A 576,716-nucleotide genomic window follows, 5' to 3' on the forward strand; every position below is an offset into this window, starting at 1 on the left:
TGGTATATTGTAATGATACATTTGCCTATTTCCTGTGTGTATTTAGCTGCTTCTGCAGATTTGACTGGTATACTCTAAGTATTTATTGTATATTAACTATCTTTTAATGTCATTTGTTTTTCTGGTTACAAAGTCAAACACTCAACATAAATCTGGCATTTCCTAGCTTTTAAGTTTCCCCTTGTGTACTGATTGAAGCAGGGGTCCTGCAGAAAAAACAGCATGTGATAATACAATTAAAGACTTTACCATAACACAACATAACACAAGAATTAGGGGTCACCAAATGAAATTAGTAGGCAGCAGGTTTAAAACAAATAAAAGGAAGTATTTCTTCACACAGCGCACAGTCAACCTGTGGAACTCCTTGCCAGAAGATGTTGTGAAGGCCAAGACCATAACAGGGTTAAAAAAAGAATCACCATAATTAACACGCACCAGGGAGCCAAATGAAGGTTGCACTGGCAGCCCTAAAACTGGCATCTCCTAACCTGCAAGTGCTAGACTTTGCAACCCAAACCATTTTTTAATGTAGCTTTTTTAAAGGAAAAAAGTAAAAACATTTTTATGTACAACTGTAAGAACTTACACCCCCCATTCCTGCATCATTACGATAATTTGAACCCCAAACTTTCACCAATGCAAAACAAACTACCACCTGAGCTACAGGACTAACTACATTAGCTGGCTGCAGAACAAGGCTATTATCCTAGAGGAGGAGTGGAACTATGTGCTGGATCCCTGGAGATGGTTGAGGAGCCTGACTTATGGTATGTTTTCACTACTCGCCGGATTGGCGGGCAGTGATCGATCCAGCGGGGATCAATTTATCATATCTAGTCTAGTCTAGACACGATAAATTGATTCCCAAGTGCTCTCCCGTTGATTCCTGTACTCCACCGCGGAGAGAGGCGCAGGCAGAGTCAACGGGGGCGCAGCAGCAGTTGACTCACCGTGGTGAAGACACCACGGTAAGTCAATCTAAGTATGTCGACTTCAGCTCCATTATTCACATAGCTGAAGTTGCGTAACTTAGATCGATCCCCGCCCTCCCCCCCCCCAGTGTAGGCCAGGGCTTAGATTTCTCTGTCCCCTCCACCTTGGGAGGTGTAGCAAGCTCCCCAGAAATGGGATGAGATGCTGGGTCTGTTTGGCTGAGGGCATGGGGGAAGCCCCATCTAAGCTCTTCCCCCAAACCCCACTGCTATAGCTACTCTGGCAGTTCCCAGTGTACCCAGTTGTGTGCGCTGCTGTGGGATGGACTTGGCTCTTAAAACTTTCAAATTCAGTTATTATTTTGACACGCTGCCAGCGTTTTCCTGAGGAATTAAAGAGCGAGAAGGGAAATGGCAATTTTAAACCATTTATAACTCCATTTATAATGGAATTTCATGGGACAAGTAAAAGGCACATCTCTAATCCAAGCATTTGGCTCTGCCAAATTTAAATACCTAGAGGTGTTACAGTTTCTCAGAACACCCGAACAAACCGGCAAGAATCTTCTATAATAGAAAAAGTGTTAGGCAGCTTAAATGGAGGGGTTGTTACCAGCTCCCATGACAATAACTTTATTATCTGATGTGTGCTATATCTTGGATTTTCTGGAAACAAACAAACAAAACACCTCACGGAATTGATTTGAACTGAAATAGCACTAAACCTTTCCCTGATTCAGTGTTGCTCATTACACAGTAATAACAAACATGTTCTCCCCACCCTGCTGGCCCCTGAGGATCCCAGTATCATTCTGTCTGTACACTGTGAATTCCGCTATCCTACCAGTCTAGGCCAAAAGTCCCTTTGCAGTCTGTTAATGCTGTTCTCTCCGTTGCTGATCTCCATTATGGCAATAGAACACAGTGGCCTTCTTTGAAGTACAAATATTTACTGGAATAAAGGCACTTCAAAGGGGAGGTATATGGGATCATACAAGAGGGGGATTTTACCTAATACATCGTGTGCACAAAGTGGTTAAAGAAAGAGAAGGGTCAGTTAAGTGAGGCCTTCCTTCCATCCAGCTTTAGTAAAAAGACCCTGATTGTCATTTAATTACATTTCCTTAGTACTGTGCCATTCTTATTTTGGCCAAATCTGTTTCCATCAGTTTAATAGGATCAATCACTAATTTCAGTTAAACAAATGCCTTGTGAAGGTGCATGTCACAGCTTGTGCTTATAATGTCCATAACAGTGTTTGAATAGTGCAAGTTTTAGTTGCAATCAATCACCTTTATCATCAGCACAGACATTTTTCTTTAGCTTCCCCCATTCTCAATACTTTTCTCATTTAAAATTTTTGCATTCTCTATTAGGGATCTGGGGCAAAAAATGGGGATTTGGTCCTGCTTTGAGCAGGGGGTTGGACTAGATGACCTCCTGAGGTCCCTTCCAACCCTGATATTCTATGATTCTAATTAAATGGCAACTTTCTATAGGCAGTGACTGAATTACAATATCAGCCTAAAGAGCCCAACATTGATCAGAATAAAGGATGAAAGGATGTTAATTTATCTTTATACTAATGACTTGGTTCCAGAGGTTTTTAATAAACTAAATGGCTGATCAAATTAGGCAGTGACTGAATCAAGTATTATTGCAATACAGCTGCAGAAAATCATTATTAACACCTCTTCCAACACACCTACATCAATGTTAGGGTCTTTTAGTACTCAAGCCTCTTGAGCTACTCTCCTTGAGGATGCTGATCTATAATAGTTTTCATAATTACCTCTGCAAGCAAGACTCTTCCAGCCAGGAACTTTATGAACAGGTGAATACATTTTACACACACTGATATAGGTATTCAGTTGAGACATAACTTTTATATTTTCATATATGAGCCAAGGGGTCAAATTTTGCCTCTCCACATGACTGCCCCCAAAACAGAGCTACATGCACGCAGCATTACTGTGCACCCATAATCTTACTGGTAGCACTCTCTGCATAGCCTTCCAAATGATCTGTTTCTATTAACTGGCAAGGTAATACTTAGTTGTGCTGACTATGCCCTGGGAGTCCTTTGTCTTAGCTTTGGATTGTCCCTGACAGCTCCTTTATTTTAGATAGAACTGAATAAGGGCAGAAAACATCCACCCCACACACTCCCATTGCCCTTGGTTTTAACGGTGTGCACATATGCAAGCTGGAATGTGGCTTTGTGTGTTAGGTACATCCTGCTATAGTACTCTCATTGAGACTGAAAGTGCAGCACTGAAATTTCTAGGTTTAACAGGTTCTGGATTTAGGCAAGGCAAATAAACTGAAAATTGCCATTAAAACTTAAAAGGACAGTCAAGTATTTTATAGTTAACTTTTTAAAATCCTCTAACATTTGTGATACTCTTTTAGAAAAATACCATTTCCCTCTACTTGTGGAAAGCATTGTTTTCCCACTCCACCGTCTCTTAGACCACAAGCCATAACTGATCTGCGAAGTTTTCTTCCCTGTTGTTTATAAGCATCATTGAGAATATCACCAGTGAAGTTAGCAGAGTTCTAGAAATGCAATGTTCCATTAAGAACAGACATAAACCCACGGTATTTTACAGTAGTAGTATTATTTGATAACCGTATAACTCTAGAAAGAAGCAAAAGATATATAAACATGAGTCTGGGAAAACCAAAGGATTATACAAATGCATATAAAGTAATGTTGTAAATTCAGTCTTTACATTTGTTTAATTATTTACAGTTCCCTCCAATACAAGTTACTCACTTGGTCACATACATGTGACCTGAGTGGCTCCATCTTCCTGCTCGAACTGTCCATCATCCAGTTCCCTTAACACACTATCACTGCTATTGAATCCTGAGAAGCTTTCATATGGGGCAGATCCCTCCTTGATCCAACATGGTTTAAAAGGAGACAGATGAAACTCATCAGATGGATGCCCACTTTCTGCAGGGTGAGATGTAGCTGTGTCTAATCCAATACTTCTGCTAGAGACTTTGCCTTTCTCGTCACTTCTGAGCTGCCTTGTGGATTTCTTCTGAAACACAAGAGATGTTTGAGCACTGAGTTAAATAGAACAGGCAAAAAACTGAGTTAGAACCTGGATTTCGGAATGAACAGCTAAAAGGATTAAAAAAGTTCCACACCAAAAAGGTATGAATTTAATTTAAGGAGTAGTTACAGAGGAGATTTATGTGACACCACAGGAATTTTTTGGCTTGTGCCAGAATATAGCTGCCCTACATTACAAACTCCTTTGGAATATAGAAATGAGAAATAAATATAAAGAATAAAACTTAAGAAATAATTTATTCAGTTTGAGAAAGAAGAAAGTAATTGCCTCAGATCAAAAGACAAGCAAAGACACTGTACAGGACCAAGGTTAGAGCGAGCACGCAGGACCCATGTTAACAGAAAGTAGCTGTTATATTATTTATCACTTATATAGCACTTTACAGATTCAGAGCCATTTACAAACATTAACCAACTATTTCTCATTTCACCCCTGTGAATAGGCATAATTATTTCTATTTTGTAGTTGAGAAAACTGAGGCACGGATAGGTTAAATGAGTTGGCCAAGGTCACACAAAGTCAGTGTCAGAGCCAAGATGAGAACACAGGAGTTCCTGACCCCTTGTGCCATTCTCAAACCATTAGACAGAATTAATTCTCTCCTATACAGTTTGAACTGCACCCCTTTTTCCTGCACCCCTTCTGAAACTATTAAAAAATGTCCCTTTTGGCTAAAGGAAAGGGATGTGGAGGTGGTTGATACATGACAGACTGTGAATTAAGATGAAAGGGAAGTAGTGGCCCCTGGAGAAAGAGAAGGGAAATAGGTTTTGTTTGGCTGCCTCAGTGAGGCGGTGGCGAGGCCTGCACGAAAGGAAGGAAGAAAGTAAAATAAAACTTTGTGTATGGGTCAGTGTCAGAGCTTTATCATTCAAGGTTGCTTTTCTGACTTAGCTGCACCACCCTCTGAACCATTTGCTGAGGGAAACAAATGTTATAACTCTGATTAGACAAAAAACATTAAAATAATATGACCCTGTAATCCAAGAGGCCATTGAAATATTACACCTCTTCAGGTAAAGTAAGGAAATCATGGGCCAGACAAAACTCTGCCATCCATCATAAAGCCTGAAGTGGGGGAGAGAGGAAATGGATAGTTCCTAATTTATGCTTTCTTCAGAGTGGGGGAGAGGGGAAGGGAGAGGGGGCCTGTGGAGCCACAGGACAAGTTTGGGGCATTTTCCCCAAAACCGTGCAGATGCTTGCTGCTGAGAAAAGTAAGCTGCATATACCAGCTGCTATCTGGGGTCGGGCTTCCACACCCTTTGCAGTAGAAGGGAGGATAGGGGCTGATATTTACAGTGTTGCCAACTCTCATGACTTTTACTATGAATGCTGTGATATTTGGTGTTTTTCTTAAAGCCCCTGCTGCTAGAATCATGTTATTACCTGGTAATCTCAACTTTCTTAGAAAACAAAAATAAAGTGCATTTCTAGCCCTTATAGTTGCAGAGAAAAGCTTAAAACTTGTGAACCCTAAAGACTCCAATATGAGAAAGCAAATAAAAAGAACCTCAAAATTACTGATTTTAAAATTTCATGATTTTTAAGCCAATCTCATGGTTTCTGGAGCTTGACTCATTATATTTAAATGATGGAATAGGCAATACTAAGGCTGTTTATTTACTTTGTGTCATTCAGCCAGTTTAGACACTGAAGTAACCTAGTCAGTTTCACTTTCTGACTGTCAAGGGCTATATTGTGCTGCAATGTTGAGCTGCAAATGCTTTAGGGGGATGTTTAGACCCAAACAAAAAAACTGTTTCCATCAGAATTTTATTTTTAAACAACAAACAATTCTCTTGTTTTCATGAAGCCTAAAACTTCAAAGAGGTTTCTTGAAAAACTACAGCTTCAACATAATGCAAACTTCACAACAGCCATCAGAAAAAAGACATAGGAATAAAATATAAGTCAAAGTGTAATCCTTAGCACCATGGAGGTCACCTAGGTCTCTCTAAGCAAAAAGAAACATTAATTTGCCAGTGTTTAATACCTCACGTATATCAGATTATAACTAGCCCATGCAAGGATCATCTTAATGAGAATTTATTCATGAAGGGTTTCTAGGGCAGAGATTAAAAATGGAGAATGCTTCAGATCTCAATAACTGAGTTTATACCTGAAATCTATCTGCATAATACACAGCTTGAGAGACAGATTACATTAGTCAGGCAGAATTAGTAAACATATGGATTTCATCCCTTAAATGGAGGTATATAGAGTTAAGAATTGTTTGGTTGCTAATCCATGGTCATTTTGTTGAAATGATTTATCCTTTATGACATTTTGTCTCTTTAGTCAAGTTGAAGATTTAGACAAAAATCAGGTTATAAATGGAAAAAACAGGAAAAGTTTAAAAAATGCTATTCAGCTCCAGATTGAACCACTTACTCATTCCACACTGAAATGACCTCAGTGCATTGAGATTTCCTGCTAGAGAAACAAAACATTCATCAGTGCTAGAAGGAGCATGTGTATTTAGATACTGAGTTCTTTTATGTTTTAAATACACTGGTCCCATATGAGAGTAGGTAGATACACATCAACTATTCCTTATTTATAGACTTCCTGTACATTAATATTTAAGCCAAGGCATTCAGATTACAATGAAATAAAAGAATGGCTACAGCACACCCTCTCCTTATGGTTCTTTAACTCAAAGGATGTAAAGGTCATCTAACTGCTGATCGTCACAAGATTAGGTGATGCAGAGAATTTAAACGGGTGGGTACAAATGTCTCCTGTCTTGAACTTCAAGCACTTTTACAAGATTGATCAGTCACTCAGATGGATTATTTTTAACAAACTATAGTTTACTTGGCTTGTAAACCTCTCACAGTGGGAACCTATCTTAATTGTTCTATAATTGACCATGAGCAGCTATGTTGCTTTATAGGTCATGGTGAAGATAATAATAATTAATAATTAACAGTACTGTGTGTGGTGCATTACAGATATACAGGAAGACAAGGTCCTTGAGAGATTATTTACAATCCAAATTATACATAATACAGAAAAAAAAAACCACAGGGAAAGGAAAAGTTCAGAAAAGTCACATAGTTTGGTTTGTTAACAACTAACACTGATTTGGAACGAACAAGATGGTCTTTTAAAAAATTTAATGAGATAAATTATTAAGAGTTTAATGTCAGGCATGAGAAGAATAAATAACAGGATTTGAAGAGTATAACTGAGGATGTTTTCCGTACTGGAGGAAGGAAACTGTTCCAGACAAAGGGGCAGTGTGAAAAAAGTTGCAAAGCAACAAGCTGGAGACAAAAGACAAAGGGTGCATTAAAACCTGAGGTGCTGGCAAAAACTAAGAGGAGGAATAGGTTGAAGCTTATTGAGATGTAGGCAAGGGCGACAGCATACAGAGTCTTGAAGGCAAGGAGTTCATACTTTGAGTAAAGAGACAAGAAAGCAGTGAAAGGATTAAAAAAATGCAAGTATGTGGATGAAGAGAATGTGACATGATTGGAGATAACAATTTGAGCTGTACATATTTATTTAAGTGGAAAAGGAGGGACAAGAGGCAGGGTGCTTTTGCATCAACAGTTTTAGGTAATGATTTTTAGTTTCATACAGAAGCAAACTAGGATTTGAAATCAGGGAATAAAGAGTGATAGAATGTGCCTTAACTATAGAAAGTTAGATGCAGGTTTCTGGAGGATATTAGCAGTTGTCTCAATAATAGGTTGCATTGTGGTTTTTTAGTTTAGTTTAGTTCTTCCCCTTCTTGACTGGTTTGCATTTTATTTCAATTTTTCTGTAGCAATGCAGTTAGTTAATAAGTGAAGAAGTACATGGATGAAAACAATATCTTGTATATAGCCTAAAAGTTATTATTTAGACTGAAATATTGTTTCCAGAGTTAATCACTTCTCTGGTTGGATATCCTGTAGCTTGTTCCATCAAGAACTTTGGAAAGCCTTTCAGTGCACTGCAACCATACAAATTCTGCTGGTATTCCACATCAAAAAGAAAACTTCATTCTGATCTCAAAACTCATTGAGAAGAATATGCAAGTGACAGCATAATCTTTAGGTGAGCTGTGTGACAGGACATATGTTACCACATGAAAAAAATGTGTTAACAATAAAAGGCCCCAAAGTAGCCCCTGCAGCAGCTGAAGTTCAGCTGCTCCCTGTTCCATTTGGGAAACTCCCTCCTTGTAGCAGCACTATAAAAGGCACACTGAGCATTAAACAGCTGGTGGTAATAATCACATGCTGTCAAGGGCCAGAGTTGCAGGAGCAGTTGCAGATATGGAGTGCAGTAAATTCTGCCATCCACACAGCCCCAGCAGGGAAGGCAGGACAAATCCTGCACTGGCGAGCTCTCCTTGGCCAAATAGCTTTGCAAATCTCTACCATGGACCTTCCCTTTTATTTTCTTTCTGGCTTTCATGTGCAGGTCACACTTTCCCCCTAGCTAGATTTGCCTCTACTTTGAGCTAGCATTCTCAGCCTTGTAAGACGCTGCAGAAATGTTCATCTGTATCCAGCCCCAAATTAGCAACTTCACAGAAAAAACATTATTGTAATAGTTTTGTGTGATATAATAAGACAACTTCCCTTTGTCCATCTGTGTTGACAACTCCATTAGCCTCCCAGAATCTCAGGCTCACCACCTTGGAGTCATATTTGAACCCTCCCTGTCCTTCTCTCCTCACATCCAAGCTGTCACCACATCCTGTACTAATCTCCCACTCCCTCTCTGTTCCTGGTCCATGCCCTGATTATCTCTTGCCTAGACTAGCATAACTCAGACCTCCTCCCAGACCTGAAGAGCTCTGTGTAAACTCAAAAGCTTGTCTCTCTCACCAACAGAGTTGGTCCAATAAAAAAGGTATTAACTCACCTCCCCTTCTTCCTCCTCTCTCTGACTTTAGCCACCAAAAGCTGTCCATATTCAACTATCTCCTTACACTGACTCAGTAAGAACATAATCTTTACTCACCTCTGGGGTCTGGGGGTTTGAATTCCACATAACAGGTCTCTGAAGGAAAACAACTTGCTTTGTGGCCAGATTTCCTTCACTGCAAATTAAAGCAGATAATTTGAGTGTTTTAGAGGGAATAACATTTATTTGTCACTTGCTTTTGATTTATCTAGACTTTCAGGATAACTACATTTTATGACGCACACACAACATATGCTATAGAAGGCGTTGGTAGTATCGCCTATAATTAAGGTTGTCTAACACTTTCTTGTATAGGCCCTGTTTTCAGTTGCTTTTAATTTTGCCAGACTTTAACCATTTGGGCTGAAAATTTCCATTCCAGTGCTTGTGTTGTCCTGAAGTTTTTTGGAAAGTTTTAGATGAAATAATGCAGTCATTTCTGAGGCAGAGATTAGGGAAAATGTTGTCTTGCCCATGTTAAAAAATTCTTACAAACTCCTTTACTGAGAAGCTGTAATGATGCCATAAGTTAGAGCAGGGACCTGAAATTTAGCTGACGGTGGTGGAAAAATGGGGTGTCCTTGTGGCAGGAATGTTCCTTTTATTGCCCCATGAAAATCTAAGATATAAACTTCTGAAAAGTGCAGCTCACACATGCTGAATAGAGATTTGTTAGAGTTTGTCAATATCATTCTCCAAAAATTTTGTCTGCACTTAGCATTCCCCATACTCTCACAGCTCCTATGTATTGACTATAATGAGCATGCTCCTTCTCCACAGAACAACTGAGCATGCTCTATCCCCAGGCTTGGACAGTGGGGAGGAGGACTTTTCCTTCAATTAATCACTGTTCCCGGCCGCTGGGGGCTGTTGTGGCACCAGAACTGACAGTAGAAAGATTCTCTCTCTCTCCATGCTCCTGCTGCTAGTGCCTAGGCAGTGAAGAGGAAGCTACCTGATCTGAAGGAATACAGAGAGGTGAGGAGCAAGTTGGGGGTAGGGATGGATCGATGCAGAGGTGATCGGAGAAAGAGAATAGTGGGTACAGAGGCGAAGGGTCTATAGGTCACTAAACCACACTCCCTCCAAAACCTGGAATTGAATCCAGGATTCTTGAGTCTCCATATTCCTCTGTTGTCAAATAGCTGTTAAACACACTGGCTAAATCTGTCTCTCATCACCCTCTAGTGGCTGAGTCACATAGAGGATAATAGCCTACTATTGCTGCCAGTTTCAGTTAGCTCATGTGGTAGAAGCCTGTATACTCATAGACAATCTTAAATCTGGCATTTCCTAATTTTTTAGTACTTAGCTTTGCAACCTGAACATTCATATAGTTTGTTTTTGTATGCAACACACACATCTATGTAAATGCATTTTGTACGTATGTGATTGTGAACACCTCTAATAAGTTTTCACCTCTGAGAATGATTAACTTTGAATATTAAGACTTTGTTATTTATTCTTTTTTCTCCCCTGTGACATTCCCAAACCAACTATCATCATGGCACTTTAACCTTCCCAAAGATAGCTGGGGAACTTGAATCCTTCTGAAATGATTTTCAGGAGTGCTCACTGGATTAGTAGGCAGGGGCTGCTTTGTGACTGATGTTGACTGAGCAACAATTTTTATTATGCATGAAGGTCTCTATGGGCTTGTCCACATAGTGTGGTGGTGCACATCAGTGCACAATTCTAATGTGCTCCCATGTGTTGTGCACTAAGTGGCCCGTGTAGACCCTGCTGGTGTTCACTAAAAGTTCCCTAGTGTGCATTAATGTAGTACTGTTTGAAATGGGTCTATATTAACACGCACTAGGGAATTTTTAGTGTGTGCCAGCAGGGTCTACACAGGTCAGTTAGTGAGCCACACGTTGGTGTGCATTAGAATTCACACCCCTCTGATGTGCCCTACTGCACCACATAGACAAGCCCTAATGTATTTGCTACTGTGTACTATCAAGTTCTTATGTGGAACAACAACAGCAACAAAAAGTATGAGAAGAATCACCAGCATTTTCTAAGATACATGGTGAGTGCCCAACCTAGAATATCAATAGTTATCGATGCAATTAATTTATACATAACTCAGTATTTTTAAAGATGGCAGCGGATAATGGGATTGACTCTAATCACCTTTTAGCATGACAGTAACTTCCAGCGGTAAGGGGAAAAGAAGGATATTTCTCATTCAGGATAGAGTTCATTTAAAATTGCTTTGATAGAGGAGCTATTTTATGCTTTCAGGAGGAGATGTTAACAAAAATGCTACATTGCCATTTTCAAAGCACTGTTCAGATAAACGTTTGAACTTGAATTTATTTAAAACATCCATCTGAGATTTAATTCCAACAGTATCTTTCTTCATGATGAGCTAGGACATGCCATTATACTATTTTTATATTATTCAGGACTCCTCTGATTGAAAGAAGTCAGACAGTTATACTTATTCTACATTCTTTCTTTGCCCACATATTGTATATACTCCAGGCTGTTGTTTCACTACATGAAGAAATTAATTAGCTCAGATACTTGTAAAAGAAATAAATGCTATGTATTTTCTGTTATTCCATACTCTGATTATTATACACTGGACCAAATAATTGTGTTCTCAGGTACACCGGTGTAAATTTCAGTTACGGTGGAGTACCTCCACTGACTTCAATGAAGATGCTTTGCGTTCACACCAATGGAAGAACTGAGCCTTTCCTATCATTTAAAAAAATTGGACTCAAAAGAGGAAATTCATCCCTTCTCACTGTGTTTCTGCCTTCTCTTTATTCTTTAAAAGAGAAATGATCCTAATCATCAAGGGGTGCACAAATCTCAAAATGTAGCTGAACTCCACAGCCACCTGTGTACTCTGGAACTCAGCTCTTCAGTGATTCACTTACATGGTAGCATGCTAGGGAGAGAGGAGAGTTTGTGATTAAGTACAGTGGGAATCTATGATCAAAGTAGTCGCTGAAATCCAACTGAGCCTGGATTACCTATACCCTGACTGTGGGTTGTGAGGTGAAGAATTTTATCTTTTCTTTTGCATTTACTCGGGCTTTTCATGGGAGAGTACAATTTCACCCACACTAAACGTTATGTGTGTATTTATTTTAACACCCCGGTGATTTTCAGGGCAATTTAACGTGATCTTAAAAGATGTCTGTGAATTCACTACAAAGCTGAGACATCTTTTGTGGTTGACACTTAGGATCTCTCTGTGGCGCAGCAGAGTTTCTTTGATGTGACCTTTGATTTAGCTGGGACAGCCCAATAGTTTCTAGGATTGCCTGCACTATGTAACATTTGAAATTATTTTCTATTTGTTCACATGCTGCCCAGATTGTCTAACTAGTACAATACTGCCCTGTTATCAGCCTGCCAAGATAAGCTGACTTTAACGAATCCTATGGCTCATGATTGTCAAGGGATGCTGAAAGTATGAGACACCGGTTACAGTGTATCTTTGTTCCCCTCACATGTTCCTGAAATGTAAAAAACATATTGACTTTTATTTGTATGCATGCAGTTAAATATAAATGCAGAAGCAAAGAGAGTTGGATGAGTAAATTCCACTTCAGAAATTGTTATATATTAGGAATTATCTACTATAATGTTTAAAGATATTCAAAATGATGAATCCATCTTACTGGAAGTTCCAAGTGTCAGTGTTTCTACTTTAGCACTTTACTGCTATAGTGTTAACATTCACGTTTCAATCTTTTTACTGTTGCTCGTGAAAGTCAATGGGACTTTCTTTCTTTCCTCTTCCTTTCTCTAACAAACTTATAGACAGACACAATTAAAACCAAACACACTCCACTGCACACAATGCATCCGATGAAGTGAGCTGTAGCTCACAAAAGCTTATGCTCTAATAAATTTGTTAGTCTCTAAGGTGCCACAAGTACTTTTCTTTTTACGGATACAGACTAACACGGCTGCTAGTCTGAAACTTCTCCCCCTGGGGAGAGGATCAGAGAACAGACACATGACAGATATTAGTCACGTTGCTTAGTGCAATGCTGGAAAGTGCTCAGATACTAGGGTGAATCATATGGTATACAAAAGAATAGTGGTCCTAAGTCATTTAGGTGCTTTTGAAAATCCCACACTAAATGAATTTATTACTGATGAAAGGTGCCAGATGGACAGCCCTAGTCTGGTGGCCTCTATGAAATCACAAAACAGCTGCAGCATGATCTGTAGGAATGCAAGTTTCCCCACAATGCCCCACTACTGTACATAAACCCTACCCACAATGGGCTGCCTGTATGCTGAGGGGTCAGTTCTGTCTCTGCCCCCTTTGCTGAAACTCTGCAGTGGAACCATGGCAAGGGCACATTGTTTAGGATCTTCCGTTTCCAATGAGTGATGGGGTGGACTTGGTATTTGGCCTTTAAAGCTGTTTCATTCTGTTGGTCTACAGACTCAGTACTGTATTGGTTCATGTTCAGAAGGAAAGTTTTCACAACTATAAGAGCTAGAAACTTAATTTTTAAAAGCAATTAAAGCTTACGTTTTGCAGAAATTGATAAGGCCACAAGATAAGTGCTGGTACCACCATGGAAAGGCCCATTTTGACCCAATCCAGGTCTCTAACAAATGTCCTCAGATTCTCTTTGTGGCTCTGTATCTGCTTATACTTTAATGAATAGAAAACACTGGAAATGGCATATTTTGCTGGTGACTAAAAACTGTTTCTTGGTAGGAACTGGGCAGTAACAGGGCCAATGTGAGAAGTTTGCACTGCTACTTCTGTGGATAAAAGGTGTCAACTGAGCAGCTATTATAAGCTCTAAATCCACAATAAAATAATAATAATAATGGCTCAGACCATTTCCTATGTGGGAAATACCTTCATAGGAAACTTTTACATAGGGGAAGAAGAAAATATATTACTATTTTTGGAATCACCAGATACCAAACGGTAACATAATTATTTTTGCTGTATACAAATCCACTTCTGGATAACATGCAATGAGGCTTCTATGTGTATAAAGAAAATGTGCTGAAATATCTGGGAGGGACACAGTATTTTATCCTTAGCACCTGCCCCCCAATAAAAAAAGGTTGAATATCACTTTAATGACTGATTCTGGACTTTAAGTAAATTTGTCCACTTTTAATAAAGCGAGATAAATGAGCTTCTGTTCCAAACTCACTATTTCCTTTATTTAATGATGAAATCCCTACACTTTTTTTTTTGCGGGGGGGGGAGAGTAAAGGTTCCAGTTGTCTATGCCCAGGTGACTACTACTGGAAGATAAGTGGTAAGGTGGAAGAACAGCATGTACAGCCTTATTTAAAATGGCCACTGCTATATATCGGTGACTGTTTCACATACTCATAGTTTTGCCTTTGCACACTTTTCTTGGATGGGGAAAATAAACAATCTTAACAGACTCTGTGTTGAGGAGTACAGCCCTCTGGAGGGGATGAAACTGTCAGTTTCCCCAGGCTACTAATGCCTCTTGATCTGGGAGTTGCCTAGCTTCATGACCTCCTTGAATTAAGAGGAGAGTCAAATACTACAGACCTCTGGTGTGACCAACCAGTCTGTTTCTCAGGGTCTTCATGCATCTTGGTTGGGATTTGGTCTGAGAGCTTCCTGGCTCTTACTCCCTGTAGTAGGGAGTTAGTAGCTCCTTCCTTTGGAGAGTATGTATGCACTGCAGTTGGGAGCGTGATTCCCAGCCTAGCTAGACAGACACATGCTAGCTGTACTTAAAAATAAATAAATAAAAAATAGCAGTATGGATGTTGTGGCACAGACTAGCCCAGGGAGACATGTGGGCTTGTACTTGGGTATAGGCATGCCCCAAAAGGCCTCCACCCACACACTTCCCTCCTGCTTAAATGCCTGCCTCAAGGATACGAGGTGGGAATCCTCTCTTTCAGGTTGAATGGTTTCCCTAGCATGGGGCAGGGCCTCTGCCTGATTTAGAACTTGTACATCCCATCTTGTATACAGGAATGGAAAAACAAAGAATATTAAGCTTTTAAATGTTTAAACTCTGATCAAGAAAAGGGGAGATGGTGAATGCTGGGTAGGTAACAGGCAAACTAACAATTTTTAAAGTCCAGCCTTATTGAAATGCTGCACACAACAAAACAGCCATGGGCTTAATTCACAACAGAATTGAATGACAGTGGGATGGCCACAGAATTTAAATTAGAAAGAGAAAAATACATAAAATGAGCTATTTCAAGTTTTCCTCTCATTCCCAAGTTCCCTCTTTCTCCTGGCCCCAATGCATTATGAGAACTTAGGTTAAGTAATTAGTGACAATACACTAATTACAGCAATGTCAGTTTTTTTGCACTATATTTGCCTTCCGGTGCTTGTAGACTGTCTGTCCTGCCCATTTTCAGGGACTGCAGTAATCAGTGAGGGGAAATAAAGGTCACTACAAAGTAAAGCTGCTGAAATCTCTGTAGGGGAGATGTTTTTCCTTTTTTTCCCCCCCAGTGTCCTTTTTGGCAGGGTGGTCATGGGAGAGCAGCACAGAGACTATTTTGTTAATCCCACTGGCAATTTGTTTGTCTGTTTATGGTGTGTGGGCAATAAATTTGTCGTCTTAATACACATATGATCATTAAATCAGTCCTTTAAAAAATTATGGAGCTTGTTAAGGTTGCCACCAGCTCTGATACTAAGATACACTATATTCAAGCATGACAAATAGTATGTGGGTGATACCATCATGCAGGATATTTCAAATGTTTAAGATGAAGTTTAGGGACATTTCCTAGGAAAAGAAGGCAAGAAGCTGGGTTGTAAATTCTAATACCAAACTCAGTTTGTTTGTGATCCTGAAAATAATGCTGTGCCATCAGTTTGAGTTAAACAACATTCAGGCTTTCCAACAATCGTGGATTAGTTTGGAGAATTCAGTCTCTCTGCTTTCAACTGGAGAGTCCACTACTACAACAGGGAAAATTCTTCAAAAAATGATGCAGAAGAGATTTAATCCTGGACCCCCAGGACTCTGTTAATTATGTGAATTTAGAGTAAATCTGTATCAGTAACTATCGCAGCATTAGGCATTGTTGGGTAGATTTCCCCGCAAAAGCTTTATCCACCACGAAGAAGAGAGGCAACACATTTCATTCCTAAAATTACTAATAATATTATCCTGAGCATCTGAACTTGGTTATTCTCAAGATCTGGCAAATAACTTCTGAGTGTGAAAAATGTTTTCTTACATTTCAGGTTTTATTTGTAAATTACCTTTTTCTTTAATAAGCAGTCCAGAGAATGCTAATACCCTTTACTTCATATTCTGAATGATTACAAGTCTTAACTCTATTTTTGTTCTTGCCCCTACCAAGGTTCAGTTGACCCCTCAGCTATTGCTATCAGAATAATAGCATCCATCAGTATCTCAAATATTTTAAAAAATCATGTCAGGTATCCATTTCTCCAAGACATTCTCCACTGTACTCCAACAATACAATCATAACAATGCTGATCCTCTGTGGCAAATACTGTACTAATTACTACAAAGTCACTGCTTGCTTTTCAAACGTCATTACACAAACATACAGTGCTGTAGGTTTTAGGTCCTGATGTCCAGCTTCTCTGCTACGTTTTTAAACAGCAAAGAAAACTGTTTTTAAGGAAATATTTCCTTTGTCCTATGTGACCTTACCCTCGAGATGGGGAGTTAGAGGAGAGGGCAGTCTTGCCAGACTCTGCTCATCACTCCCTTTCCCAAATCTGAGACAATAATCCATGAACTGCTGCTGTCATGCCTTTATAGGAGCTTTTATTTTGTAAAGTAGAATATCTATTGCAAAAACAGGAAAATTATTAAAAGTTCCAGAAGTTGAATCTACAACTTCAGTGTATCACAACACACTGATTCAGATCAGAACCACATGACACAGAAAAGAAAGCCTAATCATCACATGATAAATCTGGCTAGAACCCAACCCTGTTTTCCTTAAATGTGAGTCTCTATGCTAACATTAATGGAAGGAGGATTAGCCAGTTTTATTAATGTCAGCTTTGAGACCATCACATCTCTACAAAGAAAAACAAACAATGAACATTAATGATTAATGCAGAGAATAGATTCTGTGTGATAAATTGGGACAAGAGTGAGAGAAAATAGAAAACTTTTAAAGAAGAAATTAAAAATGGAAAGCAGATTTTGCTGTAAACTAGTCTTTGCTTTTAAACAGAGTTTCATTAAGAATTATTTTATACAAGTTAACTTTGTTTAAAGATACGGAGAAATCATTTGCCAGAATTCCTAGTGCTCTACTAAATAACCTCCCAAAGTGCTCCATTTAATGGAGATAAAAATGCTAATTGTGACTGTTCTTAGCAGTGTAGGCTATTAGATACTGTTTCTGAAACCTGTTAATATTCTATCTTGGTTTTGAGGTCAGAGTTCAAAGTCTGGGAAAAGGAACAGCTGTACAGACCTCATAGAATGCTCTTCTGTATTCAGACTTTTAATTTGGATTCTTAGGATAATCTGATGATGGCATAATGTCTATCACACAAATACTAGCTTTTCAGGAATTTCCTCTTTTTTAAAAGATAGCTATATTGAGACCTGGAAATAGCAGTTATCAATATAAATTCTACTCAGACTGACGGGACAACACTTTCTTCTTTATAACAGTTTTATCAATTCACACTGTCCCTTTATACAGGGACTTAAAATGAATCTGATAAGCACTATATAAATGTAAGTGAGTTTCTTCCAAAGGCACTTCACCAGACACCTCTACAACATGCTGCAGCTGAATTGAACAAAAAATGGTTATGTTTTATACAGCAAAGAAAACTGTTTTTAAGGAAATATTTCCTGTGTCCTATGTGACCTAACCCTCGAGATGGGGAGTTAGAGGAGAGGGCAGGCTCGCCAGACTCTGCATATCACTCCCTTTCCCAGATCTGAGACAATAATCCATGAACTGCTGCTGCCATGCCTTTATAGATTTAAAAACCTATGCATTAGAACAGTGGTTCTCAAACTTTTGCACTTTCACATAGCATGCTTCTGAGTGCCCCAGCCCCCTTATAAATTAAAAACACTTTTTATGTATTTAAGAACATTATAAATGCTGGAGGCAAAACGGGATTTGGGTTGGAGGCTGACTGCTCGCGACCCCCCATGTAATAACCTCGCGACCCTCTGAGGGGTCCTGACCCTCAGTTTGAGAACCCCTGCATTATAAAGTGTGTGTGTGAGAGAGACAGTGAGTGAGAAGGAATTACCTGAAGTGACAAAAAAAAAATACACCACTAGTTTGCTATGAAAATAATGATGAAACATGGCACACTCATCAAAGGAGATGAACAGGCTCAATTTTCCTGGATTAGCACACGCCTTAATTTGCTATAAAGAGTATGTACCTGGTTTTATGGTAGTGTTGTTTCTTAAGTGGTTGAAACATGTTTCTATTCTCTCAGGCCCTGACTCAGCAAAACACTGTTGTGCTTAACTTTAACCATACAAGTTATCCCATCCTTATTCATTAAAGTCAAATGGAATAAGTAAAATCTTAAATGCTTTCCTAAATAGGAATGGGATTATTCTCATGCTTAGAATTAAGCACACCCTTAAATTTTTTGCCAAGTTGAGGCCTCGGGGCCTAATCCAAACCCCTTTGAAGTCAATGGCCCTAAATCACAAGGCACTTTTTTAAAATCCACAAAATCTTATCTAAATAAAGCTACTTACATTCTGAGTCTCATTAACATTTTTATATATTCTTCCTTATTGCATATAGATCAGTTATATATACAGATATACACTCCGAGATTTCTATTTCTAATATATTCCAGAATTGCATATTTTATGCTTTAAGCTACTTTCTGGTTACCTGTCATGTCGGATGATCGGTGTAGGCAGTACACATGTAAGAAGCCATCCAAACTCAGCCAGCGTGTGCAGTAAAGGTCCATAATCTGTTTTAATTTCACATCCCTACATTAATAAACCAATATAAAAACAGTAAGTGCACTCTGCAGTTTTACCTTATTTCCATATATAATGTAACAAATTACAATTGACATTATTATTTTATTGAAATAATACCTTGAGGCCAGATTGTAATTGTGTTAGGCACTATACACCTATATAACAAACAGACAGTCCCTGCCTCAAAGAATTCACAATCTTAGTGTCAGACTATAGACAACAGGTGAATAAAACAAAGAGATGGGGGTATTAATTCGGTATATGGGTTTAGGACTAAAGCCCAAATTCTTCAAGATACTTCAGCACGCATCTCGCATGCTTAATGTTAGGTATGTACTTGAGTACTTTGTTGACTTGGGGCCTAACAGAAAATTTCCATTTTAATTATAATAGTAGAATAATAATTTTTAATGACATTGATTTTTTTAACCTGATTTTTGACTTTGCATTCTGAACAAACATGTCACTGAGTTAAGCTCAAAGCTAATGATTTTTGCAGGTAAAAATGTAAAGGAATAATTATTAGAAAACCTATCAGGATCTAGGAAAATATTATTTTAGGATCCTAAGAATCTGAGACCTATGCAGAAAGGAAAACTGAACAAGTCAACTTCTAAATGTGCTAATTACTTAGAAACCTGTTTTACTATACAATTTTTCCACCTTTTTCCAGCAGCGGAGCACAAATGAATGAGACTGGAAAAAATGGCCTTTACCATATAGGCAACACCAAAGACCTCTGGAATACCCAGTTATAAAAACAATTAACTTTTTCCTTCCCATGTGTGGTTTCTCCAGGACTGTGTATCAACAATACTTCTTTGTGTAAGTATGCTGCACACTAACTTTTAGGCCCATTGTGGATCCTGCTGGCAAGCACTAAAAGTTCCTTAGGTTGCATTAATGTAGTACTGTTTGGAGTGGTGCTATTATGCCTTCTTAACAGGGCATCTCATCACAAATAGTTCATTTGGCTCAAGAGTTTTTTCCACCCTTGCTTGGTCTCTAGTGCTTATAGGAGGACATCTGAACCCTATGCACAGGGGACTGATGCCTGGATCAAAGACTGAATTCCAAAAGATACTACAGTTCCTGAAAGATGGCCGAGAAAAGGGCTAGTTGCCTTCATTTACTTGAATTGTTAAAAATTAAATTTATACTAAAAAGCAGCTGATCAGGCTTCAGGACAGCACTGAGTGGGGAGGAGTGGGGAAATTGGCAGCTTTGACTACAGTGGAAGCAGGGAACGAAGTAGAAGAAAAGAGAAGAGCAGTATAAGTATACAAGGATCTTAGCTTTAGAAATTGAGATTATTAAATTAAATTAAATTAAAACAGAATCACAGAAATTAAATATGGAAAAGAGATCTAGTCTCTCCCACTGTCAATGCAAGATCGTTTGTGAAAGTATGCTTCTTATTGATTTCTCCAGTCTACTTTTAAATATGTTAAGGATGAGGTGCAATGTAGTCCACAAACGTGAACGTGGAGAGGCCACCTTTTAAAAATAAATAAATAAATACATAAATAATTTTTTTAAATTGCTTTTTCCTCTTGCTAGTCCTGCAGTGTTAACAGCCTATGACTGCATGAGCTGCAGAGTCTAGTGCAGGGGTGGGCAAATGTTTTGGCCCGAGGGCCACATCTGGGTAAGGAAATTGTATGGCAGGCCATGAATGCTCACAAAATTGGGGGTTGGGGTGCGGGAGGTGGTGAGGGCTCTGGCTGGGGTGTGGGCTGAGGGATTGGGAGTGCAGGAGGGTCCTCCAGGCTGGGACCGAGGGATTCAGAGGACGGGAGGGAGATCAAGGCTGCGGCAGGGGGTTGGGGCATGGGAGGGGGTCAGGGCTTCACGCTCTGGCCAGCGCTTACCTCAAGCAGCTTCCAAAACCAGCAGCATGTCCCCTCTCTGGCTCCTATGCAGAGGTGCGGCCAGGCTGCTCTGCGCAGTGCTCCGTCTGCAGGTGCTGCCCCTCCAGCTCCCATTGGCCGTGGTTCCCGACCAATGGGAGCTGCGGGGGAGGCGCTAGGAGCCAGAGAGGGGACATGCCACTGCTTTTAGAAGATGCGCGGAGCAGGGCAAGCCCCTAACTCTGCTCCCCGGCTGGAGCGGGGCAAGCCCCAGACCCCGCTCCCCGGTAGGAGCTCGAGGGTCGGATTAAAACGTCTGGAGGGCCGGATGCGGCCCCCGGACCATAGTTTGCCCACCTCCGTTCTAGTGTATGGACAGAGCTACTGGAGAGGGGCAGAAGAATCAGTGAAAATATGTAAAAGGGCAACAAGGAATAAGGAGGAAAAAAAGGCATGTGGGGGGGGGCAGGGATTCAGAATATATGAAAAGAAAACAGAAAACAGGAAGTATAAAAGGGAAAAAGTGAGGCAAGAGAGAAAATGAACAGGATAAAAGACACCTCACGATCTGAAGCTAGTGGTCATCTGTAGAGCTGGTCAGTAATATTCCATTGGAATGACTGTGATATGTAAGACCTCAAATCTTTTTCTTTGTCTGAAAACTAATGGATTTTCAATAAACATTTTCTGATGAAAACAAAGCTTTTAAAAAGCTGCAAAAAGCTCTTGTGAAGAAGGGTAATATTTTCAAAAACACCAAAGTGACCTAGGAGTTTGAGTCCAATAGACTGTCAGTGAGGTTTAGGCTTCTAAATGCCTAAATTGCTTTTGAAAATGGGAATTGGGCTCCAAGGGCATTTAGGGCACTTTGGAAAATTTTACCTGAAATCCTTCCTTTGTGCACTACAAACAAATCTAGCTGCCAAAGGAAACATCTAAGTGTTATGTATTGGAGGCCAAATTCAGACCTCAGTTTAAGCAGGTGCAATTTCACTGACTTCAGTGAAGTTATTCTTGTTTGTACCATGTCTCAATTTTGTGCAGTCCCGTTGAGTTCATTGTCCCTATTCACATGTGTAAAGTTACTCAAGTGCCAAATGTTTGCAGACTAGATCCATGTTTTGCCCAGAAAATAATTATCTTTACATTTTTAAATTCCTCCCCCTCCCATTTGACACATAATAGTACTTTATACTGTATAAAGGCAGCTGAATTAGAGCTAATTGATTGTGATTTTTTTCAGTTTGCTGGCAATTCTGAAAAATTAAAAAAATTTGTTTTGGTCAAACAAAACATTCTGTGTTTCAATTTTGACCAATTAAAAACATTTTTTATTTTTAAAATAAAATTAAAGGAAATTTTGAAACAGTCATTTGAAACAGAAAAATCAAAATGTTTAATTCCAAAAATGTCAAAATGAAAGATTTCAATTTTTTCAGAAATATGTGTTGAGTTTTTTTTAACTGAAACAGTTTAGTGAAATTAACACAAATTTGCAACTGTTTGGTATCACTGAATTTGCATATTTTGCTGAAAAAAGTTTATCAAAAAATTTCACACAGTTCCAGTCTAATTTTGTTCTGAGAATACTACTCCTTGTCAAACTGAAGTCCCAACTGCATTAACTATAATTTTTGAAAGGACTGCAAATTGAAAATTTTGAAGCCCAGTAAATAAGAACTCCAAAGAAATGAGGGGTATAAAATTATACCTTTTACAAAGTGTGCCGAACTGACACACTAATAAACTGTGTAAATGTTTCCATAGAAAAAGCTGGCCTATAGGCAAATAAGGTGGAAGGTGTATTCTGTCACAGTAAATGGAGCTTCAGAAGGGTAACACTGTAATGTCACTGATTAAAAAGACAATCATATGTGATCAAATTTACTGAGAACAGAAGGGACTTTTCTGAGATTATGGGACCTGACCATAGTGGAGATTGAGAAACTAGTTACTTAAAGCAGAAGACTTGGCAGTGGTTACTGGTCACCTATTTAAATCAGCAACCTGGCATGAAAATGTTTAATAAATGGATGCAGAACAAGGGTTCTCAAACTTCATTGCACAGTGACCCCCTTCTGACAATAAAAATTACTACATGACCCCAGGAGGGGGAACTGAAGCCTGAGCCCACCCAAGCCCTGCCTCCCCCTGGTTGGCAGGGAGCAAAGCTTCAGCCCCAAGCTGGGGGCCTGTAACCTGAGCCGCACCGCCCAGGGCTAAAGCCCTTGGGCTTCAGCTTTTGGCTCCAGGTGGTGGGACTCTGGCTTCGGGCCCAGGCCCGAGCAAGTCTAAGCCAGCCCTGGTGATCCCATTAAAACAGGGTCGTGACCCACATTGGGGTCCCGATCCACAGTTTGAGAACCACTGATGTAGAAAGAAATGAATTAAAGCACATTTTCAAACATTACAGTCTGTAATTTGTCCGTAAAACAAATACGCCACTCTTAAGCAAGTGTAAAAGATGATTTTTCATCTATTTTTGATCAAATTTCTACACTACATGTAGAGTCTGATTTGCTAGATCTTACTTGCCTATTTTAGGGATTTGATTAAAAATATACAAATTCAGCATTCAGTCTTATGATTTCAATGGTAGTCTTGTTTGTGTAAAGATGACTGTAAGAAGGCATACTAAACTTGTATCTAACTTTGATACAAACATCCAAAGAAAAAACAATACAGAAAATTAAAGATAAAATGTTAAATTGGTAAATAAACAGCGAGTTACCTCAATGACAGTCCATTGTTCTACAACTATTGTGTCATTTCCTTTCCTGTTAGAACCTGGAACTCCTGAACCTTCTTCTTCATATATAAATAATCCTTCTAAAGATTTGGGCATGTGGTCTCCTGTGGAAGCAAGGACATGTGTAAGGTGAACTATAAAGACTTAGGCACATATCCTGCAACGATGTACACATCTTCTTAACTTTATACACTGCTTATAGTCCCATTGGAATCACATTATCTGAGACATCACACATTCATTTTTAATGTTTTTTTCAGCTGTCTCAGTCGCCACTTTATAAGCTATGAAGTCATATTCTTAATCAAATTACTGTATTTTCCCTTTCTACAGGGAGTCAGCTATTAATTAAATGCAAATTTCCATGTTATTAAAAGCATTAGCAAGCAAGTGCCATATCTGAGTTTGAATTCCTGTTTCTTATACAACAGAAAGATAACCACTATTTATGAAGCACACAGATACAAAAACTCTATACTCAGCTTTGAAATCACATATGTCTGACCAAAACAAATACAGTTGTTGGAGATGGGAGAGGATTAAAGAAAAACAAAACAAATTACAGTGTCTATCCACAGTCACTTAAAAAAAATATGAAATGGCCACAGGAAGAGCCTGAAACAGAAGTAAATGTAGGAGGATTCCTGATGGGAAGGAAGTTTCAGAGAACACCTCCCTGACTTACTTCTTGTGAGAGTTTGATAATATCCAGCTGGCCCAAACTAAAGCTGTGCATCATATGTTGGTTCATTTTCTGTCTTTGATAGCATAGTGCATCTCCTAAGAGCCATCTGGAAGCCCTTTCTGTAGTGGTACCTCAATAGCCGAGAATCTTAAAAACTAAAAAAAATTAAACTAAATTTAAACAGAAAATAGAAATACTCTTCAATACTTTAAATCCTCTCCAACATACCATGAATGTACAGAGAAGATTGTCTCTGTGACATAACTTATGGTTATGCAGAAATACTGTGATACTGTAATTTTGTTTGGAGAATAACTGAAAGAATTCCACAGTTGGTCTGACTTGAAATTTTACCAGATGGACATAAATTTTCTAAATATAGTATGAATTTGACCATCTCAAACATCAGTTTCCTAATCAATGCTAAGTATTAAAAGAGTCACAATAATCTTACTTCTTTTTGGGTCTGCATTTGCAGTAAATCTTACCTGTTTTTGGAGATATGTGTATTTTAAATTACATATTTACAGGCAAATATACCTATCATGCATGTATTGAAATAGAATGTGTAATGTTTAATTTTTACACACACACACACACACACACAATGTGGCTGAGTGTGTAAATGTGTGTGTGTATATATGTATGTGATTGAGTGTGTACACAATACACCCGCACACACTTTATTAGGGTTTGCAAACAGTTCAATTCTATAAATTCATTAACTGCAGATCTTCTCTTCAGGTTTTAGGTAGGTGCTTGAAATAGACAGTCAAAACTAGGAAATATTTTAACATTTAATATTTCAACCTTGTCAGATAGGTCTTCTATATTTTACAAAATTATTGAAATAAAAGTCACCTCTCTGCTGAGATATTTTTAAAAATTCCAGCATTTGTTTATAACATTCACAAAATATTTAGTGACAAATTCCTCCCTTGTGAAGCTCTATCAACTTCAGTGGAGTTTCAGTAGGAATGCATTTGGACTTTTTGTCCATCTAGTCTAGGATAGTAATTTACCATTTTGAATGCTAGTACCCAAAACAAATTCTAGAGTATAATATTTTTAAAAATACCTCATAGATAGTTGTACAAACAGAAGAGCAAATAAAATGTTGCCACGACAGCTTTTTCTGCGTTAGAAATAGTGAACTCTGTTGTGGCTCGATATTCATTATATTTTCTCTTGCATTAAAATAGGAACTAGTTCAACCACTCTAATAAACAGAATACTGCCAAGTTTTGTTCTGATAGCTTCTGGAAATACTTCTGTTTTCTTTGCTAAAATGCTCTTTTTAAAAATTCCATAGGGCCTGAGCCAAATGACCATTTCTGCAGCTGTTTGGGCTACATGTGGTGTTACTTATTCATATTGTAATAAAGCCTAAAATGTACTAGATGATGTACAGACAAATAGGAAGACAACTCCTGCTAAAAAGAACGTAACACCTATTAAAAAAAAAAAGCGAGGATAAAGGATGCAACACACGAACAAAGTAGACAAGGTGGTGGGAGGCACTCATTGTTTAAATTCCATTTTATCTATTTATTTTTGTTCAGAAAGGTGTTAGATTTCAGCTCTCTGGGAGGCCCAAATATTCAACTGATTATATAAACTCTTTTAGGTTGACGTCAAGAACAAACAAACCAGGCAAGAAAGAATCCAGTAGCTAAATTCAGCTCTAGTCTCTTTGTAAACTCTTTCCCAGGTTACAGACACTTGAGAAGGAGAAAAGCCCACCCACACGTTAGATTGTCTCTTTAAACGTATACATTTTAATCCAGCATTGTTACTCCCCAGATCTCCACTGCAATATATAACAATCAGGCTGGGCAGAATCAGAGGCACCCGTTGTTCAAAGGAGGCAGCGTGGAATGCCGAAGTAAGATGTTCCCCAGGTGTTAACAATGGGAGAGTTCTTCATAAGAACAAAATGGTAAAGACTTGTGGAGAATGGGAGGCTTGTGGAACTTCTGTTGGACAACAGTTGCGGAGGTTAATTTTGGTTTAAAGCAGTTTTCCTCAATGAATTAGAACAGGTATTGTCCCCTCTATTTCCAGCACTGGGAGAAATCTACTAAAGTCTAAGGCCATGATTCCACTCCCACTGAAGTCAAAGCATATGTCTACACTGCAATTAAAAACCTGCAGCTGTCCTGTGCCAGCTGACTTGGGCTCAGGCTACAGGGCTCTTTAATTGCGACGGGCTGGAGCCTAGGTTCTAGGACCCTGCGAGGTGGGAGGATCAATCAGATCAGGCAAACAGAACCAAGTTAAGTTGTTGCAGGAATTATTGCTTAAGGGGGAGGGAAAAGAGAAAGTTTTTGGAGCACCTCCTCTTAATCAGGTTGTCTGATGAAAGTCACAAATAACTGGCTTCCTCACTTTTATATTCTAGGCCTTTTAAAATAATTCTCTAGTAACTCTGGGATACCTTTTTGTCTGCAAACTGAAGAATGAGAGCCTTTTCTCAAACACACACATGCACTGAATGCATTTGGCTTAGAACTGTGGCCTCATGATTTACAGAGATTGAGTGATGCACAGCAAAAGTTAATTGCCATATAAACAGAAAAATTGATTGGTACAGTGGGGATAGAACTGTCAGGGAACAAGTAGATACTAAATGACTCATAAAAAGTTACCTTAAAATATATTATTTAGCTAACACTCTTAATATACTTGATTATTTTACACAGAATGAGTTTGAGTCTTGCACAAACTGTTTGTGAGAGTCTGTGAAGAAACACTTCAATGAACTTTTACAAAGCAGCTTTTCTGAATTAAAGTCCTGGGCTCCATTCATTCATACACAACTGCCATAAGCAATTCTAAAAGAACACTGACCATTTAGAATCTAGGACAACTGAAAAACAACAAAACTTGGGCAACAGACAAAATGCCACTTTAGAGGAACATAAACTCTTCATTCAGCACAAAATAACTTAAGAGTAAAATTCAAGGAGATAAATAGGTCAAGCAGTTCAAGTCTGTTCACCTAACAGAGTATTGCTATAAAATATTCTCTTCTTTGCATTATATTCTAATCTTAAATCAACTAATATTAGGTAAGGAAGACAGCAATGTATTAATTAATTTTGACTAAAAATTTACATTTGGTCTGTAAGTTCAGTTTCAAATACTTGCAAAAGAAATTGCTACATAAATTATTTTGTTTTGCAGTCCAGTAAGATAATTTCTTGTTTCTCATATATATTCAGTTGAAAAATATATAACAAATATTAATCATCATTCTATCTTAATTAAAATATTAATCATACCTTAAATAGTACAGTAGTCTAATACTGAAGCCACAGACTTTCTAGTAAGAAACAGTTTTTGAAGGTATCATTTGTAGTATAGTAGAGCTCAGAGGGTCTGTCACAGGGTGGGCTGACTCTTCAAGGGATTTGGACTCAACCCTACCTGTGCCTTATCATCTGGTGATGGGTGGTAGGTAAACAGGCATCACATGATGGTAGCCAAGGGACAGGACTTCCTAAAAGAAGGAGCTTGCTCTGTCAAAGTAGTGTTAGATCAGAGGCTAGGAAAGAGCATGGGGAAGTCTCTCTAGATAAGCTCAGAGTGGGCCTGGTAGAGCTCCTCTGCCCAGAGGAATGTAAAGAACAGAGAGCAAACAAGCAAGTGCATGTGCACCCATGCAAGCTGGACGCTGAAGCCTCAGTACAGCCAAGGAGAAAGACTTGCAGGAAATTGGGAGGCTCCTTGAGGGGATCAGGAGAGGACTGAGTGATATAGAGGAACAGGGAAGAAGCTCTCTACAGCAGCCAGATTAAAAGGTCTGACTGAAGCCACCTTCAGTGAGGGGCAGGACAGAAACCTTAAGAGGAAGAGGCTTGAGGAAACAGAAGCAGCAGGAGGTGGAAAGAACCGTTGAGCCCAGCAAAGGGTTGAAGAAACTGGAGAGGGGGAAAGACTTGTTTTGGTTTAAGTTGATATTGGAACTGAGTGATTTTAATAAACCAGACCCCAAGAAGAGATGGTATTTGATTTGCATAAGAGGCTAGGGGCACTTTCTGAGAACGCAAAGAAGGGGAAATTGAGGCACTGGCAGGGTCCATTGCCAGTTCAAGAAAGACCCTGCTACAAGCATCAAATGAGATTAGGGCACAGTGTGCTAAGTACTCTACAAACATTTAGTAAGAGCCAGTCCCTGCCCCAAAGAGCTTACAGTCCCAGAGGTACTAAATGACTTGCCCCAGGTAATACAACAATTCTGTGACAAAGCTGAGAACAGAAGCCAGGTTTATTGGTTTCTGTCCTGAAGTCTAACTAATAGAGTAGCGGTTCTCAAACTTCATTGCACTCTGACCCCTTTCTGACAACAAAAATTTCTACACGACCACAGGAGGGGGGACCAAAGACTGAGCCCGCCTGAGCCCCACTGCCCGAGTCCTGCCACCTCAGGCGTGGTGGGGGGGCCAAAGCTGAAGCCCAGTGGCTTCTGCCTTGGGCAGGGGGCATGTAACCTTAGCCCTGGGCAGGGGTACTTGGGCTTCAGCTTCAGTCCCAGGTGGTGGGGCTTGGGCTTGGGCTTCAGACTTGCTGGGGCCCAGGGCCAACACCAGCCTTGGCGACCCCATTAAAATGGGGTCATGACCCACTTTGGGGTCCCAACCCTCAGTTTGAGAACCCCTGTAATAGAGCCATTGGTAAAATCTTGCTTCTTTTAAAACAAACGAAAAACAAAGCTCCACAACAACAAACCCTATGGCTAACTACTATTGGAAAAAAGAAGAAATAACCCCCTCTCTTGCCAAGTGACTGAAATAAATGGAACTTCAGGCTGGTGTGAAGGTCTGGGCTTGTCTTTTAAAGAGCGCTGAAATTATAAACCAACATAATACCCAATCACATCGAAATTTTGTTACTTAAATGATTAATAGAAACGCGGTCCTTAAAGAATTGTTTGAGGAGCTAGCTGTGTAATTAGAGTGACCTATATGTCATACTTTACTGACTGGATAATAAATGATTAAAGGATTAAATGTTAACTTCTACAATGTATGGTGTTGTGTTTAAATATAATGTGGCTATTGTCAGTGACTATCCAAAACAAGCACCTGACCGGTTGCGGGTGATGGGACGCTTTGTACATTAATCATTTGGAATGATCAGAAATGACATTTGCCTCATCACAACATTTACAAAAGAGGGGATCACTACTGGAGATAAGGCAAAGACAAAAACTCTGGCTCTAGATTCAGAACAGATTCCAAACTTCCCCAGAGTTCATGGGTGTTCAGATGCAAGGTTTGGTTCAGGGCCATCTCTAATTACTACATTTATTTTAGTAAGTGCACTGTGGTAGTCAGTGAAAAAGATTAAAAAAAAGACTCAATAGCCAAGGAGAAAAATTTAAGGGCATTAGTGTGCACCAGCTGGGGTATAAATTCTTGCACGCACCAGCATGTTGTGCACTAACTGGTCAAGTGGACCCTGTTGGCGTACATAAGCAACGAAAGTATAAGCAATTTGGTCATAGCAGTTTTGTTAACAGATACTATCAGAAAAACACTAGGGGTAAAATCCTGGCCCCAGTGAAGTCAGTGAGTAAAACTCTCATTGATTTCACTGAGGCCAGGATTTCACTCTACGGGCCTAATCCTTCCATCCTAAAACACAAAAAACACTCTCATTGACTTCAGAATGCATCATGCTGGAATAAAGACTGCAGGAACAGGTCTTTAGTATTTATCTTATAGTGTATTTATAACACTGTATACTCAATGGGAATTGAGGGTACTCAGAATTTCACTGGAAGGGCTCAACAAATCGCAGGACTAGGCCTTCTGTGAATACCAGTTGATACGCATTCTGAGAATATTATGCCTAACATTTTGTTACTATATGTAATTATTATTAGCAATAAGTATTTGAATAAAATAGCATTAGCAGTAAGTGATGCTCTAATTAATACAGTAATATTTTTTCCCTTTGGAAAACTTTGAGCTGGGTAAAACAAAAGAGAAATTTCAATTATTTTAAGATATGACTGTCAAGGAAACAGTGAAAGTTTTTTCCTCTTTAAATCAGGTCTCGTTCTGTGAAGTTGAAACGACAAAAATTACCATAGTACCTATCATTTTTACAAACAGGGATATCAGATTTGCTCCTCTATATTAAGAAGCAAAATCTGACCTATGCTTTGCACGGTTTAAAATCTCATGAAAAATACACTTACTTACCTTTAGAAGTTTCCCAGTATACAAAAGAATCAATTAATGACAATCCTTGTTTATAATAAAATGCGGTTAGTTCTAGCCAGTCGGCATCCAGAGTACTAATGACTGCCCCTTTTCTTGTTACTTTCATAGATAAAATGCCCTCATAATAGGTCCAGCAGGTTGAGTCATCATCAAAAACATTGAAGACTGTATATAATTTATTATCTGAGTGAAAATATAAGAAAAGAAAAAGATCAGAAAAAGTAATGTCTTAAAGGAATACAATCAACTTAAAAATTACACTTCTGTCTGAATATTATTTGCTATTTTTATTACAAATAACCGTTAAGATTATTATTTGACAAATTATTTTTCTCTACTTTCAACTTTTCTATACAATGAGAGCACTTTGTATATAATTTTTGTGGTTTCCCTGTCAATCAATTAGTCAGTTTTCTTTGATTATGTGGATCTTTTCACACAGCAACATGGCAGGGAAAAAACTTGGAAAAAACCCCAGAAAAATGTAATTATAAAACCACAAGAATTGTCAGGGTGATTCAGGAGAAGGTGTAGTGCTTGAAACTACTTTTAACTTTTTTTTTTTAACTGACTAGATTGTGAGTTGATGGTATTCCTTTAACCCATTAAAATCATTAAATTTTTTAGGGAATCTACTGAAAAAACATGAATCTCACTTATTTTCTATATCTAAGCATTAAAATAATGCTATTATACTAAACAAATATAACAACCAGTAAATGGAGTTCCAGATGAATTAATTCCACAAATCCAAATCTCTTAAAGAACACTACAGTGACTGGTTATATAAGGCTTTAGCTAAAAAAATGTTTACTACATAGGTATATAATTACATATACACACATGCTCGTATATTTATGGGCAAAGCCATGGAATAAACTGCATTTTTTTGTGCACACCTTGGACTAATTTATCAGCAAATCAAATCCCTGGGACTACTAACTAAACCCCTGAGCAACTTTAAGCAGCACCATCTAAAAAACAAACCCACCAGAGAAATGTTTCCTCCCCCCACATCCAAAATGACCAGTCTGACGTGAAGACTAGGCAATTTGTCAACTCTGGACCATTGACAGGCTTAAGATTTACTATTTCATGACTGCCTCAGAGTTAGAAATGGAACCTATATAGAGGATATATTCCTGGGTGGGATGAGGGATATGTGGGGAATTTGTTCTGGGACTAAGCTTGAAAGGTGTCTGCGTGTGGACCTGACTGCCTTCAGCAAATCTATGCACAGTCTGAGCACTGTAGCATGTCTTTTGGCCCTTTCCTGTGTTTTTCCTGATGCAGGGAGCCTGACCTCTCCTTGCACAGCTCACTCAAGTGGCTCTGCTCTTCAGGGGCATTTTGTCATAGACTTCAATGGGCCCAGGATTTCACGCTCAGTGTCCACCCTCACTCCTGTCCCTACATGTCTCTTCTTCAGCCTTGGGGTAGGCCAGGAAACAGAATGAAGAAAACTGAAGTAACTGAACAATACTGAATATCTGTATTATTTAGAAGACTCAGAAGTCTGATGTTATTGAAAGCTGTGCACAGAAGAAAGATAATTGCCAGGCTCCTCCACAGCTAAGTGAACTGTATGTTCAGTATTATCTGATTCTTGAAACTTTTGGATATTTCTATCAGAGCTAGATAATTAAAGTTCCACTGTTTAAAGCCCTTTTGTTTCATCTGTACTATTTAATGATACTGTTTCATTATTTATGTAGTTTATTTTATACAGAATCTTTATATTCCAATGGTTTCAGAGTAGCAGCCATGTTAGTCTGTATTCGCAAAAAGAAAAGGAGTACTTGTGGCACTTAGAGACTAACAAATTTATTTGAGCATAAGCTTTCGTGAGCTACAGCTCACTTCATCTGATGCATCATGAAAACTTATGCTCAAATAAATTTGTTAGTCTCTAAGGTGCCACAAGTACTCCTTTTCTTATATTCCAACATTATCCTTTAAAAATACATACAGCTTTTTGAAAGGTGAAACCTTGTCCTTTTCAAAATGGTAAAAAGCAACTCCAGTATTTTCCATCTATTTATAAGGAAGAACATTTTACTAGCAACAGCTAGTAAAGTCACTTCCTTTTAAAACATCTGCAATCTATCTTTTCCAGGGAAGTGATGGACAGCAGCCGAAATAGAAATGACAATTCGAGCAAGAATTTACATTTTAGAAGTTGGTTGAATATGCATAGTTTACTGTGATGGGGTGTGTACCCCATAATGACTCTGAAAGGGTTAATGTGGTCCAAGAGGCCAATTAATCCATCTGGTTGCATATGGAGGGTGGGCCAGGTGTGATTAAAGATGAAATGCAGCTGGGAAAGGGCTGGATGGTGCTATAAACAGACCAAGTTTAGAGCAGAAAAGGCTGTAGGGAAGAAACTGTGGTTGCTCTTTTGGGAGAAGGGAATCATGAGATCGGCAGAGAACAGGATGCCTTTTGCAGGGTGAGCAGAAAGTCTCAAAAAATATTTGGTAGGAAGGGCCTACATCCACAAAAGGATATAGGTGTTGTGATGCTCAGTGCAGCATGGCTTAACTTTTAGGTGTGTAGAAAGTCTCAAGAACAGCACCGTGATCCATTAAACCTGAGGTAGGTGCCTAAGCTCCCTATAGAGAGAGGCACCTTAGAGTGCAATCCACAAAAGCCACAGGCTAGGTAGGTAGCCACTTAAATTAGCAAATGGGAGATGCTGATGAGAGGGGTGTGTCCTAAGCCCTATCCATCTTGCAGAGATAGGATCTCCCTACAGCCTGGATTTAGGCACCTATCTCTGCTTGCAATCCACAAACTAGGGGAAGATGGGTGTTCTTCCACCTAATTCTCCTACCATACCCAACCTGATAGGCATGTTCAAAGTCTGCCCACCTGCACACAAAACAATAGGGACGTGCTCTCTTATAACGCTGAGCCCAGTGGTTAGAGTACTTATCTGGAATAAGGGAGGACCTTCCGACACTGTTCAAGTTCCCCCTCTGCCTGATGAGAAGGGATCTGAAAAGGAATCTGCTACCTCGTCAGTGAGTGCTCTAGCCATTGGGCTACAGGATATTCTGATGTGGATCTCCCATTGAAGTTGCTGAACTTTACTTAAACAACTGCATAACAATTAATTGGGATGAGAGTGAGAGTAAGAATCGCTACTGCCCAATGGATAGAGCACGCACCTGAGAGGTGGCAGATTCCTGTTCAGATCCCTTCTCCTCATCTGGCAGAGGCAGGCACCTGAAAGTGGGGTCTCCCACATTCCAGCGAGTACCCTAACCAAGGGGCTAAAAATAATAAGGGAGCTCCTCCTTGTCCCTCTCACTCCCTGTCACTGTCTTGTGTGGACTTAGGTGGTCTCTGACTATGGCTATTGGATTGGGCCCTACACGTGAGTTAGGCGGAGGCACACCTATCTTCTCCTGGTTTGTGGATTGCTCTGAGATTTAGGTGGGAGAGAGGCATCCTGGTGCCTAGAGTGAGACAGGAATGTGCATGCCCAGAGGCAGAAACGTAGGCAGCTAGAGAACTTTTACTGCAAAAATGTAGGTGCTGAGTGAGTTTAGGAATGTATGGGGTAAGGCAGTGGGGTGTGTGTGTTGTGGATCATGGTGGTGCCAAAAAATGGGACTTGCCACCTAAGTATCTTTGTGGATCTGGCCTGAGAAGCCAAGGGAGGTTGCAGCAGGCAGTCTGGTGGAGTGAACTTGGACTGCCTGTCCTAGAGACCCTGGACTGGAATGCAGTGTAGAGGGCAGGCTAGGGTTCTCCTTCCAGCCACTGGCAAGGTGGTGTGAAGCCCGTGAGCAGGGAATATAGACTACTAGAAGCCCTGAGAAAAGAGTGTACAGACCACTGGGCTCAGAATTGTGTGTGGTGGATTGGATGGAGTGATCGGACATTGGTTTTGTTGGACTATCTATTATCTCAGATGGGGTGTGATTAAATGTGACCTCCTAGAGGGCTAAGTCATGAGACAAGGCAAACCACTGTAGGGCTGGAGTGGTCATCAACAGGGGATCCCAGAGGAGAAGAGTCTGCTACGCCATATCTAGCCTTGATGGAGGGGCCCATTGGTGAGTTGACCCTTACTTGTAGTATTGTGTTAACACACAACACGTGCATCCATAAAAATAGTTTGTTTTCACACTCAATTTTAGATGGTCCAACTGACCAGATCATTTAAGGCCTGGTTTACACAAAGTTTTTTTACTAGTATAACTATGTTGGTTAGGCTGTGAGAAGACAGATAGATTTACTGATATAATACGAGTACAACCCCTCTAGTGTGGATGCAGTTATAGCTGTATAAAGGTGCTTATAATGGTATTGTTCCTGTATAGTATAACCCCTTTTATACCAGTATAACTGCATCCATACCAGGGGCTTATACTGCTTTATCTGTACCGGTACTGTTAAGTGATACAATTTAACACAGTTAATGTTTTTGCTTCATGCTTTCATATTTGTTAATAGGAAGTACAAAATCTTAATGCAATTATCATTTTGTGCAAATGTTCATGTCTACCAGACTTATTACATACCAGTAGTAATATACTCAGAACTAGATATTCAAACCTTGAACATCTGCTGGTTCCTTAAATTTGGCGCTCAGACATGTAATTGTATTTTGTATCTCCTGCACAAGGGTTGAGATGAACATGGCATTTCAAAATAGGATGCAAATCTGCATGCAGAATGGCATGCAGTTAATTGAATTTTTTTCAAACAGTATGCTTGTAACTTTTTAAAGGAAATAAGGGTGATATGCAGTGTTCAAAAAGAGTGGATGTTACATTTCCAATAGTTATTATCTTAGAAATGCTAATAACTTCTATGAACATGTGACTAACAGCTGAAGAAAAGTAAGACAAATCCAGGATAGAAATCTTTTAAGATTTCCATAAAATGTTTGCATTCAAGAAATGTTTTGGTTGATAAACTGGTTATAAAAATATCCATGTATAGAGTGCTGTGACAGACTAAGATTTCTCACTTTTTTGTTCCAAGTTTAATATTTATATTCCACTAATCTTTGAGACTAATGAAACCTGGCTTTCACTTTTGGAGGAAAGAGTTATGCTTTAACTGGTCATGTTATAAAGGCTCAGCATATTGCACAAGAACCACCTGAATTCAGGTAATAATAATAATAATAATTAATAATTGGTTTTCTTTACAGTCCTCAAATGAAGGAGGGTACTTGTTTCCTAGCAGGAAGGTAGAAAAACTGCCATTGAATTTAATTAGAATGTGTCTGGTACATAATGGAAGAATTCACTATGCTAAACAGTCATTTAAAAACCCATTTATTAGATAGCAGACGGGTAAGGTTGATAGCCTTCACCTCAGAAAGGAAGGAAGGATGAACGGACTAAAAAGACCTAATAGGGAAACCCATGTGTTCCTCTCTCTGTTTCCCACAAAGGGTGCATCTCGGTAGAAAAAAGGTCTGTTCTTAACTTGTGTTAGATATTGCATGGTAACTAACATGAGGTCCTCATGAAGACATGGCAGTTTGTAATTGTAATATGAGTTCTCAGGTTGAGGTAAACTCTGGACTCCCTCATAGCTTTACCATGACTTATTCATGTGTGAAAATTAGAAGCTGCCTTGCCTTCACTAGGATTTTATTCATGTTAGTTACCATGTGTCAGCTAACTTAAAGAAGAACACACTTTCTTTCTTAATGAACACTTAGTGAATCGCCAAAGTAAAGTCGCCTGACATCCAGAGTCAGTGTTCTAGAAGATGACTTCTCAAACAGAATGGGTTGTATATTTTAATATCTTTACATCTTCCTTTTGTAACTAAGCTTTCTGCCATATTAACAAAAATGTTCACCAATGAGTTTTCTTATATTCCACTTTTCATGCATGTTTCCTCTAATGTAAATAAATTCTTTATCTATTATCCTCTTTGATTTCACTGTTGCACTAATTTGAGTTCCCTGAGGGTATCTCTTGAAGGTATGTTACCAAAATCAGTCCATTAAGAATAGATTAGTCTGCTATGCATTACATGGGCTGGAGAGGAGTATGTTTGAATTATATCCCCTAGCACCTAATAGGTCCCTTTTGTCTTAAATTGAATTCAAGTTAGGGAGTTTGAATCATTGTGGTGTAATCTTAGGGGCCTATTAAAAGTTTCTTGCTGATTAATAAGGGTAACAAATCTTGTAACACAATTTCATCCTTTGATGATAGAACACTATTTTTCAGGCACACACAGTTGTGTTTACTTATGCACACACTTGTCATACAAAGTTATTTGCTTGCAATATTAAAAACATTGAGCTTTAACAGTCTAAAGTTTTAACAGTTCACTTAAAACAGGGGAGATATGAGAAGAGAGAGGTAATTTCTACATAATATTGGATACATACTACAGAAGACAGAATTAGTATTGTTTTCTATTTGTCAAGCTGCTCTAAAAATGAATATGTATTTAAACTTAGAGATCTTTAAAACCTACATTTTATAAGCCAGAATATACTGTAATAAGTTTTGCTTTACATTTTTGTTATCCTTTTTGGCTATAACTCAATGTAATTATCCCGCTCCTGCAATAGACACATAGTGTTTTATTACCTTCTCCTTTCCTTGGTTTAGTAGGGCTGGGGCTGCCTTCTTTTCCAAATTGGAAATCAGCATCCTGTAACTGTCCCCTTTCTGGCTGAATTTCTTCCTCTATTCCACTCTCGGATGACTGACCACTCAAAGTCCCTTCATTCCAGTTTTTATAGTTTTCATCATAATTGTATTTCCTGTGCTCTCTACTCCTTATGCTTAGTGCTGATTCAGAGTCCACATTTCCATCTGTGTTTGTGCCATTACAGAATTTAGGTTGAGGAAAATGCTGTGTTATAAATCCAACAAACTTCTTCCCTCTTTTAGCAGCTTCATTGACCTGCATGTATAAAATAGAGTTATTCTGAAACTTTGTGAATTTACAGATTGAAGATAAGACACTTCTACGTCACACATATTCCATAAAAGAAGATGCTGATTTGCAAGCAAATATATCCAAGACGCAATGTACTTAAGGATTGTGGAGTTCTCATGTTATATATTTTAAGGCAAATATCAGTTTACTTGATTCTGCAAGCTCTCCATGCATTGAAGTCAACAGGCATTCTGCAAACAGGGTAGCTTCTATGATTAGGCCAAGAAATGTGTTCAAATACTAGCTAGTAATACTAACTTAAATGTATATAGCACCTTTCATGTAGAAGAATAACAAACTTTTTATTACGTGTGTGAACTTCACAACCCACTAAAATGCAGCCATTTGGGATCAAAAATGGTATCCATTTTGCAACAGAACCAAAATTAACTTGAGGGCAGCAAGCAATGTTGGGGGAGATTTTTAAAAGTGCCTAAGGGATTTAGAAGCACAAGAGACACTCTCCCTCCAAATTACTAAATTTTTAACTTTTTAAAAGGTTTAACCATGGATTATCGATGCAATCATTTTAAAAAATACTGGAAAGATTTGAATTTAAGGATAATTTTTTTCACTAATAAAAATATTTCCCCTAATGCTTATACTTCAGATTTCCTTGTACGAGACTGAACAAATGCTTATTTTAAGTTTATTGATCATTTAATATATTTATTTAGTATTAATGTATATCTGACTTACCAAAGTAAATTGGTATAAACATGAAACTGTGTCTCATTTTAAATTCTGATTACCTCACAGAGTACTTATAATACAGCCATTTAAAATCTCTAAACCACTCTCTCAGCTACAACCTCAGTGATCCTAAAATATTTTAAAGATGCTCTTCCTTTAAACTTTCCTTAATAACTAATTTAGACAACTATATTACTATCATTTTTGTAATAACAAAACTTTCCTGTTTCAATAGGTCTTCAATTTAGAAGAGGAAGTGAGAGACAAAGTTTTATTAGGGTGGAAGTTGAATATTCTTTAGTTTTGAAAAGATTTACTGTACAAGTAACCAAAGGTAAATACTTCTATAAAAGCAACACTTTTGCATGCCAATTGTAATTTACAGAATGAGATGAGACAATCTATTTGTCCTTGCTTAGCAAATCCATCTACAGATGTCAGTTTTATTTGAGTATATTATTTAACAAGGAACAAGTAAATATGCATTTTCAGATTTTAATTTAATACAATATTACAACATAATTCTAGAAGGAGCTACTATATGTGCATATCCCTTCAGAAAGTTTGATCACTGTTGCCTAAACCATGAAAAACAACAAAATAAAGGTCAGAACCTGCTCCCAATGACATCAGTGGAAATCTCCTTTTGAGTTCAATGGGTTCATGACAGAGTGCTAAACAAAAAAAGAAGTGCTGAAGGGGGAAAAGCAACACTTCCTTCTTACTTAAATGAATGCCTTGGTAATTTTTATAAGCCAGAAAAAAGGTTAAAATTTGCAAATTGAAAAATAATTCATCTGTAAATGTAAATACATATGTTACAGTTAAGAATCCTGTGAGCAGAGAAGTTAATTTTTTTTTTTCAAAAACTGCCATACCTTTTCTAACAATCCTTTCACTATGTCATTTGTCAGTGTTTCATACATTAAAGGACATTCCTCAATCACAAGCCTGGGGTGTCTTTGTCTTCTGGGTGCTGTATGCTTCGGGCTGGAACACAGAAAGAAAGCAGTCTTTGTCAGCAGCTTGCTGCTAACTTGCACAAAATGCTTGCATGTAGAATTCTTTTCTTTTTTGAAAAAAGTTATGAATGAAATCTTGGCAATACTTTTTTCACACTTCTGCTTAGAAGTGATTCTTTCCTATGTTTACACAAAATATCAGGTACTGTGCCTTATCGTGAAAGTACAAACAAAAGCTATATTAAATATGAGTATAAATTTGTACCCATTTCTTGAAACATTAAAGTACTTTAGTGAAAAGGCATTGTTTTCGTAGCAAATAAATCCCATGTGTTCTCAAATAATAGAAACATACAGTGTTACAAACCTTAGATTACACTATCAAATGTAAATAAATGTATGTGAATAGACATAGAATGCTAATAGTCTTAGACAGTGTCATTTTAATCTCAAAAATATAGCCATGATTCTGGAGTTCTACATACACAGTACCCTGTTCAGATTTTTATGATATGACAGTCATTTCCAAATACAATATTTTACAATTTACATCAAGTAATTACATGGTATAATCAGTGTTGTATAGTTATAGGTTAAAGATCTCTTCTTAAAAAAGCATACATGGAGTGACTAAAATCACTTCAGTAGAGAGATTTAGCTACCTAGTATGTTTGTTATTCAGTTGCTTACTTGGAAAAATGTTTTTAAGAATTACAATATGGTACCTACATTGTCAATTTAAATTGTCAATATTTTCATTACACAAACACAGCTGTAGTGGATGTGTTCACAGGGGATCCACAGCACAGAGTGTAAATACTGATTCTTGTGTGGAGGAATCAGGAGAGGTACATGCTTCCCCAGGCCATCTTCTTACTCAAATTCATGGATCCTGGTGGAGCGTGCAAGGGCTTTTCAGGGGTTTCAGGACAGGGGGAAGCATGCAGTAGAAGAATCCCCATAGTGCAATGATGTGGAGAAAAGAATCATAGAATATCAGGGTTGGAAGGGACCTCAGGAGGTCATCTAGTCCAACCCCCTGCTCAAAGCAGGACCAATCCCCAATTTTTGCCCCAGATCTCTAAACGGCCCCCTCAAGGATTGAACTCACAACCCTGGGTTTAGCAGGCCAATGCAAAGAGTCTGAGGAGGGATTCTTCCTGCTGCGATGGCAAATATATGCTGCAGTGGTCGGACAGGGGCACTGTAATTTAGACTAACTCCTGGTCCTCAGAGGCTTGAAGAGGGAGGGTGCAAAAGCAGTAAAAAGTTTTCTGTGCTGCATCTCCTAGAGGTACAGAATATCAGCCACAGTTTTCACTACTCTTTCCTCCTCCTCTTTCCAGCTATGTGAGAGTAAATTGGGTTGTTTCCTGACTTGTGTATCAACAGAACTTTTAGCTAAATTTCCATTGTAGAAACTTTGACTAAAGATGCTGTATAAGTGAGTATTAACCTCGCTTGATTATCAGATCCCAAGTTTAGTATGCATGGTTGACTATGAAAAAACATATGATTTTATGAGTCAGTTGAGCCAGTTTGGCCTGCAAACATTGAGAGAAAACTGAACCTCACAATATAATTTTACAGTGTCACATTTCAGTGTAGAATCACATTGTAAATGAATTTACTCCAGGCTCTGATTGAAGGCAACTTACCAAAGAACACCCGCTAAAGGCACATCTGTTTGCTCCTTAATAGCTAGGACAAACAGGAGAGTGACCAACTGGGCAACCTTGTAACCTAAGGACTCTTAGTTTTAAGTTTAAACTAAGGTAGGAAGTATTCACTGTTGCTCTGTAAGTCTAGGCATCCATGAATGAATGTGGGATTGAGGCAACTGGAAGAGAAGCTTGTAACTGGGTATTTTTAAGCTAGTGTGTCTTAATAGTTACTAATTGTTTCACAGAAGGCACGCTGCAGATTTTTTCAGTTTGTTTTTGTTTAAATCAATACTTGCAATGTAGATTCACAGGGTTAACTAATGTTTTGGGTTGGGTTAAACCCCGTTGAAACTGGTGGATGTAACAGCTGCCACTCATTTGGGATAAATGTTAGAAACAATTATGTTTCTTTGTGGAACCAGATAGCTGAAACATCAGAGGCGTCTGCCCAAAATACAGCCATGTGCAAGGCTGCAATAGAAACTGAATCATGTGGCCCAAGTGGGTTCCACAGTGGTCTAATAAACTAAAAGGTGGATGGGGGGAGAGGGATTGGAATGATGTGTCTGTGTGTGAGAGAGTCAGGAAAAACAGAGAAGCAGCAAAAGTCAAACACAGCCAGAACAAGAAGTGTTTGGAATGTGGCTCTGAGAAAAAGCCCAGAGAGAGAGGTTTTGGGCTACTCCTGTTTGGAGGTGGGGTAGATGCACAGTAGCAGGGTCCACATGGACACTTAGGATGAAGCAGGCTAGTGAGGGGTAGATTTACACCCTTTACTGCTGACTAAGTGCTTCTATCGACAAACCCATAGAGCAGCTTCAGGCATTGCATCCAGGCGCTCACATCCCCACAGCACTATTATGGCGGCTGGGGATAGCAGGAGCATTGCAGCCCTGCCCCTTTTCTCCATCCTTACCTTCTACATGTCCCTTACGCTGGGAATTGCAAAGTGGATGGTATAGATCTGTGCCAGAGGCTGGTTATGCTGACTTCATGATCCCTTTGTGACAAGTGCAAAAGGGCAGCAGAAAACCAGAGAATCTAGCACAAAATCTACAAATCAAAATCTATGATCTGTGGTTGCCTGCCATTGATCTGCATAACAAAACCACCAAACAAATTGGCATGAGTAGTCTCTGTTCAAGAGAGGCACAGAACTGGAATATACAGTGGATTGAAGGTCAAAATGTAAATGTATTGGTACAGTTCTTAGGTAAATTTGCAGTTTGTGCCTGCCCTAGACAGTAATTAAATTCCATTGTTAAGAATGGAAGCTTTAGGCATTTTAACTTTCTATATATAAAAATATCAGTTTTAAATTATTTACATAACCCCTAATTGCTACCATGACAATGGAAACAACTCTGCTAACCATTCTATTGCACAGCTTACTATCCTTCTTTGAAATGAAGGGTGAGAACTTCATTTCTGCAGTCTATACACTGATGCTTCGCTGTGCAGATTTGAGTGCTTTTTCCTGATGTTATCTTAAGAACGGCTGGGTAAAGAGCATAGTGGCCATAGGTTTATCCCCCTAGAACAGTGGTCTCCAACCTTTTTACACCCAAGATCACTTTTTGAATCTAAGGGCAACCCAGGATCTACCCCGCCCCTTCCCCAAAGCCCCACTCACGCCATCCCCACCTCTCTCTGTCACTTGCTCTCTCCCACCCTCACTCACTTTCACTGGGCTGGGGCAGGAGGTTGGGGTTCAGGAGGGGGTGCATGCTCTGGGCTGGGGCCGAGGGTTTGCAGTGTGGGAGGGGGCTCTGGGCTGAGCCTGGAGCAGAGGGTTGGGGTGCAGGAGGTGGTGAGGGGTACAAGCTCTAGGAGAGAGTTTGGGTGTAGGAGGGGGCTCTGGGCTGGGGCAGAGTGTTGGGGTGCAGAAGGGGTTATGGGGTTGCTGGCTCTGGGAGGGGGCTTCGGGCTGGGGTAGAGTGTTGGGGTGCAGGAGGGGATCTGGGATGCTGGCTCTGGGAGGGGGCTCAGGATGGGATTTGGGGTGCAGGAGGGGTGTGGTGTCCTGGCTCCGGGAAGGAGCTCAGGGTTGGGGGTCGCGGTTCGGCCTCTTGCTGGGCAGCACTTACCCCCAGTAGCTCCCAGTTGGCGGTGCAGCAAGGCTAAGGCAGGCTCTCTGCCAACACTCCCCTGTGGCCCCTGGGGAGGAGCCGGGGGCACGTGGCTCTATGTGTGGGCCCCTCTCGGCATGCACCACCCCAGCAGCTCTCCCAGCCAAGGGAGCTGTGGGGGCGATGCTTGCAGGCAGGAGCAGCGCACGGAGGGAGACCCTTGCACCGCCCCCCCCCCCCAGCCCTTCTCCCGGCCGCAGGGCTGTGCTGGCCGCTTTCGGGAGCGGCGTGGGGCTGGGGTTGGCAGGGGAGTCTGCCTTAGTGGCAGTCACGCTGCACTGCCAGAGATCTCCGTTGACTGGGAGATCCTCTAGGCTGGTGACCACTGCCCTAGAAGCTTATATGGAGTATCTTGCTTTCACAGCGTTTAAGAAAAGGAATATAAAATTCATGCTTTCAGGCATAAGCCAACAACTAGTTCAGTTGGGTTAAGAAGAAATTTCCTCTGTCAGCAATCTGTTTAGGGCCCGATTGCGTCTGTCTCTAATGCAACTATGCAGGAGAACAAGACTGCACTGCATAACTGTGCTGGGAATCCTTGGCACTTGGGTCCAGGGATGAAGGACAGAGCAAATGGTGTTCACTTGGTACCACTTCCCTACCCCTCTAAGCAGGTGCACAAGAAGTAGGGCAGAAGGAGGGTAGGGAAAACTAAACCATGGAAGATTTCAAAAAAGTCATGTAGGAGCTCAGGACACGTGTAGTTCTCTCTGTGCAAGGCAGAATGAGACTGAGAAAAAGCTTGAGCTCACTTGGACTAGTACCTAAAAATACTAGAATTCCCCTGACCATTCTTACATATTTAAGAGTGATGTAAATGAAAACTCATCAAGTTAGAGATTGAAAAAGACTTTTTCAAAGTGGATAAAGTCAGAGTATGTTAACAAAAATTTTTCAGAAATGCTAAGAGTTCCCTTTCATCTAATCTTGGGAACACAGCTTTAAGAGGTAAAGTATACAGCTTGCACAAAAATTGCTCTGCTTAGATTTGAGATAAAGAAAACAGGGAAAGCAGACAAAGATGTTCATTTACAAAAACAATACATACAGCAATCCCTTTGTTTTTCTACCACGAAATATACATATTTGTAGAGGGAAACTGGCAAAGAATGCAATTAGCGCTACAAAATGTACACATACATGTGTGGGTGAGTGGTTGAACCACCAGGCTTTAGAAGCATTCTCAGGCTTGTGCGTGCATTTGTGTGCTCTCGCTCTCTTGTCTCTCCATTATTTAGGCTAGAGAGCAGAAGCCTGAGTGACTCTGCAGCCTGGTGGTTAGACCACTCACCCACGATGTGGAAGACCCAGGATCTAGTCCCTCTGGTCTAATGGGTCTTTCATTATTTATCCACAGTGCAACAGCTTTAACAGGAGAGAGGGAGGGACTCCCTACATCAGAATATCCCACAGACCACTGGTTAGAGCACTCACCCAAGTAGCAGATCCCTGTTTAAATTGCTTCTCCTCCATAAGTGGAGGGGGGACTGGAGCAGGGGGTCTCCCACCTCCCAGGAGAGTACCCTAACCACTGGATTACATGTTACGAGGGTGGTCCTCCCTACTCACCCCAGTATGATGCTGGCACATCAGGTGCCAGCTCATGCCAAGATCCCCATGCCTCAGTTGAATACTGACAAATATGTAGCTGGAATCAGTCTGGCTCACCTGTGTGTTAGTATTGTTAAAATAGGTATTAGAATGAAAAGAATGTGTTTAGTGCTTAGACTTTATGGAGTGCTTGTAAGATGCTGCATGCATTAATCTCATTTAATATCTGTATCCCATATTATAAGATGATAATTGAGCATTTGTAGTGTAAGCTTCTATAACTGTGTAAATCAACAGACAGGAGAGAGACATTAACTAGTGTGAAATGCTGGTGTCCAATGAAGGTGTCATGTCCTGCCCAGCAGGGAAGACTCATCAACACCAGATGGAACGATTGTGGAACATTAGACAATGAAATAATTTGTTGATTTCTCTCCCATAAAGATGAGTTATGCAAGTGAATTCCTCAGAGCTCAAGTGGGGAAGGGAATAAAAACTCCTAACAAGAAGTTAGTTTAATTGTATCTCTGTGCTGGACTCTGAGGGGTAAGGTTTTCTAGGCATAAGCAAGAGAACCCCAGTGCTTAGCCTGGATTAGTCCTAAAGGACATATAGAATTTGCTTCTATTATCTTCTGAAACTTAAGATTGCAACTCAATTTGTGTGTATGTCTTCTGGTTTAGCCTTGTAAAGATCTCTCATTTCCTTTTCCTGTACAATAAATCTTTAGATTGTTTATTATAGGATTGGCTACAAGCATTGTCTTTGGTGTGAGATCTAAGGTGCAATTGACTGGGGGTAAGTGACTGGTCCTTTGAGGCTGGGAGCAACCTTAATATTGCTGTGATCCTTGGTGTAAAGGACAATCTAGCAAAGGTAGACTTACCTGGGCAGCAAGACAGATTAGAGTACCCAAGGGGACTGTATGTGGCTTCATGTTAAGGCTGTTATAGTACATGAGGAGTTTACACTTGATAATTGGCTGGTGAAATCTAATTATAGAACTCACAACTAATGTGGGGTTTGTGCCCTGCTTCTTGACAGTCTCCCCTGAGGTTGGGTACTTACGCTCTTGAGCCACTGCAGGACAAATTGACAGCTGTTTTCTTGCTAAAATGGCACAGGTGCTCTAACTCAAGAGGTTTTCCTGTCTTACAGAGATAGGTGCTTCCCTATAGACTAGTTTTAGGTGCTTATCTCTGTGAGAAGTGGGGCTTAGAACACACACCTCTGGTCAGCATTTCCCATTGGCTAGCTTATGCTATTCCCTGCAGAGCCTGCTGGCCTTTGTGAATGGCATTCTAAGGTGCCTATCTCTCCCTATTCATGTGCAGGAGCCTAGGTGCCTAATTCAGACTTCGAATTGCGGTGATTTATCCAGGTGCTCAAAGTTTGGCGTTGTGATGCTCAGTGTCACAACACCTAAATCCTTTCGAGCATTCAGACCTTGGTTCATCCTTGAAGGTGCTTTCTAATGTCCTGATTAGTATTAAAAGTTACAAGGAATGCATGTTGAAAAGCCATTTGCAAATTTTTAAAATATGAATGAAGCAAGTTGTATGTCATTTAATTCAAATAATTTTTCTCCTCTGTATATTTTACCTTAATTTGAGTCGTGATAGTACCACTCGATACAAATAACTTGCAGAAAAGTGCTTTCTTCGCCCAACAGGTAATATAATAGGATGAATTGCTCCTACAACATATCCTTTGATGTAATACTCTTCCACTTTTGTTGCTATATCCAACACAGAACTGATTTTGATAACTTCTGGGTTCGAGGACACTAAAGGAATTGAATGAACAGAAAACATGGACATTATGCACATGTGTTACTCAGTATGCAGGTGTTCATACATACAAATAAGCTACTTACCTATATCTTAATGTAGCACAAAAGATATAATAAGTCTATATTCCCCAATGTACATATATACAAAATATAGCGGATGCATAGTTGACCAGGAATTATACAGGGATAATAAAAACAGTGCTAAAGTTATACATCTTACAAAATAGAAAGATCAGAGTAACTTTAAATCAGTTTGGCATCAATTTAATGATCTGTCTGGCTTTATTAATAGAGCGTAAAAGCTGTGTCAGCATCTATACCTCCAACAATCCTTCCTGATGAAAAGGAAGATGACAAAAAGGGAACATAATAAAAACTCTGTTTCTAAACTGGGATTCAGGCTTGTCTACATGAAAGAGTTGCATTGGTTTAACTTGAATCAGTTGTTAACCCAATTTGGCTAAAATATTGCAAACCTATGTGTGGACACTTTTATTTTGGTTTAAGAGTAACTTATTCCGAATCTATTTAAGCTAAACTGAAATAAGTGTGGTTTAGAGCAAAATAAATGTCCATGTGGAGGCTTGTTCCAGTTTAACAAAACCAGTTTAAAAATCACACTTTTAGTTAAACAGAGCACCTTTCTTGTGTAGACAAGACCTCAGACACTAATATCCTTATCCCATCCCAAAGTAAATCAAATGGTGTGCAGCAAGGGGCCAAACTATGCCATCAGTTTTTAGCAGAATTCCCCTTGGTCACACTGGGGAGTTGTGTTCAAACTGTGATGGCTCAATATAGTCTCATTTTCTGGTTGAATTAGCAGAAACACAAACGAGTACTTTTGGAGGCACATTTTATTTTGTAAAAAGAACAGGAGGACTTGTGGCACCTTAGAGACTAACAAATTTATTTGAGCATAAGCTTTCGTGGGCTACAGCCCACTTCATCGGATGCATAGAATGGAACATATAGTAAGAAGATATATATACATACATAAAGAGAACATGAAAAAGAGGAGTAAGAGGCTAATTAATTAAGATGAGCTATTATCAGCAGGAGAAAACAACTTCTGTAGTGATAATCAAGATGGCCCATTTTAGACAGTTGACAAGAAGGTGTGAGGATATTTAACATGGGGAAATAGATTCAATATGTGTAATGGCCCAGCCACTCCCAGTCTCTATTCTAACCCAAGTATCTAGTTTGCATATTAATATGAACAGAGACTGGGAGTGGCTGTGTCATTACCACTCTTCTCACTTACAGCCCCAGATACAGTTGTCAGTATCATGTTTTCTATGCCACTGCACAACTGTGAATTCTAGAGAGGAGATTGTTTTGACTGGAATTTGACACTCTCCAGCAGGAACACCTGCTGCAAGTCTTTTAGTTCATTTTAGAGTTCTTACAGTTCCTAATTTTTTCACTATACTTTTGGTGGATGAAGAGACGGAAGGGACAATGTTGTTCAATAGTATCAATGTGTGACTCAGATTGGAATTAAACATCGAAACCACAATGGTAGTTGTTAGATTTAAAAAGCACTTTTAAGTGCTGGTTTAGGATTTTCCTCTTTGTCTCTCCCTCTCAAAAGAAAATAACTTAAGTTGAAACGAGTTCACTCTCCTTTGATTTTACATCAGCCTCTTTGATATAAAGGGGAAAAAGTACATAAAAGCACAATGATAACAACACCACTTTGAAAATGTATTCCTTATGGTTCAATTCAGGTTCCCCATCTCCCTCTTCTTAATCACCTCCCCAGAAAAGAGATGTGCTGTAGCACATGATACTCATGGCACCATGTCTTCTCCCCACATGTAAAGGGTCTGTCTAACATACAAGTCAGAGAGTGTGCACCTATTTTCCATATCTCATGTAAACACACATGTAGAATATGATACTGACCATGACACTCCATTTCATCAGCCTTTTGGGATCTGGTGGTTAAGATTAAATATGTGATGTTCAATCTTAGCTCTGCCACTAATCTGCAGTGTGGTCTGCAAAGTCTCAATCTATCTGTGCCTGGTTCTCCTATGTAAACTGGGGATGATATCATATGTATATCACAGGTTTTTTTTTAACGACTAATTAGTTAATGTTTGTACAGTACTTTGAAAAATTAAATACTAAGTATTATTGAAGTAATTACAAAGTATTATTGAAGTAATTACAAAGTATTATTAAATCCTATCCTGGGGGAAAGCTTAATGCCTGATGTGCCCTCTGCCACAGGAATCTTGCTGGCACAGGGCAGATTTCTGACAACAGCTGGACAACACACTGTGGGGAACATTTTTTTGCGCCTCTGGGCAGGAACAACATGCATCCCCACATATGCACTGATGGCAGAATGGGCACTAGCAGACACAAATCTAGATACTCCCACTAATACAAACTATGTTACCTTGGGGACATGATGCAAGGGCTGTTGTGTTATCTGGCTATACCTTACAATTCACTATTGTACAGTGCAAATGAAACATTTCTTGCTAGATCTGTAGAGGTGCGGTGTAGGAAAAGAGGCTCATTTCAAATATCTTCTCCCCCGCACCCCCTGCATGCTAGATGACAGGATTTAGCCCTAAGTGAACCGAGCTATAAAATTCCTAACCATAGTTCCTTTAAGCACATTCTGCATAATGAAGCCAATGGACACGTTCAGGTTTACTGCAACACATATGGTGTAACTTAGACTGCATGCCACAGCCAAAAAAGCAGGTTTGTGTAAAACATGGCCCACTTCCATCATGTTGCAAACTGTTGCAACTATTCTAAATTTTAAACAGAATTTCTATCTTGTTGTGTTCGTTCACAACAGCCAATCACAACTGTTACAATAATATAACCCAGAAGTTTGAAATGTTAAAAGGTGATGGCAAATTAATTTGTATATACATTTGTGTTTATCCAAAGTGATAGGTGCTTTTTATTGAAAGCTTTTTATTGAAATTTCAGCATGCTGATATGAAGAACATAGACACAGGTTTCCTCTTTCTATTAAAAAGAGATGTGAAGGAGGCATAAAGCATTATAGTGAGTGTGGGAAAATTCTAGTGATCCCCAGTTACATGTTTTAGTTGACCATCCAAAATACTTTACTCAAGCTGCTTATGTGAGACACACCTCATAGCTGCGGAGATAAAATTGGCACTAAGAAATGGACACTTAAAACCACAGTTGGGTAGATTCTCTACTTTATTCCACTCAAGTGGTGCAAAGTGAAGACTGATTGCATCTTCCTACCTAGGGATTTTTCTGGTGTGGGGGAGCATCCAGTGGCCATTGATCCAGTTCTTAGGCCACCATCCCTGGAGCATGTTAGGGACAAGAACGAGAGGCCAGATCACAATGTGCTCTAGCTCTGCTTAGCTGGTTGATAGTTCCTAGGCTGCTCTAACTGGTGTAAGGGCTTGATAGAGAATCAAGTGAGTTTTAATAGTCTCCTTGATAAGCCCTTCATTCTGTTTCTTTGAGCATAAACTTGTTGAGTTAAACTCTGCACTAGCTTAAATTTAATGTAACTGTGCTTGTTATACCTTCATCCCAATATACAATAATATATGTAAAGTGGGGATAGAAAGGCTGTAAAAGTAAGATTTTAAAAAGTTTTTTACTTGGGACCAGATCAGGTACTTAGGTGTAAAAATTCACACAATGAGCAGTACATGCTGGCACGATCTTTTTCCTCAACGAGTAGAAACTGAAAGTGCTATGAAGACAGCACTCAGGTCTCTGACAGCATGAGATTCATGTTGCTCAGAAGTGATACAAGCTGGTTGATCATAAACTATATTAACTGAGCTCTTAATACAGCTCCCTTTATCCCAAAGGTACTGGTGCAACAAGATGCAGGATGGAGCTGATAGTTTATATGAAGGAAAAAGGTACAGGTTCAAAACAGGCCCTACAGTAAATTGGCCACTCCCTGTATTCCATGAACAAAAACAAAGTTCACTATAATTTAGAATTTTTCTAGTAAAAGAGGGCGAGAGCAAGTGTGTACTGAGATAGTGTGCGTGTGTGTGTGCGTGTATGTATGTGTATGAACATAGCTCTGAAAGGCAGAGATACATGAGAATATAAAATATATGCATGCAGCTGACATTGTTTTACACAGATAGGCCTACATTTTCAAACTTAGGTGCCTAAAGCTAGGCTCTTGACTCTGTATTTAGGCAACTAACTGAAAGTGACCTGAATTTCAATGTTGTTGAGCACCCATAATTCCCAGTGAAGTGAATGCAAGCTAGAGGTACTAGGCAGCACTGAATATCAAATAACTTCTGGTAAAGTGCCTAATATGGATTCATGAGTCTAGTAATATGCACCATGGTTTGAAAATGTGACCATAATTTTTTTGCAATGTGACACTAGTTATTACATATGATTATGCTAAAAGAACCACCTTTTTCTCCCCACACCTTACTAAGTACATATTTAGTTTAACATTGAAAACAACTAACTTCTTTAAAACAAATCCCTTCCAGAGTGTTTTCATAAACTTGTATGTGCATAAAAATATGATTTAGAACACAATGAACTATTTAGGAACTCCAAACAAACTTCAGAGTCAAGGAAAGAAGTTTTATTATCCTACACATTCGTAGCAATACAGCAGCAGGTAGTTAATTTATGTATTACACAACCCAGCTCTAGTCTTGGAGTATATTGTTACTACTACTTCTCAATACAAAGAAGTTTTGTTTCCTGAACTGAACACGTGAATGAACAACTCCTCTTTCTAATTAAAAGCTAAAAATACTGTTGGTTGTCAAGTACTACAATTTAGTACAATGCTATGTTTTCTATTCATCAAGTCATGCAGCTTACTTAATCATCAACACTTCAATATGTATAAACATGAACATTAATGTAATCTGGCAGTTCAAATACCTAGTTCAATAGAGGTCAGACTTTTATATTTATTAAAATATTCCTGTACCAAGTCACATAACAGATAACATCACAATTTCCCCCCTTTTGACTCTTTCCATTTATCAGCGTATTTACTTTAAATCCCTACCAACAAGAACATCTCGTAAAACTGTTAGTTATAAAATGTGCGGACTTACAAAGTAACTGCAGCACAGAGCTGTCTGTTGTCAGAGGGCAGCCATCTGGACTTGTTTATTTGTGTTTTCAACTTTCTGGAACAGGGAATTACTCTGTCAGAGACAGGGCACCCTGTAAATGGAAGTACCCCACAGCGCACTGTCTGCCTCTAATTGTACACAGAGATTTTAATTTTATTTCAGGCACAATTTTAAAGGACCCGTAAGCAGTTACAAAGTAAGAGGTAGAAAGAAGGATTTAAAAATAGGCTCATTAATAACTAATCTATAAGACTCTCACTAAAATATCTGCCATAAGGCTGAAAAAAGGTTTCCTTATAGCATTTTAAAAACTATTTCTATAAAGTAATGAGCTATGACTACAGGTTTTTGGAAGCTGAATAATTTTAAAAAAAGAGTTATTCATTTAGGGCCAGATTCCACCATTTCATGCTGAATGTACTTACTTTTGAGAGTAGCCACACTAAATGCATGTGTGTATGTGTGTTACTCAAAATCAATAAGGATGGCAGAATCTGGCTCACTGGAATCTAGGAAAATCTTTCAAGCAATTTTTGTCCAGTTTCCTTAAAAGGACAACTGTGTAACTTTTTTTTGTTTAATATGTAAGAAGTTGCAATTTTATTTTATCTGAGGACCTTAGATTTAAAATTTCCAACTAAAAGGCTGGTATGATTAGCTTTGATAAGGTAAATGAACTTCACTTTCTCTTATTTGAATCAGAAGAAATAAAAATAGTAAAATGTAGTTCCTCCTTTTGCAAGAACTTATAAGATAAAATAGAAGAAAAATACCTTCTAAAGTAAAATCCAGCAATACATATTCATAAGCAGAGTCAGTCTTTGTTTCCACTTGCGGTCTCTTCAAAGTAGAAAATATTTTTCCAGGGCTGCTATCATCTGGGTCTTCTAGCTTTCGAAGTCCGCACCCCATGGCAAGATCTGCAAAGGAAAAATCACAGGAAAGGGGGTGGGGAAAGCAGCAAGTTCTGTTACGCTGAGGAAAAAAAAAAAAGTAACAAACTTAACTGCCTTGGATTTTGTTTACTAGTAGCCAAAAATCCAAAGACAGAAAAATTTCAGTTCCCAAGTTAGAAAGTGAAGACATTTTCTATTAATTTTTTCATATAAGCATTGCACCCATAATGACTTCAAGCTACTAACTCATCAAGAGTGGGCTTGATTTTACAGAAACGTACAAGCTGCTACAACTTAGCAAAGATTTTCCATGCCACGTCAATTTACAGCGAGCCCCCCCATCAGCATTCTGTTGCAGAGGACACCAATAGTGCTTTGTCTGTCCCTCTTGGCTGACTGATAATGAGGCAAAAAAGAACTGAAATAATAAAGTTAGAAGGAAACATATATAATTACCTACTGTCAGAAGATCTATTCAGATGCAGTAGTAAATGAGAGGAAAAAGAGCAAGTCAGAATGAAAGAATGAGAAAAGAGAGTCTCAATATGGTTAGAGACGAAAATCATTTCCAGAAAGGAAGTCAGCTTCAAGAGGAAATTGCTTCTGGCATCTCAAAGGGAGGAAAGTAAATGAAAAGCAGTTTAGACTCAATTTTAGATTTGAAAGTTTGGTTCTTATTTTCTTTCCACAGGAACTTTCTTCCCGATGGAAAAGCATACATAATCATGCTGTAATAAAGAATTTTCTTGGCAAGAAGAGTATATATGATCACTGTAAAATTTATTTTAAAAAATCCAGGTTAATAAAAGACAATTCAACTTTTGTTATATTTTATTTTAAAAAGTCATACTAAAATGCACCTTATGTTAAACCAAAGAGACTGTTGTTTCAAGTTATGCAGTATGAATAAAGTTCTGTGGCCATTTCCCTTCCATTTTCCATGTACATTAAATAGTTAAGACTTTTCTTTTGTCAGACTTACTACAGTGATTAATACAGCAATAGATTTTCATCTTAGTAAAGAGGTGGTTTTAAATCACATCACATAGCTCTATGAACTTGTAACATAAAAGAGCTTTTTACAGTGGAGAAAATGGAATATGGTGTAGCAACAACGTAGACAACAGTGACACAGTAGACCCAATTTTATCTTCAGGTGCAGGAACAGAACTCACATTGAAGTCACTGGTTCTAGTTCTGCCCTAACATACAACCCAGTGCATGCAGTTATTCAGGATGTACATCAGAGCAAAATAATGGTCAGTGATTTCAGGGGGAGATGCACACATGAAACACAGAGGACAGAATTTGGCTTAATGTGTGGTATTTTATTACATCAGGATAGCAGTTTGGAAAGGAGGGGTCTTTTGGAAAGGTCTCATGTATTGGTTTATCTGAGCTGGTTATGGTGAGACACAGAGAGAATGGAGTTGGATTTTGCTGTCAATTTGCATACGGTGTCCTAAACAGAGCTGGGCAATTAATTTTTTCGGCAATTCCAAAAAATAGGGGGGAAAAAATTGGTTCAGGTCAGTTTGAAGCAAACCCAACATTTTTTGGCATTTTCAGTGAATCGAAAAAGTCAGAAAAATTTTGTTTTGGGTTGTCAGAGAGAGAGAGAGAAGAGTGTGAGTACGAGCTGCTAGTCTAGCAGTTAGGACATTCACTGGGGAATGGATGTAGGGAGATACCTGGGTTCTAGTCCCTCCTGCACTGAACATTTAAGTATGTAGACCCACCCCAGAATACCCTTTAACCTGTGGATTAGGGCAGTCATCTGGCAGGGGGAGACCTGGGTTCAAGTCTCTGCTCCGGAATGGGGATTCAAACGTAGATCATCTCCCCGTCCCAGCTGAGTGCCCTAACCACTGGGCTAAAGGTTATGAGGGGGCAGCTCCTCCTCCTCCTCCTGTGCTTTTGGTGTGTGACTATAAACCAAAAATCAAAAAAAGATGTTTATTTAACATCAAAATTAACCGTTTTGACATTTCTGAAATCTTTTTTTTTGTTTTGACCAGAACAATTCACTGAAATCAAAATGAATTTGTGAAATGTTTTGATTGACTTAAATCTGCATCTTTCATCAAAGAAAAGTTTTGCCAAAAAATTTCACCCAGCTTTAGTCCTAACCTCTTTGGCTGACTATCAAAATCTAGTGCATTAAGTTCATATAGTTTCATGTTCTCTGATTTTATTCCTGTTCCATTGTAGTGTATATAATGTTAATACATAGTTTGTGCTTTCATTTAAGAAGTTTACCAGTAATTAGTTCAAAAAAGCCATATTCTGTGCATGCAGTCTGCTTCATGGCTCCTTTGGGTCAATTAAGCCAAGGGTGGAACTAAAGATTTCTGAGATTTAGAACATACCTCAAGTACTGTAACAGAGGATCTAGAAACTGTTTTAGATCAGACTTCTTTCTCTGACTTGTGAGACTACTCCTTTCAGAAGAGACTCAATTGGTTGGAGCTAAGTGAGTCCATAAAGGGTCTTTGAGGAGGATGACCTCAAACAATCTATCCAAGCCAAGGGGAAAAAGCAACACTGGCTGTGCATCGTTGAGAATGTCTTCACATAGACATTATAAACCACTGGTGGGCTGATGTGCAATAGACATATTACTGCAGACTGCACATATTTTAAAGCTGGACCTATCGTCCTGATTTTCCATTTTGAGATTAGGGAGTAATGGGCACCACATAATGAACTAAAGCAACCTTAAAGCTGTACTAATTTTCTAAAAACTAAACAAACTAATCTCACTAGTTCCTAAGGTTTCAGACAGATCCAAGACAAATGCAACGACAGGGGAAAAGTGGATAATTCCTAGACCCACAGGCAGAAAAACAAGGAATGAGAGAATATTTGGACCAAGCATCTCTCATAATTATGATCTGAATGCTCAGGTCTTTAGACAACGCAGGCACATGAATGCAAAGGTTAAGAGATCAGCATTATAATAAGAACTATATCAATCACTACTGACATAAGACATTTAATAAAGTATAGGCATGTACAAAATATGCCTTTAGGATTCCTATTACTAAGGGTTAAATTAAAGTTGGCTTACTTTCAAAAATCTAGAGAAAAATGAACAAAAAAAGATGAATACTGAGAAAGGCTCTCTGAAACTTTGGGCTCAAATTTGAGAGGAACTGAACAGTTAGACTGTAAATCACACTGTACAAAAGATTTACATGAGTTGAACCATACCAGACTGCAAAACTATTTCACCTTAAATTAAATTTCCCTGCTAAATTCCCTTCCAGTGTCCAAAAAGACCACTGTTTCATGATATAAGGATGATGCTGTCTGCCCAAATCAGTAGTCCTAGAATAATGAATGAAGGTAGAAAATATCAGCACTCTGAAGTGGATGGGTACTTCAGTATTCAAATGATTTATATACAGAATTGCTCAGTATTGGCTCAGGCCCCCCAGCAACTACTATTATTTTAACCTTCTACTAAATCTTTAAACCTAATACTAAAAAAAATCTTTGCTTTTTCATGAACAGCAAAATAGTTCTTACACTGGTAAATGTTTTTATCAAGAACTAATGTCAATACTTTTTTTGTTAAACAAAATGTATGTTTAAAAAGCTATACCAACATTAGTTTGTTTTCTTTGTAGCAACATTTAAACGTATAAGAACTGTTTCATGGTTCATGAAAAAGCAAGAAATTTATTTAGTATAGGGTTTAAAGAGAATATTTCATAAGTAAAGAATGGATGTTTACCCTGCAATAACTGTGGTTCTTTGAGATGATGCAGTCAGTTTGAATTACACTGGAGGTGTGCATGCACCTCATGTGCATGAACTCAGAATCTTTTGAATAGCAGTGTTAGCTGGGGCCATGCATGCACTCTGAGTCTCCTTATGACCCAGTGAGAGGGCATACAGGATGGAACGGCTGTAACACTCCTTCAGTTCCCTTGCAATTCTAAGTCCATGACTCTGACAAGTGGGGATGGAGGGTAGGTCATGGGATCCACACTGACCACAACATCTTCAAGAGCCACAATTACTGTACAGAAAATAACCGTTCTATCTTCTCTGAGTATGTGTCAGTGTGGATCCCACTGAAGGCGACTGTCAATAAGTATCCTCTCAGGATGATGGGAATGATTAGTATCAGCTACATCAGTTAAATAGAGATTGACATACTATTCTCCCAAACTTGGTATCTTATCTAGTAGTTAAGATCAGTGCATAATGCTTGACAAATGCGAGTGGGTTGCTTCATGTGCCTTGCAGATTTCAGATATCAGCACATTTCAGAAGTATGACAAGTATGTCGACTGGGCTCTGGTGGAGAGACCCTTACTAATTGGTGGGAGACCAGCTGGTAACATAGTGAAATGCAACATCCATTTTGACGGTTTTTGCAATGAAATAGCCTGACCTTTGAAGCGGCCAGCTATGGTCACAAATAGATGGAGCAGTCTAAAGGACAGAGAAAATGATGGTGGCGAGGGTAGTGGGCAAGGGTAGGGGGCCAGAAAAGAAACTGGATGGAGCAGCCATGGGTGACAAAGTACAGCAGATATTTGTTGGCTGTAATCTCTGGCCATGCCCAATCGAAGTGGGGACAAGGCAATTTCTGGCATGGTGATGACATGACTCTCAATATCCCTGTCAAATCTGCTGCCTCTGGGTGGCGGCCTGGTGCACAGTAGAGTAGGGGGATGATCGGCACCTCCTGGTTTTAACAGGATTGCTTTCTAGGCAAGCATTCCAGTTGGTGACTGTGGAAATAAGATTATTTTATGCTTTGTGGGGACTGGTACAGGAACATCTTGGGGTATAGCACTGGAGTGTAAATTCCCACAGATCTCAGCATTGCCCTTGAATCCATGAAGGAATGGAATGTCTTGTGTGTCTGGTTGCTGAAGAGCTTCATGCCCTTGAAGGGCAAGTATTCTATTGTTGCCTGGACTTCTTTTGGAATTCAAGATGCCTGTAACCAGGAGGCCCAGCACATTGTGACTGCCATGGCCATGGATCAAGCAGCCATTCTGGGCTCCTCCATTGCTGTTTGTAGGGATGTTTTTGCTACTATCTGCCCTTCTTTGATGGTGTATCTCAGCTCCTCCCTAGAGTCCTGCCAGACCCTTGATAGGAAGGGGAGTTGCTCTGTCCCACATCAGAAAATTGTATTTTGCAAACAGGGCCAAGTAGTTCAGGATGTAGAATTGGAGAGAGGCTGACAAGTAAGTCTTTCAGCCAAAGAAGTCCCTTTCTTGGGGTCCTTATTCTTTTGGCGTCCCCTTGGTGGACCTGAACTCTTCCTGGACCACAGAAACCCCAAGCGACCGTAGTGTCAGATGCGTATAAAAATGTTCAAAATCCTGAGCTGGGACCTGACAGAACTTTTCTACTGGTGTAAAAGTAGGTGGAAAGCAAGGTTGGGGTGTGCCACAGTTCGTTTGCTGAGACCAATATTTTCCCACCGATTGGAAGAGCAATTCTTGTCAGCACTGCGAAGCTGAGGCTACCAAACAATTTGTGTGTGTTCTCTTGGATCACCTCTGCCTCTATATCAAAGCTTTCAGCTGTTTTTGGAAGTCCCTAAAGTCATCGATGACTGATATTGGGGCTGAGGTGACAGCCTCAACTGGAGAAGAGGAGTATTCCTTAGCTGGGGAGGGCAGTTGCCGTGTTTCTCAAGCAATCTTTGCTGCTTCATAAAGAAGGTCCTCAGTTCCAGTGAAGAGGGGCTGGCTTTTGATGTCAACAATGATCAAGACCTTTCCTTTTTGCTGAAACATGTGATAGGACTCCACTCTGGGAAGCTGGGGTATCAATTGGGCTACTACGGCCATTGTGGTTAATTGTATAAGTAATGGCCAGACTGCAGGTGGCCCATCCACAGACAGTAATGCACTAGTACCCAGTATAGGGTGCTTTTGTAGCTATCGTTTCAGTCTACCAGGAGAGGGTTCCTGGCTCAAAACCAGGGAGAAGGAATGGCTTGGAGACAGCAAGGAGAAGTACATCTCTGGGAATGGTGGTGCCACTGAATACATGTCTGGTGCTGATGGTGCTGGGTCCAATGCTGAGAGGAGGGGTGAAGGTGGTTCCTTGAAAGTACACCTCTGTAATAGGATGGGCTCTTTCGTCAGTGCCAGTGTTAGTACTGGGGTAAATTTGTGTCGATGTCAATATAGCCTCTCATGCCTTTTTTCATTGTCGGTGCCCTGCTCCCATCCCTCAATATTGAAGAAGTAGTGTTTTGGGTCCTCCTGATGGGATGGACATGTTGTCCAGTCTGAGCTTGCACTCAATGCAGGTGTGTTGCTTGGCATCCAAACTGAATGGTGCAGACGCATTTGGTGCCAACATCATCAGTGCTAATTGGATCAGCACCAAGGATTCTGGTGTCAAGTGTCAGTGGTCTTGGCACCTTTTTAGACTACTTCTTCCCACTGGAACTGGTGGTATGGTACTTGGATTCTGGGACAATTGCTGACGTTAGTCTCAACTCCATCTTGGAGGATTTCTGCCTCTTTGGGATCAGATGTGAACTTCATGGATTGTTGTTACACACACTGGGGGTGTAGGTGGTGTGACCTAGTTGTTGGAACAGGCATTATACCTACTGGTCAGAGCAGAGCTGGAAAGCAGAACCAGAGTTGTGGTCAGGAGACAAGCCAATGGTCAGAGGCAGGATTCAGAACAGAACCGGAGTTGTGTTCAGAGCCAGGGTGTGCAGACCAAGGTAGAGACTAGGGCTGAAGCAGGAACAGGTGCAGGTTGGAGCAAAGACCAGTACAGGAAGCAGATCTGGCACAGGTGCGGTGTAGAACATATTGAGCAGCTGCTGTTGCTACAAGGCTTAAATGATTATTTGCTGGCTCTTCTGTCCAATAAGGGAGCACAGTCACTTAGCTTGAGCTTATTGGCCCAGTCAAGCTCATTGAGTTGCCAAGCAACTGCGCCCAGAGCCAGCTGAGTTCCTGACAATTGCTCCAAGATGTAATTTGAGACTCCCATATCTCAATTTTCAGGTTCAGGTTGAAAATAAGCAGTGGATGGAACACTTGTCAGGGATGTGTCCTTCCCAGAGGCAGGAAAGACATCTGCTGTGTACATTGATTAAGGGCATAAGACCATCGCATGAAGAACAAGGTTTCAGTATTGTGGGTTAGAGTCCACTATTGCCAGCAGCTGATATGAAGTTGCTCGCCCTGCAGTAAAGCAGTTTGGTGGGGGTGTCTCCTCCATCTTTTATTTATATATATATATAGCAACAGCCAAGAAAAAAGAATAACGAACAAATTCATAAGAAGGTGAAGAAAAGTTCTTCACAAAAAGTTTGAGTCTGAAGCTCAAAAACAATAGTGGGTTGGACACAGTCCAGGTTCAATTTTACTGTCATGGGCAATAAGCGGGAACACAGGGAGAACAGCAACTGCTCCACCCTTTATGCCTTTACATGAGAGTATGAGGCAGCACAGGGCACATGCTCAACCCTGAAAACACGAGGATCATGCACACCTATAGTGGGAGCCACACTGACACATACTTGAAGATTATTTTTCAGAGAACAGAATACACCATTTACAAGTTACTTGGTTTGGCAAATTCTACTTATTTTGTTCTGTGTCTCATCCTTTTCTGGAATATCCCCTAATCCATAATCTCCCTCCTGGTTGTTTGAAGAAACTGATAGGCTGCCAAGGGACCCTGAGAGAGGGAAACTTGAACATGGGCCCATTGAGGATGATGGTTTGGGCAGGAAAAGTCTTTCTATTCCTCCACCTGGATGCTATTTTAACCTAATTTCCTAAACAGATAGTGTAATTACACTAACACATATGAAAACATAACTCTGTTTAAGTGACAGTAAAGCAGTAGCCTCATTGTACAAGTTTACAAATTCATTTTTTAACAATTCCCTGATAAATATAAATGTTTATATTTATCATTTACACTATTCTAGTCTACTTGATCAAAAATAAGTTACACCATGAGCAGTAAATACAGGAAAATTTATTTGAATTAACCTTTTAGTTACAAAAACAGAGTTTTATTAGAAGTTACAAACTACAGAAACTTGTTTTTTATGACTGTATTTCACATGTACAGTTTTAACACAAAATTAGATGTTTGTTTTACTATTCTAAATGGTAACAGGTTTACTAAAATCTTAAGGTCTATGAATTTATTGTTTAAACATTTATTTCTGTACATCAACAGCACCTTACTGAACAAGGCTGCAGTAACCAGATTAAATGCACCTGGAATACATTATCAAAGCAAACATTCATCCGATTAGCTAAAATCCTGCATACTAATATAAGACAAAACTTAAACTGTTATGTCACATGTCAGCTTTAGTTTTATCATGCTTCAATTTCCAAAAATCAAAATACTCAGAAACTTTATTATGAACCACATAAAGAGCATTCTGTTTATATTTAATGTATACATTTATTATTAACTGCAGCTAATTTTGATGGAAAGAGGTTATGGTATAAAATAACAGTATGGCTCTCTTAAAGCTATCATTTTAAATATATTTAAAAATATTAATATCTCAAAAGGTCCATGAAGGCCAAGAGACCTGTACCTTTCTGCTATGTCTTAAATAAATTATTTTGTATTTTCTTTAAAATGAGTGCTACACAGTACAGCTAGCTAAGCATGATAAGTGCTTACCACATTTCAAACTTTTTTTTTTTTTTTTTTGCACAACAGGTTCTAGTTTTCTGATAGGAGTGTACAGATGTATCATTAAGACATCCTTATTATATTTTTCATTTCTTTAAAAAATGACTTGTTAAATGTTTGTTTTCTTCACTTAAATAGAGAGCTGTCATGAAGTGAAGAAAGCTTTAATCCAGGTGAGCTGAAATTACTGCACTACTTTACCTTTAACACATTTCTACAAACCTATCTTACAATAAAGGCGCATCCTTGAAATTTCCAACATTTTAAAACTATGCTAACATACAGGTAAAGCCATGTGTTCTGTTAGCGTTTACTAAATTGTTATTGGAATGCAGTTTGTTCATTAACATAATGGTAAAAAAATTGTGTAGGACACAGAAAATTGTTGTCTTAATGCAACCTATTTTGGAAATGCATTTTAAAATACCTTAAATACAAAAAAATGACATTAAAATGGCAAATTAAATTGTTTTATGATGAAAATGAATTGTTTGCTAGTTCTCAAGAAAGATTAATATTTTGTGTTAATGCTATTTCTAACCTTTGAAACAGGTATTTACTATCCAAATAGAGGAAAATCTATTTTACTTAACATTATGACATTCCTTGATCTAATGCATAAAAAATGTTCGGGAGCTATGATAATCATTGATATCAGTTCAGATGTAATTTTTCTGTCAGTCAAAATCTATGGTAAATATGATTTCCCAGTGTTCCCTACAGCAAATGTTCACACTAGCATTTTGCCACATAACTATCTAGAATACAAAATTCAGTCAGTATCAGTTGTTAGTAGTGCTCTGAAAGCTAGCTTTCTAGCATAATGAAAATACAAACTGGATGGCTAAGTCAGAAAATTAATTTGACTTCAAGGTCAAAGATTGTCAGTGGATAAGAGAAGATACTGAAGAGAAGGAGGAAAATTTGTCATATTTGATTATCTTGACAAAGAATAGTATTGGTATAGGCAATGATCCTGCAATCTGATTTGGGTAGGACTCCTCCCATGCACATGTGTAGAGCTTCAGAGGTGTCAACAGAGCTCTTCATAGACACAGGATTACACCCATAAATATTATATTGCAGAATCAGGACCACTGCATGTAGAGGCAGCTGTATGACTTCTGTACAAAAGCATTGAATTTCCAAGAACAGGGCGAATGGGAAAGAAAAGCATCAAATGGGGGTGGAAGGTAGGAATGAATATTAGAAGAAAACTACACTGGAAGTATCAAGATAATGACACTCACAGATTTTTTAAAGAGGGAGTGGGGTAGTTCTTTCTTAATGTATTTTATTTTCTACAAGAGGAACATGCTGAGAGTACAGCTACATATGGGAGTTGAATTTTAAGGCAGGGGTGTCCCAACTTTGCCTAATGAAAGGCCCCACTGATCAGAAGCTTGAGGGTTGAACCTAATTTGCATAACAAGGATTAGGTTGCAATCATCCTAGGAGAAGAATTTAAAGAACAGGAGCCTATTTAGTCACCTGTCTGATCTTCAAAAGCACTGAGCTACCAACACCAACAGCTGCAACTGAAGTCAACAGAAGCTGCTTAGTGCTCAGTGCTTCTGAAAATCAATCAGGATCCTAAATATAGTTTTAGGAGCCTAATTTTAACCTATTTTATTAAAAATCTTGGCTTAATCTTAAAAAAATGATGTATGGCTCTTGCAGGCTTGAGGTCCCAGCATTCAATGCTCTGTATCTTGATCTGTTCTAGACCAGTGGTTCTCAAAGACAGTCCGCCACTTGTTCAGGGAAAGTCCCAGGCGGGCCGGACCAGTTTGTTTACCTGCCGCGTCAGCAGGTTCGGCTGATTGTGGCTCCCACTGGCCGCGGTTCGCCGCTCCAGGCCAATGGGGGCTGCAGGAAGGGCGGCCAGCCCTTCCCTTGGCCCACGCCACTTCCCGCAGCCCACATTGGCCTGGAGTGGCGAACTGCAGCCAGTGGGAGCCGCGACCAGCCGAACCTGCGATTGCGGCAGGTAAACAAATCGGTCCGGCCCGCAAGGGGCTTTCCCTGAACAAGCGGCAGACCGGCTTTGAGAACCACTGTTCTAGACCACACAGATAGAGCCCAGTACGTCAGGAAACTGCACTTTCATACTGAAGAAGAGGGTGGCAGCAGACTTTCTTGTAGAAATCTTGTAGGGCTGTAGTTGATGTGCACAGTGTAGCTGGGCCATTCTTCCAAGGCAAAAGAAGAAGGAATACAAAAGAAAGTCCAAATTGTAAAATGAAATGATAAATACGAAGGTTTAACTTTTACTTTTCAGAACAAGTGTCTTTGGGCCAAATTTTGAAGTCCTTACTTAACTTTTATTTACGAAAATTCCCACTGAAGTAAGGACCTCAGGATTTAGTCCTTTGTACTTCAGCCTGGAGAAGTGGGAAATTAATTTTTTTGTTTACAAACAAATCTCATTTAATATCTACTACAATTTCTTGTTTTTGTGAATTCTGAGTCCCTTATATAGCAGCTCACAGTAGCTCATCCCATCATTTTATTTACCTTAGATTTATATTATTTAATGTTCATATAATTGCATGCTGTATTTGACCAAATAATTAAAGCTGGAATATTTTTCAAGTACAAGAATTAGAGTGTGGTCAAACAAGAACACATTTTCAATTGCTGAATTTTGAAACTTTAATATACCTATTTGGTTTTTACTCTTCAAACTCGGATTCTTATAACTAAAGCACAAAAGAAAGAATCAATTTTGCCAGTCTGTATTATAACTCTTTAAATGACATATCAATTCAACCTTTCCCTCACATCAGAAAATTAACTGACACTTATAAAAGAAATCAACTACTTCAATTTAAAAAAACGACAGTTAATACTATAGTTAATAGCTTGATCTTTAGATGAGATACTGCATCTGCCTTTGTAGCACTAGGAACGTGTTACGTTATTTATAAAATAAATGCATAGTCACTTGGATTGAGTATGAGAGAGATTTTTCAAAATAGATATTGTGCCATCTTTTTTTTTTTTGCACTACTAATAAAATTATCAGACTACCATTAGTTATTTCACAGATTATTTTCCCCCTTATGTTTCTGAAGAAAATAAAACCAAAAGTCAATATTTATAGTCTAAAATCAAATCTGTTCCTATAAATGGAAATAATAAATGTGTGAATATTTGGGCTTTTTAGATACCCTTTACCTGATATACATATCAACAACTGCACAATATTTGTGCACCTTTGAGAAATTAGATCGAAAGACTTCAGCTGTAAACCAAAATTGTTGAACACATTACTGCATAACAAATTTACTTTTTGGACCTCTATAATTTAAAAAATATTGTAATAAAAATGTTTTAGTAGAACAAAGAACAAACTAAAACTGAATTCTTGAAAGCAGAATTTATAACTCATACTGAAAACATGGGTCAAATTGATATGTATGTTGTTTCATGATATTAGAAATAAAGCTGTAATAACAGAACACAAGACCTTTCCTGGCTACCTTTGCTTACAAAATATTTACAACTGAGTAAATGCTTCCACATAGATGAAGCAGTTTTAGGATGTGCCAAAATGTCTATAACATATCTATTGAGATAAATTCTAAAACCTAAACCAAATATAAAAATAACTGGGTAGATGCTCACTGGTGTAGATTGTCTCAATGGAGCTATGACAATATAATCTAGCTGAAGATCTACCCCAAAACAATGAGCTGATATCCTCAAGATCCCAAGCTATATTTACATTTTGACATAAACTGTTTAAAAATGACAGTTGTTGGGTTATCACAAAAATTTTTTACAAGAGGTATAAATCATATTTACGTGTGATCTTGTTTCTGTTCAACAATGGTGCAAAACTGATTTAGTCTTGGAGTGTTACTAAAACAGTAAATAAAATTATATGCTATGGGCCTGACTCTCCTCTCACAGCAATGTCAATCAACTGGAGTTAACCCAGTATAAGAAAGAGCCGAATCAGGCCCAGCACAATATAAAAGAAAACCACTGACTGCTGGATTTTAAATAAGACTGAATACTACCTGTGTATGTATCTACCACTGCTATATATAATGCCCACTCTGCAAGATCTTCACCTGATATAAACTAAAACAGAATATTGCAAATGCAGTTGGAAAGTCACTATCAAGCAGTTCAAAAATGTAAAAAAGAATTTAAAACATTTTACATACAAAAGAAAGGTAGAGATAAAGACTTTCAGTACTACATAAACAATAAGCCATGGCTTGCACTCATATTAAACACAGTAGTCATGTTTTAATCTATCAGGAATTTAAAATTTAATAATATAGATGGAATCCTTAAAAAGGAAGGTAAAGGGGAAAAAGAAGGAATAAATTATTAAGTCCTTGTGGTTGAGGAGAAAATTGTTTTCCATCTCAACACATGATATAGTCAGTCAATGAGTTTTTAATCCTGCATAGACAGTAGAAAAATATTAATACTTAAATGCCAGGTGAAGGTTTTCAGTTGTCTTAAAATATAAAGTATTTATTAAATTCGTGTTCATTTTCTATAGCTAAAAATCATACCATAAACGTGAATGTATTGTTTACTGTATTTAAGAACAGTGTCAGCCTCAGATAAAGGTATAGAATTATAAACAAATGGTCCAAACTATATTCTTAAAAATTCTTATCACAAAGTAACTAAAATTACACCTATGCAAGAATTCTTATCTGATTTGATTTCAACAACAACAAAATAAAGTTACACAAACTATACATGACGTGAAAAAATACAGTTATGTTTAAATAACAATATGTAAAATAAAATAATTGGTATCCAAATCAAGTATATGCTGTCAGTCTACAAGAAAATGGCTCAAATGTTGAAAATGTCTGTTGTAATTTATCTGATACAAAAATGAATTTTAGATTTTTCCTGTAATACAAATATGCTGTTTTTCAAACTACTTTAATAAATAGTGCATATACAATAGTCTGTATATCACAAATTACAAGTCTGTCACCTAAATGTGCATTAATTGATAAAGGAAACCATGATTTTATCCTGCATATCTTGTGTTTGCTGACATGAACTGCAAGATTTCTTTTTATTCCTTTTACAAAAAAATAGGGCATTTTAACTTAGGCATACTCAGTAAATGTTGAGAGTTACTAAATTACATACCCTGTGTGTGCTAGACATATTAGCATAGTAGACATCTAAGATTCTATTTTACAGAGTCTGTAGAGGAAGGTGGAGTGAGAATTGTATCTTCCATTCTGTAATCTTTCCTAGGATGAAAGTGAGGGCTTCGTGTATATCGAGGTTTCAAACTCACAGATGAAGGATGTGAAAAATTTCTTCTCACAGAATGTAACCTTGGTTCCTAAAAAGAAAGAAAAATACCATTGTCTTTTCTCTGTATATTTTAAAACGGTGTTTTGTTTATTATACTAAACATGTAGTGGGAAAGATCCAATTTAGGATATATATGTACCACCTGTCTGAACACTGGTGCGCATCTCTAATTTGGAGGATAAGGACCTAAGGTAGATGTAAGACTTACGCATGTGGATAGTCCCACTGGAGTCAATGGTACATGTGATGGAACTACTCACATGCTTAAAGTTAAACACATGCATATGTCTTTGCAGGATCAGGGCTTTAATGTATTTGAGTTGTTTCTTTAACAAGCAGAGATAACAGAGGAAAAATACTTTGTAAATCTCCTATTTTTCCCTCTTATCGCATACTTTCATGTTTCAAATACTGTTCTTATAATATATGCAACTACTCAGCCTCTTGCAGGGCTCCCTCAAATCACTTAGGACTCACAAACTATGAATGCAGAATTTCCACAGATACCAATGTGAGTTCCATGTGCAATTGAAGATACAAGGCTAGATCTTCAACTGATATAAATCATCATAGCATCATTGACTTCCATGGAGTGACATGATTTTCACCAGCTGAAGATATGTCCCACAACTTGGCCTAAGTATCCTAACCACATCACACTGACACTATCTGTTTAAAAATAAAATGAATACATTTAAATGTATTCATATCTAAACAGTTTTCACACCAAAGCACTTTACAAACAAACTCACAAGGATCTCAACTGCAGTGCAACTGTAACAGCATGCAGCAAGACTGAACAACAGTTTAGGATAGGTAGTGAAAAATACCATATTCAATTGAAACTATAAGGGGCAATGTAGGTAAGCACAATATTATCATCTAAATTGGAATTTTAGCCACAATACTAGGATTCACACATCCATACTTGTGTTCAGTGCCATGGGATACTTAATGACCAAAAGTATTCAGTACTTTGATTTACAGCTCTTCCAAACCCTAAAATGTCTACCAGCATACCTTTGTCCTCTCCCCCGCACCCCCACCTCAGTGTGCTGGGGTATCATAATTCAGTGGATTGACTCAGAGGGAAGAGTTGCACCAACACCCTTCTTGCAGCACCCACATGTTCTTGGAGGTCTCTCATCCAGTGGTGACTCAGCTTGACAATACTTAGCTTTCAACCCATAACAGATTAAACAGTGGGGGCAAGTCTTCCAAGTTATACTGGTGCAAAGCTGATATTAGTGGCACTGCACTGGCGTAATTAAGAATAGAATTTGCACTCTTATTTTTATATTTCTATTATACTTGTATGGTGTAAAATTTTACTTCTTGATAAGTATGATTCAACAAGCATACAGAAATAATAAAACATATTAGGGCTGTCAAGCAATTAAAAAAGTTAATCACCATTAACCGTGCAATTAATCTCACTGTTAAACAATAACAGAATATTATTTATTTAAATATTTGTGGATGTTTTCTACATTTTCAAATATACTGATTTCAATTACAACACAGAATACAAAGTCAACAGTGCTCACTTTCTATTTATTTTTGATTACAAGTATTTGCACTGTAAAAAACAAAAGAAATATTATTTTTCAATTCACCTAATACAAGTACTGTAGTGTAATCTCTTTATCATGAAAGTTAAACTTACAAATGTAGAATTATGTACAAAAATAACTGCATTCAAAAATAAAACAATGTACAATTTTAGAGCCTGCAAGTCCACTCAGTCCTACTTCTTGTTCAGCCAATCGTTCAGACAAACAAGTTTGTTTACATTTGCAGGAGATAATGCTGCCCTCCTCTTATTTATGTCACCAGAAAGTGAGAACAGGCATTCTCATGGCACTGTTGTAGCAGACGTCACAAGATATTTACATACTAAATGCACTAAACATTCATATGTCCCTTCATGCTTCAACCACCATTCCAGGAGACATGTATTCATGCTGACGATGGGTTCTGCTTGATAACAATCCAAAGCACTGCAGACCAATGCATGTTCCTTTTCATTATCTGAATCAGATGCCACCAGCAGAAGGTTGATTTTCTTTTTTGGTGATTCGGGTTCTGTAGTTTCCACATCGGAGTGTTGCTCTTTTAAGACTTCTGAAAGTATGCTCCACACCTCTCCCTCTCAGATTTTGGAAGGAACTTCAGATTTTTAACCCTTGGGCGGAGCGCTGTTGCTATCTTTAGAAATCTCACATTGGTACCTTCTTTGTGTTTTGTGAAATCTGCAGTGAAAGTGTTCTTAAAATGAACAATATATGCTGGGTCATCATTGAGACTGCTATAACATGAAATATATGGCAGAATGCGGGTAAAACAGAGCAGGGACCATACAATTCTCTCCCAAGGAGTTCAGTCACAAATTTAATTAATGCATACTTTTTTTAATGAGCATCATCAGCATGCAAGTATGTCCTCTGGAATGATGGCCAAAGCATGAAGGGGCATACGAATGTTTAGCATATCTGACATGTAAATACCTTGCAATGCCAGCTACAAAAGTGCCATGCGAATACCTGTTCTCACTTTCTGGTGACATTGTAAATAAGAAGAGGGCAGCATTATCTCCTGTAAATGTAAACAAACTTGTTTGTCTTAGCGATTGGCTGAACTAGAAGTAGGACTGAATGGACTTGAAGGCTCTGAAGTTTTAAATTGTTTTGTTTTTGAGTACAGGTTTTGTAACAAAAAAAATCTACATTTGTAAATTGCACTTTCACAACAAAGACTGCACTGTAGTACTTGTATAAGGTGAACTGAAAAATACTATTTCTTTTGTTTATCATTTTTACGGTGCAGATATTTGTAATAAAAAATAATATACACTTTGATTTCAATTACAAATAGAAATAAATAAATATGAACATGTAGAAAAATATTTAATAAATTTCAATTGGCATTCTATTGTTTAAAACTACGATTAATTTTTTTGAGTTAATCATGTAAGTTAACTGCGATTAATCAACCGCCCTAAAACATATGTTGTTTTTGCTGCTGTAGTGCTTCCATAGATCTCAAAGTACTTTAGAAGGCTGGCTGATCATTAGCCCCATTTGACCTACAGAATAACCAAAGCACAGAGTCATATATGAATGGCCATACTGGGTCAGACCAATGGTTCTTCTGGCCCAGTATCTTGTGTTCTGACAGTGGCCAGTGCCAGATGCTTCAGAGGAAATGAACAGAACAGGGAAATGTTGAGTGATCCATCTTCTGTCATCGAGTCCCAGCTTCTGGCAGTTGAAGGTTTAGGGATACCCGGAGCATGGGGTTGCAGCCCTGACCATTCTGGCTAATAGTCATTGGTGGACCTATCCATCTTGAACTTATCTAATTCTCTTTTGAGCCTGGTTATACTTCTGGCCCATGGCAAAAAGTTCCACAACTTGTATATTGTGTGAAGAAGTACCTCCTTTATGTTTTAAATCTGCTGCCTGTTAATTTCATTGGGTGACTCCTAGGTCTTGTGAAGGGATAAATAACACTTCCTTATTCACTTTCTCCATACCATTCACAATTGTATAGATCTCTATCATATCCCTTCTTCATTGTCTCTTTTCTAAAATGAACAGTCCCAGTCTTTTTAATCTCTGCTTGTATGGAAGCTGTTCTGTACTCCTAATTATTTTGTTGCCGTTTTTCTGTACCTTTTCCAATTCTAATATACCTTTTTTGAGATGGGGCAACCAGAACTGCATGCAGTATTTAAGGTGTGGGCATGGGTTTATACAGTGGTATTATATTTTTCTGTTTTATTATCTATACTTTTCCTAATGATTCTTAGCATTCTGCTAGCTTTTTTGAGTGCCACTAAACACTGAGCAGATGTTTTCAGAGAGCTATCCATGATGACAAGAAGATCGCTTTCTTGTGTGGTAACAGTTAATTTAGACCCTATAAGTTTGTATGTATAGTTTGAATTATGTTTTCCAGTGTGCTTACTTTGCACTTATCAACACTGAATTTCATCTGCCATTTTGTTGCCCAGTCACCCAGCTTTGTGAAATCCCTTTGTAACAGTTAGCTTTGAACTTAACTATTTTAAGTAATTTTGTATTGTCTACAAATTTTGTCACTTCACTGTTGACCCCCTTTTCCAGATCATTTATGAGTATGTTGAACAGTGAAGGTCCCAGTAGAGATCGTTGGGGGACCCTGCTATTTACCACTTTCCCTGGTGAAAACTGACCATTTATTCCTACCCTTTGTTTCCTATCTTTTAACCAGTTACTGATCCGTGAGAGGACCTTCCCTCTTATCCCATGATTGCTTACTTTGCTTAAGAGTCTTTGGTAAGGGACCTTGTCAAAGACTTCTGAAAGTCAAAATACATTATATTGACTGGATCACCCTTGTCAACATGCTTCAAAGACTTCAAACACCCTCAAAGAATTCTAATAGATTGGTAAGGCATGACTCTTCCCCAACACATCACATTTATCTATGTATCTGATAAATCTGTTCTTTACTATAGTTTCAAACAATTTGCCTGGGGTACTGAATTACTTCAGTAATTACTTCAGGTTTACCACCTGTAAGTGCCAGATCACCTCGGGAGCCTTTTTAAAAAATTGACGTTATATTAGCTACCCTCCAGTCATCTGGTACAGAGGATGGTTTAAGTGATAGGGTACATAACACAGTTAGTAGTTCTGCTATTTCATATTTGAGTTCCTTCAAAATGCTTGGGTGAATACCATCTGATGACTTATTACAGCTTAATTTATCAATTTTGTTCCAAAACCTCCTCTGCTGATACCTCAACCTGGGACAGTTCCTTAGATCTGTTACCTAAAAAGAATGGCTTGGGTGTGGAGATCTCCCCCATATCCTCTGCAATGAAGACTGATGCAAAGAATCTCTGCAATGGCCTTGTCTTCTTTGAGTGCTCCGTCAGCACCTTAATTGTCCAGTGGCACCACTGCCTGTTTGGCAGGCTTCCTGTTTTAGTTGGGATGTGCTCCCCACACTGGCCTGAAAGAACTGAATTAGGCTGGGGGGGGTCAGGGCAATCAGCCAATTAAGCTGCAAATGGGGGAGATGTAGGCTGAGTGGACGATGCTAATTAGAAAGAAGCTCACCTGTGAGGGAACAGGTGGGGCTTCTATAAAGCCAAGAGGCTGGCATCAGTGGGAGGTGGTAAGGAGGAAGCTTGCAGCCTCTCTCCCCGAGGTAATGGAACAGGAAGGGGAGATAGGAATCCATAAGGAAGCGTTTGCTTAGTAGCTCTAAGAGAGAAGGGTCCGACTAGAAAGGCTGATGGAGGAGCTTAAAGAAGCACAGTAGGAAAAAGAGCTGTATGGTTGGTGAAGTCCCAGACCTTAACTGCTCTCTTTAGGGCCCTGGACTGGAACTTAGAGTAGAGGATGGGCCTGGGTTTCCCTACCAACCACTGCAAAGTGGTATTGCTAGAGGCAGTAAATGGGAAGACTGCCTGAGTCACGGCGGGAGTGACATAGTCAGGGCAGTGGGTGTGAGGACTGCCTGATGCTGCTTGTGCGGAGAGACTTGGAAAGACTCCCCTGAAAGGGGAAATCACAGTGTGACCTGGCTGGAGGATCAAGTCACGAAGCAGGAAGAGAGCAGCAACTGGGCAGAACGAATCCCTGGAATTGCCAGGAGGTGTCACCCAGCAGTGAGTAGAGCATCCCTAACAAGCAGTCAGAAAAATATTCTGTTTAAGATCGCACATTGAGTCTAAGTTGGGAATACAGCATAGATCTTCTGACTCATAGCTCTATAAGTAATCCACAAAATCACAGCTACCTTCACTTTAAAAATTCTATTATAGTCATATAGTACACAGCTACAAGGAATCCTTTGAAGTTAACAATGGATGTAAACAAGATTAAAGTATATTAATGCCATAGTTATGACTGAGGAGACATTTTTTCTAAGCACTTGTTTTCAGGTATTGATAACTTTCTGAAAACAATACCCTTTAGGACAGTGGTTCTCAACCAGGGGGTCTGAGGCCCCCTGGGGGCTGCGATCAGGTTTCGGGGGGGCCACCAAGCAGGGCCAGCATTAGATTCGCTGAGGCCCAGGGTAGAAAGTCGAACCCCCACCACATGAGGATGAACCCTGGGCCCTGAGACCCACCACCCAGGGCTGAAGCCAAAGCCTGAGCAATATAGTTTCATGGGGGCCCCGTGGCATGAGGCCCCAGGCAATTTCTCTGCTTGCTATCCCCTAATGCTGGCCCTGGTTTTTATATGCAGAAAACCAGTTATTGTAGCACAGGTGGGCCGTGGAGTTTTTATATCATGTTGAGGGGGCCTCAGAAAGAAAAAGGTTGAGAACCCCTGCTTTAGGATGAAATTCTTGATTTTTGTTCTTAGCCCAAAGAAGAATTTTCTTCAAAACTTTAGTATATCTCTCTGTTCAGAAGTTGTGAGATTTAAGAGATAACCTCAGTAAAATTAATGTGTGTGTCTGCAAATTTTACACATCTACAGAAGACTTCTGCTATCCATTTTTCAGGGAAAGTTTTGTTAAGATCCTTCCAGTTCTGGATGCATTTACCAACTTTAAGTTTTCACAACCTTAAAAAAAACACTGAATTAATTTCTACAGGCTTCCCTTGTTTTGTACACCTAACTGTAACTTAAAAGCCAAGTCACATTTGAAAAATATCAGCACACTAGGTTTAAAGTTATGACTGCTTGAAATCAGCCAACTGAACAATGAAGAGGTACAGACTCAAAACCATCTTAAAAAATATCAGGATGGTTCAAAATTTCAGGTGAGTTGTTTTGGGAGGCCTGGATTCAGTAGTCATTGGTGAAGGACACCTGGGTTAAGGATTAGCTCCATTTATGGATGGCTCACAGATAAGGACAGCAGCATTCAGGCTATGTAAGTGTTTTAACCTGGATCAATTTGGTTTAACAAGTTGCACTGCCCATATTAATTTTTAAAAAACAAAACAAAACTCAAAAACAAGGATTTTCCATGCAACCCCTCCCCCCAACCATTAATGCAATGATAAGGATGGATAAACTAATGTTTAGAAGCTGGAAATACAAAGTGAAAGTTAAACGCTAAAACCATAACTTTGCCCCTTTGTTCTTAAACTTTAAAATACGGTCTCTCTTCATAACACTATACAGAACCTCAGAGTTATGAAGACCCTGGGAATGGAGATTGTTCATAACTCTGAAATGTTCGAAACTCTGAACATAACATTATGATTGTTCTTTTAAAAATTTACAACTGAACTTTGACTTAAAACAGCTTTGAAATTTTACTATGCAGAAGAAAAATCTCATTTTAACTTCTTAATTTAAATGAAACAAGCACAGAAACAGTTCTCTTACCTTGTCAAATTTTTTTAACTTTCCCTTTATTTTTTGTAATTTACATTTACCTGTATTTGCTTTTTTTTGGGTCTCTGCTACTGCCTGATTGTGTACTTCCAGTTCCAAATGAGGTATGTGGTTGACCAGTCAGTTTGTAACTCTGAGGTTCTACTGTATATTATTTGTAAAATATTTCACACAAAATAGATAACTTGTAATGTCTTGCAGTGTTTTCCCCATTCTTGTATAATTATACTAGATTATTATGACATTAAAATTAGTTTATCTTTTGAATTAGGAACAAATTCTGAGAGCTGATGATCACCTACTGACTTCAATGGGAGTAAATGGTGTTCAGCAACTTAAGACATTTTATATGGCAGTTCCCTTTGCTAAAATATAGATTTCCCAATATCCATATAACTTATATCTAGCAAAATATTTTTCTCTTTTACACATGTTGTAAACCTTTAAACAGTGTTTTCCTGGATAGAGTTATAGTAACAGAATATATTACACCCAAAACCTATGTTGAAAGAACATTATTAAGATTGCAAAGAAAAGCACTCTAAAGTTAGAAAATAAAATTGCTTTGCAAACTTAATTCAGCCCCCTTGTGCATATGTATTACTATACAGTCTTTAATTAGAAGACCACTAGAGCTGGCCAGAGAACAACAACTGAATTTTGTGGCAACTTTCTGAGGTTTCAAATTTTGTCTTTGTTCAGCACTCGAATGGAAATTTTTGTGAAATGGAATTGTGCTGAAACATCTCTTTTCAGATGAAAGAGGTCAAGTTTTTGATTTGGGCGTCTCTCTCTCTCACCCTCACCGCAGAGTCCAGAAACCCTACCATTGAAAATTTCACTGAAATAAATACATTTCCATTAAACATTTTGGCTACAACTAAAAGCATTTTTTGACAAAAAATGTTTAGTTGGAAATGTTTCAACCATCTCTAATGTCCACATGCTATTTTTCCATAGGGCTATATCATTCCATGCACAGAATTGATTGTGCTCACTCAATGAGCAGCTATCAAATATTTTGTTTTCTCTTTGTTTAATATTTGGTCCCATCCATGCCTCATTTACTGAACTGTATCCAAACCCTTCTCTTAAGACAGAATTATTGAACTCCACATGTACTTTTCTATAGCACTCATCACCACAGTATCTAAGTCTTTGACAAATATTAATGAATTAATTTTCACAATAGGCCTGTGAGTTCCACATCCATCAATTTACACCCGCACAATTCATCAGCAGGGTTGGAACCTTTTGTTCTACCACACAGGCCTCTCCCACTTGAGCTAAGTAACTGATAGCAATAGTAGTGTCATCCTATATGCGGACCAGCAGTAGAAGAGGAAGGGACACTCTACCAGTAGGTTTCAAATATATTTGCCAATAGCTAAGGAATGGTGAGACTTAGGAAGCATGGGTTCCATTGCAGACTATGGCAGGGAGAGTCTCTAGTGGGCACAGGCTCTTCTGCACATACCCCCAAGCTTGATTCCCTTCTGTTACATCCCTTTGAACCTGTCCCTATCCTGTCTCTCCCCCACTCCAGACTCCTCATTCCAATCCCTTTTTCCTCACCTAACCAGTTCCAGTCTCCACTGCCCTCAGTCTTCTCATCGCAGACCCACCTCTTTCCCAGCAAGCCCTTGTCTCCACCCTTATCCAGTCCCAGTCCCCCCAGTCACCTGGCCCAGCCATTCGCAGTTCCCTCCTAACTGCCCTGGATCCTTACCCCTACTCTTTTTGCCTAGCTAGTCCAACTTCCCCCGTCCTGGCTCCTCATCTGATCTGTGTCTCAAACCTCACCCTAGCCTCCTGTGTCCCCCTCACCCACATTCCTCATTTTCACTGGCTCCCAGTCCCAGTCTCCATCCTTGGGCTCCTCATCCAATCTCAGTAGTATTATTTCCCCCAGCCCCTTGTCCCAGTCTCTTTGCCCAAGCTGTCTCCGTTCTCTCCCATCACCCTGCCTCCAATGTCAGATGTCTCCCCTCCTGCCTCACCTCCTTCTCCCCAACCCACCAGTTTTCAAGTCCAGTCCCCCCTCCAGCTTTTTATCCCCACCTTCTGCCTCCCAGTCATCCCCATTTCTATCCCAGTCTCCTTGCCCAGACAGTCACAGTCTCTGCTCCCAGCTCCAATTCCCAGTCTCTTCTCACCCCAATTCCCAGTCTCCCTCTCCTTCCACTTGTCACTCCCCCAGTCCAGCTTTTTTCCTCAAGACAATGGAATCAGGCAGCTTCCTCTTCCATGCTTCTGGGCCCAGCAAGGGATAAATGGGAGCACAGAAGAGAGTCTCCCTGCTCTCTGTTCAGGTGCCCAGACAGGGCACAGCCCACAGCAATCCAGAGCTGCAATTGCAGGGAAAATCCTGTTCAGCTCCAGGATGAAGTATGCGCAGTGTAGACAGAATCTTTGTGGAATTTGGCTGCTAAAATCTAAAGCTGTATCTACACTACAGACCTTACAGCTGTGCCGCTGCAAGGTCTCTTGTGTAGCCTCTCTATGCTGGCAGAAGAGAGCTCTCCCACCAGCACAATTAAAACACCCCCAAAGAGCGGTGGTAGTTATGTTGGCAGGAGACGCTCTCCTGCCAACATAGCGCTGTCCACACTGGCATCTTTGTTGGTCGGGGTGTTTTTTTCCCCCACTCCTCTAAATGACAAAAGTTTTGCCAACGAAAGTGCAGTGTAAGACATAGCTAAGTCTCTACTGAGAATGTGCGAAGTGCAATTTTTCAAAGATTTATAACTAGGCCAAATTTTTTGGGTGGATTTTCATGGAATGGCAAAAGGCACATCCCTGACTCAAAGGTCACCTCCTGTGCCAAATTAAGTCCCTGTTCCAAAGCATGGTGGGCACTAAAGTTTTTTCAAAGAAAAGGTCACCAGAATTGTTTTAACCTGGGCCAAACAACATATTTGCTACACATTACTGGAAAACCCTGAACCATTTTGGCTGAAATTTTTCAAAAAAGTTCAGCCTGAGGCAGACACCTGGCATGGAAAATTTCAGCTCAAATGGTTAAAGCCTAGCAAAGTTATAATCAACTGAACACAGGGTCTTATAATGGGAATCGTCAGGCAACTTTAAGAACAAGGTGCTACTATCCCTGAATATAGCTGATATTTATTTATATTTTTTGTTTGATCGTCTCTTAAATAGAAGCCTGTTTATTTCATATTTTCCAGGTACCCTATCCTAAATCTGTCTTTAAAAAGTCCAAATCATACCTTCTCTGAGCACTGGATATATTTTTAAAAAAAATATTGAGCTTTCTTTTTGGACAGTCTGCTACCTTTACTCACGCTGAACAGTATTTTACACCAAGAACAGTCCCATACAAATCAATGTGACTGCTTCTTGAGTAAGACACTTACACACATGGGATAGCATATCAGATTATTGAGTGCTTAATTACCATTCTACTAAGTTTTTTTCTATTAAAAAAAATCCTAGATTTTTTTTAAAAAAAGAAACAGCTTCCTTGTCAAAATAAAGAGGATGGCTGTGTACTTGCAACTGAATATATAATTCCAGAGCATGAAATAATGTTAAAAATTAGAGATGGGCACTCAAAATAGGATGGATGGAGAAAGGGATAGAGTGCTTACTAACAAAGGAAAAGAGAAACAGAATGTTAAATAGAATAATCTGGCAGTAAAAATGGCTCAATTTTAAATTTTCAACTTAAAGACAAGGTTTCAAAAATAAAAAATATTAAAATACTTTAAACAATCATACTTTCAGGAAAAATAACTCAAAACATGCACAGAATCCTGGGAAGTTGGACTAGGAAGAAAAAACTGGTGGAGGAAAAATACGCAAGATTCACAGTCTCAAGGATGAATGATATGGACTACACAACTTGTTTTATAAAAATGGACAACTGGTTCAGATTAATAAAGGAACTGACACAAACATACAGCAGATAACTAGAGAATCTTGCAGATTGGGCTGGTTATACTTTGGCACACTTGATACCTAACCAGTTTGCAACAATCAGGCATTGCAAAGAATGAACTGACCCTAAGTTTCACAATGGGCAGCCGCTAGCTGGTTCGCTGAAGATGGATCTTGGCCACGTGGGAAGGACTGGACAAGAAAATCAGTACATCTTGAGTAGAGCTGCCAAAATGGCTTAATAATGAATGCTCCACAATGTCTGTCAAGTAAAGAGAGAGAGAATATACAGATCAGAGAAACTGGAGGGAAACACTAAGCTGAAATGAGAGCAGACTACAAATACAGAAAAAGAATAGATGGTAAAGAGAGTACAGAAGGAAACAATGTACAGATAGACAGAAGACATTTCCCTGAAATCAACACACATTAATATGAAGTGCATCAAAATTACTCAGTGGAGTTCAAACAATATTTCTGCTCTACAGACTGAGACAAGCAGATTGTGGGGGGAGACAGAACCCATAAGTTATGTACCCAGTGTCGTGTGAGACTGGTTGTATAACCTTGAGCAAGACACTTATCTTCACTGTGCCTCAGTTTTCTCACCTGTAAAATGAGTATAATAATACTTACCCACATCAAAAGTATATTGTGAGGCTTAATTCAAGTACTTTGAGATTTCTGGTAAAAAATGTTTTAAAAGTGCAGAGTATATATTAATGACTACTGCCTTTTTCACAATGCCTATCCCATGACTTCACCTTAAAAAATGCCACAATAAAATCATAGCCCTAATTATATTATTAACTATAAATAAAGCAAAGCATTTTGGTTCATTGGGGTTTTAATTCCAAAGTCTGAAAGTCTTTTGAATTCGAATGAATTCACAGAACAAACGTGACTGAAAGGTCCAGGTATCTTTCCTGAACCTAAGGATACTCCACTCAGAGGTGAGTCTTCTTCAGAGACAATTCTTGAAGAAGAAATGATCACCACACCTACAAGACTGACTAGCAGTACTTACAGATTTCAGAATTGTTCTCTTGGAACAGGCATCTAGCTTAGTTCCAACATAAAAAGAATGATTTTGAATTATGAGTCCCATGCACAGCTTTGGAAATTTCAGAAATGGACACAGGTTTTCCACATAAAATGTAGAAGCTAACTTTGTCCTATTAGAAAAGGCTTTGAGACCATTTGGTAAAGGAACGCCTTGCCATAACAGCACTAAATGCAAAGTCTGATCTATTTAGACAATCTGTAGACTGAGATGGTTGCTTTGGGGGACAAATCTAAAAGGGATGCAAACAAGGCGCAACCAGAAGTTATGGTCTTGATGCAGGAACCACATTGTGAAATGCAGGAAATCAGATTAGATGATTATAATGGGCCTTTTGGCCTTAAAATTATGAATCTATTATGGTAATTTGTGGAAGGACTTTGTCTTATCCATACAGCTCAATACTCCTAACATTCAGAGCATAATTCTCCTTTCATTCATCTCAAGTTTAACTCCATTTATGGCATGGGAGTTACTCCTAAGCTACATTGGTACAAAGTGAGAGAATGCAGCAACCTGATTTGTGCAGCGCCCAGATACCATAAAAATACATACAATATATATGTATTGCACGTTTGATATGAGTTGTTCAAAGTCACTGTGCAGTAAACCCAAGTGATCCTAATGTAAAGCAGAACTCATACATTATGACAGTAAAGAGAGAATGACCTTCCAGACCTGCAGGCTTGGGTGCTAGAAGGGAAGGGGGGAGGGGAGGGGGAGAGAGAGAGTGTGTGTGCATGCACAGGCAACCCCCACCCACCAGTCTGATGGTCCTGGAGTGTGCAACCCTGCCCACCCGCCTAACCCTCAGCCTAACCCTCCTTTTCCCCTCTGAGACCCTGCCCCCCCCATACCTACCCAGCTCTCCTGGAGTCTGTCTCCCAATCCTCCTGGACCTTTACCTTCCCACCCTACTTCTCACTTTACCCTCCCCACTGGCCCTCAGGTGATGGGTCTATCCTGTTTCCTGAATCTGGCCAGTCCCCAGCACCAGGAGGAACCACCCCACACTTTCTGCAGTCTGCAGGTGAGGGCCTGGCTGCCAGCCTGCAGCACAACACAGAACAGGTCACCAAGATGCCAGCCAGCTGAACTATGGTATACTCACTCCCATCAAGGTTTTAAAATGTGGGGGCACATGGCCCCCCCCCGCTTTTTAATGGGTCTTTGCTCCTCCTCACCCGGTGCATATTCCTGCAAGGTGAAAAAACCAAGGCCATTTAAAAACAAAAGTAGTGGCAACTCCGATGTTCTGAACAACATGAATTAGAACTGTGGGTAGCTTATTTAAAACCCTAGAAAATTCTGAATCCACTGGTGAACTGAACTGGTTGTGACTGGACTACATTCAGTTCTGGGCTCCTAATTAGCAGAAAGATGTTGAGAAAATGAAGAGAGTTAAGAGAGAAGCTACAAAAATAGTGAGGGGATGGAAATAATTACATGTAAGGAAATATTAGGAGAGTTACATTTGTATAACTCTGGATTCAATAGCTGATATAGCCTATTCTAACAACAACAAAAAAAGAGAGATCCTCATGCTTAGAAATGCTCTGATTCAATTCTAGACAAAGCTAAAAATATGACTGCAGTCCTTAATTTTTTTTTAACAGTATCTTAGAACAATCTCAGGCAGTAAAGAAAGCAAAATCCTTAAAAAAACAGAAAAACCTGCCTACCTTTGACAGCAAAATGACTTAACTTGCAAGATAAAAAGTTACTTTCCTGCAGAGAACTTACGAGTCATAATAAAGAGTGTCACCATCAGTATAAAAAAATACAAAAAACCCCAAACCCAACCCACAAAACCCCAAAACAACATATGGTTGATGACACTGGCATCTGTTATACTTGATCGGCACATATGTCTCCATCTGGGGGCATCTGTCTCATCTAGAATCTAACTTAACAGCAGAGGCTTTATTCTAGAGGTTAACTTTTACACAGAACAATTTTTAATAAAGCAGATGAATGTCATGTCAAAGAATAGTTCAGTAAAAAAGTACAGAAAATAAGCATAATCTCACAAGTCATTTTTTAAAGCTTCTGTACACATAAAGTGGAAGGTAAACTGGATACTACAAGCACTGTGATCATCATGATACTTAATGGTATGGGGCATACATGATCAGGATTTAATGAAATATCACACCTCCAATTTACTTTACCGATGCCAGTAACATTGATGAAGATGCTTACTATGTATAAAAATACAAAAAGAGTTACGAAGATGAGCTACAGAAAGAAAAGGGAGATGTTTCTTGAGTGTATGAATCACTCCTACAAGTAGTATTCTTCACAGATTCATACTTAGTCTCTGACTTTTTTATTCTAGCTCCCTAATTTTAATTCAAGACTATCTTTAATGCTCTAGCCCCCTCTACTGGAAATCTCTAATGGATATAGGTCTTCCATTAATGGGAGATTTTTCAGAATTTTTAAATTTCCTATTTACAAGAAAGTCCAGCTTGCAGAGCAATGAAAGGGAACTCACACACATATATAAAAGGATTGGCCGTGTTTATCACATTGTTTATAAAATGGAGGTGAATTCTGGAGCTGGAGGTGTTTCTATAAGGATTCCTTGGAGGCAGCTTGGTGCTCGCCTGGAGTGAGCTGTAATACCCCAAGAGGGGGGAAGTTTTGCTATTTTGTAGCATTCTCAGATGCATCCCAAAACCCACTTAAAAATCCCCTGAGGATATGGCTTGTTCATGACATCTTTCTGCTATGGGTTTGGTTCTTTGGAGGCAGAACACCAGGGTACTGCCATCAAGGGAGTGAAGTGTCCTGTCTTTGGAAAAAGCATGGGGTTTTGGGAAGAATACAAGTAAGTGATTGATGTGGAACTCAGTCACAATCTATAACCCAAGGGAAACTTTCTCTTTGTGGAATACTGTATAAGGAGAGTCTGCTATCATGGCTGCTAGCTCACTGACCCTTCTGGCCAAAGTGATGGCCACGAAGAGTGCCACTTTCATGGACAGATGGGTCATGGCATGTTGCCAAAGGTTCCAAGGGTGGACCTGTGAGTGGTGACAGGAAAAGGTTGCGATCCTATTGAGGCATAGGTTTAATGACCGGTGGGAAAGTCCTGATCAAGCCCTTCATAAATTGCACAGTAGCCAGGTATGTAAAGACAGAAAGTCCCCCTACTGGAGGGAGAAAAGCACTAATTGCTGCTATGTGTACTTCCAGTAAACTCAGGGCCAGACTTGAAGATTTTAAGGAGAGGAGATAGTCTAGACTAACTGGAATACGCACAGCACCTAGTGAATGTTGGTGGGAACATACCCAGGCCAAAAAACACCACCATTTAGCCAGGTAGCATGTTCTAGTAGAATCTTTTCTACTTTAGTTATTTCCTGAACACAGGGTGGGTGGGTGGGAGCATGAGTGTTCTATTTCCAACGCCTATCCAAATACAAGGCTGTGAAGTGGAGTGAGCACAGGTTGGGGTGCTTGATCTCCACTCCCTCTCCCCCATCCTGAGTTAGGAGATCCTGAAACAGGTGGATCCTGATAGTGTGGGCATCATTAGAATTCCATGAACCAGAACTGTCTGGCCCAGTAGGGTGCTAGGAGGGTGATGGTGGCTCTGCTGCAACAGATCTTCCATACAATCTGTGGTAGTAGAGGGATGGGAGGAAAGGTGTATCTGATCCAGAGGAGCCCATGGCTCCCCTGGAACAATACCCAGAAAGCTTTTTGTTAATCTGGGGTGCAAAGAGGTCCCCCAACGGAGTTCCCCACTGTGAGAATATATTGGTTAGAACTGTGTAGTGGATCTCCCATTTGTGGTCTGCAGATAAGCACCTGCTCAACTTGTTTGTCAGGGAGGTGTGGACATCCAGCAGGTATGTAGCCTGTATTGTAATGTGGTTTCTGATACACCAGTTCCAAAGTCTGATTGCTTCCAGGCAGAGGAGCTACAGATGATATGAACCTTGCCTCGCCACTAGGGGGAAGATCACCTGCATACTCAGGAGTGGTGAGCATTGTATGCTTAATGTGTGTATTCTGTTTAGGTAACTGTTAATAAATAGAGGTTAAGGATATTATTGTGTAAGGTTCTTTCACTAGGAAAAGACCCTGTAGAGCCCTGAGTCCACCGGGAATGGCTGTTAGCCATGAGCACATGGAGGGGTAGAGCCTGGAACCCACAGAGGGGTAAATTTGGGTCCCTTACTTCCTGAGCACCCAAAAGAGAGAGTAGTGGTGGCGAGAGACCTAAGTTGTGCAGGTAACAGTCTTTTTTGGGGATTAGGAAATATGGGGAGAAGAACCCTCTCCCTTGGCCCTGAGGTGGGACGCACTCTATCAACCCCCAGAATACAAGGAATTCCACCTCTTATTGAAGACTCAGTTGGTGAGAGTGGTTCCCAAAGGGGGATCAGGAAGGTGGTTGCTGAGGAGGGAAGAAAAGAAACTCTATGAAGTATCCCTGGTAGTCTCCAGGACCCAACTCTGTCTGATGATCTTGTTTCAGCTGAGGGCGAATGAAGTAAGACATCCTCCAAAGATGACAGTAGAGGAAGTTGATGGCATCACTGGTGATACGCGGGTCTTGACATGCATGTCAAAAATGGCCTTTGGGCTGTGGTTGGGAATAAGTAGAGGGAGCTGAGGAACGGGACCTCTGAATCCTCTGTCATTTATGCAGACTCAGGTGGATGCTGGTAATATGCAATGTGTGAAGGGGGTGGTCATGGTCTAAAGCAGTGTTTCTCAAAGTTCGGGTCGTGACCCAGAACTGGGTTGCAGCATGTAAGGCACAGGGTCTCCTTGCTCAGCACCCAGGGACCCTATCAGCTCTGGTCAGCACTGCTGACTGGGACGTTAAAAGTCCCGTTGGCGGTGCTGCCCAGCTAAGGCAGGCTAGTGTCTACCTGTTCCGACACTGCGCTGTGCCCTAGAAGCGGCCAGCAGTGGGTCCAGCTTCTAGGCAGGGGGCCCATCGGGCTCTGTGCACTGCCCCCCGCCTCGAGCACCGGCACATGGGAGCTGGGGGTGGTGGTGCATGCGGGCGAGAGCCATGTGGAGCCTCTTGCGCACCTCTGCCTAGGAGCTGGACCTGCTGCTGGCCGCTTCCAGGGCACACCGTAGCCTGCAGTGCCAGGACAGGTGGGAAGCCTGCCTCTGCACCCTGGCTGTGCTGGTGACTGGGAGCCGCCGGAGGTAAGCCCGGGCCCCAACCCTGTGCCCCAATCCCCTGCCCCAGCCCTGAGCCCCCCAAACCCTTCATCCCTGGCCCCACCCTAGAGCCTGCACTCCTAGTCCAGAGCCCTGATCCTCCTCCCAGGCAACCTCCTGCCCCAGCTCTGAGCCCCTCCCACACCCCAAATTTCCCCTCCCACACCCTCATCTCCAGCTCCATTGCGTCACAGGCATCAACAATTTTCTTCAACTGGGTCCCCAGAATAAAAGTGTGAAAACCACTGGTCTAAAGGGCTGTCTCTAGTATTTCCTCCGGGGGATGGAGTGTAAATTCCTAGGGATCACAGAGTGGATCTTGAATCCTTTAGAGAATGCAGGGATTTATACATCTTTTCATTAAAAAGGTTGGACTCATCAAAAGGAAGTCGTAGATGGTGGACCTCTCTAGAAAAGCCTGACAACTGGAGCCACAAGTCCCTTTGCATGACCAGCCCTGTGGCTAAATTTCTGGAAACTGAGTTCTTTCTGTAGCCACCTGTACCATCACCAAGTTAGGGGCAGGATGGGAAAACAAAAAGTCAGCACCTTTGGCAGGAACAAAATAACATCTTTTGGCTCTTTTTGGTGTTGGAACACAAGATGCTGGTGTGTGCCAAACTGCTCTGGCCAGTTCCAATATAGCCTTGTTAATTGGAAGTGCCACACTGGTCGGTCCTTGCACTTGCAAAGTCCAAGAGTCGGTGTTGAGAGCGCTGGACTTCTTCAAATAGGGCCTGTGGACCATTAGCGACCCATTGCAACAGCTCCTGATACTAATGGTGGAAGTTGATGAAGGAGTGATGGCGTTGTCTGGAGATGATGAGGAAGCCCCCATCAGAACTGGTTCCAGCTCTTCCTCTTCGTACCCTAATGGAACTAGCTGATGAGAGGAGCAGTACAATTCCTCTTCCTCTTCGTACCCTAATGGAACTAGCTGATGAGAGGTCTGGTCACCTGCCATAGGGGTCCCAAAGGCCCCAATAAGGCTCAAAGGAGGGATCCACTGGCCATGGTGGCCCCCAGGGCAATCAGTACCAGCTCCCCTGGGGGGGGTTATATCCGGAGGGATGGTAAGAACAGCTTGTCAGGGCTCCTGTGCCTTACTGGAGATACCGGTGCAGCTGTCTCCTCTGATTCCTTCAATTCCAAGTTCGCAGTGGTGGTACCATCAGTACTGGGCACTCCTGCCGGATGGGTGGAGATGTAACTGCTCCTGGGACATCAGTAACAATCACACTCTGGGATAAGGATGTCCCTCAGGAGGAGAAGGCCTGAAAGGAGTGGAGACTGCGGGGAGGAGAGGAATATATCCTATGGTGTACTAAGGTCTCCGTATGGCCGAGAGTCTGGGGAGTTCCAGCAGAAACACCTGAAGGATGGGGCTTGTTTGTCACAGCCGGTCGGTCTTTGAATAAACAAGGTCGTACCGATGATGTATCTGGACCTGTAATCGTAGATGAGACTGAAGAGTGTATGTCTTTCCACTTCAGTCCTGAAGGTCTTCGGCGGAGCCAGTTCCATGGGTTCCATATGTGACATCTCACCCAAGCTGGACCGGCTAAGGAAGGAAACGTGTTTCTTATGGATAATCCTCTGTGAGGATCTGTCCTTACGCCCATGAGATTGCCCCTTACTGTCATGGGAAGTCTTGTAGGAGGAATCCTTGGGCTTTGGTGCTAAAGGTTCTTCTCCAAGGCCTGTGCTTGGAGAGGCACTACTGGTTGGTTGAGGCTGATGTACACAGAGGGAGGGTATTCCAGGCCCAGGTCAGAGCGAGGACTCATAGTCTCCTCCATCAGGAACATTTTTAGTCAGAACTCTGATCTTTCTAATTCTGGGTGGGAAGCATTGACAGATACTACACTTCAAAGACATACGTGCGTCGTACAGACATCATGGATGATCGTCACTGATGGAGAAGGAGCAAGAAGATGCAATTTTTGAATCCCAGGATTCTGGGCATAGTCCTGGGACCGGGGAGCATTTTCCCTGAATGGCGGGTGACGGAACTATCCTATACTAACTATAACTACTAAGCTAAGATATAAAAACTATTTATGAAGAGTTTATTTTACAGGTTATGCACGGAGTGAAGGATGACACAATTCCGACTCAGGTCATGTGCTGATAAGAAGGAACTGAAGAGGCATCTACCCACACTGCCTCTTTTATCCTCGGTCGGGAGAACGAGGGAAGCTACTGAGCATGTACGGGTCAACGAATATTGCATTGAAGAATTTCTGGACTCGGGCACATGGCATGCATGCGTATCCCACGTGTACAATACACAAAGGGATCATCACTCAACAAACATACAATTATTTTAATCTTTCATTAACTGATGTTTGTTCTGAGTTTTGATGATGTACGGTGCTATTATGTTTTCACAGAAACACAGGAACTGTCATACCAAATCAGATCAGTGATCCCTTTAGTCCCATACCCTTGTTTCTGACAGTGGTCAGTCCCAGACGTTTCAGAGGAAAAGTAAGAAACCTCAAAGTGGACAATTAAAGACTAACCTGCCTTAAGGATAAATCCCTTCCTAACCCCAGAAAGTTGGTGGTTGCTTTATGCTTTGAAGCAGAAAGGGTTATACCACATCTAATTTGTCTTTAAACCTATCCAGCACAACTGTGGATGATCTCATTAGCCATACAATGTTTATTACTTTTTGCATTACAACTAAACTCTTGTCCTCAATGATATTTAGTTCCACAGATTAATAATACAGTATGTAAAGTATTTCCTTTTCCTTCTGTTTTAAATCTATTTTTCAATTTCATTGGATAGCCCCTTGTTTTTGTTTTCTATACCATTCATTATTGGGGGAGCTGGTATTTATCCCCTAAATTAAGTTGCCTAACATATTTTGCATTATGAAGGATTCTTGTGACCTTTTCTTTGAGATGATCTCACAGCTCATTTGTTTGTAGGAGTCCTTTGATATTTGCAAGGGGGAAATACCCTCAGGCTAAAGCAGCGCCTGCTTTTCGTTAACATCCTGAAAATATGCTAGAATATTAAAGGCATGATTTTGTCATACAGAAGCTGTGCTTGTCTGTCCCTCTCTCAGCAAGTTCAGCTACATATTTTAAAATTCTATTTTTAATTATTATTTCAGTCAACTTTCTCCTAGAGAAGTAAGGCTCACTAGTCTATAAGTCCCTGTACCATCCCTAAAGTCTTTTTTAAAGATAAGTACTGCCATTTGCTAACCTTTAGTCCTCTGGAATAGCAGCTGATCTTCATAAGAGATGGCATATTTTTAAAATTTCTTCAGATAACCTCCATCTTCAGAAATCCTGGTGATTTGTTACTTTTTAATTTATCAATTATTTCCAGCTCTTCCTCATTTGACACCTTATTTTCTGACTGTCTCATATTTATTACCTGAATCGAATAATTCCAAGGTGGGTATCTCCCCAACATCCTCTGTGGTGAAAACTAATGCAAAGAAATAGTTAGTTCCTCTGCAACATTCTTGTCCTCCTTACTTACCACCTGGCAGTACATAAGACCAAAAGAAAAGAAAAAGACTACAGAGCTTACTTTAACCGGCTCAGGCTGCATCACAGGTGTTGGCATAGCTATGGCACTCTGGGCATAAACTTGGTGATATGCTGCTTGAACTCCATGATCAGAATATGGCTGTCAAAAAAAAAAAAAACCCAAACATTTTTTATAAGAAGATTTTTAAGAGTACAAAAGCATGCTCTACTTTTGTATGTTTTTGTAAGCTCTCTTATGATTTAAACTGCTAAAAATTGTGGACTAAATTAACCTGACTACCTATCATTAATCAATGATTTTTTTTTAATTTATTTTTTCCCCCATTGCAGAATAGGTTTTGGTAAATCACTTAATATCGCACACTTGTTTATCAGTGCCACCCACCTTTCTTCCTAACGTGGAAGCCCATTAAAGAGATTAATTTCTGTACTATGAATTCAGTTTACTCATAAATGTAAAGGAACAGTGTATAAATGTATTGAAACTCCGTAACCAATATTTTCAGCTTGTTTTAAAAATTTATTCAGGAAAGATGCAGAATGCTTTTTTCTTCAACAGGTTTATTGTATGCATGTAGCTTCCCCCAATATCAATAGACTATATACCTGTGGATTGAAGGCATGATACAGCCATGTTTTCCTAAATTAATTCTGGTTTTATTTGTAGTTGATCTGCCTCCTAAAATTTCTTTGTACATAATTGATAACCTTCTGATTCATGCACAACTGGTAGAGCACGCAAGATAAATATAAAATTAGCCAGCAAAGGAGCAGTGTGTGCAGTTGCATAGGAATGTCAATATATATTTGTTTTAGAGGAAAAAAAAGTGCAGGCTTCTGCATATACTGTTTGTCATTTGCTATAATTTTTAGTGAAAAATACTTGACTTCGCCCCCCCCCCCACATAGTCCTTCTAGCTGCTTTAGTGATTAATTCTTTTAAGGAAAGAATACTATGCCAATATATCAAAATAATTGTACAGGTCTTTTGCCGTAGCTCCATTTTCAGTAAAACATATTGCTATATTTTCCTTCCACTTCTTATATATTCAATTACTAACAAATGGTTTTATCAGAAATTTTCTAATACTTTCTCTCCAATCTAAATTAACAATTTTTGGAAAAAAAAAAGACTGCAAAAAAAGGATTGCTGTTGACTAAGAAGTAAAGATTCATATGCACAAAACAGCAGAAAAGATTTAATTTTCAGAACCTGGAAAACCTTACAATTCTAATCCCCAGAATTGTCAAACACCACGTTTCTCCATAGAAAAGTATTCCAGCGAATTTATATTCTTAGAAGCATTCAGATCAGACTATAACCATTCAACAGTCCTAACGAGCAGTTCAGTCTGGATTTATTCATTCTGAACTGTTAGCGTCAATGTGGAACTAGCAGAAACGTTTAACCTAGTCCTCCCACTGCTGCCCACAATCCAGTGGCAGCCTTTCAAAATATTTCAAAATCCAGTGTTTCTGCTAGGAAGCTGTGCCAGGAACTCTGAGATAGGTAACCAAGAGGCACTGCGATTGCAATGACTTAAAACAATACTAGTGTGGGCATGGAGGAAAAAGTGCAAAGGGTTGTAAACTTCTGCATGGCTGATGTGGTTGCACTGAATTGTTTGTGCTTAAATTGGTTCTGTTTAACTAGTTCAAATAAAAAATGTTCACGTTTCTATTGCATATAAGTGTATATATTGTATATAAAAGTTCCATGAAAGTACCTCTGGAACTGCAGCTTCCATTAGAGAGAAAGGAGGAGGTACACATCCACTGTCCTGTGCAATTTCTAGTGGCTGATAAATAACTTCAGAAGGGTGAAGATAAAAGAATGAGGTTGAAGAGGCAGGAGACTGAAATAAAACAAGATTTAGTACACGTTACTGAACTGTGCCAGTGGTAAGCAACACCAAACTAAAGACTTAAATAACTGACACTGAATTTTAGGCAACTTAAAAAAATATTTAAAAGTTTTAGATACTACATTTGGCTTCGACTCCCCTTGCTATTTTTGTGTTTTTACAATCCAATTTTCTTCTTTTAAAAATGTCTCTCCTCTGCTATGTGAAGGGCTGACGCAAACAAAAGGGAAAAGTAACCGACCGACCATACAGGGGAAATAATTAAGATGATTTTACATGAAGTTCTGTCAAAAGCACTCAGTCAACAAACTGTAAAAATATTCTCCTCATTCAGTTATAGTAATCTTAGATACTACTGTAAAAAAAAAATTAAAGTTTGCACATACAAGTATGAATTTTAAAATTGATGGTGTTGCTTTAACATTTTAATCCCAGGGCAATTTGGTAGAAAAGAAAAAAAAGAAAACACAAAAGTCAGAAAGCAAGAGAAAGTAAGAAAGTTTTCTAAGCACATTCAAAGTGAACTGATGTACTTTTAAAAGTAACTAAAATATAAAAAGTTGTTTAAGATTCCAAATCCATAACTGAAAAAATACATAAACTTAAAATATATTTAAAAACACATTATAAAAGCAAATCGAAAGATTGTTTTTTTTTAATCCCTGCAAAAATTTGATAGTTTTCTGTTTTTCCTGCAATAGTTAACAAAAAAACCCCCAAACAACTGAAGTAGAAGAGGAAATATTGCTTTGTGTACTTGTGACATCATACATTCCCACAATAAAAATACAAAAACCTGAATACCAGTTTTGGCGTTTAAATAGGAAATAAAGCAATTTTCAAGTATTTTTTTTTAAACGTATCCATTTGTTATTTTTAGGTCTACCCATGCATAGTGTTAATCTTTTAGGATATTATGAAGGTACTGATAAAGACTTAAGTTAAAATTGTGTTGAGATTTACACTTAAAGCAGGATGAACATTCCTGCATTCCACACTGTAACGACTAAATTTAGTCTTTAAATTTACCACCACAACTCTTCAGAGAACAAGTTAATTTTATCCCCCCACACATTTAAAAAACAAAAGGAAACTCCCTCCACAAAAAAATGTTATTAAGTTAGTTAAGGTTGCACTTCCTATGAATGCAATTACTACCTTACCAAACATTAGATTCCATAGCCTAACAACAAATTCACTTTAATTTTTAGCATAGAACCACTCACAATGCACATATGTATGCAAAACCATAATTCTATCCTACTATCTCATGTAAAATATTACATGTATCTATAAATTAACAATCTTGCTTAGTTCGTCAAGCACTGTGTAAGTTTGTGGTGCTAAACTAAGTGTCCAGTCTTGTAAATATTTAATTACATGAGTGAAAATTTTCATAATTGGAACAAGTCTTAACTTTGCACACATGCCCTAAAAAGCTTAAAATTATTGGCTCTCGGCCTGCATGAAGCTCAACAAGCACAAACTCCTGTGCCCATACTGTACTCCATAAAAGCGTAGGTATCCATGCTTACTGATTCTGATGAAGGATCAGGGCATTGAAAAGTTTGTCTCTATTACAATGTTTTTTCAGCTCAACTTTAGCAATAAGATACCATGAATAATTTTGGGGTTTTGTTGACATGGCCGAATCATAAAACAAATAATTGAACCGGTGTAAAAAAATTCCTCACACATACCCCCACAAAAAAAACTTCAGATAAAGTAAAAAAAGACATAAAATGTTTTCAGTTTGGCCTAGATCTGTTATTAATCGAGAGAACATTAAAAAAACAAGGACCATTACAAAGAGAGTCCTGTTTCATGTTCCCCCAAGATTGTATCATGTGATGGTCAGCTGTTCCAATCTTGCTGGCTTGTCTTGCATGAAACAACACGAGATTTAGTTCCATCTTGGAAAAGGGGACTTTTGTCTTGCAATTCTTCATAGATGTAAGCGGGTCCTTAAGAGGGAGTCTGAAATCTGTAAGCCCTAATGAAAATGGCATTCTTCAGACTCCACTTGCATTAGTGTATTTGCTTTAGGCTTACCCAACTGGTGACTGAGTTCAGTAACTCTTTGATATGAATAGCTTTCATATTAGTAGCTTCCACTACAGTGCACAGTGGAGAGAAGATCTCTGGGAATAGAACTGGTCTTCTCTTCTTTTTCTTGTTTGTACATGCCACTGCTGTAGTGCTGTCATATTACTAGGACAAGCTTCTGGGAGGCTCTGACAGTTTGGAGGATATGTCTGTGTCAACTTATGAATTTCAGCTTTGGCTTGTGAACACCATTTCTATTTGTAAGAAGACGTAACTCACCCTCTTCAATAACTGTGGTTCTTCAGGATGTGTGTCCCTATGGGTACTTCATGCTAGGTGCGCTTGCGCCCACTGCACCTTTGATCAGAGATTTTGCATAGCAGTCTCCGTTAGGCTCATGCACGCATGTTACTCAGTCTTGTGCATCGCACCATTGTTATATAGGACCGCATGGGCTGAAATGCCCTCAATTCCTTCTCAAGCTTCATGACAGATAATTCCAAAGACAAAGGAAAGGAGTATGGGTAGTGGAGCACACACAGGGACATGCATCTCAAAGAACCACTGTTCCTGCACAGAGTGAGTAGCCATTTCTTCTTTGAGTAGTGTCCCTATGGGTGCTTCACTCTAGATGGCTACTGAGAAGTTCCCCTTAAGGAGGAGGCGGCTTTGGAGTGAGTCCAATACAGAAGAAAGACCAGCAGAGCCAAATACAGCATCGGAAGCGGAGTCATGAGTTCATGCATAATGCTCAGCAAAGAGAGAGAGAGAGAGATCCAAGTCGCAACTCTACATATCTCAATAATGGGAACATTTTTCAGAAAGGCTATTGAAATAGAAATGGACCTTGTAGAAAGTGTTTGTATGTTCGAGGGTGCTTGGAGATTGCAAGGTTGGTAGCAACAATGAATGTAGTCGGATATGCACCTAGAGAGTCTTTGTTTATAAATTGCTGACCCTTTTGATCTGTCTTCAATTGAGACAATTTGGGGGACTTTCTAAAACAATTAGTCCTGTCAAGATAGACGACCAGCGCTCTTCTAATATTGAGTGTGTGTAACAGTGCTTCCTTCTTACCCGGCTCCGGTGTAGGGTAAAAGACCGGAAGATGAAGGTTAATGTGGAATTCTGAAGATGCTTTTGGTAAGAGCTTGGAATGTGGTCATAATATGACTGTGTCTTTGAAAAATACAGTGAAAGGGGAGTATGCCATAAGGGCCCCTATTTCCCTAACTTGCTGGCTTGACATGATGGCTACCAGAAATGCCGTTTTCACTGATAAATGGAGGAGCAAACAGGTAGTCAGTGGCTCGAACAGTGTCCTCAAGTTCGGATTCCAAATCAGAACAGGACATTTGACTTGTGGGAAGAGATTTCTGACTCCCCTGAGGAATCTTATTGAAGTTGAGTGAGCAAACACAGAATAACCCTCTATTAGAGAGCGGAAAGCTGCCAAGTGGACCCTAACAGAGCTCAACAACAAACCTGAGTAGTTAAATCCAGGATGTAGTCCAGTATATCTGACAGCGATGAGGTTGCTGGTGGAATGTGCTTTAGGTCACACCAGAAGCAAAATCCTGTCCATTTTTGCAAATAAGTGTAGGGGGTAGACTGTTTCCTGCTATGTAACAGTACTCTTTTTACTCCCCCTGAACAGGCTGTTTCTAAACCTGCAAATCATTGAGTAGCCATGCTTTGAGGTGAAGCACTCTGAGATTGGGGTGAAGGATCTTCCTGTCTTTTTGGGAAAGAAGATAAGGAGCAGTCCAGAGAATGATCAATGAACAAGAGGCCAGCTTTATGAGGGTAAGGAAACGATGTCCGTCTGGGCCAGGGTGGAACTATTATAATAACTCTGGCTTTGTCCTCCTCTTTCTTGAGCAGAACTTTGGATATTAGAGGAGTCAGAAGGAATGCACATAGTAGACCTGACAACCACAGAAAGTGAAAGGCATCACCCCAAGGACTGGAGACCCAGGACACCTCTGGGGCAGAACTGAGCACGTTTCTTGTTTCTGGCCATGGAGAACAGATCTATCTGAGGGATGCCACATTCCATTGTACTCAATCACATATTTTGGCAATCTATTTCCCACTTACATTCTGATCGCGTGGGAGGTAAGCTGCTGCGATGATGATCTTATTGCATATGCACTAATTCCAAAACTTTGACAGCTTCGGCACAGAGGGAAGGGGGATCTTGCCCCTCTTTGTCAGCTGATATAGAACATGCATGACCTGTTGTCCAGCACGACCTGTATGTATTTGCCCCAATCAATGGTAGAAATTAGAGACAGCCATATCTGACTGCCCTGAGTTTTAGGATGTTGATGTGCAGAAGACATTGCTCAACTCCCTAACAGAAGAGCAGGGACAGACAAGGTTCTGGGGGCTGTTTTAAAAAGGACATGCTCTTGAGGAAAAGGAAGTCATTTCTTCTATGGAAACAAATGACCCAAAAAAGGAAAATGGAGGCAACAGAGACTCTACTTAAATGTCTTGGACCAAACCCAAGACCCACAAAGTAGGGTGAGATAACACTGAAAGGGATTACGTTCAGGTGTATTTTTGTTTTCCATAGGTCTGTAACTCTCTTGTGCCTTTTAAGAGGTGTATGTGACCATGTCTACACTAGCAAGTTTACAGCAGCACAGCTGTACTGATGCAGCTGCACCGCTGTAAGATTGCTTGTGTAGCCACTTGATGCTGATGGAAGAGAGCTCTCCCATCGACATGATAAAACCACCTCCACGAGCGGTGGTAGCTATGTCGGCAGTGCAACTTTGCTGATGTAGCACTTAAGGAAGATGCTATCTATACTGACAAGAGAAGCTCTCCCACTGGCATAGGTAGTCCACTTCCCCAAGAGGCGGTAGCTATGCTGACAGGAGAAGCCCTCCCATTGACATAACACTGTCTACATGGGAATTTGGTTGGTATAACTGGGTTGCTCCTTTTTCCACACCCCTCAGTGATGCATTTATATCAACCTAGGTTTGTAGTGCAGACCAGGGCTAAGGCTGGGCCAAATGGTGACAGAGGCCACTGCTATTAGACTAACCAGGGCATGTCTAATTGCTCTGTGTTTCAGGAACTTAATATTCCCTTTGAGTTCAGACTCAAAATCCCTTGGATGGCAAGATTCCCCATCCATATAAACTAGAGAACTCCTGTAAGCTGGACAAAGCTCTCTTGTGGTAAAGAAATATTATGTGAATAAACAAACTGGATGTGATATTTTATTAAATTGTACTATATCCCTTCCATTATGCCAGGAAATACTGCATGATTGCATTACTGAGATATAGCAAACAATATTAACCTGAACAATGCTGATTAACTGCCTTGGGAGATATCATTTCATCAATGAATTATGTACAAGTGATTTAAAAATTGAAAAAGCATACTGTGCATTCAAACAAGGAAAGCAATGACCAAATGCTGCAATTATAAAATATATTTACCTGTGGAACACTCCATTGCCACTGCCCTGAAAGACACTGTGCAGGTGCCTAGGTTCATAAAAATAAGATAGTTTATTATTTCATAATTCAAACATTCTCATATGGAAAACACACAGACCTTTCAAATACGTTGTTTTGAAAATAAAACAGACACTGGCAGGTCTTAGCTGATGAAAGGGATGTAAGGTAAAATTTTCAAAAGAGTCCGAGTAATTTAGGCGCATAAGTCCTATTGACTTTCAATGGGACTCTGGTTTGGGCACTTTTGAAAATGGCACTTAGGATCCTACATCACTTAAGCTCATTTGAAAATTAATTTTTTTAAAATAAATAAAACAGATAAAATACGAAGTTTTACTACAATTCAAAAGTATTTTTAAAACTTTGCAACAGTCCTATTTTTAAAGATATTTTTATCATGGTCACAACTGATCAATAAAGCCAGAAACTTTCCAGAGAACTCTTCTTCCAATTAAGCATTGGTTCCCAAACTTTAACAACCTGTGAACCCTTTTCACTAAAATGTCATGTCTCGCGAACCCCCTCCTAAAAATGAATATTTCCAGGAATTTTATCCTTTACCTGAGTATAAATTATAAAAGCAGTGATCTTGGAAATATAAAATTTGTTTTTATAACATTCTTATTACACACTATTTATTATTAATTACTATTTATCATTACACTATTTTTATTACATTATGAAAACAGCAACACTCTTCCAAGATCTCACTTTCGTAGCTTGTAACGCTTTGAATAAGCCTGTTATAAGACAAGGCTCCTATGTTTCATCAAGGAGTACCGCATAAAGGTATTTAAGAAGCCAACTCAAAGAGTTCCTCCTACACAAGCATTCAGATCTTGACCAGTCTAGGCAAACAACACACGTTACAACAAAGCTTAAACTTGTTCTTCATATTAATTTTAAAAACCATACTAAAAATAAATGCCTATTTAATTTTAAAAACAGCAAAAAATATCCACCTCCCTTTCCATTTCTTATAAGGAGTCTTGAAGTTTAAATCTCCTCAGTGTGATAGATATGCTTGCTTTGATCTGCTTAGCTCTTGGAAGTCCAGGGGCTCTGGGCTGCTGGCCCCGGGCTGCCTGTGGTCCCTAGGGACAGCTCTGTCCACCATTAGGGAATTTTTTCCCAAGAACCCCCTATAACATTTCATGAACCACTGCAATTAAGGTCCCAAATCTGCAAACTACTGGTGAGAACCCTTGTGCATGCATAAGTCCCTCTAACATCAGTGAGACTGCATGGGTGTTAGAATTCACATTGGTGCATCTAGTTGTAGGATCAAGTTCTAAACCCTTAGTGATTTCCAACTTTGTATGATTTGTTCACCATTTTTTTAAGCAAGGATGGGATTGACCCAGCTATCTAGCATTACCATAAAGAAAGGACCAGAGTTCATTCCAAGTAGGCAGGGAGAAAATTCAATCCCAGTGAGGGGTTGTAGGAATGGAATACCACAGTGTGCTATCTACTGTTACTTTAAATTTTAGGTATTGCACTGGTAAACTTTGAAGGGAGCATTGTTTGGCCAGAGGGACAGATGCTACGAATTTATGGTTTTGAGAGAATGGTGAAAGCAAAACTAGACAGTTGGAGAGAATGAGCGGGTTACTCACCTTGTGCAGTAACTGAGGTTCTTCGAGATGTGTGTCCCTGTGGGTGCTCCACTTTAGGTGATTACGCACCCGGTGCCTCTAATGGGAGAATTTTGACAGCAGTACCTGGCTGGGCTGCACATGCGCTCTCCCCGTCTTGCGCCTGTTGCGGTAGTTGGTTAGCGCTGTGCAGCCCCCCCCCCCCCCCCAGTTCCTTCTCTATTGCAGAGGACTAATTAGAACTCCGAAGTAGAGGGGAAGAGGGAGGGTAGTGGAGCACCCACAGGGACACACAAATCTCAAAGAACCTCAGTTACTGCACAAGGTGAGTAACCCTCTCTTCTTCTTCGAGTGATGTTCCTGTGGGTGCTCCACTTTAGGTGACTGTAAAGCAGTGCCCCTCAGGTGGAAGGAGGGGTTCGGAGTTAATTCTCAATGGACGATAGGACTATGTGTCCAAGCCAAGTGTCGGATGCTGAGACTTGGTCAATGACATAGTGTTGTATGAACATGTGGGGTGATGTCCAAGTAGTTGCTTTGCATATGTTACTCCTGGGGGAATTCTGCACCAAAAAATCCAAAATTCCACGCCAAAAAATCTGAAATTCTGCGTATTTTATTTGTCAAAATCATGCAATATAATTACACCAGTTTCACTTATGTTGGTAATTTATTTAAACTACCATACAGAAAAAAAATCACAATAATTGTGCAGATTTCTTAAACACATGAAAGTTAAGTTACAAAGGTAACCAAGACCCTGCATTCTAGTTATAATGGATTTTCATTTAAATTACATTACTTTTATTTTGGTGTTCTGTAAAGTAGACTGTCGATTTAAATTGCTCAGACTTGCACACATGAAAGTCATACAGTTTTGCTAATCATTGTTCTGCATTTTTTTTAAAACGGATATGTAAAATAGATCCTGAGCTGTAATCTAACCCCATTGTGCCTCTCTGGTACAGGAAAAAAAGCTAGAAAGGACACAGACCTTCCTAGTGAGGATTCCGTTACTGTCATTTACAATAAGGGCATGTCTTCACTGGCAACGTTAAAGCGCTGCTGTGGTAGCACTTTAATGTGGCTTGTGTAGTCGCGGCATAGCTCTGGGAGGAAAAAAAACACCTCCATGAGGAAAGTAGCTACCAGCTACCAGGATTACTTTGGCTTGATCATATCTGATCTTGTGTATGACACTGGGCAGTGGGGGGATGGGAGGGAAGGCATACAGGAGAGGTGCGTCCCATCAGATGAAAAAAGCATCTCCTCTGGATTTTGGTCCCAGACCCGCTCTAGAGCAAAATGTTGGACACTTGCTGTTCCGGCTCGTAGCAAATAGGTCTATTGAGGGGAACCCCCATTGCTGAAATATGTTCTGGATCACTGAGGTGTTTATTTCCCACTCATGGTTGCGTGAGAACTTTCAGCTTAGCGTTTCTGCTGTGATGGTCTGAGATCCTGGTAGGTAAGTGGCTGATATGCTGATGTTGCGTCGGATGCACCATGTCCACAACTTTATGACTTCTGTGCATAGAGAGTGCGATCTTGCTCCTCCCTGTTTATGTGGAACATGCAGGCCACATTGTCTGTCATGATCTGTTTGGTTTTGTTTTCAATTAGAGGCATGAAGTGCGCATAGACATTGTGAACTGTTAGCAGTTCCAGAATGTTGATGTGGAGAGTTGATTCCGAAGGAAACCACCTGCCCTGTGCTGTGAGGCTGTTTAAATGGACAGCCCAACCCAGAAGGGAGGCGTCTGTTGTAATTATCATGGGGGGGGCATTTTGTGTGGGTGGGTACACCATTGTAACGAGTCCTTGACCTTCACTGGCATGCTTAGGAGTTTGTTCAGTCTGTGTTTGTGTGGAATGTACACTGTCCTGAGCCAAGCTTGCAGGAAGAGCATGCATAGTCTGGCATGATTTACTACATATGTGGTCACCGCCACGTGACCTAGTAGATGAAGGCAGATCCTGGCAGATACTTGTGGACTGTGTATCATGGTATCAATCAAGTTTGTCAGGGTGACGAATCTCTGAGGTGGTAGTGATGCTTTCGCCTGTATAGAGTTTAGGTGGGCCCCAATAAAGTCCAGTTGTTGAACTGGTGTTAGCATTGAGTTTTGAAGGTTTATTTGTAGACCAAGATCTGTGAAAAGTGACATTGTCTTTTGCGTGGTTTCGACGGCTTCTTCTCGAGTGTGAGCCTTGATTAGACAATCATCTAAATACAGGCGAGTCTCATCTTACGCGCGTTTAACATGCATGAATTCAGCTTTGCGTGGTCGGCAAAAACAAAAAAAAGAGAGAAAAATAACCATTTAAATACTGACAGATTTCAGAGTAACAGCCGTGTTAGTCTGTATTCACAAAAAGAAAAGGAGGACTTGTGGCACCTTAGAGACTAACCAATTTATTTGAGCATAAGCTTTCATGAGCTACAGCTCACTTCATCGGATGCATACTGTGGAAAGTGTAGAAGATCTTTTTATACACACAAAGCATGAAAAAAATACCACCCCCCACCCCACTCTCCTGCTGGTAATAGCTTATCTAAAGTGATCACTCTCCTTACAATGTGTATGATAATCAAGTTGGGCCATTTCCAGCACAAATCCAGGGTTTAACAAGAACAACTGAGGGGGGGTGGGGTAGGAAAAAACAAGGGGAAATAGGTTACCTTGCATAATGATTTAGCCACTCCCAGTCTCTATTCAAGTCTAAGTTAATTGTATCCAATTTGCAAATGAATTCCAATTCAACAGTTTCTCTGACATCATAATCAAAAAGGCTGACAAAGGAGGTGCTGTTGTCATCATGAATAGGTCGGAATATGAACAAGAGGCTGCTCGACAGCTCTCCAACACCACTTTCTACAAGCCATTACCCTCTGATCCCACTGAGAGCTACCAAAAGAAACTACAGCATTTGCTCAAGAAACTCCCTGAAAAAGCACAAGATCAAATCCGCACAGACACATCCCTGGAACCCCGACCTGGGATATTCTATCTACTACCCAAGATCCATAAACCTGGAAATCCTGGGCGCCCCATCATCTCAGGCATTGGCACCCTGACAGCAGGATTGTCTGGCTATGTAGACTACCTCCTCAGGCCCTATGCTACCAGCACTCCCAGCTACCTTCGAGACACCACTGACTTCCTGAGGAAACTACAATCCATCGGCGATCTTCCAATAACACCATCCTGGCCACTATGGATGTAGAAGCCCTCTACACCAACATTCCACACAAAGATGGACTACAAGCCGTCAAGAACACTATCCCCGATAATGTCACGGCTAACCTGGTGGCTGAACTTTGTGACTTTGTCCTTACCCATAACTATTTTACATTTGGGGACAATGTATACCTTCAGATCAGTGGCACTGCTATGGGTACCCGCATGGCCCCACAGTATGCCAACATTTTTATGGCTGACTTAGAACAACGCTTCCTCAGCTCTCGTCCCCTAACGCCCCTACTCTACTTGCGCTATATTGATGACATCTTCATCATCTGGACCCATGGAAAAGAAGCCCTTGAGGAATTCCACCATGATTTCGACAATTTCCATCCCACCATCAACCTCAGCCTGGTCCAGTCCACACAAGAGATCCACTTCCTGGACACTACAGTGCTAATAAACGATGGTCACATAAACACCACCCTATACTGGAAACCTACTGACCGCTATTCCTACCTACATGCCTCCAGCTTTCACCCTGACCACACCACACGATCCATCGTCTACAGCCAAGCTCTGCGATACAACCGCATTTGCTCCAACCCCTCAGACAGAGACAAACACCTACAAGATCTCTATCAAGCATTCTTACAACTACAATACCCACCTGCGGAAGTGAAGAAACAGATTGATAGAGCCAGGAGAGTTCCCAGAAGTCATCTACTACAGGACAGGCCTAACAAAGAAAATAACAGAACGCCACTAGCCGTCACCTTCAGCCCCCAACTAAAACCCTTCCAACGCATTATTAAGGATCTACAACCTATCCTGAAGGATGACCCAACACTCTCACAAATCTTGGGAGACAGGCCAGTCCTTGCCTACAGACAGCCCCCCAACCTGAAGCAAATACTCACCAGCAACCACATACCACACAACGAACCACTAACCCAGGAACCTATCCTTGCAACGAAGCCCGTTGCCAACTGTGCCCACATATCTATTCAGGGGATGCCATCACAGGGCCTAATAACATCAGCCACACTATCAGAGGCTCATTCACCTGCACATCCACCAATGTGATATATGCCATCATGTGCCAGCAATGCCCCTCTGCCATGTACATTGGTCAAACTGGACAGTCTCTACGTAAAAGAATAAATGGACACAAATCAGATGTCAAGAATTATAACATTCATAAACCAGTCGGAGAACACTTCACTTCAATCTCTCTGGTCACACGATTACAGACATGAAAGTTGCGATATTACAACAAAAAAACTTCAAATCCAGACTCCAGCGAGAAACTGTTGAATTGGAATTCATTTGCAAATTGGATACAATTAACTTAGGCTTGAATAGAGACTGGGAATGGCTAAGTCATTATGCAAGGTAACCTATTTCCCCTTGTTTCCCCCCCCCCCCCCAGTTGTTCTTGTTAAACCCTGGATTTGTGCTGGAAATGGCCCAACTTGATTATCATACACATTGTAAGGAGAGTGATCACTTTAGATAAGCTATTACCAGCAGGAGAGTGGGGTGGGGGGAGGTATTTTTTCATGCTTTGTGTGTATAAAAAGATCTTCTACACTTTCCACAGTATGCATCCGATGAAGTAAGCTGTAGCTCACAAAAGCTTATGCTCAAATAAATTGGTTAGTCTCTAAGGTGCCACAAGTACTCTTTTTCTTTTTTTCATTTAAATACTGTACCTGTAGTCCAGGTGATTCCGCTCGCCATTACACTCAATGTAATTTTGACTACATGCGATTTTCACTTTATGCGCTGACTGCGGAACGTAACCCCAGCGTAAGATGAGACTCACCTGTACGGGTAAATCATGACCCCTTGCTTGCACAGGTGGGCCGCCACCACTGCTAGAACTTTGGAAAACACTCGGGGAGGTGGGGGGGTTGGAGATTGATTGCTGTGATGTGGAGGACTGCGAAAAATTTGATCTTCATTTGGGTGGTGTTTGCCTACATCTTTGAGGATAATACGGTCCCTGGTTCTTGTGTAGGAGCCCGTCTAGGACGTTATAACGTATGATACCTGCCCTGTTTGCATTTTGTTGCAGGTGTATAGATTCCTAGAGCTCTAAGAGTGGCTCTTGAGTCCTTTAAGGAGTGAAGTGATTCGTCAATCTGGCTGGCAAACAGCTTCAGACCCTCGAAAGGAAGGTCCTTTACTGTTGATTACACCTCCCTTGAAAACCCTGAAAAGTGAAACCAGGAGGCCCGGCAGATGCGATGGTCCTCGCAGCAGTGTCAGCGGAGTCCAGTGATGCCGGAAGGAGTGTTCGAGCTATAAAGTGGCCTTCAGAAATGCTCTCTCTTTTCCTCTGGTATAAGTTCAATAAAGTCTGCTAATTTTGAGTAAGTCATGTGGTCATATTTTGCAAGAGAGCTTCATAATTGGCAAATCTAAACTGTAATGTTGCCGATGAGTAGGCCTTGCAGCCAAGTAAATCCAGCCTTTTGCAGTCCTTATCATAAGGTGTGAACCTGGAATAATGGTGGCTACCTCTTTCGTTAACAGTGTCCACCAAGAGAGAATTTGGGGGTTGGAAAATAAAAATTTTAGCCCCTTCGAAGGGACATAATACCTTTTGTCCATCCTCTTACACTACGTCGGATTCTGGTGGGTGTTTTCCAGATGGTTATGACGGGCTCCATAAAGGCAAGGGAATCTTGGAAGATGTCAATGTGTGGAATATGTCCAAGAGCTTGAGCTGATATTCAGTACCCTCTTCAAGAGGGATTTGAAGTGTGTTAGCTATTCTTTTAAACAGTTCCTGAAACTGTTTGAAATCATCTCCAGTAGTAGGGGGCAGAGGCATGATGGTCTTGTCAGGTGAGGATGACAAGCTGGTTGCAGGAATAGCCTCCTGGTCTAACTCCTGATCTGTTTGCTCAAAAGTTTGTTCCTGGGAGATGTCAGGTGGTACTACTGGTTTTGGCGAGAAGTGTCTATACATTTCCCTGCTGCTTGGTGGCTTGGGAAAATATTGCCTGTATGCTGCCCATGGGCCCCAGAATGACCATTGTGGTGGGAAATCACCTAAAGTGGAGCACCCACAGAGACATCACTCGAATAACCACCTCAGGCTATGAAATGATATACCCATTTTCTAACTTTTACCTGGTAAGGATATGTAGGTTGATGATAAACAGGTTGAGCTACCATTACAGGTGAACTGGAAATGGAACGTGACTTTAAATGAAAAAAAAAAAAGAGATAAATTAGAAATTTTAATACATTAATCTCAGGAATTGTTACTTTTACTAAAACATACACCTTAAGTACTATATGCTATACAACTTACCATTTTAAAAACAAAATAATTTATAAAGAATGGTTACTTACAGTAACTATGACTCTTTAAGATGATCACTTGCATGGATTCACGCTGCAGACAAAGCACATGGCCTAGGCACATGAACTCAGAACTTTCTTGAAAGCAGTGTTCATTGGGGCTGCTCACATAGCCTATATCCTCAAATTCCCACCACCCCTGCCCAATCCTGTGGATATGAAATGGAGTGCAGCTTCAAACCTAATTTAGGTTCCTTCCACAAAACACAAAATCTGCTGGAAGACTCTGGAATAATGGAACATATTGTACCAAAGTCCACAAGGTTGAAATAATTGAGGGCCCTGATACTAAAGGACACAGAGTATGTCTACACAGCAAAGAAAAATCTGCAGCTCACCCATGCCAGCTGACTCATGCTCACGGGGCTCAGGCTGTGGGGCTGTTTCACGGCTGTGTAGACTTCCAGGCTCAGGCTGCAGGCCAAGCTCTGGAACCCTCTCACCCTGCAAAGGTCCTAGAGCCTGGGCTCCAGCCCAAGCCCAGATGTCTACACAGCAGTGAAACAGCCCACAAGTCCAAGTCAGCTGGCACAGGCCGACCGTGGGTGTTTCTTTGCTGTTTAGCCATACCCTCAGCACCAGAGGAACCAACATCAATGTACTGGGAAGCCCAGATTTGAGGCACTTGAGGTAGTCAACACCAAGGTAATCAATGCCCAGGTGCTCAACACAAAGGGTATGTCTACATGGCAGTTAAAAACCTGTGGCTGGCCCATGTCAGCTGACTCGGGCTTCTGGGGCTCGGGCTAAGAGGCTGTTTCATTGCGGAGTAGATGTTCGGGCTCAGGCTGGAACGTGATCTCTGGGACCCTCGCACCTTGCAGAGTCCCAGAGCCTGGGCTCTGGCTTGAACCTGAACACCTATACTATAATTAAAAGCCCTTTAGCCCAAGTCAGCTAGCATAGGCCAGACGCAAGTTTTTAACTGCAGTGTAGACATACCCATGATGTCTAAAAGATAGAATCCAACAATAAACTCTGTGTAATCTGTAAATTTCTTCCCAGGACATCTTTCCAATGCAGTTTCTTGTTAAAGATAAAATATTTGTCTTTTGGGGTTCAAAGAAAGGTGCTTGCCCTTCCCTGTTTAAACTCAGCACTTGAACTACCCCCATTTATCCTCTTCCCAAAACAAATATCAATTCTAAAATGTATGTGAGACAGATTGGGGGATATGTTTCAGAGTAACAGCCGTGTTAGTCTATATTCGCAAAAAGAAAAGGAGTACTTGTGGCACCTTAGCGACTAACCAATTTATTTGAGCATAAGCTTTCATGAGCTACAGCTCACTTCATCGGATGCATACTGTGGAAAATACAGAAGATATTCTTATACATACAAACCATGAAAAAATGGGTGTTTACCACTACAAAAGGTTTTCTCTCCCCCCACCCCACTCTCCTGCTGGTAATAGCTTATCTAAAGTGATCACTCTCCTTACAAGGTAGTGGTAAACACCCATTTTTTCAGGTTTGTATGTATAAGAATATCTTCTGTATTTTCCACAGTATGCATCCGATGAAGTGAGTTGTAGCTCACGAAAGCTTATGCTCAAATAAATTGGTTAGTCTCTAAGGTGCCACAAGTACTCCTTTTCTTATTGGGGGATATGTTTGTATCAATTTATGAATTTCATTTTTTGTGAACACTGTTATATTTCACCCTCCATTTTGAATGTAACCTTTATTGTGGCCTGAAATATTCATTATGGTAGCAGGAACTTGACACGTAATAGGGAGGCTATGGCAGAGCCATCAGCATTGAAAGTGGAACACTGGGGTTGCTATCAGCAGGGCAACTGACTTTGAACTTTCTGCCCAGAAGCTGGTAGGGGGAAGGAGCATGGAAAATCCCCAGTGGAAAAACAAGGACAGAAAAGGCTGTTTTAAAAAGAGGAATACCCTTTAAGCAAGGGAAAACCATTTCACTGCCAGAAACAAAAGACCAAGCTGAAAAAAAAATGGAGGCAGGAGGGGCTTTATCTCCCTAAAGAACAGTGGTCAAACCCAAAGTTCCCAAAAGGGGGTGAGATCACACTGAGGGGACAGCATTCAGGAATTTATTTTCCATAGATCTGTAATTCTCTTATGCTTTTTAAGAGTAAAGTGTGTATGTGTATAAGAAATTCCTTTGTTAACCCTGTGTTCCTTGCTTTATGGCTACACTGACCCTGAAGGGATTAACTAGAAAGCTCACACAGCCAGGTAGACTCTGCGGGAAAAGTGTGGACACTGGTTCTGGGGTCTAGGTGGCCAGACTACAATGTCTCACTGCCCAAGAAGAGTGTTGTACACTGGGTCAGTGGATTTAGTGGTCACAATAGACTGGTGTCTATTCAGGGACTGGTCTAGATTGTGACTGCATGTTGTCACAAAACTCAGTAGTTCTTTCCTCTTACTGACAGCCAAAACCTTTCACAACATTTCTACATAGTTCTCTGTTATGAATTCCTTTCTGCTTTATAATGTCTCATCCTTTGTTCTATATTTAAAAAAAAATAGGTGAGGCCAAATGAAGTGAGAATTTAAACTTAATAAACTTTCTTGTAATATTATGCATTTTTAAAGTCACAGATTCCCTAGGAAAAGACAAAGGTAAAAGCATTAACATAATGTAAAACAGTTTGTTTTATTCAACATGATCCATGAAACCTGTACTAATCGTCTGTTAACTGCAGTTACCTCCTGACAGACATATTAATTACATTATATGATGCAAAAACAACAAGGAGTCCTTGTGGCACATGAAAAGATGGGAGTTGCCTTACCAAGTGGGGGGTCAGTGCTAACGAGGCCAATTCAGAGCTGGAATTAATTTGCAAACTTGACACCATCAAATTAGGCCTGAATAAAGACTGGGAGTGGCTGGGTCACTACAAAAAGCAATTTTCCCTCTGTTGATATTCACCCCTTCTTGTCAACTGTTGGGAACAGGCCACATCCACCCTGACTGAATTGGCCTCATTAGCACTGACCCCCCCACTTAGTAAGGCAACTCCCATCTTTTCATGTGCTGTATATTTATACCTGCCTACCGTATTTTTCACTCAATGCATCTGATGAAGTGGGTTATAGCCCACGAAAGCTTATGTCCAAATACATTTGTTAGTCTCTAAGGTGCCACAAGGACTCATTGTTTTTGCTGATACAGACTAACACGGCTACCCCTCTGAAACCTGTCATTGTATGATGCAGTTACAGTCAGAAAAGCAGCCAGTTCCTTAGCTGCCATCAAACATCATGAGAGACTAGGTGGGTAAGGTAATATCTTTTATTGGACCAACTCCTGCTGGTGAAAGAGACAAACTTTTGAACTAACACAGAGCTCTTTGTCAGGTCTGGGAAACGTACTCAGAGGTTGTGCCTATACTAGAGAGTTTACAGTGGCACAGCTGTACTGTACTTCTTGGGGGGGGAGTGGAGGGGGAGGCTGAAGGATAGGATCATATTTTCAAAGGGTAGACAACATGCCCACCCCCCACCTGACCACTAGCTGGCAATGTTAGTGGTTGTTCACCTACTGAGGGAAAGGAGGGGAAAAAGCCAGGGCGGGGAGAGGGTTAGTGAGTTATAGATTGTTTATAATAAGCCATAAATCCAGTTGTCTCAATTCAGTCCATGATTTTTAGCTGGCACTTACCATCCCACACTGGAAGCCTTACAGGATAACACCAAACAATTACAACCCATATTCAATGAGGACCAAATCCTGAAAGAAATCTTTCCCACCTCTTCTGGCCTTCAAACAACTCCCCAACCTCTCCATGCTCATCATCTGAAGCAAGCTCCACGCAGACTAGGACACACCAACTGAAAGTGGCGCACACCTTGCCAGAACAACAGATGCAAAACCTATAGATATATCTTCACTACTATGATGATCATCACCCCCAACAACATGCCTTTCAAGATCTATGGGTCTTATACTTGCCTATCACAACATGGGATGTACCTTACCCAGTGCACTAAATGCCCCAATAACAACTATGTGGGTGAAACCAGACAATCACTACGCTCTCGAATGAATTAACACAGAAGAATGATGAGACAAAACTACTATATCATCTGTGGGTTAGCACTTTTCACAAAGGAAACCTGCACAATCCCTTCAAAAGAAGAACCTGGGAGCTTAAATTCGTAATTTTGCTAGATACGAAAAATCATGGACCAAATAGAAACACTGGATTTATGGTTTATTCCAACAATCTATAACCCACAAGCCCCCCGCCCCCAGTTTTTCCCCCCTTCAATATCCCTAGGAGTGAAGAGGTGTTAAGGGGCCACTTCACCTTGAATGGTCCCTTGAAATATGTGTATGTGACATGTATTTATGCTAAGCAATCTGCTCCACCTTGTATTTAGCTGGGAAACATTGAGTACATTTCCCAGACCTGAAGAAGATCTCTGTGTAAGCTCAAAAGCTTGTTTCTCTCACCAGCAGAAGTTGGTCCAATAAAAAATATTACTTCACCCATCTTGTCTCTTTCATATCCTGAGACCAACACAACTATAACAATACTGCCTATAATTAAAGATAATGTACAGTTAACAAGTTTCATGGTAGTAATTAATTTTCTTCAGAGTTTTATCTATTTTGTATAACAAGGAGAGAGGAAAGAAGAAAAGATGGAAAATACAATAAAGAAGCAAAAGGAAACAAGCTTCATGGAACAGAACCTTACCAACAAGCCAGTTGTGAGACATACGCAGTATTCTCAAATGATAATCTTTCAGATATTACTTACAGGCCATGGCTGTGGAACAGATGCAACTTCAGGAGTATGAAAGTAAGCCACTCCATTGTGATAAGTATAAGGATATCCAGTTGAAGTGGTCAAGTACATTGTTCCAGCTGCTGGCATTATGCTAGATCCTACAATAAACAAGGATGGTTGAAATTTAAAATTAAACAAACTTGCAGCTTTTAAAACAAGTGAAGTAATAGAAAATTCCAATGCACATTTTAATTGCCAAACATATAACAAATTTTATACTTGATATATCAACTCTATGTTGCTGCTCTGCATCTCTCTGTAACAGGAATGTGTCTCAAACAAACCACAGATGCTGCAATGGCTCTGGTGGAGTGCATTTTTAAATCCTTGGCAGGAACTATGCTTCTAGCTAAAATGTAACATAGTTCTACGTATCTTTTTATCCACTGTGACAGCCTTTGTTTGCTAATAAGCTCTCTCTGACATCTTTCCCCATAGGCTATAAATAGTCAACTGGATTTTCTAAAGGCTTTTGTACTCTCTAGGTAAATACATTATAATGTCCACATTATGCAGATAAAATTCCCTGGGTTGGAAACAGGGCTTTGAAAGAAAGCTAGGAGGGAGAGGTAGTAAATGGAAATTTGACACCATCTTGGACATGAAGCTAAGTTTGGGCCTCACAATCACCTGGTCCTTATGTACCTAAGTATATGGTAGTCTGGCCATTAATGCATCAGTTCTCCAGCTCTCTTGGCAGAGGCTTTAAGATGGCTTTAAGAAAAGCTGTCTTTAGAGACAGATGCACCAAAGACATTTTCTTGAGGGGCTCAAAGGGAGGATCCACGAGTTTAATCAGAGCAAGATTTAAGCCCCAAGAATAGAGGAGGCTCCCTTGTAGAAGGAAAAACATTGGTCATGCCTTTCAGGAACAAAGAAACAGTACAATCAGAAAATATAGATCTGTTTTTAATATGCCTGACAGCTAAATGCTCCTTAAGCCTGGATTTAAGGAGAAGGAAGTTGTCCAATGTCCTGATGTCAACTTGGGGAGCCTTCAAAATCATCTCCAATGGTGTCAAAGCTACTCTGAGACAACTGCAGATTTGAATCAGAGAGGTAAGTACAGAAGCAGAGTCAAGTGGTGGAAAAGTATGTGGTGAAATGGGCAGTAGCCTCAGTGGTGGTCCTCCATTCATGCAGTGGGAGAGAGAAGGGGTTCTTGGGATCTATAGTAATGACATGTCCAGGCTGATTGGTGCTCAGAGGTCTGCCACTGGAGATGTGTGTTGAAGAGACAGCTATAGCGTTAAAAATCTCCGAAATACTCTTGTGTTGAAGAGTAAGAGAGACAGTTCCGCCTCTTCTTTTGTTTGTGCCCCTCTAGTGGGGAAAAGTGCTTCCTGTTCTCTTTCTGATTTCCTGGAGGAGTCCTGTGGTGCCATAACTGATGTACTGGTGCTGGAGGACATGTTCAATATAGGACTTTGTGCTGGCAGAGAGTGCAGTGGTGCTGGATGAAAGGTTTGACCTGGGACTTTTCAAGCCTTATGCCACAGTGCCAGCTCAGTTTTTACTGTTGTGCCACAAACTGATTTTGATGCCACAGAACTGACAGGACTGACCATTCGTAGCTGAGGGAGTCTCTCCCTTTATGGGGCTGTGGCGGGGTGGCTACCCTGCTCCTAAAATAGAAGGGGTTAAAAGCAGCCCTGGAAAGGGCTGTGGCTGGCTGCCCTGGGCAAGAGGAGCACCTCTTGAAGCCCTTACAGGGCTCAGGACCTGTCATAGTTCTGGTAAAGGAGCCCAGAGATAGGCCAAGGGAATGGCTACTTACACTATTCTAAAGTTGACTAACTATACTACACTACACTAAACAATACTAACTATTTACAGACTTACAAGAAAAGGTTATAAGGTAGTCTAGTCCTGAGGACAGGACATGGTGAGTTCCGTCTGCTCTCTGCAGTGGCAGTGAAGGAGCTAAGTCAGTTAGGGTGCATACTCCACTATATAGAGTAAGGCGATGATGTCATTCTTGTGTACTCCCAATGGAATAGGTTTTGAAGGCACTTCAGCAGCTCAATACCAGGAGATGCCAAACCCACAAAATATAACACACAGAGGCCCTTGGAGAAGAACAAAATGCTTTATACTCTATTTAGTTTGTAAAACAAAACTCTGTAATACAGATAAAAGCAATTACAATGCAAAGGTACTGAAATATGACTGTCCTGGGTAAGCCAAGCCTTTTATCTATGGATTCACACTCTTTGACAAGACACTTCATCAGTACGATTTCAAAGTCTTCCCAAAACTCCAAAAATGGAAACTAAAAAAACACGGATGCAATTTTGGATAAGCAGATAAGTTTTTGAACGTTACTTTGCGTTAAATTACAACAATCTTAACAGTAGAGCTGGTTGAAAAATTTCCAAATTCCCAATGTCGACAAATTTTTCTTCCATTTTAAACATAAAAAATCAAGTTTTCATTAAAATTTAGTTTTTCAATTAGCTCTAGTTAACAGTACCTAAAAACGGTTCATACAAAGACTTTATTATGAATAATCTTTTGCTTTAAGAAAATAAATTCCTGAACACTTCAAAGCTATCTAGTCAGGTCAAAATGAAACTAGTCATTAACTAAGCATCACAAACCACAACCCCAGTATTAGAAACGTCTGAAGAGGTAAAATGTAAGAAAGGGGAAACTAAACAATTCCTCAGCAAATGCTATTACCGAAGTCAGAAGTAAAGGTGGAAAAATAACTAGTTGACAATCCTATCAATCTTGGAAGTTTGTATTTTGGTATCAGATAAGTTAAAAGTAATGACAAGCCGAACTTGTGGGAGACAAACTATAGATTCACAGAAACTAAAGACAGTGGAAGCCTATTCCATCCCCTTCCAATTCAGTATTCCCTATGCTATACGTTTACTAGTACAACATTCAGTCAACTTAAAAAATATTTCAAGCAATATTGCTTTTGTTACTTCTCTTATGAGACCATCCCACACCCCAACAGATTTCAATCTCTGAAATTTATTTCTGATATTCAGCCTAAATTTTCCATTTATAAATTACATTCTTTTGCTGATGGTTATAGCCCTTCACTGTCCTAAGTGGCTGGTCTCTTAACTTGTGTTTTCACTTTCCAGATATTTATAGGCTATTATCGAACACCACACCAACCCTTAGTCAGAGCTTATTTAGGGTATTCATAATAATTATTATCTTCTCTCATTAGGTCAGTTCCTCTAGATCCCTAATTGTATTTGTTGATCTTCTCTAAATTCCTCCCACTTTGTCTGCTCTTTCTGGTAAAGAAAGTGCACACAAGTAAATGGAATATTTCAAATGTGTTCGCTCCAGAGGAACACAGAGAGGGACCTCCTTTGTTCCATAACATGGTGCCTTTTGGGTATGCAAGCCCAAAATTACATTGCCTTTTTTTTGTTTTGCTGACATACCACAGCAGTATCAGGTATAGAAATACCTTCCTTCTCATGTAAAAATCTACAAAAAGGGACCACCGACCATCAAAGATTTTTTGAAAAGTTTTTGAAGAACTGAAGCGGCACTGCATCATCCCTGTAGCAATATGGGACAGGTGACACTAGAGAATAGGCAGTGGGAGTGGATATCTAAACATACATATGCCAAAGAGCCTCTTGTATTATTGTCCCAAATCTCATGCATCCCTGGCTTTACCCAGAGAATGTCCCTGCCTCTGTTAGGCGCAACCTCTGGAGTAGATAAGAGGAACATGTGCCACCCACAATATATTATCTCATTTAAGTCTCCTTCAGTGTGGCTGTAGGATGAATACACTCTCACTTCTTGCCATCCTTAAACCGTATATTACTGCTGTCTCATCATGGCTCGGGCCACTTCCAGCACATCTGAATCCACTGCTGTGCTACCACTGGTTATACTTCAATAGCTATGACCTTTGAACATGGCTTCACACAGCACACTTGGGGATTTAATGTTCCTGAGAGCAACATATGTAGCATGTCAATATAACATGTGCCCTGTTTCCAATAGGAAAATGCTGTATACAGCAGACTGTCACATACTCTTTCCCTGCAGTTAAAACACATTTGTCTTTAGCTTTGAGGCTCTGTCACCATAAGGGCCTGTGGCAGCTAGGAAGGGGCATACTGTCATACCAGAGAGTCACATTCCATGCAGCCTACCCACATTCAAGTGGCTACAGTCTTCATCCATTGGAACCCTTCCATGCAATATACAAAGGAACATACTGTAGGAGGTTAAAGGATGGTGCCTGGAAATCTGGTTATTTTGACATTTTTGTTAGTATGTCAGTGCTTCCACATGCTGACTATTCTGATCATATTCAGTGCTCTGGATTAGTACAGTACAGGTCCAACACAGATATTTTTGGTTAAGAGTTCTATTTATATCACATACAGCTAAAGAATATAATGAAAATACATACGAGGAATCCCTACTTGTTGTTTTCTTATTGCTGGACCAATATTCAGTTTCTTATCCTTATAATTAAGTTTTTCAGCCTAAAACAAACAAAGAAAAACACTTAATATTCAGTACTTTTACTTTTTATTTTTTGGGTCCATATAATTACTGAAAGTAAAACTAGAAGTAGATGATAGTGAACACACCCAAGAAGCTTCTTTCAGATCTCTGATAGTGTTCTTCAAGTACTAAAAAACCCCACTTTTATTATCTAAGTCCTTGGCTTCATTTTGCAAAAATTACCAATTGTGCTCCAATATGTACATGGTGCTTACTGTGATTTGGGCAAATGCTCAATAAAATTTACTTCTGAATGCTAATGGAGCTTCCTGACCAGCTACCAGAGACATAAATAACTGCTAGTAAAAACACTAGTTTTACTTTTTTCCTTTTAAAAAATAAATGTCATTATAAAAATATTTGAGTTTACTTTAAAAAAATTTTAACTATATTAAAACATGCAATTAATACACTGCAAGGCTACTATATACTTTATAACAGTTGACAGCAATAATTCAGCTGGTGTGCTGTAAATTCACACTCTGAGGCCTTGGGTACACTTGCGAGTTAGAGAAGCCTCGGACGCCCTAACTCATGACGCGTCCATGCTGGCAAGGTACGTAAAGCTCCCGGACTCCATGACTGGAGTGTTCCTGGTAATCCACCTCCACGAGAAGCATAACACTTCCTGCGCCCCAGCTGGAGCACCACGGCACCAGTGTGGATGCCCTGATCTATTAATGCGCTCTGATCGGCCTCCAAAAGTGTCCCACAATGCCTGTTCTAGCCACTCTGGCCATCACTTTGAACTCTACTGCCCTGCCCTCTGGTGACCGACTGTCAGAGCTGCCCTTTAAATTCTCTGGGAATTTTGAAAATCCCCTTCCTGTTTGCTCAGTAAGGCGTGGAATGCTCTCAGCGAATCTTTCCAGGTGACCATGCCTTAGGGTGATCAGACAGCAAGTGTGAAAAATCAGGACGGGGGTGGGGAACAATAGGAGCATATATCAGAAAAAGACCCAAAAATCGGGATGTCCCTATAAAATCAGGACATCTGGTCACCCTACCATGCCCCCACACGCCAGGCAATCCCCAGTATGGAACAATGGCGAGGTACTGGACCTCATCAGTGTTTGCGGGGAGGAAGCTGTCCAGTCCTGGCTGTGCTCCAGCCGCAGGAATTACGATACCTTTGGGCAGATATCAAGGGACATGATGGAAAGGGGCCATGACCGGGACGCACTGCAGTGCAGGGTTAAAGTGAAGGAGCTGCGGAATGCCTACCGCAAAGCCTGCGAAGTAAAACGCCGCTCCGGTGCTGCCCCCGCCACCTGCTGTTTCTACAAAGAGCTGGACACAATACTTGGGGGCGACCCCACCTCCACTCTGAAGACCACCATGGACACTTCAGAGCCCAGTTCAGCAAGGCAGGAGGAGGAAAGCGGGAGCGAGGGTGCTGAGGAGGAGGGAGACAGCCTGGCATCCCTAGATGCATGCAGCCAGGAGCTGTTTTCAAGCCAGGAGGAAGGTAGCCAGTCGCAGCGGATGGTGCTGGGGAAGGACAAACACTAGAGAAGGTATCTGGTAAGCTGCTTTTATTTTGGGAAGGAAGTTGTTTGGTGCGGGCTCTTGGGGCGAAGAGGGTTAGGGCTGTATGCATGCCTAGATGCAGAATAGGGCGTTGATGTGCTCTCTCACATCGCGGTAATTGGCCTCAGTGATCTCTTCAAAGGTCTCATGCAGAAGCTGGGCAATCTGCTTGCGCAGGTTCCTTGGCAGAGCTACTGTGCTCCTTGTCCCAGTAAGGCTAATATGTCTGCGCCACTGTGCCGTGCGGGGTGAGGGGACCATTCCTGCACACAGGCAAGCTGCATATGGGCCAGGGCGGAAGCTGCGCTGTAGCAGAAGACCCTCCCTTGCTTTCCAGGTCACCCTCAGCAGCAAGATATCTTCCAGGACAAACTCCTGTGGAAAATGTGGGGACAATGTTCAGTATAGGGGCCCCCTGCACCTCTTGGCTCTCCCCAAGGCACAGAACCCCAGAGGACAGTACGGTCGTGAAACAATCATGCCCCTTGCCCCTGTGCTTACTCACCATTTTGGGGCTCCTGTGGGTTATGTGTGCTCGCTTTGGGAGGGGCAATTTCTGCTATTGTGTACACTGTGCTTGTCTTTAAGTACAGCCGAATCATTGCTGTGTCTGGTGTGAACAACGCTGCCTCTTTTAAGTGTTGCATTTTGGCTTTACAGATGCAACCTTGAGATCCCAGCTGTCCTTGTTATCAACGTCTGAAAGACTCCAAAGAATCAGGAGGTGTATGCGAAAAAGCAAAGAGGACATGCTGCATGAAGTCATACAGCAGTCCCTTAATGAAAATTAAAAAGGGCAGGAGTGGCAGGAGAGTGAAAGGAAGGTCCGCCAGCAGAATGCGGATGGCCGGCACCAAAGCATGGAGTGCCAGCTATGCATCATGGAGTGCCAAGCGGACTCGATACAGGCGCTTGTAGCAATGCAGGGGGAGCACTTCCGCCCCCGCCCCCCCCTGCAGCCCTTGTCCCAAAACTCTTTCCCTTGTGCCCCCATGTCACCGCCAACCCACTTTTCCCAACATCCGGGTTCTTATCGCCACCAGCTGCCTCCAACACCTGTAGCTTCACCACCCAGCCCTACAAACTACGACCCTTACCTCCATCACCATGCATTTTAGCCATCCTGAAGTGCAGCCCTCATTGCACAGCACTCCAGACAGGAAGGCTGAGTATGATAGGACATACGCAAACCTGTGATTGTCCCGTTCCCCACCTCACCCTCTTCCCTTGTCCCACACAGCACAGACGTGTCATGCCCTTTCTCTTTCCCAAGCAGTTGTTTCTTTGCAATAAATGAATTTTTTGGCTTTGAAAACATTCTTTATTATTGCATGAAGTAAAAGATACCATAGCCCAGGAAAGCACCAGGCACCGCAAGTCAGTGCATCATATATAGCAAACACAGAATCCTGCTAACATTGGAACCACTGCACTTCACTCCCATGTAGGGCACCAAACATTACTGGTGGCTTTCAGCCTCAGATTTCTCCCTCAAGGAATCCCTAATCCTTGCAGCGCTGTGCTGGCCCCTCTAATAGCCCGGCTCTCTGGCTGTTCAAATTCAGTCTCCAGGTGTTGAACCTCTGAGTTCCATGCCTGAGGGAATCTTTCACCCTTCCTTTCACAAATGTTATGGAGGGTACAGCACGCAGATATAACCGTGGGGATATCATTGGCCAGGTCTAGCTTCCCATACAGACAGCCACAGCAGCCCCTTAAACGGCCAAAAGCACACTCCACAGTCATTCTGCACCGACTCAGCCTGTTGTTGAACCGCTCCTTGCAGCTGTCAAGGCTCCCTGTGTAGGGTTTCATGAGCCACGGCATTAAAGGGTAAGCAGGATCTCCAAGGATCACAATGGGCATTTTGACTTCCCCTACAGTAATCTTCTGCTCTGTGAAGAAAATCCCGGCTTGCAGCTTCCTGAACAGGCCTGTGTTGCGAAAGATGCGTGCGTCATGCACCTTTCCGGACCAGCCTGCGTTAATGTCAAAGAAACGCCCATGGTGATCCACAAGCGCCTGGAGAACCATCAAGAAATACCCCTTCTGATTAACGTATTCTGAGGCTAGGTGGGCTGGTGCCAGAATTGGAATATACTTCCCATCTATCGCCCCTCCGCAGTTAGGGAAACCGATTTGTGCAAAGCCAGCCACAATGTCATGCACGTTACTCAGAGTCACAGTTCTTCTGAGCAGGATGCGATTAATGGCCCTGCAAACTTGCATCAACAGGATTCCAACGGCCGACTTCCCCACTCCAAACTGGTTAGCGACTGATCAGTAGCTGTCTGGAGTTGCCAGCTTCCAGATTGCAATAGCCACCTGCTACTCCACCAGCAGGGCAGCTCTCAATCTCGTGTCCTTGTGCTGCAGGGTGGGGGCGATCTCAGCACACAGTCCCATGAAAGCAGCTTTTCTCACCCGAAAGTCTGTAGCCACTGCTCGTCATCCCAGACTTGCATGACGATGTGATCCCACCACTCAGTGCTTGTTTCCTGAGCCCAAAAGCAGCGTTCCACGGTGGTGAGCATGTCCACGAATGCCACAAGCAATCTCGTGTGGTGTGCGTTATGTGAGTCGACATCATCCTCGGACTCCTCACTGTCAGTTTGTAGCGTAAGGAGTAACTTGACTGCAATTCATGACGTATTGGCGAGACCCATCGGCATATTCCTCAGCAGTTCAGGATCCATTCCCGTAGACCGAAAGTGAAGACAGAGCGCACAGTACAAAAATCATTGAAACATGGCGCCAAATGTGGACGGAAGCACAGGGATTGCTGGGATGCAAAGTGATGCATCATGGGGCATTGGGACAGGACCTAGAATGCCCTACACCCTCCCTCCCCCTTCCCACAAGCCACAGCACCCGAATGGGAAGAGATGCTCTGTAGGATAGCTGCCCATAATGCACCGTTCCCAATGCCACTGCAAGTGCCACAAATGTGGCCACACCAGTGCGCTTGCAGCTGACAGTGTGAACACACTGCAGCGTTTTTCCTGCTGCTGTCTCTAAGGGCTGGTTTAATTCACAGCACTCTACATCTGCAAATGTAGCCATGCCCTGAGGCTTGCAGCACAGTAACTTGCTGTGCAGGTTAGTGCTGTCTACACTGGGAGTTAGGTCAGCTTAACGACATCACTCTGGAGTATGGATTTTTCACACCCCTGAGTAACATAGCTAAGCTGACTTAATTTTCTAGTGTAGACCAGGCCAAAGTGTAAATTCAAGTAGGATGGGGCTACTTTTATTTACATCTTCTTTCAGCTCCTCATCATTTAAAGGAAAACAACAAAAGTGACTATAAAAAATACTGTCAAATGCACAAAGTAAACCAACTGCAAACTTTCGCTAATATCTTTCATTTATAGTAGATGTAAGTATTATTTTGCATCTACAGTAGGTAAAACAAAAATCAGACAGCAATGTGATTTTTAATTTGTAAGTGTCCCTTTTATCCTGCTTCTGCAAAAGGAAATCTGGAGGAACCAGAGGGCCTGATTCTCCATTTCCCTGAACACTTTGTAGTCATTTACACCAGGACAAAATGGGTGTAAAATCAGAATCAGGACCCAAGTTTCCACTGCCAGAGCTAGAAGGTCCAAGTACCAGATACAATATATACATTAGGGAGCTAACAATAAAACCTCAAACCTTTTGCAGTTTTATTATCCAGAATATTTATTTAAAGAAAGATCTAAAAGGAAATGTATAAAGATATCAGTTGCAGTCCAGTCCAAAGGCAACAGTCAGAGAACAGAATACTTTCCTCCTCTGGGCCCCAATTCAGCAAGATATTTAAGCACTTGCGTAACGCTAAGCACTGTCTATGTGCTTAAAAATTATGCACGTGCTTTGCTGAATTTGAGCTCTGGAACACAAAGGATGGTACTATGTGTTCTCTTTCATGGCAAATAAACCTATTTAATGGAAAGCAGCGAGTGAGACACGATAACGAGAGTACAGTTTCCAGAGCCAAATTGCTTCCTGACACAGGTGGTGGGAACAAGCACCTCTCTGGTGATTTGATGTTATATATTACATTGGTATTATCAGTCAGAATTTGGACTGCTTTTATATATATATGTATGTATATATTATTTTAACTAGAGTTGGTCAAAAATGGGAAATACCATTTCATAAAAAATTCATTAAGAATTTTCCAGCTCTTTGAATAAAGTTTTCAATAAAATTTCAATATTTTAAAAATTTCAACCAGCTCTACTTGTCGATAGGTCTCCACTCAGTCTAGAAGAGGCTTTGCTTGAGATAACATCCTCTGGTCTTCTTCAGGGAACTTCATGAACACAACTGAGCCCATGGCTCATCCAGCCAACATAGCCCAAGCAGGCCAAAAGAACAGGTTGCAAAAGGCTAAGGTTGTAGAGCCATCATGGCTTCCTATATCCTAGGAGAAGTACAAGAAAGAATATCCTGGCAGTTAAGAAAGGTCCATTCTGGGGCAAACCTCACATTCGCAGGAGCAAGAATTAAGCGTATCTGGAAGTGGGCCTCACAGATCTCAGAGTTTTTTTGAGTGAACCTCAGTGGTTCCTCCTTGATGAGAGTGAGGTTAACTTCAATTTCCCTCATGATCTCAGCCTCAGCCCTAAAAATATAGTCTCCTTTACAGATGTCTTATGACAGCTGGATTCTCTACTCAAGGAAATCAAAGCACCAGGAGGAACTTCAGATCCAAGTGAGCAGTATACAAGGAAGAGGCTGGAAACAGTTATCTCTACAAAGTTAAGGTACCTGACACTGAAGCGTCAGCTTCACCTGTCTTAGTCAGCTCCACAGACTCCCAACACCCACCTCCCTTAAAACTAAATCTCTAAGATGTCTTCTTAGATGTTCTGTGGGTTCACAAGGGAAAATAATGTTACTGCTACTTCTCTTCATCCTTCTGTACAAAGAAAAGAAAGCAACAAATCTGACAAACTGGCCCACAGACATCCTGGGCTTCTTTAATACCTTCAAATCCAAGCAGGTAAACACAGAAGGGACAAATATCCATTGGTAATGGATGTCTGCAAGCACTAATACCAAATTAAAGAATTTACCTAAACAATGAGTATAATGATGATTATATATCATCTTACCTCTTGTAAAATTTTTTGTGCATCTTCTTGAGTTTCAAAAGTGATGAAACCATACCTAAATAAAAATTACGTGAATTATTTTTCTTGGCATACTACTTGATAACCTAAAACATGTTATATATTACATATTACACAAAATACTATGTTAAAACATTAAGTTTGAAAAGTAAAGCACTAAGAAGTTAATAAATGACAAGGTTGCTGTGGCAACCTTAATTCGGCCCCGAATGCGTATGAACTATAATAGTCTTTAATTACATGATCACATTCTATTTTTCTCACAGGACCACTGTCTCATTCAGTGAACAGTTCTTAATGAGCAGGTACTCAATATTTTGTTTTATCTTCACTGTTCAGTGCGTGGCCCTGGCCCAGGCCCAGGCCCAGGCCCAGGCCCTGCTCTGAAGACAGAATTAACATCCTCATGGGCTTTTTTATGGTGATCATCACTATAATATGACTGCTTTATAAACATTAATGAATTTATTTTCACAGCACCTGTGAGAGGAAGGGGTATTATTATCCACATTTTACAGATGGGGAACTGAGTCACAGAGAAATTAAAGTCAAAAGTACCCACTACATTTTGGTGCCCAATTTACTGTATACTATCCAAACCCTTCTCTGAAGGCATAATTATTAATATCCTCATGGGCTTTTCTATAGCACTGGCCAATAGCATCTGAATTCTTCTCAAATATTAATTAATTAATTTTCACAGCATCCTGTGAGGTGACAGAGTGGTATTATACTACTTTAGAGATGGTGAACTCAGGAACAGAAAGTTTAAGGTAAAAATTCTTCACTGATTTCGGATGCTCAATTTGAGACACCTGTGACCTGATTTTTCAGCACACTTAGCATCATATAGCATTTTGTATGTTCAGACACAGGTTCCTATTGACATCAGCTGATGCTGAGAGTACTTAACACTTCTGAAAATTACTAACCAGGGTATCAAGTGGAGCACACAGAAAATGAGGAATACGCAATTAGTGATCACCTGTGAAGAGTTTGGTTTAAGTGACTTGCACAGCATCATCTAGAAACTCTGTAACATGGGCTGGGATAGAATCTCATTCTCCAGAGCAATATTTAACTGCTTTAACTATGAAATCATCCTTTTTCTTCCTGCAGTCCACTGCCTCATTCGCTACAGAACTTCCAATTTCTGCAACAAATAAAGCCGGGGTCTTATAGACAACAACCTCCTTCACTACACAACCTGATTCATTGTAGGGTGACCAGATGAAACGGGCAAAATATCGGGACACATGGGGGAAGAAAAAAAAAAAAAAGCAGCTGGAGCGGAGTTGCCAAAGAGCAAAAAAAAAAACCCCTGCCGGAGTGGCCAAAGCTGCAATATCGGGACAAATGGCATTCTGACCATGCATCGGTCGGGACATGGGACAAAGAACCAAAAATCGGGACAGTCCCGATTTTATCGGGACATCTGGTCACCCTAGATTCATTCCCACAGCAGGTCCATCCTCTGCCAAGAATGAGACAGGGGTCCTGTGGAAAAACAGTGTGTGATTATGTAATTTTAGAGAATGTATTATAATGCATATACACAAGAGATCACTTACTTTTGAGTGCTTGCCTTTGCAATCTTAATGTTCTTTTAAACACTATTTTTTGTTTTTTATTTTAAATTTTAAAGAAGCAAACTGAAAAAAACAAACGTCATCATACTGATATCCACACGGTTCATCAGCAAGGTTGGAATCTACAGAGTCTGTGAATCCATCACACAGACCTCTGTCACTTGAGATAACTATGTAACTGATAGCTGTGATGGTAAGTTGTCATCCTCTGTGTGGACCGGAGTTAAAGAAGAATGAGACACACACGTAACCTGTCGGTTTCAAATGTATTTGGTAACAGCAGAATAATGCTGAGACACAGGGATCTTGGATTCCTTCTGCAGACCTTTTGCTTTCCCACCCTGGCTTCTTGTTCCAGTCCAATTCTCCCTGGGTACCCAGTCACAGTCTCCAAGGCTCAGATTTCTAAACTCAGTCTCAGACTATTTACTTAGTGCAAATCTCCCCCCACTCTCAGTCTTTCCCCCTCCCCACACCCAGTCCCAGTCCCCTTGCCCAACCTGTCCTCTTTTTACCACTTCAGACTCCTCAGCCTATCTGCTTCTCCCTTCTCGCACCACTAGCTGTTAGTCATAGTCTTCCTCATCCAGTCTCATCTCCCACCCCTCCCTGTTTCCTGATCTCAGTCTTTTTGCTTAAATAGTCCCAGTTCTACTCCTGTGCCACAGCTCCTTGTCAGATGTCTGCCCTCCCCAGTTTCTTTTCCACATTAGTTCCTAATCCAAGTCTCCTTGTCCAGCTACTCCCAGTCCCCCCTCTCACCCCATCCAATCTCACTGTCCCACTCCCCCCTAGCCAACAGGTTCCAAGCTCACCATTCCTCTCACCAGCTCCCAGTCCCAGTTTCCTTGCCCAGCTAGCCCCAGTCTTTGCCCCATCCCAACTCCCACTTTTTCTCTTCCTCTTCCCTCTAGCTCCCTGCTCTAGCTCTTGTCCCTTCGGCATTTGAATCAAGCAACTTCCTCCTCCATGCTGCAGGGCCCAATGCGGGGAGGGTTCATTAAGAACACAAGAGAGACAGTTTCCCTGTTCCAAGTTTAGGTGCCTGGACCCAGCATCCCCATAGCAGCCCAGAGCCAAACTGCATGGAAAGTCCTGCTCATCCCTGGGCTTCAGCATGCCCAGAGTGACTGGAATCTGCAAGAATGTAGTTGCTAAAATCAAAGTCTCTACTGAGCATGTAGAAAAGGAGTACTTGTGGCACCTTAGAGACGAACAAATTTATTTGAGCATAAGCTTTCGATGAAGTGACCTGTAGCTCATGAAAGCTTATGCTCAAATAAATTTGTTCGTCTCCAAGGTGCCACAAGTACTCCTTTTCTTTTTGCGGATAAAGACTAACACGGCTGCTACTCTGAATACTGAGCATGTGTAAACTACGATTTTTCAAAGGCTTGTAACTGAGCCAAATTTGGGGCAATTTTCAAGGGAATGGCAAAAGGAACATACCTGACACAAAGGACACTCCTCTTGCCAAATCTCAAGTTTCCAAATCTCCAAAGCATGGGGGCACTGGAGCTTTTCAAAGAAAAGGTCATCAGAGTTTTTTAAAATGGGCAAAGTAATGTATTTTTTCCAAGCTTCATACTCAGAAATTTTCCAGGTAAATTCAGCTTGAGACAGATACCTGTCATGCAAGATTTCAGCCAAAATGGTTAAAATTTGGCAAAGTTATAAGCAATTAAAGATGGGGTGTTTATGATGGGAAGTGCCGAGCAACCTTATTAACAGAAAGTGCTACCAGACTCATCTGGAATGACTGTAAACCTACCGACTTTTACTTTTTAAGGAAGCAAAAAATAAAATAAAATGACACTTCTAAAAGGAAGTTGGGACTCTATTTAAAAATGATAGCATATATGAAAGTTCTGGCTAAAGTTTCAAAGTAATAGTAAGGGGAGCTGCAAACTCATAATGAACTAAAATATTAAAAAACAAAAATCACAAAGCATTTTGGCTAATACACAAGAGCTTAACTTCAGTTTCCTTTCTCTTTTTCTTACACAGCTGCTCTGGGGAAGGGCAATAAGAAGATCTTATTGAAGAGACTGAAGCAAAAATACCTGTGGGAAGAAAGGGTGCTACACCAAGATATTGAGTCAACCCTATCTTGGGGAATGTTTTTGTAATAGGCTTTCTGCTTATGTTGAGAAAAATTTACTCCTGCTGAAAAATCTTGTTTGTTAGAGCAGTTTTATTGCTGCTAAATCAACCTACCAGTTTAAAATAGATAAGTAAGTTAATTCAAAATTTAAGGTTTCTACAGCAAAGTTTCCTCATCCACATTTCATGTTTGTTATTTATTATTGGCATTCTGGTAGCATCAATGTGCTAGGTGATGATTACACACCAAGGAAGATACAGTCCCTGCCATAAAGAGCTTCCAGTCTAAGAAAAAAAACAACACAAAAACTTTGAGGGAGAGGAATGGATTAAAGCAGGTAAGCAAAATATATACTGTTCAGCTACTCCTTCACCTATTAGTATTAGTCAGCTAGCTTCTTTTATGTGTCAAGGCTGAAGTAGATCTGAAGCAGAGATTTGGAGGATAGGGTAGATGCCTTATGGATCAGTTCAGGGAAGGAATTCTGTGAGTTACCAAGGGGTGCACTGGAAGAAAACACGAAAACCACTGTCAGAGAGGTTGATAAATGGAAGTGGCAACAGTGGCAGATGCAGACATTGGGGATACCATGATGAGAGACAAATGCAGTTAAGTAGCGAGGGGCAGAGTTGGTAACAACCTTGAAGGTGAGGAGAAAAGCTCCTCTGCTGGTGTGGGGCAGAAGCTTCTTCCTTCTGTGTTCAGAGTGAGTTTCAGAGATTGCAGTGACAAGGGATGAGGATGAATGAAGCTGCAAGTTGTCTCACTTCTGCAAACTTAAGGTGCTGAAAACTATGACAGCCTCATACATAAGAATGGATCTAATATTTATGCAGGTACTCCATACCCCCTATTACAAGGGTCCTACTGCAACTCTTAGATGTGCTGCACAGAACTCATAACTCAGGGGAAAGCGATGGTGATTTTATGCCACCTTTACACGCTCCTGATTTTGTGCTGCTCTGTGGCCCCTGGCATAACAGACAACGCTAATGGCTTGCCTAAGTCATGGCAGCATGTCCCCAGTTACCTATATGCAACATAAATGTTCGCAGTGCTACATGTTGTGGTCCTGCCAGCAACGTGTCCCTTCCACCCTGCCCCCAGTATGCCCCCTGCACTAGAGCTTGCAAGCGGCTCTTCAGAATACGGCCTTAGTTCCTGAGCTGGGGGAATCTGTTCCTGATTGGATTCAGGTTTTTAGAGCTCCTTTATGCCACTCTGACCCTTTTACATGATGAGGTTCTCACCCATATTGTAACACAATGGACATTCTTGCCAGTGAAACTCCAGGTTAAAGTGAAGTCTAAGTGCTTAAAGAGGAGGAAAATAGTGATGTTAACCATATATTTATCAACACCACCATTCTGGGACACTGTAAGAAAGAAAACAAATGAACTGAAACTTGAGTGTGTCATATAATGCGATGCCAGTAATAACGTTATAAGCCACGAAAATCACAATCAACTTCTATTCTACTTATTCCACTTACTATTATGTTTTCAGAGTCCACAATGGATATATTGCAACTGTACTAACCCCTTTGATACTCCAGCTCTGTCATTTACTATCTTCACTTCTTTCACGCACCCATACTGGGCAAAAAACTTCCTTAGGTCATTTTCGTTAGTCTAGTAAAATAAAGCAAAAGAACAAAAAGAATACAAATAGGTTTGTTTAGTTATTAAATAAGAAATAACCACAAGATTGCTTTGGTTTGGACACACTGACCAACAAACTACTTGTAAATCCTGGGAGCAACTATTTATTAAAAAAACGAGAAATAGAGAAAAGCCTCCAAGGTGAATGTTTCTGTGACTCTTTTGGGGAGACGGCGAGTGTGGGGGTGGGAGTGGAGGGTGAGAGCGAAAGAGAGAGCAGGTAGTAATCTCAGTTTTTATCTTACATGGTTTTAATCTTCAGAAATAAATCTAAGTATCTACTGAATTTACATTATAATTTTACTTCAATAATCTTCCCTTGTAACTTAATTATATCTGAATTCCATTTTGTCTCAGACAAGTCTTTCAGTTCTATATTTTAGTGTCATTTACAACATGAGGCATTATAATTTAGAGATCATTTTAAAACTTAAAACTAGGCATATGTGTGTAGACTTCCACGAAGAAATTGCTAAGTTTGAAAAACAATCATTAAGATAAAGTGAAGTTATTAGCCCATATTATGCAGGTAAAACAAAATTATCAAAATGGTCCCTTTTTACCATAAAGTCTATTACTGAAACACTGTGTACCACATATGCATAATATGTTCATTTTCTGTACTGATAAAAACATGCATCAAGTATGGTCTTCCAGACATACATTTATGTATCTAGAAGTACAGACACTGAAATAAATACACCAGGCATTTGAATGTCTGATCCTGTGTGACCGTTGATTTGGCATGTGTTGAACCTCATGCTTCAAGGAAGTGTGCTAGTGAACATTGATCTTTGGATGCCTCAAGCCACTCCTGGATGGATCTAGAGTTCTCAGAGCCTCAAGGAAGTACATCAGAAGTTTTAATGTGTTTCTTTGATTCACCAGTCATTTTTAAAAATGTATGGTATATGCTGGAAAAATTCTTCTTCCACTTCTCCAAGGCTTACACTGCCTTGTATATGCCTCTAAGGAGCAGGAGAATTTTTACTGATTACAGAGTTAATATAAGTTATCATAATGGTTGTGTCATTGAGACATTTGGTGAGTACTTTTTTGGAAGAATTTTACCTTCAAGATGTATTTTATAAAAAGGTGCTATTTTCTTGGTGCTACAAATTCAAACCCCCCAAAAACCAGAGACAGCAAAGCTGTGTGCAGCCTCAAAAATACAGGGAAGAATATTAGGCAAGAGTAGATCTGAGCAGGTAGGAAATGTACTCCAAGGACTCATTACAGGTAAGCAGTCTTCCTCTCTCCTTTGAAAACTAACCCCACTGAGTCCCACTTTCAGAAGATTAAAGTCACACCAAAGGAGGGCTTAAAAGTACTAACAAAACAGAGACTGTAGAATTGTATTCCTGACTTGAATATCACACCCAGTCCCAAAATCCAAGAATAAAGCTTTGTAAACGTATGAATACAGCTCCATATAGCAGCTTTATGAATATCTGTAAACAATATTTCTCAGAGATGCTGTGGAACCTGCTTTAAATAAGATGTACTGTACTCCTATTTTTGGGTAATGATTCTGTATACAAACTTTTCTAATCCATAGAAAAAAGTCTCTGAGAAGAAGCTGCCTTCCCCTTGGATTTGTCTACAAAGATCAGTGTAATGGTTTACTCACATCTAACTGGAAATTCAAGGCATATTTAATTTGTGCAATTAAACTGTTAAGTTTAAGAAAATATGATCATAGTTATAAACTGGTTTAAATGAAATTCTGAAATAACATTTGGTGAGAATTTATGGTGCAAGCATTGTACTGTCTTATCGTGGAAAGGGGCCAGTCATCAGGGATGAATTTTACTCAATAGATTGGATGATGTACTAGCCAGCCAAACCAGTTTTCACGGAAAGATTCCCCAATGTTCTGGTCCCAAGAAAATGATGATTCTCATATAAGGGGGAAGACATGTAGCAAGGTCTCCCCAAACACGATGTCAGACCATGCCTATGCCTCAGTTTCCCAACCTTCATGCAAGCCATTGGGCCAATTCACAGGTCAGTGCATCGATGAAGTTTCCACCAGTGTCAATATTTGAGTCCCTTTTCCCAAGGTTGTGTTTATTGTTCAAACATAAACACAATTCAACATCAAAGAAAGTAAACTTGGTCCTGCCACCTGGCCCCTCGTAAGGCCTCTGCCTAAGAGGGCTTCTGCTGCTGCCCACACAACAGGTCTCCCCAGCCAACTGGGTGACAACATGCACCAGGATCTCTAGAAAATTTCTTAAGAGTAGATGAACAAAGACCAAAAGTCTCTGGACCAGAAGATGATACATAGATAAGGTTATAAGATGAATTGTAGTTGAGCTCAGAGTCCATGCAGTCTATATTTTTAAGCAAATAGTCCAAAATAAAATAAACTGTCAAAGATAAAGGAGCACTGTTCTTAATAGGTGTTCCTGTTGAAAACTGTTTCCACTTAGGGACACAAGTTTTCTCTGTTGAAGAGTCACAACTCTCTCCAGTAAAATCTGCAGTACCTCTTTTGAATATAGACTTCAACTGCTTTAGAGGGTATTAAGCTCCAAGTTACCAGGTACAATAACTTCAGATATAGATGTAGAATGTCAACTAGACTATGAGAAAGGAAATTTGGAAGAACTGGTAGATGGGCATAGTCAGAAGGTTAAAGAACTAAACTTGCCATACTATGAAGATTATATAAATTCTGTCCTACTATATATCTCTTGGAAATAAAGGCAATGAGGGAACCTTGGTTTCAATCAAGAAGGAAGCTTCCCTGCCCATGAAAATGAAATGTGGACAACCTGGTGATGTCTCTTGTGGCAAACAGGTCCATATTTAAGGATTCCCCACTTCTGTGTCCACAGAGTTCTTCAGAAACAATTTGAATTGTACACCGAGCATGCAGCTCAGTTTGTCCACCAGATGCTTTCCTTGCCTATGAGAAACTTTATTTATGCCAAAATATCTTGAGGCATGGTCAGAGTCTGTTGAGGCCTATTACCAGTGCAAAAGGAATTTCAGCCTATTTCTGGAGAATGTGGAGGACATATATACATGAGACCATGATCGCCAGAAACCTTAGGAAATATATTGTGTCCTGTGCTCTCATGAATATAACTATTCTCTGGAATGAAATTGTCCTGTGGTCTCTTGCAGCTAAGCTTCTGCAGAGAAGCACAGACATGAAGGGAAACAGGAATAAAACAATGATACTAGATTTACTGCATAGTTATTAAGTGTCCAATCCAATATGATGTCTAGACGTTTACTAGAATGTGCATGTAAGAACTTCTAGCTTTTTTGTTGGCTCCTGTACATATCAGAATGCAAAGGCTACTGCTGTGTTCTTTAAAAGTGCTAATGTTGAGCGATAGGCTAAATCTGAGATGCTTGGCTCTGGCACTAGAGAAAGAGGACTGATTTACTTTGAAAATATGATGTTAAAGACCATCTAATAGACTTGGCCTCTAAGTTTTCTAAGGCCTTATCTGTGATTCTGTTGAACAGAGTGGAGCTTACAAATGAAAGAGACTGGAATTTTTCAGTCACAAATTGTGCATCAGGGATAACTGCTGTGGTGACTGACCAAGTTGCTGTATCAGAGGAAATGAAAGCAGTAGAACTGGTTGGAAAGAGGAAACATTTTTTGTGAAAATTTCACTGAAAAACCTGTCTCTGTTTTTCCATCAATTTTGAATGTTTTCAACCAACTCTAGCAAGTGGCTTTCAAGGAGTATGACACGCTCTGGCCTTTGGACAGATTTCCTCCCAGAAATTATCTAAGATTGGCAGGAATCTATCCTAGGTTTTGAATCCACATCTCACTAAGCCCATTTGGTAGTATGCTTAGCTGAAAGGGTTATTTCCCCTTCCCAATGAAATTCATATTCCTTACTCTCACTCTCTGAGGGAGAGATGACCTAAAGCTTTCCCACCGTTAGACCTCTCAGCTACTGCACAAACAATTAGATACACTTCATCAGACAGGATAAGTATAAAAATTATTTGAAATACTGATGGTCCCTGGCATAGCTAGCCACAGGAAAGACAAAACTGGAAGGGAGGGAGACAGAAGTCTTTACCAGAATATTTTTTTTTATACAAAGAACTATCTGCCCTCCTAGTGAAGCTCCAAATATACTGAAGAGCCTGTACATTTTCCTCTCAAGAGTAAAAACATGAATTTCCAATGCCTCAGCCACATGAGCAAAAAGATCCCAGAAGTTCTTGTAATTATTATGCAAGATATACTGGGTAAATTGTCAGCCATAATGATGGACAAGATGAATATCCTCCATATCCATTCTTTTCTTTCTCTTATTTGAGTCAATACTCAATGGGTCCTCAGACTAACTGCATTAAGGCAGAGAGGATACTGATGGTGGGAAAGAAGGAACAGCTGAACAGACCAAAAGAAGCAGAAGTCCAGGGTTCTAAAGTGGTAAAAAAAAAACTGAAAGCAGCAGGGAAATCACCAAAAGTTCAGATCAGCAAAGGAATGTGCATATGGCCCCATATTTATTGCCTTTTGGAGGGTCCAGAGCATGTAGCATCAAAGCTGCATGTGTTCCATGAGTTAGGATATGTACTAGCAATACTCTGTGGCAAATCCTAAAACAAACATGCTTACTTTTCCTAGATATTACCCTGTGTAACAGGATGGCTTGCCCCTTTATGGGCCACAGGTCTGTGCCCAGCCAACCCTGATTACTGAAGAGGCACACGTGAGCGAGATTAGCTGTCTCCCTATAAAGAGTAGCAAGAAATGGAAGAGGAGGAGGTAGAGAGAGAGAGTTGTAGAGACTACCAAAGAGAGGAGGCTTAATGGTAGCTTTGGAGGATATACTCCTCAGGGCAGAGACTAAGGCTAGCAGGGTAACTGCCATATTGTCACTTTGATTTGCTGTTTTGGAAAATGAACAAAAGCCTGGTCAGAAGGGCCTGTGAGATTGATCTTGTGTCAGTTTGGTAGCACAGCCCTGAAGGAGGAGGAAGTTGATGGCAGGGCACTGCAGAGGCATCTCAGGCGATGACAGGGGCGCACAGGAGACATCACCCCACAACAAAGTAAAGAAAATATGCTTAACTTCCTTTTATTGTGAAATGGAGTTGAGCTGAAGGTACAGATACTTACTAATAATATGGAGATGTTTCTTACCTACAGTACTGTTTTGTGTAGAAAAAAGGAATAAGTTGATTTTGTGATTCAAAGATGATTAATGTAGTATACTAGATTATACATTTTTAGAGCAGAATTTTAAAAAATACCTCTAGACAGAGCTAAAATGACAATCTACAAAACATCTGTATTACAAATAACTTTTCAGATATTTTTATAAAGAATGCTTGTAGCAGTTCAATATGCAAATAAAAATAGCCATCTTTCTGTGGCAAAATCAGATAAAACAGAATTTTAAAGCTTAGTTTACAAGGATATTATTGCAAAGACCAGCATCATCTCACAACCATCACTGTAATCCAGGGGTTCCCAAACTTGGTTCACAGCTTGTTTAGGGTAAGCCCCTGGTGGGCCGCAAGACACTTTGTTTACCTGAGCGTCCGCAGGTATGGCGGCTCACAGCTCCCAGTGGCCACAGTTCGCTGTTCCCGGCCAATGGGAGCTGCAGGAAGTGGTGCAGGCCGGGTCACCGCTTTCTGCAGCTCCCATTGGCTAGGAAAGGTGAACTGCGGCCACTGGGAGCTGCGAGTGGCCGTACCTGAAGACACTCAGGTAAACAAAGTGTCCTGTGGCCCGCCAGGGGCTTACCCTGAACAAGCTGCGAACCAAGTTTGGGAACCCCTGCTGTAATCAAACAACACAATAAAATGTATTTCATATATGCTTATACCTAACATGCATAAAACTAATGAATATATAAAGTAAGACTAATAAAGAAAAAAATATCAAAACATTTATGCTATTACTTATCTACCAAGATTAGAAAAAAATACCTTAAAATCGATTCCTCCTACAAAGATGCGATTAGGAATAACTGTTCCAAATCTTGGGGCACTTGTTGGGTTATTTAAAGGCACGGGTGATACAGTGTTGGGGGATGGAGACAAAGATTCTGTTTGTGTCTGATTTGTGGTTTGCTGTTTGAGAGAAAAATATTTTTGTAAAATTTATTTTTGACATTTTGTACAGTATAAACCACTAAAGCGAAACACATCCACACAGAAAAACGTGGAGATTCTTTGAGAACACACAACATGCTGAACAGTCAAACATTTACCATGATTTATTTATTTCTAACCAATGGCACTTATCCAGTTTTCTTCCAGGGTCCTTATCCAGGCTTATTCAGTAAAGTACTTAAATGTACCAAATAAGCATGTCATGTGCTTCAGTACCCTACTGAATTGGGCCTCAGATTAAGATCTTTGGGTCTATTTTTTATTTTGTTTGTACAGCACCCTGCACTATGGGGGCCCAATCTCGACTAGACCTTCTGGTTGCTACTGTAATATAACATATAATAATAATGAGGAGCGCCTTACTTTAAACTGACAAAAGGCAGTCATTATCCACCACAGGACAGGATTCCCACTGCACTCCAATCATGGATAACAGAACTGGAATGGACCTTCTGTCCAACCACATGTCTCACAGACTGGACTCTGCACTATACTATGCTTTCTATGCATTTCTAAAATTATGTGTCTTGAACATATCTTGTGCCTGATTTTCAGAAATGCTAAGCACCCACAACTCCAAATGAAGTCAATGGGAGGAACAGGTGCCCAGCACTTGTAAAGATCAGGTTCTCCAGGCTGGTCCAGTAAGGCCACTTCGCTTTTCTTACACCGTGCAAAATGGCCTTAAATTGGCTATAAATTCTAGCAGATAAGCCCCCCCCCCGTGCACCCCTGTCTCTGCTGGTGTAAAGCCCCCCCGTCTCTGCTGGTGTAAAGCTGACAAAGGCAACACAGTTGCCACCAATGCCAGCTACACCTTACCCAGCCATAAGGGAAAGGGTAAGGTGGAGCTTGCTGGGGCCATTAGCATGGTGGAAGTTAGAGCAGCTGCCCTACTGTTCTAATTTCCTCTGGTTTGGGCAGCCAAGGATCAAGAGACCATAACCAGCTCCCTGCAGCTGCCACTGTTTGACTGTCTCTATTTTAAAAAAGGTTTAACATCCAAACTAAGTGTATCCTTGCCTTAATCCAATTTAACAGTATCCTGTATAAATAATTTTTTTCATGTAATCCTAAAGTATTATATATGTATGTTTTCAAATCACCTGTTATGCATTATTTTGGCTTTCTGCGTAAACTTAAAGTCTCAAAATTATCCTCATGACTGCCAATATTTAAACTCTTTTTTGATTTTTTTCATATCAATTTTCATGTGTAGGAGGAATCTGAAGAACAGTGATTGAAATCCTGACTACATCGAAGTCAATGACAAAATTTCTACTGACTTCAATGAGACCAGGATTGAGACCAGGATTTCACCCAGTATTCCTGATGCAGTCTCACTCACACAGTAAGGAGTCGTGATACTGCTTTAATTTTATAAGTTATTTCTCTTCTAACAACATTGTACAACTATTTGACCCATTAAAAATGGGTATCATATTTTGTGCACTTGCTTTCAATTTGTTATCCCACAAAAAGGTTCATTTTTTCTCCATATTTGTTTTCTAGACATATTCTGCCAAGCTATGATCTTGCATCTTTTCATATAGGAACTCATACAATTAAGTTTTAATTTCCCCAAATGCCTTGCTCCCTCTGAATTTGAGCATTTCATCTTGTGTATATTGCTTCATCAGGAAATAAATGTAAGATAATGTTTAACTTATTTTCTTTCTGGACGTTAGAAGATATACTGAATAGTGACCCCAATACAGAGCCCTGCAGAACCTCCAATATCTCCATTTTCCCCCTTCCTCACAGGAGGCTGTTCCTTCTCTGAATTCTCAATGAGTTTTTTGGAAAAATTCAAGTAGCGTTCAATGCAAGAAAAAACTTTTCACATGAAAATACAATAGTAAAAATGAACAGAATTTTAGCACTCAGAAGTCATAAAACTCCCCAAGTTAAGGGTGTTTTGGCAATTAACTTTGCAATGATGCACATATGTAGCATTATTTTTTATTCTTTTGACTTAATTTAAAAAAAAAACCATGTTTTAACCTACTATCGATATAACACCTATGAGTTCTAGAAGTAAAAGATAAGAGAAAAATTATCTATTTTTGTTTTTGTGTATTTGAAAACACTTTGCCTTAGTTTCAGTTTACCCTGAATACAGAATTAGTCAATTTCTCCTTTCTATCTATCAAGCTATTTACATAACCACAGAAAGGTAGGGCTGGAAGGGACCTGGTCCCAAAGTCCAGCCGTCTGCACTGAGACAGGACCAAGTAAACCTAGACCATCCCTGACAAGTGTGTGTTCAACCTGTTTTTAAAAACCTCCAGTGAGGGGGCTTCCACAACCTCCCTTGGAAGCCTATTCCAGAACTTAACTACTCTTATTTTTTCCCAATATCTAACCTGAATCTCCCTTGCTGCAGAGTAAGCCCATTACTACCTGTCCTACCTTCAGTGGACATGAAAAACAATTGATCACGGCCCTCTTTAAACCAATCCTTAACATATTTGAAGACTGTTATCATGTCTCCCCTCAGTCCTGTTTTCTCAAGACTAAACATGCCCACTTTTTTAAACTTTCCTCATATGTCAGGCTTTCTAAACCTTTTATAATTTTTGTTGCTCTCCTTTGGTCTCTCTCCAATTTATCCACATCTTTCCTAAACTGTGGTGCCCAGAATTGGACACAGTACTCCAGCGGAGGTCTTACCAGTGCCAAGTAGAATGGGACAATTACCTCCTGTGTCTTACATACAACAATCCTGTTAATACACCCCAGAATTATATTAGCCTTTTTTGCAACTGCACCACATTGTTGGCATATATTCAATTTGTAATGCACTGTAAACCACAGATCCTTTTCAGCATTACTTCCACCTAACCAGTTACTTTGCATTTTGGAGTTGTAATTTTGATTTTTTTCTTCCTAAGCACAGTACTTTCCACTTGTCTTCATTGAACTGATTCCACACCAATTCTCTAATTTGTCCAAGGTCATTTTGAATTCTAATCTTCTCCTCTAAAGTGCGTGCAACCCCTCCCAGCTTTGTGTTATCTGCCAATTTTATAAGCATATTCTCCATTCCATTATTCAAGTCATAAATTAAAATATTGAATAGTACCAGACTCACAAATGACCTATATGAGAACCCAATAGATAGCAAATCATTGACAACTATTCTTTGAGTACAATCTTTCAGCAAACTGTGTGCCCATCTTCTGGTAATTTCATTTTGATCACATTTTGCTAGTTTTGATTATGACAAGGTCATGTGGTACTGTCAACCTTAAATAAAATCAAGATATACCATGTCTACTGCTTCCCCCAAATCCACTATGCCAGTAACCCAGTCAAAGAAGGAAATTAGGCTGGTTTGCCATGATTTGTTCTTGACAAATCCCTGCCGGCTATTCCTTATAACCCTATTATCTCTAGGTGCTTACAAACTGACTGTTTAAATTAATTTGTTCCAATATCTTTCCAGGCATCAAAGTTAGGCTGCCTGGTCTATAATTCCCCAGATCCTCTTTGTTCCTCTTGTTAAAGACAGGTACTATACTTACCCTTCTCCAATAGTCTGGGACATCACCTGTCCTTCATGAGTTCTCAAAGATATGTATAGGGCTCCTATCATCATAGTATATAAGCTCCCTACAGTCAGTATTTATCCCAGAGGTGGCCAAACTACGGCCCACATCTGGCCCGTGGGACCATCCTGCCCGGCCCCTGAGCTCCTGGCCCAGGAGACTCACCCCCAGCCCCTCCCCCGCAGATCCCCCTCCCACGCAGCCATGTGGCTGCACAGGCAGCGGGGCTGCGAGCTCCTGCCGCTCTGAGTGGCATGGTAAGGGGGAGGTGGTGGCAGAGGTTGGGTAGGGGGTCCCGGGTGGCAGTCAGGGGACAGGGAGCAGGGAGCGGTTGGATGGGGCGGAGGTTCTGGGGCGGTCAGGAGTCAGGGAACAGGGGGGGTTGGATAGGGCATGGGAGTCCCAGGGGGCCTGTCAGGGGGCAGGGGTGTGGATAGGTCAGGGCAGTCAGGGGACAGCGAGCGGGGGGGGGGGGGGGTTGGATGGAGGGGGACAGTCAGGGGGCAGTAAGTGGGAGGGGGCAAATAGGGGGCGGGGGCCATGCTGTTTGAGGGGCACAGCCTTCCCTACCTGGCCCTCCATACAGTTTCGCACCTGGAGGTGGCCCTCGGGCCAAAAAGTTTGCCCAACCGTGATTTATCCTCATAATACACTTGCAAAGTTCCCATCATCCCAATTTTACAGATGGGGAACTAGGCATAGAGACTGGACATGATCCAAATCCCACTAATCTCAATGGGAGTCTTTCCATTGATTCCAAGAGGCTTTGGATCATGCCATAAGTGACTTGCTCAAGATCATCCAGGAAGTCTGTGGCACAGCTCGATATTGAAACCAGGCTTCCTGAGTCCCAGAGCAGTGTCATAACCAATTTTCACAAATTCACTCAAAAGAACGTGGTGTCTACTCTTTTAGTCATGTTTGGGATCACCTTCATTACTCATTCATGTTGCATATTCTGATTATGTGAATGACAGGATGGGTAAAGTTTTTCCTGCCCTTATCATTAACAGCTGATTTATTTTTGCCACAGCCTTGTCCTGGTCAGCTCGTATATATGCTAGTGGTCACACTCCAACTGTGTATTTCAAAGAGGAAATTTTAAGCCTGTGCTGAAACTGTAGAACAGACAAGTGTGACAGTTCTTGAGGCAGTTGATTGATTACTTTTCTGTCACTAATCAATGGCCTTGAGCCATTCCATTGATATGATGTGCATCCCTACAAACTAGCATTTAAAGTGATGATTCCATTGTGGGAGCCCACAGGCATCTCTTTAACTAATTTTCAGCTTTCAGCCAACAGCTTAAAGTATGACAGACATGGCAGCATTAACAATTTTTGGAGGTCCTTAAGAGTTCAACTTCCACTGAGAGGGAGAGATATCTGAAGACAACAGAGAGAGATCTGTAAGTGTACTTTGCACTGTCTATCCTGAGTATGTCTAGTTTAGTGCTGAACTGGGTTCTCACATATAGAGGTTCTGCATAAGAATTAGCACACATTTCTTTCTGTTGAAGAATCAGCTATGTTGCTCCAGAAACAAACAACTATGGAGATGGCTACCCTGGCCAACATTTCAGCTTGACCCAGTCTAGCCAGTCATTCAGGTATGGCTAAATGAAAAGACACTCTTTTCTCATTCTCTTTACTCTGGTAAAAGTTTGAGATGCATCATCCAAATCAAACTGCAATGTTTGACATAAAAACTGTTCCATGGCTACAAAGCACTGGAACCATAGATGTAAACATAAAACCAGGTTATGGAGATAAGCTTCAATTGATCCAACAAGTAGAACAATTCATCTGAGTAGATTCCTAAGAGACCTCATTCAAAAATTTGTTAGTCTCTAAGGTGCCGCAAGTGCTCCTCATTCAAACACTCTTTCCCCTAAGGGATGTATTTATTTATTTGAACCTAATTCTGGATTGGTGCTAACAGACTGAATAAAACTGTTGGGATATTTTAAATCAATTTCTGCTGTACAGCTATGGGGCCTAAAAACCAGTGGAGTGACATTTTATGACCCATAAATGGAAGAAACAAAGCAGTCTTCTTCCTATTAAGTTAAGGGTTGTGTGGATCAGCATCCCCCAAAACTCCTTAAATGAGGAGGTGGCGGCACCCAGGTCTCCAGCTCCCCTGCCCTGGAAGCAAAAGAAGCAACTGTTATCGGAGCCTCTTCTCTCTTCTCAGACAATATGATCTGGCTTCTTTAAATCTGTAGCCGGAGAGTGAAGACCAAAAGTGCCACTTAAGTGGTATATCCTGAGGAAGGCCAAGGTTCTTTCTATCTAGGAAGACTGTAGAATTCACTGAAGCTTTACTGCTAGAAAGGGCTTCCCCATGAAAGAAAGCGCTGAGAGGCTTGTCTCTGACATCTGGCTGGCTGATCATTAATTTCTGGTTACTATTGAGGTGGTAACAGATTTAGAAAGTCTCAAGGAGATGTCCTATCAGAAGCATTCCCATCATGTTCATTTGTATTTTTGATATTAGGGTATGCCAACAAAATAATTGAGCCTGGTGAGAGCTCAAGAGAATGGGATCTATTGTACTGAGTCCACTGGTTTTTCCTCTTCCAACTTTAAAGTTGGCCTATTTGGGTAATAAAGAAGGACATAACGTAATTTGTCTTTCCCTTGGCTCTAAGGATTAGATATGGATCTCTCCTTTCCCTAGAGGATCATAGTTCCCGAAGATTCTCCACTGTAGCTAGAATACTGGATCCTGAATAATGACCTTGGAACAGAACTTGTCCTTTCAGAATATCAAAAGCAGAAGGAGACATTTAGTCCTCAGAGGAGGAGACTCATTTCTCTCTCTCTAACCTGGCCCTCTATTTTGAATGTCCTAAATTATGTCTTCATTAAATGCAAGAAATCTGATGCAGTTTGGACTGAAATTTCACAGTCCGCTTTTCACTGTGCAGCCTGGCTGCTGTAACCCTGAGATGGAAGAGGGAGATGCTTCCTAGTGGGATAAGATAGGGTGCAGCCCATAGAAGGGTTAGGATCTTCATTGCTCCTTGTTGCCAAGGTCTTTTATTTTCTCTGTGGGTTGCACCTTTAAATTTCTGTCCTTCACCATGGAAACAAAACACAACAGACATCTTGTTCTCAAATTTGCTTTTATTCTTGTTCAGCTTGTATCACCCAGACAGTAAGCCTTTCACTGAAGAAGTTTGTTCTTTCTGGCTGTTTTTTTAATCTAAATTAAAATAAAGGTATTTTAGATTGAACTAAACATATTTTGCTGTGTGTACAAAAACACAGGAAGTGGAAAGGAGGTGGCAGCAGCTGCCTACTCAGGTTTTTAAAGGCAGATGCAGAGTTGCTGCATGAGCAACTCAAACTGAGGAAAGCACAGTTGGTTCACGTTCTGCAGACCGAGGGGGTGAAAAGACTGGGGGGTTGGAGACCATATAGAAGCCCAAGGGACCTCAAGGGAAGAAGACCCAGATTTGTAAAGGTATTTAGGTGCCTAACTCTGACCGATTTCCAGGAGAGTTAGGTGTCCAAATACCTTTAAAAAATTTGGCCCAAAATACCTAGAAAAAGTAGGGAAAAATTCACTAGCTGTCCCTGATACAGGCAGTATAAATCCTCTTGGGAATGTATCTGCCCCATTCAATACCTAGGTCTCTTCACAACTGAGAGGGCCTTAGAAAGCTGGGGCTCCAATCTTTCCCTACTCTTGCAACTGAGGGGGCGTCTCAGGAAAAGGATGTTCTCACACTTTTACTTCTACTGCACTGTGACTTTTTACCTAGAAGTAATAAAAAAATTGTTACACTTTTCTTTCACCTGACTTTTCTTAAGCTAGTAGGAGAAACGTATGCATATTTAAACATTAGCAAATGGCTGTACAAACTCCGCAATCTCAATACTTGGAAGCTTCCTGATCCGGGACAGGTCGTGCAGGGTAGGGGAGGGGTGAAGATCTGCATGGCAGAAATCAAACTTCTCCTAGACACTGTCATCATTTAGATTACTCTTTATTTAGACTGTCTGCTTCATTTTTAATTGTTTATCTCTCATTTATTCACTACATAGTATCTTGTTCTTTTGTGCAATTTAATACTTTATGATCTCTGCTTTTAAGCATTTCTGGATATGTCCCAAACCCTTTTACCTTCCTGTGTGTCCTATCAAAGATAATCTTCAAGTGAGACAGTGGCAGCAAATGACAAGAAGTAAAATAATATCAATTTTATCTTTAGCTTCTCAGAAACTGAACATGCAGTGCGTCAATTTTATGTCCGTTAGGTGTCCTAATGAATGACGCTAAAACTATTCTACAGCCTTGATTATTCTCAGTCAATACCATGCCTAAAAATAACTGCCATTCAACTGTATGTGAGTTAATTAACTTCAGTGTGAGGGAGTATCTGAAAGCTATTAATTCAAATGTTGATAGGATTATGGGGGGTTGTTCTTTATTTAAATCACTCATCTCTGTATGTCAAGTTAAAAGACAGTATCATAGTCTTAATGATATTTACCACATTTGTCAAAAACACCTATTCACCATACTAGAAATAAAATCAACAAACGCTAGCAAATGTAGGCAGTTCATCTTTCTAGTTTCCTTTTACGGGTTCAGTTAGTCTATAACGTGACATCCAAAATCAAGACACAGGACAGAGTAGTTCACGTGGATGCAAACTAAGATTCACTATTAACCCTGTATCACCTTCAACCAAACATCAATTTATTTCCTAGGAGAAATATCTTATTTGCAACGTTTATCGATATTAGGTTTTCACAGAGCATGCTTCCTAGATGCACAGGAAGCGTTAGCATAGCATGTTGTGCTCTGAGCAACAGAGCCACAACACGGTCCTTCCTGAGTCCGTTGAAAAACATATATTTTGGAGAAAAGGGAAGAGCCAAATAATGGACAGACAGTTTTATGACTGATCTGGGTCGGGCCAAGGGAAAAAATTAGTGGGTTGTAATGGATTCCCACAATTATCACAGACATTGAAGACAATAAATCAACTCTTTGACTGCCCCACATTTTTCTTTATAAAGCTGACGGATTAATTCTTGTTTCAAAAATATAAATTATAATTATTTTAACCATTTGGACATCAGTTCTTTACCGCGAAGCTTTGACCTGCATTATTCACTGTGAAGTGGAACATAAGCAGTACGAAGTCTATCATGAAGATACAAGAGTCTATATTATCTGATTATAGGCATTGTATCTGCAATGGCCGACATTCAAGAGTTGCTCTGACAATATATGAAGTTCTTTCAGAGTTTATTGTTTATTATTTGTATAATGGTGGTACCTAAATGCACCAATAAGGACTGAACACCCATTGTGCTAAGTGCGGTACAACCAGAGTAAAAAACACCCCCTTCCCCAAGCAGCTTACAGTCTAATGAAGACAAGACAGAATAAGTGGGAATAGCAATCAGAAGAAATGGGGAAGGAAGGACTCAAAGAATCGAAGTCCTTTAAGTAAAATAGACTGATTGGGGTGCTGTTATCCTTAAACAAACAACAGTTTGTCCTGTTTACAGGAGCAATGTAAAATGAGGAGCAGATAAATGCCATCTTCACTGGCAGAATTTCATCTGATTTCACATACTGAGTCCTCGTGAAGCTGTGAGAATATCCCATGCTCCTCACGGCTGTTGAAGGCCAGCAGGGAGGTCCTGGGTCTACTACTGACTGAAATTGTTACTGTTTTTTCCTGGAACGGCAAATGCTGACCACTGAAACAAATAGTCATTAAGTTCTTGGTTAAGAAGCCATTACTTTACTGAACTCACCAATTACCACTATACTTCCTTCAAACTTTCTTGGTTCTGGATGGCTATGGAGGAGTTCATGTCAATACAGCTTTGGATTCATCTGGATTCCTCTGACTTCCTGTGACACTATCAATCTGTTTTTTTACCTGAGTATGGTAGAAAGACATCTGTTTCTACCTTTAATTGATGCTCTTCTGACAATGCATAAAGTTCTGGTGGACCAGGATTACCTTTGATATAGATAACCTCAAGGTGCAGGTGCCATGCCTTTGTAGTCAGGCAAAGGGTAAAAATTGTTCTTTAACTGATCCAACCTTTCCTTTAAGAGGCTGCAAAAAGTAGTACTGGATAACTAGTCATCCAAACCACAGAGACTTCCACAACTGCCTAATACATAGCAGCGATGGACTTGTGTCTTTGCTGCTGATATTTATGGTAAGTATGAGTAAAGGTGGGCAAATGCGTGTTGTGCTGGGAAAGCTGTGTTCATCTGTGCATGGATTGTTTTGTGCTGGGAGATTTGTGCTGATTTGAATGTGGGCTGTGTTCATCTGGGAGATATGTGTTGATTTTTGAAAGTGGTGAATTGGGGGGGTATGCTGCAGTGAGTGGCTGTGTGTGTTTGGGGTTATTGTGTATGGTTGTACTGTTGGCTGTGCTGATCTTGTGTGTGTTTTGTGTGGTGCTAGGAGACTTATATGGATTTGTGTGTGTGGTGAATTAGGGGAGTATGCTACAGTGAGGAGCCATGTGTGTTTGGCATTATTGTGATTGCTGATTGTGTTGCTGTCTGTGTGGTTGTGCCAATTTGCATCGGGGGGTTGTTCTGGGAGAGTTGTGATGATTTGTTTGACAGTTGAGCAAATAGGTATGGCAGTTGGGCCAAGTAATTTACCACCTGTACCGGGGTAGTCAGTAGGCAGACTGCAAACCAAATCCGGACAGCCAGACCCTTTTGAACAGACCCTGAAATCCTTTTATTTAATTATTGTTAATTATTATTTTATTTTTCTTATTATATTCTCTGGACCTTGACTATACCTCGACCAAGAAATTTGGACCTTGACAAAAAATAATTGACTACCCCTTATTTGTACAGTCTCCCCCATATGACCAATGAAACTGCTGTATGTAAATTAGCTATACAATAAGGGTGGTTGGTTGATTGAGTTATCTCTGATATCACAATGGTCTTAGCATGGTATAGAACAGATATATACCTTACTCTACACTGCACAGATATAATTCATAAAGTCAAAATGCCTGAGAACTTAAGAACTAGATTGTAACAGACCACACAACCCAGTGATGATTCAAGCTGCTGATATTTTGAACAAAAAGAGCTCTCAACCATGCTTATAGCTGCTTCCATAACTTCATGCTGACTCTACAAACATTTTAGCCTTCAGAATGACATATAGAGAATCTTATTATATAAATTAGACATCTCAAGGAGACTGTAAGGCATTTGGGGCAGCAGTGCTATCAGTACACCAGTGACACCCAGTTCTAGCTCTGGTTCTGTTGAAATGGAGTTTCCAAATGTCTCGCTGAGACCCTGAAGAGAGTAAGTTGAAAGATCCAACATGGAGAAAGAGTGAATTGACAGCGAGGGAAAGCAATTTGAGGAACTGAGGAGGTATGTAACTGGTCTATGTATTGGTAAAGGTCCTCTCCTGCCACATTGGTTTACAATCTTTACATACTTCTGGACCACATTGTGCTTGGATTCCCAGGAAGCAGCAGTGGCTCTGTGATGGCGTGTACTCCCCACAATGGCTCTGCAAGAGCTGAATTAGGCCAGGGTGGCCCAATTAGACTGCAAATGGGGGAGATTTAAGCTGGAGGAAGCTAATTAGAAGGAAGTTCAAATGTGAGGGACTGGGGAGGACTTCTATAAAGCTAGGCGGCTGGCTATAGTGAAGGGAAGCATCAGGGAGGAAGCCTGCAGTCCCCTACCCTGGAGTAGGGGAGACACAAGATGGTAGGAAGATGTTCAGTGGGGAGTAATAACGGGTGCAGCTGCAGCCCTAGCCCTTAACTGTTCACTACAGGGCCCTAGACTGGAACCCAGAGTAGAGGGTGTTCTTAAGGGCACTTCTATAAAAGCTGCCGGAGTCAAGGATAGAGAGACATAGGGCAGCAAATGTGAGGACTGCCTGACACTGCTTGTGGAAAGAGACTTTGAAAGACAACCCGCTTCCCCCAAAGGGGTACCTGGTGAGTGACCTGGCTGGAGGGCTAAGTCATGAAGAGGAAGTAGCAACACCTGAAGCGAGAGAGAGAGACGGAGTGCCATCACAGGGATGGATGTCAGCCTCACAGAGCTAATCGCCAGGAGATGATGCTGTCCAGCAGTGAGTAGAACACCCGTCACAGGTTCATACAATTTTTGTTTCCATTTGTGACCAGCTATTTGATTGTATTCTTTCCTGGATGAGGCAAACCTTGCAACACTAATCCATGCTTGTCATTACTAGGCTGAACTAATACAGTACTGTCCATTTGGGGCAGTATACTCCTAGTAGTTAAGAGGCACAGAATGTGGCAGTCTATTAACTTACTGGGGTAAGTCCACATGAGCATATGAAATCAGTGCTATGTGAACTGTAGTGGGTTCAAATCTGTCTGTAGGTACAGTCCAACACACTGGTTATAAATCTCTATATGGCTGAGAACTGGTATATCACAAACTATGCCATGAGACTAAGCAAGCTTCATCAGCTATTGAAAATGATTCCTCATATGAATAAAAAATTCCTCAAGATCAATGGATTGAATTGAAGACATTATGTTCTTTGTTTGAGACCTGAAACCAAACTTGTCTTATATTGTGGAATATAAAATATCTTAGCATTTAAATTTGTAAGTTTTATAATATGCTTTTTGGGGAGTAATCTGTTGATTAGAATCATCTGCTAATCATAATTTATTTTTAAATGTATAAAATATACCTGTCACATTTGTCCCTAGGTTAATGAATGATATTAAACACTAATCCGTACATTGATTCATACCAACACAAAGTCAGCTCATAAACAGTTAATAGCTTCAGGCAAAAGATGAAAATATAGACTGAGTACTGCTTGCTGAAGATCAACAGATTTTGGCTCTGTTGGACCAGCTGGGAAAGCAAATGCAATACCAAGTGCCTGCACTGAAAATAATCTGCCTATACCTTCCATACACTTAAATCTAGGGTGTTAACAAGAGTACCCCACGTGATATCAACTGTCATGATGGCACTAAGGGAAAGAGACAGTCTTTCGGGTAGCCAGGAACCAAACCCTATATAAGATTGCATCCATGTTCAAATATTCAAAACACTTAATTTCAGGACTTGGTAGACTTGGATTTGAAGTTTCCAATATTTACTACATGGGTTCCAAGTCCTGGTCTATTGCATCTCGATGATTTGGAATCTACCAGAGTAGTCTGAGTTTGGTCAGACTCTTAAATTCTGAAGGCCTACTTGTATCCCAGAGGAAGTAGCATTGGAACATTTATGGCTATGCAGATAAGCTTGCAGACTTCCCTGCCCCGACCTAGGTGCTGAGGTATGATATTAAAGGATCCCAATATCACAAAGGGCCACCCTAACATCTGGGATGGGCTCCTCCCTAACTGACTTATCAGTCAGGTATTGCCGGGGGGGGGGAGGAATAAAAGCCTCCTGCTAAAAGGGAAGCGAAGAGAGAGAAGCACGTGCTGGGGGAGGGGCGAACGGCTCGCTCAAGCGGTGAGCGCTGGAAAGAGCTCGTGCCGGGGAGGGGCGAACGGCTCGCTGGAGCCGTGGGCGCAGCTGGCCCTCCCTGCCGGTTTTGGCGGGAAAGCCATGCTCGGGCTAGGGAGCAGTTGCCTCGCTCTCCGTCCCCTTACACAGGCTGGGCAGGCCCTGGCTATTTAATGGGGGAGGGGAGGACACACCCTTTCACCCCGAGTCTCTGAGCCCCTTCGCCACAGAGCCCCGCGCCCCCGCACAGCCAACGCTCACTGCCGCACATCACACCCACAAGGGGAGTCACTCACAGCACCAGTCGCAGGCCCCGAGGCACGTTCCCCCGGGAGCCACCCCACTCCGAACCTCCCTCTGACTGACCCAGCTGGGGGGAGGGCGGCGTCGCCTGTAGCTCCGCTTATCTCCTGAGTGGCCGGGCCCCCGCACCCCCGCTACTCACCGCGTTCTCGGGCTCCATCTCCGGTGTCACGCCGGCCTCAAAGTCCCTGCAGCACGTTTCCCGCACGCAGCTCCCGCCACACGCCGCGGCAGCTCCGAGCCCCGACGCGCTCCTGACTGTATACCCACACAGAGCCGGAGGAGTCACATCGGGACGGGCGGGCCCGGAAAACTGAGTGTGTTGCGGAGGGGGGTCTTCTCCCTGCCTAGCGCACGGGTAGGGGGCAGCACTGAGGTAAAATGGGGGGCGGAGATTGATATTAGGGATTGTCTGGGGCAGCCGGGGAAAAAGAGAATCGGGCGGTCAATTGTCTCTCCCACAGAACAACCTGCCCTCCATTCCCCATGCGCCCCACAGAGCTACCTCACTCCCTTCCCCTTCATGGGCCCCACACAGCTACCTTGCCCCGTTGTTGTGTGGCGCTCACAGGGGAAAGAGCATAAGGCAGCATCTCGCCAGGGCTCCAGCACAGCTACCCTCCCACAGTCCCTCCAATGGACCCCACAGAACTATTCTCCTCCCTATGGGCCCCACACAGATACTACTTTATCCCCTCGTGCCCCCTAACATTTCTCCCCAGGGGTCCCACATATCTATCCTCCCAAGAACTATTCAACATCCAGCTCTTATCAGCACACTGCAACCCCAACAGATATCGCCTCCAAAGCCTCACTGAGTTCCACTCAGTTATCTCTCCATATCCCATCTACCACCTGCTTCAGCCCATTCAGTCATCTTCCATCTCCCCTGCAGCCCATTCAGTTACTGCTCCTCCTTCCATCTTCTGCAAAACACATACTACCTGCTAACCCCCACCCCCATTCTCCCTGCTACTCCCTTCAGCACACTTCTTTATCACTTCCAATCCCCCCTTTCAGTCATCATCCCTGCAATCATCCCTTCCCTGCAGCTTGGGCAGTTTTCACTCCCCATCCCAGTAAAAGAGCTCTTTCATTGAGTTATAAGAGATCAGTGTTTAGGGGCCATGCCTGGAAAGTGGAACTCCCCCCTCTGCCAACCTCCCTTGCACCTGCTGGTGCTGTCACTCACCCCCAGAGCTCAGCCTGCCTCTCTGGGACAGGCACGCACAACTCCTAAGCACTACACAAAAACCCCTTTACAGCTCCTTAGACACCCTAAAGCACTGGGAGTGGGAGGGCTGCTTACTCACCTCCACGGGGTGAGTTACTAGACCCTGGGGCACCACCAGTAGCAGCAGCTGGATAGGGGTTGGTTTCTGACTTCCAGGCCTGGAGCAGCAGGAGAAAGCAGCACAAAGCTGTTGGCTGCTGGCTGCTCCTCCATTCCCTGTGTGCTTCTGAGTTTCTGACACTCGCACACATTCCTTCTCCCCCTCCCCCTTAGTGAGTATCATTTCACCAACAAACCCTCATTACACACACTTGCAAAACACTGATCACAGGCTGGCTGGCACACAAACATACAAGAATAGTATCAGGGAAGGGTGGTGTAAATATTGCAAATTGGAGCTCAGGAGGACTCTGTGAATGAGCTAGATTCCTCATTGAAACACCTCGCAAAAGTCCCCACACAATCCCAAGGTCCCATTATATGTGCACCATATAATGGTGGCCTGATGTGCAGGCCACTATCTTAAAATTAAAAAAATAAATAACCTTGAAATATTTCAGTTAGCCACAGTCACACAAAGTAAACTTCTGTCAACTTGTGTATGTGTATATGTATGTGTGTGTGTGTATGTAATATATATATAAAAAAACCTCCACCATGATTTGTTATTTGGGATTGAATCTTTTAACTCCATTAGCTAATGGTAGTAGCTGGCATAGCCTATATGTGGAACTCAACCAGCCACTGGAGTTACTTGCCCATTCAGTTACTGCTTGCTGAGACTACAAACAATGGTTCCATTTAGTGTCAATTATCACAATATTTTTTGTGGTGTAGGTACCTACATTGGGAGGTGAGCTGAAATGTACTCATTTGACACAAGCCACCAAATAACTTGTCAATGATTATTTGGTCATCATCAACCAGATTCTAGCTAGTGACTTAAAAATTAAAGGACGTATGGCATATAAACAAGCTTTTGATTGATTGATTATATAGTATTTCCACATTTCTTTCAGCTCTGAGGAGGTGCTGCACTACTTCCATTGAGATAACTATAGTGCTCCTTCATTAGCCAGTTGTAGGATGACCATATTTCCCTGTGCTGAATACGGGACACCTGGTAAAATTACTCGTATTCAAGAGAATTCCACAGCAATCAATCAGAACTATGCAGTACAAATGTTAAAGTTAACATCAAGTTGACTGAGCCCCTGTTAAAAAGAAATACTGCATAGTTGGATTCTTTTCATTTACCTTCTTATGTTTAAGGCTTTAGGGCTCACACGGAGAGAGGTGACACACACACACTCCCATACACACCTTTCTCTGTGCCTGGAAGCAGCTTGTCCCTGCCTGCCTGCACAGTGTCAAGAGGCAGCTTGTCCCTGCCTGCCTGCACAGTGTCAAAAGGCAGCTAACACCTCCAGGCTGCTGCTGGTCACCAACATAACCCGACCGCCTCCTGTCCCCTGGCTACGGTGCTGGCAGGAAGGGATTAAGCCCTTAGGATGCATTGTGCACCAGGGCTCAGGGAACCTGACTGCAGGGGCTTCAGCTAACCCTGCCAGAGAGGTGGCTCAGCAAGGGAGGATACCTAGGGGATGGAGCAGCCCCATGCTCCCTGTGGACGGGACCCAGGGTGAGAGGGGGGTGGGGTGAAGAGTGTGCTACACTAAGTCCCTGCCCTGAGAGCTGCTGTGGCGCCTGCAGGGTTGGGGCGTGAACAGGCTGGAAATCGCTTCCCCCCGCCACTCCAGAGCTTAGCTGAGGGGTGGAGAGGCTTCCCTGTGCCAGCACTATATGGGGCTTTGGCACGCGCAGGGCTTGGCTCCTCCTGGCCAGTACCCCAGGCTGGAAGGTCTTGGGCTTCCCCAGGGCACTGGCCCAGCCGGAGGCAGTTGGGGAAGAAAGGAGCCTGCCAGCCAGGCCGTTAGTGAGCTGAGTGCTCTGATCCTGGGCTGGTTCTCTGCACAGCGCTGGGAGCAGGACGCACCTCACTGTGGGGAATATGGAGGACCAGTGGGGCTGGGGGAGTGAAGGGGCAAAGCAGGGAGAGGACAGTGAGATGGGAAGCACGTAAAGGGCCAATGGGTGGGCAGCAGAGGTGACACGTAACCGGCTGCCACCTGGTGCCTGCCCACACTCGCCAGCCATGGCAGCACGCAGCCAGTGCTGTCTGGAAACGGGATGGGGGCTACGCTGATGGATCAGCATGGGGAGCGGCCAGCCCCATGCGCTGCAGTTTTGACCTGCCACCAGCCTTGTACACCCACCAAATTGTCAGCCACTGGACACCCCCTGCTCACTGCTGGTGGGCGGGAGGCTGGCAGCAGGGATCCAGCCAGCAGCAGGACCCGCAAGTACCGATGTGGTAGGAAACAGAAAATACGGGACAGTTTGCCCGTTATTAAGAAGTCGGGACACCTGCAGGAGGGCTTAAATACGGGACTGTCCCTTTAAAAATGGGACGTCTGGTCACCTTAGCCAGTCACCCTAGCCATAGTAGTATTATTGCAGTCGTTAGCATGCTGAACTTGGAAACTCAGCAAATGAGATTTGTAGGATCCTGTGTCTTTAGCACATAATCATGTGAGAGTTAACTCTTAGGGCTTGTCTATACTTACCAGAGGATTGACGCTGTGGCAATCAATGCATTGGCGGTCGATTTAGTGGGTCTAGTGAAAACCCGCTAAATCGACTGCCGATCGCTCTCCTGTCAACTCCTGTACTCAATCTGATTGAGAAGAGTAAGGGGAATCGACGGGAGAGCATCTCCCATCAATGTTGCGTAGTGTGGACCCAGCGATAAGTAGATCATTGATTTGAGTTAAGCTATTCACGTAACTCAAATTGCGTAGCTTAGATCGACTTTTTTCCCTTTCGTGTGGACAAGGCCTTAGTGGTGAAATTTTTAAACTGGCTGAGAAAATAAAACTACATCATAAGAGTAACATTAGCAGAGCTGATAAAAATTCAGAAGGATTAATGGTTATTTTATAGAGACTTGCTGAATTACAATCACTGACCTAATTTTATGAATACCTACCACAAAACACAAACGTTTAACCTAATAACAGCGTGTTGTTTCTACATGCTTTCATCTGATATGGCTTTGAACTCTCCAACTTGGCATATAAAAGGCATATGAAAGACTTGTCTTCCTGTTCTGCCTTACAAAGCATTTAAAGAAATCTGAGATATGAAAGATTGCATGGCATATTTTTAACTGCTGGATTTTTTTTATGCTAGACCTGATACAGCTATTTCAAAACCTAGATCTTTGACATCTTACATTTAACACTAAAAATCATGATTAAAAAATAGGACTTTTGAGAACAGATGGGAAGGTGACCTGTTTTTGATTTTGATAATTTAAAATTTGAAATCCTGAAAAGCCAAGAAACTTATAGTAAATATTAATGAAGTAGGGTTGGTAATATTTTAGTCTCTATTAACTATTAAAACTTATTAACCATTAACATGATTTAAATATTGTAACAGTTACTGTGCTGGCTGCCTGGTGTGTGTTTTCTCCAAAATGAGAAATATACCCTGACTTAGGCAGTCATTCAGAGAGGAAGTCAGTAGTGTCTGTTTTTAATTCCTCTCCATCCATCAGCAGGATAAAATGAGCTCTCTGTGTATTCTTTTCCAGAAATAAAAAGATATGGTTCTTTGTTTTATGGACTTGTGCCTACAAGGCATTTTTCTTTTCCTTCCCAACACCTGGAAGAGCCAGGTGGTAAGCAAAGTTAAAGATAATAGTGAGGAAAATAAGAGAGCTGAGAGATTTGGGAGTGAGTGTACTCCAGGTACAAAAAGCGGGAGCTCGATTTTGTGACTAAGACAGGGTTGGAAATCGGGACTCCTGGCTTTCATTCCCAGTTCTGCTATTGATTTATTGTTTGACCTTGAGAAAGTCACACCCCATGCTTTGATTCAGTTTCCCATCTGTAAAATGCAGATAATAATACTGACCAACCTACCAGGTAGTTGAAAGCATCTTAAGAACCCCACATGGAAATATTATCATTATTGTATTATTATTAGATGGGGGAGATTTCTGATTTCACATATTCATACCTGCAAAAAACTCAGGATGCTACTTAGAGATTGAGTATAGAATAAATGTATGTGGGGAAAATGTTAAATTTATGGAAAATTACAATACTTTCTCCAATTTTTAAGGGACTTTTGCTGTGACTTTCCCTTTATGACAACTTTGCAGGGGTTTTCCTCAATTTGGGGACTTATCCTGTGTTCTTTGCACACCAAGAAAGCCCATAATTATAAACATGCAAGGAATTTGGGACCTAGGCTTTAAAGGCAATAGTTTTACTCTTTAGCAGCATATTTTGATGGTTATCCATATAGTGCCATCTAATGGGGGGGGGGGGGGAAATTGTCCAGGGCCAGTGGAAAACTGAAGATAATTATAAAATTTCGAGGGAGTTCTCCCAATTTATGTAAGCATTTTTAAATTTTTTTAGTAATTCATTATCTTCTTCTCCCCCTCTCTCTTCTTGATGCTGTCTCCACTGCTTCTACCTTTCTCTACTTGTCATATTTCTTTGTCCCTAGTCACTCACATTTGAAGCCTTTCCCCACTCTTTTTTTTTTCTTGTCCCTCTCTTTTTGGCTCCTTTACCCCCCCCATTATGTTTCCTTGTCCCATCTGTGTCCCAGTCTCTCTTCCCCTTATCTGTGCTTGTGCTTGTCCTCTTCTGTTTGTCACCTTGTTCCTTTTCTGCTTCTAGACGTCCTTTCTCTTTTGCCTCCATTCATTTTTGTCCCTCTGTTTTTCAACCTTGAGTCCCTCTTTCCTCACCACCCTCTCTTTTAAAATCTTCTGCCCTGTTCCTCCATTCAGACTGTGATCATCAGTGAGGAGAGGACTCTACTTCAACTATCTTCTGATGGGTCAGTCCATATTAACCAAACATTCTGCTCAGTGTAGGCTAGTTACTCAGTGGTGTCCTCTCCCATCTTGTTCCTACGTAGCAGCTGTGTTTACTCAACAGATGACTGAAAGGAACAGAAGGTTTCTTGATCTTAATGGTCAGTGCTTAAGGGAGGCTGCTGACTTGCTGTTTTTGATGGCAGACTTCTATAATCCAAAGTGCATTTAGCATCCAAACGTTCTGGTTCAGACCACCCCTGGGAACCATGCCAGGATGATAACTAATTTATAATACAAACCTGTCCTGGATTGCCAGAGATTAGATTTAAAAATTCAGAGTTTATAGTACAAGGACACTATTTTAGATTTTTTTTAAATCTTAATTTAAGAATATATAGCCTGGCCTACACTAGATATTTAGGTCGGTTTAACTATGTCAGTCAGGGATGTGAAAAATCCACAACCCTGAGCAGTGTAGTTAAGCCGAGCTAAGTCCCCACATAGACAGCACCAAATCAACACAAGAATTCTTCCGTCGACCTATCTACCACCTCTAAGGGAGGTGGATTACCTATGCCGATAGAAGAATCCCTCCTGTCAGCGTAGGTAGTGTCTACGCTGAAGTGCTACAGCAGTGCATCTGCAGTGGCAGAGCTGTGCCACTCTAGCATTTTAAATGTTGACATACCCTAAGAGTAATGATCACTATGGCACAGACTATCAGAACTAACTCTCTACAAACCCTCATTGGCCTACCTCTAATCCCACTCAAGATCCCAAAGAATGTTCCACTCCAGATGGGAAGATTTTTTTTATCATTCTTGGGGACCAGTAGCCTAAAAAGCTTCTTGGAAACTGCTTTTTCAATAAGGAATTAAACTGTGGAATTAATTGGCACAGGAAGATATTGAAGTAAATTTTTAGTAAGATCAACAAGAGAAAGGGATGAATAAGCATAACAGCATCTGCATCAACACCAGTTAGGACAAAAATTAAAAAGGCCATCAGTCCTATCCCAATTACCTCTAAGCAGAAGACCTATGTACAAAAGCCATGTTAAAAAGGGCAATGCCCTTTCTATACCAGAAACAATAAAACCTGTACATAAAGTATGGACCCCATCCCCAAAATAAGAATCTATTGTTCAAATCTAATGGTCTATTTGTATTAAAAAGAGATGAGGTCAATCTTAAACACAATTGCAGAGTACCAGATCCTCAAATGATGTAAATAAGCATAGTTACATTGACTTCAATGGAACTATATCAGTTTACACCGGTGGTTCTCAACTCTGGTCCACCACTTGTTCAGGGAAAGCCCCTGGCGTGCTGGGCCGGTTTGTTTACCTGCCGCATCTGCAGGTTCGGCCAGTCGCGGCTCCCACTGGCCGTGGTTCACCGCTCCATGCCTATGGGGGCTGCGGGAAGGGCAGCCAGCACATCCCTCGGCCCGCACCGCTTTCTTCAGCCACTTGTTTACACCATCTGAGGATCTGGCCTTAAGTCTCCAGCTAGATTGGTGAAGAGGTGGTTAAAGTTAGGCTCGTCATTTACTTTAATTGTTGTTGAAATCCAAAACTGATTGGTTGAATCTTCCTTTCATTGCACCCTATTATGTTTACTTTATTCTACAAGACCTTTGATATTGAATCTAATTGTGATAAATTAATTTTTAGAGATTCTAATACAGTAATTTGCCATAATATTGTGTTTTATATGGCTCACTGAATAAGAAATTTAATAGCATGACATTGGATAGAGAAGAGTATGAATAGTTTAGAAGTATTATGAAACACAAATGGCCAAGATGAATATTTTCAAGATAGATATATTTAGAAAAATATAAGACTCTATTTTCATTTACACTCACTTTAAGGCCTCTTTATTTTGACAGTGTAACCGTAATTAAATTCACTTTAAGACCACTGCATTCTCCCAAAGGGTGTAAATTAGAATCAGGAGCCCAAGTTTGGAGATTAATGTAATAATCTGTGAAAATAATGATTCTGAGTTCTAATCCCAGTTCAACCCATGTTTTAGTATGGGGTTGTATGGATTTCATTCTACCTCCTGGTGCTTCAGCAACCCTAGCTGGGTAGAAAAGAATCTCACTGTAAACAAGGTGTTCTATATCTGCTCAAACATTCTGTATGTTTGGTAACAATTTTTGAGAGTCGCATTGTTAATTATTTAGTTAATTAGGTATTGGGCCCTAATCTGTAAGGGGCTGACAACTTTCATCTCCCATTGATTTCAATGGGATTTATAGGTGTTTAGCACCTTGCAGGATTTTTTCCAATGTTTGTAAAGTGCTTTGAAGAAGTAAAATGCCGCATAAATGCTAAGAACCAATGCAATTTATTGTGGCCCTGATATTTTTTCTTGTTTAGTGCTTAGTATTTATATTAAAAATAAATTATTCCATTTCTATCCCCTTGAAATTGGAAAAGATTCAGAAGAGGGCGACAAAAATTATTAGGGGTATGGAACAGCTTCCGTATGAGGAGAGATTAATAAGATTGGGACTTTTCAGCTTGGAAAAGAGATGACTAAGGGGGGGAGGGATATGATTAGAGGTTTATAAAATCATGACTGGTGTAGAGAAAGTAAATAAGGAAGTGTTATTTACTCCTTCTCATAACACAAAAACTAGGGGCCACCAAATGAAATTAATAGGCAGCAGGTTTAAAACAAACAAAAGGAAGTATTTCTTAACACAACGCACAGTCAACCTGTGGAACTCTTTGCCAGAGGATGTTGTGAAGGCCAAGACTATAACAGGATTTAAAAAAGAACTAGATAAATTCATGCAGAATAGGTCCATCAATGGCTATTAGCCAGGATGGGCAAGGATGGTGCTCCTAGCCTCCGTTTACCAGAAGCTGGGAATGGGTGACAGGGGATGGATCACTTGATAATTACCTGTTCTGTTCATTCCCTCTGGGGCACCTGGTGTTGGCCACTGTCAGAAGACAGGATACTGGGCTAGATGGACCCTTGGTCTGACTCAGTATCGCCGTCCATATGTTCTTATGGATTTGTTTAAGGTTCAGAGAGAGAGAGAGCTGCATATGCTGGCTACATTTATGTGGGAAACCTTGCATAAATTATTATAGACTTTTGTCATTTTCACTGTCTTGTATGCTATTCTGTCTTTCTATGTGGTAAAAATTAATGAAAAATGTAAAATAATATAATTGTTTTATGTTTTAGAAATAGAGAAATATAGAATCATAGAATATCAGGGTTAGAAGGGACCTCAGGAGGTCATCTAGTCCAACCCCCTGCTCAAAGCAGGACCAATTCCCAATTAAATTATCCCAGCCAGGGCTTTTTCAAGCCTGACCTTAAAAACTTCTCAGGAAGGAGATTCCACCACCTCCCTAGGTAATGCATTCCAGTGTTTCACCACCCTCCTAGTGAAAAAGTTTTTCCTAATATCCAACCTAAATTTCCCCCACTGCAACTTGAGACCATTACTCCTTGTTCTGTCATCAGCTACCACTGAACAGTCTAGATCCATCCTCTTTGGAACCTCCTTTCAGGTAGTTGAAAGCAGCTATCAAATCCCCCCTCATTCGTCTCTTCTGTAGACTAAACATCCCCAGTTTCCTCAGCCTCTCCTCATAACTCATGTGTTCCAGTTCCCTAATAATTTTTGTTGCCCTCCGCTGGACTCTTTCCAATTTTTCCACATCCTTCTTATAGTGTGGGGCCCAAAACTGGACACAGTACTCCAGATGAGGCCTCACCAGTGTCGAATAGAGGGGAACAATCATGTCCCTCGATCTGCTGGCAATGCCCCTACTTATACATCCCAAAATGCCATTGGCCTTCTTGGCCATAAGGGCACACTGTTGACTCATATCCAGCTTCTTGTCCACTGTAACCCCTAGGTCCTTTTCTGCAGAGCTGCTGCCGAGCCATTCAATCCCTAGTCTGTAGCGGTGCATTGGATTCTTCCGTCATATATAATAACATGGACATGAAAATAGTAATCCTTTCCTTTTTATTTTCCTTTCATCTTTTTTCCTTAAGGCTGCATATAATCACATGCCTCATCTTTCATATTTTGAATTATTTCAAACAGAAGTATCAAATTTTGATTAATTATGCTGAATAGCCCTTTGCTATAATTATACCTCTTATTTACAAGAGCTAACTACCCAATAGAATTTAAAAATGCTGAAATGAAATGTAGACAGTTAGAAAAAAAATACCTACACAGTATCTTTGTATGGACTGTGACCTACAAGTACTTTTCATGCCAATGTGCTAAAATGAATGTAGAATTTCATGCTGAAGAGGAGAAATTACAACCATGAAATTCCAATTGTAGAGGTGAAAATAGCACATTTTGCAAGCTAAGAATGGGATATCTGGCTTTAGATTTGTGTTTCTCTTTTTCAGTATCCACCTTTAAAATAGCAGTCCAGCAAACACTAAAAATATCATATTAAATGGGTTTTGATCAAATAAATAATAAAAACAGTACCTAGCTCTTATATAGCACTTTTCAGCCATAGATCTCAAAGAGCTTTACAAAGGAGGTCAGTATCATTATCCCTGCTTAAATTGTTTCTGTAGTTCCTTATGCATCATTACTGATTACCAAGGACCAGGATTAAAATCATAAGCATTCTCCTTAGCCTCAATCAGGTGGGAGAAGACTGATTTTTTTTTTTAAACTCGGGGGGGGGGGGGTTATGTAACATCAGCGCTTCCCCCCCTTATTAATCTTAGTTAGAATAAAGTTTTATTAGATCATTGAAGTGTGTGTGTGGAGGGGTAAGAATTTTCCGCTAAAAAAGAGCAAATGTTGTTGTAGTTACTAATGACAAATCTTAAAGTATTATTAGTGACAAAGTTTAGTGCAATACAGTAGAATCCTCTTTGTTGGGACACCCACTGGTCCATCTTTAATTCCCAATAAGAGGAATTCCTGATGAGCAGAAGACACCATTTAATAGTAATGCAACTTTCTTGGGAGCTGAACAGCCCACAATGGCCCAAATGTTCAAAAAGGTTTTCACCTAAGTGTGTGTGTGGGGACCATGTAGACATGTAAATCTCAGTTACTGGATAGACTCATTCAATGGGAGGGTCACCATTTACACTGGGATAAGGATTGCACTGCTTTTAGACTCATTACTGGGGCAGATCCAAGACACCTGGCATGAAACCCGAAATATATGTAGCTGCCAAGGAAAGTGACAGATGGTGGCTGGCCAGTGCCTTTTAGCGGAATCAAGGTCCACCTGTAAGCAATTAAGGCCTGATCCATAAAGGTATTTAGTTATTTGACATCAGTGGAAGTTAGGAATCTAAATACTTTAGATCTGGGCTTAACTGTCCATGTAGGTGGTAGTTAGTTAACTTATTAATGAGCACCTGGACCTGATAAAAGGCTACTAGTATTGTCTTCTCTAAATCCCTTCTCAAGGCCCTTTGTTTTGTGATGCCTACAAGCAATCAACCAACACTTAAATAGCTAGGCTGAGGAGGAAGCTGGGAGCAGTTAAGGAAGTTTTACTTATTAGTGTAAATAGAAAAGTATGGGGTGGGGATGGTAGCACCACCTATTACTAAGGTTGCCTGACACTTCATTCTAAGACCCTGTTCCATTTGGGGTGAAATATTATATATTAGGTGTATAGTTCAGGCTGAATGTTTATAGAAAACTTTTAATCAAAACTATTCATCAACTTCTAACAATGGGGGTAGCAGAAAAATGTTTTACCCACTTCAAAACAAAATAATCTGGTGACCTCCTCTTTGAAGAGCTCTAACACCCCCATGACTTCGACAAGGGACTTCACATTTGGCAGAGGGTTGGTGTTTGCATCAGGGATGTCTCTTGCTATTCCTGTGAAAACGGCCCCAAATTTGGCCTAGTTGTAAGCTTTTGAAAAAATCAGTTTGCACATGATCACTAGAGACTTAGATTTTAGTAGCTAACTTTCCCTGAAGACTTCCTCCATTCTGGGCATGCTCCAGGCTGGCTATGGGCAGGGTTTTCCCTGTACTTGCAGCTCTGGGCTGTTGCATGCTAGTTAGGGTCTGTGCGTAGGTCTCTGCACCAGAGCTGAGAGTGGGGATTCTGACTTTCCTATGGTCTCAATGGCCCTCCTACTAGGTCCAGGGAGGATGGAGGAAGAAGCTGCCTGATTCAAAGCCAATGGGGTTAAGAGCCAGACTTGGGAGGCACAGAGATGGGAGTAGATTTGGGACAAGAACTGGGTGGGGGCGGAGGGCAGAAACTGGGACTGGAAGATAGGGTGTGAAGAGCATGGGACTAGAGTGACATACTGCATCTGGGTGGGCAAGGAGAATGGGACTGAGAGTTGGGGATGGAAACAGGAGAAGCCAGGCTTCTAGAGACAGACTCCATCACTAGTGACTCTAATTCATTCCCAGAGCAGGTCCATTCTGTGTGCTAAATGAGGTAGGGGTCCTGTGAGGGGAGGAAACAGTATGTGATCCTGTCATTAGACTGTGACTAAGTGAGGTGGTTTGTCTCTACCACTTCTGGATGACTTTATGAAATTGTACCATGAAACTACTGTCACTATATGTATGTGGATCCCCCTTGAGTTAGCAGGGTTGTCATGTCTCTACTTGGCCAGAAACTATGGTGAATGATCAGCACTTAACAATCCATCTATTCAAAGTGGAACATGCTTGGACAATAGTCTTTCTCTATCTGGGAGAAGACACCCTCCCCTTTTGTGTGAAGTTGGGGAAGGGTTGGGAGTAATGGAAAACTATCAAAACAAACAACAACTATCAGAACAAAGGAAGCAGATGACCCCAGCAGAAATCTATAAAGGGAGAGCTGTGGGGGTGGGGGGATGAGGGAGGCTGCTGCAGAGGCAGGGAGGGCAAGTGGGCAGAGGACCCTGCCTGTCTGATGGAACACTGGTGATTATCATCACCAAAGAAGCATGAGCTTGTGAGGGACACTGCATTTAGGATGTCTCATTGTTTTGTATGGTCTGTACTCTCCAGTGCTTTATCTCAAAAGCATAAAGTTGATAGCCACCCACACTCTGTTCAGTCTATGGAATGCTTCACAACTGCTGTGCTGGGAGAGTTCTGAGAGAGGGATGTGTCTAAGTACTGGGGTGTCTGAAGGGTCAGAGCTGCACCCAGAGGGGCTAAGTGGGTGGACAGCAGGTTCCAACACTTGGGAAAGAGGTGCCAATAAGTCTGTGCCCTGAGAGTGTGCCTGAGGAAAGTGGCTGGACTCTGTTCAAGTTCTGGGAGCACATCCCTGGGAGTCCCCCTTGTCTAGGAAGGGGAGCTCACTAGGGTCTGTGGCAGACTGTGCCTTAATTCAGCCTTTTTAATCTTAATTATGGCATTTCTGAGCTCTTGAGTGCTTGACTTTGCAATCTTAATATTCTTTTTAACAATAGGTGGTTGTGTGTAATAAATCTATGGAGTCATATGATTCCAATGTGGTTCCATGTGGGCAAAGGGTACACCTGCATATTCATGTTTCAAGGATTCAGGCTGAAGTCTGTACAGTGATTAGTATAATGGTGTCCTGATTCTCAGCATTACAGTTTTTATATTACAGCAACATATCAAGCGTGTTCCAGTTGAGGGCTTGATTCTGCTCACTTACTCACATGAGTAGCACTTAATTATGAAAACAATACCATTGTCAAGGAGTACTTTGAATAAGAATTGGCAGTATCAGACCATAATTGGGGTGTATGGATTGCTTTTTCAAAATTGCACATCCCAGAGTCTGGTTCTGAGCATACAAGTTCTACAGTTTACTTCAGTGGGAGCAAGATAAAAAGCTTTGTGGGAAAACTTACAGGACAATAAAAATTTTATAACTAAAAGTATCCATAACAAAACTTTCCAGAACTATCATTCAAGTTAGCTTTTTCTCCAAAACTAGGAAACTTAGCAAGTTACCAATACGTTAAATGTTCCCACCAAACAACTTGGCAAGCATTGACTATAATTTAAGAAAATGGGGTAGTACAGGATTTAAGTATATTAAATCATAACCTTTGTCTATATTTACTTTTAAAGATTGACTCAAAACTTGCAGTGGTTTTTTCACTTTTGGGAATTAGATCAATGTTTAGACAAAATGTCAAGGGTGTAACTTTTTTGCAAGATATCCTAGGTGCTGAAAGTTTATTGCTTGCCTGATACAATAAAGTGACTGTTTGTATGAAAATCTTTAAATATCCTTTTAAAAACATTTTCATATGCATCATATTACAAAGACAGAGAAAACACAATAACCAGTGCTCTATTACCATAAGAATTACATAGATAAGAACCTCTTCTCTCATAGATGCACTTGTATAACTCTAGTCAACACTAAAGTGAGCTATGCATTAACACTGATGGCAAATCTGTACTTGAAGAATACGCTATGTGATCTTCCCCCATGTAGAAAAATAAATGCTCTAGCAGTGCCATAAGAGAGCTTCTTGTCTGCTTTTATCACTCAATCAGTCACCATAGGGGCACCATCCTGACAGCAGAACACTTTTCATTTTAGGGGGCATTACCTTAAAATTATTCTTTTATGGTGAATGTCTAAATATGAAAGTACCAGTATTTGATTATGGAAACTAAATTCCAATGTAGATCTATGGTTCTGCCATCTGTGGGGATGGATTCTCAGCTGTTTTTTAAACTGGCTAACTTACACAAGCTAATATTCTGACCTTGTTTCAAGGATCCAGTAAGTATAGGGATGCAATTAAAAAAAATTATGCAGACATGTGTTCTGTTCACACATGCAGTTCAAAACGCAAGAGGTATATTTGGTCTCTCAGCGCCCCGTCTCAGCTTGAATGAATTCCCTAGCTTGTTTGAAACCTGATACCCTTATATGGGTCAGACTTTTCAAAAGAGTTCAGCACCCAACAGCTCCTTCTGAGAGCAATGGGTGTTTCTACTTCAGTTTTAGTTCAGTCTTCTATCAGTCACCCAATGACTCTTGATGACAAAACACTTACGATGAAAACAAATGATAGTGCAGCAGCACTAAAATGGAAAAATGGCTTTTGAGGGCAAGCTATTTTTAATTTACATGCCATTGTTATTGAGGGTGACCATATAGCTTTGAGCAGATAATCTACTAATTAAACTGGATTCATACATATGGGCTGCATGTAAGGATAATTGTTTAGACAATGGGGCCAGCTTATTACCTTTGTGTCCTGCTAGACTAACATTGCAATAAAATATCACAATATGGTGGTAACTTAATTGTTATATAGTGTCATGGTGTGGGACGTGGGATTCATCCACTGACGTAGTAACTGTGGAAAAACTATAGATTAGTGGCAATGCTAATGATGGCTCTATCCATGCCCCTTCTTTGTGTGTACCTGTGTGTTTGCAAATCTGTGCATAACACAATATACAAAAACAAGTATTGTCTGTGAAATGTAAGTCTCTTATAAATGTATTGTTCCTTTTGGCTGGAGTCATTAGCCAACATCTGGGGCCTTGCTGGGTTGTTTCTATTAGGAGGAGAAATTGATAGTCAGTTGTTTGGTGTTATCTTTATAGAGAATATAAACCATGTCCTGTTCCCCTAGACATAAGAAACAAACAGGTAGTTTTCTTGTTTGGAAATCCTACTCTGACCCTTCAGAGTACTGTGCCCCAAAAAGTTCTGGCTCTTACCTTCCTTCCAGGGCCATGTTCACTACTGGTTCTATCATTTAGCTGTAACCAGTAAATCCCCTAGCTCCTGTACTTGCAATCAAGTAGCATAGCATAACCCCTCAGCCCACATGGTTTAACTTCATCTTGCAGCCCAGTGACTTGGGCAGTGGTTTCCTATTGTTTCCAGTTATTATATAAGGAGGCATTTAATCACTCCTTCCATTTCATCTGAATTAAAGTAGTTAGAATCAGCTTTGACAAAGTTTGTGGTGTTTATTGCTCAGAGACCTGCTTGTTAGTAGCTGGCAACACCTTCCAGCATAACAATATTAAGATCCTTTAGTGGTGGAAGAGGCTTGAAATACAATAGATGACCTAGAGATCAGGTTCCAGAAAAGCATGGCAACTGGAAGTTGTGAACTGACTATCCTTTTTGTTCTAAAGTAAGGGTATATCTACACTACAAAATTAGGTCGATTTTGTAGAAGTTGGTTTTTAGAAATCTACTTTATACAGTCGATTGTGTATGTCCACACTAAGCGCATTAAGTCGGCGGAGTGTGTCCTCACTACCGTGGCTAGCATCCACTTACGGAGTGGTGCACTGGGGGTAGCTATCCCACAGTTCCTGCAGTCTCCGCCGCCCATTGGAATTCTAGGTTAAGCTCCCAATGCCTGATGGGGCAAAAACATTGTTGCGGGTGGTTTGGGTACATGTCGTCAGTCGCCCCTCCCTCTGTGAAAGCAACAGCACACAACGTTTCGTGCCTTTTTTCCGTGCAGACACCATACCACGGTGGCAAGCATTGAGCCAGATCAGCTCAGCTCACTGTCACCACAGCTGCTGTGTCCTGGGTGCTGCCGTCAGCAGACGGTACAGTAGGACTGCTAACCATCATCATCCACCACTTCTGCTGCAACTCTGCTCTCCTGCAGACACCATACGAAGGCAAGCATGGAGCCCGCTCAGCTCACCGTCACCGCTGCTGTTGTGAGCATTGTAAACACCTCGTGCATTATCCTGGAGTATATGCAGAATGGGGTGAAGAGATGCCACCATGAGGAGGATTTTGATGAGGACATGGACAGAGACATTCCTGAAAGCACTGGCTGTAGCAATTGGGACGTCATGGCAGCAGTGAGGCTGGTTGATACAGTGGAATGCCGATTCTGGGCCAGGCAAACAAGCACAGACTGGTGGGACCACATAGTGTTGCAGGTATGGGATGAGTCACAGCGGCTGCGAAACTTTTGCATGTGTAAGACCACTTTCCTGGAACTCTGGAAAAGAGTTGCTTTCCCCCACCCTGAAGCACAGGAATACCAAGATGAGAGCTGCCCTGGCAGTTGAGAAGCGAGTGGTGATAGTCCTGTGGAAGCTTGCAATGCCTGACTGCTACCGGTCAGTCGGGAATCAGTTTGGAGTGGGCAAGTCTACTATGGGGGCTGCTGTGATCCAAGTAGCCAATGCAATCATTGATGTTCTGTTATCAAGGGTAGTGACTCTGGAAAATATGCAGGTCATAGTGGATGGCTTTGCTGCAATGGGGTTCCCTAACTGGTGGGGCAATAGACGGAAAGCATATCCCCATCTTGGCACCGGACCACCTTGCCAACCAGTACATAAACCACAAGGGGTACTTCTCAATGGTGCTGCAAGCACTAGTGGATCACAAGGGATGTTTCACCAACATCAACGTGGGACGTCCGGGAAAGGTGCATGATGCTCACATATTTAGAAACTCCGGGCTGTTCGAGCAGCTGCAAGAAGGGACTTACTTCTCAGACTACAAAATTATCATTGGGGATGTTGAAATGCCAATAGTTATTCTTGGGGACCCTGCCTACCCCTTGCTGCCATGGATCATGAAGCCTTACACAGGCAGCCTGGACAGTAATAAGGAGCAGTTCAACTATAGGCTGAGCAAGTGCAGAATGGTGGTAGAATGTGCCTTTGGACGTTTAAAAGCTCGCTGGTGCTGTTTGCTGACTAGGTCAGACCTCAGCGCAACCAACATTCCCATTGTTATTGCTGCTTGCTGTGTGCGCCATAATATTTGTGAGAATAAGGGGGAGACGTTTATGGCGGGGTGGGAGGTTGAGGCAAATCGTCTGGCGTCCGATTTCGAGCAGCCAGACACCAGGGCGAAGAGCACAGCTAGGTGTGCTGCGCATCAGAGAGGCTTTGAAAACCAGTTTCATGACTGGCCAGGCTACGGTGTGACCGTTGTATGTGTTTCTCCTTGATGCAAACCCGTCCCCCTTGGTTGATTTTTAATTTCCTCTAACCAAACCACCCTCCCTCCCCCTCCCCTTCAAAATAAAATAACTATTGTTTTGAAACCATGCATTCTTTATTTATTAATTGGAAAAAAAAAGTGAGATAACAACTGACAAGGTAGACCAGGTTTGGCGGGGGGGGGCAGGGGGGAGGGAGGGAAGGACAAGGCCACATTGCTTTTTGTAGCCACACTACAAATCAAACTGTTTGAATGACAGCCTTCTGTTGCTTGGGCCATCCTCTGGAGTGCAGTAGCTGGGTGTCCGGAGCCTCCCCACTCCTCCCTTCCCGCATTCTTGGGTGTCTGAGTGAGGAGGATATGGAACTTGAGGAGAAGGTCAGGCAGTTATACAATGGATGCAACAGGGGTTTGTGCTCCTGTTCGCTTTCCTGCAGCTCCACCAGACGCTTCATCATGTCCCTTTGCTCCCCCATTAGCCTCCGCTCTTTGCGCTCATTTAATGCTTTCCTGGCCTCTAACACTGAATGCCTCCATGCATTAAGCTGTGCCCTATCAGTGCGGGAGGACTGCATGAGCTCAGAAAACATGTCATCGCGAGTCTGGTTCCCCCCCCCTTTCTAATCTGTGATAACCTCAGGGACGGAGATGATAGGGGGAGCATAGAAACTTTTGTACCTGGGGGGAGAGATAAAAAGGGAGAGTAAACTTTAAGATACATTTCTGAAAACAAAAAGGATACTCTTTCACAGTGAATCAAGCAATTCACAGCAGACAGCACACATGCTTTAGGTACAAGGTCGCATTTTGCCTTTTATATAGAGTACTTGCCGGTATGGTGACACATCACACACAGCTGGGCAACAGAATTTGGTTTCCAGGCAGCCATGGTAAGGCACAGGGTATGCGGGGTTGGCTTCTTACGCATAATATGTGGGAATGGTTTCAAACTGCAGCGCCATCTTTTCCCATAGCAAGCAATGGGTTGGGTTTCACATTTAAAAGGAGGGGCTGCTGTTTTCAGGTGGATGTGCAGCACCCACCTCCCCCCACCCCACTGTGTGGCTATTGTCTGGGATGATCCCTTCACCCCTCCCCCCGCCGCGAGGATATTCTCCAGGATGATGATCCCTTTTAGCCAAGTGCAAACAACCCAGCATGAATGGGGTCCTTTTACTGTTCCCTTACAAAAATTCCCCTATTTCAACCAGGTGACCATGAATGATATCACTTTCCTGAGGCTAACACAGAAAGATATAGACTGGATGTTGCTTGAATGTGACCAAAACCCAGGACCATTTGCTGCCATGCTTTGTGCTGCAATGATTCCAGAATACTTGCTACTGGCTTGCCATGGTAAAGTGTCCTACCGTGGAGGATGAAATAAGGCAGCCCTTCCCAGAAACCTTCTGCTAAGGCTTTCAGAGTAACTCCAGGAGAGCTTGATGGAGATGTCCTTGGAGGATTCCCGCTCCATCTCCAGACATGTGAACAGACTTTTCCAGTAGCTGTACTGGCCATGAATGCATCCCAATTCTTCAGGGCAAATCAAACATTTAAACACTATTGCTTTTAAACCCTGTACTGTAGTTACAAATATGCACTCACCAGAGCTGCCTTCTCCGGCTTCAGGGTCGGGGATCCCGCCTTCGGAGGGTATTGGGTCCAGGGTGATTGAAAAGGTCCTGGCTGCTGGGGAGAATGGATTCACCACTTGCCTGCTGTGCATTCTTCTCCTTCTCTTCCTCATCCACAAAATCCTCCTCCCTGTTGTGTGAGACTCCCCCCTTGCAGGTGTCCATGGACAGTGGTGAGGCAGTGGTAGGGTCCTCCCCCACTAGATGGCCATGCAGCTGATCATAGAAGCGGCATGTATGGGGGTCTGACCCGGAGTGCCCGTTTGCCTCCTTTGTCATCTGGTAGGCTTGCCTGAGCTCCTTAACTCTCACATGGCACTGCTGTGTGTCCCTGTTGTAGCCTCTCTCCATCATGCCCTGTGAGATTTTGACAAATAGACTGGCATTTCTTCTTTTTGCTCAGAGTTCTGCCTGCACGGATGCTTCTCCCCATACAACAATCGGATCCAGTGTCTCCCTTTTGGTCCATGCTGGAGCTCATTTGTGATTCTAGGGGGACTGCATGGTCACCTGTGCTGCTGAGCTCGTCACACTGACCAAACAGGAAATGAAATTCAAAAGTTCCCGGGGCTTTTCCTATGTACCTGGCTAGTGCAACGGAGTTCAAAGTGCTGTCCAGAGTGGTCACATTGGAGCACTCTGGGATAGCTCCCGGAAGCCAATACCGTTGATTTGCGTCCGCACTATCCCAAATTCGACCCAGCAAGGTTGATTTTAGTACAGAAGTTGATTTTAAGAGCCCTTTCAGTTGACGGAACAGGGTTGGTTGTGTGGATGCATCCATTTAAAAATTGACCTAACATGGCTAAATTCGATCTAACTCCATAGTGTAGACCAGGGCTAAATACTAAATATCTATCTTAAAAGAACCTGCAATAAAGGAACATGTTCCTAACTGGAAACAGTGAGTAGCTAACTTTTCATTTTGTTTTAGTTGTAAAATAAATTATCTGCGATACTTTCTATTATCTAAACTTACACCAGGAGTGCCATGTAAGGAGCTCCTGGTTCCCAGTCATCTGCTCATAATACTAAACAATGACTCTCTACTGACTGCTAGATTGAAATTGTGACCTGTTTGCCTGGGTCAGGGGAAAGCAGCATCCTGTATTCTCTATCACAGCACAAACACAGGCTATTGGAGCTACTCACAAAAGGAAAGAGAACGTTCCCCCATGCCCAACACCACTGCAACTTGGGATGCATATTGTCACCATCTTTCTCCCAGCCTTCAGCATTTTTATATTATAAATGTAAAGAAGCTTTTATATCTGATAGGATTTCTCATTGAAATAATGTTTGCATGTGTGATGACATAGAAAGGGGTTGTCAGCTGAGTGAAGGTCTGATTCAACTCCCACTGTAGTCTGTGGAAACTTCGGGAATTGCATCTGGCTCTAAATTAGTATATTTTATGACTTCTGCATGGAGCAAAGTACAAGGCTCTATTTTCTATCTTCTACATGTATTACGGTCACACTTCTAATGGGAATTATGTTCTCTGCATTTAGTGGCAATTAATAACTGGCTGGTGTAAAGGTGCTCAACCCTCACGTTTCCCGGCTTAGTCATTAAGTGTCAGGAAATTCCTGACCCAGGGGTCTGATTAATTAAGAAATGAGTTTAGGAAACTGGAGAGAAATGGAGCTTTCTGTTAAGCATGTTGTCACTGAGCTTTATGTCTAAAGTTTTGACTCTGGGTGGTGTTCTCCATAGCGCTGGTTAGCTATCTGATCCTAACCTCTCCCACAGTCTCTTCACCTCCTCACTCCAACTGCCCTGCATCATCCACTCTTTCCTTCCCACCCTTTTCTCTCCTGTCTTATTCCCCTCCTTTCCTTTGTCCTTTTAAAATAACCCCATCCAAACTAAATCCTACCCAAAGACTTAATAAAAACAGCCACTTGGAATTAACCTGATACAAGCAGAGTGAGCATGTTATACTGCTTTCCCTTACTCTGTCTTTTACACTTGCATTGTAAGCTTCTTAGGACCTGGACTACATGCTACAGTCTGCACAATGCCTTGCACAGTGGGGCCTCATTCTCATTTAGCCCTCAAGCACTACTGTAATAAAATATCAATAAACTAAAAAAAACCCCAAACTAAGTCTCTTGTGTGCAAAATCTGTATTTTGGACTCTGCCCTGTACTTTGATTGCATTTATTTAGGAAAAAAAATCTCTCAATATCTGATACTACTGTAATACAACAGATTTAGAGCTGGTATGAGTGCAACACTCTTTAGGTCGCAGAAGTTGTAATCACTTACACTAGGGCCTTGATAAACTCCTCCTTGTAGCTTGGAGGTGCAGGTTGTACCTTCTACGCTAGGAGGCAGGGTCTGCCCCACTGGTTCTCCCTGGCAGCTGGACAGAAGGGGTTAGCACTACTTGCCCTCCTTTAGACTCAGGAGGTAAAGGGTGGCTTTGAGGTATGGGGTGGGGTCTTCCTGTGGAGACAAGGGAATAGATTTGGCTGGACCTTGTGTCTCAGTAACCCAGCTAGAGCCAGGCCTCAAGCTCTGCCCCTTTTGCCAACAACTGAACTAAACCAGAGGCAATCAAGGTTCCGCTCTGAATTATTCCGTGTATTTTTTATTACAGTTCACAGAGTGCACCTGGACCAAATCCTGCCCCCCTTACTCAGTCCGACCTTCCGTGGAGTAGGGCTGCAGCATTTGGCTCTTGGGGGAAATGAGTGACTGGTTAATGCAAGTCTCTCTGCTGTCGGAACGTCTTGTGGATGGGCGCTAGAGGGCGCTGTTGTTGCTGAAACCCATCACAGTCGTGCGGCTGGCTGGACCGAGCGAGGATTCAGCTTCTCTCCTTCACCCACGTTGTAAATGCCCCGGCGCGGAGCCTTCCGCGGCGCCTGCTTGTTCTCTCCGCTGATCAGAAACTAAGCGCCGGTGGCTGCCGCTCTTTGATTCTTTACAAACGTAACCGAGAAGGTCAAGGCGGAGTCCCAGGCTCCCGCAGCCCGAAACTTGTCCCACTGGAGTCTAAGGTGAAAACTCCCCCTGACTTCGCTGGGAGCAGCAGGCTCTGCTCTCGGAGGCGAAACGGGGCCAGGTCAAAGCACTTATTCCGTGGGGAGAAAGCAGAAATGAATTAGATTCGTATCCGGAGCCCACTCCCTGCATTCCCGCCTCTGTCGCCCTTGTGAATGGCCTGGGCAGAATTCCCCCTTTCCCTTCCCCCCCCCCCCACGCCATACAAACGGAAGCTGCTCTACGCGATCGTTTACATTGATAATCTGAACTGTGTTGAGTCGGGCCTCCCCGTCCGCTCTTCATCCTGACACGGGGGTCCCACCTGAGCCTGGGCGAATGTCCGTCTAGCAGTATCTTTTTCATACACATTAGTTTATTTAGTGTTAGTTTTGAACGGTCTCACTTTTAATCCAGTTCAGCGACAGAGCTGTTTCATACCTTTCACCCGCCCTGATCATCCCCTGCACAGTGAACATAACACCCCTACAACCTCCTCTAAATGGGCGCTTACTGGGATTGCTAATTTGCACGATTTGGAACCTTTTCTCCTGGTTTTCCCCCCTACTGGCGTATCTTTAGTGTGACATGGTCAAATTTCAAAGCATCCCAGAAACGTCCCTCTAATTGTATCTTTAACCCTGCACGCTCTGATGACCACAACTCTAATACAAGCTCACCCTCTCCTCTCTTTTTAACTTCCCTAAACCATGCCTCTCTCCCGGGTACTTACTCTCCTTACGTGACTGCTCCAGCACAAATGCACGCTCTGCTTTGACAGCAAGGCTGCGCTGACTGGGATTTCTGGCTTGCAGGGGCAACTAGCCTTCTCCCCCCTCCCTTCTTCGCTGCCCTCTTTAACCGCCCCTGATCCCACTTCAACACGTCGTGTTGTGTGTGTGTGTGTGATCTCCAGTTGTGTGTACCCATTCGCTGGGACTCCCAGCTGAGCCCACATTCCACTCTGCCCCATGGCCACACCCCCCGGCGGTTACTATTGGGCGCCCCCGGCCCCATCGGAAAAGCGGCTCCTGTGCTAAGTGGCCCGGCTCCCTGTCTGTCAGCCTGGCCTGTCAAAACACGCCTGGCTCTGTCACAACAGAGGAGTAGCGGCGCGGCACTTCCTGCTCGCGGGCGGGCTGCGGCGAACCCCGGGCGCTCCGCTTCTGCCTTGCCCACGCGCCCAGTCCCCTGTGTTCTGCCTGGCCCAAGCGGGGCGTGCGCCCGCCCTTTCCCTTCCGCTCCGAGGGAGACCCTCCCCCGCGCCGCCGGGGCGGCCGCCTCGGCGGGGCGGCATGGCCACCTCCCGCTGTGGAGGGAGCCGGGCTAACAATGACTCCCCCTGAGAAAGTTGCCGCCGCCGCGGTGCCCTCGGAGGAGAGGCTGGAGATCCTCGCCCCGCAGCCCCGTGTCCCCCGCCGTGTCGGCGCCTGCCCCGGGGGGCGCTGAGCCCGCGCGGGAGGGCGATGGCAGAACGCGCGGGCAGCAGGGAGCCGCCGGCGGCGGCGCCTCGCAAGGGCGAGGGGGAAGGCGAGCTGTGGCCAGAGCCGGTATCCCTGGAAATCCCTGCGGTGGCTCCAGGCAGGAGACGGGAGCGCCGCAGCGGACTGGCTATGGCGGGAGCCGCCGAGCGCTTTCCCGGCAGCCTGGGGACCTCGGCGGGGGCAGCAGCGGATCCCGAAAACAGCCTCTTGGAAGCTGCCAAGGCGACCCCTCGCAGGAGCAGTATTATCAAGGTAAGGCGGGCAGCCCCCTGCGCCTTTGGGGAGGGGCACGCGTGGACCCCTCGGCACGTGCCCCCTGGGTGAGGAAGCTGCCCTGAATCCGAGCAGGGCGTGCACAGTCACCTAGAGGCACCGGGGCGGTTTCTCTTCGCAAGCCAATCTCCCTTCTTGGAAAGGGGGGTGCCTTGTTGGGAGCAGTTGTTGACGGGGAGCACTGAAAGTCTCTCACTTCAGCCAGTCAGCCCCCCGCCCCCAGCTAATAGTTTTGCGGGATACGTTTGCCCAGTTCTCAGCTTTCCATCGCTCCCGTTCCCGGTGGTTCTCAACCTGTGGTGTGGGTACTGCGGATGGTTTGCAGATCACTTGGTGGTCGCCTGTGGAGCACTGGCTGGTCACATAATATTGGCTCTTCTCACTCTTCCCTCCCCCTGCTACCTAGCATTAAAAGAAGCTTAAAAACTTTTCTAATATGCCTCTTTCGTGTTGTCGCTGTTGTAGATGCCACAGCTGTGTGAATGGGTAGAGATGGTTGTGCCTGGGATGGGATGAGAGGTGGCCCACACAATACAAAATGGGAAGAGATGGCCCCTAAGGCACTCTCTGTATTACAATGTGGTCTGTGCTATGAAAAAGCTTGAAAGGCCATAGCCCATATGCAGACTTTCAACTTCTCATTTCTGGAAGGTATTTTTAACTGTTAGGGTAAATTATGCTGAAGAATTAGGAGCAATCGAGGAATGGATAGATTTCGGGTCAGAATGAAAAATGTATAGATGCAGAAACAAATAGGAGAAGCAACATTGCACCTTATTAAAATGAACATAAATAGAATTATGAAGGGAGGAGTACTAGAGAGGGGACCTATCCCTCCAGCTTTTAGCCTGCAGAGGACAACACTGATTTTGTTTTCCCCCTTCCCATCCACCAAAATTGTATCCTGCAGGAGGGGAAGCAACGGAGAGATGACCAGGGACCGATTTAAGCTCTTAGCTTGTACAGCAAATCTCAATTAATGCTCCCCTCTGTCGCTATCAGCTGCTGATCTGTTGCTGTTGAGCTGAGTGGCAAGAATCTGGGAAGTGGGGGAGAAAAATGTGGGATGGGTCAGGGTGGCTGCTGAGCTGGCTCAGAAGGAGATATAGTAGCCATCCCCCCTCACTCTACATTACCAGCAGCAACAGCTTCTCCTCCCCTCCCTTTAGCAGATCTAGGAATGAGGGAAGGCAGGTACAGCACAAACCATTCACATATAACAGCTTTGGGCACAGATAATACACTGTATATTCACAGTCTGTTTCTAAGGTACATACAGTGGCCAGTTATATACACACACATTTTTTGTGTGTGCTCCAAACTGGCATCTTCAGCACTTGTGTGAAATGGAACTGATTGTGTAATATCGTGTGTAAATACACACACCTACTTGTTTATTTTCCAAACCTTCTAAATGCTAAGGGTGCGGACTACAGAGGCGTCTGCTGTGTTGAAGAACACCGGGTGGTATATCTGGACAACAAATATCTTGCAGTAGCTTATTGTTTTATGGTTTGCGGATTTCACAAAGAAGATTGTTTTCAGGATGTGAACTTGGATAAAAAGAGGAAAAGACCTCTGTTGTTGCAAAAGTATCAGAAAAACAGTTGGTTAGAAACAACAGAGATGCAATCGCTTTATCAGATAAAAGGAAGATTTTATAGAGTGGGCTTTAGGCATACACTTAAAATGATTAAATTGGTTTATACTAATTTTGTTAATGCTCACATGAAAGTGGACATCTTCAAGATACTATTTCCAATTTACGGACTTGATGCTGTCCTTATTCACATGAGCAGTCCCATTGAAGCCAAAAGTATGTGGGTGGCAGGATTGGGCCCTAAAGCAGTAGTGCTATTATTAATGCTGGAGAGAAAGTAATGGAATACGGGGAATTCTGGTCACTTTATGTGACCAACAACTGTTACCACCAAACAACAATGTAAATATCTTGTTTGAAAAATACACGTGATTTCTAATTTCATGTGATGAAGGGCCCAGGCCTGCACCTACAGAAGACAATGGAAATTTTGACATTGATTTCAATGGAAATTTATTCAGTTGAATGTAACATTTTTGCAAGTAGGCTTAAACTCAAACTTCTTATTTGAAACTGCATTTTTTTGGTATGGTTCTTGGTAATGTTTGCTAACTTCACAATAAAGCAAGTTTTGAAATAGCAATAACGTTTTTTGTTTTGCAACTCATCGTTATTTTTATGTAACATTTGTGAAGAACTTGAAGGCAGAATAAATAGGTTCAGCTTTGACAGTTCTTTCACTCTTGCTTAGAAAAATACGCAGTGACACAAATAAATTAAATTACCGGTATGTTTAAAAGCTGAATGCATTCCAGATTGCTAGGCAATACTGTCTGCTTCGCATCCTCATTGTTACAGTTAAATTAACAGGTTCAATTTTGACCCTAAAATCCTTGACTATCTATTTGTTGTAATCTAGTAGAGAAGTCTCCCAGGTTCCATTTATATATTCAGCTTAGCTTTTAAGAAAGATTTCAAGGAAAGAGAATTACTATTTTTATATACTGAACTAAGTGGTCCCTCATTGTAATTATTTAAGTTGCACAATGAATCCTAGAGAGACGAATTTGTGCGCAGAATTCAGATGAGAGAGTTGAAGATGCACACTAAAGGCTGTTTAATAGATATGTGTCAATGATATCCATATATCTCCTTGATTCTTTTGGCCTGGTTAGGACTTGAGAAGACAGGAGTCAGAAGTAGACCTTGTACTTGGGTGAGGAAAAAAAAGACTTCAACTATGGTTGACGCCTGTGCAGGGGGAGGATCCTGGCACCCTTCATTCTTGTGTACTTGAACAAAAACTGGACAAAAATCTAGCCCAAGGCAAAGCAGTAACAAACATTCATGCTTAGCTCTAGGTACTTCATATGTTCATTCTTTTTCATAAATGAAGCATTCAGAGTTGGATATTAAGGTTGTGATTTCCAGAGGAAGTGTAAGGGAGTTAAATGCCTAATTCCCTTAGGCGCCTTTGAAATATTCCGGTGTAAACTACTAATCTGCATCAAATTTGTCTGAATCCAGCAAAGCACGTAAGCATGTGTGTAACTTTCTATAAGCATTCGCTAAAAGCAATCAATTGAATTCAATGGGACTATTCAGGTGCTTAAAATTACACACGTGCTTAAATGCTTTGATGGACGAGGGTCATGGTTCTTGGAGTATGTACTCCAACACTTTCCTTTTTCTCTTGAAGCTTGTGTAAAGGCTTCACAAGATACATGATCTTGACCTAAAGTAAAGAGAACATCACTGACTGGGCAACTTTAAAATTTCGATCTGAATCTCCCTGCTCCATAAGGTGTCACAATCATGGATACATTCTGATTAATTTCATGTAGCTTTCACTTCAGGTTGAGGGCATGCAAAATTGCAAAAAACTGATATTACAGTAATCCTCTGTTTTGACTTATTGTGCTATTGGGACTAGTTACAAAGAATTAAGTTTGTTTTCCCACAGGATTCCCTTATTTAGTGTTTATAGAAAAGCAGTTTGAAACCCAGTTTTCCTTTGGTATTGTCCCATTGCGTGATTCTGGGAATGGCTTTCATTTATTTTGGAGTAAGAATTAAATGGGTAATTTTGCCTGCATTTTCCAAGACTTTTTAATGTTTTAGGAAAAGCTCTCCAGCTATCGAATATGTATTGTTATATAGAATCAACATTTTAAAAATAATTAATTTACCATCCCAGGGTTTTCAGATGAAGAATTTTCATATGCAGGAAAATTAATTGTTTAAACATTCCACATTAAATAGCAAAATGAGTTTTACAGTCTTACTTTTATTATTGTGTTCATAAATCTTTAAATCTAAATAAGCTTGAATGAACAGAATCAAATGTTGTTCCATTGCTTTCTTTAAATTCTTTTTTATCAGCTGAAAAGAGAGCTGGAGTTGAGAAAGTGATAGAAACCTGCACAACAGTCATTCAAAGACCACAGTGAAGTGTCTGTGTAGTTCTGTAGAGGCCACTGGACTGGATGGGTGAAGGGATTGGTAATAGGATCCAGTACTTGGTCACTGGTTTAAAACCAGCTCAGGGTGATTGCGCCCGAAAATCTTGATTCTCTGATGCCTGTTTTGTAGCCTATGGGAAATGAGTTGGAGGCATTTTTTAATGACCTTATCCTGCACCTGTTGAATTCAATGGGAAAGTTCCCATTGACTTCAGTAGTGTGAGGTCAAGGCCTTAGCACATGGGTGGAAAATAAATTGTAAAAGAATTCCAGTACTTTCTTTGGGCTTGATTCTTCAGGTGGCCCCAATCCACCAAAGCATTTAAACGCATGCTTAATTTTAAGCATATGAGTAGTCCAACTGAACGAGGAGTGTTCAAGTCATCCATCTTTACTTTAGTCAAAGTACATTCTTTTAAAATTAGTTTTAGTAGCCACCTTTTGGATCTCTGTGTCAAATTCAGAGGTAGCATAAGAGGGTGCATCTCCATGCAAGCTAGTGGAGTTGCTTGCATCAGTGGAGTGTTTTGACCTAGGGTTGCCAACCCTCCAGGATTGGCTTGGAGTCTCTGGCAATTAAAGATTAATCTTTAATTAAAGATTATGTCATGTGATATCTCCAGGAATACATCCATCCAAAATTGGCAACCCTAGTTTGACCTCCAAAGGATATTTGCTTTAAAGAACTGAGTACAGTCTTAAATTAAAATAAAAATTCTCTGTAGCAAATTAAAATGGACTTATACTGTAAGTAAAATATTAACCCTTTTGGATAATGTCCAATGTGTTTAAGGTCTGAATATTTGTCCTTGGACATGTTCTCTCTCATTTAGAGAGAGAGGAAAATAGTTTTTCTTTTCATTCAAATTTTAACTTGCTAACCTCTTATTTACAACTCTGTAGATGATGGGGGGACTTTTAAAAAGGCATAAATAGGAAATAGAAATATTGACTTTGTACATCTACCTCCTTTTCAGGAATCCTTTCATTTAAATCAGTTCTGATTTGGCCTTTAAAAAGAAAAGAGAAAATAATAATTGTTTATATCAGGAATTTCACCCATAGATCTCATAAATCATTATCAAAGCTTATTTGGGAGAATTTTATGCGAGTCCAAACTTTGTAGACAGGTTCAGTGACATTAATTTAAGAGGCTTATTTGTATTCAGCCACTCTACTTCACAATTAACTTTAATAAGAATTATAATCATGCTGTGACCAGGTCCATAGCCAGGGAGTTTGCTTTCCTGAATTTCAACAAGGAAAGAAAAAGCTGAAATGAAGCAAGGAGGAATTCCAGCCGCCCTCCCCCCATTTCACCCCCCCCAAGTGTAAAAGGAGTAGTAAGGACCTATGTTTCTATACTGCTACTATATAACCTTTGGCAAAAGACAAGTGTGAAATACTATGTCATACGTTAAAGGCCAGAGCCTGCAAAGCAGACAACTCCCATTGATTTTTTTCGTGTGCATGATATTTCAAATTCCATTATAACTCGAACCTCTTGAGATGCTTTAAACAAAAGAAGTAAAACAAAAGATTATTTGTCTAAACATCAGTAATTTTGTGATTTTTAGTATGTGTGCAAAGGTGACAAATGAGGCATTATTTGGAGAGCAAGAGAGAAATATTGTTTATTAATTTCACAACTGGTTAAAAGTGATGGTTATTTATTATTTGTAAAAGCGGTAACACCTAGGGGTACCCATTGAGATTAGTTTCCCACTACGCTAGGTGTTGTACAAACCTATAATAAGAGACAGTCCCTGTCCTGAAGAGCTTACAGTATAAACAGACCAAAAACACAGCATGGTATAAAGGAAGTATTACTATCCCTGTTTTACTGAAGGGGAAATGAGGCACAGAGGCGTAGGGACTTGCCCAGGGTCGCATTGGTTAAATTACTCTCAGATGCTTTCAGTAATTTTTATCCCTTCTGGTGAATTATCCATGGCTAAATCAAAATTAATTGTTTGCAGATTGAAAGTATAATTGCAGTTTTCCTACCCTTCCTCAGTAAGGAGGATAGAAAATGGAGTTAAAAAGGGAGAGGTCGCTTCTTAGTATTTAGTGCTCTTGCCTGTAAGGCTTCTCAGCATAAAACTCTCAGTGAAGTCAGCTGTTATTATTATTTTCTTTCTGGAATTGGAAGTATAAATAGTTTAATAAATTGATAGGAAGGTTGTCCACTTATGTAATCCCCACCTATATCTTTTCTGAAATACTATGCAACTTTTTGCAAAGACATTCCTCAGAGGCATCTCAAACATATATCCCTGCTCTTCCTACATTAACTGTATACTTTTGGAACTGTATTTCTTCCCCTTCCCCATAACAGAAGGACATCTTTGTCCAATGATGTCCTAATCTAAGACATAGGTCCTTGTTATATTGATAAAAATGGACTTTGCATATAAAGCTGGGGGAGAGGGAAGGAAGGGACAATATTATCAGAGTTCCTTAGTCATTGTGGTAGTGAAAGACCACTCCTAACTTCAATGTGATACTTTCAAACATTGCCTTGGTCTGTTTCCTACTTACAGATGTTTCTTCAAGGCTCAGTCTGACAGTCCTTGCACAGATGATATGCCGGACTGGTCTTTTTCCTATTCTGCCTTCAGTAGTTTGCAGGCAATTTTCAAATCCAGGAAAATTATTTAAGTGGCTGGCTAATATTGTTATGGCTATTTTACTTCAGGAAGCAATATTTATCCAACGACATTTTTAGCTCTTATAAACCTCTGGTAAAAGAATTTAAGGTTTTAATGTATTTTAGTTTGTGCTCTGAAGATAGTGTGGTGAGGCAACTGAGATATTTGGCACATCTTTCTTTGCAACACAACGATATCTGAGGGAAAAACTTTTACTAAAAAGGAAAGTTACATTTCTCATGATTGTTTGTGTCACTGGAATTATTTAGTAACTTATTTTGCTGCTTGTACAATAAGTTTTAAATTTAGATGCCTTTTGCTAAAAGTCTAAATTTGAAAAAGTTTGTTAGAAGTAAATTTTGATAGCCATATAGTGATTGTACCACTACTTGCTTATTGTTCAGACCAATGTGAGAAAGTTAACAATGGAAAAAAAATTCTGAAAAGACAGAAACAGTCTTCCGGCATGGTCAGTAAAATGCTCTCTTTGAAAAGTAAGGATGTTTATAGAGTTTCTTTCTATTAGACTCCAGAGAATTAGAGCATGACCGACTCTCATGCAATTTGTGCTCTATTTAATATATTTGTTTTATTTTAGATGCTTAATAATAACAACAATAATTCTTTAAACATTATAATAAAAGGAAAAGGACTTCACATATTCTCTTTGAGTTGCTAAGGTCGGTCTGCGAATATCTGTATACTATGTTCACAATATCTGTGATGTTACACTGTTAATCCATATGTCCCAACAACCTGAATTGATGAGCTGGAGTTGCTGGGGAGCTATGCCAAATTCAGAATCTGTGTAAGCACTGCAGTGCAACATTATTGAAGTCAGTGGTTTAGCACCTACTTACACTAGTTTTGTGTTTGACTTCTTGTCTCTTTATAGGTCCCATCTTGGCTCAAGGTTTGCTTTTGGCAGGTGACTTGCTGATGTATGTGCAGAAAGTAATGCCCCTGAAAGTCAGTAGGCTTTCTCTGGAGGTGCTGTTTGTTATATATGATTCAGTCAGGGACTTGCCTGGTAATTCCAGATTATGGTAACTTTGATATTTTCCTAAAACTAAGGCTATGTAGATAAATTCTGCATTTTTTCTATATTTGTGGTAATAACATTGTTTTCAGTGAGCAGTATTTTGGTTTGAGAGAATTCTCATGCCAAATTGTATAGTGGTTGTGTGGCGGGTTTTTGTTTTGTTTTTTAGACACTCATATCTAGATCCTCAAAGATGTTTAGGTGTCTAACGCCTATTGATTTCAATGGAAGTTATGGACTGAAATAGTTTTGAAGATTTGGGTCTCAAATTCTATGGTAGCAAGCATGGTATATGTGCTTAGAGAGGTATTGGATGGATCTCATCACTTATGTCCAGTATTTGGCTAATCGAGGGTTGTATCAGAACACATACTCTAAGGACCAAATCCTGCAGCCCTCACTGAGGCAAAGCTCACACTGATATAGAGCTGGTCAAAAATTTTTTAGATGGAACAGTTTTCTGTCAGAAAATGCAGTTTCATTAAAATCAAAATAAGTCCGTGTAATGTATTGGTTTTGATGAAATTTTCAATGGGATGTTGAGACATTTTGATAAAGACAAAACGAAACATGTTAACCTTGTTTTGATTCATTTAATTTTGACTTGTACTAAAATATTACTTTTAATATTTACAGTTTTAATATAATATAAAAGTATAATCAAAATGATAAAGTCAAAATGAAGCATTTTTACCATATCAAAACAATTGGATGTTATCCAGATAAAATATTTTGATGGGCCCAAATATATATATAATTGTTTTAATTTTCGTTCTCCACAAATTTTTGACATTTCAGACTCAGAATAGTTCGTTGAAGTGCTTATCTATGCAACACCATGATAGCTGAGATCAGCTGAAGCTGTCCCATTGACCATCCGTAAATCTGACCTCTTGAGAAATGGCGAAAGGATGCCCTCTGTGTAGGCACCTAAGCAAAGGAACTCAGTCCACCTGGTGTTCTGCCAGAACCTGAATTTGCAGGTCTTCATCTTTTTAACCAAGCACTTGTTTCATCTTGGGTGAAGACTGTGTAGGCTTTGCCATTTGATGGCTTTTCTTGGTAAGAGATGGCTATTATTTCTGCCAATAATATCAATGTGGTAAATAATGTTTGATTCATTTTTTCATGTATGTAAGGTGCCCAAAGGCCATTGCAATAGGTGCATAGTACATTATATAATAATGTCCCATTGGTATATTGGCACTGAGGGATAGGGCATCAGCAGAGGCATGCTTTATTTTGCTTACTAAGTACGTTAAGCAGCAGTTAATAAGGCTGTAATTGTTTACATTGGAGCAGCGCAGCAGAGTATTTCCTACAGCAACGTTTTGTGCATTTTGCAGCTCCAGTGAGATTAAGTCCATCTGCAACAGAAATATTTCATTTGAGTTAATGGAAATTTTTTTGTTCTCTGTTAGAGCCAGTAATGCATCCTTTGTGGTGAAATATCTTGCTAATCAAGTTTGCACACCAGATTAGCATAATGTTTTTATTGTCTTGTATGCATCTGGTAGGCTTAATTCATAGATTCATAGATACTAAGGTCAGAAGGGACCATTATGATCATGTAGTCTGACCTCCTGCACAACCCAGGCCACAGAATTTCACCCACCCACTCGTGGCAACACCTTAATATCTTCTGCAAAGAAATAGAGAGAGATGATTGATATAAATGTTTCAAAGCCATGTTTAATAGCATACTCTTTTTTTTTGGCACCACACTATTCATTCCCATGTGACCAGTTTGGACATGGAATAAAAATACAGTTTTAGGCACTACCTCCAGCTGGGTCAAAAGGCTAAGATAACTTCTGCAAAACACTAACTACTTTAAAGTAAGAAACATTTAAAAAGGTATTCTACTCTCCATTCATTGCTACTATAAGAATGGGTGTTAAAAACAAGACTTAGCCCTGGTCTACACTAGGACTTTAGGTCGAATTTAGCAGCATTAAATCGATGTAAACCTGCACCCGTCCACACGATGAAGCCCTTTATTTCGACTTAAAGGGCTCTTAAAATCGATTTCCTTACTCCACCCCTGACAAGCGGATTAGCGCTTAAATTGGCCTTGCCGGGTCGAATTTGGGGTACTGTGGACACAATTCGACGGTATTGGCCTCCGGGAGCTATCCCAGAGTGCTCCATTTTGACCGCTCTGGACAGCACTCTCAACTCAGATGCACTGGCCAGGTAGACAGGAAAAGAACCGCGAACTTTTGAATCTCATTTCCTGTTTGGCCAGCGTGGCAAGCTGCAGGTGACCATGCAGAGCTCATCAGCAGAGGTGACCATGATGGAGTCTCAGAATCGCAAAAGAGCTCCAGCATGGACCGAACGGGAGGTACGGGATCTGATCGCTGTATGGGGAGAGGAATCCGTGCTATCAGAACTCCGTTCCAGTTTTCGAAATGCCAAAACCTTTGTCAAGATCTCCCAGGGCATGAAGGACAGAGGCCATAACAGGGACCCGAAGCAGTGCCGCGTGAAACTGAAGGAGCTGAGGCAAGCCTACCAGAAAACCAGAGAGGCGAACGGCCACTCCGGGTCAGAGCCCCAAACATGCCGCTTCTATGATGAGCTGCATGCCATTTTAGGGGGTTCAGCCACCACTACCCCAGCCGTGTTGTTTGACTCCTTCAATAGAGATGGAGGCAATACGGAAGCAGGTTTTGGGGACGAAGAAGATGATAGCTCACAGCAAGCAAGCGGAGAAACCGGTTTTCCCGACAGCCAGGAACTGTTTCTCACCCTGGACCTGGAGCCAGTACCCCCTGAACCCACCCAAGGCTGCCTCCTGGACCCAGCAGGCGGAGAAGGGACCTCCGGTGAGTGTACCTTTTAAAATACTATACATGGTTTAAAAGCAAGCATGTGAAAGGATTACTCTGCCCTGGCATTCGCGGCTCTCCTGGATATACTCCCAAAGCCTTTGCAAAAGGTTTCTGGGGAGGGCAGACTTATTGCGTCCTTCATGGTAGGACACTATACCACTCCAGGCCAGTAACACGTACTCGGGAATCATTGTACAACAAAGCATTGCAGTGTATGTTTGCTGGCGTTCAAGCAACATCCGTTCATGTGTTATCCTCAGGAGAGTGAGATATAATCCATGGTCACCTGGTTGAAATAGGGTGCTTTTCTTCAGGGGACACTCAGAGGAGCCCATTCCTGCTGGGCTGTTTGCCTGCGGCTGAACAGAAATGTTCCCCGCTGTTAGCCACAGGGAGGGGGGAGGATTGAGGGGGTAGCCACGCGGTGGGGGGAGGCAAAATGCGACCTTGTAACGAAAGCACATGTGCTATGTATGTAATGTTAACAGCAAGGTTTACCCTGAAAGAGTGTAGCCAGTGTTTTATAAAATGTGTCTTTTTAAATACCGCTGTCCCTTTTCTTTTCTCCACCAGCTGCATGTGTTTCAATGATCACAGGATCTTCTCCTTCCCAGAGGCTAGTGAAGATTAGAAAGAAAAAAAAACGCACTCGAGATGAAATGTTCTCCGAGCTCATGCTGTCCTCCCACACTGACAGAGCACAGACGAATGCGTGGAGGCAAATAATGTCAGACTGCAGGAAAGCACAAAATGACCAGGAGGAGAGGTGGCGGGCTGAAGAGAGTAAGTGGCGGGCTGAAGAGAGTAAGTGGCGGGCTGAAGAGAGGGCTGAAGCTCGAATGTGGCGACAGCGTGATGAGAGGAGGCAGGATTCAATGCTGAGGCTGCTGGAGGACCAAACCAGTATGCTCCAGTGTATGGTTGAGCTGCAGCAAAGGCAGCTGGAGCACAGACTGCCACTACAGCCCCTGTGTAACCAACCGCCCTCCTCCCCAAGTTCCATAGCCTCCACACCCAGACGCCCAAGAACGCGGTGGGGGGGCCACCGGCCAACCAGCCACTCCACCACAGAGGATTGCCCCAAAAAAAGAAGGCTGTCATTCAATAAATTTTAAAGTTGTAAACTTTTAAAGTGCTGTGTGGCATTTTCCTTCCCTCCTCCACCACCCCTCCTGGGCTACCTTGGTAGTCATCCCCCTATTTGTGTGATGAATGAATAAAGAATGCATGAATGTGAAGCAACAATGACTTTATTGCCTCTGCAAGAGGTGATCAAAGGGAGGAGGGGAGGGTGGTTAGCTTACAAGGAAGTAGAGTGAACCAAGGGGCGGGGGGTTTCATCAAGGAGAAACAAACAGAACTTTCACACCGTAGCCTGGCCAGTCATGAAACTGGTTTTCAAAGCCTCTCTGATGCGTATCGCACCCTCCTGTGCTCTTCTAACCGCCCTGGTGTCTGGCTGCGCATAACCAGCAGCCAGGCGATTTGCCTCAACCTCCCACCCCGCCATAAACGTCTCCCCCTTACTCTCACAGATATTGTGGAGCACACAGCAAGCAGTAATAACAGTGGGAATATTGGTTTCGCTGAGGTCTAACCGAGTCAGTAAACTGCGCCAGCGCGCCTTTAAACGTCCAAATGCACATTCTACCACCATTCTGCACTTGCTCAGCCTGTAGTTGAACAGCTCCTGACTGCTGTCCAGGCTGCCTGTGTACGGCTTCATGAGCCATGGCATTAAGGGGTAGGCTGGGTCCCCAAGGATACATATAGGCATTTCAACATCACTAACAGTTATTTTCTGGTCTGGGAATAAAGTCCCTTCTTGAAGCTTTTGAAACAGACCAGAGTTCCTGAAGATGCGAGCGTCATGTACCTTTCCCGGCCATCCCACGTTGATGTTGGTGAAACGTCCCTTGTGATCCACCAGAGCTTGCAGCACTATTGAAAAGTACCCCTTGTGGTTTATGTACTCGCCGGCTTGGTGCTCCGGTGCCAAGATAGGGATATGGGTTCCGTCTATGGCCCCACCACAGTTAGGGAATCCCATTGCAGCAAAGCCATCCACTATGACCTGCACATTTCCCAAGGTCACTACCCTTGATATCAGCAGATCTTTGATTGCGTGGGCTACTTGCATCACAGCAGCCCCCACAGTAGATTTGCCCACTCCAAATTGATTCCCAACTGACCGGTAGCTGTCTGGCGTTGCAAGCTTCCACAGGGCTATCGCCACTCGTTTCTCAACTGTGAGGGCTGCTCTCATCTTGGTATTCATGCGCTTCAGGGCAGGGGAAAGCAAGTCACAAAGTTCCATGAAAGTGCCCTTACGCATGCGAAAGTTTCGCAGCCACTGGGAATCGTCCCAGACCTGCAACACTATGTGGTCCCACCAGTCTGTGCTTGTTTCCCGAGCCCAGAATCGGCGTTCCACAGCATGAACCTGCCCCATTAGCACCATTATGCATGCATTGGCAGGGCCCATGCTTTCAGAGAAATCTGTGTCCATGTCCTGATCACTCACGTGACCGCGCTGACGTCGCCTCCTCGCCCGGTAGCGCTTTGCCAGGTTCTGGTGCTGCATATACTGCTGGATAATGCGTGTGGTGTTTAATGTGCTCCTAATTGCCAAAGTGAGCTGAGCGGACTCCATGCTTGCCTTGGTATGGCGTCCGCACAGAAAAAAGGCGCGGAATGATTGTCTGCCGTTGCTCTGACGGAGGGAGGGGCGACTGACGACACGGCTTACAGGGTTGGCTTCAGGAGGCTAAAATCCACAAAGGGGGTGGCTTTACATCAAGGAGTAGTTCAGGCAGGACTTCACGGAGGGTTCCAATAAGAAATGGTGCACCTAAGTTATTGTTCTTATTGGAACAAGGAGGTTAGCCTGGCCTCTGATTGATACATGGCTAGATCTACCTCACTGCACCTTCTCTGTGAGTGACTGCAGTGTGACCTAGAGGAATGAGTCCCCTAGACAGGGCAGAAGGCAAATGAGTACAAAACAAATCTGGTCTATTTCTTGTTTTGATCCACTCCATCTATCTTTTACATCTTTGGCTGGCAGCAGACGGTGCAGAAGGACTGCAAGCCATCCACATCTCATGGCTGCTCGGCAGAAGATGGCACAGTACGACTGCTAGCCATCCTCATCTCTTGCCTGCCTGGCAGAAGATGGCACAGTACGATTGCTAGCCATCGTCATCTCTTGCCTGCCCGGCAGAAGATGGTACAATACGATTGCTAGCCATCGTCATCTCTTGCCTGCCCGGCAGAAGATGGTACAATACGACTGCTAGCAATCTGTATTGCCTGCCTGCTCACCATTAGACGGTTCAATACGACTGACTGCAGGACTAAAGAGAATGACCTGGTCAAGTCACCAAAAATTTAGTCCCTGCGCCCATGTCTGCCCAGGCGCTCCCAGCCGACGTGGCCAGGAGCACCTCGGACATGACGAGGACGGGTACCAGTCATACTGCACCGTCTGCTGCCAGAAGGCAATGGGTTGCTGCTACTGTGTAGCAATGCCGTACCGCGTCTGCCAGCACCCAGGAGACATACGGTGACGGTTACCTGAGCGGGCTCCATGCTTGCGGTGGTATGGCGTCCGCACAGGTAACTCAGGAAAAAAGGCGCGAAACAATTGTCTGCCCTTGCTTTCACGGAGGGAGGGAGGGAAGGGGGGGACTGACGATATGTACCCAGAACCACCCGCGACAATGTTTCAGCCCCATCAGGCATTGGGATCTCAACCCAGAATTCCAATGGGCAGCGAAGACTGCGGGAACTGTGGGATAGCTACCCACAGTGCAACGCTCCGGAAGTCGACTCTAGCCTCGGTACTGTGGAAGCACTCCGCCGAGTTAATGCACTTAATGCACTTCTGTGGGGACACACACGCTCGAATATATAAAACCGATTTCTAAAAAAACGACTTCTATAAATTCGACCTTATTCCGTAGTGTAGACATACCCTTAGATTGCAAAATCTTTCAGTCTAGCAAATATTTTGTTAGGGAGGCCATATACCCAGGCGGATAAGGCATTGGACTGGGACTCAGGAGACCTGGGTTCAGTTCATGGTTGTGCTGCTGGCCTGCTGGGTGACCTTATACAAGTCTCTTCTCTCTCTCTGCTTGTTTCTCCAGCTGTAAAATGGGTATAATAATACTTATCTCCTTTGTAAAGGAGTTTGAGATCTACAGACTGGGAAAAATGCTGTGTAAGAGCTTGGTGGTATTAATAACATTGAGTTCTGCATATGTAATAATGTGGACCACTGTTTTTCAGGAACAGTACATTCTAGGGCAGAGATCATTTAGTTTCTTAGACCTTTTTCCATTTCAGAAATTGAAAATTACTGCTAATAGAAGTAAACTCATAATTTTCCCCCTAAATCATAAGTACTGAGATTATCACAGGTATTCCACTTGATTTTAGTTCATGATTAGCTTGTAAATTTATGAAGTTAAAAGGGTCATTGCTATGATTCTCAAAGCTCTTAACAGGTTCTTATTCAAATGACTGTAGGTAAATAGGCTAAATTTATCCCTGCTGTAATGCTATTTAAATCACTGACGTTAGACTGAGGGGAATTTGGCCCTTATGTGTTGGATAATGTGGATTAAAATTTTGGAAGCTACCTGATGCTAGGGACCTGTATTGAGACTTTAAACAGTTCTGGTTATAAATATGTACTCTGTGGGCTTGAGTCTCCTCTGAGTTACACCAGTCAGGAGTAGCTCTACTGAAGCCAGTTTACATGCTCGTGTAAATTTTTAAGAGTCGTTAATTATTTAATTCTAAAAGAGTTTAGCAGTTGATCAGATTACAGAGGTCCAAGAAATAGATCGTCCTTGCAGCCAAATCCTGACTCATGGTTACATATCACTTATTCCTCTGTAAAGGCATCTAATCCCACCTAAGCCTGCTCCCTAGAGGGCCGTTTGATTCTCAGCAGGTTGAGCCTGGTGATTGTGTGGTCTGGAGTGGCTCCACATGCAGGTGGTATGGAGCCACACAAGGGAAAAGCTGGTGAATTCCATGCTCCTGAAACAGCTGTTCACATCCAGCAATGTTTTCCTCTACCTGGAACCCATAGGATTACTGCATCCCAAGGCTGTAATGACCCCTGTTGAGTTGCTACAGAAGAAAAGGAGAGCGTCCTTGAACTATCACCTGAATGGTCACATTCCCTCTCTCTGAAAACAGGATCTTTTAAAAAATATATTTCAAGAGGTCTGTTTCCTTCACCCCATCTATCCATTCTGTTGATCTGGTGTCAAATTGGACCTGTAGTTAGGAGCTCCTCCTTTGGACTCAGCTCCTGGCTGTCAGCCAGCCACAGCCTGTGCACTGCCTCTTCACTATCATCTCCAACGGCCTAAGGACCAGAGTCTCTAGATGCCTGGTTGGTCATAGTCCTGCACCTTGTGTAATCATTTAAAATGCTTCCATCCTGATTTTTGTCTGCACAGGTGTAAATGTTTACCAAGGTGCAGGGCAAAGGAGAATCAGGACCAAAGACTCCTGGGAGGTTTGGCATCTATGTATCGGATACACAGCCATTTGAAGTGAGTGCCTCAAACAGTCATCAGATAGCTCCTTATTGATTCGATTGCTGTTTACATTTACACAACTTTCAGCTAACTCAGGGATTTATTAGTTTGTAGACCCAATTTCCACCAAGGTGCACAGGTCTGTGGTCTTTCTTGTATCCATTTGGATCTATAAATTCATGGATCACCAGTATCCTTATATGTATTTTTTTAAAGTATCTATGGCAGTTACATTATGGAAAATTCATTAAGCCATACCGATACATTGGTAACTTGTTTTTGATTGTAAAACATTTTATTTAACACTTCCAGAGTGCGAGAAAACACAACAGAATGGAAATTGCTTACACAAAACGAGAGGGTGGGCTGCAGCATTTTGTGGCATTTGCAGGCCTCCGAGTGAAGAAAAAATGGCTGAGAAGTTATTCATTGCCTGTTCTGTCATGCCTTTCGTTGTACTGATATGCATGCTGTGTGCCACCAAATATAACTGCTTTTCAGAAATTCTTTTCTGCCTCTTTTGGTGAGAGAAAGCATGAGTTCTTTCACATTAGATGTTTTTGATGTGTGTTTGTGGTGATGAGCCATCATGGGATAATGCATTAGATTACCCACTGGGAGTCTTGTCACACAAACATAAGTGTGCTTGAAATTATGCTATTTCTAGTAGCTCAAATGACAAAATTGGCCCAGTGAACAGAAGACTGATTAATAAATGAAGAATTCCTGACATAGGGAGTTCCCCTCTGTTTCCTCTGGGGCAGAATTTTGTGTGTACACTGACCATTCTGAGTTCATATGGGTAAGGGTATAGCCAGAACTCTGATCAGTTTTTGTATGTATAGTCTTCAGAGTGCTGCTGTTTTCCTTTCTCACCCAATAATTTACCCATAGTGTCAATTCTGAGCTGATGTATACTTCATACTCCTATTGAAGTTAATGAACTCTCTGAAGGAAGACTTGCTGTTACACCAAAGGGCCAAATTAATCCCAAATGTGAGCAGTGAACCTCTGATTAAAGTGCTTGGACCAAATTCAGCAGTGACTAACTCTAGTGTAAGTTACAACACACAACAGGTATATAGAAACCCAGTTATAAAGTGTCTGCAAAAAGAAGGGATGTCTCCTTTGAAGAACTGTAGGGGATTATATTACAATTTTTTTTAAAAAATGTCAACCAGGGTTTTTAAATCATGAAGGCTTGATTCTTAATCCTCCAGGTATCTTGTTCAATCAGGAAACACTCTTTATTGAGAGAGCAGAGTATGGAACCTCTTGCTGAGCTCAGAGCAGTCAAACATAGGCAGGCAGCTTGAGCATTACTCTGAGAATCCAGTGCAAAGTATTCCTGACAACTTTTCTTTGTGAATAGAGAATAAGGTGTTCCAATTCTGTACTCTGTAGGAAAGTCTGCATCTGCTTACATAATGCAACTGTTTTTAATATTAATTTAGCCCATAGATGGCTTATGACTTTTAAAGAGATTGCAGATTAATGCAATAACATGGAGACTTTTCCTTTGTGTGGTCATTGATATGTGGACAGCCAACCTCATGTGGTTTAGAGAGAACTCTAGACTGGCTGAGTTTTTCAGATGGAATTCACATCCCTGTGCAATAACAGGTGTTTTTTAGTTTTTTGGTTGCAGAGAGGCATTTTGTCTAATGAAACATTCAGCCCCTATACCATAGCAGTATTTGGGGGAACTCCACAGCCTCTCCCTAGCTGCTATTTCAACTACTGACCAATAGCAAAGGCTGCAAGCAGTATGCTGGTGTCTGAGGCCACTGAATCCATATAATCTGGTTTACTGGCTGCACTTGTAGCCTGCTCCAGTCCCAGTGATGAGTTTATGCAGAGCTGGTGTTGAACTCTCAGGGGAATTTGCCCACGGCACAAAGTTACTGCAACCCTCTCTTGGTGAATTCTCTTTGCACTGTAGCCCCCCTGCCAGGTGTAGAGCCAGGTCTGTACTGCTGCTGGTATGGGGCTGTCTGGAGGTACGTTGAGGGTGGGGTGGGCTAGCGGAGAGTGAAAGGAAGTGTGCCTGGGGCAGCAGGCCTGAGACCTAGTGGTTCCCTACTATTGCAAGGCTCACAGGGGATCTGGCAGTGTGGGGAAGGGTAGGTGCAAACTATGGGAGCCTGTAAATAGCTCTAACCTGCTCTGAGGTCAGACCTAGCTTGCTCCTACCCCTTGTCCCTGTGCTAGGCTCTGCAGTAGTACTGGATGAATTCCTCTTGTTTTGTACTTGCTCCAAGGCCATCCATCCATCCATCCATCCATCCACTGGGAGCTTTCTGTGGCCACTGAGCCTCTGGGTGAGTTCCACCGCTGTGGAATAATATCACAAGGCTATTTCATACAGAGCAAGAAATTATAACCTCTGCCTGAGAGGCACAGAGAATGGGCTAGGTGGACTCCTAGCAGCTTTCCAGCCTAAATTGTTTTCTATATATCAATACGTACTTTAATCGTGGAACTATATTTAGCACTGGCTATTAATTTCCCTACAACATACTTGTAAAATGGAATACAGATAACCTATTTCAAAATGTAGATGGATTCAATTATTGCACTGAATTCTGTATTAAAAAGCTAGGAGGGAGGAGTGGGGAGGGCCATGTGCTTTGGTTTTCATAGTTCTTTAATTTTTGATGTGATCTTCATAGATACTTGATTAGAAATTACATTTTGTTCAGCTAAAGTGATTGTTGATTTCTTGTAGCTGGAGCTATCAAGAGAGAGCTCTACAAAAGAATTACTGTATAAGATTTCTTTTTTTCTCCAAATTTAATTATATAGAAGCCTTATTAAATAATTTAATGTAATAGTTTAATAAAAATTATATTGCATGGGAGTATGACTCACCTCCAGGTTATTCAATATACTGTAAATTCTTTATATTTTATCAAAATTATACGTGCATTGGCTGGAGAAATTTAATAAACTTTGAAAATATTTCTTAAGAGTATTTCTGTTTTTTGATAGTTGGGGCTCAATCAGGGGTGAAAGTAACTTAAGGGACTTACTTGTATGCAGGATGGCTGGGGTCCTGAGCAAGGTGGGAGGGGGGCAGCTCAACTGGGAGGGGCGGGGCCTTGGGCAGAAGGGGTGGGGCTAGAGCCAGACTTCCTCAGCCAGCCCTTCAGTGCAGCCTGGCAGCAATTTAAAGGTCCTGGGGCTCCCAGCCACCACCACCAACAGTACTCCGGGGCTCTGGCAGTGATTTAAAGGGCTGGAGCCCCAGGCCCTTTAAATCGCTGCTGGAGACCTGAGGCTCCTGGCCACCGGCACTACGCCAGGGCTCCGGCACTGATTTAAAGGGCCCAGGGCTCACGGTCGCTGCTGCTACCTCGGGGCTCCAGCCCTTTAAATAGCTGCCAGAGCCCTGGGGCTTCTGGCCACTGCCACTACGCTGGGGCTTTGGCAGCGATTTAAAGGGCCCAGGGCTCTGGCTGGTGGCGGTCAGCATCCCCGAGGCTCTGGCGGTGATTTAAAGGGCCAGGGACTCTGAGCCCTTTTAAATTGCCAGGCCCTGGGGAGGCTGCCCCCTGCCAGTACGGTTGGCTGTGTACCAGCTCTTATCAGTATGCTGTACCGTACCGTACCGGCTTCCTTTCACCTCTGGGCCCTATCCTGAAAGATGCATGGAAATCTTGTTGATTACAATGGGAGTTTTGTCCATGGAAAGTTCATAATATTGGGACCTTATGTTGTATGCAACACCTGAATCCTCAGTCACTGTTGTAAATGTTCATTTGCTGCAGGAAATTTTTATACCTGCATCCTGGAAAAAGTGCCATTTTTAATGCTATTAAAAAAATTGATTGTTCTTTGAAAATGTATTGTTAGAAAATGTAAGTCCTATATACAGCCAGGATGTGAAATTTATACCACAGCACTGTAATTCATAGTGGCTGTCGCTCCCTAAAGCAACATTTTCAGCAGTCTCATGAAGGGTCAGATTCTGCACCCATTGAACAATGGCAAACTTTTCATCGATGTCAGTGGGTGCAGGATTTGGTTAATATTTTGCAACACAAATACATGATCACTGAACCCATCAATTTTGCCTTTAAGTTTTCCACAGCAGCTTCTAAAAGTTTAAAATGTCTTTATTTTTGCTCTAAAATTACCCGTTTTGAACTGTGCAAGATTTGTTTGACTTACTTGTATTGATTTTAAACCTAAACAACATTGGATACAAATAATGGATTTTTGGGGATTGTTTTCAACAATAATTAGAAACAATAACTTTGAAGAAAATTGTGGTGTTATCATATTTGAGGAAAAAGGTAACCATTTATTAAACGGTAGCAGTTTATAAAACAAATACACTTACTATTTATTATTTGACTGTGTGCTTACGGCTATCCAAGAATGGATTTTACAATGGATGAGGTGGAGACACTTGCACACCTAATGTGGGGTTTATTTTTGTCCAGTCGACATATATTCTATATAACATAATATGACCTTTGTCTCAATGAACCAGTAAAGAGGGCTGATCCAAAGCCCATTAAAGTTAAAGGAGTCTTTCCATTGACTTCAGTGGGCCCTGGGTCAAATCCTAACTTAGGACTGTATTGTGATATCCTTACTTATGCTGAGTAGTACCTGACTCTTCAAGAATTCCCATTGACTTCAGTTGGAATGTTTTGTTGAGTAAAGGACTACTCCGTGCGAGCAAGGGTGTCAGAATCCAGTCCCCAGGATATATTGTATGAACCAATTCAGAGGCTATATTGTCCTTACTTGAGAAAACCTGTGGAAGGGCCAGAAAACACAATACATTTATAATGTGCAGAATTTCCTACAGCTTGGCCCATGGATGGGGTGGGGAGTGGAAAGTGGTGGTGGTGGGGGGGGGGCGGGGGAGGGGGAAGGGTTGCACCCTGACGTGGTTAGCTGGGGGTGGGAGCATGACTCTCCTAATAAATGAACTGCATGAAATCATGTGGATCTCAGGACATCTGCAGAAGGCTGGGCTACTTACAATGAGGCTTGGTATCCCAGTGCTACTCCTTGTGAGTTGCAAGCAATCTACTAGGCAATGTAGTCTTGGGGGCAGGAAAGATGAGAAAGGAATTACATCAGTTTTCTGTTTATATGCAACAAGGGGCAAAAATCCCTTAGAGAATACAAACATGCAATACAGTTTAAAAATGAACATAGATCTGGAACTGAGTTCAAAATCAGTTTGCAGTAGAGGAAGCACAAAATGTTGCACTGAAGACCACCTCTGTTGGATTCAGGGTGTGATCCTGCTCACATTAAAGACAGAGGAAATTGTGCCATTGACTTTCAATAGGAGCGAGATTAGGCCTTAAGGTAATTATAAACTTCAGTGCTTTTGACGGAAGGGAAAGGGGTGGACATAAAGGGACAAATCTGGCTGTGAGCTCTGCACCATGGACCTTCAGCAGCAGCCCCCAAATGGGTGGGCATAGCTGGTATCTGTGTCCTGCACAAAGTAGTATAGTTTATCCTGCTTAAAATCAGTGTGAGTCTCCATTGCCACAACCCTCCTCATAGTGTTCTTGGAGCACCAATGAGAGCTGTAATTAAAGGGCATGGCTACACTTGCAGATGTAGAGCGCTGTGAGTTAAACCAGCCCTTGGAGAGCGCAGTATGGAAAGCGCTGCAGTCTGTCCACACGGACAGCTGCAAGCGCACTGGCGTGGCCACATTTGTGGCACTTGCAGTGCAATTGGGAGTGGTGCATTATGGGCAGCTATCCCACAGAGCACCTCTTCCCATTCTGGTGCTGTGGCTTGTGGGAAGAGGGCGGGGAGTGCGGGGCATTCTGGGTCATGTCCCAACGCCCCGTGATGCATCGGTTCGCATCCCAGCGTTCCCTTTGTTTCCGTCCACATTTGGCGCCATCTTTCAATGTTTTTTGTACTGTGCGCTCTGTTTTCCCTTTCAGTCTGCGGGAATTGAGCCCGAGCTGCTGAGGAGTATACTGACGAGTCTTGCCAGCATGTCACGTTTGGCAGTCGAGTTATTCCTTGTGATCCAAAGTGACAGTGAGGGCTCCGACAATGATGTTGACTCGAGTAACACATATGACACGAGTTTGCTTGTGGCATTCACGGACATGCTCACCACCTTGGAACGCCGCTTTTGGGCTCGGGAAACAAGCACTGAGTAGTGGGATCACATCATCATGCAAGTCTGGGATGATGAGCAGTGGCTGCAGAACTTTCGGATGAGAAAAGCCACTTTCATGGGACTGTGTGAGGAGCTCGCCCCCACCCTGTGGCACAAGGACATGAGATTGAGAGCTGCCCTGACAGTGGAGAAGCGGGTGGCTATTGCAATCTGGAAGCTGGCAACTCCAGACAACTACTGATCGGTCGCTAACCAGTTTGGAGTGGGGAAGTCGGCCGTTGGAATCATGTTGATGTAAGTTTGCAGGGCCATTAATCGCATCCTGCTCAGAAGAACCGTGACTCTGAGTAATGTGCATGACATTGTGGCTGGCTTTGCACAGATGGGTTTCCCTAAGTGTGGAAGGGCAATAGATGGCATGCATATTCCAATTCTGGCACCAGCCCACCTAGCTTCCAAGTACGTTAATCGGAAGGGGTATTTCTCGATGGTTCTCCAGGCACTTGTGGATCACCATGGGTGTTTCATTGACATTAATGCAGGCTGGCTCGGAAAGGTGCATGACGCACGCATCTTTCAGAACACTGGCCTGTTCAGGAAGTTGCAAGCTGGGACTTTTTTCCCAGATCAGAAGATTACCATAAAGGAAGTCGAAATGCCCATTGTGATCCTTGAAGACCCTGCTTACCCTTTAATGCCATGGCTCATGAAACCCTACACAGGGAGCCTTGACAGCAGAAAGGAGCAGTTCAACAACAGGCTGAGTCGGTGCAGAATGACTGTGGAGTGTGCTTTTGGCCATTTAAAGGGAATGGGAAGCTGTATGGGAAGCTGGACCTGGCCAATGACAGCATCCCTACGGTTATATCTGCGTGCTGTACCCTCCATAACATTTGTGAAGGGAAGGGTGAAAGATTCACTTAGGCATGGAACTCAGAGGTTCAACACCTGGAGGCTGAATTTGAACAGCCAGAGAGCAGGGCTATTAGAGGAGCCCAGTGCGGGGCTGCAAGGATTAGGGATTCCTTGAGGGAGCAATTTGAGGCTGAAAGCCACCAGTAATGTGTGGTGCCCTGCACGGGAGTGAAGTGCAGTGGTTTCAATGTTAGTAGGACTCTGTGTTTGCTACGCTGACTTGCAGTGCCTGTTTCTTTCCTGGGCTTTTACTTTATGCAATAATAAAGAATGTTTTCAAAGCCAAAAAAATCCATTTATTGAAAAGAGACACAACTGCTTGGGAAACAGAAAGGGCAAGGGGGTGGGGAATGGGACAATCACAGATTTGCGTATGTCCTATCTGGAGTGCTGTGCAATGAGTGCTGCACTTCAGGATGGCTAAAATGCATGGTGATGGGGGTTGAGTGCAGTGGGTAAGGGTTGCAGTTTTCAGGGCTGCGTGGTGAAGCTACAGGTGTTGGAGGCAGCTGGTGGTGGTAGGAACCCGGTTGTTGGGGAAAGTGGGTTGGCGGTGACATGGGGGCACGAGGGAAAGAGTTTTGGGAGAAGGGCTGTGGGGGGGGGGGTGGCGGGTGCGGAAATGCTCCTCCTGCATTGCTACGAGCGCCTGTATTGAGTCTGCTTGGCACTCCATGATGCATAGCAGCTGCTCCGTGCTTTGGTGCCGGCGAGCCGCATTCTGATGGCAGACCCTCCTTTCACTCTCCTGCCACTCCTGCACTTTTTGATTTTCATTACTTGAATGCTGCATTACTTCATGCAACATGTCTTCCTTGCTACGTGGCCTCTTTCTGATTCTTTGGAGTCTTTCGGCCGTTGATAACAAGGATGGCTGGGATCTCAAGGTTGCATCTGTAAAGGCAAAATGCAACACTTAACAGAAGCAGCATTGTTCACACCAGACAGAGCAATGATTTCCCCTGTACTTAAGGGCAAGCACAGTCTACACAATAGCATAATTTGCTCGTTCCAAAGTGAGTGCACATAACCCATGGGAGCCCCAAAATGGTGATTAAGATCAGGGTCAAGTGTGACTGATTGTTTCACAGCTGCACTGTCCTCTGGGTTTCTGTGCCTTGTGGAGAGCCGACAGCAGCAGGGGACCCCTATACTGAACGCTGTCCCTACATTTTCCACAGGAGTTTGTCCTGGAAGATATCTTGCTGCTGAGGGTGACCTGGGAAGCAAGGGAGGGTCTTCTACTGCAGTGCTGCTTCCGCCCTAGCCCATATGCAGCTTGCCTGTGTGCAGCAATGGTCCCCCCGTCTCTCACGGCACAGTGGCGCAGACAAGTTAGCCTGACTGGGACAAAGACCACAGTGGCTCTGCCGAGAAACCTGCGCAAGTGCTTTGCCCAAGTTCTGAATGAGACCTTTGAAGAGATCACTGAGGCCGATTACCGCGATGTGAGAGAGCACATCAAAGCCCTATTCTGCATATAGGCGTGCATGCAGCCCTAACCCTCTTCGCCCCAAGAGCCCGCACCGAATAACTTCCTTCCTAAAATAAAAGCCGCTTACTGGGAACCTCCTCTGGTGTTTGTCCTTACCCAAGCACCGGCTGCCGTGACTGGCTACCTTCCTCCTGGCTTGAAAACAGCTCCTGGCTGCATGCATCTAGGGATTCTGGGGTGTCTTCCTCCACCTCAGCACCCTCGCTCCCGCTTTGCTCCTCCTCTTCCTGTCTTGTTGCACTGGGCTCTGAAGTGTCTGTAGTGGTCCCCGGAGTGGAGGTGGGGTCGCCCCCAAGTATTGCGTCCAGCTCTTTGTTGAAATGGCAGGTGGCAGGGGCAGCACTGGAGCGGCGTTTTGCCTCGCGGGCTTTGCAGTAGGCATTCCGCAGCTCCTTCACTTTAATCCTGCACTGCAGTGCGTCCCGGTCATGGCCCCTTTCCATCATGTCCCTTGATATCTGCCCAAAGGTATCGTAATTCCTACGGCTGGAGTGCAGCTCGGACTGGACAGCTTCCTCCCCCCAAACACTGATGAGGTCCAGCAACTTGCCATTGCTTCATACCGGGGCTTGCCTGGTGTGTGGAGGCATGGTCACCTGGAAAGATTCGCTGATAGCACTCCACACCTGGCGGAGCAAACAGAAAGGGATTTTTCAAAATTCCTAGAGAATTTAAAGGGCAGGTCTGACAGTTGGTCACCTGAGGGGAGGGCAGTAGAGTTCAAAGTGATGACCAGAGTGGCTAGAACCGGCATTGTGGGACACTTCTGGAAGCTGATGAGCGCGCACTGTAGGATCAGGGCGTCCACACTGGCGCCGCGGTGCTCCAGCGGGGGCGCAGCAAATGTTATTCCACTTGCCAAGGTGGAGCATCAGCAGCGCTGTAGCCGCGGAGACAGAGCGCTCTACGTGCCTTGCCAGTGTGGGCAGGTAGTGAGCTAGTGCGCCTGGGGCTCCTTTATTGCGCTGTAACTTGCAAGTGTAGCCAAGGCCAAAGGGAAAAGCTGTCACTCTCCTTTCTGTTTCCTTCAGCATGTGGCTCTATACCTGTTCTATGGAGTATTAATTTGTAATCAGCCTTGGCAGGAGTAACTTGCCCTCCATATTTCCCTTCTGATGGGTTTTCCCATGTGATGTGAAACATTTGCACATGTATACTTGCTAATTTAAAGCTCCTTGAGCTAGAATTTGCACTACATGTGAGGACTTATATTTAGATTAATTATACTAGACTGTGTTCATATGAAAGGATAGTTAATCCATTAAAATGAAGATCCCACCATATGTCAGCATAAAGGATAGTGTTATGGTGACAGTTGGTAATGTCACATGTGCTGTGAGTTGTTGAGGTATTAGTACTGAGGATGAAATTTTCTCTGTAACCAGAGACTTGTTAAGGGAATTGTGTGGATTCCCTGGCCTGGGCAGTTGAACTTCTTCTGCGGTTCCTTTGTGTTGTGAAACACCTGCACAAAAGGGAGGGTTGATGCCCAGGCTCACCTTTCATGGACTTTTGTGGCCATCTTGAGACAGCTTTGGTCTAGGTGTTTTCCCAGGTGAAAAGCCCAAAGGTTGAGGGAGGAACAGGGAGCAGTGTGGTTAAGTAGTGAGATCCCAGAAATGTGTGGGAGAGACAGAGGCCCAAGAGAGCTGCTCCTAGATGATGGGACTGTGGTGCCTTACTGAAGGTTCTGCAAAAGGGAGTTGCTTGTGTGCAGTGTATGACTCTCTCTGTTCAAGGAAACAACCCTTGTGTACAGTTTGTAAAATAAACAAATTACACTAAGAAAATATCCTGACTCTACATCCCTGATTTCTCCTCCAAACATGAAAATTTCCTGCAAGGCCCTGAAATCTGCTGCTGCTTGGCAAAGGAGCTGCAATATGTTGTGAGAGGACATCCATTACGAGGACTTGAGATGCTTTCTCTGAAGTTGCTTAGTTTCCAAAAGGAAATTGGCAGTATAGGAGAAATTATCCCTGCTACCACATTTCTTGCTATGTAAAGAGAGAACCACCTATTTTCCTCTGAGCAACATTCTCACATCTCAAAAGATAAGCACCTCTCTGCTTGTATAAACTCAGAACCATGTTGTAATGAAAATGCATTTGGCATCTTGTTTAGAAGTGTCCAGATTATGGAAGGAGTGATATAATCAGTGTTCTATTCACTGTCTTGGTCCATTACGTGTTATGGCTACCGAGAATAAAAATTGCTTTTCTAATTTGCACAGCAGCATTTTGTAGTGTGTTGCTGAAGTGGTAACTAAGTGACAGACACGATCCATCTGTGAAATACCATTTGTGTCGTGCAGTGCCACTGCTGGCCTACGTCATAGCCCAGGTGTGCTGCAATCCATAAACATGTATGTGACATGGACTGCAGAATGTCTGTAACTGTAATCCATATTGTTCTCAGGCTGGTAGTGATACTGTACACCACAAATGGCATATCACAAACCTAGCACGAGCTTACAGTTCTTCAGGTGTATGCAAGGATAACAGTATATGCACAGTGTATCTGGATAGCCACATGTTGCAACTAACACCGTTCCATTTATTTAAATGATTTATATGTTCAAAAATCATAGCATATGTATTAGTATGTGATACATCTATGTTGAAATTCATATCACATTTTGCATTTAATGGACTTCATGAGCCAAATTCTGCTGTATGATGTTGTAAATCTGGAGTATGGTAACTCCATTTATTGAAGGGTAGTGGAGCTAAATTTGGTAACTCTTTCAATGTTTATTTCAAACTGGAACTACTTGTTTTTTTTAATTTAAAGAATAAATAAATAGCAAAAAAACAAAACAAAAAACACCAGGAAATGAAATACAATAAACTATGGCAATGCAAAATCATGGTGGAAATTCAAGCTTATGACTTCCACTGCAAAATAACTTGCAAACATTGCATGTATTTTATAGGGTTAACTCCTTCTCTTCACTGTACTGATGTGTAAGGCCTGGTTTAAACACAATAGTTTAATTAAAGGTATGATTTTAAACCGATTTAGTTAAATCAGTGTAGAGTTTTGTGTTTTGGACAATCTTAAATTGACTTTAAACACGATTTATGGTGACAGGAGCAAACTAAATAAACATAAACAGTTTTAAGCCAATATAAGTGTGTCCACAAAGAGGTTTACACCAGTTTAACTAAAGCAATTTGTGTGTAGACAGGCACCTAGAAGAGGAAAGAAAGAGCAGAGGCCACCTTCTCTCTCACAAGCAGCCATGGAGAAGTATCTCTTTTTGAAAAAGAATATGTCAGGAAGTGTGTCCAGCTAATCAAGAGGAGCCCATGCTACATCCCAAGGAGCCTGGCCTGCTGGAAAAGGGGCATGTATGTACGCCCAGGCAGGTTTGACAATCAGCAACGATTCCTATCCACCAACAGGTCGGCATGCACTTCACTCCTGCTCAAAGGAGCAAAAAAGTACACTCCACACTGTTGTGGTAACCCACAGTGCAGAATCTTGTCTTATGCCAGTACATCTAATTGCAGAGAGGACTCACAGGCCAGCCTCTCTGTTTATCTTCACTTTGTTGGCTTGTTGCATCGGAGTAGGATTTGACCCATACTATATTAAGGCAGAAAAGTTACTCAGAATCCTTCAGGTCTTTTGGCAAAACTCCAATTGTCTTAAACAAGGGCCACATGATGAGAGGTGTTGTATACCTGCAATTGCCAGGCTTCCATGAGAGAGGGAATTGATCAGCAATGTGGACTGGATCCATAGAGTAAGAACTTCAGGATTTGGTCCATAGAAAATACCACATGTGTACTAGTGCATACAGTATTTGTGAGAACCTCAACTTTAAACTTTCGGATTTTGTGTGTTTTGTAAAATCTCAGCTGCACCATTGAATTAATGCAGTGTTTTGCAATTATACAGCTTAAAACATTATTGTGGGGGTAATTTGCAGTGCACTTCATTTACAGAGAATTGTGTTGTCGTCCCCCTCCCCCCTCAATTGTAGGCTTTGTTAGCCGAGGCTGTGAATTGTGGCTTGGAATTAATTTTGCTTACCTTGGTGTGATTATTATGCTTCAGTAGAGTAATTTAATGGATGAATGTGAATCTGGAGGAGGGGTGATATGAAAGAGGATAAAGCTGGAGAATAGATTTCCATGTGCTATGCAGCTCACGGGTCTTTACGCTGCTGACTATTCTTATAGTTAGGAATCCTTGCCTCTTTGCTTAATTAGTCTATGGACCAGATTTTACTTGGGTAACAACTGTTGCGGATGTGGTGATTTCCTACTCCTCTCAAGTGTATTTTAACACTGCTGCCTTTGGTATTTTGCCACAGTATGTTGGCTGCTAACTAAGGCTTTAACACCTTGTTTAGGGAACTCATAGTGGTATCATTCAAAATTTGAGTCGCCCAAAGCTAGATTTATGGTTGTGGGGGGGCATAACCAATAGTCTCTTTTTATGTGGGAGACAAGGTGGGTGATGTAATAAAAATTTTTATGTGACAAAGAGACAGTTTTTAAATATTTTTCAAGGTTTTGCCTTAACTGCAAGTATCCTCTTAGATCTCTTTTAGAAGAAGGCCAGAGCAGACCATTTCATCAATATTTCTGCTGTCTGGAATCTGTTAAATGTGTTAAATATCCTTGTGAAATGACTTTAGATGGCTGGGTACATTACAGGGCTTTTAAACTGTCTGGTAATGATGTCAGATATGTCAGTAATAAATAGTGAATGCTGAAGGATTTCCCCCCCCCCATTTTTTTTAAATTAAGCAATGATTTAGTGGTCAATAGCAATAAAATAATCCAGACACTGCATTAGTGGACGATTATTGCCCTTCTTAAATAGTTGTTTAGCTTTAAAGATAAGCTTCATAGTGTGCTTTATGATAATAGTGATTGATGTTTTCCTCTTTGTTGATTTCTCTGTATTACTTTCTATTTCTTAGTCTGATTTGTGCTGTATAATGCACCAGAGGTTTGCAGCTCTCTCCCCCAGAAAGCTACTTCCTCCCATGCCTTACTGCTTAATTAGATGACTAGATATGATGAGGGATTTATAGCTTGCTCAAAGAGAACTTTGTTGTCTATATTTCTATCTGGGTGCCTTCCTTACGTAAGGCTACATCACACCCTCTGCTGTGAGATGTGGAGGGAAGGAAAAAATGGTTAGCAAGTATTCAAGGAGGTGATGGAGAGGAGCCTGTGGCATTGTTCCCACACATAGGTAGTGCAAGTTCCTTTTTGTTACCAGCCTGCCTGTAACTTCACAGGCTGGGGTGGCGGGAGGGAGCTGTTTGGCCAGAGGGGAGGGCGAAGCTGGTGGACAGCTGGTCTTGGCAGCAGCATCTCCCTTCAGCCCTGTGAAACTTCTGCTGGACATAATGCCATCACTATTAACTCTTGTAGCATCTGCATGGGAATAGTAGTGAGTAAGGCAGAGGGACGTGGGAGGGCATGCAGTAGCAGCATGGCTCTTTGGGGTGTATGGGTTATCTTGAAGAAAAGAGGACCAGGATGATAGAGCAGAGGGCTTGGTAGACACCCTGAGCTGTGTGGATTTCCCTGTGCATCATGGGGCACCTGTGAATTTAGAGGGTCATGACACCATCTCTCTTGGTAAAACCAAGCTTAAAATTGGGACTTTGCTGAGTGACTTTTCTCCTCCTACAACTTTTCCACAGCGGGGAATGATTTAAGCCCAAAGTATGTGCATGTTAATCAAAGCCCTCATTCTCTCCTCCTGCCTTGTCCATTCAGTGAAGACACCATGCAGTGATAACATTACAAACCCAGGATGGTGACACCACTGAATGAAGCTGCCACAACATCTGACTAGGTTGGGTATGCAGGCTGAAACCTTTCTGTGCACCAGATATCTCAATGGTCAGGTACAAAGGGAGAGAACTTGCATGGTGACTTAATGGGGCTTTGATTAAATATTTCAACCTTTTCCAGACTGTGGCAGTAGTTCTTTAAATAGCTGCTTTTACCTCTTTTTACAAATACTCCTCTTTTTGTCTGTTTTAATATTCTTATCTTGACATAAAAATAGAACATTCCATTTTTCCTGAAATTAGAGGGGTCAGTAGTTAATTGTGAGGATCTTAATTATTTTGCAAAGAGAAATAAAATGTCTTAAATGCATTGTAAATGCACACTGACTTATGCCTCAAAATCCTGGCTCCATTGAAGCTAATGGCAAAACTCTCATTTGGATTTTACCCTAGGTTGTTTTACTGCATCTCTAAGGTATAGGGCAGATCCTCAGCAAGTGTCAGTTATCATAGCCAAGGATTCTGTTCGTGTCCCCCATAACATGGTCCTCCATTCTTCTCTCCGTGCCAGGGGTTCTGTGCCTCCCCACATTTTCCGTTCTCCTCACACATGTGCTGGCTGCCCTTCCCACAGCCCCCATTGGCCTGGAGCGGAGAACTGCGGCCAGTGAGAGCCGCGATCGGCCGAACCTGCGGACACGGCAGGTAAACAAACCGGTCCGGCCTGCCAGGGGCTTTCCCTGAACAAGCGGCGGACCGGCTTTGAGAACCACTGCTCTAGGGTACAGATGTGGGGACCTGCATGAAAGACCCACCTAAGCTTATTTCTGCCAGCTTAGGTTAAAAAATTCCCCAAGGTACAGATCCTTCCTTGTCCTTGGATGGGCACTTCTGCCACCACCAAGTGAGTTAGACAAAGATTCAGGAAAAGGACCACTTGGAGTTCCTGTTTCCCTAAAATATCCCCCCAAGTCCCTTCACCCCCTTTCCTGGGGAGGCTTATGAATAATCTACCAACCAAATAGGTAAACCAGGTGAGCACAGACCAGATCTTTGGGTTTCTAGGTCACTAAAAACCAATCAGATTCTTAAAAAACAGAACTTTATTATAAAGAAAAAAAGTAGAAGAAACACCTCTGTAAAATCAGGATGGAAGGTAATTTTACAGGGTAATAAGATTCAAAACACAGAGGATTCCCCTCTAGGCAAAACTTTAAAGTTACAAAAAACAGGGATAAACCTCCGTCTTAGCACAGGGAAAATTCACAAGCTAAAACAAAAGATACTCTAATGCATTTCCTTGCTATTACTTACTATTTCTGTAAGTTAGATATGTCATTCAGTAGGAGCTAGATTACTTGCTTGGTCTCTCTCTTTGTCTCAGAGAGAGACAAAGCAAAAACCTCCCCTCAACAGATTTAAAAGTATCTTCTCCCCTTATTGGTCCTTTTGATCAGGTGCCAACCAGGTTATCTGAGCTTCTTAACCCTTTACAGGTAAAGGAGGGATTTTATGCTACCCTTAGCTGTATGTTTATGACAGGGAGTGACAAACTCACAGGTACAGGCAAGGCAGCAGAGATCTTTTCAGTGGAGAGAAAAGGGCATCTACAAGACCGAGAGATAGCACAGTCTTCAGAGGTGAAGGCTCTTGCACCAACAAATTTAATCAGAATAATCATATGCTTACTTTCTACCGGTGTGTTTTTGTTTCTTTTATTTGTTCCCAGGCCCCTCCCAGCATCCAGGATGTCATATTCTGTCTGTCTCTCTTTGGGTGAGATTCTGTCCTGGACTTCTAATTCTTTGTTGTCTCCCCCATCCCGTCTAGCTCAATATCTGCAGTTAAATTCTGTGTATAGTCTATATTTTACAGCATGTCATGAAAATCTTGTCTGCTAACCTATGTGAAGTTACTGGGATGTTTACATAATAATCATAAGTGTGACATATAATCGTTACCTACTGCAATAGCAACAAATTGTTTCAAAAATTAGCTTGGTGTGTGTCTGAGTGATACTTTTTGTTTTGTTTTGTAAGGGGATTTTTCCCCTCCATCTTGATAATACAAGAAAGGGAAGAAGGATTGGATACTGCTTCTGATCAGTAGTCAGTAACTGCAGCCATATTTCAGTGGAGTGTGTATGAAAATTTGGGATTTTAAATATTCTCAGCTGATTCCTTCACTTTCAGTGGAATGACTTCTCGAGCTTCATTGTTTTGTACAGCTTCAATAAAGTCAATTACTAGAAATATCCTTTTCTTTGGCAGAGCCAAAATGATTCCATCCCATGAGTCAGCCAGTTCTATTGGAATTTTTATGTTCTTGCTGGTTTTTGGACTCTCTTTTTCCCTATTCCGGAATTATTATTGTTGTGCAGTAAGATTATGCAGCTGTGTCATAAAGGGAATTTTACAAATCTCCTGCTAGAATCTTCATTTCCGGGCTTCTCAGAAGCATTCACTTCGGAGAATCAAATCAAATGTGTCTTTGATTTTGGTTTTGTTTCCTGACTTCTTGGACCTTTGACAAGCACATAATGTCACTTTTAACCTATTTTAGTATCTATAGCTTTGAAGTTAATTTCCACAAATCAAGACTTGGTACAGTAGTATATTGACTCAGACCCTGCCTTCTGTCCCAATGTGGCCTGAAATATCCTGGGTTTCTTAAATATCCTGGATTTTGACAGTCCTGATCAATGCGCTGGGGACTGTTGGACACTGGTGACCAGAGTTTTAAAAATGAGTCTCCCACTGCTGAAAGCCACTGTAGTGAGCAGACAAAAGGCTGAGAAGAGGTAGTCAGAACACTTTTGACTAAATGTATTTTTGTCAAATCAAATTAATCTGTTTCATCAAAACTGAGACATTTTGCAGAGAGGGATTGATCTTGACAAAGATTTTGATTGGAAGGTTACTGATGTCCAGGACACTCTGTTCACTTTAGAGAGAGAGCGAGAGCAAGCCGAAACCTGATGTTTTTGACACAGTTTTGTTTAGAGAAAACTTCTGATTTCCCCCCCCCCCCAGAATGAAAACAAACATCAAAAGCTGTCATGAAATAGAACTGTTGTCTTATGGACAGCTCTAAGTACAAGGAATAAATTTGAAGCAGGGATTAGGAGAAGACGGGATTTGAACAGGGATCTGCCACATTTAGGAAAGTGCTCTTAGTCATTTTGCTATGGGATTTTGTAACATGGGGCTCCCTCAGTCTTTCCTGTTGAAGCTGTTACACTCTGGATAAATAAGAAAAGAGTCATTTGAACAGGGGGACTGGATCCTGGGTTTCCCACCTTCCAGGTAAATCCTCTGACCTCCAGACTAATGAATCGTTCGTATGTCTATGTGCTCTCTTTTTCTTTGAGTCATTTGGGCCAGAGAGAGTGAGAGAGTTTATAATGTAGATATAGCCCCAGCAGCTTCGTGCACCCTGCACCCCCTGGTTGTTTTGTGTGAACACATCTGAGGGGCCCAGTCCAGTAGGTACCCTCTGACCAGGCCTACTGGATGGGGCCCTGCACCTGACTTAGGCAGCCAAATACCTATCTTTCCCTGGGTTATGAATAGCTCTGGTGCTTAAGCAGGAGACAGGCACCTGAATGCCGAGAGGGAGGCATGCCCAGAGGCAGAAACGTAGGTGCCTCGCGGACTTTTACTCTGAAAACTTAGGCAGAGAGTGATTCAGGGTTCAGTGGGAGTTTTGTGCATTTCAGTGATTCCAAAACTGGGACTCAGGCACCTAGAAGAGGGACTTAAGGCACATAACTCCTTTTGTGCCATTAGGCCAAAGTCCCTAAAATGGTCCACTTTTCATTCTGAGTCATCTGTGCATTGATGTAGTGCTTCTTTGACTAAAATGACCGTTAAACTGACGGAGTCTGAGAGATTAGAACCAGCACCCTCACCTGAGCTTGCTTACTGATGATATCTGCACTATCCAGTTGAAGTCAATGGGCCAAATTCAACCCACATTCCTTTGCCACCTATGGAGTTACACTAGAGATGAATTTGGCCCCTGGTGTTTAACCTACTGTTTTTAACTATTTTGTCTAAATTGGTAAAAAGAAACTTTTTTTGGTTTAATTATCATGGCTCCTCATCTTGTAAATGTTGATCAAATCAACAATGGAGGAATCATTATTCTAGTTCATTTATTCACTGAGGATCTCAGTGTGCCATCTTTACTCATGGCGAGTGGGACCTTGCTCTTCTAACAGTCCCAGTGGCTATTACTTGCTGTAAGAGTTGGGAGCACGATCAGTCCCTAAAGCTGAGGGGACTTGTCATTGTCATGACAATCTTGTCATTACCGATCCGGCATGTGGGGAGAGTGGAGAAACTTTGCAAGTATGACATAAACAATACAATTCTTCAGGCATTCAGACTTTCATACTGTTTGTATTAAAGCACTTTGAGTTAATAAAAGCTTCTATTTGGACTATTAATAAAAAAAAGACGGTCAGTTGATGTTATAGTGCATCTTGAGAGTGCTTTGAAAATGCTGTTACGTATTTCGATCAAGCTAAATCGCAGATTGGGTTTAAAGGATTTGTTTTCCTGGCAATATACAAGTACAAGATGAATACTGAAAAAATGCACGGTTAGAGACTTCACTGAAAGAAGCTGATGATAACTATTTGCAAAAGAAACCGCTAGTTTCCCTAATTTTAATCTCCCAAATTACATGACAGGGATTCGCGGGATTTGCCCACCCCTGGTTTAGACAGTGAGATCATCTGAGCAGGGGCTGTTTTACTCTGTGTTTGTATAGTGCCTCGCATAATAAGGCCACTATTTTGGTAGGGGCCTCTTCGTGCTACTGTAATAAGAACAAAAACAGCTAGGCTTGGAGAGAAAACTTAGACTGAGGTTTATATAGTATTGTTATATGAAATACTAGTAAAGCCAAAATCTAGGGGGTAAATTTGACCTTACATAGATTTTATTTGAAAACCACCTACTCGTAAAAAAAGAAGCCTGTCTAACCTCCCTCCGTCCCTCCACCCCCACTCCCAGTGACATTTCTCTGAGAAATGCCAGTGCTGTAAATCCAGAGTTTGTCGTTTTTGTGCAGCAGGAGTATAAGGGGAGAACAGTATTGTCATTGACACTGAATGGTGCTAATCTGTAAATACAGAACAAAAATAACTCTTGGGAAAATTTTTTTGCACTGTTTTCTGTTCCCAGCCAAACAATTTATGTAATGTAAACAGAAGCTTAGTATATCCTGCTACACAATGACATGATATGCACTAGAATGCTTCAAAAAATGGAATGCTTTGCTCTTGGATTAGACAGTCTAATCATGGTAATGGATTTTTAAGGACATGACTGCTGTATATCTGGGGCCATCTTCTGTCCTTGGTTACATCGTAGGGTGACCAGGTGTCTGGTTTTCAACAGGAACACCCGGTCAAAAAGGGACCCTGGTGGCTCCTCTCAGCATCGCTGATCGGGACATTAAAAGTCCAGTCGGCAGTGCTGTGACGCTAAGGCAGGCTAGTCCCTACCTGTCCTGGCACCATGCTGCACCCCGGAAGCGGCCAGCAGGTCCAGCTCCTAGGCGGGTGCGGGGGGGGAAGGGCTGCACGAGGCTCCGCGTGCTGCCCCCGACCAGAGCACTGGTTCTGCACTCCCACTGGCTGAGCTGGGGGGGTGGTGCCTGCTGGCGAGAGCGCCTCCTTCCCTGCTCCCCCTCCCCAGGACCTGGACCTGCTGGCTGCTTCTGAGGTGCATGCACCGCGATACCAGGACAGGCAGGCAGTCTGCCTTAGCCCCCCCCCCGCTGCACCACTGACTGGGAGCCATCTGAGGTAAGCTCCTGTCCCAATCCTGAGCCCCAGCCCCGAGTCCCGCCCCAAACCCAGAGCACCCTCCTGCACCCAAAACCCCTCATCCCCGGCCCTACCCCAGAACCCACTCCCCCACCCAGAGCCCTCACCCCTCTGCATCTCAATCCACTGCCCCAGTCCAGAGCCCCCTCCCACACCCTGAGCCCCTCATCCCTGGCTGCACCCCAGAGCCCTCAGCCCCTCCTGCACCCCAACCCCCTGCCTCAACCTGCAGCCCTCTCCTGCACTCCAAATCCCTCAGCTCCACCCCCCCAGCCTGGAGCCCCCTCCTACACCCCAAACCCCTCATCCCCGGCCCAACCCCAGAGCGCTCACCCTCTCCCACACCTCAGCCTACAGCTTCCTCCTTCACTCTGAATCCCTCGGCCCCATCCCCCAGCCTGGAGTCCCCTCCTACACCCCAAACCCCTCATCCCCAGCCTCACTCTAGAGCTCAAACCCCCAGCTGGAGCCATCACCCCCTCCCACACCCCAACTCCCTGCCCCAGCCCGGAGACCCCTCCTGCACCCTGAGCCCCTCTTTTTTGAACCCACCCCAGAGCCCGCACCACCAGTTAGAGTCCTCACCCCCTCCTGCAACCCAACCCCCTGTCCTGAGGGGGCGGGGCCTCAGGGAAGGGGTGGGGCTAGGGTGTTCGGTTTTATTGAACTAGAAAGCTGGCAACCCTACTACACCCCCACAATCCGCAGTGCATTGGGAATGCAAATCACCACAAAACTAGATTCGCTGAGCTGAATTCTGCCCTGAGTTACTCCCATGCAATTTGGGACTTCACAACTGTGTTCGAGGGCAGATTGTGGTAGGCCAGTGATTATAATCTTGTGGTGGTTTATATTACAAATGTAGGCCTCTTTTGCTACTGGTCCCGAGGGGAGCAAAGCTATGAGTATGTTGTGGAATTGGAGTGTGTGGGCATATAGTCAGGAAAAATCGTTGAGCAGTGACTTCTTCCCCAGTGTGTAACTACCTCTAATTATGCTTGGTTGGGGTGTGGTAAGTAGAGGGTGTGGAGAAATTTGAATTGGAGGGCTGCTGTGTGGCATGCTCTTCTACAAGTTATGATGCATTGGATGGGTGCCGTCACTAATGGCAGCATGGGATACTTGTCACACTGTATGTTTTAGAGTGGTCTGCGGCAGGGAGTGTAAGAAGCTCCTCTACACGGATGAATTTTGGGATTTTAATGAAATTTCCCCTTGAGTCAGTGGGACAAACCCATATGACAGCTGGGATGACCATCAATGAGAATTACTTTGTTCTCTAGCTGCAGTGAGGGGCAGCTGTCATCAACAAAATGCTTAAAAACCTGAGGAAAAAGTCCCTTCTCCTTCTGCTCCCTTCTGTGATTGTGCCACTGATCCTCAGGCTCTCCTTGGTTGCTGGGCCTCATGTCCTGCTGAATGGGCATCATGGCCATGCCCACTACTGCAGACAGGAGCCGGCTGCAGAGGTTAGCCCTGTTTAGAGCTCCGTGGGCCAGAGAAGTAAGCTGATTTACACCACCTGAGAATCCAGCGCCATATTTTTTTAAACAACTAGAACCAAACTTCAAAATTCCCAACTTGCGTTTGCAAATCACTGCAATTGAAAGCTTTGATTAATTCTTAGACTTTTACCCCTGGGCTGCCAGACCCTGCCTTCACTTCCTGGTTTGAGGTAAGAGCTTCTGCTCCCTTACATCACATGCAGGAGCCCTCGGTAATAGCAGGAGGAAGGAAGGCAGAGTGCCATTTTAGGGCTTGCCTAGATTATACTGTGTTCAGATACAATGGTCTCGTGTTGGGTTAGCTGACGGGAGGCTGGTCAGTGCAGACCAGGGGCACAACCAATACTGCCAACATCAAGCGCTTAAAATTCATGAGTCTGGCTGCAAAGAAATCATGATTGGCTTAAAAATCATGAGATTTTAAACAGTAAATATGAGGTTCCTTTGTTTGTCTTGTGGGTTCTGGACCTTTATGCTCTGGTCGTGTTTTCATGCTTTCCCTCACAACCATCATGGCTAGAAACTTGCTTTTTAAAACTGAGATCCTCACATAATTACTTGACCCTAGGATCTGGGCCATTAATAAGAACACAAGATATTATGAGAAAGTTGGAACACTGAAAACCATGTGAAACCTCTTGTCAGATAATCGTGATTAAACTCCGGGATCAAATAAACTTTATTTCAAAGGCCAGTTTAGACTCTTAAAGAAGGGGTTTTTTTTGTTTGTTTGTTTTTTTTTAAAAAGTCTATTACTGAGAAGAACAACTTTTATTGACCTGTGCTGAGCTCATTGCAGGATCGGGCCCTCACTATCTGTAGTGTAGTTTTGATAGTGCGCTGCTGGGCATTTTCCAACTCAGATCAATGCAAACTAAATAATTAAACACAACACAATTCTGGGATAAATCTAAGAGCTTGAAAATGTAGGCTGACCATCGGGAGAAACTTCCTGACATTTACATCTATTGCATTGTGAAATAATCTCCCAAGGGAAGGGGTGAAAAACCCCATTGTTTGGGAAACTGAATAAAGTTCTAGTAGAGGAACTAACCTCCATTGACCCTCAGGGAATGGATTAGATGACCTAACAGAGGATTTTATATTTCTAATTTCTATCATTGCTTCATTTCCTTTGCACAGTTTGTTTTTTTTCTCCAAAAGCCACATTCAGCTGGTCAGAACAGCAGGCCGGAATGATTGCTGGGAAGCTTTTAGGAGGGGAAAATGACAGCATGAATGGAATTCTGAGAAACCTGTAAGCAGGAAAGGGACTAAGGAAGACTGATATAAAAGTTATTTTAAGTAGAACTGCTTCATGGAGAGGACCTGCAGAGGGAATTAAAAATTGGGATTGTGTCCTGTCTTGGTTCTTGATGTTGTGCAAAGAGAACGTGAAATTTTGTTTTTAAATGTCTACTGCTACTTCTTGTTTTTACATTAGAAATTTGGGTCTCACCTACCTTGTTTTTCCTGGAGTTGTTTATGGATGATTAGAGAATGTACAGGTGTTTGACAATAGATACAGTGAAACCTGATTAATTGAAAGAGCAAATGTGTTTTTTTATTCAGACTGTTGAAACTCTTGGTGGGGTTTCCCTTCCCAGTTTATGTTCAGTTCAACCTGTTTCATTAAAACACTCTCAAACTGTTGGAAGAAGCAATCTTTGTTAAAGGTTCTATACCTCCACTAGATCAACAAAAGTTTTAGTTCACATCTGTGGGTTGTTTAACTGAGACCACTGGGAGAAATGCAGAGATGACAAGAGTTTATATTCTTGCTATTTCTAAGGTTAAAGAAAAATATTAAAGCACCCCCAAAATCTTAACTCCTCCTGCAAACCTTCCAGACAAAGGAGCAAAAAATAAAAAAAATAGACAAACTCATTCCCCCCCCCGCCCTCCTCCTTTGCAGGTTGTTTTGGAGTTTTTGTACAGTTTCCACTGTTTAGTCACTTTTGGTGAAGCCCCTCTATAAAGGCTTGTCTACATGGGGACCTCCAGGAAAGGTAAGATGAATTAACTAAAGGTGTGAAGTTAAAGCACTTTAAGTTCTGTATGGATGATCTCATTCAAAAGTACAGTGGTCTTAGTTCGCTTTAGCTTAATACCCACACTTTTAGTTAATTAACTTATCTTAACTTGCCTGAGTGTTCTCAAGTAGGCAAACCTTAAGACATCTGTGCTTTGGAGCAGGTTCAGATTTCTAGGCATTTTGCTGCCAATAGTCAAAGGAGAGGAAGGGACCAAGTGCATTTGTGTTTGGTGTTTCCTGCTAGAGCTTCTGCAGGCCACAGAACAACACTAGTGTAGTCTCCATCTCCTGACTCAGGACCTGATCCAGTGCCCATAGGAGTCAGTGTATAGATTCCCATTGACTTCCATGAACATTGAATCAGGCCTGTGAAATAACATGCATTCATATTGCAACTGAGTAGGGAGAGTATAAAGGAGTTGTTTAGGAAAAAGTGGTTATGTCCAAAGTTGGTTAGTTTCTTTACTTTCTCTTAGCTGGGGGGAAGAAACTTGATAGAACAGAGTATTAGTGTGGGACAGCTTAACAGAAATTAAGTGTAGGCAGGAAATAAAACAGGTAAATCAGTTTTTAAGAGGACTTTTGCTAGTTGAGTTGATATTTAAACAAACCCCAGCTAGGTTGCTACAATGACTGCTTACAGGCAAAGTAGGTGTCTGTAGGGCTAACTTGGACTGAACATGTCACCCAAAATGGTGTAATTCTGATAGGTTAACCTTTTTAAAAGTTTCCTCTGCACTCACTCAAGATTGTAAATTCCTAATGGCATTGTCCCAAAATGATGATGATGGGTGGGTGGGGGGGGGGGATTCTTGAAATATCAAAGCATAAAAGAGTATAATGATTGTCTGCAAATATTCCAGCTGCAAGTAAAACCACTACTTTGCAGCCCTACAGCATTCACTGACATCACAGTGACCACAGTAGCCATTCTGCTAACAAGAACATTCAATAGCATAATGTAAATAATTTTTCCCCAATGGACAAGATGAATAAGATTAAAATACAATATTTTCACAGCTTGAGTTTGAGACTCTAGTTTATTTGAAGGCAGATGGTAGTCCAGTGGTTTCATCTTCTGTCAAAATGTACAAACTCTACATCTTGGATAGAAGTCATGTGTCTACGTAATCCTCTTTAGGTTTAGAGAGCATGGCCCCTTTCAGACCTTGTAAGGGAAAGGAAGTGCTGATTAGTGCAGGGTGTGGAGAGAGGAAGAGTGATTGTGTGTGTTTGTGTGTGTGCGCACGCGTGGCAGGGGGGACTACAGCAAGCAGACCCTCATATAGTGAAGCAGCTGAGAACCAGTCCGAAGCCTGGGAGGGACAGAGCGACCGGGGGGACAGAGGGACAGAAGCCCAAGGACAGGAGCCAGTGGGAACACCGTGCCAGGGAGGAATCACTCAAGAAGGAGAAACTAGAGCTGGATCCAGTATCACTGCTGCCAAGAGGTGTAGGGGGCCATGAGTACTGGGGCTTGTGACCTTGCATTGGGAATAAAGAGGGAGGCTGGAGGAGTTTGCCGAGAGCAGCAAAAGAGGGCACCTGTGGGGTTTGTTGGGGAAAGTTTACTGATACCGAAGATGATCAGGAGCACCCAGGACTCCCTGCCAGACTGGAACCCTGCCCAGGATTCCTGAACTCTGGGTGTAGATGCATTGCTTAGTGCCTGTCCTTTCATATTGTGGTACCTGGGCCCGTGGGGCTTCGTGTGGAGTATAACCCTGTTTTACCACTCCTACATCTTCCTCTATTGGTTTTTCTCCATTTATCCCTCTGTGAATAAATATTTCATTTTCCTATATTCATTGTACTATTCCTGTGTGTGTATGTGTGTGTGTTCACTCCAGGGGGTTTGGAAGAGATGCCCCTGGAGTGGAAGGGAGTTTCCCTTCCACATTCCTACACACTCCTTTTCTTGGATGGAGCTGCCTGCAAAGCAGACTCTGTCTTTGGTCATGAAGGCACTAAAGTTACGTCTATAAAACCTCTCACATAGCTTACTATTCCCACTATACCAGTGAACTCAGCTTTAACTTATGTAACCAGCAATAAACACAGTATGAACTCAGTATACCCTTGTGTGATGCTGATTTTTATATGCAGTATCCACCCACCGAGCTATGTGTAGATTCACTGCAAAACAAAGTTTATGTGCATATGCACATAAAGTCAAATTAAACTCCATGTGTTATATGCATCTTCCTCAGAAATGTGGCAATAGCAGAGATGGCACTGATGCTGTCACATTCATTATAATGGCAATTATCATTTTAGATGGGGCGCATAAATGTTTCCATTGTAATCCTGCTCTGACTTGCATATAACTTTCTGAAATGTTCACCTTTTGGACTGAAATTTCCTGGCTTGGTCTATGCCCAAAAATGTGACTTTAAAAAAAAAATCTGAACAAAAAATAGTTAAGCAGTACTTGATTATGAGGAGAGGAGGGTGGGGATGGAGGTGGGAGAGAGGGAGGGAGAGAATACTCCATTATTTTTAAAAAAATACTATAATGAATTTTGTGACTTTAACCCCTTCTTTCCCCCCCCAAAAAACCCCCCAACCAAACCAACCTCCCCAGACTCCAACAACAGATGCAGTGCAAAAATAGATAAAAGGTAGAAAACTGAAATTTGGCAAGGAACTAGTTGTCATGGAGGTGAGATGTGCCCTGGACTGTTTCATTGAAAACTGGTTTTTGTTTGAATGAATTAGTACTCATTAAAAATCATCTGTACACATGCAGTGCATTTTTTGTAGAGTTAAGTTACTAAACATGTGAAATATGTAGCTATGTAAGGCAGCACTGTATTTGTGTGGATGACTGACTGAGGCAGGGGTGAAAGAAAATCTGGAGAAAACACGCAAATAAACATAGATTTTTTTTTTAAATCAATGCGCCTAGTACTAATTGTCAGCAGCTGCATTTGTTCAGCTATTCTCTGATAGCTGCATGTAAATAAACTATTTAACAGAGAATAAAAGTTTTATCTAGTATATTCTAAAAGTGAATTCCTGGTCCCGTTATCGTCAATTGGAAAATTCCCATTAATGTCATTGGGGCCAGGATTTTACCCCAAGTCTCTGTAGTAGTTCTTAAGTGAGATTTCTGGGTATTAACGCTCGTTTAAATTTTCTCTAATATTTCTGAATATTGAAGAGTATTGGTAAGACTGTGGGCTTAGACTTTGACCTGCTTTCCCCGATTTATAGGTTAGAAATGTCCACATATAACCAATGATATATGTGGGTTTCTTCACAGTCCCAGAATAAATGCTTCAGTGTTTTAAACAAATTAATGCCAGGAACACAAAACTGACAAGTAGCCCTACCAAAAAAGTGCGTATATGGGCACATGATGAAGGATAAAATATTTAGGACCTGCTCCTGAGAGATGTGCAGTCCCACTCTCAGCCATTAAAGTAAATGGAAGTAGAAGGTGCTCAGTACAATATAGGATAGGACCTTAGAAGAGAGATTTTTATTCTCAAAAGTTCTAGAAGTTGTTATAAGCAGTGAGAAAAATTATTAGAGAAGTACTTGACATTAAAATTTTTTTTTAACACTTCATCAATCATTGTTACACTTAGCTGCTTTCCAGGACATTTTGGTCCTTTTAAAGCTTTGGAAGGTGGCTGCATTTGAAAGGGAAATGCAGGTTGATAACTTTCAGCTATTGTTTCTGAGTTGTGTTGCTCTCTTCCTTCCCTACCCCTCCCACTCCAAAAACGTTATTTAAGCGGCTTCACTGGCCATTTTGCGGCCTTGAGACCTCTTACACTGACTATGCTGTATTGTACTGGAAAAGGCAAGGTCAGCCTTGGATAGAAAAAAGTGTCTTAATTTTTTATGAGAGAGAAGGTGGGTGAGGTAATATCTTTTTTTAGTGGACCAGCTTCTGTTGGTGGAAGAGATGAGCTTCGCAGAGCCCTTCTACAGGTCTGAAAAAAGGTTATGGTTACTTAAGCCAGATGTTTTCAAACTTTGGGTCGCGACCCAGTACTGGGTTGCAGAACGCAAGGCACTGGGTCACCTTGCTCAGTACCCAAGGACCCTGGCGGCTGGCCAGTAAAAACTAGTAGTCCCAACCTGTTCTGACACCATGCTTCACCCAAGAAGTGGCCAGCAGCAGGTCTGGCTCCTAGGCGGGGGGAGCCACGGGGCTCCATGTGCCCCCACTCTGAGCACCAGCTCTGCACTCCCATTGGTCAGTTCCCGGCCAATGGGAGCTGGGGATGGTGGTGCCTGCGGGTGAGAGCTGCGCGGAGCTGCTTGCACGCCTCCCCCTAAGAGCCAGACCTGCTTCTGGCTGGTTCCAGGACAGGCAGGAAGCCTGTCTTAGCACCCCTGCTGCGCCGCTGACTGGGAGCAGCTGGAGGTAAGCCCACGTCGCAAGCCCACTCCCCAATCCCCTGCCCCAGCCCTGAGCCCCCCCCAAACCCAGAGCCCCATCCTGCACCCCAAACTCCTCATCCCCAGCCCCATGGCAGAGCCTGCACCCCAGCCGAGAGCCCCCTCCCACACCCTGAACCCCTCATTCCTGGGCCCACTCTGCAGCCCTCACCTCTGAACCCCAACCCTCTGCCCCAGTGATGCGCCCACTCCCACACCCTAAACCCTTCATCCTTAGCTCCGTGGGGTCGAGGGCATCAATAACTTTCTTCAACTGGGTCACCAGAAAAAAAGTTTGAAAACCACTGGCTTAAGCAACAAGCTAGTTTAATGAAGAAATAACATATCTTAACTAGAAATAAGAAAAAAGTATTCCACCTTTCCTGAACAGCTACCAAATTACACAGTGAAACCCAGACCTCTGTGAAGATTCTGAAGTACCTGTCGTACCCCCATAGATAGTGCTTGTTGTGACATTGCACCCCATAATGCTTTATGGAAACATGCTTATGAAAGTAAATATGATATAACTGGAATATGTTTTATGCTAGCTATGCCATGTAATGTATCCCTGCAAAGGTTATGATCTGCTGGATATATTCATCCTATTTGTATGCATGCATCATTTTTGTATTCGAAGTTATGAATATTGGCTATGTACTTGTTTAATTTTAAGCAGCTTCAGTGAAGAAGTTGGTCAGCTTCCTGAGAAAAGACTATTCTGAGTAAGTGCCCAATCAAGAAACACTTAAGCTAACAATGAACTTGGAGACACCAATCCACATCTGAGCTTTCCCAGGAATGTGGCTTGGCTGGTAAGGAACTCAGTCAAGCTTGTGACTTGCCGATGTGACTCCAAAACTCCATCTTGGAGCTGGATTCTGGATAGGAGAGAGGAGGGGGTCTCCGCCCACAAGAGAAGGTCTATTTAAGTTCCTAGGAAACCCCTCCATTTTGTCTTCTGCTGGCTCAAGAGATAGCCTCTCCACCTCCAAAGGATATCTGAAAGAAACTGGAACAAAGGACAGTAACCACAGGGGGTGTGAGTGATTGCTGCACCCACACTAGAAGGAGGATAGTCTGTACAAGAAGCTTACTGGAACATCTCTGAGGGTGAGAGTTCATCTGTAATCACTTTCTTACTGTATTAGGCATAGACTTGCATGTTTTATTTTATTTTGCTTGGTAATTCACTTTGTTCTCTCTGCTATTATTTAGAACCACTTAAATCCTACTTTCTGTATTTAATAAAATCACTTTTTACTTATTAATTAACCCAGAGTATGTATTTATACCTGGGGGGACAAACAGCTGTGCATATCTCTCTATCAGTGTTATAGAGGGCAAACAATGTATGAGTTTATCCTGTATAAGCTTTATACAGGGTAAAACGGATTTATTTGGGGTTTGGACCCCACTGGGAGCTGGGCATCTGAGTGTTGGAGACAGGAACACTTCTTAAGCTGTTTTCAGTTAAGCCTGCAGCTTTTAGGGGATGTGGCTCAGACCGGGGTCTATGTTTGTAGCAGGCTAGCATGTCTGGCTCAAATTAGTTAATGTTCTGAAGTCCCAAACTGCCAGGGAAAACAGGCTCAGAGGTAGTTTAGGCACATCAGTTGGCAGTTCCCAAGGGGTTTTCTGTGAGCCAACCCTTCACACTTGTTATATAGCTTTGCCCATGTTTCGGCTGGAACTAGAGGTGCCAAAATGCTGTGATAGTGTCTATTACCAAGCTATTTTCCGGCCTGATGGGAAGTAGAATGTTCCACAGCAGGTTATGTTCTCATGAGCCATTCATAACATTTTTCAGTCTCCTTTTTCAGAGAGTTAAGCCAAGCAACAAGAGCTTTGAGTGCACACCTGAAATGAAATCTGATGTTCAAACTTTTGAGGCCTCAGTCATCACCAGTCAAGGGCTCAACGTTAAACAATCATCAGTCTTAAACAGATACAACTGTATGAACATAGTATAAATACTTAAGTAAATTAATCTTCACCAGATGTTAATTTTGAGGATAATAATGTGGTCTGGGCCTAATAGAAGTCAAAGTGCAGGTACTAGCACGCATTAGGATTTGTAAGTTTAGGATTTGTAAATTAGTATTAAAGTAATTGGGACTTGTGCAGGAATTCTACTATAATTCAGTATTAAATTTACCATTAGGTGAGCCCTAATGTTACTAGAAACCTTCACTAGTTCAGAGGAAGAGTTAAAGTTTTTATGAATGCCTGACATGTTATAAAGGTTAAGAGGCAGGCCTATGAAACTCCTTAATTATTGAACATCTAGTTAATTCTAATAGTTCTGTCCCTCAGGCTAGGTTTCTGCATTATCTGCTGGAAAGCTGCCTGCTTTCCTGACAGAGGAGAACGCAGTGTGTCATATTCTTGTGAGAAAATCTGTGGGTTTTCTTTCTGTCCTCCTCCAGCTCGATCTGTAACATGCTAAAAAAGAAAAGTCAACAAAACTAAGGACCCTCTAATAAAGAGGTGTGGATGTTCCACTCTTGGAGTCTGAAGTTAAGGAAAGTCTTGGTCTGCCATGGACATCTGAATTGGATCCATTGGTCACTCTGTTTCCCTTCCCCTGAGCCCTTTGTCTGTCTTCTCTATTTAGACTGTGAAATCTTTAGGGCGGGGCAGGGAGTGGTGTCTTTTAGCCTGTAGAGTGCCAAGAACAATGGGCCTGTAGGTGCTCCTAATAGGGTTGCCAACTTTCTAATTCCAGAAAACTGAACACCCTTGCCCCGCCCCTTCCCTGGGGCCCCACCCCTGCCTGAGGCCCCGCCTCCTGCTTACTCCATCCCCCCCACCCCCCGTCGCTTGCTCTCCCCCCACTTGCTCTCTCTCACTTGCTCGTTTTCACTGCAAGGCCCAAACAGGAATATTTATTGTTTTGCCAGGTGTATTATGCTAAGTTCAGGTTTCATTTGTTACAGGACACTAGAGCTGGCAGCAAAATAGTCAAAAAGGGTAATTTTTAAAAAAATGAAATTTCACAAAGGTTTTCATGATACTTTCCCTCCCCTCTTCCCATTTTTCGTAACCAGCTCCATGTTTTTTGTTCACTAAAGTTATTGTAATTTTTTGTGTGGAACTAGGACCACACATTATCACAGCTACAATGGGTCCATTAAAGGCCCACTCCTGAAGCCCAAATACAAATCCATAGAGCACAACCACAGAAATGCACACCTGTCCAGATACCTATATAAATAAATCTGTAGAAACTGACTCCCACACCTACATGTGGATACACACGTGTATTCATGTGTACACATCTAGCACGCACTAACGCATATACTTCCACATTATTTATTATTACAATTGTTGTTTAGTGCCTAGAGACCCCAACTAAGATCATGGCTCCAGGGTGGTAGGTGCTGGACATACACATAAAAAGAGAGTCTGCAACAAAGAGTTTATCATGTAGCTAGACAAAGGTGAGGAGAAATGTATGAAAGATTGGCTCTTCTGCAATTACTAGTCACCAACATTCACTTTTTAAGAAATAATACATTTCTTTTAGAGTTCCTTTCTCTTTTAAAAACTTATGAAATGAATACACACATATTTTATGTCATCAATTTTTTGTGCACAAGCCAGCAAAAGGAATAAAAGTCAAAGAGTTAGGCTGCAAATTTTATTCACACAGGTATACACCCATGCGGCAATACACACACCTCCCTACACAAAGACACGCAGTCTCTTACAATGCATGCATGCACACACTTGCCTACAGAGAGACACTGTCATACACTTGTCCAGGGGCTGCCTAAATCACGCAGCTGGGAAGGGAGGAGGGTTGACTGGAGGGGAAAAGATGGGGCAGGGGTGGAAGAGAGAGGATAGGGAGGGAAAGAGGCCAAGGACGAGAGCAGGGTGGGGGTGAGGAGGCAGTGAAGGAGAGAGGAGGGGATGTGGGGGGTATGTGGAGTAGATGGGGATACAGGGGGAGGCAGAAGACTACAGGTGCATGAGGATGTGCGGGGCACAGGGGTGTATAGGGACATAATGGGAATGCAGCAGTGTATGGAGGTGAATGGGGTGCTGGGCTGTGGGGGCGGGGAGGGACATGGAGTGGGGGCTCTGGGAGGTGGAGCGGATGGATGGGAGAATGCTGTAAGGGGTACAGGGATGGGATGGATAGGTGTGGGGAGTAGGATGGGATGGGACGGGGGAGGAATGCAATGACAGGGGGATGGGACGGTAGGGGGTTGGACAGGGAGGGATGCAGTGAGGGGAATGGGGGTGCAGCCCCATTCCAATCACTCAGAGACAAGGATACACATACCTCGAACTCCTGGGTGCCGGTGATGGGGCGACAGACAGACCACAGTTCACAGCAGGGCACGCGCTGTAGCTCGAGCCCAGCCACTCAAGGGGTGCGAGGAGAAGAGGGCCAGGCAGCAGCGGGAGAGGTGCACATCAGGCGACCCCTCAACAGCTGCTTGCTGAGTGCTCATGAGTGGTGCTAGTTCCTCCCCTGCAGAATCCCCTGCGGCAGTCTCTAAGGCTAGGAGCCAGACATGCCAGCTGTTTCTGGACCCGGCAGCTGCGTGGACTATGGTGCCGTGCTGTGCCATGCTGCAAACCGGACATTCAACAGCCCGATCAGCAGTGCTGAGCGGAGATGTCAGGATTCCTTTTTGACCAGGTGTTCCGGTTCAAAACCGCACACCTGGTCACCCTAGCTCCTAGTACAGATGATAAATGGTCTGTGCTCATAGTACAGATGATAAATAGGGCCCTACCAAATTCATGGCCATGAAAAACATGTCACAGACCGTGAAATCTGGTCTTCCCCTGTGAAATCCGGTCTTTTATTTGCTTTTACCATATACTATACAGATTTCACGGGGGAGACCAGTGTTTCTCAAATTGGGGGTCCTGACCCAAAAGGGAGTTGCAGAGGCGATGCAAGGTTATTTTAGGGGGGTCACGGTATTGCCACCCTTATTTCTGTGCTGACCAGAACTGGGCGGCCAGAGAACGGCGGCTATTGGCGGGGCGCCCAGCTCTGAAGGCAGCGACCCACCAGCAGCAGCGCGGGTGTAAGTGTGGCGATACCGTACCATGCCACCCTCACTTCTGCACTGCTGCTGACAGCGGCTCTGCCTTCAAAGCTGGGCTCTTAGTTAGCAGCCACCGCTGCTCTCCAGCTGCCAGTGGCTGCTCTCCAGCTGCCCAGCTCTGAAGGCAGAGCTGCTGCCAGCAGCAGGGCAGAAGTGAGGGTGGCAGTACCGCAACCCCCTCTACAATAACCTTGTGACCTCCCACAACTTCTTTTTGGGTCAGGACCCCTACAATTACAGCACCATGGAATTTCAGATTTAAATAGGTGAAATCATGAGATTTATGATTTTTAAAATCCTGTGACTGTGAAATTGACCAAAATGGACTGTGAATTTGGTAGGGCCCTAATGATAAATAATCATAAGAATCGTAGATTTTTTTTGCAATGGGCTTTATCTCTTAGTATTATGTAAAATCCATTGCAAAAATCTACAATTCTTATGATTTATTGTCTGTATTATGGTAGAGCCTGGAGATCCCATTGTTCTAGGTGCTGTACAAACACAAGTAGTAAACAGTCCCTACCCTGAAGAGCTTAGAGTCTAAATAGAAAAGACAGCCACAGAGTGGGGGAAGGGGTAGAACACACACACAGTGGACAGTGATGAGGCAGCAAATATCATGTTAGCACCATGATTTTATTTTCAATAGGTTTAGTTAGGGGATAAGCTAAATGGAAAGAAAAGCAAAGGGAGAGAAGATACTGAAGGGAAAGGGGTGAGAGGGAAAGGGAAAAGGGGAGAATAGGGGAAGAGGGGCAGGTGTGGAATGCAGCTGAGGTTGAACTATTTGCTTCAAGCACATATACTCCAAATAAGGAAAATTTTGCATGTAGCCTTACGTCCGTATGTGGATGGGTATTGCTATAGTGTTGGTATAGTTTTACAACCGTAAACTAATTGGAAGGCTGTAACAGTTTTGTAAGTATAATATGTTTAATTCTACAATCCATTGATTAATATTTATTTATTTGCCATTTTTATCACATTCCAAGAGCAATCAAATGGACAATTAGAAATAAAGCCATGGCAGTAAATCCTGCTTCCTGGCAACCTTGTAAAACACTGCACTTTGATGGGTGCGTAATGTATTTTTGGAGGCTTTTTCTTTATTATCATAGTAAGGGCAGAAAGTAGATTTTTGAGCCTGGACTGTTTCTTTTTAGGCTGTTTTACTGTTATGACAATTTGTGTGATCACAGATGAACCATTTGATTTTGCTAATTAAGACACTCTTATTCCTCTTTACCATGTTAGATTTTGAATTTCGTATTGGAAAAGCTTTATTTTCCTAGTCTGTTTTTAAAGTCAGTGGGTCTGTGTGTTTCCCCTCTCTACCCCATTGCCCACTTCAGAAAGCTACCAGATCAGAATGGTAGCATTTGACAGCTACTTTCTACTCCTTTTGGCACAGGTGTAAGGCAGCGGAGAATCAGACTCAGGAAATAGTAGGAAACAATATAGTTTGTTAATAAAACTTAGAAGATGAAGGGCAGGGCTAACATGGCTGGCTGAACCTTGTGACGCTCCAGTTGAAGAAAATCCTTAACTTCTGGGGTTTCTACAGGGAACCTGCTGCACTAGATCTTGTGTGTAGGGGTGTGTGGACTGTATTTCATTGTAGGATCACCGTGTGCTAGAGGTATAGTTCTAGTTTGCAGATATAGGAGAAGATTGTGGCATGTACCTCTGAGTAAGGTAGGACTGTGGAGCTGCCCTGCCTTGGGGGAGATCAGCTGACTTGGGCATAATACCTTCAGGAGCATTATCTCCTGCTGCGTCCTTTTACTGGCTGCAGTAATGCAGTACATCTCCCCCTCCCCACCACACCCCTCTCTGGTCTAGCTCAGTTGCTGGTGTAAAAAGGGTGTGAAAGTCATGACCCACCCTTGCACTCTCCTTTTGGGGAATTTAGTTAGTATTAACTCTGTGGCATTTTTGATACTTGGACTGGGATTCTGAGTAGCCCCCAGGCAGACAAGCAAAGGGCAGAAGGTTTCCTACATCTTGTCCCTCTCCTTGTGCATCGGCAGGGCTAGTTCCACTCTAGCCCGTAGACTGATTCCTTCTTTGCTTCCACAGATGCTCGTATTCTGCATGTTACAAACATTCTGCTTCCATTCTTGATGTAATTTTTTGTATTGCATTTACAGGAGATACCACAAATAATTTGTTTTTAAGGAATGGCAGAGTGGGATTTCTCCATTTAACAGTGGGCTTTGAATATGAGTCATAGGGATATTATCATAACAATGATAAATAGCCCACAGAAACACTGTCAGCATGCTGATGCTGCTGGATGAGCACCAATGTAGACTTGGTGGCTGAAGATAAATAGCAAGGGGTTTGCATCTGATTTATCGTTGGACCTAGGCAGACAAACACTTACTACTTTATTTCAGATCCAGAAGCCAATGTAGATGCAACAGATTTTATGCAGGGCCCCTGCTTTCAGCAGGGTTTTGTGCAATATTTCCTCTTAAAAGTGTATGTGGAGACTGTTTTTTGTTGAGCAGCATGGCAGCAATTTGGGAATCGAAATTTATAGTACAAATTAAATACATTTTGGGAAGCTGACACTTGAAATGGAAATAGTGGAGGAAAATGAGCATATTGATCCACCCACCTATTGCTTACTAATTCTGTTTCTTGCCAGAATCAGCTTTTGCTATGTGTTCTGCAATATAAAGATAATAGATTTTGAATCTGCACTGCTTTGTCCCTTCTATGGCCATTTTACACCCACAAACAAAGGGCAAAGCAGTTGAGAATGAGGCCTGGTGTTGTGTTTTCTGGAACTAGACAAACCTTAAAACTGCATGGCTTTAATAGACAGCATCTTGGGCCCCCTGCATCTCTGGAGCAGACCTAAAATAGGTTAATTGATTTAAAAAGAAAATCCTAAAATAGTCTACAGAGGCCCTAGGGCCTGATTCTGCAGCTCACCCTCCAATGATTATTCCCACTGGTTAGCCTTATGGGTGAGGGCAACTTACAAGGATAGCAGGATAGTGCTGTTAAAGTGTGAGGTGAGATGAGCTCTAATAGAAAATAATCACACATCTAACAATATATTACACACACGCACGCACACACACAAAGACCGACAGTAGAAGAACATTGTTCAGATTGCACAATAGCACATTCAAAAGTTAGGAAATGCCAGAATGAAAGTTCCCTTGTGCATATGCTTTTCAAAAAAAGTCATAAGAATTTTTGAACATAGGCAAAACACAGTGTATTTTTCCCTTGCCTTCTCAGAAATGGCTGAACTATTCTGGCTGAAAGTTTCCTAAACAATTCAGCTTGAGGCAGACACTCAGTGTGGAAAATTTCAGCCCAAACGGTTAAAGTTGGGCAAAGTTTTAAGCAACTGAAAATAGACAGGGTCTTATAATGGGAAGTGTCAAGCAACCTTTATAATAGGCCAGCCCCTCCTATGATAAGCATGATTTCAGAAAATACAGTTCAAACAGCAAATAACATTTCCTCAACAAATCTGTATTTAGTCACCATTTCTTAACAAAGGCCTAATCAGTTTAAGAAATCTTGATGACAAACTTGACAGAAGGCAGTGTCTGCTTGTTCTCAAGTTCAGTTTGCTCATAATCTGCCTAGGTCAAACTGGTGCCCTTAGTCCTTCACATTCGTGAGTAATGTATTTATGTTTAATTTGTAAAGCTTAAAAATGATGACAAGGATATGAAGCAAAATGTATCTAAAGCCAGCTGAAAAGGCCATTCACTCCATGCTCTCATCACTGGGAGGAAATATGGGACTCTGTGCATGTTCTATCATCTTTGAAAACCTCTATACAAGGAGATATGGAACTATGAAGCGCAGTAACTTGGCTCACATAAATCAGTCTGCTTTTCTATTACATTCCAGCTCTGGGATATGCACAGGATACAACTAAGAATGCACAGGATACAACTCCCAAGCTTCCATCAGCTGTTGTTGTTCTTTCTTTTATGGTCCTTGTCTCTTGTGTGGCCCTACCACCCATGATCATTTGTCCTGGAGCATCGAATGAATGATGTCTATCAAAGCTACAGTCAGGGTTGCTCTGGTTTATTTTGAGGTCTTAAAATAAAATATAAGTGATGCATAGGCTTTATGCTGGTCCTCTGCCCGCATAGGAGAATTTCACCTTAAGAGCAGAGCTGTTTTATCGTCCTTTTTATCATAGAGCTTGGGTGCTTCCTCCACAGAATCATAGAAGATTAGGGTTGGAAGAGACCTCAGGAGGTCACCTAGTCCAACCCATAATGCCTGGGGAGATAAAATAAAGTTGTTTCCAAGCCTGGATCATCTACCTAGCAGCACAGAATACCTTTGCAAGGCTATTGGGCCTTTCCTGTGTATATATCATTTCAAAAGGCAAATTAAGATGCACTTCTTAAACGCTTTAGATTCTTGAAACCCTCTGAATTTAACTAGATACATTTATCATGCAGAGAGTGAATCTCCTTAATATGTCCATTGCAGGTTCTTATGCAATATTAATGAAAAACAAGAGAAAATGAATTTTATTTAAAAAAATCCTCATCTTTTCTTTTTTAAAGCTCAGTTATGTTATAGTAACAAGCAATCAATATTTCCTTTCCTGATGTTAGGCAGAAGATGTTGCATTTTGTCAGTTGCACTTTCAGGGACAAAGTCATCAGCACCTAGTTTTCTATCCCTGTGTTACATGCTATTTTTGAGAGAGAACAGAAGAAATAGCCTGCCATAGTAAAACAGGGAAAAACTCTGATGTTAATCATGATTCTGATAGTGTTTTGGTCCCATATCTATGCATAGTTATGTGGTGAAATACATTTTTTTAAATCTAGCAGCACATGCCAAAGTTTAATCAGTGGTATTTTTTGAAATTGAAACCTCCATGTCAGTAAAAGACTGGGTAAACTTTGGTGAATGGTTTAATTTCCAAATTAGCATATTTGAGTGCTACTTAGTTATTCTTTAATTAAGTAAATGTTATTACGAAGCCTGAGATATACAGAATTCTAGTTTCATATGGTTGTTCACTAATAGACCTGCTTGCTCTTTTTGGTTTAATACAGCTAATTAGATTATTAGACAACTAATATAGGAGACGGAATGAGCTTGGAGTACAATATTGGTTTAGGAGTTCAGGAACAAACAAGAATGCGAAGACAAGGGGAGCTCGGGGAGTTCAGCACCTTGCAGGATGTGATTCTAAATCTTTGCAAAGTAACAACACCTGCAGAGCTGAAGCATACTAGGAGAGGAAGGATGACCCAGTGTTCAGACCACTAGTTTGGGACTCAAAAAGCTGGGTTCAGTTCCTTGCTGTGCAACTTACTTCCTGTTTGACCTTGGGCAAATTATTTAGTCTTTCTGTGTCTCAGTTCCTCATCTCTAAAATGGGGCTAATAGCAATTCTCTACTTGTTGTGAGGATAGATACACTAAAGATTGTGGTGGGCTCAGGTACTGTGGAAATGGGAGCTGTTTAAGTACCAGAGATACACCGACTTCTTAAAGTAGTGGTCCAAGACCTGGGTATTTTGAGAGCCACATGCAAGTTATAACCATATTAATACCTTCTAAATTTGACTTATTGATAAATACTGTAACAAGGCAGGAAAGTGCCTCCATTCCGTTTCCATAACACAACCAAAACATTCTAGCTAATTTCTCCTCTCTTATATGACACGCCTCCAAAGTCCTTTTTATTAGCGATGTCTGCGTCATTCCTGTTAGCTAAATCAAATGGAGCTTTGTAAAATGGATCTACATCACTGATATTGAGGAAACCAAATGAATCAGCACTAGTTTCTGGCATCTGGGGGCCCGGGGATAGTCTGAAACAATATGTACTGGAATCACACCTGGTTAGAACCTAGTTCATGCAACAGGTTTTAATTCTTAAATGTATCACGTTAACAGGAGATCATAAAATCTGTGGAAATGAACTAAAATGAGATGATTCCTTTTTTGTCCTCCTCCAGGAGACAGATTTTAGATTAGTAAAAAACTTGTAGAAATGCAAGGGGTAAGGTTGCACCGACCAAAGCCCTGACAGATGCCCAAAACATCTTGATTTGTTCTGGGGTAAAGCTCTTTCCACAGAAGTGAAATGAAACTGTGGGATTGAAAATGAATTAACTTCCTTTTCTGTGTGGAGTTATATTCAGATATTGAGTCCTAATCTAAAGGCATATGTGCAAGACAGTAAAGTATTTCTGCAAAATAATAGAATCCTGTAATCATTAAAACAGTCCCACCAAAACTAATTCTGGATGGCAGATATTTCACAGTAATTATTAACATGGCACTCCTGTATAAATCCTGCTCCTGCCATTTTGCCTTTGTGGGAACGAGAGAGAAAACAGAACCTGCTTTTTTCCTACACCGCCTCTCTCTAAGGCACAGTTCCCTTACAGGCTCAAACTCCTAACAAGCTGTCCAGCTTGTTGGCCTGCATCATAAGGTCCCCAACAGTTTTCTTACCATTATGAAAAGGATGGGAACTTGTTCGCTGCTCTGTCTTATTAAACATCAGTTTGTTTTTAATGCCTTAAGATTGCTCCATGGATAACGACCAGCCGAGCTTCAGAGGGATTCAGACAATGGTTTCCGTCAGTTGTCTGTTTCTTGTGTTACAAGCCATGAAGGATAAATTTCCAGTGGCAGAGAACTGTTAATTCATAAATGTTCCTTCAGTAGATCTGCCAAAAGAAGGAGCAAAGGGCAGTAATATGGAGAAATGAGCAAAATCAGACATTTAAAATAATTATCCCAAAAATTTAAATTAAAAAATAATTTGATTTGCTTGGGGAGAAATGTGACTAATAATTTTGGAGCAGATATTGAATGTTCTGTAACATATTTTCAAGAGTGTTCTGAAATTTATCACAATTACAGTATAATTTAATTAGGAAATTATTATAGTGGATTAAGTGCTGAAGTGGCAGAAAGCCAGTCTCTTTGAAGCATTCATGCTGCTAAGGCATGTGTATTGTACACACATGGTAAAAATCTCCCTGCTTTCCAAGAAAGACATTTTGATCTTAATTTTTCCAAATGTCTGAGTTGAAAAATGATATGACAGCTCCCACACACAATGTAAAAAGAACAATAAGAAACCTGTTTACATTTCATTATTCTTAGCCTTCATTATTGAGAGTTTATCTTTTAAAGGTACTTTGACAAAGAAAATTATCTAATAGAATTTGGTGTTTCTAGAGGCTTCTTAAGACTAGAATAAAAGACAGAATTAAGTTATTTCAGTTGCTATCCCCACATCTGAGTCACCCTATCAATTTTTGTATTTCTGCAATCACATTATCCTATTTTAAAATGTTTTCCCTTTTTTGTGGCTGTGTGAAAGACCCACACAAAACAAAGAGGGAAACAGACTAATATGCCACAGGGGCAAGAGTGATACTGACTACAAACCAAAGTGTTGTCAAATTCACAAAGCAAACAAACTGAGAAATAGAAATAAAAATCCCTAATCTCTTCCTGTGACAGTAATTTTAGGAGTTACTTGTGAGACGAGATGGTAAGAACGTTTCAGATAGCAAAATGATAGTGTCCTCCTAGCTATATCGTCTGCCTTTAATGCGGGAATAAAATGTATAGCTAAAGTATCTACTACTTACTTTCTTATCCATCTATTTCTTTATTTTCTTTTAATTTCATGGCTACTATGAATAGCTTGCAACATGAACTGGAAGATGTTAAGATTAAGAATGGGGCATTATGCACTGCAGTATACAAATAATAAAAATTAATAATCTTACCATAGTATCAGTGAAAGTCTAAGGGAAGACATTTTGATTTCCAGTAGATACATTGGTCAAACTGGACAGTCTCTACGTAAAAGAATAAATGGACACAAATCTGATGTCAAGAATTATAACATTCATAAACCAGTCGGAGAACACTTCAATCTCTCTGGTCACTCGATTTCTGACCTAAAAGTGGCTATTCTTCAACAAAAAGACTTCAAAAACAGACTCCAACGAGAGACTGCTGAATTGGAATTAATTTGCAAATTGGATACAATTAACTTAGGCTTGAATGGAGACTGGGAGTGGTTGAGTCATTACACAAAGTAAAACTATTTCCCCTTGTTTATTCCCCCCCACCCACTGTTCCTCAGACATTCTTGTTAACTGCTGGAAATGGCCCACCTTGATTATCACTACAAAAGGTTTTCTTCTCCACCCCCCCTACCCCCGCTGGTAATAGCTCATCTTAAGTGATCACTCTCCTTACAGTGTGCATGATAAACACCCATTTTTTCATGTTCTGTGTGTATATAAATCTCCTCACTGTATTTTCCACTGAATGCATCCGATGAAGTGAGCTGTAGCTCACGAAAGCTTATGCTCAAATAAATTGGTTAGTCTCTAAGGTGCCACAAGTCCTCCTTTTCTTTTTGCGAATACAGACTAACACGGCTGCTACTCTGAAACCTGTCAGTAGATTACTTGTGTCTACTTACTATAAACACAAAATCGCTGTTTCATTTGTGATGAGCAGTCCACCAGAGGTTGGGAGTGGGAAGCAGAGATCTAAAATTTTTCACGTTTGGTGCAAAAGCTTTTAGATGTCCGTCTTCTTGAGAGAGGAGAGAAGATGCCTTGTCAGCGGACCCCAAAGTTCTTCAGAAGCAAGGTCTTTGGTCTCTCTGCCAGCACAGACTGACGTAAATCAATGTGATTTAAACCAGTGATTCTCAACCAGGGGCCTGGGGCTCCTTGGGGAGGCTGCGAGCACATTTCAGGGGGGCCTCCAAGCAGGGCCCGTGTTAGACTTGCTGGGGCCCCAGGCAGAAAGCCGAAGCCCCATCGCATGGGATTGAAGCCCGGGGCTCTGAGTCCCACCACCTGGGGCTGAAGCTGAAGCCTGAGCAATGTAGCTTCACCAGGGCCCCTGTGGCGTGGCGCCCTAGGCAATTGCCCTGCTTGCTACCCCCCAACACCAGCCCTGCCTTTTATATGCAGACAACCAGTTATTGTGGCACGGGTGGGCCGTGGAGTTTTTATAGCATGTTGAGGGGGCCTCAGAAAGAAAAAGGTTGAGAACCCCTGATTTAAATCACCGACTTTAGTCATTATTTAAATTGGCAAATAGGAAAACTTGATTTAAATAATCAATTGTAGTCTTTCAATTTTTATCCACCCAGCCCATTGCACTTCAGTGCTCCACAGAGCAATGCACTCTTCGGTGGATCATAGGAGTTCTGTGCCAGTAGGAATCATCTCCTGCAGGATTCCTGCTGACGTCCTGGAGATAGTTTTTAAGACCAGAAGGGAACACCAGACCATCCAATCCAACCCCCTGCACGCCACAGGCCATCAGCTCCCCACACTCAACTTGACAACTGAAATTAGACTCAAGTATTACAGCCCACAGGAGACCTGGCTATTATGTGTCAGAGGATAGGAGGGACTGAGTCGCACCAATGGCTGAGGTCCCTGCAATGATAGGGAATTGATCAAATGAGTTATACCTGGATGGTCCTGGCAAGTGACCTGCTGCCTAGAATGGAGAGGAAGGAGTCCGCAGGTGAGGACTGCACACCTTAATAGGTGCCAAAAGAGGAACTTACCTGATCTTGTGCCGTCTGTGTACATTAGGAGGTGCACAGGGAGGGAGAGACGCACCTGGCAGAAAAAACATTGTACCAAGTACATAAAGTTTCCTACACAAAATACTAGGATTCTGAAGCTGATTTAAACTTTCAGGGCTCCTAAGTCCTTTGGAAACAAAGAAAATTCCCTTACTAAGAATTTATTAACTTGGTGCTACAGATGTTGAGGTAATTTAGTGTAACACTTATGCAAGATGCATTACTACACCATCACCATTAAAAAAACAACAACCCCTAAGCATTAAAAGACTGGAAATAACATGGGTAATTTCCTTAAATATTCTATTAGCCTTGCAGCTCAGACCTTCTGCTAATGACAGTATTGACAGTGAAAATTCACCTTACACACTCCAATTAATAGATATAACTCTGGTCCACAAGACATACTTAGTCAAAGGCACAGCTATATTGGCAGTGTGTGTGAGAGAGAATGTGATTCTGTCAGATGAAGAGATTTGAGAGGTCAGGCTATAGATGGGCTGTGGTTATGTATGTGGGGGAGGAGAAGAGACTGCTGTGGTTTTAGATTTTGATGTGCTGAAGTTGGCTTTTTGAATTTTTAAAGAAAGGTTTGCTGCCTGATGGGGAATATATGAGGACTGAGGCCAGGTTGTTTTAGGACCTGGTCTGAAATCCGTTTTTTGGGCGCCCAACTTGAAACATTTGAATTATGCTTTGGCTGAGCGCAGTCAAAGATCTGTAGGAGTCTTTCTCAATTCTCTCTTTCTAGGAATCCGTTTCTTCCCCTTGAATTCCAACTTTATCTCCTTCTTTCTAGAGAAATCTAATACTTAGTGTTCTGGTCAGCAGAGTGGGTGAACAACCTTTTCCTGAGGTTGCTTCCACTACTCTTCTTTGGATCAACGGGCAACAAGCACTCATGGACCAAGCGATCGCTATCCTTCGTAAAACACTTGAGCCACAATAGCTAGAGAAAGGAAAGATTCATTCGATCCCCTGAATCTTAGTCTTCGGTGCGTCATCATTCAGTCTGTCCCCCTGAGGTCAATTAAATGCGTCTAGGTATTGATGCAAAGAATGACATTAAAGTAACATTTGAACTATACTTGTATTTCCATGCTATTGGTAGAGGCAACAAAAGGCATCCTGATATGTCCATGGACTGCTTGCCAAATAATAGTTTAGGAGGAAGAGTTTTCATAGTGTGGTGCTGCTATGCACTTCATACAAATGCATGTGGGGGTGGTTCAGTAACTGACTGAGAATATCTTATCCAAAGAGCTTCTTGAGATAAAACCTCATTTAAAGAAGTATCTGTCATTGTCACACCCTTACACAGTGCTTCAGGACAAGATGAGTGATGGTATGCACCTTATCAGGTGGTGTCTCTCCCCCCCCCCCCACTTGCATTTGACAGAGCAGGAAGAAGAAAGCTTTATGCTTGTTTTCCCTTTTGGGTAAAGGAAATGGGTTTGTAAACATATATGTTCCATTACGTACTACTGATCACAAAGTGAGGTTGTATGGGGTGACGTCATTGGGAATGCCCAGGTGTAACAAAGGGCAAAATTCAGCCTGTATCCTGTTATAAATTACTATGAAAAGTAGTCAGCAATGGCTGAAATGGACAGCTCTAGTGCTGAGGAGCCTGAACAGATTAAAAGCACTTTACTTGCGTTTTGAAATTAGACTGACTGTTGGATTACTGCACACTGCCTAATGGCTTTTGCTTTATGCTGGGATTTAAAATGTTTAACTTGCCCCAAGAGTTTGGTTTAAAATTGTGTTTTAGGTGGAAGAATATTGATTGTTGGCAAGTTCAAGTGTAAAACTGACTAAGTGTGAGTGGTGAAACTGCCCTGGAGTTGAACCGCACACCTAAATGCTTTTTACTAAAACTGAGAACAATATAGATTGAAAAGTACAAATTATTTCAGGTTCATTTGATGTTTTTTCAGAGCACAGTAAATTTAAGTCTGCATCCAAATTCCATGGAAAGAATCTCATTGACTTCAAGGGACTCTGGATCAGTTCATTTAATTAATTTCTTTTGATTTTACAGTCATACAATACAGATTGAGGCAGTTGATTATATTCCATCACTCCTGCTATAATAAGTATATTTTAGAGCAGAGGCACTCAAACTTGCTGAGATTTTTGCCATTGACGAGAATCACCTGAAATATCACAATATTTGCATCAAGGCATTGAATCATTTTTGTGACTCAGCATCAACATGTATACACAGCATTGCAACAGCAGCATCATTGGGTTTTGGAATGCTGTTTCGCCCCATCTTGGAAACTGGATAGGTATGGAGGGCGTGTCTTCCTAATCCTTTTCCACTTACTCTCTGGCTGCTTTGCAGGGGCAGGGAGAGCAACGCTGTTGGTTCCATCCCATTGGCTTCATTCTCTCCCTTCAGCCTTGCAGATATCAGGCAGCAAGGGGATCACTCCTGTGATTGCACCCTGTTGGATCTACTCTCAAAGTGAGGCAGCACTCAGTTTGAGCATGGGGGGCAGAATCAGACCCACAGTGTTTTGCACTAATATCACGACATTTCGTGTAGTTTAAACCTCTGATGGGAAATAGAAAGTTTATATTATAGTTACACACCCACACACCCCACCACCCCGCCCCCACCTTAAAAGAACATTATTCAGGTTGCAAAGCACTTAAAAGTTAGGAAATGCCAGAATTAAGATTGCCTGTGCAAACTTAATTCAGTCCCCTTGTGTGTATACATTCTGATAGTCTTCAGTTACATGATTACATACTATTTTTTCCCCCACCAGATCCCTACCTCATTCAATGCACCGGAGAGATGGTGCTCACTTGATGAGCAGCTGTTCAATATTTTTTTCTCCTCATTGTTCAGCGTGTGGCCCCAGGACTTATTTGCTGCACATTATTCAAACTCTGATCTGAAGCCAGAATTATTAATGTCCTCATAGGCTTTTTTGTAGCACTTGTCACCATAGTATCTGAGTGCTTCACAAACATTAATGAATTCATTTTCACAGCACCTCTGTGAGGTGAGGATGTAATGGGGAACTGAGGCACAGAGAGACTAAGGTGAAAACTTTCCATTCATTTTGGGTGCCCAATTTGAGAAGTCTAGGACCTGATTTTTCAGAGTAGCTAGCAGTATACAGCACTTAGGTTTGAAGCACAGTTTCCATTAACATCATTTGCATCTGTGAGTGCTCAGCCCTTCTGCAAATCAGACTCCACCCAGGGTCTCAAGTCATAAACCCAGGAAATGAGGAACCCGCAATTAGTGTCCACCTGTGAAAAGTTTGGCTGAAGTAATTTCATTACCATTAAACAAACAAAGGCAGGACAGGGATAGAATCCAGTTCTCCAGGGAAGCATTCAACTGCCTTAACCATGAAATCATTCATTCTCTTCCTGTAATCTCTTGCTTCATTCACACCGTTCACCTTTCAACTTCTGCAACACATGAGGCAGAGATCCTACAGACAACAGTCTCATTCACTGTGCACTGTGTAGGTCCATCCTGTGCACTGAATGAGGCATGGGTTCCTGTCAGGAAAAATAGGAGGTACTCATGATAGTATGTGGCTACCCAATTGTTTTCCCTCTTTGCCCATTCTGAAAGTAACTTGTGTGAGTAGTGGAGCTGTCACATCTTTGCCCCCTCTGCTAACTGCACCTTTTAAAAGTGAGGTGGCAAATTACTCTTTACCCCCAAGCTCAGCCTGAGAGCTCCAGGAGGCATTGGGCCTCACTGAAGCAAAATGCCCCCATTGGCTGCATTGTTTTCCTGGGAAGGAGGGGGAAATAATAAATAATTATCTTTGAATATATTTTAAAGTGTTTTGAAGGCTCTCTATCAAATCTTCTAGCCATCTGATTCTGGCACTGTGTGAAAATGGAATTTTCTATATGGATGTGAACTACTGTAGTGTCAATGGGCTTGCTTGTATTTACATGTACTTTAAGGCTGCTTTCCATCACCAGAGTAGCGTAAAGACTTTAATGGAAATGGGAATCAGGCCCAATGTGATGTAGCTCTCCAGTTCATACACGTGCCTTTTTCCCCAACAACATTTCAATCTCCTATGCAATACTCATGAGGGTAAATCAGTTTCCTCAGTGAGTCAAGTTGTGAAAGCTAGTGTGCGTGTCCAGGTTATATTAACATTTCCCCTAACAAGTAAATTGAGAGATTAAGTCCATCCTGTATGGTTTACATGCAGTTACATGGTGTTTAGTGATTAATAAATTAGACACAAACCATGCGGTAAATCACTGGGCTACATCTGCAGTGTAATCTGCGCAAACTTAATTTTCTGTGCTGAGTCAGGAAGGGAAGGCTGCTTCCAAAGATTTCAAAAAACAAACAAAAAACCTCCCAAGCTAAAGATAAATGTTTTGCTTGTTCAGTCTGAGATCATTGTTCATTTCCTTTGGCTGAATTGTAGCCCACTAAGAATCTGCATCTGTACCTACAAAACCAACTTTTACTCATTTCATTTTTTTCTTTATTGGGTGCATTTTCAGTAACTTGTTGGCGTTTTCATATTCCCATCCCTTTGGTGTAGGCAGCTGATATATAAGAAGTTAGTCTGAAAAAAATCCTAATTTTAAAGAAATGTAAAAATCTTTAAAAAGAATGATAGGCACAGCCAATGGTGTGGGTTTTACACTCATGGGCTCTCCTGTTTTCACCCCTCTTGTCATCCTGCCCTGACTTAGAGGCAAGCCACTGTTGTCTCTTCCATACGACCGAGGTTCCTGCTATTAAAGGAATGTCTTGGACAAGAGGCAAGTGCGGGTGGAAAGCATGTTAAAGCTTGTTACTGCTATTAAACAACACAAAGTCACCCTCCCCTACCACGACGAAATGAACTTGGAGAAAAGAGAACATGTTGCAACTAAAAAAACAGGGCTTGTGGATGTACCAATGCCTGTAGATTTCTTTTCACTTCTTGTTGCAGAATACAGTCCTATCTAGATTTTGTCCATATACTTAAAAACATTCAAAGATCCAATATAATACGAATAGAGCTGTGGCCACTCTTCTCTTATTTCATATTCTGCTATGAAAGGGTGAAATCCTGGCTTCCGGCATGCATCCCTGGTAGCTTCAGAAGGGCCAAAACAGAGCAGAATTGCTGTAAATCTGCTGCCAAGGAGTCGGGAAGAGATCATACAGGTGGATTGCACGGCCTCTGTGTGGCACAGAACTGAGCTCCATTGTGACCCATCCACTCCATGGGACTACGTGAGTTTGACTCTGTCTGCTGGGGCTGCGGTCTGTGAACAATTGGGAAGCTGGACCTGCTGGGCTGTTAAAAGATGTTGTATTTTACAGCCTCCATACCCATCCTCCTGTGCTCCCAAGTGCAACAGAGAATCACTGAATGAGCACAGTGTCTCCTAGTGCTCCTTCTGGGGTGGTGCACCTCTCAACTTGCCCATTGCTTGAGGCTGTGCCCAAAGGCATAATCTAGCCATAGTGTAGGAAGTGTGTACGAAATATAATTAAATCCTATTATCTCCTTTGTTGCAAAGCAACACTGCCACTGATGACAGCTGTAGTGTATTTACTCTATCCATTCCAAGATGGTTTGATAGATTGTAATCAGATTAATGAGTTAATCTATCTAATTTAAGTCTAGCACTGGAATCTGTCACGTATTCTTCTCTTTCCCTAAGGTGCTTTTAGATGATCTTCACACAGGTTAATTAAAATGGATTTTCTAACAGGGTAAATAGTGTAAATTGAATATTGTGTTAATTAGATACTCTTTTTACACCATGAATTCATTTAGATGTGTTATCCCCTTCCTTCCCCTGACCGGCTTGAATAGAGGAGAAAGAAAATCGCTAAAGACTGAAGAGACAATTTTAGGGCATAGTCAATAAAAAGCTACTTGATGCTTTCATGTGGCAGATAGAAAGAGAAGCTGCGAGAGTGGTCTCCACACTCTGGCTTCCAAGTCACACTAAGATCATGTGCGCTGCAGAAGCCTGATACCATCGACAGATAATCTTATCTGTTAACCTGGTACCTGCCTCCATGAAGTATTGTAGAGGCAGCCAGGAGGTCAAGAGCTTTATTTATCCTGGTTTGTGGAAAACAAACATGTATTGCAAATCAACTTATAAAGGTAAATGTGTCTTGGTTGTGATTGTTTTGTTGACACTGAGTTATATTCACCAGGACAGTACTCACAACTGAAGAACACTTGCCCTGACACAGTTACCCTCTGCCCGAACCCTGAATCTCTCCTGCATTTGGGCCATTTTGCACTGAACTTCTGGCACACAGCAACCCGAATGCTTGGGTGGCTGATGTTGGTAGGATTCCTTCAGCAAAGTGGGAGCACTGGGTGGTGTGGAGCCACAGTATTTTGCTTAGGGCCACCTTTCCCTCACTCTCCTGAGCTAGGCTGTGGTGTCCTTGGATGCTACGTCACCTTTTCTCCCTCGTGTAGTTGCTTGGAAAGCTATGGCACTTTCTTGCAGGTGAGGTTGAGAGTCTCTCCCTGATTCCAGTGGTGGCTGTTTGTTGAAACGCTTAGCAGGCTGAACATGGGGTGTGAGTGATGTTTTTGAAGTTTTAAGGTTCTGTCTATGTAACACTTTGGAGCTTTTTGCAACTTTTTGCAACTTTTGTGACCCTATTTATTTTCATTTCATTGGTCAGCCTCTTCGCAGGAAGCTGAGGAAAAAGGCACTAATCACAAATCTGTATACATGAAAATAAAACAAAATACACTTCTGCAGCCTCTGATTCTGAGAGTATATATGTTAAGTTTGGGACTTTAAAAGAAAAGAGTTGAAAGTCCCAAGGTTACAATGCTACCAGGGCCCCAGTTCAGAAAAGCACTTAAACCTGGGCTTAAGGACATCTTTATTCAGGTCAATACTTTAATGGGTACTTGGCTTTACAGAAGCTATGCTAAATGTCAGTGTTTTCCTGAATGGGGGCCTTAGAGTGTACTAATAGAGAAATCTTTTTTCCTGAGAAGTCAGAAGTTTGAAAAGGGAAAAATGGTTCTAATAAGAAATAACGAGCTCTCTTGCTTGGACTTCCTATGTTTTAGCCCATCTAGTTCAGTGGCTCTCAAACTGTGGGAGCTGCAGGGTCGGCATCTGCAGAAGGGGCAGCATGCAGCAGAGCCATCTGGCTGTGCCTCCGTGTAGGAGCAGGAGGGGGGACATGCCACTGCTTCCGGGAGCTGCTTGAGGTAAGCGCCGCCCGGAGCCTGCACCCCTGAGCCATCCCCCTCTGTCCCAAGCCCCTGCCCAAGATCTGATCCCCCTCCCACCCTCCAAATCGATCCCAGCCCAGAGCACCCTCCTGCACCCCAAACACCTCATCACTAGCCCTACCCCAGAGCCTGCACCCGCAGCCGGAGCTCTCACCCCCCCCCCCGCCCGGAGCCCCCTCCCACACCCTGAACTCCTCATTTCTGGCTCCATCCCAGAGCCCTCACCCCCTCCCACACCCCAACTCCAATTTTGTGAGAATTCATGGCCCACCATACGATTTCTATACCCAGATGTGGCCTTCGGGCCAAAAAGTTTGCCCATCCCGATCTATAGGGTTCCTAGGCTTGGATCCAGAGTAGAGGGTGGGCCTGGATTCTCTCCCGCCCTGCCCCCCCACTAGCCACTGGGAAAATGGCCTGGATCTCGATGCACCGCAGAAGGGGAACTGAACAATTTTAGTGACCCAGCTGAAGATCTGGGTCCAGAAAGGCTCAGAGAGGTGAAGAGTCTCCAGGGAGGGAGCCCTGGGGGATGTGGCACCACACCAGGGCTGGGACAGCTAAAAGAGCAGGGGTAATTCAGGCACACGCACTTGGCCAGGGTGTCACTCGCAAGAGGTGAGTGTGACCTTGTTACAGTTTTAGATATGCACATCTTTAAAATTGTACCAATATCTTAGGGGGAAGGATTCTCTTGCTTGTGCATGTAGCCTCTACCTAGTCATGTTGGGTGGACCAGAATGAAACTGATGAAGGTTCTATGAACCTTGACAATTCCTCTCCTGTCTTAGTGGTGCTTCAGGGCACGTAGATTATGCCAGAGAATGGGCATAATCTTCCACTACCTGCTGGGGGCACCCTGTGGGAATTAATGGTGGGGTGGGGGAGAGAGATGGAGAGACAAAAGAGCAGAGATTAGAGAGAGACAAACAAACAGGGAGGTTGGCTCACTGGTCTAGTGGTAACATATCTGAATTCATGATATGGCCAGTCAAGGCAGTGTTTACTGCTTTGGGGTGAGTGTGAATAAAGAGCTATGTAGTATATATCAGTGGTTCTCAAAGCTGGTCTGCCGCTTCTTCAGAGAAAGCCCCTGGCGGCCGGACTGGTTTGTTTACCTGCCGCGTCCGCAGGTTTGGCCGATCGCAGCTCTCACTGGCTGCGATTCGCTGCTCCAGGCCAATGGGGGCTGCGGGAAGGGCGGCCAGCACGTCCCTTGGCCCACGCTGCTTCCCACAGCCCCCATTGGCCTGGAACGGCGAACTGCAGCCAGTGGGAGCCGCGATCGGTCAAACCTGTGGACGCGGCAGGTAAACAAACCGGTCCGGCCGCCAGGGGCTTTCCCTGAACAAGCGGCGAACCGGCTTTGAGAACCCCTGGTATATATCACACTAGATACCTTGCTTATGTGAATTAAGGAACAGTTTTGATGGGCATGGTAGAGAGGGAGCTGTCTCTTTGATAGAGGGTCAGTATGATGCTGGTCCTTTGTTGAGAGGCAAAGTAAAGGGAGGAAAATGTAGGAATCCTGGTAGAGCTGCACCCCCCCCCCCCCGAATAAAAAGAAGGAAGGAAAGACTCAAATGAGAAGTGTGGAGGAAAGTGAAACACTGAATGGTACGGGGATGTGCAGAAAAAAGAATGGGCAAGAAAGAGAGACCAGCAGGAATAAGGGGTCTTGGGGGAAAGAATTCAAGGTGGGATGTGGTGAAGGGGCTTTTGGAATTCTCCCCCCCCCCCCCCCCCGAATTTGGAAGGATGAGTCACTCCATTAGTTAAAAAATTAAGTGAACTTCTAAATGTAAAGTATTCAAATAGCACCATGTTTATTGACGTGCAAACCCTTAATTAAAATGATAATGAACCTTTTAAATTGTTCAAGTCTGGTAAAATAGAAATCCAGAGCCACATAAACAATTGTTATAGGGAGGAGCATGAATGATGCACATGACGTATTCCAACCAATTTTCTTTTGGAAGAAAAGTGAGACACACATGGTGTATATATTGTAGATAGGTGGCTGTTATCGATGGAAGGCCTTGTCCGTGCTCACATCATTTATACAAAAAACATGCATCCACCATTAGTGGAATCAGTGCCTGAAAACTACAACAAATGAGGATTTTGTGCACTTAAGTGAGTGCTAATGCTTTGACAAACTGGAAATTAATGTCATTACTGATTAATGTTTGATTAATAGCAACCTCTATGTATATTTATGAAAAAGTTAATGGGTGTGAAACGTTTTAGTGGTGGTGAGAAAATTGGTTGCTTCCTGTTAAATATCAGTTGATACTGTATTTCAACTGTCAACATTGTATTTATACCTACCTAAGGTTGTTTAATTTTACTTGTAAAACCAACATAAAATTTGAGAAGTTGCCAATAACTCACTTTACTAAATTAAAGAAGAGTAGATAGAGCTGAGAGAAAAGCTGTAATTTCTCTATAGCCTCAATCTCTTAATTTTCAAAACTGAATTTTAATTTGGTTTAATTGTAATGTTTTCTCATCCATATTGCATCTGTATGAAAATTAGATTTAAAAAGTTGTACTTGAATTCATGTCACTTAGTAATCAAGAGCTCCAAAGTGTTTTAGTAATCTTTAATGAAAGACAAACTTTCTGGTTCTTACTGTAGTGTTTTGTCTTAATTGCATAGATTTTCTGCGCTGCATCTATTTGTTAAAATACTACAGAAATATTATTTTTGTTCATATAACTTAAAAGTAGCAGAAATACAAGTTGTTCTGTTCTATGCTTTATCTGCATGACACACAGTCCTGTGTTCTACAGAAGAAAAGTTGTTTTGGTATTTTTAATTCTTGGTTTGTGCAACATAGTATTAAATAAATTGAACTGTTTTGTATCCAAAGCTGTCTTTTCAACAGTCAAAATAAAATTGTGACATCGTGCAAGATAACTGGAGGTTTTGTTTAATGTACATAAATCAAAACACTGTGAAAAAAAGAGGTTGTGATGAAGACATTATTTCCATGTTTCTATCACTATTTAAGACATGCTCATGTCCCAGACAAATTTGGTATCTCCAGACATGTCTGGCTTAGCTAAGGAGGACATGATTTATTTTAAAAGCACACTGGAAATGAGAGAGTCAATCACCCTTTGTTCTTTTCAAGGGCCTAAGAAAGGTTTATCGATCTCTAAGGCATGATGTTGAGTTCGAGACTGCATGGCGGTGGCTGCCTTGGGTAAAAAGACTGCCCTCAGTCAAGTCACATTATCCCTTCAAAACTGTGCAAGGCAGCCAGCTGGTTATTGTCGCATACCATTCCACATCATTACAGGCTTGGTGTATTATTTTAGCAGCATCAGTACCCACCCTGGTATCTGTTCTGGTGTTAGATGCTACTGCTAAAAGTCTTGCTTGGCTGGGCATAGTGGGATATAGGGGAATGATAATTTCTACTGACTTGGGGGCACTACCATAACACAAATAATAAAAATGGCTGGTCTTTCTTGGTGCAGATCAACAGCTGTGCAATTAACGTAATTTTTCTCCATTTCCTTTTTCATTTTAATTGCTAAACGTCTTCATCTAATTGGGTGCTTCCCATTTTCCTGGTTTTTTACAAAATTCACGTTAGTTCTATTCAGTTTAAGTTGTAAATAGCTGCTTTGTTAATTCCATAGGTATTCTATAAATTAATGCAATGAACACATACATTGTCAATGTAAGATAATATGTCAGCATGAATCTTCATGGTGCCATCTATTCCTTCTAAACATCTTCACTTCATCTGTGTGGCGGTATTAAACAAATTTGGTAAGAGTAGTGAATTAATTAAGATTCCTAGAATAGTAGAGTCTTAGCTGGAATTGTGTGGTTCTGGTGACGTTATTAGTGGAATAGTGATTGAATTCAGATGTCCATACATTCTAACTTGGCATTGTTTTAAAAGTTTAATAAGTATTATTGATCAAAGTGTTCATTGTAACTCCACATCCATATGCCAAAATATGCCACAAGTTCACCTCAGGGGATTTTGTATGTATAACAAACAGCAAGAGCTTTAAAGCCATCTAGTCAACTTTATTTTAAACCAGCCATTTGAAATAAAGGTTAAAAGTACGTACCTGACTGTGAAATATTAATAGAAGTTTTGTTCTGAATTGAAGTAAAGTGCTGTACATTTTTTTAGTTCTATATAGATTTTGTTTCACATTCAGACAAGCCAATGGGAGTTTTGTCTGAATAAGAAATGCACGACAAGGCCATAATAATATATGTAACTCTCCTCACTGGGCATGATTCAAAGCCCATTCAGTCCATGGAAAGAATCTCACTGTGCTTTGGATCAGGCCCCAGATACACGCCACTCTTTATTTTTGAAAGCTTTTCTGAGTTGATGAATGAATGAATGTTGTGTGAGAATAACTGAGCAGGGGGAAATTCCTGGGATGTTTGGTAAATAACAGGATGAGGCACTAAGAGACCAACTATCAGATGAGGTAAATTTAATGCCAGTTATAGCTTGATTTTTGGATTTGTATTTTTTTGCAGGCATATACCTAAGTTGCCATATGCAGCACACAATCCCACATAAAATAAGTTTTCCCCGTGTGATATTAGCTTCAATAGTCATCGATGTCTTTGATAACTATTTCCGGTTACCTTCTACACGTCTTTTTAAAAAAGCTGTTTTTTACTGTCCTGTCTGTGTCTGAAGTAACATCCTCTAAGCCTTAACTCAGGAGAACTTCCCTGTTCAGGAAAGCACAGAACCATGTTAAAATTAAGCACATGCTTATGTGCTTCCCTGAGAGAAGATGGATTTAAAAGCATGTGCTCAAGTGTGTTCCTGAATCTGGGCCAGAATGCCCACAGTTTAGCTCAGGTATAAATTTGGCTCTTAGTTACACTTGTGTGATCCCATTAGCTATGTAGCAAAGCAGACTTGCCCATCTAGTTGCTGAACTAGAATGTTCATGAGTAAAGTATCATGGAACTCCCTGCTACTGAATCTAGGAGGGCTAGAACATAGAGTAAATTGTGGATTCCAGTATAATAAGCATCCTTTACGTTGACTTAAATGGGCTGTACTGGTATAATTCAAAGGAGAGTGTCACCTTTACTTTTTGCGTTTATTTTGTGTGCCTTCTTGTCAAAACATCTTCACACCATGGTTGCTGGTAGAGCATTGTTGCCCTGCAAATCTGCTGTATAAAACCTTTGAGTATGCTGGCTTGAACGCATTTGAATTATCATTGATGTTGGGATTTGAGATGCTGGTAGAGTACAATTTGTTTTGGTTCAACTTCACATCTTATTATGAATGTTTTAATGCGGCTTGAAGGAATAGCATGATTCAGAGGCAGCCTCTTCAATTCTTGACTGCTGTAAAAGGAAGTTACTCTCTAGCCTATTGCTTTTGGATTATGTTAATGTGTCAGCGTGCAGCCAAAACAGTTAGTCATTTCGTGCTGTTGTTGAAGTTCTCTAACCAATATGGCTTGTTACTCTAGTAAGTGATATTACTTTGCCATCAACTGGAGAGCAAATTAATGGTCACTAACACTAATGTGTTACTGAAAGAAATCCTAAGAGAATTTTGGCCAGGTTCAGCTGAGCTACTTTTGTGTCTTTAATTATTCTTCTGTGCAAAATAATCCATTCATGTGAATTCTGCAAACACGAGAGCCTTAGGAGATCCAGGGAAAATGATCAAAACAAAAAAACATTGAGGGCAGAAATAATAAGAATACTTCACATTCTTATCGTGCTTTCCATATTCAAAGCACTTCATGAACATTAATTAATCCCCATAGTATCCCGTGAGGTAGGTAAACATTCTCCTCATTTTGTGGAAATGGGGAAACTGAGGGACAGAAGTGAAATGATTTGCCAGGGTCCCAGAGGGAATAGGTCTCAGAGATGGGAGTAAACTCAGGAGTTCCTGGTTGCCAGTTACATGCATGAGCAACCTTATCGTTCCCTTGCTCTGAATAGTGAAACCACTAATGGGCCTTTTAATAGAAGGTATATTCGTGCCATTGTACAATATAGTGTATGTTAATATTATGTCAGCCATAGATGATAGGGTTTGAGAGAACTCCCTTTAATGAGACTCCATTTCTCAATGCAATGAAAATAAGTATAAATGCAAATGGGTCAATGATGAATTAGTCTGTATGAACCAATGAGCATGGAGAAAGTTTCACCTGAGAATCAAATTGTTAGACTAGCAGAACATTTGTAAACCTTTCGTTTTCAATGAACGTAGAACTAAGAATAACTTGTTGACTTTCCTTGCACTGAGAGTGAGTATGGTGGCGGATAATGTGGTGATTCGCTTGTTTGCGAAAATCTTTCTCCTCTGAAAGTGATATGAAATTACAATGTGGATTTCTGCCTTAAGAGGATGTCTTCATGATCCTCTAAACTTGACTCCATGTATGCCCACTGGATTTTACTAGTTGCATCAATGCACAAATTATCCTCCTGAACTTGATAATAGATAGTAAAGCTGCTCTCTCCTTCTCCCCCCGATCTTAGTATTTGTCGGTTTAATGTACCCTATAACTGTAATATCGGTGTGCTTCCTGGGTAAATTAGCTTGACATGGCAAAATCCCTGGTGGATTTCATAAAGTCTTCCACTCTCCTTCCTTCATTAACATAATCCAAAAGCAATGGGTTGGTTGTTAGAGGTTATTGCTTGGACTAGGTGTGTGAGTGGGGTGGGGATGGTGTTGTACATATCACTTCAGTTATGGTGGCAAAGAGAAAGGTGTTGCAGAATGTTCCCCTGTTTTAGACATCTCACAAAGCCCTGCATTGAAGGCACCATCCTTCCAGTGGTCTTGTTGAGACCCAACAACAGTGTGCTTATGTGTCTGAAGAAGTCACTGTTGAATGATATTAGGCCCTTCCACTCCTTCATGTGCTGAGTTAATTCTGCCTCCACATCTCTCTGTCCCTGTTAGGGTTCATGGAGTGATTGGCCACGGCTAGGAATTGAACGCTGTTTCCCACATGGCTGGGCAGAACATTAGTTCTTGGCTGTTTGGTAATGCATGAGGTTAGGGCATGACCCTGGAAGGTGCTGAGCAACATCAGCTCCCTCTGAGCAAGCCCAGCATCTTACAGAAATGGAATTGTAGCTTTCTATATTACAACAGAACAGGGATGATTAAAAGATTTACACACGTTTTTAATCATAAATGAATATTTAAATACAGTAGATGTTTTTGCATAATACAATCACTGTCTAACAATCCTCCTGATATGTAGAAGGTAATGCTTCTAAGTGGTGGTTTTATAGAAAAGATTATGATTTAGTTTGGCAACCAGCGACTTCATTTTTTCTGCATCTTCTTGTAAATGAGGGAGAAGCAATATGGTTTAGCAGATAGGATGCTGGGGTGGAAGACAGAAGACCTGGATTATATCTCCATTTTAGCTGGTCTGTGACTTTGAGCAAGACGCTTCACCTTTCTGTGCCTTTTTCTCCTCCGACCTCTTGTTTATTAAGAATTAAGCAATTCAGGACCAGGACTGCTTCCTACTATATGTTTGTGGTGCCTAGCACAATGGGCCTCTGATCTCAGCTGGTGCCTAGGTGCTCTTGTAATACAAATAAATAATAATCCATGTCTAGTATTGACCTACTATTATTTACAGGATTATTCACGTTGAGTAGTACAACTGAAGTTAATGGGATTATTTGCATAAAATTCACTCATTGTGAGTAAAGGTTGCAGGATCAGGCCCTGTGAGAATTGGGAACCTTTAGATCTGCCATGCCAAGGAAGTCAGGTACAAAAATTGTAAAACCTTTTGCGGTATAAATACATACACAACTGATAATGATGTCACATTTCCTTTCCACTCATTAGTGAACTACTTTTTATATATTGCATTTGCTGTACGTACTGTACCTATATGTAATTTTATTTTGCCTATTTTTCTGCATTTAATATTGTTATGATCAGAAAATTTAACACAGTGCAAGAATTACAGAATCATAGAATCATAGAATATCAGGGTTGGAAGGGACCTCTGGAGGTCATCTAGTCCAACCCCCTGCTCAAAGCAGGACCAATCCCCAACTAAATCGTCCCAGCCAGGGCTTTGTCAAGACTGACCTTAAAAACTTCTCAGGAAGGAGATTCCACCACCTCCCTAGGTAACGCATTCCAGTGTTTCACCACCCTCCTAGTGAAAAAGTTTTTCCTAATATCCAACCTAAACCTCTCCCACTGCAACTTGAGACCATTACTAGTCATTCTGTCATCTGCTACCACTGAGAACAGTCTAGATCCATCCTCTTTGGAACCCCCTTTCAGGTAGTTGAAAGCAGCTATCAAATCCCCCCTCATTCTTCTCTTCTGCAGACTAAACAATCCCAGTTCCCTCAGCCTCTCCTCATAAGTCATGTGTTCCAATCCCCTAATCATTTTTGTTGCCCTCCGCTGGACTCTTTCCAATTTTTCCACATCCTTCTTGTAGTGTGAGGCCCAAAACTGGACACAGTACTCCAGATGAGGCCTCACCAATGTCGAATAGAGGGGAACGATCACGTCCCTCGATCTGCTGGCAATGCCCCCACTTATACATCCCAAAATGCCATTGGCCTTCTTGGCAACAAGGGCACACTGTTGACTCATATCCAGCTTTTAGTCCACTGTAACCCCTAGATCCTTTTCTGCAGAACTGCTGCCTAGCCATTCCGTCCCTAGTCTGTAGCGGTGCATGGGATTCTTCCGTCCTAAGTGCAGGACTCTGCACTTGTCCTTGTTGAACCTCATCAGATTTCTTTTGGCCCAATCCTCTAATTTGTCTAGGGCCCTCTGTATCCTATCCCTACCCTCCAACGTATCTACCTCTCCTCCCAGTTTAGTGTCATCTGCAAACTTGCTGAGGGTGCAATCCACACCATCCTCCAGATCATTAATGAAGATATTGAACAAAACCGGCCTGAGGACTGACCTTTGGGGCACTCCACTTGATACCGGCTGCCAACTAGACACGGAGCCATTGATCAGAATCTCTGGAGCAAGAGAATAGTGTGACCACCTTACATTCTCTGTAGTGAGAGAACTCTTGGTGGCCAGGATGGTGTTTTCTGGAAGCTATTGAAATCGTGGTGGAATTCTTCCAGGGTTTCCTTCCCATGGGTTCAGATGATGAAGATGTCATCAAGGTAGCGTAGGTAGAGAAGGGGCGTGAGGGGACGAGAGCTGAGGAAGAGTTGTTCCAGGTCAGTCGTAAAAATGTTGGCATATTGTGGGGCCATGCGAGCGCCCATAGCGGTGCCACTGGTCTGGAGGTATATATTGTCACCAAATTTGAAATAATTGTGCGTGAGGATAAAGTCACCGAGCTCAGCAACCAGTTGTGCTGTGGCATCATCAGGGATACTGTTCCTGACAGCTTGTATTCCATCTGTATGTGGGATGTTTGTGTAGAGAGCCTCTACATCCATGGTGGCGAGGATTGTGTTTTCTGGAAGATCATCAATGCATTGTAGTTTTCTCAGGAAATCAGTGGTGTCACCACGATTTCAATAGCTTCCACCCCACCCCACCATCAACCTCAGCCTGGACCAATCTACACGGTAGGTCCACTTCCTAGACACCACGGTGCAAATGAGTGACGGTCACGTTAACACCACCCTATACCGAAAACCCACCGACTGCTATGCCTACCTTCATGCCTCCAGCTTCCATCCTGGACACACCACACGATCCATTGTCTTCAGCCAAGCGCTGAGGTACAACTGCAATTACTCCAACCCCTCAGATAGAGACCAACACCTACAAGATCTTCACCAAGCATTCTCAAAACTATGATACCCACACGAGGAAATAAGGAAACAGATCAACAGAGCCAGATGTGTACCTGGAAGCCTCCTGCTGCAAGACAAGCCCAAGAAAGAAACCAACAGAACTCCACTGGCCATCACATACAGGCCTTGGGAGGCAGGCTAGTCCTCGCCCACAGACAGCCCGAAACATATTTTCACCAGCAACTACACACCGAACCATAGTAACTCTAACTCAGGAACCAATCCATGCAACAAACCTCGATGCCAACTCTGCCCACATATCTACACCAGCGACACCATCACAGGACCTAACCAGATCAACCACACCATCACCGGTTCATTCACCTGCACGTCCACCAATGTAATCTACACCATCATGTGCCAGCAATGCCCCTCTGCTATGTACATCGGCCAAACTGGACAGTCCCTATGTAAAAGGATAAATGGACACAAATAAGATATTAGGAATGGCAATATACAAAAACCTGTAGGAGAACACTTCAACCTCCCTGGACACACAATAGCAGATTTAAAGGTAGCCATCCTGCAGCAAAAAACCTTCAGGACCAGACTTCAAAGAGAAACTGCTGAGCTTCAGTTCATTTGCAAATTTGACACCATCAGCTCAGGATTAAACAAAGACTGTGAATGGCTAGCCAACTACAAAAGCAGTTTCTCCTCCCTTGGTGTTCACACCTCAACTGCTAGAAGAGGGCCTCATCCTCCCTGACTGAACTAACCTTGTTATCCCTAGCCTGATTCTTGCTTGCATATTTATACCTGCCTCTGGAAATTTCCACTACAGGCATCCGACGAAGTAGGTATTCACCCACGAAAGCTTATGCTCCAATATGTCTGTTAGTCTATAAGGTGCCACAGGACTCTTTGCCTATGTTTATTCTGTTTGTCTTATTCTCTTATTAAAAGCCATTATCACTCTAACAAATCCCACATCATGCATACATTCTCCATAATGGAGAATCAAATGGAAAGTGCTTTTGGTGCATTGCAACTAATTAACTCATTTCCACTGTAAGCTTCATGTCTTATTGTGGCTGCGTAGGTGGCTCTTCACAGCTGAGGGATTCCTCTGTGCCAGCAGAAGCAGCAGCTGGCCCTTTTAAGGTTGCTTTTCTGTTGTTCTGCACTGCCTGAGAAGTGCAAAGCTGATCTGGGATGAAATCGTGGCCCTATTTGAAGTCAGTGGGAGTTTTGCTATGGACTTTAATAAGGTTAGGATTAATTCCTGGGTCACAGAGCCATGTAGAGGCAACACTGTGCAAAGTCCATGGAGTTACTTATATCCTGAATCAAGTCCTAAAAATGCAAAGTGCAAAGAGATTTGAAAGCTTCCAGAATTTTTCTTCTTCATTCCTTGTTTCCTTCTGTTGTTTTTTCTTGCCCTGGTGTTTTAATGTATTCTATAGATCACAAAACATGTTGTCATACTGATGATTCTGATCTTCCCACCATAATAAAATGACTTTTTATTTGAAAGCTGGAAGAGAAAGTATTCAACTTGTTGATACACAATCTCACAAGCAGATATTCTAGACAGGGAAGTAGTATGGATAAAGGCTTCTGTCTGCATGGTGTTTGTTATCTAAGCTAAAGCTTAGATAAAGCTTAAGGATACTTTATATTTATATTTATTTAGGTTGTTCCCTGGAACACTATCTCCCGCTTTTAAATCACATAATGCCCTTTAAAAATAATCAAGAACAGCATCTTGGAAAAATACAGTAGTTGTTGGTATAAAAATGTTTTATCCAAACTGTAAGATCTCAGTAATTACTATGATTATTTTAACATTTTGATTTCAGCAGCATCTAAAGGCTCCCACCACCAGATTTGGCACCATTGTGCTTGTACAAATATATAATAAATGAAAGTCGCAGCCCCCAAAAGCTTACAATCTAGAAGACAAGATACAACAGATGGGTGAGATGAACAAGTGGGTCAGGATTTGGCAATATGAGAGTTGTCATTTTGGCAGATTGACTATATTAATCCTTGCAGTCTTGGTGTAGCTGTATTGTAGGAAATCAGAATGATGATTGTGCCAATGCATTCTTTAGACTTGCCTTTCAACTATTAGTTCTTTTCAGGGCTTAGATTGAGGGGGAAAGGTGGCGGTGCTCTTTGTAGTGTTGCCTGCAAAATAAACGCTGCCCACGCAAGTCACCAAAATGACTTACTGCTCATAGTAGCGTGTGCATGATCTCCGAGCTCCATTGGGCTCCTTGCGCTTCACTCCCACTCACTTGCGGTTCCACAGGCCATTGGCTCTGCTCAGCTTCTTGGCACTCCGAAAATGAGACGTCACTGAGTAAACTGTGCACCCTGCAACCCTCCCTCATTTTGCTCACAGGGTGGAATGAAATAGTTACCACTCACATAGCTATCTCTGCATTAAATACAGTGGGGTTACATGTCTTAGGTTTTTGCTATGAACCATAACAGCTAGGCTCCTATATCTTTTCATTAAAGCTGACATGCCAGATACCAAATTAGAGAGTTCAGGTAGGTGTAGGTTTGGTGTACGGATGTATATGAACTGTTTCCAAGAACTGGTTATTTTGACTAAGCACAGACACTGTGGAAATAGCCAGTGCTAGCCTGTAATGGTTCCCTGTTAATGCAAGGTACATTAAGTCCTATATTTACAGGGTATAAAATATTTTTTTTCATGTGGTGTGTACATGCATTCACAATATGTTAGAGGCAGAGATTGTAGTGCCACCTGTAGTTAAGGTTACCTGACACTGCTCAGTACAAGACCCCAGTTTTTAGTTCTCTATAACTTTGCCAAACTTTCTTTTGGCTCAAATTTTTCGTGGCAGATGTCTGCTTCCAACTGAAGTTTTTTGGAGAGTTTCATACAAAAATTGCTGAGATTTTGTGAGAGTGAAATTAGGGGAAAATAGGCAAAATAACATATGTTAAAAAAATTCTTAAAATCATTTTGTTGAGAAACTCCAGCGCCTCCATCTTGAGGAGCAGAGACTTTAATTATGCCATTGGTTGTCCCTATGAAAACTTGCCCAAATTTAGCCAAATTATAAGCTTCTCAAAAATTGCAGGTTACACTTGCTCAGTGAGACTTTGTTTAGAGTTTGGCAGCTCAATTCTCTGAAAATTCAACCTACATTGAGCACATTCCATACAGGGCTGCTGTGGCTGAGCAGAACTTTCTCTGCAATTGTTCCTCCAGGCGGTCAACAGCCAGTGTTGTGCTGGACATAAGAATAGAGATTAGAGTGACTGTCCTGAGCTCTCGGTGCTCCCTGCCAGTGCTCAGGTGTCTCCAGTTGGGCACCTAATATTAAAGGACACTTTTGACAGTTTTGATCTTAGTCTCTCTCTGTCTCAGCTCCCCATCTGTCAAATGGGGGTGATCACACCCCTCTGAGATGAAGGGGTGGGAAGATAAATGCACTAATGTTTGAGAACTGCACAGATACCGTAGTGGTGAATCCCATTTAAAAAAAAACCTCATGAGGAAATTAATAATTCAGTTTTCAGAGCTGGGTTTGGACGGTGTGTGGTAAATAAGGCCTGGGGCCACACACTGAGTAAGAAAGAAAGAAGAAATTTTGTATAAACTACCCATTCACTAAACAAGACAAGGACCCTGTGGAAAAACAGTATGTGATCATAGATTCCAAGGCCAGAAGGGGCTACTGTGATCATCTGGTCTGACCTCCTGGATAACACAGGCCATGGAACTTCCCCTAAATAATTCCAGTTTTAGAAAACCATCCAATTTTGATTTTAAAAATTGCTAGTGATGGGGAATCTCCCACAACCTTTGGTAAATGATTCCATTTGTTGATTAGCCCCACTGTTAAAAAAAAAATAAAAATCTTGCCTTATTTCCAGTCTGTATTTGTTCAACTTCCAACCATTGGACCTTGTTATACCTTTATCTGCTGGATTGAAGAGTCCATTATCAAATATTTGTTCCTCATGTAGTACTTACAAACTTGTCCTTGAATTAACTCTCTCTGTAAGCTAAATAGATTGAGCTCCTTGAGTCTGTACCGAAGGCATGTTTTCTAATCCTCTAAGCGTTCTTGGGGCTCTTTCTGGAACCCTCTCATATTTATCAATGTTCTTCTTGAACTGTGGGCCACAGAACTGGACACAGTATTCCAGTGATAGTTGCAGCAGTGCCAAATAGTGGTTAAGCAACCTCTCTACTCATACTCGAGATTCTCCCTTTTGTCCACAGTGTTGCACTGAGACCCCATGGCTGCTGATTTTTCTCCTGCCACCTAATATAATTAAATGCTGTATAAAAATGCACAGGCACAAGAGGGCTGAATTAAAATTGCAGAGTCAAACTTAATTTGGATGTTCCCTAACTTTTGAGTTCTTGACTTTGCACCCTAATAATGTTCTTTTAAGGTAGGGTTTGGGGTTTTTGCTTGTAATATATACATCTTTTAAATGGGTATTTCTTTGACTTAGCAAATGCTTATTAGGATGCAATAAATATCTTTTAGACTGAGGTGATTTTCCCCCCCCTCAACTCAGTGTTGTCCAGGCTCACAGTGTGATGGATAAAATGGGAGGAAAAGGTAAGATTGTTTGAATTGGAATGTAAGCAATGCATCTTTACTAGAAGGAATTACAATGACAGAAATTGACATGGGAAGTTGCACTGTATTAAACTAGAGATGCATTGATCCTCAACTGCTGAATTGCCCACACTGAACATAGGAAAAAAATACCTCATCACATGTCTTCAGCTCTACAACCTATTTGCTTTTGCCAAATTGATGTGATCTCCGCATGCTGTCCTTCCAAAAGAGCATTTGAGCGTTTATCCCTGTTCGTGCTGAAGTTACCATTGACAAACTCGCTATCTCTGCTTTCCTGCCCCTGATTGCTTGTGGCACTGATGCCATAATATATGCTGGAGCTATGGGGTGAAGGATGTGATTTGGCTCTTCCAGTGCAAAATGCAACCAAACTGGGTTCAGTCCTTAAGGCCGTGGCTGCGCCAGAGAGGTTGCAGCGTCTGAACCAATGCAGCTGCACCGCTGTAAACTCTGTAGTGGAGCCGCTCTAAGCTGATGGGAGAGAGCTGAATTAATCCACCCCCAACGAGCATCTCTCGCCGACATAGCACTGTCCACGCTAGGGATTTAAAAAGTTAACCGTTTAAACGATTAAAAATATCATTTAAATGGTTTACCGATTAAGTGGCTGGGCCTGCTCTGGCCGGCCAGCCTCGGGTTAACGGTTAAGGCGGGTTAACCAGTAAGACTGTTACTTACCTGTTAACCCTTTACACCCCTAATCCACACTGGTGTTTAGGCAGTATAACTACGGCGCTCAGGGGGGTGGCTTTTTCACACCCCATAGCAACATAAGTTATACTAACCTAAATGGTAGTGTAGAGAAAGCCTAAGAAAAGCTGCCGTGTACACAAAAGTAACTGCTCCTAGTTGCTCTATACTAGAGAGTTTTGAAGGAGGGTCTCTTGCACTGGGGTCTTATCTGTTCATGATACCTGCTCTGAAAAAGCACATAGGAAAACTGGAATCAAAGTGCAGGGTGAACTTTTTTTCCTTGCATTGACCACATTTCTTTAAAAACAATTGCAAAGGAGATTGCTTATGGTGACAGAAATGGGGGTTGTTCTTCAGTTGTATTCACTGAGTTCCCAATCCAGAGGGTGCAGTTTGTTTTCCTTTTAATCCTTTTACTGTTAGGTAAGGGACTAATGGTTCACAGTGGTCTCTCTATAGGCCACACTTACACTTGGTGCGGACAGCCACCTCTAGGCCCTCCACAGCAATTAAACTCTGAAGAGGGACTCGGGGGGTGGGGACGAGGACTGTGCTGATGGAGTGGCTGCACAGAGGTGCCTGCACCCTGAGTATGCCACGAACAGTTTGTGTGCCAATTCCTTTCAGAGAGCCACAATGAAAGTGACCCAAGAGAGGGGCACCAGAACTACTTGTACACAAGATCTCGTGGCTTTAGTTCCCCCTGTGCCTAGTGCACAGAGGCTACAGCTGATATTTCAGCTCACAGTCTTCAATAACAGTCTCCAGTGGCAGCTGCATAGCCTCCCTGCACCCGTCCTGTGATGGCATGGATTTAAATTCCTCAGCTGCTTTGTATCAAGCCATACAGAGCCCAAATCCTTGGACTTCAGGTGGGTGGAGCGGATGTCATCCTGTATGGACAGGGAATAAATAAATACCTCTTGATCTGGTAACGCTTTATGTAAAAAGGTCACAGAAAACTTTAACTGCTACCACTGTACAATAGATCATCTTCCTATAAGATTTATCTCTCTGCTCTGGAGGTGCTGCTGGATGTGTAAAAGTAGAGCTGCCGGAAGGGATGGCAGCTATACTGCAAAATATTTTTTTCCGTCCCTGCATCAGACTTCTGATTTGTGGTGGAGTTTTTTTTTTTCTTACAGTTTCTACCCTGCTTTTGGCTTTTACAACCTTTGACTACATACAAGTTTCAGCAGGAATCATGTTGCACAGGTTATTTTTATGTAACTCACACAACATTCAAGCTTAAAATGGGGCCACTAACAGCTGTATAGTCTACACACCTATTATATGGTACTATTTTATTAGTAACTTGGGTTGTCTCATTCGCTATTGATCAAACGTTATCTGCTCTTAGGCGTGTGTGTGTAGGGGGGAAGGAAGGTGGTTTGTAACTTTTTTTTTTCCTTTTTGGATCTCCAGAGGTAAATGATGTATAATAGATTCTCCCAACCCATTCTTGGGGGATGTATTTCTAGTGTGAAGCAAGGTGGGAATGTCATCCTGTCAACAGACAGTACATACCTTTTGGCTGCTGAAGTATAACGGTGTCTAAGGCGATGTTTTTTTTGGTTGTTTTTTACAGCAAGATAACAAATTTGGGGGAGGTTGACCATGCTTAGTTTACCTCACAGTGTAATGGAAGTGCCTTGTTCCTGCTGTGTTTTTAGAGTGGGACAGCCTCCCTAGGCAATATGTTCCAGAGCTTCACTACCTGAACAGTTAGGAAGTTTTTCCTAACGTTCAACCTAAACCTCCCTTGCTGCAATTTAAGACCATTGCTTCTTGTCCTATCCTCAGAGGTTAACAAGAACAAGTTTTCTTCCTTCTCCTTGCAACCACCTTTTACGTACTTGAAAACTGTTATCATGTCCCCTCTCGGTCTTCTCTTCTCCAGACTAAACAAACCTAATTTTTTCATCTTTCCTCATAGATCATGTTTTCTAGACATTTAATCATTTGTATTGCTTTTCTCTGGACTTCAATTTGATAAGAATTACTTATCATGTCTTGCTTAAAACACTCTTGCTAGTACATTCCAGAATGATATTTGCTTTTTTTTTTGAACAGTGTTACATATTTAACTTATGATCCACTGTGACCTGCAGATCCCTTTCTGCAGTCACAATTGATTGTTCCTTCTTAAGTGGAGTACTTTGCCTTTGTCCTTGTTGAATTTAATCCTATTTATTTAGGACTATTTCTCCAGTTTGTCCGGATCATTTTAAATTTTAATCCTATCCTCCAAATCACTTGCAACCCCACCCAGCTTGGTGTTATCCGCGAATTTTATAAGTGTACTCTCTATACCATTATCTGAATCATTGATGAAGATACTGAACATAACTAGACCCAGAACTGATCCCTGCAGGACCCCACTTGATATGCCCTTCCACCTTGACTGTGAACCACTGATAACTACTCTCTGGGAATGATTTTCCAACCAGTTATGCCACGTACCTTTATGGTAGCTCCATCTAGGTTGTATTTCTCAAGTTTGCTTATGAGAGGGTCATGCGAGACAGTATCAAAAGCTTTATTAAAGTCAAGATATATCACATCTACTGCTTCTCCCCTATCCAGAAGGCTTCTTATCCTGTCAAAGAAAGCTATCAGGTTGGTTTGACAAGATTTGTTCTTGACCTTATTTATCACCTTATTTTCTTCTAGGTGTTTGCAAATTGATTCCTTGATTATTTGCTTCATTATCTTTCCAGGTACTGAAGTTAAGAGGACTGGTCTGTAATTCCCTGGATTGTCTTTATCCCCCTTTTTATACATTGACACTAGAGTTGCCCTCTTCCCGTCCTCTGGAATCTCTCCCGTCTTCCATGAGTCTTTGAAGATAATCACTAATGGCTCAGATATCTCCTCAGTCAGCTCCTTGAGTATTCTAGGATGCATTTCATCAGGCCCTGGTATCTTGAAGACATCTAATTTGTCTAAGTAATTTTTAACTTGTTCTTTCCCTATTTTAGCCTCAGATCCTACCTCCTTTTCACTGGCATTCACTATGTTAGACGTCCAATCGCTACTAACCTTTTTGGTGAAAACTGAAACAAAGTCATTTAGCACTTCTGCCATTTCCACACTTTCTGTTTATTGTTGTTCTTCCCCTCTCTCCCTTCTCTCCCTCCCCCCCCCGCCCATTGAGGGCCTACCAGGGCCTACCCTGTCCTGGGTCTTCCTCTTGCTTCTAATGTATTTGTAGAATGTTTTTGTTACCCTTTTTGTCTCTAGCTAATTTAATCTCGTTTTGTGCCTTTCTAATTTTGTCCCTTCATGCTTTTGTTGTTAGTTGATATTCATCCTTTGTAATTGGACCTAGTTTCCACTTTTTGTATTTTTTTTTTAAATTTCAGATCATTGAAGATCTCCTGGTTAAGTCAGGGTGATCTCTTACCATACTTCCTATCTTTTCTGTGCAGTAGGATAGTTTGTTCTTGTGGCCTTAATAGTGTCTCCTTGAAAAACTGCCAACTCTCTCAAACTGTATTTCCCCTTAGGGGATCTTACCTACCAACTCCCTGAGTTTGCTAAAGTCTGTCTTCTTGAAATCCATTATCTTTATTCTGCTGTTTTCCCTCCAACCATTCCTTGGAATCATGAACTCTATCATTTCATGATCACTTTCATCCAAGCTGCTTTCCACTTTCAAGTTCTCAACCAGTTCCTCCTTATTTGTCAAAATCAAATCTAAAACACCTTCTCCCCTATTGCTTTCTCCACTTTCTGAAATAAAAAAATGGTCTCCAAAGCATTCCAAGAGCTTGTTGGATAATCTGTGCCCTGCTGTATTATTTTCCCAACAGATGTGAGGGTAGTTGAAGTCCCCCATCAACACCAAGTCCTGGGCTTTGGATGATTTTGTTAGTTGTTTTAAAAAAAGCAAAGCCTCAACCACCTCTTCTTCCTGGATAGGTAATCTATTGTAGACCTCCTCTACCATGACATCACCCTTGTTATTTTTTACCTCTTTTATCTTTACCCAGAGACTTTTTCAACAAGTCTGTCTCGTATTTCCATCTCAACCTCAGTCCAAGTGTATACATCTTTGATATACAAAGCCACACCTCTTCCCTTTTTTTCTTGCCTGTCCTTCCTGAGCAAGCTGTATCCTGCTATACCAATATTCCAGTCATGTGTATTATCCCACCAAGTCTCTGTGATGCCAATTATGTCACAGTTGTGTTTATTCACTAGTATTTCTAGTTCTTTCTGTTTATTCCCAATACTTCTTGCATTAGTATACAGACATCTAGGATGCTGATTTGATTTCCCCTCTATGTTCCCTCTTGCATTCCTTATCCCTCAATAAAAGCATAGTGGAGATGAGCCCTAAGTGATAAAGCCATCAGTTTCTGCTGCACTGGTTGTGGAGCTCCCTGTTGCCCTGCTCAGGAGGTTTCAACTTCTCTCTGGCAATTTGAATAGTTGACTCCCTATTGGTGGTGGTAGTTTAAAAAAAAAAGCAGCAGCCATCATGTTGCTTTCAACAGAAAACTGTGTTGTGCAATTTGCACTTCTGAAGGGGTTTAATAACCTTGTCATGTCATTTAAGGGTCTTAGAAACGTGAGTTGTATATCTGCTGCTGTCTGATTTTCCTTCTCCATTAATCGTTGTTTTGCAACTGCAGTTGATTGAGCACTGTGCACTTTACCTGGCTGTCGTGTGCTAATAACTTCTGAAATTTCAAAGCACTACAGGACACCACTTACTGTAGGGTCAGAAACCCCAGTGATTTCTGGTTCGGAGCATCGTTAACGAGAGAGTATTTGATACGATAAAAGCTTTATATGAATTTAAACAAGCTGCCTTTTAGAATGTCTATTTCTCTATTTCTTTACTAGCATATTCTTCCAGTTGAATGCATGTTTGATCCATATGTGTTCTGGTGTAATAGTTTTTTTTTTTTTCTAAAGTCTTGGTTCAGACACACTCAGCCCAGTGTAATTTCTTCCCCTGTGAGGATTGGATGAGCACAAAAATGACAGTAAGACTGCCTGGAGATAAATGCAGATAAAGTGAAATTGTAAGCGTGATTGTGTGCCATTGGAGGTGTTGGAGCCATCAACTGTCCTTTCATAACACAGGCATTCAAATGTTAATCTGCTATCATTGATTCAGACAGTGAGGGAAAGAATATTCATATCGCTGTCAGGTTTTCTGAACGCAATAAATGTAATTGGTACCTTCCATTCATACAGTCTGGTCATAGGTGGGAGGTTACAGTATAAGTGGGTAATTCCTTGTCTAAGATCTCTTAGTAAGGTATACAAACATCCACAACGATAAGCTTTGATGTTTAAATTTGCTACTAAATGACAGTTGTTTGTATTGTCCTGTTCATGCTTGAGTTATTCCAAATGGGAGAACCCTGGCGACTGCATGGCTCATGGATGGGCCTTTTATCTCTAGGCTGATAATTCCATTTCCGCCCCGTTCAAAAGGTTGGTTGTTAGTGTATGGTGAATTAGTTGCTGGTCACAATCCAATTTCTAAGGGACAAATAATGCACACACCAGGCATTATCTAGTCTATGGAGACTGCCAGCAAAGTTCCCACTCAGTACCCAGAAGGAGCCAACTGATGGAGTGGGCATGGAAATGGGAGCTCCCCATTTTCCTGTTGGAGATTTCCCCTTCAGAACAAGGATGGGGGATGTTAAGGTAGGATATAGGGAAGCTCCCACTCCCACTGCTGGATCTGTTCTGAGTGGGTGTCAGTCCACAGGCTCAGAGCCTGACACCTTTCATCAGCATGACTGTCTGGGAATTTAAATCTATCGATCGGTTCTCTTTTTTGACAGGTCTGAAAGAGTTAAGTGGGGGTTTTATTATCATTGGGGATGCTTTATTTTACATCCTATTTTTGTTTCCAGGTTTTACAACTGTACTTTCTTCGATGGTAAATTATTAATTTGAACGGACATTTTTGTAAGAAGGGAAAACTAAATTTCCTTTTCGGATAATTGACATTAGTTCTGTGTCCAAATCTAATACTTTGTCTCCTCCCAGAATAGGATTTAAAAATGTTTGGGAGACAATCATACTTTGTATTTTTCGTATCAACCAGTTTTATATTTGTTTTTGTGGATGGAGCATGTTTACAGGGGGTAGAGGAAGACTGTTAATATTCAGCTTCTGGCAAATAATTAAAGTAACAGGGATCTCCATTTTCTTTCATTTAGTTAAAGGAAACTTATTTTTATTCAGATTAGGGCCAGATATAACTTTCAGTAATACCAAGTGCTGCTTTCCCAAATCTTAAGAACTCCTCATCAGGAGAATACCTTGTTATTACTTAGTCTGATTCTCCATCTGTTAGATTATAATCTCTGATCATCCTTCTAGGAGAGCTGTCAAAAATGTTGGCAACCAATTTGTAATTGAAACAATTTTTTTTTTTGGCAAATACAGCTCCCTCAGAACAAAGCTTTATAGTGGAAATAATGCTGAGATGCTAATCAACAGGTGCTTTGCTGTGCCACAAATGAATGTGGCTGAGATCAATTGCATTGTTTGGGCTGTTTTCCAGTAATGAATACTGGGGACTTGATTCTCATTTAAAATAATGGGTTCACATCACCGTATGTCCTGTTTAAAATCAGCTATGCTAGACGAATTTGCTATGTGGCAAGAGCAGCCCTCCAGATTGCTGGTGGGAATTAAGATCAAAATGTCAAGAATACACATTTAAAAATCTTTTGACCTATATGCACCTTAAAACTCAAAAATGACAAAGCTAGAGGTGAGCGCTGTAAAGAACTTTAAAGGTGTACGCATAATCATGCAAAGTGCTTTCCTCCTTTGTGTGTGCCAGCTGCATTCGTGTGTGGAGACACCAAAGAAATCGTACAGGAGTCTGACAACAGAGCTCTTGAAGAATTACTCTGCTGCTTGGGTGTAGAGACGAGAGCAGCCTGTGATGGGTTCCCCCAGGGATGCCACTTGGAACTGGGGTACCACTGAGCCCGCCTCACCCTGACCCACCAGCCTGGGCTCCCTTTACACTGCATTGCTGAGGCAAGCCAGCCAAGCCCTCCCTCAGACTTCAGACTGCACTTAACCAGCACACATTCAGGTAGGGACATGCCCAGCTGCAGCGATACACACAGATGCTGAGATCAGCTCTCCTTGAGGCAAAGGCAGAAGGAGAAGAGGGTCTTTTTATGTATCCTACTTGTAATATGGAGTGAAAAGTTTTGCTTTGTTGACTTTGAAAATGTCTCTTCCCTGGTTTAAAAGTCAGATTGATGGAAAGAACAATTTGTTACGGCTCCCGCCTTGTGTCTGTAAAGATTTAGCTAATCTGTTTTGCTTTTCTGCAGTTATTACCTTATCTGAAACTGTTTATGCACATTGCAAAGACCTAAGAAGCAACAGAGGCTACAGATGTACAGGGATCAAAATGCCTGGTAACTGGAAAGGCCTTGAGGTACTACAGAATTGAAGGCTTTTGCTGCAATAACCTTGCCTCGTAGAGTTGTCCAGTTGCTAGGATCAGGAGGCTCAGACAGCTGCCGAACAGGAACTGCTGCAGATCCAGGTTATGGGTGGCTGAAAGCAGCGGTGACAATTCCAGGAATGGCAGCATGCCTGGGTTATGGAACAATGGGAAGAGAACAGACAATTCCAGGAACAGATGTCCAGAGGATGGTTAATCCTGGGGCAGTACTGCCAGCAATACCTCAAACACCAGAAAGGGAGTGGAATTTTGTCTCAACCAAGTAAATGGATGTTGAGAGCAACTTGGGAATGACACTTGCTTACAGTTACAAATCCCAGAAAGAGTCTTTGAAGCTGCTAAGATGCTGGACCTCCAGCACAGTGATTTGTGTGTTAAACATTGGAGCCACCTCTCATAGGTTTGGGGCAAAATAGAAAACTATTATACTAAACTTAGAGGCCTGGGCTGCTTTTGATATTCTAGTTTTCAGCCTTTTCTAACATTCTGTAAATATTTTGTTAATGCTTTTTACTCTAGATAAATAAGACCTTGTCTGAACCTCTTACCCAGCATGCTTTTGTAACCAGCAATACTATAATGGTGTGTGCTGGCCCTTTAAGTCTAAGCGGGGTTCAGAAGATGCTATCTCAGGGATATTGGTGCGAGCAATATCCAAAACCCAAAGAGGAACTGTCCAAAACCCAAAGAGGCGAAGTGGTCCCAAGGAGTAAGCAGGTGGATGGGAAGATACCAGGATGCTTACTTTAAGAGCCTGGGATCAGGAGCCCTGTAGTGTAGAGTGGGCAGGGTGTTCCTCGCTCCCAGCCAATTGGGAGATGCTTATACACTAACCTAGTATTAGGGGAGGGCTGATGATGACCCTGAAAAAGACTATACAGCACTCTTGAGGGGGCAGACAGAAAGCACTACGAAAACATGTCTGGCCATGAGAGGGAGCCAGGCAAAGGACCGTATGTTGTTTTCAAAAACTTGCTTTATACCTTTTTGAAAGAGAAGATTCAAAGATTAAGACAGTCAAGCATAGTCTACCCCAGAAAAGCTTTGCTCGTATAGCTATATTGGCAAACCCTCCTACTATACATGTAGCTTATTCTTACAAAAGAGTGCTTTTGCTAGTGTAGCATGTACTAGTTCCCTGAATGACGTAAGTTATACCAGCAAGAGGACTTTTAGGCATCTACACTAGGACTTTTGACAATATAAAAATGTCACCAAAAATCACACCCCTAACTGATATTGCTATGCCAGCAAAAGTTTTTAATGTCGATCTGGCCTCAGTGGCTCTGGGATAGGATAAGATGGAGCTGAGAAACTTTTAGAAACCTAGATGTGTGTACTTACCCATGTGTACTCATGTGCGAGCAGAGACCTACACAAAATGATTTTTCATTGTTTGATGCTGGAGTTTCTGCTCAACTGGTACACATTTAATTAGGGGTTAGAAGTGAGTGGAAATGTCCTTTGACAAAAATTCTGCAGTAGAAACACTTTGAAGTTACAGTGATGTGGCTTTCTTCTTTGATCTCCAGATGTACAAGTTATTTTTATTCTCATGCATGCAGCAATTAATTACTTTTGTGTGTGTGTGTGTACACACTTTTTTTGTGGTGGGTGGGGAACTGTTTTGACTGTAATTACCAGTAAAAGTGCAGTGACACATCAGTTGACTCGGGAACAATGGAGCTGCTCAGATAATTAAATGATGAGCTTCAAAGCGTTTTTGTCAGGAACTGTAGCCCCCACGGGTACCATTTATAATAAGTTGCTCAGCTAAAATCCTGCTTCCTTTTCAGAGCTTCACCTCTAAGAATTGAATGCTGTCATCTCTAATTTAAATATGTTACCACTTAAAAATATTGCAAACAAACAAACTTATGCAGAAACATTGGAGCCCCTAAGCTTTGCTGGTGCGTGTTCCACCTGGGCGTGATCTTCAACTTGGACCTCTCTTTAGATCCTCACATCCAGGCTACATCTAAATCTTGCAGATTCTTTCTGCATAACATCTCTAAAATATGACCTATCCTGTCCACCCACATGGCTAAAACTCTCCTCATGGCTCCCATTGTGTCCAGTCTCGATTACCGCAGTGTCCTTCTCTCTTGCCTTGACACAGGCAATCTTTCCCTGCTTGAATCCATTCAGAATGCTGATGCAAAGATCATTTTCCTAGCTCATCACTTGGATCATGTCAGCCTTCTCTTTTGAGTCCTTCCACTGGTCGCTACTTCTCTTTACATCAAAGATAAGCTATTTGTCTTCACTTTCCAAGCCCTCCGCAGCCAATCCCCACCCTTCCTGTCATCTCTCCTTCACTATCAAAATGTCAATTCCTGCCTCTGAGTGGCCCATGATGCCAGCCTCCATTACTCCTTTATTTAATTTTCAAACAAGCATCTTTGTATTTTCTCCCATGCTGCCCCTCATACTGGGAAAGTGCTCCCCATAAACATTCCCAAAGCTACCTCATTCTCCTCAAAACGCTCCTCTGTCATGATGTCTACAAAAACCTTGACTGTGGTTGGCCCTCTGGTGTGCTGAAAGTACTGCCTATCATGCTGACCAATATTGTCTCATGTTTCCTGGTACTCCCCTGTCAGTCTGTGTCTGTCTCTTGGACTGTCTTTTTGTTCTCTTCGTGCCTATCACATTGGGGCCCTATACAAATAATAAATTTAAATATTTTGCACTAATATGAGGGGTGACTGGAAATTTCTGTTCCCCAAAGATGATGATAAACTTGTCGTAATGTTCATGACTCTCTTTTTATTTGAGCATAAGCTTTTGTGAGCTACAGCTCACTTCATCGGATGCAGTGAGCTGTAGCTCATGAAAGCTTATGCTCAAATAAATTGGTTAGTCTCTAAGGTGCCACAAGTACTCCTTTTCTTTTTGCGAATACAGGCTAACACGGCTGTTACTCTGAAAGACTCTCTTTTTGAAGTTATCATTTCATGGGTCTGGTATAAGACAAATTTATGGCATAGTTCTTACCTTAAATATTTGGAGTAGGAGAGGCTCTAAGAGGGACCAGTTTTGCAGACTTCTATAAACCAGACGTAACTAAACCAAAAACTGATTTCTGATTCAGCCGAAACATAGGACATCCCCATTAAAATTTGTTGCATTTGAGAGTACACCCATACCTGCCACATAATTCCCAGCAGGAATGGTTGGGACCTGTCCCTGCCCCCCCAAAGCAGTGAGTTTCAGCGTTAGCAATTCCCTGGGATGAATGGGGCCCTTAACACCTCTCAGAGCTGTTGTTTTCGGCATTATGCAAACTCACAGACATTGCTGCATCAGTTACACTCACGTCCCTTTTCAAGATTTGCTTTGCCGCCATGAGGGCTAGAAACATAACTTTTATGAAAAAGTGAAAGCTTTGATTCTGAAGTCATCATTGACATGACTTCAGAAGTTGGGGCCTTAGACACAGGCCTGTAGTTGCTATGCCTTGATCGGAGCCTTGTATACTCAATCTAAAATGCTTTTGAAGTGATGAATTAGAATATTTGCTGTTTAAATCCCCTTAAAAAGAAATGAAGTAAAAATATTTTCAATAACATACTTGTACGTACTGAACTAAATAGTTACAGGACACTACTTGAAGTGGATTGTAAATATTATTGACTTTTCTCTGTGGCAACAAGATGTTAATGAGAGCAGCTATTTGCTCAGAAATATAATCCAGACTGAAAAACACAAGAGTGCACTGTGTGGGAATAGGCGCAAGATAAGATTAATTCTTTGGGACTATGCTAAAAAGACATCTGTGAAAAGAACATCTTCATATTGCCGCTTGGTTTAGCCTGTCCTTGAAGATGTACAGCTCTTTCGCCTGGGACTATTTTATCTTTCTTCACAGGTGGCGTATGGGGGAAAACAAAAAGCTCAATGATAAAATTCAGAGTTGTGCATGTATCAGACAGAAGCTGAGTTTGTTACAGTGTCCCACACTGTTTTTCAGGGATCAGGTGATTTTTATGCTTTGACTTATTTGCCAGACCAGGATTCCTGGCTGGCACAAGGGCAGATCCATGTTCCCCTAGAAACACAAAGAAATGTCTGTTTGAGCCCCCCCCACCCTCACAAGCAGTGCACCTCTATGCCCCTCATACCACACAGCTGTACATTCTGAGGTGCGGTTTAGCCCATAGGTTGAGATAATATCATAAAAACAGAGTAGAAGAGTAGATCTCAGAGTAAACATAGCCTTTCTGTTAAGCAAGCGTTATTTAATTAATTGTTATTTGGACCTAATTAAATGAAACTAAATAACTTAGGATAGATTCTACTTCAGTAAATCATGAATCAGACCTTTAAAGACTTAGATCTGGTGTCTGGAATCATCGTGTGTGCCTAGACTTCAGAGTCCTACAGATCTTTAGCTTTTAGACAGATTCAAGATAATGAAATAATTTTTCTAGTGTGAAGAACTACATAGACTTTAAAGTTTAAACTTTTGCCCATGTGGTCTGTTTTAGCTCTTTTTCCCTTTTCTAAATCTCTCTCTCTTTCTCTCCACTTAAAAGACGGTGGTCCTCACAAACTCGAGTTAAATTTCCTTTATTAGTTAGAGATTAACTAGTCAGCTTCTGTGGAAAAAGTGCACACTGAGCTAAATTCTGCTCTTGTACATGGGGCTGAATTAACTTTATCACAGCAGAATTTGGTCTCTTGAATAGAGTCTGTCACTGTAGTCTGAACATGCATTAGTTAGTCAGAAAAAGACCCTGAAGCGATCAAGCTATAGTTTTCCAAAGCACGCTTTAAGGTGAAGGGAGTAACGAAGCTGTGCTTCCATTGCATGCCCTTATTGTCTCCTACACTTTCCTCTCATATGTTATGTAGTCAAAATCACAAGCTGAACAATCAAAGAGATGTGTAAATTGGCATTGTGGAACATTTTGTCTTCAGCTATAGAGTTTCAGATGTGCTACATCAGTGGTTTCCCAAACTTTCATGCCACAACCTCCATGGCTCTGAGAGGTGGGGATTTTGAAAATTAAAACATGAAAAAAAGGATGCTGGAGGCCTCGGGGTGGCAATTATCTCAGAGCGAGCCAGTCCTACACTCACACCGCAGCAGTGTGTCCTGCCCGGTGGGGCTGGCTGAGCGTAGACCCCCTGCTCTGGGCCTTGTGACCTGGGCCCTGGTGCAGGGGGTTCCATTGCAGTGCCACCCAGGTTTGGCCTGACTCTCCTGATGGGACTGACAGGCAGTCAAATTTGAGTGAGTGGCGTTGAGACCCTGTGCATTTGGGGCCAGGTCAAGATGCCTGGAGCAAAGAGCCAAACCCAGCCAGCTCTGTGAGATGAGAGCGCCATCAACGGGGACATATTTGGACATTCTTCCATTTTCTCCCCCCACTTTCTTTGTCTGGGGGGGCGGTGGAGTCGTGACCCATAGTTTGGAAAAAGCTGTGCTACATAATGCCGCACATGACATCATGCGGTCATGTGAGATGAGCTATTTATATTTAAATAGCACCACTGAATGCTTCATTCACAAAGGTTTGGCTGCATTCGTTTAGTAACCTAGAGGAGGCAGTGAAAATATTTGATGGGCTTTTAAATATTTATTATGTTTCTTTGTAATATAAAATTCTTTGTAGTGCCAAAAATAACTGTTTTTTCTACCATATTCTGTAATTGTACATCTTCAATGTAAATAGGTGTAAGGTGGGCTCTTTGGGGTAGTGGTGCATAATTTTAGTGACAGTAACTGGCTGGCAGTCGACTTTTTAAAACATTACTTACTCCTTCACTATATCAGAGGGATGCCGGCTACACCGATTGGTACTCCAGTTGTACAAACTTGGGCTCAATTCAGCAGTAGGATGGGCGTAGGTCTGAAATCAGTGTAACGATTAGACCTGGCCAAACATTTTGAAACCTGGGTGAATGCGCTGTCTGATGTCAAATCATTCATGGAAATGAGGCCTTACAATACCTCAGATGACATTTTTCACAAACATGGAGGACCATATGCAATTCAGTTGATAATCCAGTTGATAATCAGATGACATTTTTCACAAACATGGAGGACCATATGCAATTCAGTTGATAATCCAGTTGATAATCAGTTGATAATCCAGTGATCCTCACCTATAATAATGGCTTGGTGTGAGTGCATGTCAGTCCCAAAGAAGCCAACTTACACCAGGGCTGAGTTTGACCTTGAGAAGACAATGCTTTATTTTGTTAGTTATTAGACAGTATTAACAAGAGCTCACTGAGACTAAAGGGAAGTGAGAGTACTTCCGGAAAACCTATCTAGCCAGTTAGGCAGTGCCATATCAGGGCTCCAAAGGGCTCACCTCCTCTTCCAGTAGAAGAGTGGCCATGAAACAAGGACTGAAGGAAAAGGAGGGGATTTTTATGGACGGTGCTGACATAGGCATGTATCCTGATTCTTCCCTCACCCTGCAGAAGGGAAGAAAAAAAAAAGAGCACTCGGGGTCTGATCCACACTCTGGAAAGACTCCCATTGACTTAACAGGCTTTGGATCAGACCATAAAAGCACTGTCTGGAGGAAAACACAACTGTTCCTCTTGCACAAATGAATTCTTTGCTGTGGCCTGAGTTTTATTAACAATTTTATTAGATTCCACTACTTTATTTTCTCAAGAGCTTGTATAACTTAGGCTTTCACTGATGGAAGGCCAGCTGTTGCTTAAATACAATTTAGAATGTCACTAGGAAAGAAACTCTGCAAATAGATCTGTATTGTATTATACTGTGCATCACTCTTCAGCTTTATTTTCCTTGTTTCTCACCCAACCTGCTTCCCCACCAATAACTGTGAAGCAAAGTGGATGTTGTATGAAATGAAAATTAAAGATTTGGAAGATTAGTAGATAAGCAATCATACAAAGCTTTCCTACAAAACATCTCTAATAAAATTGAAACAATCAGTCTCTTATGTAACACCCTGAATCCAACTAGGTTATACCCTCTTTTTAACAATGAAGTAGGGATATTATTGTTAGTGTTTGCCTTTCATAGTGGGATGCTATGGATCCAAAGGGGAGCCAGAGGAGTAAAATCAGTAATTCTTGTCTATTTTCTACAGGAAAAATAAATCCCAGCTCCATGAAAGCTGTTTGCTAGATGTTGCTAAATGCCATACCAATGTGAATAAGATATGCATTAAACAGATATGGAAATTTGGTTTTTAAAACCTTTTTCTTTTTCTTTATTACTGGTCACTGAGCTTTAGCTGGCAATGCATTTTCCCTCCTTCTGTGTATGAGCAGTCTGGGTAAGATCAAAATTGAGCCCAGCTGGTTTTGCTGTCTTTGCTTTTGTTGCAACTTTCCTGTGTTCGGAAACATTTAACTATGGACCTTCACACCTTTACACTGGTGTAAATCAGGAGTAAATGTGAGTCAATGTGCTAAAGCTGCTGGACAGAAGTGAGAGCAGGTTTTAACCCCTAATTTTAAAATATAAATGTATATACTCAGGGAAACAGTACGGGTCTGAGTATGCTGCCATTACTTGCTTTGAGAGTGAGTAATTGACAGAGGCCCATTGGTTCACTACTCTGTGTGAGCAATGCTTGTCAGGCCTGACCTACTCACTAGACCTATTTTATTTATATATATATAAAATACACACACCAAAAGGTGGCGTGTGATATATATCCTTGAAAAACTCCGAACTCACTGATCATTAGTATTATCAAGGGTAACATATGCAAAATTACAAACATATGCTGAAATGACATTTTAAAAATATATGCCAGGCTGGACATGAAGTACTCCATCCTAGACAAAGGATTGTGGTTGCACTTGTGTGAATGTATCTCCAATGTAAATTGGGCAAGATGTGACCAGAGACAAAGAAAAAACACATTTGCATGCAAGGTAAACAAAGCCATTAGGAGAGCAAGGGAAAGATGGGAAAGCAGGGAAAGATGAATACTTCACAATCTTGATGGGGCTGGGGAGAGGATGGAGACTGCCCCCTCAGGAAGCCTTCCTGCCTCTTGAAGCAGGGTCAGTGAAGTTTCGGAAGACAGCATGGTGTCTGCACCACAGTGGGAGAGAGAAATATGATCTGGGCTTTCTCTTCAAATAATAGATTTCAAAGGTTTACTGGGCTATAAAGATGTGCCTGAACCTCAAATGATAAGCAATTGTCTCCACTGATTGTATACAATATTACTGTATTATAAAAGGGTATAGAGTAAGGTCTTTTAGACCTTATAATACATTAATACTGAAAGCTGGTGACACACTGGTGATGGATATCACTGTGAAATGTATGCATTAACACTGTATGAGGAATTACAAATACTGACCGATATTATGCTTTAACATCTGCGACCAAACTCAGGGAGAAACAGGTTTGCTCCCAGACAGGAAGGAAGGAATCTCCTATCTACTGTCTCCAATGTAAATTAAGCATTATAGACTCAAAACAATGGAAGCTCCATTTACATACGACATAGCAGGGGCATGGGAAGTCAACAGGAAGGGAAGAACAGCAGGAAGCCTTCCTGCCTCCTATAGCAAGCTCAATGAACTTGGGAGATATAAGCAGAAAGAGAGAGCATTTTGGTATCCATTACTGGGCAGACACAGGAGGCCACAGCTCTCGTATATCTGAGAAAAGTGGATCCTGAAGTCTCTGGGACCTGAATATAGGTGAGAAACCGGCTTAGGCAAGGATTGTAACTTTTTGAAGTTAAGGTTTACTTTTAGAAACATATTTTTACATGTGTTTGCTTGTGACGATTTCTATCTTTACTCCTTATACTTGGTATCACTTAAATCATTAACTTTTGTTTAATAAGCTTGTTTTACTTTTACTATAAATCAATTCAGTGCACTGATTGAGGGGAAGGGTGTTTTAACCTTAACTAAGCTAACAGGTGCAGTGTATTGTCTCTTTTTAAAAAGCAACAAACCTAACTTCTGTGTTCAGTCAGAGGGCTGGATAGTGCAGGGAGATGACTCTGGGGAACTCAGGAGTTGAGAGTGCACTGATTTGTTACTTGCGAGGCAAGATTTGGACTAGCAGAACCCTGAAGATTTTGCTGATAAGGCTAGACAAGCTGATACGTCAGGGAATTGTCACACAGCTTAGCTGTAGCAAAACTCTCACTTGCTGAGGCCAAGAGAGATAACACAGTAACTCACAGTTTGGCAACCCAAAAAGATTGCCACAGTAATCTTGTTATGCGTACAGAGTGGTTCTACTTAAAGGTCTTCACTGCAAAGTTAGCCAAGGCTTTTATCTGGATGTTGTCCCTAACCCCCCAAAAATCTCTCACTCAAGTGTAGTAGTGCTGTGAAGAATGGGGGAGTTCTCGGTTATTGTTTAAGACTATCATCATATGAACCTAAGTTTATTGCTTGATATTAGCCTTCCTGACTGCATTGAGTTAAATCAAAGGAGGCTGTTAGGGGGAACCGAAGAGGAAATGAAACAAGGACATAGTTGACAAAATGACAGAAGTAAGGTACTACCAGAGAGCATACCAAGGGTCCTGAAGGAAACAATGTGAGAACTATTAATTGGGAAATGCCTACGTGTCTGGCTCCAACTAGGCTAACAGGTTAATTTTTCCCAGGCCTGAGCCTAGGATCAGAAGGGCACTAAAATATTAAAGACTCTGGCTTAGTGAGAAAAGGGGTTAGCTGGCAGGAGCACAAGGAGATGAGTTTCTGACAGACCTTAAAAGAATGGTGCAGGAGCAGGGAGTCTGGGCTGAGAGGAATTTACTGGCCTTTCCTCTTGCAAGAAAAGAATAAAGTTCAGGTGAGACCCAGGTGAACAGGCCTCTTGTTGTTGTATCCCTTTGCTCTGTGATCTGTGTAGTACCTTTGGGTGAATAAATAATGCTTTGTTTTGAATAATCTGTTTCTGAGTCACTCTGATCAGTCATATGCTCCTGGAGGAAGAGTGCTTATAGATGCTAAATACAGTTGTGCCTCTCATAATATCACAGGAGGCCTGCAACTCAGAAACCCAGTCTAAGAGTGATAGGACTACCTGGTTCTACCCAAAGAGGGGGAAGGTAGAAAAACCTGTTACCAAAGGGGTGCACTGAAAAGTGGCTTAAGGCACAACTTGCCCTGACACCATGACAGGTGCTTTCAACTCAGGGTAGCTGGCTCATCTGGGGATGTGGGTTAGAGCCCTGATTCTGCTTTCACTTGGGCTGGTAACCCTTCCACTTTGCCATGATGATGCAGGCTAAATTACTTGTGTGCTGATAGTTCTCCAGCACCTACTTACAATTCCCTCTGTGTTTCCAGGAGGATGGACCAATTCCCCCACAATTCACTGGGAAAGAATCATAGAGCAGCTCAGCTTTACTGTAGCACAAAGAACCATAGGATCTGCCCCCCCAGAAGTCCTGGCAACACACACAGGTGAATGCTGCAGTGGTGATGCAGTGATCTCGGTAGGGCTTTGCCGTGTGGCTGCCTACACCAGGTAGGCTAACTCAGGTGTCAATTATCACTGCTAGCTCTGCAGTGAAAACATACCCTAACTGAGTAAGATGGACAGAATCAAGATGAGGATTAGCAATTTCTGTGGAGCTCTTGCTATTGTGGCTCTGAATTGCTGCTAGGCAGAAGCATTCACTTCTATTTATATAGAGTAGTTTAAACTGGTAAATGTTTTTATCTATATCCAGAAAGTTCTCCTCTTGCACTTTAATTAGACATACTGCTTTGGAAGGAGCAGAGTGTATATTATTTCTACATACTCCTTGCTTCTTGGTATTTGAATAAAATCTGTTTGCTTTGCCGAGGGGCTGAGCATGGCAGATGCCAAGCTGCAATCAAGTTTTGCTTCATTGGAATGAAAGAGATATTAATCTGACTCAGCGTTTTTTATTTTTAATCACATTCTTACTCTCTCCCCCCTACTCCAGGCCTGTGGAGTACACTCACAGTAACATGATAGCTATCATTTAGAATTCACCTCAATGTTTGTTAATTTTATGTTTGACAAGGGTGTTCAAACGTATTTTAAATGGTAAATTAACTAGTGCCACAGTCTACAAATGATAGGCTTTTACATGTGGTTATGGTTGTTGGCAGTGCATTTGCTTTCCTGTATAATGTGTTGCTCAAATGCTATATTACAAGATTAGCAGAGGGAAGAAAGCTATTTTCTGATTTTATTTTTCCCTTGAGGTCCCAGTTTTTCTAGAATTCATTATTTAAGGGCTACATTTTTGGAACACCTTAGACAGCACTTACTCACATGAGTAGTCCAACTGAAATGGTCAGCTTCAAAGTTCTACCATAGTTTGCTAAGAGTCAGATTCTGGCACAGCTACTTAGATTGAGTAGTACCTGACTCCCCAAAGCAATTGCGTGCTTACTGTTTCTGAAAACCTGCTCACACTTATTTAGGATCTTAAATTAGGAGTTAGGAGCCTAACTTCAGGCAAGAGATCATGGCAGCATTCTACATGGCTGGAGACCAGTGAGGATAGGCAGGCTGTGACCACCAGAGAAAAGAGAAGCAGGAGGAATTCCACAGAGCTAGAAGTTTCAAATAGACACCAGATTCTCAACATGGAAATGATGGAAGCTATTGCTCAAGATCCAGCAGGTCCAAGGGAATGGAAAGATATATAGGACACACATTTGAATGGCAGCTCAGCCCAATCAGTATGAAAATTAAGCTTGCCCACAAAGAGTTCTCCAACCTTCCAAGGAAGACAGACTGATCCTTGTTGGAGATTCTGTACTCAAAAGAATTGAAATACCTCTCTGCTAGGGACAAGCTGACAATAGGATGGTGTGCTGCCTTCCAGGACCCAAGACGTGAAATGTCACTCCAAGATTGGATAGACTTCTGAAGCTGACAGGCAATGATCCACTGATGATAGTTGGTATCGGCACTAATGACATTGCATCACAGGATATCTCACAGATACAGATTATTTCAGGTAGCTGGAAAGTGTGCTGAAGAACAGTCTCCTCTGAGATTCTTCCTGTCCCAGGAGCTAAGAAAGATAGAAAGTGGAAGATTCTAAAAGTGAACTGGATTGATGTTCTAAAAGACACAACACTAGACTGGGTATTAGTTGTTGTCTGCCATAAATCACACTAGGGAACAGAATGACCACCTCCTTTTACCTGTATCTAAAATATATAGGGAAAAAAGCTGCAGGATTGTGCGGGACTTCAATTTGAGCTACGTATGCTGGAGGTCTCATGCTGCTAGTACTAAAACATCCCTGGAATTTCTAAACATTACAGGTGACAATTTCTTAACTCAAAATTGTTGCAGCCAACACAGGGGAATTCTTTATTAATCCTTAACAGACAAAGAAGAGCTGATTACAGAACTAAAAATTAATGGTAGCTTAGGTACAAGTGATCATGACGTGATCACATTTATAATGTGCAAACAGAATAAAGTCTTGTATATATACATACACCCTCCTCCGCCCCCCACACACTTGGGGGGCGGAGGAGGGTGTATGTATATAATAGGAACAATTGTTGGGGGGCGGAGGAGGGTGTATGTATACTAATAGGAACAATTTCACAATGTTGAAAACAGTTATGAGCCTAATCAGCTGGGAGGAAGAATTTAATCAAAAAAATGAATAATTGGAAGTCACTTTAAGAATCCTTCATTAGATATCCAAAAAGCCACAATTAAGAAAGAAGGCCATAATGGCTTTTTTAAAAAAAAGTCTGGTTTAGAGGGGAAGTGAAGGCAGCTATAAAAATAGACCAAATGGAAGAAAGGGAAAGTTGATAATAATAAATATAAATCAGAGATTAGGAATTGTAGAATATTGTTAAGAAAGGCAAAAGAAGAAATATATAGCCAACAGAGTTAAGGACAATAAGGAGGTGTCTTTTAAAATATATTAGGAACAAAAAGAATCCTGACAATGATATTACTACATGGAAATGGTAGTATTATTGATAATAATGCAACAAAGGCAGAAATGTTCAATAAATATTTATTCTGTATTTTGGGAAGAACAGATGATATAGTCTTATCATATGGTGATAACTTTCCATTCCACTAGTATCTGCGGAGGATGTTAAACTGAAGCTACTAAATGTAGACATTTTTAAATCAGCAGGTCCAGATAACATGTATCCAAAAGTTTTTACAAAAGCTCGCTGAGGGCACTCACTGGATTGTTAATGTTGGTTTTCAATAAGACTTGGAGTACTGGGGAAATTCCAGAAGACTTAAAGAAAGCTAATGTACCAATTTTTAAAAGGGTAAATGGGATGACCTGGATAATTATAAGCTGTCAGCCTGACATCAATCCTGGGCAAGATGATGGAGCAGTTGAACAGGACTTTATTAATAAAGAATTAAAGGAAGGTACTGTAATTAATGCAGATCAACATGGGTTTATGGAAAATAGATCCTGTCAAACTAATTTGATAACGTATTTTGATGAGATTACAAGTATGGTTGATAAAGATAATAGTGTTTACGTAATATACTTAGACTTCTGCAAGGCATTTAACTTGATACTACAAAATATTTTGATTAAAAAAGCTAGAATGGTATAAAGTGAACACAGCACACATTAAATGGATTAAAAACTGGCTAACTGATATGTCTTAAAATGTAACTGTAAATGGGGAATCATCATTGAGTAGGTGTGCTACTCCTGGGGGAATTCTGCACCAATGTGCAATGCAGAATTTTGCAGAAATTAACACCGTGCGTGCAGAATTTCCTTTCCCCCACAGAAATGGGTTTCAGTGCTTCTAGCTGCCAGTAGGGGCCACTGGACTTGGCAGAGCCCAGCTTGCACATAGAAGACACTGCTGGTGGGAGGGAGAGGGAGCTAGAGGGTTCCTGGCAGCTGCAGATCCCAGCATCCCTGACGGAAGCAGAGGGCAGCATGCAGGAAACTCTGTTCAAGCCTGGGACCAAGCATCAGGCTGTTTCTCCTTCTGGATCCCTGGGGCTCTCTGGGGAAGGGGGGCGGGTGTCTGGGTTGGGGGGCATGGCTTGGTTTGGGCAGGTGCAGGTATCTGGGCAAGGGGGGGGCCTTGCAGCTGGGCTCTCGGGGGAGGGAGGGTCATTTGTATTGGCTGGGGGACCGTGGCTGGGCTGTGGGGGTGGGGGAGAGGTTGTGGGTGTCTGGCCCCGCCAAGCTGCACTCCGGGGAGGAAGGGGGAGAGAAGCAGGAACTGGGTTGTCATAAGTATTTCTTTAATTCCCTACTCCTGGGGGAGTTTTTGTGTGTTTTTGTATTGTTACAGACATACTTGTTGACAGGTATTTTGAAATAAATTACCAAAATAATTAAAACTGGCATGATTATGTAGTGTTATTTTGACAAATAAAATTTGCAGAATTTTGCAGAATTTTAAAATAGTGTGCAGAATTTTATTTTTTGGCACAGAATGCCCCCAGGACTAGTGTGCTTCCAGTGGGGTCCTACAGGATCGATTCTTGTCCCTATGTCATTTAATATTTTTATTAATGTCTTGGAAAGAAAACATAAAATCATCACTGATAAAGTTTGCAGGCGATTCAAAAAATAGGGGAGTGGTAAATAACAAAGAGGACAGGTCACTGATTTAAAGAGATCTGGTTCTCTTTGTAAACTGGGTACGATCAAATAATATGCATTTTAATACAGCTAAATATAAATGTATACATAAAAGAGCGAAGAATTCAGGGCATACTTATGTGATGGGTGCTATATCCTGGGAAGCAATGACTCTGAAAAAGATTTGGGATTTGTGGTGGATAATCAACTGAACATGAGCTCTCATTGTGACACTATGCAAAAAGAGCGAATGTGATCCTTGGATGCATAAACAAGGGATTCTTGAGTAGGAGTAGAGAGGTTATTTGACCTCTATATTTGGCACTGGTGCATCTGGAATATTGTATCCAGTTCTCGTGCCCACAATTCAAGGATGTTGATAAATTGGAGAGGGTTCAAAGAAGAGCCATGAGAATGATTAGACTGAGCGAGTGAGAAGGCTGAGGGGTGAGTTGATTACAGCCTATAAGTACCTATATAGGGAATGAATATTTAATAATGGGCTCTTCAGTCTAGCAGAGAAAAGTATAACACAGTCCAATGGCTAGAAATTGAAGCTAGACAAATTCAGAGTGGAAATAAGGTTTACATTTTTAATGGAGAAGGTAACTATCCACTGGAACAATTTACTAAGAGTCATGGTGGATTCTCCAGCACTGACTACTTTTAAATCAAGATTGGATGTTTTCCTAAAATATATGCTCTAGCAATTATTTTTGGGAAGTTCTATGGCCCATCACAATAGTCCCTTGTGGCCTTGGAATCGATGAATTTTTGAAAATCTTGGCCTTCATCCTGAATGGTTTTCCTTATTCCTGTAATGACACTTTCTTCAGATGAGTATTATGTGTTCTGACAGTCGTGGACAATCTATAGGTTCTCAGCAGGTTAAAGAAGAGAGTGAAATAAAGAGAGGAATCATGGTTCCTTTCTTCAGGACTGGCTAATGTATATTGCTACTTGTTTGTGTAGCTTCCTTATCTTCGTGTCAGTTTTTTTTATTACATAAATGTTTATATTGAAAGTAGAATAAGCTAGAATGATCCCATTCCATTTTTTTACTACGTTATAATAACAGTTTGTCTTTCATTTTAAAGTCCCCATTCTATCATAATATGCAATTGAGTGTTGGCAGAAGAATTACTCATGTCAAAGGAGGCAAAAGCAAGAGTCTGAAGTACACCAATGAAGTGCAGCATGGTGGTGTGGTTTTACTTCCCCTGTTTTTCCTCCTTTGATTATTTTCTCTTTACAGTTTAACACAAGAGGCTTGGGTTGGAAGGAACTAACTTTGCAGACACCTAGTTAATGTGCTCCATGGAGTTGATGCTGGGGAGGGGAGTTGTAAATATGGTGTGGCCAGTTCTTAGTATAATTTCCTGTGCACCCCACACAAAGTCTGCACAAAACATCTCTTGTGTTAACATGCTAACCCTTGGGTTTGGAAGGTCAGCTCTTCCCTTGGTGCTGCTGTTTGCATTTCACAGGCTGTATTAAAAGAACCTGATTGTTAAAAAATATTTTAGAGACTTTATAATTCATGCATTGTAGTCCTCTGTATGTTGCTTGAATAATACAAAGTTGACAAACTGTTGCCTGGATTGTTTACTGCAACACTCCAGAAAAAAATTTATTATCAAGGCATATTTCATTGTTGTTAAACAGGATATATAGTTCTGATATAATTCAGTGCAGTGACAAAATTCATGTGGCTTGAAGTTGTTGTTTTTGTGTGTGCATTTTCAACGGCTCTTTGATTATTTCCTGGGAACAAAATGCAATCTGATTGCTCACGTTCACATACTTAGTGTAGCATCCATCAGAACAGCACCCAGAGGCACCTAAAAAACATCAGTGATAATTAAGAGATTATTAAAAGGCAACCATATATATCTGAGTCTTCAGACTTGATTTAAAGACTTGGGAATATTTCAACTAGAATTAAATAATGCTGTCGCCCTGTAAGCTATGAAAGAAAAGAGTTCAATAGGTGAGAAGCAAACAAAAGTAAAATGTGCTTAAAATATGAGAAACAATCATTATTAGTCCTTGAGACAACACTGCTCCTGCTACCTCTAAGCCCCTACTGAAAAGCAAAAGGAAATGAATAACATTTAATTTTTTTTAAAAAGAGCAAAACCCTACCTCAGGCAGAGTTTTTACCTCAAAAAGGGAGAAGTGACAGAGACCCAATGTAGTCCACTTTGCTATTGACTCTCTGTGTGGAAGGTGATCAGATACCATGATGATGGTAGATAGATAGCGTAGATTCTAACTTGTGGAGTATGGACAACTCAATGTTTACAGTTGTAGGATAAAAGGGATTTATTCACAGCATTATGTGGGAGCAAAAGCATCTATAGTCCATTTGCTGCCTGTTTTGGAGAATCTTGTGAAGCTCTCTTACCAAAGAAGCTACATACTCAGGACCAGATCCTCTGACCATGACTTGGGTGGAGGTACACTGATTTAGAGCAGCCAGGGACTGCTGATTTAGAGCAGCCCTCTGTGTGGCTGGGGAATTTCTGCACAGACTGAGAGAAGCAATAGGGGGAGGCAGGGGGAGAGACCATTTGACAATGGTCTACAATAGTCAGGGGTGAAAGTAACTTAAAGGACTTACTGGTACTCCGGAGTCCTTGGGAGGGGGTGGGGCCTCAACTGGAAGAGGCATAGCCTCTACCGGAAGAGGCGGGACCTTTACATCCCCAGGCCCTTTAAATCAATATTTAAAGGGCCCCAGGCTGGGACTGTGGTAGCAGCAGCTGGGAGCCCCGGGCTCTTTAAATCACCCCGGAGCTACCAGCTGCAGAGGCGGCTGGGAGCCCCGGGGCTCGGGGGTGATTTAAAGGGCCCGGGGCTCCAACCGCTGCTACCACAGCGGAGCCCCGGGCCCTTTAAATAACCATCGGAGCCTTGGGGGCTCCCGGTTGCCACTGCTGCCCCGGGGCCCTGGGCTATGGCGGAGCTTTAAAGGGCCCAGGGCTCCGCTGCAGTAGTGGCAGCCGGGAGCCCCTGGCCCTTTAAATCACCGCCAGAGCCCTCAGCTGCCACTGCTACCCCGGGACTCCGACAGCGGGGCTCGGGTGGCGATTTAAAGGGCTGGGGAGGGTAGCGGCAGTGGGAGCCCCGGACCCTTTAAATTGCTGCTGCGACCCCCGGGGCTCCAGCAGCAGGGCTCGGACGGCGATTTAAAGGGTCCAGGGCTCCAATTGCCACTACCACCCCGGGTCCTTTAAATAGCTGCCAGAGCCCTGCCGCCACTACCCCAGGGCTCCGGCAGGCTCCGGGGACGATTTAAAGGACACGGGCTGGTAGTGGCTACCGGAGCCCCGGTCTCTTTAAATCGTCCCCGGAGCCCTGCTGCCACGCCGGCGGCTATTTCAAGGGCCCAGGTTGGTAGCTGCGGCAGGAGCCCCAGGCCCTTTAAATCGCCTCCCAAGCCCCGCCACTGCTTCCCCAGGGCTCTGGCAGCAGGGCTCTGGCCACAATTTAAAGGGCCCGGGGTGCTGCTGGGAGCCCCAGGCCCTTTAAATTGCCACCTGGAGAAGCCGATCCGCCCCGGTACAGCGCACGGGCTCTTGCCGGTACACTGTACCGGGGTGTACCGGCTTACTTTCAGCTCTGACAATAGTTCACTTGGACATGACAAAGACATGCTACAAGTGTCTCTGCATACTGCATACAAGGCAGCATGGGTAACATTGAGAGGTTCTGGAGATGATAGCAAGATAGTTTCCCTATTCTATTGATATGAGCCCTCTGATTCAAAGAGGACTCCAGCATTACATGCTCTGGAAACTGGCAAAAATAAAGTATTTTCAAATGAAACCAGAAAAGAAGTTATGAGATCTCTATTGGAAGCGCTGTGTGTACAATAGCTGTGTCTGTTCAGAGACAATGGAAACCATAGACCCATTTCTCACTCTCACTAACAGAATGCTGACATCTCCACTGACTGAAATGGATTATACGGGTGAGAGATGAGAATTGGAACCCTTGTAACCAGAGGAAGCCCATAAAAACACAACGAGAGTTCCAGTGATGATCCCTGGGGACTGTATAAACAATCTGAGTACGAATGGTGTGAAGAATTTACTGCTCTTTAAGCCTTCCAGTACTGCGTTGGAACACGGCGCACAGCAATCTTGTAAATGCATTGGAAGAAATATTCTAATATGGTGAATCACCCTGTCACAAGAGCTGAGTGAATAACTGATGTTTTCAGTTTGCTGACTGAACCAAAAATCAACCCGAAAGAAATTTCTTAAAATGTTTTGGCAAACTAGAAAGTTTCATTTAGGAAAATGTCAAAACAAAATTATTTGGATTTTTTTTTTACTGAAGCAATGTGGGGAATTGGACATGAATTCACAAAATATTCTGGTTGATCGGAATCTGTATTTTTCTTTGAGGGGTGGGAGGGACTTCCCTCTGAACTTCCCACAGCTCCTCATGTCATGCTGCATGTCTCTGCAGATTCTGTCATAGGATGAAGAGTGATATTGCAAGCTTTGTGGGATATGTATAGAGAGGTGCCACAGAAATTGGTGTTCAGTCTACTCTTTGACATATTTACTGATGATTTACTGGGAAAGTCAGTAAACAGCTTGCTAGCTAAGCCCTGATCCAGCAAGCTGATCCCTGTGGGCAGCCTGCTGGACCCACTGAGGTCCATGAGGCACCACATGCACAGAGATCTGTCCCTGCAGATCAGTTTGTAGGAATGAGGTCTAAATTTGCAGACAACACTAAGTAGAGAGGTGTAGCCTACACCATTAGGAACAAAGAAATAACGAAGAAAGGGATCATGAGAAATTAAAAACATGGATAAGAAATAACAGAATGAAATTTAGCTTGGGCAAAGCCAGGCAAATGTTTGGGGACAAATAACCAAAGTAGACATTTAATTAGGGTGAGACATTTGTCAAGCAATATTAGCAAAGGAAACCTAGGTGAATCTTAGGCTACAAATTAAACAAGACTTTGTCTGTAGTTTATAACCCTGTTCTATAAAGCTCTGCTGACTGCATTTAAAATATGGTTTCACTTCTGGGCACTCACTGTCAGAAAGATGTAGACAAACTGGAAAGAGTTTAGAGAAGAGCAGCAAATATATATATATATTAAAAGGCTGGAGGGAATGGTGAAGAAAGACTGAAAGAATGAAGCATGGATAGTTTGGCTAAGCTATGACTATGGAAGGTATAAGTCTATACCCATCTGAAGAGTTACACTAAAGAAGGAAAGAGATTAAATAGGCCTGCAATGGGATATGTGTGCGTGTATCTCTGTGCCCATTCAGAGCCCCAGTGAATTTAATATATTGATGTCTGTGGGGCTTTATGTGCCTGTAGGGTCTACCCACGCAGATCAGATTGCAGGACTGGGGCCTTAGTGAGGTACAAGAGTGTAACTTAACTGTAGGAGTTAAAGGATAAAATGAAGCAAGTGTAACATTTTGGCTAACATCAGAAAGAGAAGAGCTAGAGAATGAAATGTGTTACATTTCACTTAGAGTGAAAATGGTAGAAGCCCATTAGTTACATTACTGTTTTTGTCATATGCAAAAATGGAAAACTTGAGTGAACATACAGCATTTTAAGTCAAGCCAACCCATTACATGAACAAATTCTGAATGTATCCTAGTTCCCCTTCAGTCACAATGAACTTTTCTTTAGGAAAGTAATTACACAAAGAAAGACATGTTGCCATGTAAATCAAGGTGTGTTTTTTTTTTAAATACTGTTGGCTTACAAGAAATCTTGATTAAAATCAGTGATGTGAACAATCTCTATTTACAGCAATCCGGAGCCGGCAAGTCTTCAGACAAACTACAAGGTGTTCTTTGCTTTGCACAGTGTTTCCTTCCAATAAGATTTTTACTTATTTCACAATAAAACAAAGACAGAAAAAAATCAAATCCCAGAGCAAACAAGCTTTTCAGCCAACTCCAGTGCTCTACAGCGACTGTACAGGCTTTACCCTAGATACACATCAGTGGTTCCCTGTTCTGCTTTTGGGAAATTGTGCAGGATTCTGCTCATTCTTGCCCATGGGTCCTGTCCCAGTCAGCAGCTAGCGCTGGCTGGGGACTGCCTGAAGGAAGGATACCTTTCATTTAGCTGGTTTAAAGTCACATGGCCCCTTCCTTTTAAAGCTGTGGTCCCATGCTGTAGACATCCACAGCTTAAATACAGGAAAGAGAAAAGTGGCTCTTTTCTATGCCCAATTAGGCAATCTCCTGCTGTTTGCATGCACACATATATATCACAGCCAGTTTCTATTCATTGTCAGGGTGAAAAGAGAAATAAAAATAACCCATTGCTCATATGTTCAGTAATACCTAGATGTTCGTGTGCACAGCTCCTTACCTCTGTCACTACCTGGTGGGAGGAAGGTGCTCAGTTGCTATGCATATGCAGTCATTGACACTTCTGCTGAGATTACCAAGCAGATGCCAGTTATTATAGTTCCTGTGGTGTGGGCACCTGTCTTATCGAATTAAACTACTGTACCACTGAACAGACAACAAATGGTAACTACTTTGTCATTCTTAACCTCAATATACTTTGAACCAGTGTCTTAGAAGTGAAAGCTTCTTATAGCATGATCAGAGCCCTCATACATAGGTCCACTAAAGAAAAATAAGAAAAAAAAACCACCCTAGTATCTTCAGACCAGACAGAAATCTACTATGAAAAATCAAAAGGTGAACCATGCTGGCACTTACATTGCTTAAAATATCCCAAACTATCCAACGGTGTCAAAGATCCAGTAAGCAGCTGATTGAACGCCACCTCAAGGTAACTTGATTGACCTTCTCATCTATTTGCTGGGAAAACCTCTGCAAGCAAAAACTCTCTGGATGATGGATAGAGTAAAGTGAAAGAAAAAGAGTGCCTAGGATGACTGCAGGAGGACCCAGGGAGATGGATGTTATAATCTTACCTCAAATATATTTTGAGGAAAGCGTTGTAGAATGTTAAGGCGGGGCATGACTTTCTAGGATAAACTTGTGATTTACCAAGTAATTCTAAACAAGACATTAGACCAGGTCCTCACCTGATAGAAATCAGTATGGCTGTACTAACTACAACAACCGATGAGAATCCATCCATCCCATAAGGGTTATTGGACTTTTTATTTGTCCTTTATGTTGTAATTTATATGCCATTGTATGTTCAGAAGGCCTAGAAAATGTAAAAAGAAATCTGATATTCAGAGCTGGCACTTCCTTGTACTCTCTCATATATTTTGAAGTAAAAATCAGTGTTGTACTCTATAAGCCCATATGTATATGAAGTTTCAGCCAAAGGGAATTTAAAAATTACCATATAAAGTAATTTGTTTGGGTTTAAAGGTTCTTAAATGGCTAGTTACTATTGCCTCATCCCATATTTTCCACTGATTTTTTTTCAAATTCAGTCACTCTGTGCTCTGTTTTAAGAGAAATGGCACACACGTGATTATATATTGTGTATACAGGAGCTACAACAAATCTTGTTTCCACCCTAACCTACGTTGTACCTCCTGTATACCATAGATAATAAGCATGTATTTGCCATTTCTCTTAACATCTTAAATGTTTAATCTCAATGCCTTTGAAAGCCAATGCCTTAGAAAACTACTAGGTATTAAATGGAATGAATCTATAAAAAATGGCAAGATTCATCAGAATTCAACAACCTCCATATTCTCTAGTTATCTAGGAAGAGTGGAGATTTTTGGGACATTGGTTAAGCATGAAACCGGAGCATCTGCCATGCCAGGTGTGCTGTTGGATAGCTGGAGGAATATGCACAGGGCCTGTGAGACACATTGGAATTCTATGCAATATCTTTGAGGACCATATTGTATTAAATCTCTGAATGGTTTATGTATGATTCTATTCTACTCCATAGGGGCGGGCTTCCACAGCTACTACAGGAACTATAAACAATGGTATGGTGGTGATCAGAGTTGTTTGATCTCAGTGATTCACCTTAGAGAGGTACCACCACCGGCATGGCTTGCATATTCAAGCTGGGTTTTCCAGAGACTAGCTGTCATAACCATACAGCTAAGGGTAGCCTAGAATTCCTCCTTACCTGTAAGGGGTTAAGAAGCTCAAATAACCTGGTTGGCACCTGACCAAAAGGACCAATGGGGAAAGAAGATACTTTCAAATCTGGGGGGGGGGAGGCTTTGTTTGTGCTCTTTGTTTGTGTTCTCTTGGGATGCAGAGAAGCACCAGGTCAGAAAACTCTTTCTCCTATAAATCATCCTAAAGTGAGTCTCAATATTGCAAAAAGAGTAAGTAAATAAGGCAGGGCGCGTTAGATCACCTTTTGTTTTCAACTTGTGAATTTTCCCTGTGCTAAGAGGGAGGTTTATCCCTGTTTTTTGTAACTTTAAAGTTTTGCCTAGAGGGGAATCCTCTGTGTTTTGAATCTGATTACCCTGTAAAGTTATCTTCCATCCTGATTTTACAGAGGTGCTTCTTTTACTTTTTTTTCTTTATAATAAACTTCTGTTTTTTAAGAATCTGGTTTACCTATTTGGTTGGTATATTATTCTCAGGCCTTCCCAGGAAGGGGGTGTAGGGCTTGGGGGGATATTTTGGGGGAATAGGAATTCCAAGTGGTCCTTTCTCTGATTCTTGTCTAAATCACTTGGTGGTGGCAGTGTACCGTCCAAGGGCAAAGGATTTGTGCCTTGGGGAAGTTTTTAACCTAAGCTGGTAGAAATGGGCTTAGAGGGCTTTCATGTGGGTCCCCACATCTGTACCCTAGAGTTCAGAGTGGGGAGGGAACCCTGACACTAACAGACAAAGAAAGGGCTTTTGGTATAAAGAGATGAGCTTGAACAGATACAGGCCTTTCTTTTTCATCCAGCAAATAGACAGGTCTTTCTTTCCAAGGAAAGACCCAACCCTTGCAGAAGAGTTGGAAAGACTTTGGCCTGCTAGGGCTTCAGAAGACTGATGGGTGACTCCTAGTATGTTTTGTGTGTGTTTAAATCTGTTGTTGTAATATATTTTTCTCCTTTTGCCTTAAGAATAAATGTACTTGCTTAGAAAGAGCTGTGTGGTAATTTATAACTGCTGGCAAACACTGTGCATAGCCCTCAGAGAGACCTTTAAGTAGACTGATTTGCTGGGGATATCACAGTGTAATGCAGAAAGTTGTGCATCCTTAAATCCCTGGTTAGAAGGAAAGAGACTGGTCTTTGCCCAAGACAGGTGACATCTGGGAGCCAGAAATCTGAAGTGGGTTCCCTCGAGGGACCATGGAAAGGGAATACAGATGCAGTTGCCCAAAGTGACATTTCATGGTACAGGAAGGACTCCGATAGGAGGTACAGAAGCTTTTTTTTTTGGTTTGTTTTTTTGAGGTGGATGAAGAAAAAATATGATGAACAAAATGGAACTGTCACCATTTTGGCAACCTCAAACTCTTCAATAAGTGTAAAACATTCAAACTAATGAAATTACTGACAACACATGGTAGAGGCTCTGGAAATGTTTAATAGCTTGCTATTGTTTCCCATGTTCAGTTTAGCTTAGTTCAGCTTGTTATACCGCACGTTGTAAAGGAGAAATCATAGATGATGGGGATCTGAGCCTTGAGCTTGCAGAGTGTGTTTTTCCTGAAAGGTGAGGAGTCTATAGCAGATCAGTATGCTCGTCCATTTAAACACTTTCTTCTGCGGAAATGAAATATCAGAGGAATATGTTGCCAGAGACCAGAACTGAACAGGATTGTATCACATCAGAATTATAATAAATCTGGATTGACTGCCTAAATAAAGGTTTGCACAAACACCAAACCCTCCCCGACCCACACACACAGTTAGGTTCAGATTATGCTCAGCCTATGTGTGGGTGTGCATGGTAGCTGGGGAGAGGAATTTAAAAATGGCAATGTGGCTGGCCCGGTTGGTTCATACAGTACATTTTCCAATCATGTTGCATTGTTATTGGACAGTGAGGGGAAAAAAGTCAGATATAAAGCCTTAGACTTTTTGCCAAAGCAATTCTCGCTAAAAGTTTACCAACTGTGTATTTTTCACGGTGGGAGGAGGACACTTAAAGCTTGATCCAGCAAATCTCTTAAGCATGTGAATAACTTCAAAGCACTCTGGGGCTGAGCTTTAAAGATAATCACGTGCTTAAGTGATTTGCTGAACTGGGACGTTTTGGCCCGATTGTAGCTAGGCGTTTGTGGATGCACAAAGGTCAGAGGGGTAGAGCGGGAGCCCACAAGGTATTTCCACTCGCCCTCACCTGTTTAAGGGGAAGCCCTTAATCCTCACATACTGGAGTGTAAAAAAAATAAAAAGGGGGGAGGGGAGGTCTGAAGGACAAGATGCCTAAAAACAAATGAGGCTTCAGCTCCAGCGCCTGGATCAAAGCCAGCATAGTGATGTGCAAGCAACGTATGTCTGTGGCCATTCAAGTGTGCGCTCCCTGGGGGCATCTGAGCTGTCTCAGCATGGAAGCAGTCAAAAGAATACCTCCAGGTCTTGCTGCTGCACCAGAATCCCGCCCCATCCTCTAACATGTGCTTTCAGCATAAAAAGCCACACTCAAAACCCTTTAACTACAGTGCTATGTTGCACAGAGGATCTTCTTAGCAGAAATTCATGTGACGTTTCCCAGGTGATTATAATGAGGTTGTTTGGTGGGAAGTCTGCAACAATGCAGATTTGTTTTCAATGCAACGGTATGGTGTACGGGCTGCAATGGGAATCTGGTTGCCTGGCAGCAGCAACAGTTACTTCATCGGTGTCTTGTCGCTGGAAAAACTGTGAAGCAGAAATGACCTGCCCTTTTATTTAATTTGTGATTTTTTTTTTCCAGAACGAATTTTTTTTCTATGTGTTGCAGGATTTTACTAGATTGCCTTTATATGTCCATGTAAAAAAAAGTTAGAGGGCTCATACAGAGGGCAGCCCTGGCATTTTAGGCAGATGACATATTTGGTAATATTCCAGTTATGGTTAGCAGTCAACCAAGAAATTAATAGTAATACTTTATTAAATGTAACTGTTACTTTCTGGGTGAACATTTAATTAGTTAACTTAATTGCTTTTAGTTACTCACTGTTGGAAAATGTAACGAAGTTCCAGGAACTGGTTACTGGCAATGAGTCATATAAAAATACTTGCAGTTCATCTAGTTCATTTCATGAAAGTTATGTCACTGCAATAGTTTACAGAGAAATGTCACATTTACTTTCTAGTTGTGTCTAGGAAAGACTATTTCATAGGTACTGAGGCAATCTGCGTTAAAGTTTGAAATGTGACAAGGTACTTAATGCTACAAGTTGATTATGTAATTGTAAAAAAATTGTCAAATTGAAATATAAACAGTTTAATTGTTTGTTTTAATGTGGCTTAACAATTTGGAAAGCTACTGTGTGTACTCAGAGGAAGAAAAACAACCCTGCTCCCTAGTTTGTAATTAGCAAATACTTTTGGTTTTGTATTTCTTACATCAGTTACATTTAGGTAGTTTTTTCCTCATTTGTTCTCAAGTGTGTAATTCATGTCTCATATCTTCCAACATTACTTTTAGCTGCCTAAAATTAAAATTCATGTTCCTTTATGACCTCTTGTGAGTGAGGATTGTAAGGGCCCAATGCACCAGCCAGTATGTCAGCTAAAGCTCCCGGCACTGACAGAAATTCATTCCCTTTCTTCGTGGTTTCATTTCATTAACAAGTTCAATGACAATGCAACTCAAAACGAATCTTTGATACTTTCTGTAGTTTCCTTCCTAAAACCCAGCACCTGCAACCTGGCTTTTCCTACTGCCTCTCCTTAAAGCTTCTGCCTCTGCTCCTTGCAGGAATCTCCTACCAGACCACTCACCTGGCTGGAAGGCTGCTCCCACATCTTTCCTTCTGATGGTATATCTCACGCTGATGAGCAGGCTGCCTGTTGGTGATCATGTGACCCTTTTTCACCTGACTCAGTTAATTGGCCAGGGCCCTGAAACAGGGGGCTGAGTCATGCACATGCAGCCCAGGGCCAGTGCCCTGCTACAAGGGTGTTCAGTGTTCTGTTTGAAAATATCATCCAGTACAACTCGTTGTAAAAAGAAGGGGTGGAAAGGAATTTTTAGTCAGGCAAAACATCAGAGGGAATCTTGTCTGAGTAAGGCCTGCAGAATATGGCCACCGTGCTGTCAGAGTTAAAACATTACATTAGTATTGTGTATACTAGCATATGGCTTAAACCTAAGAAAGCAGTTTTAGAACTTTTATTTGTTCTGTTGCGATGTATTCAAGAGTAGCTTGCAGATTGGAAATGCCTACTGAACCAGCCTTCAGAGGGTAACACCTGTTTAATCAAAGAAATGCTATGAGTAGTTGTGACATTGTTAGAGCCACTGCTAACTGAAGTCCTCTGTTAATGAAATATTTCACTTTCCAGCTACTGGCATAGGAATTTTTGTAATGACCATCACACAGAACTGTAGCTGCTTTTAAAAAAACAACAACACAGTGCAGAGCAGCAGCTGCCTACGTATAATGAAAAAGTGCCTATAGATATTCAAGTGGACATGTGGTTAAGTTGTTCTATGAGAGTCTGGTTTCTGAATTTACTTTGCTAGTTGCTGACCTATGTATGTGTAGGAATCTCTCTGTAGTGTCTATCATCTGAAATTATATTTCAGTCTCTTTGGGGGCAGAGACTGTATTTTACATGCAAATTTATACAGCACCCAGCTCAATGGGACCCCAATCCTGAGCTACCACAATAGAAATAATAATTAACACAACTCTTTAACTTACTCTGGATGTCATGTGAAGCTCCTCCTTCATAATGCTCAACTCCAGTGAGCCTCAGAAATGAGAGATCAGGACCAAGAAGCAAACTCCAGTCTCCCACATGGCGGTGTAGGAAACTACATTCATTTTGGGTCCCCTCTTTTAAGAAATGACATATTGGAATATTTTAGAGATGTCTATAGAAGAACAACAAAAACTGAAGCATGTGGAGGCTTTTATATAAGAAGAGGTTAAATAAGGTGACTCAGTTTGAGTGTCCAGAAACACCAAGTCACTATTGAAAATTTGGACCGCTTTTGTGTGAGTCGAGCCAAACTCCAGTGCACATGAGAGATGGCAGGACAGAAAATAAATAGGACAAATGTTTAAAAATGTCTGGCTTACAGGGATGTAGTTTACTTTATTAAGGTCATGTGCGTACATCAAACATAGCAAAAAAAACCCCCCAGATCATCAATAAGCAGAGAGCAGTTAAAATCTCGGAAAGCTGCAGGTGAAGACCAAGTTACTGGGGAAATGTTGAAAACTTGTGGTGATGAGACCATTGATAAAATCACCATTTTTTTTCAACGTATGAAACCAGGAAAAAGCCTCCAGAACAATTGAAAAATGTCCTTATAATCAAATACCGAAGGAAGATGACTTAGGTGACTGGAATAGCTGGTATGGTGTTGCATTCCTGTCAGTGACAGGTAAAGACTTCTTCAGTATCATTTTAAGCATAATGGCAGAAACCACATATTAGAAACTTCATAGATTTTAAGAAAGTATTGACAACTTCCATCACGATTCACTCTGGAACATCTTGATGTCTTCTGGTATGACAAAAATAATTAATATCAATCTTTTTATATCCAGGTGCAAGTAAATGCAGACGAGCGAACAGTTAAATATAAACACTGGTGTCAAACCAGATGTATTTTCTCACTTTTCCTGTTTGGCCTTGCCATTGACTTCATTATGAGAAAAAATATAGACAGATACAACACGTGCGTTGCCTGGTTTAACAACAGTCCACTAGAAGATTTAGGGCTTGTTTTCACTGCTGGGGAGATAGATACTGCTGCAATCGATGCAGCAGGTGTTGATTTAGCAGGTCTAGTGAAGACCTACTAAATTGACTGCAGAGCGCTCTCCAGTTGATTCCGGTACTCCCTGAGAAGAATAAGGCATGTCGACGGGAGAGCATTTCCTGTTGACGCAGCACAGTGAAGACACTGTGGTAAGTCAACCGAAGCTAATTTAGGTCAACTTACCCCGGTAGTGTAGACAAGGCCTGATTTTGCTGCTGATATGGCTCTAAGTGACAGCTGAACCAGCATGCAAGCAAAGACCAAAAGACTGCCCAGCATCCCATAAAAGACTGGGTTCATAACGAATTATGAAAAAACTAATCTAATGAGAATCCCAGCAACTCCCAACTCAAGCCTGACATTGGAAGACAAAGGAATACAAGAGGTGAGTCCTTTCACATACCTTGGCAGTAACATGCAAGATGGTGGGGATGTCCAGAAGGAAATAACATCATGGATTAGCAAGGCAGAAGCCCCGTTTGCCAGTTCACACAAGATTTGGTAATCAGAAATCTACATCTTAACGACTTGTTTTCAACTCAAATGTTGTTTCCACTTTAACGTATGGCTTTGAAAGCTAGAAATCCACTAAACGTACAGACAGATATTTAAATGCCTTCAAAAGCAAATATCTCCAGAAAATACTAGGTATTAAAATGAAATGAATTTAAAACAAATGCTGGGATACATCAGAGAGTCCAACAACTCCTTATCTCCAAAGTTGTGCAGAAAAGAAGATAGAAATATTTGGGACATGTATAGAGCATAAAGCCAGTGTCTGCCTGGCAAGCATGTGATAGGGCAGCTGGAGGAACACATGAATGGGGCTGACCAAAATAATCCCTTTGTTGAACAGTAGTTAAAGGGGAAAACTTATGGGATTTAACAACGTAGAAGACATGCAAAGAATGGCCCAGAATAGACAAGGATTGTGAAGACTTGTTTGTGCTCTAACTGACATTTGCCGGCATGGAAGTATTCAGATTCAGTAAGTGGTAACAACATCCCTGAAAGCTTGGGAAAAGGCAGTTGTGTTTTCTATAGGGCTTTGCTTATACACACCGTAGTCTTTGTGCTGAAAGATTTGCAGACACCTGTCTCCTGCCAACAGGAATGTGGAGGTGCTCCTCTGGAAGGTATAATGAATAACAGAAATCATTTCGTTTCACACAATCTTTCCATTTTAATGAGAGTGATACAGATGCATGTTTTAGAACTTCCCTGCCTTGCATGGGGATACTGTTGTGGTGAATCTAGGCATTCTCTAGGAATGTCAAGATCTGTTTAATAGCCTCATTGTGATTTTTTAGAATCTTTACTAACAGCTGTGGGGATCTATTCTTGTGGCCAATTGTGTGCAGCAGGATCTATAATTAATTCCCTTGGCTCGTTAAACCACTGTACAAACTTTCTGTGGTTACATTTTTCTTCAGTCTTCCACAACACATCATTAAACGGTTTAAAAAAAGAAAGTTATTTCCTTCTTTAGCTCAGTCTTGAGGATATCATGTATCAGATACTGACCTTAGGTTTGTGCCGCTAAAGTGCAAAGGAAATCATTTAAAGGGATCACTTAGTAGATTTTGGAAGAATGTATTTACTTCTTTTTTCATTTACACCAAATCAAAATACGAAGGCCAAATTCTGCTCAGTTAAATGCGGGGTGACTCATTGTCTTCAAATATGCTCCCCTTCCACTCTCCTGTCTGGCAAAGTCCTCGTAATCCCAACAAGGCTGAGCCCAGGATTCCTGGGGGGCTCGACCCCCAACCTTGCTGTGGTCACCTAGGACAGGGGCTAGGGTGTCCCCACTCTGGGGTACTCTCTCTGCACTGGGCACTTCCCTGACCCACTGATCATTACACACAATTTAAAGCAAATGCAAGTTATTTAATCAACAGTTCATTAAAAAGGAATAAGGAAAAAAGGGAAAGGTTAAAGGAAAACACATTACCCCGCTCTGTGGCAGGGAACATCACAAACAGTGTCTCTGCAACGTCAGGGTCCTTGTAGGTCCCAGGCCGCCTCCTCAGGCCCTGGCTGTGCTGCAGGGATGCTGCAGGTTGGACACGTGCTCTGGTGGTGGCCACACACCTCCGGGCTTTAGGTGGTGGGACCCTTCTTCCCAGCCTCAGCCCCCTGTCGGGTTAAGATCCCCCTCCCAGTCTGGCCTGCAAGGACCCTTGGTTGGGGGTGTCTTTCTGCGCTGGGCCTTTTGCCCAGGGCGGCCCCTTGGCTGGCCCCAGTTGCTCACCACACCTGGCTTCAGGCTGCTCCAGCTCCACTGCTCTAGCTCCGGCTCCACTCTGCCTCCACACTGATGCTGCTGCTCTGCCTCCAGCCTCCTGGGTTGCTTCTCTGGCCCCTCTGGCTCTGTGGCTGCAGCTCTGCTCCCAGCACAGGGTCTGCTCTCCCTGGGCTGTGTCTTTGCCGCTGTTGGCTGGCACAGCTCTGCTCCCCAGCTGAGCTTGGGCCCCTGCTCTTTCCTTAGCTCGGCCCCACTCTGTCTGACCCAGGCAATTCCAGCTCACACGGAGGACGAGACCCACCCTGGCCTCCTGACTCCCTGATTAGCCTGCCCACCCTGTCAATCAGGCTGACCTAGAGCATTGGCCTCTCCCCATTGTTCCTGGGGACTGTCCGTCTCAGGGTCCTGATTTCCCATCGACCCTTCCCCTTTCTTTTGGTACTAGGAGCTAGCAACTAAAACACTCCCACTGAGTCTTAGTAAGGGGACAAGAGTCCCCTTACACATGTGCTAAACTCATTTGGGACCTGATGAGGAATCACAGTTTGTGTAGGACCAGCCCTAGCCAGTTTTACTGGCAAGGGCAGAAAACATTCTCTCTCTGTTCCTCTTCCTCTTCTCATGCCCCCTCTCCCCCGTCTGAGCCAAAATAAAATAAAATAAAATGACCCACCGCTGATCAATTGGCAGAGCAAAAGAAAATAAAAAGCTGCCCAATCAGAGAAGCAAAAACAACTGATCAATCAGACTGGAGGAAAAACAAACACAAAAACCACAGCCAAGTGGTGCACTTGGTCCAGTGTCCTCTAGAAGAAGGTGCTGAGGGCACCTGCCTGCCAGCACATAGAACTGGCTGTGGGGAAGTGAACAGGAGTGCTGTAGCCTGGGGACTTTGCATGTGAGTGGGAGAAAAGTGGAATTCCACCCTAAGAGGAGTCAAAGGATGTAGGGCCTGTCATTTGAAAGCCTAAGTGGAGCCAGAGATACAGCTAACCCTGTAAAAGTGACAGTGGGCCATCCTGGAGAACCTCCTTTTTCCTCAGGAGGATGTTACTGAGGATGATAGGCAAAAAACGTAATGTACCTTTACTAATCTTTTCCTTTAGCTTTTGGAAGAGCTATTAATACTCCTCCAACACAGAGGCTGCTATGCTAGATTTTTAGCAAGGCCAGTGCCTTGCCTGTTCACAGGAACAGGGCAGTCAGGCAGAGTGGGTGAACAGGTGCGATGTTCCCTGCACACACATGCCGACGATACAAAGCTGTTGTGTCTCATTTTAAGTTTCCCAGCATTCCTTTAGGAGGACACATGTCCTGGGTGTGATCTCCTGAAAGTGAAGAAATATGTCAAGTGTTTGGATATCGCTTCATCCTGAGGGTGCACAGGTACTGTAATGTGTCTGGTGTAAATACCTTGTCTTAACTTTTAAAAACTCTAAATATGTTTAAATGGGATGGGACACGTTAACAACCATCTTGGGCTTGAATTTTTTCCCCTTCATACATTCATCCCCAGATACATGTACTTTTTTAGTGAGTGTGGAACTTTTAAAAATATATCTTCAGCCTTGTGTCACTGAGCATCTCTTCCCAGGCAGTGATAGCATATGGGCAGTTTATAAAAGGGTTAAGATATTGCACTCATTACTAATACGAGTGGTGAATATTGTACAGAGCTCATACTGTAAGTGGGTTCAAGGCCTTTCTTTGTGGTCACTATCCTCCAGGCCAAAGAGGACTGGAAGTATGCCCTTCTGAGCCAACCGACATTGCTTTTTAGTGTCTGGGAGATCAGCAACTGAGCATTAGGAAGAAACTTCTTCCTGCCTGCACTGGAACTGAGCATCCTGTATTTCAAACACATGGGTCTTGTAGGCCAGGCCCAGAAATCAAACCCATATCTCCTGCAGCACAGCACATGGTGCTACTGGACCAGCCCATCAGTGGTTGTATTAAGGTTAGCAAGCCTTTTTCTGTCTGACGTGCCATTCTTTTCAATGGGCATTTTGTGGGGATGAGGCATAAAATGAACACTAAAACCTTCCTAATTTGCATTAATGATTGGGAGACCTGTTGCAATTGTTTTGCATTTTCTGAATGAAAGAGCAAATTAACAAACACAATAAAAAAGCCAGACTGATGGATCACAAACTGTACGTTTCTCATTTATTTGAGAAGTATAATTTTAAATTTAGATATGACCATTCTTCCTACTAGAGCAGTAATTATGCTGTAGAACATATAGTATCAGAGCACAACAGTAAAGTTTTAGTAATAGCAGAGCTCACTACAGTAATCTGCTTTATTAAATTTCTGCTGAAAAGTGGGGAGAAACCACTGGGTTCTGAGCTCTTCTGGATTAGGGGGTGTGTGCATTAATGCGGCATGGTCTCATGGGGTCCAAAGTACCCCATTCAGCAAGTAGTTGGATTAGCCACAGGAACCTTGTTTTTGGAGGTGCTTGACCATTTCTGCACTGGTAGTCTGTCTGTGCTCCTGGTCCTAATTCTCCTTCCTCTGAGCTGTTCACTATGCAAAATGCAGGGGAAAGATCCTTACCTGAATTCAGTGGTTTTCTGAAGAATGGTTGAGTGAATGAGTTCAAATGCTATGAAGGTATGATGTAAAAAGTTTTCAGAGAGGAAAATCTAGGACAATATAAGTAATACTGAATGTACCACTGTGTGGGTTTTGTCACTAACGTGTCCAGTACCATATATACTAACAGTTTGAAGGAATTTTTAAAAAAATGTATATACCTACATACAGTTTGCGACCTGTATGCTAGTTGAGCCATACTTTTTTAATCAATGTTTTAAAAAATGTGCATTATGGCTAATCCTAACCCTAACCCAGTACAATCTTTTTGTTTAAACAAACAACCTGGAAATAACATTTGTTTAACTTTTAATTTTCTCTGTTTTAAATTTAATTTTTATTTTAAAAATTTAATGTGTACATATATTTGGAGCATTTGAGAGGCACTCTTTAAGAAATGAACCAGACTATTAAAATGTTACTGACATATGGGCCCTGATCCTGCAAACACTTTACAGATAGTTTAATTTTCCCTCTATGCATATTCCCATTGATTTCAGTGAGCCTATGCGTGACAATACACTTAAGTACATTCAAAAGTGTTTGCAGGATTGGAGTCTTGAGGCACAGCATAAAAATTAGCTCAATTTTATTTTTAAGAGCCTTTCTGGAGCATATCTTTTAAAAAATGAACATACTGAAAATGGAAGGCAGCCATTGAAAAGAGAACAATAGTTTCCTTTAGTTCCAAATTTGTTAGTCTCTAAGGTGCCACAAGTCCTCCTCTTCTTAAAACTGAGATGGTAATTTTGATTGCTGTGCTTTTACACTGTAGATTTTATCTGCAGTTGTATTCAGCTCCCTAGGGATGTGTATTAAGTCCTCCCCCTTTCTTATCTACCTCAACTACATTGTTTTAAAGAAAAGGAAAGTAACTCTCAATGTCATACAGAAATCTGGGGCAGAACCAGACTGAATGCCAGGTGTCTTCATTCCCATTTCCGTGCTCTAATCATTTAGACCATGCTGCTCTCATACAGGAGACTGGCTGAGAGGCTTAGAGCACACAGGAAAATTTGATCTCCAAATGTCCCTGTTAATTTGAAAGGTTTGCCTTCTCTTCAAAACAGCCTAATATCCTAGGTCACTACTGCAGGGATATCATAGCCTGCCTGGCTTGTAATGTTGATTGAAATGGTGGGGGAGGAGCATCCTCAGTTCAGATACACAGCTTCCATGGAGCCAGCAAAAATGAGCTATTCTTGTGTTCTTTGAGCTTTCTGCTTCATGAAAATTGCTGGGGTGGCCAAGAACCATAGGGTTAAGTTAAGGAAAGTGCAACACGTATTTGACTTCAGGCACGTTAGTTAAGGCAACACCAGCTAAACTAATGTTCCATTTAAAAAGAAAAACACTGATCTATGATCATGTCATATTAAATATAAAGAGGCTTGGAAAGATCAGGTTTTTATCAGTAAATGTTGATAAATGTCGATTTCACTGCTCACACACAAATTGATGGGAAAAAATCTTTCAATCAATGATCATCAAAATTTACAGATAAACAAAGTAAGAAAAATGCTGCTTGAGAACTTATTAGAGATTGATTTAAGGATATTTACATTGTATATTTTGACATGTGATGTTGACCATTTGTGTTTTAATGGTTATAAAGCTTTAACTCTTTGAATCTCAGTGTTTACTGTCATTAAATAATTGTCTGCCGTCTATAATTTCCCACAATATAAATAAATGAAAATATACAGTCATACAAACAAAAAAAGATTAAAACCCATAACTTTGTGAAAGTGTGAAAATTTAAATGGATAAAAATAGAAAAAATATGTAAAAATAAATATCAATATTACCTGTTAAAATGGTCTATTAATAAATACAATCAAATTCTACCAGGCCCAAGTATAAGGAAAACTGACTATGATCGTTAGAATATAACTTTTGAAGTTTATGGCTTAGATTTTTAGGGAAATATTCAAGGGAAGACCAGAGAAGGCAATGGAAATAGATATGCCGCTTGTATGTGTGAACATGTTAAGTACAGTATAAAGGTCCTCTTTCTGAGTTAGGTTCCTCTACAAAAGCTGTATAATTGCACCTATTACAGCAAAATTAATGGCATTTTTAGTCCTTGTAAATTTGAGATTGAAAAATAGTTCTGTAAAATTGAACTCTCTCTTTGTACTCTACTCTGTTGGAGCACAATGTGTTACATCACATGATTCATCACAAGGTAACAAAGAATAATTGTCATCACTGTATGCTATTTGCCACCTGACTAGTCCTACTAAAAGCTTCCTTTAGGAACAAAGGTACTTACTCTATGTCATGCATTGACATCTTGTGCTGTACACAGAGTAATTTGGATGCTAACTTGCCTCACCATTGTATAAAGTTCTTCAGTAAATAAAATTCAGTACTTGCCATTGAGCGATTTTCTTTTAGAAAGCATGTGCCAGTTTGATATCACAATGTTCATGAAGTAGCATGTGAGCAAGAAACAGAGGGAACTGGTCTCCAAAACGAAGATGTCTGTTTTCACATTGCTACTGATTTTAGGGTTAGGTACCCTCTGGAAGTCTAGTCTTGTTCTAGTTTCAGTTATTACCAAGAGATAACATCATTTCATAACACATCTGACTGCCAAGTGAAACAGTTGAAGCCAATGAACGGATTGCATAATGCAGTTGAGAATGTGCTGTAAAATGTCCAGAAAACATGCCAAAATTAGCATTGTGACTATTGTGACTAACTCTTGGAGAGAGAAGCATTGGATATCTTTTTTTCTCCTTAGGAAAATAAGAAAGGCTTTGAATCACTCTTTCCCCCTCCCCCCCAACCAATTAATCATTAAGAAAGCTTTGAACTAAGGGAGGCTATAGGAACCTATAGAACTAGGTTCTTACTAGAAATCACAATTGAATATGATGGTCTAGATCTTCAGCTGATATACATGGATGTAGCTCCATTGACGTCAGTTTACACGAGTGGAGGCTCAACACTTCTTAAAAACAAATCTCACTCACATGGGAACGGTTTAGAGTAGGCAGAATAGATTTTTACTTTCGTAGCCTTAAGCAGTTTGACTGAAATTGAGCCATTTAGCTTGTTGGTAGAGAACATAATTTCCTAGAAGAACTCAGAGATTCACATTAAAACCAAGTGTAATTTGCAAATTGGTGGATATTATGTGAAAGCACAGGCATCAGGCACTTTTGCAGCTGCTGTGTGCTGCAAAAAATGGCAGAATATTTATGCACATGAAACGTATGTTATGAAAAAGTGGATTTTTGCTATACTGCTATATAACTTTGTATATTTCTTCCTTTTTTTGAGCAGGCACAAATGTTATCTTAAACTAACTTGGGTAAGTTGCCTTGCATTGAATATAGACTATTAAGACTTGTTTGGGACTACATTCATTGTGGGCATGAGCATTTACAAATAATATTGAAAGCAACAGGAGCTGCACCTGCTTACCTCGGTGGCTGAATTTGGCCCTCAGTGTTCATGAACTGGGAATGAGCAAGTGCTGGTTTGGTCCTTTTCCTTAAGCGAACAGGAATGGCCTGTAGTTAGTAAAGGTTGTTTGCCTGACTGTGTAAACCGAAGGTACTGTATGTTGAATATGTGTATAGATTGTGCATCTTTACTGGGTTACTGAAGGGAAGAGCCAGCCATAGGATTGTTTTTGGCTTAGTGATTTTGCTGGCTTGATTTGATGAATTGTGTTTGGAAGGAAAGAATTACTTTGAGTAGACATACTATTCCCATTGGATCGAGTCTCATGATTCGGATATGCGTGGGTGAGGAGATGTTAATACAGCTTCAAGGGAAGAGATGAAATGGCTTTATTTCTATGGAGATCATAATGTTTCCTGTGATCAACATCAATGTACTGTATGTTCCAGCAATTGCAGTAGTCTTCATACATTTTCGGGAGAAAATGACCATAGCAGATGTTGACAGTTAGCTCTGAGAAAGGTATAATGAATAGGACCATGTTAGAGGCAGAAAAGGCAACAGTATATACAGCACATGTATTTCCTTTTGGCCCAGCATGGAAAAATGTTTTATCTAGAAGAGTAACTTGCATAAAAATTTACAGCTAACCGTTTAAACATATAAAACAGGTGTAAATTCTATAGGCTGGATTTTCAGTGGGTATAAATCAGCATAGCTCCATTGACTTTACTGGAGATGTGCCCATTTGCACCAGTCTGTAATCTTACAGTAAGTCAAACAGGCATAGCTGTAAGAAAAATAAATCTTCTGGATTCATTTTAATCTGTAAAATGTACTGCCAGGTAAACTCTTAATTTGAACAAGCATTTTGATTTTAAATTACATTATCACTCACTTACGCTGCTTGAATGACTCTTGGCAAGACGAGCCATCCTGGGCTCTGCACTCGGAAACACTGTAAATGGTGCTTGTTTTTTAACGTAGCCATGACTGTGAAGAGAAGAGTTGAGTGGAGCTCCCTGTGGTTAACACAAGCCATTATTGGCAGTGAACAATTTTTCCTGACCCTATTAATCATGAAAGCAAAAACCCAAGATAAATAACGTACTAAACAAACCTCAGACTTGGATGCCCTTAATTAGTATTAAAGGTGCTGAGCATACATGCTGACATTACTGCCAAGGATGTAAGTTGTAGTACTTTTAACTTCTCTAATGGATTATTTCTCTCTCTCTCTCTCTCTTTTTTTTAGAGCAATGTTAACATTCTGAGAAGGCCTTTCTCACTTCAGTACATGAACAATAATATTCATTAATATCAATAAGAGTTGTGTGCACAGTGAGAGGAGAACAGACCTCTTTTTGTTCAAAATTTTAACTATATTTTGGGAAAAGATTGCCTAAAGGAAGACTTTTTTTCAACCTCATTAACACCCTTCTCCTATCCCCCCTCCAGTTAATAAAAGGTTATTTTTACTTTTTCCAACTTGAGGATTACATTGTAAAGTAATCTTTATGGTAAGGTAGAGTGGGACTTAATCTACGTTAGAAAATGCTCACCAATATTGCTATGCAGGTGTAGCAATTCTGGCAAAAACTCCTAGTGTAGACACATCTTATATCAGCAAAAGAGTGCTTTGCTGATATAGTTTATACCAGTTTCTCAAACTAAATCGATAGTGGAGAAGGACTTTTCTGTTAGTATAATTGCATCTGCACTAGGGCTTTTGCTGGTATGGAAATGTGGCATAAGAAAATCAAAACCCTGCCCTATATTGCTATACCAGCAAAAGTTTTTAAAGGCCTGAGGGACAGTGCATAGCAGAAGCAGACCAGAGAGGGAATCGTGAATTCTCTCTCTGGCTCTCCGACTTTGCTCCAGGAGGAAAGTAATTTGCTACTGATCTATGTATTAGCCCAGATGCACTGCCCAGTGTGCCGATGGGGTCCGCTCACCATTCCCCACCCACATGAATAGGACAGTAAGTCGCAACCCTGTGGATGCTGTTGTCTTTAAACATAGTGGCCTGACAGCAACCTACCCCACAGAAGGCAATTTTGGGGGCACCTGACACCCACTTACTCCTCTGTACAGGTATGTGGGATAAGGGACAATTTTGCCATTAATGTTTATTGCCTAACTGAAAAATGTAAAAGTGCTTGAAACTCACTGTAGACATGCCAATTAATGAAAAGATGCAGAGACTCAAACAATATAATAGGACACCAGGACAGGAAGAAGGATGTTTTTTCACTTTCATCTTTTAATCACACCCAAGAATATCTCCTTATACAGCTGTTTTCTGAGGAGCTAATGCTACTAATTAGCCATGTATAAAGTGCACGATTTTAAAATCCATGGTGAAACAGATACGGTTAATATGCAAAACATGTCAAAGATTTCTCCCCTGCCACACTTCCTCCTCCTTCTCCAAAAAAAGAGAGAGAAAAAGATGATCAGATTGAAAGGGCTTGGAAAATCAACAGGCCTCTGTAGAAGGCGCTGTAGAAAAGCGGTCTTTTGGCACTTTGCCTTTAAGGCAAGAGATGAGTTCTGCAGAAGATCAAGAAGCAATAAACAGGCTGAGTTTTTATAAAGAACAAATTGTGCCAGGCAGACTTGATCACTCTTTTTGGATCGAATTACAAAGGTAGAGATTGAAGAGTGTGCTTTAGGATGTAACTTAACTGGGCTTCAATAAAACGTTTGATTGTCTTACAGAATCCTGTTGGAGTAACTAATTCAAAGTAGCTTCGGGCATAAGCACTATGATGAGGCTTTAAAAACATGCTGAATAACTGTTCAAGGAAAGAAAAAGAAAAGATAGCAATAAACAGCAATATGTAGAATTGGGGGAGGTACCCAGTGAGATGCCCAAGTGTGAGGCCCTGCAGTGGCTTGTACAAGCATGGGCTCAGACTGCAGACAAGACTCAGCTCTGAAGAATATAATTATGATTCTTTATTGAGGCTTCAGGACACAGACAGGTCCTGGAGTTCTTCCTGGTTCTCCAGCTTCCAGACTGACTGACATAGCCTGTGATGCCTGTTATCACTGCAACATGCTAGAAAAACTCCACCGTCCACATGTGCCACAATAATTGGTTTTCTGCATATGAAAGCCAGGGCCGATGTTAGCGGGTAGCAAGCAGGGCAGTTGCCTGGGGCCCCTGCCACAGGGGCTCCCACAAAGCTACATTGCTCAGGCTTCGGCTTCAGCCCCAGGTGGTAGGGCTCAGGGCCTGGGCTTCAACCCCATGCAAGTCTAAAGCTGGCCCTGCTTGGTGCCCCCCCCTGAAACCTGCTCATGGCCCCCCAGGGGGCCCTGGACCCCTGGTTGAGAACCACTGCTGTATATTATATATGTCATCTAGTCCAGATTTAAATTGCTAAGTGACAACTGTTCTTTCCAGCTTTCTTCAAACACTATCCCACAGTCTAATAGGTCTCATCACTGGTGCTCCAATTCAGCAAAGTGCTTAATGGAGCTGGTTGAAATTTTTCTAACAGAATGTTTTTTTCTAGAAACACAGCCTTTTTTTGAAAATGAAAACTGACGTGAAAAAATATTTTTTGAAAAAAAGTTTCATTCATGACTTTAATCAATTTTTATCAAAATGTCAACCAATATTTCAGACGTGTGCTCTTGCTACATGGTTCTCAAACCACAGAAATGTATGAAACAGGTAAACACATGTTATCGTGTAAAATTTATTGTATATCAATCCTAAATGTAACCGGGTTTTGGGGTGATGCACAGTATTCCACTATTATTTTAAATACAATGGATTTCCCCAATATACTCTCTTGACCATGTCATGTCCTTAGTCACTATAGATGAGGAGTTCTCAAACTGGGGGCTGGGACCCCTCAGGGGGTTGCGAGGTTATTACGGGGGAGGGGGGTCGCGAGCTGTCAGCCTCCACCCCAAACCCCACTTTGCATCCAGCATTTATAATTATATTCCATTTATAAAAAAGTGTTTTTAATTTATAAGGGAGGGTCACACTCAGAGGCTTGCTATGTGAAAGGGGTCACCAGTACAAAGCTTTGAAAACCACTGCTATAGATAAGGACAGATAAATGTGTTATAATTACCATCCCATATCAGCCATCCAGGGCCATATATGGACCTCCATCATGTGCCTACTCTCCATTATGGTCTGAGAGTGTTGAGCATTCTCCATAGCTAAGTGGCGAATGTGATGTTCAGAGATATCTCTTTCTAAACACATTGGTTTTGGAGGACAGGAATATGAATTAAAACATTTCCACTCCTTTTTCTGATGTTTTCTCAAACAATAAACAGCCCATCTCCTGCAAATGGGCTACTTTCAGAAAGGAAAGAGATTTAACCTGAACAGTACAAACCCTGCACAGTACCCTGTTATTTATGTTACATCATCTGATCAGACAATTGTTCTGAGCATGCGTGCATTTTGAGAGCCTTTAAAGTGGAACACTATGCAAACAGCAAGATACGAAGCACCTTCAAGCTATATTCTCAGAAGTGGGCCATTGGGGAGAGGGGGCAGTGGGAAGGAGCAGAGCAGAAGCCTCATTTTCTGTAAATGTGATTTATGCTCCACTAGCCTTATAGGCTAATCCTACTGAAGGTAGTGGACTATTCAGGTTACATGCCGGCTTAAATACCTTGCTGAGTCTGGGCCTATGTGTGTCTATCAAAATGCTTAAGGGAAATGCCTCAAATTATAAAAGTTTAATTCTTATTTAATAATGAAGAAAACCCTATACTTTTGTTTCATTTTAAGACTCAATCGTGTTTTCCTACTGGGTGTATATTACAAGGACATGTGTCTTGAAATAAATGTTTTACATCTGTCATCTGGGGTTGAAGGTCGTATTGTTATACCAATAAAATCAAAACCAGCAGGATCTTATTAAAGAGGAAAAGGCAAAATGCCACATTTATTGTGAATACAGAAAGAATCATAGTAAGGAGTTAGTTATAGCTATAACATTCCATTCAATTTCATATTTATTCACACATTCATTCATACACACACACATACAGGTTCTGCAAGGTGGTTGTTATAGTTACCAGCCTTAGAGTTGCTCATGCCAAGCCACTGGCCAGGTGGCCTGGACATGAGGAGGGAGCAGGGCCTTGTCAGATGCTCATCTGATGCTCCTGGAAGTTGGTTTGCAGAATCAGACCCCAAAGTTCTCAGTTTCTAGAGTCCATTTTTATAGGAATTTCTTCCTATGCCAGTCTATGGGAATTGCTTCATCATGCTGTTGCTGAATCATTCAGCAGATGGCACATTCCTGACAGCTCCCTGCTGCCAGATGTTATCTTGTTCTTTGGTTCTCCCATTCTTGAGGCTGTTGGGTGGATTCCAGTCTGCCCTCCGGGGGTCCTCTGGTTATTTCCACTTGACGCCTTCTTCAGCCGATGGACACTGGATTCTTAGGCTGGCACCTCCCTGATCATTCAGTTTTTATTCACACCAAGCATCCATCCATATACATCCTCTTTCTCTATTTTAATTACAATTGTTAACAAAGCGAGATGAATACAACAAAAGGGCGGGGAGTCTCTGGGTGCTGTTTCTGTTGTTACAGAGTATTGCTTTGAGTCTCTCTCTGTGTGAGTAGTTGTTGTTACAAAGAATTGCTTTGAGAACAGACTCTGTCTTAGAATGTACTAACACAATTAGCACCTTGCAAGTTTCACACATAGAGGGAGAGAAACCAAGAGAGACCAAAAACCAAGAGACCTCTTAATTAGTAATACCCTGGAATTTAAACTATGGGGAATCAAACTCATTTGTGATTTTAATACAGAACTTCTTTAATATGATCCAACAGTATGACATGAAATGGACGAGACATGAAATGGAAAAGGAATTATTCCATCTATTGACTCTGTGTAGCATTTTATTAGGCTCTTTGGAACTCTTTATCAACCATCCAGTGTCTTTGTCAGAGTCAGTAATATCCTTTTCCTAGTTATTTATTTGTCAGAGGACTCTTTGTTCTCTCTGTGAGAGAAGCAAAGTCAATCAATTTGTTAATGCCCCCTTTGGATAATATTACTGTGCTCTTATTAAGTTTTTAGAAGAGGTTTAAACTTATTTCTAATACTCCCTTTGTGGAGGTGGGGAGAAGTTCTAAAACTTTTTTTTTAAAGAAGTGATTTTAGGCCCGGGTGCATCTGCATTGGCCAATTCACCCAGGTCCCTGAAAAGATCACTGGCTTCCTTAAAGGGGCCGAATCAATGTTGATAGGCCGGAAATGCCAATTCCCAGATATATTTTGGATCGGGGTGGCCAACCTGTGGCTCCAGAGCTGCATGTGGCTCTTCAGAAGTTAATATGCGGCTCCTTGTATAGGCACCGACTCCAGGGCTGCGGGAAGGGTGACCAGATGTCCTGATTTTATAGGGACAGTCCCAATTTTGGGGTCTTTCTCTTATATAGGTTCCTATTACCTCCCCACCCCAGTCCCGATTTTTCACACTTGCTGTCTGGTCACCCTAGCTGCAGGTGGGAAGCACTGGGACCGGGGGGGGAGGGGAGAGGGGGACGCTAATGCAGGGCTGCTGACATATTACTGTGACTCTTTGGCAATGTACATTGGTAAATTCTGGCTCCTTCTCAGGCTCAGGTTGGCCACCCCGATCTAAAGTTTCAAACCACAAAAGACATTAAAGGGATTGTGAATGCCACATAGGAGATTTCATGACTCCCTGGATACAGACCAAGAATCTTTATGCTGCGTCTCTGGCTTTTACATGAAAAGGATAGCTTCATAAAACAGATTTACATGGGCGTTTAAAAAAACAAAACAAACCCTGCTGGATTTTTGTTTAATTATTTGCACAAATGTAACAAAACTTCACACAAGGGTAGACAAAGTCTGTATAAAGAACCTTCATTTGAAAGGAGCAAACAATGGACGTGGGGGAAATTTTAAAAGGAAACATGTAAAGTTTCCCTTTGGTCCAAGGAGGTTCGCAGAATTTAGGGCCACGCCATGACTTTGCCAGGGGCCTTGTGCAGGAGGCAGCACTGAAGGCAGATTTTCCCCCTTTCCCCCCTTCCTGCAGCTGGTGGGGATTGTGGGGAGAACCCAGCAGCAAGAATTCTCTGGCACGGGCATAGCCTATTTCCCCTGCTGTGCCAGCGCAGCTATTCTAGCTGGTGCACTGGAGGTGGCGAAGCCGTTCGTTGCCTTTTCCCACCCACACACTCAGGGCAGAAGAATGCAATGGCTCAGCTGAGGCTAGGTCTCCCCCTGTGCTTTACCACAGCATGTGTAGTCCATGCAAGGAGAACAGGGCCCTCTTATGCCCTGTTGCTTCCCTGCGTGACCACACAGGCCGGGCCACACAATTTGCCCTTGGGCAACAAAAACAGGTTCCTTAAGGGACTAACAAGGCATTGCAGTGCAAGTTACCAATATTCGACTGACACCCAAGCGAGCCATGTGAAATGAAAAGTGAAGGAGAATAAATAAAAGAGAAATGCAGAAGAGAGGAACAGAATGGAAAGGAAGCAGGAAAGGAGAAAAAGCCAGGAGGACAAGGAGGGGTAATTTACATTTGCTTCATTTCTGAAATAGTCGGAAAAGATGAGTGAAGAGAAATGTCATATCTATCTTTTGAAATGAGAATGTTCTCTCTGACTGGCTTAGGGAGTTACTCCCGCTAAGCACAGAACTGAAAGTACAGATTTCTTCTATGCAATTACCACCAACAGGCATCAGCTACTGTTTGCATCCTCACTCTAATGAACACGGAGCAGCCAAAACCAGGTGTAGCTGAATAGGAGGAACATAACTGAAGAGATTATTGCTTCCTTGGAAATTCCTTGACAACAGTTGCTGCAGAATATATCTGCTAAAAAGGAGTTACAGAGCCACTCCGTAAGTGGGAGTCTAGTGGGATTGCCAATTTTCATTGGACATGTTCCTGGAGGTTTCATCACCTAACATAATCTATCATTAGAGATTGATCTTTAATTTCCTGGAGACTCCAGGATAATCCTGGAGGGTTGGGAACCATAGAGTCTAGCAGGAAAAGTTCAGCAAAGAACCATAAAGAAACTAGATCCCATTCAGCAGAAAGGAGAAAAAAAGTAAGAAAATGAAAACAGAGTGAGATGTAACATCACTGGATACATTCAGGGCTAAATTCTGGCTTTTGTTGCCAGAGGAGCAATGGGAAAGAGTTGGTGGGAATGCAGCTGTAGCAGAAGCTCATGTAGCCATCCTACCCAAGAGATGCAGACTCAGGAAAGACAGCTAAGTGGGCTCTGGGGACAGTGCAATCAGAAACTATCCTTACAGCTGTCCCAATGGGGAGCAATATCCTACTTCTTCATGCAGACAGAGAAAGAAAGAGAAAGGACATAATACTACAATCCAAAACAGGGGTGGTCAAACTTACTGGCCCTCTGAGCTGCATATAACAATCTTCAGAAGTTCGAGAGCAGGGGCACACCTGCTGGAGGCCTGGGCTTGGAGCTTCAGCCCTGCAGAGGTGCCTGATGGGGCTGAAGCCCTATTCCTGCTGAAGCCCCGAGCTCTGGCAGGTGCGCCCCGCAGAGCTGAAGCCCAGAGCCCCGCTTCCCTGCTGGGCAGAAGCCGCTACCCCATCACCCTGCTTCAAGGCAGAGCTCCTCACCCCCTAGTCTGGTAGGTGGAGAATGGGGGGAGGGATTAGGGGGGCTCCGCGACCTACACTTTAACAGTAAAAGAAGCGCATGTGGCTCGTGAGCCACAGTTTGGCCACCCTTGGTATATAATCTGCATTCCCCAAAAGTGTTCAGCATAAACTGAAATGGCTGAAGAGATTCAGTTTGGATTTGGATTAGGTTTTGATTAAGGTTCAGTGGTAAGGCTGGATCTAGGCTTGGGTTGAGTTTTGGTTGTGCTGGTGCCCTTTTAGAGAGAGAAATCCTCCATGACTGAGTGTTCTACGCACGATTTTGGCCCATCTGAACCGGAACAGGAAAACTAGTCCCCCTCTGGGTGTGAATTCAAACTGGAATCCAAAGAGCAAGGGTGGGTTTGGATCCTGGCAATCAAACCTGAATCCCTCGCCCTTGAAATCTGAAGTGGTTCACATTTGTTTCTGATTTTGGCCCATTTCTTGTTAAAAGCAAAGAAAAATGGTGTACTAATACAGATGTATTCAGTGTTAACGCACTCAGTCATTAGAGAACTGTTAAATGCAAAAGGAATTAACCTTTGCCTTGCAATAATAACTGATCCATGGGTATCAATTCCAGTAAAAGCAGCTTGCTTTGCATGTTGCTATTGGTCTGTAATGCTTTTAGTCATTGTGTGACCTTTATTATTAATTGATACATGTGACTGTAGTATTTCACACCAGTGCAACACAATGTATCATAACTCTCCTGGCAACAGTTTCCTTGAGGCCTTTAATCTGGAACTATGTTCCCATGGTTGGTTTCCAAAGAAATGTGCTATAATACATAAACTATTTCAGAATTTGCCTTTCAGCAAGGGAAGCCTTGGTAATAAAAATAAGTTGCTGGGCCAAATTCTGACCTCAGTTACACCCGTGAAACCCCACAGAGATCATGAGTTTTGTGGGTGTAACTGGAAGCAAAATTTGCTCATTTATATTCAAGACTCTTCAGAATAACGGTGATAGTCTGGGAAGAGGCAGTGTTAAAGAGACAATACTAAGTATATTACTTTCTTGGAGGACATTTTATCAAGATACTAGAATGTCTGGGTGATCAGTGTCCTGTTTCAATGGAATCTTCTGAAATATACACCCATGTAGGCCTGCTGTGTGTTTTTCATTTTAAAGTACGCGAGAATTAAAATAAGGTGCTCCATTTTCATTTATGAATATTTTATGAAATTCAGTGATGCTTCAAGTATGTTTTAGCCTGGAGCCATCCTGTCCTCTTGCTGGAACTCTCAGTAAATTGGGTCAGACCTAAAAAAAAACCCCTTCGGTGCTCCATGAAGTTGTATTGGAATGGCTTCCACTGAATCCCTTTCTTCTGTGCCAGTACTGCACTGTTACTTCAGTGGGGTTAAAGGGCACTGTGCTGTTTGTAGTGCTGTCTTTTGGATGAGATTTAAAATCAAGGTCTTCTCCACTTATAGTCATTAAAGATCCCTTGGCACTTTACATGAGCATAAAGATACGAATTAGAGTCTCCTGACCACATTCCACTTGAGTGTTTATATTTTGCCTATCTAAATACCTCCCTTGCTGTTTAAAGTGGCTAGAATCATCTTCATTTGGTCCTGAATAGCAGTCTGCTCTTGCTGTGTTCTGTTCAACCATTGCTGTGTAAGTGGTTGGTGAAGTGATTCCTTTAGATGCAGTTTATATAGGAAAGTGCTGTATAAATGTAGTCATCATTATGGTTATTGACTAAAATGTGCTTTATGTAATTAAGCTATGTAAAATATGCTGTAAGAAGCCAGCCTTTTGCACTGCACGATTTGAGTTTAGGTGCCAAATTTGCTCCCCAGGTGCCAATCTGGCCACTGATACATTCACTAGAGGAGGAGGCGGTCAGGGGACAAGGAACAGGGGGGGTTGGAGGGGTCGGGAGTTCTGAGGGGGGCAGTCAGGGGGCAGGAAGTGGGAGGGGGGCGGAGCCCAGGCTGTTTGGGGAGGCACAGCCTTCCCTACCCGGCCCTCCATACAGTTTCACAACCTAATATGGCCCTTGGGCAAAAAGTTTGCCCACCCCTGACTTACGTCCTGTGGAAAACTTAATTTTACAACATAATTCATATCTTCCCTATGATGAGTGGCCTAATCGAGCTAGGGTTCTGTAGTCAACTTACTGTGGGGCTACAGTGATGCCAAGGTTTCTAAAGCAAATTGCAGTGACAGATAAAATCTGTTCTGAATGTGATTCACATGGGAAGGAAAACAAGTCTCTGTGGAGCAACTAGCTTCGGGGTTTGGTTTTTTTTAGAAGTACATCAGGGTGTGCTGTTTAATGTATCACTTATTGGGCTTTTTCAGACTGTGGGTCAAGCCTAACTTTAACTAAAGTTGCTGAGAATAATTTTGATCAGATGTCTTGCCAAGGTCATAAATAAATAGAATGTGGGGGATTGCAGATTGCTTACTAATGGATTACAGTCTTTCTCATGGAAGTATTGATTATAATCAGCTTATACTTCCATGGGTCTGTGACGAAGACAAATGGATGAAACTAAAAGGGAAAATCAAGTTAAAGTTTTTGGGGTAGAGGGGGTAGAGGTGATGGAACTCAATTTCTCTTTAGGCACTGAGAATAATTAGACTTTGGAATTCTCTCCCTAGGGAAGTAGTCACAGATCAATCACTTGGGACATTTAGTCCTAGATAAATACTGGAAAATGGTGCTGCAGGGAGCAATCCAGCATTGGTAGTGGGATGGACTTGGATAAACTAATACAGTGATTGCCATTAGAGGGTCAGTGTTTACCATACCAACCGATAGCACACTACAGTGTCTGCCATAGCATGGTGAGAGGCAGTGCCTGCCCCACACAAGCGCTGAGCAGGCTAATGAGGTCCAGAAGGGGCCAATTAACTTTATATGCTGAACCTGCAGGGGAACCAGGGCTTGATAAGGCTTAATGGCTGATGAAGCCCAGCTGGACAAGGAGGTGGGCTAGGATTAAAGCCCAGAAGTGAGAGCAGGAAGGGGATTGTAGAAGGGAGTCTGCAATCACTCCCTGGCAATTGAGAGGTGGTGTGGAGGAAACCAGCTGTGGAGAATAAGCCTGGGGTTTTACCCATGAAAGCAGGGTAAACCCAGGGAAGTTATGAGAAGGAAAGTCTGAGAGAGGCTGGGTAGGAGGAAGTCCAGGGAAACAGAAGCAAGGAGTGGGACTGTACTGTCCTTGGCTGCTGGGTATAGGGACCCCTAGCTGGAACCCACTGTAGAGGGAGGGTCTGGGTTCCCCTAGCAGCCACTGGGAAAATGGCACAGGACCTGGAGACATGGGATGGAAGAGTGTCTGTGGTAGCATCCGGACAGCTTATCTGGTGGGACTCTGTTTCCTCAGAAGGCTTTGTGAACTGGCCAGAGGCCTCAGGGTAGCCTTAGTCATGGAGAGGGGCCACAGCATGAGCAATTGACAGAAGGTGGCACCAGATAGGGCAAAATCTAATTCCCGGACCCAACCACAATGTGGTGTACTTGTGGTTAGTGGAACCCCTGTTATTTCCTTTTCAAGGAAATACTGCAGTGTTCAGATTCCAGAATCTTGCTTGTCAATGGTGATGCCTGAAGATCTTTTCTGTTTCTTGACTCTGACTATTCAGTGGGCAGGTTTATCTAGAAATGCACCTGTCACTTTCTCTTCCTTGAGAGATTCTTATAAATCATACCAGGATCTTCAGAGGATGGGAACCACAATATTAATCCTGAATTTGCGTCTCTTGAATGCCTGTGGAATGCTAGAGATCGTGACACCAGCCTAGCCTATTGTACAATTGGGTGAGTGATGGTAGGACATAGGGTATACTTAGTTGGCCATGGGGCTTGAGCCACGATTGATATATTTGGTATGAAAAAACTGTCCTTTAATGTCCATTATTACTTTAAAAAAGTGCATAAATCTCTATGCATGAGACATGGCAACCAATGGAAGCATCTGAAAACATGTGGACTTTAGTGGGCTGTAACATACTGAAATGTGTTTAATAGCTTTTCTGTTGAGGAATATTGGTTAGTTGTCATGCTGTTTATATGCTTTCTGGTGTCTGTTAATCCCAAGAGGATCTCTGACTTGTCAGTTTATAGCATTTTTAATTTAAAGGATGTGGGTCAGTCATTCCCCTGGCTGCTAGGGGATTGACATGGTCTTGTGAGAGGAATAAAAGTCTTGAGGGTGCAGGTGTAAGTGAAGGGTGACTGGAAGGAGGTTTATGGAAGTGACTAAAAGTGCTCTTGAAATTCTCACTGGTACACTCTCGGAGACCAAGGACGTGAATGTGGCCCTAACTCTTTAAAGAACTGCATTCTTGAAAGACAAACTTGAACTGGTGGTTCTAAAGCTTCTTTAAATTCATAGTTTAAAAACAAGTTCACTCAAGTTATAGAGTGCAGAATCTCTACTGCTACCCCTGTGCAAAATCTGTGGCTTCACTTGGGTTGGCAAGGTGTAAATGAGAGCAGAATTTAGCTCACGGTGTTTAATCTTGCAGTTACTGAAACTACTGATCAAGCTTGATAATTGGTGTGTTTTACTCATTAGATGATAAAATTTCTCCTTTTTATAGTGTTCAAATCTACATTTAAAGGACTTCCATGATCAGTCAGGACATAATAGGTAACAGTGTGACAAAAAAGTGGCTAGATTTTAGCCTAGAGTAACTGACTATATTTGAGGAGTGTTACTTTAAGAATTGGATAAAATTTCATGGCTCAGGGATAGGAGAGCTAATTCACAGTAGTTTAAAAGTGATTTTCATTTGTACTGTTAGGTCATGATGAATGGTGTGTGACATTATGACTCAAGCTTTTATAAATTACATTCATATGGCTGGCTTATTTTGAAAAGCAATTTGGAAATAATATAGGCCGTAACATATGTCTCCCTTTCTCTCTCCTTGAACAGTTCCTTAGAATATGTGCTAACTACTTATGCTAAACCAGTGGTTTTCAACTGAGGGTCCATGGCCCCCTGGGGGCTCTGCGGGCCATTTCAGGGGGGCCACAAGGCCCTGCAGCTGAAGACTAGAGCCCGGAGTCCCGGAGGTAAAGCCTGGAGCTGTGGGACTGAAAAACCCGGAGCCCCAAACCCCGGCTGAAGCCTTGAGCCTGGTGACCACCATGGGGCTGAAGCTCAGAGCCCCAAACCCTGGTTCCCCTGCAAGGTTAAAGCCAGGAGCCACGGGGCTGAATCCTGGGGCCCCTGTGGGGCTGAAGCCCTGAGCCCATGGGCAGAGTTGTGGGGGGAGGTACAGGGGGGCATTGTCCCTCAAACTGCAGTCCTTACCCAAAGCAGGGCGGTCCCAGGGGCAACTCCACACCCTCCCCGCACTTCCTTCTCCCGCCCAGCCCCCTGACCAGGTGGGACGCTCTAGCCAGGCAGTGCAGGGCGGCTTCTGCTCTGACTGGTGCCATGGAGTGGGCAACCATGGAGCTCCCCCGTCTCCTGCTGCTGGTGCCAAGGGTCGTGGCTGTCCTCCGCTCTAGCCCCCTTTGACTGCTTAGGCAGGTAGTAAGAGCCTCTCGGGTGGGGGGACCTGGCTCGAGGACCGGCAGAGCCCACGGGACTCGGGAGCAGCAACCGCAGGGGTGGGACTCCTGGGGTCCTGACACACAGCCCCTAGCTACCTCCCTTCCCTGCACCCTGAGCTACCTCCCCTGCCGGCACACATCTCCTAGCTACCCCCTGCTTGAACTATGAGCCATTTTCAAACTTTTTTGAGCTGAGCCTCCAGCTTTTGAGTTATAATTTTTGGCTGCACCCCAACCCCACACAACCCAGACAGACTGGGTGTCCTGCTGAGGTGAGTCGGGGTGGAGGTGGTGCTCCCTCCCTGGTTCCCGTCATGTGGCGCAGGCCTCCCCCCAATAGAAATCAAACTATGCTTATGCCCGAGTCCCTCTTCACATCTCCCCTTGCTGGGTCCTGAAGTTTCTATAGCATGTGGGGGGAGCCTCACAGAAAAGGGTTGAGAACCCCTGTGCTAAACTATCTGTTTGATCTTGTGGCACTCTGAGTACCTTTCCCTGATCTGAGGAAGAGCTCTGTGTAGCTCAACAGCTTCTTTCGCACCAGCGGAAGTTGGTCCGCAATAAAAGATGTAACCTCATCCACCTTGTCTCTTTAATGTCCTGGGACCGAAATGGCTACAGCAACGCTGGATAAAAGAATGGTGTCAAATTCTTTATTCTCAGTGTATAATGAGAATGAGTGCCACAGAGAGTAGTAGTACTCTGACCTTCATTGAGAGTACGCATTTACCACAGTATTGGGAGGTTTGGATACAGGTCCCCTTGTAGGATCTCTTAGACATTCATCTCAATGTTGTTTGTGCAGGCCATATCAAATGTGTCAGGCGCACAGATGTCATAATAATTGCTCATACTCTGACTGTGCTGTGAAACTCAAAATGTTTTTTCTGAGTTGAAAAACTGTGAGGGAATATAGCTTAAACAAAGCACAGTTTGGCCTGTATTTGTTAAAGTCATGAGTTACAAACTGAAATTCTTATCAGGCACATCTTTTCCTGGGATCCATGTGAATCTGGTTGGTGTTAGGATAGCAGGATTGGACCCATAGTAAATAAATACACATTAATTAGACAATATTCAGACACCAATAGCTGTCATCTTACAATAGTTATGGGATTGCCATTAGAATATTATCATATAGCGACCAATGAATCACTAAATAATAGCCCCCTATATCGAATATCCTAGCTCTCCCACACTCCCCCCCACCCCATTGCCTTGGGAAAATGGTGGGCCTATATCCAGGCTTGGTCAGGTCAGCAGATGGGGAAATTAATTCCTTAATGAAAGCACCATCACAGAGGGGATGGGGTCAATAGGGGAAATATAGGCTGAAAAAAACCGCAACACATTTATTATGACAGCAGTAGACTATAATTCCACATTAGCCACCAAATAAATAAAGCAATTTTAATTTTTTAAAAGCACATTGTAAATTTTTTTGGAAAAAATTGCTCATTTTAGGTTCAAATACCCTGAAGATCTGTTCAGTAATAGATTTCTCAAACTGTGCCATAATATGGGAACTTATGCACATAATTGGTTTGGCTTTTTTATGGGGAAAATATTAACTGTTGTTCTGCATAGTTTCGTTAATGGTGGGACAATCTACTTACAGATGTTTCTCTGAAATTGGTGTGTAGCATGGTATTTGGAACTCAAGGCAGTGGTATAGTCTACTGGAACCGCCTTATTTTCATTACTACTGCTACTATTTAACTTGTTTCTGGTAACACTATGTGCTAGGCACTGTACAGAACTTAAAAGAGAGCATTGATCTTGCCTTGAAGAGCTTACAGTCTAACTAGACAGAAGACAAAGAGCAGAGGGAAAAGGTACCACACACAATAAAGCGATGATGACTGGCTATATGGGATGGTCTAGATAATACTTAGTCCTGCCATGAGCACAGGGGAGTGGATTAGATGACCTTTTGAAGTCCCTTCCAGTCCTATGATTCTACTCTTTTGTTTTGAAATACGTTTAAAGATGTGTAGGTCATTCCCAGTTACCCACTCAACCTGGTCATTATCAAGTAGCTAATTTTCTGTACACATTTCAGGATAGGATTTCAATGCAGGATTTTTGTGTAGCATGGGTGTCATCCGGTTGATTTCTGAGGAACAGAATCTAATCGTTCCATGGAAATGACTTCAGTGGGAGTTTCACCTGCAAAAGGCAGACAGATAGGATTTGGCTCTATGGGCTTGATCCTGCATCACTGTCAGTGAAGTTAGTGGAAACTTCTCCACTGATTTTAATGGGTGTAGGACCAGGCTGTATCTATATAACATCTGTGTAACTTCGTATTCCTTGCCATGGTACCTTTTCCCCACTGGGTCTCTCTACAGCTGGTGGGATGAGATAACAGTAGAACCTCAGTTACGAACACCAGAGTTATGAACTGACCAGTCAACCACACACCTCATTTGGAACTAGAAGTACCCAGTCAGACAGCAGCAGAGACACAAAAAACAAAACAAATACAGTTCAGTACTGTGTTAAACGTAAACTACTAAAAAATAAAGGGAACGTTTAAAAAGATTTGACAAAGGTAAGAGAACTGTTCCTATGTTTCAGAGTGGTAGCCGTGTTAATCTGTTAGTCTGAGACTAACAAATTTATTTGAGCATAAGCTTTTGTGGGCTAAAACCCACTTTATCGGATGCATGCAGTGGAAAATACAGTAGGAAGATAGATATATACACAGAGAACATGAAAAAATGGGTGTTACCGTACACACTATAAAGATGCTTCTTTCATTTAAACTAAGATGGTTAAAAGCAACATTTATCTTCTGCATAGTAAAGTTTCAAAGCTGTATTAAGTCAATGTTCAGTTGTAAACTTTTGAAAGAACAACCATAACATTTTGTTCAGAGTTACGAACATTTCAGAGTTACAAACAACTTCCGTTCCCGATGTGTTTGTAACTCTGAGGTTCCACTGTACTGGCAAAGTGGTGGACTTGATGGTCTGTGACATTTTCCTTAGTTATGGTCCAGTTTCAGCAAGTACTTAAGCATATGCCTGACTTCAAGCACATGGGATTACAGCTTTACAGTTTGGCATGTGTTTAGTTTGCTGGACTGGGGCCTGTGTTGGGAATTGAACTTCCTGGGGATGGTGTTATTTTAGATTAGAGACTCCCAATGGACTAGATCCAAATTTCTTATCTTAATGATTTATGCTCTCAGTATATAAGCTTTACTTGTGGGGTGTTAAAATACTTTACTCGTTGAAATTGTATATCAAAGAGTTAGCATCTTTGTAGGTTTAATCCAGCTGCCCTTCTGTAATGGGCCTGTGAGAAGCATTGTGATGTGTTTTTTCTCCCTCTGAATGGAAATCTCCATTCCAGTCCCATGTTATGGTAGGCTGTAGAATTTGGTACTTGATGAGAACTGGTCTTTTTCTTTCAGAACAGAGAAGTATCTGTGTGTGCAATCTTGCCCATAGAGAGTCTCTGCATCACTGTGCATGAGTGAGTTGACACAGAGTGGTCGTACTTCAGAAGCTTACAAATGTTTAGATAAAGTTACCTTAGTATATGGTGTTTCCTATATTTCTCTATGCTTTCCATAGGGATATAGCAGACGTTTGAAATAACCTTATTAAGAGCCAGATTGTGGCTTGGGCTACCCAGTAAGAGCCCCATACTCTGTGTGGTCTCCCCAAACCTAGGATTGACGCATACAGGGTAAGCAAGTTCTGGGCATCTGTTATTCACCTGCCCAGCAAATGGGCCAGGAGTGGGTGGACCTTGACTCTTATGCCCCTCAGTGTGCCAGCCAGCACCGCGGAGCTGGTGGAATGCTGTGTGCAGGGACAAGTAATCTGCTACTGCGAAGGCCAGCAGCAGGTTAATATTCCAACCTCTGAAGCAAGGGGGGAGCAGGGCAGGAATCTGAGGTCAGAGTCCTTCCTGGTGCTTACTCCTGAGGCAGTGCAACTTCAGAATTATTTGCTGTATTGCAGTTGGCAAGTTTTTAAGGATGTTACTGTCCATGAAACAAACCAGCCCTGAAAACTTCAGATAGTAAATGTAAGCAGTGTCAGGATGAGCTCCACCCTGACATCTGGTGGTGAGGTGTGGCAAGCTGTGGAAAAGAACTTTAGGGGCCGATCTCATTTGCATAGGCACACCCACCCCGCCTAGAATGAGGCCATAGCTGCCCAAATGGTCACTTTGGCTGCTGTGGGATCCCCAGTGTCTCTGTTATTGGGGCAGGAAGAATAAATTGTTGTTACCCTGATTATGGGAACTGTGCTTGGAACTGTACTTGACCTTTTGTTATGATGGAGGGACTCACCATCAACTAAGTAGCACTCGCTAGGCAAGGGTCATGGGTTCCAAAACTCTGTGAATTGAGAGAGGCTGGGGACAAGTATTAATACTTGGTGGCATGGGCCCCTTGGTGAGGGCCTTACATGCTAATTGCACTTCCTCCTCTCTCCACTGTGGAATATCGGAGCTAATTTTGATTTCATTAGGAGTCTAGTTACAGGCTGCTGAGCTCACTTTGGGCTAATAGTGCACCAGCACTGAGGCTCCCCTACTACAAGCTGAATTCACCAAAGAGCTGAACTGACTAAGACCTGAAATCACTGAGCGTTGTGTTAAGTAGTGGGGGAGCCTGAAGATATATTGTGGAGCAGTTTGCGGGACGGCTGGAGTGCCTTGTGGACAGGCTGGTGGAGCAGTTCATAGGATGGCTGGAGCTGCTGGTGGGACGCAGAGCAGTTTGTGGGACGGCGGGAGCTGCTTGTGGGCCGCGGAGCTGAGCGAAGCAGTTCATGGGGCGGCTGGTGGAGCGGGGCGGAGTGGAGTGAAGGCCTATGGAGCTGTGGGGTGGTCAGCTTCAGATCATGTAAGGTGCTTTTTACCCCCACCCCCATCTCCACCCAGGTTGGGAGGTAAAGCTCTGCAGATAAACTTTCGAACTCTGGGGCTGCCCTGACCAGGGACAGAGACTTTTGGGTCATTGGACTTTTGGGACTTTGGGTGATTTGGGGTTGCTGGACTCAAGAACCAAAGGGAAAGGGCATGCCCCAATTTGCTTGGGGTGGGTTTTTTGCTCATGGGTTGTGTTATGAATCCTGTTGGTGGTGTTTCCCCAACATAATGCCACATTGTTTCTCTCTGTTATTAAAAGGCTTTTTGCTACACTCAGACTAGGTGCTTGCAAGAGGGGAAGTATTGCCTCTTGGAGGTGCCCAGCGGGGGTGGTATATATTTGTCCCAGGTCACTGGGTGGGGGCTCGAGCCAGTTTGCATTGTGTTATTGGAATGGATCCCCTAGATATTGAACCCGGCCCTTGTTGCTGCCAACTCTGACGGGCAGAAGGGTTACATTAAGTTAAACATAAGTAGGAAAGATGCACCCAGACTCTGGGTTTGTGCTACTTTTTGATACCTAGATTCAATATTTCTTGAAGGAGAAAGGATGGTCTCTAATTCTATCCTATTTTCATTTGAAAGTGAGGAGAAGGAGTGAAATGCAAAGTACAGCAGAGGGTGGGGCATAGGAATGTTCTGTTTTGCAAAAGGTAACTGGTGAAAGTGGTGTGCAATACATATTCTGTAATTCCTTTCAGTGTGTCTCTGAAGAAACACTTGTAGATGATGATGGTTTGCTACGTTTGTTTCTGCTCTTATGCAGTCCCCAAGACAGTTAATTCAGATGTAGACTATTGTTGTTCCAATCCACAATCACATGAGTGTCAGAGGAATAAATGGCTAGTTTAAATTGTAGATGGATCTTTTATATATTTTATATTTAGATGGATCTTTTATAGTGAAAATCTTAATTTTGTAAAAATTCCAGTAAACAGATTTCCATTTGACATGGTACAACTGTGTGAAATGGCTAAGTTACTAGGGCCTGTGGCTGGGGACTGTTAACACTGGATTGAGTTGATGAATCAGGACAATAACAGGAAGGAATTCTCTCTGGATTGGAGAATGGGTAATAAACTATCAGTGCACTAGCTTTTATGCCAGTAAGTTCATCAAAAAAATAATGTATTGCAGTTTAGAGAGCACAAAAAAAGACACACAAATGGAGTGACAGAGTGATGCATAAAAGCTTTTTATTGTCTTGGACTTGAACTATGAACTATAAATGTTATCCAATCCACTTTGTGATCCACTCCAGGCAAGGAGAGCCAAGTCCGGCCAATACTGAATGCTTGTAAAAATCCCACTCTCGCACTATTCAGAACAAATCTGGACCAGTCATGGATAACCCCATCTATGCCAGGCAATGGTGTTGAGGTTGAGTGTCTCTTTAGTTCACTCTGTGGTGCTTCGGTAGGGTGGTCCACTGAGCTGTAGTGGCTATGGTAAGCAGACCTATAGAATTTGCCAAATCATTAGCATGTAGTCCCTGATTCAACTGAGAATTTATTTACTTGTTTAAATCCCATGTTCTTAAGTGGTTTGCTGAATAGGGATGAATTCATGCACATACTTAAAATTGAGCATGTGTGTAAATGCTTTGCTAAATCAAGGCCATAAAGAAAAACTTAAAAGCAGCCCAGAGAAAGCTTTTTGGTTGTCCTGGTCAGAAGAGAATGAGCAGAGAAAACTTAATGAGCCTCAGTGGTTCTCAGATTACTGAGCCATCACCTGTTTCAACATGTAAGTATAGGGCCAAGCTGTAACCTTAGATGCGGAGTGTTTGTCTATAAATCTGTTACTGCGGTTGAGTGGAGTGGAGTTTTGGAGATGTAATCATGTGTTGTGTTCTGTGCATTGGAGATTATCATCAACATGGTAGTAGAGATGCTGCTCCTCCCTTAGCATGCTGCTCTTGCCTTCTTGGAACCTGTCCCAATTTAGGAGAGAATGTCTCTTGTTTTTGAGGGGACTGCCCCCAGCAAGCTCCAGTGTTTTCCCCCAAGATATCATTATTTTGCTTTCATGTTAAGGACCCAACATTGATCTTTTTACTGTTACCTGTGGCCCTTTGCAGTGGGGTTGCATTGACCTCCATGACCCAGCCTAAGGATGAAGAGAACCAGGATCAGTGACTTGCTTCCTTGGAGTGGATGAGTCCTGGTGCACACATGAGTATGCAAGCCCCGGTTGATATAAGTACTGGTTGGGATGGTGTAGTATGCAGCTTCCTGGGGTTTATGCATCTCTTGTGGCCACATAAAAAAGGACCGGAGGCCTTCCTGCAAATTTGGACATGTGGAGCTTATTACTCATCAGTCTTTAGTTGACACCGTTGTCCCTTGTCTTATACACATACCATCTTTGTGTAAAGCTGTGTAAATTCAGAAATGTTCCCCTCTGTACCCAGGAGCTGTATTGCATGTGCACAACTGGCTGAATTAAGGATGTTGTTTTGACCTTAACTCTCAATTTCCTGTGTATGGGTTATTTTGGGGAGGGTTTGAGTTTGTTGCGTGTGTGGGTATAACACAGATTGGCTTTTTAGATTGCAGATATAGATAGATAGAAAGATAGACTGCCTGCTGAGCACTCATAAGAATGGACTGGTGGGGAAGAAAATGCGTGAACTTGATCACACTCACATGAATGCTGTTGTGCTTGCATTTGTCATTTCTCTTTCATTAATCTCCACTGAATGCAACTGCTTAAGTGTCTCAATGAAGAGAGCGATGATCCCTCAGGTAACCCGATCCCAAACTATTTATAGGTTGAAATCAACACCATCTCCTCCTCAAAGCATGCACCAAAAAATGCAATCTTCAGTTCATGTTTGCTACTGCACCTTCAGTTCATGTTTGCTACTATAAATATTAACTCAGCAGAAAACTTCTTTGAAACACTTGGTGTTAATTATTTGTATGAAAAATCTTGGAAAAGTAGTTGACTTTCTTTATCTAAAGTAAAGGAGGACTTGTGGCACCTTAGAGACTAACCAATTTATTTGAGCATAAGCTTTCGTGAGCTTATGCTCAAATAAATTGGTTAGTCTCTAAGGTGCCACAAGTACTCCTTTTCTTTTTGCGAATACAGACTAACATGGCTGCTACTCTGAAACCTATATCTAAAGTGACATTCCATGTTTTGGCGCACTCTGTATTCTTCCAGTAGGTTCATATAAATAACCTCTATTAGTTATGTGGCACAGTACATCAAAATGTTAAGATATATCGAAGAGATGGGTAGCATTTGCAGTGAAAGATGGCAGTTTCTCTAGAAGGCATAATTTGTTTAGGCTCTGTAGTCTTGGAATATTAACTTATCCATGGGTTTCTTGGAGATGGTTATTCAATGGGAGGAATACTGATGTACAATTATATAGGCATACCTCCAGGTTGAATTTGTTGATAACTATATATAATGCCTAGGGATGTATCTTTGAGATCGGGGCTCCATTGTACCAGATGCTGTACAAACACCTAACAAAAAGATGGGCCCTGCTTCAAAAAGCTTACAGTCTAAATGTTGGAGGCTTTCATTGACTGTCCATCGGGGTCATGATGGATACTGATGCCAGTGAAAAGAGCAGGTGGGGGGAATATTTTTGTAAAATTACAGTGAAGCACATTCATCTCTGGTCTGGTATAGGTCAATTGAAGTGAATGGGGTTAAATAGCAAGGTTGAATGTGGCCTGTTATGTTTTTTCTGAAAGGTACTTAATAGATTTTAAATGCTACAAGCTTTAAAAATTATTAAAATGTTTACCTGTGTAGTTCATATCAGCTGGATCCTTCTTAGATTTGATTTATGACTGTTAATCGTAAAGTGCTGCATTATGGTAAAGGCGTGCAGTACTGCTTGTAAATAACTTTTTACAAAAAAAGAGTAGTTGTCATAGTGGTGAGGTGACAGTTGAAGAGTCAAGCCCTTGGTTAATCTGAGCATATATAAAATTAGACTGTAGTCCTGGAGTAAGTCAAGCAGATTGTTAGTGTGGCTCTGTGCCAGTCTTTTTCTTCTTCCCTGGTCCTAGAAACTATAGAGAAATTGGAAAGAGGAATGAGATGTTAAAACCCATGAACAAAGTCTATCAATCCTGTTATCAGAAATCCGAATGAATGGTTCAGTAACTGAGAGAGCGAAATAGCTTTTAGTAAAACTAGTAAAAATAGCTTTTGTAAAACTGCCTAAAAAAAGGAAATAAGTTCAAATGGGAACAGGGTTCCCCATATTAATACAGTAAACATAACAGGATGGGAGTGGCCCTCAATCTTGTGCTAACATTCTAAGAATAGGAAATAGCATGATACTCACAACATGAAAACAAGTAATCTCATGGCCTTATACTGTGTAAGCTCTCTTGTTCCACTTCCTTGCATTTTGCCATCCCTCCCTATTCCGTGATGTTTCTCTAACCTACACTGTAAATTACTTGTCTGTAAAGTGCTACGTACACCACTTTTGATGCCCATACTCTGTTCATGGGTGCAGTACAAGAATCTAGAGAGGCCGTATAAATAACAGGAGTCTCCACGTTAATCCTACAACTAGCTCTCCATAATTACACTGCCTCCCCACCGGGCTCAATAGGTGGAAAACTTTATTGGACTGTATGGGGGGATAGGAGGAGGGGAATGAAGTGAGGGGGGGAGTGCATGCCAGAGAGATATAAGGGTGGCCCCTCTCCCATGAGCTCTCAACCTTCTATTGACTAGCCAGAGAGATTGGAGTGGATTGACTCCTCACTTCCCTTCCCCCCTGCATTAATTTAAATTCTTGCCCAGGTCTTTTGGAGCCTCTAGCTCTCTCCCTCCCTGTTCTTGTGGTATATATGAACTGTGTTCTTTGAGATGCTGTGGGTCTGACCAACTGCCGATTTAGGGGTCAGAAAGGAATTTATTTCCTGTCAAGGCCAAATGGGCAGAGGCTTTGTAGGTTTTTTTTCTGCCTTCTAAATAGGATTTAGACTTATTAATATTCCAGTTGGTATGAATGTCTAGTTTATCTCAACTTGTGTCCAGTGTGGAGACAAGGCCAAAAGGGCCAGCGCCCAGAATGAAGAGAGATGAGATTTTGTGGGTGAACCTCGGGCCTACGCAGTGATGAGCTGCCAAAATCTTAACAACCGGTTCCCTCCTCACCCCACGAGGGGGTCGTGGCCCGCCCCCACCCCCCGGGACTCCTGCCCCATCCAACCCCCCACACTCCTTGATACCCTCCACCCCGGGACTCCTGCCCCATCCATCCCCCTCCCCTGTTCCCTGACTGCCCCCAGAACTGGGTAGGAGGGTCTTGTGGGCCACGGTAGTGGGTGCCCACCCTGCCCCTCCCCTAAGAGCTAGAGGGACCTGTGGGGGGGGCGAGGTGGGGAGTCCCGGCATTGCTTACCTGAGGCAGCTCCCAGGAAGCATCCGGCAGGTCCCTCTGGCTCCTAGAGGCGGGGTAGCGTAGCTGGGGGGGGAAGTAGAGGGAGCAGCCGGTCCCCACACTGATCACATCAAAATGGCGCCTTAGGCACTGACTCCGTGAGGGAGGCGGAGGTGAGCTGGGGTGGGGAGCGGTTCCCCTGCACGCCCCCCAGGTTACCTGCTGCGGCACAGGCAGCCCTCCTCATGCCCCCACCCCAGCTCCCCTCCACCTCCTTGGGCCTGAGTACAAAGCCACTGCTTGCTTCTCAGCCCTCCCAGGCTTCCTGTGCAAACTGCTGATTCGCGGGAAGCCGGGGGGGGCGGGGGGGCGGAGAAGCAGAGCGGGGCGGTGCGTTCAGGGGAGGAGGTGGAGCGGAGGTGAGGTGAGCTGGGGCCGGGTGGGGAGCTGCCGGTGGGTGCTCTGCACCCACCAAATTTTCCTCGTGGGTGCTCCAGCCCCGGAGCACCCACGGAGTCGGCGCCTAAGGTGCCACTTTTGGCCAGTTGTTAAATTTAGAAGCCCTTTTAGAACTGGTTGTGCCGGGACAACCGGTTCTAAAAGGGCTTCTAAATTTAACAACCGGTTCCAGCGAACTGGTGCGAACCAGCTCCAGCTCACCACTGGGCCTACGGGAAAAGGGGAGACCTGAAGTCTTAGACCCAGGTCTCTTTCGGGACCCTGTCGTGAGGAGGAGGGTGAGAGGATACAGCTGAGCGAGGTGAATACTAAGAATAGGCAGAAGAGACACTATGTAACCGATAACTTGGAGTAGAAGCAGTCCTGTAACCTCCGTTCTGGACCCACTGAAATGCCTGCTTTGGGGAGATAGGAGCAGATAACACCCCTCCCCAATGTTAAGTTAGGGTCTGCTGTTTATAGGGTGACCAGACAGCAAGTGTGAAAAATCGGGACGGGGGTGGTGGGTAATAGGGGCCTATATAAGAAAAATACCCCAAAATTGGGACCGTCCCTATAAAATCGGGACATCTGGTTACCCTAGCTGCTTAAATCCATCACTCTGTCTGTTTCAGGCATACATGGATATGACATGGAAGGAGTTAGTCAGGACATGCAGGGGAATGAGAATAGTCTTTCATTTACTATATATGAAGCTGCTGCTCTGTCATGCTTAAATAAAACTTCTGAAAACCCACCCCATTTCTGCTTTAGTGACTGCACACCATTCTCTGTGTGTTCTGTATTGTAACGTGCTGTTATACCTGATCATGCCTTTAGGGCCGGGACTTGTGAATGTTTGGTACGGCTCACCCTTACTACAGCATTATGTACACTTTAGGGCACTCCAGTATATAAAGAACAGTACAGCGTTGCTTTCACGTATTGAGAAAATAGAATGTCTTTTCACAACACTCTCTTTCCCTCTTTTCTTGGTTTAATCACAGAGAGACAGTATTTTTGAGACTAGAACCGAGTATAGTGTAAGTCCTAAAATGATGTTGGCTCTCTTTACTAACCTTGTATTGGTACAGCAAGTCAAGAGACTGTCAAAGAAAAGTATCAAAATAAACAATAATGAAAGGAACAAACTGGTTGGGTTTATCTAAAATATAAATAAACAATAATTTATTAGTATGGGGCTTCCAGCTCAGCATTTTCCCAGAACAGAGGGTCTGGTCTCAGGAGGTTTTGTGTCTAAGTCAAATATTCACCATTTGTGGAAGATGTGATCAATAAGTAAATCAGGTGAAAGAAAATTAATGTGATGAAATGTTGGCTTTGTAATGTTAAAGGAATAGGATTCATTCTTAGTTTGATAGTCATGGCAAAATTATTTTGATATGGAAAAGCTTCTCCAGCGCTGTTTCACCCACAGCATTGTACTGCATCTGAGCAGCTTCCTGAGTGTGTTAAAACACGCTTAAAACACAACTGCTGCTGAATCATTGTGAACACAATTCAGCCCATCAGTATGTCCGAGGGGGGATAATGTTCAAAATGTGATGGTTGCTCTGCGTTCTCTCTCTCTCTCTCTCCCAATATTGTCACATGATCATCACGTAACAGTATTATTTCTCACTGTAGACCTAACTGTTGATGTGTCTGCATATGCCTCCCCACCTCCAGGAGGCCGAAGCCATGGCGTGTCATCCAGAAATCCTATCCTGCTTGATGGTAGTACTTCCATCTGACTCCACAGCAGAGATTAAATTGCCTTTTCTTCTTCCCTTATTTCCCACTTGGAAAGGTACACCTCTGCTGCCCCTCTGAAGGGAGAAAGGAGGTTGGTAAAGACATGGCAGACAGGAGGCAGCCATGGGGAGAGGAGATGCTTATCCTCTGTACAATCCAGGGGTGACTCTCTTTATACTGCACAGTTACAGTGGCTCTTCCTACTCGGGCTTGGACATTATGTATATCTGTTGCTTTACATTCATAAGAAACCCTGAACAGAGGCATGCATGGTCACGAAACTGCATTCTGGTATTAACACATCACCCAGATTGCAGCACATCACTTTGCTGAGTTATCATCTTTCAAGGTCAAATGAGCTTCCATTTTCGCTTGCCACAGTTGCATAATTGAAGCTAGAGAGCTCATTCAAGAGTGAATTTCAGGTATCATATAAAAGAGAAATGGATGCCTGAAATTATTTTCCAGGTAACAAAAGTAACATTTCACTTAAGCAAAAAGGAGGTGGACATAGAAGGGTAGATATACAAAGTGTTGTGATATGGCTGCCATATATCTCAAAATGGTAACAGAATCTGCTGCTGGCTCCCTCTCAAGAACAGATGCACAGAGTATGTTCAAAGGTTGAGAAAATATTGAGGCAAAGCTGTGTGTGATGAGGTCTGCTCCTTCTAAAATGTGTGGAGTGAGGCCAAAACTATTAATTAGGCATGCTAATTGAATTTCTTAAGGATTTTTGAGGATGGAAGACATCTGAAAGAGAGCCTAGGTTGGGTCAAAACTAATAAATACAGCATGAATGTCTTGCCCGGATTACTTAAGATGCCATGAGGGATTTAACAGAGCTGCGATCCTTTTCAGGGTCGGAAGGAAATACCCAATGTGCAATTTGACAATGGAATATCTTTTAGTCCATTTCTGGCTGTGCAGAACTGTACTGCAGTTTATTTTAGTTTTCAGACCGTAAATTATATAAGAGATTTATAATCTATTTAGTGATTAAACCCTCCTGCCCCTGTATTACGCTTCCTCAGCTTGTGAAACATTGCTAGTGCTTCAATTGGGCACTTTGATAAAATTACTATTATTGTTAACTATTCTTAGGGTCAAGGACATAGACTTACTTCACCATAGATTAAAGAAATCAGTTTCTACCTTTTCAAGAAACAGCTTTTTGAACCTAACAGCAACTAAAAGATATTTACCCACAGTGATCAGACTTTATTGTCCCATTTATATACAGCTGTGACAGCAAGCTATTAATCATCATGCTACGTAAGTTCTAGGAGCATGTGAAAAGGGGAGAGAGAATGATGCCTGAGCTTCACAATGGTTAACATAATAGCCTATGACAGTCATTCTGTTCCTTGTGCTAAGCTGCACTCTGGGACTTTCATGGCAGCAGAGTCCACACGGCACCAGCTGGTGCACCGTAGATTGACACCCTGACTTGCTGTTCACTTACTTGCTGTGTGGACAAGCCCGAAGACTTAAATGATGGTGGATTACCGAAGAGTCTGGCATTGACTTTTCCCCACGCTTTAGAAGAAGCAGGTGTTTTTGTAGAGAAACCATAGCACTTCTCTAGCTGGGGAGACTGGTGCACACGCTTGACCAAATCATATTCACCTCCCTTGTGATGGTAGTTCCACTGAACAATTTGACCTTTTGTGCATCAGTGCAAGTAATTGCTTTTCACTAGCCAACATGTCTTGTCATGCACGTAGGGTTTGAGCCTGCTCCTATCTAATCACTGGAGAAATCTCCCATTAACTTGAGTGATGCAGAATCCAGCATATTATTGGTTTCATCATCAATAATCTATTCCAGGGTTTATAAAGAGACTGATGGAGAATTCCCTGCATGCCCAAATCTCCCACTCTAATCATGCAAGTTTTAGAGGAACAAAGAATGTAGGATTGATACCAAAAAGTTTCAGAGAAGTCAAAAGTAAACTAACTGCAGGGCTTTAAATTTAAAACGTCACCATCTGAACAATGTTAATGCCACCTAATGTGCAGGATTTCACAATTACATGAAAAAGTAAATGTTCTTATTGTGTTATAGTGAATTATTAAAAACATTAGCAATTTTAGCATAGATCTGATTTTTATTAATGGAGTATATCTGTAATGGGAATGTGAGAGATCCAAATCAGAGGGATTATTCAGATTCAACTGTTAGAATTTGAATATTTATTTCTTGTATATACACCCCCCCAAACCTTTTCTTTGTTGTTTGATAGCCGCAAAACTTTTACGCTTTAATGAAAGACTTTGTTTAATAAAACCTATTTTTATAAAGATTGCTGGTAACCCAGGAATAAATCGGAAACTTTCTCATAAAAACAAATATACTAACATTTATACCACAGTGTTGATTTAAAGAGCTTAAATGCACAGTACTTGCCATGCTTAACAATGTAATGGAGTGTAATAGGGCGCCTGATGTTTTCATAGTTTCCAGCTTCATAATGTCTTATGTTCATGTTTTTTAGAGCTTTTAGGTTGTCACTAGAAAGAACTGTTTGCATTTTTGGTGCAATATCATTTACTTTTGCTTTTAGGAAAGCATTAAAGTAAATTTAAAAAAACACTTAATAGATAATGTCGTTAAGTAAATTGAAGGAAGCCATTTGTAGCCCAACTATAGAAGATTCTGACATGTTCAACTGTTTAACAGATCCATCTGCTTTACCACCTAATGATCTCTGCTTTGTCTTACGTGTGTAGAACATGAAATTTACTGCAGGTAGAGTGTCCACAATAGCTAGCCTAAGTCATTGACTTTGTATTATTCTAGAATTGAAAGATTATTAATCAGAAAACCAGGCTCCCTCTTACAAAGTTGAGTTTCAGTAGGTGAAAAGATAGATACCTCTCCTCTCCTCGTTTTTGCTTCAAGGTTCCCTCTGTCTGTGATGCTCTGTCTTTCACTAGGGGTGCTGGAACTTGAGGTAATGGGGGCAGCACCCCCCTAGCTTGAAGTGGTTTCCATCATATGCGGGGTTTACAGTTTGGTTCAATGGCTTTCAGCACCCTCATTATACAAAGTGTTCCAGTGCTGCTGCTAAAACTCATTGTGCAGGTGAGAACCAAATCATGGTTTGACAAGTGCTTTGCAAAGTCTCATCAGCTTCAGCAATGAGCATCATTCCTAAGCTGCAATATCTCTGCTGCTCTAGTACTGGTGATATCTCCTCCTCAGAGGTAAATTACTCTGGAATACACACTCTGTCTCATGACATTCACTGAATTTTGTTTCTACATTCACTAATAAGAAATCAAATTGGATTTTAAGTACAGCAAGCTCTGTATACACAGGTCTCCTAGATGTTTAAACTATTATCTCATAAATCTGTACTCTGGTGCCACATAAACCACAGTGTGAGGTAGGGTGACCAGATGCCCTGATTTTATAGGGACAAAGTCCTGATTTTGGGGTTTGTTTCTTATATAGGCTCCTATTATCCCCCCACCCGCTGTCCTGATTTTTCACACTTGCTGTCTGGTCACCCTAGTGTGAGGTCCTCAGAGAAAGGTATTGCCTCCCTTTTTTAAAGCTCAAGTCTCGTTTTACTCTAAAATGTGAGACTACATGTGTGATTCTCAACTCCCACTTTCTAATGGCGTGGCATACAGCATACTCTAGTCTAAACAAAGAGTGAGATTTTGATTTTATTTACCAAAATGTAAAGTAGTGGGCCTTTACTTTGTAACGAGGATGCTGCTATGGGGCTTAAACCAAAGTTCATTAAAGAAATGGCAACCCTTCCATGGGCTTTGGATCATGCCCATATTTGACATCTTTGTCATTAGGTATATGCAAGTGCTACTTGACCTGCTAGAGGAAAACTATCGTGATTTATGATCTTTACAAAGTGTGCGGAGTCTTTGGTTTTTCTGATTGTTCACAGTTTCTCTGTGAAATGATGAAAGTGAGAGGCTGTAGATGGATGCAGAATGTAGAAGTTAACAGTATTGTGGCAGTGGAAATACACATACACAACCAGACATCTGTCAGCTGTTCCAATATTTTCAGTTCAAGTTGCAGGGAAGTTTTAACAAAATAAAAAGAAACTTAGGTCTTTACCAAAGAGAAGTTGGATAACTTCTATGTCTACCTCTAAGATAGCATCCAGACTTGCTCTCTTGAGCGTACATCCTCTTCAATGTAATTTCAGCCAGAATTCCTTTAGTTACAACACAAAATTAATCAGAGCAACTGACCCAAACTTCATCTTCTAATATGCTGCCGGATTTCATTGTGTAAAACCTTGCCTAATACCACTTCACAGTGCTGTGCTTCTTAATAGTATCGAGGAGTCAATGACCACTTGTATTTCTGTCAGTCATTCAATATTTCAAATGGGCTGTCTTTTTTTTTTTTTTTTTTTTTTTTTTTTTTTTTGGCAGAGTCATAAAACCAGTATGGTGAAACCTGTTCAGAGATATTGAGCTTTGTGAAGATAAACCTTTTATTACTAGTAGGACTTCTGAAATATTGAAACAGAATCTTTCAATCAGTTCCTCTGGCCTGATCTGAGAGAAGCGTCAGAAGTGATGACTAATTTTTGTTCGGCACTAAGTCTTCAGATGCTATTGGATTGGCTTCTCATGAGCCTCCAATGCAATTGTAGTATCACAGGTGAGCTGCCAAAAAAGAGATGCAACTTTTGGAAACCTGTCTGGAAGCTTTTTGAGTGGCATTCATTGAAGTAAGAGTGCAATGGCTTCTGTTGTCACGTTGGCCTGGACCAGTGTATTGCGATGATTCTTGGGTTTGGCTTTGAGTTGACATGTGGACACTTCTGTTGATATGTTGCTCATATAATCATGAGTTGTCCATTAAGTGTCTTATATATATCCAGTGCTTTAGCAAATAAGTTCCTTGACCAACAGTTGGTTGGCCTTGTTTAAAATTTTCCATGTATCATCTCTCTCCTGCAGACTTCCACCATTTGTGCCATTACAGAAGCATTTGCACCATGTATCTTTTTAATGAGGATTGTGCATGCTGAAATTTATGTGCCAACATTTTTTAATTTAGTGGAGGGAGGGAAGATACAGATGGAACATCTAGTTGTCTTCAAGACAAGTATGCAAGAGGCCCATAAAATGGCCCATCATTGTTTAAAAAAACAGATCAGTAATAAAATATCAGATATTGGAATGACGAATATCATGATAAACTCAATAAGATCTTGGTAACGTAAGACTTCCACCTTTGTGTCTGAATGGTAGACTTGGGCCTCCTGTTGGAGCCTATCGGAACGATCGAATATCAATGTCAATTTGAATTTGACTATCAAAGGTAGGTAGCATTCTCTGGACAAATTTAGCTAACAGATTATTGTGCAGGAGAAAACCACCTGGATGGCTAGAACTCCTTTGTAGTATTGTAAACACTGGCTATATCTCCATGCAATATATCCAGGTAACATGGGTGCTGATGAAATGTCTTTTTTGCAGATGTTTTCTGAACAGGTTATCCCCAGACTCCAGTGCTTTTGTCCCAATTTAGGAAAGCAGGGAACTACTTAGTTTAGAGGCTAAAGCACAGGACTAGGACTCAGGACACCTGGGTTCTGTTTTCAGGTCTGCTACAGACTTTCCTGTGTTACTTTAGGCAAGTCATTTAATCTCCCTGGATATATCTGCACTGCAATTAAAAACCCAGGCCTGGCCAATGCCAGCCTCCTTGGGCTAAGGGGGTCAGGCTCAGGGGCTGTTTAACTATGGTGTAGATGTTTGGGCTTCAGCCGGAGGCCAGGCTATGGGACGCCCCCCCCGCCCCCTCGCAGGGGACTGGAGCCTGGGCTCCAGGCCAAGTCCAAGTGTCTACACTGCAATTAAAATGGCCCTTAGCCTGAGCCCCAGTCAGCTGTCACAGGTCAGATGTGGGTATTTAATTGCAACTTAGACAGACACACTGTCTCTTTCCTAGTCTATAAAAACCGGGATGATACATATCTAGCTCAGAGAGGTGTTTTGAGCCTTAATTAATTAATGTTTGTGAAGCACTTGGAGAGGGAAGTCATATATAAGTGCCTGTTGTTGTTGTTTAAGAATATTGCCATCACAGAACTGCCCTTTGATTAGTCGGTCGCCTTATCCCAAGAGAAGATGCTTTTATTTTGAAAGAGCGAAGAAAGTCAGAAGTCACAACAATAGGCCACTTCCTTGGTAATTTTCTTGTTTCAGAGAAGTATTGCCAAATTATGCTAAAGCAATGCCAAGTATAGAATTTTATACACAGTCTGCTTGGAGAACCTGAGGCCATTTTATTCTGAAAATACTCCAGAGACCATTTTGTTGAGGTAATATTCAACGTCCATAGAACATTTCTAATGAATGGCATTAAAGAAAAATCTTGCTATTCAAAAATTGTGGTGGGAATTAGTTAGCGGTAAGAGTATAGCTATTGTTAAAAGAATATTAGCTCTTTCTGGACTAATCCTGGACCTCTCTGGCAAAATTTCCCACCTCCCTCCTCCACCTTCAAAAAAGAGAGAATCACATCTTGGTTCTATGGACATCAGTAGGGCCAGGATTTCACCCTGGGGCTAGAAGAACATTCATGAGTTGGATGCCTCCAGCTGGGCTTTGGGGAGCAGTGAGAAGAGGCACAGACCTTGGAGATAGGGAGTTGGGCTGAATCGGAGTGGTAAGTCTGTACCCTGCCTCCACGCATCAGATGTGCTATACCATTATGTGGCGCTGTTGAGTCTTTTCCCCCAATTTTGTACCGTCCCCGTTGCATAGGTTAAGTAACTACATGGCTGAGAACTACATGCTTTTGGAGCTCTGGGTAACTTTACCCAGTCTTTATGCACTTTAACTACAGAACTGTTCTCTTGTGTACTGTTATGACACATGCACAGTTGCTTGTGGGTACGCTTACAACACTATTTTCTTTAGAAGTTCATGAGCGTGTAAACTGGGATCAACTAAAGGAGTGACAAATAATGAATACAAATATACACATTTTCTCATTTTCCCTTCTAAAACAGAGTAATAAATTTTCCTTACTCTGTTCTTGAACTTTGTTTTGTCCTCATCTATGCAGACAGAGAAAACCACGTCAAAAATTCAGTGTTGCCAACGCTGACAATCTTATCGTGAGTTCTGGTGGTTTCTTAAAGCCCTAGCTCTTGGAATCAAGAGAGTGCCTGAGAATCTCAGCTTCCATTTAAAAAAAGGTTTCATGATTTCAGAAAAAAAGCTTGCACATGTGAACCAAGTGCATCATGACAGCTCAGAAACCAGAAGGCAAATTGAAGGAACCTAAAAAGTCTCATGACTTTTAACCCAATCTCATGATATTTTGGGGTATGACTCATGATTTTTGAATGCTTGACATTGGCAATACTGATTAAACATGTAAATGTCTCAGGGTATAAATACTGCAAGTTTAAACTCTGTAGTGTTGGCATGCTTTCAGATGAATGAAACAGAGAACAAGTGACTTTTATACTAAAATATTTATAGTTGCAATAAGAAAATATAGTTGTGAAAGATGGATTAAATGAATGTCTTGCTGTGGGAACATTGTACTGAATTGCGGCTACTATGTCTGCCACAATTTTATATTCATGCTCCAATGAAATGACTGGTAGTGAGAATATTCCTTTAACTGTGGATGATATTCCTCCTGATGTATGTTTTACTCGACTCTACTCAACATCTGTTCCAACTAAAAATAACTCTAGAAAATTTACATTTTAGGCACATCAGTTTTACTATGGGCTAGAAACTTTTTGATTTTTTTTTTTTAAAGTCTGCTTTATTTTTTCAGTGTCAATGTCCTGAGCCACATGAATTGGCCCAAGTGTGGATTCTAAGAACTTTTAGCTGGGACACTGCTATATAATTGTTGACTATAGCCTCGTGTATTTCCCCTGCCCATGCAGGTAATACTTGCTGAAAGGAGTAGAATTTACGGGCAACCAGGCCAGGGAACACGAGGGTAGGTTCATTCTATTGACTTCAATACATCTCCTCCATGGGTCTTGTCACAGAGGAGCTATGAACACTACTGGTTTTTGAATAGATTCTCTAACAGTTGTAGCTCTCCTGACATAACATCTTGGTACATGCTTGAATTTGTCACATTATAATAAGTTGGATCCCTTGGAGCCAGGGCAAGTTTTTAAGGAAATACCCCATATGTCCCATCCCATGAACTTCTGCTGTGAAGTCCAAAGAAGCCAAGATGTTGAAGTTTTTTCCAGATGAATTGTCTCTTTAAACTTATTGGGCCGAATCCTCAGTTATTTTAATTCCTGTGTTTAATATTAAAGAAGTTTGTATAAAAGCAGGATCTTTGCTTCATGTATGGTCATCACTTGCTGTACTTCACTCCAATGTACTTTAATTCATTCCAGTGTGCCTATATATTAATTGCAGCACTCCTGAAACGCTGCAAGAGCTGTTCTGAGGTTACTGCAATATCTAGGCCTAATGGCTAGAGTTAATTCCAGAAGGGCTCTTTAAGTGCCTCTGTGAAAATGGCATTGTGGAGATCCATGTTTTATTGTCCTTCAGTGGCTTATGGATTAATTTTATACAGTTTTCAAGAAGAAACGTGACTTGCTTATCTGTCAGATTTGCAATCTCTGCCTGGCTTCTATAAATCAAACTGTTTGTTTGTTAACCTGACTCCAGCATCTTCACGAGCAGTGGAGATGTTGCAGGCCCGTATTTTCATTCACTTTCAGTTTTGGATGTTATTTTAATGTAACTTTTGCAGTTAGTTAATTTGGTATTCAAAACAATATCGGTGCCTGCAATTGCTTTCTGTGTACCTCATCTGCAATACACCTATGAAAAAAATTTACAAACTCCTATATTTATATCCTTCTGATAAGAGCAGTCTGTCTGTGTTATTTTGTCCCCATTTAAGACACCATTTTGTGAGCTGCTGATGGATATCATTGGGCATTAGGGGGTGCAGCCAGTAAAAAAGGCACTGGGCATCTCACAGGATTAGATTTTTTTTTCTTTGGCCTTGCCAGCATATGGGCAGACAGTCGATAGGGGGGTGGGGCCTAAGTTTGTAAAAGTTGGGCAGGAAACATTTATTTTGTCTTCTTCACAACACAGAGAACTGTACTGGCACTGTACAAAATACACTTTTTGTTTAGATGTCGGGTTAGCTTTTGTAACATTACTTTAGCTGAGTAGATATTTTATACAAATGGGAATGCAGCAATTGAATTGACAAGAGTGGCAGAGTGAGAGCAAATCAATATTCCTAAAGTACATGATCTCTCAAGTCTCCTTTCTTTTTTCAGTTGAAAGGGAGCAGATGTTTTCTGTTTCTCTCTCTTTATCAGACTTGGTCACTACTTTGATTTGTTTTTCTGTTTTCTACTTTCATTAGCTGGAAAGGCTAGATCTAACCACATTAATTAAATTGTAAAGTATACTTACCTAGAAGTTGATATAGACCAGAGTAAGAGTCTTATTGGTAAATGTTTTGTCCCTACCATGGATTAAGATACTAATCCAGCTCCCAGTGAAATCAACAGAAATATCTCCTGTTGATTTCAGTGGGATTTGGAGTAGGTCATAAAGTGTGAAGTCCTTACTTGTGGCTGAGACAACATGCCTATATGCACATGGGACTACTCACATGAGAAAAGTTACTGTCATTCACAAATATTTGCAAAAGTCAGACTCAGATTTTTATTTTAAATTCAGTCAGAACTCCCATTGAACTCAGGCAAAATTGAATGGGAATGAATTAATGGGATTTTTGCCTGATTAAGATGGAGTATAACGCTTCTTTGACAGGGTAACTGGTTTGGTGGATAGCAGGAATGCAGTGGACATAAGGTACCTGGACTTCAGCAAGGTTTTTGACATAGTCCCACCTGACTTTCTGATAAGCAAGCTGGAGAAATGCTGACTCGGCAGAACTGCCTTCAGTGGATACATAATCGGTTAAACAACCGCAAACAGAGAGTAACTATTAATGGAATGATGTCAGATTGGAGAGAGGTCTCAAGTGGGGTTCCACAGTGGTCGGTTCTGGGTGTCTTTACACTGGAGGATGGGGCAAACTCCAGAAATGTAGCTTTCTTCATGTCAGAGTTCTGGACCCACTGCTCGTCATCTCTGGTCTGCAAGGTGATGTGGTCCCACCAGTCTGTGCTTGTGGCCCTGCTCCAGAAGTGCTGGTCTATGCAGGAGGCATCAGGAGCTATAGCGAGTGTCCTGAGCGGCATCACCCAGTTTGAGTCAGCCTTGTCTGTATCCTCTTCCCCTTCCTCCTACTCCGTCATAAACTCTGTCAGATGTCTTGAGTGGGCCAGAAAACATTACCGAAATGTCCACCAGCATCTCATGGAAGCTCTGCCCATTTCCTAAAACAGGAGTGAAAGTACAAGCAAGAGAAGCTCTTCAAATGATGCCTCCTCCTTATTTCTAGCTCTGGTAGCTGGGAGTGCACAGACCAGACTGACTGCATAGCAGGATGTATTGGCAGGCTGTTCAAACTTTCTGTTACATGCAGGGTGGACGGTCCAAGTTGTTCCACGCTGCACCATGGTCAAAGGACTAGAGTGGCCACATTTCAGGAGGGTGCTACGGAGTCTGGGTTGTGGTTGGTTTGACTCAGGTCTGCGTGTTGTAGTGTGGACGCCAGAAGCCCGGGTTAGAAGATTGTCAACCCTGAGTTAAGAATCAGTGTAGACACGCAAGCCCTGGGTTCTCTAACCCAGGGCCATCTGATTCGAGTCCCACTAACCTGGGCTTACATTGCAGTATAGACAAACCCACAGCCTCAGGTGTGTGAGAGATAACCCTCCGGCTGTATTATCTTTCCTGACTAACTTTTCCCAGGGCCACAAAGGATAAAATGTGATTCTCCCTGGCCCAGCACACCCATTCTTTCCCCAAACTACCCAGCCTCCACTCTTTCCCCCAACATACATCTTAGATAATGTGGAGAGCAACTGTGCAGGGCCTGGATGATGCTTTGGAGGCAGCTGAGACCCCTTCTCCATGCAGAGGGTCTCTTCTCGGCAGGCATCTAGGGGGACAATCTGGGCCTCTGACATGACAACTTTGGCTTTCCTTGGAAATTGGTATTTTTAGGTAATTGAGTGGCAACCCTTTAAATCATTGTGCATTGCAGATGGCAATAGAGCACAGGCTAAGCACCTCCTCTGCAGTATTTGTAGGTGCAGCCGTCTGTTGTTTGAATATAAAAGAAAGAATACACTTAAGAAAAAGTTCTATTTAACTCACTAAACAGACCTGGGGGTGTTTACCCATTACCCAGGCCTGGCATGGCCAGATAGCACATTTTAGAATTGTGCCTTCTTCGGAGCTGTGTCTAGCGAGAACCTGCTTAATGAATAGGGCAGTGGTTCCCAAACTTGTTCTGCTGCTTGTGCAGGGAAAGCCCCTGGCTGGCCACCCCGGTTTGTTTACCTGCCACGTCCGCAGGTTCGGCCGATTGCGTCTCCCAGTGGCCGCGATTTGCTGCTCCAGGCCAATGGGAGCTGCTGGAAGTGGCGCGGGCCGAGGGACATCCTGGCCGCTGCTTTTAGGAGATGTGCTTGGCAAACCTGAATTAAAGTGGTTATCTTTTGTCTGAGTCAGAGAGCAAAATAAGATCCATAGTAATTATTTTTACTTTTGTTTTCATTTATTCTATAAAGTGGGTTATTTCAGTGTTTTATTTTATACAAAAGAGTAATCACTTTTTTCCAGATTGAGATTGTGAATCAGCATTGATTTTAAAAAAAAACAACAACCCCAGCATGGGTAGCTGTTTCCTCTAGTATTGGACTTCTTGATGAGAGAGGAATTTCTCAGCTGATATACATAGAATTTATGACCATCAGAATCCACTGATTCTAGAGAAAGCTTCATCAACTCAAGTCACTTAAACTGTTAAACATATACTGTATCAATTATATTATCAGGCAACTCCGATCTGAACAGTGAGTACACGTTAAGCAGGGGTGCAAATACACTGAGTGTTAGCCTTCCACACACTACGTATCTGTCTGTGTGGATCCTTCTGCTTCACACTAAAAGTTCTCTGGTGTGCTTTAATTTGCTCCCACTTCAAAACAAGAAACCTTGATTTAAATAATTGTTTTTAATCTTGTTTTGCATTGCTACTTTAGTTATTTCCCTAAAGAGAGGCTGACTCATTGGTTGGTTTAATCTGGTGCTTCTTTTTGCTAACCATAAGTATACACAAGATCTGTGCTCATTTATTTGAGCAATTAAATAGTGTAACATACATTTATTCAGACTCTAACTTTTGCATTTTTATTATGTTAGAAAATGATGAATGACACATTTATTTACTAGTGGGTTGTCAAGCTGCATTTGGATGGAAATTGGAATTCAATTTAAAATGCACAAAAATATTTTAAATTTTGTTTAGTGAGTTTTTAATTAAGTGTGCTGATACATAAGAAAAAGGTGTTTGTTAAAACACATTTTTCATTTAGTGCTAACTGATTTATTAAATAAAAGAAATACTATCTCTAGTTAGTGAATTGAACTGGTTTCTGATCACCATGTCCTTCAGGTTTTATAGAAGTGGTAGATCTCATCCTGTCACACCTAGTTTTTATTGATAAATTGGAAGAAAAAACAAGCTTTCCTGCTTTTTTTTTTAAACCCCCAATGAGTTTCTCAAATTTGAGTGAACAAGTCATTGAACTGGACCAGCTAAATAAACCGAAATGAAGGAAATATTCTCTTTGCACCTGCAGAAGAAGCTACTGCTGTCAAAAGCTGGTTTAGCACTTCAGTAAACTCTGGTTCCACAAGCTTAGCCACTGACTTCCACCAGTTCAGTGGTTTGACTTTCTTTAAAACTTTGGCTGAAAATGTGCTGCTTGATATAATTTAAAAAAAATTAATTTAAATATTTTGGTAGCTTATTGTAAGTTTAGGCTTTAACCTAACTTGTCATATTTAAAAATAAATTTGAATTTGATAACTTTAAAATAAAAATATTTAATTTAAGTTTAAAAATATTTAAATCTCTGATTTTTAAATGAAATAATAATTTATCCATTCTTATTCTATATGGATATGTAAAATGATTGGAACAACTGCTCTGTGGTCAATGTTTTAAAAAGACCAACTGACACTTCCGGGTACACTTTCAAAACTTTGTATGACAACTTTTTATTTCTGCTGGTATTTTCTGTATTGCTCATCTCCCGTGGTTATTTTTTAATTTGGAAGATTTGCATGAATACAAGATCTTTTGTTCCTTTAGCGCTTATTTACCACTGTTCACCGTCCTCTGACATCATATTTAGTAGCTATGGAAATAGCTGACATCATATTTTAAGGAATATAACTTCATATGGGAATTAAACAGTAGGAGCAAATAAACTTCTAAGCGATCAAGACTGTTTCCTTCCCTCAGCATCAGCAAAATAAATGAATAAACAAAAAGTAAAGTGAGAAGTGAGGGAGAAGGAGGAAATATGAGAGCAGATTTTATTTTTCTAAATGGAATGGATGACAGCTCCTTAAGAGTCTCGGACCCATCTTGATCATTTGCTGCTGGCGTCTAGGGAAATCACTCAGATCAGGTAGCTGGTAATGTTATGTTAATTAGACACTGTTTTGTTTTTCAGTTAGTTCAGATAAACTCAGCCAAAAGTATTTTCTGATTTCACTAGTAGATAACCTAGAGCATAGGTGCTCTGTTTTGTGCAGCACCATTTTAGGCAAGTTGCTCAATGAGAGCTTGAATATCTGCAAATAATTTCTCCTCCTCTCATCGGCCACCTCCCTTCTGTCCCCATCATTTTCAGCCCTGACCCTTAGTCTCTTTATTTTCAGACCATGTCCCATTCTCTTCCTCTTCTCAGCCCCTTAATGTCTTCATCCTCATGTCCCCATTCTATCTCCCTATCTTTCTCAGGTTCCCCTCCTTTGGTTAATCATCCCATTCTTATCAGCTGCTGTGTCTGCCTCCTCCCCAGGCCCTGGCACTAGCAGGGCAAGGTCACCTTTCAGTCTACATCCAGGTGACACAGCAGCCCCCAGCTGCCAGGGAATGAACTGCACACAGCAGAGCTTCTGCACACAGCGGAGGGCATCTTGTGAGCTGTGTTTTGTTTGGAAGCCCCACCAAAACTTGCCTGAAATCTTGGGGATCATGGAGGTTTTAAGATGAAGGTTTCACTTCTAGAAATGTAAAGCCATGTATGCCCCATACATAATTAAATGAGGAATAAATTACTGTAAATAGTCACACCTGATTAAACCAGTGCTGCAAGGTTTAAAGCTTTAAATAGGCTACCAGAATGATGATGATGAAAAAGAACAGGACAACTTCCAAAGTAAAAATATGTGACCTAAAGTAAACTACCATATTTGACAAGATGCTTGTATTAAGAAAACTATATGGCATAGCTCTGGTTAGCAGAAAAAATAAAGCTTTAAAATAAATGTCAAATTTCACAATTAAAAATAAAACCATAAACTATTTTAAATGTCAAAACATTTTAAACAATAGTTTAGTGTGTTAAAAATTGTGTTCATCTTTGTTGTGTCATAAATTATACAATGAAGTAACTCCTATGTTGAAAGTGGAGATGTATTTTTCATCCTAGTGGCATTGGTCATTACTAAACTAACACGATGTGAACTGTGTAAAAAGATTAATAACAAATTCACCTCTTTTTCTTTTCTTTCAAGAAAGACAGAGCAGGGACAGCAGAGCAGTTCAGTGGATTAGTCCATCACTTCTTGAGGAATTGGCCCATTCTAGCTATGACAGGGAAATATTTAGCTAATTAAAAAAAAATTTCAGAATGAAGTGGCCATGTGAGAATAGTGTTATAGGGGCCTGGCATATGCACCATATCGCTGTACCCAGCTGTCCAGATTTGGGCTACTTTCCAATGTTTGTTCAAAAGAGGCCCAGACTGAAGTATACATAGGAAGAGAGAGCCTCCCAGTCAGAGTGGATGCAGTATTATAACAGTTGTAAATGTAGAACTTTTGTGGCTTATGGCTAAATAGAGGAGTTTAGCATTCAGGACTCTACTGTTAATCTCTTTGTTTATAAGCACTAGATTTATTTCTCAGAAGTTACATACATGAAAAGGAAGTAATGAGAAAATTATGCCTTTGCCTATTTGTTACGATCTGAACCAATAGTGGAAAGTACATTTTTTTAAAGAAATAATATTTTTAATATTTTTACAGTTCTTATAAACTAAAAGTCATCTGAGTAACTTTCAGGATTTACTTCCCATATTGTGTATAAAACCTTTTTTGGTAATGCCCCTTAAGAGATTCCAGATTTGCCATCTGGTGTGACAGATTTGACATGCTAGTTTTAGCTTGTGTATTATCTTCCTACTACATATTACTTAAATGCAGCCAGTTGAACAGTGTAATAGAACAGTGGCTTGGGCTCAGGAGCACCGAGTTGGGATCATGGTTATGTTTTTGGAAAAGAGAATTAGAGTGCAGCACATGTTTAAGATTTCAACTACCAAGATATTATTAAGGTTATTCTGTGCATCCGGAAAAGGAAATATCAGAGAAAGGGCAAGATTTTTCAGACAATTTAAAGAGCAACTGAAATCTTCTGGAAACGTATGGAAAATGTTTTGTTGAGGGGGAAAAGTTCTCCTGCTTGTCTTCTGTTCTTTATTGTGTCTCATCCTTTATTTCTAAGGAGTCACATGAAAGCAGGAACTTGATCTCTTAAGAGTTTCTCTCTTTTTTCCACGGCCGATCTTCAGTTTATGACAAATTGCAGTGTAGCTGTTTGGGCTTGGACTGGAGCCTGGGCTCTGAAACCCCACAAAGTGGGGAGGGTCTCAGAACCCAGGCTCGAGCCTGAGCCTGAACATGTGCACTGCTATTTTCAGTCCCGCAGCCCAAACCAGTCAATTGAGCCGAGCTCCAAGGCTTGGTGCTGTGTGTTTTTATTGCAGTGTAGACCTACCCACAGAGGACTATGAACAGAAGTCATATCGTGCTTGTTGTGCACGAATAGTCCCACTGAAATGAATAAGACTATTTGTGTGACTAAAGGAAGCAGGATTTGTCCCAGCTGCAGGACTGGCAGCTAGAGCAGATATACTTTTAAGAAGCAATAATCCTTTTACCTGTAAATGTCTTGAGTAATAAAGAAGAAGGGAAGGGGAAAAAGGGAGACATCAGTGAAAGACTAGCTCCCAAATAGCATGGTTTTCATGAAATATCATTTAGAAAGGTTTTCTTCTTTAGTCTCAGATGGTAGAGATAAGTTTTATTGGTATAAATGTTAAACCCTGCTATATCTTAGACATGTAAGTAGTCCCACTGGCTTCAGTGAAAGAATGCTGTTCATTTTCACTTCTGCATGCTACTGGATTTGAGCGTGCTCCTGAAAGCAAGCATAAGAAAAATAGAGAGGACAGATGAGGATAAAAGCCAGTAAGCGTTGGAAGGAACAGATTATATTAAGGATACCAGTAGGTGCAGCTTGCTTGCAGTTTTGTAAATGACAGAGATGCAAACGTTCCTAATCTTGTAGGTGAGATAGAAGGCTGCGAAGAATGAACAAGGTTTGCATTCTACCTATTTCAATTGATTGGATATTCTCCACTACTCTTGTAGTGTAGGAGTGAGACAGGAAGTTTTCTGGAGCAAGAGGGAGTCTTGTTGCTTGCATGCTGTGAAAGATGGATCTGACACTATATTTATTTCTGCAGATCTAGAATACTAACACAAAGGCGCCTATTGTACACTCCAGGCTCCTTGAAACAAATATTTAAAACTACAAATGAACATAAAGGCAACGGCCAGCAACATTCTCAGCCATATATAGCAATTGCTAGTTCAGTCTTATAACTGGGGGTGGGGTGTGGGGGAAGGAGGGGAAGGATATGCCTTCCCTCATAATAACACCTGAATGAAAATCCCCCTTCCCAAAAGGCCCTCTAATGGGCATTGTGTCTTGAAGGTCAACAAATGTGAATTGTTTTGGATTACGTTCCTAAGGGAGCCCTGCTGCTCACTAGCTTCGCCATCCGCTCCCTTTCTTTTAGATTGGAGGAACTCCAGGTTGAGCACCCCTGCTGATTCTCAGTTGCAGTGGTGGTGGTGGGGGGGAGGGTGTCTCTCAAGCAGGCCACTCCCATGCTAAAGTTTGGAATGTTTCAACGGAGCAAGCATGATGCCTATTCAATTGGAGAAATCCACCCACCTGTGGAGATCCTGTTTAAGGTCCTGACTTAAGCTCTATGGTGTGAACTACCAGGTGAGTACCTGCAAGGTGATGGTGGGTCTCCACACTCCTGCATTTCTACTGAAGAGAGGATTTATACCGGATAGGTACAAAGGGTACCTTTTGAGAACAGGCTGTTGCATTGATGACGGTGCAGATCCATTGGCCCTAACCAGGCCCGCTGACAGCAATTCTAGGCCCCAGGGCAGAACAGTCAATGGGAGCGCTTCCGGCACGGTCAGTTCTTTCACATGCCCGCCCGGCTCCCTTCGCCGCCGCCGGTACCACCCCGGGTGCGCCTAGGGGCCCTGCGGCCCACCTGGGCAATTTAAAAGGACCTGGGGCTCCCAGCTGCTGCTGCCACTACCATAGCAGTGGCAGGAGCCCCCAGGCCCTTTTAAATCGCCTGGGCCCCTGGGCAATTGCCCCCTTTGCCCCCCCATTGGCGGGCCTGGCCCTAACAACCAGCACATGCATCTGAAGTACCAGTTGGGATGGGAGGGTTGCTGGGGGGTAGATTTTTTTCTTCTCAGTCCCTCCTATGGGACCTGGAATTTATTCAGGGTATGTGAATTTTGCCCTCGATAAATTGCACGGCTCCTTCAAAACAGTGTTTGTTTTTAATCAGCTGAATTACCCATTCTATCTTCTAGGAGTATAACCCAGTTCTGTGTTTTGAAGCTTGCAATTCCAAGGGGTTAGATGCCCTAGAAAGAGAATTCTTTTGTGTTCTGGTGGGGGGGGAGGCGGTGTTGGTACACAGTTGCATTATTTTATAAACCCCAGATATTTGTGTTGCTCACACCCTATTGTATCTCCATATTATTTAAATAAGTTTTTCCTGTCTGGATACCTCTGCTAGGAATCGTGCATTATTAATTTAAAAAATAATACTCCGCTGGAACTAAGACTTGGCAAGCGCATAGCTATTCATTATTTGGTAATAGCTGTTCAAAAATAGAGTTGAGTTTCTCAAAATAGTCTATAAAGTTAGCTGACTAATGTGTGCAAGTCATTCTGTAGGACATAAATATGTGACTCGCAGGTTAAAGCTATCTCATGCAGAAAACGGCTTGCTGGTGCAATGATTTAAGGAAGTGATGCATGGGAATGATGTTAATTTAAATGTCACAGTTTAGAAAAATTAAAGGCCAAATCATTCAGTTAGAACACTGGTGAGCCCTCTGCTTTTTGTTCTTGTATTGCATATTATAATTCCCTATAGCGCTATTATCACTATTATTTATTGTTTAAATTATGTTAGCATCTAGAGACCTCAGTCATGATGGAGGCTGCATTCTGGTAGGTAGTAAATAAACACACATGAAAACACTGTCCCTTTCCTGAAGAGCATGACATTTTTGTCATATTTATAATTATATTCATATAGAAATATGCATATTTACATACTGTGGGGGGTGTGTGTGTGTATATATAATATACACACATACACTGTGTGTGTGTGCATATGTGTGTATGCATGAAGAAACATTTATCAGAGTATAATGTATACACACTTTTGTCTGCGTACTTGTGGGCATCATTGTATCAACCACTTGTGCTGCATTAACTTTGCCTGTGTTATGGAAATAATAAAATTGCAAATCATGTTTGTAACTCCAGAAATTGGTGGAATGGAGCTACTGTAATATCTTTTTATCACCACTCAGCAGCTGACATAATATGAAAGAAAAAACATCTTTCACCCCTTGTATTCCTATGCTGAATTAAAGTCAGCAACAGAGCAGGCCCATAGATGTGGTTTTTGTTTGCTAGTCCTGGAGCACTATTTACAGTGTGGTTGCACAAAGTTGATAAAATGGGCCACATTTTGCGCTCACTTACACCTGTGCAATGATATTAAACGAATGGGGTTACATGGAGGGTAAACCAGGGCAGAGTTGAGTTCCCTTATGTTGTTTCTGCCATGGAGACATGGATCAAGCACTGTTGCAAAGCAAATCCCTCTTCTTATGTTTCACTGATCCAGGACTTTGATGACAGGGCTAATGTTGTCAGACTAAACTAGGGGTGGATCCACAGATCCCTCTTCCCCTCCCCGCTTGAGTCCTCCCAATATAAGGCATTACAGGCCCTGTGAAATATCGCTGTCTCTTTCTCAGCGGCTCCCTTTGCATCACACACATGCTTTTGGCTGCTAGTTTGAATTTCCTCCGTCTGAACAGAGTCCATGCAATAGTGTTGCCGACATGAACAGTTTTGCAAGGGGCAGTTCTTCAAATAAGCTGGAGGCGGGTCTGGGGGCTGCTGAATGGATGGTTCTGTGTACAGTTGGGGTGGCTTTTAGGTTATTTTCTTCTTAGAAGTGCCAGAGGGAATGCCACCCCCCTGCAAATTAATGAGAAGGCACATAGCGCCCTTCCCCACCAGGATGCATGTGAAGCTATTGCTTAAATGTTGCTCCTTCTCCTTTCCTCTTCAATCCCCATGACTTTCCTCCTTTTATAGTCCTCTGCTTCCTATGGCTTCCCCTCTTGTCTCCCCTGAGCTCTGTACCTGCATGTTGGCTGCTCTTGGACATGGCTGGTCATCCCTCCCAGTTGAAGATGGCCAGCTCTGCCCACCTGCAGCTGCCCACAGAGCAATATTCATCTGACTGGGAGGGTGGAATTGGCAGCTTAAAGCTGGTAGTGGCTGATGGGAGGTGTAGGTTCTCACATAGCTCTGAGGTGTCAGTCCCCCTGCCCTGGGAGTGCTGGAAGATGGGCTTGCTCAGAGATTTAAAAATGTTTTATCTGTAGTATTCCTCTATGGGCATTGATTATAGAGCACCACGCAGCTCTGGGCACAGTATCCCACTGCTGGTCACTTTCTTAACTCATGGGATGATGATTATGATCTAAACTTTAGACATCTTTCACCCAATAGCACTTAAAATATAAGGAATTAGTCATGGGAATCGCTTCATTTTGGCACTGAAAAGATGACACAGCAGCTGTTTAATGGTGCTCAGCAATCCAAACCAATGTGTTAGGGTAAGTCGGGAAAATTACATTTCCCAGAGGAAATTGCAGGAGGAATTTAGGTGAGCAAAATGCAATTGCAGTACTTGAGTTGGATTTTGCAAGGCCAATGGGTTTATCATCCAGACTGCTGTAAAAAGTGCCATGAGCTCTTCAATGGTCAGGTCAATGGTTTTACAGTTCAGCTGATCTGGACCATCTCTGCTGAGCTTGTGAGATCTGATCAAGGTCACAGCGTAAGGCTGAATGCTGAGGCTATAAATTGTGCTGTAAAATTACAGGTTATAAAATTAGCGTTCCACTGTAAGCTTCTCCTTCTGTCATCCCCCCACAAGTCTGTAATAGGTCCCCTAAATACAGTGGTGCAAGCAGAAATAATTTCTTGCAGATACTGCACTCATGGGAGGGACACAAGGGGGGCGGGGGGCATGCGATCTCCCCATTTGACCCTTCATGTGACTCCTCCCAGCCCAGGGCCCCCACACTCTCTCCATCCCCTCTGAAACCCCTCTTTGTATATACAAACGTCAACAAGCTTAACTACTCACTTTCCCCCCAAATATGCAGTATTTAGTCTGCTTTATGGAATATGGGAGTTGGATGAGGAGCCATTTCAGCATATGTATGACTTATTAAAAGCCAAATTTTAAGTAGAACTGTATCCGAAACTGCTTTATGGTATTGTACCCAAACATTGCATTTCAATGAGGGATTCAACTTCCTTTACAGGAACAGACTCCTGAAACTCTTACCAGCCCACAAAAGTGGTCCATAGTCATGCAAATAGTCCCACTGTCTTCAATGGGATTGATCAAATGATTACGGGTTTACAGGATTAGGTTCCAAGTTTGTAAATTGTTCTGGATGAAATTGACCATGCCTGTGCTGTCAGATCAGAAGGAGCTTCATTCGAATAAAGGTGGGCAAATGTGTGATAAGTCTTAGCTCCGTTGCTAAGATGAGGAACATATTTTCAGCAAAGTTCTTGACAGATTCCTGAGGCAGCTGGTTTAAGGCCATCAGTGTCTGGCATTATAATCTTCACTTATACTTCTCTCACCCACAAAGCTAGAAACTGAGGCACTTGTTTTCTTTGTTTTGCTGCTCCAGTTCCAGTTAGCAAAATGCATGTTAGCCTCGTTTGGCTGCAAAGAAGAATTCTAGATACACTAAAAAGAAAAGGAGTACTTGTGGCACCTTAGAGACTAACCAGTTTATTTGAGCATAAGCTTTCGTGAGCTACAGCTCACTTCATCATAGATACACTGGGGACAACACCTGATTCCCATCAGGCTGCAGAACTAACATCAGAATCCAGACATCCTCTGGTCAGTGCAAGCAGAGGCATTCCCCTAATGATTTTAACTTGAGGTGATGCAGTGTGGATGTCATGGATAGTTCAGACCGATGGGGAGAAATAGAATCAAAAACACTGCTTAAACACCTTCCGTCCCCTGCATCCCTCCCCTCTTGAGGACTCCTGACCAATGTAACAGCACAATACATATGATAACAAACTTAAACAAAGCCTTTGTTTGTTAGCATATGTATTGTGCAGTTAAAGCCATATAAAGAATGAATGTATTCCCTAGCTGCGTTCTGCTCCTTTAAGGAGCAGAGTGCAGGCCAAGTCTTTCCGGTACCCCATACTCGCTAAAAATCTCTTGCCGGTACAGCGTACTGGAAGGTACCTCCCTACTTGCACCCCTGTGTAAATAGCCTCAGAAAATGACCTTATAGCAAATGGATTTCATGAAAAAGTAGTGTCCTTTATTTTGGTGAAGAGGCTGAGCTGTACTCCGCAGAAATGTGTCTTATTTTGGTACGTCAGGAAAGAACTTGTATAAGTTGCTGTGATATATTTAAGTCCTGGAGGAATAATAAGAAAAAAGTAATGTGGGTGTTACTTTCACTTTGTTCTGGAAGGATGGAAGGTTTTTACATATTAAACCCTCTGTCTGAAACAGGATGGAACAATCTTGAATTGTTTGGAATGCAAACTTTTTTCTTGTATACGATAACTTAATTACAAGAAAATATATACACACACACAAACACAATTATATTATATACACAGATGCCTATATATACACACACATATATAGTAAAAGTTATAATTAATGTAAACAGTTTTTACTGCATTACATTTTACAAAAACAATAGATCTTGTAAATAGAATCTATTGTAAATTGTAGCTGTAAAAACTGTTTACACGATTTATAATGTTTACTTCGCGTGTGAGAATATAATTGTGTGTGTCTGTGGGGGACATTTTCTGGTAAACATTAATAAAGAAACATTGTGTACAAAAAAGAGGTTTGCATTGCAAACAATTCAAGACTGTGTTCCATCCTGTTTCAGATACATTTCGAAGTGCCAAGAAGCCATTCTAGGCAATCTGAAATAAAACAGAAGAAACCAGAAGTGCAAACACAAATGCAATGGAAAAGATGCTGAAGTAGAACAGCACCTACCTCAGAAGCTTACTGAAACATGAGATTGTGGGTAACCATCAAAGCCAATATTTGTGTGGAGGGCCCAGATCTGAGTGTGTAGGGGATTGAATTCTCATGCACCTCAGATTAGCTATTACAATGTAAAGATCAGAGCAGTGCAGTTTACAGGAAAACTCACTGTGTCAGTAGACAGTGCTGTAGTAGCTGACTAGGTAAGTATTGTTTTGTCCTTCTACTTTTGCTTTAAAGAGATGAGACAGCTAGTGAGATGAGACAGCTAGTGGGTTGTGAACAACTTCAACACAGGTCTCAAGGTGTTTTTACTTAGCACTGCAGCCTGGTCTCACATGGTAGAGACCCTTCTCAGGATGTATAGTCTGTGAAAGGGAAAGATGTTTGAAAATAAAGTTTTATGTTGAAATAGTTATTCCTGAGTCTCCTCCTGGCCATGACCATGAGAGGTGGCATCTTTTGTGCCAGTTTTCATTAAATGTCCTACCCCAATGCTGCATTAGTTTATACCTGGTAAGAAATGCTTCTCATGCTGTGAAATGTCGGACTGGTGTGCTGGAGCAATATGGTCACAATTTTCTTTTAACTTTCAAAGCTGTTGGTTTAGTTGGATGGTAAAGAGCGTATGTAAGCACCATGCAGCATGCGCAGACTCGTGAGGAAGTGGGAAGCTGTTAGGTCTGATTTACCACTCCATCACACTGCTTTTACATCAGTCTGATACTATTGATGTCAATGGAGTTTGACTAGCATAACACCGGTCTAACAGAGTGGAGAATCAGGCCCGTTGTATACAGAAGCAATGAATGCAGTTACAGTTTAGCAGGGAGCTAATGCAAGGTGCAGAGCTGATGAGTGAAATCTTTCCGTGTTGCACTCAAGTGTTGACATAAAATTGAAAAGAAAAATGTGGAAACTCCACCTCTCCATGATCACTGAACTGTGCACAAAAGCATTGGTCTGTGACACGTGAATGTTGCTGTGATTCCATATGCTGTCCAGGAACCAAGAGTTAGTCAATACTATTGTAAAGATCATTGAGCAGAACAGCCAAATTCATTCCTGGTGTAACCCCATTAAAGTAAGTGGAGTTTTACACCAAGTGTAAATTTGCCCCATTGATGGTAAGATGCAGTAAGTTTCTGATCTGCTAAACAAGGCTCACAACACTTGCCACAATGCATTTGCTGAGCGGGGCTCTGAGGGATGTGAAATAACTTATCTCCTTATTTTAGAGGATGGCTTGAACATTCGTTGAAGGCTGCCCTTTGAAATGTGGCAGACTGCTGAGGCATTCCGATGACCTTCTTTGATAGGCATTAAATTAATCCAATAACCACTTGTGAGCCAAAGACTCTGTAGAGCAGAGGTGGGCAAACTACAGCCCATGGGCCACATCCGGCCTGCGGGACCATCCTGCCTGGCCCTTGAGCTCCCGACTGGGCAGGCTAGTCCCCGGCCCCTCCCCTGCTGTCCTCCCTCCCCCGCAGTTATACCGCTGCGCGGGCAGCAGGTCTGCAAGCTATTGCTGCTCTGAGCGGCATGGTAAGGGGGCGGTGGTGGCGGCACGTGCATGTGTGGCAGTGGGGAGGTTGGGTAGGGGGTTCCGGGGGGCAGTCTAGTGGCGGGGAGTCCCGGGGGGGCAGTCAGGGAACAGGGAGCAGTTGGATGGGGCAGAGGTTCTGGGGTGAGGCGGTCGGGGAATGGGGGGGGGTTGGATAGGGCGTGGGAGTCCTGGGGGGCCAGTTGGGGGTGGGGTAGTCAGGGGCCAGGGAGCAGGGGGGGTTGGATAAGGGGTGGGATCTCGGGGGGGGGCAGTTTGGGGCAGGGGGTCCTGGGAGGGAGCAGTCAGGGGTCAAGGAGCAGGGGGGGTTGGATGGGTCAGGTGTTCTGAGGGGGGCAGTCGGGGGCAGGGGCCAGGCTGTTTGGGGAGGCACAGCCTTCCTTACCTGGCCCTCCATAGTTTCGCACCCCGATGTGGCCCTGGGGCCAAAAAGTTTGCCCACCCCTGATCTAATACATGTGCTCAAACAATAAATATGAAGTAGGTAACTTCTTTGGGCTCAAGAAAAGTAGCTAAATTCCAAGCATAGTTTTTAAATGTATTATTATTATTTAGTATTTTTAAAGCTCCTTGTTGTGCACTGTTTTTTCAGACATAGGAGAACGTGGTCTGTGCCTTCAGTATAGTACAATGTAATGGCTCAGTCCTGGGGCTCTTACACAAGCAGGCCCTGATAGCGCAAAAATGTCGGCATGTGTTGAATGCGGGTAGTTCTGTTGGCATTAGGGGGGCACGCACAACGGTAAAGGTGAAGACTTCTGTATATTTAAGCACATATGCAGGATCAGGGCCCTATACCTTACTCTTGTGAGTGATCCCATTGACTTCAAGGAGAGTATTCTGTGAATAAGGACTGCTCTCTTGAGTAAGGGTTGGGCTCAAAATTAGGTGTTGTACGGGTAATGAGAGTGGAAAAGGACACATCTGAACAAAACGTGATTTGCTTTGTTAGGCACTTGAGTATTTTTTATGTGCGTTAAGAAGATTAGCTCAGATGTGATGGCAGCTGTAGTTGATATAAGAAAGGACACTCACAGGAATCTAGCAGAAAAATGAGAGAGGCAAGGCAGGGTGCTTGGCATAGGAAAAATTGGCACAACCCTTCTCTTTTTAATATTGTTTTTATTCAGATATACATCATAAATTGAGGAACATACTGGTTGCTAGTGCTGTATTTTTTTTAGAAAAGGGATAAGAAAAAAATCCTGGCCTGCCAATATGTAGATTAAAATCACAGTGAGCTGTATTTTCTGGAATGCAGCACATCAACTGTAGCCTTTGGGAGGGCTAGAGAGAGCATTTCATTCATGTGCTATTTTGACAGAATGCATTGTTTTGAAAAGCCCTGGAAGTTAGTCTCAAAAACATTCAGCAGCATACATCTGTGAGGCTCGGTCCAGAACTTTGCGTACTCATTGTTTAGAGGGCCGGACATGAAAGCAGTCTGGAAATCCTCAAACAGAATCCCAAATACTGTACAATGGTATTTACTTTGGCCTAGATTGTGCCCAGCCCTGTCAGGGTGTGCAGAGGACAGGGATGCTGGGAGGCGCAGCTGCACCCCCTTGGCTTGAAGTGGTTTTCCTCATATACAGGGTTTACAATTTAGTTCAATGGCTCTCAGCACCCCCGCTACACAAAATGTTCCAACGCCACTGGTAAAGGATGGCTCTGAGGTGGGAAATGAGAAAAGTGAAAGAATCCTCCTTCCTTACCTTGTATGCCTGTATAGAAGTCAGGCAAACGTAACCTCCGTCTGCTCCAGGCTGAGGGGACTCAAGTACTGGCAACAGTGTTAACACCCCAGAGTTGAGGTGAGAGGGTCTGGAGTGAGGGTAGGGCCATATCCCGCTGCCCAGGCTGACACTAGGTTGATAAGCTAGAGGGTGAAGCAGCAGTCACACCTGTGTGTTCTTGCCATTGTACTCCCACTGTCAGCCTCAGGCACAAGGCCTCTCGGAGCTGCTGTTATGGGTAGTATGTCTCCACACACACCGCAGTTCTGGCTGGGTCGAATGCTACAATCAAGCCCTTTTATAGGGAACATTTTTCTTCAATAAAATATAGCAAGAATTGGTCTTTCACATAGTTTTACAATGGAGAGTGAGGGTAGGTTGCTCTAGTGTTACCTGGAACTGTTTTCCAAAGCAGTCATCTCCTTTGTCCTCCTAATGAATGACTCCCTGCACCCCCCCAAAAGAAAAGTATCCAGTCTTTTCCCTCAATCTGAAATGGGATGCAGGGATACCAATACGCTATTTATGTATTACACTCCCCGTCTTCCTGCACCTCAGTTCTGCCCTTGGCTGGCCAGAATTCTTTCTTCAGGGCTTCTCAGAAAGCATAACACAAAGTTAAACCTTAGGGCTATTGTACGTAAACCTCTGAAAGTAGGCGTTAACAGGTCCCAGACAGCTTCAAGAGAGAGAATGTACCATACAGTTTCTTAATACACAATTAATAAACACAAGAACATTGTATTATCTAGACCAGTGGTTCCCAAACTTGTTCCGCTGCTTGTGCAGGGAAAGCCCCTGGCGGGCCGGGCCGGTTTGTTTACCTGCTGCGTCCACAGGTTCGGCCGATCGCGGCTCCCAGTGGCCACAGTTCGCTGTTCCAGGCCAATGGGAGCTGCTGGAAGCGGCGTGGGCCGAGAGACGTACTGGCCGCTGCTTCCAGCAGCTCCTGTTGGCCTGGAGCAGCGAACCGCGGCCATGGGGAGCTGAGATCAGCCGAACCTGCGGACGCGGCAGGTAAACAAACCGGCCCGGCCCACCAGGGGCTTTCCCTGCACAAGCGGTGGAAAAAAAGTTTCGGAACCTCTGGTCTAGACCATCCCTTACTACTTTCAGCATTTCTTAGCTCCAAAGCCTAAAATAGATAAGCTAAAATCTTGTAGGCCTCAGACCTACAGGTCTTGAGTTTCAGCCTTCCTTCCTTAGATATCTAATACATTATTATTCCTTCTAAATGCTGATCAATCTTATGCTTCTATAATTCGACAACTTTGTTTAACATACAATGATTATATATAACATGACATGTTAATTAATCATAACATCACACAATAAATGAATAATAAACTAAAACCATTGGCTACAATATCGGCAAAAGCCATCATGTAGACACTGTTCTACCACAAACAAACTGCCTTTGCCCGTATAACTTATTTTGTTCAGGGAACCGCTATAAACTGGACTATCAAAAGCACTCTTGCCTGTATAAGCTGTGTCTATATTGGGAGGGTTCACTGGCATAGTTATACTAGCATAGGCATGGCCTAAGTTGTCCTGCCTTGCTCTCTGTATGTGTGCAGACACGCAGTGGATTCAACTAAAATCCATGTCTCCACTCCACTGCTTATCTCCCTTGCTTTGAACCTCAAATAAAGAAATAAATAAAAAGCTGCAGTATAAGCAAGTGCATCACAAATACACCTGTGCAATTCCTTTTACCACTGATGAGATGTACAGCACATGCTCACTTCGCGGAGAAAATAAAATATGCTTATCGTTCTGCACGGTGAGCCAAATTCTGTTGTCAGAGAAACGGAATTGCAAATCAAGTCAGCAGGACTTGGAAATGTGTATCTGAGGGCTGACATTTTTTGCCCAATTTACACAAATAAAAGATTTGTTGTCACATATAAAGACTTAAGCCCAGGTCTTGAAATGCCTTTAATATCCTAACTTCCATTGATTTAGGAACTGGGCCTCAGACCTACATTTTCCAAAATGACTAGGGATTTTGGGTGGCCAATTTGAGACATCTTAGAGAGGCTGGATTTTCAGAGAGTAGCTGCTTAGCACTTACTCACAATTATTGTCCTTTAGGGTGTCTGCATACCTTAAAATTGAGGTACCCACAATTGCTAGTCACTTTTGAAAATTTAGGCCTGAATCAATTTATATTAAATCAGGACCTTATTCTGCAAGCTCTTGTATGCACGTGCTTAATTTTATTATTTGAGAAGCCCTAATGGGGCTACTCCCAGTACCAAAGTTAAGCATGTGTACTGTATAAGAATTTACAAAATTGAGCCCCCCGCTTTTTTTTTTTTAAAAGTAACAATTAGATTCCATGATCAAATGTTAGTGAGGTGTGGTCTAGTGGTTTGAACACAGGTCTGGAAATCAGGGATAATGTACTTTTTAATCCTGGTTCTACCATGACTGATTCTATCTTTTTAGGAAAGTCAATTAAGTTCTCTGTCTCAGCGTCCCTGACCGGAGAGGCGGGGGTGGCAATGATAATACTTACCTACTATAGGACTGATCTGATCCAAAGTCTGCAAAGAAGCTCCCATGGACTTCAATGGATTTTACATCCAACACCTGATAAAGCTGCTCTGAAGATTAATTTGGTAATTTTTAACTTCTTTGGTCTAGATAATATTTAGTCCTGCCATGAGTGCAAAGGACTAGACTAGATGACCTCTCAAGGTCCCTTCCAGTCCTACGATTCTATGATTCTTTGACTATGAAGAGCTCTACAGAAGTGCTAAGTGTTGTTACATTACTTAGCCTGTTATGCTGTGAGAAAAAGAAAGCAGTAGTAAAAATTCTTTTTACAAGCATCCCACTCTGTATAATTTTTTAGAAACATTAGGTCAAAAGGCACTTGTGGCATAGAGATCCCATAAAATGTGTGTCTAAAAATATTCCTAAATCTTTGAAACCTCTTTCTGCCTGTAACTGCTGTAACCTCTTCGTAGCCATGGACCAAAACATTGTTCTAAACCCTTTTGGGTATGGTTAAAGGCCATATCATGAAATGGAATAGTTTAAAATGATGATAAATGAGTAGTAAAATGTTCAGAAATAGAAAGAGAGCTTTATAGAAATCCCTAATTTAGATAGACAGGTATAATGTATATTTCAGAATCAGTCATGTTACAATGAAGAAATTGGCCTGATAGATTAAAGATGGATAATTACTTTTTAAAGAGCCTTATATTTAGAATTCCTCAGAAGTTTTTTGGTGTTGTGCCAGATTCATTCCTTGTGTTGTTTCATTTCAAGATCTAATATTGGATCTCCACTGTCATTTATCAAGTCTTTCTCCTGAAAACTGCTCTTGTTATCAGCTCTGTCATAAACACGGTCTTTTTTGTGTATCTGTTTTAGCAAGGCTTTTTACATCTTAGCTAAAAGAGTTTCTATGTATTACCTGAATTAGCAGCAGTGTTGACAAAGCCGCAGGTCTAACCTGACTACTTAAAAAGAATAGTGTGAGGATCAGAAAAAATGTGTTTATTTAATTCAGAACAGCTGAAACAGAACACTGCGGGCATATCTACACAAACACTGCATGGCAAGCTGGGGTGTAAACGTACTGTGCCCTAGGGTACCATGCACTAAGTGTCATGGGGACCCTGCTGCTGTGCACTAATTCTTGCATTGCATACTAGGGAACTTGCATTGCAGTGCATACTAGGGAACTTTCAGTGTGCAGTAGCAGGGTTACTGTGTGCACTGTTCCCTCTAAGCTGTGCGCGTGTGTGCATGCACACAGATCCTAAACCCCGCGCACATGGCGAAACACCACGCGCACAAAAATTTGCACAGAAGAAATTTTTTGCGCACACGGCCAAAATGTTAGAGGGAACATTGATTGCGTGGCACGCTGGAGTGCTGTGCATTTACACACAAGCTTGCTGAGCAGTAAATGTGTATGTAGACATGCCCTATATGTGTATTATATACAACAAACCAAATGAAAAGAATACTGAGGTTGTAAAATCACGTACGCTACAGTTAGGAAATGCCTGAATTAAGTTTCCCTGGGCAACCTTAATTCTAGTCCCTGGTATGTATGCATTATGATACTACCTTTACATGATCAATTACTATTTTTTCCACACAATCTCAGCCTCATATCTGTTCTGTGGTTTTATACTGTGACCCATCACTCTAGTGTCTGCGTGCCTACCACGTAAATTTGATAGCAGTAGCAAAGTTCCCAGTGACTTTGGGCAAATGGATTAATTTCTCTGTACTTCAATTTACCTGTTTTTAATAATATTTACCTCAGTGAAGTGTGGCGCTGTTTCCTTAAAGAGAGGTTCTCTGGGAGTATGTCTACACAGGGATAAAAGACCTGCGGAATGGCCACAGCTGGCTTGGGTCAGCTGACTCGGACCCGTGGAGCACAGGCTGCCAGGCTAAAAATTGCTGTGTAGATATTCAGACCCAGGCTGGAGCCCGAGCTCTGAGACCCTCTGTCCTCACAGGATTCCAGAACTTGAACTCCAGCCTGAACCCGAATGTCTACACAGTACTTGTTTGGCTCCGTGAGCCTGAGTCAGCTGACCCAGGCCAGCCACAGGCTTTTTATCCCTGTGTAGACATACCTAGGGAGGTATTACTGGGAAGCTGGTGCCACCCAACTGCAAATTCAGCTTATAACTCAGGGACATTTAGGTCTATATGAGACACGGTTTCTTTATCTGGATGGTACATCAGGGCTCAGACTGTGGTTGTTGTTTACCCAGACACACAATTTGAGCGACTCCTCAGGCAGTTGAACTCTTGAATTTATAAGCAACATAAGTGAGCAGTGGAGCAGGGCCCTCTTCATTTGATTAGAGCAATTTAAATGACCTAATTAGCAGCTGATGCCTTGTGCTTTCACGTTGACTCTTTTTAATTAAAAACAAAGGCTATTCACATGAGTGCTTGGAGACAACAAAATGATGGTATTTGTAATGCTACCTTTCATTTTGAACCTATTTTTGAAATGCTAATAGCCATGTATTTGCCTGGGGCTGCTATATTATAAGCAAAATTTGCAAATACTTAACTGCTATGCTATTTTTACACTTAGCAACTCCAGCACAAATTCTGCTGACATGATTTTATAGCCTGTTACTATAGGCACTGAAGTTCAAGGCTTAATAAACTTTCAGTGTCTTGAAGAGGCAGATTGATCTTTACAGACATTTAATCTACCTGTTGGCATTTTGTTGAAGTGTAACAGAGATATGCCTGGTACCATTTATTTTACTGTAAGAAAAGCCAGAGAGATTTTTAATTCATTAGACAAAAACGGAAGATCCTAGTCTTGCACTTCTTGCTCAGGCACAACTCCCAGGGATTTCTGTGGAAGTGTTGCGTAAGGAGTACAGGGTTGGCCCCAAATGCTTTTACAGACATGTTTGTTCTGTGATAGCCAGTAGGATCTAAGAGCTGCACCTCAAAACTCTCAGCCCAAAGATGAGGTGCTACAGTAGCTTTCAGCCACCTTTTCACCCTTCTGATTTGAACCTTGTGTGGTCTGCTGGAGTGACAAGTGTAATTTAGAGCATCCCGGAGGCCTCTATGGGCTGCAGCACTGTATGCTATGGGCTTCAGCACTGTATGCCATGGCGGCTGAAAGCTACTGTAGCCGTACTGTGCCAGGGTTTGTGAGAGAGTCCTCAGGGGAGGCAGGTTGTTGGCTACCTTCCTCAGTGCCTGTGCAGGGGGAAACTTCCCCTGGTCAGAAATGGGATTTTTAGGGCCCCTTTATGCTGCTCCACTCCTTTTACCCAGCGTAAAGGGACTAGAGCAAGGCTGAGGATCTCACTCTTGAAGTGTAATGCCTGATCTAGCAAAACACTTACGATGTGCTTGCCTTTAAGACTGAGTAGTCCCACTGAACTAAAATGTTAAGCACATGGGTAAGTACTATGCTGGATGTGAACCTTAGAAACAGTGTGCAACTGGATGGCACCAATTTTCCAGTAATACCTACTAGAGGACGGACCCCTCCCTCCCTCCCACCAGTGAAACCACACCTTCAAGGTAAATATTCTCAGACTCATCTTTCAGCTGGGTAAACTGTGGTTCAGAGAAATTAATCCACTTGTCTAAAGTTACAGAGGACTACACTATTGCTATTGAATTTATTTGGTATGTGCTCTGGGATTATAAAACTCTAAAATAGGTGGGGGGGATAAAGACCCAACTGCTCTATCATCAACTTCATTCGAATAGCCGGTGATATGACTCCAAAGATTGTTTATAAAAAAAAATTACAGTAGATTTTTAAAAACACAATATGAAGAGAACATTTTGTTCAGCATCCATTATCATTAATTTTATTTCGAATTAGTTCTTTTTTTCTGGCTTGCTTGACTTTAGCAATCTTAACTTTTTACTTTTTTTTTTGTGAATATGGGTAAAGCATGCCATGTATTTCTTCATGACTGCTACCCTGGTAGCTTCCAGTTTGTGCTGTAGCCAAGTCTATGTAGTTCCAATGTGAAGGTATCTGAGTGCTATTAACCCCACCCCCAAAATACATAGACAAACAAATATTACTGGAAACAAACAAAAAAACCCTCCTGTATTTCAAGGCTGAAGTTTTCTAAGGAGTCCACAGGTGTTAGGTGCCCAGCTGTCACTGAAATTCAGTGGGATTTCAGTGCCTAACTCTCTAAGGTTTAGCAAATCTCATATGATCAAAGCAAAAGTACTGAATTTAAACTGCATTCACTATAGAATCTTCACTACTAAGTGGCATGGTACGCGTGATTGGGATGTCTACTCTGAAAAATGTAACTCACGTTTATTTGAAAAAAGGAGGAAACAAACCCCAAATCACATGACTTTCTATTGCATCTCTTCCTTTGTCAGAATCATGGTGCCTAAATACTACAGGGATGGGCAGCTTTAAAAGGATAAGAAGTATGATATCAAGGCAAATTAATCTGTAGTGTGACCCACCGGCTTCAGTGGACTTACATCAAGGAAGAGTTTGGTCTGTTATGTCTAATTTACATAGTAAGCTTCTCCTGGAAGGGCCCTTTTCAGCTTGTGTCTGTAAAGACTATGCACACATATGGCCTTAAAATGATTAGAAATGGACCTGTGCAGCTGTTTGGATTTGCCTCTGAATCCGAATAATCCCCAGATTTGGGGATGTTTGGGTTCAGACACATCTGTAGTAGAAACTGGTAATAGTAATAAAAAGACTTACCTTCTGGGAGAAGGGGCAGTATGTGACTTCAGTAGAATTGTCTTGTTTAAACCAGGTTTTAGTTTATTAATAGTATATTGTTTAAAGTGGTATTTCAGTCTCATCCTCTTTAAAGTAAATGGGCTGACTACTTCCAGGTTTTGTTGTATTTGCCAAACTGTGGGTTGCAAAAAGAAAAGGAGTACTTGTGGCACCATAGAGACTAACCAATTTATTTGAGCATAAGTTTTCGTGAGCTACAGCTCACTTCATTGGATGCATTCAGCTGTGCATCCGATGAAGTGAGCTGTAGCTCACGAAAGCTCATGCTCAAATAAATTGGTTAGTCTCTAAGGTGCCACAAGTACTCCTTTTCTTTTTGCGAATACAGACTAACGCGGCTGCTACTCTGAAAACTGTGCATTGTGAACCACCAGTGATCCCTCGGTGCTGGCCCTTCTCCTTGTTTCCAACTGCTCTGTCACAATAAAGACAGCTAAAAAATACATGAAATGCTTTGCTAAACATTACTTTTACTTGTAAGCAATCGCTGACATTGCCACACAAATGTTATAAACTTGCAAGTGGGAGGGGAAATGGGCCATGTGAGATGTAGTCCATACTATGAAAACTCCTGCAACATGATTGTGGAACAACAGCTGTGGGAAAGAAAGAGGAAGACGGAGCTGTATGTAGTTTGGGGAAGACAGAGAAACAATCTGATCCAGTGCCTGCGGGACAGTATTTCCTTATATTAACAAGACCTAAGGGAGAGCCTGCTGTATGCGATGTGATGGGGAAGGAAGAGCAACGATAAAAAGTCTCTGATGCTTTTCTGAAGTCAAGGTTATTTTGCAGAAAACTAAGGGCCTCTTATCTGTGCTGTTTGATCAATGTACAAATATGTAATTATTAAAAGATCACACTGTCACTAGAAGTTGACTCATCAGATGTAATTGGAGTCGACTCACAGGATAGATGATATTTGAATCTATGGAAAGGATTCAGCCATCCAGTAAAATACTTCTTTTCCAGTACTCTGACAAACTTTTATAGTCTGGCAGCCTTACAAGTTGTAATGAGGAGTAGATGCTCTTTTTAACATAGTGCAGTTCAGGAGGAAAGACTGGTTACATTGTATTGCTATTCACAGGGGAACTAAAGGCCGCATCCTGAAAAGTACAGCTCCTGGCACCTAAAGCACAATGTTGAGTGAAGAGCAAAAAGGTCTTCTCCAGTGACCAGTTGTTCTGAAAAGCTTTGTCACACGCATGCTAAAAATAAAAATAGCCCTCTCTTCTCTTGTAGTACAGGATTCTAAAGCGGCATCAGTGTGAGTGACAGTATCAAACTCATCAGTTAAGCTCACTTGTTGGACAAGAAGAAAAATTAGCAACACTTGTTAACATGTGTAATGCACCACGGCCCAGATCCTCAAAGGCACTGAGGCTACTAACTCCTGCTGAAATCAGTGGGAGTTAGGTGCCTAAATACCTAGGCATTTGAGGATCTGAGTCCAAGTCCCTGGGTACAATTAAGAGCAGTAAACACAAGTAAGTGTGTGTGAATATTCAGAAAAGCCTGTAACTAGTAAGGATGACAACTTGAACACTGCAACTGTGCACGGTGGATTATTTAGGGCTTGTCTACAGTGCCAGTAAAGTGCACCAGAAGGGTGTAATTTGTACAGCGCTCTGAGGTGTTGCACTTTAACTCTGAAAGGAACCTAGTGCATGTTAGCAGCAGCTGGGGCTACACATGGCAGTTGGAGCCCAGTGCACTTTACAAACCACCTCCCTCTGGTCAGGGGTGGCTCTACCAATTTTGCCGCCCTAAGCAGTCGCCGCCGAATTGCCGCCGCAGGACACGGACTGCCACCCCATTCTAAATGCCTCCCCAAGCACCTGCTTGCAAAGCTGGTGCCTGGCGCCGGCCCTGCCTCTGGTGCGCTTTGCTGGCGCCATGTAGACGCCCGTAGACTCTGGAACCAAGCTCTGTTCACAATAAAATGAACTGTAAAAGGCTCAGAAAAATTCAATGGGAAGCATTTAGAGTCAGGATGCATGTCAGTGATTAATGGCATTTGGCTACTTGAGCCATTTGGCTGGCAGTGTTTTATCCCTCTATAATCTACTTGTTGTCATGCAGACCATCCATAATCATACTATCTATAGGCATGCCGTTCCACAGCCGAAAGTGGGGCAGAACGTGAAAGTCTACTCTACTGCTAGTGGTTGTGCCTATGTTCTGTTAATTAAATGTGCATACGCTGTGCCAAAGAAGCAGATGTTTTCAGGCCTAGCAGCTGCAGTTTAATTTCTGTGAATTAGAAAGCCATCTTTTGGATGCAGAGGATACCTTCCTAATGGATGGAACTAAACCCCAGGACTCTATCATGACTCTAACTTATTGCCCCTGGTTGGAGTGAGTTTAATAGTTTAACTTCATCCTACAGAAGGCTACTGCCATTTATTTATATTCTAAATCTTCCTTGCATTTTCATTGCAGGCTAGCGTAAATCATGGAAGCTGAAATGATTTCATCTAGTAGAGCTCTTGAATTATGGAGGAATACTTCTGGAGAAGGCTTCTTGGACTGTTGGGGAAGGCTGCAGTTACCAGGGTCTTCAGGCAATGGAGAGGTAGCACCTGATGTAGGGAAAAGGTGCTGGGAAAGCCTGTAGCAGACAGCATGCTGTCGAGAAAATATGTGCAAGTGCAAAGTTGATAGGAAAAAGGGAGCTATCTAGGAATGCTTTTGTGGAGGGAGGACTGGAGCTGGAAGTGGGGCCCATGGAGGGGAAGGGTGAAAGTGGGCAGCTTTTGGAATCTTTTCAGAACCATTCCTTAACAAAATCCCTCAGTGACTCCACCTGGCAGAGGTTCCTCCTCTTTGGGAATGGGAACTCTGCTGTAATTACATCTGTGGGTGCTCACACATGCCTTCACATCCCTGTTTGGGTACAGGTGTTTTCCTGTGTTTGTTTTCATATACTCTTTGCCTATCAACAACAATTTAAGCCTGGTTTTTTGCTCTTGTTTTTCTTGATGAACTTTTCCATGTTACAAAAATTGCTCTGTTCTCAGGATTTTGTGACTTTGATTAAAAGAGAGAGAGAGAGAGAAATCACAGGATATGAAGGACCAATAGGATTTAAAGCCTTTGGGTGAAATAAAAATGACACTTTATCCACCTGGATGTGAGGAAATAGCTGTATTTGTGCGAAGAGTTAACTTTTTTACTCCTTACCTGCCCCCCTCCAATGAAGCCCTACAGCTCTGCCAGCATTTTGTGGCAGACTAGCCGTGCCTCTCTCGGCAGATTGTGAATATTTCTCCTTAATTATTCCTAACTTAGCCAACAGGAGGTTGCCTCTGAGTCACATGCGGCCTCTGCAGCACTCTAGGTTCTGCTGGCCGTAAAGAAAGAGGAGGGGAGTCCGTCTTTAGCACATTGCTGCAGTCTTCTATCGCTACTTGGTGCTGGGGAATATTCCTATTAAGTTAGGAGCTTTGTGGTTTCTCATGCCTTTAAAAACTGTCAAGTTGAAACACTTGATTTGCAAATGGTCGCTGAAGTGATCCTTTCTTTCCCAACTAGAGATAATACTGGATGTATTAATCAAGAGACTTATTTATATATTCATTTATTTTTATCACAATTCCATGAAATTGGGCTCTTCTTGAAAGAGAGGAAGAGAAATCAGTGGATCAGTGAAGCACCTCTTCACAGATCTGCAAAGGCACTTAATTCCTGACCCTCTTACGTTCTGTCTGTTGTTATTTAGGGATGGTCTTGGGCAGAAACCAATCATTGTGATTAAATTTTCGACCAAATTGTGCGGTACTATTTGTGAGACTGACCAATGGGCATGAGGGACCAAATGGAGACAATCAAAATCATTGCACTTCTGACTGCTAACAGATTTTTGACCAAGCGTTTTAAAGTGAATGGCTAATGCCTCTGTCTCTGTAGTCTCTGACAGGAGATTCTCTCATCTGACTTCTGTACTTCAACTATGTATTTCTTACCTGGCTGGGAGGTACGCATTGTATTCTCCACGTTTGACATCTGTGATGCTTGGGCCTTTAACAGTGTATGGCCTTTAATATGAACATGGAGATGTGCCTTTTCTTTATTTAATTTAGTAGGCAAAATGCACATTTCAAGAAGACACAGTGAAATAATAATTAAAATAAGACACTTTAAATCCGTTCTGGTTCAGATTAATAGAAATGCATATCAGAACTTGCATTTTCTTGCATTTTAATGAATTATAGGCATTTGTCAATTCATACTTATGGTGTTTATAATGAAGTGTCACAAAAGTACTTCCATTCAAAAAGACTACTAGACAAAAATGCCTTTTTAACCTTTGATATCAACTGTATAATGCAATACCCTGATCTGAAGGAAGATGACATTGCCTATGTCATTATGTATTGATAGCAAAACCCTGAATGTAATAATGAATAGATTGTTTAGTAAAGAGTGCTGGAGTAGGCACCAATTGCTGGGATTGTGTATATGTACTTGCATATTACAGAGTGAGATAAAGGCCAAAAAATATTAAAATTAATTTGGAAGCTTGCTATGATTAAATTCCCTCCATTACCTTAGTGGATGAACGGTCTCCTGTATCATCATGTGTTTCTGTGATAGAGACTTTATCCTCCATTCAGATGTGCTACGGTATGATGATGTGATGGCACAAAGTAAGTTTTTGGTTTCCAAACCAAAGAGAAAACTGGATCATTTTCATGTTGTCCTTTTGGGGCTTGGTTGGCTTGAATACTCAATAGCATAAGGTTATATAAGGGGCTAAAAATAATATGGCTTAAAATGAGACCTGGTTGTAACCTTGGAGTCATGACCATGGTTTCATACTAATAACTACATTTTCCAAAGTTTTTTTTGCAGTTGTTTCCCAAGTTGTAGCTGTGTTGGTCCCAGGTTATGATAGAGACAGTATGCTGCTTCTTTTTGAAAGGAGACACAGTTGATTAGTTGTTAACAAATGGAGTGCCCCACTCTTTTTCTCTATCTTTTTGCCATTTTTGCCTAAAAGAGATCTGGGAAGGGCAGGTTTTGAGTCCGATTCTGTTCCCGTTAAAATCTATAGCAAAACTTCCCCTGACTTCAATAGGGAAAGGATCCTGCCCTGTATGACATTGTGTTTTAATAAATGTTTTAAAACATTTACACACTTGCAGAGCATACAAACCCCATCATTTTCCCATCTAAATAAATAGTGTGCAAGTCCTCTGTACTAGGGCCAAAGCAACTGAAATGGCATTTAAGAACAAGCCCAGCTTTCTTCATCTGTAATAACAAGTTACCATTTATTACCCCAGGCTGCAAATTTCTCATTAGCTGTTTAGTGAACTCGAATAAGTTTAAATTCATTCTCTGTTCCAGTGTTCTCTGGATAAATAGACCTCCCCTGACACATCTCACATATAGGGAACTTGGCTTATAAAGCAGGTTTTGTTTTTGGTTGCGAGCTGTGTTCGTGGCTGTAAGAATTGTAATGTCCGTATTAGACTCATTAGGAGTAAATAGAACATCAGGTAAACAACATGGCATGAGTTTTAGTCTGAAAGCCTGAGAAATAAAGTTACAGAGCTAACAGGCCTCAGAGGATTTGAAGGTTAACATAATAGATTCAAACAAGCAATGTGCCTGCAGCTGTATTTTGCAGAAGACGTTAAATGAGAAGCTGCTATCTCTCTTGGCCAATAGGGGAGGTCTATTAATGAGATATATTTTATGCCATTGGGAAGAGTCCTCTATTTTATTATTTTCATAAACAAACCCCCTCCCTCTGTCCCCTGCTCTCCATATTGGAACAACATCAACAGCTAGGAGAAGCGCCTAAGGGGCGGATTATGGAGATCTCTAGAAGATCAGGGCTCCAGCTAGACCACAGGTAAGTCAGGGCCTTCCAGCCCCCTTGAGCGTTTCCACTGAACCCAGAGGGACCATCCCAGAGAACCAGATCTGCCAACCTCTACATGGGGAACAACAATGGATTTAACTGCTGGGTGGAACCTTCATAACATTGTTCATTCAGTTCTGAATCTTGAATTTTTTTTCTCGTTTGTTGGTAGTTGACTCCCCTTTTCCACACCCCTCTCCTCCTACTGCCACCCTTCAGCTACCCAACCTCTTTTCCCTTTCCCATTATGCTTCTCACACTTCTCCACCCCAGCCCCTCTTTTTCCTACTTCCATACCGCAGTTTCCCTCTCCTTTCATCCACTCACTCCTTATTGTAATTTGCAGTCCCTTATTCCAACCATCCCCGTCCCCCACTTCAACTTTGTGTTCCCCAAGCCCCCAAGATTTTGTTCTAATGTATGAACAAAACAAATATATAAACAAATATGAATATTATAAAAAGATATGAAACTAATATGCCACGTGCCTGCCACAGCCACGCTCACTCTGCTTTGAAGGTTCATCTTTGTAAATTACAAACTCCAACCTTAAGAGATTGTATCTTCTTATATATTTGTATAGCACATAATACAATGGGCCTCCAGTCATGGCTTGGAGTGTTTTCACAATATAAATAATAAACCTCCAAAAGAATGAGTCTCCCTTTTGAACTTACTTTATCTTTGTTTCCACAATATCTATTAATAGACGGTCTTCCCCATGCTAGCTTTAATACTGGGCGAAATTCACTAAAACGGGCAAAGATTCTGAGATTCACTTTTACTTAGCATTGGGTTTTAGCTTGGAGTTAGTCCAAGGTTCCTTAGAATACTGCTGTATAATACATTGATAGATCACTGCAGTACTGTATGTGGAATTGTGTTGACATAGTAATGAGATAATTAATGCACATATTTGAATATGCCCTGACAGATTAAGTAGAAATCATAAAGAAAAAAGGCTTAAAGCTTGATTTGCTTGATAGTTAGAATATTATCCAGTGTCTGTTAGTCTGTGTCGCAAAAAAGGCTAGCGTATATCCAGTGTCACATATAGAATGTGACTCTCATTGTTAGAAAGTACATACTCAGAGAATGGTATGTTTTAATGATAGGGAACTCCATCTTTATAATTGTGTGCTGTACCACACGATGATACTAGTAGTCTTTTTTTAATTAGTTTGGTTCTCCTGACTGAAAAGCTCATGCTTTTAATCTTGTTAAAACACCTCAGTGCCTAACGCAACTCAGTATTAATCAGCAAATTTCATTTGGATACTCGTAATCAGACTTTTCCTTCTTCTGAATGCTGCAAGTTCACTTAGTCACTGCATGAGACAGACAGGCACTTCCTACTTTTTTACAGTTTTGCTCTTAGAAAAGAATAATGTACATTGTGCCACGATCTCCACAGTGGGCTTCCCATTCATTCCAATAGCTGGAGCAAAATTGTCTGCCTTGTTTTTAAAATTGTCTATGGCCTTATTCCACTATGCCTCACATACCCTGGGCCTGGCCCTTCTAGTCATTTACCACTGCTTTTTTCTCTGTCCCTTGACACAGTCTTCCCATCTGTTAGGGTAAGAGCCTTCTTCTGTGCATCTTCTGCTATCTGGAACAGTCATCTTGGATCTCTCCATCTATTTTCAAATCTCAGCTGGAAACTGTCTTTTCCATGTCGAAGCATTTGACTCTAATATGCCAATTGAATTGCCATTGCAGGAGAAACTGTAATAAAAACAAAGGGTTGCATTGTTACCATTGCTCTGCACCCTTTTGATCACATAAGTTCCTTGCTCCAACCAATGGTTACTCACAGTTAGCTGATCCAGTTCTGCTCATGGTTTGTCCTTGTGTACACTTAGAGCTAAACCAAGGCTAGCACCAATTCAGCTATCATGGTGGTTTGACATCTGATCACTGAAACAGCAGTATTTCCTAATGTGGACAGAGCCTTGTATTCCATGCAATCCCACTGAAGGGTGGTAGGGCAGAATTTGGTCCCATTTGCGTTTTGACATTTACATATAAATACATTTAAAGTATGTTGGATTGCTGATGCATAGGGATATGAATTACCTATGCCGGGGAAGACCTCATGGAGAGCAGTGGCTTTATGGCTGCTTTCCTCCCTTGGCTTTTCTGCTTGGGAATGGACTGGTTTAATTTTGCTGCAGTGCCGTAGGAACTCCATGGGCAGGAGCTGCTGATTTCTTTAGGCTATACTGGCCACTACATCCCTCATGCCATGATATAACTGAAGTTGTTAGCTCCGCATTGTCTCTTGGTATATGATCTGCCCCTGTGACCTTTGGCAGAGTTTATCCTGCCTTAACCCATGGTGAATCTGACACTTGTTTTGTGTAGTCTTTACTTGGTGACCTACAGTAGTTGGACTTAAAACATTTCTTCGGAAAGATTCAGCTGATTTGAGACAGGTTTTCTATACTTTACTGGGAATTGCTGGGACTGTTCTGTTTCTCAAAACAGAAAAAACTGTTCAAGGGTGGCATTCTACTGTAGTGGCAGTTGTAAAAACTTGCTCATTGCCTTAGATAATTATGTGCAATTAGGTAGTGTCAGTACGTGGAGAACTCGAGGTATTTCCAGTAAGTGTAAAGAGGTACAGGGAATACTGAGTCAGCTTAATTTATCTATCTCCTCTTTGGGTAAAATGAATGCATTTGTAAATGGTCCATACTGTATTTTTGAAACCTTGAGGATTTCAGCAGCATGACAAAGTGCTGTTGCCCCTTTTGTTCTCAGTTTGCTATTTGGAGTCCCTAACATGATGATTTGATTGATCGATTCTGGATTCTGCTGGCACAATGGGCATTCCAGGGTAACGCTGTCATTGTTTGCTCTTCTCTTGTGCTTGCTTTGGGCTTAGCGATGATCAATTGCCTCCATTATAGCTAATAATAAAGGCTCAGTGATACTTATCAACTGGGAATAAATGGTTATTGATGGGAAGCAACTGAGGAGCTCACCTGTTCAAAGGAACATGTTGAGAGTAGAACTGGAGTTACCACTTCTACCATATACTTAAAGGCTGCATCCTGGGACCCTGGGAAGTCCATGGCAAAAGTCCCATTGAAATCAGAATTTTACCCCAATAATAATGGAATTTTCTTTGATGAAACGGCACAATGTTTTTGAATATTTTTAAATGTTTAGGTCCAATTTCTGCTCCCAGTTACACCCTGCTTTTCTTTGGTGTGATTGCACAGTGTAAGTGGTGGCAAAATTTGACTCTGAAGCTTCATACATTATTATTTTGCCATCTTGCTGAAAAATATATCCTTGACACAGCAAAAGAGCCCTTTTTAGGCATGAAGATATAATTAGATGTACTTTAAGCATTTATTTTTTAAACAGTATGAATTTTAAGAGCAAACTTTGTTTACCTAGAGGTGCAAGATATAAATTAGGGGACACATTTGTAACGATTCCCTGGTAATGCTTTCCCCCTCTATGTAGAATGATTTATTTTTGTTTTTTTTAAGCAGCAGTTCCAGCAGTAGGTAGAAGCTCAGCATCATTGGGTGGTTAAGACTGTAAATTTCAAGTATCTTCATGCCACTCAAGGGAGAACTGGCTTTGCAGGTTATTGTTGTGAGAGTGATACCGTCACAAACCTCAGAAATATTAATAGCTAGAGTACTATATTGGTGGAAGGCTATGGACTGATGTACAGTTTTAATGGCAGATTAAAAGTGGTTTGAAAAGTTCCAGAGAGAGGGAGCGAGACTGAGAGGTTGCCAAGGCATGATTTCTTTTTTCATGGCATACATTTGGTAAAGGAAATCTATAATAATAAAGCCCTCTTGCACTTCTGTAGCACTTTTCATCTAAGATTCTTACAGTTATGCATTAATTAATGCTCATAACAACCCTGTTATTACTGATGTACGAACAGGTATGTTTTTAATACAGAGGGCTAGACTGTGGAACAGAGAGCTTAAGTGCGCAGTTCAAGGTCATGCCATCAGTCAGCAGAAGAGCTGAGAATAGATCCAGGAGGCCTGACTCAGAGTCCCCTGCATTAATCAGTAGACTACAGTCTTCCATCTCTATACTGAAATGTAATTCAGCTGGGTGTTGCTGTTGCTTTCCATGAATAAAAACAAGTATAGCCTGTGCCCAAAGAGGGAGCAATATAAGAGTTTGGCTCTGTGTTCTAGGTCAGTGATACAGTGGTGTGCTTAGTATTTTTGAAGTGGGGTTACTGGTTCCTGAGTGCACTCAAAAGTTTGGCTCATGTGCTATCTTGGGGGCCTAAATACATTTTTAAATATATCTAGCTTTTACACAGTTTAAAAACATCTCTATTCTTCTCCTGTGTAGGAGTGCAGAAACTCAGTTCTCATGGCTCTGCTGTACAGAAGTCACTTGTCGAATCAGAGATACGGGGTTACTGTGGAGTAGAAGATAACTCCCACTCTTTCAAAATGATAGATAAAATTTAGGAATGATGAAAAAACACAAAGAAATATTGGCAGTCTTTACTTTGCCACAAAATAGAACTCAGTCCTTTTGACATTTCATAAATGTCAGCTTCATGTTGCAACGAGAATAAATCAACACTTTTTGCATGTATTCAAATGATATTTAAAATAAAACTGTTTAAGGCTGGATGAAATCATATACACAAGCATCAATCATAGTGCTACATCAGCAAAGGCATGAGAGTGTAAGATTATATGTTCTTATTTATTCATTTCAGTTTACAAATATCTACCACTTTCCTGACCTAGCTAATGTGTTACAGATGAATTTTGAGTAGTTATGAGGTCTAGAAGTGTGAGCATGGGACTGGAGCCGAATTCTAATCCTGCCTCAGATACTGATTCATTGTGTGGCTTTGGGCAAGTGACATGAGATACAATTTTCAAACTCAAGTGGCCAAAATTGGCCATATAAATAAGTGGTTTGCTTTTCAAAAGGTGCTGAGTACCTATGACTCCCATTGACATAAAATATGGATTTATGTGGTTAACGTTAGCCACCCAAATTTTCAAATATCTCTCTTAACTTTTCTGTCCCTCAGTTTCCATGTTAAAATGAAACATCAACCAATGTTTGTAAAAGGTTTTGGAGATGCTAAATATTTTTTTAGCATTTGATGCCTTGAAATACGGAACATGTCCAAGCATAGGATCCTATGAAATGGAGCAAGCTTGGGAAGCATTTGGGATATAAGCTCGGTGTCTTCTTATTGAACGTTGTTTTTCAGTCTTTGCTACTTCAGATTGTATGGCTCAAGAGACTGATGTTCAGACAGAAGTTCATGTGAACAATAATGGGAGAAGAGACTCTGATGAAACTTTGTTTTTTGTTGTTTAAATCTGTTTTAAAGCAGTCAGCTAGATTAGTGGTTCTCAAAGCCGGTCCACCGCTTGTTCAGGGAAAGACCCTGGCGGGCTGAACTGGTTTGTTTACCTGCCGTGTTTGCAGGTTTGGCTGATCGCGGCTCCCACTGTCCGCGGTTCGCCATTCCAGGCCAATGGGGGCTGCGGGAAGCAGCACGGGCCAAGGGACGTGCTGGCTGCCCTTCCTGCAGCCCCCATTGGCCTGGAGCGGTGAACCGCGGACAGTGGGAGCCGCGATCGGCCAAACCTGCAAACGCGGCAGGTAAACAAACCGGTCCAGCCCAGCAGGGGCTTTCCCTGAACAAGTGGCGGACTGGCTTTGAGAACCACTGAGCTAGATGATGGAGCATTTTCCTTAAAATAAAACTTGCAGCTGCCTGAAAGGTCCCTTCCTAGTGCTGGAAGTGACATTGTGCTGCCTAGGGTAGTACTGTTCGTTTTTTTTTTTTAATAAGCTGGCTGGAACCCACTGGTTTTTAAGTTGACTTTAGTAGGTTCAGAGCCTTGAAAGCACCTGTTACATATGTCTGGAGGCTATTCTGGGTTTTGAGTTTATTCTGTGCGGAGGCTTGTCTAGATGTGTGGGCATGCAAGCTCTCTATGGCCTCTTGTGGTTATGACTATTCAACTAGCCTTCATCAAACACTTGTCGCAGTTTCACGCTGACTGCTGCTAAGCACCTGGCCACTAACCTCTCAGGAAGCTCCAACAGTCCCAAACTGGAAACAAAGGCTGTGTAAACCAAGCTATGTTTAGCTAATCAACACCTTAGAGAGCAGTTTTACACAGAAAAGATTTACCTAAAAATAATTGGATAGTAAGTGGGATATGATGTATTGAAAAGGAATCTCAATGAGGCACTAACACACACGTGTGTGTGTGTGTGTGTGTGTGTGTGAGAGAGAGAGAGAGAGAGAGAGAGAGATGAGAATAGATTCAGTAAACATTCTTTTCTTTGCAAGTTAACTGGAATGCAGAGAACCAGAAATGAATGTATCAAAGACAGCAAGCGTGAGAAGGAATAAAAGAACAAGAAAGATGATTCTATTAGGAGTAGATCTGAACTACTGATGGTGTTAGAAACTGATGCTAATGCCAGTAGAATGAAGAAAAGGCTAGGTGATAAATACAGTCCTGAGGATGTGCTCAGTGAACAAAAGAAATCTGCAGTGTTAATAAAACATAGGGAAATGGTCCTGGCAGGGGCAAAATATTTAATTGTTGACTTTTTTTAAAATGAAAAATGGAGGGGAAAATGTGAAGTGGGAGTAGAAAAAAAGAATCCCAAACTGCATTTAATTGAAATTTCTCCCACAGAAGCCTCGACAAACTGTCTTTGATTTCTAGTGCTTTTAGATTCTGTAACATCACTTCTAACAAGGTGGCTTCTCTCTGTGAGAAAGAGGAGAGTTCAGGAGCATTTTTTGTTTTCATCACAGAAAGCCTGGAAAACATTTCTCTAGAATATTTATTGATAAAAAGGAGTCTGCGGTGATATTTGTTTGTCAGTACAGACATCCATAAGAATTAAATGGGTAGGTTAATATTTTTGTCAAATAGTATAGATTTTAAAATTGTCTCTCTGTTGTCTTCCCTGTGTCTTTGGAGCTGCTTACCCTGAACTTTACACAAGATTGGGATTTGGGAGTGACCTTTGTACTCCTCTCCCCTATACAGCATCATGAGTTGAGTGGGAATAATGGCTATCTGCTCTCATGGAATTCCTCGGAGGCTGAACAGCAGCTTTTCACGGCGTAGTCTTTGCTTTAGTCTAAGGCCAAGTCTCAACTGCAGACCTGTAGCAGAGCGACGTAGTAAAACTGACCTAACAGCCCTTGTAGACAGTGCTATGTCGACGGGAGAGCTTCTCCCCCTGGCGGGAGGTGGATTAACTGTGCCGAAGGGAGAAGCTGTCCTGTTGATGTCATAGCATCTTCACTGAAGCAGTACAGCGGTGCCGCGGTAGCGTTGTCCGTGAAGACAAGCCCTTGGATATGGCTGCTCGCCACTTTTGTCAAGTTGGGAAGAGGAGCGTAAAGAGAATGCTGCACCTCCCAGAAGAAGGGGAAATTTCGGGTACCATCCTTGGGACAGACATTGTAAAGAGAGAATTTATACTGGATGCTTGTGGGATCTATCCACTCCAGTGCAAACACTGGTGGTTTAATGGCAGTTCATTGCGCTGCCATGTGTGATTCCAAGTTTGGGCCCTGAGCACTCTTTGTAAGAGCTAGGTGTATTGCAGTGACAATGTGCTCAATTTCTGAGAAGGGGATGAGAGAGCACAGCTCACTTTAGGCAGCAATCAGAGTGGTGCTAATCAATTGAGCTCTGGAGGGAATTCCATTCTCTTCTTTTTTGGCCCCTGGAAAAGTTTCTGTGACATGGAGGTCAAGGATGTTATGGGGCAGAGGTGGAGGAAACCTGATCTTCGGGAAAGAATACCCAAAGCCCCAAATATGTTTTCCTGAGATATTAAATGGAGGTCAGAGGTTCTGGGAAGAAATGTCCAGTACTTTGACTAATGGCTTAACACAATTTATTTTAATGGTCTTATTTCATTTCCTGTTTCTGAGATTAGTGAGAAACTTGTGGCTGAGAGATGCACACACCAATCAAGTTAATGACTTTAAACCCTTAATACAGACACAGGCACAAGGACTCTTGATGAAAATGATGATGCTCTGTGCCAGCTCTCTCTAACAACTAAAGATACTGAAAGTATATGTTGGATCTCAGACTGTGGGATAGTCTCTCTGGTACTGAATATCAGAGCAGATCTAGTGATCTGACTAACATAACAGCAGTAGTAATTAACAGTCATTCTAGGGATGATCATTGCTCCCTTTCCAGTTTGCAATAGAGATTGTATCATCCTTAGTTGTTTCTTGTGAAAGGTGAGTCTCATGGGAATGGAGGGGGGGGGGGAAACAAAAGCGGTGTGCCTGGAATGGTCAGAATGGAATTGTGATAGTATGCCCTACACCATTTATAATGCAGTGTACTTGTGTAATGCTTTTTTAATGTAATTTCACTCATAAATTTAGCCAGCTAATCAACAAACTCTTTGAGGAAGAGACTTCTCTTATTCTATGGGTGCACAGTGTTTCAGAGAGGTCTCTAGGCGATATTGTAATAAAATAATAGCTTGCAGTACAAAAAGTGGATACTTCCTAATGCAATGTATCATCCTTATCCTTTTGTAAAAAGTGGAATTAGGATTTATGAGCCAGATCCTCAGATGATCTCAATCGTAAGATAGTTGTCTCTGACCATTTACACTATCTGAGAATCTGTTTGTAATGTTTCCAGTAGGAAAATAACAGATAGCAAATAACTTGGTTATAGCATCACTTTGCTTGGGATATGCTTAATTTTTTTTACATCTATAATCTACTGAGGCTCAAAACTAATACGGCTTTGTGTTCTGCCACCAACTCGTTATGCTTCCCTGCAGAGGATACAGCCTTCAAGATGAGTCTGAGTCACTAATGAGTGCTGTGTGTGGCAAGGAGATTTCAGTACCTGATGATGACAATGCGGGTTTCAGTACCTGATGTTGAGGGTCAGTCATGTGTCATGTCTGGGCACCCTTGCTAGCTTGTGTGGTGTTCTGACCACTGCCTAGCTGCCTCTCACACGGGATGTTGATGAAATGGGAAATGGTCTCTTACTGGGGAAAAAAGAGAGGGGTGTAGAGAGAAGTCATTGGGCATATTTTGAATGTGTATGCAAGTCACTTTGTCTTGGTAGCAGGAACCTTAGTATAAAGGGAGAGCATATACTGGGATGCTTGTCTCTCTCCGGATGGAAGTACAATGCAAGGGAGTTCAGACAGTCCAGTTAGAAACTACAGAATCTGTCATCTTAAAAATAATTTTTTATAAAATTTATGTTTTAAACAACAGTAGGGTCTGGAACAAGGAGGCAGCTTTGGGAACTGTATAGGAATGTTCAGCGTTCTTCCATGGAGTTACCCTTGGATCAAGTGGTAAAACTCTGCCTCCAAATTCATGGCAATGACAGCTGAGTCATGTTCACAAATGTGTCCCATTAGCTCCAGTCATGATAGAAAGTGGTGGAAGGGTCTCTCTGAGTTAGAGTGGACTAGACAGCTTGGACAGTGGGCGCTGCTAGAAGGGGATCTTAGAAATGCCCAAGACGGGGGATGAATTTTAGGCTTATGTTGTGGTTGTATTTTGGAGTTACCAATAAAGGGAGATGCATGCTTAGGCCAGGTGACTAGTCCTATTGAAATCAATGGGACAGCTTGTGGAGTAAGGTCTTACTCAATGTGACTTTGGGTAAAAGGAATCTGGCCCTTGCTGAATCTCGGTGTATGTATCAAAATATTTTGTTACTGTGACAGCCACTCGCTCAAGGGTCACAGAGCATTTTAAACCCTCTTTTCACCAAAATTGCTGTGGAGTTCAATTTATTCTGATTTCTGACATTGGCAGATCAGTGTTTCTCTTAAGTAAGTGAAGTTCTTCTGATCACTTTTTTTTTCTTTTTGAACAGCTTGTGCGGTAAGGTAGTTTGTGGTAAAGAAAACTCTTCCTGTTTTGATCTGATATTCTTCAAGATTTTCCTGTTGTCACTCCACTGTTCTGAGCAGCAAGAAACAGCTTATTAGAAAAACATTCAGTCAAGGAGTGGATTTTAGGTTTTGCATCTCCAAGGAGTCTTGTAATATATCTAGTTTTCAAGAAGCGGCCTTGTAGTTACTGAAATATTTATTCCCTGCCTCTTACCTTACACATTTAAACATGGAAAAAATGTGTCTTGTTCTTATTACAAGTCATTAAAAAGCGGTAATGGATCAACTGAAGAGAAATAACAGTAGTTGTTACAAGAACGGAGCTTGTGATGAAGTGAGCTGTAGCTCACGAAAGCTTATGCTCAAATAAATTTGTTAGTCTCTAAGGTGCCACAAGTCCTCCTGTTCTTTTTGGAGCTTGTAAAGTTTATCTCAGCTAGAAGTGAAAGGAATGATGCACTGGAGATTTGATTGGCCTTGACTTTTTTTTTTTTGGTTGGCCTTGTATCCCAGGTTTCTTGTTTTGAAAATCAGAATTGAGACGTGTGGAGGCTTAGGTGGGGAAATCGGAGTTCTTCCCCAAACTTCAAATAATTTATTTCAAATAAATATTTTATAAATATTTGTAAATGTTTTTTAAAAATTGTCTTTCTGCTACCTCTCTTTATTTTGTTAGCTGTAAATCAGTTAAACTTCGTCAATTTACACTCGCTGGAAAACTGAGCCGCAATATTTTCCCAGTGTATTTCTGATTGCTTCTACGGCACAGTACTAAGAAAGCTGTGTTACTTTTTTATTCCAAAAACTGACTTTTTTCTTTTTTGAAAAGGAACCTCTTGACTCCTTTAAGAATATAGTATGCAGTTTCAGTTTTCTGTGCAAAGGACTTGTGGTTTGTAAGTAAATATTGGGGATTACTGGAGTGGCTTTTCCTCATGACACTTCAAACATTAGGGAAATATGATTCCTCAGTTAAATATAAGGAGCCTGTTCCCATTCCCACTGAAGTTCATACAAAGATCATCTGTGTTCATGTGAATAAGAATATTTAGAGACACTGGGACAGATCCTCCAGGCTTCTCCTCTCCATTCTTGTGCTAAAGAACTTGGCTTGTCTGATCCTATGACCATCCCAACTCTTCTCCGGCCTGAAGACTCCTCTGTCTTGCACTGGTGAGTCACAGCCCCTATGGGGCATTGGAGTAGCTTAGTGGAGGGATAGCATGGCCATGCCTCTTTTTCCTTGGCCAGGCTCTGTGAAGTGGGTGCTGGCAGAGCAGCTATAGTGATTGTATATCAACCAGTGTTCCCCTGCCCAGAGGGAATCCTCAAATGTCCAGTACTGCCAGGGCACAGAAAGTATCCGCGCCGTACCAGTGAATCTGGCCCTTCAGGAAAGCTGTATATGTGGCCGGAAGAGGAAGGTGAATTTATAAGAGAAGTAGAAAGCCATGGGCAGCATATCCTGTAAAACAGCCCATTGGAGTTGTAGAGCCTTTGTAAAACCTAAGTGACAACAAGCCAAATTCCACTGTGTCACACCTGTGCAATTTCATTGCAATCAATTTTTATAAACACTTCTAAACTATGTTCATTAACAAATTGTGTTTATATCAGTTTCAAGTTGGATGCCCAGCAGCATATGCTTAACTGAGTAAATAAAGCATGAATAGCTGTCTGAGAAATACTTGTCTATTTTTAAATTGCCAGTATAGATCCCTTCTATGGGCTGTTTCTTTCTGTGGTATAGGGTCTCTTAGTTATCTGAGCTCAGATGCTGAATTTAACTTTCAGGTCTTAAGAGGCTAGATTCCATCTAAAAGATGTTTCCTCTGCAGGAAGCAGTGTTCAGAAGCATTCTGTGTTCAAAATTTACAGTAAATGCAAACCAAATGCAATCAAAGGAAGGCAGCTACTGAGTATAGTAAACAATAGTTACAATAAAGCCACTTTAGACAAGAAGACTATAAAGTCCTTGTCTTGCCATTCCCTCGAGAACATTGAGGGCAGTAATAGGAAAGTCAGATTATGCTATAGGGCCATATGTGTACCCTTTTCCTGGAAGTACAATTTGTCTCTGAGGTGCCTATTCTCCAAAAGGCTGTCCAGCAGTGTGAAGTGGAAGACCTACCAGCTTTTGTCAAGCTGTCTTCCATTGTGCAATTCTCGCCATGGGCACAACCCGATCCAATGGCTTGTTGATGCCAACTAGCCATAGCCCATAGTAAGCATAGATAGCAGCTCTGCTGGCTGTGATGAGATGAAGTCATGGCCCTGCCTTTTCACTCGCACTCTTTGAGGTACTGTGTGCCCCTCCAGCAGATGGGGTGGGAACAATCCCTGCACTTCTCAGAGCATTGAGGCTGCAATTCTGCCTGACCCTTACATGTGTCAGACAGGGCTTCTTGTGCCTTCCCTTGGTTGTACACCTACATGAGGGGCTGATCAAACCCATCCTCAACTGAGGGGCTGACCCTAATCATGGAGGAGGAGGACATGTGCAGTGGTATTCTCCCCTTACATCCCTCCAGACTGCATGTTTGTTCTTTGGCCTGTTGAAGATCTCATGCCTCCCTCTAAAGTCTTCACCCATCCTCTGTCAAGTTGCATCCCTTGAACTCTGTGCTATGTTGCCAACATGCTCAGTGTGTGTAGCTGTCAATCAAAGGCATTCAGTATCATGGGACCCTCAATTTGTATGCCCAGCAACTGTCTGTCTCCTTCCTTGGTTATAATATTTAGAAGGTATTTTTATCTAAATGAAGGAAAAAAAGGAATAAATGCCGTAGATCCTTGTCCATTTGTTTGACACATGCAGGCTAAGGAGAATGGGAGTCTCTTGTTAAAGTATTCATAACACCCCATTGACACAGCCATTTACTTGAAACAACAGCACTTGAATAAATGATGCCAGTTGGCCTCAGACCATAGTAAGCATTGTTCGCATTATTGGGAGAGGCCTTTCTGCTCTCCTGGTAGATCTGCTTTGATCTCACTAGTCTTGTTTTGATGATTAACTCTAAGCAGAAAAATTACCTGGTGCTGAAAAGGGTTAAATGGACAATGTGGAATGTCATCAGAAGCTATGAACCAAATGCAGGTTCAGTTACTAGTTTTATCTTGTTAATTAAATAAAAGGTTGTACAGTATGTATCTGTCAGTTTAAAATTTTTCTGGATGATCTACTACAGATGTTAAATTTAGCGCAAATGCTGTGCACGGTGTATGGAAACTGCTGAGAATGGTAATATTAAACACGCGCCTCCTTCTCAGATTCGCTGCTTGCTATGAGACCGTCTCAGCTGCACATCCCCACTGAGCTTCAGCAGTAGTTACAAATGAGTCAGGACATTTCACTCCCACAGTTCATCATCGTCAGGCTAGTTTGTCTAAGGAGAGTGGATTCATGGGAAAATGCAGCACACACACACTCCTTGATGAAGTCTTGATGGCTTTGTTACTCTTTCCACTGGGACCTTGAACCTTTTGTTTAGAATACATGAGAGTGGAAAACTTAAAGGAGCTTTAAACAATTTTTTTTTCACTTTGCTTTGCTTCCAGGGGAGATTACAGCTGAATGGAGTTTCATAAGATTAGCCAGAGTAATGCACATCTTGATAGACTCAATTTTATAATTACATTTACTTTCATTTTTACAAACTATTTTTGTAGTTCAATTTGAAAATGACCCCTGGCTGAGACTGCAAATGTCTAAAACAAACAAACAAACTCTCCTTCTGGTAGCAAGGGACAAGAAAACTACTGTTGTTATAAAGACTTAATTTTAAATTAAATGGTTATACATAAAGGCTCCCAATAATATATAATTTCAGAGCATAACACACAGTTACTATCTGATGGTAACATAACTGATAAGCAAATGTATACAGTGAGTGACCTTAAAGATTTCCTTTTATTAAGTATGTTTTTAGTAGGAATACTACTAATAGGGTCAATAGAAAGCCCTCCAGGACAGGGATTGTACAAACTGAAAGGAGACAACATACAGCACAATGGGATTGTGACCCAAGACCTCTTGATGCCAACTGGCAGAGGGCACAGGGATACATAAGGGTTACAGAGATCCCCTGTATCTGGCATCTATATACTAGTCCACCAAAGAATGTATGGAAGGTCTCTAATGAAAGCCTGTATTACACTGTTATCATAATTATTGTGAGATGTAAGTATGAAAAATATGAAGTTATTAATGTATACTAAAAATTATGTTCTCTAGGTCTGTAAGTTGAGGCAAGTCACTGAAAGATAATTTACATACTCCTGGCAGGCAGAGTGAAAGAGATGTTTATTTCAGTCTGGCTGGTCATGTGCAAATTACGGATTGTATGGTTCATAATGGATGCCCATTGACAGTGTGAGCAAAATGCTGATCAATAGATTGTGGAGGCTGGAGTTAAAAACATAAACAGATGAACACCCAGATATTTCTTCAATCTGTAAGAACAACAGAAAACTCAACCAAACTGGTTGAAAATGCTGGGGAAAGGACATGGGATAAGCTATCCTGAGGGAAACAGGGTGATGTCTTGTGAGTTAAGATTAGGCTCTAGAAAGCACGTTATGATTTTGTTTTATATGTAACTGTTTCTGATAGTCTCACTTATTATCATTTGAATCTCTGTTCTTTGATAATAAACTTATTCCTGTTTTCACTATAAATCTGTCTAAGTGCTGTGTGTTATGCGGAGTGGTGATCCTACATTAAACCCAGTAAGCTGATGTGTCCTCTTCCCTTTGGGAGTAATGAATCTGAGTGTTCTGCCAGCATTTAGTGAACAGGGCTGGGCGCTCTGGAGGGATGCTCAGGGATTGATATGTGCCTGTCGCTAACCTGTACAGAGAAATCAAGGCCTGCGGGCGGTCTGGAAGGCAGCGCTTGTGTTCCCAGATAAGGTTGCCAGGTGTCTGGTTTTCGACTGGAACGCCGGGTTAAAAAGGCACTCTGGCAACTCCGGTCAGCGCTGCTGACCAGACCATTACAATATGGTTGGCGGCACAGCGGCGCTAAGGCAGGCTCCCTGGCTCCATGTGGCTCCCAGAAATGGCTGGAATGTCCCTGCGGCCCCTAGGCACAGGGGTGGCCAGGGAGGCTCCGCGCACTGCCCCTGCCCTGCACGGCCAATGAGAGCTGCGGGGGCAGTGCCTGCAGGCGTGGGCAGCTCACAGAGCTGCCTGGTCACCCCTATGCCTAGGATCCAGACATGCCGGCTGCTTCCGGGAGCTGCCTCAGGTAAGCAGTGCCCAACCGGAGCCCGCAACCCATACCCCCTCCAGCACCCCAACCCCCAGCCCCAGCCCTGCACCCTCTCCCTCACCGCAATCCCTTGCCCCAGGTCAGAACCCCGTCCCACACCCTCACTCCCTCCCAGAGCCTGCACCTCCTCCTGCATCCCAACACCCTGCCCCAGCCCAGACCCCCTCCTACATCCCAAACCCCTCATCCCTGGCCCCACCCCAGAGCCCATACCCCCAGCCATAACCTCTACCCCCTCCTGCCCCCCGACCCTCTGCCCCAGCCCAGAGGCCCCTCCTGCATACAGAGCCCCTCATTTATGGCCCCACCCTGGAACCTGCACCCCGAGCTGGAGCCCTCACCTCCTCCCGTACCTCAATCCCTTGCCCCAGTCTTGTGAAAATGAGGGTGGGGGAGAGTGAATGACAGAGGGAGGAGGGTGGAGTGAGCTGGGGATGGGGCCTCGGAGAAAGGGCAGGGCAGGGGTTGGAGCAAAGGTGTTCAGTTTTGTGCAATTAGAAAGTTGGCACCCTATTGCCAGAGGCTGATGGCTTCAGGGAGCTGATCCACAGCTGCCACAGACAAGACTTTCTCACGCTAAGGTTAGGTCGTGGTGAGGTGCCTCACAACCATGGGTACCCCTGGGAAGTATCACAGGGACACCAGTCTCAGATGGGCCTTTAGATATTACCATAACATAAATATTTGCTACTATTAATCATAGCAGTAAATAATTAAAAGGAAACTTAAGAGGGCCCACTGTATTTGTTGAGGATAAATAACTACTCTAAGCCATATGTCTAATAATAATTTCCACCAAAAAGTAGCTCAACTAATAGCTTAGGCATTCCTATTCTGTGCAGCCCAATTTGGCCTGATGTGTCTCAAGAATAAGCAGAAGCCCCTGACAGGGAGCTGTCTGCTTTTGTGTGGTTTTTACACTCGCTTCAGTTAACTTAATAAAAGTACAAAACCCAGCTCTCTGGGCTATCACGGCATTTGTGATCTATGTTGCAAAACTTACCTGTTGGGAGTAATACATATATATTTGGCCAAAGTGTGCTCAGTCATTTGGGGTTGCCTGGGTGTAACTGAGAGTACAATTTGTTTTGTTAGAATACATGTAAATTGAGATGGCTAAAGTTAAAAATAGCCTGTGAAAAATGTGGACAAATGTACCATCCCTTTTGTTACCTCTTCGTACTGTACATGCACACTAGCTGAGTTCAGACCCCAATGTGTTCAGCCTAAACTTATTTCTCACATAATGTTAATCTCTGGTTTATGTTATGTCGGGAAAGAAACGGCTAGGAATTCATTTTGAATTGAATAGCTCCAGGAGAGACAAATATATGTAAATAGTGGCCCATAAATGGATATAGGTTTGGGTCTGAACACTGATCATACTTGGCAGAAGCATGGATATGGAACCCAAACCCACAGCCAGATATGCAAACAGAGATCTGCAAAGATGGACCGAGATGTCTGGTGTAAGTTGTGCTTCCCTTATAGGGCCAAATTCTGCTCCCAGAGCCTTGCAAAAACACCAGCATCAAAAGGGTTGTGAAGCTTTTAGTGAAGGGCAGACTTTGGCCTTCAGTGGACAGTGACTTCAGGGTGTTCATTTGAAAAATTTTTTTACAAAAAGATGAGTACAGTATTGAGCCTCACACATGAGTTCTGTGCTGTGGCCGATATTTATGAACCTGTGCTTTTGAGTTCTATGATCTAAGTAAACAAAATCCCTCAGATGAATTATAACCTCATGTGACTTCCATTGGGGAGAACAGGCACTGCCTCACTGCCAAAGCATGAGCTTGATGTATGAGAAATATATCTAAATTGATGATTTCGTTCCATTTGGTCATTTTAAAATCTCAACACTAAATCATTATACACTTCATTATACTAGTGCTGAGTTATGCAGTGAGAGTACCGTTTTGGTTCTGTGAGCTTTTGCATTCAAAAGCATGTTTTTTTTTCAAGAGGTTATCATTGAGCCACAAAAGTTTGCTGTAGTCTGGAACTTGGCATGTGAAGTCTTTGAATGGTAGCTGTTTTTTCCCCTTAGAAGCTTTCACCAATTGTATTTGTCCATTGAAAGCAATGGAGAGTTTTGCAATTAACATCACTGTGAACAGGATAAGCTCTATATTCAGAAACCAAAAAAAGTTGCCACGTTATTAATATAAGAAGGTAACTGCATATGTCCACTCAAAACTGTCCTTGATTTATAAAACGTAAACTAGCAGAGTATACATGTGCTGCTATAATTGGTTTAATGGGTATTTTGGTATGTAGAATTAATTCACCACCATATTAAAACAGCCAAGATATTTAACTTCAACTAGTTATATCATTAATGTTGTATGCTCTCTGTGTGTTATTTTTTTCTAACGTTGCATGCAATTATGCATTTAAAAATGTATCACCACTTTAAACAAACTGTCAGATGGGAATGGAACTGGCCATAAAAGCTTAGCGTCTTAACTAACCACCCTTAGTTGTACCCTATTCTGTCAGCAAGCTTACTGATTTCCATGGGATGACTTGTAGAATAAGACACTACTCCATGTGAATAAGGGTGGTCCTTAGACATCGAACAGTTCAAAAGGATCTACAGAGGGATAATGGAGCTCATCCTCAAAGTTGGTTGAAAGTGAAATGGATGTATGCCAATTTATGCCAGCCAGAGATCTGCCCCATAATTCATTAGTCAGATTGGGCCATCCTAGAAATCTATAACAATTATGCATATAAATTTGTGAATTGGCCTGTGCCTGGGTCCACTGGTCCCATGTTCATCTTTTTCTATTTTTAAATTTTTGATGTCTTTGTAGAACAAAATGAGTTGTTATAAAAAGGAAACATCTTGTCTCCAAAGAGAGTTTGCCAAAAATATTAGTAAGGCTTTTGACAGAGTCTCACATGACATTCTCATAAGCAAACTAGGGAAACATGATCTAGATGAAATTACGATGAGGTGAGTGCCCAACTCGTTGAAAGACTATACTCAGAGAGTAGTTATCAATTGTTCACTACTTATCAATGGTGCAAACTAGGAGGGAAAATCTAGTAGTGTCCTGCAGGGGACAGTCCTGGGTCCGGTACTATTCAATATTTTCATGAATGACTTAGATAATGGAGTGAAGAGTATGAGAAAACATTTGCAGATGACACCAAGTTGGGAGGGGTTTCAAGCATTTAGGAGGACAGGATTAGAATTCAAAATGACCTGGACAAATTAGAGAATTAATCTGAAATCAACAAGATGAAATTCAGTAATGACAAGTACAAAGTGCTACACTTACGAAGGAAAAATCAAATGCACAGCTACAAAATGGGGAATAACTGGGTAGGTGGCAACACTGCTGAAAAGGCTGTGGGGGTTATAGTGGATCAGAAATTGAATCTGAGTCATCAATGTGGTGCCGTTGTGACAAAGGCTAATATCATTCTGGGCTAATATAATTCAGAAGTAATTGTTCCGCGGTACTTGGCAATGATGAGGCCTCAGCTGGAGTACTTTTGTCCATTTCTGGGTGCCATACTTTAAAAAAGATGTGGATAAATTGTAGAGAGTCCAGAGGAGAGCAACAAAAATTATAAAAGGTTTAGAAAACTGGACCTATTAGGAACACGGTTAAAAAACCAGGGCATGTTTCATCTTTAAAAAAGAAGACTGAGGGGGCACCTGATAAATAGTCTTCAAATATGTTTAAGGACTGTTATAAAGAGGATGGTGATTAATTGTTCTCCATGTCCACTGAAGGTAGGACAAGATATAATGGGCTTAATCTGCAGCAAGGGAGATTTAGGTTAGAAATTAGGAAAAACTTTTTAACTATAAAGGTAGGTAAACTCTGGAATAGGCTTCCAAGGGAGAGGCCCATCACTGGAGGTTTCAAAGAACAGGTGGAACAAACAGCTGTCAGGGGTGCTCTAGGTCAGTGTTTCTCAACCTTTCCAGACTACTGTACCCCTTTCAGGAGTCTGATTTGTCTTGTGTACCCCCAAGTTTCACCTCACTTAAAAACTACTTGCTCACAAAATCAGACATAAAAATACAAAAATGTCACAGCACTGTATTACTGACAAATTGCTTACTTTTCTAATTTTGTCTGTATGAAATTTTAGTTTGTACGACTTAGCTAGTGCTGTTTATGTAGCCTGTTGTAAAACTAGACAAATATCTAGATGAGCTGGAGTAACCCTGGAAGACCTCTGCGTACCCCCAGGGGTACACGCACCCCTGGTGGAGAACCACTGCTCTAGGTTTACTTGGTGCTGACTGAATGCACAGGTGGCTGGATTTGATAACCTCCAGAGATTATTTTCTAACCCTACATTTCTACGAGTCTGTGATTTTGTCCCTCCAAATGAGGAATGCAATGTATTCTCTGAACAACTTTGTCTTCATTGTGTCACTGAGAGGTGAGTACCAGGAATAAATAAAGCCAGGCCTAATTTCTAAGATCTTTCTTCTTATTTACAAAGAAAGGGAAAAGATAAAAAGAACCAACCATCCTCGGTGAAATCCTGTGGCCTGTGTTCAGCAGGCAGTTAGACTATCTAATCACAATGGTCCCTGATGGCCTTAAAAGTTATGAATCTCTGATTTTCATTTTATTACCATTTGTGGATAGATACTCTTTCCCTCTGGATTATTCCCAGTACTTGATCCATGTAATACATAATACAACATTTCTGGTTGTTGTAACACAACAGATCATAAAATATAAATAGCAAAAAACACGGTCAGTGTTTGCACAGTTTGAAACTTAATGACTCATACAGGTTTGTTAGATCTTAAAGATTATTTCCATGGTCAAAAACAAACTTTAAATTGGAATTATGGTTAAGAAAAAATCTGTTAAGAGAATGCAATATTCATAAAGCAAAACAAACATTATTCAGAACATTGGTCATTCAGGTTATATTTACAAAGCAAGCAAGCATTAGAAAATCTGGAAATACCCACCAAAAGTCACTCAAGTAACATTTACACTATGTCTGCCCCTTGCCAGCCTCCCCTCCTGCACATCCGTTACACCTTCCATGTCAGATGGAGACCTTTTGATAAAAGCAGTAGAGTTAAGAACGTGAAGAAGGTCATAGGCTGTGCCATAGGTCATAGACATCTTAAAATTACTAAGTGTGTTCGTGGAATCAGACACTGGAGAACATAGGTGCCTATCTGAGATTCTTAAGAATGATTTCCCACCAGCCCTGCAGCCTTAGTGTGTAAGCTACTCAGTTTTTGTTTGGTCCTTAAAAGGTTTTTTTAGCTCCAGATATGGTAGCTATCCGCCTAGTTTTTTACAAATACTTAGCAGCCACGAGTCCAGTGAAGTCAACTGAAAATCAAGACCAAGGTGTCTGAGCTACATCTTGAGAATATACCATGCTAACATTTGAAAATCCATATACTATTGAGGGATTGGTCAGAATGTACTTACCCTGGGTAAAGATGTAAAAATCTGCCCTTTTTTTGTATCTGAAGATGGCTGGAAAGAAGGAAGATGCAATTTGCAATAGTGGTTTAAAGCTTAAATGCTACAGCAAAGTACAGCCAGTTTATGAAGATTAAAGTCATTAAGTCACTTCTCAGTTTTCAGAGTCACTGATTTGTTAAAAATCTACATTGTTTGATGTCAGATTTGTTTCTTGGATTTTGGCTGTTCTGTCAGGATGGTAAAATGGACATAATATAGGTGACCATTTTGTACTCTAATACATTTTTTAAGAGTAACTTTAGCTTCATGTTTCCAGGCTTTCTAAATACAGTAGGTGGGATTTTCAAAGCAGTTCAAAGGATTTATATGCCCACTTCTCATTGTGAATTAATTACTCCATAATTGCACTGGTTCCACTGACCACAATGGGACTAAATGTAGAGTAAGGTACTACTCCATGGGAGAAATCCTGGCCCTGCTGAAATCAGTGGGAATTTTGCCACTGATTTCAATGGGGACAGGATTTCACTCAGTATGAGTGAGAGTGTTAGTGTCTGGGCCTGTGTGTTTATAGTATAAATATACCCAATACACACACACACACACACACCACACACTTTTGTGTAACAGAGGTTTTGATATATGCAGGTATGATGTGGTGTTCTAAACACTGAGGATTAAATCATCAAGAACGAAGACAGAGGACCTTGCCAGAGGACACTTACGTGGCTGATTTTTTTTTCTGAGAGTGTTTTTTTTTTAATGCATTAGGGCAGTGGTTTTCAAACTGCGGGTCGTGATGCAGTCCTGGGGTCGTGGAATGTAAGGCACTGGGTCGTGGTGGCTCTGGTCAGCACTGCTGACAGGGCCATTAAAAGTCCTGGCTAAGGAAGGCTACTCCCTACCTGTTCTGACACCATGCTGCGCCCCAGAAGTGGCCAGTAGCAGTTCCCACTCCTAGGTGGGGGGGGGCCACGAGGTTTTGTGTGCTGCTTCCGTCCCAAGCACCGGCTCCGCACTCCCATTGGCTGGTTTCCCATTGAGATACATGTGGTGGAATCTTGGTTGGCAAAGGGGCTGTTATTACTATTCAGAAGATGCTAGCAGGAAGTGAGTTTTTCCTCGACTGAGTAGGATGCTTCTTTGGGGTGCTGGTTAATGGCATGTAAGTAACATACTTGTGATGGAACTGTGTTAATTTGGTGTTTTGTTATAAGTGAAGCGGTGGCCTTTGCTTTCAGTCACTGTTGAGTATGTTATATGGTTTTCCAGTGAGAAGAAGAAGCCTGCTGTGGTTAATGTAAAACATTGCTTTGTGTATTTTTCCCTTTATTTCAGAGACAAAACTCTATCAATGATGTTTAGTTAATGAATGAGGCATGTGCTGCAATGCAGCCGCAGTTTCTATTAGACTGGAAAGTACATAAATCTACAAATATTTAAAAGAAATAAGAGGGGAAGAAAGCATTCAGAAAGATAACTCTGCTGCCTATCCTTGCTCAGGCACTATCAGTTACATTTTTTTTCCTTAACAAGCTTTTCTGGTAATACTTAATTTAAAGAGTCACCCTCAATTCCCCGGATGTTAGCCATTTTTTTACCGAATGTTGTTTCAAAGAACATCTAAGATAACTATAACTGAGAGAGAGTAGAGAATTTTTTTTTAAAGTCGTTCAGTTTGTGGATTTTGACAGCATGTAGGGACTAGTCAGTTGCACTGTCTCTCCTTGCTTGGGATTGTCACACATCAGCAGGGAAGAGAGAGAGGTTTTTAAAAATAGGAAATTGTGGCTGAAGAAAACCACAAGAATTGTTCGGCAGGCTCAGGGGTAGTAGAGCACCTGAAATTATGCTGGACTGACTGTTTGTTTTTTAAATGGACTAGATTTCCCGTTGCCCAGGTCTCTCTAAATGTAGCATTTGTTTTTGTGACTTGCACTTGAACCCGTTGTGTTGTTCAGCACCTCTTGAATTCTTTGCCATTTCCCTTTTCTCATAGGGAGACCATACAGCGCATTTTGGCTGGACAGTTCCCTTTGTAAGCCCTGTCCCAGATGACCTGACTTTTTTGGCAACACTGGGCATTTGTCCCATTTGTTCTTGCCAGCTGATGAGAGTAAGAGCAAACGGGAAAAATGCCGAGTCTTGCCGCACAAAAAACCCGCCCCTCTAGGGGGTGTGTGGAGGAACATTCAGGGAGGCAAGCAGCAACGTTTTGGGAGGGAGACGACGCCACACCCGTGCGGGGATTCCAAGGCTCGTGCCCCACCCCCCACTAAGAGGCTGCACAGGAGCCTGGCTGATGTGTATCTGATACGCCCTGCTCCTCTAATCAGGGAGCAGTGGGGTGTCACATGCTTATTCTGCAGTCCAATCAGAGAGCAGTGCTGTTGGGGCCCTAATTCAAACTCTCTTCTTTGGTTTGCTTGAAGACGGGGGGCCCTCTCCACCCTGACTTCCCCAACCAGCCTCTTTTCCTCCCTAGTGCACCTCCAGTCTCCCGTTTCTGCCACAACCCAGCCTCCTCCCATCTCTCCAGAGTTGCCACCTGAAGTCTCCTTGGTCTCTTCCACTACCTCGTTCTTGCCCCCTCTGCTGTCCCTGCCCCCAAAGTGGCATTGCACCACTAGCTGGATCATAGTCCAATAGCTTCATCTCCTGGCCCCGAGCCCAAAAATACACACTCTCTCACTCACACTCACTGCCCCCCCACTTTGCTGCCCAGATCCCAGTCCATAGCCATTCCTCTTCCCTTTTGCCCCCATCTCTGCTACTTGGCTGAATTGGGCACACAGAAGAATGTGTGGGGAGGGGCGAGTGGCGATGCCAGGGAGATCGGGCCAGCCCTGAGCATCCCGTTTTCACTTTAGGGAAATAGGGTCACCTTACTTTTCACAGCTTGTGGGCAGGGAGACTGCAACTCTCATTGTTTTGACCATGTGCCCAAACCAATCTGCCCCCCTACTTCTACCTCATGAATGGTCAGAAGTCCCTAATTTCAAAGGTGCCCCCACGGTAGCTGACCCACCTGTAACAGTCTAGATGTCCAGTTTCATCAATCTTAAATTCAATACAAAGTTTCTGTGGCATATGGTGCAAAATAAAGTGAAGATCACAAACAAAACAAACAGTGAGTAGAATCTCAGCTAGGGCCAGTCACTAAGAGCTTTAAACTGAGTTACAGCCATAACCGTACACACTAGAAGTTATATCTCTCAGCCAGCTGCCTTTCAGTACCAGCAGCGTTTGAGTCCCACAAAGTGTCTGTGTTGCCCTGAGTCTCATTTTTGCACCAGTTCACAGACGTCATAATTCCAATGGCTGTCTCCACCAGAGAATATCCCCAAAGTGAGGTATTGTGCAGGGATGGCATGACAGCCCTTTGTCCCCCTCGCATGGGGCATGACTCAGGGCTGTAGGGAGTGGCACTGGAGTACACTGCGTTCTGACTATGCTGGACTGATCAAAGGCCCACAGAGCATTGCTGCAGCAGAGTTTAAATTGTATCAGCTCCTGGGGTAGCTCTAAATTATGCCAGGGATCGGAACAGTCTCTGGCCACCTCCAGAGTCCAGGGGCACAGCTACCTTCCCTCCCCTATTGCCTCCTGATCAAAGTTCCAGCAGTCATTCCTCTGGCATTTTGAAACAGAGTTGTCAGCTGGGGATGGATTAGGTCCATCCAGCTGAAGACACCCTCTCTCAGCCAATCAGGAGCACAGATGCGAGGGGACAATCAGATCCACAGCACTGCCTCATAAATCCTTACCTACAAAGTATGTGTTTTCCTTCTGCCCATCCCTGGTTCTGTCTCTTCCACATGGTAGTGCTCTGGAGGAAGGCCAGTACCCTCTTCAGGAAAAGAGGTGGGGAAGAAGACAGAAAAGTCTGATTATCTCACTAGGCCTTGGAGCTGAATACATCATCAAAAATCAGCAATCCAGATACAGCTACCTGTCACACGGACCTAGGCTGCCATTGCTATACTTTTAATAGCTTGGTCTGCAGGCTGTTCATAAACTGCTTACAAGTTGGAAGGTCCACAGTGCTAGCTGCTTGGTTTAGGAAGACGATTAGAGGTTGAATAGCTTATGTTTCAATACGTTTCCCTGTGGCTATGCAGAATGTTGGATAATGGTTTTACGTAAGATGTTTCTTGATTTAATAATAATTGACTGAAAGTTTATTGGCGGTTGGAAGCTCAGTGATTAAAGGGATGATTAAAACAAAAGGTGGTTTAAGTAATTTAATGTGCACGGGCGGCCTTTGCTTCCAGCAATCTTTTTGTTTCCGTGATTGGTTTTACCATGTACAATGAGGCTAATGAAAAGGGCTTCACTAGTGTGTTTTGTCCCTAAGATGCTGACTTCCTCCCTCCTATTTCAGGAGGTCATCAGTGATGATGAGATTAGAGGTTTATGTCTGTAGGTCTAAGTCATTAGTCATAATTTAATCAATGCAATTGAAAATGTTTCTTCTAATAAAACTGCAGTGGCTCCACATGATTTGTCAAGTTTATCAGAAAACAGGGCTTTAACATTTTCATGTTTAGTCGCACTGCACTACTGTAGAACAATGCGCAACACCTCTACAGACTGTGTCAGTTTCATCTCTCTCCCCCACGCTGGGGTTAATCTAGAGTAACAGGTGAAATGAATTGAAGTACACTAATATAGAACTGGTGTTAGATCAGAATCAGGCCCTCTATGAATAACTGACTTTTCCTTTTCTTAAGAAAGAACAGTTGTCTCCCATCTTTTCTTGGTTAAACCCTACACTGAGCCTTGAAATGAAGAAGACACAAAAGAAGAAATAACCCTCCAGAGTCTACAGCTTAACAGGAGAAAAGGGGTTTCTGTTGCAAGGTGAATGGAATAAATGGCCTCCCACAGTGGTGACTGAATTATTTAAAATGAAGGCAAGAACAGAAGGCAGAATTAGGTAATATGTGTTTGAAGGAAGAATAGATGAATTTTAAGAAGCCAGATCATAGACAACTCTAAATACAAATGTCTGTGATCTGTTTCCAGAAATGTTTCTGAAATACATGAGGACTAACACTTTGCTGAAACTGCCCATGCTCTCAACTTCTGTTATAGCTGGTTGAATTCTAACTGGTCAGGCAGAAGTGGTAGACTTCAATTTATTGTGTTCCAGGTCTGTTAGCCAGAGTCTTATTTTGAATGTGCCGCCACCAATATTTACTGTGTTATTCTCCCAAGTTAAATGGAGCAGCATGAAAAGGATCCACATGGAAGTCAGAAGTCAGCTAATCGTATACGGTTAAATCCACCATGGTGTGGAGGGTTGGCGCAAAGCTCTCCATGACACATCATCTCCATGGTTACCTCTCTAAGAGGTGCACGCATGTGGATATACTGTAAGGGCCTGACTTTTCAGAAGTGCTGAATACCCAAAACTCCCATAGGCTTTAGTTAGTTTAAAGTCCTCTGTACTCCTGAAAATCAGGCCCTGTTGCGTGTCCTTGGGGCCCGCATCGCTTCATTATATCAGTGAATTGATCCTTATAACACACTTGAGATATAGAGGAATGTCACTCCTGCTTTATAGACGAGGAACTGAGGCGACGAGAGATCATGTGACTTTGTCCAGGGTGTCTCAGGAAGACTGTGACAGGGCTGGACATTTAATCAGATCTCTTGAGTCCCAAGCAGGTTCCTTGTCAACCACTCTGTCTTGTGGTTGACCTCCAGGGCACTCAGTAGGCATGTACCTGCAGCAGTGAGGTCTGTGATACCATCAAATAGGCCAAGGTCACATCCTTTGAAGAGCCTGAAATGTCACCCAGATCACTTGACTCTCAGTCCTGGGCTTTAACCACAAAGCCATTCATTTTCCCTTGGATAATGGTCCAAAAGTTTTCTCATTTGTTCAGGGTGTTCTAGCATAGGTCCAGCAGCAACCTGCCAACTGGCTCATATAATTATATCATTTGCAGAGAGTAGCTATAAGTAGCGTGCAGGAGCAGGTCTCATGTTAATGGTAAGAAAAAACGCAAAGAGGGCCAGTTTTTTTTAAATGAGAAATTTGTGATTGTGCTCGTTCTTAGTCTCAAAATCCCCTTGGAACTTCAAGCACCAAAGCAAGGAATCTACTATCTTAATAAGCAGTTAAAAACAAACTGGAGAGTTGTTTAATATTCTGTTAAAAGTTTTGGCAACTGAAATGTATAACATGAATTGTCCCATTTACCCTGAGGTGCTGAATAGTTTAGACATGATGAAATGGATGTACCAGCCCTTCATCATTCTAGTGAAGCCCAGCAGGGACACCCAATATCATTGAATGTGAACAGATACTTGGTACTGCTGTACTATATCAGCACTGGGTGCATAAAAAACTGGGAATGGAGGGCCTCATTCCTGTTATAAAATGAACATTTAAAATGGTTGGTTTGTTTCGGGGAGGGGGGAGGTGTTTGAATTTTGGGACCAACATGTGTTGGTGATATTGGCACCACTAGTGAGACGGCTGCCCGCCGGGTCTCCCCATCTTCCTTTTCATGGGGCTGTTGGCATCCTGCTTCTAAGGGCTGCCGGCTACTCTGCTGGCCTGTAGGGAGGCTGACAGGAGCTCACTCTTCTGACACTCAGTAACATTCTGTTTCCTGGGTGAGCCACTTTGTTGTTTGATATCTGTCCTTATCTAAAGGTGAGGGCTGCCGATCAAGTCCCATGCTCCTTGGAATTTGTATTACGTGACTGCATGGAATGTGTCAGACATCAGGGACTGGAACGGCAAATGGACAGATGCCAACATACTGGAGACAATAGAAGAGATTAGATTATGTTTTTTCTCTCCTATTCTGAGTCCTTTTATACAGCTGATCCATTTTATATTGTAGTAGCAAGGCTTGGTTAAGGATGAGAAATAGTTCTCACCATAATGTCCTGCCTCAGGCAAATCATTCTGTCCAAATATATAGTTCAGCTCCTGGGAATTTCCATGTTATATAATATTAAGCACAGCACTGGTTAATAATCTTTTTCTTTTAATATTTTTTTTATATTGCAAAGAAATCATTTTGGTTCCCTGCAGCTGACAGATACAGTAATGTTAAAAAACCTTGGGAATGATGGGAAGTCTGATAAATCTAGTAACTGAGAACACTGAAACAGACTATCAGACATTGTGCTTGAGCCATTAGCTCCTGAATTGTAGATCTGCATCAAGTCAGAGAGTATCCCAAAGTCAGCATTAATGATGAAACCACCCTCCCTTCATCCACTAGAAATGTTTTTCAGAGTATTCTCTGGCGAATGAAAGCTCCCTTTTCTTGGTGCTATTTCTTAGCAACAAGGGACAAGTTAAAATGGATCTCTAAGGCCAAAGGCTATTTAGTTTGTCCCTTTTTGAAATATAATATCTGTATGTTAGGTTCATCTTTGCATGGTCCATGTTTTAATGATTTTTTCCTTTACTTGTATTTTTAGGCTTATATGTCTAAGTGTTCTTTTCACTCTCTACTATGACTTGTCCTGTATAATTTAATTTTTTTTTCAGTAGCTAGCCATGTCTTCTTCTGTCTATTCAAGGACTCACAACCTGTGGTAGGGCATTGCAGAATTTCATGAGCAATGTACTGTTATTGTCTTTTTTACTTAATGTGCAGCTGGAAAGCTAAGTAATGATAAACACCTTGTTGGCATAAGAAGCCATATAGAACATACTTCAACTGGGGATGCAGAAATGGCCTCTCTCCTTAAACAGTCAACAGCATAAATAAGGTTTGATCCTGTGAGGTGTTGAGCTTCCACAACACAAATTGACTTAAGAGGATACTTGGGGGAGCTCAGGACAATATAGGATTGGGCCCATGGTAGGTATCTTTCACAACCACACTGAAAGAGCTCTGGATCAGAAATATTAGCTTTAGAGGAGAGGAGCCGAAAGGTTTCACTTCGTGCTGATGACCCCCTGCCTTTTAACATAGACTGGAGAGTGTGTGCCCTTACGAATTAAAAAAAATTGTAAGTTAGGTGGTAATAATGAGGCCAGAATAGACCTTAGGGGATGTCCCCTGAAAAGTTAACTAGTGTGTAGCGGTATATGCTTCAAAACTGCAGAAACAGAGTTTGGAATCTGTTGAGAGCAATTTACAGCTGGAATAAGCTGGACCATAATGGGGCAGGGGTTTGCCTCCTGAAAATGTACACTGTGGTACACATTTTATCCTTTCTCACTTCTGGTGCTGAAGCCTGTGGACTTGTTTATTTATTTAGTTTTTGGAGAGGTTAAATGCAGCTATCCAAAATTACATTTGGGTTCCCCACAAGCCCAGAATTTAATCATAATGGCTGGAGTGACATGTAGGGAAAGGTGGTGGTGGGAAATCTGTCACCTGTAGATTTTAAAGTAATTAGGAAATAATAACTACGGTGAAATAACCTTTCTCTGATGAAGAGCACTGACATGGACATACCTAGATCCTTATCATTAATGAACTGCTTACTGGGACCACAAAAAAACATTTCACTAGTAATTGGAAATCTCACAAGAAATGTTGGTAGAACCTAATGGCCCTGCGTGAAGTGTTCTGGGAAATGTTCTCCATGTACTCAGACACACACATGAACACTTTAGAAGCTATTGCTCTTTTCTGAGCAGTTATTTTTTTACTGATAAAGCATAATGAACTTCCCTTTGATATCCTGGTTTAATTCTTTGTGGAGTTGAAAGCAAACATGCAGAAGAAGAAGGGTTTAGTGACAGGAAAATATATTTGGCTGCAAAAAGTTAGCACAATGTAATTCACCAGATGCTTGATTTCAGCCATCCAAGGGACTGGCCTGACTAAAACAATGTGTCATCCAGGCTGAATGAGGACAGCAAACATTGCTGCCAGGAGCTTCTTTTCATTAGCTGGTGACCCAGTTGAGTACTAAAAACAGAATTCAAGGTTTCAGTTTTGCTAAGAGGCCTTTTATCTGATCAGTGAGGAAAGCCATGCAGATCCTCCAGAAATATATAGTAGACCCACAATAACATACAGCTATTAGATTCCATTTTACATTTCCCTGCCCTGGTTGAGCTATATAATTCAGCCAGTCATGGGTTTGATTCTGCAAGCCCATTTTTGGCACCAAGGGGAGATGTGCAAAGGGGATATGTGCCTAGTGCCTGATCCAAACCCCATTACATCCAACCAGTGTTCTGGTCAGTCACTGTTAATAACTGAGTAGAATATCAATTGACACTTTTGCTCTTTTGGCTTTTTCCTGTTTCTTTCCTCTTTTGTTTTTTTTTTACGTTAGTGACATGATAAATCTCTTCAGCAGCATCTGTGTATCACTATTGACATTTTAATTTTCAGTTATAACATTTTAATTAAAATCTGACATCATTTGGCAGGAAAAATGAAAGGGAACTGAAATTGTACATGCAGACTGAACTAATGTAAATGTACATAGCAATTTCAAGAAAACTGGCATCTGATTAATCTTTACAGCAGCAGTATGCTGGAAAAGTCTCATGAATACTCCTTTTTAGAAATTCTACTACCAAATTGAAGGGGAGGTTGAGCGGATTTCCATATATCTGATGGAATTCACCCTCTTCCCCCCCTTAATCATCCCTATCAGAGATGACTTCTCTCTGGGGCTCATGTAAATATTTGTGTGGAGAACAATGTTTGCCTTTGGAATGTACCAGACTGTACCAAGCGCCAGGTATTTTTTAAAAATGTCCCTGCGAGGGCTGTAAGAGGGTCCCCTAAAAGAATAGAGTGTGTGTTTGTAGTATAGATATTTTCTCTTACATCCTGCCCCCCCCCCATTTCAAATTACAGTTTGGACACTCTGCTATACTCTCAATATTTTCTTTATACTTTGTTCTTGAAAAATGTAAACATTTCCCGGATGCACTTTAAAATGCACTTATTTGTCAAGCCTTGTTCCCCGTCTTTGGTTATGAAAGAGCCTTGTTGTTTAACTAGTTAAACAAGTGAATAGATTTACGAGGCCCATTACCCTCCACTCTGCTGTACCTGCCCCTGTATGATATAGGTTTTATCGCAGATTAAGGGACTTTTTCTTGTGTGAAAGTCTCTGGTTACAATATTGGCAGCATAGTATTGCCTTAATGTAGTCAACGTGGTATGCCTGTGAAGCTAATTTGATTGTTCTATTGTACCAGTTATTTAACACAGTGGTTCTCAACCGGGGTATGCATGCTCCTGGGGAGGTATTCAGAAGTCTTCCACGGGGTACTCAACTCATCTGGATTCATGTTTCTCGACCTGTGGCTTGCAGCCCTGAGGGGGTCATGGGATGGGTTTAGGGGGGTCACAAATGCAAGGCTGGCATTTGCAGGTAGCATGCAGGCAGTAGCCTGGGGGCTGCCACCATAGGGCCCCCCTGCAAAGCTAAGTTACATGCTTCAGCCGCAGGCGGCTGGGCTTGGACTTGGGCTTCAGACAAGGCTCACTAGTGGAAAAACAGGCTCAGTATCACACTGAAAAGTAAGTACAATACTTATATTCCAATGGATTTATTTTATAATTATATGATAAAAATGAGAAAGTAAGTAATTTTTCAGTAACAGTGTGCTGTGATACTTTTGTATTTTTGTCTGATTTTGTAAGCAAGTAGTTTTTAAGTGAGCTGAAACTGGGGGTACTCAAGACAAATGAGACTCCTGAAAGGGGTACAGAAGTCTGGAAAGGTTGAGAACCACTGATTTAGCAAACCCTACTAAAGTAGAGACTTTTCATGTCATCGTGATAGATGAATGGTATAGCAAAGGTAAATCAGCCTCTCCTATCTTCTCTCATAGACTAGACGGTTAGGGGTTAGACTAGATAACCCTTAAGGTCACTTTGAAAGATATGACCATTTCCTGTAATATCCTTGGAAGAACTTACTGTATTCAATTTATGTATTATTGTGAACTAGGATTATATGTAACCTCACCAGGGGGAAGATGTGACAGACATGAAGCCTGGGAGTACAAAAGTCTGTACTGAAAATGTACCAGACAAATATGGACTCTTGGTAAAATAAGTGTGAAGTGGATTTCCTGGGGAATCTCTAGGGAGAGGTGAAGGCAAATTCCCCTATTCCAGTTATGTGAAAACCCAGCCCTGAGGAGAAGGTCATTTTCTGCTGATTACCTGTTACAGAAGCCAAGATCAAAGGTCCACTCTATATAAAGTAATAGGTAATCTGCCCAGTCTCTGTTCTGGTTCTGGGTCCAAGACAGATGAATTTGTAACCATGGGGAAAACCCAGTTGTGGGTTTTGAAGGACTGAAACCTACCAGAGCCCTAGGTTGGAGTTGGGGAGAGCCCTCTGGTATGCTTTTTAACATGTGTGTAGTTTATTTTATTGTTTTAATGTTTTAGTGTGATGCTTTTATCTTAAAAATAAATGTGCTTGCTTAGGAGGAGCTGTGTGGTAACTTAACACTGTGGGTAATACATTGGTCATAGCCCTCAGAGAGAACGTCAAGAGCAGGCATGAGCCTTTTTGACTTGCTTGCTGGGCTTTTTGCAGGGTAAGGCCGGGAGCTGTGCAGCCTTAAAATACCCAGTCAGGAGGGACTGAGATGTGGGTCTCTGCCTGACAGAGATGATGGTTGGGAGCCAGAAAGCCTAAAGTGGGTGCCCTTGGTGGACTGCAAAAAGGGGGAATAGAGATGTAGTTGTCCTGAGATTGAGCTAATCATTACATTACTGTTGGTATGTTCATGTTTTGATTAATAGTGGGTTGGCATGGCTTTCATAAATTGCATTGCATGCAGTGTTGTATATGGGTTTGTGTTGGTGTGTGTACGTAAGTGTGGTGTCAGATTTATCAATGATGGCAGGAAGGCGTGTTTTCTGTAAGTTTTGGAAAGTTTGTATGAACATGTGATCTATGTTGTATTCTAAATTTGCTTGTAATTTTAATGTAGAAATTGCAGAACTGAAATCTGCAACTTTGCGTATGCATTGGTGTACTATATATGGGGCCAGAGTTAAAGTAGCACACAAGCTATTTTAGGATGCAGGCATATGGAAGGATTGTAAATGATCACTGGGACACAGTATTCATTTTTCATTAAAGAGTTATGTAGCTTCAGTTTTCTCAGATAAAATAGTGCACTCTGATCAATAGAAAACATTCAGTTAAATTATGCATTGTGACAAAGTTCCTGCTCTACCTTGGTGGGTCTTGTGCTTATTGGCGGATTTGCTCGCCTTGGAGCTTCACGGCAGCCCTCAGCTTGGCTGTTTTTCTGAATTCACAGTCCAGGTTGACTCCTCCCATGTCTGACCAGGAGTTGGGAGGATTTGGGGGGAACCCGGGCCCGCCCTCTACTCCGAGTTCTAGCCCAGGGCCCTGTGGAATGCAGCTGTCTAGAGTGCCTCCTGGAACAGCTACAACTCCCTGGGCTACTTCCCCATGGCCTCCTCCCAACACCTTCTTTATCCTCACCATAGGACCTTCCTCCTGGTGTCTGATAATGCTTGTACACCTCAGTCCTCCAACAGTCCGCGTTCTCACTCTAAGCTCCTAGTGCCTCTTGCTCCCAGCCCCTCACACGCACACCACAAACTGAAGTGAGCTCTTTTTTAAAACGCAGGTGCCCTGATTAGCCTGCCTTAATTGATTCTAGCAGCTTCTTGATTGTTCTGGAACCTTCCCTGTAACCTTACCCAGGGAAAAGGGACCTACTTAGCCTGGGGCTAATATATCTGCCTTCTATTACTCTCCTATAGCCATCTAGCCCAACCCTGTCACAGCATATATTTGAGATGTCTCCATTTATATAGTAATGAAAGAACTCATTGACAGATATATTAATTGGCTTTAGAAAATGAGTTCGAAAAGCACTATTTTTTTACTGCTGATTCAAAAAATATTGTAGCCTTAATTACTTAAGAAGAGTTGGTGTTTATCTCCCCTCAATCAATATAATCCCTCTGATTGTATATTATCAGAAGAAGCTCTCGTACATTTTGTTCATGTTTATTTCCATTAACTTTGATATTGATTTAAAAATTGTAAAATGGTAGGGATGAAACCACTGAAATTAATAAATTATGAAATTTGTTGTCTATCATGTTCTGCATAGATTTTTTTTTTACTCCTGTGTATAAATCATCTAGGTTTACCTTATTGTCTTGCCCTCTCCTCCTGCCTCTCAATTTCTAAATTAAATGGGCTTAGCAGAAAACTTGATGCAATCAGTTATGTCGGGTTTCCGTGTATCAAATATATAGATAGTTGGGGTCAGGTTGTGCTTGTATTAACACTGAGGCAAATAAAAAGCAACTCTATTGAATTCAACAGAATTCATCCTGATTCACGCTGAGAGCAGAGTTTGGCCGTTGGTCACTACTCTTGTCCCAGTTGCTGAACTACAAGAATGAAACACATGCACATCTCACAGTGTAAATCAATACACTATCTACTCAGTTTATCAGCATTTGATATTTTCTCTAGTTTTGATTTTATAATCATGCAGAAAATGCTAGAAACGACATTAAAAAGCATTGTATGACTTATGCAATCAACCTAAATAACCCAGGGTAATGTTGTGCTGTTATATAAGGCAGTTCAGATACAGTAGTCACCACTTTCTACATCTGAGAAAAGAGACTTAATTAAGACAAGCAAATAAATTCTCTTGGGCAAGACAAGACAGTTCTCTCAGTACAGCCTTGTTACACTGAAATTTGATTAAATGCATTGCCAATGACTGCAGCAATATAATTAATAAGATATAAAGATTTATTGCCCTTAGCTTACACAAAATTTTGCTTTAGGGTTAAGGCTGGAAAATGATTGTTGGAAATTTCATTGAGAGCCTGAAAAGTGAAAAATAATCCACAAAGTAAAGCAGATGACAGAGCTTTTAGAAAATTGTTTTTTTAAATCACTGCCTCTACTAGCTTTCCAGCAAAAAGAGACATCCAAAATATGGTGAAATGAAATTTACGTTCATAGGATTTCCCCTTTGAGTTTCGTATAGGGGAAAAAAGTGTATAATTCTATACATTGCAGCTAAAACTGTGCTTGATCCAAGTGGCACTGGAGCCAATGGGAGTGTTATCCCGGATTTTTGAATCAGGCTCATGATGGGAATTGGTGGCTAAAAATTTTGAACCTCAAATTAAAATCTCTCTGAAATAAGTCATATTTCCATTAGAATATTTTACTGTAACTCTGGTCTTAAGACACTTGTAATCACAATATATTACTGCACATAACATATATTTAAAGATGGTGTAATTAATAAGACTAAAAGTGCCAACACAAACTGTTGAAAAAATACAAAAAGTTAACACACTGAATTCAGTTTTTATAGTTAGAAAAAGACTTTTCTATTAAAAAAATATTCACCTTTCCCCATTGTCACTTCAACGAAACGAAATAAAGTAGCTCAAAGTTTTTCAGTGTTGCTCGTGGTCCTCAAGGAAACTACATTTATATATATATATATATATATATATATATAAAAATTCTGAAGTCTTTAAAAGAACATATATACTTTATGCTGAAATATATATTTGCAAACTAACGCCATGCCCACTGGGAATACTTGTGGTATGTAAGTGTGTTCACAAAATCAGGGCCTAAATGAGTAAACAATTATATAGCTGTTGTAAATCATAATGTATTTTAAATGACCTGATGAATGGAAATTGAGTTCTTTTTTGTTTTGTGTGTGTGTGTGTGTGTGTGTGTGTAAAAGTGGTTTATGATGTTTAAAAAAGCAATTTTTAATAAACACCTTTGCTTCAGTTCTGCTGTGGTGCCTGAAAATAACTGCCTCTCTAGTCGTTACTACATAGTAATTTATACATCGGAATGCTTGTTTGGCATGCATATCTTTTGTTTTGCTTTGCTTTATAATCATAGCATCATTGAACTGGAAAGGACCTCAAGAGGTCATCTAGTCCAGTCCCTTGCACTCCTGGCAGGAATAAGTATTACCTAGACCATTCCTGACAGGTGTCCGTCTAACCTGCTCTTAAAAATCTCCAATGATGGAGATTCCACAACCTCCCTAAGCAATTTATTTCAGTGCTTAACCACCCTGACAGTTAGGAAGATTTTCTTAATATCCAACCTAAACCTCCTTTGTAATTTAAGCCCATTGTTTCTTCTATCCTTAGAGGTTAAGTAAAACAATTTTTCTCCCTCTTCCTTGTAACAACCCTTTATGTACTTGAAAACTGTTATCATGTCCCCTCTCAGTTTTCTCTTTTCCAAACTAAACAAACCCAGTTTTTTCAGTCTTCCCTCACAGGTCATGTTTTCTAGACCTTTAATCATTTTTGTTGCTCTTCTCTGGACTTTCTCCCATTTGTCCATATCTTTCCTGAAATGTGACGCCCAGAACTGGACACAATACTCCAGTTGAGGTCTAATCAGCACGGAGTAGAGCATAAGTATAATTTTAAGTATAAGTATAATTCATAAGTATATTTTTCAGTAACTCATTTTGTCCATGTTTTTAACTATAGCTGGCTTAGGCTCATGTATGTTTGTAAAGTTCAGTATTGGAAGTGTTTTGCAGGATTGAAGCCTTAAAGTGTGATGCTACCTTTACTAGTCAGTGGAAGCCTTTCCATTGAATCCCAGGAGGGCTGAGTCAGGCCCATAATTTAGCTAGTAGGCTTGCGTTCACTGGTTAAAAAGAAGAAAGCAAACAAAGCTAACGTCCTGACCACTTTGTTAGTGTCCTTTAATAGTGTTCTGATTGTTAGACAAAAATATAAATGAGTCTCTGTAAATGATTTCTTCTGGAAAAAGAGCAAAAATATAGAAAATAATATGCAGCTAGTGGAAGATAAATACCATCATAACACAGGTTTTTTCTGGCTAATATAATTAGTTCAACATCTGCATACTCTGGCTACATATGTTAAACAAAAAGGAGTGGTTCTGTAATGATGGTGTTTAGCTGAATGCTTCAAAGCATTCATTTGTGAACACAAGTATAATGGATGGATGCTACTCAGTTGGAGAGACTCAGCTGATGGCATAGCCCACAAGAATGTAAATGGTATCTCATCACAGTACTCCATTGTGCACTAGATCTGTTTGTTTGTTTGTTTGCCCTTTTTTTTTTTTGGTGAGCAGGGAAAGTATATTGATCATAGATAATCTCCCTAAAAGGTGATAAAATGAATCCTGGCTGAGAGAACCTCACAGGCATAGATACCAAAGGTTTGTTCTTTAAGGACGTGCTTAAGGCGCATTCATATTACAGGTCCAAAGCCCAGCACGGGCAATATTTACTGACATCTTTATGATCTGATATCTAACAGCCTTTTAGAGCTAGAAGTGGGAGTGGAAGAGTTCTAGTAATAGTATTTTTATGTATACAAAATCTATTTGAGGTTGTTTTTAGTGTTGTTTTAAAATTTATTATTTTAATGTGATGTTTGTTTGATACTAGACTGACTACATCATTATTACACTGCAGGTAGTGTTTATGCTTGTTAATAACTTGTAATACCACAAATTCATATAACTGAAAAGGAGTCTAATAACAGTGTAATCAGTCACTGTATTTTTATAAAATGGAACCAATTTTTCTTCCCCTGAGACCGGCACAGTTGAACTCATGATGCTAGCACTCATATAGTGCTTTTCATCACTAGATTTCAAAGCAGTTTGCAAAGGAAGGTTAGTATCATTATCCCTATTTTTATAGATGGGGAAACTGAGGCACAGAGAAGTGAAGTGATCTGCTCAGTGCCAACCAGCAGGTCAGTGGTAGAGTCAGAAATGGAATCCGGGTCTCCAGTATCCTAGGCCAGTGCTCTCACCACTAAGGAACGCTGCCTCTGTGGCACCCTGGCTTTACAAAGGCATGGATACTAATAAATGCTTCAATATTTCTTTTTGCACCTCACTAAACCATTTGCAAAATAGTTTTTCTTTAAGTAAATGGGCTGTAGATGGTGTGCTTTGTCATGAAGGGTTACTGGCACTCATTTGAGGTAACCTGCATAACTCTCACACAGTTTTGCGGGTCACCATGAATAAAGCAGCCATCCTGATGTTATCTAGTAAGAACTCTGCATATGCCTGCCTGTCTATTAGATTCACATTTAGTGAGGGCGGCTACCACAACTGTCTCCTGAGGACTCATCAGCTCATTGTCACAAGGGAATTCGGAGTATTACCTATAGGGGAGAAATTTAAATGAATGATGCTATCGCTGTGTCATTTGTATTTTGGATTTAGGGTGTAAGTTCTTGATCTCTTTATTGTGTTACAGTAGTGTGTTTCAAAGGCTGACATGCAAAATGACTTCCGACTCCTTTACTACGCGTCGTACTGTGATTATAAATGGTGGACAGAAGTCTATATGTAATTTTAGCATAACACTTCAGCCCGAGTATATATTAAATACAGAGAGGTTGAAAGTACAAATGAGCTGAATGTATGGAATGCACTGAACACATAACAGAAGGAAAAATATCAAGTACAGGGGAAATACTTCAGATATATTTTTATTACTTGAAAACAATTAGCAGTCCTTCCCTAAACCTATTTCTGTAAGGAATCTTGTCAGTAGTGGGTGGTAGATGAAGGAAATGGGAAACAGTTCAGGCATCCAGAAAAATGTAAGGCCCCAGTTCTGCCATGTGCTTTATGTGAATAGCCACCCCCTCTTCCACCCACTCATTATGGCTTTCTTCTCCTAACTGAACATAAAAGAAGCTAATCCCTCAGATAAGTGATGCAGGGGGATCTGTATTCCTGTGTTTCCATGGAGATGTTATGTGTACCACTCAGGAGGGTCTGTATCACCCACCTATAGAAACTCCTATATCTCAAGGACACACTCCTAAATTGATAAATATTTTTCTTAAAGGTGTATTTATGCCTCCAATTGCTGAAATCAGATGTGCTGAACATTTTCTTTTTCTGATGGAAATCTGGGAATTTTTTAAATGCCATGCTTGAGGCAAGATTTCACTTCTTACATACATTATAGACAAGCTAAAACAACCAAAGTTTGCTCGCACAAATATTTAATTTGCTGTTATATGTTCTGTTTAAAACCTATTTAATAATTTACAGTTCCTCTTCAATTATAACTGACATACGAAGTACCAAATTATTTTGATTCTATGGTTTCACTGGGTTTTGGTGCATCAGTGATACATTTAAGGGCTGGGGATGTCCTGACTCAGCTTATTTATTCATTAGTCATTTTTATGCTAAATTGATTAAAAAGGTTTAAAATAATATGCTATGGAGATTGGGTGCTTTATTGGATTACATGCTTTACTCATGGAGGATTGCTGTAAGAATCCAAGTGAAGTAAACTGGCCATCCTATTTCAGGCCCAACTGAATAATAATCAACAGTATCATGACAACAAAAGCACCATACACCATCATATTTGACCATTTCATCTGAAAAGTGTAGAACAGAGTTACTTAATAGTTTCCTAGATTATAAAGCAGAATAAACCTTTGTGATCATCTAGTCTGACCTCCTGTATAACATATAATGGGTTTAGGACTTCCCCTGCATTAATCCAGTCTTGATAAAAATTGCCGATTGGTAAATTGTTCCAGTGGTTAATTAACCGTTTTAAAATTGTGCCTCATTTCCAGTCTGAATTTACCTAGTTTTAATTTCTCGTCATTGGATCATGTTGCAGCTTTGTCTGTTAGATTGAAGAGCCCTCAATTATCAAATATTTGTTCCCATGCCTTACAGAAGTTTATTATATCAACACTATTGACTTTGTCAACCAAACTTGTAATCTCATCAGAAAAGACACGAAGTTAGTTTGACAAGATCTATTGTCCATTAACCCTTGATGATTAGCATTAATTATATTACCTTCATTTATTTCTATATTAATTGAGTCCTGTATCAGCTGCTCCATTATTTTATCCAGGATGGGTGGCAGGCTGACAGACCTATAATTATCCAGGTCATCCCATTTACCCTTTTAAAATATTGGCACATTAGCTTTCTTCCAGTTCTACGGAACTTCCCCAGTGTTCCAAGACTTGTTGAAATCAACAATAAAGGTCCACATAGCCTTTTCGCCAGCTCTTTTAAAACTCTTGGATGCAAGTTATCTGGGCCTGCTGATTTAAAAATGTCTTGCTTTAGTAGCTGATGTTTAACGTCCTTCTGAGTTAGTGTTGAAATGGAAAATATTTCATCATCATGATATGAATACATCATTTGTTTTTTCCCCAAATATGGAATAGAAATATTTAATGAACCCTTCTGCCTTTTCTGTATTATTATTGATAGTCCTACCATTTCTATCTAATAATGGACTAATACCATTATTAGAATTCCTTTTGTTTCTAATATACTTAAAACCTCCTTATTGTCCTTAACTCTGCTAGCCATTGATTTCTTCTTGTCTTTTTGCTTCCCTTATCAATTTTTTACAATTCCTAGCCTCTAACATATATTAATTCTTATGATCTTCCCCATTCCATTTGTTATACATTGCTTTTTAGAGGTGCTTTTGCTTCCCCTGTAAATCATGGGTGTTTTTTTTTAATCAGTATAGTCTTCTTTCTGACACCATTTGTTTAGGAGGGGTAGAATTCTGTCTATGAAGAGTCCTGAATCATCTTTAATCTGAGAGAGTGTTGTCATACATAAATGGATTGCAGGTTAGACATGAACAGATTCTTGGTTGCCTACCTACTTTAGGCCATCTTGTGCCATAGATTTTTAAGCAAAACTCCTCTGCTCAGGTTTTTTTTTAGTTTAATACATATGAAGGTCTCATCAAAAGAAGAACCACCTCCTTAATACCGTAGGGTCAGATTCCCACAAACCTTACTTAGGCAGAACTCCCTTTGATTTTAGTGGCAACTTTGCCTGATAAAGAAATGCAGGATCAGACCTACAGAAAGGGTTTAATCTGATTGGATCCCCATATCTGAATGCATGATTGCCTGAGAATATGTACCGTTTCTAAGGGATGTACGGAGAGTGCTAAGGAAGGGTAAATGCTGCTTCCAAAAACAGGGTGATTATGGGTAAAATCTACAAAGGAAGATGTGGAGTTAATCTAGTCCATTTATATTTGGGTTTTTGCCTCTGAGTAGATGTGACACAATGTTGTGCATTTCAATACATAAAGAGAATAAAAATATGTAAGGATCATCTCTCTCTAGTATATTTACATCGTCAGTCCTGTAGATTTCCCTGTAGATTACAAGTGACATTTTTTCACTACTATTCTTTACCTCTTGCAAGTAGCTAGGATTATTTCTACAGCACATTCAGTGCTGATGTAGCAGACTGCTTCCAAATCTTATTACAACTAGTGATGGTGGGAAATTGCCCAGTCTCTCTCTTTTCAGAACATCACTGAGATGTTCTTTTGTGTTCACTGTGCCCATTTTGGGATCTCTAATTAGCAAGGGAAAAAGCAATAAAGTTATGCTGAAATGTACAGTTATTGTAGTGCTCATTTTCCCATTCCCCAGAGCACAATAGCTTTTACATCAAGGGTAGCACCATAACTGAAAGCTTCTAAGGGTATGTCTATGCTTCAGGTGTGATTTCCAGCTTGAGAAAGCATACCCAGGCTAGCTCTGATTGATCTAGAGAGCTAAAAATAGAATGTAGTTCCCATGGCAGGAGGGGCTGGCTGCCCCAGGTACATGCCTAAGATCTCGGACAGGTACATGTTTGGACCAGCTAGTTCCTTCCATTGTTTGTGTGGCTGCAGCTATGCTCTATTTTTACCCCCACTAGCTCGACCGGAGCTAGCCTAGTTATGTCTCCTCAAGCTGGAAATCACTCCCCCCAGCTCAAAGTGTAGACATACCGTAAGTGAGTAAGTACAGTTTTCTAGCAATACTTTACATTTACAATCAGGCTCTGTTTCCTCTAGAGCTCCCGAGCAGTGGTGCCCTGTACCACTAGAATGGCTCTGAAACCTTGATTCTTCTGTGGTGTTTCAACTCCGGATCTGTGATCTACTTTATTTTATCAGCTGACTATTCAGACTACTTGTTGAGGTTCATAACATTTCTGCTTTATGCCTGTACTGAAAGCAAATAGATATTTGTGAAATAAAAGTTACACATTTCAAAACATGCAGGGATAGTTATGCCTAGAGGAAGAATAACCCAGCTGTTCATTTAGATTACATTTGTGAACTTAGAAACATAAATTTCTTTTATTAAATTTATAAATTTAATATAAAGGCTGGCTTGCAAATCTAGCACCAGAATTAAGGTCACCAAACTTTAGGGAACATTCCCTTATCCAGTTTCATAAATAAACTTCAGATTAGATCTCGCTCTTCAATAAATGTTGTTAAACAACATGATAGCAGTGGTGGCAGGAACACTTCTTACTATTTGTGCTTGGTTAGCAGATTCTGATTAACTCTTTCAGGTGCAGAACTTGCTACCATGATCCAGGCCTTTGTCAACTCAAGCCAGGATCACTGCAGTGTATTTTACCTGGAGTTTATGCCTTTTATCAATCTGGAAACTTAATTAGGTGCAGAATGTAGTGTCCAGCATGTTAAACAATGCTTCTCCAGGGGAAACTCATCATCCAAGCTCTGTGACCTACAGTGGCTGCCTACTAGTTTCCAGATTGAATTTAAAATGTTAGTTTTGACCTATAAAGTCCTAAATAACTTGGGATGTTCCTACTTGAGTGGCCACCCCTGTCATTTAAAAGAGGGGGTGTGTGGAGTACAGTATTCTCAGGAGCCCTCAGATTCTGAACCAAGCCCCTTCCTCCCTCTTCTCCCCCCCACCCTTGGAAATTGACCATGCTGTAAGGTATATCTATTTGCTTGAGCTTTCGCAGGGGGAGGGTTTGGTAGCGGGCAGGTCTGTGTTGAGGGATGGGAGTTGTGTAGGGGGCAGAGTTTTGTGGCTGCTGTTAGGTAAGCTGCTAATTTTTATCTTTTTCTTTTTGCAATTTATGCCAGGGCCCCTCGGGCTTTGAATGGAGGAAAAATTTTATTTTAGTATCAATCTAAAGAAATAAGAATCTATAAACAAAAGAAGATCTTTGGTATGAAGACCTTGAGGACACTAGAGCTGAGATCTCTCACCCTTCCATGGCCTCCCATTATTGCTTTTCTTGGACAGTTGAAGAATAAAAGTGACTTTGTCTTCATTTTATGGTCTGTTAGAGTATCTGGAGCTATTTGGTCCATTTCCCAGCACTCCAGTCATTGAGAGGATGGCCTGAAAAGCTGGCCTTGGAAGACTTTTAAGAATTACCAATGGGAGCAAATGGAGCACTTCGAACAGGGGTGGGCAAACTCTTTGGCCCAAGGGCCACATCTGGGTATGGAAATTTTATGGTAGGCCCTGAATATTCATGAAATTGGGGGTTGGGGTGTGGGAGGGGGTGAGGGCTCCAGCAGGGGGTGCGGGCTCTGGGGTGGGTCCAGAAATGGGGAATTTAGGGTGCAGGAGAGTGCTCCAGGTTGGGATGGAGTGGTTCAGAGGGCAGGAGGGGGTCAGGGGTGCAGGCTCCAGGTGGCACTTACCTCAAGCAGCTCCTGAAAGCAGCGGCATGTCCCTCCTACAGCTTCTACGCGGAGGCGGCCCAGGTGCCTCTATGCGGTGCCTGGTCCTCAGGCACCACTCCTGCAGCTCCCATTGGCCACTGGGAGCTGTGGGCGCAACACTTGGGGCAGGGGCAGCGTGTGGAACCCCCTGGCTGCCCCAAGCATAGAAGCTGGATGGGGGACATGCCACTGTGTCTGGGAGCCATGTGGAGCCATGACACACGTGGAGCGGGGCAAGTCCCCATCCCCACTCTCCAGCAGGAGCTTGAGGGCCATAGTAAAACATCTGAAGGGCCAGATGCGGCGCCCAGGCCATAGTTTGCCCACCCCTGACTTAGAATAAGAGAGCACTGTGGAGGGGCATTAGGAGGTAATTGGGGGCTTATTGGTTACCAGGGGAGCACTGATGTCCTATGAGACTCTTTGCTCTATGTATTTTTAAGGAGAAATAGACCCAAGAGGGGAGGGTCCACGAAGGCTCCCTCCACCACTTATTGCTTGCATTGCCCAGGCAGAGTGGGTGAGTGAAGGGGCAAGGCTCTGCAAGGGAAGGTTCTAGGTTCTTGAGGAGACTGTGAAGGGAGGTTTGGAAGGAGAGACTTGAACCCACCCTAGTGTTTGTCCAGTGCTCTGAAATCTCCACAGAGTTGCATGGAGGAGCAGCACTTGTCCCCTGGTTGGATTTGATAGATTTGGCTTCACCCATGCACACAGAGTTCTCTGTTAAGTCTGTTCTCTTAGGCTTTGTGAGTGCCGGAGGTGAATTTCATCTTTGGTGCCTTCCACACAATAAGCCTATATTTAAATATAGCTAGTAGGAACTCTACCGCTATACATGAAATCAAGGATTTGTTACGCAGCAAGAGTGAAAATCTGAGGAGTTACGCAAAGTCCTCTGCAACATGTAAGCCCCTTGGTGGGGCTGTACAGGCGTGTGCATGCACACACAGAGCAACTATATCTATTATCTCTCTGTAGATTATTGTTGAACTGCTTGATAAGTAAGGGCTAGCTCCTGCTACCATAAGCCACCCTGAACAGTACCTTCCACCATGGACCCCTTGGGACTTAATGAGACTTCTTCCAGAGTTAAGTGCTACTAACATGAACAGGGGTGGCAGAATGAGACCCTAGGTGATACCATTATTACAGGGAGTTCCAACCTATACACCAAATGAAAGAAATATAAAAATATATATATAAATGAAAGCTCTCTGGACTCTTGTGCCTGCCTGGAGCCCATTGACTTCAGTTACGTGCATCTGATTGCAGGATTGGGTCTAAATGAAATGATTAGTTTTAGTATTATAACACCCAGGAAAACTAACTGTGCTTGTCTTATGGAAACCTTATTTCCAGAAAGCATTTCCAGTTGGAATTTTAAAGTGCTGCTCTTTTTTCTTCTCTGTAATTTGTCCAACAATATTTCTAACTTTCCTTGAGGTAGGACTGAACAACCCTGGCATTAGAGGGCTGTTTTTTTTTTTGACACAGCAAATAAATTGTGTCAAATATTTTGCTCTTGAGTTTTCCCATTCTCTTTTTTCTCCCCATCCTAATTTCTAGTGGTCTGATGAAATTCAGAGGGGTTTGAGTGCTGGTGGGGCAGAGGAAAGCAGACAAGCCATTATAATTTTGTCTCCTGTTGAATTTCTCCAGTGTGGACTATTCAGCATCTCAGAATTATTAGGTCATTGTCTGCATCCTGCCTGCATTCTTCTGTTCCCTCAGGGAGGCCGTTCTGGGGAATGACTTTTCCTCCCCTTTTCACTACAAAGCCATTACAAAGCCATTATTAAGCTCCTGATGACACTCCTTCCTCTGTGTCTTTCCTTCTTTTGTGTCTCGTTGGTCCCTGGGTGTGCTGAGAAGCCTACTGTAAATGCTGCTGTCACTCCCCACGATACCCTCTCCCTCCCCTCCCCTTCATTCATACATAATATAACATATATCTAGGGTCCTTGTTTTTTCAAAATGGTGAGTGTGCGAGAGAAGCTGGGTGGAACCGTGTGAACAATTAAATTAGCTAAAGTTAATTGTCAAAGACATTGAAGCACCTAAAGATGTAGATAGCAGCCTAGAGGGATTTTCATAAGGCATCTAGGTGCCTAACTCCCCTTGATTTCAGTGGGAATTAGGTGCCTAGCTCTTCTGAAAATCCTCCAAGGCACCTATTTGCATCTTTGGGCACATAAATACCTTTGAAAATCTGCCCCAAGAGTTTTTGTGCGTCTGCCTGTCTGATTCTCTAACACAAAATAAACAGATCAAGAGTAAAACACAGTTTTGTGCCAGACTAGTTTGATAAAGAGAACTTTTGTATTGTCATGACGTAGTGTGTTGAACTTTGGACAAAATCCCTCAGTCCTTATTCAGTCTGTAATCAGGCAAACCTTTGAAGACGGAAGGAATTTTGTGTCAGTGGAGATGGCTGGATCTAGGCCTTCAACATTAACATCTGTTCTCACAAGCTATTGAATTCTCCAGGTTATCCAGGAGTGTGATTTGGCAGCAAATACACAGATGACTGTAGGAGTTGTATCATTCTGTCCTTAAGCGTGATTTTTGAAGGTGGCTGATTTGTGCTGCTTCTCAGTCTCATTACAATCATAAGAATGGATCAGTTGGTTTTGAGTCTTTCTTTGCTTTCCTTGTTGTTACTGTCGTAGGTGTCTGATATTTAAAATCTGCAGAGAAAACATTTGTCAAAATTGGCACAAACTTGACAGAAAGTTTTGTCCATTAATTCATTCTAGTAACAGCAACTATTCTGAAAATCGATGAAATCTGTGAAATGAGCCATTCTAGGATATTCTCTGGAGACCGTAAGTCTGTTTTTGGTTCAGAGTATGAATCCTTCCCTGCTAATGCATATTTGTTCCAATTTTGAATTTCAGAAGTATAATTTCAAAATATACTAGTATTTTGTCTGTTTTGCCTCCCCCTTCTCTCTCTCTCTCTTAAGGGACAGTTATGGTCTAGTCATGGACTTGAGCACAAGACTGACATTCAGGAGACCTGTGCTACAATCCCAGCTTTGAAACTGACTTGCTGTGTCACCTTGGGCAGGTCACTTAATCTCTATATGCTCTGGTTTACACATTTATAAAACAAAGAAACTAATGTTTATCCACCTTTGCAATGTGCTTTGAGTACCACAGGTGACAAAGTGTGTGTTTGTTTGTTTATTTATTTAAGTGTGCAATTGTCTAACCATCTCACATGCTTGCTTTGATTCTTGATGATTTCCTTGTGTATTACTCCAAAAATGGCCACAAAGCAGGGATGAAAACAGGCAGGTGGTTGTGTGTGTTGGATGTATTTGAAAGCAAATTTCAAACATTTTTTTCACCCTTTTCAAATGGCTTAATCCTGCACAACATGCCAATTTATATATATCGTGCTATTCTGCTGCTGCTGCTGCAAAAAAAAATACAAATTTGTCACCACACAATAGTGCATAGTGATTGAATGAGATTTGGGCAGTAGAACTATCTCAAGTACATATACCCATGTCAGTATTTCTGGTGCGGCTACCTCTGCTATGTAAAAAAAAAAAAAAAAAAAAATGACCAACATGACACACTTGGGATATTGAATGAGGATTGTGCCCTGGATCTTGATAAACCAGGATGAAAACGATTGTTCTCAAGCATTTACAACACTCAGAACTATTTGAGAAAGAACTGTATACAGTGTGAGTTGTTCTACCATGCTGAAACTTAAAAGGGACCCTTTAGAATCTAACCATCATGATGAGGAGCACTTTTATGCTTTGTAGCTATATACACTGCTCATGGTAGCCCCATGGCTGAGTCGCATTACACTGTGCCACAGGATCTTCCTTGAAAATTCTCAATCAACAGGGTTCTTTGGGGAGAGACCAAGTAACCTAAGCCTCTAAGCATTACAAAGACCAGAATTGTATCTTGGATACCACGTGAGCACCTGCAGTAGTTCCAAATAAGCAGAATACTCCTTTGCCGTTAAATTATCAATAGACTTAACTTGCTTCTCCTGGAAGTACTTTCTTTAACCAGTTTGCTGATTAAATAAATCACATGGTATTCCATAACCTATGTATTATTCAGGATGCTATAATCGAAGGACAGAGGAGACTGCCTTTGAATTTTTTTAGATCCCATGTTCCTGAGAAGTGGGAGAGATTAGAATAAGGCTTTTCTTTCAACAGCAAGATCATTCAGTGAAAATGCTACTAGTTTCTGAGAGAGAGAAATGGATTTGCAGAATGGTCTTAACTGTACTTACCAAGTTTGGCTCTCAGCATTTAGCAATAAATGTCAGCTCTCCCCGCAGAGGCCCTACAGTTCTAGAAGGACTTTAGGTGACTGCCATTAGTGATGCTTTTGCTCTTTTGTATTTCTTAAAGGAAGCTTCATTGCTATTGACATGTTAGATACATTGATGTAGTTTAATTTCTGGCTAAAGCAGCGTCTGAGCTTGGGATTCACATGTGTAGGGTCATTGTCTGATCAGTATCACTGCACTAGTTCTTGACTTCTGACCTGACAATTTGAGTTCTATTAGTTTTGGTGGGGGGAGGGGGCATTTTTTGTGTGTGTGTATTCCTTGTAATCATTTCTATTAGTGCTATCATTTAAATGGCAAAATATAGGTTGGTCAGAGGTTAGGCTGGGTAGGGTGGAGTTTTTCCGCAGCTACTAGTGACTCACTGATCCCAAGGTTTACATACTCAGTACTTCTGACGAGGAGAGTCCGTTTGATAATAGAATTTCTTCTATTCTGGTAACCAGCTTAAATCTGAGCTGAAGCAGCCGTTTTCCTCTGAGACAATCAGTTGCAATCTGAGGCCCCGATTCTGCTAACTCTTGCACAAGTACTCAACTTTCACTGAACTCAGTAGGATTGTTCACCTGCTTGAAGTTAAACATGTGCATAACTGTTAGGATTGTGCCCTAAGGTATCATTGTTTAATTGTTATTGTACAGACCTGGGAATGAGAGAACCCAGGTTCTAAATCTCAGCTCTGATAGACAAGTCACCTAACTAATGTGAATCAGTTTCTCCTTCTATTATATTTTGATAACTTGCATATCTACTGCACAGCAATAGTAGGAAGCTGAATCACTTAATCTTATTATTAACTTTTTAATACTGCCCTTGCAGACGGATGGATTCAATTAGATAGTAGAACTTTTCCATCTCTGAAAATCTATGGTCCTTGTTGTGTATCCCTGAGCAAAACTTGGAATCAGGAGCATAACCCAAACTCTGCTCCCTTTCTTTAGGAATGGAATGCTACATTAGTTGCCCTCTTCTGGGCTGGTGTTATGAAGTTACAATGTTTGTCCCGCCTTCCTTTTCCAGTAGCTACTATTCTCATGCAAATGTGAAGCAAATTCTAAGGGCAGTGTCAACATGTAGGCATTTTCAACATTAGAGCCACAGTGTCACTTTTTAATGAAATTATACAAATGTTTTAAATGCATTTTAAAAGGAATTCTGAAGCTTTTGCAATAATTATAGATAAGGATTCTATCAAAAGCCAAATTGGGAGTTCAGTAATACTCAATCTTCTATACAGAAGAAAAATATGTAATTTGTGGACTTCCCTGCTCAGAAAAGTCTACAAAAGAGAACCCCACAGAGATAGGTCATAAAAGGACAAGGCATCATTTCATAGTCACAAGAGGTTATGATGGGTCAGCATCTGGTAAATCATTATTTCATTTGTAAGTAAACGGTTATTCATGGCATACTCAGACCCAGGTGTTTTAATCTGTTTTGTAGTAGAAGGTATAGGCCAACATTTTCAAAAATATGCACTCATTGGGGTGCCTTAGTCTTTCGGCGCCCAGCTTGAGATGCCTGTGGTGTGATTTTTTCAGAGGTTCTGAGCACCTGCAGCCCTTCTTGATTGCTGCTGGAATTGTGGGACTCTTCCCTTCTGAAAACCAGGCCCTATGGGTCTCAAGTGGGGCACCCAAAAAATTGAGGAACACAAATCTGTGGAAACATTTGAAAAATGTTGGCACTTTGAAAGCATTATTACTTCCTTAGTGAATATAGGATTTCCCTCTCTTTGTACCCTCAGTAGGCTGTACCCACACTACTTATGAATAGTGACTTTTCCTAAATAGTGTTCCGTACACTTATATTTTTTGTCTTGCATGAAGGCTCTTATGATGGGAAATCTCCATAAGTTATTGCTTTCTCTTTTGTTACAAAATGTGAAAAGTTAAGATGAATCAGTTCAGTTGATCTGAATTTATTTATGGGGTTTTTTAACCATGGCAAAACAGCAGTGCTTATAAACACTACTTTACAGTTGGTGTATTGGTTCCCATTCTTTGAGACAATATGTTTTCAATAGAAAGAAGCTTTGAAGTATTCTTCTTTTTGATGTCAAAACATGTCTGTAGTCAAATATATGTGGATCTTATCGCTGCCTTTGAGATCCCAGGCAATTATCTTAAATATTTTCCTAGAGAGACAGTGCTGTATAGACCAAATTCAAACCTGAATTACAGTGTAGAGACAAACGCTCCTAATAAGGGACACAAGCAAAACAGCTCAGAAAGCATGAAACTATGAAGGATTAATTCATTTAAACATACAGTAGAACACCAGGGTTATGAACTGACCAGTTAACCACACACCTCTTGTGGAACTGGGAGTATGCAATCAGGCAGCAGCAGAGACAAAACAAACAAAAAAACCAAACCAAAACAAAAAAGGCAAATACAGTACAGTACTGTGTTAAACATAAACTACTAAAAACTAAAGGGAAAGCATCATTTTTCTTCTGCATAGTAAAGTTTCAAAGCTGTATTAAATCAATGTTCAGTTGTAAACTTTTGAATGAACAACTATAATGTTTTGTCAGAGTTATGAACATTTCAGAGTTACAAACAACCTCCATTCCTGAGGTGTTCGTAACTCTGAGGTTCTGCTGTAACTAATATTTCTTAAAGGCTCATATTCAGGATTCACTGTTTGTGCATGGCATTTTAAAAGTTGACATGCTAGATCAGATCTCTGGACCATCAAATCAACCATTCTTTCTTTGGTAGTAGCCAATACATGATCCTTTGGAGGACGTTGTAACTCCCCATCCCTCCCAAAATACACCTGCCTAGTCTAGTGTGCATTGCTGTACACAGGGAAGAAAAAGATCTGCTTGAACCCTGCAGAGGTCAGTTTACACCCAGAAGAATGAGATTTGATTCCCCTCAGCTTTGTGATCCCCTTCCAGTAAGAAAAGGGAGAACACCAGGTTTGTGTGGGACTAAGGTGAGTTTGGATCTATAATGGGAGAAATGTAGAGGAAGTGTATGCCTATAGTTAGGAAAAAATACATTCTTTTGAGAAGTCACACAGAGCTGTGTATGTTACGGCAACTTGATGCTGCTATTACGGTTGAGATGGTAAAACTAGAATTACTACTGACCAAGTCAAACTTGACTCAGTGAACAATTTGAAGGAAAAAAAATGACACTGGTGAATGGAAATAACTGCAGGAGGTCACTGCTGTACTGATTGTTACAAAGCTTTTATAGTAGAGTTATTTGAGATGAGCAGTTTCTGTGCTCTCATAGGATTCCATTCATTTCATTGGATAAAGCCTGCATCATCAGGCTTGATGTGGAGCAAAGTGGACAGGGCTTTGGGGATGACATTTGTCCCCAAGCTGTGGACAGCATTCCCCCTCCCTGGCTGTTTTTCTAGCCCTAAGGACTCAAAGTGCTGGTAGCCTCTCCGTGTTACTGGCCTGTTGTGTTAGGCCACTGGAAATCCTGTGGCAGCTCTCCTGACCTGCTCCCATTGGAGCCCTCCACACTAGCTTATGTGAAGCTGGTGCAGACACTCCTTGGTGGCATGCAAGGAGTGGAAAGGTCTTTCTGCACAGCTGATCCTCCAGCAGTTCTGCATACACAGCCCACTACAGGATTTAAGAGGTGCCGAGAGTCTTGCGCAGGTTAGGGTGAATCTCGCCAGCAGTGTGGATGCTATAGCCATCCAGGAATAAAACGACTGCTAAGAAATCAGTGGGAACTTGTTTGAAATTAAGCATTTCTTCTTTGTCAGGTGTTGATTTTGAAATATAAGGATTTCAGGCTGAGGTCTTAAACAGTGAGGTTGCTGGCAAAAAGGTGGTTTGTTTGTATTCAATTTTGATGTGGGTTTCTGACAAGGCAAACCTTTTTCTTTTTTTCCTTCTTTCTTTGTCATAATAAATTCAATGCCAGCAGTTGAGATGGCTGAGGTGAGGCATGAATACAAGTCCTGCTGTGCTTACTATCTGTGAAGATCTATTTTGCTTTATCTAAGGTCTCTGAGAAAGACACACTCTAAATCTCAAGGATTCAGTGGAACATCACATTGTGCTTTCGAACTGAGTGAGTGTTTTGGATTAATAAAAGAGAAGATTTGTTCTTCTGTAGGTGAATACAATGGAGAGTTTCCTTATAGCCTGCAGTATGAATACCTTTGGCATTTAGCACAAGAAAGTAGTTTTGCTATTTATACACACAAGCTCTTGGCATCTTTTAGCATGTTAGGTGTCTATAATCATTCCTGTATTTAGTTCCGAGTGAAAGGTGACACCTATCAGGAGTTATAGCCATTAGAGACATTGCAGCATAAAAGTATTTGTAGTTTAATGTTGTTTGTTAGAAAAATAAAACCTAGGAATTGAATTTATTAGAGACATAAAGTAAGAAAGTAACTAATTATATTGGCCCTGAGCCTTGGATCTACCTGAGCTAAACTCAACATTGGACCTGAGCGGAGACAAAGTTGGCTTCAAGCCCCCTTTGCTCTTCTCTAGTCTCTGGGACAGGCAGGACTGGATTGACCCCTTGCATAACTGAGAGCAGTCCAGAGACTTCTTTAAATTGTTCCATCTTGTATCATCCCCCCACGGTTGAGAGGTAGCAGGGCTTGGAGCTGGCTACCCCACACTGATTGAATCCTTAGCTCCCCCACTAGAGCAGTGTAAAGGTGCAAGAGCAGAGGCCAGGGTCTGGCTTGTTCTGAGAAGAAACACATTTTGTTTGTTTTGGGTTTTTTATTTTGTTTAAATAGCTTTTATTCAGCTGGGCGAAAACACAATCTAATTATCAGGAGAATCTTTGTTTGATGCTTACTTACAGATGGAAGCAGCCTGATTTGTTAGTAAATCTTGCTCTTTTTATTTTAAATAAACAAATTATGGAACAACAAAATAGATAGTTCACCGAAATGTCCTTAGTGGAACCCGATCCACCACTAACTGAGGAGTGTAAATTAGATTCTTTTCTTAATGTTAGGTAAGCACGTGCCTCTAGAAGAAAATATGTCCTCTCCCTGAGATTTAATAAAGCTATAGTTTAACAAATATTAAGGGAACACTTTTTTGAGCATTTAATGTTTGCAAAACTTGAATAAATATGTTTTTGATTATTACATTTTGAAATGAAAACTGCCTTATTAAATGAAATTATATACAAATTTGTCAGGCTTCATTTTAAAAGCATTACAAAGAAATTATACAATAGTGACCAAATAAGGAACAACTGGAGTGGTTATGAGCTCATTCTTGGATCAATTTACAATTGCAAATTGCATAGTTTTCTCCTCCATGTATTGTACTGTAGATTAGAGTGATTAGTCATTAATGTCAATGAAAATAATCATATCAGTTGCAATAACATCCAAATCCTGCTTGTTTTACATATTTAGTCTCCAGGATTAGATTTGAATTGATTGACTTGATAAACAGATATGAAAAAGTCCTTCATGGAGAAGAAACAACTATTTTTCTACAATTTTTAAATTGCCTATATGACACTAACTAAAAACTCTCTGCAATAAACCCTAAAGATTAAGAGCAAGCATTAATGGCAGCACTCAGTGGTCCCAGGAAGGCCCCTTATTTTTGTCACCTAAAATAAATTAGGTTTAATTCAAGGTATCATTGTCATAAAAAACGACAGCCATTTTACAACTAAAAATAAATAACTTGTTTGTTTTCCACAGAAGCCAGTTGGTGAGCATGTTGTGTAACAAATCTTGCTGCCCTCTCTGACAAAGACAAAATGATAGGTCTTTAGCTAGTGTAATTAGTGTCACTCCACTGAAATCAGTGGGACAGATTTACCCCAGCTGAGGATCTGGCCCAGAGTACCTCCAGCATAGTATAGACTGCTGTAGATTCAAAGTCCAAAAATGTCTGTTACTGTATTTATTTAAGAAGACTTTAAATGTCAATTCTTTCAAAATTAATATGAGTGGTATTGCCAACCCCCAAACATTCAAAAATTCTGTGTCACCCCCAAAAATATGAGACTAGCGTAAAAATCATGAGATTTTTTTTTTTAAAAAAAAAACACACATTGGGGTACTTTTCAGACGCCTTCTGGTTTCTGAGCTTTTATAGTGCATTTGTTTAATGTTTTCAACCATTTCCCCACAATCATGAGGACTAGAAACTTACTTTTTATTTTAATTGAAAGCTGAGATCCTCATGCAATATTTTGATTACAGACACTGGGGCTTTAAGAACATAACCTAAGAACGGCCATACTAGCTCAGACCAATGGTGCATTTCACCTCGTGTCCTGTCTTCTGACAGTGGCCAGTGCCAGATGCTTCACAGGGAATAAACAGAACAGGGCAATCATTAAGTGATCCATCCGCAGTCCCAGCATCTGGCAGTTAGAGGCTTAGGGACACCCAGAGTGTGGACTTGCATCGCTAATCATCTTGGCGAATAGCCATTGATGGGTTTATCCTCCATGAACTTATCTAATTCTTTTCTGAATCCAGTTATAGTTTGACCTTCACAGCATCCCCTGCCAACAAGTGTCACAGGTTGACTGTATGTTGTGTGAAGTACTTCCTTTTGCTTGTTTTAAGCCTGCTGCCTATTAATATCACTGGGTGAAAGACACCAAATATCACAAGACTCACCATAAAACTGCAGAAGTTGGCAATGCTGTATGAGGTTTTTCCTGCTTCCATTGAAATAATTGGAAGTAGGTTCAGGTTCCTGGTTTTGGAATCTGCACTGTTCTGCTAAACGCGAGATATGGAATTTCATATGGATTTTTCTAAAAGCCACAAACATACAGTTGTTTTAAATTTAAATAACTTTTTCTTTAAAAATCTAAAAGTGGGAAAGAAAAGGCTTTTATACTAACTACTGTATAATTGGCTGTATTCATTTATACTCATTAGCATCTGTTGGTTAAAGATTTTCGTACCAGCGATATATTAAATTGCAGTATGATGATTCAGGAACATAAAAATGTGCTGGTGAAATAAAAAAAAAAAAAGGCTGAACTAATGTGCTGGGTTCATTGACTTTCTTTCTCCCTATTTTAATCATTTTAGCATACTAAATGCTACAATAAATGGCTAGAGTAATTTTGCCTGTCATTAAAAGTTTTAATTCATTGCCTTGACAGATTAGCTAAAGACCTTTAATACTGAAGTTCAGAGGTTTTGTAATTGTTCCCAATAGAGCCAGTTGGCTTTGAATATGGTTGTTGTATTTCTTTGATAACACTTCAGATGTTACTGAATGGGCCAACGTGGAGAGTGCGGTATATAAGATGGACAATAAAGCACAGAGAAATGCTTCAAAAACAGAAAACATTAACAATGACCTACCTTCTCAAAATAGCTATCCCAAGAATGCAGATGTTTGTACTTAGTTTTTGTACTGTTTACAGAGCAGTATATGCTGGGATTTAATTTAACATGTCAAGTTATTTAGACCCATGGTGGGATCCTTAAGATACTATGTTACTGAGTATTTGGTTTTCTGGTCAGATCTACAGTGCAAGAAATATGGGCCTGGGTTTCAAACTAGGTCATTGTTTCCGAAGGCAGAGTTTTGCAACATTGAAGAATTGCACCAGCAGCTTTATGCCTGCGTTTCATTCATGCTCTCTACCGGCAAGTTGTGGGCACAAAATAGCACACGCAAACATGGAGGCCTTATTTGAAAATCAGGCCCTGTGACCTTCAGGGATTATAGGGAGGTTATATTTTTCTGTACTAATTCTCCTGAGGCTTTGGCTTTGGGCCGGCAGTAGGTTTTGGGGCTGCAGTTGCTCCTCCTGACCACGGGGGCTGCTGTGGCACCTGCTGAGCAGGTAACTAGGCAGTTTCTCTGCCTCCTGCCTGGCTGGTCTCTCCTCCTCCTGCCCATTACTGGGCAGCATGGAGCCGGGAGGGAAGGTTGGTGCCCTCCTGGTGCCTAGGGTGGAGCCGGGGTTGGGCGCGACGGGGCACAGGAGCCAGCGGGAGCCCATGCTGGGGGCCAGAAGGGAACGCAGCATTGCCAGCCCAGCGGGCTCCCCGGCCGGCTTTGGGGGGTGAGCTGTTACCCTGTCCGCGGCCCGTGAGGCCTGTTGTTCTTTCCCTTCTGGTCGCTGAGCCGCCAGGGAGGGCTCGGCTCGTGCTCCCAGGCTGTTCTCTGCAGCCTGCAGGGTTGGAAACGTACCTTCCTGTCAGTGACCGCTGCGAGTCTCCCGTCTTCCCCTGACGCCAGTGGCTGGGGCTTTGTGGAAACACCAGATATGGCGAGAGAGGGGCAACACTGAAGCGGGGGAATGGAAAGCGGGTCAGAGTGAGGGCAGGGCCATCTCCCACCTGCCCAGGCTTTCCCTTCTACCTCAACTCTTCCCCTGCCGCCACAGTCTCTTCTAGGATCTCCCCCCACTCCCTTCATCCCCGTAGCAACCCTACAGGTTAATTCCATAACTGGGAAGCTTCTCACTGCTCAGTGAAGCCTCCTCAATCCCAACTTCTCCAGGTACCTTGGTTGTCCACAACCCCTCTCCTCCCAATATGCTTCTCAGGAGTGATTGTGACAGCTATGTTGTTGCAGCCAAGCAAGACACTGTGTAATTATATTCTATAGCTGAGTAGAGAATTGAATTATGGGAAGGGATAGTGCTTTATGTTTTGATGATCAAACAAATATAAGGTAGCTGTGCTTTGTATATTATATATACACTTGCCAAAGGGACAAAGAAAATGTACTTAATTCTTTTTAAATTATTTTACAGGATCCTTCCAACCAAAAATGTGGCAGGAAGAAAACGGTGTCCTTCAGCAGCATGCCATCAGAGAAGAAAATAAGCAGTGCTAGTGACTGTATCAGTTTTATGCAGGCTGGGTGTGAACTGAAGAAAGTCCGTCCAAATTCCCGCATTTATAATCGTTTTTTTACTTTAGACCCTGACTTGCAAGCTCTTCGCTGGGAACCTTCCAAGAAAGACCTTGACAAGGCTAAGCTTGATATTTCTGCTGTAAAAGATATAAGACTAGGGAAGAACACTGAAACATTCAGGAACAATGGACTTGCAGACCAGATTAGTGAAGACTGTGCATTCTCTGTAATTCATGGGGAGAACTATGAGTCTCTTGACCTGGTTGCCAATTCAGCTGATGTGGCCAACATTTGGGTGTCAGGTTTACGGTACCTGGTTTCTCGTAGCAAACAACCTCTGGATTTGATGGAAAACAGCCAGAATACCCCACGGTTTGTGTGGCTAAAAACTGTATTTGAAGCTGCAGATGTTGATGGTAATGGCATAATGTTAGAAGATACATCTGTAGAGTTAATCAAACAGCTTAATCCTACCCTAAAGGAGTCAAAGATTAGGTTAAAATTTAAGGAAATCCAGAAAAGCAAAGAAAAACTAACAACTCGAGTAACTAAAGAGGAATTTTGTGAAGCATTCAGCGAACTTTGCACAAGACCTGAAGTTTATTTCTTACTAGTGCAGATATCTAAAAACAAAGAATATTTAGATGCTAATGACCTCATGCTTTTTTTAGAAGCTGAGCAAGGAGTTGCTCATATAACTGAAGAAATGTGTCTAGACATTATCCGCAGGTATGAACTTTCTCAAGAAGGACAGTTGAAGGGATTTCTTGCAATAGATGGATTTACTCAGTATTTAGTGTCCCCAGAATGTGATATTTTTGACCCTGAACACAGAAAAGTTGTCCAGGATATGACCCAGCCTTTATCACATTACTATATCAATGCATCTCACAATACCTATCTCATAGAAGACCAGTTTAGAGGACCAGCTGATATCAATGGTTATGTCAGGGCTTTAAAAATGAATTGTAGGAGTATTGAACTTGATGTTTGTGATGGTCCAGATAATGAGCCCATCATTTGTAACCGTAATAGCATGACATCACCGCTTGCCTTTCGAAATGTTATTGAGGTAATAAACAAATTAGCCTTCATTACTTCAGAGTATCCTCTCATCCTCTGCTTGGGTAACCATTGCTCAATACAACAACAAAAAGTAATGGTTCAACATATGAAAAAGATTTTTGGAAACAAACTCTACACAGAAGCACCTTTACCATCAGAAGCCTACCTTCCATCACCTGAGAAATTGAAAATGAAGATCATTGTGAAAGGGAAGAAGCTTCCCTCTGACCAGGATTTATTAGAAGGAGAAATCACTGATGAAGATGAAGAGGCTGAAATATCTCAAAGAATGTCTGAAGATTATGTGAATGAACCAAGGCTGATCTGGCTATGCAGAGAGTTGTCTGATTTGGTATCAATATGCAAGTCTGTCCAGTACAAAGATTTTGTGGTATCTATGAAAAGTCAGAATTATTGGGAAATCTGCTCTTTCAGTGAGGCAGAGGCCAGTAGAATTGCAAATGAGTATCCAGAGGACTTTGTCAATTACAACAAGAAGTTTTTGTCTAGGATATACCCAAGTACTATGAGGATAGACTCTAGTAACTTAAATCCCCAAGATTTTTGGAATTGTGGTTGTCAGATAGTGGCAATGAACTATCAGACTCCAGGACCAATGATGGATCTACATACTGGCTGGTTTTTACAGAATGGGGGATGTGGCTATGTCCTTAGACCTTCTGTTATGCGTGATGAAGTATCTTACTTTAGTGCAAATACAAAGGGCATCGTTCCAGGGGTCTCTCCTCAAGTTCTACATGTCAAAATTATCAGTGGTCAGAACTTTCCAAAGCCCAAGGGAGCTTGTGCAAAAGGGGATGTCATAGACCCATATGTTTGCATAGAAATTCATGGAATTCCTGCAGACTGTGCAGAACTAAGAACTAAAACTGTTCAGCAAAACAGTGACAATCCTATTTTTGACGAAAGTTTTGAGTTCCAAATAAATCTACCAGAGCTTGCCATGATCCGTTTTGTTGTTTTGGATGATGATTATATTGGTGATGAGTTCATAGGCCAGTATACCATACCACTTGAATGTTTACAGCCTGGATATCGACATGTACCCTTGCGCTCCTTTGTGGGAGATATCATGGAGCATGTTACACTTTTTGTTCACATTGCAATAACTAATCGAAGTGGAGGAGGAAAAGCACAAAAGCGCAGTCTGTCGGTGAGAATAGGAAAGAAAGGAAGCGAGTATACCATGCTGAGGAACACAAGCCTTAAGATTATAGATGATATCTTTAAACTAGCAGTGCATCCATTACGAGAGGCCACTGACATGAGGGAAAACATGCAGGTATGAAACTTTTTACTTCATTATTGCTTTGTACTGAACACTTGGGTAGAGATTCTGATCTCAGTCACAGCAGTGTAACTCCATTGAAGTCAATGGACTTGCTTCAAAATTATACCTGTAGAACTAAAAGGAATATCTAGCCCTTGCAGTTTAAATACAGAAAGTGCTGATTTGCAAAAGCTTGATATTTACTGAGGTTAATTAACATATAGATGTCAGGCTAAGCATCTGTTTAATTTTTAAAAAATATTTAAAAGAAAAAAAATCAAAACCCACTCTGCTGATTTTAGCTATTTGGGAGATTTGAGTTGAGGACTAGCTTGTATCTCCAGACCATAGGACTAGAGAGACATCCCATCCTGTCTCCTTTTTGAGGAATGTCAGCTTACCTTTATCTTGCTAATGAGAGAAAAGTGTGTGTGTGTGTGTGTGTGTGTGCGTGTGCGTGCGCGTACCTGCGTGTGCCTAGAAACACCCCAATGTATGAGTCATTAAGGTCTTGTCTACATTACAGATGTGTATTCTGCTAAGAACTATGTGAGCCTACCTAAAACACATTCCTCCCTATACCACACGTGCTCTATACATTTAACATGTCAACCAAATACCATTTGGATTACATTTTGCTTTTAGCTAAATGCTGGTTATGTCTGAACTGGTTCAGTGCAATATGGACAGCATTAACACGGTTTGGGCTGAAATGGATAGACCTCCTGCTACAGTACCATAGTCCCAGAATCCAGTTCTTATAGATGTGTTAGGAACTGTGGGATAAGCACCCAGTTTGCAATTGAAAAAGTTTAATGGACTGGAGTAAACTGCAATGGTTCAGAACGTGAGTCAGCATGGCAGGTTTGAACAATTCGTGCTTAATTTCATTGCAGTCTCACTGGTTCAGTTAGGAGAAAATCAGATCTGTGGTGTAGATGGTGCCAAAGAGAAAAAAAACTTAATAGGGTTAACCAATAAAAAAATTTATTTATATAGGAGAATGTACAATAGCTATTTCCTTGGTAAAGCAAAGGAAACAGTGTATTTATCCCTGGACAAGAACACATTTTGTATTACTTCACTGACCCTGCAGTTCTGGACAGAGTCTAAAGGAAATTTAGTTTTGGCAGCTGGAAAGGTTTACAAAATGACATAAGTTATAAATCACTCTCAAAGGACTATCTTAAGCATATCTTTAAGAATGGGAAACTCTTCCCAGGCTTTTCTTCCTTGCAGGACTTGAAAAGAACTAACTTGAACCTCTGACTCCATCTTCTGTTCCCTTACATTCCTTTATTCTGTAACAATAAATATTAGATTACAGCTGTATACACTAAGTAGTATAACCAGAAAATAATTTATAAACCTGACCTAAAATATTATTAGTGTGTGTTCAAAAATTAAATTTTGGTTCTAGATCTTGTTCTCAAAGATGTTTTGTATGACAACCAGACAACAGATTTTATTTTCTAGTACACCATTCAAATATATTTGGTTAACAGAAGAGCCTCTGTTAATTACTGGAACATTTTCTGATGCCTGACCTACAAAGATATAGACTCCTGCAAATCCACAGATATCCACTTTATATCTGTGGATGTCTGCATCTGCGGATGCAGCTGTATTGTTTACTATCTTTGCGGACCAGATACGGATCCAAATTTTTGTATCCTCACTGGGCTCTAACAGTGACATTGGGTGCAAGTGCAGATGCGAATACATATAAAAGGTGGAGTGCGGGTCACAAGTTCACTATTGTGGATGCAGATCGGATGTGGATCCAAATTTTTTTATCCTCACAGGGGTCTAAAATGCAGTATGGTAACAGTTGTGTTCTATTGGTTGCTACAATGTTCTCTTACTCGGATTTTTGTGGATTTTGGCAACAATGGTTGGAAGAAGATAAATCACGAGGACAAGTCAACCACATGTCTGCTGACTTCTGCATACATTCTGGAGTTTTAATTAGGTTTGACCTGGGTCACCTGGTTTTCTTACAGGTGACCGATGAAAGAGAAAAAATGTTTGTGCCCTTTTTTATTTTTTTCGATCCACAATGCAGCCCTTAAAGCCAATGATTTTTCTCTTGCTTGCTTTTCTCGTGAGAAACATCAGATTTTTCCAATTTATGTTTGCTGGAGGACAATGGACAATTAGAGAACTGGTGTCATTATGACATAAGAGATTGAAATCTGCGCACTTGAGGGGAAGAGCTTTTTAGTCAGACTATTTAAAATTCTTTGAGCCAAATCCTGGCTGCACTGTACTTGGCCTGCCAGAGCAAAGCACTTGTGGGGCTGGCAGATTGGCTGTCTGCGCATTCCACCAGCGTGGGGGAATTTGCAGGTGGTATAGATCTGAGTTAAAGGGAATGAAGCTGGGTATCTCTAGACATGCACATCTAGAGCCTAGTGATCTCTAGCTGCTGAACCATCCAGCTGCGGTGGTGGAGAGCCAGTGGCACTAACACCAGCCCTCAAGTTGCTCCATGGTGCCTCAGGACAGACTGATGCTGGACCAGGAACAGAAAGCATAAAACTGCGTTGGGCGTAGAAGAGCTGGACTTTAGAATCTGGCCCTTTTTTTTTTTTCACAACTGTTAGGGCTTGCCTACACTGCGAGTTACTGATAAGCAAGCCAGGGTGTGAATCTACAATGCACCAGTTTGCCACACAATAGCTTGCTGTATGGACACTGCTACAGTGCAGTGAAATTTCCAGAGTGCAGCTTAGTAGAAATTTCAGTGTGCTGTAGCAGTGTCCACATGGGACGTTAATGTGCAGCAAGCTGGTGCACTGTAGATACTTACAGTGGCTTGCCACGCAGGAAGTCTCTATATGGACAAGCCCTAATGCAAACTGCTGACAAAGTTTTGGGATAAAAGTTTTATTTGTAAAAAAGTAAATCCCGCTCCCCTCAATCAGGTAAGGGTTGAGTACTCCAACCCTTTGAACCCTTGAGCAAAATCAGGGAAGATGAGTTTATATTTCTGATATTCCTAAATTTTAAAAAAAGGAGATAAATATTTTTCAGGCCTTCTATAAAAATCATAAAGAAGCAACAAAGGTCACAACCCTTTTTTTTATTTTACTCTTTGCAGATTATCTTTTAATTCTTATGAGTTTCTTATCCTCACTGACACTGTATTCTGAATGAACTCAAAACAGTATGATCACAGGGGCAAACTTATTCTTAGAATTTTCCAAATGCTCATGAAACCTTGTGTGTGTGTGCGTAAGAGGCATTAGTTGACTTACTTTTATAAACCAGAATGGGATGGTGAGCTACAGTAAATGGAAATCCATTTTTTCCCCACAGAATGCAATTGTGTCCGTTAAAGAGCTTTGTGGACTCCCTCCAATTGCCAGTCTGAAGCAGTGCATCTTGACTTTGTCCTCACGGCTCATAAACAGTGACAATATTCCCTCTGCCACTGTCTATATGAAAGATACATTCCCTTACCTGGAGCCTCTGGGGACCATGCCTGATGTGCAGAAAAAGCTTATGGCTGCATATGATCTGGTATGAACTTTTATAACTGTATTTTTATTACTGTGTTATAATTTTGAAATATGGTGGGCCAATTCATGCTTCTGTTACTCTTGTGAGAGGTCCCATTGAGGTTAGTGGGGCTATTCATATGCATAAGATAAGCAAGATTTGGCCCTTAATCATGCGATAGATTTGTCTGTATTCACTTACCTGCAGTTTGATTGTAGTGAATTATATGGCTGGAGATAAAATTCTGCAAAGTTTCAGCTACAGGGTAGCAAGATATTGACGTACAGGGAGCATTATTTTAGCAGTGGAAAGGGCTAATACAACTCATTATTTTTAGTGAAAGCTTAGATTATGCAGTAAATAGCTAAAATTGTACAAGATCCTAACAGACAGTATTTTTGCTCTCATGCTTTTTTTGTTTTAAGGTATGTTTCAAATAATACTAGAATAAATCACTGGGAAATTTACCTAGAAATTCTTCATGATGGAAAACTGACTAAGAGCATACGAAAGAGACAGAATGAAATAAATAAAAAAGGATCTTGGTTCATGAGTCCACATATTTCTCTAAAGTATTTTCCCCCAGCTTCATCTGTTTTAGGATGATGATTTAACATGTTCAAATATAATTCCTTTCTAAAAAGAATAAGTCCCTATTTTTCAAAGTTTTTCTCAATACATATTTTCTTTTTTAGATCGTGTCAGTATGCAGAATATTGAAATCTGTTGTCTTTTCTTGATGAAAGAGTAAACGATGTATCTCAACATTAATATTTGAAAGTATAATATAGTGTCTGTGTGTGGGGATTACACCTTCAATTGCTGAAATAAGTTATTAAAGTGTTTATTGACGAGATAGTGAAAAATGCCACCCCTCCTTATTGTCATTTGCAATGGCGGTGATTCTTTTTCATAGAGAAGTGGCTGTTAACCTTGAGAAATTTCTTTCTACTAGAGGAAATGTCAGTCCATGTGACAGGTGAAAAATGGGATCCAGTGTATGTTTATGCTGGTAAAAGTGAACCCAAACTATGAAGCTTTAGTGAACTCTGAATTTAAGTTATGCAAGGAACATGTGGGGATAAATTAAGAGATAAGGAGATTAATAGAGCAGAAAGGGACAATCTTTGTTGTTGTCCAACAGTTCTCAACTGAAAGGGCTTGTATTCATAAAACTGAAAACAAAGGGAGACTTTGGCAGAACACCATGTAAAATATTTTGTGTATGTTTTTAGTAAAACATACACAAATAATAAAAGAGATGGAGAAGATTTCAAATCTTAAGGACTGGTTCTGCAGACACTTGCGCTATTCCTTTACTCACCTAAGTAGTCCATTAACCTCAAAGGGCTACTCTTGGGTTTACGCAGCTGGAGCTTTGTTTGCCCTACACACAAAAATGTTGATTCATATGAACACTGAGTTGTCTATTAAATACCTTAATGTAGCACATCTCTTATGTTTGAGATGTATTTTTTAATTGCTTTAACAGAACTGTTATGGGATGTTATGAAAATTAATCTCTGATTTAAAAAAAATGCTACAAGTGTTGTATTTTTTCTGTGGGGAAGCCTGTCGTGAACATACCTTTTTTTCCATGCAAATGGTAAACTCTGTCAATGTGTTTAATGGGGCATAGACAGCTTGGCTATTCCACATGAATGAAGATGCAGATGCTCTGAGACCGGTAGCACTGATCTTGAAAACAGTTAGCTGTCTGTTATATTGGATTGTGCTTTTGTCAACAGACATGCTAGACAAAGATCATTTTCTGTGGTTTGTTTGCTTTTTTCCTGGACAATTAGGTGTTTTTTAAATTATTATCGAACCTTGAAAAGTACTGTAGTTACAGTTCCAGAAACAAAGCACGTGGGATGTTTCAAATTGTGCTACCTTAACGTTTTGTTTGAGAGAGTCTCTCAGAAGAATTTCATATTTGTTTCATTAAAAAAAAAAGGCCTCTCTGCAGTAGTTTGGTGGAACTTACCTTCAATTCTACATTTTATGAAGAAAAAGAATCCTCTGAAGAAATCCGGGGTGTATAAGAGATCCACAAAGTAGAAAAAGGGATGGAATCAACTAAAAGCAAGAAACTTAGAGGAAGTGTTGTCAGAAAAATTAATTTATCTATTTTGAAGAATATATGAAAATGCAGGAACATGGTTTATGGCTGTTTATTTTCCAAGTTTACTCGTAGATTTGGTTATTACCATATATGATCAATTGATTCCCCCTAACTGTTATCACTAATTCTCACCCACCTACAGTTGTATAATATAATGTTTCATTTGTAAAGCTACAATTCAGATTTTTTCATGTAATAGGAATCTTCCTGGATTTCTTCATTTTCACCTTCACTTGTGCTTGCTCACTTTCTTCAAAGGTCATCACAGCAATCTTCTTTGAGGTGGGCAGCATGCAGCTCATTTTAGAACCTGTCAAATTCATTTAAAAGTTCATTGATCACATTTAAAAAGGAAATATTTAGCATGTGAAAGTGACAGAAGCTAAGCTGGAAAGTAGAGATGGTTGAATTGTTTATTGCAAATAATTGTACAAGTAATTTAGCACTTTTTTAGTTGTGAATTGTTCTAAAAAAGAGTCCGATTCCTGTGTCTGCATTCAATATTCATATGCAAAATAGCTTATGCAAACAAATTTGAGCCTCTGGTTGCTTGTGAATAGTTCATTTAAACTGTTAGCTGTTTGTGGTAACCATTCACCTAAGTCGCACGGTATTGTTTTTCCTCCCTGATTGGAAGACTAAAGCTTTTTAAACACAAGTTATATTTAGCAAATAATAAATAAACGAATACTCTTCTTTGCACACAGACACCCCAGCTCCTGTGCAGATACAAATACTTCTGTCAAAGTGTGCCACACTTCTAATTTCAGCCCTATTTGAATGATGTGTGTGGACACAAGTGTGATATATATAGTCTTTTATTCCAATGGGAGAGGTACATCTTTTTCACGTGCATCATTCAAAAATGGCTGAACAGATTTTCCAAACTTTCCCAACAAAATTTGTCTTTCAACTGAGGCAATTTCAGCACCAAAGAATCATTTTTCAGACAGCTCTGAACAAGTAAAAATGAGAGGGGTGGCTAACTTCACTAGTATTCACTGCCAAGCGAATATTGTAATACATTGATGTCAAGCATAACTTAAAGCAGAATTTGGTCCAACTTGTGAAAATTAACTATGTATGGAAACTTGTATTGATATTTGGTTTTAGAGTTTGGTTGCATATTTTTATCTAGAGATGGGTGTAGTGTGGTAAGAGCAATTTTTAGATTTCTTATTGTATTTTCTCTCTTTTTTCCCCTGTCCATCTGTGTGTACATCTTTCTCCATCTGTGTATCTTTCTCTTTCCTTCCTCCAGTCTTATTTTGGTTTATCTTGCTCTCCCCCCCAGTCGCATCCATTAGTTCCCTGCAAAATAGGGCCTGAATGATATCAGAGTTCTGAATATGAAATACCATTAGGTTGCCTTTCTTTCACTATTTTGTAACATAGATATGCTCAAAGTACAACAAAAAAGCAAGTATTTCTGCTGATTTGTAGGCTGATTGTATTCATTTTTAAGCCCAAAAATCTTACAGTTCAGGGATAATATTTTTTCCATAAATATTTGTAAAGAAACAAAGAGCAGTATCAAACTGAAATTCAGGATATTTGTATTCAGACCCTTTGCTGTCCTACTGTAACCTATTATATGTCAAACTCTCCCATATGATGTCAGCATTCTTGATAGGCATTCTTAGTACCACAGTGTGTTGTGCGTATGTTCAACATATAGAAAACTGAATTTGCTGTATATTGGCATAGATATCATGGTTTTGTACATAGCCACTATCCCTTTTCTAACCCTGTCAGCATCTAGATTTTTCCACTTCTTACAAGTCTTGTTGGCAGACGATTACTTGCTTGGCTGTTTCTTGTCCTAAATACCTGCAAGAAATGCTTGATGTTAAAAGAGAGAATCTTTTTAACATTTTCATTAATTCAATTTGCACTTCAGTTGTTCGACCAATAGATTATATTTTTGAAGAGGGAGGGCAAGATTCTTCCCCCACATTGACAAAGATGCATTCAAGAATACAGAGTTTACAGGGCTTTTCTCTCAAAATTCTCTCCTGACTCCACTGAGAGAGAGAGAAAAAAAAGTTCTCCCTTTTTAGTGTTGTTGATTTCTATTCTTAATGTCTGGAATATTTATTATTTGATTTTTTTGAACTATCCCTCTGTATCATTTATCTTCCCAGAGAGAGTAGCACTTTAATTTTTCACTTTTTTTGGTGAGGCTGCCACAATAATTTCCTCTCCCTTTTTCAAGTTACAGAAAAACATGTAAAGAACAAGGAAATAATTTGTACCAGTGTAGTTTATAAAAAGAAATCCTTTGTTTTTATTGATTCTCCAATTAATTTTCTCTTAATACATACAAGACTTAATATTTATATGGGCAAAGAATTCAGGTGTTATTGTTAAGATAAATATCTTACTAGCACCTTAGTTTATTAAAAGTGAAGGAAAGTTAACTGACATGAATGGCTAGAAGTGGATTAGATTTTAAAGTCCTTGCACTTCATTCAATTTAGACAGTGAAATGAGACAGGTCAGTTTCATTTTCCATTCACTGTAAGTTTCACTTTCTGCTTCTCATTTACTACATACCATAGTGCTGTTATGTTTGAACCAAATCTTACTTATCATACTATAAACACATCAGAGGTACAACTACCAGGGAGGGAGAGAAGTTGTTTAAGTTAAGCGCCCATGTGGACACAAGAACAGATGGATATAAACTGGCCATCAACAAGTTTAGGCTTGAAATTAGACGAAGGTTTCTAACCATCAAAGGAAGTTCTAGAACATCCTTGATCCTTGATAAGTTTATGGAGGAGATGGTATGATAAGACTGCCTACAATGCCATGTAGCCGAATTGCGACTGCTAGTAGCAAATATCCCCAGTGGCCGGTGACAGGACACTAGAGGAGGACTCTGAGTTACTCCAGAGCAGAGGTGGGCAAACTACAGCGACCGCGGGACCCTCCTGCCCGGCCCCAGAGCTCCTGGCCCGGGAGGCTGGCCCCGGCCCCTCCCCTGCTCTTCCTCCTCCCCTGCAGCCTCAGCTCACTGCACTGCCGGTGCAATGCTCTGGGTGGCAGCACAGCTGCAGAGCTGCGGCCTAACCCAATGCTCTGTGCTGCGCAGTGGTGTGTCTGGCTCCAGCCGTGCGGCATGGCCACCTGTCCTGGTGCTCTGGGCAGCACGGCTATAGCGCCGCCAGGCACCGGTGCTCCAGGCAGCGCGGTAAGGGGGCAGGGAGCAGGGGCGGTTGGATAGAGGGCAGGGGAGTTCGGGGTAGGGACGGTCAGAGGGCAGGGAACAGGGGGGTTGAATGGGGGCAGGGGTCCCAGGGGGCAGTCATCAAGAAGGCAGGGGTTGGATGGGGCGGCAGGGGCAGGGATTCCGGGGGCAGTCAGGGAGAAGGGGTGGTTGGATGGGGCAGGGGTCCCGGGGGAGGCTAGAGGTGGGGGGGCGGATAGGGTGCAGGGGCCGGGGCACGCCTGGCTGTTTGGGGAGGCACAGCCTCCCCTAACTGGCCCTCCATACAATTTCGGAAACCCGATGTGGCCCTCAGGCCAAAAAGTTTGCCCACCCCTGCTCCAGAGAATGCTTTCCAAGGCATGTGGCTGTTGGGTCTTGCAGAAATGCTCAGGGTCTAACTGACTGCTGTATTTGGGGCTGGGAAATAATTTTCCCCTGGATGAGATTGGCAAAGACACTGGGGTTTTTTTGCTTTCCTCTGAAGCATGGGTCACTTGCAGGTTTAAACTGGAGTAAATGGTGAATTCATGGTAACTTGAAGTCTTTGAGTCATGATTTGAGGAGTTCAGTACCTCAGCCTGCGATTAGGGGTCTTTTAGCGGAGCGGGAGGGTGAGGTTCTGTGGCCTGCAGGAGGTCAGACTAGATGATCTGGCCTTAAACTCGATGAGTCTAAGAAGCCTGGCTAGTTTCAATGTGACAGTTCAGGTGAATGAGATGAACAGAATTTTGGCCTTCCTGTTTCCATCATTGCTGAGCAATGTTTAAATTAAAAAATCTATTTTGTTGAAACATTTAACATGTGCATACTAGCTTTTATATCTTCCACCCCCTTACTAAATACAAAACTTACATTTGGGGCTTAACCACTTGCGTGTTCCATCAATCTAAACAGCCTATCATTAATTTCTTCAGTTTAAAAGTGCTTCCTGTACTATTTTTCCATATGGGGAGGCTGTCCCATTAAAAGTATTTTACCAAAAGACTTGTATCTTTCTCCCAGAATTGGTTCCTATAGAAACTTTAATCTTGGGGGCTACTTTCATTGGAGCAATAGTCCCAGATCCTCTGGTCCGATTGAACTGCAATTGAAAAGCACCAAATGGAGGTGGGAAGGGCAACGCCATCGTGGCTGTGGCAGTCCCTGTTAAGACAAGTGTGACTGAATGTACCCCTGTGTTCACACCCTACCCATTATTGTAATAATCTTTGTACAAAGTATGCTTTGTGAGGTATCATTTAAATAACTCATAATCTGTTGATCAATAATGTGGCAAAATGCACATAACAGCATAATATATAAACTTATAAACATAAGCTCAGATCATGACTGAAAGTATATTCTCCAGATAAGTCTGGGGAGTGGCCAAACCAGTTCCTCAGAGACAAAGGTAAGCTAATGTATCAACCAGGTGTAAACAAGGCTGATGGACTGTTACCTGATAAGTGGCCATTCTTTGGAAGGAAAGGAGTCAGGGGCAAAAAAATCTACATCTTAGCGAAGAAACAGCACGAGTTCCCTTCCACACAGATTGCCTGTCTCCTTGCTCCCAGCTGGAAACACTTCTCAAAGGGAAGACAGGACTGTGAAAAAAGGGTCAGACACTCCAAGACATCCCCTTCTTTCTCTCCCTGCCCATCACATTCACTGTACTTGAAGCGACAAAGGAAGCAAGCATTGGACTTTGCGGGGAGGGTCATGACCTATAGGGTTTGGTCAGTAAAACTGCTGAAAGCATGTGGTGAGAAACTGTGCTTGAATTTGATATAGTTTGATAAGTTAGGTTTTACTAAACATCTTATCTTTATTTTTCTTGTAATCATTTTTTACTTTTATGCCTCATTACTTGTACTCACTTAAAATCTGTTTGTAGTAAATAAACTTGTTTTAGTGTTTTATCTGATCCAATGTGTTCAAGTTGAAGTGTCTGGGTAACTCCTTTTGGGGTGACAAGTTACATACATATTATTCCCTTACATTACAAGAATTCCTTACAGGAATAATGGACTCAAGAGATCTGTAATGTCCAGGCTGGGCAGTACAGAACATACATTTCTGGGGGCAAATCTGAGACTAGTGGTGTGCTGGAGTCACCCTGCAGTATAACCAAGGCTGGTGAAAGCTAAAGTGTGGCTGGCAGGCTGCAGTTAAACACGGATGCTCAGGGGATGGCTTGCATGCTGGAAGGCTGTTTGTGAGGGGCCCTGGTAGGAGGCATCCAAACAAATATGAAGGCAACCCAGGGTGCAGGGCAGAGGTGACATCCTTGCTCATTAGTCTGGAATATACCCTGGTATGTCACAATAAGAATATTTTTATTTAAAAAATAAAAAACTGTGAACATCATGATTGATGAATGACATTTGAAAAATTCATTTTAAATTGGTCAATTCATGTAAATACCCTGATGGATTATACTTTATATTTTCTGAAAACCACCCAACGTTGAAAAGGAATGTCACTTTATAGACTAAAGATTATTTCTTCTTCACCTCGGTGCAGTGGTAGATAAGTTACTCCTTTGCCTCCTATCAAGTGTATTGGGGAAGCTCTCAAATCTAAATTGCCTTCTCATGTTTGTTCCACTGGGACAAAGGCTGCTTAATTTTACATGAAAATTACAGACAGGATTGCAAACATTAACAGGCTCAATTCTACTATGCAATCCTGTTTTCATTGCTTTATCCTGGGGGTGTTGACAGCAGCAAGATTCAACTGTCAGCATCAAGAGAGCTGGGGACTGCTCTACATTTTGAGTATTTGAGTAAAGGAAACTTGACCTTTCATTGTAGCTTTTCCCATGAAAACCGTTGTAATTGTTATTCAATATCTCTGTTGGATAGTCTGAGGATAACCCTACCATAAACTCCTAGGAAGAGATGCAGTCAGTGGCAGAAGGTGATCAATTTTCATAGTTTACATAATTTTATATAGAAATTGAAGGCTTGCAGGACATTCATATCAATGCAATTTTCTGAGGTTTTACTGATGATAGGATTTATACATGCAGCGGATGCTGAGCTATGTGAAGGCCTCATAGGTGTGGTTAAGAGATCAGAACACACAACCATAAGCCAAGAATTCTGGACTTCCAAACCTATCCCTGACACGTGCCTTGGGCAGGTCACTTAGCCTCTCTCCTGCTGTTTTTCCATTCTAAATTGGGCATATCAGTACTCAATCTAAATCCTGCCTCATAGGGGTGTTCTGAGGATTAGTAAATTAATGCCAGGCAGGAGTTGGAGGACAGGCCAATCATTTGTAAAGCAGTGTGTTGGCAATCCTGTGGGATGCTGAGCATCCTCCACCCCATTTGTTGAAACCAGTTGGAGACGAGGGCACTCAGCACCTCAGTGGAGGCACTCAGCACCTTATTGAATGAGGCCTGTATAAGTGAGTATTATTGATGAAATTCTGCCAGGTTTCTTTGCCATCCATGACAATACATGCAAATCTTCTTTGTATCTTGGGCCAGTGGTAAGGTGCAATTTTTTGAAAGACTTTTGCTCTCTCCACTGTTGTGACCACACTCTGGGATTCATAGCTGGCAGCAGAAAGGCTCCTTTAATGCAAAATTACTGTGTGCAATGGTGTAGAAAAGCCAGAGGGTTGTTAGAAATTGTCATTTTCTCTCAGATGAAAAGAGAAAAAATCAGCATGACGCATGAACAAGCAAGTAATAAAGAAGGAAAGGCATTGGATACTATAGAAACAAGTTTCAGTCCAGGAGGCATATTTTGACAAAAAATAATTTTATCACGTGAAGCTGTATCAAGCCACCTGTTTTCTGTATGAATACAGGGGGCAATGGATTTTGTTTCCTTGGTGTCCTGAGTATGTCAAAGCAGCAAGATATTTGTATTAAGTATAGTTTTTATATGTTTATTTAGACATAGAGATGTCTAATTCAACATATATAATATAATATAATTATAATTAATATATGATATAATTATAATATAAAAATTGAGACTTACACATCCAGGATTTTGGCGCAGCATGTTATAGATAGGAGCTAGCTGGGAAGTTTGGGGCCATCAGGATTTTAATGCAGACCGATCTGTAATTGGAACATTAACACTCAATAAATTACCAATATCTTTAAATACTTTGTAAACATTACTCTGTTATTGAAATGAGTTACACTGTATTTTACCATCATTGGGGCCAAAATCATCCCACTGTCAATTAAACCAAAAATGAATTTGGCCCAAACTCCCCTCCTGGTGAAATCTAGTTGTACATGTATCTGGCCTATGTTAATGTATATTCTCATTTTTCCTTTGTTCTCCTTTCTCCAGTGTTTCCTACTGTTTGTTACACCCACTTGCTGTGTCTTCTCTTAAATTAGATTATAAGCTCCTCAGGGCAAGGACTGTCATACTCTGTATTTGTACATTGCCGAGCACAACTGGTTGCCCTCTCGATTTGAGCCTTTAGGCAAGACTGTAGTATAAATTAGTATTTGTTGTTTTTATTTCTAAAAGAAACTTAACTCTGTTCTCTCCCAAGCCTTTTTGTCACCTGCTTTAGGGATATTAAGTTTAATGATATCTTTAGTCTTATTCAGCATACTATTAATTCTAAAGGTGCATAAGGACAACTGTTTTCCATATTTGAAAACAGTAAATAACTTCTAATAAAAAAGTCGTATTTTCTCAGGTCTAGAGAATGTTCGGTTTCATGTAGATTGCAGGCTTTATTTGACAAAAAAAAATTTCCTTAAATCATACATGTAAATTGCCCACATATGCTGCCTTGTATACTTAGTGCTCTGTGCAGCTCTAAAATGCATGAAATGCTCAAATGCTTCAAGTGTGTAGTGAAAGTGAGATTTTGTGCTGCATGGGATAGTCTAGAGTGAGAGGAACAGGGGAATATTTGATTGTTGAGCCTCTCTGTAAAGTCCTGGTTCTATGCCCACTGACGTCAGACGCAAGATCCTCATTGAGGTCAATGGTGCAGGATCAGGACATAAATTCTTTCATATTTCACACAACTGAACACAGGAATTTTTTTAAAAAAAAACAGTTGCAGCATTTGGGCCAAGTTTGCATATCATAACTTATGTAACAGCAGGATGTAAAACTATAAAACTATCTGCTTGATTCTTATCTCATTTATATCAGTTTTATGCTGTTTTAACTCAATTGGCTTCAGTGGTGTTACTCTTGATTTATACCAGTAAGAATAAGATTATATGCAAGCCTATGTGTTTTATCTTTGTACATGTTCTTCCTTCCTGTAACAGATACACATGCCATATCTCACAATTTTTGCAAAAGTTAACATTGAAACAACTTGGTTGCTTGACTGGGCTTTTGAAACTTTTTGGAAGGTTTGCAAGCATGAAAGAAGAAGTGCAGTTTCACTGAAGATGGCAAGAAGAGTGGCTCAGAACATTTACTACATGGCTGATGGATGTTGGTTTATGTATTTTCCTCTTACAACAGCCTAAATCCAGGAAGGTACTTGAACATGTATAACTTTAAAGCTATGAGTATTCCCACTGAAGTCAACTACTTTTTGTTGGTTGGCTGGTTTGTTAAATCTTTTTAACTCTTGAGTACTATAGTTGAGCTGCAGAGTTTGTTCTCTGAATTCCTCCAAAGAGAAAAACAAACAATGACGTTATTTGGACTACTCAAGTGCTTAAAGTTATACATGGGCTTAAATACCTTCCTGATGCAGGGCCCTTAATGGGTCAATACATGTTTTTGCTAGGTATTTACTCTGAAGGGCCATAATTCTAATTCTTTGATTTCATTCAAATAAAAAAACCAAAAACCTAGTAAGCACAGAAAGGCTTCATTTTCAAATACAATCGTAGATTTAAGTTAGTGTTTGTCTGCTAGCTCTGTTCTCTATTGACACCACTTCTCTTTCCTTTATGTTGATTAAAATTATGTCTGTCTGATGTAAAACAGCTGTTCTCTGACTTCTGCAACAAAACATTTCCTGAGCAACTGTCATTTACCTTGACACAGAATTGGGAGATCTGATATGATTGACTGATAATAATCTTTTTAGTCTTACTTACACAGCAGAGCTCTTTTTAAATGGTACCTTCTTAATACTTGTCTGAGAGCTAGATATTTAAGCCTGGTAATAGCAACCTGGTTTCCATTTGTTTTCTGACAGATGATTCAGGAGAGCAGGTTTCTTATTGAAACAGCAGACACCATTCATGACAAGATTGTTCAGTGTCAGAAAGCAGGTAATTTTGTTGTATTCTCTGTATGCATTGTTGTAACTCTATACCTTGTTGTAACTCTATACACATTATGAAGGTGGTGGAAACGGAATGCCATAGTTTTTCTTAGAGCGGAGTACAAAGGGGAGAAGCATCTCTGGCCTTCAATTAAATGCTTATTTTACAATTTAGTTACACCATTCCAACTTTTCTAATATGGACAAGGCCTTAGGGACCACTTCTGCAAACACTCACAACTGAATGTAGTCTTTGCTTTCAGCTGGAGTCTGATAAGTGGTCTTCAATAACACTACATACTGCAGTAAACACTACTGTCTGTGATAAGTATTTGCAGGAAGGAGCCTTTGGATTGGTAAACTACTGAGGCCAGAGCCACGTATGTCTATTACACTCCTTAAATAAACAATATAATTAATGCCTTGTAATAAATTCCTTTAATTCCTCCATCTTTAGTAGAGAAAAATTTCATAGAATGGTTTAACAATAACATTCTACTTATTTGTTCACCTAATATAAGAGCAGGGTGGAAATTGGTTTTTGCCTTTGCCCCATGCTTGAAATCCAAACTACTCTTTCCAGGCCTCGCCAGTAGAGTGACAATCATATCACTTTTCAGCACTCTTGTGGTTGGTCACCAGAACTGAGACTCAGAATTGGCTGCTGTGCTAAGGTTGTAGCCTATTTCAGCCATTTAGAACCACCAGTGGGACTGTTTTATTTTTCAAATGTGTCCCTAACAAATGTTAATTTTCATTAACATCTTTAAATCCATATACATTCCATTATTTCCATAGAGCATAAAGAAAATTGTTCCCCCTGTGAACCTTCTTAATTGTGGCTTCCATCAGATGGGCATGGGATTTGTTTATTTAAATATATATTTTAGTCAAAATCATCACTTGAGCTGGGCTGTCAAGCTGGGACAACCTTGAATGAAGGAGACTGCCGAAAATAATTATTAACCATTTCCGGTATCATAAAAATATACACACAGTAAAATCCTCAACAGGAAAGTCACAGGTGTGAAATGATGCTCTCTCACTTACAGTAGTTTAGATCTGGAGTAACTCTATTGAAATAACCAGAAACAGAATGGGGCCCAGAGACTTCAAAAATAGCCTTAAAATTAGTGGGAAATTAAGTGGAACTTAGCAGGTTTGTTCTGGAGTAATGTACCGTAGCTGCTCACAGCTAATATTTTTGCTGGAATGATCAGTTGTGATTTATGAGTGGATTCTGCGTTGACTACTCTACTTCTTAGGATCCATCTCCCACTCTGTGCCTGTGTTTTACTCTGAATGTAGTTAACAGGAGCTACTTGTGCACATCAAAGAAAGAGTGTGGAAGTTAGAGAGGAGTTTATAATTGTGAACTCTGTGTGTAAAACAGGAGGGTATGTCCTTAGGGTATGTCCCTAGGACCCTTAGGGTATGTCCACACTGCAATTAAAAATCCACGGCTGGCCCATGTCAGCTGATTCGGTATTGGGCTAAAGGGATGTTTAATTAAAGTGTATATACTTAGACTCGAGTCCTAGAGCTTGGGCTCCAGCCCAAGCCAAAACATATACACTGCAATTAAATAGCCCCTTAGCCTGAGCCCTGGGAGCCTGAATCAGCTGAGATGTGCCAGCCATGGGAGTTTAACTGTAATATAGTCAGGCCTTTATTTCCTACTACATTTCATGGATCTGATACTCCACTCTGCCCACGTTCCCTTTTCACTGCTCCAGGGCAGCCTGTGCAACTCTAATTCTTCCCCTCCCCCCCAACCCCCCCCGGCATGTATGCATTATGATCCAGTCTTTAATTACATGACCACTACCATTTTTTCCACAGGACCCCTGCCTCATTGAGTACACAGACTGGGTGGTGCTCACTGAATGAGCAGCTGTCCAATATTTTGTTTTCTCCTCATTCAGTGTGTGGCCCCAGGTTTTATTTACTGCACATTGTTCAAAGCCTGCTCTGAAGACAGAATTATTAATTTTCTTGTGGTTGTTTCTGTGGTGCTCATTACTATAGCATCTGAATGCTTCACAAACGTTGATTAATTTTCTAAATATCCTTGTGAGGTGAGGGGATCTTATGTCTGTTTTACAGCTGGGGAACTGAGGCATAGGCAGTTTAAGGCCAAAAGTATCCACTCATTTGGTGTTCAATTTTAGAGGCCTGGCACCTGGTTTTTCAGAGTCCTTAGCATTATGTAGCACTATATATATTCAGAGCACAGCTCCCGTTGACTTCAGTTACAGCTATGAGTGCTCAGCATTTCTGAAAATCAGACCCCAGGGTCTCAAGTGAGACACCCAGAAAATGTGAAATACAGTTAGTAGGCACCTGTGAAAAGTTTGGTTTCAGTGACTTGTCCAGCATCACACAGGAACTCTGTGGCTCAATAGGGATAGAATCCAATTCTCGGGGCATCCTTCAACTGCCTTCACGATGAGACCATCCTTTTGTCTTCCTGCAATTGCCTGCTTCTTTACTACACACTTTCCCAACGTCTGTAAGAAATGAAACATTAAGTGATAGAGGCAAATCTCCTCCTACAAAATCCCAAATACACCCCCAGAGCAGGTCCATCTTATGCCCTGAATGAGGGAGGGTCCTGTGGAAAAATAGTGAATGATCAAATAATTAAAGACTATCATAATGCATACAAGAGGGCCAAATTAAGGTTGCATAGGCACTTCGTAACTTCTGCGTGCTTGACTTTGCCACCTTAATGATGATCTTTTAATAGAGGATTTTTTGTTTTGTATGTGTAATTTCCTAAAAAGCAAACTAAGTAAAAGAAATTGCATCATTTGGCATCATGTTAGCACCTACATTGGTCATCAGATGGAACTTTTAGATCCACTGCACAGACCTCAGATAGCTAACAGAGTAACTGATACCAGTAATAGGTTGTAATGCTCTATGTGGACAATCCCTAGTGGGGGATGAGACACTTTGCCAGTGGGTTTCACAATTTTGTGCTGAAAGCAGAGGAATGATGAGTCTCAGAAATCATGGTTTCCACTCCAGGCTCTGGAGAAGAATATTCTCTAGTGGATACAGACTTTTCTGCCCATTCCTCCCAAACGTGACCCTTTCTGTCCTCTCCTCTCCAACTTGTACCCCCTCCTTTTCCCAGTGTCTGCCCCTGACTGCCAGTCTCCTTGCCCAGACAGGACCAGTTTCCCAAACTGTCATCTATAACCCTTCTTGGTGCTCTGCAAAGCCTCTTTAGTCATAGGGGGAAGCATTTGTCAGTCTTTTGGCAATGTTGCTTCCTGTTAGCTTAAGCCCATTCCAGGACTTTCTCGGGCTTTCAAGAGGCTTTTTTAATCTGCAGAAATAATTAATTAATTAGCCCCTCTTTGCACACTCTGCAAAGTTTTTTGTCATTCCTTGTTGGATGCTTCTTTGTTGTCAATTCAGCAGAGTTTAAATTAGGGAATTACACCAGAATTGGAGATGTAGGAAACAGACAGGAAGACTAACCAAACAACTGCAGACTGAGCTTGATTTATTAGAGCAGTGGAGGCTGCAGGCATTATGGGGTGATTTGGTACTAATAAAGTCAAATTTCCTAGGAGAGGAAATTAACAACACTGGTATAAATTGAAGGGCTGTAACCAAGCAGCCACACTCACTGTATTAAGGTGGGTTTGTTTTCATTTTGTCCCTTAACCCTTGCTTGCACTCTGGAAATGTCACACAGTATGAAAATCCTTGAGAGCCACTGGCCTAAATGGCCCCATTAAGAGGTTTTCCATCTCTAATTTCCATAACTAAATATACATCTGAAGGGTGAAGTGTGCGCTTAGACGTTCTGAACTTTTATGGACAGCAATGGCTCTGACAAATATCTACCTCAGAAACTGGCAGTGAAATGTAACAGGATTCCGAAGGCTGTGGTTCAAAGTTGCTGTTCCACAGGCCGCAAGAGTCGTATCCCGTGACAGACAGTATAGAGTTTATGAAATAATTTATCAGTGTGAAGTGCTAGGTTGTTTCTCTATGACTCCTATTAAGATTAACGAGAAGCTGTGAATCTAAATCCTGGTGCACTGTGCTAAACAGATATCTTTCGTGTCTGTTGAGTTTCCTTCCAAGACATGAACCTGTCTGTTGAAGACAGAGACAATGGGGGAAGGGAGACACAGAGACCAGTGATCTTGCCAGCAATGCAGAATAAAGGCAGAGTCATTGGAGAAATGTGGGTTCATAACCTTGCTTCACACTGTCTACCAATGATTGTGACAGCACACAGCAAAATAAAGGAACAAACATGGAGCCCTAAAGGTGGAAGGTGAATATTAGAAATAGAGGATTAAACAATAAACCGGACTATATTGTTTTAGATTGGTGGTAAAACTTTTGTTAACTGGGATTTTAAAAAATACTTTTTTGCACCCAGTCCTCTGCAGTTGAAAGATGAGCATCAGGTTCTTGAGAGGCAGGGATGGGAGGAAATAAAATGAAAATTCAGGAAGTAACCGGTGTGGGGAGGTCTGGGGATCGTCAGTGAATGGTTTGAGTAAAAATTACATTGCAGTATAACTGAATGATATACTAAATCATGTACCAATCCATGTTTTAGGCATGGAATTCCATGAAGAACTTCATAACCTTGGGGCAAAGGAAGGTTTGAAAGGAAGAAAACTAAGCAAAGCCATTGAAAGTTTTGCATGGAATATCACTGTGCTGAAGGTAAGCAGTAAAGATTGAATTTAAAGGGGAGTTATTGACTTGTAACTTCAATTAGCTGGAAGGGGCTACCATTGTACTGGTAGGAGCATGCTAAAGGATGCTAAATCAGAATGAGAAGTTTAAATCCAGGAAGTGAGTGTGGGAACTAAATGTGTAACATTGAGAGCTGGACAAATAACTGATTTTTTCTGGTTTGTTTGCAGTTCCAAAAAATGGAGAAAAATGTGATTCAAGTCAAATCAAATCTACTTTGGGTGTTTCAGAGCAGGGAATTGAACCTGGGTCTTCTATATGTCATGTGAGTGACCTAGCCATTGGGCTAAAGGTTATAAGAGGGTAGCAATAGTACTACCTCCTCCTCCTCCTCCTGGCCATATTGTGAATGGCTGAAACTATTTGTATCCAGGTTGCAAATAGTTTTGAGCCAACCAAAACAACATTTTCATCAACTAAACTATTTGTTAGAAAAATTTCACAAGCTCTCGTAATGACTACTACATGGTAGGACTTAATATCACAATATAGGAGTAAAGGGGCAGATAAAACAACAAGAAAAATGGATTTGACCAGGCTGAAAGACAAAATAAATAAACACATGTAAAATATAGAGATGAATCCAAGACCCAAAGTTTGGCTCTAATGATGGACTTGTCCAAAGCTTGAGGGTGTTTGCTTCCTAGGTTTAGTTTTGGGCTTGTGTCTATATGAATCTATAGAATCAGTCTGGAGATCACTGAAGGACACCATGTTAGAACTACAGGAGGCTCGTATACCTCTGAATGGGGGTGGGAGGGGAAGTATAGAGGGGAGTGAAATCAGCATGATAAATTGATGGAACTGCCCATGTTTCCTAGAACTATAAAAGCCCCCTGTCTTTTGAAAAGAAGAAATCTTAATCAAACACTGTTACCAGCAAACTATGTCTGGTAAGACATTATTATTTATTTCTGGTGGCGCACACAGCATACTTAGCACTTCCCAAACAGAAAAGAAAGCACAGTTCATTAAATTGTGCACACCTCAGGCAAGGATAGACAAACAGGAAACAGTGAATTACAGTGTGTAAATTGGATGGTCAAAGTCATGGATTGACTATATCTTGGTAATATAAAGTTATGTTAAGACAATGTTTTGTTTTAATGGGATTTATAAATTATTTCCAATTGCACGTCAAACTGGGTTGCAGGGATTTATCTGAACCTGAACGAGAGGAGGCATGGTCCAGCACTACCTTGAGACTTGGGTTCAATTCCCTGCTCTGCCACAGTCTTCAGGTGAGTCCTGGGAGAAATCAAGTAGAGCATCTCTACGCTGCCCCGCAGTTCAGACTGTGGGGGTGTGAATAGCAGTGTGTACCACAGTGCTGCACCGTAACTTCCCCATGTGGACGCTGTAGGTGTGAACTAAAAAGTTCCAAGTTCGCATTAATGGATTCCTTTTCAGACACTACTATTCACACACTCATAGTCTGAAGTGCGGGGCAGTGTAGACAAGCTCTTAGTCTTTCTATGTCTCCGTTCTGCATCTGTAAAATGGGGATAATAGCACTTCCCTACCTCACGGGGTCTTGTGAGGATAAATACATTAAAATATTGTGAGGCATTACAGAAACTGGGGGCCATATAAGTACCAAAGATAGATATCTGAAACGAATGTTTGGGTCAGGAGATTGGTGAAAGTGAGTCCTTCCCCCCTCAGTGGCAAAAGCCCGATCTCTCTGTGATCTCATCCACTCATAAGGCTTCAGTTACCATTTCTATATTGACAAGTCACAAATGGTCAAGTAGAGATGGTAGCTGAGCTCTTGAGAGTGGATGAGATGATCCAGAGATAATATGAGACAATAAGAGGAGTTGGCCAAAGATGGAATCCTGTGAAATCACAACAGACATTGGGAGAGTGGAAGAGGAGGACTCTCGTTTGTCCATTCCCTTAAGCAAACACTTGTTGATGTTCAGATAAATCGCCACTCCACAACTACCATTCTCTAGCCTGTTTTGCACAGACTAAACTCTGTCCTCTCCTGCCTTCAGAGATGCTCCCTCCCTCTCTTTCTGTTTAAATGGGGTATCAGAGGTAGTAGACTCTGAGATCCTGGCATGCCACTCCCTGTTACTTTCATTTCAAAGTCGACGAGCTGAAAGCAGTAAATGTCATTTTCTGCAGAGTTTCTTGTTACAGATGCGAGTGAGAGGGTAGCTTGAGAGTGCTAACCAAAACTGCAGTAAGTGATACACTTTGACCCATTGGAGAGAGGATACACATGTTCTTAAGAGGAAACAGTGCAGAAAATAGTGGTGGGAAAGGAGAGTTTGGGGAATTAGAAAGGGGAGAGGGGTCACTTCTGGTGGGAATGAAAGTGTTAGGGTGGGGCTGGATGATGGGTGAGGTTCAGTATGCATTTTAGCCAGCCATAAAAAGGAGGCAAAGTGAGTAATGGGAGCATTATAGGCTCAGTTAAGAAGACCCCCTATGAAACTAAAAGACATGAAATTTAAAACTGGTGGAAGGAAATGAGACTTTTACACACTGCATAATTGAGGCCAAGAGCTCAGATTGGCTGAAAAGAAGGATCAGACATTTATATGAATAATAAGAATATCTTCAGTTGCATTAGATAGAAAAAAAAATCTATAAGAGATGTAAACCTCATGCTTCAGGGTGTGAGCCTAGCACAGACTGCTTGGATTTAAGAAAGGAACAGCCTTGGTGTGCATATTATTGCTTGGGTTCCATTATGTGGGTTTTACTCCATCCTCTGAGGCACCTGGCACAGGCCACTGATGGAGACAGGATACTGGACTAGATAGACTGCTGTTCTGATCCAGGACGGCAGTTTCTGTGCTCCTATACACATTTGAACTTTTAGATGCTTATCAAAACTGAACTTTCAAACTTTTGAGTTCAGCCAGGATTAATAAAGATAGATTTAGAGTATGAGAGAGAGATTCCCTACAAAATGTAATTTCCATGCATATGCAGTAGCTGTTTTTCCGAGTAAACTAGCTGGGGCACATGGTTTATTTTAAAGGCTACCAAAATCATTTAATCCGGGTTATGAACTAATTGCCTTGTTTCTTTTTTCTTCTTTTTATTTTTTTTTAACATCAAAGCTGCTTTTCATTTCTGAAAGTCCAAACCATTTGGTAATGTGCTTAAAAGATGAACAGTGTAAATTGATCTGTAGCTTAGTATCCAGTGGTGCAAGTGAGTGGGAGACACCTTTTTCATTCTGAGGTAGGACAGGTTCAGCAATGAAGTCATGTCCTGGAAGACTTGGCTATTTTCTGCCCTGCACCAGATGTCAAATTTCAGGCAGTCAATTGTCATTTTGATTTTTTTTCTGCTGAGCACTGGAAATCAGTGACCCTGCAAATAACAAACCTATTCATTCGTTACTGCTTGTATCTTTTGTTCAGTACTGACTCATTTCTTCATGCCTCCATGTAAGCATCATTTAAGTGTCTATTTAGAAAGAGACCAGAAACCCTCTCGTGCCCAAATCAGCAGCCTCATCCATCTGTCTGTTCTTAATGGTGTTCCATAAAAAGATTTGTGATTAGATATGAATATAATCATTTAAGAACTAAAAAATACTGTACAGTAGCTAAGAAAAAGTCAGAGTTTCTTTAAACTGGATGAGCTGATCTAACTAGAGAATATATGTTAAAACATCAGTGTAAGGATACTTCTTAGGATCTGTCTGTTGTTAGGAGCAATGATATACTCAGCAATAGTCTGCTCTGCCTGGAGGTTTTCATGGGTTACCCATAAGCAGTAGCTGGTACTGTTGTATTCTTATGTGTGTTAGATGATTAATAGCCTTTTCCTAGACTAGTGAGGTAAAGGCATATTGAATTAATGTATTTATTCATAAACACTTATTGAAATAGGTAAGCTTTGTATGCAAAGAGGCAAAAGGGATGCATTAAGAAAATCACCTTTAGCAAAATCATTAAATAGAGTTTAAGATCAATGTGTATTTTATAAAAATGACCACTGTGGGCATTCTTCTTGTTTAAAAATGTCTGGGGTACTTCTAGGAGGTACTTAATAAGAATGAACCAAAATAATACAACATTTTCTTTCTTATTTTATATAAACTTAATTACATATTAATAATACCCTTTAGGAGGACAAACTATTCGCCATAACATAAAAGTGTTTGTAGAAATAGGTTATGCAACTCAGTAGCAGCCTAATAAGTCGAGAGAGAGCCTTATTTGCAACTTGTATTGACCTACCTACAGAGGCTGCATCTTATCAGGTTTCATGTCATGCAAAATAATGTCAGACACATTATGTCAGAAACATTTAGATGGTGAATGTACACAACATAAATAAGCGCAGATGTTCTTGCAGCTGAAGCACAGGAATGGTTTTCAGGTGTTCTGGTTTCTAGTCACAGCTCTCTCACTATACTTCCTGTGTGACACGGGGCAAAGCACTTAACTTCTCTGTGCCTATATTTCCCTTTCTGTACTTATTTAAGTTCCAGCAAAATAAACAGGTAACAGCAAATTCTGTGCTCAGAATTTCATTGGGCATTCCAATGGCTACACAGGGTAAACCACGCTCACAAGACCCACTTGGTGGAATTGTTAATTTTATCATGTGGGAGCAGCACCACCACTTCAGTTAAGATTGCTTAGCAGTTTCCATTCTAACCCCCTTTTTTCAGGCGCTCATAACTTTTTCTTCGGTATTTTCTGATATTCGAGCACTTCCCTGTTCAGCCCTAATGTTCTCTGAATGGAGTTTTTCATATGGCTTTGTGCTGCCTTCCCCAAAGTGTTGATGCTTCTCTCTCTCTTGTCAGACTTCCTCCATTGCTGCTGCAGTTCTCCCACAGTGCTAGACATTCTCCCGTCTTATTCTTCCTCCCAGCCATTGCTGCACCTCTTCCCTACACACCACAGGCTCCTTTGCTCCTTCTGCTCCTTCAGTCTGGTTCGCACCAATTGCTCGGTCTCCTTTTTACTGCTTCCTCTTCCCTTCATACAGTTGCCGTCTCTCCGGGGGCCTCTTATTCACTGTTGAAGTAGCCCCCTCTCCTTTTGCTCCCACTGCATCCTCTGATGTACTGTCCCAGTAGCTCTCCGGTGGATGCAGTGGGTGCTTCAGTGACACTGATTGGGTGAATCTCAGAATCAATTATTGAGTTGTCACACCTGTGAATTTTGAGAATGGTTTAAAAATAAGGACTGTAGTGTGTGTTCTAGACAAAGTTTGATTACCTTTCTGATACAGCCTGCTCTACAGAAAACACCACAAACTGTGGCCCTGAACCTGTGCTCCTTACTCAAACAAAAATAGCACAGATTTTAGTGAGATTTTTACCCAAGTAAGAGCTGCAGGATCAGGCCCACTATCCAGAGGGGTTGTTAAGTCATCTAAGCAAAGCTCGAAGTTGTTTGTGCTGGTCCAAATGAATTCCTAGTGTAACTCTGTTGAAGTCAACAATTATACCTGGGATACATTTGTCTCCCTGTACCTATCATACTTTATTAGGGTATCTGTTCCTCTGTTGACGAATGTAATATGAAGCCTATTAACAGCAATATCAAATACTTGCCTGCTTATGGATGATTAAATAGCAAAGTATTTTGTATACCCATGACTTATTTTGTAAATGAAGCATTCTGAATATGAAGATAGTGGCATATACCCTTTTTATTCAGAAGAAAAAACAAATTATTTTAAACCAAGCTGTGCACTAAACTGTTTTCAATTTTCATAGACCCATGCTGCCACCCACCTTAATATGTTACTGCTGCTGCCAAAAGATTATGCTGTCCTATTCAGGTTTCCAAATATTAATTTGTGTGTCTCCCCCATGCTTCTGGCTTATATATTTGTCAAAGCAGGGTCTGGTATGTTGGGTGGTTAGATTTTTAGGGACCATTTCATCAGCTACCCATCAGTGAATCTGCTAATTCACCTGTATTTAAACGATTAGACATATTAAAGAGAAAGCTTGTTGAAGACAGAAGGCATAGAATTATTAACTTGCAGATGCAATTCATTCTCAGTGAGAGCGGAATCCATGATGTCATCTCGTCAGACACAGACATGCATGCATCTTATCTGCAGCTTTCCCATTGTGTCTCAGAAATCTGCTCAGCCTGTACTTGATTCACATTTTTGTGATGTGAGCATGGAGAAGGGGGAAACTTTTATGATGTGGAATAATTAATGTCAGCTTCTGGGGAAAGTATTTTTAATGTAATTAAACAGTGCTCAAATGGCTCGTCTAGAGAATGTTGCCAAGAATTACCTTTCTCTTAATTATACTCTTGTCATTTGTGACAGCGGAGCCCTGAGTAATCAGCCTTCTATTGCTTGCAAGGACAGCAGTGTCCAGCTTTCTGCCTTTGGTGGCAGAAGCCAGCTGTGCAGTCCCAGGCTACTTGCAGAGATAAAAGCTAGGTTTTCGCAATGAATATGGAACCACAGACAGCCATGTACTTCCTTTTCCTTCATTCACATTAAACTAAATCTAGCATCTCTCTGAGGTACAACTTTTCTTTCAGAAAAAAAGAGGCATATCTGACAATGATTACTGAATAATTCAGAAGCAGCTGGATCCTAATGAATAGCTGTATCACACAGCCAGGGAGTCTCCACTGATCCCCGTGAAGCAATAGGGGCCATTCATATCCTTATTCCAAGTCCTATAATATGCAGACTGGACATTTTTAATGGACATCTGGCATTATAGTAAAACCATCTTAATCTGAATTTAGATTTATTTTACAACAATCTCTAGGATATATTGGATGAGGCAAAAATAGAAATATGTTGGGCATTATTCTAACATGGCTTTCTTTTTGCATTTATTTACATCTAACGTCTTATTCCCACTGATAGGCGGGAAGCCTGGTGATGCTGCTTGGCATGCTACTGAGTGGACAATGGAAAGAGGCAGAGCATACTGCCAGGGGGACATTTGGTATATTGAAGCATGATTGCAAGAATAACTTCTATACCCCTTGTAACTCCATTGTTGCCAAGGAATTTAGGTGACATCTTACAGTATCTAGAGCTTAAATAAGAACACCAGCCATTTGATGAGCAACACCAAAGTTGGTTTTTTTCCATACTATCAGTATATCTTTACCCTCTAACTCATTTATCGTTTTTCTCCATCCTCAAAGTACTTGTGCACCCTCTGTCCTGCCCTTTTCTGTCATCCTCTTTTGCTTGCCTTAAACATGTCCTTCCTGCGGAGATTTGCAGAGCTGCTACCTGGAGTTCTGTTCACACTTTCATTAAGCATTATGCTTTGGATTTGGCCTCTAGGACAGATGTTGAATTTGGTGGAGCTGTGCTGCAGTCTCTCTTCAGTTAGGATTCCGTCCCCGCCTGCACATTATTTTCAGCACTACTTATCAATCTATCCTGTAAGTGGAAATCTGCAGAGCCACTTGAAGAGATGAAAGTTACTTAGTTGTAACTGGAGTCCTTCAAGATGGCTCTGCATATTCACACTCCTCACCCATCTTCCCCTCTTTGTCAGAGTCCTAGTTGCTTATTGTTCTCTGGCATTGTGGTGGAAGGAACTGAAGTATTAGGGGATGCTCCATCCCTTATATAGCCTGGCTGTCAGGACGTTTGGAGACCCGGAAGAAGGGTCGGGGGCAATGAGCATTGCTGGGAGAAGGGTCTTCTCCTACCGTAAAGCACCACAAGGTGGCACCGTACCAGTAAGTGTGTGAATATCTTAAAGAACTCTAGTTACAAGTAACCAGCCTTCATTTACACACATGCACAGGGATTTTAATGAATGTATGTTGTAAATCTACAATAACAAATGCTACTAGATTAATGGAGTCCTATTGTATTCTCTAAAGTACACTACTTTCTGTTGATTAGGTTTGTGAATGCCTCCACAAGCTTTCCCTTTCTGTTGTTGACCACATTAAGCTTTGCACGTCTCCTATTTTTAGCTTTGTACAAGAGCACGCCTGCAGGATTCTGTTTACTTAAAAGACACTTTTCTCCATGGATTTGGGGTCAATATATCTAGCCATGGAAAGTTCTCAAGTTACTTTAACAATATATTTCAGGGTAAAGTGATTGTAGTCCTAGTCTCTCCAAGGTACTAGTTAATCAACTGGAATATCCTGTATCTCCTGGCTGCCAGCCATTCTACCGGACAGTTGCTCCAGGAAGGATGTAGTCAACATTTTCAAACAAGCAGGATAGTGTCAAACTAGTTATCCTCTTAATGTGAGATCTTAAAGCCAAGTGGTGTTTTATACAATGTCTCCATGTTTTTTAGCCGAGGAAATTTTCAAGACATGAATTAGATTTGGAGTAAATTAAATTTTCACATGTATTTAAAATATGTATGAAGAACTTCATCTGATCTTATATCTGCATGGACAGAGTGTTGAAAAGAGGAACAATTTATGTTTGCTCAGCAGGCAACAGCTGCACACATTGAAATCTGTTGCAACATCGTGATATTTTAATATTCCAAAAGGATATCTTAGGTCATATACTACTTATGTGGCTGAGGCCTGAGGTCACTAAAATAAGGCATAGTTGGAGAAAAAGGGGAGACTTTATCCCTTACTAATCAGTCGTTCACATATTTGTCTGAAACTGGAGCATATTTCAGTGACTAGCTGGAAGTGATTTTGCATACACAGGAGTTCAGATAGAAAATGCAGCTCTCAAACAATAGGCCAAATTCAGCCCTCGGGTAACTGGGTGCATTTCCCCTGACCTTCAGTGGAATAAAAGTGGTTATTATAAACATTATTCACTTATATGGATCTGACACACACTCAGAAGGAGTTTAGATCACAAAACCAGAGAATGGATTTTATTTATTCATGCAGAATGTCAGCGGTTCTCAGCTGGGGGTCCGCAGCCCACTGGGGGTCTGTGAACAGGTTTCAGCGGGTCCACCAAGTAGGGCCAATGTTAGACTGGTTGGGGCCCAGGGCAGAAAGCCGAAGCCTGAGCCTGAACCTGCCGTGGGGCTGAAGTCAGAGCCTGGGCTCCACCATGCAGGGCTGAAGTCTGAGCCTGAGCTCTGAAGACAGCGCAGTCACAGAGCTTTCTGCAGCCAGGGAAAGTACCTGGAGGTGGGTCTGATCTCCCTCAGAGAGTAGCCATGCAGGGAAAGAGGAAGTCCTGTCCTTCCCCAGCCCTTCTGGGACTAGCAGCTGAAGCCCGGTGCATGGTCTGAGCTAGATTTCACGGGGGAGATCTGATTTCAAGGTCCATGAAACTTTTTTCACGGCTGTGAATTTGGTATGGCTCTAACCATAAGTATCAATTCAGGCAGCAAATCACCTTGAGTTGGGGGCATGGTGGAGGGAGGGTGCATAACTCAACTTATCTAGACCCAAATGCGGGACAAGAAGACCCCAAATGAGTGAGCGACAGAAATGTATGCAGAAAATTTAAAATGCTGTGGGTCTCTGTAACAGGGCCAACCACCTCCTGAGCTCCCCCGGCTGGACAGGGAATGCTCTGCAGCACCCTGCCTGAGTTTTCCCCTGATATAACCCAAGAACTTAATGCAAATGCTCCTCTCTCAATAACACCCCTTCCTAAGACTGATTTATTATCAAAACCTTGTCCAAATGGTCCCTAACAAAAATCCCCAAATAAATCCAGTTATAACCTCCAGTGCAAACAGTCATTAAGATTTCCTGGAACCTGTCCCTCAATGACCCACATACCCCACTCTGGTACCTTTGGCCATGCCTGGACTCTCTGTCAGTCCTCTTCTGTCCCTCCTGCCCTGGTCAGCTATCCTAGGCCTTCCAGCTGGAGTGCAAACTTGGTCTTCTCCATTAGATCACGTCCCCCCCCCCCACCAGCTTCTCTGCTGGGAGCCCTCACAGCCCCCTGGCCCTCTCACGGTTCCTCTGGGTCCAACTCTCTGGCCCTGGAGATGTCAGCTGATAAATTCCTCTGTTGCCCTCCTGCCTTCAGCCCTCTCCTAGGAACTACATACAGTCTCCAGCAGCTCTCATTTTCTACTTAATCTTTTCCTCTCAGGCAACCCTGGCTCACTGATTCTCTCTTTCCTTAGGGCCCCAGTGTCCTCTTTTAAGGTGTCCTCAATTAACTGGCCAAATTGGAGTGTACTGATAAAGCACAGGTGCTCTGGCCTTTTAAAGGGCCAGTTTCACCCTGTGACAGACTCCCTCCTTTAGTGTAAGTTACAATTTTTTTAGACTCAGTTCCATGATTCTGTTTTTTTATGTAAATAATTTTCAACAACCTGAGTAAAGGGCCACCAAATGTGTGTGCGACGTTGGTAATTGTGGGACTAAAAAGGGAGACATTTGAGAATCAGGGGACCATGAACAGAGGGTGGCATATTGTGAAATGCCATTTGATGAAGTGGAAAAACCTTCTCCCAGCCTGGCTTTCTTTGACTGAGCTAAGCCAGAGCTGATTAGAAGTCTAATGATGTGCCTTTTGGGTGGTAAGCCACATTACAAAAGACTATAGATCTGATATTACAATATATATTGGGCAGGTATATAGTAATATAGCATATATGATATGATAACAGTCATGAATAGACTGAGAAATGAGGAACAGATATACTCCATATGGCATTTTGTGTTTCACAAGCACCTGGTAAAATTAACTAGACAGCTACATTCAGTATAAAACTACTTTGCAAAAAGCCTCTTCACATGAGGCCATCTTTAGAATCGAGGGATTGAGCATATCAGATTATTGTGGTGTTGATCTGTTGTTTGTAGATACCAATTTTAGTATCGGATCACAAATGAGCTGTTGAGATTTTTAAACAGCACCAGCCTGCCTAAACAGGTGTCTAGTTGTATAGCTTTAAAAACCAAGAAAACATAAAGGGGTTGACAAATCATTGGCAAAACTATCCTATCCATTTAAAAAGTTAACATCAAAATATACATTAAACGCTAGTAGTCATTATGGGCCAGCAGCTCCTGTTTTGGACAGTCTGGTCCATATTTGGGTGGAAGAACCCCAAGAAAAACCTGGGTGCTGCACAAAGCAAAGTAAGATTCAGTGGGCAAAACTGTGAGTTTGTAGTGAACCACTGTCTCAGCATGATGCTGCAGGATAGCCTGGGATGCTCTGGTTTTGGGTGAAAAGAATAACTGAACTGCTGAGAACCCATGACCAGTAAAACTCCAATGGAATGCTTTACGAGAGTAGCTCAGGTGCCCTGGCTGAATTCCTACTGGTTAGTTACAGTTTGCCAATCTAAAAATCCTCCCAAGTTTTGTAACTCCAGCCCTGGGTGTGGCTGCAGTCCTCTCCCTTTTTTTTCCCACAGGGTTATGAGTTCTGCATTCACTATCATGGCTCCTGGTGCCTCCACCCAAGGAAAACTGTCCTAGTGCAGAGAACAGAAAGGGCTTGTCCCTTGGGAAAATATTTAACGTACAGTCACATACAGTGGAGTGTCAGAGCACACAGAAATAAAATATCTGTCACAATTCCTAGGGGGCTTTATTAGGCACGGGGAACTCAGGATAGGGGACAATGGAAAAGGGGATTAGGATAATAAAAGACCAAAACAACAATACATAAACTCTACCCCTCAGAAATGTACAGCCAGTATAATCCACCCCGTGCTCCCTCCCAGCACCTAGGCAAATAGTGAGTTTAGGGTCAGTCTTTGATGGGCAGTGTAGCACTGAAGACATTGACCGTCTTAAAACCGAATAGCAAAATAAACAAAACTGTATTCTTACAAAATATCCACACCAGAGAGAGATTCTCCAAACCTTTTCATATCCTGGTTGAAGTTAATAAAATTTCCCTGCTGACATGAGTCAGCATCAGTTACGCTGTAATTTTATGCCGAATTCCCATAGCAGAGTTTAGGGTACTGGAACCCTGTAACATACCTTCTCTTTTCCGTTCCTCAAGGAAACACTCCTGTATTATGTATTATATTCACCACCCACAATCTATCATTCCATGTTGCTCCCCTGATTTCCTCGCTATGCCCAATAGACCTTTCCTCAGTTCTAGGTTGTAGCTACAGTTCATAGAATCATAGAATATCAGGGTTGGAAGGGACCTCAGGAGGTCATCTAGTCCAACCCCCTGCTCAAAGCAGGACCAATCCCCAATTTTTGCCCCAGATCCCTAAATGGCCCCCTCAAGGATTGAACTTGCAACCCTGGGTTTAGCAGGCCAATGCTCAAACCACTGAGCTATCGCTATCCCCCTCCCCCCGTTGGGACAATCTTGCTGCTGGCTCTGTTCCAGGTAGTCCTACATTTGTTGCACAGTCTTTGCCAGGGTGACAATGGGTGCTGATGAACCCAGCTCATTCTCCAGCGCTGTGTTGACTCTGCAGCAGTAACATGTCTGTGGGCTTGTCTTCATTACCCGATCGATCCACCGGGGGTCGATTTATCGCATCTAGTCTAGACGCGATAAATTGATGGCCGAGCACTCTCCCATCGACTCTGATACTCCACTGGAGTGAGAGGCACAGGCAGAGTCAACGGGAGAGTGTCAGCCGTCAACTTACTGCAGTGACGACACCGCAATAAGTAGATTTAAGTATGTAACTTAGATCGATTCCCCCCCACGGTGTAGACCAGGCCTAAAAAGTACTACGGATTTATCTGAATAGTCAGCAGATAAGTTCTGAGTACACAGAGGGAGCAGATCTATTGAGCAAAAAGGTGCATGGGGTAGAAAGAGAAAATGAGGAGAGACTGGAATAATAGAAGAGAATTTCCCTGATAGAAGAGAATTTCCTAAGTATAAAAACTAGGTCCTTATAATTTTTCCATCTCTAGTATGGAGGAGGTTATGAATATACTAACTGTATGTGTCAGAAGAAAGTCAGCAGCTTCTGTCACAACTCTCTCTCTCTTAAAATAGTGACATTTCATCTGGGACATGAACATCAAAGACTCTTGTACACCTGCAGTGTGTTAATTAAGGGAAGCTTGGAAGTGTGGGAGTCGGGAATTTTATTTGTGCCAATCTGGCAGCAACTGTCTCACCCAGATGAGTTTAAAGGGTTGTAATGACGGTATAAGATTCAGCAGAATCTTGCTTTTAATTGTCAATAGGTGTATTAATATATAGAAAAGGGAAAAGAGCAACCTCCTGTATGGATTCTTCAAGATTTCACCACAAACCTCACTGAGGTAAAATCCTGGCCCTAATGCATAGCCTAAGCAACCAGGGTATGTTTTTGAGAGGAAGGAATCATCTGCTCTGACTTCCCTCCGAGCCTGTGGATTGGCAGAAGCATTGTACCACAGTCCCTACTCCAGCCTGAGATCTGGAATATCCTTGATGCTGCTTGCACTTTCCCTGCCATGTGGCTGGGAATGGCTGATAGATATGCATAGCAGTAGGTCCAGTAGTAGCCCCAAAGGGCTGCTGTCCAGCACAAAGGGAGACCCCATGAACGAAGGCTCCATTAGCATGCAGTGTGGGTGTGCATCAGATACTCAACACACCTCCATCAGCCTCTATTGCAAGGGGGCCATTGTATCCATAAAGAGGGAGCCGGATTTATCCCAAAGTGTGCCATGTAAATGTGGGTTTAGATTGATGTCATTTGGTTTTTTTCATGTTAAAAGTACATAAAAATAGAATAATTGTTCTTGCCCTCCAGGACAGACTTATCATGCAGCATTATCTTTATTGTTTATGTATTCAGGAATTGATTATTGGTCATAAAATTCCTATTGTCCTTTTATACAACTTGGACGATTCCTATCATTGCATAAATTACAGTTTTATCTATGAAGAGAGATATTTAATTACAAGATTATTGATTATTGAAAAGGCACATTACATTTTCAAAATGATTTAATATGTATTTAACCTTCACTATTTAGAATATTCACTTAGTCTAAAAGTAATTTTTACTTCACTGATTTTGTCTTCCCCATCTAACGTATGTTTCTTTCCTGTGGTTTGAATGGCGATGAAATTAATATGCCTGAGGAGTCTTTTTGACTCCTCATTTGTTAAATAGCTGAAGGGATTAACAGTGTAGAATTAATATTCTCGGTCCCCCAGTTTTGGGTATGACTGAGCTGTGCCTGATGTACGAGATGCAGGTGGGGGACAAAGGTGGCTCCTCTGAATCTGGGGCTAGCCAATTGCAGTTCACACCCCAGCACAAGATAGGACCACCTTTGGGGTTCTCTAGGGTATACAGGTACAGTATAGTAGAGCTATACTGGTAAACCTTCCTGGTGTAGACACAGTTTATACCAGAAAAATCACTTTTATGGGAGTGAGATTTTCTTTGTTTTAGATTATCTACGTTCGGGCTTTTGCCAGTATAAAATGTCATAAAATGATCACACCCCAAATGACATTACCATACAGGCAAATGTTTTAAATTATGCTGGCAGGGGATTGCTGGAGTACAGCAACGCCCTGATCAGACCCTTTCCTCTTTGAAATGGCTCATGTGCTCAGTGCAACCCCGGGCTCAGGTATCCTAACAAAGCACCTTTCACCAAACTGTTGAACTGCCCTCCTCTTTTGGTTCATGCTACTGAAATATTCAAGCGGTCTTGGTGTACTACAGTACTCCCAGGGACCTCACTGGGATGTTATTTACACATTGGTATCCTGTGCATTTATTTAACTTATGAAAACTCTCTTGTAAAATATAATTGGTTGCTTATCCAGAAACTTCATATTAAACCGTTACCAGCCTGAAACTGTTGGCTGAGGTCTTCAGTGGTGTCTGAATGGAAGCTCTGCTGCCTATCAGCACATTTTTTCTCTTTCAAATTATCTTTGTTACACATTTTCTGCTGATTACAACCACTTCTCCCATTGTCAGCACATAATCATAGAATCGAAGGACTGGAAGGGACCTTGAGAGGTCATCTAGTCCCCTGCACTCATGACAGGACTATTATCTAGTGCATCCCTGACAGGTGTTTGTCTAACCTGCTCTTTAAAACCTCCAATGATGGAGATTCCGCAACCTCCCTGTACAGTTGAACAGCTCTTATAAATTATGTAAGGCTAACTGCTCCTCCTTTGTTATGCAAGTACTCTGTCCATGCCTACAAAATAAGGTGCTCCCTGAGGGTGGGAAACAAGTGTTCACTAATTGGAGTCAGTTCCATGAAGGAACAGGCCCTGCAGATCAACAAAATGACAGAAACTGAAGTTAGCTCAATGGAAAGCTCACAAGTTTCTCACCTGGGAGATGTGGGTTTTTTTCCAGCACTACTGGTTGCCTAAAATAAATCGTGTTCGATATCTCCTTGCATGAGAATCACTAGTCACCTCCAACCCTGTTTCCAAAGCATCACATGCAGCTCCAGTTAAAAATGACTAGGACTAATGTGACTAGTATGTATCTAACCAACCTGGCGTTTATAACATGCTCATCATCCATTTATCGAAGTGTTTCCACATTCCACTTTGAAAATATAGGGGCTAGTGCCTAAAGTTCACCACAAGTTGTCCAGGTAGTTGTCTGTTTAGTTTGTATTTTCTGAAAGTATTACAGTTCTATTTCACTGTCAGTAAGAATCCATTTTTTAATTTTGTACTTATTATTTGTATTCCAGTACCTCCGACAGGTCACAAGGGAGACCAGGGCCCCACTGTACTAGGTGTTATACAAACACACCGTAATAGACCATTCCTGCCTTGAAGACAGACAAGAGCAGGGGTATTATTGTCCCCATTTTATCATCTCCAGCTAAGGCACAGAGGGCCAACACTCACTGACATTAATAGAAATGTAAGTGACTTGGCCAAGGTCACACAGGAAGTCTGTGGTAGAGCTGGGAATTAAAGCTGAGTCCCGGCCCGCTGCCTTAATCACAAGACCATTCTCTCTCTCTCCCCCTCCCTCTCTTTCCTGGAAGAAAGTCTATTTCTGGAAATCAATGCATGCCAAATCACTATCAATAAGGAGTTGAATAGAGACATTTCCCGCAGAATTTGAGGGTTTTTTCCACATTTCAAATTTGAACATGGATTAATGAATTCTGAACTTTTCACTCAAAAAGGAGCTGATTCCGAGAAAAAGATGGCTTCCAAATTAGAAGCTAAAAATCAGAATTTTTGACAGTTTTCTATTGGAGGAATCGGTTTCACTGAATTTCGTCAGAGTGAAAAACTGAAGGACAGGACAATACACAAAATGGGCAAAGTTGCAAAAAATTATCTCCAGTTTTATAGAGAGGTGGGTGGTATAACTGCTATTGAAAGAACAGACAAACTGCTAGGCTGGAGAGGAGATGTCAAGACATAGAGAAAAGGCCTAGTGCCTCACAATGCACACCCTTTTCATGGCTTATTTCTATACTGCGCTGAACATAAGCATTAGGAGCCCTCATTTTGCATCCAGGAGCTAGTGATTTCCTTTGACCTTGGCCATTTCACTTTACCTCTCCTGGTTCCATGTACCCTGTCTCTAAAGGGGGGTAACAATGCTCAGCCACATTTGTAAAGTGCTTTGAAATCTGTGGATGGAAAAAAAAGTGATGTTTAACTGATTGGTAATATTTATGTATTTAAATAGCAATGAGTGACCAACCATTGTGACTCCATAGTAAAAGCTTACTCATGCCATATGTGACTGGCAGCATCATGGATTCCCCAGGTAAGATTTAGGAAGAGAACTAGTTTGCTGTGTGAAGGGGAGATCCACATACTGCTTTCTAAAAGCTCTCAATGTTCCACAACAAGCAGAGTTTTATTTTACATTTGCTATCCCTGAGCCACCCAGAACATTGGCAGCTCCTGTAAGCCCTAAAGATGGGAGGTGTTCAGGAAAATTTGTACAGGAGTTGTCAGAGTAGCTAACTGGATCAAAAGATTTCAGTTCTCTGTTTTGAAGTATGCTTTACTGTAAAAACAATTAAGCAGTGGCAGGAAACTCCACTTGTATCCTTGGCAACTACTGTTTCCCTTAAACTAGGTCAAGTGAAATAAGGTACATGAAGGTGAATATACATGAGCCCTGGGTTCTTTCTTTTCCTAATAGGTCATTTTTCAGGATGAGTATTTTGGGAGAAAAGACGTCTATACGAAGATACACTATCTATTGACCTGGCAGCATCTGTTTATTTTTAGACCACAAAAAAAAAGTGCTTATTGCTTATGTCAGATACACTGTGTGTGAAAGAGTCGAGTAGGAGCAGAACTAAAAGGCACAAGCAATAAGGATCATAGAAATGGATGAAACAGGGCTGTACAATAGTCTGTTCTCTTCTTGAGTTTTCAATTATATATACCCAAAGTGGGTAGAAGTCCCACTTTGACAGGCAGAACTGATGTGATTTGCTCCATATTAACAGAACAGGGGGAAACTGTGTTTAACTGCCCTGAATGTTTTCACTTTACATTGTCTTATATACTGTATTTTGAACATGTGATATGGTGTTGTGCATGATACTGTATTGTACTAGCAAATGAGAAAGACACAAACTCCTTACAGAACCAGAAAAATACATATTCTCTGACAGACAGTTGCAGTCTCCTTTCTGAGGACTTTGAAGTATTTATAGTCTGAGATCCATTTTATATCTTAGTTAAAGGGGTACAAATCCAGAAAGACTCCACTGACCTCAAAAAGAAGTAGATAACAAAGTCTTCCTTTTTTTTTCTTTCTTACAGAAATGTCTAAAGGGAGGGCGGGGCGGGGCAGGGGAAGATCCTTTTAAATCTGCCATTAGTTTGTCTAAAGAAAAGTGTTTCACATGCATGACATTGTATACTTTTAGTCCATACTAGGCCATATAATTCTGTTCCTCATTAAAGACATTGATCAAAATCGAGACCTGGCGTATATGGTATGACATCATTAAGGTCAGGAGTTCACTTATGTCAGCCCTGGATTTGGACTTTTAATGAGTGGTGGAAAGAGCACAAGCTCCCCCATGCCCACAAATTTCTGTTAAGGGTTATTACCAATGCCCTGTGTATTCTGAAGCAAGATTGAACTGAATTCTGCTGCAAAACCCCCATTTTTTTGTGGCACTCTGTTGTGACAGATTGGAAATTTTACTTCATTTATATGAAGCAATTGAGGTTTTATTGAAATCAATAGGACACGAGTAATACAATCAATAAAGGAACTCCTTGGATGGCGTTTATTTTTGTTCTATTCAGTTAGTTACTCTGTCCCTTATTTTCAGTTTTCATTGTGAGTTCTCATCTTCTGTCATGCCTACTTCTGACCCACCTCACTTTCCTTCTTCCCTCATTGTTTCCTTTCAGTTGCTCCCTCCCTAATGGTCAACAAGCCTCTTCTGTGAATAATCTGACCTCTGGGGAAGGAAAGTGATCAGAGAAAAGGGCTCAATTCTGCTCCCATTGAAGTCAGTGGGAACAGATTTTGACCTGAAGGAAGGAAATGATTCAAAGGCATTTATTCAAACGTCTTTTAAAAACATTTGCCCTTCCAGCAGTTTGACTTTCTTTTCCCCTTCTCCTTCATGTAAATGTTGGAGTTTTCTACTTCAGGTGAAGGGAATATGAAGCTGAGGTCACGCTTTTCTTGCTAGAAACAGCTGGAAAATTGAGAAGGGGAGCAGTTAAATCAGAGGCAGAGTGCAAGTATATTGAAAATTACACCCTTCCTGCCTGATTTTCCTCTCACTTACTACGGTTTTACATTGTTATAACCCCATTGACTTGAATGGAGTTATTCCTCATTTGCACTGGGGTAGGTGAGAGAATCAGTCCTCATGACTTCAGATGGGCTAAACACACTTCCTGCCACATAGTTTTAAGTTATGCAGCACAGCAGTGTATTAATAATAAACAATCCCTCAGTTTAATCTGCAGTGATCTGAGGTTTCTTTGGTATCAGTTGGAGCACTGGTGGTCTCCAGCCACACCTTCTCTATTTCAAACTTTTCACCACAGGACAGCCAGACTTCCAGCTTGGAAGGGCTAACAGAGATAGCCCAAAGATACCTTTGGGCTTGCAAACTGTCCAATACTGCAGGCCTAATGCCCATCTCTCTCTCTCTCTCAAACACCTCCTCTTCCTCCCCCCCCCATCCGAACTGCACAGCATATCGAAAACATCAAATTAATGCTGTTATTTCAGAAAGTTCCTGCTCTACCACTTACACATGGTAGATGTTCACATTCATTGCTCGTGACAGTCTGATATGAGGTAATTTAATTTAAACACCCAGATGAAAGAGAAACCAGAGGTATTTTTTTTTAAAAGCCAACTCTTGTTATACCCAAAAAAAAGAAAAAAAAGAAAAAACTGCTTGAGAGAGAGAGCAGCTTAGGAGCCATGTAGTGCCACTGATTTATAAGAACTCCCCACTGATTTTTGTAGAGTTCTACTTTAAAATCAGTGGTGCACTACTACAGCATGAGATTTTTCATTTATTTTTACCTTTTAGTCATTCAGGAAAACACTTTGCATTAATTCAAGAGCTTTAAATCAGCTCTGTAAGGTTCTGTGTTTTGTTTTCTCCTGGGAAATGAAGATCAGTTTGTTTTCTCATTCTGAACTCCTCTGTCCGGCTGTGCATGAGCACGCACTCATGCACGCTCTTAGTGTTAGGGGAGACAAATAATGAATTATCGAACCAAGTGTCTGTATTTAAAAATAATAACAAAGCAATTAAAAAAACCCCAAAAAACAAACTACAACAAAAAAACAGCATGGAACACAAATATTTATGCAGCCACCGTCTCTTTTTGACCGGGGGCTGAAAGGAGTCCCCCAAGATTCACTGTTGTTCTCAGGTACCTTAAAACACCACTCTCAGGTGGCGTGCCTGCAAACAAATGAGAAAAGGTGAAAAACAAAAACAAAAAACCCCTAGGGCTGTCGATTAATTGCAATTGACTCACAAGATTAACTCAAAAAAATTAATCCTGATTAAAAAAATTAATCGCAATTAATCACAGTTTTAATCTCACTGTTAAACGATAGAATACCAATTGAATTTTATTAAATAGTTTTGATGTTTTTCTACATTTTCAAATATATTGATTTCAGTTGCACAGAATACAAAATATACACTGCTCACTTGATTTTATTATTTTATTACAAATATTTGCACTGTAAAAACAATAAAAGAAATTGTATTTTTCAATTCACCTCATACAAATGCTGTAGTGCAATCTCTTGTGAAAGTGCAATTTACAAATGTAGATTTTTTTTTATTACATAACTGCACTCAAAAACAAAATAATGTAAAACTTTAGAGCCTACAAGACCACTCATTCCTACTTCTTGTTCAACCAATCACTAAGATAAACAAGTGTGTTTACATTTATGGGAGATAAAGCTGCCTGCTTTTTGTTTACAAGATCACCAGACAGTGAGAACAGGCATTCGCATGGGACATTTGTAGCCGGCATTGCAAGGTATTTATGTGCCAGGTATGCTAAACATTCATATGTCCTGTCATTCTTTGGCCACCATTCCATAGGACATGCTTCCATGCTGACGCTCATTAAAAAAAATAATGTGTTAATTAAATTTGTGACTGAACTCCTTTGGGGAGAATTGTGTGTCTACAACTTTGCTTTACCCGCATTCTGCCATATATTTCATGTATAGCAGTCTCGAATGATGACTCAGCACATGCTGTTTGTTTTAAGAACACTTTCGTGGCATATTTGACAAAATGCAGAGAGGATACCAATGTGAGATTTCTAAAATAGCTAAAGCACTCGACCCATGGTTTAAGAATCTGAAGTGCCTTCCAAAATCTGAGAGGGATGAGGTGTGGAGCTTTGAGAAGTCTTAAAAGAGCAGCACTCCAATGTGGAAACTACAGAACCCGAACCACCAAAAAAGAAAATCAACCTTCTGCTGGTGTCATTTGACTCATGATGATGAAAATGAATATGCGTCGATCCGCGCTGCTTTGGATTGTTATCAAGCAGAACCCATCATCAGCATGGCAGGCTTGTCCTCTGGAATGGTGGTTGAAGCATGAAGGGACATATGAATCTTTAGCACATCTGGCACGTAAATATCTTGTGGTGCTGGCTACAAAAGTGCCATGCGAACGCCTGTTCTCACTTTTAGGTGACATTGTAAACAAGAAGCGGGCAGCATTATCTCCCGCAAATGTAAACAAACTTGTTTGTCTGAGTGATTGGCTGAACAAGAAATAGTACTGAGTGGACTTGTAGGCTTTAAAGTTTTACATTGTTTTATTTTTGAAATCAGTTATTTTTTTGTACATAATTCTACATTTGTAAATTCAACTTTCATGATAAAGAGATTGCACTACAGTACTTGTAGTGAATTGAAGTGAGGTGAATTGAAAAATACTATTTCTTTTGTTTTTTACAGTGCAAATATTTGTAATAAAAATAAATATAAAGTGAGCATTGTACACTTTGTATTCTGTGTTGTAATTGAAATCAATATATTTGAAAATGTAGAAAACATCCACAAATATTTAAATAAATGGTATTCTATTATTGTTTAACAGTGCGATTAATCACGATTTTAATTTTTTTAATCGCACGATTAATCACAATTAATTTTTTAAATCATTTGATAGCTCTAAAAAACCCAACCTTAACTTGGTAGCCTGTTGCAAGGAGGTGGATGTTATCATTCTAAAAGCCCGCATCTTATCAAATCAGAGATCTCTTGCTAGGCTTCCTTCAGATTCATCCCTGTCGAGGTACCTATCAGAAATCAGTCAACTAATGAAATCTAGATCAAGAGAGATTTGGGGGATGACAGATTTTATTTATTTCCATATGTAATTAAAATACATGCAGATGTTCCATTTTGTGTCTATAATCATATTGTGCAACTGTGTGAATTTCTTGTTGTTAACTCACTATCCAAATATCCCACTTACCTTCTGTAGTCTACACTTACTCATTAGCAATTTTTATACTTTTTTAAAAAAACCCAAACCCACCTTTTCAAACGTGAAGCATAATTTACCCCACTTGCTATATGTATTTAAAAACAAACTATAATTTTCTGTTTTATTAATGTAAATAGTAGCCTGTACAGGTGTGATATATGAATTCTCCCATGTTATAATTATGCTTTTCATCTGCTATTCTTTTCTCGTACATCTTTTCTGGGGACAGAGCTGGAAACTACAATTGTATTTTAAAATTGCACAAGAATAACATGCTACTTGCTTGCTATACCATTCAGCCCCTTTGTTATAACCTTGCACTCAAAAAACCTTTGTGCTGACCATACTTTTACAAGCTGACAATAATCAAAACCCTCAGGGAAAACATATATTCCATGTATAGTTTCTCTTTCCTGCTTTTGGTTACAGAGATATAACACTTCGTACAATGGTAACTGACCTTCATTGGTCAGATTTTCTCTGTGATAAACTTTACAGGTTCATTCTCTTGTGAGATTATACTACACATCATATGACTTACATAATTATGTCAATTGGCTAAGCCCATCCATGCATGGGAATACCATTAGCTCACATTACTATATGAATGTGCACATAGTAATGTTTTAATCAGTTTGATCAATCCTGTACCCTTCAATATCCTGATTGTTTGTTTATTTTATAAAACTCTCAAAGGTTAGGAAAGAAATAGGCAAGCAGATGTGCATCTCAGCTCCCAGTAGCTAGAAAAAAATTGCAAACTCCTTCCAGTCATTAATATCACTGAGTCTTATTTTGCAAATATTTGAAAGAGCCTTCTTTGTGATTCTGAGATACGGGTCTATTGCGCTCAATGCCATACTGAACCTAATGTAACAAGTTAGTGCTGCTCAGTTTGGCATGCAAAATTGTACACAAGCCAAAATGGTGGTCCAGTCCTGCCCCCATTTTAGAGAATGGCAAAACTCTCATTGAAATCAATGGCATAGGAGTAAGACGTAAATTAAAAATGCTACTGGTACATTCTGATATTAATGAGAAATATCGGGTACTCCCTATACAATACCACGTGTTAGATACTATGGTAATGAGAGTAGTCATAGAAATAAGCTTTGCCTTTTTGTTTTTTGCAAGAACCTAGTCACTCTTACATAACATAAAATCAACAGCCAGGGTATGATCCTGCAACCCTTATTCCTAGGAATAATTCAGGCTCAACCTTGTTCTAGATATCACATCTTTTTGTAAGACAAATGTGGTCTTTCTGCCTAAAGATTTTTGTTGTGTTTTAACAAGTACAGTACAATCTGTATCACAGAGAATGAAGTAAATGTCTTAACAAAGTGTTTAAAATAATAATATATCTGCACAAACCTAAGAATGCTCCACAGAAGTTCTGAATAAATTGTGCTCTGTTTTAAAATTGGAATTCATTAAAATCAGATTCATACAAGTACCTTCCCACATTTGACTTTGAAAAAGGCTGTGGAATAATATCCGCTTTTGGTAGCAATTAAAAGTAGCAGCCTAACCAGTCTGTTAAAGGCTTTACTGTTTAGGAGTAAATTTTCAAAACAGTGTTTGGTGATTTAACTATGCACCTCTCCCATTAATAATTAAACACAGTTAAATCCCCAGTAGAACACTTTGAAAATGAAACCCTGGCTGTAAATTCAGTGTCTGCACAGAATCTATAAATATAACAGATGCTTCTATAGGACTTTTTGCTTTCAGCTCTCTCTCACCATTGATTATCTGTACCATAATTTTAACTGAGTTACTCTTTTTCCTTGTACATCTGGCAGTATAAATACATCTGACACAATACTTTATTAATGGTTTGTCTGTCATTCTTGGGTTTTTAACAGTGGACTTTCTTCAGCCAACCTATCTTGGGTTCCGTGATGGTGATTTTACTCTCTGATTAAATAGCAATATGCAGGCAGTTTACTCCTTATTGTGCAAAAGTCAAAGATATGTTATTAACATGCTGTGAGATGGGCAGTGGGGGAAAATCAAATCACTTATTGTTTGTTTACTCAGGCCCTTAGAAATTGATTATATAAAGCTCCTCTAATAAGTTGTCAAAGAATGTGTTCACCAGTAGATAAGTGAATGTCTGCTTTAACAATAAACAGACCACAAATTGGCCCTAGCTGCCAACAACTTAGCCTGCTTAGTAACAGTGTCAGTTTTGGAAGGCATAGAGATTGTAATACTCAATATGCAGCTGTTCAAGATTTTCCATTTTAATGGTAATAAACAAATTCATCCTTAAGATCTCTTTGCCTTTCAAATCTCAGTGCACTTTTTAACAGGTTTAAGGTATGGGCTGCAAAGACTGTTTTGTAGTCTGCTTATGTTACTGCAGAGAATTATGTGAATATTGACAGTAACATTCTTTGTTGACAATACGAGAAGGGAAAGGGGGAACTGCCTGTAATCAGTTTGTGAGAGTCTGAATGATCCTTAATAGTGGCTGCTCAAAGGATGGTAAGGCACCATTAAATAAATGTTAGAGGTTAATTTGTTTAACAGGATCTGAATTGAAGTGTGTATTAGAAATGGGCCCAAACTGAAACCATTTATTTTAGCGTCTTCGTCCTACCACTCTCTCAAATTCTGGAATTTGGATATAATAGACCTTGGATCTGACCCTCACCTGATTTAGTTTGACTTTACAAAAGGCCAAGGTTTTATAAAACAGAAACCCACAATTCTGCCCATCTCTAGTTATTACTAGTGTCTTTCTAGCCTGGCTAATACCCTACTTAAAGCCTTATATATAATGACATTGAAACTGAGTAACATATAAAGCTATGTAAAATGATCTCTCTGCATTTTAAATAGTATTCGTCCATCATAGTAAAGGCTCAAGCTGTAAGTTTGACATACTGTGCTGTTTGTACAGTAGTATTAATTCATGTTAGAATTCCATAGTTAGTTGTAGTTAGGCATATGAAACATCACATTTAATATTCTGTAACTTTTATTCCTAGAAGAAAAATTCAAATCTTGATTAAACTTCCTGCTAAAATGTTTGATTAATCACTTTTAGCTTTACTTAGTATCCTACCAAATGTTGAATTTAACCTTTTCCCACTTATTATATTTATTTTCAGAGAGGCTGCTGATATCAATAACAGAAGGGAGACAGATAGATGCCAAAAATGGACAAATAGAATTTCTCTTTGTCTGAGAGAGAGAATGATTCCTTTGTTTGTGAGAGTGAAGAGGATTGTTCTGTGCACTGAGCTTATGACAATGACTTTGATTTTATAAAGGTCACCTCAGTTTAATTATATTTTTAAAATTTACTCCAGATTCTTTCCAGTATTTAGTTTGCTAAGGTGTTGACACAATTTTGCTGACATTTTTCATAAGTGGATTATGCTCACAGTCAGTTTTTTAAAGCAAACAGATGGCTTCTCAAACAGAGCATGCCCACAGAAATTTTTTGGTGGTATCTTTAGAATTATAACAGCACTGTCACAAGGGATAAGTTTGTTACTAATTGGCTTGTGACAGATGATTCAAAATCATTTTTGCTTCCTCAGCTTGCTCAAATGAACCAGCTGTTTAAAAAAAAATTCCAAGGAAACTCAGACATAGATCAGTCAGTACACAAATGAATACAATATTTTGGTAGGTACATTTCTATTTCTAGAAGGAAAGTAAAATTAGATTCTCCCCAGAATCTCAAAAACATTTTATGGAAGTAAATTTTAGCTCTTGGATCCAAAAGAAATTTTAAAGCATTGCCAAGATAAACTTGTAAACCATAACCAATTGTAATGGCCTGATTATTTAAATATTCAATAGATCAATGAACTATCATCTTTAGCATTAAAACATCAAACGTGAAATAGCTGCACTTCCTAGGGCCACAGATACAAATCTTGACAGGGTTCACTCAGCCTGCCGTCCTTCCAAGATAGATAAATTAAATACCAAGTAGGATTCCATGAGTGGGTCTTTCACAGGAGACTCGAATGAAGGCCTGATTTACAGTGAGACATGAAAGGATTTCCATGCCCACCTTTTGCCAGAAAAGGAAGAAATCAAAAAGACAGCACAGACCATCCGTTTAAGCTTTGCTTTTAATATCTACTGAATTTCATCTCTCCTGTGTTGCTCCTGCTTGATGGGAAATATTCACCCCCACTCATAGCATGTGTGAATTGTTATGACTACCCCACATGGAACTGTGTGTAATATGGGTTCATAAGACTAAACAGCTAAAATTGTCTTCACAAACACACAGGTTAGAAGGACTTCAGGAGCTCCCCGGGTACCATACCATTATTAATTATTATTATTATTATTTCACATTTATATTTTGGTAACACCCAGGGGCCAGTCAGGAGTGGGGCTTCATTGTGACAGGTGCTGTACAAACACATGGGAAGACACAGCCCCAGCTTCAGGATATTATTCTATATGGTATTTCCATTCTTTGATGTGGTTAACATAATGCCAGCTTTAGACTCATACATTTTAAAGCTAGAAGGGCTATTATGATGATGTAGTCTGACCTCCTGCCTACCATAGGCCATAGAATTTCAGAGCCTTTAGTCTTATGCAGATGCAACAAATTAACACCAAGTCCCAGGTGGAGCCAGTGCTCCACCCAGTGTGGTCTCCCTAGCAGTCAAGTTCATGGGAAAGATGCCAACTTAGCTGTGGCCTCAGGGCCATAACATGGGAAGGGGGCAGGAGACTAGACAGCCAGGGACACTGTTTAAAAGCAGGCTGGGCTGTTCAGGTCAAAGCCACCTTGCTGGGCTGATAACTCCAGTCAGGCTGGAAATTCCCTTTCTCTTGAAATGGATGATGGCGCGTCGCACAATAGGAAATGAAGGATGATGGTCCATCTCTGGGCCAGCATTCCCAAGCTACCCTGCTACACCATTGCATGTAAGAGATCTTCCCTCTCATAACTAAAGGTATTTTTTCAGTTAAGAGTGGGGCCTGGATCTCTTCCCAAACAAGAAGTTTATTTTATTCTGCATTCACCTTGCAAATTAATGTTGACATTTACTCAGATCATTTGTTTCAGAGTAGCAGCCATGTTAGTCTGTATCCGCAAAACGAAAAGGAGGACTTGTGGCACCTTAGAGACTAACAAATTTATTTGAGCATAAGCTTTCGTGAGCTACAGCTCACTTCATCGGATGCATGTAGTGGAAAATACAGTGGGGAGATTTTATATACACAGAGAACATGAAACAATGGGTGTTACCATACACACTGTAAGGAGAGTGATCAGGTAAGGTGAGCTATTACCAGCAGAAGGGGGGGAACCTTTTGTAGTGATAATCAAGGTGGGCCATTTCCAGCAGTTGACAAGAAAGTGTGAGGAACAGTAGGAGGGCGGGGGGAGAATAAACATGGGGAAATAGTTTTACTTTGTGTAATGACACATCCACTTCCAGTCTTTATTCAAGCCTAATGTAATGGTGTCCAGTTTGCAAATTAATTCCAATTCAGCATTCTCTCATTGGAGTCTGTTTCTGAAGTTTTTTTGTTGAAGAATTGCAACTTTTAGGTCTGTAATCGAGTGACAAGAGAGATTGAAGTGTTCTCTGACTGGTTTTTGAATGTTATAATTCTTGACATCTGATTTGTGTCCATTTATTCTTTTACGTAAAGACTGTCCGGTTTGGCCAATATATATGACAGAGGGGCATTGCTGGCACATGATGGCATATATCACATTGGCAGATGTGCAGGTGAATGAGCCTCTGGTAGTGTGGCTGATGTGATTAGGCCCTATGATGGTGTCCCCTGAATAGATATGTGGACACAGTTGGCAACGGGCTTTGTTGCAAGGATAGGTTCCTGGGTTAGTGTTTTTGTTGTGGGGTGTGTGGATGCTGGTGAGTATTTGCTTCAGGTTGGGGGACTGTCTGTAAGCAAAGACTGGCCTGTCTCCCAAGATCTGTGAGAGTTATGGGTTGTCCTTCAGGATAGGTTGTAAATCCTTGATGATGCGCTGGAAAGGTTTTAGTTGGGGGCTGAAGGTGATGGCTAGTGGCGTTCTGTTATTTTCTTTGTTGGGCCTGTCCTGTAGTAGGTAACTTGTGGGTACTCTTCTGGCTCTGTCAATCTGTTTCTTCACTTCAGCAGGTGGGTCATGTAGTTGTAAGAACGCTTGACAGAGATCTTGTAGGTGTTTGTCTCTGTCTGAGGTGTTGGAGCAAATGCGGTTGTATCGTAGAGCTTGGCTGTAGACAATGGATCGTGTGGTGTGGTCTGGATGAAAGCTGGAGGCATGTCGGTAAGTATAGCGGTCAGTAGGTTTCCGGCATAGGGTGCTGTTTATGTGACCATTGCTTATTAGCACTGTAGTGTCAAGGAAGTGGATCTCTTGTGTGGACTGGTCCAGGCTGAGGTTGATGGTGGGATGAAAATTGTTGACTCCATGTACTGTTGAACAGTTTCATTTCATGTTAGCTACATATTTGCTTGTCTTATTTGCATGCACCATTGTAAGTAGAGAGCTATTGGGCCAGTATTCCTGTGGAGCTCAGAAGATCCACAGTAGTGATTAGAACTGCATGAGTCTGGACTCCAAGAGTCAGGCCATGGATTTGGGCCAATGTTTCCTGTGGATTCCAACCCCTGACGTCTTAGTTGGGGCCCACTGCTTTTCCACACCACTCCCTTGCCAGTCAAATCTTTGGGAAATGTTGCCCTATATGTCTTTTAAGCAGATATTAGACATAAGCACCTATGTAATTTCATCAGAGCACATATCAGGAAAGCTAAGACTGACTTATTTTTTGTGAGTATGTAGTAATCCTGGTAATAGGGAAAGGTTTGTCATATATTGAAAAAAGTATTATGGAAAACTTGCTCTTTTCGGGACATATGCTTATGAGTCTGCCAGGGGAATAGGACCTGGACCACTGAAATCAATGGCAAAACTCCCATTGGGTGCAAACAGCACAAATTTAACTTACTGCATGGGAATTATTTAATTTAACAAAACTCTTCCTAGAGTTAAACAATTAGCAGCTTGGGATCCCCTCCTTTTCTCAGAAAGAAGCCTCAGATCATATGTTGTATAAAAATGTAGCCTAAACATGGTAAAAGCCAAATCACTAAATTAATTTTGGACTAGAGTTTTATAGCTTTTTTGTATATACACACACAATTATACTGGATACAAATCAAATCATAATCTTCAAGGCACTGCCTGGCTGTGTTTAAAATTGAGGTCTTTCTTATTGGCAAATTGTAATAGTCAAATACAAACATCGTAAAAAATGGTAAGGGTGAAGCAGTAATACATATTCAAAACTGTTACATCAGGAATTGTAGTCTTAGTACATAGCAGTGACATCAGGCAGACTAACACCATTATGGCTGAATCTGTAACAACAGATTACTGATAGTGCCAAGTATCAGCATTAGATGGGGCTGTATTGTGGGGGCATGGAAGATTGTAGAGGCTAGATGTTTCATCCCATTCAAAACAAACTATTTCAAATTACATTCATGATATCAACTTTGGCATAATTGTTAGGTACCAAGAAATCATTACATTAGGTCTCAGATGCTGCCACTAGTCCATCTCTCTAGGTACTTACCAGGATAGGGACCAGTCACTGTAGTAATTTAGTGCTCTGTAAATAACAATGACTTTAGCCCCACAGCACTCCCTTTCACAGATATGGTAACTGAGGCACAAACAGATGAAGTGACTTACCGCCAAGTCATGCAGAATGTCTGGGGCAGTGTCGTGGACTTAACCCTGATCTCTTGAATCCCAATCAAGATCAGGGCCTTTAAGCACAAGATCAACCTTCATCCTAAAAGCATAATCACACCTCTCTGAAATGTATGTGGTGCAGATTTGATTTACTGACTTCTTTAAACCTTTGCTGCTCACCAGATTCCAGTCTTCTAAGTATATTTACCTGCATATTCCTATAACTGTCAGACTGAGCTTTCTCTCTCTTTATAGTTCAGTGCTCCATGAGGAATAGCACACAGCTACTCTTAGTGGGGCTTTTTATTAAATCTGATTCTTAACATCTGTTTAGTGTTGTTCATCAGAACAAGTCCATGTCATCAGGAAATGAAGCAATCAGGCTCTCGTGCACTGGGCTAAGATGACATCTCCAACTGCCATTGTTTCCCAAACATTGTTTATCAGTGCTGAACTCTGCCAGCTACCATTGTTTCTTGCTTTTGTTTACCAGAGTTGTAACAATACAGTGTGCAAAGTTATGTACCATGCTGCAATGGAAGGTCACCGCTGTGGGCTAAATCCTGCCTGCTTCAGTGCTGGAGAATGGGAGAAGCAGAGCAATGTTAGCTGTGCAGTGCTTCCCGTTATTATGATGTATAATCACTCTCATGACAGCCTTTTACTTACCCATATCTATCTCGTGCCTTCTGAATACCACAAGGGATGCTGGGGTCATCACCCTTTGAAGATATGCAGGGTCCTGACCATGGGTTCCAGCCCATTACATATGATTTGTTCTATAAGAACTCACACAACATATATGGCATACAAGATACTAGATTAGATTGCCTAGATGTAGAGATGGTGTTATTGTCAGTAAGGGCCAGATCTCTAAAAGGTGTTTAGGCACTTAAGGGTGCAGATAGCTAGTGAGATTTTCAAAGGTGCCTAGAAATCTAAATCCTATTGATTTCAAGGGGAGTTAGGTGCTTTTGAAAATCCCAGTAGGCACCTATCTGCGTATTTAGGTATCTAACTGCCTTTAAAAATCTGGCCCTAAATCTTCATTAAAATATCTCCTGCCCTGAGATTCTGTGTTACGTGCATGCTAATGGGCAAGATGTGAAGCACATTGTTTAGGGCTCACTTATACATGTCCCTGAAAAGTGTTAAGGGAGCTTCCTTTTTACTGTGCAGGATTCTCTGGTGACTCTGCCCAGCTTTTAAACATGCCACCCAATTCTTGTTCCTGTTGTCCAGTAACTAACGTATTGTGACTAAATTCTTGGCTCCAGGTACAAAATGGCATAACTAGCTTTTCATGGGCACACAGCAGTGCAGGAAAAGTATCATCAATGTCCACTGGTGTCCATGTGACCCATACAGATCTCCATGCTAATTACTCCTAACCGTAATAATCTGCATTTAAAAGGCTGTATATGATTGGATCTGGTTCAAATTGCACACACACTGAAACTCATGAGGTGAAATCCTGATCCCATTGAAGTCAATGGCAAAAAATTCTCATTAACTTCAGTGTGACTCCAATTTCACCCATAGGACTACAATCTTTAGCCCCCATCCCAGAGAAATCATCCATAGTTCTATCTGTGGAGGACTAGCATCTCTGTCTCTTGAGAGATGCCAGAATTACAGTGGAAAATGATATGACCCTTTATGTGGGTGATGGAAAATTGGAAGCTTGAAGTACCATTATGCCCCAGTCTAGGACATGTTCGTAAATTTATCCTGCAGATTTCAGTTTTTCCTTATATTTTAAAGGAACTTCCTCTTGCAGTCTGGCATAACTTCTGTTTATTTGTTTTAGAAAATTGTAACTAGTAAAATGGATTTACAAGAAAAGCAAGTGGAAATCTTTTCATTTTGAATGCAAGTATAAACAACTGTATGCAATGATGTACCTAAAGCTGCACTTGGTTTCATGTTGACATTAAGAAGATCAGCTCAAGCTCTTGACAACCCTTCATTTTAATATCTAGCAGAATCTCCTGCTTTTATTTATTTATTTTGTAACACTCATTCTTGTCACTTCATGCAATTTAAAATATCAATATTCATTTCAGAACTTCTAAACATTAGCATGTTAATAGAACTTCCATATAACACCCCCACTCCCTTTTGGACAAAACTGTTTGAAGGAGGCCAGGATATTATAAGTGTGTGTGTGTGTCCTACACTGTGTAGCTCTGACTGTGTTAAGCGCACTTTTTTGGTATCATAATTCTCCTTGTTCTCAAATTAAAAACAGCTATCTAGTTGTAATTATGTATTTATAAACTTTCAAAGGGGGATATATATTTTCCAAATTTTATGGGTATCCACACACTGCATTTGTAGCAAGCAAACAATTAATACAAAATATAGACACACAGGTGTTCTTGCTGGTAGATGACTTTTATTTTTAATGTGCACAGGGGGGCAATTGTAAGTCTGCTAAGCAGTCAAAAGATGTCAGTCTGGTAGCATGATTGTTATTATTTTTTATTAATGCGTCGTATAGACCAAAGAGTAAACTCATTTTATATTTTGGTAACTTCTCTAACTCTCATTTCTCAGTGGCCTCTCTATGTTGTAGTGTAGATAACATAAGTGCATTTATTTTTATTTGAAATCTCCAAAAATGTTAATTGTTCATCATTGTGTCTGTGACAAAGAATGAGACGCACAGTTTATTATATTTGAAGATCGGTATTTTCTCTGATGTTTAAAAACTGGATTGAGTTTCACCTTTGAAGTGTTTTGACATGATATAAAAGAAGCTTTTTGTGCATCAAATCCTGGGTTCATGTTAGTCTGCTGGAAGGTCACAGATGAAATGGGTTGAATGGATTCAGCATGGTGCATAGAAATGTTTGCACATCTCGTAAACACACCTCTGTCAACGAGAGGCTTAGGACTGGATAGCCAGCCATGACTAAGGGGTGTTAACAGGGCTATGTGAGAAGGCTTTCATTAGTACTAAAATTCCCCCCAATTTACCCCACCTATAAGATTTGGGATGATTAAACATTTTCATTTGTTTCAAAGAGTGGAGTAACGGAGTCACTGGCAGTAGCAGTGTGGTGGTGGTTTTGTAGAATCACTATTCCAGCACATACACTGGTGACGTATCTGAAGAGAACAATTTTCTATTGATTCAGTTAGGGTTGTCACTGGCCTGGGTATAAACAGGCAGGCCTACTATAATGTATTGACTTCTCATCTATTTGAGAGAACTCCTAGCTCATTATTATTAAATCAAGTTTTTTTCCCCCTTAACATGGAGAAGGGTCTTTCCACTGATCTTCTGCCTTGAGGTCAGCTTAACAAACTGCCTCTGTGGTTTGATGGGGCCCTTGGGTTCTGCACTCCCAAAGGCTTCGCCTTAATACGCTGCCCCTTCAGCCAGTCCACAGAACAATGAACTAGCTAGAAAAAGGCATAAATGACTATAAAATCCCTCTACTGACAATCAGTATTTTTCATTGTTGTATGCGGTGTTGTTGTAACCATGTTGGACCTATGATATTAGGGAGACAAGGTCACTGAGGTAATATCTTTTATGGGACCACCCTTTGTTGCCAGACCTGAAGAAAGAGCTTTGTGTAAGCTCAAAAGCTTGTCTCTTTCACCAACAGAATGTAGATATTACCTCGCCTCCCTTGTCTCTCAAATTAATAGTTTATAAGACATTGAATCTGCAGGCCCAGCTCACCAAACTCACTGCTATGACTGCTTCTGCTGCCTTTTATGTTGGCTAAAGGTACGGTGCATTTAAAAAGCTTCCAGATGATTTCACTCCCTTCTGTCTGTGCTGAAATTAATAGTAGGCCCCACTGTGGAACTGAAACAAAGCTGGATGAATTTGAACCGCGTTCCACCATAAAAAATAATTTTAACGAGGACATGAGAACAGCAGCTCCACTTTAAGTTCTTAACGATCTATATTATTCATGCCTTTTTTTCTTTGTGTATTTCTATATACTCTTAGGGACAAGGAGATCTGCTGAAGAATGCCAAGAATGAAGCCATAGAGAATATGAAGCAGATCCAGCTGGCCTGCTTGTCATGTGGACTGAGCAAAACTGGAAGTGGAAATGTGGATGCAAAATCAAAACGATGCCTTGAGGCAATAGAGGAGAAGGATACTGGGGATGAGAATGGCAGGCTGTGAGAGAAGGCAGAGCTGTCATATTTGTCATATATTTCAATAACTTTAAACTATTTTTTTAAAGCATTTAAGTTTCACACAGGAATGCCTTCTTGCAGGGTGTTGAAAGTATTAAAATCCTCACAATGTCAGTATTTTAATGCAGTTAATTTATCTAAGTTAAACTCTTTAGTAGTGAAATTTCTAATAAATCCGAGGAGTGGGTGGGGAGTGTGAATGAGAGAGAGAACATATGTGTGGAATCCTAGAAAAGCCCGTTTAAGAGTTGCTTTATCCATTTACTAATTTATTCTTTTGTCATCTTTGAACACACATGTTAATTCTGAAGATCAAAACAAATAGACTACTTATTGTATCAATTTTGTGCTTCGTTTGACTTTCCTGCCTTTGTCATTTAATTTACAACTTTTAATATATTCTGTTTAAATTAAACAAAACAGATTTCACTGACAAATAACCATTTGTTGTAAGGGTGAAATTAATGGATTGCTACAAATCCTCAACATCATTTTTAATGATCAATTAAAAATAAGTAAATGAAATATTAAACAGAATTTCTAGATAGTTCCTGATTGGATTTCAGATGGACATTTCATAGAATTTTAGCTAGTCTTTGAAATACATGTATCTGAAATATATTCAGATAATACATAGTAATGTAAGAAATAGCTAACTTCTTTCATTCAAGAAGGTCAGTGCAACATTTTAGCTCTGCAGAACAGCTGCGATCTTTGCAGAAATGCATTTAACGTGTGTAATAATAAACACAGCTTCTGCCCTCTAATTATGAAGTGAGAATTGTGAGTATTAATCAATGATAAAATAACATGACAGTGATCTTCAGTAATTCTGAAATATTCATGAATGCCAATATTTGAAGGAAGCTTCACAAACTGTGAGCTTTATATGAAATTTAGAGAATGGGTTAATTTTTTCTTGCCTTACTCATACCAGTGATCCCACTTAAGTCCAGTGAGTAAGGTAAGCAGGATCTGGCCACAGTGTCAGTTTTAAGAAGTGTTCTGTGCTAGAGATTTGAAGTAAGACTGCAGAATTGCTGAAGATATAGCATAGAGAAATGGCTTGAAAATACAGGGTAGCAGCATTCTTGTGCAGCAATTATAAATGTCATGAGACAACAAATCGCTATGGTAGTTTTGAGAATTAACTCCATTATGCTACTGTAGTGTCATTTAATGTACACAGAAGAGATGCAGGACAACAAATGAATCCTTATCCTGTCATCTTTAATAGGGTCCCGCTCATGTATTCTCATGGTGTTCATTTCAGTCTTGTGCTTAAGTGTAGTATTTGTGTTGCCTCTGACAGAACTCCAGTGTTCTATGGTTATAAAAGACTATATTTATTTAAAGCATTGCTTTTATTTTGAAAAGCTACTTTTTAAATTAATTTGATTAACAAATGTGCTAATTTTCTGAACTTAACAAAAGGTAAATTATTGAAAGTTTGGCCGTCTGAAAATCTTATATAGCTCCTGTATTAAGTTATTTTTGACTTCTTAATAACACTATAATGTTCATGTTGCGCATTACTGAGAGAGTAAAGCTATGAAACAACTTTAACCCATGTTTTTAAAGTGATTTTACACAAAAGGCAAACACTGAAAAGTGATTAAGAGCATGTGCTAGAATTTGGGTGAGTTGTACATGATAAGGTTCTGTTCTGTCTTGAAGCCCATTATTTAAAGCATTATAACGTAGTTGCCTGAAATTTGATTATATACAGTAAGAACCAGATATCTTCCCTCCCCCCCACACACTATGTTAACTAGTCACTTTGGTTTGTGTGTGTGTGTGTGTGTGTGTGTATATATTTGTATTACAGTTTCCTTGTGTGACTTCAGGTGGGGGTTTCTTTTGGGTGCCAGTCAAGGAATAAATAACCCTGCCCAAATTAATGTTATAAGCATGCATGGACAAATTCTTCCTTTAGATTCTGTTCTATCAATTTCAACAGGAGTTATGTATATGGCAAACAGAACTTGGCGCTCAGAGGTTAGTATCAAATGGAACAAAAATTGTTAAGCTAACTTTATGCCAGTTATTAACACAATTTCTTTTAGGAATGATCTGTGTAAAGGGAAGGGTTTCTTTGGAAGAGAACTCTGTTCCCTGTGCTATTTTCTTTTAAAATGAAAACAGCCTTAATTTTTTTCACTTTGAAAGTCAATTTGAAATCCCTTCAAGTACTGAAGCTTTTCCTTGCTCTCTGGTTTTATAAATTGCATGGGTGGTAAAATATAGACAAGAGCTTGATTTACAAGTTGAAGCTGGCAAAAGCAGTTACTATGCAACAATGTTGAACTCCCTCTATACATATGGAGAAGGGACAGAAGATCGGTGGAAAGGCCTCTAATCACATGTACATCCATCTTTCATAACAGGTTTAGTGTGCATAAATTGTATTGGAAATTAAAGGACAAATCTTAAACCCAGCTCAAGTCGCCAGGCTGGGTCCTGGGCAGAGGGTGCTGGGAAAGAGAAATCCTCCCACCTCTTTAGGATGTAGAACAGTTGTGGAGCTTCCTCACATGGCTGGAGTAGCCTCCATACTCCCTCTCCCATAGGTATAGGACCAAGAGATTAATCCCCAGGCCCTTCCCTCATCTGCCTCTGCTCATTAATTCATCCTCTTAAAAGCTTATGTGCCACGCAGCATAATAAAAACTCTTCCTTGGAAAAAGGGATGTGGAGGGATCATGCCCAGCCTAACCAGCAGCAATACACATGAGACAAGCTTTCTAAAGAAGAGCTCCGTGTAAGCTCAAAAGCTTGTCTCTTTCACCAACAGAAGTTGGTCCAATAAAAGATATGACCGCACCCGCCTTGTCTCTCTAATATACTAAGGACAGTAATGTCTCAATATGTGCAATTAGTTCTGGCTATTGTGTAAAACCAAAGTCTATAGTTCATCCAAAACTGTTGGTGGATGCACATTTGCTAGTGCATTCTGGTGCTGAGCTTGCAGTCTCTCTCTCTCCCCCGCTTCTCTTTTCCATCAAAATAATTTTTTACCAAATTTTCACACACCTGTTCCCTACTCCTGGGCTCAGACAATGGAAATTAACATGTGCCCTCATCACATGGGATCGGGTTAACATTAATGAAAGGCTTACATGGCCCTGTTACTTTTTTCTATATTATTTGCCCACGGTTTTTATGCTATTTTAAATAATCGTACAGCTTCCAAATACAAATGCATCTCAGGCCAAATGTCAGGTCCCTGCATGTCCCTCCTTTTTTAGTCTCATTTCCCTAAATATAGTAATCAGATAACTGCATGCACAGAGAGAGCTTGCCTGTATAATAACCCATCTCTTCATTCTATCCCTTCAGACTAAAACATTAGGTCATAACCTCCTTGGAATCAGTCCCATTCCCAGAGCAATAGACAATGTCATCACTAGAGACACTGAAAGCTAAAATGTTTTATAAAAGAAGCTGAAGGCAGAGTTTATGGAGAAAAGCTCTCTTCTTCACCTGTACTTATTTTAGATATGGTGATGGTACCATATCTTACTGTTTCAGACATGTACAATAGACCTACCACAAGATGTGTCAACAGTAATTAACTTGTCACTACTATATCTCAGTCTTATTTCTTGTAAAATTAGGTATATAGGAGGAAAGAATAATATTAAAGAATGAAAACTTGTCTAGGTACTTGGGCACTAAAGATGGTATAATCACTTCATGCACCAGACTTTCACTTCTGGAGATCTTGCTTTTTATCTCTTAGGAGAAATGAGAAATAAATGTGAAAGGGAAAAATATTACTAATGGAATGACTGTGATTATATCTCCTAACCAATCTGCAGCTAGTCAAAATTCTCTGTTTAGGAGGAGCCTGACTGGAAAAGCAGGTGAGTGTGAGCAGTCAGAATAGAAATCTGTTGAAGAGTTATGTGGGGAAATTGTACAGTCCATCAGCCGGACTCATAATTTTGAGAAACTATGAAGGTGAAGTTCTACACTGGAAAGAGACTATAGCACCTTGTGACTGAACAGCTCTGCTCTCTGTCGTTATTCAGCATCATATCTGCCAACTTGACTGACTAAAATAACATTTCACTACCTAGTTTAGCCCAACAGAGACAAAATAGCTATGGGGGAGTGAGCTGGATTGTTTCTGGCTTATGGATCTTTAATAAAATTGTTAATTACACTCCAACTGCAGGGCAAAATACTGCCCACAGTTAGACTGTTCAACCCCATTGAAAACAATTAATTTGGCCGGCAGAATTTTTATTGCTGGTGAGTTACGAGATGAAGACTACAGCCAGACACTGCAGGGCTGACAGAGCCCTGGAACAAAACCCATCTTTTTACTTGTGAACTAAGCAAATTGAAAGTTGAAGTCCTTGAGATACAGTAACTCCTCTGGGATTGAACCTGGGTAAATTAGAAGCACACTTTGGACTCAGTTTATTGAGTGAAGGAAATAATCATTTTAAATAGAGCTGTGTAAATAATTCATAAGAAATGTGGACAAATTTCAGTTTTTTTGTGACTTGTCAAAACACAGACCATTATTTTCTCCCTTTTGTTACTTGGAATTCTCTCCCTAATAATTTCTGATCTGTATCCTGTTCACAAGCAGTTAGATGAGAGTAGTCAATGTTCAATAGGCAAGTTTAATTGGAGGTGAAGATGACACAGTAGATTTATCTTTCCTGATTGGATGAGTGTAACTCTTAGCATGAGGTTTCTGGTGTGTACCTCATGTGGTTAGAAATGTGAAGTTCACAGTCAGTGAATATTCTGCCATATTTCTTTAAAATGTTCTTTGGCAAAAATTTCTACTAGAATATTTAAAGAAAGTTCATATAAAATAGTGCAAATGTCATCAAAGAAGCTAAAGATTATTCAGAGACATTTATTTTAGGTATCTCTCTAAGGTACATATATTGCCTCCATTGCCATAGTATCTCACCGTCTTTAATGTATCCTCACAACATCCCCGTGAGGTACAGAAGTGCTATTAAGCCCATTTACAGATGGGAAACTGAGGCACAGAGAGACTAAATGCCTTGCCCATGGTCACACAGGAAGTCTGTGATGGCGCAAGGAGTTGAGACTGGGTGCCCAGGCTAGCACCTTAAACACTGGGCTATGCTTCCTCAGCCATCTGACTCTCCATTTTAAAACACAAAAAATACATGTACAAGAGTTGCAACCGGGTAGTGGGGTGGGGGCAAGAAGAGATTGGAATAGATGGGAAAAGAAGGGAGAGATCTGGGCCATGGCTCCTTTAAAGGAGTTATGGGAAGATGTAGAAGAATAAGGAAAAATTGGTCAAAAGATGAATCACCAAGATATAAAAGCATGAGACTTCATCAGCGCTATTCTTACCCATGTCGTTCTCGTTTCAGTGAGAAGATGTATCAGGAAGTGTGCTATTTGTCCATCTCTTTCTGTACAAGTCACTGCTCACAAGTTAGTTTGTACTCTATTGTGTGCAGCATGTTTCAGTGTGGAAGGGAGCTGAATTTGAGGGTGAAAAATCTAGTCAAAGTGTTCCTATTGTGGAAGAGAGACGGAGGGAAGGAATGGTGAAAAAAGATGATTAAAGTGGTAGAGAGATTGTGACTGAGAGGCTTGGGATAAATAGGACACAGTGACTAATGACCAGGTCATCCTAGGTCTCTTCAAATCTCCCCCAAGTCCAGGATGTTCAGGAATAGCTTTGAGATGATAAGATTTTCACAGGTTACAGCTTCCCCCTAAAGTAGTGTGAGTCTGAGTACACACAGTGGGAAAAGCATCTGATGCCTGATGTATAGTAACAAAACAAAGCTGTGGCCATAAAAGCAAATCAATAAAAAAGGGAGGCAAAAGCAGGTGAAGAAGTTAATTGCTGGATGTGAGCTAAATAATGTCCCTTCCAGAAGGTTTGTTCACTGATGTCAATGGGTGTCCAAGTATAGCAGGATTTAGCCTTTAGGAAATAAATCCAGATTATGACCTTGATGGGTTCCCCCCGCAGGGGGCCACCTGGAACTGGAGTACCACTGAGCCCCCCTGACCCACCAGCCTGGGCTTCCCCTCACACTGTGCTGCTGTGAGAAGTTGCAAAGCCCTCCAAGCTTGCCCTTTCACCACCATTCATGCAGGTAGGGACACATCCAGCTGCAGTTACATGCAGGCTCTCTAACCACCAGCATCTCAGCCTAGGACCCCAGAGCAGTACTGTCCAGCCCTGGTCAAATCTGGCCAGTATATTGGTTTGACACCCGGTCCACCTCTCCCTCAATGTGAAGAGGACCATGCACACTTGTGGTAACCAAGAAAAGATTTTCCCCAGGCACCTTAGTCAAACATACACTGGTTTGGATTAAAATATAAACTTATTTTATTAACTTCAAAAGGATATATTTTAAGTAATTATAAGCAATAGCAAACAGATCAAAGCAGATTACCTATAAACAAAAACTGCAAACTGAGCCTAACATACTAGATAGGTAGGATATGAATTAGCAAATTCTCACCCTGCGTGATAACAGGCTGGCAGATTCTTAAGGCACAAGCTGCCTTGGCTTTGCAGCTTGCATTTCCCAGGTTTTCATACTCAGTCTAGAAATCCCTTTAGCCTGGAGCCATCATTTCCCACAGTTCAGTCTTTGTTCCTCAGGTGTTTCCAGGTGTGTGGTGTTGTAGGGAGAGTGAGGTCCCATCATGATGTCATTTTCCCCCTTTTATATCTTCTTCCCACTTGCTGGAAAGCTTTTTGCTGTGACCTGGGTCAAACAGTTCCCATGGTGTAGGACTATTTCCGAGAGGTTTCTATTGTACACAGTTCCTAGGGTAACCCTGGTGCTTGTGTGCTTTTCCTCCATCAGCCATTCACATTGTTTGGCCTTTTTACTGTTGTACCTGAAAGGCTACTTGTGGGTGTTTTCAACCCCACAACATGTTTCAGTAGCACATACTTAGCCAAACTTCATCACTTCACATACAACAGTAGCACATACCATCCAACCAGATATTAATGTTGAACAGATCAAGACTTTTAGAATGACACCTTACAAGACATACTTTGTACAAAACATATTCTAATTACATGACAGTGGTAAATATTGGAGTGCCAGGGTGTCACAATGACCATTCTCTTCATATGTGCTGGTGTTTTATTGTGCTTGTGCCTTCGGAATACAGACACTTGAATCCAACTGAAAGACCTGAATTAAAGCTGCCTAACAAGTAGTGTCTCTTAATTTGTCATCTATTACAACACCTCACATGTTTTAGGTTTCCCTGGATATCTTGCATTATACCTGAGTGTAAACAGATTTTATTTGGGTTGGTAAAAGTGCTGTTGTTTGGTACTTCTGGATGAGTTCTCACTCTTTCTGCAGGGAGGCCTGATAGCAGCAGTGGGCCACCTCGTGGTTGAGAAATTATTCATCAGAGTACTTTGGTTTGGGGTTTTTCCTGTGTACCAGTATCTGGAATTTTCATTATTCTCTCCGAGCTAATCCCCAGTACGGCAGCAGAGTGAAACAGGCACTGTGCTCAGGGTTATGTGAGCTGAATCCTGTCCAGCTCTCCCTGTGCCATTGTTCTGTGGAGAGCCAGCTCTTGTATTCTGTTAACCATGGTGAGATTTACCCGAAGGTCTTTTCCCTGGCTGGACCAGCGAAGAACACTGTCTAAAAGCAACATGGCTGCTGATGGAGGAGACCAGGGGTATGTCTACACTTCAAACGGAGGTGTAATTTCTAGCTTGGGTAGACATACCTGTATTAGTTCCCATTGAACAAGAGTGCTAAACATAGCAGTGTAGCCACAGCAGGGTGGGTGGTGGGACAGGCTGGCGGCCCTGCGCTTGCCCCTTCTGAGACACTCAGAGTAGCTATCCCCTCCTGTCACTAGTACTGCCACGCTGCATTCTATTTTTAGCATGGTAGCTTGATCAGAGCTACCACAGGTATGTTTCCTTCAGCTGCAAATCACACCTCAGCTCTAAGTGTAGACACAGCTTGTGTGTGTTGGGGAGTCTTTCGAGGCTGAAGGGCTGAGCAAGAGCAGTGGGGAAGGAGGAGTGGGAATGCAAGTGCTTGTTAACGTATATGGACTCTCACCTTTCCCAGCCCAGCAGCTCAGCAGTTGTTTAGTGTCCCGCTCTGGCCAAAGTTTCACAGTAGCTTTCTTGAAGTTCCTTGTCACCTCTTGAATTATATGGCAACAAGGGCAAAGCAGACTGGACCGGAGATGACCAGCTTCTCAGGGTTTATGAAGAAGGGGTTGCTAAAAGCAAAGACAATGAGGTAGGGCTTTGAGGTTGCAGCTTTTCCCCTTGTCTTTCTTCTCTGCAATCTATTGTTTGGGTCCCTTAATATCACAGTGAGTATGGGAACCCTAAGGTACCAGAATGCCACCGGGTCATTGGCAGGGCTGACAAAGTGAATGATATAATGGGAAGGGTAGTTGTGAGGTCACCCCATAATGTTTCCTGCAACCACCAAATCCAATATGTGGAAACATATCTCCAAAGTGGGTTGGGGAATATTGCTGAAGTCACATGGGTGGAAGGATTTCAGGATCAGAAGTGGGTGCACACCACAAGATGCTCTTCAGGAACAGTCATTTGAATTTTTAAACTAATTTGCTTAGATTCAGATTTTGTTTTTTGCATCTGATTTTCACAAGATGTCTAGTGAGTCAGTTTCCAGACAGGAATATTTGCTTTTTAAACTAATATTGCAGGATATGTATGGAGCTGAGCATAAAATTCATAATCATGAGTATTTGCACCAGAAACCTGAATTTGTTTCATGCTATCAGCTGAGGAACTGAAAATGCCTTATGAACTGTATGCCCAACCAAACAGCTCAGATTAAAAATCATGAATTTCAAATACTCAGCAAACAGTTTGTGAGCAATAGGCTGAAATTTGAGCACCAATAACTTCATGGGACAATTTCAAACAAATTTGTGAAAATCATTCTCTGTCCAGACAATTCACATACAGAGTAAAGAGCTCTATTTGACAGATAAATTGTTTGCTAAGAACAGTTAGCTGTCCTTTGGACACCAAAAGGAAAATTAATTATTATAAAGCCAAGTTTGAATTATTAGTAGTGCTGGAAGATATTCCCCTGTTAAATTTTTCACAGGGTGCCCATTAATTTACCAAGACACAACAAAATCAGACTGTGGTAGCAGACAGGATCCTTGGGATTAAGAATTAGTGATTCAAATTCAGAAAAATGCACTGGGGAAAGGATGGTATATGAGGACATATTATATACCAGGGAAAGTGTGTGTGACTTGAGATACTCTGTACAGGTTAAAGTCCTGATCAGGAAGAAGCATCCCTGAGATACAACATGCTATGGAACGTGTAAGGATCTAATTGAACACCAAATGGAGGAAATGGTGTCACCAGATATAGCATCAGGGAAGGTTGCATTGACAATGAACTGGTAAAAGATGGGTTTTGCATATATTCCCATTGTAAAGAGCACGTCAGCAAAAGTTTGAGTGGGTCTCCTAGGAAGTTAAGAACAATTCTTTGTGCTTGGCATTCGTGGTCATACTTTCAGTTCTCAGTGTCTTTCTGGAGTGATTTTCCAGTGAAATTGGATATCTTGTAGACAGACTGTGGACCAGTGCTTAATTTGTAATGAAAGAGGTGTCAGGGCTCAAGCAATTTTTTTTACTTTCCTAACTGATGCAGCAAGCCCAGAGGTGCCAGGACTATAAACTGCCAAGCCCGGAGGTGCTGGGGCTATGAACTGCCAAGTCCAGAGGTGCTGGCGCTATGAACTGCCAAGCCTAGAGGTGCCAGGACTCAGCCCTGGCACAAACTAAGCACTGCTGTGGACCAACTGGAAAAGGAAGAGATATGTGCAAAAGCATTGTGCTAACTGAATGCTGACCATTTAGACATACTTCAAAGGGAGAGGGTAAAGACACAGCAGTACTGGGATCTTGGCCAGTCTGAGGGTCAGATCCTTAGCTGGTGTAAATGAGCCCAGTTCTATTGAAGGTGGCAATGGAGCCATGCTGATTTGCTCCAGCTGAGGATGTGGCTCTGAGCTTGTAAGAAGCTTGTCACTTGGCTAGAGGCAGCAGATCAGAATCCTGCTCAGGGCAATGTTGTTAGAATGTCTGGCAGTAGAAGCCGATCGATGTTGAGACACATTAACTAATCATCTGCTTCAAGTCTGGCATTTGTAGTCCCAAAATTGCTGTTAGTTAAATGATATAATATCCTATTAAGAGCAACATAGATACTTACACTTAAGATGCATCTAGATGTTCTCTTTCTAAGACAGCTGATGATCATGTTTGCACAAAGTATTAGTCCTCAAAATCAACCTGATTGACCTTCTGTGGTTAAGTCCCTAATTGAGTGTAATCAAGATTTTAGAACATTGGAAGAGATTGAATATACTAGGTCGAGAATTAATTTTCAGGTGGCTGCAGAAGATGTAGCTAAATAAGATACTTGAGATATATAGTATTTGGATGAGATTCGAAAGAGAAAAAATGGTACTATTCCTGCTTGTTCGGAGGTGCACATGGAGAAAATGAGGGGTTATAAATGAAGTATTTGTATGCCTGCTCAGAGGGGCCCTGGTGGACCAGCTACACTTAGTACAATTAGAAACTAGATAAAAATTATGTTCAGGCAGCTGAAGCTGAAGCTTATTTGTGCTGCACACTGATGGAGAGGGTGTCTGCAGGAAGAGCAGTAGGGGTTTCATATCTTCTAGTCATAACAGTAGCATGCAGTAGCCAAGAGAGGTGATGGTGGTACCCTATAAACAAAATGAACTCTGACTTCATAACAGCCACAGCAACCATGATCAGCTGGTGCTCCCCATATGTGAAAACTGAAGAATCAGTGATTGCAAGAGAGACAGAGAAACAATTTACCGTGGTGTGTACTGACGTTGGTAAATCCGTTTCTGATTGATTGTGTTGTTCCCTTGCCCCAATCTTAGAGTCTCGGGTGTGCTGGTTCTCGATGACATTCAGGACCTGCTGGGCCTCACAAGACCTAGACATGATTTCATATTCTGGGAAGATCCATTCCTGACACAGATTTTGGAAACCACCAAAGACAGAATTTCCCTCAAATAATGTATTCCTAATACGTACCTCATGCCAGAAAGTCTAACCAATTGGTCTAGAGTTAGCATAACGTAGTGCAGTCATAGGGAATGTGAGTTTGGATGCTGCTGAGGCCCCAGGATTTGCAGAATCTGGCAGTGCTATGGTGACGTTTCACACAGTGGGGGTAGGAAGGGGCCACAGACTTGAGGAGCAGCATCTATGGCTTTTAGATGGAGCCTGGTGTTGTGTCCCAGATTACTGAGAACTCCCTGAATCGAAGCACTGAGACTCAGTGAAGAGGCACGGACTACGTGGCTCTGGGAAGAAGGATAAAGGAGTTGGAGGCGCAAGTGGTCTTCTCGTCCATCCTCCCCGTGGAAGGAAAAGGCCTGGGTAGGGACCGTCGAATCGTGGAAGTCAACGAATGGCTACGCAGGTGGTGTCGGAGAGAAGGCTTTGGATTCTTTGACCATGGGATGGTGTTCCATGAAGGAGGAGTGCTGGGCAGAGACGGGCTCCATCTTACGAAGAGAGGGAAGAGCATCTTTGCCAGCAGGCTGGCTAACCTAGTGAGGAGGGCTTTAAACTAGGTTCACCGGGGGAAGGAGACCAAAGCCCTGAGGTAAGTGGGAAAGCGGGATACCGGGAGGAAGCACAGGCAGGAATGTCTGTGAGGGGAGGGCTCCTGCCTCATACTGGGAATGAGGGGCGATCAACAGGTTATCTCAAGTGCTTATATACAAATGCACAAAGCCTTGGAAACAAGCAGGGAGAACTGGAGGTCCTGGTGATGTCAAGGAACTATGACGTGATTGGAATAACAGAGACTTGGTGGGATAACTCACATGACTGGAGTACAGTCATGGATGGTTATAAACTGTTCAGGAAGGACAGGCAGGGCAGAAAAGGTGGGGGAGTAGCACTGTATGTAAGGGAGCAGTATGACTGCTCAGAGCTCCGGTACGAAACTGTGGAAAAACCTGAGTGTCTCTGGATTAAGTTTAGAAGTGTGTGCAACAAGAGTGATGTAGTGGTGGGAGTCTGCTATAGACCACCGGACCAGGGGGATGAGGTGGATGAGGCTTTCTTCCGGCAACTCACGGAAGCTACTAGATCGCATGCCCTGATTCTCATGGGTGACTTTAATTTTCCTGATATCTGCTGGGAGAGCAATACAGCGGTGCATAGACAATCCAGGAAGTTTTTGGAAAGCGTAGGGGACAATTTTCTGGCGCAAGTGCTAGGGGAGCCAACTAGGGGGGGCGCTTTTCTTGACCTGCTGCTCACAAACCGGGTAGAATTAGTGGGGGAAGCAAAAGTGGATGGGAATCTGGGAGGCAGTGACCATGAGTTGGTTGAGTTCAGGATCCTGACGCAGGGAAGAAAGGTAAGCAGCAGGATACGGACCCTGGACTTCAGGAAAGCAGACTTCGACTCCCTCAGGGAACGGATGGGTAGGATCCCCTGGGGGACTATCATGAAGGGGAAGGGAGTCCAGGAGAGCTGGCTGTATTTCAAGGAATCCCTGTTGAGGTTACAGGGACAAACCATCCCGATGAGTCGAAAGAATAGTAAACATGGCAAGCGACCAGCTTGGCTTAATGGTGAAATCCTAGCGGATCTTAAACATAAAAAAGAAGCTTACAAGAAGTGGAAGGTTGGACATATGACCAGGGAAGAGTATAAAAATATTGCTCGGGCATGTAGGAAAGATATAAGGAGGGCCAAATCGCACCTGGAGCTGCAGCTAGCAAGAGATGTCAAGAGTAACAAGAAGGGTTTCTTCAGGTATGTTGGCAACAAGAAGAAAGCCAAGGAAAGTGTGGGCCCCTTACTGAATGAGGGAGGCAACCTAGTGACAGAGGATGTGGAAAAAGCTAATGTACTCAATGCTTTTTTTGCCTCTGTTTTCACTAACAAGGTCAGCTCCCAGACTGCTGCGCTGGGCATCACAGAATGGGGAAGAGATGGCCAGCCCTCTGTGGAGATAGAGGTGGTTAGGGACTATTTAGAAAAGCTGGACGTGCACAAGTCCATGGGGCCGGACGAGTTACATCCGAGAGTGCTGAAGGAATTGGCGGCTGTGATTGCAGAGCCCTTGGCCATTATCTTTGAAAACTCGTGGCGAACGGGGGAAGTCCCGGATGACTGGAAAAAGGCTAATGTAGTGCCAATCTTTAAAAAAGGGAAGAAGGAGGATCCTGGGAACTACAGGCCGGTCAGCCTCACCTCAGTCCCTGGAAAAATCATGGAGCAGGTCCTCAAAGAATCAATCCTGAAGCACTTACATGAGAGGAAAGTGATCAGGAACAGTCAGCATGGATTCACCAAGGGAAGGTCATGCCTGACTAATCTAATCGCCTTTTATGATGAGATTACTGGTTCTGTGGATGAAGGGAAAGCAGTGGATGTATTGTTTCTTGACTTTAGCAAAGCTTTTGACACGGTCTCCCACAGTATTCTTGTCAGCAAGTTAAAGAAGTATGGGCTGGATGAATGCACTATAAGGTGGGTAGAAAGCTGGCTAGATTGTCGGGCTCAACGGGTAGTGATAAATGGCTCCATGTCTAGTTGGCAGCCGGTGTCAAGTGGAGTGCCCCAGGGGTCGGTCCTGGGGCCGGTTTTGTTCAATATCTTCATAAATGATCTGGAGGATGGTGTGGATTGCACTCTCAGCAAATTTGCAGATGATACTAAACTGGGAGGAGTGGTAGATACGCTGGAGGGGAGGGATAGGATACAGAAGGACCTAGACAAATTGGAGGATTGGGCCAAAAGAAATCTGATGAGGTTCAATAAGGATAAGTGCAGGGTCCTGCACTTAGGATGGAAGAATCCAATGCACCGCTACAGACTAGGGACCGAATGGCTAGGCAGCAGTTCTGCGGAAAAGGACCTAGGGGTGACAGTGGACGAGAAGCTGGATATGAGTCAGCAGTGTGCCCTTGTTGCCAAGAAGGCCAATGGCATTTTGGGATGTATAAGTAGGGGCATAGCCAGCAGATCGAGGGATGTGATCGTTCCCCTCTATTCGACACTGGTGAGGCCTCATCTGGAGTACTGTGTCCAGTTTTGGGCCCCACACTACAAGAAGGATGTGGATAAATTGGAGAGAGTCCAGCGAAGGGCAACAAAAATGATTAGGGGTCTAGAGCACATGACTTATGAGGAGAGGCTGAGGGAGCTGGGATTGTTTAGTCTGCAGAAGAGAAGAATGAGGGGGGATTTGATAGCTGCTTTCAACTACCTGAAAGGGGGTTCCAAAGAGGATGGCTCTAGACTGTTCTCAATGGTAGCAGATGACAGAACGAGGAGTAATGGTCTCAAGTTGCAATGGGGGAGGTTTAGATTGGATATTAGGAAAAACTTTTTCACTAAGAGGGTGGTGAAACACTGGAATGCGTTACCTAGGGAGGTGGTAGAATCTCCTTCCTTAGAGGTTTTTAAGGTCAGGCTTGACAAAGCCCTGGCTGGGATGATTTAACTGGGAATTGGTCCTGCTTCGAGCAGGGGGTTGGACTAGATGACCTTCTGGGGTCCCTTCCAACCCTGATATTCTATGATTCTATGAACTTTCACCTTTGACGCTCATGTCGGCACTATGCAGTTACGTGCACAGTACTGACTAATACGCAGCAATGTTCTCTATGAGGGTGTGAGTTCTAATGTGCACAGATGTGTTGCACATTAATTGGTCCATGTAGACCCGGCTGATGCACGCTGAGGTTCCCTAATGGGCTTTAATGTAGTGCTGTTTAAAGCGCCCTAGGGAGCCATGGTGTACCATGTGACTGGCATCCGAGTGCTTCCTGTCCCCGGGGGGCAATTGGACTGAAGGATTTGCACAGTGGTCTTGCCCCACCGCTTGCCCATTCCCAGTGCCCTGACAATGGGGCTGCAGAGGGAGCCCCCATGGAACTGGGCCACCTGCTGTGTGTGGACTTCCGAGCTAGGGGTAATTTCCCCTGCACGTGCGCACACCTCGCACTAGTGCATGTATAAATAGTAGTGTAGCCAGGCTAGCCCTGGTAGTGACAGTGGAGGCTTGGCTGAGCCATGCTGAGTACAAACTTGCCTGAAACCAGTGGGTACATAGCCTGCATGTCTCAGCCCTGCTTCTGCCACCCGCACCCATCCTACCATGATACTTATTCCAGCTCAATGAGCGCTAGTGTGAGTGTGTGCGCGAGGGCCGGGGAATCCCATCCCATCTTCATAGTAGAGACAGGGCCTAAGACTAAAAACATCAATAGGGCTCCCATACGTCTGGGTTTTCCCGGACATTTCCTCCTCTTTGATCCTCTGGCTGGGCAGATTTTTCAAATAAAAGGAAATGTCCAGGGATTTTGCGGCGCAGACGTTGCACCTCAGAAATTGCATCCCAGTTGGTCCCTCTACTGCAGCTGTAGCTGCCAGATCCTGCCCACCCGGGCCCTGGTTCCCAGCCCTGGGGAGGGGGAGAGGCCTGAAGGGAGACACTGACTGGCGGCTAGCGCTGCGTCCTGGGCTGCCCTGCTACCATGACAGGAAGCAACCCTGTCTCCCACCTCAAGACTGAGGCTGCAGGTACCCCTTCCACCGCCCTCCAAACACCCCCTCCCATCCCAGTACACACACACCCCTCCAGCACCCCCCAGGTACCCCTCCCAGTATATCCCCCCCAGCACCCCCAAATATCTCCTCCAGTACTGCCCAACTGCATCCCCTCTTCCAACTCCCCTTCTATCCCCCTCCGACAGTGTCCTCTCTTTGGGAACCTGAAAGATGGTAACCAGATTTTTTTCTAGTATCCTATTTCCAGGACAGGTTTGATTTTCTAGATTTCTTATCCCAATGAAATCCAGATGTGTGCTCTAATACATCATCACAATAACAGGTGAGGGAAAGTAATGGAAATTCTTCTGAATACAAGTCCTTTTAGATCTATAGCCGATTGAAATAGGCTCCTAGAAGAATTCTAATGAATTCGCTCCTCTTCAAAGAGAATAACAGCAGTATTGGTACCTCTATGAATACTACAGAGAAACTTAAAATAACTAGTGTATAGTAGCTTCTTAAAGTGGTAAAGCCAGATCCTCAGCTGGTATAAACAGGCATAACTCCACTGATTTCATTTACACCCGGTAAAGATCTGACTCATCTGCTTCTTTGTATGGCTCATGTAGATCTACATCTACATCTGACCCATGATGTCAATACAAGTAAGCAAAAAATGTGACCTAAAGTTCCTTGATAATTGGCCTATATTTAATGAAGTTCCCCATTTGAGGAATGCCGCCATATGTTTATTTTACGAACTGATCTTTTGATGGATGCATACATTTAAGAAAACCAACAAAATTAAACCCCACGACTCATTGCAAATTGCATGGTGACTGTGTTACTTGCTTTATTTATTTTGAAATTCCAGGTGTGGCAATGATTGGCTTGAATTCCTACATGTAAGCCTGCTGCTAAGGGCTTAGTTTGGGCCAGTGTCTTAAAATAGCTGATAAGTTACGGAGCGTTGTCAAGCTATATTCTTATTTTATGAAGCATACCGTAATTACCCATGTAGTAAGATCATTGCACGATACGCTCCAGAAAGCAGCTCTATACCTTTGTCAAGCTGCCAGAGGATTTCAGTAGATAACCCCCTCAACTTGCACTAATAGCAGTGGGAGACGTCGGGGCTCAGCATCTCACATATGGTGCTTGTCTTCCAGAATTGGAACCTACTTTGCAACAACCAATTGCAATTGCCTGGTTGTAAAGGTGATAAAAATGTACGTGCTGTGTTTATGTAGGGGTGTGCATTTAATCTCAGGCATTGTTCAACGCTATTTCATTTTGACTTGCAAATAAGTATTTGATGTTGGCTAAGACTAACCTTCAGGCATGCCTCAGCTCATCTAAGCAAGAGTTTATTCTGTGCTTCTGAAAAGTCCGCTTCTTGAATTAGGATTCAAGAGGAGCAAGAAGAGTCTATTTTTGGCTACCATTAATACTGCAACGTGGGGTAGATCTTGCCTCTCCTCCACAGGCTCCAGATATAGTGGAGCTGGCCTGTTTCTTGTGTGTGGGGAGAGTGGGGAAGTTGTGCAAATAATAAGGCAGGTTATTCATATATCTGGTGTTTGCAATGCCTACTTCAGAGGCGCTTCCATGGAGAGTCCTGTGCACCCATGTTTGGTGCATGGGTCAGGAGAGTGGGTCTGGCCGAAAATTTTCAGTTGAAAAATGGGGGTTTTTTTGTAATGAAAAAAATCATGGAGAACTTCTGTTTCTTTTGAATTTTCCCTGTTCTTCACTATTCCTGATTATCACATGGCTGATGCTTCCTGCTTGGTCCTTTTACGTTGGGACTGGCCAGAGCTTTGTTCACAAAACTCAAAATCTGTGTAATCAACTAAATTCATCCTTGGTATAACTCCACTGATCTGAGCCTGAACTTTGCACTTCTTTAAAATCCAGTGATTGAAGATCCTATAGATCTTTAAAATATGAATGATTTTAGCCTCTCAATATCCCATGAAGTAGGTGGGTATTATTACCCCCATTTCACAGGAGGGATGCTGAGGCTCAAGGGAGTTAAATTAGTTGCCTTCTGTAATGGAGGATGTCTGGCAGACCTGAGAGAGACAGCTCAGATCTACTGACTTCCAGTATGTGCATTAACCGTAAGACCATCCTTCCTCACTTTGTACACAAAGGGATCTTTCACCTAAGGATGCATAAGGCCCAGCTTGTATAATTCTAATGAGCACTGACGAGTTCACTAAAATGAACTCCCTGCTGACTGATGACACTCTAGACGCCAGAAAATGCAGTCAGGAAGAAATACAGAGAGGTTTACATATATGGCACTAAGAGTAGCAGGATGAAGGATAATGTAGAAAGAAAGAGGACAGTAGCCTCCTCCAGAGAACACTCCACAGTTCAGTTCCCTTTTCCTTATTTTAAAATCACTCCATATTAAATGCTCTCTTGCAAAGGGAGACCATTTACAAAGCTAAAACTGTCTGCACAGCTAAAACTCTGGCCAAACACTGGGATCGCCCTTTAAAACGCAATATGGCTGACAATGGGAAGAGCTCTGAGAAAACAGTTTGGTATCTACTCTTCTGTACTGTGCCACATGGCAGAGCTCAATGTGCTGAGACAGAGGTGTTCTCCTGAATGGTTGGACTGCAAGATGGGTACCATTTGTTAGCAGAATACTTCAGCACCCTCCCTGCAGAAATAAGGACAAACCTATTTAGGTTCAGATGGAAATTTATCAACGTATTTAGTACACATGCTTCCCATCGGCTCCTTGCATTCAAATATCCGAACTCACTGTGAATCTTACCCTATCCTGGGAAATGCAAGGAGTGTGTGTGGAAGAGAACTGGAGAGACTGCATGTAAGTGATGCTGTAGAACTGTATTGGCACGTTTGTTCAATTCGTCTGAGCATGTCAATGTATTAAACGTGTTAAATTCACAGTGAAACAGAATTTTGTTATTAAAAACCCTCATTTTTAGCTCTGTGTATCCCCATATTGAGAATCAGAGCAATTTGCAGTGCACTATTCAAAAGTGAGGGTCAGGGGAGCTCTTGGAAATAGAGTATTGTTATATTTAGCCTCTCTGGTGCACTCCTGGTCTCCAGTCCAGGCGACAGCTGCCAGAGCAAGGTGACGAGTGCAGCCCTCTGTGCACCACAGATTGGGTGTTCCACAGAACATGCCCTGGTTCCCCAGGTTAGGGGGTGGCAAAGAAAGGAGTGACCAGCATATATATATATAAAACTGTGTGCGTGTTAATCTTCCCACCAGATCAGTGTACTGGAGCTACCTGTTGTATTAACCAATCCTCTAACTGGCTGAAAATCCCAAGAAACTTTGCAGTGAGAGAGACTGAGGAGCACAGCAGACGAACCTTTGATCACTGAAGATCCAGGTTTAAATCCTAGCTTGCGAGTGATGCAAAGAGTTTGATTCTCCCATCTTATTCCCTAGGGCAGATATGATCCTGTCACTAAACAAGGCTATGGTCTAGGAACATTTGGACCTCTGTGTGTGTGTGTGTGTGTGTGTGAGAGAGAGAGAGAGAGAGAGAATTCCTCACTTCAGTGTTCCCCCGACACAGATGTGGCGATAAATAGAGGTTCCGGATCCTGCAGACTGACAAACCAGCTGCTATTCTCAGACAAGCTACCATGTCACGGAAAGGATCTCTAGCAGACTCCAGACTTGAGGCAGAGTTGGTGGTAAGGGCAGGAGTTCCTTCTTCAGCTCAGTGAAGCTGAAGAAAAGCAGCTGAGTTCTTTGCTGAGTGTGGTAAATCAGAGCAAATGAGATGTATCCAAAGCAGGAGGCCAGAAAAAGAACAAATGGTATTTTTGCCAAGAGTCACGCTGCAACAAAGGAACAGCGATGTAGCAGTTTAGCTTCCCAAACCAACTTTATTCACACAGTGACAACGTAGGCAGCCTGTAACGTTGAGAACATGCAGGCAATCTTGCTGAGATTAAACCACATAGATGGGTGACCTTGTTATAAAATCCTGGAAATTGTTCATAGCAGGGCCCTAAAGACCAGTCCTTGCAGAGCAGGAAAGACCCTTACCCTCCACATTAAGGTTCCAATTCCTTTCAATAAGGAATGGTCAACAGCTGCTAGCCCTTTCCATGGGACTGACTGTCCATGCTACAGCCCATCTCACGGACGGCTGGGCCCTTGCACGGGTGTATTTCCTCCACTGAAAACTGGGAGGCCTTATCCTGGGGATGCAGATCTCTTTAAAATGCATCAGTGCATGGGAAGCTGAACAAGCAAGGTGCTTGGTTATGGTTTTCATGGCAAGAACTACTAAGCTGAGCTATCGGCCGGTCTCTAAGAGAAAAACAGGGAGAGTGAATGTCTAATCATCCTTCATGGTACATTGATAGTACAATGTTTCATGTTTTGCAAGGTCTTTCCATATTGGTCAGCATTCAAGCATCTACACCAATCGTCGTTTCAGCCCAGGCCCAGGCAATCTAAATTAGGAAGGGTGTTTTGGGCCAAGAAATTGTAGCAGGCTACAGTTGGTTGGGTGAATCTATGGAGCTTTCTCCACGTTGGTGTTGCTGGCACTTCCAGGGCATCAAGACCAAATAGATCCCTCAAGAGATGCGTAAGTTGTAGGTAATACCATGCCGTTGGACCAAGTAGGTTGTATTGTTGTGGTGTTTGGAATGGCAAAAGCCGATCCTCTGAGATCATTCGAGAGTCCCAAACCAGCCCCTTATCCACCTACTTTTGCCACATCCATGGTCTCTTGTTGATTTTCAACAATGGGTTCCCCCAAAGTGCAGCATCAATGTCTGAGAAGGGGTGGAATTTAGATTTTCTAGCCAAGCTGGCCCATGTTTGTTTGACAGCCAATATTGTAGGGAACATTTAAAGATCAAAATGGTAATAGGCTGAACCCAGTATTCCTGCCAATGGGAAGGGATGGACCAACTCCCATTCTGCCAGTATCCAGGGTGGGATCTCCTGTGAGATGTTCTGGAGCCCCAGTGGTGCCTCGCTAAGGATAAAGGCTGTCTGATAGTGCTGCAAGCTGGGGAAATGGAAGCCTCCGGATCGGCCTGGGAGTTGCAGTTTACATGAAGCCAGTCTTGGCTGCCCTCCTTGCCCGCAAGAAATATTTTCAAAATTTCATTCCATTTCCTAAAATAAAAGGGAGGAATATTAACTGGGAGACCTCTCAGGAAGGGAAGCACATTCATATTGATAATATTAATATTCCACCAAAGGGTCAGGGTTCTCCATTTGCCCAAATCTCTCACTCCTTTGGCTAAGATGGACTCTAGATTAATTTTGACCAGATTCTCCTCCTCTCTGGGGATGGGTATCCTTAAATGTTTTGTATATTTGGGTTGCCACCTAACATGCCGATGATCAGAGGTTCCTCTGTGAGCATGTTTGCTTTTGCCCAGAATTTCTCACTTATGTCAGTTGCTTTTATATCCCCAGAGGTGATTTAAGAGGTGATCCCCAGAGGTTAGATACAGAATCGTTCGGTTTAGAGACAAGAACAAGAGCACTGTCAACATAAAACACAATCTTGTGCTCTATGCAGTGGTGTTGTAGCTGTGTTGGTCCCAGGATAATAGAGACGTAAAGTGGCTGAGGTAATATCTTGTATTAGACCAACTTCTGTTGGTGAGAGAGACAAGCTTTGGAGCTTACATAGCGCTCTGAATCTGAAGAAGAGCTCTGGGTAAGCTCCAAATCTTGTCTCTCTCACTAACAGATGTTGGTCCAATAAAAGATATTATTTCCCCCACCTTGTTAATCTTGTGCTCTGTTTGGCCAATACTGATGCCATGTATGAGTTGATTTGTATGGATAGCAATAGCTAAAGGCTCTAGAATTAGATCAAACAGCAAGGGTGAGAGGTGATGTTACTTAAATGTAAAGAAAATTAAAATACTTTGCAATATTTTTTCATGTTTTTACACCCCACTTGCTCCAGGAATGGTGACTGCACTATAATTGACAAGTATAAAAGAAATCCGGTGTTGGTGCATCACTGGCATGTTCTCGTGCATTACTTGCACAGTACAGAGGACATCCCTAGTGTTTGCATGCCCGTCACTGGCAGTTGCTGTCCAGTTCTTTACCATGAGGACTGGCTCTGGCTGGGGAATACCGCTGCTTGCTGTGCGTACTCATTCTGGAATATTTGGAATAGTACCCTGTTGCTTTAGCAAAGTTTGTGCAAAATAAAGCAGGGCAAAATAACAAAGGAGACACATTCAAATAGCCGTGTTAGGCTTCTTCAGAGGCACCTCTATCTTTCCTTAAGCCTTCCAAAGGCACCTTCAGCCTGTTCCTTGAAACCATTAACTTAAACCAGGGATCAGCAACCTTTGGCCAGCGGCCCACCAGGGTAAGCCCCCTGGAGGGCCGGGCCGGTTTGTTTACTTGCCATGTCCACAGGTTCGGCTGATCACAGCTCCCACTGGCCGCGGTTCGCCGCCCCAGGCCAGTCGGGGCTGCGGGAAGTGGCGCGGGCTGAGGGATGTGCTGGCCACTGCTTCCCACAGCCCCCATTGGCCTGGAGTAGTGAACCGCGGCCAGTGGGAGCTGCAATCGGCCGAACCTGTGGGCGCAGCAGGTAAACAAACTGGCCCGGCCCACCAGTGGGCTTACCCTGGCAGGCCGCGTGCCAAAGGTTGCCGATCCCTGCCTTAAACCATACATTACAATGTGTTTTATCATTTAGTCTTTAGCCCTCAAATCAGACTGTGCAGGGACCAACAGCACTTACTCCAAAAGGACCCTAGAAGCTGAAGCAAAGAAGCACAACAAATTGGTTTATAAAACAACTGATGCCTCTAAAACTGCAGTACTGCATAGTTTGTTTTGTCATTTCATGCAAAAGGTCTCCCTTTGCTGAGGCTGCAAAGTTTGGGGCAGGGAGAGGGGAGAAGCCACTGCCTATTCTTCAAATCATGTACACTGGGTTTTGAAAAATTAGAAAATCCTTTTATTTAATTCAACATCCTTTTAAAGTGTATGTGGAGGAGACTAATTACACATGACAGTCAAACTGCCAGTGGGCCTTATTGTAATGTGACTAGAATCATAGATTCCAAGGCCAGAAGGGACCACTGTGATCACCTAATTTGTCCTGCTGTATAACACAGGCCATAGGCCTTCCCCAAAGTAATTCCTAGAACAGATATTTTAGGAAAACATCCAATTTGATTTACCAGTTGTCGAGTGGTAGAGAATCCACCAGGACCTTAGTAAATTGTTCCAATAGTTATTTACTCTCACCATTAAAAATGTATACCTTATTTCCAGTCTGAATTTGTCTAGCTTCAGCTTCCAACCATTGGATCATGCTATACCTGTCTCTACTAGATTGAAGAGCCCATTATTAAATATTTGTTTCCCATGTAGATGCGTAATCAAGTCACCCCTTAACCTTCTCTTTGTTAAGTTATATAGATAGACTCAATGAGCTCAATCATTATAAGGCATATCTTCTAATCATTTAATCATTTAATCATTCTCATGGCTCTTCTTTGAACCCTCTCCAATTTATCAACATCCTTCTTGAATTGTGGGCACCAGACCTGGAAATGGTATTCCAGCAGTGGTCACACAAATGCCAAATAGAGAGGGAGAATAACCTCTCTACTTCTACTCAAAATTCCCCTGTCTATGGATCCAAAAGATTGTATTAGGTGTTTGGCTACAGCATCATTTTGGGAGCTCATGTTCTGCTGATTACCCACTAAAAACTCCAAATCTTTTTTCAGAGGTATTACTTCCCAGGATAGAGTTCCCCATCCTATAAGTATGGCCTACTTTTTTTGTTCCTAGATATATATGTTTATATTTTGCCATACTAAAATACATATTGTTTGCTTGCACTCAATTACCAAGAAATCCAGATTGCTCTGAATCAGTTACCTGTCCTCTTCCTTATTTACTAGTCCCCCAATTTTTGTGTCAGCTGCAAAATTTAACAGTGATTTTATGTTTTTTTCCAGGTCATTAATAAAAATGTTAAATAGCACAGGGCCAAGAATCGATCTTGGAGGGACTCCACTGGAAACACCTGCTTGATGACAATTCCCTGTTTATAATTATATTTAGTTAAATGGTTATCCATTTATATATGATAGCATCAGTTAGCCAGTTTGTAATCCATTTATGGTGTGCCATGTTAATTTTATATTGTTCTAGCTTTTTAATCAAAATGTTTTGCGGCACAAAGTCAATTGCCTTACAGAAGTCTAAGTATATTTCGTTAACACTATTACCTTTATCAATCAAATTTGTAATCTCATCAAAAGAAGTTATCACTAGTCTGACAAGAGCTATTTTTCATAAACACGTGTTAATTTGCATTAATTACATTACCTTCCTTTAATTCTCTATTGAGTTCTTTATCAGCTGCTCCATTACCTTGCCCTAGATTGAGGACAGGCTGACAGGCATATAATTACTCACATCATCTGGTTTACCCTTTTTAAAAAGTGGTACAACATTAGTTCTCTGGAACTTCCTTAGTGCTCCACGACTTACTGAAAATCAACATTAATGGTCCAGGAAGCTCTTCAGCCAGCTCTTTTAAAACTCTTTGATGCAACTTATCTGGATCTGCTGATTTTAAAATGTCTAACTTTAGTAGCTTCTGTAGAACATCCTTCAGAGAAACTAGTGGAATGGAAAGAGTGTTATTACCATATGATAAGACTATATTATCTATTTCCCCCCAAATACAGAACAGAAATATTTATTGAACACTTCTGCCTTTTCTGCCTTATTATTAATAAATCTACCTTTTTTGTCTCATGATGTACCAATACCATTATTAGACTACCAAAAATGCTTAGGGCGTGTCTGTATGAGAAACTTGCATTTGTATTACTTGGATCAGCTTTCAAACTGATCTAGTTAAGCCAAAGGCCATGTGGATCCTCTTATTTTGGTATGAGTGTCTTACTTCAGTTTATTCTTAACTGCCTTAAGCTAAACTGAAAGAAGAGTCTCCACACAGCCTTTTGGGTCTGGTTTAAATTCACACCTTTAAGTTATACAAGCACAACTTTCTTGTGTAGAAGTGCCCTTTATACAGGCTTAGTTGGAGACAATAAGGGTTGAATGTCAGATCCACACCCCCAAAGCACCTCTACTCTCTCAGCTAAGGCTACAATTACCATTAACTGGTTCAGCTAATTTGTAGTTAAAGCACTGTGACTCTTTCCATACTGGAAACTTGGGAGCAAGGTAGGAGTGTGACCAAAGGAGGCACTCATATGAAAAAAACAAAACACCCCCCCCCCAAAAAAAAAAAAAAAAAACAAAACAAAAAACCAAAATCTGTTAGAGTAAGTTTTACAAATCTAATTGCTTGTTAGTGATTTGGCTATATTGTATGGTAGAGCATGGCAATAATTTTTTGAACAATTCATTCTGGGGCACAGATGATGCTAGGCATTCACTCTTTAGCTGGTGTGTTGAGAAATTGGATGGTAATGTGAGCTACAGCAGATTATCCCATAATTATTCCTCAGTGATCAAGGTGGTATCATGGCTTCATCACTCATCACCTTGCCAAAAGTAAAGTATCTGTGTTCAGGGAGAAGTGGGTGTCCAGCAGCACAATACACGCAGTCAGTACTCAACTCCTAGCTCTTTGAGGCTCACGGCTGGATCTGCTCCAACTTTCCCTCAAATAAGGACAAGGCTGGATTCTTTGCAGTAGCTGGAGCGTGGACAGTGCAGCATGGTGCAGAGGTCGCTTTAAGCCCCCTTTGCACTACCCCAAATCCTGGGCTGACTGTGTCTGGCTGGCTTCCCAGTGCAGGCTGCTCTAATGTAGAACCAGTCTAACAGATCGGTTGCCACCACAGGGTCCCTGCACATATGGGGTGATAGTCCCATGGCCAGCAACCCCAGCTTTCTGGCCACTTTGTACCAGTAGCTTGGTGCAAAGCATCCACAGTGCAGGTGAGCGAGCATTTGGCCCTGCTTTTACTGCACTAATCTGCAACCTGTTTTCTAGGCCACTTAGGGCCCCTCCAACTTCTTTTTTGCATATTCTTTCTGCTCATGGTGAGTGCAGTCCAGTCCAGTCAGGGGAGAATGGATGGTGGCTTTGGGTGGATCAGGGGAATACACACTACAATGCACAAAGCATGTCGCCTGCATCTTTAATCCTCATCAAGGGTTGCACCATGAAATACTCTGCCTAGGATCAACTCAAGGGTTTTGCTAGATCCAGGACTGGAAGGCAGACAGTTGTGCCCTGTAATTCCTCTGGTCTGTTCTCTTTGCATGAGCATATATGGAAGGGCCTGTCAGAATCTGGCTCTTTGTGCTTAGCCTTGACCACTCCCCTCTCACCCAGCACTGAGATTTGCAGTTGATTGGTCATTTGAAAGTACAAACCAAACCGGAGGGACATGTGTAATGTGAGGTTTCACACAGCGTGTGCCTGACCTCCCAGTTGGGAGGGGAGCACACTTTTAATAGTTCCCTTTTATGGGAAGTCGAACATCAGGTTTTAATTTGCCTGGGTTAGGATGAATTTCTTTGGAAGAGCGGAATTCTATGGCTTGACCTCCCCCGTTCATGATAATTGAGACACATTTCCAGGCAGGCTAGAGGATTGGTGCTGTCTATCATGGTAGGCATTTTATAATGAATTTTTGACATTTTCTATTAATAGTTCCCTAAATATGCTGCCCCAGGCTTCATAGAATCATAGAATATCAGGGTTGGAAGGGACCTCAGGAGGTCATCTAGTCCAACCCCCTGCTCAAAGCAGGACCAATCCCAACTAAATCATCCCAGCCAGGGCTTTGTCAAGACTGACCTTAAAAACCTCTAAGGAAGGAGATTCCACCACCTCCCTAGGTAACGCATTCCAGTGCTTCACTACCCTCCTAGTGAAAAAGTTTTTCCTAATATCCAACCTAAACCTCCCCCACCGCAACTTGAGACCATTACTCTTTGTTCTGTCATTTGCTACCACTGAGGACAGTCTAGATCCATCCTCTTTGGAACCCCCCTTTCAAGTAGTTGAAAGCAGCTATCAAATCCCCCCTCATTCTTCTCTCCTGCATACTAAACAATCCCAGTTCCCTCAGCCTCTCCTAATAAGTCATGTGTTCCAGTCCCCTAATCATTTTTGTTGCCCTCTACTGGACGCTTTCCAACTTTTCCACATCCTTCTTGTGGTGTGGGGCCCAAAACTGGACACAGTTTAGCTCAAGTTTAACTCCCTCAGATCACCTTCAGTCACAGATGGCTGTGACCAGTGAAGCAAAAGGAGAGATGGCCAGAGAGCTGATGGTGGGAGTCTCTTGTTTGACCAGGCCAAATGGAACATAGAATTGCTAAAATCGTATGTAGTTTCTCTCCAGAGATAATTTTTCACCTCCAACCCCCATCATCGTCTAGAGTGGAACTTTTCTGGGTCCTGGAAACCTCAGTTAATAAGGCTGTCTTCAATCAAAGTGGAATTTTTCTTGCACTCTGATGCAAATATGAATAAACAATTGTACAACTTCTCAAATCTTCCGGGACTCTGTTTTGTAATGTACTCTCCTCTGCATTTTCTCCTCCTGATAATGGGTCATCTTTTACATTATGAATTGCTTTAGTTGGGTTCGATTATCATTTGTTTATGCCCATTTCAAAGCTCTCATTTCAATTTAAGATTCATCTGCAGTTTGAGTAAAATGAATATTTCAGATTGTAAATTATGTATGTGTTGCAGAGCTGTCGGCTTCTCAGAGACTCTCTGACAAAGCCCTTTGTGAAGTTATTCTATCCTCTTTCATGTTCTGCATCTTCTAGAAAATGATGAGGACATTTTTTTATCTTTCAGAACAACTGAATTTCCCTCCAGCACTGTGCATAGTTACTGACTATTTTGACTAACATAGTTGTTCCAAAGCTGGTTTTGGTTGGAACTCCTGCTTTTGTGATAGATCAGGTCCTGAGTCCTTCTTTTATTTCCTCTCATCCTCTATGTGGTTGCCATGTGTGAAGAAGTGGGAATTTTCTATCGTATTTTAATAAATCCTAGGCATGCCTCAGTTTCCCTCAATACGTGGCATTGATAACCAGTGGATGCCAAAGGGTTACCACTTCTCCTGGAAGAGCAAAGGAGACAAAAGGTGTGTGTGTGTGTGTGTGTGTGTGTGACCTTGCTGTCTGGGGGGAATGAATATAGTCATTAAAGAGCTGGCTGAAACCATCCCAAATCTACAGAGGGTCCAGCAAGACAAAGATGCCCCAAGAACAGAACAAGCAACACCTAGCAGCAGGAAACCCCAGCAGGCAGGACTTGTGAACTGGAAAACAAGATGTCAGGAAGAAATGAGGAAGAGAGAGAGCCCAAGATGGAGTCCGTCACAGCTTGGCGTGCCCATCAGGGCACTGGTTTGACGAGGGTGGACTATGGTTTAACTTCTGCCTCTCTCTGCTAACCTAAGGACTTTCAGATTCGGTAGCCAGGTGACCTTATTTTGCAAAGGCTGCCCGTGTTTCTGTGAATACTCACTGAGGGCATTGACCCCTGGAGGGACACTGAACAAGCCTCCAGGAGTTTGGCTTGGCTGGATTTGCTGCAGGGAGCCATGGAGAGAGACAGGGAATGCTGGTGCTATCAGTCGAGTCTTGGAGGCCATGGGCCTGCCCCTGTGGAAATGTGTGGGTCCCTGGGACCAGTGCACTAAAGGGGGTCCGGTCACTCCCAGGAGACCGGTGACTCCATGACTCTGTGCCACACCTCTTTGTGTCCATTTCTATCTCCCCCATCTCATCTATTTTTTGCCTGCTCATGGGCTTTTCTCCTATAAGTATTTTCCTCTCTTTCCCTTTCAGTTCTTTCCCCTCCTTTCTCCCACTCTCCCCTGTTACATGGGGCTGCTCCCTGCCTTTTGCCACAGAGATGGCAGGGAGCAGCGCAAGGTAGTGCCACATAGGGGAGGGAACCTAGGCCTGTCAGCAGCAGAAAGGTGGAGAGAGTAAAGCAGCCAATACCTCCTTTGACAGGACACAGGTGGGCAAGAGGGGGTATGGTGTGCCCCACAGGCTGAGAATCCTAGAGCCGATGCATCTGATCAGTTAATCGGGCCCCCTACCTGTACCCAAACCCAGATACCACAGGCGTCCTTTGAGGACTGTTACTGGCGAAGACAACTTAGAACAGCCCTGAGGCTGCAGGATGAGACACCCATAAAGGTGGCCACCTTTGTGCTAAATCATGCCAAGTACCAACCCCAGGGGCCTGCCCCATCATCACAGGCTCTTTCGGCACTCACTGAAACCTGTGTAAACCAAAAAGAACTTTGCTGAGATGTGAAACTGGTGCAAGTGAGACAAGAAGGCTCAGTATAAACGAGAGGGGGTCATGTGAGAGCATCCTGGAGGGAGGCACACTACACGCTCCCTGTGAAGTCTGACTCCAGATAGTGATGTGGCAAATATCTGCTTCCTTTGCTATGGAAAGATTAGCTAAGGAGTGTGGAAATCTTTCTGTGGCTACTAAAGTCAGGAAGAACTGGCAACCACTCACCCTTCAGCAAAACTTTCTGGATGGTGCTAATACCATGGTGACAGAGTGGGATACGTCTGTACCAAATTGAAACCTCCATTTTCTATTGTGTCCTGAACACCTATTTAACCTTGCCCAAGGCAGGTGATTGTAATGTACTCCAGACAGGTGCCCTGCTCAGGATAGATGCTTGACACCTCACTGAAGGACCATCACTGAGAAGCTGTCACAGAGGAATCTGGAACCATCGTCTTTGATTCTCTCACCTGATGGCTTAACCCATGGAAAAATAGATTTTCTACACAGGAGTGCCAGCTCGGCAAATGGAGCCGCTGTATTTAAGGGAGATGTCTTCTCTAAGCAGGGAGCGCTGACCATCGCTACGTGGAAACAAGACATGCAGGAGCGATAGGGGGCAGGAGGGACTCTGCCCAGCCTGAGAACCTGACTAACTTCAGAAGGATTGATATCAGACTAGGGGAGGGAGCGTCTTAGGGCTCATGTTGTTTTTTTCAGAGATTTATAAACTCTCTAGACTTTTTAATAGTAAAGTGAAGAAATTCCTTGGCTAAGTCTGTGCTCTTTGCTTCCTGCCATGTTGTTCGCAAAGGAATGCCCAGAGTGGCCACAGCCCAAGTGGGAATATGTGTAAGTGACTGGTGGGGCTCAGGAGGTCAGATGCATTGGGGGAAGAGTCTGGGGCAGCTGGACTGCAGTCTCATGTCCCAAGGAAGGGCTCAGACAAGAGGTTTGAGTCAGGGGTGTGCACATCAAAATTCCAGGGCTAGACACGCTGACTGTGCCCATTTGGCTTGGAAACATGGGGCACTTGGCCTTTGGATCCACTCCCAATAGACTGGGCGATGGGTCAGAGTAGGAAAATCTCTTTCTCTGATTCACTATTTGGTTTAAAAATAAGTTTTGGTGCCCTGACCTATGTTTTTTGAGCACTTGGGGTTCGTAACACTGCTATTCCCAAGGTTTCCAGCAAGAATCAGTCTACTTAGAGTCCCTATCCCAATATATCCTGGTTGGAGTTAGCAAGATGTGTTGCCCAGAATGAGTCAGCCCTGCTTATTCATCAGTTCTGTGCACAGTTCTTACTCTTGCCGACTAGGGTGACCAGATGTCCCGATTTTATAGGAACAGTCCCGATATTTGGGGCTTTGTCTTATATAGGCTCCTATTACCCCCCATTCCCGGTCCCGATTTTTCACACTTGCTGTCTGGTCATGCTACTGCCGACAGGGTGGGTAAACAAAAGACCCTTGTATCCTTAAGCTGGAGACTGGTTTCTTTCCAGTCTGCTCCTCTTAATATTCTTAATTAGAGCTGCGTCAATAATGGATTTGTCGCTTCGGTGGCAGAACTGAAAAATCTGGGAAAAAATCATCAGTTCACTTTTAACAAAAAAAGATTTTTTTTCTAACCAAAACTAAAACAATTGATTTGGATCAAAGGAAACATTTCAAATGTCATTTTGAGATGACGTTTCATTTTAATAAATGTTAATTTGAAATGAAATGTCAAACCAGTTCGGAATGTTTTAACTTTGCTGAATTTTTTTCCCCGCTGAAACTATTCACTGAACTTGACCTGAAGTCACAAATAGTTTTGGTGTTCTGAAAAATGAATTTTTGGGGGGCAAATTTACCACTCGCCAACATTTTTTTGCCCAGCTGTAGTCTTAATGCAATGAAAGAAGGAACCAAAGCCCTAATCTACCTTCTGCCTTCAAATCTCTCTTAAATATCCTTTGCTGACCCTGTGAATGTGATTATTTGAAAAAATTACTTTTACTTGGCAGCTTCAGGCAAGCTGTTTCAGGGTTATTATCTTGGTTGATAGGCTGCTGATTCAAAGAGATCAATATGCCTTCCAGAAGTCTGTCCTACATCCTTTTAACAAATTATTAGCAGGAGTAATCTGAACAGTCGAGCTATTATGAAACCCCAGACTTTTTACTGTTCAAAGACTTGTCTGCTGAAAATGCAGTATGCAAAACATTAATTTGCTCTGAACATCTGTTAAAAGACTTTTCTGAGCAGACAGATACCTCCGTCTTTTGAAATGCTATGGAAATAATAGCACCACAGAGCCAGGTTTTTAGACCACATCTGATAAGTAGAAGGCAAACCAGGCAGAAGTATTGGAATAACACACATTTTCTGTCCATGACAAACCTGCAGAAAGGTTTGTGCTTTCACATTGTAAAAATGATCATATTGGGGGGAGAATCTTAAAAAGTCAAGAAATGAGCCTAGGGGAAAAGGAGTTTGACTGGGATTTTGGGGTTCATCTGTTTTGTTTGCTGCTGAATGGGGATGAAAGAGGTAAAAAATGAAGGTGAGATTACACTGAACCTGTACCACACAGTATCAATCTGTAGGTCAGATGTTAAAAAAAAAAAAAAAAAAATTACAACCGGCACCTTCAAATGAGTATAATGAATTCAGCTAAAAGTAGGATTGCAGGGGGATGCTTATCTCTGTTCTGCAGGGAGTCACAGGGAAGCCGTACTTTGAAAAGATATGGCAGAAGAAGGAAAGAGAAGTTATGATCACAGCTGACTTTAGCAGGTCTATTTGAATGGGAAAGTTCTGTGATGAGCAACAATGGGTTGAAGTCCGACGCAAATACCCCTCGTTCCAAAGGAGTAGCTAAAAGCTATTGCACAAGAGTTTCACCTTCTCTTTGGATACACTTTCAGGTTTTTAAAAGAGTTCGAAGGTTTCCTATTCCTTCCTGTCCCCTACACTGTAGTATTAAGGGGTCCAATGAGACTGAAACTGCCAAGTGGTCATGTGGGGAACAATATTCTCAGCTGAAACAATTTACAGAGATGGAGGCTTGTCTTGTTGGGAAGGCACTAGATTGGTACTCGGGAGGCCTACATTCAATTCCCAGCTTTCCTGCATGACTTTGGGTAACGACTTCATCTCCCTGAACCTCTCTTAAAGGGGATAATAATAATATTTCCATAATCTGTCTTGTCTAGTTAGGTTGCAAGCATTTTCTGGCAGTGACTGTCTCTTGCTATGTGTACGTACAGAATCTAGCACACTGGGGCCCTGATCTTGGTCAGAGCCTCTAGGCACTACCATAAGACACCCTAGCAAATTAGAATACAATACATTTAAGGTACAAAACTGCCCTACATAAAATGGATACATCTAAAATCGATGTCAGATATGTTGGTTTATGTGCTGAAGTCAATAGAGCTAAGCTAATCTGCATCAACTGTCAGCCTGGCCCTTATGGTTTTGAAGATTGTCTTGCTCCTTGTCCTGCATCTGTGTGATGATCTAGTATGTGAGTCAAGTCCTACAGATATCTTCCCAAGCCTGGCCTGTCCTATCCTAGCAGTGCTGCTGGCCCACTGGCAGTATGGCATCAAAATGGAAAAAATTAACACTCTTCTCATATTTACTCCTGAAAGCGCTCAGCCTTCAAACTCTCTCTGACATAGCAAAGATGGGTGTGTGTCTCCCTGCTCTGGAGGGCTTGTCTATGTTTATGGTGCAAACAGCTGTTTATACATGTTCTCTCTAGAATTCCAGAGCATGGTAGCTAATGGAACTAACAGAACTAACAGCCGAGACAAAGAGCCTCCCTGTCACCTGATGCCCTTGCTGATGTGGCAGCTCTGGGGCTAGGGATGACAGGTTTAATACTGTCCCTTCTGTGCTGAAGCATGTTGCTAGAGCTGAAAATAAAGCTACAGCTAGCTGCAGCCAGAAGATGTATTGGCCTGGGTTGGGTTTTCCGGGTTTGCTGGCCATTTAATAGTTTCCAAAGAGCTCCCTCTCTGCTCGTCCTCCCAGGCATGCTCTGCGCTGCTAGTGCTTCTGTCCTTGCTTAAAAAAAAAAAACAACAAAAACCCTGCAGGCCAACAGCAAAGGGCAGAGAGACGTGGGGAGCTCAGCCCCAATCCCAAGGGGAAAATTTGTCTCATAAACTTAAGGGTCTTTTCATTCTTTTTGGCCGAGTTGAATTTCCTGCCTCTCCACGGTGCCCCTGCATTGACTGGGCACCGCAGCATTGTTCATTGTCCCTTCAGGAGGAGCAAGGCCTTGCCGGAGTGCTAGCCTCACGAGGGACCTGCACTTGTGCTGAGCACCCCTGTGCTACTGTTGCGGAAGAGCATCAGGGTACTAATTGCTTTCAAGCCCTAATTACTCTCTCCCTGCTGTGTTTATTGATAGGGTTACACTCAATTTTCTACAGTAGCCTCGCACCGATCATGCAGGTAGGTGCACAACTGGTTTAAATTAAAAATATTTCAGAAAGCAAAATAGCAGACAGATGTCCACAGCTTAATGACGACGGCAACAACATACACGGGAACCTCATGGTGTGCACATTGGGAAGCTCTTAAGCAGAGCAGAATGGGCTGCTTTCTGCCTTGCTTTCCTCTGGCCAAGTTCTCCTTCCTGAAATGAAATAGGTGTTTCAAACATCAACTGTGACTAGCCTTGTCTTTTTTTCTGCTTGAACAGATCTCCTGGCTATTTCTGCATAAAAGCTTCAGTTGAAAATGAAGGAACCCTTTTGTCTTGCCTGCCAAATGAAAATGAATCGACACAAACAAAACATGGCGTGGATCAAATTTTTCAGACAAACCCGGAAGAGAACTTGGATGCTTCCCTTCTTCTGAACTTGCTGCCAGATCCCAGGCTCACATGCTGAAACTGTATGGAAAGAGATTGCTTTGCAATTAGTGTTTTGTATCATGCTTTTACCTCACTCAAATATCTTAAAACATGGGTGGCAGAATGAGAGAAAATGGGCCACATTTTAACCTGGCTGCAGAATAAGTCAAATTGTTTAGGCCCTGCAGACTGTGGCAACTTTGCTTCCCTGTGGAATTCAGTTCAATGAGATTACCCACGTGAGTAAAATGATTGCGGTGTGTAATTGTGTGCAAGTTCTAGCCCTTAATTTGTAACACATCTTTTGTTCACTTATGGTAACATTTCGTGCCAGGAGAGGCAGGCAGTGTACTCGACTGTCTTCTACTGTCAAAATAGTTGATAAAAAATTGTAGTGGAAGTGTATCTGGGCCAGATTTTAAAAAGAATTCCGCTCCTGGTTAGCTACCAGCACAGGTGGCCAGGTTTTTCAGAAGAGCAGGGCACGTGAGACATAAGCTTCTTCTGAAAATCTGAGCATACGTGTCACAAATGGAACGGTTGAAAATCTGGAGTAAAATTCTGTGCTGCTTAGAATGCAGCTTAGGTGAAGTTGCTTCCCTGGCCTTCCTAGACTAGTGATTTAAAATGACTTCTGTTTTAGTTAAAACAGGACATCCATTAAACATGTCCTGGCTTGACCTCTTGTACCATTGCCATGATTGCATGGGCTACTGGATGCCTTGGACATCCACAGTGAATCATGTATTCTGAGCTACTGTTCTTGGTCACAGCTGGTTTGTGAACAGATCCTGATTTCTGTTTAAAACTATTAAAATGTTTTATGCCGAGCTATGTTCACCTCTGGTTAGCTGTGCATATTGCTCCAGTGAACATTTCAGGCAAAAATCTTACAACGAATCACTCAGCGGGTAAAAAGTTGAGGTCTTAAGTGGGTCTTAATTGATGCCTAGGCCATGTGCTGGGCCTCTGCAGGAGGGTGAATTTCACTCCGCTCACAGGCTGCCCAAGTGTTGGCAAAGTACAAGCTTTTCAAGAATGTAAATGAATGTTGGGAAATGATTTCTGGCAGTGTTTGCCCAGCCCTAGTTTGGGCACATATGGGAGGCTGGGATGGGGTGTTCACCCCACACAAGACCAGAAGGGGTTAAGGTGGCTAGGCTCACCAATTTACTGCCCCGGTTGTACCTTGAGGAGGGAGCAGGGATTAATTAGATGAGGCTCAGCTGGATGGGAGCAGATGGGGCCTGTATGAAGCTGAGAGCAGCTAGCCTTGGCAGAGTTGTAGACTACAGTTACTCCCTGGGACAAGGGAGGTGTGTTTAGGGGCTACAGCAGTAAGTAGCCTCTGGTTACTCCCTGGGAGTTTGGGCTGGCAAACGCAGAGAGTGGGGGGAAAGCCAGAAAGGTAGGAAAGGCTTTGGGGAAAAGCAGCAAGGCATTGGATAGTGCGGCCCGTGGGTGCTGAGGAGAGGCCATCTGAACTGGGGCCCGGAGTAGAGGGTGGGCCTGGGTTCCCCTACCAGCCACTGGGGAAATGGCACAGACCAGGCAGTGGAGAGTGGACTGCCAGGGACAGTTTGCCATGGAAGGAGAGGCCCATAATGACCTGGCTGGAGGGCCAAGTCATGAATGTCAAGTTGCTGCTCCTGGAGTAAGAGGAGCTGCAGAGTAAGAGGATCACGGGTCACCAGAGGACGAGATCACCAGTGGGGGGCTCAGCACCTGGAAGGAGCTAATCCCCAGAGCTGCCAGGAGGAGGCTACCTAGTGGCAAGCGGACCCTGTCACAGAGGCTTTAATGGCTAAAAAGGGGCATTGTCAGCCAGGTGTATAAAATTAAATCAAACTAAGGAAATGACCCCAAGCCCACATTCTCAGTCAAATTCAAAAAGTGTATGAATGCTGTTAACACCTAGTGATAGCAAATCCTTTCTCTCTCATATCTGTTTGCCACTTTGTACATCAGAGTTCTAGTGCAAAACAGCAGATTTTGAATTGCCGGTGTCTGGAGTTCCTCCCTCTCTCTAGGGATGTTGAAAAGACGTCCCTGCCAAGGCTGTTTCTGTCTGCTTTAAAGACATTTCAGAAAAGCAAACGTCTTGCTTTTAGACAGCATAATTGGCATCATTATATGTGTTCCAAGGGAGAGTACGTGCCAACCTGCCTCCAGCCAGCCAGCAAATGGCATTGCTTTGTCTCCTGTCTTCTCCTCCATCTCAATTTGGGCTGTGTCCTGTTAAAGTGCTGAATGCCTTCAGCTTCTCTTGAGACCAATGGACTTTGAGCAGTCAGAACCTTGCAGGGCTGGGGCTTTAGAGCAGGGATGTTAGTACTTACACGGTTTTTCTTTATTTGATTTCTCTAAGTGGGGACACTTGCCCATATTAAAGCCAACTCATAAGTCAGCAGAGGTGGTGACTGGGATTGGGTAGTAAATTGGGATTGGGTCCTCCTTTTTGCTAAACAATCTATTTTAAATTAATGACGTATTGTTATGAAATAAAAGGGCTCAGTGTGTCAGCCAAGAGCTTTGCACAGAAATCCTGAAGAAGCGAACCATGTGCATGTTCTACCTTCTGACAGACTAATTTTTCACCCATCTGGAGGGAATTCAGCTGCCACTTCCTGGACAGTGTCTGAGGCAGTCTGACTGATGTCCCAAGAGCTCAGGAGCGGGAGGGGAGAGAGAGAGAGGGAATTACATAACTGACAGAAGGAGAGCAACCTCCTCCCCTCCCTCACTTCATAGGACTAACATAATAAAAGTGGCTAGACCTTTAGGGAATAAACATATTAAATTAGGTTTAATAAAACAGTGCAGAGAGAGAGTGAGTGAGAGGCAAGCAAGGGGCTGCGTAACCTAGAAAAGGGCTACAGGCAGACTAGAGTGGTTTTTGTTATGATTTCAGAATTTAAAAACCTGATAGTTTCTCTCCTTATGATACTAACATCTCTGATTCTTGAAATGGAAAGATTTAAAATAAACCCAATGTACTCTTTGCATCTCATGTTGTTTGTTTACTTTTTGCAATTTTCTCAGCTTTGGCAATGCATATACGGCCTACGGCAACAGCTAGTGAAATCCGTGGAAAGATTGCCTTTGGATAGCCCATGGACCCGGCCCTCAGACTGCCCAGTTTCTAGTTAATTTCACATTCAGATTCTCTAGCCCTATGTTATAACTGTAAACTGTAGATTTTTAAAATCCAGAAAATGATCTTTTACTGAACTTAAAATTGAAAACATCAAAACATTTTTATAACAGTAGCTTTCATGAAGCCTGCTTTCAAAAATGAACCCTAAAATTTAGAGCACAAACTACTAGTGTCCTTCCAAAAGGTGAATGCTATAAAAAAAATAATCAAATATCATGTAGTGGGCGGTGGTCAAACTGGAAAGGGAGCACCTGCATTATTTCTCTGTATTAAACTTAACAAACCCCAGACAGAACATTTGCTGGTTATCATAACCATCCTTCGGACTCCCATGCAACTTTTGCAGTTACACATTTTCCCCATCATGTTTGTGCACAGAGTAGTGTGTGTATACTCTGCTAGAGAGGGGAGCCTATAATATAGGTTCATATTACTGGTCATCCTTGAGTTGCTGCCTTAAAAATAGACTGGCTTTATCTCCCATTTCAGAACAGTTCATCTCCACCCGGCACTTAAACAATGTCCATGTCCTCTTTAAAAGCCCAAAGAGAAAACCGTAGCCCTGTGTTAGGTTATTACCCTGGCACACACGCTCTCTAGTCTCTTGCTTTGTTATACCAATAAGATAAAAACCAGCAGGATCTTATTAAAGGGGATAAGACAAAATGTCACATTTATTGTGAATACAAAAAGAATCATAGTAGGCAGTCAGTTCTAGCTATAACATTTCACTCAGTTTCACATTCATTCACACGTTCGTTCATACACACACACAGGTTCTGCAGCTGCTGTACGGTTACCAGTCCTGAATGTAGCTTGAGTTCGTGGCTTGGGTTCGCAGCTTGTGGCGGTTAACTGGCCAGGCAAGCCGGGCACAAGGAAGAGTTGGGTCTCTGTTGGGTATGCACTGATGCCCTTCCATGTTGGCAGCAGAATGTTACCCTCCAAAGTCTGCCATCTCCCCCATCCTTTTTGTAGGATTTAGTTCGAATCCAAAGTCTATAGGTCTCGCTGTGTCACGCTGCCTCTGGGTTCGGTGTGATTGGTCACTCGTCAATTGCAGACATGACTTTCAGCCTAGGACCTGGCTTTGATGTTTCTTCAATTGTACTTTTGTTCTTTTCTTTTGAGGGTGGACTCCTCTTACTTTGTCAGGGCTGTTGTCTGCATCGTCAGCCATTGCGTGTTTACACTTTATTTCATCAGGACAGGCTGGGGCTGGAGGTTGATTCCATCATCCATCCATACCTCATTCACACACCTGAACTAAACTAATAAGATTACAGCAGGGTTTTGCAAAAATGAAGGTTGCAGCAAGCTTTTACAAAATGAAGTGAGCATTTTAAAATGGAGTTTGGGACAAGTTAAAATGGAGTTTGAGTTACAATATGGACAAGTGTAAGGAATGGCAAACAGTGAACAGAAGTTACAATATAGACAAGTGTAATGAATGACAAACAGTGAGCAGAAGTTACAATGTTGAAACAGTGTAAGTTTCAGCAATTTAAGCAGCAATTGGATTGAAGGTGAAACTCAATTAGCCAGTTATTGGGGTAACCGGTTTTATGAATGAATGTTGTTTCATTCACAAAACTTTGCTTATGAAATTATATTAATAAAGTGAACGATTAAAAACAATTTCATTGATCAGTTCTACAGCTTTCTCATGCACTTGGCTGCTGTGGCAGTCAATGTGTTGTAGGCAGCTAGATCTCCTTTGTTGCATTGCCACAATATGCTGTTCCCCTGCAGTTCTGGTTCTCAGGATTTCATCTTTTCCTGATTTTACCACAAATTGGGAAAAATTCTCATCAGTCAGGCACATGGAATTCTCCTCTCCTCTTCCGCTCGAGCCCAACCTAGAGCCAGAGTGCAAAGCAGCCCTGCAGTATTGGTGTGATTCTAGTACCCACAGCCATGCTGCCGCCATGTAGGGGACTTGACGATTGAGTCCATGTAGCATGTTAACCAACTGGCCATGACCCCCACCCTAACCCCTTTCCCTCTGTATGGCGACTGCTGCATGGGCATGGAGTATGCATTTGAGCCTTAAAAACGTGTAGTAGAACTAACTCTTTGCCTCACAACACCATTGGCCAACTGCCTTATCTGTGGGGATACACAGATGACAGACTTGGAGTCTTCATCCCTCACTTATTCCCTTCGATGCCCATGTAAGAACCATTGGCCATGCATTCTGTTGGGTTTGAATACTGCAGGGTGCAGGAGATCATACTACCTTGCTCTAAAACTGTCCTTCACTTGGCATGATGCCGTGCTGAATTACTGCTGTTCGGATGCCACGCGATATATCCACCCAAAGTGGAGTTCTGGTCTGTAGAGTTACTGTCTGGGGAAAGCCAGAGAACTCGTGAAAGACTGTAAACTCCACGTAGCTCACCGCAGAAACAATTGACTTTCTAATGGCTCTCAGCTGCACCTCAGTGTAACCCAACATAAATGGGGTGGATCTCCAAGACAACAGGGACTATCCCCCAAATCTCAGACAAGCACTGAAATGACTATGTGCCTACAGGATTATGTCATTTTCCTGAGCGGCTGAGTACTCTCACTGAAGTCAATGGGAACAGAAGATACATGGCCCCAGCAGGATCTTTAAATGTAATGGCTCTCTTCCCCAGCCCCCATTTCTAATCCTGTATACACTGCCCTTGGCATAGTAGCTGTGGAGTTGTATCCACAGTATGGCTGCCACAGTTGAGCTTGCGTGTCCATGTATAAGAGATTTCCCCCTTCCCCCTCCACCGAGAGCCTCCTGCAGCTTTAGAAGTTCCAGGGTCATCAGGAATGTTGGCTTTGTGTTGATATTTATTATGAATTCCCATGAGTTTCTTAATATCCTCTTTAATAAAAATAAATCCTTTCCCTACACTGAAATACCCGCACTTGCTGCAGCCAGTCATGTGGAAATGACCCTTTGCAAGTCCTAGTGGAAAAAAGAACGTGGGTGAGGCTCACAGAAAAGTGCAACTGTCCTGAGTACAGTGTCTTCTGGTTTCAAAGCTGGTGGTAGAGAATCCGTTTCCTTCAGGGCCAGAAAGGTACCAGTTATCTTGCAGCAGGACTTGCACTGGTCAGTACAGCCACTAGACCTGTGGCCAGTGTGGTGTTGCATAAGACCCTGTTCTTTTTTGTCAGCAATCCCTTCTCAAGACATAGCTAGGATCACGCAAGCCTGTGAGCTCACCATGATCTCCCACCCCACCCTTCTAAAGAATCCAACTCTCCAATTGCCTCATGACAGTACACTGATTGAATCAATCCCCTCCCCGTCCAATGCTTAAATCCTCCCTCTTTTTCTTATGAAAATCTCCTCTGTCTCTATCCTCTCTTCCAAACTTGTCTTATTCCCCCAGCCACTCCTCCCTATATGCTATGCAAGCTGCAGAGTGCTACCTGAGGCCCCTATCAAATTTACTTTGCACTTGAAGGCTGGGGCTGGTCCCTGTAGACTAAAACAACTTTTAAATGTGTTCTAATAAACCCAACACCTCTAATTTTAGAAAAGGAATGAGCCCGGCTACATTTTTGCCTTGCACTGTAATTGTGTTTTTCATAAACAGAACTTTTGCTCTTATTCTATCAAAAGTGATGTAGCACTTCAGCACCAGGCTTCTCTGTGCCACCATTGCTGTCCAATTTCTCACTTCCAAGAACAGTGCTGTAATTAAAGGTACAGGGCAAAGTCTTTAATCGCGAGCTGAAGATTAATACCAAGTATGTAGGGGACTGCATTTTCCCTTGGAGGTTAAAGCGTACTTGTTTTCTGTGCGAGTTATAATTTTCATGGTACACTAGGAACCATCGGATTATTATTGAATCCATAATTAAAAATCACATGGGGTGAGATAAATTCAAACTATGGTTATGACAATGAATTACAGTCATGTGGGGGCAAGTCTTGAGGCAAACCATGTTCAAACTATTTAAATGCTTTCCAGATTAATCATGAGACATTTTTTATTTAAACACTATAAAAGGGTCCATGCATTCTTTGAGGAATTTGCCCAGGAATTGGTTCTCAGCCCAGTAACTACTCACACTTTAGTGCATACCATTAAACTGGCATTCTGATGAATGAGCCAAGCCCACAGTAACACAAGCACATAGGAAACCTGAATGGGTAATTTAAGACCTATGAGTACTCATGCCTGTGAAGCATTTAAAGAAGCAAGATGCTGCCAGTGGAAAAATGATCTCCAACCCAAACATCTGAGTTTTGGAGCGGCAACCTGTATGCTGTGTGCAGCTATTATGGTGGCAGAGTTCTCTAGGGTGTGGTGGTCACTAAATAGGGAATCGAAAGTCAGAGTTGTGCGGGAGGAGAATTACTCCATGAAAATGGGGGACCCTGATCCTATGAGATCTAACTCACTGTCTTGAGTGTCAACTGAGGTGCTCAGCACATTGCAAAATTTGGCTAATGGCCAACTCTATTTCCATAAAGATTTTCTCTCAGTTCATCATTTAAAAACAGATAGTAAGAGATGGGCAACTTTTTCCTCCTCAAAAGAATTTAATCCTGTGTGTCTGGAGTCTTTTTCTTCTGAACTACCAGGTTTAGGCTAGGTCAGTCATTGGTAAGCATTTTTCTGGCCATTATTTGTATTACGTTTCCATTTCTATGGTGATGATCTTGTGAACATTTTAAAATCAACAAGCATAGTTGTTTTTTTTTTAAATCCCATACAGGATGCCCATATATATATTTCAGTTACATTACTTGTAGGCTGCTGTGAAAGAAAGCAATAGATTAATGTACTACAATAGTTTTTTGGTTTTTAAACCAACACTGTAGATTTTTTTAAAAAAATGATCCACCAAGGATACTGTATGGGACGTGCCTTCCATTGTATTGTACATTTTGGAGGCTAACCATATTGCATCCCTTTTAAGAAATGGGAGCAAGGGCTGTATTTATAGTAAATTTGACAATGGCTAGGCATCTGGTTGGCTGAGAACTATGTGTCATGCTGATCAGTATGGCCTCATTCTTTCTTTGTGCTCCCCATCTATCTGTCTGTCTCTGTGTCTGCCTCATGTCTTATACTTAGATTGTGAGCGCTTTGGAGCAGAGTCTGTCTTTTTGGTCTGTGTTTGTACAGTGCCTAGCACAATGGGGTACTAATCCATGAGTGGGGCTTCTGGGCACTATCACAATACAGAAAAATAATAATATTCTCACTAGAAATCATGGGGGAAATTGAAGGTTTTACATTTGTTTGGTGACCTGTAGGTGTCTTTTCTGCCTGCCAAGATCTTGGATATATTTATAACTATGCTATCTTACTGCTATAATTTTACTCTTAGATAGTTTCTTTAAAGGAACCCCAGTACTCGTAACCATAGGCACTTAAAACCAAAATGATTATGAGTGTGTGCGTGTGTGTGTGTGTGTGTGGGGCGGGGCAGCTGCTCCGCCCCGGGTGAAAGTAGGCTAGAACAGGCTAGAGAGGCTGCGCAGGCTGGCAGCCAATCACCAAGGGCCTGTGGGGAGCCAATCGGGGCTGAGCAGGAGGTGACCAATCAGGGCCGGGCTCAGCCCTATAAAAAGGCTGCTCAGGAGAAGAGCAGTGAGTCTTTTCCAGAGGGGAAGGTCTGTCTCCTGAGCTAAGGAGACCAGCACCTTGGACAGCGCAGCACTGGGCAGGCTCCAGGGTGCAGAGGAGAGCTCCAGCAGGATACCTGTCAGACTGCGGGCCCTGACCAGAAGGGCCTAGAGAGTGCAAGGGGTCAGAGGCAAAGTGACCCAGGCAAGACAGACAGATGAGGGGAGAGAAGGAGGGTGGAGAGTCTGCCACTAGAGGGTCCCTTGGTTGGGACCCAGAGCAGTGGGTGGGCCTGGGTCCCCCCCCTTGTAGTGCACCTGGCTGTGGAGGAGTGGCCATGACAGACTGCAACTGGCCCTTGAGCAGAGGGGCTAGCCTTTGGGGGTTGTGGTTGGCCACTGCAGCAGGGGCAAGCTGGAAGACTGCTGTTAATACCTCCCCCCCCCAAGAAGGGGGTGTGACTGGAGTAGTGGGCACTGCCGGAGGGCAGTCTCCTGAAGCAGAAGAAGGCAGTGTCCTGAAGTGGCTGCAGAGTGTCCTGCAGAGGATGCCACCGAGCAGGGAGCAATGTGCATCCCAGGACAGTGGAGCAGAGACAACGGACGGGACACCACCGGCAGAGGGTGCCCCACAGGGGACAGAGCTAATTCCCAGATGTACCAGCAGGAGGCGCTGTGGTGGTGAGTCCCAACCCCATCACAGTAGGATTTATCTAAGAGTCTTAGCCACAGCAGGGCTGCCAAACTCTGTCTAGTTAAGTATTTTTGGAACCCCCTCAGACAGGTAGATCCCAGCAGACTTGTTTGGAATATGAACCTGTGGTAGCAAGATGTGAAGCTGAACACGGTTTTAGCATCATGCATGCATTAGTAACAAAGCCCTGAAGTCAGCAGAAGAACATACCACATTCCGTGAAGGAAATTGCCCAGAAGATACTATAGTTAGTACTTGAGGACATTTCTACTGAAACATTATGGATAATCATTTGTACTAAATCTAATAGGGAAACTCTGGAGCTGCAGGATGACATAAATAATCCAGACAGGATGCCTGGGTTCTTTTTTAAAGACGTTTCTGTCGATAGGAAACTATTGCCAATGATGCCACAGCAACCAGTTCAGCAGGCAGGCTGGCAGACTCTGGGCTGCAGGGCGGCCTATAGATGCAGAAACTGCATCCCAGATAAAATGTGCAGCCACAAATGCGATCTCTGAAAAGGCTTCTGTGAAAGTGGAGGCATCACTGGGCATCACTTTTTCGTAATGAATTTGGAATAGAAAAGCAAAACCAGTGCACCGTTGTTCATGCATCTACAGTGCAATGGAGAGGGCTCAACACGTGCGAGTTAGGGTGGACACACCCCAGCTACCCTAACAGAAGATGGAACAATGCTGGAGAGATCCAGTCCTTTCCCTGTCTTCTGGAGGGCAAAAGTTTCAAAACCAGTGATGTCCGAATGACCCTTAGTTTGAGATCAATAATGTTTTGGGGACATCGACCTTTGAAACACAAGTCAGAAATGGATGTAAATGTGAAGCAACAAAATGTGGCTGCAGGAGCCTGGTACAATTTTGCCCTTGCTAAGTACAGGCCAGACTCTCTGGTTCGTTGCTTGGGTAGGAGGGAAGGGAGCCTCTGGGGGCTGCTGTGGGAGGGGAATTTTCCATTGCTTGTGGAATATTCCTATAAAGAGGAATATTCCTTTAAAATGTAATAGGAAAGAAGCCAGTGGAGTTCTGGAGGAGTTACTCTAAAAATAATGAAATCTAATAGTGAATAAAATTCTTTCTATGAAGTTCTTTTTTACCACATTCAATAGCAGGGATATAATTGAAATATATAGGATGGCCTAAAAGGCCTATATAAAAGATACCCTATTCTATAAAATGCTGGACAATTTGTCCATAAAGGATACCTTGTGCAAGGCTGCTATTTATTGGGTCTGGGTGGTTTTCCTTTGTTTCTGTGGTGCTTTTGCTTTTCAAGGTAAAATCCCTAAACAGTACTCTGGGAAAAGTAGTTATCTAATGCCCAAGGGACATGCCCTGCTGAGATGCCTTTAATTTACACACCTCTGTCTGCTCCTGCAAGTGATACACACTACAGAGAGAAGAGTGACCATCTGAGGTTAAAAAGTAGGGCCAGCAGCATTGGCCTTGCTCTCACCACCAGGTTTAACCCAAATTTGAAACTTTATGGCCCCAATGCAGCAGAGCACTTAAGCATATCAGTAACTTTGTGTATGTGAGAAATGTCATCCCTGTTCAGCCACTTAAGCGTGTGCAAGTACTTTGCTGGATCAGAAGCTAGAAGAATAAAATGAGGCCAGCATTTTCAAATGTGGGTTTTTAGAGCCAGACACTTAAATACACAATAAGGCACCAAAATATGTGTCCTGATTTTCAAAGGCACTGAGCACCCACAGCTCCCAATCTAGTAGATACTTTTGATTTACATTCATTCAGTGTGAATTATGGGTTCTCAGAACCTCTGAAAGGCTAGGGTTGCCAACTTTATACTCGCATAAAACTGAATACCCTTGCTCCACCCTGCCCCACCCCTTCTCTGAGGCCTCACCCCTGTTCATTCCATCCCCCATCCCTCTGTCGCTCACTCTCCCCACCCTCATTCACTTGCTCATTTTCACTGGGCTGACTCAGGGGTTGGGGTGTAGGAGGGGGTCAGGGCTCTGGCTGTGGGTGTAGGCTCCAGGAGGGGCTGGGGATGAGGTGTTTGGGGTGCAGGAGGGGGCTCTGGACTGGGGCTGAGGGGTTCAGCGTGCAGGAGGGAGCTCTGGACTAGGGTAGAGGGTTGGGGTGTGGGGGGGTATGAGGGCTCTGGCTGGGGGTGCAGACTCTGGGCTGGGGCTGAAGGGTTTGGGGTGCAGGAGGGTGCTCAGGGCTGGGACTGAGGTGTTTGGAGGATGGGACAGGGATCAGGGCTGGGGCTGAGGCATGGGGGGAGGGTCAGGGGTGCAGGCTCTGGGCAGCGCTTACATCAAGTGGCTCCCAGAAGCAGTGGCATGTCCCCCCTCCAGCTCTGGGCGCTGCCTTGTCCACAGGTCCCACCCTCGCAGATCCCATTGGGCGTGGTTCCTGACCAATGGGAGCTGTGAAGCTGGCGCTTGGGGCAGCGTCAGCACTTGGAGCTCCCTGGCTGCCCCTATGCCTAGGAGCTGCAGTGGGGACATGCTGCTGCTTCCAGGAGCTGCGCGGAGCAGACCGGACTTTTAATGGCCTGGTTGGCAGTGCTGACTGGAGCCGCCAGCGTCCCTTTTCGACTGGGTGATCCGGTCAAAACCCAGACACCTGGCAATCCTATGAAAGGTCCAGATTCTCATCAGAAAAGCATTTGACTATTTGAATGCCAGTGGAACTTATCCACATACTTGAACACATGCTTAAGAGCTGTCTTGAAAGGGGATAGATTTAAGCACATGCTAAGTGCTTTCCTGGATCAGAAACAAAATTGGAAAAAATATTTAGCTATTTAAATATGGATTAGGTGCCTCATTTTTTGTTCTGTGTATGTACAGTGCCTTGTCCTGGTCCCGGACACGGGCTCCTAGCTATTATGGTAATAATAATAATAATAATAATATCATAATCATAGCTTTAAGTCATCCATGTCTTTTGAATAATGGTGGCCTAAATCTTTCCCCACATCCATCTTTGTAACGCTGTATAACTCTTTCTAATGTATTCAAGATACTCTAATCACAGTACATTTCACTGACCACACATAATATCGTCTACATTTTCCTTACTAAGAAAATCACAAATGAGAGCAACTTTTTGTAAACAGCAATGAGCCAGGAGGTAGAAAATGGTTTAGCATGGAACAGGAGATTGGAAACACATGTTGACATGGAATAACTTTGCTGGAGAGAACCACTGAAGAGCTGGGTCAACTTGACCCATTGGTTCTGTGGCACTCAGTTGGCTGCCACAACAGTGGCCGAAAAAGAGCATTATGGATCTAAAACGAGTAATCGATTTAAATGACTCTATCCATGGTTAATTTGATGTGATGCGTTATTAGTTATGGGAGTGCAGGAAGTGTCAAGTTTGGGGACCACTCTTATACCAAAGGAAATATTGCCATAGATGAGTAGGTTGAAACTCAAGCTAAAAACCTAGAATTCCTTCGACCTTTGGCGTAGGCATACAACTTCCCCTGGAAGTCAGTGGGTAGTGGATCTCTAACTCTCATTTGTGCCTTTGGAAAATCTCTCCTACAGCTATTTTTCCATTTAAGAAAACAAAAACCTGTCCAGCTACGCAGTGCTGTAAAGTCAATTAGCTTGCTACAACATTGCACATTAATTCGCAGCTTGCCAGCTCATTGACTATGAAATGTATTCATTGTTGTCAGGTGTGCAAGTCTGTTGGGTTTTACAACAGAATGAGGATGTCTTATCTTTCACCTCACAATCCAGATTGTCAAAATGACAGTGCCAGGCTGCTGCTTTGTAGGATGTAATTAGTGCCTCTTTTCTCCTCACTTGCCATCAGAGGTAATCTCACTAGTTTCTGAGTTAAATTAAGGTGGGATTCCCCCCTTCACAGCACATAGATGCTCCCCAACTCTGACATCTGTGCTGGGCTCCTTAGGCCTTCGTCCCTTAAACAGCACCAAGGGTTGAAATCGTATGCAGAAATCCCTTTGTCTTGGGAAGGAATAAACATTTTGTTCCAGGCTTACAATGTAAATGGTATGTTCTCACAGTGACTCTAGACTCAATCAAGCTTGCTGAGACAGGTGGTGCATTTTAGAGTGAGTAGGGACCACTGGCATTTCCCTTCTTGCATGTCTTTTTTCCAGAGCCGGAATCCTTCATTTCTTTGGGCATGGGACCCCTGGAAAAAGAGATGTGACCGTCATTTACAAACCCAGCATGGCAGTGGTGTTTGGAACAATATTTTTTCTTTAATAAAAAAGTTTGAGCCACCAGTATTTTGATGGCCGCTCAAACTGCAAAACCAAAAGACTGGCTCTCATGCTTGCAATGCATCATAATGATTGGTTATGCGCCGAAACATCAGTGAGTGTCAGACGCTTTCACAACATATAGACCCCCTAAACTCTTTGTTCTCAGTGCCTGTCAGCTACAAGGAGCACAGCATAACAAGGCCTTTCTTTATCTTTTCCATTTCAAAGGCTTTGGTTTTTTAAAGACATTTTGCATTTGCAGTAAGGTGAGGCTAATTCTATTACAAGACAAAATGTTGGCAGGCTTATACTTCCCCAGTACATTTAGAATTTGTGGGTGAATACCATGTGTCTTTGTGCCACATTTAACTTCTCATTCTGCTGAAACCGACTGTTCCAACACTTCATTTTTTCTCCTAGATCTCACCTTTTCTCCCACAAGAAAGGCGAGCTGCTTGGTATGGCCGATGCTAGAACCAGCATAAAGACCCGAAACTTTTTTTTCTTGCCTTCCTCCTTAAACAAATTCTCATTTGTGTTCCAGAGGTGGCCTGAGGCCAACCAGACAGGAGAGAGATGGGGCAAGCCAGCTTCACCCTAGGCAAGCTCGTGGTTTTCGTTACTCAGTGCTCGTCCTGCTAACGCTGTTATCCAGTCTGCACTCCCTTTGTTCTCAGCCACTCCAGCAGTCTGGTAACTGCTTGAGTTTGTGGCGTGACTATAGAGTTCCTGGTCCTCCACAGTTACCAGAGAGGGCCAGGATTTGTTGCTGGGGAATTTAACAAAGAGAGGCACTTCTCAGGCAGGGAGTTGTCTCGTTGCTGCTTTAGACATGGCTCCTTGCGGTTATGTCCTCACACTGCAGAGTTGTTGACACACACACACACACACACACACAAAACCACGCTCCTGGGAACTGCATTGCCCCTTTTCACTCAACGTATCAATGGGTCACACTGTGACACTGGTGTGGCCTGAGGGGTGAAGGTGGGAGTGGCCGAAATACAGTGTGTGCCTTCCTACCTGCACTGGCAGGTGCTGGAGGGCAGTAGCTAACTGTGCTTTGTGCTACTCCCTGCTGCTCTACCGTACAGCTGTGTCCCTCCAAACAAGACTATCTCTTGGATCTAAAGCATCTGCCTTACTCCACTTGAGTGAATTTTTGATCACTGCACCACTGCAATGGTTCCCAGACAGTGATCTGTCAGCCACCAGAAGTCTGTGGTGCAGTGGCTGGTGGCCCATGGAGAGCTGGCAGGTCACATGGTGCTCGGTCCTTTCTTGTTTCCAGCTGCTAACTGCATTGAAAGAAGCTAGACATGCCCTGAATAGTTTCCTAATATTACTGTTCCTTGTAAACAACTGCTGTGGGTGCCACAGGTATGTTATGGGATTGTCTGCTTGCTTGTGAATGAGAGCACACAGTCCATTTGTGTATTCAGGTGTAGTCTAAATGACAATGTTTGAGAATGCCTCGTGCAACTGAACAAAAACAAAGCAAAGTCTGTTCAAACTACCCCCCTAAAAGGACAGAATGATCTATGCCAAACAAGGAAATTTAAAGGGCATTCACATCAAGACGGAACTACTGCATTACAGCCTGTGGTAACCTCTGTAGAGCCATTTCATAACACAGCTTGGCAAGTCAAACACAGTGAGCCTGATTCTATTGCTGAAACTCAAAGCAACATCAGCAGGAGCCTAGTGCATGGAATGGCTATTAAATGACTTGAACTGCAGAACATAATACTGATGAAATATAGACCCTGGTCTTGTCAAATAAACTCATAATTAAATAGATGTGATTGTTTCACTCCTTCTCCCCACTTGTTAGGCTGTTCAGGGAGACACTATATTTTTAGGTTTAAACAATTGTCTTTTAACTAAATAATTAAAGCGGGCTATATTTTTCACCTGTTGTGTTTGGTACTATAAATCCAGGTCGTACATATCCTGTTTTATTTTATTTTTTTCTGGAAGGTGGTGGACAACTGGAGATGTAGTCCGATTATCCCATCAAAGGTAACAAGGAAAGTGAAACTTGGACTGTAATTTTCATTTATTTTTAAAGGGAACTAGCTCTCTGATAAAGGTTTAACAGCCCCATGCTTCAAATAAGGCTTGAGAGTTTCCAATCTACTCCTCTCTCTACTCAAAGCAGATCTCCAGAAACTGTAAGATCTTATATTCATGGTACTTCTAAAATACAAAAACCTTTCAAAACAAATCCCCAAACCTTTCAGACTGCCTTTGTGCATGATGAACAAGGAAACTGTAGGGCACAACCTTCCCCTGCCTTTTCCTTTTCATATAATCTTTTAGAGTGACAGTCTAACTGATTTTACCTCACACTGAGTATGTACACAAATCCCCATTCCCAGGCCTCCCTGGCAGGTGGAGCAGTTGTGAATCTGCTGGATGGGGCTGTGGTGATTTCAGGATGATGGAGGGCCAAAGTCATCCGTTCCTTCTACATGCAGAATGGCGAAATCTTTCACATGCATCTTTGTTACCAGCCTATTTGGGTATGCTATTGGTGGGAATTATTTACAGGACAATAGGAGGGAATCCCTCAACTGCTAGTGGCCATGGAACAAAGGCTTAGTAATTGCTCTGTTTTTTATGATACACTTTCATCTCCTTGTATAAGCTGTCTTTTAAGAACTGAATGGCAGGGAGAGAAGTGCTTTGGGACTATGTGACTCCTTGAAATGTAGTTGTTGTCTGCCAAATGCCAGCCAAGCGACTCAAGAAGCTAGCAATAGTGAATGCAAATTTCGGCTGGATAGAGACCTGAAGTGTGGAGTTGTGCATCTAATTAAACATCCAACTGAGCCTACAAACCCCCATGTTTTCACTTGCACTGGACTCTTCCATTCCACAGAGAAACACCGAAGCGCCTGTCAGGTTGTGTTGTGCAAGCTCACAGGCAGTCACTGCATGTGGAATAACATGCCCCCTTTTAAAAGTTAGCCCTTTTCATCTCCAACGATGCAATAGGAACTGAATAAGTGCTTAAGTAAATAACAATTGATTTTTCTCACCACTGGCTCACTAATATTCCCATGAGCTCAGCTGAATATATTTTTTAATATATTGGATTAATATTCCATGTCTACCTCTACCCATATGACCTCCTTTGCATAGTCCATTTGTCTTCTGATCTGGGCCCACATTTCTTGCATGAATGGCAGGCACATTGCAGGAGATGCTACTGATTTAGGAATTATGGAAAAGTTATGTTCGCAGTTGTGTGCCTGAAAATGAGAGGTCAGGTTTGTAGCCTCAGAAGCTTTAGATGAAGAAACCACTTGTTGCATCTTTCTCTGTAAAGAGCAATATCTCTACAGAATTTACAGAAGTCATTTTTCTCTCTCTCTCTCTCTCTCTCCCTAAAATGGTGGTTGATGGTATAGTTCTTGAAATGATCAAAGTTTATCACCCTGATGGCATTGGTGAAATCTTGGTCCCACTGCTGTCAATGGCAATCTCCTGCAGGCTGCAGTGGGGCTAGGACTTCACCCCACAAGTTGCAATTTTCAGGTGCTAGCTGACTAGAATACTGCTGGTGGCCTATCCAGGGGCTGTTTGGGTCTGTGTGTGTAATGCTGAGTTGCCCAAACTCCTAATACTACTTAAGGTTCCACATATAGATTCCTGACTTCTCAATGGGCTTTTTGTGGAAGAGAAGCTGGACTTTTTTTTTTTAAATCGCAAATAGCAGGAATGAAGAGGAAACTGGTGGCTCTTAAACTAATTTTGTTTTCCTTTGGTCTAAATGAGAAATATTTCTTTCCGTGACTACTACAAATTATTGGGGCCTGACTCCCAGTTGCCCCACAGCAGCTTTTCACTGGTGCTGGGGTCGCAGAGTGGCTGTAAAGCGGCTGGACCGGCCTTCATGGGATCTCCCTGACAAATGGAGAGTCCTGGGTAGGTGTAGGATTGAGATAGTTGTGTCTGTGCCCACCCCTGTGTTCCCCGGGGTAGGGCAGCTGGACTATCGGGAGGCATGGCCAGGGAATTCCTCCAGCCCAGCTTTTCCTCGCTGTGGGAACCGCCCATAGGAGCTGTTGGCAGTCAGGTGCAAGCTCACACAGCCCCGGAGGCTGCTATTAACCTGAATCAGGAGCTGAACCCATCCCTGCATGTACAAAGGTGCCACAGAGCTTGGGTCCAGAAATAAATTTTAGCTCTTAATTCTTTTAAACACATTGGCCAAGATTTCCAAAAGCAACTCCTAATGGTGGGTGGCTCAAGTTTGGGGACTGCAGCTTGAGACCCCTTAAAGTGGCTGGACTTTCAAAGAACAGGTGCGCTGCGCTTACTGAAAACTCAGCCCTTTTTAAGGTGCCTTAGCCTGGGCACCCTAAACTGAAGGTCCCCAGGATTTGGCTTTTGGAAATCTTGGCCACTGGTTTCAAAAGAGCTCAGCACACTTTTCTCCTTCTATTTTGAATGTTGCATATGTGGGGATTGTTGAACATTAAAAATGTGTGCTTTTAATTAAAGAAATAAGCTATCTCAGATGCACTGTCCTGCATCTATTGCCTGGGTGCTTATCTTTCTGGCTGCATGATCTTTCTCTACATCTTCCATTTTCGGTACTTAGAATTGGCAGAAACTTGGCATTTTAGTGAGACCTACAGACCTCCAAGCATTTGTTCATTAGTCCATTGTGCAATAGTACTCCATTATTTAGAGGTCTAATACTTTGGAAATGGCTCTCTGGGCAGCTCATTATACACTAAGGAATGTAGCTAAAATCTGGTGCTGAAGCATTGCAGCAGGCTGAGAAGTTAAAACAGAGCTGAGGACTTCCTCAATGATTCTTGTCATCAAATCATGTGACTTATGTCCATAGCTAGAGGACAAACAAGGTTGAAAATAAAGCTCAGGGACAGATTAATCCCTCCTGGAACCTTGTCTCTTAAGTGAAATCCTATACCCGCAATATTTTTCTAACCCTGTGAAATTACACAATGGGGAAATTGTAAATACACCTTGTAGGGAATCCTCTGCCACTCAGCAATAATGCTGATGAATTGGAATATTTTGCATTTATATAGTACTTTCAATCTGATGAACTCAAAGTGCTTTATAGCTGTTCATGGATTTAGCCTTGCAATACTCCTAGGAGGGACGTAGTATTATCCTTGTTATGCACAGGAGGAAGATCAAAAATAGAGACGTTAAGGAATTTGCCCATGCATACACACCTCTGTGGCTGAGTTGGAAATGGAACTTCCCTCTCATGGCTCTTAGTTGTGTGCTTTAGCCAAAAGGCCATCCCTAGATCCTTCAATGAACCCAGAATGGCCTGTTGTTTGTTATTGCTACGTGTTTCAAAGCCATGTGAGTATCTTGTGAGTATAAAGGAGTTTGTCCCAACATTCAGAGGAAACATCAGGCTAAGGGAGCAGTTAGCAGCAATGCAGTACACAGTGTGATGCTGGTTGAATGATTTGTGCAATCTGGAGCTCAGGAGAGTCTCATTTATATGTTGATCAGTAAATCTCAAAGTGCTCATAAGGAGAAAACAGAAATATGACAACAATTGAGGACTGAGGAGAGAGAGAAAGCGCCAAATGCATCACAAAGACAAAATTTGCTATTTATGGAGCAAATTCTCTGATATACTGTGCTAATGTAAACCAAGCTATCAGAAAATCTGCACAGTACCAGACATAAAAGATTAAGGAACAGTAGAGCTCATGCTAGCAATAGATTCTGATCTGGATTTGTTATGGCCCTGTCATGAGACAGCAAGTAAAATGGATGTTTCATTCTCCTGTCATGTGTATCAGTAGATCATTGTACAGTGAACATAATAAAACTGAAAGGGAGGTGCTTTTGTCCGCACTCCTTCACAAGGCTTATGTGCCACTGAAGATATATTTTTGGGGTCTTACATGGAACTTAGGCTGGTTGAAAATGTTCATCAATATTTTGATTGGAAAAAAGCTTATGTTAAAATGTGGGTTTTTTTAAAAATAAAAATTTCACACTGCAAAGGAAAAATGAAATGAATTGAATACCAACTTCCATATCAAATCAGGTTTGTGTATGCCATGTACAATATTTACTTATTAACTTCACTGTAGTTTGTACCAAGAACTGGCTACAGATCTTGTGTATGAAACAGTTAAATGTAACTGATCCAAGATCTGTAATTCTGTCAGATGAATAATTATTAAATGAGACATGTACTGTCCTATTTAATACATAATGAAACTCCTCTGATGAATACATGAGATAAGAATAAGTTTGTTAAGATATTTCACTGAAAGAAGAGGCTCTACGTGGAAAATAACTGGTTTTCATCAAAATGTTCCATAGCGAGCTATCCTAATAGGCAGAGTTATACATGTGAAGATCAACTATTTGTATTTGGTGATTTGCAGACCAGATCAAATAACTAATGGCTGTGTGGTTGTCAATATCCTCCCTTAGTGACATGGTGCAGAATTTATTCATTATAATAAGCACTGTCCATTTTGTCATGCAGCATGTTGGCAAGCGCAGTGGATGCTTTTTGGCTGCAAGTTAGAGAAAGCAGTGTCTGAGAATAGCTGTGCAATGAGTCACTGGGCAAATCCACAATCTCTCCGGGTTTCAGGTTGTGCGCCGGGAGGCCTTCCATAGCAAACAAAAAGCTATTGTAAATGTATGCCCCTTTTCGATCACTGTCACCAAGTGTCACAGTGACATCACCTGAATCAGTATTGCCAAGTCTCTTTAGACCGAATTGGACCATTTTGTTTCCAGATGTCTATTCCTGCACAGTGATTTCAAGTCCCAGTTGCACGTTGCTGACATAGTTGGAGATTTTTTTGAGGATATCTAAACTGCCTTGTTCAGAAGTGGATAACAACACTATTATAGCCCTAAGCCCACAGCAGATTCCTTGGAAATACTGCCACTTTCTCAGGAACGGATTGTATATTTTTGTATGAAGGCAGCATCTGCCGAACTGCTTAAATAGAGTGCCAATGTCATAAGACAGAATAAATATCCAGGCAGACTGAAGTACTATCTTTAGGCTTAGGCTGAATGTGCCCTCTGCCTGCCAAATACAAATCAGAACCAAAATGTCTCCCTATTTCCTGCCTGAAGAGTGAAATTTCTTTCTTTCTCGTTATGTTCTAGCACTTCTAAATCTGGGTGTATTCTGGTGAGAGCTGTGTAGTTGCCTGGCAGTCTCTGACAACCCAGATCGCCCTGGCATAACCTCCCACATGGAAGAATGAGGAGTACTTGTGGCACCTTAGAGACTAACAAATTTATTTGAGCATAAGCTTTCGTGGGCTAAAGCCACTTCATCAGATGCATGTAGTGGAAAATACAGTAGGAAGATATATATATACACACACACAGAGAACATGAAAAAATGGGGGTTGCCATACCAGCTCTAACAGGACCAATCGATTAAGGTGGGCTATTATCAGCAGGAGAAAAAAAACTTTTGTGTTGATAATAGCCCACCTTAATCGATTGGTCCCGTTAGAGCTGGTATGGCAACCCCCATTTTTTCATGTTCTGTGTGTGTGTGTGTGTGTGTGTGTATGTGTGTAAGTAAAATATCTATCTTCCTACTATATTTTCCACTACATGCATCTGATGAAGTGGGCTTTAGCCCACAAAAGCTTATCCTCAAATAAATTTGTTAGTCTCTAAGGTGCCACAAGTACTCCTTATTCTTTCTGCTGATATAAACTAACACGGCTACCACTCTGAAACCTCCCACATGGAGTTACCTAAAGCTTATAGGGACCTGGAAATCTAGTCCCGTATGCCCTCTGGCTTAGTTTCCTGCCAAAAGCACAAACCTCCCTTTTGAGAAGACCGTGTGCCTCTCCAGCTTGTCCAGAGTTTTGACAAACAGTTTGGGAGGGCCTGAAACAGGTTCAGGAAACTACTGGTGTCATTCCTGCATTCAAATCGGAAGCTAATTGTGCCAAGAGATTTTGAAGACAAAGTTTGCGTCTCCCCAAAGATCAGTCACATGACATGCACGCCCAGCCCTTCCAGAACAGAATCGACGGGCTTGAGGTGAACAGGGTGTTTGAACATCCTATTAAGGTGGTGCAAAACTCCATTTTAGCAGAAATGCTGTTGGAGCTTCAGACAAAATTGCTCATTATTTAGTGTGAGCCTTGACTTACCCATCAGTAAGGGTGTGCTGGACCATTGTCTTGTCAGGACTGAATGAGGTAATCAAGAAGAACCTCCAAACGTAGCTTTGTGTGGGATGGTAGGGCAGATTGGAGATCAGCTGATTTTATTTTCCACTACCATTATTAGTGAGGTCTCCCTTCCCCAGTTCTCCCTTTCACATGCTGTCGTCTTCTACATGCAGACCCGACACACACTCTAATGGAAAGCTACAGACATCCTAAAAGCACTACTGGTTAGATTGCATTACTGAATGGTAGACCGGTTGCTCAGATCTAATGTAATACACATCAAGGGGTAATGCTTCCTGACTTGTGTGCATATATCAGTAAAGGGTGATTATTTTTTTTTAAATGTGGCAGTATGTTATTGTGAATCCTCACTGGGTTATCTGTGTGTGTTTGTTTTTGATAGATTATTTCCCCCCCTGTAGCGGGGTGGTCACCCGCTCCTGCCTGGAAGGGCTTAAAACGGCCTTGGGGGAGGGCTGGGGCAGGGGAAACACTGGGCTGATTGGGAGGCAGCCTCAGCTGTGGCCACACCCCAAAGAGACCCAGCGGGCCCTATAAAAGCCAGTGAAGCCACGAGCAGAAGGACTCTCTCTCCTTCCTCTGTTGCGAGGGAGGGACCTGGCTGCTGGGAGCATACCAAGGTACCTGAGGTGGAGCAGGGCTGGGGGAAGGCCAGAAGAGCTGGGCCGCTCCAGCCTGGAAACGCAGCCCCCCAGGCTGCAGGCCTAGTGGAAAGCCAAAAAGAGTACTGGGGTTGCAGGGGGCAGCCCAAGGGGTAGGCAGAGGCAGCAGGTCCAAACCCCGCTTGCCTATGATGAGTGGCGCTTACACTGCAGTCGGCCCCAGGGAATGGGGGCTAGGTGATGACTGGCAGTGGCCATAGTCTGAGGCGAGGTAGGGGTAGAGGGTTGGGGGTTCGCCGGGGAGGGGAGACCCAGATCTGTGTGGGGTACTGCAGGTGGCAGCACCCCGGCATGAAAGGGGGCACCGGGGTTCAGGAGGGACTCGGGGCCTAGCGGCAAGTGGGACACCGGCCTGCAGAGGGCGCTCCGGAGGCTGGAATGCTAATTCCCTGGATGACCAGCAGGAGGTGCCGCGGGGTGAGTCCCGCCCCGTGACATCCCGCATCTGGAATTGACAAGCTGATTACTAACACTTCTAAATAAAAAAGCTGATTGCTGCTTTACTTGAAGAAGAAAAATGGTGAAAAGGTGGGGAGGCTGGAGAAGGTGTTAGGTGTTTTGTGCACAGCCACTATGGAAACCACATAAGTAACTTTTAACTGAAAGTGAAGCTGTCTAAAACTTGCTGAGTGGAGTGAGGGGCTGTTTCTGACAGGCCTCCACACTGGATTGCAAAATCAGAATCAGCTGTGAACGATCAAGGAAGTCTCTCGACTTCCTTGCGTAGCTTGGTAAAGCACTCAGATCTGTGAGCTTGAGTCTGAGTCAACTGTCACATAAATTGGTGTAAATCGGGCATACTTGATGTCAAACAGATGCAAGAAGTGTTTCAGGCTTCTGTGCTTTGCCTTGAAAGTAGGCCTAATGTGGTTGAAATGTTGATAACAATGTGATCTAATTTAAAGTGTCTGCCAGGGATGCATTGCAGCACTTTTGTTTTTGTTCAGAGTTAAATGGAAGTGTTGCCGGCACCCAGTGCCGAGAGGCTGAACAACAGCTTGAGTTGGTTCGTTACCCGGTGTGCTACATCCAATAATCACAACGGGGTGGAGAAGCAGAAAAGTTTATTTGAAGCTTCAAATAGGTACAGGGAGATTTGAATCTCAAATCCTGTACACAGAGCAGGAAGTTACACAGGCTTTTATACATCCTTTTTCCCAGCATACTTATCCAATAGCAAGCTGCCCCAAGTATCCATATAGCCAGCCAATCCAGTTCCCAGCTAGTTCCCTGGTTCTCTGTATCATTTGTTAAACTATACATAAAGCTGCTTTATTCAGCATTGTTCTTCCATATCTGCCCTGTTTGGCCTTGCTTAGTTTCAGGCAGTCTGACTCTGCAGCATATTGTTGCAGATCCTCAGCATAACTGCTGTGTGTGTCTCCAGGCGGGGGGCCAAGGACACTTGGGCCTAGTACGCAGAGCTGCTGCGAGTGCCTCCAGGCGGGAGGAGGGGCCGAGGACACCTGGGCCTAGTGCGAGGGGGCTTCATCGACACTCGTGGTCTTCCATCCCCTCGAGTTACCTAGTGGCCGTGCCCCAGTGTCCCCAACAACTCCCCCCTTTGAGAACACTCAACAACCTTGGCTCTGAGTTTTCTCACTTGGGCTACTTATTTCTTTACAATAGGACTTTGCATAAGCACTTTGTGGTAGTCCTAAAGAGAATGACTTATTAACTTTTGCAAAAGGGCTCTGACACATGATACTGCACAGCATAATACCAGTAATACAAGCAATACAGGAAAAAGAATTTTCAATAGCAGGCTAAATAAACGACCAAGCCAAGACGACAAACCCGAGCCTGAAAACAAGGTTTGCAACCAATCGTTCTCTGGGGCAGTATAGGCAACCTGTGCTCCGGCTCGGGCATGGGCCTCAGCCTGTACCACCTTTTCATAGATCTCATAACTTCTATCATTTACATATACACAACATTGGGGCCCGACGAGGGCACAAACCCTTCCTTGGGATGCCAAGAGATAGTCCAAACCCAGCCTGTTTTGGAGGGAAAAGGTCCTGAGCTGCTGTACCTCTTTATTTAATGTTTTTACTGCTGACCCTAAATCAGTAACTGAGTCCTCTAACTCTAAGGTAACTTTCTCAAGTACCATTTGCAGCCTTACAGTATAGCAGCCTATGCATGCCATGGCTGGTCCGGAAACCAGTGGCGCTATTCCCAGTACAGAGCACCCTACAAGCTTCTCGGTTGTGAGGGGATTCTTCATATTGCCCTCCAATGCCGTAGTCAGTCGCTGCAGGGTCTTTTCTCGTGACTCAACAGAGGTGTCTCGGGCATTTCTAATCTTTCCTTTGGGCAGTGTGGCAGTTATGGAAAGATGAGGAACTCCATGAGCTATATAACAGCTACCTGTCCAGTTGGCTGGCAGCACCTTGTAAGCCTTTTGGCCACATACAAAATAGTGACCCTGTAGGGCTCAGTAAGGACTGTTTCTTAAGGGGATTCCTGGGATATTTAAGGCTGCTTTTTCAAACAGTTCATATGCCCGTAGGGGGGCATCCCATCCTCCTGATTGGGTACAAGTGGGGGCATTTCTAATTGTGCCGTTCAAATTACACTCGCCATAGGGACCACTACAAACCCACCATTGGCTTGCTACATTGGAGATGTTAACTGGACGGCAAGTTACATTTCCAAACCCCTTTTTTGTGGTAAGATTATTTGTAAGAGTTTCCCTAAAAGGGGAGGAACCATTACACCCACACTGTTGGCCTCCCCTTTTGGTCTTTACCCAATACCCATCAGCCCACTGTGTAATAACACAGGAGCTTTTTCCCACAGGACGCCCATAGTGATCAGATTGGTTTCGGGTAAAACATAACACTCCCTCAGTGAGTACTGCAACTGAATACTCCTGGTCCTGATAGGTGGCCTGCTGTAAAGAGGTCTTATTCCAGAACGGCGAGTCCGTTCTTTCCTGCTCTTTGGTGGTGGCTAATTCTGCTAGGGTCAGGGGCAGCATGTCAAGGGGCATTCCCGTTCTGGGGGACAGTGGAGTCGGAGCACATACCCAGCAATCAGTCTGGTTTGTTAAAGTAGCAACATGGTGCGCAAGCGAAACAAAGGAGTTATGCTCCCGATATGCACAGTTTGGAAATACCAATACAGAGAATAACAATGTTACCCAATTAATCATCACCAGGGTCTTCCCAACCCAGGGTCTCCAGTACCTGGGTGAGCCCATTTTAGCATTAAGGTGCCCGCTATTTGTGTCTTTTAAACAGTAGCTTTAGCCCGAGATCGTCACTAGATGAGGAGTCAGCAGGTTGGACGGTCCACTGTTCTGCTGACGAGGGGGCGGGTACTGCCTTCAGACGAAACTGATGGATCCAGTTCTTGTGTCCCTCGATCTTTGCCGCTGTATGGGAGATCAGCAGGACGGTATAGGGTCCTTTCCACTTTTCCTGGAGAGGCTCGTCTTTCCAGGTGCGAACAAGCACAGAGTCACCAGGCTGTAAGGAGTGGACTGGAGTGTCCAAGGGGAGAGGCTGGGAATCCTTGGTATACCTGTGAAGAGACAAGAGAACAGCAGACAGGGAACACATATATTGTGACAAAAAAACCATTATCCAACTCCCATTCCCCTGACAGAACCGGGGTGCCATTCATAGGCCATGCCCTTCCAAACATAATTTCAAAGGGACTGAGCCCTAATCTACCCTTTGGGAGAACGCGGATACGGAGTAGGATGAGGGGCAAAGCATCAGGCTATCGCAGTGAGGCTTCTTGACACACTTTTGAGAGATGCCATTTGAGGGTCTGATTGGTACTCTCCACTATCCCACTGGCTTGTGGTCTCCAGGGCGTATGGAGTTTCCAGGGGATCTGTAAGGCATGTGAGATGTTTTGAATGATTTTTGACATGAAGTGTGTCCCATTGTCAGATTCCATCCACAGGGGGAGTCCAAAGCGAGGAATGATCTCCTTAACAAACTTGAGGGCCACTGTTCTGGCAGTGCAGTTACGGCATGGGAAGGCTTCTGGCCATCCACTGAACCGATCCACTATAACAAGGAGATATTTGAACCCTTGGGTCCGGGGAAACTCAGTAAAGTCTATTTGCCACACTTGTCCAGGGCCTGGAGTGGGTTCTAGGGCAGCTGGTGGCACAGGATGTCCCAGTCGGGGGTTATTCTTTCGGCAGACTAAGCAGTCCGCTTGTACCTGGGCAGCCAGGGGTCGGAGTCCGGAAGTGATAAAGTATTTTCCCATTAGTTGGATAAGTGCTTCCCTGCCAGCATGAGTGGTTTGATGTAGTTTCTGCAGCACTGGCCGGATTAGGCCCTTTGGTAAGAGGACCTTCCCTTCTGGGGAATGGAGCCATCCTTCCTTTTCCCGGAGACCGAGTTTGTCAGTTAGCTGTCTCTCCTCCCCAGAGTACTGTGGGGTTGGAAGCTCCCCTACTGATGGGATAAGGGCATGCATATGGGCGTTCTCAGTCTGAGGGGATGGCAGGGTGGCAGCATGCTTAGCCTCTCTATCTGCCCGGGCATTACCTCTGGCCACATCTTGATCCTCCCTTTGATGGGCTTTACAGTGTACCACCGCCACTTCCGAGGGAAGTTGTACGGCTTCTAGGAGCCGGATGATTTGGGGCCCATACTTGACTGGGGAGCCTTGGGCTGTCAGCATTCCCCTTTGCTTCCATAGGCCAGCATGAACATGCAGCACACCAAAAGCATACTTTGAATCAGTAAAAATGTTGACCCGCTTTCCTTTTGACAGTTCAAGTGCACGGGTCAGGGCTATTAGTTCGGCAAGCTGGGCAGAGGTCCCAGCAGGCAAACCTTCAGCTTCCACAGTGTCATGGAGGGTCACAACAGCATAACTCGCCCTCCTTTGCCCATCTATTACAGTACTGCTACCATCAGTGTACCACTCATAATCTGCATTTGGGAGGGGTACATCCTTTAAATCCGGACGGCTGGAGTACTGGGCATCTATGATCTCTAAACAGTCATGTTTCTGTTCCTCTGTTTCTGGCAAGAGAGTGGCTGGATTAAGGGAGGGGCAAGGCTGTAAGGTGACTTCAGAGTTCTCTAACAGCTTAGTCTGATACCGAGCAATCCGAGCCTGGGTGAGCCAAAGCCCTCCCTTTGCATCCAATACGGCTCGGACCATATGGGGAGTATAGATTTGCATAACCGCTCCCAATGTTAGCTTCTCAGCTTCCTCAAGCACTAGGGCAGTAGCTGCGACCGCCCGTAAACATGCCGGCTAACCCTTTGCAACCTGATCCAGTTGCTTAGAAAAATAAGCCACGGGACGTCTCCATGCTCCTAACAGCTGTGTGAGCACTCCTAGGGCCACCCCCCTTCATTCATGTACATACAACTGAAACGGCTTAGAGAGATCCGGCAGGCCCAGAGCCGGGGCTTTCATCAATTTTCTTTTCAGGATTTTAAATGCCCTGTCAGCCTCTGGGGTCCAATAGAAGGGGTCATGATCTGCTTCTTTTACAAAGTCGTACAGGGGTTTAGCCCACAGTCCAAACTCTGGGATCCATATCCTGCAAAAGCCTGCCATACCCAGAAATGCCCTGAGCCACTTACGGTTACTTGGGGTAGGAACTTGACAGATAGCCTCCTTTCTTTCGCTTGAAAGCTGACGCTCCCCTTGTCGTATGTGAAACCCGAGGTACCGTACCTCTGGGAGGGCAATTTGAGCCTTACTCCATGCTACCCAATATCCCCGGAGTCCAATAAAATTCAGGAGGCTTATGGTGGCTTTAAGGCAGGGCGTTTGGCCCACAGTGGCAATTAACAAATCATCTACATACTGCAGAAGGAGGGCCTCCTCATTATCCCACTCCTCTAGGTCCCTGGCCAGAGCCTGGCCAAAGAGGGTGGGGGAGTTTTTAAATCCCTGGGCCAACACTGTCCAGCAAAGTTGCTTTTTAACCCTTTTTCGGTCCTCCCACTCGAAGGAGAAGATCTCCTGTGACGGGGTGGCAACTGGGATGGTAAAGAAAGCATCTTTCATATCAAGGACTGAAAAATGGGTATACTGTCCCCCTATAGAAGCCAATAAGGTGTACGGGTTAGGGACAAGAGGGTGCAGAGTCTTAACCCATTCATTGACTGCCCTTAGTTCCTGTACCAGCCGATACGTACCATCAGGCTTCTGTACGGATAGAATGGGAGTGTTCCAGGCTGACTGACATTCCCGGAGAATACCATACATTAGGAATCGATCTATAGTTTCCTGTAAACCTTCTCTGGTTTCCCTCTTGATTGGATACTGTTTTACTTGCACTGGGCCTTTCCCTGGTATGAGCTGAATAGTAATGGGGGTCTGGTGGGTGGCCTTTCCTGGGATCCCTGATGCCCACACGAGGGGGTACACCTCGTCTTCCCACGGGCTCCATTCTGGGGCTTGCATGGCTGAGGGCTCAACTGCAAGGGTCATGATCCATGCATTCTCAGAGGGTAAGGTAAGGATTATTTCGTCCTCAGTAAAATGCAGGGTGGCACCGAGGCGACAAAGCAGATCCCGTCCCAGCAGAGGTGTTGGACACTCAGGGAGGTATACCAGCTTGTGGGATATAGTCCTGTTTCCCAAAGCGCATTCCGGTGGGGCATACACTGGGCACTTGGTGTCCCTGCCTGTGGCTCCCACCACAGTAAGGGAATCTGCTACTGGCAACTGAAGAGGCTGATTTACGGCAGTTTAGGCCGCTTCAGAGTCCACTAAAAAAATCTATTTCTGAGCTTCCCACCCGCATCTTTACTCGGGGTTCCGGGGGTAGGGTGGTCCATCTCCCGTGACACCCTTATTCCTGCTCCGCCATCGCCATCATAGGGGAACTCCCCTTTTCTTTCCTCTTTGGGCACTCATTTTTCCAGTGTCCCTCCTGTCAACACAGGGCACACTGGTTGCGACCCAGTCGTCTCTCCTGCGGGCCCGGACGGTCGCGTCCACGGCCCCTTCCTCCCCGGCCACTTCTCTTAGTGCCGGCCTGTACCGCTGTTACCATCACTCTCACTTGCTTTCTCTCCTTCTCTGTCTCTCTCAGACTATAAGCTCGGTTTGCAGTCTCTAAGATTTGTGCCATGGTCATGCCCATTAAATCCTCCTTTTTTTATAACTTTCTCTTAATATCAGGGGCTGCTCTGCTCGTAAAAATTCCCTTAATAATTGACTCAGTTGCCTGATCATCGAGGTCTGCATTAGTGTTCTGTAGAATGGTGTCCCGAATACGCCGTAGAAAGGCCCCTGGGCTTTCTTTTAAATCCTGCATTACTTCATATGGCTTTGCCCAATTATTATGTCGGACAGCCGAGTGACGGAGTCCATGCAAAAGCAACTCCTTATAGGAGGTAAGGCGGGTCATATCCCTTTCATCATTTGGATCCCACCTGGGGTCTGCTCGGGGAACTTACAAGGTGTGGGTGTAGGGCCGAAGGGGACACCGGCTCTGCCATTACAGTGAGGGTGGGGGTCTGGGGACTAACATTAGCTGCTACCGAACCAGTCGGAGTCAGATTACAGTGCTGTAAAATATCTGGTCGAGTACATAAAGTCAGAAACAAATGCACATACATATGTTCATTCCATTTACCCATTCACTGACAAAACAAAACAAATTGGAGGATCGTGTTGTAATTAATTGACCCTCCTGGTGGCCACCACTCCTGGTCCTCTAGTTGATATTGAGGCCAGTCAACTGTACAGAATTGTTTTAATTGGCTCTTAGTCATCGGATCCGCACCAAATACCTTCCAGTTTGCTAGAATGCACTCTAGGGGCGTACACCGTGCCCTAACCCCTGAGCTCTGTTCCTGTCCCATACCTACAGGGTAACTCTGGGCGTCCCCAGGTTCCAACAGAGCATACAATCCGGATTTCAAAAGGTTCCTACCTTATCCAAGGGACCGGTTCTTCACCGTGGCCTGCAGCTGCTCCTCCCCCATGTGTAAGGGACCGGTTCTTCACCGCCGTCCACAACTGCTTCTCCACTATATGAGTGCGTTGCACCGTTGTGCCCTCCGGGGTCGATCAAATCGCGTCTCCTCCGAGGCCCCGGTGAACTCACCGGTGCGCACTGGGCGTCGGTTCTCGCCGCAATCCTCGACCTCCAGGAGGGGTCCGGGCAAGGCTAAATTGCAGCCTCGGGCCCACCCAGGGACACCAAAAGCTGTTGCTGGCACCCAGTGCCGAGAGGCTGAACAACAGCTTGAGCTGGTTCGTTACCCGGTGTGCTACACCCAATAATCACAACGGGGTGGAGAAGCAGAAAAGTTTATTTGAAGCTTCAAATAGGTACAGGGAGATTTGAATCTCAAATCCTGTACACAGAGCAGGAAGTTACACAGGCTTTTATACATCCTTTTTCCCAGCATACTTATCCAATAGCAAGCTGCCCCAAGTATCCATATAGCCAGCCAATCCAGTTCCCAGCTAGTTCCCTGGTTCTCTGTATCATTTGTTAAACTATACATAAAGCTGCTTTATTCAGCATTGTTCTTCCATATCTGCCCTGTTTGGCCTTGCTTAGTTTCAGGCAGTCTGACTCTGCAGCATATTGTTGCAGATCCTCAGCATAACTGCTGTGTGTGTCTCCAGGCGGGGGGCCAAGGACACTTGGGCCTAGTACGCAGAGCTGCTGCGAGTGCCTCCAGGCGGGAGGGGGGGCCGAGGACACCTGGGCCTAGTGCGAGGGGGCTTCATCGACACTCGTGGTCTTCCATCCCCTCGAGTTACCTAGTGGCCGTGCCCCAGTGTCCCCAACAGAAGGTTAAAAGAAATATGATTGAAAAGAGGTAGTAAAGGGAAGACTAATTAGTGTGAGGGCCTGGTCAGACCCATATCATGGTGTTCAGCCGCTAATAATACTCTTTGCTCCGCTTCAGTCCAGCACTGCAGCATTATATGAGGTCCTCTGCTCTTGTTGCTTGGGGGTTTGCGAAATATGGCTCTTTCGTTACGTAGCGCATTCGAGTACTCCTAACCTTCCCCCTCATGCTGGTTCAGTAGGTGCAATGTAATACGCAAAATTCAACACGCGTTAAAAGTAGCCATCAGTGGTACATATCCCTCATGTGACTGGAAAGCTGTTGCCATATAGATTTATAAACCTGGATAACCCCCGGCAGAGAAATGATGGGTTCTGCTGGCACTTGGTAAAAAAGCTGGAGGAGTAGAGCCATACATTGTGGTGAGGCATTGAAGCAGTGAAATGCTTAACGTTGCCAGGGGAAGATCTATACTGCAGCAGGTGGGAAATGCTGATTGAAAAATCCTAAAATGGCAGCCTGCTGCAGCCTGCTCCAGACAAGACAGAGCCTGTCAGCACAGTGCTGTGTCTGGCATGAAGGCTGCTTCTGACAGCTTTTTCTGACCTGGTCGTCTTCAACCTTCCCAGCTGCCAGATGTGGTCGCCTGAAGCTGACTTGTTCATTTCCCCAATATCCATGGAGCCGTAACTAGTCCCATAGCTCCATTTTTCTGTAATTTCACTGCCCAAAGATTGACTGGAAGCCAAAATGAACTCTAAGGTACTACTAATTGCCTCCATTTCCTAAGCTATGAAACCAGCTCAGCTGTGAAGTTTGCAGGAAAGATAGAAAACTTGCTGAAAACCCAAAGCTGCAACTGAGCTGAGCTTTCTTGGTGAAATGAACTCTAACTAGATCTCTTGCGATTCCTCCTTTTGGCTCTTTTTGAGCATCTGCTTAAGATGCAGAAGTCCAGGACTGAGTCCCCTGCCCCATCAGAGAAATTAGATGCTAGTAAAAATTGAGATGTCTGGAGGTGTGGTATAAGAGGTTGCTTTATATACAAGGAATATATTCACATCAAACAAGGGAATTGCTAGTGACTTGATCAAAATTGCTGCTTTGTGATCTATTTTTTCCTGTTGCACTAATTCATTTCAACTCATGAGTCTTTATTTCCTTCTTTTAAAACTGTATAGTAGTTCCAGCAATCTAAAAATAAGCCCAAGCAAGAAGCAAATATGACCGCATGATGTATCTAATCTACCAAGATAGTTATGGCACCTAGTTGTATTTGAGCATCAAGGCAGATCATATTAATAATATTTCAGTTGTGATGGAAAACAAGAACTTAATCAGCAATTACGAACCTTAAAGATCCTACGGCTCTTTTGAAAAGAGTTTTAGCTCTGGTGTCTTGACCGATCTCAGTCAGCCAATTTGTGTATTTTTACATTTTGTCTAAATAAATTCCTCCTGAGGTTTCTATTGGATATAATATTATTCTCTGTATTCTGTTCTGAAATGCTGCTGTGTGCTGTTAAACAGCTGTTTTATTCTACCCAAGAGGTGGGTGCCATTTCTTAGGGGTGGGCTGAAGATGCTGCTGTGTAATCTTTGTCTGCCATGCATGGGTGTTCAGGTTATTTCACTACTTGTAAAGCACTTTGAGAGCCTCAGGTGATAGAAGTGTAAAGCCTACATTATATTCATACTCACTGATGGTGACTACATGATAGCATTTAAAACACAGGTGGCAACTGCAAAATAGTGTGGTGATGGAGATTTTATTTTTACTGTGTTAGTAATGCTGAGGGTCATTATTTACAGCAGGTGAAGGAATCATTGATGGCCATTTCAGAGCCATCCTTATCATCACAACGGGTTAAAGATCAATGGCCAACCCTTTTTTCATAAAATTAAATGAAAAAGGCTTGAGTCTCTTTTCACACTGGGTTTATGTCAATGGAACATTTTGTCTTCCATGAAGTTATTCCTGACCTACAACAGTGCATGTGAGAGGAAAATTGGGGACCATAGAGTTTAAAACCCCAAACTAGTGATGTGCATTGACTTCAATTTTATACCAACATTTGAAAAATAAATATTTGTGAATCAGCTCCTCCTGGCAAAGACTTAGGGTACAAGGTTATATTCCAGTGATAAGACCACTAATGTCCCAAACACTAAAAATGTTCTTCTGTGTGTTTACTGGCATATCACCTTTTAGGGGTTTACATCTTCTCTTGTAGCATCGGAAATACACTGGAACACTGTTGTTACTCTGCACACCTTGTGATTTGTGCACAAAACTGTTGCCTTCCCCATCTCTGAGTTCTGTGGTGAGGTCTCACGTTACTAAGACCTAATAGCTTTATTAAAATATACTGCAGATCATTTACTAGTGCATGATGAAGTGTTGTCGTTCATTTCAGCTGTTGTTTTCACTTGCTATTTCACAACATTCAGTTTCCCAGTCATTAAGAGAATTGGTGAAAATTTTACTGTACTTAGACTCAGATTTTTGGATAACCAACTTGTCTCATTGCCAATAAAAATCGGACTCTCTTAAGGGTAAGAGATTGTAGCTGTGCACCAAGGGCATCTCTGTCTCCCCATTCATTTGTAAGCTCGTTAAATGTCACTTCTTGCTCTAGATCCAGTGTTGATTGCAGGCATCCCACATGCATCTGTTGCATTGGAGGAGCAGGCACAGAGGTAGTGGGGTTTTCATTTACAGGTGGACGACAGGTGGTGCATATGGTATCTAATGCATACAGATTTCTTCTAGAGGGCTTTACAAAACTGATCTATGTAGGGTTTACACAAGGTAGAAAGTGTTAACGACGCTCTGTTGGAAAGATGGTATAACACATATGCACAATTTGCGATACGGATTCATATCACATATACACCGCTTCTGTGGTAAGCTAGAGACTTAGTGGGGAATGAGGATACCGCTGTCTGCAGCAGAACAAACTGGAAATCTTTATTTGTCTAAAGTTATGTCTCTTTAAGCAGAGTATCATTTTTATTGTGCTTTGGGATAGAAACTGGTCAGCTGCTGTGTGACCTCATGCCTGGCTGAACATTACACTAGTGGGCCTTTGTGAGGTCACGGGTCTTACAAAGCATTTAGTTTTTCTTACTGTTGAGCCATTTCATGAGAGACAGATACCACTACTGAAGTATGCAAAGAGCACAGTGTGTTACAATATACAAGACATCATTTATGGAGACATGTAATGGACCAGTGTCTTGATCCTGTCCCACTGAACTCAATGGAAGTTTAACTGCTGGTCTCAGTGGAACAAGGTTTGGGCTTCTTCTGGGTAAGAAGGTTACAGCTTTTTTTTATGTAAAATAGTTATTTAATTTACTGAACTGTGCACAACTGGAAGGAGTGGGAACAAGAGCAGGATAGAGGCGGGCATAATTGCAAGCCTGATGGCGCTGCTCTCTTGCATTGCGCATACTGATAATACGAGAGAGAACAGGAAGGAGAGGTGCAAGAGCAGCAATATTTCCAAAACTCTGGCTACGGTGATGAAAAGGAGGGTAATGAAATATTTGGGGTACAGATACAAGGAATGAAACCCAAAGGAGAAACTTCAGTGGGCTTACATTTGTAGAGTTCAGGGCTACACAATCATCCAACACTTACTGGACTGGAAGGCTAAAACCTTTCGAAACATGAGCCTAAATTGAGATAGTTCAAGCCTTATTTAGGCATCTAAATAAAAATGGCCTGATTTTCAGCTCTCCTGGTCTTGAATGGAGTGATTAGATTTACACCAGTGTAAACAACGTCAAAGCTGGCCCTCTGATGTGACATGACACTCATCACTGTTGACGGTGCCTATTGGAGGCCTTTCAAATGCAGCAAGAGAAATGCGGTGGCACCCCCTGTCAGGCAGTACTGGAGACTGTTCAGAGCTCCTGCCAGGGAACTGTTTAAAATTTAAATGAGGTGCCTTATGATAAGAATGATGCAATGGGACAATATCCCCGAGCCCATCGAAATCCAGTCAGAGTTGGCAGTCTCTTTCCCTTAGTCTCCTTTAAAAATCCAAGTCTGAGCTTTCTGGGGTAGGGTCCATCTTTTTACTGTGTGCCTGTATCTTCCCAGAAGGAAATTAAATTTATTGGGAGCAGAGTCTTGCTTCACTCAGGCCCTGGTCCCAAATCCATTGAAATCAGTGGAAAGACTTTCATACCCCTGTGTGGGTACCGGACTGGGCCCTCAGCTCTATCTTAGGCTTTTCTGTAACTCCTATCACTTTAGTGTCTAATACTTTTAAAACTTTGGGCATGTCTACACAGGGGCGCTCACTGAATTAAGCTAAATCAAATTAAGGTCACTTTATTTCTGAATGAGAACTTTCACACATGGGTCTTAATGCACTTTAACTAATGCAATTTAACATTATAACTTCAGTTAATTTGGCTTTATTTTCCTGAGTGTCCCCTGTGTAGACAAGTTCTTCGGAACTCCCTGCAAGGGGCAAATATCTATCTGTTTAATTACATGGCTCAGTGCTTAATGTTTATGCTGTATCCAGACATGTTGCCATATACCCAAAGGGCCAAATTATGATGTCCTTACTCCTGGTGCAGGGTACTATTCAACAAGAGTAGTCCCAATGAAATCAAAGGAGCTACTTATGGAGTATGTTACTGTGACACTGCACCCCATATTCACCATAGTGGTATGATTATGATATGATTGACATAATTATGACTCATTTTGTACAAAATATGTCATGTGAGTGTCAATGGAAAAGTGGTGATTTGCTGAATATGATTACCCTATTTGTATGCATATATCATTTTTGTATCTGAAATTATGAATATTGACTATGCATCTGCATTTCAAATGTGTTTGCTCCTGGGTAACACCCACAAAGTTCGTTTACATCCAGTCTAGCCAGCACATTGTGAAGGGGCTATCCAAGGTAACGGCTCAGCAGCAAAGACAATGGGCCATGGGAAAAGCTTATCCTCACCTGATGATGTTTCCTGTGGACACTTCAGCCAAAATATAGGTAATGGCTGCCATGACTCTTCAAAGCATGCGAGGGGTTGTGACTAGATCAGGTGATACTGGACTCCATTTTAGTGCCTGTATTCTTCCATAAAATGTGTTGGGTTGGCTTGGCTTGAAACAAAGAAGTTCCTTCCATATGGAAGAAACTATAAAAGAGGGAAGTAACATCACCGAGGAGCCTCACTCCCCCCACAGCACAACACCTGAAAGCACCTTAGGAACAAAGACTGAACAGGGGAAGTGGGGTCCCAGGCAGGAAAGTATGTATGCCTGTGTATGGAAGCTTGGTGGACTGTTTGTACTATCTAACAGGGTGAGACATGGCTTGATTCAAATCCTATCCAGTTTAGAGAATTTAGATTGCATTTTGTTTTATTTCTTATGGTAATCTACTTTGATCTGTATGCTGTTACTTATACATTTAAAATCTATCTGTTTTAGGTAAAAAATATAAAACAAATGTGTGTTATTTATAATGTAAAGGGAACTCTGCTAAGGACCAGGGGCTGGTGCATTGTCCTCTCCACATTGAGGGAGGGGTGGACTGGGTAATAATCTTGACTGGTCAGGCTTTTGACCAGAGCAAGACACTACAGCTCTGGTGTCCTAGGCTGTGGACCTGGGGAGAAACCTTCATGAAACTGCAGCTGGGTGGGTCCCTGCTTAATTAAAGGTCTGTGTGAGTGCAGGACCAGGAGCGGTCTGCAGCTTGTCACAGCAGCACAGTGTGAGAGGGAGCCCAGGCTGGTGAGACAGAGGGCTCAGTGGTACCCCAGTTCCAGGTTGCACCCTGTGGGGTGGGGAACCCTTACTTGCATTCAGTAGTATCACAATCTAGATCAAAGTGTCTGCAGTAATGCTGGGGTACTGCTGTTGGAGCATAAATAAAGGTATGTTAGTATCCATTGGTACACTGCCTGTTAATGATTCTTTCCACAGCCCACTAGTAAGGCAATTAACCTATGCCAGGAGACTTATAATGTTTTAGGTAAAGATGAAGCATTATCATTTTGTTCCTTCACTTGAAATGGGTCTGTTGTAATCTCCTCCTCAATGGCTTTTGGATTATATTTAACAATGTTTCTTGTCTTTTTACAGGCCTCATTGATCCAAGCCAGTTTGTATTGGTTGCTTTGTAAACTGAACTAATTAAAATATCCCATCTTTTTCTCTCAGGCTGAGCAGGGCAGTTTCTTTGGAGGAAACACAATGGAAAGGCGCAGCAAAAGACTGGCCAGCCTTCAAAAGCAGAAGCCCAATATATACCGAGAAACAGGAGTGAGGAGGTATGAGGGGGCCTTGTGGCTGTCAGCGTATGTTGGTTTTTAAGACCTGTATTAGAAAATACTTCACTGTATCCACTCTGTATTTCAGTTCATGCTATTGCTATTAATGGTCTTGCAGATGCTGTACAACCAAACTCTATAGACTATGCACGTCTGATTTATAGTGCAGTGGCATACCAAATGTGCTCAGCACTATACAGACACACACAGGAAGAGATGGTCCCTGCCAGCCAGAGAGTACAACCTGTAAAGACAGGGTGCAGAGAAGGGGATGCAATGTACAAAGAGAGTCACTGGCATTCAACTTGCTGGGACCCTGGTTTTTATAGGATTTGAAACTATTTAAATTTTTCTTCTCTTGCCCATCCACGAGAAGGCATTTCCTTCTCTTTCCTATCCCCACCTACTCTAGGGTCATGAACCTAACATTCTAAAGACAGTCTGGTGGGTAAAGATAGGATGGGGGAAGAGGCCAAATGATTATTTTCCTGTTGGTACTGGAACCCATAACCTCTGACATAGTTAGGCAAGGGCCATAGTGCGAAACAATTCAGCCAGCTAACCTAGGATGTGATACTTTATATTCTACACAAAAAGCAAGAGATCTATCACACACTGAATAACAGAATGATATAATGAGGTCTCATATAACAAGGACTTCATTATGTTTACAAAATACACTTACAAGTATATCATGAATTATCCTAAATAAAACTACCCTGTTTAGCTAAATAAAAAAAATATTGAATTATAGAAAGATAGCCCTTGTCAATAGTTAGCAAAGAATGCTAGTGGAGATAACCACAGATTTTCCCCTCGTACCAATAGCAACCGTTGGCAAATGTTAACTTTCTAATGGATTCTACTATAAATACACTTTGGGATGTATTATCCTTGTTTTTGTTCATATACAGGACCTGCTAGTTTGGAAATATTCTGAAAGTCATTAGTAAAATTCTATTGCATTTGCAGTACCCAGACAGAGCTATGGAGTTGATACTCACAGCTGACAAAGGGGCAATGTTTAAAATTTTAATCTTGTTTTGTTTTTAGATCATTTTACCATAATATTTTCTGTTCCCTAGATCCCTAAAGGAGCATTGCTGATATGGCGGTGACGCTGTCTAAGGGAAAGCAGCATAAGTTTTAAGTGTGTGCACCGTGTACAAAGTCTGACATGAGCTCCTCTCAGCAGGGGTTCTATCCCATTTCCTTGGTATGGAAGACATTTTTGGATGTAGCAAAAAGGAATCTGATAACTTCCCTACACCCATTTGACAAAGGTTCTACATTTATTTTCCAGTGGCTGCTATTAAAAAGTCAACATTTCCTGGGTTACTATGCAGTGATGCCAGAGATACCACTGTTTTAATGCTTAAACTAGGAATTATCCGTAGTATCTCAGATACTCCTGTCAATGATAATTACTATCTGTTGGCTTGAAGGCTTTTTATTTGGTAGCACAAAAACTACCAGTGAGCCAGACCAGTGTTGACATCCCATTATGATCAATGGAAAACTAGCATGCACCTGAAATTCTGGGCGGTAACGAAGATATGTACTGGCTGGGATAGCCCTAGAACTTCTGTAGCAAGGTAAATGGACTCTTGAACATTCAGCAACACTCAACTGTCTATATGGGATCTCAGTGCCATGACTTCCTTAAGAGAATTCCCCTTGAGGAGTGTGCATGGATAAAGGGTCACATCCTTTTATAAGGGGAAATGCAAAGTTTTTCACTGGATACCACACAGTCTTCACCTTCCTTGGAGAGGGTCCCTGTCATTATGGTCTCCTCTCTTCTTTAGGGTTTTCAAAAGACCATACAGGAGTAAGCACTCTTCTAGTGCCACCCGGTTGAAACGAGACTGCAGCCATAAGCAGGACCATTGTCCACACAGCGACAGTGATGCAGAAGACTCAACGGAGCAGCCTGCCTGCAGTTAGTTTGTACATCTCTGTCTTTCTCCTGTGGCAAACCGGAGCAAGGGTGTTGTGCAGATGAAAGGCATGTGTAACCTGAAGTGGCATTGAGAGGCTGGGAGGTTCCCCATTAAATTGTCAGGCCCCCTGGCTCTGCCAAGGATCAGGTGGCCACAAAATGGCTTGCAACTGCATCCTCACCTCAAACTAACCCAGGTGTAGAAGAGCTGGTTTCCAGGATCTGGCCTATTACATTGTGCATTTAACAAAACTATGGGCCATAAGTAAGATAGCAGGCCAGATAGGCTAGTGCTACCTGTTCCTCTGGCCATAATGTAGAAGAGAGACCAAGAAAATACAGGGATGGAGAAAGTGTCTCCTGTTTGAAAATGGAGGCGGAATTAATGAAGTGATGTTACTATGATAAGTGCAGACCGGAAGCAAGGAAACAGCCTCATCAGCTGATATTCTCTTCAAAGCAGCAGCTTGGGTAGGCACTAATGCCAGGGCCATGATGTGTCAGAACCAGGGACAGATCTTGTCAAGTATGTTGACAATGGTTTTGTTTAATTGATAAAGGCTCTAGCAACTATAAAATCTGTACAGCATGCAAGTGTGTGACTATTGGATACAAACAAAAGCCCTTTCAAGTGGAACATGCCCTACTTTGGAAACCTGTTTCTGGCTAGCTCTAAATACACCTCAGAGGTGTAGAGTGGGGTCAGAGTTTCTAATCCTTTACATGGCCTCTTGGATTTTGTGTCCAGTAATAGAGCAACCCCAGGCACCTTGGTATTTCTTCTCCCTGGATTTTCCAGCTGTTAATTCTTTTTATTACTGTTACTTATTTAATCGTACCCCAAGTGTGCTAGGCACTTCAGAGAGAAGAATGACAGCACGAGGACCCTGTCCCAAAGGGATTTGCAATCTAAATTCCAGCCTCCCTTCGTTAGTGTTACTGAAGTGACATTTATCTAATTGACAGGTACAGAGCTGCATGAAGGAAGCAGCTGCTCCAGTAAATGTCTTCCTGAAACCAGCACGTTGGTAGACACCACCAACAATCCCCCCGTCTTGCACAACCAAGGGCAGATCCCATTAGGTACGTTGGAGTAGATGGACCATAGGTCAGTTCCAGTAGGGTATTTCTTGTTTCAAGGGGACAGTCACACAATCACTGACTATTCAGGATTTCAGAGTTAACCAGTCTGAGAAGTAAAGCTTCAATATTAAACCTACTGGCTTCCTTTAGAAGCTGCATTTCTCCCTATACTCTTCATATCCTTGCCCTAACATCCTCACACTGTCCTTCCCTCATAACAGCAAGGAATAATAGCTACCCTTTGTGTCTGGCTTCATCTGTCCCATTACCAACATGACAATCTGCTCTGTAGCTGCTAAGGCAAGTGGGATTGAGTTTCTCTGAGATTCTGTTCTGCACTCCTCTGTTCAGATACTACTGTGCAATCACTAGCCACTGTGAAATCCATTCTTCCAGCCCCAGCTACCAAACCAAAGCCGAAAGAATCCCCAGGCTCCTCACTGATGCCAGGGATGGGTCTCCTGCACCAAAGCAAGTGGTATAGTGTCCTGCAGGATCACTCTGATTACAGTCTTCTATTGCTGGCCCAGTTCTAATGACAAAGATGAATAAAGAATGCATTGCACCAATTTCCATGTGGGACTGTTTTCCCCCCCCCACAGAGGACCAGTCCAGGACAGTGATGAAGATGGTTGCTTTTCTGGCAATAATATTCCTGTTGGGCATCTTTTCTGGTGAGTGCTTGAAAGGATTTGCGATCAGGGTTAAACTTTCTTGCTATACTCGGAATTCCTCTTATCTGTCAAGGAATTGTTTTAGTTTCATACCAAAACCTGGCCCTTGGTTAAGGCCATTTAAAATTGGAGTCCTTTGGGTCCTCACCTTTCGAAATATTTTTATTATATTATATTTGGTGCTGACGAAAGACCTGGAAAATGAACTCTTCCTTCTTCCCCCTCACCCACAGGGAAAGTAGCGTCAGCAGCTGTAATGTAGCTTGTCCTTTCAAAAGGCCTTGCTCCCTACCCCAAAGAACTGCCTCTGTAAGTGAGAGAGTACTTTGTCTCCTGGGCCAGTTCAGTTCTTGGCTCCTTGTTGAGAGTGCTATTTGTGATGTCCATGTTTATCTGCTAGAAGCTGGCCTGCCATGGCATAGTTGATAGATGGTAATGATATTGAGTCACTGCTAGACCAAACCTAGGTGTAAATGAGCAAACTAGTAGTGAAAGACTCTCATAATCCCACTACCAATCCAGTTCTCTTTCCTTCTTCTGTAAATTTTGTATCTGACTCATGAGGGGCAGCGGTGACACTTCTGTCCTCTGTCTGAGGAGCACAATGGACCGTGTATCCTGGAAAGAAGGGACTCTGAGGAGGACTCAGGTGTTGTGGTGGTGGATAACCAACTGAACACGAGTGCACAGCATATCGCTTTGGTTAAAAAAGCAAACGCAACCCTAGAATTTATAAACAGAAAATACAACACTACCTCTATACAGTACCGGTGAGACCATTACTGGAATACTGTGCCTAATTTTGATGCCCACACTTCAAAAAGGATGTGGGAAAGGGTTCAGAAAAGAGCATTAAGCATGATTCAGGGTTTAGAAACTTGCTTTTCAGTGTGGGATTTAGGACTCTCAATCTATTTAGTTTATCAAAAGTGAAGGGTTAAGAGGTGACTTGGTCACCGTCTGTAAGTGCCATCGCAGGGGAAAGATTTCTGAGAATAGAAGGCTCTTTAATTTAGCAGACAAAGGCATAAGAAGATCTAGTGGCTGGAAGCTGAAGCCAGATAAATTCAAGCTAGGAATAAGGTACAGATTTTTAACAGTGAGGGTCATAAATCACTGGAACGATTAAGCAAGGGCTGTTTGTCATATCCATCACTTGAGGTCTTTAAATCAAGACTGGATGCCTTTCTAAAAAAATATGCTGTACCTCAGCCACAAGGTAAGAGCTTGATGACGGGATGAAATTCTACGGCCTGTGTTTATGCAGGGTTAGATGATCAGCCTTGTTTCTTCTGGATGTAGAAACTATGAATGTTCCCCTTCTGCTCAACATCATCCCAAAAGTGCTTGGGCTGGGCAGGTCTGGCATTTACTTCTGACTTAAAATCCTTTAGTCCTGCTTTAATAGATAAATATATTGACTCTAGGAGTTGCTGTTATTTGGGGAGTCTTTCGCCCGCTCTTCTTTTCCAGGAAAGCAAAAAACCTGTCAGGTAAAATTTGTGTGTTCAACTTTTCAGAGCACTTTTATCAATCTAAACCAAAAAAATTACATTCTTTGTGTTGTGGTGGTGATTAGAATGTGAACAGCGTTATGTACAGTTATATAATCCTGCACCATATATATATATATACAGCTGCTGATGCATGCAGAAAACTGTTAACCTAGCTATTTCCTCTCTAGCATTTGTGCATGGCTTTCTCTTACCCTCTGAGACCTGCAAGCAGCAGATGAAGTTGAAGCTCAGGTAAAAAGGATTCTTTGAAGAGAGCTTTGCTCACCATAACCTGTGGTTACGTGGAAAAGGGTGAAGCACCAATGTGATTACTACAGTCCCAGGAGCTCTGACTAGTCTCCTGGCAGCTTGTGCTGTGGTGGGGTTGACACAACAGACCCTAGTTCCAGTTTTCTCATCTGAATTCTCAAATGCTTAACCTGTGGCATGTGGGCTGGAAGCTTTGCAGTGGGGGAGCTGTATGTACTGGCTGAGAACTGGGAGAGGTGAGCTCTAGCTGAGCCCAACTCCTCTTCTCTTCTCTGTTGGCTCTCCTGGTGCAGTTGCTGCCTTGAGAGACCATGAGCTTCCTGCTTCAAGGTATGGTTGTGGTAACATGCAGGATGTGCTCCATATGTAGGGGAAAGGGAAATACTAACACACATATGGGAAAGGGAAACTCCATCACATCTGCTGCCTGCCATTGGGGCACACTGAGGTCATTACCCTAGTGCCCCTTACTTCAGGGACCAGAATGAGAGCCCTGGAGAAAGCACCCTCACTGGAGGCAGCTCTTCCCATAAGTCTACATTGAAAAAAATGGCCTGGGAGGGGCAAAGAGGTGTGGAAGGCCTGAAATCCTGACCTTTGTGGCTCACCTTCTCTCTCTGTCTCCACCTGTGTGCTAAGGAGTCTGCTTCCTGCCCCCTCTCTGTGCCACTGGTGGAGGTAGCTCGCGCACACGTGTGACAGCTTAGTCTGAAATGGCATTTCCTGATGTCTGCTCGTTGTTGTTTATAAAGACACCAGAATGAGATTCTTCAGCAACACCTTCAGTGGGAAATTGACAACCTCCGAGGGCAGATCGCTGAGCTGCAGACCCAAGTAGCAACTCTAGCGAAGACCCATGGTCAGCAGCATCGGAGGACAAAGAAAGTGAGGATCAGAATGTGTAGTTGTTTTTTATTTTAGTCTTGGAAAATGGACCTAAGTTCAGATGGGTAATACGTTTATATGGCTTTGAGGGCCTTTCAGGCATGTGGAAACTGTCTGGGGACAGCCATGGCCCATCCATGTCAGCCCAAATGCCACTGCTTTGAGCTTCTTTGTATTAGTGTCATAACTTCACCTACTGCTACACGATGGCTTTCATCTACTGTGACAAAGTTCCTCCTCGGCCTTGGTGGGTCCTGCGCTTATTGGCAGATTTGCTCACCTCAGAGATTCACGGAAGCCCTTGCTTGTGGCTCAAACCCGCCGTTCACTCAGCTAACCTCGTCACTGGCCAGCATGGAGAAAAGGAAGGAGAACAATCCCCAAGGTCTCTGAAGATCCACCTAGTGGGTCAGGGGACAGGCCAGAGACCTTTCCCTCTGGTGGGACCCACAGTGCAGGTCAACTCCTCTTATAACCAATAGGGGAGAGAAGGATGAGGGGAACCCGGGCCCACCCTCTACTCTGGGTTCCAGCTCAGGGCCCAGTGGATCACAGCTGTGTGACAGCTACAACTCCCTGGACTACTTCCCCAGGGACTCCTCCCAACACCTTCTTTATCCTCACCACAGGACCTTCCTCCTGATGCCAGATGGCATTTGTACTCCTCAGTCCTCCAGTAGCACACCCTCTCACTCTCAGCTCCTTGCGCACCCCTCACTGACTGACTGAAGTGAGGTCCTTTTTAAACCAGGTGCCCTGATTAGCCTGCCTGCCTTAATTGGTTCCAGCAAGTTCCTGATTGTTCTGGAACTGCCCCTGTTACCTTACCCAGGGAAAAGGGACCTGCTTAATCTGGGGCTAATATATCTCCCTTTGATCACTCTCCTCTAGCCATCTGGCCCAACCCTGTAACACTATGTTACATTTATTTTAAAAGTGAAGGTACCAAACCCACCCTGATGAATAATTCCTCTAGAAAATGATCAGAATGTGATGGCTTTTTTGAGCCATACTATAGAATTGAATAGTAAAGGATAGCCCTGCTACTGAATTCTGTAGGGGGCTCAAACAAAACAATAGAAAGAGTATAACTTTCTATGAAATGTTATAGATTTTTAGAATAACTTCTATAGAACCATACTGGTTTAATCTTGGTTAAATTCTAGAGGGTCTTTGCACAAGGGCAGGTCCCGGAGGCTGAAGTCCTATTTATCCACAGAGGAGGAATAGCCTGGGCAATGACAGTGCTATCTACCCCCACATACCCTTCCATCTCGCCCTTCTATTGGAGAACACGTTGTGTTGGACAGAGGAGTCCAGTTCATGTGACTCATTCAGTCCTGTTTGTTATTGTTAATTAGTAATCATGTTTGTTACGGTGGTGCCTTAGGGCCACCCAAGATAGGGCCCCATGGTGCTAGGTTCTATACAAACAGAGTAATATCAGTCCGTTCCTTGAAGAGTTTACAGTATATAGAGAGAAGACAGCCACAATGTGGGTGAAGGGGGAGAACACAATCAGAGTGAATGATAGGATGGTGGCAAACATGGTGATAGTGCCATATTGTGTTTTATTTTGTGGGAGGTGGGTTTAGTTAGGAGGAGATAAGCTAAATGGAAAACCAAGGAAAGGGAGAGGGGACATGGAAGGAAAAGGAGGCAGGGGGGCAGGGCTGGGGTAAGAGGGACAGGAGTGGAGTGAAGCTGAGGTGAAGAGATTGAGGGAAGGGGAAGAAGAGGGTTGGAACAAACAGCTGATCAGCACAGGACAGAGAAAGTCCAATCCAAGCTTCAGCTCTTCACAAGGAGGCTAATTGTCACCAATTATGCTGAGAGTCTTGGAGATCTGTCCACTAGGACTAAGGCAAAGAATCCTTTTATGGGGATGGCTGATGGATACCACATTTGTGCTGCAGTGTGTGGAATGCAGGCATCATTGCTGACTTGTTGAGCAGAGATCCTGGAAAATAACTGTCTAAGCCCAGATGGGATGTGTCCATTCAGGTACCTCTAGGTGTTATTCTGTGTAGCGTTCCCTCACTTGGTGTCTCCTTCACAGCATCCAGTCAGGTCAGTGGACGGTTGGGTACAGGGCAACAGTGACCACATCCAGAGGGAGGACTTTGCTCTGAAGTCATTGGGTAAGCCAAACTTAAGTAAAATGGGCTCTCTCCTCTTCCACAGCGAAGGATGCTCTTAATTGGGGGTGAATGGAAGATAAATGCCCAAGCCTAGTTCCTATTAGCATAGCCAAGAGTTAGATCACAAGAATAGACTTCAAAGTCTATTCCCTGTATACACTAGGGAATTGCATATCTGTCTGGTGCACATATGGTACTGTCCAAATGCAACTTATTCTGGAGCTGTTCCTTATGTCTTCTAGTATGTCTGGATGTAAAACTTTCTCACACATGCTGTAATATCTGCAGGTGCCTCTATTGTGAAATACAGTGAAAGCTACAAGACAGGTGCGCATATCTGTATGTTTGGACTCTGCTGGGAATATTCAAGATCTCCAGATGTGATTCTACAGGTAGGAATGCCATGAAACTCCACCTGTTTGTTCTCTTTTGGTGGCTTGATCCTCCCTTCCCCCACCACCTCAACCAGCCCTCAGATGATATTGTGAAGGCAGAGTCCCCTGTCCAGTAAGAGACAAAACATAAGTCTCCAGCTGAGCGAATTGACCCCTGCAGATTAGATCAGCTGTCTTCATTAGCAAGAGCAATGTGAGTGGAAAGCAGGACCTGCTAAGAGATCTAAACAGGGTGTCAGCTATCACAGTGCCAAATGCAAAGCTAATGGATGACATTTCAGATGGGGATATTACTCTAAAAAACAAAAAGTTCTCAAGAGACCAGGATCACAACTGTCTCAAGATTGGGACACTAGAAAAAAGACAGAAACTCCCTCTACCCACAGTTAAGAAGGCATGAGTCCTTACAAATTGATGCTCTAGGAAGAGAGAGGCTTTTGTAATAGGGAAGTAGACTGGCTTCCCTATCCTAGAATATTGCTACCGCACTGAATATAGCATCTCCCTGTACCACTCTGGGTGTTTGATGTCATTCCCAGTTGCCAAGGAAACACAGAATTCTCAAACTGGGGTCTTGGAAATAAGGCAGAGGAGAAAGGAGGGAAGGGAAGAGCAGTTGAGGCCCTTTTCAAATATTTTGCTTTCTAGGGATCAAAATAATTCTTAAATTTAAAACCTAGACCAGGATTGAATCAAAACAGAGCCAGAATAATTTAGAACACTATTTCAGTTTGTTCCAAAACACACACACACAAATCCTGCATTTAAAAAAAATGGTAAAGTTGTTAAAGTGATGATATGGTCTCCTACCACATCAATTACAAAAGTCAGTTGTTAAAAAGCAAGCTAATTTCTAGTTCAGGCCATCATAAATCTTCTGCTGAGAAAACACATAGGGACACATTCTAATCCAGAACAAAGAAATGCACGGTTATAACTTTGTATATGTAGCATAACAAGAAAAGTTTATAAGACTGACATTATAAAATGATGTAGGCACCCATCCATTATTGTGGGTATGAATTAATGCAGTATATATTTCTTTGTTTGGTAAGAATGTGATAGTTATGTGGGCAGCAATGTCCTGAACTATACATTTCCTGGCTTTTTAGATTATTTAAGTTTTGCAAAGTGATGGAACCTACATTGTTGTTACTTAGCAACCTTAATGGGTTTTGTAAATGAAGTGTCTTGATTTGAGAACTGAGCTGGATATCACTTATTTAAATAAATATTTCATGTTCTATTTTGTGCAATTAAATGACTTTGGTTTTTTTAAATAAATGGATCAGTGGGCATCCATATTATTCAATTGAAGCAGTGAGTGACTGAGGTCAAGTTAATAATGGCTCTGGCGTGGACTGGTCCCAATCAATTCACATTACACAAGACCTGCAGATTCAGTCTAGTAGTTGAGTTAACCACAAATTTAAAGGTACCACAGCCTACCTTTACGATGAAGACTAATAAAAAAGTATTGACAGTCATAGAAAGTTAAGTATCAGACCCAAGAGTGGAACCCAAGTCTTAAATTGCCCCAGCCAAATCACTAAATGTCATTCTGCCTTGGTTAATCCCTCTGAGAATGTGGCCAATATACTTAGTGCACTTCGATCTGCAGATCTCAAAGCAATTCACCAATACGGATAAGCATTATTATTATTCCCATTTTATAGTGGACCTATCTAGGTGCAGAGCATTTGAGGCAGTTTGTATGACAGTCTGGGAGGGGGCAAGGGATAGCTCAGTGGTTTGAGCATTGGCCTGCTAAACCCAGGGTTGTGAGTTCAATCCTTGAGGTGGACCATTTAGGGATTTGGGGCATAAAATTTTAGGAGGGTGGTGAAACACTGGAATGCGTTATCTAGGGAAGTGGTAGAATCTCCTTCCTTAGAAGTTTTTAAGGTCAGGCTTGACAAAGCCCAGGCTGGGATGACTTAATTGGGGATTGGTCCTGCTTTGAGCAGGGGGTTGGACTAGATGACCTCCTGAGGTCCTTTCCAACCCTGATATTCTATGATTCTATGATTCTAAGATACGGATCTATTCTTTTAGGTCCTGTCTGCGCTAAGGAAATGGCTTTAAAAATTCCCAGCATTGCTAATAGTGGGTCAGGTTGTTATGCTCTGATGCACCCAGAATAGGCAAAGGATCAGCACAGAACTACTGTTCCTTCATCCCCTTTGCAACCAGCAGTCATAGACAGACCATGGCAGAGAATTGCAGTGGATGTTAGTGGCCTCTCAATTGCACTGCATGGTTACACACTATTGATTGTTATAGAATATTACTCATGTTATGCCTTTGCATTCATAATTTCACAAGGCATTAACAGAACTCATTTCTTGCCTAGCCCCTTGTCTTGCTGTGTTTGACCTGCCAGAAAGCCGCCTTTCAGTTAATGGGATGCCTTTCATATCAAGAGCGTTTGAATGCTTTCTGATGGGTATTGGTACAACACATTATTATTCAGCTGTGTACCATTCCCAAGGAAATAGGGCAGTGGAGAGACTGCATGGGAGTCTGAAGAAGTATATTACCTGCGTACCGGATACTGCATTAACTCATGCTTTATATGATATTCGGAGTACCTCTCATGAAAGTGTTGAGAAAACCCCATTCTACAGGCTCTTCAGCCAGCCTCTGAGGACCAAGTTGTCTATGCTGATGGGAAAGGTACAGCCCACCCTTTCACCGTTCTTGAAGCTGACTTTTGAGATGAGGAAATATGAGTTTTCAACAAGCGTATCCATGAAAGATTCCAGGCTTTCTATCCTGGACAAGAGTGTCCGTTAGGCTAGGGTCTGGCAGCATTTTTGATATTCGTGACGTGGCTGCAGGATACAGAATGCAATAAGTACTTTTACCCTGGGGAGAACGTGGTGTTAATCACCAAGACGTACTGCCTGCTGCCAGGGGAACAGATTGGGAAGATTTTCTGTGTATGATGATGTCACGTGGCCAGTTGGAGAAGTTGTGCATCAGAGACATAAGCTACGGCTGGTGCCTCTGCCCAGGTACTGCTGAGCTTTTGGGGAGAAGGGAAAGAAATTGTGATGACTGACGTGTGTGTTGCCTTCCTGCTTCCCGCAGCCTGCTCCTTGTTCCTATTCCTGGATTCTTCTCCCTGAACTCAGTGCAGTGGTTCTGTTCCTGGTTAAGGCTCTGTAGGTGTGCAAAGCATTGGGTGTGTGCAGCTACTTGGGGCCTGCTGCTAAATATCTGCTGTTTGGACTGTTACCATGATTTGAGCTAACCAGTTCATGGTTATTACATGTTTTGATTGACAACCTACCTGCGTGCCTTGCTTCATTTGTGTGTGTGTGTGTGTTTACATTGTTGGTCTGGGGTGTATATATACACAGGTCCATCAATGGCATTTTCAACACCATTCCATTGCACTCACAGAAAAGTTCTAATTGACTTGATTATTAAAAATGCCAGCAGTCCATCTACTCTGATTTGTGACGTTCACAACAACAAAAAATCTTTCTGTTCCCCTTTTTAATATTTGCTAGTGACACTGACAACCTGGAATTTCTTTGCCACCGGAATATTTTGCTCATGATATGGGATCATGTAGCTAGAGAGTCACAAACTGTAATGTCTGAAGGGACCACCAGGTCATCTAGACATGTCTGAAATGCAATTCACTATTTTATATTCTGTATGGGTTCCAGCGGGATAACACCCCAGGGAACTGCTGGGCCCTGCGTGGATCTCGTGGCTATGTCGTGGTTAAATTATCCAGAGTCATCCATCCGTTTGCTGTCACGCTGGATCATATTGCCAAGGAAGACTCTCAGACAGAAGAAATATCCAGTGCCCCAAAGAACTTTGCCATCTATGTGAGTAACTTTCTTACCTTTGTAAAGAAACTCACCTCTGCATGCTTCCTGCTCGCTCACATGTCAGAGCTGGTTGGTACTGAGGGCCGATCACACAGTGGGATTTGTGGCACGCTGCAGTAGCCTTTGATCAGCATGTTGTTTGCCTCTGGCCCTGGAATTGTTGAAATTCCACCCCCTTCCTAAAAGGAAAGGAGTACTTGTGGCACCTTAGAGACTAACCAGTTTATTTGAGCATGAGCTTTCGTGAGCTACAGTGAGCTCAAATAAATTGGTTAGTCTCTAAGGTGCCACAAGTACTCCTTTTCTTTTTGCGAATACAGACTAACATGGCTGTTACTCTGACACCCCCTTCCTGTTTCTTCTTTCAGGGGCTGAAAGACGGCTTTGGAGAGAAGGGAGGCGCCTTCTTAGGGGAGTTTGTCTATGATCAGGAAGGGTTCCCCGTCCAAACATTCAAGCTGGAGGTATGCTTTGGAGTGGAAACTGGAAGAAGAATGTATTGCTTCATTTGATCCAACCATGATGCTGAAAAATATTTGTCACAGTGATAGGGCTAGCAGCCCCTCAATCCCTTCTCTAGTCTCTCTCCGAGTGCACCCCCTCTGGTATCAGGCCATTGTCCCTTTACCTAGCCCAGAGTGGGATTTTGCAAGTATCCCATGCTATAATACCCAGTGGATCAACTGTTATTACCCTGAAGGGCTGACTGAATTCAGGCACCTGAGGTTCTTGCCTTTGGGAACCAGTGACCAGAGGTACATAGTAACCAAACAACATTCTTAAAACAAACGTGGTATTTATTTAGTAATAGGAACAAAGCATGAGAGGGAAAAGGTTTAAAATCCCAGCCCACACACATCTATCTTCCTATGACTCCTACCATCCCATGATGGCAACCTAGACACAGGCCTCACTTCTTCAAACTTACCAGGGGGCTTCTGGGTCTGGGTCTGCTTTCTCTGTGGGTTCTCCCTCTTCTTGGGAGTGGCCCTCTTTCAACCCTGCTATTTTTTTTTATTCTCTTGTGTTTATGGGCCTTGGCCACTCCTAGTCAAACCATTTCATAGGTTGGCAGGACACCAGAGCCAGAATCTGGCTTTGTCCCTTAACAACTCATAAGTGTCTGGTGAGGGGGGGCTGGAGTCATTCTTCTCCTTCCTGCCTGGGTGAGTCAACCCAAGCTAGTCATTCAAAAAACATCCCAGTAACCAAGCCAATATACAGTACCAATGAATGATTACAGGACGGCTCCATATTCGTCACTATGTTCTCGTCACGTGTGTGGTAGAATGGGTTTGGAGGCAGTTTGATGGGGCAAAGGGGGAAAGCAGCAGAGGGGGGATACTTCTTCAACCCTCCCTCCAGCCAAACCCATTATGCCCTGCACTTATTTACACGAGTGCATGGCAGAGGGAATGGATGCAGTGAAACATCTCCTTAAGGAACAAACCAGTGAGTTTCCACACCTCTGGTTCTTTTCCCTCCCTCAGGATGCAAACGCAGATCGATTTGGATACCTACAGCTGAGAGTCCTGAGCAACTGGGGCCACCAAAACTATACATGCATTTATGGGCTTCGTGTGCATGGGGACCCAGCACTCTGATGAACCTGCCAGCAAGAATCCATGCAATAAATAATTACTTCTGGGTAACATGTTCGCTTTGACAGTGTTGGTCTGGCCAGTAACAGCAAATGGAAGCAGCCCTGTTTCTCTGTATTACTTTTGACTCACTCCAGGTTGGAGAAGATGGTTAATGAAATGTAACCCGATTCCTAAAATCCAGCTTGTGGCTATGGGCAGAAAGTGACACTGTAAAAATTACACCTCCGTACTCCACTGATCTGCTCCCAGAGTATTATCTGAATCCTATTTGCCAATTTAGTTGGTCAGAGTACATTTTAACAAGGCCGATTTAATACTGCTGAGTCAGTACTTTTAGGAGAGACTGAGCTTGATTCTGTTCCAGCTTGTATACCATCAACAGAATTGTTAACAAGGCTTCATTTGTAGAATGGATTTTACTGTTGCTGATGCATTAATCAGAAAGAACCCAGCTGGACTTTCAAATTCCAAGGGGCTGGCCATTAGTGTAGAAATATAATTCTACTTGTCATTTTGATCTGGAAAGGGGAGCCACAACAAGAGTGGAGCCCCAATACTATTTTTAGTGTCACTTTTCAGAGCAGAACAATGTTTTAAGCCCTATTCAAGACATTCTTAGGCAGTCTGTGATTCTGGTGTCTTTCAAAATGAGCAAGCACCCATGCTGGGCTGAGGCAGCCAAGTCTTGGCTACCCAAAAGCAGGATGCCCAGACAGCAAGTGTGAAAAATCGGGATGGGGGTGGGGGGTAATAGGAGCCTATTTGAGAAAAAGACCCAAAAATCGGGACTGTCCCTATAAAATCGGGACATCTGGTCACCCTACCCAAGAGATTCTCCTTCTTAAGGAAACACTCAGTCATCTACTATTAAAATGCAGCTCTGCATGTTTGGAAAGAACAGTCATCTCACTAGGTGTCATTTTATATACAGTGTAACCCAAAGTGTGCTAGTCATTTTCCAGACAGGAAGAAAAGGGGTGAAATCCTGGTTCCACTGAAGTCAATAGGAGCTTTATTATTGACTTCAGTGAGCCAGGATTTCATTCAAGGTCCCTGCCCTGAACAATTTACAATCTAAAAAAAGACCTAAAGGGACCCTTTAACAAATCATAGGACAGATCCTTGGTGTAAAAATCAGCATAGCTCCATCACTTTACACCAGGTGGGGATCTAGTCCCATATATTGTAAACACCTCTTTCCTAATAGTGCATTAGATTATTATACGTGCAAGAATTTCAGAAATCCACTCATTGCTGTTTGTTTGTTTTGTTAGTGTCAAAGCAGACAGAAATGAAAATAAAAGTTTTTGACACGTTTATAGTCAGTTATGCTTTTAGGTTACTAGTGCTGCAATGTTTGGGTTTCAAACACTACAGAGGGATGTTGATTTAACAACTAACAGTCTTCCCTGCGACGTTAAAAAAAAATGGTGTCAAGATTCCTACGGGTTTTATGGTTTTCTAAATTTATTTTTTATTGGCACAAATTTAACTTGATTGTGTCCTTTTAAACTCTTGCTGAGTAGAGACAACTTGTTACTGGCATAGCAGTGTCTCTGTAACTCCTTGTAATGGAAGACTTCTCACTATCTCAGATGACAGCATTTCATAATAGGTCCTCTGGCAGTTTTTGCCATGCCCTGATGTCTGTGGCCCCCTACTGGAAAAATAAAGTACAAAGCAAATCTAGCTGTTTGAGGGGGAAATAAATATTTTTTCATTGGACATGGCACATGTCAACTACTGGTATCACACAGCTGCCATGATTCTGAGTGCTTTGAAACTCTAATAGGATATTGGTTACTTTATACTGGTGCTTTCCTCTTCAAGGGAGTTTACACTGTTAATACTGGTAGGGAAAATGTTTGTAACTGCTTCTGGTTTCAATTTTGATTTCACATTATTGATTATTGATTTCACAGGTAAGAGATGTTCATACAGTCCTGAGATGATCAAAATGGACAGAGCTAAATCTGCTGTATTTTAGGGATTTAAACATCTTCCACCTAAAACTGTGCTTTTTTAAAAAAAATAATCCAGACTATTTTCTTCAGAAAGTGAAAATAAAAGAAATTTTTGCTGCTTTTATTAGTAAAGCCAAATTCATCCCACTCTGTCTGACAGCAAAGTTATCACCAATCAATAAGACACCCTAAAATTACATGGTATATGCTGTAATGATAACTAGCATTCTGTTTAAAAGAATATATTTTCTCTATAAATAGTAGTAATTTCATCTGAATGGCAAAATGCCAATGGTTAATGCCTGTGGAAGGAAAAGCCCAAAGAAAATGATGGATATTTGTGATTATTTTAATATACCCTGATGATATAAGTTTTCCGCAAGCAGCTGTGTGTGTGTTAAACTCTGTGGGCAGGTGCTCTTCTCCCCCCCCCCATCCCCCTTTACATGGGTCTAGAGGCCCAAAGGGGGTAGAAACTGAGGGTTTTTCACCTCCTGAGGATTGCCCTGGCCTGACAGAGTTTGCTGTTGGTGGGCAGTGCCCCGGAACCACTGTTCGCCATTCTGATTTAAATGCCATTGGGGCTCCATGCAGGTATGGGGTTCTTCAGCTTGCAGGTTCAAAGCTTTAGCCTGTGTTTTTCTTAACTCACAAATTTCAATGCAGTTCACAGCTTTTTGTTAAACAGGGTTCAAAAAAGAACTAGACAGCTTCCAGCTTCTGCAACTGATAATCTGGAGACCCTACAGGCAACAGCCTCATTCACTCCACAACCTGATTCATCCCCAAAGCTACAGAAAACAGGGGATTATAACGGATAATTAGAACTGGTCTACAGGTCTCTATCTTTTATGTAGCAGGAGAGAACACCACCCTCCACGGCAAGAATCACTAGTTGGAATTCTGTGGCTTGCACTATGCAGGGCGAGGTCAGACTAGATGATCAGAATGGTCCCTTCTGGTCTTTTAAAATCTGTGAAAATTCCTCAGAAACTCTCTAAGAAGTTGACATGTGTCACTCCCATTTTATATTCTATTACTAGGTCACTCAAGTCATTTCATGATCATATCAAATCTTCCATCGCTGATGTAATTAGTAGCCCCATGGACAATGAATGGGAAATCCTCCGCATTCTTTAGGCAGTCTGGCTCTCTTCCTGTTAGACTGTATGACTAACTCCAGCATACCAACCGTTTTCCCTTGATTGGGCCACAGATGTATTGGTCCAGGGATAACCATTCTGTATGGCTCTATCTTAAATGATCTTCTTGCCAGGAGATGCAATTTTATGTTGACTCCTTGAAATCCTGTAGTGCATAAGAAAATATGGTTTGTTCTGTTAAACCATGAAACTAGGAGAGCCTGACTCTGCATGTTCTGTCTATCAAGAAAATGTGCATCATTATTGCTGTATTGAAAACTGAGCAATTACACCAGAAATACTGTTACGAGCAAAACAAAACATTACAAGCAACAGAATCTCTGATTCAAATGGTTTTATGTGTCCTAGGCTCCCAGAACTTATTTCTAATATTATACACGAGTGTACGGCTCACTAATGAACTGGTTGCCATGGCAAAGATCTTACGTATTGAAAACTGGCATTTTGCAATGGGCTAAAAGTTCCCAAGTCCCTTGTGATAAACAGGACTAATTAGATGTATGTGATATATTGCTTTGACAAAGTCTATGCCCAGAACTGCTTTCTGTTAGAGAATTCTTTAGTCTCTTTATAGAGTTGGTGTGTGTGGAAAAGGGAAATGTATACCCTGATAAATGTATACTACAAAATATTTCTTGCTGTCCATTTTGACAGAATGTAATATATATTTAAATTTAAGAGGCCTGGAGGCTTAGTTGGCATACATATACTTATAAATTTACTTCTTAGTTTGAATACATATATTTATATGAACTAAAATGTGTAGGTAGACTGAGAGTGTAAATTGCAATTAATGATAAATGAAAAGTTTAAAATAAGTTCATAGATATATAGCCAAGATTGACCTACATTTCTCGAAAGATATAGTGATTTTGGCTGCTTCAATTTTAGGTGCTCAACTTGAGACATCTTAAAGGGCCCAGGGTTTCAGAAAGTAAGCACTCACCCTCTGAACGTTGAGTACTCAAAATCACAAGTCATTTTTGCAGATTCAGGCCAGCAAGCCTCAGAATTCTCAGTAGTCCTGCTGTGGTGTTATAATGACTCCTTGTGGGGCCTGTATTACGGCAGTTCAGGCAAAAGAGTCTCTATTTCCAATCTCGACGGAATTAATAAATTAAGGAGCACTGGTACAGACCCCAGCCTGCTCTTTCATTGGGAATTTCTTCTCTCACTTTCTGCTGAAAAGGTAACCAACCTACTCCATTACTTTAGATCCAATATTCCTATTAAATGGGCCCTTCTGAATTCTCTGGCACCTGTGTGCCAACATTAACAGCAGGGTTAAAGATTCTATAGCAATGAGGCAATTCATTATTTGTGAACATTTTCTCTTATTTATAGTAACAAAATGATTAGAGTATCTTATTCATTTTTTACCCATTCATGTTGTCCTACATTTTCCTGCTCACAAATGATCTTTTGGGGGGAAGGGATAGAGAGATGGAGACCAAAACCACAACAAACCAAACCAAACCTCCCTGCTTCTGCCAATCAAATACTTGGGTATTATTAGTCATTGCTATTAGCAATTTTACCCGTTAATCCACTGTTTAAATATCATGATGATAAAGTACAAACTGTTCTCAGTTCCGCTCCTTTGGCGAGAGAGCTGGTCTCCTTTTACTATTTTATACTAATATAATCAACTATAGCAGGGAAAAGATGGAATGCCAGCTGTATTTTCTTGGCTTGAAATTAAAGGAGGAACTGCTTTGTCCCATATAGGTCATGATCCTGCAAAGAGTTACTTACATTCCTAGCTTTATGCATTTAAATAGTCCATTTGAGTTCAAACTTAAGTTCATGCATAAATCTTTGACGGATTGAAGCCCGGTATTTAAAAGCACAGTAGTCTGTTTTTGAGTCCGTAGACAGGTTATTTTTCTTCGAATTATTCCTTTCACCTTTAACATGCAATTGCACTTCCTTTTGGAAGGCAATGTCAGAAATGCCTCTCCTGCCCCCTGGAGGTGGAACTGCTGCACTGAATCAAATTAGAATTGAGTCCTAGGCTTACTTGGGCATGTTAACCATGTTCCAATTAAAATGTACAGAACGAGAGAACTGTTTCATCTATCATTATCATTGGATAAATCAAACCAAATCTGTCTCATAAGGAAATGGTTGCAGCCAGTTTTCCCCTCCTACTGCACTGTGAGAGTGGAGATGCTTCCATGTGAGCCAAACCACCAGCTGTAAGACATCAGAGAAACTCCTAGGCAGTAAGGAACCAAAGTGATTTGCTGTCTCAGCTCCTGCAGCACTGAAGCAGCCAGCATCCCCAGCGTGAGGCCAGGAATCTGAGCAGCAGGGAAGGTGACAAGCACTGCAGCATTATCTGGCCACCTCTATGGTTTCTTTCCCCAATTTGCAGTTTGCTGGGACACTCTAAACCTTTCATCATAAACTCTGTATGTTACAGATCTCAGAGAGTCTCCCTGCAGCTCTGGCACTTCTGCTTCTCTGCTGTTCAGGGGAAAGGCTGGTTTAGAAAGGTCCATTTCCCTGAAGACTTACTAAAGTGGCCATTAAAAAGCAGGTTTCAGAGTAACAGCTGTGTTAGTCTGTATTCGCAAAAAGAAAAGGAGTACTTGTGGCACCTTAGAGACTAACCAATTTATTTGAGCATAAGCTTTCGTGAGCTACAGCTATAGCTCACTTCATCGAGCTGTAGCTCACGAAAGCTTATGCTCAAATAAATTGGTTAGTCTCTAAGGTGCCACAAGTACTCCTTTTCTTTTTTCATTAAAAAGCAGACACTCAGCTGTGGGACTAACTCCCCCACCCATGCCTTCTTTCAGGTGTTCCTGGTGGAATACAAGCCTCTGAGGAAAATGGTAGCTCTGAAAACCATGAAGAAGTCAGAGCTACTGGATGGAGACCTCATAGAAAGGTGAATGGGAAATAAATCTGTGGTTGTGATGCACAAAATTGCTGCCGTTTCCCAGGGGCTGCAGGGAAATGCCATTTCTAGGTGTTAAAAAAGCAGAGGATAGGACCCAATGTTACTGTCTGGAGCTTCCAGATTTCTCAGAACTGGCTAATGAAAGAGGCTGTGTCAAGGTTCCTTCCCCACTCTGAACTCTAGGGTACAGATGTGGGGATCTGCATGAAAACCTCCTAAGCTTACTTTTACCAGCTTAGGTTAAAACTTCCCCAAGGCACAAAATTATTTTACCCTTGGATTTCCACTGCCACCACCAAACTTTATCTGGGTTTACTGGGAAACGTAGTTTGGACACATCTTCCCCCCAAAATCCTCCCAACCCTTGCACCCCACTTCCTGGGGAAGATTTGGTAAAAATCCTCACCAATTTGTGTAAGTGACCACAGACCCAAACCCTTGGATCTTAGAACAATGAAAAAGCATTCAGTTTTCTTACAAGAAGACTTTTAATAGAAGTAAAGGAATCACCTCTGTAAAATCAGGATGGTGAATACCTTACAGGGTAATTAGATTCAAAACATAGAGAATCCCACTAGGCAAAACCTTAAGTTACAAAAAAGACACACAGACAGGAATATTCATTCTATTCAGCACAGCTATTTTCTCAGCCATTTAAAGAAATCATAATCTAACACATACCTAGCTAGATTACTTACTAAAAGTTCTAAGACTCCATTCCTGTTCTGTCCCCGGCCAAAGCATCATACAGACAGACACAGACCCTTTGTTTTTCTCCCTCCTCCCAGCTTTTGAAAGTATCTTGTCTCCTCATTGGTCATTTTGGTCAGGTGCCACCGAGGTTACCTTTAGCTTCTTAAGCCTTTACAGGTAAGAGGATTTTTCCTCTGGCCAGGAGGGATTTTAAAGGGGTTTACCCTTCCCTTTATATTTATGACAGGCTGCATGCTTGACATTGCCCTGTTGGGTGAGTACCGCAGAAGGACCCAGCCTGGCATTTCCAGGGCTAATTTTACTAGGTATAACAGAACTTTCAAGTGGCTCCTGATGTCCCAGTACTTCAGGGTGATCCAGCCCCTACTTGAATGCATTCCTCTGGGCTTCGCCATTTGCAGAGTAGACAAATGATGGAGAGAATTTAATCCTCTTGACTATAACACTGGCTCTGATCTGGTCTGGTGTTGGCAGCCTGATGGGGAAGAAGCAGGTACTGGAGGCTGTCAGTCAGGAGAAGGTACCTGAATTTGGTCCAGCTTGTTGGGGGCTTCCACAGAGCATATGTGCTTTCTCTAGAGTGTGCTCCTGGTGGGGATCTGTTTACCTTCTGCCAGGTGCAGAGTGTCACAGAGACATGGATTGTCAGGGAAGGGACCATAACTACAGCAGGGATATAGAAATAGGACCAAAAGAGCCCAGATCCTTCCATTGACCTAGTCCCTGGGACTACTAAAGATTCACAAGTTCTGATTGAAACAAACCCATGGGTGGGTATTAGCTTTCTCCAGAGAAAAGTGTTCCTTCAGAGCTGTCTTTCCTCTGTGGCTTTGACCCTTAGAGCACGTGAACTGACACTCCATATGCCTTGTTCTGTTCAAAGGATGGGCATGTAATACCACCACTGTGTGGAACTAGATGGGCTCAGTTGTGGTTTGAAGGTAATACATTGCATCATTTACAGGCCAGAATGCGATTTGTGACTGTACCATAATACCAGCATAGTGCAATTGTTCTGCTTGCATAGTCCCCATTAACGTCAAAGGGAGATTTACCTATGTGTGTGGACAGGATTTGTCACTCGTGGGCTCATGTGAATTTCTTTAAAATATAAAGTTGCTTGTGGGTGTCTTTAGATACTATTTATTAGATGAAATCCCCATCGGTGAGCCATGGGCAATGTCCAGTTCAGTGAAAGGATGAGAGGCTTTGACACAGTCACAAACTTTTCCTCTGTATAAGCTGTAGGAGCTGATCCTGCTTCTGCTGGAATACCATTGAGCAGTCCCCCCATTGCAGGGCATTTGACAGCAGTGGGAGCAGAAAGGGGTCTAGAAAGACATTTTAAAAAGGCTGCAAAGCTAGAGCTGAAGTCACTGAAATGAGTCTGTTTTCTGTGATCCTGTTGCACAGGTTTTGTGCAGCATGCATGGTCCTGGGCCACCAATGCCTTCACAAGCACTGGATCGTCTATAGGTGCAGAGTGTGGGGCTGACCTGTAGAATATCAGGGTTGGAAGGGACCTCAGGAGGTCATCTAGTCCAACCCCCTGCTCAAAGCAGGACCAATCCCCAATTTTTGCCCCAGATCCCTAAATGGCCCCCTCAAGGATTGAACTCACAACCCTGGGTTTAGCAGGCCAATGCTCCAACCCCTGAGCTATCCCTCCCCCTATCCTCTGGCCTGGGGAGGGGGACTTTAAAAGAACATGAAAAATGGGGAAAACAATTCCTGGGTCCCTTTCCTACTGAATTTTGACTGATCCCTCTGGTCCCTGCTGGGGCATATGGTTCTCTAGCCAGGTTGGGAGTCCTGAGAGAGGGTCAGAGAGAGTGCGGGATTCTGATGCAAATTTCCTAGCATGACACCATCAGAGGGGAGGAATTTGGGGAGAAGGAGGAGGCTTCAGATTCCTTTCTTCTTGCTGTGGCATCAGGAAAGCCTGTGCTGCCCAGAGGGAATCCTGGTGGGAAGCAGGAGGCATGGGAGCAGTCAGGGAGCAAACTTACAAGAGAAAATCCCATCTGAGGGTGAGCTGTTCCCCTATCAGTTTTAGCAACATCTTTCTATTTTGGGACTGGGCTCCTACATGATCCCCCTGCAGACCTCCCACTTGATCCTTTTCCATTTCACTTTGTTTTCAGGGACCTCCAATTATCAGCCCACTGCTGGGAACAGACGGGTTTGTGAAGGTAACCAATTTTGGCCTCTGCAAAGAAGGGATCTGACTATTCACATTTGTCACCCTGCTGCCTTCTCAGAGCTTGGGCACTTTGCAGATGCATTTTCCATGGTGTTTAGCTGGAGTCCTACAATCTGACAAAGCAACATAAACACTACTGCATTACAGAGGTTGCGTAGGCTGGTAAAGTGTAAGCGAGAGGCAAAGCTGGTACACAGAGGCATCTTCAGAGCCAATGCACAACTGCGTGGAAACATCACACTGTCTTTGAGACCTGCGGAAGAGCTGTGTCAACTTGAAAGCTTGTATAGTTGTCCTGCTTTAATTGGTATTTTTAAACACCCTTCCCTTGGTGCCACAGGCAATGGCCAATGACCAACTGGGTTTTCAGCCAGAATAGAGGCAAAAGCAACACCAGTGATGAGCTGCCAAAATCTTAACAACGGGTTCCCTCCTCACCCCACGAGGGGGTTGTTGCCCACCCCCGCCCCCTGGGACTCCTGCCCCATCCAACCCCCTGGCGTTCCTTGACACCCCCCCCAGGACCCCTGCTCCATCCACCCCCCTCCCCTGTCCCCTGACTGCCCCCAGAACCGGGCAGGAGGGTCTCGTGGGCCACCGTAATGGGTGCCCACCCCACCCCTAAGAGCCAGAGGGACCTGCCAGGGGGCGAGGTGCAGAGTCCCGGCGGTGCTTACCTGGGGCAGCTCCCAGGAAGCATCCGGCAGGTCCCTCTGGCTCCTAGGGGCGGGGGAGCGTAGCTGGGGGGGGCAGGGGGAGCTTAGGCGCCGACTCTCTGGGTGCTCCGGGGCTGGAGCACCCACGGGGAAAATTGGTGGGTGCAGAGCACCCACCGGCAGCTCCTCACCCCGCGCCTGGCCCCAGCTCACCTCCTCTCTGCCTCCGCCTCCTCCCCTGAACGTGCCACCCCGCTCTGCTTCTCCGTGCCCAGCCCCCCACCGCTTCCCGCGGATCAGCTGTTCGGCGGGAAGCCGCAGAGGGCTGAGAAGCAGGCCGCGGCTTCACATTCAGGCCGAGGGTGCCGGAGGTGAGCTGGGGTGGGGAGCAGTTCCCCTGCACCCCCCTGCCCCGGGTTACCTGCTGCGGCGCGGGTGGCCCTCCTCACGCACCCCCGCCCCAGCTCACCTCCGCCTCCCTGGGCCTGAGCGGGAAGCCGCCGCCTGCTTCTCAGCCTGCCCCGGCTTCCCGCGTGAACAGCTGATTTGCGGGAAGCCGGGGGGGGGGGGGGCGAAGAAGCAGAGCGGGGCGGCGTGTTCAGAGGAGGAGGCGGAGTGGAGGTGAGCTGGGGCCGGGGGTGGGGCGGGGAGCTGCTGGTGGATGATCTGCACCCACCAAATTTTCCCCCTTGGGTGCTCCAGGGCTGGAGCACCCGTGGAGTCGGCGCCTAAGGTGCCACTTTTGGCCAGCTAAATTTAGAAGCCCTTTTAGAACCGGTTGTCCCTCACAGAACAACCGGTTCTAAAAGGGCTTCTAAATTTAACAACCGGTTCTAGCGAACCGGTGCGAACCAGCTCCAGCTCACCACTGAGCAACACTAACTGATTGATAAAAAGGACATTTAAAGTCACACTGTGAGGCATACCCCAGAGAGCAGCGCCTGTCCAGAGGCTGCTGGGGGTATCCTCTTCCCCTCGGGGACCATTCTGGAAAATACTCACTCTTTGGTGTGTTCCAAAGGCATGATTATAGGAGGCTGGAATAACAGGTGGCTGAAATGCAGCCACTTCAGTGGACTACTCCTCCCCATCTCCCCTGCCATTCTAATACTGCTAAAGCACCCAGTAGCTTGTACACAGTGAATTACCGTTCACTAAGGAACTGTGTTTTGTTGCAATTTAAATTCATCCCTGGGCTCACACCTGCTTTGTATTAGACATTGCAGTGCCCAGGTCTACTGGCCTTTAAACAGTGAAGGTGTCAGGGTGGGGTTTGCCAACGCTGCTCTGAGTCAGATACAGTGTCATGTTTGCCCACAGTTGTGCATTGCCTCTGAAGATGTCTTTGTGTATCAGCTTTGCCTCCCCTTGCTTCCATCTCACCAGCGTGCCCAACCTCTGTAATGGGGTCGAGTGGTTCTGTTGCTTTGTTACAGATCAGAGGACTCCAGCTACACAATATGGAACTTTGTGTAATTCTCACATCCTCAAATCTGGTAGCTGGCACTCCAATATTTAGCGTTGCCCCAGAGCATAGTTCACTGGGGAGAGGATGGGTTAGGGGGTCACTGCCTGGTGTCATGGATGTTCTCGTTCTTGCAGGTGTTGGTTTTGGGACCATTATGGACAGCATCTGTGGCACCCCATGACACTATTAGTCTAGAGGTCCTCAGAGGAGAACCATGCTCCAGGGCCACAGACTGGTGGGGCCTTGAAATAATTCTCGACTAGCTCGTGGTTGGAACGGTAAGTTCAGGAACACATGCTATTCTTTTTCAGGTGGAAAAAAGAGAGTGAAATTTGCATCTGACTTGGGGGTGCACTAGCTTTGTGTGTGGGATTTGATACTTCTCTACAATACAGACTCGTACAGGAAGTGAGTATATTAAATTTCAGATCAGGTGCAAATTTCTGTTACATGAAGGTTTTCTGGTGCCTTGGCAGTGCGTATTGAATTCAGAAAGGGCTTTTCCAGGGGCTGGGTTAAGAATGAGATTTTCAAATGCACTGATGTTGCGCAAGAGAAGTAATCTCCGCACTACAACTCCAATGATTTTCATTTGCACTTCTGCTCCTCAATCACTTCAGTGCTTTGGAAATCCCATTAGAGCATTTTACTGAGCTCTGTTTCCCAGCTTTTAACCTCTGTGTAGTGCCCATATTCTGCCGGTTACCTCCTCCAGTGCCAATCTCCTTATGGATTTTAAAGGAGAGGCCTGAGTTCGTCTGGCTCTCAACTCCAGTTCAGGAGGGTGTAACTTCCTTATTCGCTTCCTATATGAATTTACTTGGACAGTTCCTCCAATCCCCTCACTCCTTCCTGGCAGAATCACCAGGGCACCTTGGAAAGAAGATTCTAACCACAGGGTAACCCCGCATTATTTGCCAGACAGTTGGAGATGCCCAAGGAATAACACAAACACACAATATATTCAACAGAGTAATTTTATTAAACAGGAAGTAAATATAATATAATAGGGTAAAAAGAGCTCTTCAGGACCCCACACTGATAATACCCATGAATTTCCCCATTCATGCGACCTGATATAGCAAGGGTAAAATGTGGTGTCCCATTGGTACGTGTACTTCATAGGAGCTCTTGAAGATCTGTGACGACTATATCTTCTGTGCAGCAGTTAGCAACTTGGCTGACTTGGTTCAGTACAGCCAAAAAGTCTCTCACATAGGATAAGATGCTAAGACCTTCCACAGGTTTAATAGACAGTATGTAATAAAATCCCCAAGCCCTTACCCCCTGGTCTGAGGACACAGTTCGTGGACTTGGAGGTCTCCCAAACGATTCCCATGACTATCTAAAAGGTGGTGCACTCACACTCTGTGAGTGATCGACAGGTTCAGAGATGAATCTGGACTCCTCAGCAACTGCAGAGGGGCTGACCATCTCAGTTGGCAGGTGTCCTCTTCACACAGGAATCAGGTTGATTCTGCTCCCAAGGTGACCCCTCACCATAAAGGATTGCAGGGATCAGGTACAAATTACAGTAACTATCCTAAAACTCCGACCCTCCTTCCCGAGAGCTCAGATCAGTCACAGCAGGTGGGCAGCCCTGGACTAGCAGCCAGAGCAGTACATGCCATTTGGTGACTGATTTATCTACAGAGCTGAAAGATTAACTCAGCCTGACAGGGCAGGGCGTTTTCCCAACAAAACTCTGCAAACTGGGAGTCACCTTGAGCAGGGAAAGGACCAAGCTGAGGGATCTTTCTTCCAGCTACCCAGAGGCCAGTTCTCAGGGAGACCCTGCATGCAGGCCTGGGACTCTTAAACTCACCACAGCTAGTCCTACCTTTTCAGTGGCTTGCTCCAGACTCCTCCAAAATTGCTTTTCCCCTCTCATAGTGCTCCTGGGGGCAGATGTCTCCCTAAGGATCTTCATTATTGGTCAGACTGGCTCTTCTCCCTGGGCTTTTACTTGTCAGTCAGTTAACTCTAACCCCCTCCTTTCTCTCAAACACTGCTCCTCCTCTGAGCAGGCATGCTGGTGACCATCCAGCTTTCACCCCCGTGAGCCAACAGGCGCCCTATGGCTTCAAATAGTGTCTTTCCTCTCTCTGTCTGGGTTGCCTAGTGCACTCAGAGTCTCTGTTGGGCCCCCCTTCCTTCTAGGGGCAGCATTACAAGCATACAGAGGCACAGGACTCCAAGGTAAGCTCCTTGGGGTTACATTTGCAAAGTACGTGATGAGCTCCTGGAACTTTGATTGCTTGGCTAGAGCTTTACTCTTTCTTTACCACATATTCTTCACTCTCCAAATGAACCAGGGAAAGTAGGTTAATTATGGCCAGAGATTCGTGGAGCTGATGCTGAACCCATCTTCCCGCTATTGTCAGTAAAGAAGTGGCGGCATTCGTTACAATGAAAAATGTCCTAGCAGAGAAGTGTCCACAGCACAAACCCACCATCATCGACACTAATTGTTCCCCTCTTTGGCAGTGTCAGCAGAGAGGCCAAGGACTGAATGGGACACAGAGACTGAACCCCCTTCTTGCCCCGATGGTCGCACAAAGAGCAATACAAGCGTAAAGAGATATGTGGATGAGAGAGAGTCAAAATGATGGGACCCCCTAGGAATGGCCATGGTAGCTCACTGGGGACAAGTGCTGCCAGGACACCTTGCCTCAGTCTTTAGTGATTCACCAAGGCAGGCATCAGTTATCTAGGGATTAAGGGCCTGATCCAAAGCCCATTGCAGCCAGTGGGAGCTTTTCTGGGCAACAGGCCACAAATAGCCGAGCTGGGGACTGTAGTGCAAGCATGAGAGTTGGTTAGGGAAAGAAACCGATAGATGCATCTGGAAAGCAATGAGCCCACTGAAGTCAGAAGCAGAACTCCCATTGACTGAAGTTACCAGGCTTCGGCCCTGATTGTCTTGAAACCACCACATCGAAACTACAGCTTGAGGTTTAAACAAACTGAGCAAGAACCTGAGCAGTGAATCCTTAAGACTCTTTTTTAAAAGAGTCCTGGATTCAGAGGAGATTCCTGAGGGTTTGCTAACTAGCAATCATCACTTGGGGGTTTAAACACAGGCAAACCAGCAACCTCCACAGCAAGGGTCCAGGAGGTTTGGCGCTTTTCTGCTTAGTAACAGAGTATTTTACACATTAATTGCACCCTGTTTCACATATTCTGGGGCCATCTCTTTCTTTTGTGTTTGGAGACATTTACAAGCCAGCCAAGCCCAGCAAAACGTAAAGCAGCCAGCTGGTTCATCTGTTTTTCAGTGGGGACATAGCCGGGTCAGGCTTGAAAATGCATCTCATCTGTTTGGAATATGTTGGTGAAATAACCTCATTCCCTTCCAAATCTGAGCTGTGTCTTTGGTTTCTCCTTGATCCCAGGACCCCTTCTCTGGAGACGACATTGAGATCATGGTGGAGAGTAGGCAGAGGTCCAATGCCCCAAGTCCTTCTCAGGAGAGGCAACCTCCATAATGACCAGGGTGAGAGGAGAGGGAAAGCTCATGTCTGGTGCCCTTAGAAAGGTGAGTGACTCTGGTCTAGCTCCATCTGGGGCCATCTACTGGCAGGAGAGTGAAATGTCAGGTCAGGGGGATGAGAGTTTGGGCCCTTGAACTCCAGGAATTGGATGCATCTTCTCTGGGCCCTCTGTGGGGTGGCGTCCAGCCCCCTTCCTTGGCCAGAGGATGGTTGTTGTGAAACACGGGACAGTAGAAGAAGGTGGGGGAGTACAATGGGATGGGGAGGGGGAAATAGAGGAGCAGGAGCCAGCCAGTATGGGTGTAGAACGTGCTGTTTCTAAGTGAATTTAATAGGCTGCCTTGGGGCATGTGCCCCTGTCTCCCTCTGAGAGACCCAGTGACTCAAATATCCTACTACTAGCTGACTGCTGAAGGGGTCACTCCTTTCTTTTGGGGGAGGGGTGGGTGACTGGTGTTGCTGGTGCTGGGTTCAAACCCTGCAGCCACAATGCATGATAAGAGGGCAGCGACTGAGGCTGGGGTGTGTGTGGACTCTGCAGGCCTCACGGCACCTTCTTCTCCAACTCAAATCAGGCCTTTTTGTCTGTCTCTGGGCCCCCCACCCCTGAGATCCAGGCTGTTGAGTTTGGGACATGCCTGAGAGCCAGGCAGTCCTTGGACTTATGACACAATTGGTTCCTGAAAATTGCTTTGTAGGGCGAAACGTCCTAACTCGGAACCGCAATCCACTCCATTGCGGGACCAAGCATCATAAAGTTGAAACCAACGGCATAAGTCGAATCAGCGTGTCAATTCAGAAATGTCGTAAGCCGAACATTGTAAAGTCAAGGACTGCCTGTAGATGGATCCTTTGTGCAGGGGGAAGTGCTTGTCCTGACCGTCTCCACAATGTTTACCAGAGCCGTGCAGCAGCCCTGGGGTGGTGGGAGCAGGAGGATGAGGAGATAAAGAGCCACCGCTTCTTCCAGGTACTGAACCACAGGATGGGATGTAAGGACACATTAACTATTCCTTCCTAGGCTCCTCACAGACTCCCCCTGCCTCCCTCTCTGCTCTTCCTTCCTCCTCTCCTCTCCCCCATTGTTCCTTACACTTCACCTAAGCCTCCACGCTCTGTCTCCTGCTCTCACCTCGATGCCTTCTCACTTTCATGCAGCCCTGCACCTGTGTCCAGCTTCTTATCTGCCCAGACCCGCCCTCTCTTCAAATCCCTCCATCAGCCCCACTTTATAATAGTCCTTTGCCTTCTGAAGCACCTCCCAGGGGCTTGGAGAACTTTGCAGACACTCATTAATTAAGCCTTGCAAGCCTCTGGTGGAGTTCCACCACAGATGAACTTGACCTGTAATCCCTACAATTATCATGCACCAATTAGGCCAGGATCACTTATTATATTTGTTTCTTTTGAACTATTAGAGAGAAGTGCCAGACTACCTGAGGCATCATCCGAGATCAGAACCCAGTGACAATCCCTAGTGTGAGTATCCCGAAGTGCGTCTGGTTTTGCATAGTGCAGCTTTTAGATTTTATCAGCTCATAATGTCTGCTAATAATTTGAGGAGGGCATATTAGTTGGGAGATGAGTATGTAAAGGTGCAACTGGAAGATGATGATCTGGAGGTGGGATCAGAGGGAGGAGAAATTCCTCAGGGCACAGAACACAGTTATAAATCCCCACCACTTCCAGTCCAGGAACAGCAGTTTTACCCAACACATTAGACAGAAATTGCAGGAGTTTGGGGCAGGGAGAAAATCAGGTCTCTTTCTAGGTCAGGTGACCCTGACACACAACAGAAGCCAGGGCATGCGTGGTGCAGCTGGATGTGGCTAGCCCACGCAGGGGTCTCTGGGCTGCAGAGATGGGCTATGTGCGTGCTGTGGCTTGCCCAGTGGGAAAAAGTGGCTAAGGGCAGGGATGGGGCCTTGTCGGTGGCTGTAAATCCCCCTATGAGGGGCGAGTGTAGGGGGGCATGGTGCCTGTTACAGTCCTGTGGGTGGGGTATTTACCAGGGAGGTGCTGCGCTGCTTCCCTGTGCCGTCCCTGCAAAGCCTAACAGAGTTGGAGTCAGCTCTTGTCATCATGGAGTATCTCTGATTAGGGTTTGGAGAAGCTCATTCATGTTTTCTCCTCTTGCCCTCAGGTGCCAATATTTTGAATATCCGAGTGGCAGGTTCTCTTTCCCAAGGGTTCCAGTGTGTCCAAGAGGGACTGCGCCTCTCCCCAGGTATTTCTTGGGCTTCACAATCAGACACTGTCTGCTTGGTGTGAGACACTGCTGCCTCGTATCTGGCGTTAGCTGCAGACACAGCTCCCTCAGGGCCTGCTCCTATGACGTGCGGTGTGTCCTCAACTCTCACTGATGTCACCGAGCTGTGAGGGCACCGGGAACCTTGTAGGATCACTCCCATGTCCTAAGGCTGCCTGTGCCCCCTTTATGTCCTGTATCTGGCTCCCAGCACAGTGCTGTCTGCCTCTCCCCAGCCCCCACCAAGGGCTAGCACGTTATTTGCTCTAGGGAGCTATGCACCAATAACTCTCCTCATCTTTTATTTAGGCTGAAATCCCTGGTGGAGGCATGGATCTAGGGGGACTGGGGTAGCATGGAAGATCTTCTACCTCATGTAGTGAGTGATCTTTCTAACACTGAATCAGTCTGGCTGTCGATTTCTAGACTCATTCAATGGGTTAGACAGTGCTAAGGGGGATTGTGCCTCCTGCAGATGTCCTGCCCATGCCCTGTTGGCACCTGTTTGTCCTAATGATTCATCAGAGGTTTCCCGTTGCTGCCTCCTTCTCATCATTTTGACTCTTAGCAAAGAATGAGATCATAAATCTTCCAGCCCGCTTCATTGTCTTGAGATTTTTTTTAAAAACACATTTTTATTTGAATTTCCAGTTCACGAAATAAATCTTCTTTCCTTTTCTAAAATGATTTTAGTCACCGAGGACACAAGACAATAAATTGGCAAGAGTCAAGTAAAGAGAATGGACACCAAACCCAGGGTAACTGACATTGTGTATGTGTGCAAAGGGGCAGGTGTGTGTGTGTGTGTCATTAGTGTGTGTATAATGAACAAGCTTTAGGAGACAGCGAAGATCCCAGGTCCCCAGGCGAAGTCAGTTGAAATTCTGGCCAGAGATGCAGCACTTCCTAAGATCCCGTCCACACGACAACTTGGAACTGAGCTTGTCACCAGCTAATGATGTATTTGGCCTTAAACATGGGATTCCTTCCAGAGTCTGGGTTCTTAACCACTATCAAATGAGTGGCTCCAAGGACCATGACAGTTTATATCTTAGGATACCTGGAATTAGCTAACTTTAGTTGGTGTTTGGGGCTCTCTCATCTAAGGCCCAGGGGCTTGCTCCATGCTGGAATAGCTCAGCTGGTGTTTTTGAGATGAGCTGTTGGTTTCCCTGACCCCCCGGCTATTGGACTGAACTGTAACCATGTAACCCAGCTGAATTTTACATCTGATTTCTTAATGTGCTGATACTGACTTAACCCCTTTAGCCTCCTGGAAGAAGGGAGCTATTTCCTTTTGTTTTATGCGTGAGTAGTACGTTCATTGTTCACTCTCCCCCAGCTCAGGGCGAGAAGGGCGTCTCGGCTGAGGGGATGAGAAAAGCTGCAAAGCTGCAGCTTTGGGCCCAATTATACCCAGAGTTTGGGGGAAAGGGGACCCACAGGTCATGTTGCTGTGATTTTTCCTCACACACAAAATGTATTAAGAGATCTGAGCCATTGTGCAATTGTAAAGGTTTCATGGGTACTAATCAACCTTTCCCTTGTGTGATTTCCTGTATACACAGCTCCTCAGCGATGGTTTGTACAGATTCCCTGAGTCCCTTTTTGGCTGGAATTTTAAGTTGTCAGAGTTTTTCTAATATAATATTTTGTTTGATTTTTCTACAGCTCTGGATTTGCCTCCATTGGCTGCTTTCATGAAATCCCCTAGACTCAAGAAATCTAAAGGCAGAGTGTAAATAAAGAATCCAAACTGTCCTGCCTTAGGCTGGGTCTCACAAAAAATAACAGCAAGAGGAGCAGGGTCAGAGAATGAATCTGCTCAGTGGTGCCTTTTTAAACTAGAGTTAGAAGATGCCTTATTAAAAAGAGGAGGTGCATATGAGGAACACATATGGTACCTTGCAGTCTACAGCGTTGCAGGGCTAAATTCATCCCTGGTGTAAACACCACTGACTCCAGTGGAGTTCAGCCAGGATGCAGAACCTTCCCTGCCTTGATTAAGCCATGATCAGTTATTATCATTTAGGGTGTGTCTACGCTGCCCACTCCTTATGGCGGTGTGTCAAGTACTTTCACTGCGTGCCCCACAGCACAGGTGTAAATAGCAGTGTAGAAGGTGCTTAAGGGAATAAAGTACAAGACATGCCAGAAACTTAGGATACGTACCCTACACGGCTCTCTAGACACCCAAGCAGTGCCTTCCCCTCTATGCTGCTAGTGTAGTGTCCCGCTGCCGGAGTCTTTCCCCCTTGCAGGGAGCTGCTCTGGTGTCTCTCTCCTGCAGGGAAAGATCTGGCAGGGGGCAGGCAGTGAGGAAAGGCTCCAGCAGGGGGACATGCCAGAGCCTTTCTACACTGCTTCCTCCCTGCCAGAGCCTTTCACTGATGCATGTAGCAACATGCTGCAGTGTAGACGCAAGCCTGGTTTTCACTGTGGTGTGTAGCTACATGTACCCTACATGCCACCGCTAGTGGTGTGCAGTGTATACATAGTCGAAATCTCTCTTTTCAGCTATCAGGCAGAGGTGTCGGACCACCTGAAGCATCATGAGGGTTCAGAAGAGTGACCATCCGCTGTGTGAGTGTATCACTGGGAATTGTGTGTGTTTATAGTTGTAGATAGTCAAGCTTTTTGATCAGTAATGCATTCTGTTAATCATCTGAGGGGGCCCTGTCAGGGGAGATGAGACTAGGGCAGGATGGTGTGGGAAATCATTACTAGAGGAAACCCATCTGGAGGAGGGATTTGAAGGAGGAGAATTTCCTCAGACACAGTTAAAAGTCTGTGAACCGAGTCACTACAGGACTAGGAATGTTACCCTGGCACATCAGGGAGAAATGGTTGGAGTCTGCAGTAGAGAGCAAATTCTGTCTGCTCTCAGCTCTTTGGGTTTATGAGGCTTGGCAGACAATGGGAGCCAGCGCAGTTCAATTGGGCAGGGCTGGAGTAGCGCTAAAATTGACCTGGTTGGGTCAAATTTGGGGTAGTGCGGATGCAAATCAACGGTATTGGCCTCCAGGAGCTATCCCAGAGTGCTCCAATGTGACCGCTCTGGACAGTACTTTGAACTCTGATGCACTAGCCAGGTACACAGGAAAAGCCCCAGGAACTTTTGAATTTCATTTCCTGTTTGGTCAGCGTGACGAGCTCAGCAGCACA

The 576,716-nt window shown here is 42.1% G+C and overlaps 3 protein-coding genes and 1 long non-coding RNA gene across 5 annotated transcripts; 1 reads left to right on the forward strand and 3 right to left on the reverse strand.

Moving 5' to 3' along the window:
* Positions 1-1,124: 1,124 nt before the first annotated feature.
* Positions 1,125-52,684, reverse strand: RFTN2 (raftlin family member 2). Of its 2 annotated transcripts, XM_074967853.1 has the most exons (10): positions 52,569-52,684; positions 51,990-52,136; positions 45,925-46,108; positions 38,895-39,006; positions 36,969-37,287; positions 30,367-30,570; positions 23,452-23,573; positions 18,773-18,876; positions 8,990-9,068; positions 1,126-3,988 (listed from the first exon to the last, which is right to left on the reverse strand). In XM_074967853.1, the coding sequence occupies exons 2-10, from the start codon at positions 52,126-52,128 to the stop codon at positions 3,719-3,721; spliced, it is 1,533 nt and encodes a 510-aa protein (XP_074823954.1). In that variant the 5' UTR covers positions 52,129-52,136; positions 52,569-52,684; the 3' UTR covers positions 1,126-3,718. The 2 variants fall into 2 exon arrangements, with proteins under 2 accessions (XP_074823953.1, XP_074823954.1); XM_074967852.1 differs by lacking the exon at positions 52,569-52,684 and having other exon boundaries at positions 1,125-3,985.
* Positions 52,685-65,970: 13,286 nt separating this feature from the next.
* Positions 65,971-143,603, reverse strand: BOLL (boule RNA binding protein). Its single transcript, XM_074967304.1, has 11 exons — positions 143,586-143,603; positions 129,903-130,046; positions 123,850-123,941; positions 118,600-118,654; positions 111,867-111,942; positions 107,432-107,559; positions 102,454-102,525; positions 94,506-94,553; positions 88,858-88,986; positions 87,171-87,269; positions 65,971-66,129 (listed from the first exon to the last, which is right to left on the reverse strand). Exons 1-11 carry the CDS (start codon positions 143,601-143,603, stop codon positions 65,971-65,973), a joined length of 1,020 nt encoding a protein of 339 aa, XP_074823405.1.
* A 23,948-nt stretch (positions 143,604-167,551) lies between these two features.
* PLCL1 (phospholipase C like 1 (inactive)) lies at positions 167,552-471,391 on the forward strand. Its single transcript, XM_074967854.1, has 6 exons — positions 167,552-167,836; positions 415,111-417,582; positions 420,892-421,095; positions 432,555-432,630; positions 437,218-437,327; positions 470,833-471,391. The coding sequence occupies exons 1-6, from the start codon at positions 167,567-167,569 to the stop codon at positions 471,013-471,015; spliced, it is 3,315 nt and encodes a 1,104-aa protein (XP_074823955.1). The 5' UTR covers positions 167,552-167,566; the 3' UTR covers positions 471,016-471,391.
* Positions 423,310-467,131, reverse strand: LOC141996103 (uncharacterized). Its single transcript, XR_012641480.1, has 4 exons — positions 466,857-467,131; positions 434,967-435,133; positions 430,391-430,473; positions 423,310-423,509 (listed from the first exon to the last, which is right to left on the reverse strand). It is a non-coding gene; the product is annotated as an uncharacterized LOC141996103 (long non-coding RNA).
* Positions 471,392-576,716: the final 105,325 nt, after the last annotated feature.

Source organism: Natator depressus, chromosome 11 (assembly GCF_965152275.1).
Source record: "Natator depressus isolate rNatDep1 chromosome 11, rNatDep2.hap1, whole genome shotgun sequence".
Taxonomy (NCBI): Eukaryota; Metazoa; Chordata; order Testudines; family Cheloniidae; genus Natator; species Natator depressus.

Coding starts and splice junctions, on each gene's coding strand:
- RFTN2 (XM_074967853.1), bottom strand. CDS start 52,128: ATGGGGTGCGGACTTCGAAAGCTAGAAGACCCAGATGATAGCAGCCCT. Junction 39,007..45,924: donor CTATCACGACTCAAATTAAG/GTAAAATATACA, acceptor TCTGTGTTCCAG/CCCGAAGCATACAGCACCCA. Junction 3,989..8,989: donor CAAACCCCCAGACCCCAGAG/GTGAGTAAAGAT, acceptor CTTGTGTTTCAG/AAGAAATCCACAAGGCAGCT.
- BOLL (XM_074967304.1), bottom strand. Junction 111,943..118,599: donor CACAAAAAATTTTACAAGAG/GTAAGATGATAT, acceptor TGTTTGTTTTAG/GCTGAAAAACTTAATTATAA. Junction 88,987..94,505: donor GGCAATGGAGTGTTCCACAG/GTAAATATATTT, acceptor GTTTTATTTCAG/TCTCCTGCCTCTTCAACCTC.
- PLCL1 (XM_074967854.1), top strand. CDS start 167,567: ATGGCAGAACGCGCGGGCAGCAGGGAGCCGCCGGCGGCGGCGCCTCGC. Junction 167,837..415,110: donor GCAGGAGCAGTATTATCAAG/GTAAGGCGGGCA, acceptor ATTATTTTACAG/GATCCTTCCAACCAAAAATG. Junction 417,583..420,891: donor ACATGAGGGAAAACATGCAG/GTATGAAACTTT, acceptor TTTTCCCCACAG/AATGCAATTGTGTCCGTTAA.